Source organism: Prionailurus bengalensis, chromosome E4, assembly GCF_016509475.1.
Source record: "Prionailurus bengalensis isolate Pbe53 chromosome E4, Fcat_Pben_1.1_paternal_pri, whole genome shotgun sequence".
NCBI classification, from domain to species: Eukaryota; Metazoa; Chordata; class Mammalia; order Carnivora; family Felidae; genus Prionailurus; species Prionailurus bengalensis.
This window is the reverse complement of record NC_057360.1, coordinates 42,752,473-43,321,479: the sequence shown is the minus strand read 5'-3', so window position 1 is coordinate 43,321,479 and position 569,007 is coordinate 42,752,473. Positions and strand designations below refer to the sequence as shown.

The 569,007-nt window shown below is 50.3% G+C and overlaps 8 protein-coding genes, 1 long non-coding RNA gene, 1 other non-coding gene and 1 pseudogene across 33 annotated transcripts; 5 read left to right on the top strand and 6 right to left on the bottom strand.

Moving 5' to 3' along the window:
* The first annotated feature begins 14,001 nt into the window (after window positions 1-14,001).
* KLHDC8A (kelch domain containing 8A) lies at window positions 14,002-20,368 on the top strand. The gene is made up of 5 exons (XM_043569264.1): window positions 14,002-14,791; window positions 17,558-17,722; window positions 17,974-18,189; window positions 18,791-18,892; window positions 19,329-20,368. Exons 1-5 carry the CDS (start codon window positions 14,416-14,418, stop codon window positions 19,520-19,522), a joined length of 1,053 nt encoding a protein of 350 aa, XP_043425199.1. The 5' UTR covers window positions 14,002-14,415; the 3' UTR covers window positions 19,523-20,368.
* Window positions 20,369-36,315: 15,947 nt separating this feature from the next.
* NUAK2 (NUAK family kinase 2) lies at window positions 36,316-54,732 on the top strand. Of its 3 annotated transcripts, XM_043569262.1 has the most exons (8): window positions 36,316-36,713; window positions 45,761-45,881; window positions 48,386-48,537; window positions 48,869-48,934; window positions 50,829-50,948; window positions 51,520-51,652; window positions 52,595-53,284; window positions 54,186-54,732. In XM_043569262.1, the coding sequence occupies exons 1-8, from the start codon at window positions 36,468-36,470 to the stop codon at window positions 54,341-54,343; spliced, it is 1,686 nt and encodes a 561-aa protein (XP_043425197.1). In that variant the 5' UTR covers window positions 36,316-36,467; the 3' UTR covers window positions 54,344-54,732. The 3 variants fall into 3 exon arrangements, with proteins under 3 accessions (XP_043425197.1, XP_043425196.1, XP_043425198.1); XM_043569261.1 differs by having other exon boundaries at window positions 52,595-54,732; XM_043569263.1 differs by lacking the exon at window positions 36,316-36,713 and adding an exon at window positions 38,458-38,607 and having other exon boundaries at window positions 52,595-54,732.
* A 22,166-nt stretch (window positions 54,733-76,898) lies between these two features.
* On the bottom strand, window positions 76,899-116,861 carry TMCC2 (transmembrane and coiled-coil domain family 2). Of its 3 annotated transcripts, none has more exons than XM_043569257.1 (5): window positions 116,212-116,861; window positions 103,874-104,407; window positions 80,425-81,365; window positions 79,031-79,166; window positions 76,899-78,483 (listed from the first exon to the last, which is right to left on the bottom strand). In XM_043569257.1, the coding sequence occupies exons 1-5, from the start codon at window positions 116,416-116,418 to the stop codon at window positions 78,172-78,174; spliced, it is 2,130 nt and encodes a 709-aa protein (XP_043425192.1). In that variant the 5' UTR covers window positions 116,419-116,861; the 3' UTR covers window positions 76,899-78,171. The 3 variants fall into 3 exon arrangements, with proteins under 3 accessions (XP_043425192.1, XP_043425193.1, XP_043425194.1); XM_043569258.1 differs by lacking the exon at window positions 116,212-116,861 and adding an exon at window positions 115,154-116,145; XM_043569259.1 differs by lacking the exons at window positions 103,874-104,407; window positions 116,212-116,861 and adding an exon at window positions 89,847-90,166.
* Window positions 116,862-123,265: 6,404 nt separating this feature from the next.
* LOC122476673 lies at window positions 123,266-123,372 on the bottom strand. Its single transcript, XR_006295587.1, has one exon. It is a non-coding gene; the product is annotated as a U6 spliceosomal RNA (small nuclear RNA).
* A 10,792-nt stretch (window positions 123,373-134,164) lies between these two features.
* DSTYK (dual serine/threonine and tyrosine protein kinase) lies at window positions 134,165-183,539 on the top strand. Its single transcript, XM_043569256.1, has 13 exons — window positions 134,165-134,626; window positions 152,114-152,499; window positions 163,282-163,951; window positions 168,048-168,280; window positions 168,688-168,771; window positions 169,406-169,582; window positions 170,195-170,324; window positions 171,547-171,703; window positions 172,160-172,292; window positions 174,286-174,399; window positions 175,836-175,950; window positions 178,608-178,742; window positions 179,159-183,539. Exons 1-13 carry the CDS (start codon window positions 134,359-134,361, stop codon window positions 179,344-179,346), a joined length of 2,790 nt encoding a protein of 929 aa, XP_043425191.1. The 5' UTR covers window positions 134,165-134,358; the 3' UTR covers window positions 179,347-183,539.
* Window positions 183,194-199,095, bottom strand: LOC122476494. The gene is made up of 3 exons (XR_006295510.1): window positions 198,949-199,095; window positions 197,929-198,023; window positions 183,194-183,902 (listed from the first exon to the last, which is right to left on the bottom strand). It is a non-coding gene; the product is annotated as an uncharacterized LOC122476494 (long non-coding RNA).
* Window positions 199,096-199,308: 213 nt separating this feature from the next.
* On the top strand, window positions 199,309-235,514 carry RBBP5 (RB binding protein 5, histone lysine methyltransferase complex subunit). 2 transcript variants are annotated; one of them, XM_043569254.1, is made up of 14 exons: window positions 199,309-199,507; window positions 209,943-209,968; window positions 210,873-211,045; window positions 219,528-219,668; window positions 220,430-220,592; window positions 222,095-222,204; window positions 223,237-223,356; window positions 223,445-223,598; window positions 223,695-223,766; window positions 224,388-224,505; window positions 225,133-225,202; window positions 225,576-225,805; window positions 226,888-227,079; window positions 233,462-235,514. In XM_043569254.1, exons 1-14 carry the CDS (start codon window positions 199,489-199,491, stop codon window positions 233,488-233,490), a joined length of 1,617 nt encoding a protein of 538 aa, XP_043425189.1. In that variant the 5' UTR covers window positions 199,309-199,488; the 3' UTR covers window positions 233,491-235,514. The 2 variants fall into 2 exon arrangements, with proteins under 2 accessions (XP_043425189.1, XP_043425190.1); XM_043569255.1 differs by having other exon boundaries at window positions 199,340-199,507; window positions 226,888-226,965.
* Window positions 235,515-236,533: 1,019 nt separating this feature from the next.
* Window positions 236,534-238,560, top strand: TMEM81 (transmembrane protein 81). Its single transcript, XM_043569253.1, has one exon. It carries the CDS (start codon window positions 237,319-237,321, stop codon window positions 238,174-238,176), a length of 858 nt encoding a protein of 285 aa, XP_043425188.1. The 5' UTR covers window positions 236,534-237,318; the 3' UTR covers window positions 238,177-238,560.
* A 3,868-nt stretch (window positions 238,561-242,428) lies between these two features.
* Window positions 242,429-275,516, bottom strand: CNTN2 (contactin 2). Of its 3 annotated transcripts, none has more exons than XM_043569251.1 (23): window positions 275,239-275,516; window positions 266,107-266,268; window positions 261,810-261,954; window positions 261,504-261,679; window positions 261,250-261,345; window positions 260,654-260,863; window positions 260,270-260,369; window positions 258,648-258,823; window positions 258,109-258,245; window positions 257,500-257,629; window positions 255,320-255,470; window positions 255,067-255,194; window positions 254,545-254,720; window positions 253,894-254,014; window positions 253,241-253,399; window positions 252,680-252,829; window positions 250,286-250,356; window positions 249,761-249,995; window positions 249,322-249,434; window positions 248,107-248,293; window positions 247,663-247,775; window positions 247,051-247,219; window positions 242,429-246,630 (listed from the first exon to the last, which is right to left on the bottom strand). In XM_043569251.1, the coding sequence occupies exons 2-23, from the start codon at window positions 266,189-266,191 to the stop codon at window positions 246,521-246,523; spliced, it is 3,138 nt and encodes a 1,045-aa protein (XP_043425186.1). In that variant the 5' UTR covers window positions 266,192-266,268; window positions 275,239-275,516; the 3' UTR covers window positions 242,429-246,520. The 3 variants fall into 3 exon arrangements, 2 of the variants coding, with proteins under 2 accessions (XP_043425186.1, XP_043425185.1); XM_043569250.1 differs by lacking the exon at window positions 275,239-275,516 and adding an exon at window positions 269,285-269,374; XR_006295509.1 differs by lacking the exon at window positions 275,239-275,516 and adding an exon at window positions 269,285-269,377 and having other exon boundaries at window positions 246,518-246,630; window positions 247,051-247,169.
* A 21,829-nt stretch (window positions 275,517-297,345) lies between these two features.
* On the bottom strand, window positions 297,346-480,532 carry NFASC (neurofascin). 17 transcript variants are annotated; one of them, XM_043568390.1, is made up of 33 exons: window positions 480,417-480,532; window positions 393,530-393,635; window positions 370,796-370,979; window positions 364,739-364,756; window positions 363,852-363,957; window positions 362,154-362,350; window positions 361,571-361,693; window positions 358,895-359,065; window positions 354,367-354,417; window positions 348,276-348,387; window positions 347,706-347,890; window positions 346,253-346,384; window positions 343,807-343,950; window positions 343,053-343,164; window positions 342,130-342,296; window positions 341,512-341,659; window positions 340,110-340,234; window positions 339,143-339,187; window positions 337,836-337,937; window positions 337,333-337,530; window positions 336,446-336,516; window positions 334,918-335,140; window positions 332,800-332,915; window positions 330,942-331,146; window positions 329,663-329,785; window positions 328,472-328,645; window positions 326,303-326,317; window positions 320,913-321,146; window positions 317,359-317,475; window positions 315,944-316,096; window positions 309,286-309,417; window positions 307,154-307,223; window positions 297,346-303,648 (listed from the first exon to the last, which is right to left on the bottom strand). In XM_043568390.1, the coding sequence occupies exons 1-33, from the start codon at window positions 480,521-480,523 to the stop codon at window positions 303,417-303,419; spliced, it is 4,398 nt and encodes a 1,465-aa protein (XP_043424325.1). In that variant the 5' UTR covers window positions 480,524-480,532; the 3' UTR covers window positions 297,346-303,416. The 17 variants fall into 17 exon arrangements, with proteins under 17 accessions (XP_043424325.1, XP_043424330.1, XP_043424327.1 ...); XM_043568395.1 differs by lacking the exon at window positions 320,913-321,146; XM_043568392.1 differs by lacking the exon at window positions 339,143-339,187.
* A 2,176-nt stretch (window positions 480,533-482,708) lies between these two features.
* LOC122475917 lies at window positions 482,709-563,342 on the bottom strand (annotated as a pseudogene).
* Between the last annotated feature and the right edge of the window lie 5,665 nt (window positions 563,343-569,007).

The following is a 569,007-nucleotide window of genomic DNA, read 5'->3' as shown; positions in this document are numbered from 1 at the left end:
ATAAACTTCAAAATAAAAATAAAGTGAGGGAGTGAGTATTGCCTGCATTGAAATGTTCATGACTGACAAACCCAGTTAGCTAAACTCACGTAAAAATCCGGGTGTCATTTATATACAGTCAAATCCACAGTTGGATGGTTTTTGACAAATGTTTATACCCTTAGAGCCACCCCATCAAGTATGATCTCATAATTAATCCTCACATTTAACTCCCATGAGACAGACTGGTGTTACTATCTCAGTGTTATTGCTGAGGAAACAGAGGACCAGGAAGACTGAAAACAGCGATAACAGTGGCCGTCACTATATGCCGGGCGCTGTTCTAAGGGCATCAGACACATACCCCCTTTAACCCTCTCCGAAACCTCACTGGTCCCATGTTACAGACGAAGAAACTTGCCCCTGGTTTCACAGCTCAAGAGTTGGGGGAGTGGATATCTGGTGTTCGGTTTACATTCTTACCCCAACAGTACCTGCTCAGAGAATACAAAAATGTTCCCCTCGTTAGATCCTCTTTTCCTCCAGAGAGACGATCGCCCTCCCATCCCCCCAGCCTCCCCATCTCCCCAGGAGGTAACCCCCCCCCCCCCCCCCCCCCCCCCCCCCCCCACCTCCCCCCCCCCCCCCCCCCCCCCCCCCCCCCCCCCCCACCCCCCCCCCCCCCCCCCCCCCCCCCCCCCCCCCCCCCCCCCCCCCCCCCCCCCCCCCCCCTCCCCCCCCCATCTCCCCCCCCCCCCCCCCCCACCCCCCCCCCCTCCCCCCCCCCCCCCCACCCCCCCCCGGCAACTCAAAGTCCTAGAAAGGAGAAGCACATGTAGTGTCAGTCCTGCTCGCCTGCTTTCTCTCTAGGCTAGACGCTCTGCTTAACTTCATGGACAGGGGAAGCCAGGCTTAAAAGGCAGCCTTGTTTTTTTTTAATCCCTTGAAATACTGGACTTTTCATCTAAGAAACTTCTGTGAGCCATCCCTCCGAGCAAAGTGATCCAAACTGCCCTGAAGGATTCAGCCTGACCTGGTAGAACGCCTCTGGCCTTGCCAACGATGCTGAGTGTTTCTGAGGGAGGTGCTTACCCTCTCTGAAAGCTGATGCCCCATCCAAGCAAGCATGGAAAGGCAAAGGTATGCATGGGTGGCTATTTGGGGCACAAAAAGGTCACCCCACCACCGGTGCCTTTTGCCCACAGCCCCCCACCCCCACCCCAGTGGGAGGAAACCTGCCATCAATGGATTAGGGCCAAGGTGGGCCTTGGCCCGGTGCAGAAACGCCCTCCCCACTCTCTCTTGCTTCCATTCTCTCCCATCTGGCAGAGGAGTCCGGCTCCCTAAATCTTCTTTTTGTTGGTTAGTTTCCATGGCAGTTATTGTCTGTGTGTGAGAGCGTGTCCGCCCCCTCACCCTCTCCCCTTCCAGAGCGGGCCCTGGCGGCTCAGGCGCGGCCGCTGGGGAGGCAGGCAAAGACGCCAGGGCTCTGGCCAGTGTGCTGGGGTCCTCTCGGTGGGGGGTCAGGCCTCCTGGAGCTCAGGGGTCCCCGAGCCTCCCTCCGTGCGTTTGGGGTGGGGCCCTCTGCCGCCGGGCCCGGCTGTATCCCAGCTCCTGGGCCAGAGGCAGCAGCCGTGGACTTGTGAATTGTGGAAGAAGCCCTCAGGACCCTGGGGATCCTAGGAGGAGCCTCGGAGCCAACCCCTGAGGGACCCTCTGCAGCCCCTTCCCCTCCTTTGTCTTTGGCAGATGATCACCTGATATCCTTTTTCCCCCCGGGTCAGGTAAGTTTCATTTCTATCTGTCTGTGCCGAGTGGTGCCTGCCGCTGGGGAGACAGGCAGTGGGCTAACGGGGTGGGGAGGGGGGTGGGGGTGGGGGTGGGGGGACGGCTCGGCCCAGACAGGCTGGCAGGAGATGGGGAGAGTGGGGAGAGGAGAGGGTCTCAAAGCGCCTTTCTTCCTCAGCTGTGCCTCTCCGGCTTTGAAGTTCAGGGCTCCTTTCCAGCCGGTTTTAACCCAGATAGTAAAATGCAAAGATCCGTGTCTAGGGCACAGAATGACTGACATACAGCCAATATCCAGGACTTCTGGCTTCTGGTCTGAATTCAGTTCCCGGTATTCAATATTGACTACCTACAAGTCGTCGTGCTTGGCTCTGGAAGAGCAACACGAATGACCCGTGACACGGTTTCTGCTTTTAAATGCTTTCCATCTGGTGGGAGTGATAGGACGTCTACACAGATGGGTATGAAGACTCCTGGGTTCGGGACCCTACTCTGGATGCATGACCTTGGCCAGGTCACTTAGCCCCTCCAGTCTCCATTTCCTCACCTGTAAGATGAGGAAATTCCACTTGCACACACCCATAAAATTTAGGTCAGTTCATGACAGTGACAACCGCCATACACTTATTAACTATTATTACTGCTATAGAAATTATAGGGGCGCCTGGCTGGCTCAGTCGGTTGAGTGTCCGACTCTTGGTTTCAGCTCAGGTCATGATCTCCGGGCGTCAGTTTCCAGCCCCGTCTCAGGCTCCTCGCTGGCTGTAGGGAGCCTGCTTGGGACTCTCCCTCTCTCTCTCTGCCCCTCCCTCCCTTGATCGCACTTGCTCTGTCTCTCTCAAAGTAAATAAATAAACTTAAAAAAAATGTTTTCGATCCTATAAAATGTGTAAAGAATATCGGGGATGGTTATTACCGTGCAAGGCAGTCATTGAGTACTAACACAGTGGCGCTTACAGAAAGTTCTATGGGAACACGGGAGAGCTTACTGTCACCTGCAGGGATAGCGTGAGGCTCCTGGAGAAGGTGGCATTGAGGCCGAGCCCTGAAGAATGAGTAGGATTTTGACACGCAGGAAGGAAGGTATGTAGCAGAGAAGCACTAAGCCAAGGTGCGGAGGCAGAAAAAGAGAGGCCTCCTGGCCGCCAGCTCAGTGAGCACCTTGCCTGGGGCCCAAGCACGGAGCCTGGTCAGAAGCTGGGCGGCACTTTGGACTCCCCAGCAACTTGGGGCCAAGGGCAAGTTAGAGACCCAGGCTGGGAGCCTGAGACCAGGGTTCCGGTCCTGGCTGAGCTCCCGCCCTGGGTGCTCTGAGGCTCTTCACCTGCTCCAGGTTTGTTTCCTCACCTATGAAAGGGGAATATTGAAACTTGACTTCCCTCCCGATCTTACTTACTATCGTGACTGACCATCGCATGGGAATATGACATTTTAAATCAGTAGGTAAAATGCAAAGTCCTGTTCTTCAAGATAAGAGAGAATTCGTGGACCATCTACACGGCTCTGGGGGAAATGCAAAGGACTAAATCATTTAACGAGGAGGCTTGTGAAAATCATCTAGTACAATGCCTGACTCATAATAGTAGCTGAATGATCTCTTTCATAATTGATTGGTTGGTGGACTCACTCAGTCAGTCATTCATTCAGGGTTCTTGGAGTACCCACCGCAGGCTCGGTGATGGGAAAGAGGTGTGCCCAAGACAGGCATGGGTCCTGCCCTGCAATGCTTACAAGCAATTCACGAAACCGGCAACCTGAGGGTGTCCCTGTGCCCCACACTAGCAGCTTCCATCCCGCTGGCCGTCTTCTGGCTTCTTTCAAGGATTATTGCTGTGAGACAATTGCTGTGGATTATTGCTGGGTTTTTTTGGGGTTGATTTTAGGCTCCCAAGACACTATCCCCATGGGTCTGCAGAACACCTCCTCTCTGCCCTCTGCTGGCAGGGAGTTGTAAGTGCTTCGCAGTAAACAGCTCAACGTCCATTACCCCTCCACACCAAGCGTTCCGTCTGCCTTCCATCACCCCTGAGATGAACTGAAGTGCCTTAATATTTAAAAAGGAATGAATCTGTAATTAGCACCTTAACATTATATCAGGGCCATTCCGGAGGCTTTCTATTTAAATGCAAATTGAACCTTCCTGAAGAAAAGCTAATAAGTGATGAAAATAGATAGCAAGAGAGGAGGAAGCAGGCAGGAGGAGGGAGGAGGGGCAGATGTGGAGTCGCCACTGGGGCCACTTTGTTGCTGCCTGTGGACCACACTCCCCTCACCCAGAGACCAGGCGCGGGGCGCCTGAGGAGTCCGGGCACCTAAAGCCTGAGTCTCAATTCCCCTCTTTGTTCAGGGGGCGGATCTCCAAACCAGCAGCCACTTGGGTGGGCCCTTCCGGGGCTGCTGGAGGTCATCTCAGAGTCATGGTGGCCTGGAGAGGATACGGGGGTTCGGCTACAGCCAGACTGGGGTTTGAATCCAGGATCCTCTTCTGAGTAGCTATAAGATCTTGGCCAATTTCCTAATCCCTCGGAGCCTCCGCGCCTTCACAACGTAAGTGGCTGTTAGTGCTCCTTCGTCTCAAGATTGCTGTAAAGATTATGCGATAAACAGAAAAAACGTGCCTGGTATACAGTAGGTGCCTAACAAATGTTAGTTCCCTACCCTTGTCTCGAGATCTGGCTGGACCAATTTAACCGGTCAAGGCGAGAAGCAGGTTCTCAAGAGAAAGGTGGCATCCACGCTTTCCCTTCAAATAACCTAGGCGAGGGGTCGGGGAACACCAACACTTTCTGGAAAGGGCCAGATAGTAAATATTTCGTGCCTGGCGGGCCATATGCTGTCTGTTGCAACCACTCCACTGCACCGTTGTAGTGGGAAAGCAGCCACAGACACCACACAAGTGAATGAGCGTGGCTGTGTTCCAATATAACTTTATTTATAGACACTGAAATGTGAATTTCATACAACTTTCATGCATCACAAAATATTTGTCTTTGGATTTTGGTCCCCCCCAAACATCTAAAAATGTGAAAACCATTCTTAGATCACTAGCTGTACAAAGACAGGCGGCGGGCTGGGTTTGGTCTGTAAGTGATCGCTCCCCGAAGGTTTGACAAGAGACCCTCACCTGTGATTTTGTGGAGTCTGCACCAGGGGACGTCTCAGAACATAACTCCTAAGGCTGGGACTAATGGAGAGGGACGGCATCCAAGGAAGCAACGAGCCCTTTCTGGGCCAGGACCACCAAGGACAAAAGGACACCTAGGGCCCCTGGTGCTGGTCTCTGTTGGGGTGCCAGCCATTACCATTCTACTTTTTCCCAGTGACGTCCAGGAAGGAACCAGTAGCTCCTTGGGCACCGAGCCGGCCGACACATTCTCCTGGTGACAGGCCCGAGCCCAGCCCTGGGAGGAGGGGGAATGTCACACCGGAAAGAGATCCAGCCTGGGAGCCTGAGACCAGGGTTCTAGAAGGGGGTTCAAGGGCTCAGACCCTGCTGCTCTCTCCCCAACCAGGAGAGCGGTGAGGGTTCCCCGGGCATCTCAGCCCACCCCAGGAGTGCCTGCTGGTAAGGACGGGCAGGCCCTCTGATTCACCCGAGACTTGGCCCGTCTCCCCCCTTTCCTGGGCTCTCTGACATCTGTCCTTAGAGACACACACAGAGCGCTCTTGCAACTAGTCCGCCATGCCTCCCCACCTCCTCTCTGTCTTTAGCACAGAGAACACAGGTCACCACACCAGATGGCAACCTCACTGTTGTGGCAGATTGCCGGGCTCCCGGGAGAGGTGGGGGTTAAAGCAGAGCACTGGAGGCTGTCTGTTCCACAGTCCCCACCCCTCTTCTTTAACATGCCTCCGCCCGGCCCCTTCTCCAGAACCTCTGGGGAGGAGGGCCTGTGTGCGTGCATGTGCTTGTGCACATGCATGTACGTGTGTGTGCGCGTGTGCGTTTGTGATGTGAAGCAACAGGGAAGAAGGGGAAGGGGTGAGGAGAGACCGTGCCAGAGTGAAAGCCACTCTGTACCTCTGTAGAGGACCGGCCCCTCTTCCCAGCTGGAGGGTGAACTGGACCCTGCCTCTCTGGCACCCATCAAGGGGCTCTTGGAGGTGAGCAGAGGCGTGGTGTGGAGAATGAGGCCTCTCTGTTTTATTTATTTATTTTTATTTAAAAAAATTTTTTTTTTAATTTATTTATTTTTGAGAGACAGAGCATGCGGCGGAGGGGCTGAGAGAGAGGGAGACACAGAATCCAAAGCCGGCTCCCGGCTCCGAGCTGTCAGCACAGAGCCTGACGCGGGCCTCGAACTCACAAACCGCCAGTTCATGACCTGAGCCGAAGTCGGACGCTTAACCGACTGAGCCACCCAGGCGCCCCCGCTCTGTTTTAGAAGCTGCCCCTGGGCCTGGCCAGAAGGGAGAGGCCGAAGAGGGGCAGGGCCTCTGAGGGTGACTGTTCTCACCTCCTGGCTCTCTAGTGTCATCTCACAGCAATCCAGCCTGTGGGGCCCCCACCGCCCCTTCCCAGCCCCATGAAGGGGCCAGAGCCTTGGATCCCATCAGGCTCGGACAAAATGGTGCTAACAGGCAGAGAAAGAAGGAGAGGCGGGCCCTGAGAAACCCTCCTCCCAAAGTAAGTGCTAATAACCAAATAGAAGCCAGTAATGTTCCTTAGCAGGTGAGCAGCCTCCATCTGGAAATAAGGGGAGCCTCTAAGGAGTGGCCCTTTTCTCTCCTGGGTGGAAATGGGACAACCACCTCACAGCCCAAGCTTTTGTCCTCCAGATAAGATAGTTTTGCCCCTGGGAGGCCTGGGGGGACTCAGTCAGTTAAGCTTCTGACTCTTGATTTAGGCTCTGGTCATGATCCCCAACGTGCTTCGAGAGAGACCGAGCCCCCCCCTCAGGCTCTGTGCTGATAGTTTGGAGCCTGCTTGGGATTCTCTCTCTCCCTCTCTCTCTGTCTCTCTCTCTGCTCCTCCCCTGCCCACTCTCCTCCTCGCTCTCAAAATAAATGAAGGTTTTTTTTAAAAAAAGATAGTTTGGCCAGGATGAGGGACCCCAGCAGGAAGTAAGCAGGAGAGCTTACTTCTGGTTACTTCTGCCCCTTACTTCTGCCCCTGTGTTGGCAGAAGGCTGCGATCTATGGGACTGGGGGGAGTGGCTGGCCTTGCTCACTCGGAGCCTGTCAGCAGGACAGCCAGCCCCCCTTACCGCGCCCCTCCCGCGCACACACGCGCGCCCTTCATGACAGGCAGGCTGGCCCATCTGCCAATCAATTTCCCTTGCTGATTTCCTAGCCGAAGCAGCGGGGCTGGTGTGTAAATCATTCAGAGCCCTCTCTCAGCTCTGCCAGGACATGGAGCTCTTTTTAATTAAGAAGAATGGAGGATGTTGCTGGCTCTGGAAATGGCGATATTAACTTACTAATGGGCATTTAAGGAGCCGTGTTTGAGTGGCTGCTGCCTTCCCAGCCTGCACCCTCTGCCCCTCTGCAGAGCCGCCCAGGCCCCCACAAAGGCTGTGCTGTCCTCTGCATTAGAAGGGTCAGGGTATAAGCACCGTCCTCCCGCCACCTACATTGGCCCCAGGGATCAGCCAGGCTCCTGCCTGGTGACCTGGGACAAAATGGCACATTTTCGCATTTATTTAAAAAACATTTTTTTATGTTCATTTATTTATTTTTGAGAGAGAGACAGCATGAGCAGGGGAGGGACAGAGAGAGGGAGACACGGAATCTGAAGCAGGCTCCGGGCTCCGATTCAGAGCCCAACACGGGGCTCGAACCCATGAACCAGGAGATCATGACCTGAGCCGAAGTCAGACGTTTAACCGACTGAGCCACCCAGGTGCCCCCATCTATCTATCTATCTATCTATTTTTAAGATATCTTTTTAAAAAAAATTTTTTTAACGTTTATTTATTTTTGAGACAGAGAGAGACAGAGCATGAACGGGGGAGGGGCAGAGAGAGAGGGAGACACAGAATCGGAAGCAGGCTCCAGGCTCTGAGCTGCCAGCACAGAGCCTGATGCGGGGCTCGAACTCACGGACTGCGAGATCATGACCTGAGTCGAAGTCGGCCGCTTAACTGACTGAGCCACCCAGGTGCCCCATCTATCTATCTATTTTTAAAGTTCATTTATTTTGAGAGAGAGAAAGAGGGAGAGTGTGTGAGTGCGCATGAGTGGGGGAGGGGCAGAGAGCGAGGGGCAGAGAGAATCCCAAGCAGGCCCCGTACTCCCAGCCCCAACGTGGGGCTTGACCTCATGAACCATGAGATCATGACCTGAGCCAAAAGCAGGAGCGGAAGGCTTAACCGACTGAGCCACCCAGGCACCCCTCATTTTTGCATTTAGAGGAAAGGCCAGAAGCAGGACCACTTGAACCCTTGAGTCCTCTGCCTCTTGTCCTGGCAGCCTGTGGGAAGGCCACAGGCTCCCCAGAACTGTCAGGACCCAGCAGGAAACATGGGTAGGCCTCCAGTGGGTGCCCAGTGCCCACAAGGAGCCAGCCCGTCAGCAAAAGCTGCAGCTGTTGCAAATGAGCAGCCGAGCCGAGCAAGGGCCCTCGCTAAGTCCCGTCTGATGACTGAACCTGGGGTAGCTGGCGGTGCCCGTGAGCGCCGATGGAGCCAGACCCCTGCGTGTGTGCCACTCAGAAGAATGTGAGGATGTCCATTCTGGGGCCTGCTGCTTTGTCGCCATGGCTAAGTGACGCTTCCTGTAGGACTTCACACCCCGGATACCCCTCAGAGTAAAGAACACCCAGCTGGGAGACACCTCAAGCCCGCTGTGCTCTTCCTCTCTCTCCCTCCTAATTTTACAGACTGGTCCAGAGGTGCACGGCCCAGTTGGGGCAAAATGTGGCTGGAACAGAAGTCTCCTGGCTCTTGGTCCCATGTCTTCCCTATTTCCAGTATCTCCCAGGGCAGGTGACGCCACGGCCTCTCCTCCCACCTCATGCTGCTCTTTTCATTTTCTGAGGCTCTGGGGCCTCTGAAGTTCTTCCCTCTTTATAACCCAGATCCTCAGGCTTTATTCCAAGTCCCATTTCCTCTTGCGACCTCCTCAGTCAGCACAGGGCAGGGGCCGAGGTCTTTCAGAGAAGGTCTCCCTTGCTCCTGTCCTTCTCATCTCTATGCATGAAACAAGAGAGGAGGGGGCAGCTTCCTGACTCTTCTAAATCATGCAGCTCCTGAGTCTGAAAACCAAGATGATCCCTTCCCCCCATCCCACCATCACATACCTGAGCCGCACTTTCCATCAGATGCACCCCTTAACTGATACCCACTGAGTCCCTCTGGGCCCCACGCCCCGCCCCCCACTCTGCCCCGGGGGGAGGAGGGAGAAGGGCCGGTGGCTGAAGGAAGGTGGCCGATTCCGCCGCCCATCTAGTCAGGGCTGCAGGGTCAGGAGGAGGCCATTCCTCGGGACCCCAGACTGCCAACCCCACGGGTGGCAGTGCCACGTGAACAGAGGCCGATTATGGTTCCGACTGCCGGCACCTGTGTCACATCATCTCCAGCCGAGTCCTCTGGAGCCCTAAATCCTTCTTCTGGGCTGCTGTTGGGACGGGGCGGGAGGACGCCCCAGGGAGGCTTTTCGGTGTGGGGGAGGAATTTACCCCTCCCTCGGTCTACAGGCAGCCTCAGTTCTGATTGGATGAGCCATCGTCACTTCCACCCCTAAACACAGCCAGGCTTCTGGTGAGGGATGAGAAGGTGATTCTCTGCAGGAAGGGCGACAGCTGTTCTCCAGATCAGAATGCAATTTAGTTAGTGGGAGAGATTTCGGTGCGCTCAGAGGGTAGAAATCCTGTCCGAGACGTAGGCCCCGACACGGTGGGGCACAGGAGCGTGGGCCCCGGTGAGATGCCTGCTGTGTGACATGGGCACCTGCTGTCTGGGCTCACCGGTCTGGATACGCAGAAAGTCAGGGTGCAGGAACTTGTCGTCACACAGGGGGGAAAGAAGTCTACTCGTTATAGACTACCTCCTACATGCCCAGCATCTACACCAGGCATCTCTTTCCACCCGTAACTCTAGAAAGTAGATTTTCTTATTCCCCTTTTCCCAGATGAGGAACTGAGAGTCAGGGGTATAAGTGACTTCTTCACGGTCACACAGCTAGAGGGGTCCGAGCCAGGATTCAGACCCAGTCTGCCTAATGCCAGAGTCCACACACTTTCCCCTACCCCATGCCCTGTGAGGCACTGCAGACAAAGAACTAAGGAGAGAAGGTGATCCCGGCCTCCAGGAACTCAAGATGCATCTTTCCAGCCCTCACGGTACCCTGCAGAGGGCGTCCAGGTGGCCCCCCCCCTCCCACCGACAGGAAGGTAAACTGTATTTCCGAGGAGGGAAAAGGAGCTGTTCTAGCTTCTAATAACTGAACAGCTCCCCTCTCCTGTCTCCCCAAAATGTACCCTGCACCTGGGATTCCCCCAGTCCCTTGTGGCCCTATCTACCTCCTCCACCCACGGTCTGCCACGCCGGGACTCTGCTAGTTAACGGGGACGAAGCTGTCCCTACCCACCCTCAGCTTCCCCACGAGCTACCCCAAGGTGGTGACGGCGGGCCCCTGCTGAATACGTAGTAAACCCAGTCGCTACCGAGTCAAACTGTGCATTGTATTCTGTCTAAAAGAGACTGTACTAGATCCTAGGTGCAACTTTAGAAAAAAAAAATACCGAGTGACTCTTTCTGGAGCTGAGCACCCCTTCAACAAGTCTGACGCAGCAATATCACATAAGAAAGAAAGACTCCACAGTACCAAAGGCTTTATCATTAGAGGCTGTCATCAACTTTCCTTCCCCCGCTTCTCTCCCCTCCCCGTGCCACCTTGTGACCAAGGCAAAGAGTCAAAGCCTTTTTAAGAGAGAGGAGAAACCCAGGCCTGATGTGATTGCAAGGTCTCAGAGCAAGAGGGATTTGGGTTTGACGTGAGGAAGAACTCCCCGACAGGGAAATGGCCACCCTGTGGAACGGGGTGGTGAGGAATCAAAGGGGTCACTGGACTCCCCGCCTCTGCTCGGTGCCCCGTCAGGCCCCAGCTGGGTGCACTCTGCCCAGGCATGGAAACCGCCCGTGACTCAGGGAATCTTAAGTGGCGGTTGCTAGGTTACAAGTTTCCTCAATGTGCACTCAATGTAAGGATTAAAGGATGTCACCTGGCTGAGAGGAAGAGCCATGGGGGAAGGAGTTGGGGAGATGGAGAGAAGCCAGGACTTCCAGAACAAGCAATCAGGCCACGACCTGAAAGGCATCCTATTCTCAGTACTTTTCCAAGGGTCTGAGTCCCTAGATCCCGCGGTCCGCATGGAGGGCGGTGCTTGCAGAACATGAGCGTTAGGCTGGAAGGGGGCCTATTCTGGGATTGGATTCCAGTCCTTCCCCAGTTATGCTGCCCAGCACACAATATGGCAATGGGCAGAGCCGTTGCCGGAACCCTTTGGGGGCCTGGGCTCCTTCCTTCGGTGTAATTGGACAAGAAGCCGGAAGCCGGGTGACAGTTGAAAAGCTTGGTGTCCTTAGGAATACACAATTCTTTCATTTGTGACTTAACTGTGTTAAAGTGGAAGAGGGTTAGATTTGGAAGTCACAAGCTAGACCCTGGTGTCGGCCCTCGGACGGTCGTAAGTCCGTTACTTCACCTCACTAAGTCCCAGCTGCCTCACCTGTAAAAAGTGGAAACCGATACCTGCCCCCGTCATCTTTCCCAGGGTTGTTTTAAGATGATGAGAAAATGGATGTGTGAGGACTTAGGTCAGTTCGATGAGTTCTGCAAACACAACATCATATGGAACTGTGTATAACTGCTTAGTAAGCTGCCCCAGCTGGGGTGGGTGGGGACTCCAGGAGCCTTGCCCCATTGCTTTGGTAAAAGGCTCAGTAGACAAAAGAAGCTGAAGACGGGTCCCCCACGAGACCCTTTGAGGAAGACCTATGGCTTTCAGTCTTCCCACTCACCCTGTGCTGGTCTTCTGAACACAGTTCAAGTTGGGGGTCAAGGATCTGTTCCCTCTTCCTCTGGGCAGATTGGGATCCTTGGGAAGAAAGAGAAACGGTTGGCGTTCCCTGTAAAACATCATTAATTCAGACCACATTCTTTTGGAATTTATGAGTTCTTACCGAATAGAGAAAACAGAACACAAGCTTCCTCTGAAGGTTCTAGAGGTGCTTACTTTGTAAGCACAGAGAATTCAAACAAAAAAATGCAGTTCAATTTCTAAGCCAAGAACACAAGATATTAAGATGAGTTGTGACTTCTGTTTCTCACAGGAAGTCATTTCTAAACAAGGGGCGAAAGTTTGTATTTGTTCCGTTTCCCTTTTTCTGCATTTTGTTGATAATAGTTGCTGGCCATGGTCTTAAGAGCGATTTACCAAGCCCTTGCTATGTGTCAGAAACTGAACTGTTTTACAAACAGTATCTCATTTAATCCTCACAAAAATCTGCCAGGAGCCATCCATAGCACGAAACACTACTCAGAAATTAAAAGGAATGACCTACTGGCGCATGCAACAACCTGGATGAAACTCCACAGAATTATGTTGGGGGCGGAGGTAGGGTTCCTAGTCAATCCCAAAAGGTTACATACTTTATGATTCTATTTATCTAACTAATCTATTCTTGAAAAGACCAAATGAGGGAAACGGAGAACAGAGTAGTAGTTGCCAGGGGTTGGAGAACAAAAGGTGGGAGGGAAGCAGGTGTGGGTATAAAAAGGCAACACAAAGAACCCTTGTCTTGTGGTGAAAATGTTCTGTACCTTCACTGATCAATTTCCATATCCTGGTTGTGATATTACTGTACTATAAGTTTTGCAAAATGTTACCTTCGAGGGAAACCGGGTAAATGGTGCTATTTCTTCCCCCTGCATGTAAATCTACAATTTATCTCCAAATAAAAAGAGACAAATTCAAATAATATAAGGAAATTGGGGCTCAGGGTGGTAAAACAATTTCAGAGCCAGAATTCAAACTCAGGTGTCAGACTGCCAAACCTGAGCGTTTGGAGACTTGACTCTATTCAAGGGAACCAAGAAGAAGGAGGACCCCATCGGCCTAGAAGTCCATTAGACCAGGGGACCCACGGGTGTCATGGGCTGATGTGTTACCGGGGGTCTACGGTCCTGAAAAGGCTGAGAATGTGGCTTGGAGAAACTATTTGGTAAGCCCTGTGGGTTGGTGCTGAGTGCCAACATCGAACCACCGGGTTTCCCCTTCCCAAGGTGTGTGAAAAAGGGATGAGAGTGTGTGTGTGTGGGGGGGGTCCCCCTATGTGTTTGTCTATGTGGGTGTCTCCAGTTAGGTATCCCCTTTGTCAGTTACTCCGTGAATATGTCAGTTTCCGGGTGAGAGAGGGTAGGGTGATGTGCAAGTTCTGCCTACGTGTGTGCAGGTCGGTGTATAGGTTATGTTTGGGTGCACCCGGGGCAGGTCTCCCCGGGTCACACCCACATAACTTGTTTCTATGAGGTTAAACCATTTGATAATACCTCCCCCAAAGCAAAGCTGACTATTGAGCCAGCCTGTCACGAACTGGGTCTGTGTACTGTAGATAAACTGGGTAATTGGACTCTCCGCCTCTTCATCCAAAACAAACACTCACAGACCGCCCACCCCCACGCTGGAAGGAGTCTGGTTCCTGTCATCTGGGTACTTGGCTCCAGTGCCCCGCCTCTCTGACTGACCCTGTAGACAAGGTGAGCGTCTCCCCGAGGGGCCCTTCCCCTCCCCCGCGGGCGGACGCTGCCAGCGCTTATGTAAAGAGGTCACGGCCTGCTCCGCCGCCGCCGCCGGGCGCACGGGGCTTCCTGCACAGGTGTGGCGGCTGCGGGCGGGGATGTGCGTGGAGCAGCCTGGCGGGCCTCCTCCTCCCGGGCGGCTCCGCTTCTCCTTCGCGCTGCTCGTTCCTCCTCCTCGTCTGCATGTGTGACAGCGGTGTGCGGGCTAGGGAAGGACAGCGCGCCCTGTCCCCAGCTCCCCGCAGCCCTGGGGGGGCTCCCCGCTCCCGGGTGATGCGCTGTCTGCGCCTCGCCGCCGCGCTCCTCGGGCCTGGCTGTGTAAGTGGCGCGGGGGCGTGGGCGGGAGGGCGCGGGCAGGGGAGCGGGGGCGGGGGTGGGGGGAGAGAGGCGGCGGCGCCCGGAGGTGTTAACTCCTTGTTCCGCCGGGAGGCTGCCGGGCGCCGCGAGCCCCGGAAAGCCCCCGCCCGCCGTGCGCCCCGCGGGTGTCCGAGCCGCCGACCGGGAGGGGCGGGGGACACCGCGCTGCGGGGCGCGATGCCGCCGCGGGGTGGCGCCCTCGGCCGCCTTCCCTTTGAAGTTGGCCAGGACCTGGGAGCCGGGAGCCAGCCCGCCCCGCCGGCGGTGCGAGGAGGCGAGGGCGCGGGGCCCCGACCGCCCTTGATTCGCCCCATCCCTCCCGCAGGGCCAGGCGCGGACGCCGCCGGACCGCGCAGTCTGGAGGGACTGTGAAGCGCTGGCCGGCGTCGGGGCCCTTGCCCCGGGGTCGGGCGGGAGCCGGCGGACGGGAGCCAGATGGAGGCGGCGAGAGGGGGCGCGGAGTAGCGGGCGGCCCCCCGGGCTCGCACCTCCCGCGGCGCCGTGGCGCTCCGCGGGCCCTGGGGCGCGGCGGGCGGGGCCCCCGGGGCTGCCATGGAGGTGCCTAACGTCAAGGACTTCCAGTGGAAGCGCCTGGCGCCGCTGCCCAGCCGCCGGGTCTACTGCTCCCTGCTGGAGACCGGGGGGCAGGTCTATGCCATCGGGGGATGTGACGACAACGGCATCCCCATGGACTGCTTTGAGGTCTACTCCCCCGAGGCCGACCAGTGGACCGCCCTGCCCCCCCTGCCCACGGCCCGGGCCGGGGTGGCCGTCACCGCCCTGGGGAAGCGGATCATGGTGATCGGGGGTGTGGGCACCAATCAGCTGCCCCTGAAGGTCGTGGAGATGTACAACATCGATGAGGGCAAGTGGAAGAAGAGGAGCGTGCTGCGTGAGGCCGCCATGGGCATTTCTGTCACGGCCAAAGGCGAGTGGGGCCAGGGCTGAGGGAGGGAAGACAGAAGGGCGTGGGGGACCACGGGGAGAGGGATGGGAACTAACACTGAGTTGGGGGCCCACTGTCACAATCCCGATCCCATTTGATCCCTACAATAGACACGGAAACTAGAGACCCACAGGTCTTATTTTACAGATGGGAAAACAGACTCAGTAGGTGAAGTGTCTAGTAATTTCATGTGATGCCAGAACTCCACTCCACCAGCCTCCTGCCAACAAGCTGGGCAGGCCTGGCCAGAGAGGAGAGCTGGAGACTTAGTGCAGGGTCTCCACAGACCCCTTCATTCAGCAGAATGAGGAGCCTCCCACCCGTAGCACCTCATCCCCTGAAATCTGCCTTAGAGGGACACCACCTCCAGACACATATTTGGGGTCCTGGGGGTGTTCACTGCATCCCTGTACCATCACTAGGCCCCTCTGGTGGGGCTTTGAGGCCTGATTGCGGGGCCTTTCCCACTACCCTCAACCTCCCCTTCTGCCTCCGAGTCTCAGAGATACTAGTGAATGGAGACTAGAATGTTCCTGAGGGTTGTGCTCCTACAGCACCTCGCCCAGGTTCACAGTTCTCAAGGGGTGCATGCAGGGACCACGAGGTTACTGGATCTTCATTTCACTTTCTCAAAACCCCTCATTCTTTCTCCTTGGGCCTGGTACAGCCCAGAGCATAGAGCGGGCTCCAAACGTTCTTTGGCTGAAACACAAAGGGTTTTATGGGAAATGGTCCAACAGGGATTAGAAGACCCCAAGTGCAGCTCAGACAGACAGCCTTGGTGGGATGCAACCTTCCCTCCCTCTCTTGCAAAACCATCCCATTTGCCTGTGGGGTCTACTGTAGATCAGGAGCCAGGATTTCTGGAGGGCCTGCTGTGTCCCTGGCACATTTCCAGGTCCCAGGGAGGAAGGAAAGAGGCGGAAGGTCTGGCCCCTACTTTCAGAAGTCGGAGTCTGATCAATGAAGGTGACCAGTGAGAAACTCTAAGCCTGAATCCCTCAGGGTAGTGGCCAGTGAGGCCTCCACAGGCCATCAGTGACGATAAGAGCCGGAGGGCCCCTGGGGAAAAAGAGGGGAAGGGTATTCCTTTGTTCCCAGGCTTCAGTAAATGGTGCTGAAAGACAGAACTAACGTTTATTGAATCCTTACCACGGGTGCTTTATATATTTTCGCCCCTTTGATCTTCAAAAACCTATCTGATGAGATAAGTGCTATTATTATCCTCATTTTAAAGAGAAGCAACGTGGGGCCCAAAGAGGTTAAATAATTTGCCCAAGGTCACACAGCTGGTGAGTAATGATGGCGTCTGGGCTCTTAACTGTGGCATTGAATGGGTTCAGGAGTTAGTTTAATAAGCTTTCACATGCCTGTGTGGCAGACACAGAAGCAGAGGCTGGGGTCACAGATGACCAAATTCTCTATTTGGAAGAAACCGACAAGGATTATTTCCATAACGCACGGTGAACAGGGTGAGCAGCTACCTTGGGCGGTACTGAGCCGGGGCTCTCAGCCCCGCTTTGCAGTTCAGGGACACCCAGGCGAACCCGAAGGGATGATTAAGAGCTGACACCGGAGCGGTGGTGTGGCGGGAATGAGGGCTGTCGGCTGGGCGTGTGTTTCAGGTGACACAGGGATGGGAGAGGCGGAGCTTGTGTAAGGGAAGTCCTAATATTAGCAGGCCAGTCTCCCGGCCGCAGGCTAAGGTTAGGATTTTCTTTTTTTTCTTTGTTCAGTAAGATTGGAAATAGTACTCAGTAGAAGGAAATAGTAGTCTCCCTGCAACTCCCTTGCAGAATAAAGGTCTCCTAGAGCTGGAAGCAGTGAGGACCAGCTACTGGGAGATAGAATCCCGGGCAGGGGTGGGTCCCCGGGAAGAAGAGTGGCTTGTGGGCTGGGGGAGGAGGGGAATCTGTGTCTCTGATAGGCTGCAGGAGGCACTGGGGTGAGGCCCAGGGAAACGCGGGTGCCTCGCTCATCCTCTCTGATGCCCTGTGTCAGGGGTGTGCCTTGAAAGGCTACCTGCAACCAAGAGCAATAGAAAAAGGGAGAGAACTCACTTCTCCTCTCAGAGTGCCCAGCTTACTGCCCTGGCAGGGTTCCTTAAAGGGGCCGCTTTTCTCTCCTCCAAAGCCTCACCCTCATTCACCCCTAACCCTATCCCATCTGGCTCAGGATGTCTTCTGGAGCCCACAAGCCTCCTCATGTGTGAAGGAGGATGGCATTCCCCCATGGGGATGGCAGACAGAGAAAGAATCAGCAGCAGTCCAGGGTCCCACAGGGCCGGCGACAGCAGGGCTGACCTCATTTCCAAAGGCTCCTGCTGGGTCTGGAGAGTTCCAAGCAGGGAGTGCCTAAGGAACAGGCCACTATTGGAGGACATCAGAGGATTACCCCTCCTCTTCGGCATCCCCTCTGGCTGCCCAGGAGGGAGGAGTGTAGAGGGGACAAAACCTGCAAAGGGTTGTCCAGGCCTCGACTCCACCGCAGTCTACCCTGTGAGAGGCTCCGCCACAGGCTGGACATCGAGGCGTTCAGGCCTGACATGGCTTCAGGCTCAACCATGGCAGAGACTCTCCATGGTTCCGTCAACCTCACCCCGGCACAGCAGCGGTTGGGAACCTGGCCTGGCCTCCGTGCTGGTGTGCGAGGGGTTGATGGGGCCTGGCCTGGTAGGTCATTACTGATGGGCCTGTCTCATAGTGTGCATGAGCTGAGCCAGGGGTTGTGTGTGGCCTTTCTCCTTAGATTACCGAGTGTATGCGGCAGGCGGGATGGGCCTGGACCTCCGTCCGCACAACCACCTCCAACACTACGACATGCTCAAGGACATGTGGGTGTCACTAGCACCCATGCCCACCCCGAGATATGCTGCCACCTCCTTCCTCCGAGGCTCCAAGATCTATGTGCTTGGTAAGGACAGGTTATCTGTCCCACATCTATCCCTCCTTCTCTCCCTTGGGTCAGTTTCCACAGGAAGCGGTCAGTGTCTGTGTGCTGAGCATCTCCTTGGGGGCAATCACCGATGCCTTACCCCGCAGGGAGCTCCCTGTGTGGTTGGGTAAACGTGGAAAGGGGAAACCCAGCCCCCCGCCCTCAGGGACTTACTCTGGTCCAACCCCCCTGCCCTCCCCCCACCCTCCCAACCCTGGTCTGGCCTCCAGGGGGACGACAGTCCAAGTATGCAGTCAACGCCTTTGAGGTTTTTGACATCGAGACTCGCTCCTGGACCAAGTTCCCCAACATTCCCTGTAAGCGGGCCTTCTCCAGCTTTGTGACCCTGGATGACCGCTTGTACAGCCTGGGAGGCCTGAGGCAGGGTCGGCTCTACCGGCAGCCCAAGTTCCTCCGGACGATGGACGTGTTCGACATGGAACAAGGTGAGCAGGGCACCAGCCTCTAGCCGCCCACCCCCCTCTGGCTGAGTCCCCATCCCATGCGCCCGCCCAGGCCGCTGATCCAGGGGGGCGAGCCTTTCAGGGGTCCGAACAGCCCTCTCCACTCAGGCCTCCTCTTGGGATCGCATTCTCTCCTCTGGACAGGGCTCCTCTGGGTTGGCTGGTTATTTTTATCAAAGCCTTTCCCATTTTCTCTTCTTACGACATTCAGGCAGGGCCCGGTGAGGGAGGGCTTTTCCAGCTTTTTACCGATGCAGACACAGAAGGATCCCGACTCCCACGCTCACTGCCTCTAGTTAACCTCCTCTCCAGCTCAGAGACCTTGAGAACAGAGGTTAGAACAAGGTGATTGGTTGTAGGGGATTATGGTTCCTTGGACTGTAGCAAGCCTGGGAGAGGTGTAGAGGCCCCGGAGTGCATCACTTCAAACAGCAGGAGGCGTAGTTTATGCCCTGAGCACAAAGCCTAGATGGGGTGGACGCCCACCCAGGATGTGAGCTCTGGGGACTCCGTGTGTACTTGGCGGGGGAGGTCAGCGTCTCACTCTCTCTAAATTTATCCTGCCGTGATCCACGGCCCGCAGGGGGATGGCTGAAGATGGAACGCTCGTTCTTCCTCAGGAAGCGGCGGGCAGACTTTGTGGCCGGCGCTCTGAGTGGACGGGTCATAGTGGCCGGAGGACTTGGTAAGGCTGAGGCTTCCAGGCTGTTACCTGACACCGTGCCCGAGCAGGAGAAGGCACCGGCTGCCTGCGCACTGCCTGCCTACCGCGTTCTCCCAGATCATTCAAAAACCCCTCTTCCCAGCCGGGCTTCACAAAACCCATGGGGGTGGATTTTTAGTAAAAGGCAAAAGAGAGGCAGCAGTGACTAGAAACTTCTGGTAAAAGCAGAGGGTGGGGAAAGAAAGCCTTCCTCTGGAGGAGACGGAAGGATGGAGAGAAGGCAGGAGGGGCAAAGTGGCTGTCGGACAAGAGCGAGGGCTCAGGGTAGGGAAGGAGCATTTTCTGCAGCCCAGGAACTAAAGTCCCTTGGCTTCTGCTTGTGGATTCCAGAGGGGGGGGGGGCATGGATTGGGGGGCTGGACTTCTTCGTAAGGTCCGGTTCCCTTGGCGCTTTCAGGGAACCAGCCCACTGTCCTGGAGACAGCAGAGGCGCTCCACCCCGGGAGGAACAAGTGGGAGGCCCTCCCCACCATGCCCACGCCCCGCTGCGCCTGCTCCAGCATTGTCGTCAAGAACTGCCTCCTGGCTGTGGGGGGCGTCAACCAGGGTCTGAGCGACGCAGTGGAAGCCCTGTGTGTCTCTGACTCCTAGCTCTCAGCACAGCGCCTGTGCCCCGGACTGGATCAGCCCACTCTCCACAAGAGGAACGGTCTCGTCAAAGCAGTGTGGGCGACTTCCCAGGATGCCAGCTCCTGTCAGCAGCTAGTGGGGTCAGGCCCCGGGGTTCTGAGGGACCTCCCTCCGCCTCCAAACCCTACCCATCCCAGGAAACCATGCGAAGTCCCAGGGACTCAGCCAGCCTCCAGCCGGAGGCCAGCTGAACTCTGAGGAGAGTCCCCCCTTCCTGCTCAGGCAGAGAAAGACACAGGAGTACTGGCTACCTCCCCTTCCTGTGAGTTCCACCTCCCCCCGTGTCCAGGGTAGGGGGTGGGCAGGGCCGAAGACAGCTGCTATCACTGTCCTCTCCCCAGCTCTGAACTAGTTTGAGGGTCTCTCGGGATGGAAAACGGAGAAGGTTCGTAAGGAGTCCCAAACCCCTCGCTTCTCCCTTGGTCTACGTCCCTTCCCCATTTGGTGGTCAGCCGTGGGCCTGCCCTAGCCCTCGTCCCCTCAGCAAGAATTGGCCTTGGAGTCAGGTTCACGGGGACTGGTCCAGGTCAGTAGCCTCGGCCAGGAAGGACCCGTGCCTCTCGGGTCCTCGACGGGAACGTGCCGATGGGGAAGCAGCAGACGCCCAGCCCAGGCTCTGCTTCCCGCTCCTCCCCTCGCTCACTTTCTCCTCCCGCCACCCTCCCCTCGCCCTTTTGTCACCCGCGGCCCCAGCGCATTTCTGGGCAAAACCTTCTCATGTACACTGTGGCATCCAAATCCACGAAGGATGGATTAACTGCACTCTGGTTAACAGCAGCAGCACAACAATTAAAATCTATATTCCTATTCTCCCGGGTACCTGGTGCAGGGGTGGGGTGGGTGGGTGTCTTGATGGGTAGAGGGGACCCCATGAAATAGTCCCTCTGACTGTCTCAGACTAAATAGGGCCCCAGGCGACCAGCTATTGTGGGTTCCACCTCCAAAGCACCTCCTGCCCGGTCACCTCACTCCCAGTACAGGGCAGCCCTCCTCAGGTGCCTAGTCTCCTCTGTGTTAGGAAGGGCTGACCTCTTCGTGCCTGGCCTCAATTCACTCAGCTGAAGTTCACTTCTGTCTTGCCTGAAGTTGGACGGCGATCGCTCACTGACTTGCCGTGAAGGACGTGCCCCCTCCTGGCTCGTAGAGCGCCTCTTTCTGATTTCCAGTTATTTTGAAAAGCTGTGCCAGCACGGGGACTACAAAGGAAAACCTGCCCCCCCCCGCCACCAAGGGCTGTGGGGGAGTCAGCACTTCCTGTGTGATGGTGTCATTCATTCTAATGAGGCAGGAACAGAGGGAGCCTCCTGGAGGAAGTGACTCTGCCCCTGGGTCTTCGAGGGACAGGGGTGTTTGTCCCTACCTCAGGCACCAAGGGTGCTGCCCCCTGCTGGCCCAGCCTTGCCTTCCCACCCTGGCTAGAGGCATCCTGTGGCCAGGGCGGGGGGGTTCCTGGTGAGCGGACTGGGAGGAGGGGTGCCTTCTTATTGCTTCTGGAACCCCATACTTCAGTTCTGTTAGCTGCTGAAGTAACTGTTAGAAGATCCTGGAGGAACCACAGATCCTGTGAGGGATGGAACAGCATGTTAGGGAAGCCACTCCAAAGTCCAGCCCTGGTCTGGTCTTCCCCTTCCACATTACTTCTGCGCCGTCCCCTTCCATTCTCCCTGAGAAGAGGGGTCCCTCCCCACTTTCCAAGAGGAAACCAAAGCCCCGTGTGTGTGTGTGTGTGTGTGTGTGTGTGTGTGTGTTGGGGGAGGGGACTTTCCAAGCACACAAAATGGTACCCGATCTGTGCATGGGACTGAAGTATTTTTAAATGGTCGGAACCTCAGAGGGTACAGCCAGTCTGAAAAAGGTTCTTCCCATTATGAGAATGGGGAACCAGCCACTAGAATCTATGAGGGCCGCTAAGAGCTGGAGCTGGTACCTGCTGAGGACTTACGTCTTGGAGGTCCATTTTGGGGTGCTTCACCGAGCTGGGGAAATAGGGAATGTCAGCGGTAAACCCCTCGGTCTGCACCTCATGGTGCCATGGAGGCAGCTCAGGATCTGGGGTGAGATGGCCTGACTCCAGGCCTTCCTCCCCCTCTCCCCCCATAGGCTTTCCTATCACCATCCCTCCCTGGAAAGATCCCTCCCTTCCTCTCATCTTCATTTCCCAATCTGTATAACGAGAGCGATGATGATGCCATCTCACAAGTACTCCAATCCTTAGATCAACTTTACGAGGTAAGCAGTTTCCCATTTTGCAGATGAGAAAACTAAGGCTCGAAGAGGTTATGTAACTTGTCAAAGGTCACAAGCTAGGAAGTGACTGAGCCGTGTCTGATTTCAAAACTTGTGACCACAGCACCGCTTTGCGTCAAATGAACTAGCATACAGGGAAGGCGAGGAAATCAGCCGCGCCGCACCGTGTAAGGGGTTCCACATGCCAAACCTGGAAAGATGGAGACTCTTTTCCCAAGGAAGGAGTCTGAGGATTAACAAGGAAAGAGTAGAAAGGGCTCCCTAATAAGAAATAAACATAGGGGTGCCTGAGTGGCTCAGTGGGTTAAGCAGTGGACTCTTAAAAATTTTTTTTTAATGTTTATTTTTGAGAGAGAGAACACATATGTGCGCACATGGAGGAGGGGCAGAGAGAGAGGGAGACCCAGAATCTGAAGCAGGTTCCAGGCTCTGAGCTGTCAGCACAGAACCTGACGCGGGGCTCGAACTCACGAACCGCCAGATCACGACCCGAGCCAGAGTCGACCGCCTAACCCGCTGAGCCACCCAGGTGCCCCTCAGTGGTGGACTCTTGATTTTGGCTCGCTGTGCAGAGCTTGCTTCGGATCCTCTGCCGCCCTGTTTCTGGCCCTCTCCTGTGCTTGCTGTCTCAGAAATAAACGTTAAAAATCGAAAAAAAAAAAAAAAAAAGAAGAAGAAATGAGCATATTTCTACATTTATATCCCAGGAAAGCTCCCTTCCAGCTTTTTCATTCCATTGGCTGTTCCATTGTTTGACATTCAACACCCATTACGTGCCTGGCACAAGACGTGGGTTCCCACCCTCTGGGCAGTTGCAATCTTAGAAGGGAGACAAGGGACTAAATCTGCATTTCCATTTGATGAGATAAGTGTCGGGCCTTTGCTAGCGCAATCCAGAGGTACCCTACCAGTGGTGACCAGGCAGCAGAGAAGGACTGGGGGTGTCAGGACAGGTTTCCAGAAAATCCCAAACTGCACTTTGAAAGAAGAGAGAGACCAGCCAGGCAGAGGAGGATGACCCCAGGCTTTGAAGCAAGAGAGATGGGCTCAAACCATGACTGTCGTGTGCTGATTGACTATGGATATGTTGTTAACCTCTCCGAGTCTGTTTCCTTATTCGTAAGATGGGCAAAATAATTCCTCGCTAGGAGAAAAAGAGCCGCCCCGCCCCCCGCCCCGTAAGTAAAATGATTCGTGTATATTAGGTGAGTTGTTGTTGTTGTTGTTGAAGGAGGGGTAGGGGCATTCTCAAGCCAGCTGGGAGAAGGGGTCTGGCTTATTTGGGGTACAGCTTGCACATCGTGGAGATTCTAGGGGCCGGAAGTGCAGGCAGGGCAGATCAAGAAGAGCCTCGCGTACCTTGCTAAGGAATTTATCCATATGAGAAATTGGGAGCAGATTAAGGATTTTAAGCAGATGAGCACCACGATCAGATTTGTGGGATATCCCAAGGTCCTCTTCTGAGGAAAATGAAGGAAGTGAAATCACCAAGACACCATCTAAAACGAGAATCCCAGTTGGGGTTGGAGTCCTTGGAAAACATGGCGGCCAAGCTCCCCAGGCCTTCTCTGGAGGAAGGTCCATTTGTTGGGCAACCAAGCTCCGGGGGAGGGGGGGTGGTCGGGACCACAAGGAGTAGTCTCTCCCCTCCATTGCTTCATTTTCTCCAGATTTTTTTTTCTAATAATCTCTTACACTTGCGTTGGGCTTTCTGGCTGGCCGAGATCTTACACGGGAGGTGGGGTAGGGTTAGCCATTTCCAACCCCCATATTAAAGAAGAAACGGAGACCCAGAGAACCCCTGTGGCTGACCCATGTGGCACAACTTGTAAGTGAGGGGAGGGAAATTCTAGCCCAGCTCAGAGGTGTGCAAGACGCCTCCGAGCTCTGCAGTAAGGGGAGTGGCTACAAAGGTCAGTCATCTATCCATGTCCCCAGGTGGCTACAGGCTGGACCAAAGCCTTGAGCCAAAGGCCTCCAGCTCCAGAGAACTGGGGTTATCCAATGGATGAGATCAAAGAGGCGGGCACATAAAAGGACCCAGGCAGGTTGGGCAAAATAAAAGCTGCCTTTCGAATTGGCTTCCTAAGCCTGCCCAAACAAAATGCCATAAACTGGTGGCTGAAAGCAACAGAAATGGATTCTCACAATTCTTAGAAATCTGAAGTCAAGGAAGGGGGCTTCCTCGCCTCTTCCTAGCTCCTCGTGGCTCCAGAAATCCTTGGTGTTCCTTGGCTCGTGGTCACACGACTCCAAGCTCTGCCTCTGTCTCCACGGCCTTCTCTCCCGGGTGTCTGTGTCCACGTTTCTCTCATCTTGTAAGGACACCAGTCACTGGATTAGGGCTGTCCTAATCCAGTATGACCTCGCCTTAACTTGATTACATCTGCAAAGACCCTCTTTCCTAAAAAAGTCACATTCACAGATATCAGGGGTTAGGAGGTCAACATACCGTTTGGGGGGTCCCAGCTCAGCTCAGTGGATGCTGTGGATGGACGAGTGAGGCAACAAGAGTCCCCTGAAGACTGAGCTAATCTAGGAAGGCTTCCTGGAGGATGCTGCTGTTATAACTGGCTCTCAAGGGGAGGGAGACTTGGGGTGCCAAGTGCACCCAGGAGTGGGGAGTGGTGTGAAAAGAGGTCAGGAGGCAAAGAGGTGTCTGTGCAGACCTCGAATAGCAGACTGATGCCTCAAGAAGGGTTTGGGGGAGGTCAGCTTAAAAAGTGTGATGTATCGCTCCACCCACAGTGCAAGGAGTGACAGGGCGGAAGAGATGGTCTCTGGAGAGAGGATGACAGGCCAGCTGGCTGCACGGGCAAAACATCTCCAGTGTCCTGTGTTAACTCATGCCCAGTTGGCATTCTCCATCGTGATATGGCCCTTTGTTTTAATGCTTTACATGATGGGCTGTTTTTCCAAATATCCCAGTTCGGTTGAGCTCCCAGAGAGCTGTGGGCCTGGCTCAAAGGACCCCCAGCACCCATGTTCCCGATGGTGCAAAGCAGAGCACCAAGAAGCCATTGTCTGCAGCCCAGAGGCCCAAGTGCGCCTCTTCCCAAGAGCGAGCTCTTTGTAGGTCACGTGCAGTTGGCATTTCTTGAGACTTCACCCAGCATGCTCTGGGGCAGCCAGCCCCCCAACACACACGCGCTTCGTGCTCACAGACCCCTCCCACATGCCCACTCATGTTTATCTCACACACTCACAAACCCCTCACTCTTGCACAGACACCTTTTCCATGCACATTTGTGTATTCACACTCACATGATCGTCACCCGTGCTCACACAACTCACACAGCTCACTTTTACGCCTCGTGCTGGCCGCATCTCTTACAGCGTACCTCCCATTTCCACGCGTGGAACACACGTAGACACACTTACCCAGTCACCTCTCACACCTATACGCATACCTGTTCACACACATGTGCGTGCTCTCATGCCTCGCACACACTTGCACACTTGGCCCTGGTGCCCAGGCTCAGAATCCTTTTATTTCTTTATTTTTAATTTGTATTTTTTTAATGTTTATTTATTTATTTTGAGAGAGAGAGAGTGCACGAGCTGGGGAGGGGCAGAGAGAGAAGGAGACAGAGGATCCGAAGCAGATTCTGTGCTGTCCGCGCAGGGCCCGATGCAGGGCTCGGACTCACAAAACCGGGAGATCGTGACCTGAGCTGCAGTCAGACGCCCAACCCAGGCAGGCGTCCCCTCTCCGAAGCCTTGGATGGTGGAAGGTGAGTTGCTGAAATGTCAGGCCCTCTTCTCCAGGGCCGGGTCCCCTGGGGCTACGGACTGTTCAGGACCTTCCTGAACCTGCCGCGGGTTTGGCATAAAGGCTGGAGGGCCTCTTGCGCCCTCATATCCCTGTGAGTTTGGGAAAGACTGGGGTCAGTCTGTTCTACAGATGGGGAAACCGTGACTTCCACAAGTTGTCGTGAGCTCCGGAAATGGGGGAACCCGGTCTTTCTCACCTGCCCTCACGGACTCGGCCCCTAGTTCATGGCCGGCACAGAGCCAGCGCTGGATAAACACGCCTTGAGTGAGTTTAGGGGATGGTTCCTTTAGGGGAAGAACTGGGAAGACTTTCCTAGAGGCCCAGTCCCAGTTTCTCATTTAGCCCGACTGGACAGTCCTGACTCCCGAGACATTTTGTTTTGTTTTGTTTTCCCAGGCAAAACCTCCTCCAAAGAGGAAATATTTGGCAGATGATTCAGAGGGTCAGTGGGGTGAGGGGCTGGAGGCGGGAAAGTGTCTGAAGACTTCATGCCTCAGGTGACACCTAGAGTTGATAAGTTTTCTAGAAGGTTCAGAGAGAAGTCTGTCTCCCCCCAGCCTCCCTCCACCCTCCACACTGCTGCTGTGGAGACAGGGGGGTGAGGACGCCCAGGCTTGCAGCTGGTGGCCTACCTGGGCTCTGGCTGAGCCATTCTGGCTCCTCCTCGGGAACGTGTGGCTGTGCCCTCGGGGCTAGGGACTCCTAAGGCCCCACTCACTGTCTCCCAAGGTGGCCTGCCCTGCCCTCCTTTACTGGAGAAGAGAAGGAGGACTTTGGGGCACCCTCCCTCCCATTCAACAGAAAATGTGCAACTCACATTCTTAAGGGAATTTGTCAAGGAATAGTAATTTACACATCCCTTTCCCAGGCTCCCCTATCCAGATCCAGTGTCCCCATCTATGGGAGAAGGCGACTGGACTGGAACTGCCCTTCCAACTTGGTCTCTGTTCACCTCAGACCTCTGCTTCCAACACCTGCAGGAAGCGGGCTCAGCCCTGGTGACAAGTGACCACCCCGCCTTCACTCTCCTCATCCACACACCCCACAGGCTGGCCTCTCCCCCATGCCCATGGCCACCATGGGTTCACACGCTCATCCTCCTGCATGAAGACCACATCACAGCCTCCCCCTGTGGCTGTGCTGCCCATCACTCTCCTCCAGCCCACCCGCCACATCGGTGCTAGAGCCCCCGCACTTTCAGAAATCTTTCTTATTGGGGCGCCTGGGTGGCTCAGTCAGTTGAATATCCGTCTCCTGATTTCAGTTCCGGTCATAATCTCTTGGTTCGTGGGAATCGAACCCCATGATGGGCTCTGCGCTGACAGCTCCCTCTCTCTGCCCCTCCCCTGCTTACACGAGCACACACACACTCTCTCTCTCTCTCAAAATAAATAAATAAACATTAAAAAAAAATTTTAATGTTTATTTATTTTTGAGACAGAGAGAGACAGAGCATGAATGGGGGAGGGTCAGAGAGAGAGGGAGACACAGAATCGGAAGCAGGCTCCAGGCTCTGAGCTGTCAGCACAGAGCCTGATGCGGGGCTCGAACTCACGGACCGGGAGATCATGACCTGAGCCAAAGTCGGAAGCTCAACCGACTGAGCCACCCAGGCGCGCCTAAAATTTTTTTTAAAAAGAAATCTTTCTCATCTCCAAATCCAGGTGTCCTTACAGAGCTTAACATCCCCTCTCAGCTTCCCCAGCCCTTCGGGTGATTTCCAGCCTCAGTCTGGGCCTCTGGGCCCCTTGACAACAGTCCCACCTTCCTGCCATCCCTCCTTGCCTCTGAGCAGGGTTCCTGTCCCTTGTGTACCTGGTGAAGGCAGCCACCGTCTCCACACAGCACCCCCATACACAAAACTTTCTAGATTCTTCTCAGGGCCATGACAATGCCATCCACCCTTGGAGGCCCAGAGCATCACAGGGTGCTGGGTACACAGTGTCTAAATGTATAGCAAATAACTGAATAGAATACATGTGTAGCAGACAACTGAGTTGAATGAAGCCAGAAAATCAAAGAGCCCAGAGACAGCACTCTGAGAGTAACCTTTACAATGCTCCCTCTTCCTCTGAGCCCAGCTACAGCCTGTGGCTGGCACAAAGAATCCAGTCCAGGAAATCAGCAGTATTTCAAAATCCCCTTGCTTAGGGACTGGGTCCCCTTTCCCTTTGCAGCAGGCTCTGACAGGAGGAGTAGGTCAGGATTAGGCCCTTCATAAGCTGTGGGTGACAGCCAGCCTAGTAATCCAGGCTTGTGATAACAGCCCCCAGCACCAGACTGTGCTAATGTCGTTCAGGGCCAAGAGAAATGCGGGCTCCTGCCTTCCTTACCAAGGGTCAGGAGCTAATGACCCAGCTCAAGAATGTGCTTTGTTCGGGGTTTACATTCCAGGATCAGCCTGGGAGGGCCAAGGCTCAGGGTGCCAGTGGGAGCCAGGCACGGGCAGGGAGGTGGCACCGGGCAGACCTTCCCCTCTCCTCCCTCCTGGGCGTACCTCCCATGCCCTAACCTGCCTGGTTCTCTGTGGACCTCCATGAGTGTGGGATGGCAGCTGTGGAGGCAGGACAAGGAGGAAGAACACACTCAGCCCCTTCAAGGGAGCAGCATTTAAATGGAGTATGTAGGAAGAACAAATATCGTTAAAATGTCAATACTACCCGGGGCGCCTGGGTGGCGCAGTCGGTTAAGCGTCCGACTTCAGCCAGGTCACGATCTTGCGGTCCGTGAGTTCGAGCACCGCGTCGGGCTCTGGGCTGATGGCTCAGAGCCTGGAGCCTGTTTCCGATTCTGTGTTTCCCTCTCTCTGTCCCTCCCCCGTTCATGCTCTGTCTCTCTCTGTCCCAAAAATAAATTTTTAAAAGTTGGAAAAAAAAATTAAAAAAAAATAAAAATTAAAAAAAAAAATGTCGATACTACCCAAAGCAATCTACATATTCGATGCAATCCCTATCAAAATAACACCGGCATTCTTCACACAGCAAGAACAAATAATCCTAAAATTTGTATGGAACCAGAAAAGACCCCGAACGGCCAAAGCGATCTTGAAAAAGAAAAACAAAGCAGGAGACATCACAATCCCAAACTTCAGGAGACATCACAATTCCAAACTTCAAGCTCCACTACAAAGCTGTAATCATCAAGAGAGTATGGTACTGGCACAAGAACAGACACTCACATCAGTGGAACAGAATAGAGAACCCAGAAATGGACCCACAAACTTATGGCCGACTAATCTTTGACAAAGCGGGAAAGACTATCCAATGGAATAAAGACAGTGTCTTCAGCAAGTGGTGCTGGGAAAACTGGACAGACACATGCAGAAGAATGAACGTGGACCACTGTCTTACACCAGACACAAAAAGAAACTCAAAATGGATGAAAGACCTAAACGTAAGACAGGAAGCCATCAAAATCCTTGAGGAGAAAGCAGGCAAAAACCTCTTTGATCTTGGCCGCAGCAACTTCTTACTCAACACGTCTCCGGAGGCAAGGGGAACAAAAGCCAAAATGAACTACTGGGACCTCATCAAAATACAAAGCTTCTCCACTCATCTGAGGACTTTAAGAGACAAAAACAGATGAACATAAGGGAAGGGAAACAAAAATGATATAAAAACAGGGAGGGGGACAAAAACTTAAGAGACTCTTAAATATGGAGAACAAACAGAGGGTTCCTGGAGGCGTTGTGGGAGGGGGGATGGGCTAGATGGGCAAGGGGCACTAAGGAATCTACTCCTGAAATCATTGTTGCACTAGACGCTTACTAATTTGGATGTAAATTTAAAAAAATAAAAAATAAAATTAATAATAAATAAATAAATAAATGGAGTATGATATACTCAGCTCGGAGTCACAGGACCTACCACCATAAATGCCCAGCCACCAGGGAGCCTTTAACAGTGTTCAAAGAGCCTCCATGTTCCAGGTCTCCTTCTATCAATTAGAAAATGAGGTGTAATGGGGCGCTCGGGTGGCTCTGTCGGTTAAGCGTCCAACTTTGGCTCAGGTCATGATCTCATGGTTCGTGAGTTCGAGCCCCATGTCGGGCTCTGTGCTGACGTCTCGGAGCCTAGAGCCTGTTTTGGATTTTGTGTCTCCCTCTCTCTCTGCCCCTCCCCTGCTCATGCTCTGTCTCTCTGTGTCTCTCTCTCAAAATAAATCAACATTAAAAAAAAAAAAAGAAAGAAAGAAAATGAGGTGTAGGGAAACAAAGCACCCGCCCCAGGTCATGTGGCCAGCTAAGGGTAGGGCTAGGTGTAAAATCCCTTTCTCTGACTGCCTTTTTGGGGCTCATGTACCCCTGGCCTCATGTACTTCGACGGCCTCTATACCGCAGGATCCTGTAGCAAAGGTCCTGTCTTCACAGGATCCGTGAAGGATCAATGGTGGATATGAAAAGCGTTGACCCTGTAAAGATGAGGACTTCTTTCTTAAGTCCTATAAAGACTTTTACCCCAGTCATAAGCATAGGTGCCTCCCGCCCCACCTGCACCCTCACAGCTATGGGAGATACACAGCTTCAGACACTGAGAACAGCACATAGGAATGAGGGGCAGGAAAAGAGAAGGATCAGTTTGGTTTGCCATTAACAATAGGGTAAGAAGACCCTTTCCAAATTACTGCCTAGAAGCCCTGGACTCAATCTACACAAACAGCCGCCCACTCCACCTCCCAACTCTTAGAATATCCCTGTTCTGGTTACAACACCAGCACTGAGAGTGGTTCTCAGGCCCTTCCTCTTCTCCCCCAAGTCAGGATCCCTCCTCTCCTTTCCCCAGCACAGAGCTCCCGCCTTGGGCAGTTTCAATGACCACTTCCTAGCTCTTAGCTTATCTTAACAGTCCTGTGTCCCAGATGAGATCAGCTGTAGCTCAGGGAGTCTGATAAGCCCCTTACTGTCATAGCGCGCACGCGCGCGCGCACACACACACACACACACACACACACGCGAATCTCTGCCAGAACTGGGGGGGAGGAGACTTGAGAGGGCCAGGGCTCAGCAAACCCCCAAGCAGACATAGGAAATCATCAATCTGACAGCTTCACCTCTTGTGTCACCCCCACAGAAAGCCCACATGACAAGTATGAGGCACATTTCAGGTCGGGTAAAGTATGACATAGAGAATCAGAGTTTCCTGGAGACTCTGGGCAAATCAAGTATTCTCTCTAAGCTGAATTATGATGGCTAAGAGTGCTGTTTCTGCAGTATGGAGGTTCCTCAAAAATTAAAAACAGAACTACCCCACAACCCAGCAATTGCACTACTAGGGATTTATCCAAGGGATACAGGTGTGCTGTTTTGAAGGGACACATACACCCCCATGTTGATAGCAGCACTATCGACAATAGCCAAAGCATGGAAAGAGCCCAAATGTCCATCGATGGATGAATGGATAAAGAAGATGTGGTATATATATATATAATGGAGTATTAATAATCAAAAAGAATGAAATCTTGCCATTTGCCACTACATGGATGGAACTAGAGGGTATTATGCTAAGCCAAATTAGTCAAATAAAGACAAATATCATATGATTTCACTCATATGAGGAACTTAAGATACAAAACAGATGAATAGAAGGGGAGAGAAGCAAAAATGACATAAAAACAAGGAGGGGGACAAAGCATAAGAGACTGTTAAATACAGAGAACAAACTGAGGGTTGCTGGAGGGGTCGTGGGCGGGGGGACGGGCTAAATGGGCAAGGGGCATTAAGGAAGACGCTTGCTGGATGAGCACTGGGTGCTATATGTAGGCGCTAAATCACTAGAACCTACTCTTAAAATCATTTTGCGCTACGGGCTAACTAACTTGGACATAAATAAAAAAATAAGTAAGTAAAATAAATTATTATTTTTTTTTAAAAGGTAAGGGGTGCTGTTTCTGAAGCCAGATTTCCTGGCTCCAATCTAACCCCATGACTCGCCAGCTTTATGACACCGCAGTTCTTGAATTTCTCTGTCTCAGTTTCCTCATCCGTGTCATGGGGGTAATCACACGTCAGCACCTACTTCACGGAGTTGTGGTGAGGATAGACCCCATTTATGCAGGGGTCAGCGCACAGGGCGTTAGCTATATATAAAAGACAACAGTTCTTGCCCACGGAGTTGCCACGAGATGAGAGATAGTCACAGCCAGTGAGTGGCAGAATCTGGATTGCTAGATTCCTGAGCCAAAACATCATTCCAGCCCCCGGGGGTGGGAAAGGGGGTGGGGCTCCTGAGTGTCTCGTAGTGATGGGATGACCTCCCAGGTGGGCAAAGAAAGGGAATGACGAAGATTTCAAGTGTGTCCTTTCTTAGACATGACAGAGGAGTCACAGCAGAGTCGAAATGGAACTCAGAGCTGGTTTATTCAAATCCCTTTTGAAAGATGAGAAACTTCCTCGAGAGAGAAAGTCCTTGGCCATGACCGCAGTGGGTGGGTTGGCGGTTAAAAGAGGAGCTGGAACCCAGGACCCCTGACTCTTCATCTGCATGAGCTCTCCCCGCCACTCCAAGCAGGAGACAGGCAAGCTTTCTGGTGTGGGGACAAGAGCTAGGGTCAAGCCTCTCCCTGGCCTAACCTGTGAATGACATTCCATTTCCCATAAGAATCCAGCAATCCGGGGACCGCTTTCAGTGTTTGCTGCGGACAATCCCCCCAGGCTCCTGGTAAGGCTTACAGAATTTAGATTGTGAGCAGCTCACCATTCCGTCGTGTATTTCCAGAGCCCATTTGGGCACCACAAAGCAATGCCATCCTTAGGAACAAGAGCTACGATGCTGCTGATAGGGTTGGCCTCTCAGCTCTGTTAGTCCCAGCTATAGCCAGGTGGTCTTGGACATAACACTGTATCTAAGCCATTCAGAACCAGGGTTGGCTCAATAAATGTTAGATATTCTCATACCTATTATTGTCGTCGCTCAGTACATATTTGTGGAATGAATGAATGAGGGAATGAATGAACGAACAAGTGATTGGCTCATTGCAGGAACAATTACCTAAGCAGAACAAAGCTTGTGGTCACAACTTTGGGCATCCCATAAAGCTTGCTAGGCTTAGGCTGGTCAGAAGAGAGCAGCATTGAGTCAGGGATCCTAACTTGTCAGCCACTTCCAGAATTTACAACCCTCTCTTTGGACTCTCGCCTCCTGATCTTGGAGGGCCACTTCTAACACACAGTTCCTATCCAGACAGTTCCACCAGCCCCTGAGAGGGGAAGGTCGGCACCTTCAAAGCCAGATTGTCCACTACCTGGGGGTGACTGAGCGCTGTAACCTGTCCTCAGAGCTCCGGGGGAAGAAAATGTAATGGTTGGGGTCTCAGGCTGGAAGGGCATGATGAGTTGGCCCTCCAGCCTGCAGTAGCTCTTTTCCCAAAGAAAAGGAAAGACGGGCTCAGACATCAAAACTGAGATAAAGCCCAAGGGAGGAGATGCTCTAGGGACTGGGAGCCCCCCTAAAGCTCATCAGATCCAGAGAGTGCTTGGCTGGTCCTTTTCTACTCTTTTCCCCACCCCCCCTCCCGTACCCCCCCTTTCCCCCCAACACACTCAGTATCTCCTCCAATCGTCCACCCTGACCCCATCCCTGAAGGCTGTTCCTCATACTTCTTCCTTCCAGGCCCACCTGACCCCCTGTGAGGCCCTCCCTCAAACCCCTGAGCCAGAGTAAGACCCACGCTTTCAGCCTCACATGGCACCTTGCACCTTCCCACCATCTGCCTCGGGTTATACAAGAAATTGTGCATTTATCTTATTTCTTTTACTAAACTGTATACTTCCTGGGAGCAGAGAGCTAATTCTTAGTCACCCCCCCACCCCAAGGCTCATCTTAGATGTGTTTCTTTTTCAAAAGAAATGTTTCACCCCTCACCCCCAAAACATGGCCTTGGTGTCCCTCACCTGCTCTCCCACCAGCACCCTGCCCTCCACACCCCACAGAAGTCCTCACTCTGAGCCACATTAACATCTGCTTTTACTAGTCTAGACTCACACAGACACGCACGCACACAGGTTGTAAAGTGTGTCTGGACTGGCACAGACACTTGTTTCTAATTGCTTGCCCACTGTGGCATCTAGTAGGCCCAAAGAACGGTTTTCCCCAGAGCCCTTCAGACAGTGATCAGTGACAGGATGTGGGGGTAGGTGGATAGGCTTCCCCTTCCCAGGATGGGATGGTGGGGAAGCAGGATTGACATGGCCTAGCTCAGCCCAGCTTTCCAGCCACGTCCGAGCACATGACCCAGGAATGTCCTAAAAATCTGCAGCAGCCGAGGCCCCTGACATAATCAGATTCCCTGTCAGGGAATTCTCACTCTGCTGCGACAGACCAGGTCTCCCTTTAAGGAATCTGAGAGTTGAGTTTCAGCGGTGAAGCTCATTTCCGAGTCGCAAACTGTTCCGGTTCTGTCTGAGTCTGTGTCTGCCTGCTTGGCCTGTCTCTGTGGACAGACAGCAGCCAGGTCCGCTCATCACTGCTGTCTTGTAGTCCCCCAGGGGCCATCAGGCCGCACCTGGCTGGAACAGGGCAGATCTCTTTTCTCTGGGGTCTTTGATCATGCCTGGCTTGCCCCCTAAAGAGGGATTCACATTCTGGTCAAAGGAAGCTGAAGTGGGGTGGGGAGGGCCCAGGAGGCGCAGGAGATCGACTCCCCACGGCCATGGCCAGTTCAGCGGTGATGGAGGAAAATCAAGCATCTATAGATGCTTTCACTTTAGTCTTTGAATCACATTGCATGTATGTTCTTTGGTTCATAAGCATCCATTGAGTGCCTTTTGGGGCGCCTAGCCGTGCACTAGCAGTCTTGGGCGTATGTGGAAGAATTCATAGGAATCTAGATTAAGCTTGCAAGAGGCACTTAGGCTCATCTGTATGATTCTTTCACCTTATTTATGAGGAGGTGTTGATTCATCTGGCCGTCTCCCACTCTTCAGGTCTCAGCTTAAAAGGCCCTGTCTCTGAAAGCTGCCTCTGACCGACCTCCTCCTGTCCAGCCTAGGGGCTCCCTCCTGTTATACACCCCAAGGGCATTCCGTTCTTCTCCCGTCTTGAACACATCTTCCCCTGGCTAGGATTTGCTTGTTTATTTCTCGCTAGACTGAGAATTCTCTGAGGGCAGAAACCATGTACACCTTGTCACCATCATGTATATCCATAGGCCCAGCACCTAGTGGGCCCCCTTATTTGTAGAATGACTGATTACTGTGATTAGTAAAAGGTCGCAGAACTGGTTGATGTCAGCAGGACTAGAACTCAGGTCTTCCAGTACTCGGCCCTGTTCACTCTCTACTACTACCTGTGCTTCCTCTTAAGAACTCTAAGAGGCCCCAGCTAGCTGGGCCCCCAGGATGGATGGAGATCTCAGGGGAGAGATCTCAGGGGACACAGGTCAAGGGAACTGTTACCTGGGCCTTGTTCTCATTTCTCAGATGATTCAGAGCAAGAAGGGAGGCTGGCAGAGGGAAGAATACCAAATTGGCTACCACCTCCCATGGCCCTCCAGATCTGGGGGAAGGGAGGTTGGTTTCCTGCCTAAGTGGATCCTCTCTAGCTACAAAGGATGTATTCTCCATCCCTAACACACACTAGAGAGGATCAAAGGATCAGTGGAAATAGGAAAGTGGGCAGACACTAAATGCAAAATTCAGTCACTGAGGATGTAGTCCTTCTTGATCTTGATCTTGATCTTGATGTCCTGAATACACAGCTGGAGACATAATCCTCCTGGGGGTCTGAATCCCAGCTCTACCATACTCTCACCGGCTGGATGGCCTTTGGCAAAATAAGACCCACTTCAAAAACTGCAGTTAGCGTGAAGACACAAGGGGAAATGTCTCTTTCTCCCTATTACTCTTCGCATCTAGAGGAAGGAGGACAGACTATGGATAGTTTCGTTTCTTTGTAAATGACAGTGCTCCAGGCCTTAAATACCAAGCCAAATCTCATGACCTACCAACCGTCCTCCTGGCTCTGAAATCACAGAGAGGAAAACTTTGAGGGGACAGCTATACACAGATTTAGGGGACACAAGTGAAATAATAGGATCGTAATGCATTTTTTAATGGATGGGTGTTTCCCTTTGTCTGCTCCAACTCCTTCCAAAACTTCAAAAATTCCTCTACATCTTGAGGGAGCCACTCAACCCTAGAAGCGTTCTTTGATGAAGAGATAGGAACTTTCCAGAACCACGTTTCTGGGATCCAATCAAGGTAGATCTAACTGAAGACAGGTGAAGTGAGAACCCGGGAACAGCTCTCCACTAGCCCTCCCACTTGGCTGGATTCAGTCTCCATCCCTCTCCATTCCCCCTTCCCCCCTTATAGTCTTAAAGAAGTGATCCAGTGACTTCATAGACTTTTGGCTTGAGAGATGAAAAGTACTCAGATGGAGAAATACTTTGGTGACGTCTAGAACTGTCAGATTGCCCCTTCGTCACAGAGAACACAGTACAGTGGAAGGACAACAGGTGGCTGTAACTAGGACAGGGTGCCACTCGGAAGCAAGAGCAGTTCCAGGGCCCTTCAAAAGTTCCAGATCCCAGTAGTACCCACTGATGTCCCCTATCCCCGGTGCGTGTCCCTCCGGGGGCCCAGGTGGGCGGGGCTCCCTTGACACCTTTCCCGGCCTCGACTGGGGGAGGAGCCGGGGCCGGAGGCCCGGGAGAGCCAATGCGGGACGTCCTGGTCACGCACAGCCGGCGAGCAGGCCAATGGACGCGCGGGGGGGCGTGGCCAGGGCCTCCGGCTCGAAGCGTTTATAACAACTTGGAACGCGGCGACTTGCCGCGCGTTCTGCTGCTGCTGTGAGTTCCCAGCCCTGGTGCGGGACGTGTGCCCCGGGCTCTACCTCTCCCCTCGCAGCACGTTCCCCCTCCGCCCTCGCTCACCATCCGGCCGCCATGGAGCCGTTGGCTTTCCCCCGGCGGCCCGGTCCGGCTCCTTCGGCCGCCACCGCCCCGGCCACCGAGCTTGCCCGGCCCCTGCCCGACAGGCTCATCAAGTCGCCCAAGCCCCAGATGAAGAAGCAGGCAGTGAAGCGGCACCACCACAAGCACAACCTGCGCCACCGCTACGAGTTCCTCGAGACCCTGGGCAAGGGAACCTACGGGAAGGTGAAGAAGGCGCGGGAGAGCTCGGGGCGCTTGGTAAGTGCGGCTCCCTCTCGCGGCGCGGCCGGGCGGGCGGGCTTGGGACTCGTCCGCGGGCGGTGAGGAATGGAGGCTGGGCCAGGGGCTAGTGCCTTCCTCGGGGCGGGGGGATGGCCAGCATTTAGTCTTGGCCATGCTGAGGTTGCGCGCGCGCGCGCGCGTGTGTAGTGGGGGCGGGGGCCTGGGGTATCCATTGCAGATATGTCTGCCCGTGATTGTAGGGACAATGGTCGTAGACCTGGGGATCCCAACACTAGCCAGCATACGATGATTGCCCAGTAAGTGAGGAGGACGGTTGAGGCAGGGTGCCTAGGGATAGTGCCCTGTCTTGAGATGAGAAAACTCCCCAAAGAAGATGAGACTTATGTTGAATTTTACTTGGAGCAGACTGTCCAAAAGAGTGGAATGGGAAGAGGAAGTAGAAGGTGCCAGATCATAGGATGGGTTTAGTAAATGAGTGTGTGGTTGAATGAATGTATGAGGTCCAGTTTCTCAACTCAGTTCTTATAATCCGGCAGCCCAGCATACCGTGGGGTTCTGCGCTGGGGCGGGTGGGAAGTAAGCTTGACACTTCGGTCCTTTCCAGCTCTAAAATCGACTCAGAGTTTCATTAGGATGCGTTTTTTATTCTGGGAAATGTGAAACAAGGCTCTGGTGCAAAGTCTACTGTGCCCCAAGATACCTTTGGGTGAGAGGCCTTTTCAGAAACCTGTCTGGTTAATTTACGAGAGGGGCGGGTATAGGCAATAGAAATAGTAGTAATCTGTGAGACCTTGAGCAACTTATCTCTATACTCAGTTTCCCCTTCTGCGAAAACAAACAAAACCCCACAGCCTCCCTCACAAGTTGCTATTAGAATTGAATGAGATACAGACGTGAATTTAAATTGGTCCTGATACATAGAAACTGCAGTCAGAACTGATACTTATATCCGGAAAGGCAAGCCCTGAAAGGGTAGCAAATTTGCCAAAAGTGAGTTAACAAACTTGCACTTAACATGCATAGGAATCACCTGGAGTGCTTCTTTTAAAATACTTATTCTTTGGTTCCACTTGCAGAGGATTTTATTCCAGAGGTCTAGGACGGGGCCAGATAGCTTGCATTTCTAGCAAGGTTTTTAGGGCAGGTGATCTAGGGACTGACTGTTTTGCCACCTTCCAATGGGTACTGGGTATGAGACATGCATGTGTGTGTGTTTGTCTGTGTGTCCGTGGTTTACCCTATTGGCTGTGGGAGCAGTCACCTCCCCAGATTGTTTGCTTTTGCAGCCAGTAACTGGTTTGAAATCCAAGAAGTCATTTCATTGGTGAAGGAGAGTGGATGCTGGAGAAAGGGAGTGGATTATGGCCTCATCAATAGGACCGAGTATGTTTTTCCTGCTAGGGCCTGGCACTGTCCCCAGTTGCCTGCTGCCAGGTTACAGCTATTGGGCAATCATGTACTTCCTGGCTTTCCTTTTCTCTTTCTCTTTCTATCAAGTGTGAGGGCCCGGCGAGGCTCTAGGCTTGAGACCACTGGGCTCAGGCTTTGTCAGGCGCTCAGCTGGAAAATAGCTGCTCGTAGCCTGTGCCTCTTGTTGAAAGACAGGCTGGGCTTGGGGGACTGGGGTGGCCCAGAAACTGGGAAACTGAGTTTGAAGTTGAGATCCCATCAGACTCTTGACCTGGGTCACTGTATGTGCACCTGTGTGTGTGTGTGTGTGTGTGTGTGTGTGTGAGAGAGAGAGAGAGAGAGAGAGAGAGAGAGAGAGATTGATGTCATTGATTCTGGAATGAGATAAACCAGCTTTCAGTTTTCAAACCTCATTGGCTGAAACAGGGATTCCAGCCCTTATGACATCAGAACAGAGAGAATTCAGAAGGTACTCCCTGGCCTCCCGCAGGGGCCCAAGGTCAGTAGGAACGGGGTCTGCCCTGAACTTCCCTAATCGACAGACCACTTTGTACTTCTACTGGGAATGTGCTCAGGGTCTCCCTCTTCCTTGGAGGAGAGCTGCCTGCTGTGCTAGTGATTTCTCAGTTCTGGAGAGGAGCTGTCTTCCCCACTCCACCCCCATCCCTGCCTCTTCACTGTCCTCCCTTAAGAGAGACTGACCTTGGGGCGCCTGGGTGGCTCAGTCGATTGAGCATCCGACTTTGGCTCAGGTCATGATCTCACAGTTCGTGAGTTCGAGCCCCGCGTGGGGCTCTGTGCTGACAGCTCGCGGACCCTGGAGCCTGCTTCGGATTCTGGGTCTCCCTCTCTCTCTACCCCTCCCCCACTCGTGCTCTGTCTCTCTCTCTCTCTCTCTCAAAAGTAAATAAACATTAAAAAGAGAGAGAGAGAGAGAGAGAGAGACTGACCTGGGGCCTCAGGATCTTCTGTGAGGGAGAAGGACAACCGGAATGGCTCAGTTCATTGAATTGAGGCAATTCAACAGAGGCTGTTGGTGGGGACTGGATTCAGAGGAAAGCCTGCTGGGTGACTCCCATCCCAATATTCTCTCTACCTTTCTAGCATACTTCCCCTTCCCAGCCTACTTAGATGAGATTATCAGGGGCCAGATGGGACCCTCCAGAGGAAGGGGTGGGTGGGCAGGACTAATGGCTACTCCAGGAGGGCATCAAAGGAAAAACAAATATTTGCCCTGGATCTTCTGGTCTCTGACCACATTCCTGGTATCCAAATGACATTTCCTCCTGTGACTCTCCCAGTTCCCCTTACCACCCCTCCCCTCAAAAGAAAAACACCTGCTGTGGGTCCCTGGAATGGTAGAGCCTTTGGGGTGATCTGCATGGCAGTCTTCTCTCCAAGGGGTACCACGAAGAGCATTAGGGGAGTCCAAGTGGATAGCGGTCTGGGACAGAGATGCTTCTGTGTCTTCTATATATTGGACTGCTGCAGGGCGTTTCAAAATGTTTGCAAATGACTGGGCTGGTCTGATTCCTTCATTGACAGTTGGGGAAACTGAGGCCCAGAGAGACGATGGGGTTTGTCCTGTGGCTGGTTAATGGCATGCCGGCGACGCGGGCTCCTGACTTGACCACCCCAGGCCATGGATGGCCAACAAGGAGTCTTGGACTTGGAGTTGCCTGGGGCTGAGCCCGGGCTTCCCTCCGTGTGCTTTGTCATTCCAACAGCTAGCCCGGGCCACCTTTCCCAGAGCTCCAGGCAGTGCTGAGGGTGGGAACAGTCACTGGGAACTAACTCCCACCCCCACACATGCTGACTATGTCGAGGGATCCCGAATGGGTGGACCACTCTACATTCCTGGTTTTTACCTCGTCGGGAAGGCTGGGCAGCTCAGACTCAGACCGTAAGGGCTCCAATTCGGACTCTCTCGCTTCCCAGCTATGTGACCTCTCTGCATCTCCGTCTCCTCATCTGCCAATGAAGGAATCAGACCCTGTAGCGGGGATTATAATAATTCCTGCCTCGTGGAGTTCTCAGAAGATTACATGAGATAATGTATGTAAAATGCTCAGCACGGCAGCTGACACACACACGGTGTCATTATCCCAGCCAGGCTGGCTTTGCTTGGCCCTCCCCTCTCCTGGGATACCCCATCCTGGGTCTGTCCTGCCCCGAGCGAGAGAAGGGGTTGTGCTGAGCTTTCCTAAGCCAAACGACTTTGGTCTTTGCTTTGTTCAGAGTCCTCTCCTTTAGCCCCAGCTCCCAGAGGAAGGCTCTGCCTGGCCGGCTGCCAACGGCCTCTTCTGCGTGACGCTGCCCTCCCAGCTCCTCCTGCACCTCCCTGCTCAGCAGCAGGGAGGGAGGCTCCGGCTGCAGGCGACTCTTGTCCTTGGGCTTTGGCCAAACCACACAAGAGGGCTGAGCAGGGAAGCGCCTTGCCTGGCAACCTGGCAGCGTGGGCAGGAGGGTGGCGAGAAGGGGGCGGGCGCGGCATGGGGTTCAGGGGAGGCGGCTCAGGCTCCCTTCGTTCCTGGAGCCCTTTCCTGCTCCCTGCCTGGTTCTCTGGCAGGCTTGGTGAGATGGTGAGCCCCCCCAGACCCATCCCCACTCTGCTCAGGCCAGCCCAGCCCGGCCTAACCTCCCCTCCGTTATCTAAATAGGTCATCCTCCAGCTCCTTGCCCCACCTCCCGGATGGCAGCTGCTCCGTGCAAGGCCAGAGAGGAGTCGAGGATCTTGGCTCCAACTCCTAGTGATAGCCATGACCGGAGATGCCCAGCTTGCATCCTTTCTCCCGGGACCGGGGACCAGCACCTGCACATCTTCTTTTTCTAAGGCCTTTCAGCCATCCTCTCCTACATCCAGATTATTCTTGATCTGGGTTCCTCCTGCAGGGGAGGCGGTGCTTAACCACCGGAGCCCCAACTCGCATGTCCCCAACTCGCATGTCCCCAGCAGGTCTGTGTGTCTCTAAGTGGGACGGGGCTGCTGGTGGCGCTGCACGGGCCCAAGGCAGGGTGCGAGGCATTCCCTTCTCCAGGGGTGGGAAGCAGGGAGCTAGAGGCAGGGCAGGGCACCTGCAGGGAAATTTTGTCTTCCGAGAAGGCCGCTTCTGCAGGCAACACTTTAATCCCGCCTCGGTGCGTCAGGGAACCTTGGAAGAGTAGTGTGCCTTTTTGGACTTCAGTATTTGCCATTTGCAAAATGGGGTGGGGGGTGGGAAATAAGTCCTGCTCCCTTCGCAATGTGGGCCAGCATCTATAGGACTTTTTGCCCAGGCAGATTCACATAGATCTAGCCTAGGGCATCGAAATAAACCCGTTACAACAATCTTTGGCCAGAACCTTCCTGGCATAGTAGCCGGTGACCCATTTCTGAAGAACCTTAGCGGAAAATGCTACAATTTGGGAGGGAGCTTAGAGGTCCTGATGCACCAATTCATGAATGGTTCCTTTCTTTCTGGCCTTTGCACAAACCTTTCTCTCTGCCTATAATGCTCTGTTGCCCCTCCCTACCTTACCACCCCCTGCTCCCCCTGGCTTGGCAAACCCCACTCATCCTTTAAGAGCGAAAACAAAGTTTTCTCCCAGAGATGGTTTTCCCTGTTCCCCCAGGCAAAGAAAACTCTTGTCTGCACTCCCGGAGCCCCTGGGCAGGCAGGGACCTCAACTGTCCTGTTCGTCACACTCGACTGGCATGGATTTAATTACCAGTCCTCCCCTTGGGCTGAGGGCCTTGGTGCAGGGACTATCCATATTTTGTCTACATCTCTAACACCTAGCATAGCACCAGGCACATAGTAATTCTTAGCAGATGTTTGAGGAATAAATAAATGCCCTTTCAGTTTTCAGATGAGGACATTAAAACTAGCCCCACTAGTTAACCAGCTCATTTAAGTGACTTGTCTTGAGTTGCGTGGTGCCATAGGGACAAATAAGGATCAGATACCTGATCTGGTACTCACTTTTACATTATCACATAATTGTTGCGCCTGGGTTTCCTGCCCCCTCTGAGTAGGGTGGCGACATAACATGTCATCTAAACTCAGGTACTTTGGGAGTAAACGGGGCTCTATTAATAATTATACCAGGATGAACCAGGATTATCTCCAGGCATGTGGCCTGCCTACCTCTGGGTGATCCGTTCAGCAATTGTTACCCTCCTCCTTGGCTCTGGTTTGTTTTAATTCTAGAGAATGGTTGCTCAACCAACTTGCAGATCAGAACAAAGGTCCCTCAAATTAGTCCTTGTAATTGAGACTGACTCTCCACCCACGGAAGAAGGGCAGAAAATCCTATCTGGGCACTGGTCACATCAGTCAGGGATCAGCCCGATGACTTAGCCAGTAACTATTTATTTGTGATTTATGTTCACCAGTAAACAGTTGTTGAACGCTTTCTGGATGCCGAGCTCCTTCTAGGCCTGAGCTGTTGCTGCATTTTCTTTACTATGACAAGCTAGACAGCACATGGCTAGGGGCCTGTCCTGTGGGGCAGGGATAGGTTGGGGAAGAGTGGCCCAGCCCTACCAGGGCAGTGACACATTGCTCTGCTTGGAGGCCTGATGACTTACCTTGTTTCCTTCATAGGAAGTGCTAACCAAGCTGTAGTCTCCTAGGACTTAATGGGGATAACTTGAGGTGGAGGGATGTGGGGGTGTCACGGGGGTCTTTGACCTGGCCCTCGAGGCCCGAGTGGCCTTGTGGAAGAATGGAACTGTTCACTGAGGATGAACAACTCTGAGTTGGAATCCTAGACTTCCAGAGTTGAAAGAAATGGGTCTTGGGGCTCAACTTCTGTGTTCTCTATCCACTCAGGGATTCCTAACGCTGCTCAGACCCCTTTTTTTGGGGGGGGGGGGAACCTCATTTCTTTTAAAAAAGGTTTTTTAATGTTTATTTATTTTTGAGACAATGCAAGAGACGGAGTGAGAGCAGCGGAGGGGCAGACAGAGGGAGACACAGAATCTGAAGCGGGCTCCAGGCTCTGAGCTGTCAGTCCAGAGCCCGACGCGGGGCTCGAACTCACGAACCTTGAGATCATGACCTGAGCCCAAGTCGGATGCTCAACCGACTGAGCCACCCAGGCGCCCCGGGAACCTCATTTCTTTTAGGCTTTATCTTTGTTAGATCTCTCCCCCCCTAAGCCTGTAATGATTTATCTCCTTGTATAGGTTTGTGTGTACAGTTGTAATATGCCTAGTTCTTACACATATGTGCGTCCTAAGCTCTCAACTATTTGTTTCATTATCTAGTTGTGTGATTTTTATGTGATTTTTCTTTTACTGTCTATTAACACAATACTTAAGGCCCTTTATCTGAAGAGCTCATACGACTTTTATCTACTGTCTGATTTTTAAAACAAGGAAGTTTAGAAAAGAGCTAGTCCGTAAAATCTCCCCTTCAGGGAGAGAAAGGGGTATGGAGAGAAGGGTGTGCAAGAATGATTCTGCAAGTTGACTCCTCGTAGTTGGAGGAGGATTCAGGCCCTCACCTCCCCATCCGCACCCCTCCCTTCAATTCTCAGCCAGAGATTTTTCTGCTTGGCTCATCAGGGTGGTTTGGAGCAGAAGCGGGGGCGGGTCGCAAAGAAAGGCGCTGAGGTGCAGCCCTGTCCCCGGCAGCTGCAGCGGGGGCCTCTCCGGTATCTTGGGGACGAGGCTCCCTGGCGACAGGTCCCTCCTGCTGCCATTGTCCTCCCTGCTCTGCTCCGGGAGGGCACAAGAGCTGGGCCTCCCCTCTTTCAAGGATGCAGCTCCAGGGGAGGAGAGGGGCGGAGGGCACGCCATCCCTGGCCCGTTGCCGGGGTGACCGGGCCTGGCCATTGTGCGCAGCTCCCCTTATGGGATTAAGGCTGTTCCGCATTCTTGTCCGCTCGGCCACTGTCCCTGCGAGCCGGAAGCCATTGTCTGCCTCCAGAGCCCTGTGAAAGGGTGGATTAGAGGCCCCTCCCCTGGAGCTTGGTTTCCTTTTTCTCCCTGTCTCCTTTTGAACCTTGAGGGGAGGCGAACCCTCCCGGGAAATTGAATGGGGAGCAGTTTACCTCGGTCTGTGCCTTCAGATTTTTTCACAACGTGTCCACCTCCCCCCCCCGCCTACCAAAAGGAAGTCCTGAATTTACCATTGGTGTCCTGGGACAGGACTTGTCAGGAGCTGACCAGCCCTGTGACAGCCCTCCCGGGCCCCTGCCCAGCGCCCCAGCCACCACCACTTTCCCCCCACCCTCCCCAACCACGTTTGGACAGCTCATCTCACAGCTTGAGAGCAGGAACGCACCTCACACTTCTTAGTTCAGCCTGTGTGTCACAGAAAAGAAAACCCAGGCCCAGAGCGGGGGCGGGACTTGCTCCCTTGGGGACAGCGACAAGAGCCCGGAGGAGGTCTCCCCCCCCCCCAACTCCCCTGGCGCTCCCCAGGCCTGAGCCATCTGCACACACGGAAGGGCCCTTGTCCCTCTCCTCTTTCTGTCCCTGCGGCTGCTGAGTGGAACAGAGCAGGGAAAGGACAGAGACTCCTCAGCGGCTAAGAGTCCTGCTTACCAGCGATGGCATCTGGCACTTCTTTCTCCATTTCCTGTTGCCTCCGCCCTTCCTGAACCCACCGCACTTACCAGCCCGAGGGCTGACTCCTTATATGGTGTTTTCACCTTTGCAGCAGAGATAGCCAAGACCAGAGGACGCTGTCTTGTTTGTTTGTTGCTAGGAAAGGGACATTCCTGCCCTGGACTGAGGGGATGGGTGTTTTTTTGATAATTTTTTTTTTTTTTTTTGCGGAAAAATATACAGAACATATAATTTGCAGCTCAGTGACCTGTTAGGCACAATGACAGTGTTGTGCAACCATCAGCATTATCCGTTTCCAAAATCTTTTCATCACCCCAGACAGAAGCTTCGGACACATTAAACAATAAGCTCCCGGCCGCCCCCGCCTCTACCCCGACCTCTGCCATCCCCCACCTGGTAATCTCTAGTCTGCTTGCTGTCCTGTGCGCGTGCCTATTCTGGTTGCCTCGTATAAGGAGAATTGAACGTTTGCACTTGTGTGTCTGGCTTCTTTCACTTAGCATTATGGTTTCAAAGTTCATTCGTGCTTATGCCCGTTAGTAACTAATATGACTTTGAACAGGTCATTTCACCTCTCTGGGTACCGGTTTTCTCCACCTATCTATGAGGACGATGAAACTCTGTGCCTGCCTCTCAGGACTGTTGGGAGGGCCAGTGTACTTACTAATGCAACACACACTTATTCAGTGCCTACTGTGTGCCAGGCACGACGCGTGGCCTCAGGGATCCAGTGCTGAGCAAAACCAGTCCCATCGTAATCATGGCGCCGTATGGTAAATTTGCTTTGTAAATCACAAAGCATGGGCCTTACAGATGCAGGCTGTACTTTCCTTGTTCATCTGTGGGCTCTGGGTAAGGTCATTGGCCCCTACACCTCCCTGCTGTGTAGACTGCACCCGACCCAGGTTCTCTAGGGAAGGTGCTCTCCAGCCTCTCTGTCACCTGCCCTGGTGAGGGATGGAATGGCTTCCCTGGGTGCACGCTGTGGACTTCTAACAGCGGCAGGTGGCCAGGGGCAGCACTCCCAGAATATCCACGGATGCCTTTATCTGCCAAAACCTTCTCCTCAGTCTCCTGCATTCTCTGTTCCCAGGTGGCCATCAAGTCAATCCGGAAAGACAGAATCAAAGATGAGCAAGACTTGATGCACATTCGGCGAGAGATTGAGATCATGTCATCACTCAACCACCCCCACATCATTGCCATCCACGAAGGTACAGAGGCAGGGCTTTCGAAGCAGTGTGTGTGTGTGTGTGTGTGTGTGTGTGTGTGTGTGTGTAGGAGCAGTCAGAACAGGACACAAAGAAGTGGAAAAGACCCAGACTTTAGAGTTGGACAAAAGGTGGATTTGAAACCCAGCTCTATGACTTTGGGCAACTAATTTAATTAGGCTCTGGGTGGACCTCAGTTCCTCATGTGTAGACCGGGACAGTCCCACCTACATCACAGGGTAGTTGCAAAGATCAAATTAAATGTCACTGTGTATTCAGCTCACGGGAGGAACTCCGTGGACTGTAGGCTTTCTTGTTGTTATTCTTAGGTTTTCCATAATTGAACACTACCTCCCCAACCCAATGAGATCCTTAGCGTCCTGGGGGAGGCTGGAACGAACGGAGAGACCTGCACCTGTCTCGGGTGCGTGGGTGTTATCCTTCACACGTCCCAAGAGCCAGCCTCCTAGAATCTGACCTGGGCTCTGAACCATTCCTGCCATGGGGCCGGCTCCTACCTTTCCTCATCTTTCTTAGCCTCCTCTTGCTCTGACATCAGTGCCGGCTTTCTACTCCATCTGCCCTGCTCCCTGTGACCCAGACAACAAAGTGAGCAAGAGAGAGTGATGAGTAAAAGAGGGGGAGCACCCTCCCACGCACACCTGTCTGCTTCCAGCCTTTACATAACATCGGTTAGATGAGAAACCAGCCATAACAGTAGCAGCGGGAGGGAGGGAGGGAGGAAGGGAAGCCTGCGGCTTTGCCCTCTGTCTGAATATCCCTGGTGGGAAGTAAGACAGAAGTCTCCTCTCTTGGGTTCTGTTCGTGGAAAGACTAAGAGCAGAGCCACCGATATGGCCCCGTGGCCTGAGCCTGTCCCACAGGGATCCCGGGCAAATGGTTGAGAAGGCTAATTGTATCTCTCTGTATTTCCCCCAGGGAAGAGTGGGTAGATGACAGAGTATTGGTTAAGCCAGGTTGAGCTTGGTGATTGGGCAGAGAGAGTGTGTGTATGTGAATTCTCCCCCACACCCATACCTCCAGCTACGTCTGGGAACTGAGTCTTGAAGCTTAGGCTGTGGACTTGCCTGCACCTCAGATTCTGCGATTGTAGGGGTGTCACGGTTACTGTGTGACAGGCAGGCCCCTCCACCCCATTCGTGCCCTGCCAATCTTCGGGAGATGTGAACCAGGGGAAGGCTCCAGTCTTTGGAATCTAGCTGCTCTCCAGGATGTACTCTGGCTGGCTCTTGACCTCCAGTTTCATGACACAAAGATTGTACGCACCCTTACAGACATATGGAGAACCACAGCAGTAGGATCTCATCTAGGTACCGCCCCCGGCCCTGGGAGATTGGGCCACCATGCGTCAGGTCCACGCACTCACGTGGGAGTGGAAAAAGAGCACAATCCTGCTGGCTCCTGGCCATGTATCCAATAGCCTGGCACCTGGGATCCCTCTTGGGAGAAGCCTGCTCTCTCAGCTCCTTGTCACAGGCTAGACAACAGTGCCTCTGGGGCTGGCTGAGCAAGCCAAACTCCTAGGACTCGTTCGACACAAAGATGCAATGTCACGGACATACATGCTCTGACACATACCCAGCCAAAGGGCCAGTTTGGTGAACCAGTCCTTCCCTACCTTTCCAGGCGGCTAGAGCCAGGGCAAAGCCTGAGTGGCACGTGAGCTTGGGGGAGGCTGATTGCCAGGAAGTCAAAGATGCTGAGGGTGATAGATATCTTATCTCCGCTTTCCATGGTACTGTGTAGTTCACAAGCCACCTTCCTATCCCTTTTTATCCCTCTTCTGATCCTCAAGGCAAACATTATTATGGGAATTATTTTCAAGTTTATGCACGAGGATACTGATCGTAACTATGACAGTAGGTACGATTTCTCGAGTGCTTGTTTCTATATCAGACCCTACGCCCGCCTGCTCAGCCAGCCCCAGAGCTATCACTGACTTTCATCTATTTCTTACCCAGTCCTGTGAGGTTGCCATTATATCCCACTCTTCAGATGAGGAAATTGAGGCACCCTGGTTGAAAAACTGGCCAAAGTCACCCCGCTAATAAGTGATGGGGCCAGGATTCAAACCCCAAACCTGTATTCTTACTGATGTATCTGGAAGAGATTTGCCCGTGGTCATAAGGCCAAACAGTACCAGATTTTGAGGCAGAGAACCTGACTTTTCATTCTCATCCATTGATTCCTGCCTTCCTGGGAAATTTGCAGGGTAGTTTTAAGATTCCTCCAAAGCCTGAACTTCCCAAGAGAAGGAGGCTAAGCCAGTTCCCTTGGCCTTACCTCGTGGTTCCTGGAAGATGGTGGGAGCTTTAGAGGCCCCTTTTCCTGCTCTTACCTGCCACTGTCCCGTCCCGTTGGCAGACATCCCTGGACAAAGGTCCTGTCTGGTTTGGGGCCAGGGAGGCGTGTGTGACCCCCCACCCCTCCAGTGGGGAACAGTGTGCTCTGGAGGGACCTCACGTTCCTGCCTTGCTCTGCCCCAGTGTTTGAGAACAGCAGCAAGATTGTGATCGTCATGGAGTATGCCAGCCGGGGCGACCTGTACGACTACATCAGTGAGCGGCAGCGGCTCAGCGAGCAGGACGCCCGCCATTTCTTCCGGCAGATCGTCTCGGCCGTGCACTATTGCCACCAGGTGAGCGACCTCCTGCCGGTTCTCCAGGGCTGGTTTGAGCCAGAGAGATTCCATGACCCCTCCAGGATCCCGCAGGGAGACAGAAACAGAGGCAAAATTCCATCTGGACTCTGGGCCTCGGGGATGTTGGCATCTCTGGCTGACTGCCTCGGGAGTGGAGGGGCCTGTGTCTGTTGCGCTGTGTTCCAGTGAGATGGGTATCCCTCGCCTGCCTGTGCTCCCCCAACTTGGCCCCCTTTGTGTTTACCTCACTTTCCAGGTGAGGCCTTCGTGTCGTCCTGTCCCTCCGTGGCGACCTCTCCCTGACCATCCTCTGCCCTTTCTCTTTCAGAATGGGGTTGTCCACCGTGATCTCAAGCTGGAGAATATCCTCTTAGATGCCAATGGAAATATTAAGGTGAGCCCCGCTACTTGTTTCCAGCAGCTTCCCTGCCCCACCACAGCCTTTCTGCCGAGTGTTTATCTCCAAGTGCTTAGGGGACTCCAGAAGGAGTTGAGCAAAGCTGAGACTTAGATGTTGGTAGCAGTAGAGAACTCAGCCGTCATCCTTTCCAGTACCTCTTTTTGTGGATGAAAAACTGAGGCCTCAAGATGAGCGGTGACTTACTCAAGATCCCATGGCAAGGGAGTGGCTGAGCCTGGGCTAGAACCAAAGTCTTCTGACTCCTCAGCCAGTGCTCTTGACGTCCATAAGGCTAACTGGAGTCGAGATCCAGGATCAGCCTTTGCACATAACCTTGGGACTGGCAGGGAGAGAGGGTCACAGCCCGAGTTCTCCCCACCTGCCTGCACGCACACACATGTGCACATGCACACGCACATTAATCTGTCGCAGCTGGGTAGCCCTTTGGTACTTTTCTCCATAGACCACGCATCCCGGCACCAGCTTTCTGCCCCCTGCAGCTTCTGAATTCCCGTGCCTGAGTGGTTAAGCTTAGGTCTGAGAGGTTCATGCTGATGAGATAAGCTCAGCTCTCGGGGCTAGAAGGGAGAAATGGCAAGGGCTGACCCCTGCAGGTACCTGGGAGGGCTTTGATCCTGCACTCGGACACTCCTCAGAATCTTCCTGAACCCAGGACACAGTCCCTTCCCTTCCGTGACCCTTGAACTCATGCCCTGAAGCACCCTGGCACTGAGTTCATTCCCCTTACCCAGCCAATTCCTGGAGCCGGGTGGGGCTTTCTTTGATGCTAAGCAGGGGGAGGGGAGCCAGAGCCAGTAAACTCACGTAACCAGACAGGCACGAACCTTCCCATCTGTACCAATCATCTGCGTCTTTATGGGCTTCAAATGGTAACTGCTCGATAAGAGGCCAATAAAACTATAAATGAAGGAACCAGAGCTTCATAAACAGCCCCTCCCCACCCTGGGCACACATGACCCTCTGCTGGGGGTGAAGAGGCCAGGAGAAGCAGGGCATTGGCCTCTGCTTGTATCTGAGGACAGTTAGGGGAAAGGGTCTCCCAGGGAAGTGAGAAGACGGGCTTGGAGCCTTCAAGCCCGCAGTATCAGATGGCTCAGGGAGTCCTGGGAGAAGATTCCTTTTCCTGAGCTCTGACCACAGCTCTGATCTTTGTTCTGACTTCGCTCTTGCTTCTTAGCTCTACTGGGCTGACCCCAGGCTCCTGCCACTATGTTCCCGCCCGGATCTGGGCAGAGATGAGCCCTCTGTTAGGAAGGGCAGGCCAGGCCTCACGTGGTAGTCACTGATGGGGCTGGCTTGCTTCTGAGGGCCATGGCGTTGGCATGAGAAGTTGATTCTCTCCGTACATCTGGTAGACCCTTCCTTCAGTTAGTAGTTGTCTGTTGAGTCCCATCCATGGGTCACACCTGTGCGAAGAGCTGCAGGAGGGGGAGGGGCAGAAGGAGGTGAGCACGGGGGACATACTGACAGGACAGTATGAGGAGGAAGACTGATGAGCAGGGACTACAGCCAGCCATTGGGCTTTGTGCGAAAAGGAAGTGTCAGGGGAGGTGGGCTTGCCGGGTCAGGAGAATGTTTATAGGCAGGAGAGTGCATCCCTGGAGTGGGGTACAGCATGAGCAAAGGGGGCCTGGGGAACACTGAGGACCCTGGAGACCCCACACACCTAGGCATTCCTCATGGACATGACCTCCACAAGGCTGTCTCTTGCAGGGCCTGAGCTGTGCTCAGGGGGCAGGGGGCATGGGCACGCTTTCCTCCTGCGAGGGCCGGGGTTTCCCTGGGATCGGGAGAGGGGCAGGCTAAGAGCTGCAGAACAATCCAGGCCTTGGTATGACCCCCACCTGTGTTTGACCCAACCCTACAGATTGCAGACTTTGGGCTCTCCAACCTCTACCGCCAGGGCGAGTTCCTGCAGACGTTCTGTGGGAGCCCCCTGTACGCCTCACCTGAGATCGTCAACGGGAAACCCTACACGGGCCCAGAGGTGAGTCTCTACTCTCCACCCACGGCCTGCCTCGGCACCCCCTGTGGCTCTAGATCCCCTGAGAGGGGTGGGCTAGCTTTCCAGCTTCTTCCCTCCTTCCAGAGCCCAAAGCTCAGCCCCCTGCCCTTCAGTGACTTGCCAGGTCCTCACAAGAGCAGTAAAACTGGGACAAGAACTTATGTCTCCTGACCCCTGGTCTGGTTCTGTGCCCCCTCACCCTCCGGGTTCCCGTTCTCTTTCCTGGCACCCACCCAGACTCCCTGGAGAGGCGGGCGCTCTCACAACCACCCCATCCTAGCCCAGAAGGGTGACCTCACCACTGCTCTGGTCTGTGGCTGCCCCTCCCAAGGGCAGGCAATTGACCACACCTTTCCTCACGGACCTCAGTCCCTTCTACAGTGTCACCAGCTTTGCTCCTGGGTACTACTAGGAGGTGGTCCTCAGGTGCCCCAGCCCCTGAGTTCTCCAACGTGTACCCCTTTCTTCTCTGGTGTCGCCACAAGCCCACCAGCCTGGGGCATGCGGGCATCCTTGCTGACACTCTCCCTGTCTCTCGCCCGCCCTCCCTCAGGTGGACAGCTGGTCCTTGGGTGTCCTTCTGTACATCCTGGTCCATGGCACCATGCCCTTTGATGGGCAGGACCATAAGACGCTGGTGAAACAGATCAGCAACGGGTCGTACAGGGAACCGCTTAAACCCTCTGGTGAGTGAGAGGCGTGGGTGTTCTCATCCAGGCCCCGTGTGTCCTTCCCTAGCTCCTGAGGCAGGAACCAAGTGGGGGCAGGGAAGTAAAGAAGATGACCCACTGTCGATGGGGGTAGCTCCTCACCACGCCCTCCTGCTGTCGTCTCTCTGCCTCCAGGGTCTGTGACCTCCGAGAAGGAAGGGGTATCTCTTCTCTCCTTTGTGAGATGCTATATCCTATTTGGGAAGGGCTTCTGGTGGTTGAACTTGGACCGTCTTTGCTGCAGTTTCCTCATTTCCACCTGCTTGAGTCCTCATCCTTGGAAGTCTCTTTGTCCTTTCACACCCAGTGGAGAAGGCAGGAAGCAGGGTGTGAGAACCTTGGTTTCCTCTTGAGCACAGTCTCTACCCTCAGGGTCGCATTCAGCCAAGAGAAGGAGAATACACTAACGTACAACAAGGCTAAAGAAGGGGCCAGGGGGCGCCTGGGTGGCTCAGTCGGTTAAGCTTCCGACTTCGGCTCAGGTCATGATCTCACGGTCTGTGAGTTCGAGCCCCGCCTTGGGCTCTGTGCTGACAGCTCAGAGCCTGGAGCCTGCTTTGGATTCTGAGTCTCCCTCTCTCTCTGTCCCTCCCCTGCTCACACACACACACACACACACACACACACACACTGTCTCTCTCAAAAATAAATAAACATTAAAAAAAAATTTTTTTTAAGAAGGGGCCGGGGTCCTGGGGGGTCGAGGGATGGAAGAAGAAATGGGCAGAGTCAACCCCTGAAAGCTGGAGGCTGTGGGGAGCCACGTGGGCTGTGGCGTGTACGGAGCCCAGGTGGGAGTGCACATATCTGATACAGGACTGAGAAGCCTTAGCCCAAATGGGGGTAACCAGTGAGAGGGGCCGCGGGGTGCCCGTTCTCGTGGCTGCCAGCCTGAAGCCCCTGTCTCTTGCCTTCCAGATGCCTGTGGCCTGATCCGGTGGTTGTTGATGGTGAACCCCACCCGCCGAGCCACCCTGGAGGATGTGGCCAGTCACTGGTGGGTCAACTGGGGCTACGCCACCCGCGTGGGGGAGCAGGAGGCTCTGCACGAGGGCGGGCACCCTGGCAGCGACTCTGGCCGGGCCTCCATGGCTGACTGGCTGCGGCGGTCCTCTCGCCCGCTCCTGGAGAATGGGGCCAAGGTCTGCAGCTTCTTCAAGCAGCACGCGCCTGGAGGCGGGAGCATCGCCCCAGGCCTGGAGCGCCAGCATTCGCTCAAGAAGTCCCGCAAAGAGAACGACATGGCCCAGTCTCGCCAGGGGGACCTGGCTGACGATCCCTCTCTCCGCCCCGGCAGGGGCAACCTCAAGCTGCCGAAGGGCATTCTCAAGAAGAAGGCACCAACCTTGTCAGAAGGGGCAAGGGCAGACCCCGAGCCCAGCCTGGGCCCTGCGAGCCCAGGGCAGGCTGCCCCCCTGCTCCCCAAGAAGGGCATCCTCAAGAAGTCTCGGCAGCGGGAATCTGGCTACTACTCCTCTCCGGAACCCAGTGAATCTGGGGAGCTCCTGGACGCCGGCGATGTGTTTGTGAGCGGGGACTCTGAGGAGCAGAAGCCCCCCCAGGCCTCAGGGCTGCCCCTGCATCGCAAAGGCATCCTCAAACACAATGGCAAGTTCTCCCGCACAGCCCTGGAGCTCCCAACCCCCTCCACCTTCGGCTCCTTGGATGAACTGGCCTCCCCTCACCCTCTGGCCCGGGCCAGCCGCCCCTCCGGGGCTATGAGTGAGGACAGCATCCTGTCCTCTGAGTCATTTGACCAGCTGGACTTGCCTGAAAGGCTCCCCGAGCCCCTGCTGCGGGGCTGTGTGTCTGTGGACAACCTCATGGGGCTTGAGGAGCCCCCCGCAGAGGGCCCTGGAAGCAGAGGCCTGAGGCGCTGGTGGCAGGACCCCCTGGGGGATAGCTGCTTTTCCCTGACCGACTGCCAGGAGGTGACAGAGGCCTACCGACAGGCACTGGGGGTCTGCTCAAAGCTCAGCTGAGGGGGGGGGGGGGCGCGCCGCCCCATCCTGGGTAGGCTCTAAAATGCAGCTGCACCCTGAGGGGAGACCACCACCGCCCCTGCCTCCTAAGACTAGTATCCCGGCCAGGAAGGCTGAGGTGGTTTGCACTTGAGCCCTAGAGAGGGCGGGACGGGAAGTGGGCAAGTCAAGTGCATTGAGGGTTCCAAGTCTTTGGCCCTGTGGAGCAGAGAAGAGAGTAGAGGGGAAGGCCTGTGGCCGAGAGTCCGGGTTGCCCGCTTCTGGTTCACACAGTAGGGCCACAGACACCAGGAAAGAACACTCTCTCAGTGCCAGTCTCCTTTCTTGCAGTAAGTTTTGTGCGTGGTGACTTCCTGCTAAGGTGGGGATGGAAACTCCTCAGATACAGGTCCCATCCCCATCAACCACTAAAACTGGAACGTGGCGCCCCCGCAATGTGCCTGGGGCGTCCTGGGAACGGTCTCCTGCCGTGTACCCTCCCTTATTTATCTCAACAGTAAGAGAACCCAACCTTTATCTCCTCGAAGGTTTTCTCCTCTTTCCCGTCCTCCAAACCCGGCCCAAGCCTCCTGGAGTCGCTGCTAGGGATCTAAAAGACTCAAAAAGGCTCAGGCTGCTGCTATCGGACTTCATCTCGAGGGGCCCAGATTCCCCTGGACCCCACCTTGGACCTCGAAGACTCTGAACCTCTCTGGCCTCCAAGCTGCTCCCGCTACTGAGAATGGAGTGTCTATTGCTCTGGGCTTATCCCGACCCTGGGATGCCCTTATTTATTTTTATGTGTTCAGCCCTGTGTTTTTAAAAAAGTGAATCTAGCTCTTTTCAATAATGTGAATACTATGTTCTGGGGAAGTCCACTGTGATGCCTAAGTTTTGTGAACAGGGAGATATTTTTGCAGTGGTTCCCTACTGATCAGGGGGGGAGGGGATCAATCACATGTCCCACTGCACTGTCCGGGAGGGGGTCTCTGGCTCCCTCCCACCATGCCCTGATTCTGTCTACCTGATGGTCCCTCTTCCCTTCCACTGTGGCTAGAAAGAAGCCCTGCATTAAAACCAGAACCGTGGTTGGAAGATAGCCTCTGTTGTTCTGTTTGGGCAGGTGGGGTGCAGGCCTTCGAGCCTTCTCTTAGCCCACATTTCTCCTGGGCTGTCATAGGCGGGAACTGGGGCACCTGCTTAAAAAAAAGCAAAAACACAGGGGTGCCTGGGTGGCTCAGTCGGTTGAGCGTCCGACTTCTAACCGGCTTCGGCTCAGGTCATGATCTCACGGCTCGGTTCGTGGAATCGAGCCCCGAGTCGGACTCCGTGCTGACAACTTGGAGCCTGGAGCCTGCTTCGTATTCTGCGTCTCCCTCTCTCTCTTTTCTTCCCCTGTTCTCACTGTCTCTCTCTCAAAAATAAATAATTTTTTTTTTTAATTAAAAAAAGAAAAAGAAAAGCAACACGCAACAACAAAGCCCAGCTCTTAGTTCCAAAAGGCTCCCGTGCTGCGGCCGTCCGGGGTTCTAGCCTGTGGAGCACACAGATGGGAGAGCCCTGGACGGAGGTTCCCACTTTGCTCTTCCTCTTCGACTTCAGCCCTAAGGGAAGGGCTGAGTCTGCTGCATCATACAGCCCTGCTCCCACCCCTCCCCCAGCCACCTCTGTCCCCCGCCCCAAGCTTAAAGACCACCCCTCTGCCTTTATTCTCTCCCTCCAGAGAAACCCCCTTCCCTCCAGTGCTGCGCGGCTGCTACCCCTCTGGCCCCCACCGCCAGACTCCGCCGGGACTTAAAGAATGCTTGGAATGCCCCCCTCGTAGGCCAGCCCTCTCGGCCCCCTGCGGAGCATTCCCCAAACGCCAGCTCCATTGAGAAACTCCCGGGCTCAGCGGGCCGGGATGAAAGGGAGGATAAGGACAAAGTGCAGGCCGGCAGCCGGCTGGCTCCGGCTCAGGCGGGCTCCCTCCCCCCTGCCCAAGCTGCAGCTGGCATTCGCTGCTCCCGACACCCCCCTCCCCCGAACATCCCCAGTCCTGGCCGGCTGCATGGCACACCTGTCCTGTTGGGGTAGAGCATCTGGACCTTAGTGTCTCCTCTTTGCATCCGGTGGGGGGGGCAGGCACAGTCACTGGGTCTGGGCCAGAAGCGGGAGGAGGCAAGGCAACGACCGGGTCAAGATGCGAGAGCAAACCAGAAGGTGCATAGGCTTACAACGGGGGTGTTTCGGTCTGGCACCCCGGAGGTCCTACCGAGTGCTGGGGCTCTGGGCGAGACCCTGGGTGACGCTGGCAAAATAGAAGGGAGCGTCTTTCCCCCTCAAGAAGCATGGAGTTCAGGGGCGCCTGGGTGGCGCAGTCGGTTAAGCGTCCGACTTCAGCCAGGTCACGATCTCGCGGTCCGTGAGTTCGAGCCCCGCGTCAGGCTCTGGGCTGATGGCTCGGAGCCTGGAGCCTGTTTCCGATTCTGTGTCTCCCTCTCTCTCTGCCCCTCCCCCGTTCATGCTCTGTCTCTCTCTGTCCCAAAATAAATAAAAAACGTTGAAAAAAAAAAAAAAAGAAGCATGGAGTTCAGCTATGGAGTTGGCTGTGCTCACTTATTCATTCAATTCTGGAATCCAGCCCTATTGTGTGCTAAGCTCTGTGGAGGACAGAACTGCTGTGTCCCTGGTGCCACACTTAAGATCCCAGCCTCAAGGAGGTTGCCGACTGGCCAGCAAGCTGGCATGCATAAAAATACACAAAATTCAGCAGAAAAATTGTTGTCAGTGCAGCTAAGGTCGAAACGGAGTTTGGATGACGGAAGGGAATTGCAATTAAGAGATAATTGCGCTACCGTTTATTAAGGACATATATATCAAGCACTTTATGTCTGTTACTTGATGCTCGCGATGGCCTCGTTAACTCAGTGCAAGTTTTATCATTCTCACGTACAGAAGAAATTGAGACTTGAAAACACGAAGTGACTCGCCTAGCTAGCAAGTGGGAACACCAGAACCCAAATCCAGATCTGCGGGAAGCCAAATCTTAGCGGGGTTGGGGGGCTCATCGAACCTGGATCGGGCTGGGAGGGAGACAGGCGGTGAATGGAACTACAGATACCTATTGAGCATCTGTTATATGCCAGGCTCTTTTCCAGGCACAAGGAATCTGGCCTTCCCCTCACCTCCACAAGCCCCAAAAGGGAACTGAGAAACAAGGGGGTGAGTGGGAGTGGGGAGAAGCTGAAGTTGGGGGACAGGATGGGAAGGGAGAGGGGAGGCCACAGAGGACGGAAGGCAGGAATGTGGGGGAGGGAGAGGCCACAGCGCCTGCAGCCATGTCCTATCAGCATATCTGGGAAGGGGGGTGGGGTGCCTAGAATTTCTGGGAAGGAGCGGGAACCCAGAGGTGGTTGGTCCTGAGGTCTTTGTCCTCCTTGGGGTCCGTTTGCTCAACCTCTTCTAAGTAGGCACGGTAGGCAGGAGAGAGAGTGGATACGGGGGAAGCCCGCTGGGGAAGAATCTAGGTGGGAGAGAAGGTCTGTTACCACAGCCCCAGAGAGATCAGACTCTGGGCTGCAGATCCCATGCTGCAGGGCCCTTCTCCTCACCTACCAGGGAGCTTCGTATCAAAAACATTCCAGAAAGCAGGCTCGGAGAGATGACGCTGGGCCCCTGGGGCAGAAGGCTGGAGCCCTAGGAATATTTAGTGCCACATCAGCGCTTCCGGAATGTGAATAACTCAGACAACGGACTGGGGAAGGGGGGGGGGGGGCGCGGGCGTGACGGAGGGGGGCGGGGGAGGGGGAGACTCGGAGAGACAGGAGGGGCCTCCTGAAACCGAGACAGAAAAGTCTCCGTCAGAATCCTGTCCCATTCTTAGCCCTTCCTTGAGGCAAGTCCATCCCGGCTGTCCCTGAGTGGAAATCCCCTTTGCTGGAGAGAACCGAGGCTCCTCTGTGTGGAGGGAGGGACACCCCCCTGGCCTGTTAGCCTGTCCCCACCATCAGGACGGCCCCTTCTTAGCTTCTCCTTCAGCTCGTGCAGTGGGGCTGCCTTGGGCCCTCCTGGTGGACTCACATGAAGGGGAAATGACAATTCAGATGGGTGGGGGGCAGTGGTCCCGCTAGAGCCCTCCTTCGGCAATGCCTGTCAGAAACTGGAGACTGACAGCCAGAGCACGTCTTGAGGACCCAGGTGGACCCAGGACAAAGGATTAGCTGAAGAGTCTGGACATTTTTAGGCAAGAGAGGGCATTTGGGGGCATCGATTATGGGGAACCAAATAATAGAAGACAGGGGTGGTCTTCTGAAAATGTGGACACACTCACAGGCCCGTGGCCCAAAAAGCAGGACCAAGACCAGTGAGGAGGGGCTACCGAGGCACGAAATTCAGTTAGATAAGGCAGTCAGCTGCACAGTGTGTTCGCTCATTCCTTCCAGAAGTATTTACTTGCCCACAACATGCACTGCTTCAGGCTCTGGGGATATGTTCGTGAGGCACATTGACAAAAATCTCCGCTCTCGCGGGGTCTTCCATTCCCGTGGAAGAAGAGAGACAAAGCAATAGGTGTAATAAATAAGTTGGGGTGCCTGGGTGGCTCAGGTGATTGAGGGTCCAACTTCGGCTCAGGTCACGATCTCACGAACTCATGAGTTCGAGTCCCACGTCAGGTTCTGTGACGACAGCTCGGAGCCTGGAGCCTGCTTCGGATTCTGCTTCTCCCTCTCTCTCTGTTCCTCCCCAACTCACACTCTCTCTCTCTCTCTCTCAAGAATAAATAAAGATTTAAAAAAATTTTTTAATATGTAAATTATACAGTATGTTTACAAGTCATAAGTACTAGGAGAAGAAGGGCGGAGTACAGGGATGGAGGGAACAGGGAATCAAATTTTAAATGATGAGGGAAAGCCTCCCTGACAAGGTGGCATTTCAACAAATACCTGAGAGGTGGGGAGGGAGCTGACCATGTGAATATTTGGGGGAACAGTGTTTCAGGGGTAGGGAACAGCCAGCACAAAGACCTTCAAGTGGGAGCGGGTCAGGCAAATTCTAGAAGGGCCAGTGAAGCTGGAGCAGAATGAGTGAAGAAGGACAGAGTGGGAGAGATGGGGTCAGGGTCAAGAGAGGTGAGGGAGAGTGAGGGCTCAGATCACATAGGGCCCTGCGAGCCATCATACAAGCTATGGCTTTTTGTTTTTCAGTTTATGTATTTATTTTGAGAGAGAGGCGGGGGGCGGGGGGAGGGGAGGGGGGAAGGGTCAGAGAGAAAAGGAGAGAGAGAATCCCAAGCAGGCTCCACACCGCACAAGTTTGTTTGTTCGTTTAAAGAGTAAGCGGGGGAGGGGCAGAGAGGGAGAAAGAATCCCAAACAGAGAGCTGTTGGCAAGGAGCCCATCAAGGGGATGGATCCCTTGTGTTCAAGGATCATGACCGGAGCCTAAATCAAGAGTTAGACCACCGACTGAGCCACCCAGGTGCCCCCAAGCTATGATTTTTATTCTGAGTGAAATGGGGGGGGGCCTATGGGAGGTTCTGAGCAAGGGGAGGGAGTGGCATCATCTGACTTTTTTTTTTTTTTTTAAGATCTTCTAGCTGCTGGTTGAGAATAGCTTGGGGTGGGGGGGGGGTGGGCAGGTAGGAGTCAACACCATAATTTTTGGCCTGGAGGGATGAAGGGATGACGTATGCACTAGCTGAGCCGGTAAGAGCCTGCGAGGGGAGGGCTGTAGGGAAGCAAGGGAGCACGAGGACTTCAGCGGAGATAAGAGATAGAAGGAGTCTGAGATTTGGGAGCAAGTTGTGAGTTGGGCGAGAGATAGAGACTTAGGAGTTATTGCTACAAGAAATCTCTGCTTGGGGCACCTGGGTGGCTCAGTCGGTGAAGCATCCGACTTGGACTCTCAGGTCACGATCTCATGGCTTGTGAGTTCGAGCCCTGCATCAGACTCTCTGCTGTCAGCGTAGAGCCTGCTTTGGATCCTCCGTTTCCCTCTCTCTACCCCTGCCCCGCTTGTTCACACACACACACACACACACACACTCCACTCTCTCTCTCTCTCTCTCTCAAAAATAAATAAACATTAAAAAAAAAAAAAAGAAATCTCTGCTTTGAGTGTAGACTAGACAATCTGTGGAGTCCTGAGTTGTAAAGATTCTAGGATTGTATTGAATCGGAGGGCAGGTCTTTCCACAGCTGATGAGTTGCCCGTGAGCTTGAAAGCGGGTGGTGGGGTGGGGGGGGCGGTGACATGTGTGGTGCTAAGCTGGGGAGGCAGTTTTGCTGGTTAGGGTCAGCTTTCTCCTCCTGAGGAGGACCAAAGGCTTTCTCTTTGGGCTGGGGGAGAAGGTTGGAGGGAAAATGTCCTTCACAGAGCTGAACCTTCCTGAGACTCAGTTCCCCCATCTGCACAACGAGAGGGCTGTACTCGGAACCGCACATCTTCAAAGGCTTTCACGGGTTTCAGAAGACCCTTGGAAATGTCGCCCTTGGGCCAGGGCCCTGCCTCTGACAATTGGCAAAGGGGGTGCAAGTCGCCCTGTACAACCAAGGCCGGAAGAAAGAGCCAGCTCCCTGACTGCCAGCCCCCTTCCTGTGTTTCAGAACTTCCTGCTTCAAATCACAGGGGAGTTCGAGCACAGCCCGCTGAGAGCCAGGGAATCTGTATTTTAACAAGACTGGCAAGTGGCCCGAATCCCACCGGAGTTTGAGAACGTACTCCAGGTGAAGGCCCTTAAACTACCTCGAGGGGGGCTGCTGCCTTTAGAGGAATTTCACACCGCTGGGCAGGCAGCTTCTCCCTGGAATACAAACCTTTCTCCCTCACTCGGCCTCCTTCTGGCTCTAAAATTCTCCCCTCACTGGAAGTCCCCATCCTTTTCAATCATCTCTTCCCCTGTCTCTCCTGCCTCCAATCCTCTCCCAGGGCTAATGCCGCCCCCTCAATGTTACCCTTTCAGTCCCAGCCGAGGTGTTTGGGTCAAACTGGAGGAATGAGTCATCCTAGGGTGGGGGCAGGGGGCTTCAAGTCCATAAATGGGCAAAAGCTCTGATTTCAGCTTTCCGTCCCCAGGAAAGGGCTAGTCTCTCCCTTCTGTCGCCCTCCCCCAGAGGAATTCCCCAGAGAAAAGGAAGGCGTGGGAGTGGGAGGCTGGCTTTGACCAATGGAATTCTAGAAATTGCAGAAGCTTTTTAGGAGATAGGTTCCAGTCTGACTCAGCTTCCCTGATAAACAGACACTGCCGGCCAGGATTTTCCCAGCCCGAGAGGCCAAAACCTCATTTCCGGATGGAAGTGTCCAGCTCTGCCTCAGCACCACCTCCTTCCTAACACATCACTGCTCTCTCCTCACGACGAGAATGCGAGCTCCCGGCTGCACTGACCTGAGCTTTGCACTGCGGGGCCTCTGGATGCGGCTACCGCCACAGGACTGGCCACACGCCCCACCTGGAAGCTGGGGGAAAGGGTGCGATGACCTTTCACAGCTCCCTGGCTGGCTGGACTCTGAACCACCCTCCTGGCTTGGCCTGCAGTGTCTCTCAGCCTTCCCGATCCCCGGCTGTGATCACTGCTCTGTCCACCAAGCCGGCGGGTCCTCGATGGGTAGCAACTTCATACCCGAAGCAGGCCAACCACTAGCATGGATCTTCCCTCTGTTAAGGGACACCACTGTCTCTGCCTGCCGGCCCAGTGCCCACTCCTCTGGGAATGGAAAGGCCACTGGAGAGGCCAGGTGGGGCCTGAGGAGAGCTGGGTGGCCCGTCAACAGAGCCTCACGTGGCGGCCGAGTCTCTTTTGAGACCTTTTCACCATTCGGGGGCTGGCTTACGCTTTGCTGCAGAAACCTTGCTTACAACAGGCGCTGGACAGTCTGGGGCAGACTCACAAGGCTCCGGGAGATGAACAGATACCATCCAAGTGCCAACCCGTTGATTTTTAATGAAAAATAATGACTGCTGTCAAACCAACCAGACCCCTGGGTTTGCTGCTGGACACCGTTACTGTGGGCAGCTTCACACAAGGGAGGCCACAGTTCGGCGGGAACGTAACTCCGAGAGCGTGGAAGCTGGGCCAGGAATGCGGAATGGTTTTCACAGCATGCCAGGCTCTCCTCTGCCAGGATCCTCTGGCGAATCATGAGCAGGACACCCTTCCCCCCCGCACGGCTCTGGAGAGAACCCCCCCACACACACACACACCTCTAGTGCCACGGAGACAACATCCCCAGCTTAGTGCATCCTTTCTGGAGGCACAGGAGAGCACACTGTCGTTATTTAGAGAGTCACTCACAGTTTACTCCCGCCTATCATGCCGCTGCGGGGATTAAATGAGACAATGCGTCAACACACTCTGTAAGGGATGCCTCATCAAAGAAAACCCAAGGAGTGAGAGTAGGTACTCAATAAATGTTTAATGAAGGGCCTCCGCCTGCTTTCCCAGCCCCAGCCCCTTATAAAGGGGAATCTGATCATTAAATCAGTGAAAACCCATCCCCTAATAAACCCATCAACATGTATTGAGACCTTACTGTTGTTCTAGGTGCCACGGAAAATACAGAAGCAATAAAGGGACGGTCCCCTCCCTCAAGGAATTTCTATATAATAAAGTTGAAGCTATAAACCAGCACCTACAGGATGATCGTGAACAGCACGAGATAAGTGTGCCAAGGGTGTGTGTCTGGCACAGAAAAATCTTAAGATACTCAAGTCCCACTGGGTTTGGTTGTAAGGGAACCACGAGTATGGACGAGGGATAGACCACCAGCTGTTTTGGGGTCCGCACTCTTTGGTCACTAGGTTCGTCAGTAAAGGGATAAGTCCTGCTGACTGGGGGCTCGAGGCGCCTCCGTCCTGGGGGCAGGCTCTCACTTGAGGTCACCCAGCTGAGAGGTGAGGGGTCAGATAGCTAGACTCACTCTCAGCTACCTCTCACGGGAAACAACAGGCAGGGTCCCAATGAGCAGATGTACACCCGGGAGGGACAGGGGATAGAGCTGGTCACCTCCCTCCCTTGCCAGCCCTGGTTGGGGGAGGGTGGGGCAGCAAGAGGAGCCTCATCAACCCTGTTCCCAAGGAGCCAGAGTCACCATCAGCCTCATTCATTCTTTTCTCCCTGCCTGGAGGGGTTTCCCTCCTTGGGATGCTTCTCAGAGCCCCAAGCCCTGGCAGAGTTACAGCTCTCTCCCAGCTGAATCAGCTTGCTCCGCTTGTGTCCCATGCCCGCGTGCCTGGAGTCAGCATCTCACTACGTCCAATTTTTCATCCCTAGTGAGGTGAGGGACCCAGCCTCAGCTTCCTCCCACCCCCACCGCTTAGCTCAGAAAGAACCAGCTTGGAATCCCATCAGATGATGGGTTCGATGTCACCCCCTCCCCACCCCAGATTAATTTAAGGGGCAAAAGAGTTGGTACTGATCATCACTAAGATCTCTGGTGTTGTCCTAGAGCCCCGGTTCTCACAGTGTGGTCCTGGGAGACCCCTGGGGGTGTTCCCCAAATCCCTTCCAGAGGATACATAAGGTTAAGCGGTTTTACTAATAATATGATAACACCGTTTACCTTTTCATTCTCATTCTCTAGTAAGTATACAGTGGAATTTTCCGGGGGCTTCAGGGTATATGATATCACAACAGACTGAAAGCTGAAAGAGAAAAATCTGATTTTTAAAAAATTTTTTTTTTTAACATTTATTTATTTTTGAGACAGAGAGAGGCAGAGCATGAACGGGGGAGGGTCAGAGAGAGAGGGAGACACAGAATCGGAAGCAGGCTCCAGGCTCTGGGCCATCATCAGCCCAGAGCCCGACGCGGGGCTCGAACTCACGGACCGTGAGATCGTGACCTGAGCTGAAGTCGGACGCTTAAACGACTGAGCCACCCAGGCGCCCCGAGAAAAATCTGATTTTATACAACAATGTGAATGTACTTAACACTGTGAACTGCACACTTAAAAATGGTTAAAATGGAAAAGTTTTGGTTATGTATTTTTTACCGCAACTTAATTTTTTTTTTAATTTTTAAGAAAAGAACCTAGCTCACTTTCATTAAGCCAACATTAAAAAAACATTTGCAAAGGGGCACCTGGGTGGCTCAGTCAAGCATCCGACTCTTGATTGTGGCTCAGGTCATAATCTCACGGTTTGTGGGTTCAAGCCCCGCATCAGAGGCTCTGCACTGACAGCTCAGAACCTGCTTGGGATTCTCTCTCTGCTTTTCTCTCTGCCCCTCCCTGGCTCACCTGTGGGCTCTTTGTCAAAATAAATAAACAAACATTTAATTTCAAAAACAAAAGACAAAAAAAAAAACACTTGTTGGGAGCCTGGTGGCTCAGTCAGTTGAGCATCTGAGTTCGGCTCAGGTCAAGATCTCTGGTTCGTGGTTTCGGGCCCGCGTTGGGGCTCTGTGCTGACAGCTTGGAGCCTGGAGCCTGATTCAGATTCTGTATCTCATTCTCCCTCTGCCCCTCCCCCATTCATACTGTGTGTGTGTGTGTGTGTGTGTGTGTGAAAAATAAATAAACATTAAAAAAAATTTTTAAAGATCATTTTCTTAGGAAAAAAACACCAAAAATGTAGAACAATGCCTCTCTTCTCACTTTTTTCTGTTTGTTTTGAAAACTAGAGTTTATTTTTATAAACATGTTTCATTTATATAAACACGTAATGAGTTTTTACTGTTACTTTTTAACCGTTACCTGAAAAATAAATTAACAACTGTTTTTAGAATTTCTGTTTTAATTTCTAATCTGGTAAACATCAACTCACCCACGTAAAGGCTCTTCGAGTGTCCTCAATAATTTTTATAAATATAAAGTGATCCTGAGGCCAGAACACTTGAAAACTGCTGCTTTCAGAAGAAGGCAGACAGCAGCTAGGGCTGCCACAGAAACTACAGGACGCCCGGTTGCATTTGAATTTCAGATAAACAGCAAATAATTTCTTCGTGAGATACTGCCTGGAACATGCTGAACTAAAAAGTTATTTGTTTACCTGAAATTCAAGTTTAAATGAGCCCTCTGCATTTTTATCTGCTAGATCTAGCAACCCTGATGGTAGGGAAAATTTAGGTTAGGTTGAGAAGAATTTGGGCCAGATACTGGGATTCTGACCCAGGAAAGCGGGAAGAATTCCCTATTCTGGACAGCTTTACGAAAAGTGAATGTGTCCCTGGCTTGTGGATGCGCGGGCCAAGGGTTACAGCCTGAGGGAACAAAGGATCTGCCTGAAGCGGGGCCCCAAGACTCACCCACCCTCCCGGATACCCACCCTCCCAGATACTGAAACGCAAAAGCAGTAGAAAGTGAAACGTCTCTTAGGTTGTTGTTATTTGAAGAGGGAAGTGACATGCGGGGGGAGTGGGGGGGGGGGAGGGTGACGGGTAGGTGGGGGCAGGAGAGGATGTCAAAAACAAGAGGCAGTGAGGTCATTCACCTCTCCTCTCCCCCGGAGCTCTGCTAAAAATAGTTGAGCATGAGGTAGAGTCAAGGGCGGTCAGGTGGCTGGGGGGAGGTGAACTGGGTGGGGCTGTGCCGAGGTGAGGCTGGAGAGGCTGGGGCTTCAGGCCAGGTGGCTGGAAGACCTAAGAAGCATATTTGGGGCTGGAAATAAACAGGGACAAAGAGCTGGCCTCAGGAGCAGCCCAGAGAAGGCCCCTTCCCTCGAACTCTAAGAGAATGGAGGGAGGATGGGCCAGTGACGAGTCCCTCCGCCCGTCAGCCTGGGGGAGCTCTAAGAAGCCCTTTCCCTTAAGGGAGGCAGGTGTGCCCCAGATAGAAGATTGGCGGGGAGGTTCCGGGTCTTTTAGGTTTTCTTTAACACGTAGTAGGCATCTACTGTGTGTCCTTGACATTCTGCCCAGCCCTGAGGATCCCGGATTGAAGAAGACGTGGTTCCTGCCCTCCAGAGCGAGCCTGGAAGTCCAGTGGAGGGGACAAAAGCAGAAAACCAATACAAATTCATGAATTCACTGTGATGAGCTCATAACTGAAGGCCCAAGCAAACCTGAGCCCCTCCCTCAGCTGCTCCCCAGCCCTGGCTCAGGCTGTAGACCTAGGGAGGACAGAGAACTACCCGGTTGCCTTCAGCACAATACTGCAGGCTCCAGACCCCTTCTCGGCCCCGGCAGCTTTGCCAATTGTTTGTTTGGAGCAAAGAGAAATAACTTGGTTTGGGAAAGAACATAAAAATGACATTCTCCCTGGAGCCTTCTCCCTCACCCATCACAGCCTAGGAAAAGCAGTTAGATGCTTTTTCAGAGGGTTTGAAAAGACTATCATTGGCTTCTCATTAAGAGGGAAGTGCGTGGGGGAGTGGGGCTGGCCTTCTTTGACCTTGGGGGTTTGGGACCCAGCTTGAAATCTCAGAATGGAGGCAGAAGATACTTTTCGTTTCTGGTATCTAGAGCTTATTGAACCAACATGGACTGAGCCCCTACTGCCTGGGGTCAAGGTGAAATACTGAGTCCAGTGCTCCCACCTGCTAGGGGCACGGTCCTTACGGGCATCAGATAGTGACCAGGCAGTGCCTGAGTGGTTCTAAACACAGGGCCGGGTGGAGGGAGCAAGGCCCTCTGCCAAGGGCCACTGGGGGAAGCTTCTTGAAGGGTGTGAGGTGGGCCTTGCGGGCTGAGGAGTTTTCTGGGTCATGTAAGGGGGTTTTAGGAGGCAAGGATTTCTTGGCAATTTAACACTGACGTCAAATAGTCAAGTCTGGTGTCTGTATGTAAACCTCACGCACTCAGATGCACTCTAGCTTGAGCCCCACTTACCCCCCCCCCACACATTTTATGCTCTGGGGTGTGTGCTCCCTGCCAAGTGGGGTGTCTGCACTCACCTGGAGGGAGAGGAGGGGGCTAGGGCCTCCTTCTCTGCCCCTTGGGTTCCTAAGGTTTAGGTTCCAGGCCTGGTTTCTGCCCTTGTCCCTCCCCTCCTACAAGTCACAGCCTGGCGGCCTGACCCTTCTCTGCCTTTGCCAGGAGGGAGGCCTTCTAGAACCACAGCTCATCACAGAGGCTGGGACGAGGTGTGCCTCTGCAGAGCAGTAGCAGGAGCCCGCTGGCCACGTTCAGGACCCGTCTCCCCAGTAGCCAAGCGTGGCTGTTTCTCTGTTGTGTCTTCCCCACTGGTGGGCAGCCTGCGCTGGGTTTCTCTGAGACGCCACGTTGGTAGGAAAGTCCAGTACAGCTCTGCCCAGACTGGCTGTGTGACCTTGAGCAAGTCACTGGATCTCTGTGGGCCTCGACCTCCTATTTGTTCGGTCATAATCCTTACCCTGGGTTTGTCTCAGGCAAAGGATGGGAACCTGCTCTGTGAGCTGTCAGGCACAGCTCTTGGAATGTGCCCTAGGCCCCACAGTCTGTACAGGGAAACTCAGGGTTTGTTTTTCAGACATCAGCTTCCAGACGGAGATCCCTGACCTGGAGTCCGGCGATGGTCTGTAGAAAGACCTGGTGCCCATTTGCAGAATTTAGGAGTAGGTACATTTTTCCGGGTAGAGAAAGCAGTTTTCCATCAGGCCCTCAAGGGGGTCCATGAGTAAAAACCTGTTAAGAGCCACTGCCTGAGGCTTGGGGGTTATCTGCCAGGGAACCCCCTCACAACCAGGCAGACAGAGAGGCTGTCACACCGTTGGAGGCAGCAGTCATGCAGGTCGGGGTGACCTATGCGTACTCATCCAACACGAACGTGGCTAAACAGCCGTATGTTTCCAAAAAGTGCCAACGAGGACTCCAAGTTCAATGCAGGCCAGCCAGACAACAGAGCTCCTGAGATTTCCATCGTGCCAGTCTGTGCGGTGACGTTTCAGTACCTCTCTAGGCCGACCTGGCCTTGGCCGGAGCCCCACGCCCCATTCTAGACACCGTGTTCCAAGAAGAACTCAAATAAATGGAAATGTTTCCAGAGGATACAGGCCAAACCGTCAAAAGGTTTTAAAACGAATCTTAGGAGTAATAACTGAAAACTGAGGGTATTTGGCTCCGAACAAAGAATTAGAGAATAGATGGGGATTGGAAGTGAACGTTAAATTCCTGAAGTGCTGCCTAGTGGATGCTACAGGGGGGCAGATTGCAATTCAGCAAAAGGAAATGCTTTCTAATAGTGAGCTGTCTTTCACGAAGCGGATGGACTGGGATTCCTCACCGCCCCACATATTTGGCCTGCTGGAAGGGAATAAATTGCAGGTAGAGTGTAAGCTCTACCCCAGAAGGAGATGGAAAAATAACAATGACCACTCAGACGCTCAGGGACAGTGGGTGATGCCCTGGGGAGGCAGGGGGCGGGAGAGCAGAAGAGAGCAGGTCCTGTGGCCTCTGCTGGCTTTCACAAAGGACTCTGCTGTGGTCAAACCCTTCCATCCGAGGACCCTGACGTAGGGCGCTGCGCGGAGCAGGCTGGGTAAGGAGAGAGGAAGCTGGCAACGGAGGAAGGCTGGTCTCCAGCCCCCTTGGAGGACAACCTGGGCTGTCAAGGGCTGGGCCAAGGGGTGGGGCTGGGAAGATGGCTCATGGGTGAGTCACCCATGGCCATTGTCTGCTCCTGTTCCCTCTGGGGGAGGGTGGCTGGGGGAGACAAAGCCTCTGGCCAGCTAGGCCTGTGAGGACAGGCTCCCTACTCCTGTCTTCACAGCTCTGGGGGCAATCAGAGCTTGGCTCCCTGGCCCTCCTCCCCCAGGAAGGCAGGGCTGCTGAGCTGGCATCGGATGCATGTTGGGAGGAGGATGTCCAGCTCCTTGCTAAGGGCTCGGGGTGGTCACGCAGCGGAGCCAGAGGCACGGCCTGTGGAAGAGGCCGCCCTGCCCTGCCTGGCACAGCAGAGGAAGCTGGCAGGTTTGTCCCTGTCTGGTGATCGCACCTGAGCCGGAGAGGTGCTCCCTCCCTGCCGCACCCTTCCTAAACTCCTTCCAAACCTGCTCTCACCGAGCAGGCCTGTCGAGCACCCCACCCTACCTCAGGGCCCCAGGGGAGCCTGGGAGAGCGAGGCTAACTCGGGGTCGGTGTCCGCAGCGGCCACCCCTGCCCCCCTCCAGTGCCTGGTCTGGTCCGAGGAGCAGGGCTGGCCTCCCAGCCCAAGTCTGGGCCCCCTATGTCTCCTGGCTTTGGAGGTCACAGAAGCACAGATGACAGACAGGGTTGTTATACATATGGGGAAACTGAGGTCCACGGAGGCAGACACATGTGGCAGTGGGGAGGTGGCGTGCCTCCTGGCTTCCCCGTGGGCCCCGGACCCAAGACAAGGTGCTCTGGAGCATAGAGGCAGGGCTAAGAAAGGAGTTCCCCGCGGGGACAGCAGCAAGGACTTTGGAGCGAGACAGACATGGGTCAGAACCCCGGTTCCTGCCCCCTCCCGCCAGCAGGACCCTGAGAGATGCCTGGATCTCACGGAGCCTCAGTTTCCTGGGCGGTGAGATGACAGGAAATATCTGTCTCGCGACGCAAAACGTTCCACATCTTTCGTCTCATTAACTCTCGGAGCAGCACTGTGAGGGAGACGCTGTTCTCTCCCGCAGATGAGCAACATGAGAACCAAGGGGGTGCCTCGCCACACCCGGCAGGGGCCCGGGGATCCTGGCAGGCAGTAGACCCGCAACTGCTCCCAGGGCCACGTTCTCGACCACTCTGCCGCACTCTGCTGTCTCCAGGGATGGCTGGGAGAAATGTCGTGGGGGAGTGGACCCTGCCGGGAGCAGGGAGCAGAGCCCCATTCCTGGGAGGGGGAAGATAGAGGACGAAGGGCTTCTCTGACTGAGGCGCCAGGAGGTTCCAAAACAGAGGCAGCTGAGGGGGGCTGCTCTGAAGCCAGGGACCCACCCTGAGGACCCTCACCTCTGCCTGTGGCCTTGGGTGAGTGGAAGGGGAAGGACTAGAAGTCTCGAAGCACATGAGGGCAAGAGACAGCGAGCTGGGGATTGTGTGCTCACGGTGGCCTCTTGGTGTCCACGAGATGGTGGAGCTGAGGACAAATGCATGCCAAGCTGCTGACCATGCTTTCTGCCAGACAGAGGGTCTTGAGGGATATTTTTACTCTCTACGCCCCTCTATTGTTTACAGTGTTTACAATGACCGTGCATGATTTGAAGTGTCTTATAAAGGAAGCATAAGACTGGGAGACCAGGGGCGCCTGGGTGGCTCAGTCGGTTGAGCGTCCGACTTCGGCTCAGGTCATGATCTCGCGGTCCGTGAGTTCGAGCTCCGCGTCGGGCTCTGTGCTGACCGCTCAGAGCCTGGAGCCTGTTTCAGATTCTGTGTCTCCCTCTCTCTCTGACCCTCCCTCGTTCATGCTCTGTCTCAATAAATAAGCGTTAAAAAAAAAAAATTAAAAAAAAAAAAAAGACTGGGAGACCGTATGCCAAATGCTAATAGTGGAAGGGACCACCTGTGGTTGGAGTTTCCTTGTTAAATTTTCTACAATAAACATGTATTAATGTTTTTATTTATTTTTTAGAGAGAAAAAGAGAGAGAGAGAGAGAGAATGAGACGGCGAGCAGGGGAGGGGCAGAGAGGGAGACACAGAATCCGAAGCAGGCTCCAGGCTCCGAGCTGGGGCTCGAACCCACAGACCGCGAGATCATGCCCTGAGCCGAAGTCGGACACTTAGCCGACTGAGCCACCCAGGCGCCTCTAAGAAAAAAAGTTTGACGTGAAATGACATCTGGAACATGTCTCAAGTCGCAAGTTGCACGGTCCAAACACAAACTCCTGCCACGATGGAAATGTTCTCTATCTGCGCCGTGCAACACGGCAGACACCGGCCACACGTGACCGCTCAGCGCTTGAAATGGACCGCCGAGGAAATGAATTTCTGATTTTGTTGCATTTTGACGAATTTAAATTGAGTTCTAAGCAGCCCTGACTTGTGAGGGTCCAATGAGACCGAATGGCGATGCTGGGTCTGAGGAGTAAGCTCTGTCATCACCCAAGCACGCCTGGGGCGGGCGGGGAGATTTCTCCCCAACCCTCTCTCTCCTGCCTGGCTTCAGAGTTTCCTCTGCTCAGGCGGTAGTAGGGGCCCCCTCTGCGACTTTCCGTCTTTGACCGCGTACAGAGCGGTCGGATGTGTGTGTCATGGTGGGTGGGCACCTGCAGGTGAGAGCCTAGGCTCAGCACCGCCTCCCTGTGGCGACCTTGAGCCGTCACCTGCTGTTTCTGGGCCTCAGTCCCCTTATCTGTATAATGGAAGTATTGGCCGGACATTCCACAAAGGCCCACGGCCCTTCACCTAGCTGCTGAGGTCACGGGCTAGGATCACGGGCAGGGCCGGGTGCACTGGCAAGAGGGACTCAAGTAAGTCAGCCAGAAGGACTTGCTGGCCGGAAGGCTTATGAGGTTCTGGGTCGGGTGAAAAATATGTGACAAAGGATGTGTCATCGAGTGAAGAGAGCTCTGCCAATCCACCTCCTCTCCGGGTTACCTGCTCTTCCTTAGCCCCTAATGCCATTTCAGCAGTCACCAAGCTGTATTGTCACTTGTCCGTTTTTGTCATTCTTTTGGGATAGATTTCGAGATGCTCCAAGAGAAAAAGTCTGCGCGGCTCTCCCCGGCATTCTCCATCTGTCGCACGAAGCAGATATTCATACGGGTTTGATGAACAGGGGAATGAATGGTTCTTTTGGACCCCCTAGCCTGTCCCCTCTGAGACTGAACATTCCATCACATTCTGGGGCTTAAATAACCCGGCTTTGGGAAAGCATAGAAAAACGTAGAAAGGCAATGAAATTTGTTTAAGTTTTGTCTTCCATTTCTAGCTCTTTGAAAGTGTTTTTTTCCCCCTCAACTCCCCCCACCCCACCCCCACCCCTAAATTTATCTTTTTCTGGCAGTGTAAAGAAAGCGTCCAAGGGGATAACCTAATTCATACTAAGATGTGAATGGCTCAAGGCTTTGTTCTTCCTCAGGTTACCTGCCTACTTTTGCACACGAAGAAGCAATGCTTCACCCAACGGTGGGTGTCAGGCTTCGGCAAGCCCAGGTCTGTCCTGGGTCTGCCATTCACCAGCTGTGTCCATGAGTAAGTTCCCCTCATCCTGAGGCTCAGTGTGCTCATCTCTAGGGTTTGCCACACTCTAGGGTTGAGGTGAAGAGAAAATGAATCAGCGCACACAAAAAGCACTTGCTAGCTGTCAAGGTCCTAGACAGAAAAAGGCAATTTCAGTCAAATGGCCATGACTTTGGGCCAGGGTGGGGCTTTCTCCCACCCTCAAATCATACCCGAATAGACCATGGCTGTGCACGGAAGCCACGTCCTTTTTAATCGTACCGCTGCCAAGCAGAGAAGAAAACCCTGGTATCTCTTTCGTCTGTTGCCCCACCCCTGCAGGAGGAAGGATGCCCCATGGAGCCAGCTTGGCTCCTCTCACTGCCCTCCATACACCTGGGATCCCCCCCCACCCCCGCACCCCTGGACCCCTGTGGTGGTTAGAGCATGGGCCTGGCCGGCTCGATCGGTAGACACACGCCACTTTTGATCTCACGGTCATGAGTTCAAGACCCAGGTTGGGTGTGGAGCCTACTTAAAAAAAAAAAAAAAGAAAGAAAAAGAAAACGAAAGAAAAGAACATGGGTCCCGGACCTCTCGTCGCTCCCTCCGACCCTTCTGTCAGCACATGTTCCCGCTCACAGACCTCACCCGAGCCAAGCAGGGAGCCCGCCCTTGAGTCAGGCTCACGCAGAGACAACTTTCTGGATCTTCCCAGAAACTCAGGAGCCACACGGACCTCTCCATCCTCAGTTCTCCGTTCGTGTGGCTGTGGGGTCACCGAGGCCCCAGAGAGGTTACGTGACCTGCTTGGTGTCACAGAGCACAGCTGAGTGTTGGCCCCCACGCGTCGCGTCAGAAGTTCAGGGGTGAGGGGTCCCTTTCCTCTCTGAAAGATGCCCTCATCCCTGCTCCTTCCCAGTGAAGTGAGTGGACTCAGGAGCCCCTTCCCCAGTATCCCGCCCTCTGAGGTGTGGGCTGGCCAGGACTGATGCCTGAGCCACATATCCCTTTACACCATGGAACGATGTCTTCTGTCCCACCTGCAAGCCCAGGACCTGGCCCAAAGCACCGTGCTGGAGGAGACTCGCCCTTCTTGCCTCTGACCCACACCGCAGTGCTCTGAGAACCCTCCCGAAGCTCTCCATCAGACTGACGCTCTCCCTCCCTGGACCTCCCAACCCCGGCCCCCACTGCAGTGTTTATCTCTGCCTGCTGTGTTTCAGACGCGTGTGTGCGTGAGTGCGAATGCACACGTGTGTAAGGGTGTGCGCACGACGGTGTGTGAGAGTGTATCCACGTATGTGAGCGTGCGTGCGTGCACGTCCGTGCGTGAGTGTGTGCGCACGTGCGTCCCCAGTAGTCTGAGCTCCATCAGGGCATGGACCATGTCTTTCTTACTGCTCTAAACCGTGCTTCATGAATTTAGCAGAGCCAAAGTGGGGTTGGTTTGGAGGCCACACACCTGCGCCTCGGGCCGCTAAACTGTGACGAGAGCTCTGAGACCCAAAGAAGGAGAGGGATGTGACCTGTCCTCAGGCCCTTTCTCCTAAGCAGCCATGTTGCACCTGTCAGCTCTACCCATCCTCGGCCTGACCTGCCCCCCCCCCCGAGCTGAGAAGATGAGGACGAAGGTCCAGTTGGAGACACATAACAGGTCTGTGTTGGTGACTTATCTCTTGCGTGAGTTCACGCGATGCCCAGTTTCGTGGGAAACCCTCTCCTCCTCACCTCCACCCCGACTCTGGGTGCTTGGGGCTGACCTCAGCCAGAAAATGGGCAAGAAGACCCAATTCCAGGTAAAGTGGGTGCTTTCTCACATGGAGCTAGGGACCCAAGAGGGTGGTACCGAGCAAACCCAGCCTTCCTGCGGGAGACCAAAGAACAGAGCCCCCAGACCAGCCAGAGAGACCCAGATCCGTCCAAAGCATTAACTTTGGGCTCGTCTCCACTGATCTGGAATTGCCGTAGGAACAACCAAACTAAGGCAACCGGAGCCTTTAGCTGGGAGGTGGATGAACAGCAAAGCCTAAGCACCAGTTTGTGGAATCACTTCCGGGGACCTTTGGAAACAGCTAACTTGGCAGATGGCTGCCCGGAGGCAGGGGCATGGTGGAGGTGGCCCCTCCATTACCCCCGGGCCCCAGGAGACCTCATCTGGACAGTTGGCCTGGGGAGGGGGGAGTCAAAGGCAGGGATGGGCTGCCAGGGGAGGGACAGCGTTCCCCGGAGGAGCCGTGTGTGGGAGGCCGCGCTGCATCACCTACCTGGGCTGCCCTTCTGGCTGACTCAGGTCCTGCCTGCAGGTCTGGATGTGCTGGGGCAAGTCCCAGCCTCCACTCCCTCCCCAAATGCCATCCCGGCACACTGGGTGGGGGCCGAGAGCTTTCTCCATTTTTATTTGGAGGTTGGCTACAGCCCTTCAGGCTGAGGGGTCACTGCCAGCCACCTTTACAAGCCCTGCCCAGCCCTGCCCAGCCCTGCCCACAAGGAGGTCAGAACCCTCCCTGCGGCCCCCAGATGGTCCAGCGGCAGCCTTGCAGGTTATCTCCCCTTGGGGAGACCTGGGGGTGGCCTGTGGCAGGCACCCACATCCAACATCTCCTCTGAGCCTCGTGAAAGTCCTGCCACTTGGGCAGCACGAGCACCACCGCATTTCAGATAAGGAAACTGAGGCCCACGACCTCACAGGCCTCAAACCTGGGCCTCCTGATGCTGACCCCCGAGCCCAGACCTGGCCCACGGGCCGGAGGAGGGAGGGCCCCGCATGCTCATACACTTATAGGCCCGGGATGGTGGCAGCAGGCCTGGGCCGGGCAGGCAGGCCTCATCCTGTTCTCCCTCAAGCTGGGGCCTGACCCCTTGGGCCTGAGCCGGCTTTGTCTGTAAGACTTAGGTGAAAGGCCTCTGGAATGAAGAAGGTTCTGCGCTCCCGGGAAAGGGGAGCCGTGAGGGCGTCTCCTGGGCTGTCAGGGATCAGAGGCTGACTCCCCAAGTCACCCTCGGCCTGGAAAGTTTCCGCAGGCTCTGCCTTACACTTCCCGAGCGGCTTCTTCCACACCCGAACATCCCCTGGGGTCCGGGATGAAGAGTAATCACAACTGCCCTGACTTAGTCTCCGATCACCTTCCAGGTACTGTACCGAAGTCTTGGATGTGCAGAATGCCCTCTCTCTCACACCCCAGGCCCGTGAGCCAGAGGTCACTTGCATTCCTGCTTGCACGAGGCGCTCCAAGGGCAGCTGGAGGCTTGTCTGAGGTGAGTGGCGGTGCTGGGATTGGAACCCAGGTTGTCAGGCTCTTAATATCGGGATCTGGACCGCACTTAATGGCCCGGCCACTGATGGGGAAATGAAGCCTGCCGCGAGGACCTTCCTTCCAGGTGCCCCAGCTACAGTTTCATATTCTCCCGCTCTGTGACCCCAGTTGCCTCCTTCTCCCCCCTCCCTTCCCACCTCAGAATCAGCCCAAGAAAACTGGAGCAGCGAGGGTTAAGTCACCTCCCTCTGCCGGTGGTGCTGTCTTGCTGTCGGAGGGCTCTGTGCTCGCCAGGCCTGCACCTGCTCCAGCGGCGCCCTTTCCACTGGCTGGCCCGGAAAGCCAGCTGCGCGCGGGCACTGCGAACACGCTAGCTCCGGGCCAGCCTGGCAGGCGCAGCTGGAGGGCGAAAGCACCGACTCCAGGCTGAGATGTGGGCCTGGGGCCTGCAGGCCAGATCCTCCAGGAAGGAGCCTGCTCCCCAGCACTGTCTCCCCCGCCCGACAGGCCCTGCTGTCTGAAGGAGGCCGGTCCCCTGCAGGGTGGGCAGCCCTGTGAACCCTGGTGGGAGAAGGAGGCAGGTCCGCGGTGGGAGCCATTCCCTCCCTTTTTACAGAGGGAACAGAGGCTAGACACAAACAAGGAAGTGTCGGTGACCATCAGAGGAACAAAACCCAACTCCCAGCCGGGACAAGGCAGGGCTTTCCTAGCCACCTCCTTGTCAATAGGAGGCCTGTGTAGTTCCATCCTTTCTGCAGATGCCTCTGGCCGGGGCGATCTGCCCCCTCTTCTTGGACTTGCTGCTTCAGTTGTCAGCAGAGAATGATCCCCTGCCCTCCCTCCCTCTTCCCTCCTCCCTTTCAGTGGGGACTGGGGCTGGCAGCGACATTTGAGAGCCAATGCAGGGAAGGCACCTGACCTTGGGGAGGAATGTGGGAAATGTCTGCAGCCTGGAGCAGCCACCCCCCCCACACACACACACACCTGGGGCCCAGGAATGTGGCCCCCACGGGAGGCGTGTGTGTGTGCGGGTGGGGTGCAGGGCCCAGAGTGCTAAAGTGTTGGAGGGCCCCATAAGGTCACCTGCTGAAACTCCTACATGGTCACAGAGGGTGAAGATGAAACTAAAGGCTGCTCTCCTTGAGGCGCCACCATGGTGCTCTCTCTGATCCCCTTAGGGAGTGCTCCCTGACTCCTAGAGCCCCCTCGAGCCCAAGGCCACAGGCACGACTGCAACTTGTGACTTCTCAGACCCGCAGAACCACAGAATGTCAGAGCCCTTTGAAATCAGCAGCTACTGCGTCCATCCCCCATTACAGATGTGGAAACCGAGGCCAGAGAGGCTAAGGGAATTGGCCACAGGCGCTCTAACTACGGGCCAGGACCCTGGGGTGGGTGCCTTTCCCACACACCCCCTGCACCCAGCCTCCTCCTCTCACTAGGAAGATTCAGGTGGTACTCACCCCCCCGCCCACCCAAGGTCTTACAGGGTTTCTGCTGGGAATCCAGTGCCTTCTGTGAGTGCCCTTAACTGCCAAGGTTGGGAGCTGCAGCCACAGGGGCAGAGGCTGAGGGCCTGGCCTCCACGCTCAAGGCTTCTGGTGAGCAGGTGATCTGTGCTCTGGCTGCACAGCATGATCAGGCCCCGGTAAGTCCAGCAGATGCCTCTCTTTGGGACTGAACCCCGAGAAAAGGGTGAGTAAGGACTCTGCTGCCCTCTCGTGGCCACACCAGGTCTGGCTGCTGCTGTCTGGGTTTGGGGCTGTTTGTCTTCTTCAAGCCCCAGAAAGCAATCTCCCAATCCCCTCCCCCTAGAAAGTGCTCTGGGCAGCCAGAGGGGGTGGTGTCACCTCACTTCCCTATCACGGAGGCCAGAGCTTTGGCTGCGCAAAGCAGGACGGGAAGGGTGCACGATGGCTTGTTCAGGGATGGATCCTGAAGGAAGAAGGGCTCAGGCCAACAGGGGAGGCCCAGAGTGTTACCCAGAATGCCTGGGTGGGGGGAGAGACCCGGTGGTTTCCACGGGGATGGCCTCATCAACTAACACTAGACAGGATGCTTTGAAAATTTAGAGGATATTTATTTTTCAGGAAGGTCCACCACAGCTGACAGGCACTACCCTCCTCCGCTCTAAGGGATTTCTCTTTTGTTTTTCGAGAAATGCCCTCTCTTCTTGGAAGTGCCCGTGGGAAGGCTGGGATGTGAAGAGAAACCATACACAACACTCCAGAGCCTTAAAAAAATAAAGCAACAAACAACCTCCTCCACACAAATACACACATACAAAATAAACAGATGTATAAAAGAGAGGCTATGCTCCTCCCGTCCTGGCTGAGGGGTGCTTTGGGAGAGTGGGGCTGGGTGGCTTCGCCCCCCTTCCCCTAGCCAGGATTATCCAGAGGCGAAATGGTATGGAAGTGCCCAACAGCCAAGAAGAAGGCCCTGGCTTCCGAGAGAGGACAGGGGCAGGGCCTCTCCCTCTCCCTGGAGCTCAGGGGGGACAAGGTACAAAGGAACAAATAAATAAATAAATAAATAGAACCCAACATGCTCCCAGAGGCCTAAGGGCTTAGGCTGAGGCTCGGGGGGCCCCTGGGGCCTGTTTCCCTGAAAAGAGCAGATCCAGTGACAGGCAGAAAGAACAACAGGGAAAACACAAGTCCAAAAGCTGTACTCCACCTGGCCTCCAGAGCCTGTGTCCTTCATATCCCGGGAAGGGCCCAGCCCGGAAGTGAGCCTCAAACCAGCTCTGGAGGAACCAGGGGTGGACCGAGCCTGCCCTCTGGCCCGGCAGGTGCCCAGAGGCTGGGGGGACCTGCCCTCTCTCCCTGGCATTCTCTGAGGCCAGCAGAGCCCCACCCCCAGCTTGCCGTCTGGCCTTCACCCCCGACCATCTCCGCAGGAGGGAACTGTGGATGTCTCCAGGTTGGGCTCTTCCCTGGAAGGATGGGGCGTGGCCCTCTCCTGCTCCTCTTCTTGACCCTCCTGACTTGCTGCAACCTGAGTCCGCTGGGAGAAGTCCTTGTGTGACTGTAAATAATCAGAACGGTCCATCCCGGTGTCCTCCTCTGCTCCATTTGGCCACGGATGTCCTCACTGTGCCCGGCCAGGGCTGCGCTCGAGGCTCCCTTCAGGCCAACAGGGAGAAGGCGTCAGACAGAAGCAAGAACAGAGAAGGGGGCAGGAGCTGCTGGAATGGACAGTTTGGGCAAGAGGCCAAACCAGACACACGAACAAGTTCAAGGGACTCGGGAGTCCCCGGGTCCCTCCTGGAGAAGCGTGGCCATCTTGGGGCCGGGGGGAGCACGGGGCAGGGGTGGGCTGGCCGCTCAGCTGGGCAGCAGCACGTGCTCCAGGAGGTAGGTGAGGGAGTCCCAGTGCTTCCAGAGGAGGAAGAGGACGAGGACCAGGAGGGCGGTGCTGGTGATGCGCAGGCGTGTCTTCATGAGGGGCGTGATGAAGCTGGCGATGGTGGACACGAACACCAGCAGCACGGCCATGAGCGCCAGGATCACGTTGATGAACTTGCCCAGCAGAGCCCGCGCGTTGGCGTTCTCCACGCCCTCCAGCTGCACGACCTGCTGCTGCTGCTGCTGCAACTCCAGCTTGGTGACGCGGGTCAGGCAGGACTCCACGGCCTCCTGCGGGGGGGAGGGGGGCGTGGGAGCTCAGGGTGGGCTGAACCCTACCCGCCCCTCAGAGAAGGTGCCCGTGCACAGGGCGCCCCCTGCAAAGGCCAGGCGGGGGCGGGGGGGGGTGGGTACAGGCTGATCGGCTGCAGCTGGGGGCGGTGCTTTACGACGTTTTAGGGAGGATGGTAGGAGACGGATGTGGTTGATTCGTGTGTGTGCGGGGAGTGGAGAGGGGACACACAGCTGGCCCAATCCCCTGGAGCTTCCTCTCCAGGCAGCCTGGAGCCCGCAGATCCCGATTATTCACTGGCAAGGCTGCCATCACAGAGCCGGGGGCATGGGCGGCCCTCGCCCGTCGGCTCGCACAAATCCAGCCTCGGGCCTGCCCGGCTCCTATCTCCGCCCCACACTGCCCTCTCCAGCCACGCGCCCATCTGCGCCGCCAGTGGACCCGCCTGTGCCCATCACCCCCCACTTGGTAAAGCCTTCACCCTCCGGCCGCCGACAGCTCTCTCGGCACGTCTGGGGCCTCCCCAGGGCCAGTCTCTGGTCGTACCTGGATGTCCCGAGCCCTTTCGTAGGACTGGTAGGCCACCTTCTCCTCCATGCTGGCCAGCTCCTGCTTCAGGTTGGTCATTTCATTCTGGTGAAGCTCGGTCAGGTCATTGAGCTGTTCTTCCAGCCGCTCGTACCTGGCAGAGGGAGAAGGGGTGACTTCAGTCCTGGCCCCCTGACCTCCCTTCTCTCCCCAGGATCAATTTTGTTCCTCAAAACACGCAACGCGTTCAGTCCCCTTCCAATTATAACAGCAACGACAACGAAAGCTACTCTTTATACGGTGCTGCTTCCAAGTAGGCATTGTGCCCAGGCTTTACCCACGTTATCTCCCAGGATCCTCACCCCCCCTCAACCCCACGAGACAAGCACTAGCATCATCCTATTTCACAGATGAGAAGCCTGGGACAGAGAGAGGTTAAGGAACCTGCCTAAGGTCCCACAGCTCATGAACGGAGGACTCGGATTAAACGCCTTCGGCGCGAGCCTATAAGCCCTGGACTGAGATGTTCTCCTGGTCACCAGGGACACAGCGACACAGCGACACGATCCCTGCTCTGCAGGCACAAAGTATCAAAAGGTGACTCTCATGTGGGGGTAGTTAGTTTTCAGGCAAGGACCCCCCCCCCCAATTTTCTAACCCTTCTTCATATATATGAAGAAAAAGGAAAAGAGCTAATTAAGGAAAAGCTCGCCAAGAATCCCAGGGAGCAAGGCAAGGGACAACCAAATGACACAGGAGGGGCACTGAGCAAGAGGGCGCGGAGCAGGCGGGGCGGGGAGGGGCTGGAGACTCCAGCTTCTGCCAAATGTTTAACCTGCTGGTGCCAGAGGTTTACACAGTTTGACTTTAGAGGTTTGGACTCGTCGAACCTTCACGAACCCTAGGAGTAGGGATCTGTGTTATTGCCGCGGCACAGACCTGGAGAGCAGCTGTGGGGAGCACTAAGTACTTTGTTCAAGGTAAACAGGAAAGAGCAGAGCTGGGCTTTGAACCCAGGGAACCTGGCTCGAGAGTCAGTGCCGTTAGTCCTTCCAGAGGAGAGGCCATGTAGCTGGCCGTGTCCCTGCCTCAGTTTCCCCCTTCTGTACACGGACCACATAACCATCAAGCAGGGACGTTCAGAGCTCCTGAGACAGGCAGAGCCTTCTCTCCATCGGCAGGTCAGGCGCCCTAACCCTATCTCCCAGCCGCTCTGACCAGTCTGGAGGAAGGCCTCCCCGGGGCCTCTTCCTGGCTCCTCCCGGGGCCTCTTCCTGGCTCCTTCCGGCAGCCTCGGACCCTTCTATGTGCACCTCCACCTGCCTCCGCGAGCCCGAGTCTGAAAGCCGGCGCCCCGCTGCTCCGGCCGAGGCCCGGCCGGGCGGTGGCAGTGCGGGAGGGGTGGCGCCTACCTGTAGCGCTCCTCCTGCAGACACTGGGTCATGTAGGTGTAGTCCCTCTGCAACTGAGCCTTCAGGTCCTCCATCGAGTCCTCCAGGTGGGACTGTCCCTCCTTAATCTCCCGCAGCTCCTCCAGCAGAGCGTCCAGGCTTCCGGGGGCCCCGTACAGCGTGTTCGACTTGGGGCTCCCTAGCGCCCCCGCCGGCCCAGCCCCGGAGTTGCTGCCCGCCCCGGCCGAGCTGGCGCTGGCACTGGAGCACTCGTCATCGCTGCCGTACTTGGGGCTGGACACGAGCGTGGCGCTGCCGCTCAGCGCCCGGGCCGCCTCCTCGGGGGGCCCGTCCTCCAGAGGGTCCTTCAGGTGGGCGATGTTGTCGGCGCTGCCAAACTTGTTGCGGATGAGGCTGGCGAACTCCCGGGGCTTGGACACCACCGCGGTGTGGGTGGCCTGCGAGAGGCCCGAGAGGCTGCCCTTGACGCCCTCGACCACGCCGCCCCCGAAGCCACTGATGCCCGCGCGCACGTTGGCGCCCACGTCCTTCAGGCCCTGCTGCATGTCCCGCAGCACGTCCTTGGGCTGCCGCGAGGGCCCGTTCTGCTCTATCTCCTTCAGGCGCCGGCGGTAGTGCTCCAGCTTCTTGTGCAGCTGGGCGATGGTCTGGGCCGACTTCTGGTTCTTCTTCTCGAACACCTGCTTGATGCGCGACACCTGCTGCTTGTCCGCATTGTTGGCCAGCTTCAGGTACTCGGCCACGTTGTCGTCCCGCGCCTCCTGCTCGATCTTGATCTGCTCGGTGATCTTCAGGATCTTCTGGTGCAGGTGGTCGATGGCAGCCTTGGTCCGCTGGGGGTCGGGGGCCCCGTCCGGCACGTCCAGGCTGACGGGACCGTCGGCATCACCGTGGCCGGGGCCGCCGGGGAGGCTCAGGGCCACAAGGTCTCCCTTGTCAACCTGGGGAAGGAGGCAAGAAAAGCAAGCGTCGGTAAATCGTGACACTGTGGGAGGATACCCTCCTACGTCCGTGGACACCTCTGGCCTTGGTTTCTCTGCCTGGGAGATGGATGCAGGAGGAATAGGAAGCTTCAGGGCAAGAGCCCCCAATAACCACAACCGTAGTAGTATTCCTTTACGGTGGCCATTTTGTGTTAAAAGATTTTACTTCTGGGGCGCCTGGGTGGCTCAGTCTGTTAAGCGTCCGACTTCAGCTCGGGTCATGATCTCACGGTTCGTGAGTTCGAGCCCCGCGTCGGGCTCTGTGCCGACAGCTCGGAGCCTGGAGCCTGCTTCGGGTTCTGTGTCTCCCTCTCTGTCTGCCCCTCCCCTGCTTGTGCTCTGTCTCTCTGTCTCTCAAAAATGAATAAACATTGAAAAAAAAATTTAAGAAAAAGGTTTTATTTCTAAGTAATGTCTATACCCAACGTGGGCCTCGAACTCACAGCTCCAAGATCAAGAGTTACACCCTCCACTGACCGAGCCAGCCAAGTGCCCCTACCCATGGCCAGTTTTGAAGGGCTGTCCCAGCTGCGATCCACTTAATCCTCATAACATCCCTAAAATGCAGTCTGGGCAGATCTGCCCCTCCTTTGGCCCAGAGAGTTCAAGCAAGTTGCTCAGGGACACACAGCCACGGAAACACAGAACTTCCAGCCCAGAGCTCTTCTTGCTCCATCACATGGACTAAGCATGCCTGAGGAGAGTCACAAGACTGACTTCTCAGAGACAAGACAAGCTGTCCCTCTGGACTCCACCTCCCCCAAAGGCTCCTGCCTCAAACAGGCCTCTCTCCCAGAGCTGGCCAAAGCCTACACTTTGGCCCTACGCAGGCACAGGAAGCCTCCCCGCCCGTCCCACCCCGGCTTTCCTAATGCAGTTCAGCAGGTCCCCTGCCTCTGTGGATACCCCTTCCAGCCCCTCCATCACCTTCCAGCTCTCCTGCGTCGTCAGCAACCTCTTCCGCTTCATGACGGCGGGAGCACCCGGCCCTGCCCGCTCTCCCAGACGCTCTCCCAGACGCGGGAGAGGAGCACAGCCCCACCCACCGTGCTGGCCAGGTCCTGAGGACTCAAGTCCCAGGAGCAAACCCTGGGGGCCAAGGGCAGCAGAGACCAGTCTGGGCGCCTGAAGGTACCAGGGCCTAGCTCAGGAGGGGGCAAATGTGCAGGACGGAGCAGACGGTCCCTTTCCAAGCAGCAGGCAGGCTTCCCAAGCGCATGAGGGTGGCACAAAGGAGAAGAGAAGCCGAGAAAGGTTGGGGGGTCGGGGTGAAAGGAAGGAAAGGTCCCAGGAGATAGGAAAGATGAGAAACCGCGGGGTCAGAAGAAAGCAGGCGGGCCTGGAGTCCTGCTCTCCCAGGGTCGCCCCCCCCCCCCCACCCCAGCTGCTGGAGGACCTCTCTGTCCACAGCGGAGTCCCCTGTGTCTTATCGCCATGCAAGAACGGAAGCAGCAGGAAATGGCTCAACCCCATGTATTTTTACACACAGCACACCCCAGGACGGCCGGGTCAGATCCTTCGCTCTTCATGTGTGTGGGGCAGGATGAGGTACAGGTGGGGGAAGGGGTTATAAGCGCAAAGCAAGTGGCCCGCTTACCCACACCAGAACTGGAAGCAGCCCGTGCCGATTACAGGCAGAAGTCACTGGACCCGGTTTCTGCCGAGGTGCAAAGTTATTGGAAAACACCAGTGAAAACAACAGTCCTGCCAAAATCAGGAGCCGGGGAGGGGACGGGGGTGGGTGGCTCCTCTGTGGGCTTCCTCTGGGGCCTTTCCAGGTCACAGTTCTGCTGGGGATGCTGGGGACAATGCCGATCCCTTCTCCAATCTCTCCTAAAGTCAGGACTTGCCCCTTACATTGGCTTTGGGTCTCCCTTTGTGTCCCCTGGCCCTCCCTCCAGGGGCACATGTCTTCAGAACCCTGCCTCTGAATTTCTGAACTTGCGTACCGGAAGAGCCAATTCCACAGCCTCCCTTAAATGATCTGTCCCAAGGTCTGTCACGCCAGTGCGACTTAAAACCCCGTCCTGCAGTTAAACCCCTTCCTCCTGTGCTATGTCCTGCAGTGATGAAACCTGTCTCTCCCTGACCCTCAGTATCCCCACCTGAGAAGGGGGATAATGCTATTTACTCTCAGGTCTCTGTGAGGGTTGCACAAGATGATGCCGAGCAAGCACTTAGCCCAGTGTGGGGCATACAGAAGGCACTCATAAATGCTGCCTGGATCCAGGCAGCACAATTCAGGGGGGCAGGGGAATGCAGTTTCATTAAGAAATTACACCAACCAGGGGCACCTGGGTGGCGCAGACAGTTAAGCCTCCGACTCTGGCTCGGGTCATGATCTCACAGTTTGGGAGTTCGAGCCCCACGTCGGGTCTGTGCCGACAGCTCGGAGCCCGGAGTCTGCTTCGGATTTTGTGTCTCCCTCTTTCTCTGACCATCCCCAGCTCACGCTCTGTCTCTCGGTCTCTCTCTCTCAAAAGTAAATAAACATTAAAACAAAACAAAACAAACAGTGTAGACCTAGGGTCCAAGATTGAAAATTCATTCATTAAAAAAAAAAGAGATTATCCCTACCAGTGCACTCAATATTGATACTATGGCATAAATATTGAACTACAAAAAATTAAATTCTCTAGGAACACGATTTTTAAGATTAAGCAATCTGGTCCTCTTCTAAGGCTGCTGTGCTTCCAAAGAGGCTCAATTCTCTTTCTCCCTCTTTGGGGGAGAAAAAAACATCCGGAAGGTGAGTTTTGGGTCTGAAACATGGCTTGATGCTCGGCCCTCGGCGGTGCTCGGCGGTCTCTATGATGAGCAGAGAACTTGCCGCAAGGACTAGGAGGGGTATGCGAGCAGCTAATGAGACAGGGATGCCGTGAAAAGTAGAAGTGCTTTGGGACTCCGAGGGACTATAAAATAGCAACCCTCCCCCTACCTTGGCTTTACTCCGGCAGCTTAGTGTCTCTCCTCCCTTGATTTAGAGTCTGTCTAGCTTACAGATGGAAAAGTCGAGTGGAAGCTGGCTGCGAAATCCCCGGGAACGAGAGAACAGACATTCCTGGGAAAACAAGCTGGGGCCTGACGGTGGGCTGGAGTGGCCTGGGGCTGGGCTCCTGGCCCCCTCACCTGCCCCTCTTTCCTGCCCTGGGGCCCAGACTCGAGCCCGGGGGTCCCTCAGCAGGACACCAGCTCCTTGCTGCCCCTCCACTGGCATCTGCCACACCTGGACCCCGCTGGGCGCCTCCAGTCACAGAACACCCCACCCTGTCCTCCTTCCCCACGGAGGAAGGCGGGGGGTTCTTCATGCCTCCCACCCCAGGACACCCCCCCCCCCTCCCCATAGCACCAGTGGCCCTTCGGGACTGAACCACGACAGAGTGGCTAAAGGAAAGAAAGCCAAGGAGGTGGCAGGCAGCAGGCAGAGGCACCAAGAAGGAGATACTTTAACAAAGGAAGGAGAGTTCAAGCATAAGATGACAAAACTATGAAGGATGGAAAAAGCAGAAGAGGGGAAAGAGATCTGGAAAAAAAAAAAAAGCACACACACACACAATAACAAACAAAAAAAACCACAAGGGAAAGCAATGAGCCTGTGGCATTATTTACGATAGCCAAGACGTGGAAGCTGGCCCAATGTCCGTCCATAGACGAATGGACACAGAAGAGGCAGAGTACGTGTGTAGGGGAATAGTACTCAGCCATAAAAAAGAGTGAAATCTTGCCATTTGCAACTACGGGGATGGAACTAGAGAGTATAAAGCCAGGTGAAACAAGTCAGAGAAAGATAAACACCGCATGATTTCACTCATACGTGAAATTTAAGAAACAAAACAAACAAAGCAAAAAAGAGACAAAAAACACAGACTCCGAAATACAAAGAACAAGCTGGTGGTTGTCAGAGGGGAGGTGGGGGATGGGTGGGACAGGTGAAGGGGATTAAGGGGACACTTATCGTGGGGCGCCTGGGTGGCTCGGTCAGGTAAGAGCCCGACTCTGGATTTCGGCTCAGGTCATGATCTCGCAGTTCACGGGATCAAGCCCCATGTGCTGACAGCGCAGAGCCTGCTTGGGATTCTCTCTCTCCCTCTGCCCCTCCCGTCCTCGCATACATTTTCTCTCCCTCTCTAAAAATAAACAAATAAACTTTAAAAAAAGAGTACGCTTATGATGAGCACTGTATCATGCATAGAATTGTTGAATCATTACCCTGTACACCCTGAAACTAACATAACACTGTGTGCTAATTATACTTCTATTAAAAATAAAAAGAACAGCACGGAGACAGGACAGAGAGCCCATGCAAGGCAATGGAAAGAGCACCAAATTTGGAGTCAGACACCAATTTAGAACCCTAGCTCTGTCCCTCACTGGCCACGTGCCCTTGGGTATGTCATTAACTTTACTCTATTTCTCACCCGGAAACGGGAGGGGATTCGACCTACCCCCAAAGGGTTGTCAGGAGAATGAAATGAAACACTAAGTGAAGGCAACAATCGGTACAATCTCAGGGCATACAGCAGGTGCTCAAAAACAAAATTAAGTGACACTTCATATTCACTAGTGTGGCTATAATTTTTAAAAGGAAAATAACAGGGGGCGCCTGGGTGGCTCAGTCGGTTGAGCGTCCGACTCCGGCTCAGGTCACGATCTCACAGCTCGTGAGTTCGAGCCCCGCGTCTGGCTCTGTGCTGACAGCTCGGAGCCTGCAGCCTGCTTCCGATTCTGTGTCTCCCTCTCTCTCTCGGCCCCTCCCCCACTCACGCTCTGTCTCCCTTTCAAAAACAAACATTTAAAGAAAAAAAATGTTTGAATGGGTGTTCAAACAAGTACGTGTACACATGTATTCATAACAGCACTTGTCACAATAGCCAAAGGGTGGACACAACTCATTTGTCCATCAACCAAAGAATGGGCAAACGAAGCTGGTACATCCATACAGTGGAACATCACTGGGCCATAAAAGGAATGAAGTCCCACCGATACACACGACAACGTGGGTGAACTGTGAGAACATCACGCAAAGCAAAAGAAGCCAGATGCAAAAGGTCACGTGCTGAAGGATTCCTTTTATATGAAACGTCCAGAAAGGTTAAAGCCATAGAGACAGAAGGCAGATTAGTGGTGGCCAGGGGCTGGGGGGCAGGGGAGGAGTGGGGAGTGGGGAGTGGCTGCTTAATGGGTCTGGGTTTCTTTTGGGGGTGATGGCAATCTTCTGGAGCCAGACAGAGTGGTGATTACAAAAAGCTGGATGTAGAAGGCCAGGGGTCCTCCCACCTGCTGGTTCCGGCCACCGCTCCAACCAATGTCCTATTACAGGGTTGGTCTGTGGGAGGGTCTCCTGGTCCTTCAAATCACGGTCTCATTTTCAACAGAGCCAGAGCTCTTTCTAACTCACTCCCAATCCCGTGTCCTGAGGCCGGGTACAGATCACTCAACCCCCGGTCAGTGGTGGGTGAAAACTCCCTGGGTCTCCCAGCTGGAGCACGGCAGCGAGTGGGCAACAGAGGCACCATTGCTCCTCTCTCCAAATTGTCACAGAGTTTCACTTGGCCCAGGCCACTCAGCCCTCTGTCCGTGCCCAGCAGCCAGCACCACACCTGGAGCTGCGGCCCCAGCATCATGGCCTTCCCACTCCACTCTCCTAGGTACCTGACCCCAAGACTGATCCCCGTGCGTGGGCCAGGCAAGTTCTTACAAGGAGAATGGTGGAGGGAGGGCCATGCTTCCTTCATGATGCCCTTCCATGCCGGGTAACCAGGGAGGCCATGTCATGCTCTCCGCTCATGGTACCTACCAGCCGGGGCTGAGGTCACAGACCTTGTTCTAAACAGTGACTGAGGTCCAAGAAGTCCTGGTGAATGTTCTGGAAGAGCCAGAGATGGGACGTTGTCTTAAGTGTCCAGGGTCCAACCTTCCCACTTCCCCTCCCTGCTTCCTGCACCCAGAAGCACCCCCTCCACGTGGGCTCGCAGAGCCGTGGACTCCCTTCCCTGTCCCCATCCGGCAATTCCGCACGAAGCCGGATTAGGCATGCTGCCAGATTACAGGAGCCCTGGCTCCTGGGGGCCTCCCAGGGCTCCCACCTCCTCCCAGGCCTGAGCTCATGTCCTCTGTTAACCCGGGGCCCTGCCATGGGGGCAATGGCTCCCCGTCTTGCACACCAGCCCAGCCGCCCAGATCCCTGAGGCCGGGAGCACACAGTATACTCTGTAGGGACAGAAAGCATCCAGGCTTTCGTGAAGCTCTGTGCAGGGAGGAGAAGGTACTAGCTGCTGTGAGATGTGGAGCGTGGTGCTATTTCTCGGCAATGGAATAAATTCCACCTGTGCTCCCAGGTTCCCACAAGACTGCAGAGGGCTCCCAGCCTGACGCCCCTCCCCAGGGGACAAGCAGCCCCTTCCTGAACTTACAAAGTACTCCTGTTAGGGTCCCCAGGGCAGGCTGACACAGAAGATGAGGACTTCCTGTCCTAGGTCTCTGCTCAGGAAAGCCAACACGAAGGTCACTCTTAGACAGACAGATACACACACACACACACACACACACGGAGAGGGGAGGGGAGGAAACAAAGAGTTTTGGAGCTTCTTTGCTTCCCTTTGGGAGAGCAGGGCAGTCCCTGTCATCCTGGGACAGGTGGCCTTCAGGCTCCCTCCCAGGGCGGGGAACAAGAGGGTCTGGGGTCTGGCCAAGCAGGTTGAGATCCACATGGGATGTTGCCCTTGAGCAGGGCCTGGGCTTCCAGCGACTAAGAGCCCAGAAGGCCCAGTGTGATGGAGGCTGTTGGGCCCGCGTGACTCAGCAGAGGTGCTTCTATCTGCTGACTTCTGGCCCCGTGACTCTGATTTGAGCACCCCTCTTGGGATAGAGAACACTCAGATTCACTTTTTCTAATCATCCCCAGAGGGAAAGGCCAGGGCCAGGATGGAAAGGAACATTCATGGCCAGCTAAAATCCTTCTGCCTAAAGAGGCTGTTTGACCTTGCGGGGAAGCTGGGAGGAAGGGACCTGACGTCTCCCACACCAACTAGATATTCCAGCCAGAGCCGGAAAAATGACCCGAAGCCCCGGTCCTGGAGGCAGGGGCTGCCCCCATTCCTCCAGATCAGCAGGCACAGCCTGCCGGGCTGCTGGCTCTTTCTCTTCCTGGTGAGGAGGTGGGGGCAATTTGCGGTTTCTTGTTCGGTCCCAGCTCTGGACACCCCATCACAGCTGACCCATGCCCCCACCCCCACCCCCACGTGGGAAAGGTGCAAGGGAGGGGAGAAGGGGAAGGTACCAGCCCACCCAGCGGTTCCTCCGGTGCCAGGGAGCCTAAGCGGCTTTTCTCCAGAGGGCAGGGAGGCAAATGCTTAGGCACTTAATGGAGTACACGTGGGGCAGTATGTATACCCGGGTCTGTTCACGGGGGGTCCAGTGGGGTGAAAAACTCCTGCAGCAAGGCCCCAGCCCCTACAAGGGGGATTCGAGAGGTAGGAGCCCGAGGGCCCTGGCTCCTCCCTGCAGCACCCCATCCCTTGTGGCAAGGCATAGGCCCTCAGCGGCTTTACAGAGAGTCCCATGCTGCCACCTGGGATTTCAGAGTGCAGGGCACAGACACCTGAGGAATGCACTCGCTCGCCCTTTCAGGCAGCACCTGCGATCTCCAGGCAGCTGGGCACCGGGTGGAGGCTTCCATCAGCCTCTGCCTGCAGCCAGCAGGTACCCACCCCTTCCCAGACTCGGGCCTCAGGGCTACCCTCTCCTCTCTCTCCCCCAGCCCTCAGCTTCCCGTCCCTGCTGACAGGCCCACCCATAGGTTCTGGCCCAGTGTACACCTTCTGCTCAGCTACCACATTCCCTGCCCTGCTCAGAACGATGCCCTTTTCCACACGAATGTCCTGCACACTCTGCCTCCTCACCCCCACAGGCTCCTGCCTCGGGGCCTCCTCCGTTCTCCACCCTGCAAATTCTCCAAAAGCTCCAGGCGCCCAAGCACTTGGTTCCTTCTGGACTCCCCACCGTCCACCTGGGGTCAGTGCTCACGGGACCCTCACACCCCGTTCTCCCTGTCCAAGTCTTTCTGTAGACAGAAGCGACCACATCCAGGCACACCCCTTCCACTCAATTGCACACCAGCTCCTCTGGCCCCAAGAAGAGTGACGTACGGCCTACTGGTTTCTAGAGGCTTCTGAGCCAGGGTTCACCTGTGCTTCTGCATAAGACTCCTGCCCCCGCCCCCACCCCCACCCCAGGGGCCCTCCGGATACTCCTCAGCCTAGACCTGAAGGCCTGGTGTTCGCCCCCTCCACCCTCCCACAAAGAGTTCTCTGTAATGGAGAGGGGGCTACACCTTGAGAGACCAGACGGTGAGCACAGGCCACCTGGCAAGCAGCACAAATGGCTTTCTCCCATCCCCGCCCAGTAACCTTCTCCCCTTCCACCCACCAGGGGCCTCACCTGTGCGGGTCCCGTTTCCCGAAGCCGTGCCGGTGACGGGGCGCCAGAGGCTTTGAGGCTCCAGCTCTCCAGGGGCTGGGCCAGGCCCCCGGGGTCGCAGTCCCTGGGCAGCACGGGGCTTGCCAAGGGAAGCCGGGGTCTGCGAGCAGGTGTGCCCAAGCTCCCAGGCTCTGCAGCTGCCATCTCCAGCCTGAGGCCCAGCCTGGGGATTAGGGACGGATTGCTCTGGGAGATTTCCCCTGCCCTGGGGCTCACAGGCTGCTCCTTCCCATCTGGGAGGAGACAGGCAGGATCACTGAGCGGGGAGACCCAGCCCTAAAGAGGTGCCCCCGCCACCACCACTCTGCCCATCCCCAAGCTCAGCTGTCGCCACCATGAGTTCAGTGTGCATGAGGACACCCAGGTGTGACAGGCAGCACCTCCAGCCCCCGTGGGGGGTGCAGCACATGGAGACATGTGTACCTGCATCACTCATCCACCTAGTGCAAGCCCAGAAATGCCTCCCACCATCAGAAGCCCCCCTGAAAAACAGAGGCACAGTCCACTGGCTCCCTTCTTCACCTCCTAAAGGAAGTAGGGCTCCTGGCCAGGATGAAAAGGAAGTCTCTGGAGCCTGGAGGGGACTTCTTGTTGGATCCTAACACAGCCAGCTCAGCCTGGAGTACCCTACCTCTCTCCCTTCTGCCCCGCTAAAGCCTCCATCACTCCCAAGCCATGCTCCCTAGCCAAGAACTCCCTGGAGGAATCAGAATTCAGCCAGCATCACCTAGGGGACCCCCACAGCCCTGAGGTATTCTTCCAGAAATCCACTCTCTGCTCAGACACCACTACAGCTCCTTCTCCGCCGGCTTCTGCTCCCTATTCCCCGCTCTCCTCCATGCCCCATCCCCCCCCCGCCCCACTGCCTCCCCCCCAGCATGGCCCAGGCATAAACACCCGGGATCAAACACAGATGGCAAACTCACAGCAGTCCTTTCCTCCTTGGACTTCATCTGGACAGTTCCAGCAGGAAATCCTGCGAGTGGCCAGCAGAGGGGGCCAGAGGGCCACAATTGAGGCGAGCAAGCTCTGAGCAGGGGTACAGGAGGGCCAGCAGAGTTGAGGGCCCAGCTCAGTCTCTCAGGGAGGCTTCCGAGGCAGAATCACCAAAGACACGGCTCCTGCACCTACGTGAGCCAGGCGAAGGACCCGGGTTTTAAATACTCAGGGTCCACACGTGGTAGGGTGGTCCCAAGAAGGTGCGAAGAGATAAGGAGGTCCCAGCCGTATCTGTGGGGCCCAATGCCAGGGCGTGCAGCCAAAACCACCAAGAGCAGGAGTCCCCACACCCTGGGCTTGGGGAAACCTTACAAACATTAATGGTGGCCGATGACTTGGGGTTTGTGAGGACAGGAACCTAGCAAAAGCACACCCACAGGTCCCGATTTCTGGGGGCCACCTCAGCCATGTGCAGCCCGGGACATGAGGGTCAGAGACTACTTCCCGCACCTCCCAACATTTGTTCCTCTCGCACAGTGGTTATGTGCAAACAGGTCTTCGGTCTTACTTCCCCGAGGAAGGCAGGAATCACATCTTAAACACGTCCGAGCCCTTCGCTGGGCCTAGCGTTAGAATGACCCTCCCTGGGCTTTCAGAATGATTGAATGACCTATCTCACGGGGCTGTAACAGACAGTCTGTCTATTGCAGCTTTGTCCTAGGCATCCAAACCACAGCCTGGTCTTCTCATACTAAGACATCCCTCCTCTGCGAGAACTAACGACAAGCCTGTAAAATAACATCTAAGACGAAGTATATTGGAACCAAAATTTTTAAAAGCATGTTTTTGCACTCATTCTTAACGCAGCCTAGATGATAACATTTTGGTTACTTTAAAATGATCATCCAGGGGCGCCCGGGTGGCGCAGTCGGTTGAGCGTCCGACTTCAGCCAGGTCGCGATCTCGCGGTCCGTGAGTTCGAGCCCCGCGTCAGGCTCTGGGCTGATGGCTCGGAGCCTGGAGCCTGTTTCCGATTCTGGGTCTCCCTCTCTCTCTGCCCCTCCCCCGTTCATGCTCTGTCTCTCTCTGTCCCAAAAATAAATAAAAAACGTTGAAAAAAAATTTTAAATGATCATCCAAAGACTTTTTTTTTCCTTTTTAATGTTTTTAAATGTTTATTTTTGAGAGAGGGAGAGAGAGAGAGAGAGAGAGTGTGAGCTGGGGAGGGGCAGAGAGAGGGAGACACAGAATCCGAAGCAGGCTCTAGGGTCTGAGTTGTCAGCACAGAGCTTGACGTGGGGGCTCCAACCCACAAACCATGAGATCATGACCTGAGCCAAAGTCGGATGCTTAACTAACTGAGCCACCCAGGCGCCCCAGACTTTACCTTTTTCTAAATCCATGGCAGCTCTTACTGATTTTTTCCTCCTGTATTTCTCATTGTAAAAGTTTTTGGGTTTTTAGAAATATTTTTCTAATGTTGATTTATTTTTGAGAGAGAGCAAGAGTGGGGGAGGTGCAGAGAGAGAGAGCGAGAGTCCCAAGCAGGCTCTGGATTGTCAGCACGCAGCCTGTCGCAGGGCTCGAACTCATGAACTGTGAGATCATGGCTTGAGCCAAAAGCAAGAGTCAGATGCTTAACCGACTGAGCTATCCAGGCATCCCTAAAGATTTTATTTTTAAATAATCTCTACACCCAGCGTGAGACTTGAACTCACCACCCCAAGATCAAGAGCCATACGCTCTACTGACTGGGACAGCCAGGTGTCCCTGCAAGTGTTTTGAACTACTTAATTTTACTTGGAACACATCCACAACAAATCAAGCAAGCCCTAAGTACATACACATATTCTTAATGTTTTCTTTTTCGAGAGAGAGTAAGCGGGGCAGGGGCAGAGAGTGAGGGGGACAGAGGATCCGAAGCGGACCCTGCGCTGACAGGCTGACAGTAGACAGCCCACTGTGGGGCTTGAATTCACGAACCGTGAGATCATGACCCGAGCTGGAGTTAGAGCCTCAACCGACGGAGCCACGCAGGTGCCCCGCCCCAAAAGGCGGTCATTTTTGAAGCCCTTATTTTTTAAAACGTGTCAAGTCAAATTCAGCATAATGTATAGAAGTACTTCAAGAAATGTTGGTGGAATAAATGAAACAAACAGACCTCTCTCCCCCGCCTCCCTCCTTTCTAGGCTCCACCAAGCTAAGATGTGTAACCTTTCCTTTCAAGCAGAACAGAAGGTGGCAGCGAGCAGGAGACCAGAGGTGGGGAGAGCCCTGGGGCTCTCTCCTGAGCTCTCTCCCTCCCTGGACTTCCTGATCATGAAGGCTCAGAAGCACCAGAAAGAGGTTCTTGCGAGAGCACACTGCACCACCAAGATAACCTTGAGGAGAGCCCCCAGGACACAGGCAGCCGGGGGTCTCCCCGATGGGAGGGTTCGGCTCCTCTCCTCCAGCGACAACCACCCATCAGCACAATAACTAAACAGCAGGAAAAAGAGGGGAGGAGCTAGGGGTGAACCGGTAGTCTGCTAAGAGAAAAGGAACAGACAGGAACCAGGGGGAGGTGTGCCAGGCAGGCCAGGGGGGAGAGAGATCCCTTTCCCTCCAGAGTCTGCTCTTGGCTTTACGTGCATGAAATGTTCCCAGACCTGCCAAGGCCACGGAGTTTCCTGTCCTGCGGGTGGGAAGCAGGGAGCCCAAGGCGCCGTGACTTGGGGTGGGGAAAGGTTATGTGAGCCCTGGATTTGGGTCTCAGTTCCACAGTTGCTCTGGGACCTCAAGCTCCCACACGCCCTGAGGCTCAGTGTCCCCAAGTGCAATGGGAGTGGGGAGTGGAGGGCGGCGGGAGGGGGGGGGTGGGGCTGAAAAGCCCTGGCTGAAGGGGGATGTATCACAGGAAGACTCACCTAGGCCAGGCTCTGTGGGGGAGGGCTACCCCTCTCAGTGGCACGGCAGAGGGCCTGCGGTCAGCGGCCTGCCACAGACCCGCACCCTGCCACTCGCTGGCCTCGGCAGGCCCTGCGTGTGCCTGGAGGCACCAGGGCCTACAAAGCAGCAGCCTGGAGGAAGAGGCCTTAAGGAATCAGACCCGCGGCATCAGGAGGTAGGAGGGGAAGGTGAGAGACTCTCCGTAGCCGAGCCTCAGTTTTCCTGGCTGCAAAATGGCACGCATGCTCATGAACTCCCAGGGCCACGGTGAAGATAAACTGGGAACATGTCTGACACACTGTCGGTTTTACTGAACAAGACGACCAGCACCGAGGCCCCCTCGCCACACGTGTATGTGCACGTACAGGCACACACACACCACACGCTACTTGGGAGACTTTGCCTGGGACAGAGAAAGCCACAAAAGTGGCTGCTGAGAGAGTGGCAGGTGGATGCGGAAGGGCTACAGTGAGCAGTAAGGCTGGGGGCTCAGGCAGCACACGAGCCACAAGGCAACCTCCTTCTGCGAAGAAGTGGGTGCCCCTGAGAGGATGCCATCGCGTGTACCTGCCGTTAAGTCCTGGCCGTCCCGCTCCCCTGCCGTCACCCCCTCTGGCCTGACGGAGACGCAGGCCCCATGTCAGCCAAGGTGGGGCGGCCCCCGTGGCTCAGGCCCATGAGCGCGGGCAGCTGGGCCGGGCCAGGGGTCTGTGGTCGCACTGCCCCCACCCTCCCGGTTAGCCTGAGCCCAGGGGTGACAGATGGAAGAGGACGCTGGAGGGAAGCCCGGATCGGTCGCTGGGCTCCGCTCAGTTCAGTCTCCTCTTCCTCTTCTTTGAAGTTTCAGGCCAGGCCCCTTCTTCCCCTAATACTGTCAGTTTCACATTTTCTCTTTTCTTCTTCTCCTCTGGTTATCGTTCTTCAGCTCCTCCCTTTTTTATCTTCCTACTTACTCTTCTTTCTCTTAGGGGGGGAAAAAAGGCACAAACCACATATTCTGAAGGAGGGGAAACCTGAGAAGCCATCGGCTTTAGAAGCTAAAGACAGCTAAATTTAGCAGCTCAGAATAGAAGGTGAGGCCTTCAAAATCTCACGCTCCAGGTGCGCTGTGAAAATCTCCCAGTTAGCATCCCTCCGTGGCAGGCTGCTGCCTCTCTAATGCTCACCTCTTGCAAATAGGGCTTTGGGAAGCGGTCGGCACTCAGAGTCCTTCCTCCAACACTCATTTGTTGACCCGACCAGAAGATGCATCTTCTTAGAAACTCACGTTTCTCAGCAGAGAGCTTCTTCGTCCTCCCTGCACCACCCCCGCCATGAAAGGCAGGAGGGGAGGAAGATTCATAGTCTGCGGGGTGAACTACAGCAACCAAGTGGGCATGTTTCGTAGGAGCAGGTAGAGAGGCTTGGCCCCACGAGCGGATAGAAAAGGCAGACAGAAAAGGCCAGAATGGAGAAAGCTGGGGGGTGACCAGCACGCACACACCAGGCCACCCTCCAGCTGCTTCCAGGGAGGGAGAAGGCCATGTCTCCCACCTGGTGCTTTTCCGCCCGGCTGATGCCGTGGACACTCCTACAGGAAGTCCCCTGCGGGCAAAGTCATGAGCCAGATGCTGGGCAGTGGAGAGAATCGCTCATCTTTGGTCTCTTTTAGGAAAATCAAAATGGGTGACAGGTGGATAGACAAAGATAATTTCAAGTCTTTCATAGCCACTCTGTTTCCTTGGTGGTGGGGGCCCTGGGGACAGGTGTAGGAGAAAGTGACCCAGAGAGGAAGCAGCTTCTTTTTGGGTGGTTTTTAGGAAGAGAGCACCCCCATTCCATACTCTTTGCCGAGAAGAATTTATTTTTTTAATTTTTTTACATTTATTTATTTTTAAAAGAGAGGAACAGAGTGTGAGCAGGGGACGGGCAGAGAGAGAGGGAGGCGCAGTACCCGAAGATGGCTCCAGGCTCTGAGCTGTTAGCACAGAGCCCGATGTGGGGCTCGAACTCACGAATCGTGAGATCAGGACCCGAGCCGAAGTCGGACGCTTAACTGACTGAGCCATCCAGGCGCCCCTGCCAAGAAGAATTTAGAATGATTCCTTTCTAAAAGCAGAGGGTTGACATGCAGAACTCTTGGGGGTTCTTGCTGACTCCAGGGTTCCTCACTTACATGAGCTGCCCTGATTAAACAAGGAACACAAGCTGCAAAATGCTGTTCGACTGAGTGCCAAAGCCAGCAAGGCTCAAAGAGACACGACCCGCAAGTCCGAGGCACATGCCCGCCATGCCACCGGGCCCCTGAGAAGTCAGTAGACAGGCATGGGGCCCAGATCATAGTTGGCTCTGAAGCCACCTGCTCAGGCCGTGAAGAAACCTTATATAATGAAGTTAATATTACAGAGCTTTTCCAGGGCAGGCTTCACCTTTCCGGCCACCCGAAGGAGGTCACAGTATCACTTTGGATCTGTTGAGCGTCTGCTGGGCATGCTTAATTATTCACTAGCTACGGATACTGGCCCAGCTTTGGGGTCCCAGTAGCAGGGTTTCTGCAGAGGTGGAAAAGGATGCAGTGAGAACTCCCCCATCCAGACTTGGGTGAAGGTCAAAGAGGACAAAAGAAGTAGAGGCCTGAGAGTTGGCCTCTGCAGGATGAGGGAAACAGGGGCTGGCAGGGGCCAAGAACAGTCAGATGCCCCAGCGCCTGTCACTGGGGAGAGAAGGGAGGTCGGAGAGGGCTACGGTTTCCAGAAACATCACTCATTGCCTCCAGCCCCCACACTGCAGGGCAGGACAGCCCTTGGCTCCTGGAGCCCAGCAGGAATGCGGCCGGGTGTATGTATTCATCACTGCTTCTGTGTCAGAGCCCTCTGCCCTGTGGCGTATAAACAGAGAAAGCTCAGACTGCCCATGAGAAGAAAGAGGCAGGAGCGGGGATCAGGTTAGCGATACTAGGTATCCATTGCCTCGTCTGGCACCAGAGGGAACCGAGATCATGTGTCGCAACTCAGGGATGTGGTGGATACAGGGAGGAATGTGCACGGTGGCTGGGGAGCCCTGTGCCAGCTCCCTTGACCCATGCCCACACCACCAGCACTGGCTCCTCGCCGTCTGGAACGGGATGACAGAGAGCTCCTCCTGCTGCTGACTCTTACCGGCTCCGGCGCGGGGCTGATAACCAAACCTGGAGCACACCTTCCCCTGGGGTGCATCTTATGGGCTCAGGGTCCCAAGGGGAAAGGCTGGGGACTTGAAAGTCTCCCACCTGCATCTGGGCTGGAGTCCTCACGGACTCCAGGGGCTGCAGAGAGCCACAGGGTCTCCCATAAGGTTTTGGCCTGAGCTAGGCCACAAGGGGGGCTGAAAATGCAAGAAACTGGGTCTTGCTAGGTAACTTGGACATGATCTGACTTCACCACCCCGCCCCCCCCCCCCCCTGCTGGGGGAATTCTGTACTTCCAGAAGCCAGGGCTAATCTGGAGAACAGGGGGAATTTTCTATCTAGAAAGAAAGTCATGGATGTCAGTGGGGAAGATGAATAAAGGCTAATTCTAGGAAAGCCAGGTCCTTCCTGGGACAACTAACTGAGCCCAGGATCCTGCTCTAAAAGAGAAGGCTGTAGCTCATGATCTCTGGGGCCCAAGCTTTAGGTAAGGGGCAGTTTAGCCCCTCTCCTGATTGGACAGGACCCCTAAAAGGCAAGGTGCTTCTCCTGCATATGAGGACCGCAAATCAGACTAAAAGAAGAATTTGATTTGCCAGGTGCTACAAGATATACTGCTGTGGTGGGGCCCGAAGGACCCAGGAAAATAGTCTTTTTTTTTTTTTTTTAACATTTATTCATTTTTGAGAGACAGAGAGAGACAGAGCCCGAGCAGGGGAGGAGCAGAGAGAGGGAGACCCAGAATCCAAAGCAGGCTCCAGGCTCCAAGCGGTCGAAGCTGCTTCAGAGCAGCGGTCAGAGCCCGCTGACACAGCACAGAGCCCGACACGGGGCTCGAACTCACGAACCTCGAGATCATGACCTGAGCCAAAGTTGGACGCTTAACCAACTGGGCCACCCAGGCGCCCCATGTCTTTAATCATTGAGACAGGAAACAACGGTTCACGACAAATCACAGAGCTGCCCCGTCTGGGCCTGGCGAGCGGCTAGCTGCCTCTGGTTCTCTGTCCACCTAAGGAGCCTTTGCATGCGGAGAGGAAGAGAAAAGACGAGGGGACGAGACGGAACAGAGAAGGCGGCTGTCCTCCCCAGCAATTGGGTAGGAGTTCTGGCTGGCACAGACCCGAGTGTATACATGAATGACTGAACGGGCAGAGTGTCATGTGACTCTGAAGGTAGATGTATTTGTGTGGACAGGCCGAGGAACGCAGCGGGACCCTAGAGCAGGGCCCCTTCGGCCTCTCGTGTAACCTGGCCTGCAAGCTCAGACACACGAGGAAGCCCCCCAGATGCATGGTCTGGCCTCCCCCAGCCGCTGAGGGGTCGGCAGGGCAGCCCCACCCACCTCTGACCCAGCAGGATCTCAGACGTAAATAAACCAGGCTCCTTTGGCACCTGCCAAGATCTGTCTTCTTGGCAAGAGCCTAGGGCTAAGGGTGGCCCCTCGCTTGCCATCCCTCGGAGTAAACAGGGGTGCTTATTTATGCCGGGGCAGAGAAGAAAAAATCTTGTTGTCCAGTAAGTCTGGTAGAGCAGTATACGGAAGAACAGGATGTCCAGAGTCTGCTCTGGTTTAGGTGATGAGCTGAACACCACTGGTTTCCCTGCCTGGAGCCTGGAGATAAGACCTCCTGAGGCCACAGGAAGCATCCAAGCGTGACACGATCTCTCCACTCTCTGCACCTCACCGTGTGCACCCGGCCCTCTCTCCCACCCTGCCTGCCCTGGTTCAGCAGGGGCAGCAGGCTGGCCTGTCAGTAAAAGTCCTGCCACTGAGCACCTCCGTGCTGGTCTCCGAAGGCTGTCTAGACACCTTCTGCGGGCTCTAGGCTCCCACCAGCACGCTGTTCCTTGTCCTCAGAGGCCACCAACCACACCACACAGAGGGGGAAGGGCAACCAGGGCAAGGCCAGGAGCCAGCCTGGCAGGGCTGGCCATAAACCCAGTGCTCCTGCATTATCCCCCTCCAGAGACCCTCCAGCTGGGTGCACCTTGCACAAGCCTGGAAGTGGGGAGAAGAACATGGCAGCAGCTTAGGGAAATTTTTGAATAAGACCAAGAGGGAAGCAATGAGCCAATCAGATGTGGAACAAATGAGAAAAAGGGAATATACGCCTCTGATCCCTGCAGGGGCTAATCTGGTCCCTGAAATGCTGGGAGCAGGACAAAGGCAGGATGGGAAGAGTTACTAGGTTTCTCTGAGAGTACACATTTTCTCAGAACTGCTGCTCAGGAGAGGGAGAGAGAGAGGGAGAGAGAGAGAGAGAGAGGGAGAGGGAGAGGGAGAGAGAGAGGGAGAGGGAGAGAGAGAGGGAGAGGGAGAGAGAGAGGGAGAGGGAGAGAGAGAGTGAGAGAGAGAGAGGGAGAGAGAGAGGGAGAGAGGGAGAGGGAGAGAGAGAGGGAGAGAGAGAGGGAGAGAGAGAGGGAGAGAGAGAGGGAGAAGGAGGGAGAGAGAGAGGGAGAGAGAGAGAGAGAATAAACACTCATCTGCTGGGGGACACTCAACTCCACTGTTGCTGCACATGTAACCAGTGGTTCCTGCTGCAGCCCCTGCAGCCCAAGTTTCCCAGAGGTTAAGGCTACGTTACATACAGATGGAGAACCCAGATGTCACCTGCATTCTCTGGGCACCTAGGGCCCCAGTGCCCCAACAAATGATGACAATTTTTTTCGCTTTATAGATGTCAGGCAGAGAGAGTAGCTAATTTGCTCAGTGCTATACAAATAGTAGAAAGCAGGATGGTGGGGCAGAGATGGGCATTTGTTTTTGCTTTTTTTTAAAAAGGAAAAAAGTTCATTTATTTATTCTTGAGAGAGAGAGAGAGGACGCATGTGTGCATAAGCAGGGGAGGGGCAGAGCGAGGAGGAGAGAGAGAGTTCCAAGCAGGCTTCGTGCTTTCCGCACAGAGCCTGACGTGGGGCTTGATCTCACGAACCATGAGATCAGGACCTGAGCCAAAATCGAGAGCCCGACGCTTAACCAACTGAGCCACCCAGGTGCCCCCCGATTTTGCTTTTAGGGGAAATCATTTAAGGCACAATGTCGAAAACAGCTAACTGGAGGGAACAAATGATAGCCAACAATGTCACCAAGGCTGAGCTGCCTCCCAGGACCATGAGCCCCTATCTGTTCCCCTGCTGTCCTTGGGGCTCCAGGTCCCCTGCTCTCTTCGGGTGGGGGCTGGGCGAGCCTCTCCGTGACAGCTGAGGAACTATAGCTGCCTCCAGGCTGTTCCAGTAACTCAACCCCCGCCGGGGCCGCTCTGGTCCGAAAGCCAGCTGGTGAGTTCCAAACAATGGCAAGGGGTGTGGGTAGTGGGGGAGGCTTATGAATTAAAAATAGATGCTAGTAATCACCAGGGAGCTTGCAGAGAGCATGCGGAGCATTGTTTACTAGAGAGAAGAATACCTTCTATTCATGCCCAGACCGGGGTGGAACCACCACAGCTTCTCACACCAACCAATGGCCTCTGGGTCTGGAGGAGTCAGCTGACAGAGCCGGGGTGGCTGGAAGACCCCCTTGCTCCTCAGGAGCTCCCCAGGCCTCGCCTATCTCTGGAGGAACAGCTACAGGGCTGGAAAGCTGTGTCACTGAAGGGGGAACGGCACCCCAGCAATAAAGTCACCCTCTTGGGCCGAGGCAGGTCTGCTCCCTATGGATACTGCATCACGTGACCCCTGGTGCTTTCAGCGACCTCGCATCTGTTTGGTCTCGCGAACACGCTCGAATGCGGGCTCTAGTCTCCTCTCTGCCATGAAAGTAGCTGGGTGTCCTCAGGCAAGCAGTCTCTTGATTCCTCTAGGACTCGGTCTATTCATCCGGAAAATGGGGATAAGAACACCTGCTCTGGCAACTTCACAGGGAGGTTGTTCAGATTCACTGGGCAATACATATGACAGAGTTGGGGAGAGCTGAAAGTTCTAAATAAGGATATAAGACAGTCATAGGAACAATCATGTCCCCCAGGGCACCGTCCTGCCTGGCAGCTCGCCCAAGAGCGTCCGGCCCTGGTCTTTCACCGGCAGCAAGAGAAGAACCCCGGCTGTCTTGGGGCCAGTGTCCGCACGAGCCACGTGCAAAAGCCTGGGGAGAAGCTTCCCGGCTGACACGCCCACCTCCGCGCCCCCCAGCCCCTTGCATTCGCGGTCAGCAAACATCAACGACCCTTCACCAGCTTCTCACGGGGCCAGCCACCCGCCCGCTCCGTCTGCTCAGGCAGCCAGAGAACACAAGGTTCACATGCTCCTCTTCATAAAGTAGCTGTGGTACTGGGGACCCTGGCCTGGCAGGACGGTTCTAATTTTATTTTTCAAGTGTCTTCACTGACTCAGCACTGAGAGGTGGGTCTGGCTGCAGCTGCACGCAGAGCACCTGTTCACTGTGGCCCGGTAAGCTGCTTCATTCTGCTGGCCCCTCTGGGGTCTCCATTCCACAAGCCCTTTCAGCCAACACATGCAGATCTCACTCTGGGAACACACTCTCCACAGTTGAAACTAGGCTTGCAAATGGTCCGGTGCCATCCTTCTAAATCCTATCTTCACGCCGACAACTCCCAACTGTATGCCTCCAGCCTGGATCTCTCCCCAGGACTCCAGACTCATACATCTGACTGCCTACTTGGCATTTCCATGTGCATGTTTAATAGCCGTCTCAAACGTAACAGGTCCAAAACCCAGCTCCGCTTTCTGCCCCCCCCCCCCCCCACAGCCCCTGCCAGATATCTGTTCCATTTGCCTTTTTTCCCAACTCCGTGAATGACGATTTCGTCTTTCCAGCTGCCAGGCCAAAAAGCCGTGTGCCGTCTTTGCCTGCTTTCACGCTCCACGTCCGTCAGAGGTGGACGTGGCCCGATCTCCGAAGCAAACCCAGAATCCAGCCACTTCTCCCCACCCTTACCACTCCCACCCAGCTGCAAGCCACCACCGCCGCGTGCCTGGAGTATTTCGACAGCTTCCCGGCTGGACTCCGTGTTTACACCCCGGCTCGTAGCCTGTTCACACAGCAGCCAGCGTGGTCTTCTGAAAAGGTATCACTCATCTGCACAAAAACCTTCTAATGACCTCCCATCTCACTTGGGAAAAAAGTCAGAAGCCCCTTTCCTGGCCCATGAGGCCCTAGGTGACCCACAACTCTCCCCACCCATCTTTAAAACTTCAATAAAACCCAAAGTGCCTCAACCCAGTATCTGCTGTCCTGTCTCCCCGCACGGGCAACACACGCTGCGCCCACTTCCACCAGCTCCGAAATCCACTGAAACGGGTTTCTTGCTGGTTACCAATGACCCCCTCTGCGTGTGCTGCCTGCACACACTTCCATACCCAGATAGGACCTGTCACTCCTGCCCCGTTTCACTCTTTTGACTACTCCCTCCTCCTGCTTCTGGATTCTCTCTCTCCATGGTGACTCCTCTGTGTCTGGATATTCTGTCCTTTTATGTCACATCTGTCCTCGACTTCGCGCTCACTTGACACGTGCCCTTCAGGGGTCTCTTCTATACCCATGATTTCAAGCTCAGTGCTGACTTCCAGAGTGCCAGCCCGAGTCCAGACCTCTCGCCCATGAACCCGACTGCCCGCTGGAGCTCTTTAGTCGGACAGCTCCCAAAGGCACCTGCAACTCAACGCGTCCAAAAGCGAACGCATCAGTCTCCTTCCACAACCTGCTCCTACTTCCGTGTTTCCTCAACTAGAAGATGCCCCATCCGCGAGGTTGGTAAGCCAGAAACCCTGGAATCATCCTCTCCTCTTTCCTTTTGTCTTCCTATCCACTTTCTCACCTGGCAGTGCTGATTCCAACTTCCAAAAGTCTTCCGGATTTGTCTCCTCCTTTCCAACCTCACTGCTGCGGCCCAGACTCCTGAAGCAGCTCCAAAACCAGTTTCCTTGACTCCACTCCTGACCCCCTTCCCAGTCTATTGTCTACACTGAGATCCAGAGGGACCACTTCCTTCCAGCTTCCTGCCTAACACCCACGGACACCTTCACACTACCTGTGTAGTCTGGCCTCTGCCTACCCGTCGGTCCCCAACACAGCTGGATGCTGTGACCACAGCGAAGGCCAGGAGGACCCCTGCGCCAGCTCGCGGACTTCTGTACATGCTACTCCCTCTCCCCCCCCCCCCCCCTTCCCCCTAGTTCTTTCCTGGGCTAACCTGTACTCCTTCAAGGCTCAAGTCAATGGCTTCCTCCAGAAGGTCTTTACCAACTCCAATTCCCTCCCCCTGCTCCCAAAGGCCACACAGCCTCTATCACAGCCTTACCACCTTATTCTGTCCGTTGCCCGTCTGCCCCCCACCTCTATTCAGTAAGCTCGTGAACACAGTACCTCAGCTTGTTCATTCTTATGGCATTAGCAAGCGTTCAGTGAGCACTTGTCATATGAACAAAGGAGTGAGGACAGAACTTCAGAAGTGCCAAACTAGCTTTTCTCCTTACCCTTACCCCTCATGGCTTCCTCTCCTATCTTCTTTGGTTGGTAATAATAATAAAAACGATACTGTGCCAGGCTCCATCCCAGACATTCATACATACATGAACCCATTCGAACCTACAGCAACTCTACTGTTATTATCCTCGCTTTCAGCTGGGGAAACTGAGGTACACAGACGTTAAGTGACTGACGCAGCTTACTAAGTGCAGAGCCAGGGCTGGCGCCAGCCTAGGCTCTGAACCAAATGCCGGTACTGCTCCTTGATGGCCTGTTTAAGGTAAACAAGCCGGAATTAACATCGGCCTGAGCAAAACCTCATTTTTGAAAACCCCTGAGACAAAGAGAAACGAACCCCTTGGGGATCATCTCTTGCCTTGGGTTTGGTCCAACCCCGCGGACAGTTCTGTGGGCAGCAGGGTGTGGGTACCCACCCTGCAGGACCCCAGCTCAGCCCCCCGCAGGTCCAGAGGCCCCTCCGCGGATGGCTCTCGCGCCCCAGTGCCTCCCCGCCACACCGAGGCCACGCCCCCTCGTGCCCCACCTCACCTTATCGCCGCCCTCGGCCTCCTCGGCCAGGAGGTACACGTTGCCACCGTCAGCCAGCAGCAGGGCGGTGTCGGTGGTGGAGGAGGAGCGGGGGCGGCACTGGTGCTGGTGCAGGATGGCGGCCAGGCTGCTGTCCTGGGGGGCCTTGCGCAGCAGGTGGGGGCTGCCGCGCTGGGGCTCCAGGGAGCTGCTCTTGGTGCGCCGGCTGCCGCCCCCGCCGCCGCCCCCGCCGCTGCCGTGCAGGCTGGCGCCCCGCTTGATCGAGGGCCGGGAGCGGATCTGCTGCAGCACGCGGTTGAAGGCGGTGGGCCGCGCGGGCAGGTCGTGCAGGGACATGGCGTAGGAGACACGGTGCATCTCCGGGGAGCGCTCCTTCTCGTCCGGGGAGTCATGGTCGGACATGCCCTGCTGCTGCTGCTGCTGCTGGGAATCCTGAGACGTCTGATGCTCCCTCTCCCGAGACCGGCGCCGGCTGTGGAACAGGTGCTTCAGGCCGTGGCCAAACATGGAGCCCTCTGAGAGCTGCTGGATTTTCTTAACGGGGAGAGATGAAGAACCCTCGTGAATGGAAAGCTCTGGAATGCCCAGTTGTTGGGGACAGAGGTGGGCGGGGGGGGGGGGGGTGTGCTCTTGGGAGATCACTAGAGCTACTACAGCTGTCCGAACCTGGAAGATCCCTGCGAATGGCCTGTCATGCCTAAGAGGGCACCTTGCAGGAAGGTAGCAAGCAACCGTGACCCAGTCTCTCTTCCCCAAGAAATGTACCCCCACAGCCCTCCACAGGACATTCACGATCAACACACGGTTCAGGGTTACTGGTCATGCGATCTTGTGACTAGTCTGAGGCTCACGGGGTTGTATCCTTCTGGATCGATTCCCGCCACCCCTGCCCTCCGGTCTGTCCCTCCTTCTAAGTTCAGTCCTCTTTCGAGCTGCGCTGGCTCTTTTAGACCACCAGGCACCCGTTTCCGAAGATGCCTCCGTGCGGTGCTCCCTGAGAAGATCAGGGTCAGACCATCAGCTTGTACTGTTGTAGAAGACGTTGCTGAATGCTTACCCAACATGTGTTCCCCTTCCTTACCAACCAAACGGCCTGGCCTTCATGCCCCTTGCTAAAAATTCTTATACTTCATCAGACTCCCTTGCAGCTAGGAGTGACACGTGACAGCTCTAGCCAATGAAAAGCAAGGTGAGAGTTTCTAGCAGCACTTTGTGCTTTCCTGATAAAGCTCCTGGCCCTTCCTACTTCCTCAGGTCTGGAATGTAGCGGTAATTCCTGGACACATAGCTGCCGTCTTGCAACCACAAGATGACTGGCATGATGGCGAAGGGCCACACACACACACACACACACACACACACACACACACACACACGGGAGAGCCGCGAGCGACAGGTTTGGGAACTTGATGCCAAAGCAGTTCTGAATGCCCATCTTGGGATTCTGGCCACATGAAATAAATAAACCTATCTTTGTCTACAACACCGTACCTATCTTAGCATGCTCTTCTGTTATTTGCAGCCAGTCTCATTCCTGATGTGGTTGGCAATAAAAGAAGTTTTACTGGAGTTTCCAGGTTGGTGGATACATCCATGCCAGGAGGATGGTGTACCCCAGTTCTACCGGGACAGAAGCTCCTGCACTCGGGACCCTTCTGGACCTCGTCCCATGTATATTTCTCCATCTGGCTATTCATCTGTATCCTTTGTAATACCCTTCGTAACGAACTGGTAAACAAAAAATAAATAATAAACATTACTCCTATGGGCATGCCTCACAGTGCAGTCAGTAACGTGACCACTTCTTCAGCATCCCTATTGGAATGAGGTATCTAAGTCAGTGTCTTTCCCCTCAGACTGGAACGGACCAAAGGGGCCCTGGAGCCCAGTGCTGCCCTGGCCCCAGCCTTCCCTCTCAGCTCTGCTGCTCCCCAGGCAGGACCGTTCAGGCCAGAGATGGAGAGCATGCCTGTCAGGGGGCTGGCTTCTTTGGCCAGGCCGAGCCCTAGGCAGAGAGCTTCAGAGCCAAAGGGAGGGCTGGGCCGTGCGGTGACCAGGTGAGAAGCCACACTCGGGAACTCCTAAGAAGAAAAATTCGGAACCTGGCCATTTGGGGCTCAGTGAGCCCCAGCAGGTCCTCACTTGGGAGGAACAACCCATAATCTCATGAGCCAGCCTCATTTTTATCTATTTTTAAATATTTATTTTGGGAGAGTGTGACCATGAGCAGGGGAGGGGCAGAAAAAGAGGCAGAAAGAGAATCCCAAGCAGGCTCCTCGGCGTCAGCACAGAGCCCAAGGCGGGGCTCGAACCCACGATCCGTGAGATCGTGACGTGAGCCGAAGTCAGACGCTCAACCGACTGAGCCACCCAGGTGCCCCTGAGTTTTCTTTTCTTCTTGAAATAAACTCACAGACAGAAAACCTTAGACCATGCAGAAACCAAGAAAAAAAAAAAACCAAACCCATGTTAGATGTGAATTAGCTGACCTGGCTCTTGTTTTTTTATACCTCAGGATTGTATGTGGAGACAGCTGCACTGACCTCTGGGTGTCACTAACTAAGCTATCGTAAATTTGTGTAAAAGTTCAGGACGTTCAGTTGTGGCCTCATTTGAGTCTCCCCACCATCCTCGAAGTAGGCAGGGCCTTTCCATCACCCATTTTACAGGCCAGATATGTTACATCGGCACAAGTCACCATGGGCTCACGGTTTACAGTTTTCAAGGGGTTTTTTTTTTTTTTTTCTTCTACATGATCTCACTTGATTTTCCCGGACACTAATAAAAGCAACGGCAGCAACATCTCCACTTGTAGAAGAGGAAATGAAGGCTACCACCATTGCTTCTCAAGAATTTAATTCTGGGGCAGCCCCGGAGACATTAGGTTACACAGTGTGAGGCTCTCCCACGGGAGTTACTGTCCCCGCAGGACCAGCCTGAGGCAGGGCCAGGAGGCCCCCCTGAATCTGCTCCGGGCAGAGCCAACATGTCCAGGGCAGACGGACAGGGGAGCGCACTCTGCCATCAACTCGGAAGTGGCCAGATCCTGTGGCCTCCAGACCAGGGGCGGCCAGGACGCTCCTTCCTCCTGAGGCCCAAGCTATACCAGACCTCCCTCCAGGCATCATGGATGGGGCCAGCTGGCTCTGGCATTTGCCGAGCTGCTCCTGTCAAACAGTCATTACAAACTGTCCTCCCAGCTTCCCATTCCAGGTCTCCCTGTCCTCTCCCTACCACTCCTGACCCAGCTTCTCCAACTCAGAGGCCCATCTTCTGTATCTGCTCAGGGAAAAAGAGTTCCCTTCAAAAGACTTCATCGGGTCCCAGAGCTCTGAGCCCTGGGAAACAGGCAGAGGTGCTGTGGACAGCGGCCACACTGTCTGCTAGATTGCCTTGAATCCTAAGATCCTTGGTCAATTTATTTGAAAATCATGCAGCATTTTTTAAAGCGCTCTCCAATCTACGCCGTCATCCTAACCTTAGGAGGGAGAACGGGACAGGTATAGATCAATTGTCTCCATTTTGCAGATTAAAAAAACTGAGGCACAGCACAGTTAAGTGGTTCATCCAAGTTACATGGGCAAGTCCCCCAACTTCTAGTCTAATTTACCCTCACTGGCTCACACGCTGATTCTAAGACTAAAGCAGATGTGGTATTTACATGCATCCCAGAACAGTATCAGAGGCAGGATTACAACAAACCTAAAAAGGCCTGGGCCAGGGGGAGTCGGGTCCCCTGAACCGTAATGGCCGATGTGCCCATGCCACATTGTAGGACTTGGGTAAGGGCTTTAACCACAGTGGGCCTTCATTTCCCCTCTTCCCTGTCTGTTCTGAAGGTGAAGGAAAGCCCAGGATGGTGACTGGCTGACCACAGGACCTTTGCTTTAGTAGTACCGAGGAGTCTGCTAAAGTCTATGGTAGGCGTGAGGGGAAAGAACAAAAAAGCAGCCAAAGAATAATGAGATGGGGGTGTTGCTCACTAACAAAGTGCAAGACAAGAGAGCTGGGTGACCCGTGAGCTGGGGTGCTTCTGCATATAGGCGTCCAAGAGGAGATGGTTGAGAAGTTTTGACATAACGTGGTAAGTATTTAAAAAAAAAACAAAAAACAAAAAACACAGCTCAGCACATACACATAACCAGCCACAAGTTTTGGAAATGAGGAAAACCATGGTGACTAGCTTGAGGGAACTTGGCCACCAACGCAGCAGAAAGCGCCACCTGTTCTGACTAACAGGTTCCAGCTCCTAAATGTCACTTGCTTTTCCACATTGACTTTTGCTTTTCCCCAGCTGCCAGGAACCATTGTGGTGGCCAAACGAAGCCACGGATTAGGAGGAGAGAGCTGAGATGTTTCAGAGTCAGGGGTGAGGCATAAACAGAGCTCTCCGGACCTAGTAGAATGAGCGAGAACTGTCCCAGAACAGCCCGGAGGCCAGCAGTTAGCCAGAAAGGAGAGCTTCCAGGCCGGGGGCTGACACCTGGGGAGGGGGAGGAGAGGGCACTTGCTGTCTCCTCCCCCTGGAACTATTTTTAAGGGCAGAAAGGACCCTCTCTCCTTAGGGTGCTGTCATCCTCTCAGGAAGAAAGCATGAGCTGGATGATTTTTGTAAGATCCTTCCTGAGAAGTTTGTGGTGTCTCAACAGGCTTCATCCGTTTTCCTCCCTGGGTGTGGGTCCCCCAAAGGGGAAGTTTGCTCCAAAATCTGCAAACACAGCTGCATGAGATCAGAAGTAAAATGCTTTAGGGTACAGCGTCTTTGGCACCATCTGGTTAAAAACAGCCCAAAGCGGGGCGCCTGTGGGGCTCAGTCAGTTCAGCGCTGGACTCTTGATATTCGGCTCAGGTCACGATCTCACAGTTCATGGATTCGAGCCCCGAGTTGGGCTCGGCGTTGACAGTGCGGGGCCTGCTTGGGATTCTCTCTCCGCCCCCTCCCCCCCCACCCCCCCGCCCTTCCCCTGCCCCACGTGCGCGCTCCCTCTCTCCCTCTCAAAATAAACAAATAAACATTTTTTAAAAATAGCCAAAAGCAGCCTCTGATTCCTACAGGTCCCTGTGTTCTTAACTCCCAGAAAAGCTGGATCTTAACAAGTCATGATAACCGATAGCAAATTATCCCAACCCGGCAGCTGAATGCACATCCCTTCCTCCCACCTGGGTTCAGAACTCCCTCCGCCCCACCACAGCCTCGGGTGCCGGGGGGGTGACTGGGTCACCATGAGCCTTAGCAAGCCTAGGTCGCCAACGTTCCTCTATTTATAGGGTCTCTATGGAAACAGGGCCAGCATTAGAGAGCTAATCGCTGTGAAAACCCACAGAGTCCTACTCTCAGGATACAAAGGGGATTGAGGAAGTCTCCGATTGCCCTTAAGAAGCCTTGGGTGGGGGGCCTGGGGCTGGGACAGGGAGCCTTGCCCCAGGTCTGGCACCAACGAGGATAATGACGGAGAGAAGCGAGTAGTTGCCAGCGTTCAGGCCTGTCTGGGGTTTCTGTGAGAAACACAGTGATGAAAGGTTTTTGGAATCATTTTTTTTCTCCCCCAGCATCACAGCTGACACTTCAAAAAAGGCAGATCTCAACACAGGGGCAAATGACTTCCCCATTCTCAATTTTATTTTAATTCCTCCTTCCTTTATTGCTTAGAGAATCCTGCCTGGTGCCAGTGCAAGTCTGGGAAGGCGACCGCCTCCCCTGGGTCTTTAGGCAGAACTGACTCGACATATACCAGCCCGGAAGATTTAAAAGTTGCCCGTGTGGTGCGCCCTCTCTCCGCCTCCTCTCCTCCTACCCACCCTTCACTGGCTGCCCCCTCCATCAAGCCATCCCCGACCAGGTCTCACTGCCCTGCTCTGAAGTCCAGAGAGCTCATTATCTGCACCGCTCACCTTGCAATTAATCGTGTGCCTTGTGACACGGCTTCCAGTGCTTTCTCAAACTGTTATCCAACTTTTTACCTGCTTATGGACAGACTCCTCAACGGAGGCCAAGAGTTATATCATCTATATCTTTGCATCCCTAATTTTACCTGACAATTGCTGCGTAATTATTTATTTTCTGAGTGGAAACTATCCAAGCCTACAGAACCATCTTAAAAGAGGACTTAATCCTTAGACAATGACCTTTTCCAAAGACATAAAATGCTCAGCCAGGCAGCTTGTGTCCAACCCAGATCCCTCCTGCTACAGTTCAAAGTCTTATCTCAGTGTACCTCATCCCAGTAACGGCCAAGGCTGAACCGGCCTGGAAGGAGATGAACAGGGACCCGGGAGCCTGAACGTGTTTACCGTCTTCACACACAGTTGGGGTCAGGGCTCAGGTGCTCACAGCCAGTGTTGTTTTCCAGGGTGCACATGACTCAGTTAACTTGGCTGGAATAAGGAAGCCTTCAGCCATTCAATTTGAAAAGTAACCTATTATTTTTCTCACACAATCACAAAACATACCTGCTACCCCTCAACAGCTTTGTTCTAACTTCGTAACATGGAGAGAGGCTTACGTGTCTGGCTGATAACGGTGGGCCTTGTCCAGTCCTGGCCGCGTTCTAAGAATGCGCCCTCCTGGTCTATGAGGATTTCTAAGGCAGGGGCCATCTCTTCGAAGAGGGACGAAAACAGGGAAGAATTTTGAGTTGGCCTCCAAAACTACCACTGAGAAGCCAGCTGAGCTTTCCCCCCAGCTCCCGACACTCACACTTTTTCTTAAAACTTCCACCTAAAATCCAGGTCTTAGGAGATGTTTCAATTCCTTGTTGAGGGAGACAGTCTTGTTAGCATGACTGGCAGCGAAGGACAATTAGATCCACAAAAAAAAGAAGTACATTCGGCAAACACTGAGCCTGCGGGACGGTTCCCACTAGAGCCACGAGGGCAGCTGGGAATTTATCTAGAACCCGATATGTGGCAGGAGAACGGAGAGCTCCCTTTGCCACGTGCTTTCCCGTCGGTCACCAATTCCTCCGGAGCCCACATACAGGGCTGCTCTGAATATTTCTGGAGGCAAAGAGGGGTGGGGATGGGGCCATCCTGGGCCTCGGGACCCTCCACCCTCTGCACCTTAGGTGCAGGTGGGGTGAAAACCCGGGAACCTCAGCATTTTTCACACCCCTGCACTATCCCTGACTATTTACAGGGCTGGGAGAACAAGTGTATTCTAGTCAAAAAGGACACTGGCCCCACGAAGCCCTTGGCACTTGCCACTTCACTTCCCCCATTTAGAAAGCCCCTCTCCTTTTTTTTTTTTTTTAATGTTTTTATTTAGTTTTGAGACAGAGAGAGAGCGTGAGCAGGGGAGGGGCAGAGAGAGAGGGAGACACAGAATCCGAAGCAGGCTCCAGGCTCCGAGCGGTCAGCACGGAGCCTGACGCGGGGCTCGAACTCACAGACTGTGAGATCATGACCTGAGCCAAAGTCGGACGCTTAACCGACTGAGCCACTCAGGTGCCCCAACCCCTTTCCTCTTCTTTGGTAATTAACATTCTACCCTCTCTTTATTATTTTTTTTATCTTTTATTTTAGAGAGAGAGAAAGCACACACAAGCGAGGGAGAGGGGCAGAGGGAGAGAAAGAATTGGAAGCGGGCTCCACGCTCAGTGTGGAGCTCGACACGTGGCTCAATCCCACGACCCTCGGATCACAACCTGAGCTGAAATCAAGAGTCGGATGCTTAACCCACTGAGCCTACCCAGGTGCCCCCTACCCTTTCTTTAATATCTTGCTCTAAGCCCACCTCTTCCGATCGACCCCATATGTTTCTGACTCCACTGCATGATGCTCAAAGCACTCTTACACTTATGTGTGCTTTGATGGGTGATTTCCCTGCAAGCATTTCATCCTGTTTGGCTGGGGGCTTACCTGTTGCCAAAGAACTAATTTCCCCTAATTTCCCCCTCCCTTGATCTTACATCTACTGCAATCCTACTTCCCTGATGAAATCTATCCCAGGGGTTCAGCCCCTGCGTGAGACTGAAGGAATCTTCATGCCTGAACATATCACTCCTAAAGCAGAAGTAGGAAAAGGCATGTAGAGCCATACTCTACCATCAGAACCCTCCACTAGAATCCCAGAGCACACACGCTCCTTCCTGTGAAGTAACTTGTCTTCTCCTCCACTGACGCAGTAGAGAAACTGAAACCCAGAAATCTGATCAAGAGCCACGGCCTTAAAAAAAAAAGGGGGGGTGGGGGAAACAAACAAGGGGTGCCTGCTGGCTGGCTTAGTCAGTAGAGTACACGACTCTTGATCTTGGGGTCGTGAGTTCAAGCCCCACGTTGGATGTAATGCTTACTTAAAAAAGCAAAAAAAAAAAAAAAAAAAAAAAAAAAGTCAAACAAAAAAAAGAACAGAAAAACAAGCAGGGGCTTCTTGGGAATGTCAACGTTCTCTTTCTCGACTCAGATGGTAGGTAAAGGGGGTGTCTGTTTTGCTGTTGTAAACGATACGTATGCGTTTTCAGACACTTTTCCAGACACGTCTTATTCACACTTTAGAACAGCGCCTTTCCCACTGAAGGGATTCGGTATCTGTTGACCCATGATCCCTTCCCCAGTGGACTCTCTATGGGAGGGTTGAAGGAACCCGGGCCATTTGGGAGAGGCTCAAGTACCTGTGAGCGCCAATAAAGGTGGGGAGGCCGCAAGGGGAACCACACAGGATTCGGCCGGGACTTTCGGCCAGCTATGTGGCTTCTAATCGCTTTTTCTCATCTTACTCTGAACAGGCAGGGAGGCTAGTGCATGGGGTGAATGCAAGACCATCAGCTGGAACCCAAATGAATCTAAAGTCAAAAGCACTTCGAGCCAGGACTGTAATAATGGGATTCCAGCGTACCCCCTTTTTTCTTCTGGGAAAAGTATTAACAGTGCCCAGAAATCCCTGGGGAAATTATCCACAGGGGCTTTTGTGAGGGGAAGAGAACGTCAAGGGAAGGCCTCTGGCTCCGCACTTTCAGAGTCTCCCTTTCAGGAAAGGCTCAATTGCTCTGGCTGCACAAGGGGAGGCAGAGGTGGCGAGGCTGGTGATTTCCTCCTTGCCTTGAGGCTTCTGGAACCCAGGACAGAACCAGCTGACTCCTGTGCTTCGCCACTCATCCCAGGCCTCAGCAACAGCTACCACCCACTGTAGTTTTAACAGGAACGTGTGCCCCGTGTCCCTTTCTGCAGTTTCCTCCGAGCTCCTCCCCACTCCCTTTTCTCACTAGAGCTGGGTTTCCTCCCCGGAGAATTCCAGTGTACTTTTTGGTCAGCTAACTCTCTCTGTTGCCGGCCATCCTGGCCTGTCCTCCCGACTGGCAGGGAATCTGGTAGTGGCAAAGGACTTGATGATGGTGACAAACGACTCGAGACATGAACTGAAGTGGTTAAATAGGAATCCAAGCCACGAGTGGAGGGAGGGGGCAACGGGACTCTGGATTGTTGGGCTCCTGTTGTAGGGAAGCCACGTCAAGTGTGCTGAGGAGCTAAGGCGGCCGCCAAAGTACCCCCATGAACCTCCTGGGGGGCAATGTCCATTTGCAGGTGATTTTTCAGTAACAATTACATAATTGCTCCTTTATGACTGCTGTTTAACTATTTTTCCTTCTTTTCATTGGCCCTCCAACCCCGTAATTACAGGTCCCAGGCCCCTGCAGCAGAAACTTACAGCACAGAGTCATATGCCGCACAACACTGAAGGGAGGCCAAAGGAGCCCCTGAAACCTGTAGGTGCCACTAGTTAGGGCACCATTCAGATCTATTTGGCAAAGACTAAAATCCACCCCCCCCCAACCTCCATGGAGGTGCTTCAGACAAAGAGCCTCCTGGTTTGTTTTTTTTTGCCCCTTTCTCAAGGTGATTTCTTCCGATGCATTTAACCTATCACAATGCCTGAAGCTGTCACAAGAAAACAGAAGTGGGACTAAGGGACCAAAAGTCTCCATCTCCAAAGTTTAAAATGAAAACAAAAGCAAGCCAGAACCGCTGGTCGCTCTAGGCCAGACACAGGTGTTACAAAAAAAGTTAAACTTGCCCCTGTCTGGTATCACCATCAAATCCAAACAAGTCTGCTTCTAGCCAGTGTTAGAGCCAGTCATGGAATTTTTCCATCATTGGGAAAACTGTGCCACCATTGGTAAACAACTTTTTCCAGCATTGGAGACCAAGTTTGGACACTTCAATCTTCCTATTCCCTTTTCCGAGAAAAAGGCTCAGAAAGGTTGAGTGATTTGCCTGAGAGCACACAGCAAATCAAATTTCGATGGCCCAGTCCTTATCTGGTTCTGAAGTCCCTACCTCGTAAACATGTTTTGATAAAGCAGACAGAGATAAACAGGAAAGGGCTCTGCTCGTCTCCCCATCCTCCTACTGAGCAAGCAGCCGCTATGTTTTCTCCTTCTTGCTGCCAGCCTGGGTCCACATGGCTGCAATCTACCTCAGTGATATGTTTTGGGGAGGGGGCGGTGAGGCTCCTTTTCTCACATCTGATCTCAATTCTGCTTCAGGGAAGTTCAGGGGTTAATATCAGGTGTAGAGTTGTTGCTGCATCTGCCTGACCAGAACGAGGGCATCACACACACACACACACACACACACACACACACACACACTAATAAAAATAAAAAAGACAAAGAAGAGAGAGAGATGATAGAGGAGGGTGGAGATGAACGAGCTTTCTTAAGGCAGCGTTTTCGACAGAGACAAAGACACCGCAGCCCCCACACCACAACCAGCCCACCCACCTTCCCCCATGTAGGCAAGTGGGGGATATGAATGGGGCTGGCAGTTCCCACTGCTGGCCTGCGCTGGAGAGTGGGGGAGTTTCCAAGGCTGCTTCTCATAAACTCAGGGCAAGGGTCCCATCTGGTCAGAGAATCAGGTTTTGCTGGCCAGACTCCTCTGGATGGGCCCAGAATGAGGCTGAAGTGTGCAGCAGAAGGCTCACCTCCTTCCCACATCAACATTAAGGGCACCCATTTCTGTTCATTATCTCACTTAAAATAGGAACCACACCTCCTGACCACACAGGGTGGGCTCAGAGGTGACAGCTGGGACAGGCGCCAAGGATGCCTCGGGCCTGACGAGAGAACAAACCTCCTGTGCACAGCCTACCCAATGGAGCTCATCTTTAGACAGAAGGCTTGCCCCAAACCTCGGAACAGGGCACCTGCAGCACAAGAGGTCACATTCCCATAACTGCCACAATATTTTTTTTTAAGTACACACAAGGAGCTAGCTGTCTCCCTTTCTACCCCTCCCCGAGGCACACAGACAGGTAACACACCCAGGTAAGAGCACACTCACCTGCGCTCTGACTTCCTGACTCTGAGCTGCTCAGGCCAAACGAGGAATGTCATTGGCTTATTCTGGTAAGCTCCTTAGTGGCTGCTGCCATAGGATACGGGCTTTATTTAACATAATGGAGTCCTTTTGCTCCCCTAGCCCAGACCTTGCACCCCCTCTGGAGACTATCTCTCCGGAGGCATCAATCTCCAAGGCATCTAAGTTCCTTCCTTGGGCTGACATCTCGCTCAGCCCCGTGGTGAGCCGGCTTGCAAATCCTGAGCCTGCAGTCCCTGTGGCAGCTCCAGCAAAGGCGCATTATTTATCCCCGCTTCTGTTTTAATTAATATAGAGACATATTCAACATAGCTCGATAATTGTGTCGGCAACCGCAGGCCGGAAAATAAAGGGCTCCCAGCTGCATGTGATCGGCTGTTTCGGATTCTGGTTCTAACTGCCGGCTCAGCATGTGTGCCCCGAGCCAGCCCAAGCACCGCTTGGCCACCTGTCAGTTCTCCACCCTGGGGGTTGGTTCAGCAGGCAGGCAGGCAGGCAGGGATCTCCAAGCACTAGCTTAACCTCTGGCTCCACCTAACGGCAAGAAATCCACACTCCCCTTTCACAGATGGGCAAACTGAGCTTCATCCAGGAAGGTCCCAAAAGGAGGAAACTAATTCAGCAAAGGAAACGAATGGTCCTCTACTTGGCCTCCCACGCTGCAATTTTCTTCCCCTGCCATCTTACAGGAGGGAAAGTGATGTCAACTTTTTACTTAGCATCTTGGAATTCTCCAGCCCTTTGTCTGCGAACAGCACTTCACACACATTATTCAAACAATCTCGGGTGGGTGAGTCACTAGAACGTCTGCTGAATAATGAGGAACAAACACAGAGGCCTGAAATGGGGCTGAAAGACGGAGGCACAAATGGTACCTGACGTCCAGCCCGGGGTTCTGGCTGAACATCCTCTCTGCCCTTTGCCTGGCTTCCCCATCACTTTCCTCCTGTGAAAGCACTTCAGCGTGGGGCGGGGAGAGCTAAGTCGCCGGCTGGGCTTGCCAGGGGAAGATCTGCGCTCACCTTTAAATCAGGAGGCTTGCTTCGGGGCCCCGGGTTCGGCGCCGCGGCAGCGCCCGCATCTGAAGTTGGCCCGCCTGCAGAGTTAGCACCCGTGGCCTCCCCAGGCCGGAGGTCCGCGCCCGGCAGGTGGCAAGCGGCATCTTCCAGCCCAGCTCCATCCTCCTCGCCCTGCTGTTGCTGCAGCTCGTCCGATTTGCACCTCTTCATGGTGTATGTGGGTCGGCAAGGGGAATCTGTCCTTCCAAGCGCGCCGTCTTGGGGGAGACCGCACCCCTTCTTGCACTCAGAAAACGAGGCCCGGGGGTCTGAATTAGTAACGAGGGAGGGGTCGGCGGGTCACAATTTCTTGAATTGAAAGCTAAATCAGGATGAGGGAGGGGCGAGGACAGGGAGCCTTGGTTACAGCCTGGAATAGTTCATTACGACCTGGGGAGCGGAGGCAGGTCACAGTCGAGGCTGGGCAGCAGGAGTCCTTGGGCAGTCATTGGAGCGGGAGGAGGAAGACGGCCCCCGGCCCCCCAAACTTTCTGCTCCCGGGCGCCGGCTGGGCGGAGGGGAGCCGGGCGGCACGGCGCATCCCTCCCGGCGGGCCGGGCTGCTGGGCGAGGCAGGGCACCGGGCAGCCGGCGGGGCAGGTCTTTGGCTGCCGCCCTCGGCTCGGGCTGCGGCCCCCGGCCCTGCCGCCGGCCCCCGGCCCGCACGGGCCCGCCGCGGAGCCCGCAGCGCGCCCGGCCCCCTCCCCGCCTGCGCGCCCCGCTCCCCGCCCGCCGCGCGGCTTGCTGCAAAGCCGCGGCCGCGGCCCGAGCCAGCGGCGAGCGCGCAACCTACCCCGCCCGCTGCCTCCGCCCGCGAGGGGGAAGGCGAGGCAAGGAGGGAGTGACAGCGGCAACGGGCCAATGGGAAGCCCGGAGGGCCGAGGGGGCGTCGCGCGGCCACGTTTTTAGGGTTGGTTGCACCGCGCGGTCCCCCAGGAGAGGTCTGGAGGGCTCTGCTGCTGCGCTTTGGCATTGCAGAGAGCGGGCTGCGGGGTAGAGGCGGGGCGGCGCGCCACCCAGACGCGGTTGTAGCGGAGCCCGAGGGACCCTCCCCGAAAAGACTCTGCCGGGATTCCCCCCACCCACTCGTTTTATTTGCCAGGGAGGGGGCGAGATAGGGATGTTTATCATCAGTGCATTTTGCTGTAGCTTTGCACATTACGTGTACACATCTCGTAGGTGAGGAAGACAGTGATCCCCTCTAGCTCACATGGTCAGAAACACAAACCTTATGCCTATGTTACCAGCAGCAAATGCAGAAGGGGAGGGGGTGATCTTCTGCCCCATCATCCCTTCTCCCACTTGAAGTGACTATCTCATATGAGTTTTAGCTTTATGCTCAGAAATTAGAACGTATTTCATTGTTTAACGCAATAATATGTGTGAGCCCCTTGCAAACTGTGGAAAGGCTTTTAAATAAGAAGGCGTGTTAATGGCAGGAGGTTGATACATATGGAAGAGAAGAAAAAGAACGCAATCGCTTTTTCCCATAAATCTCAGCCAAAGTGCGCTACTAATCTGGAGGCAGAAGAGAGTAAATATTGGGGCTACCGAGATACGGAGCCGAGTGATAACAACTCCATCCGAGTGTCTACTGTGTGCTTACTATGGATATGATGCTTTTTGCCCATCCAGCAGCCTAGACCAATGGTTGTTAAGGGATGGTCCTGGGACCAGCAGCACCAGCAGCACCTGGAAACTTGACAGAAATGCAAATTCTTGGAAACCAGCAAGACCTACGGAATCAAAAATAGTGAGTCCAGAAGTCGGTTTTAATAAGCCCTCCAGGTAATTCTAACGCAAGCGAACATCTGAGACCCATTCATTGGTTTAGATTGTGGCGAAGGGGCCACTGAGTCTGTGAGTCACAGTGATGATCCCTAAAGTGTTTTACAGTTTTCCAATCGCTTTTACACCTATCACGCCATGCTAGCCTCACTTCAGTCCTACCAGGCTATGAGTTTCCTGACTCTGTTCTGTCCTTTTTCCCATTCCAACCACTCATTTTCGTGTGTATCCTGGAAGAGCCCAAGTTGTTAAGAATTTACTTCAGTCAGGCAGCTACTTTCTAAACTAGGCAGCTCCGTTTTTAGAAGATAGGAATTTAGGATGGGCTGGGAATGCAGAACCACCCTCTGCATCCACTACACGGTATCAGGCACAACGCGGAAAAACAAAGCTTTACTGGTACTCTGCTGTTAGTATTTTCAATGGTGAGGGAAAGACAGAACGCCAGTGAAGAACGAGGCAGGACCAGACAGAACCAGTGGGAGCAGATTCCCCTGGTGCTGAATGTCAGGCAGAATAGTCTACTGCCCTCTACCAGACTCCTGGCTAGCCCTAGAGAAATGCAGGGACCCCTACCAATTGAATCGTGTCTCATTTCTCTCCTAGGTCGAAGTTGGCCTTAACTTTGATTTTTTTTTTTTTAATTATCAGACACACATAGCACGATGGTCAAATTTCCTATTTGTGGCCATATTTAGCGAGGTGTCATGCAGGTCAATAAAAAGCAGCCCTGTGTTTAATGAAATCAGCTAATGCCGTACGTTCCATTTGGGAGAAGCAATGTAGCATGGTGGCTAAGAGCTTAGACTCTGTGGCCAGACTGGTTGGAGGCAAATCCTGGCTCTGCTCTCCGCTCACATGTGACTGGGGGCCAGTTATCTAGCCCCTTTATGCCCCAGTTTCCTGATTTGGAAGTGAGGATAATGACAGTACTTATAGGGTGTTGGGTAGTAAATGTAAAGCATTTAGACATTGCCTGGCGCAGAGTGAGGGCCATGGCTATTATCAGAGAGGTCATCCAGTTTCCAAAGCGTTACACATTCCACTCCAATGGTTTAACCTTGGGAGTTCAAATGCTTCTCACCCAGTCCAACTTTCTCTGTGTTCATACTCATAGAACAAATACACTACCGCCAAAGAAATATGGGTGGGAGGTCTGTGTAGAGACCTGTGTTACATACAACAGCCAGTTTGAAGCCGATGGCAAATTTTCAGTAGCCAGAGTAAATTCTTGAGTACCTAAGATAAACAGAACTTGAAAGGAGTTGGATTGAGATTCTTTTGAAAGGATGGATCATTCTTGTGTTCTAGGCTTCTTTGGAAAAATATAGGCACATAGGATGTCTTGATGTTCAAGATAAGACAAAAATGTGCAGATTTGCGATGTAGGAGATTATGTTTGGTATGCAAGAGTAGATTTTCCATTTTTCTTTGACACCGCTGCTTAATTACAAGTAGTAGATAACATGGTGTCTCAGGAAGAACGCGGGTCTTGGTGTTAGACCGTCCATGTGAGAATTCCAGTTCTGTTACTCCCTGTGTATTCTTGGGCAACCAAATCACTTAACCTCTCTCACCCTTGGTTTTGTCATCTATAAACAGGCGCTAATAAGATCTATTCCCACCTGGTTATCCTAAGGATTCAAAATAGATAATGCACGTGAAAACATTCAATACATAGATGTTCTCAGTAAACCTGAATAGAACAAAAATAATTAACAGATTTATCTAAGCCCCCAGTCTGCCGCATGAAAAAAAAGAATTATCTCACTAAGCTTAATGCTTTTTGTGAAAGGAAATCCCAGTTAGGCTAATGAGGGGGGGGGGGGGGTCTCCTGGTAGTATCATATAGGCTAAACCAGTAAATATATAAACAAGAAGGATAAAGATCAGGGTTATGGAACCCTGCTCCCATGTCAACAGCCAGCTCAATTATCTTGATAAACTGATGAAGCTTTAATTATAGAGGATAAGGTGCCAAGATCAACAGGTAAGCATAGAGTAAGGTTTTTCTTTTCTTTTTCCAAAAGGCTACTCTTTTTGCCATTAGCAAAGGGCTTGCAGATTATCCAAGAAAATTCTGTTTCCTACTCCATAGGAATTCTTTAAAAAACATTTTAAACATCCAATGGGTAATACTTGTCAGCTGTTTTAAGCTTTAACACATAAGAAGAGCGCTTAGCTTAGGAAGTAAAAGTACTCTCTACTGAGACCAGATATAATAATTTTGATCACTGTATTTTGATACCAACATCATTATAAATATTCCTTTGTTAATGTAATTTCCCTCCCTTCCTTTTAGAGATTTCCACTGCCACTCAATGCTCCCCTGAAAAAAAATTGGGTTCCGTTGGGTTAGGAGAAGTAAACTATGCAAATAATCGTCAGGGAGATTGGCTGGATCGCCGAAGACGTCACAATCCCACCACCTAAATACAGGCTTTTTATTGGCTGTTCTAAGAGGCAGACGGGACCGGGCAGGCTCTGTCTGCATCTCTCGTGAGTTGGAGAAACCTCTGAGTCTATACCAAATTTTATTGTTTTTTTTTTTTCTTAAAATGTACTCAGAATCATTATCTACAGATTGTTACATTCTCCGTGTTATTCCATATGGAAATATGTCTTAAGCAAATATTTTAAGTGACTACTTCCCATTCTATCAAGTGACTATATCGTAGTTTACTCAACCGCTATCTATCTTATTCTGGGATACTTAGTTGTTTCCTTTTTTTTTTTTTTTTTTTTTTTGCCTTTAGAGATAAAACTGTAATTACTATTTTCATTCAAAATTGTATATGTTCTTCCCTCCACAGCATAGAGTCTCTGATCCCTAACTGGCTGTTTTGAAAGCGTAGAACCAAACACATTGCCACTCTGCGACCCTGTCTCTCACAGCATCCCCACAACCTGCGTGGGAGATCCCAATGTTCAGCTCATTCCCTGGACTTGTCAATCTCCTAACCTGTGTTACAAAAAGGTGGAAGTTCCTACATCTCATTTTCAGGTAGGATTGCATATTCTTCATTCTGGGTGCTTGTTGCTCCCTAGTAATGAGAGGAAAGTCGCAATAATCATGACTATGAACAGAGGAGGTTTGTGAAGTGTAAACTTAAACCCTGATTGTACTGCTCTGTGTGGACGCCTGGGACTGGTAAAATGGCTGCCTTGTGTCCTTTTCCATCTCTGTAGGGAATCCATACAAACCTCTGCACGAGCTGTTACTTAAAGCTGAAGAGGCCAGCCCTTAAAAAAAAAAAAAAAAAATTAAATAAATAAATAAATAAATAAATAAATAAATAAAAATGACAGAAGAGAAAAAAGGGAAAAAGAGAAAATATCAGCTTTGGTCAAAGAGAATCAGTTTATTATTTTACACCTGAAGATAGATATCTATGGCAGTTACATCGATTATTCTACGTGGTACTTTTAGATATGATCATAAGAGCGAGGAGTTACCATTGAAAGAGAACTCAGGTGTTTGGGCGTTTTGCTAGGAACCTTGCGAACGCTGTCTTAATCCCCGCAACCGCTCTGCAAGGTAAATGTTATTCCCACTGTGCAGATAAGGAAACAGGCTCAGGGAGATTCTCGCACTTTCATGGGCCTGAAATCTGCCCCCTGCTCTGTCCGACTCTAACCGTAAAAAAGCGTCAGAGCTCACCCTTCACAGCCCTAATTTTCTGAGCCACTCCTGTGGTAAAGAATTTACCGGTGAGTACCAGTCTACTGTTAAATATATCTGCATTCACTCAAAGAAATTTATGAAACACATTTCAGGTACAAAGGCTTTACAAGATGCTCATGGAAGGTAGAGAACGATAAAAGACACTGGCCTCCGGCCTTTGGACTTAAAGTCCAGTTGGGGAAATAAAAGGCACAAACAAAACAAAACGTGAAACAACAAAAGATTGAAATGGTACTGTCTGTCAGCATTCCTGGGGGGAGATGATTAATTAAGAACCTGAGCAAAGGGGAGAGAGAGGTCTCTACAAGGGATTGAAAAGAACTCTGAGGAAGAGGTATTTACACACATTTATCCATATCATGGGTGTTAAAAGAATACAGGGGCACCTGAGTGGCTCAGTCGGTTAAGTGTCCGACTTCGGCTCAGGTCATGATCTCACAGTTTGTGGGTTCAAGCCCCACATCAGGCTCTGTGCTGACAGCTCAGAGCCTGGAGCCTGCTTTGGATTCTGTGTCTCCTCTCTCTGCCCCTCCCCTGCATGCACTCTGTCTGTCTCTCTCTCAAAAATAAATAAACATTAAAAAATTTTTTTAAAGAATACAATGTTACTTTACGATGATTCATTCGGAAATCTTAAAGTAGGTAAAAACTATATAACTCATCTTGAAAATAGAATCATTCAATATTTGGATCTCTTTAGTTTTACATCTGCATGTTACAGAGTTTTTATGGCATCGTAGTGATGGGAAAAACATTTTTGTCTTTTCATTCTCGGAGACCATAGGCTAGTGATTCTCAAAAAGTATGGTGCATTGGGGTGCCTGGGTGGCTCAGTTGGGTAAGCGTTGGACTTCGGCTCAGGTCACGATCTCGCGATCTCGTGGTTTATGGGTTCCAGCCCCCCATTGGTCTCAGCTGTCGGCACAGAGCCCAATCAGATCCTCTCTGTTCTGCCCCTCCCCTGCTCGTGTTCTCTCTCTCTCTCTCTCTCTCTCTCTCTAAAATAAATAAACATTAAAACAAAAATCTTAAAAAAAAAAAAAAAGTATGGTCCATGGATTACCAGCGACAGAAAACACCTTGGAATTTAGTTATGTACGCAGCTCCCCAGGCCCTACACCACGTGGACGGACACAAAATTTCCAGGGGTGTGGGGCTTGAAACGTGCACTTGAAACAAGGCTCTGGGGTGATTCTTACGCACATTGAAGTTTGAGAACCACTGATGTAGGGCACGACTTGGTGGATCACACGTATTATAATTTTTAATTCAATAAACATGTAGATCTATTTTATTATTTTTTTTTTAATTTTTTTTTTCAACGTTTTTATTTATTTTGGGGACAGAGAGAGACAGAGCATGAACGGGGGAGGGGCAGAGAGAGAGGGAGACACAGAATCGGAAGCAGGCTCCAGGCTCCGAGCCATCAGCCCGGAGCCCGATGCGGGGCTCGAACTCACGGAGCGCGAGATCGTGACCTGGCTGAAGTAGGACGCTTAACCGACTGCGCCACCCAGGCGCCCCAATGTAGATCTATTTTAAATCAGAAAATCTGGAACGCTTCACGAATCTGTGCGTCATCCTTGCGCAGGGGCCGTGTGAATCTTCCCTGTATCGTTTCAATTGTAGTCTCTGTGCTGCCAAAGCAAGCGCAGTTGATCACATTTTTTGATAGATTTGTGAATTCATAATATCTGCTGTTTATTGAGCGCTTACTATTTGCCTGTCAAAAACTCTCATTTAGGCTAAAAACAAACTTTGTAGGTGAGTTCGTAACCTCTGTTTCACAGATGGGAAACTGAGGCTCAAAGAGGAGGAGAACTTGGCCAAGGTCACCTGACTAGGAAGAGCTAGCCCAACCGGTTCTGCTTGCCTTCAGTGACTATCCCTCTCCCACAATGCCCACTGCACTGTCGTCTAGGCCATGCTATGGCCACCACGCTTATTAATAATAGCAACAGCTATCATTTGAGTGCCTTTCATGTGCCATATAATTTCAGCTTAAACCTTTCTGTAAGTTCAAATGGTACTTTGCCAAGTAAGTTGACTAAGACGCAGAGATATTGGTATATCTCTCAAAATTACTGTCCACCTGTTGAAACAGGGCTTTCTTATTCTGGTATGACTTTTTCCCATGTTCACTTCCTCTTGCCTGCTTGTAAAATCGTTTTTGGCTCTGTCAGGACTTCCTTTCCTTGGTGTAATATATCCTGACCCTTTGCAGCTAGTTTGGAATGGCAAACCAAGAGTTGAAGTGTAGGCTCTCTTTCTATCAGCTCCCACACTTTTTCCCAGCACAGGAACGGAGAGCTACAGTCTGAATCAAGGGGGAAGTGTCAGTTGCTTGGAAAAAACCTGATCTTGTGACTGCAAAAAGAAAAACACAACTTAATCAAGGAAGCCTTTCCTGGGGAGGGGGAATCACACTACCCCATGTGAGATCTTATTCTGGATTATGTCATAGATCATTTTCAGGGAGTTTCATATGGCCCCAGGGCATCCCCAAGCAGACAGAGGGACAAAGGGCTGTTTTCATTGATGAATCCATCCGGGCTTGCCTTATGCCTCTCACAGGGTGCTGGTGGAGGAAGATAATATTCTCTTTCAAGATGCAATGACTTAGTACAATTCAGTAATATAAATAGCTAAAAATATATAAATGTCTGCACCCTTTCACCCAGTAATACCCTCCTGGAAAATAATTCAAAAGAAGAAAACAAAGCAACAACACAACAGAAAATATATAAAGGAGCATTGTTTATAGCAGTGGAAAACCTGAAAGGACCTACATGCCCAAGATTAGGAAGTGGGTGAATAACAATGGTGTGAGAATGTAATGGAATGTTATGATGCTATTGAAAGAGATATGTATGATAAGTATATAGAAACACAAAAAGCCTTTTTGAAATAACCTAAAATGAAAGCATTAGAATGAAAAATTGTCTTGAGCTAGAATAAGAGCTCCGGAGTCAGCAAACATGTGTTATTAGCTATATGGACTTAGACACACTGCTTAACCTGAGTCTCAGTTTCCACATTTAAAGATTATAAAGATATAAAGATAAAGATTAAAGTATCCATCTTTCGGGGCACCTGAGTGGCTTAGCCGGTTAAACATCCGGCTCATGATTTTGGCTCAGGTCATGACCTCACAGTTTGTGGTTTCCAGGCCTGAGTTGGGCTCTGTGCTGATAGCATGGAGCCTGCCTGGGATTCCCTCTCTCTTTGCCCCTCCCATGCTCATGTGCGCACGCACTCTCTCTCTCTCTCTCAAAATAAATAAACAAAAACTTTATAAATAAATAAATAAATAAATAAATAAATAAATAAATAAAATCCATCCTTCCAGAGTTATTATAAGAATTAAAGATGATATAAACTATATGGATAAAAGTTGGGTAAACCACGGATAAAGATAGGAAGGGAGTGCAAAGAAAGAATTGTAAGTTTTATGCTAGGATCTTGGACTATTGAAAATTTCATCTGAAATGTACTTATTTTTATGATGTCTTAAATGTAATACAATTTTTCCCTTTTCTTTCTCCGTACCCCTTTTTTTAAAAAGTTTATTTATTTATTTTGAGAGAGAGAGAGACAGCGAGCAAGCAGGAGAGGGGCAGAGAGAGAAGGAGAGAGAGAATCCCAAGCAGGCTCCATGCTGTCAGTGCAGAGCCTGATTCGGGGCTTGAACTCACAAACTGTGAGATCATGACCTGAACTGAAACCAAGAGTCAGACATTTAACCGACTGAGCCACCCAGGCGACCCTCTTCCTCCATGCCCTTAAAAAACTGCATATGCCCTGTGTAGGAAGTGTGTGTACGTCTCATCAGGAAACTTGCCTAAGTGGATTCCTAAGTCCTATTTGGATAAGGGTCCTGATTCCTCTGGAATCAGCTCTAGGAAAATGAGAGGAACCTTAAACACTGACATACAGAAAGGTGGCTCAACTAGGTTCCAGGACCCGTTTTCCAAGCACTTAGAGGTTTATGTGACACTTGATAGATACTGGTCTCTGTCTCTACAATTTGGGGGTGGAGAAGGTTTTCGTGACCAAGATGCCTTCATCCACCTTTGCTTCAGAATGCTACTTCCCACCTCCATTAAACCACTTTCCCTGCAGAGCTAGATTCATGAGCCAGGGGGTAGCAGGAGGATGATATGAAAGAAATATTTTCTTTTGGCTAATATATACTGAGGACCCTCTTTGTATGAGGCATTGTGTTCGGCACATATAAATACCTACTAAGCCAGTTGGAATATGTCTAGAACCCAGAAAACCTTCTAGGAAACGTCTACCAGGATAATGTTGACATAGAAAAGGTATTTCATGTGGATTTCCATCTATCCATCTTCATCCAAGATTAGCAGAGAGACACAAGAATAAAACTTGTGGCGAGGTTTTATTCTGGCCAAGTAAGGAAACTAACCAAAAATAGATTCCACTGAAAGTGTCAGGCAACGGGGTGCAAAAAGGGTGAAAAGCCATTTAGACTTGAAAAAGCAACAGCAATCTTCTAATCTTACTGATGAGAAATGAATTGTGGCAAAACTATGTCTGAGGCTGCTTCTAGTAAGCTTTGGGTCAGTTACTTCAGTTACTCTAAAAAAATTCTGGAAATTTTGCTCTACTTGGCAGTAAAACAAAGATGATTTCTACCCGGGGCTATACCAAATTCTTTTTAATTGATTGTTTTTCCTCCCCATGCTCTGCCTCCCAACAGCCAGGGATGCCACTGATGAAATATTCAGCATTGGAATGATATTTGATGTATAATTAAATAGGATACATTTAGCAGTTCAGTTTTATAGACCTTTCATGTTCAAGTTAATAAATCTTCACAGAAGGAATCTCACAAACAAGACCAAAATATTTTGGGGAATGCTATCCTCCTTGGAAAAATACAGAATCCTGAACGTAATTACTGTATATAGGAAAGAAAACATTTATCGAGCACTTTTATGTGCCAGGCAAGGTACTAAGTGCTTTACACATTATTTAACTTAATCTTCATGACCCTGTGAGATAGGTATTATTAGCTCTGCTATACAGATGAAATAACTGAGGCTCCAAGCAGTTAAGTAATTTGCTTAAGATCACAAAGTATGTATGAGCATATCCAGGGCTGGAACTCAGGTCAGATTCTGACTCTCGTGTTTTTCCTTAAATTTTTACAGGAGTTCATTTCCAAAGCGCTTTCATTTACTATGGCTCATTCCATCCTCCCACCAACACAGTGATGTTGAACACAATCATAGGATTCTCTCTTTTAACAAAAGTCACAGAGACAGGGTCAGAACCAAGGCTTACAGCAATCATAACCTCAGTGAATTTCTATTGAGTGCCTTCTATGTGCTGGTCTCTGTAGTAAGCATTTTTAATAGTTTTTCCCATTTTAATCTTCATAATCTTTTGAGGTGGGCACTATTATTATCCCATTTGATGGATGAGAAAACCAAGACTCAGAAGGGCCAATCTCTTGCCCAAGTTTATACAGTAGCCAGTCAGGACAAGAATTTAGGTTTGTAATAATGATAACACAATTGATAAAAGCAGTTGCCATTTATTGAGCTCTTCTCCTGTGTTAGATATTGCTTAGAAATTTTTTTAAACCCTACATGCTATGAGATTTACAATTGGCATTGCTCCTTTAAAAACAATATTTTTAAGTAATCTCTATACCCAGTGTAGGACTTGAACTTAAAACCCCGAGACTGAGAGCCACATGATCTACCTACTAAACCAGCCAGGTGTCCCTGGCATTACTCTTTTAATGCTCACCATTTTCAGATAAGGAAAGAAGACCGAAAGAAAATAAGTTAATGTCTCCAAGGCATACAAATGGGAAGGGGTAGAGTTAGGATTTGAATGCAGGTCTCTTTGACTCTTAGACCTATGTCCTTAACCATGAGACTTTGCTCACTCCTGTTCTGTCTCTATACACCCTTGCTACCCAAAGTATGGTCCCAAGACCAGCAGCATTGGCATCCCCTGGGAACTTGTTATAAAGGTGGCACCCCAAGCCATGCCCCAGACCTACTGAATCAGAGATGTATTTTAACAAGATACCTGCATGATTCTTGTGCCTGTTAAACTTTGAGAAGCACTGCTCTGCAGCACTGCCAGCATCTCTCACACGCACACACACACGCACACGTGCACACACGCACACACGTACGTGGGTGAGGGGCAGAGAGAGAGAGGGGAACAGAGGTTCCATCCGAAGTGGGCTTGGTGCTGGCAGCAGTGAGTAATCTCTACACCCAACACGAGGCTTGAACTCACAGCCCCAAGATCAAGAGTCCCGTGCTCTGACTGAGCCAGGAGGCACCCCCAAAATTCTTGGATTTGTGATTGTGATTTTATGTTGCATAATAGAAAACAGTTATTCTTTCTCTTAGTAAACTCGTTCCTAGTTCACACTGCAGAAATAAATGTTACTTTTGGTGTTCTGCAAAAGTGCCTGATTCCCACCTACATTAACATAAGGATCTAGACTCTGGAATCTCAGGACACCTGGCTGGCTCGGTCAGGAGAGAGCAGGCGGCTCTTGATCTCAGGGTCATGAATTTAAGCCCATATTGGGCATGGAGCCTACTTAAAAGAAATAAAAAGTATAAAAATAAATAAATAACATAAAAATACATAAACTTAAAAAAAAAAGACTTTGGAATCTCTCTAGAAATCAAATCATCTAACCAAGAGGAACTTGTTCTTACTGGATAGTAGAAACACGAGTGGTTTTATGTTCTCCTTTGTGCTTTCCCAAATATTTAAAAATATCTAGAGTGAACGTGCATTCATTCAGCAAATATCACTCAGTAGGAACACCTACTAAGTGACAGGCACTGTTCTAGGTGCTGGAGATAGAGCAGTGAATAAGCCAGAAAAAAATCTGTGTTCTAGATTGGTGGTGGCCAGAGGCAGGGCAGGGGGATGGGGCAATGTAGGTGAAGGGAGTCAAAAGGGATAAACTTCCAATTGTAAAACAAAGAAGTCATGGCGATGTCACCTACAGCCTGCTGACTAGAGGTAAAAGTACTGTATTGCATATTTGAAAGTTGCTAAGAGAGTAAGTCCTGAAACTTCTCATCACAAGAAAAAAATCCGTAACTAGGTATGGTGATGGATGTTAACCAGACTTATAGTGATGATCATTTTGCAATATACACAAATATTGAATCATTATGTTGTGTGCCTGTAACTAATAAATTTCAATGTCAGTTAATTTCAATTGAAAAAATCTTGGGGCGCCTGGGTGGCTCAGTTGGTTAAGCATCTGACTTCGGCTCAGGTCATGATCTCATGGTTAGTGAGTTCGAGCCCTGCATCGGGCTCTTTGCTAACAGCTTGGAGCCTGGAGCCTGCTTCGGATTTTGTGCCTCCCTCTCTCTCTTCCCCTCCCCTCCTTGTGCTCTCTCTCTTACTCAAAAATAAATAAACATTAAAAAAAAATCTCAGGGGGCCTGGATGGTTCAGTTGGTTGAGCATCCAACTCTTGGTTTGGGCTCAGGTCATGATCTCACGGTTTGTGGGTTCAAGCCCCGCATCAGGCTCTGTGCTGACAGTGTGGAGCCTGCTTGAGATTCTCCCCCACCCCTCAAAGTAAATAAAGTTAAAAAAAAATCTCTGTCCTGATGTCAGTATCTTTTGGGTTTTCCTCTTGGTATAGTCAGATTCCTTGAAGAACACAAGTCACGTTTCCTCTCTGGAAGGTAAATGTCCAGTAGCCAGAGATCTAGGAATTGAATGGAAGAAGAGGGCTGGGAATCTTAGCATCCGATATCCATAAATCCACTTAATCTCCTTATTTATATGGAGACTCCTATTCAACCATCTCTGGAGAATAAATACTTCACAGTCTCCTTTTAGAAGAAGGAGGGCAGCAGTTGAAGAAGGGAGGAGTAACCTGGAGATCTTAAATAGCTTTAAAAATTCTTATTTTGACCCATGCCCAGAGTACACCCTGTAGATGGCCCGCTTTTCTGTATCCCCACAGTGGGCAGCACGGGGACCTACTGTGAGTGATCAAGTGTGGAGACTTGAGGGAGTCTGCAGTATAAATCAGGTGGGGTCTCAGTTTGGTTCCATTTTGGTTTTAGGATTCAGGTTCTCCAGGTTGGTAACTTAGTTAATGCTTGTGCATCTGCTTTCCAGCTTCTACTTTTCTTTGTTTTTGTTTGTCCTACTGACTCCACTCATTATTGTGGGTTCATGCTTTAAAAATCCCATCACTGGGGAGCCTGGGTGGCTCAGTCGGTTGGGCGTCCGACTTCAGCTCAGGTCATGATCTCGTGGTCCGTGAGTTCGAGCCCCACGTTGGGCTCTGTGCTGACAGCTCAGAGCCTGGAGCCTGTTTCAGATTCTGTGTTTCCTTCTCTCTCTGACCTTCCCCCATTCATGCTCTGTCTCTCTCTCTCTCTCAAAAATGAATAAACGTTAAAAAAAAAATTAAAAAAAAATCCCATCACTGGGGCACCTTGGGTGGCTCAGTCAGTTAAGTGTCTGACTCTTGGTTTCAGCTCAGGTCATGCTCTCACAGTTTGTGGGTTGGAGTCCTGTGTCATGCTCTGCGCTGACAGCGTGGAGCCTGCTGGGGATCCTCTTTCCCTCTCTGACCCTCCCCAGATTGCTCTCACTCTGTCAAAATAAATAACAAAAATTAAAATAAAAAAAAATTAAAAAAATCCCATTACTGTCATTTTAGTGGTGTTCTAGGAGAGAACATAAGTGGATCTATGTGTTCATCCTCATTAACTGTTTAACTTTCATCACTTAAAAAAAAATGTTTATTGGGGTGCCTGGGTGGCTCAATCGGTTGAGCGACCGACTTCGGCTCAGGTCATCATCTCACAGTTTGTGAGTTCAAGCCCCGCGTCGGGCTCTGTGCTGACAGCTTGGAGCCTGGAGCCTGCTTCGGATTCTGCGTCTCCCTCTCTCTCTCTGCTCCTCCCCTGCTCACACGCTGTCGCTCTCTCAAAAATAAATAAAGTTTTTAAAAAATTGTTTTTTTTTTTTTTAATTTTTTGTTTTCAACGTTTATTTTTATTTTTGGGACAGAGAGAGACAGAGCATGAATGGGGGAGGGGCAGAGAGAGAGGGAGACACAGAATCCGAAACAGGCTCCAGGCTCCGAGCCATCAGCCCAGAGCCCGACGCGGGGCTCAAACTCACGGACCGCGAGATCGTGACCTGGCTGAAGTCGGACACTTAACCGACTGCGCCACCCAGGCGCCCCAAAAATTGTTTTTTAAAATCTTTATTTATTTTTGAGAGAGGTGGGCGAGTGAGCAAGGGAGGGGCAGGCTCACACCCAGGAACTGATGAACTCATGAACCCATGAACCATGAGATCATGACCTGAGCAGAAGTTGGATGCTTAAGTGACTAAGCCACCCAGGCGCCCCAACTCAGTTTTAAGGAACATTTTCCTATCTGAACTTGAATCCTCTCTTGACACCATTTAAACTTTCATTCTCTCCCAGTTGTCCTTAGAATTGGATGTTTGAATAAAATACATACTTTCACATGTAGCTGACTGTGATTTAGGAAGAGTTCATGTTACCCGCATATTTAAGATTTTAAGTAGCAGGAAATAAACAAAAGATCACTTTCCTCAGCAGATCAAAAATAGAGATGAGACATACACATATTCAAATTGTTAAATTATGTATGTTAAATTATGTAGAAGCTTTGTGATGGAAGTATTGTTTGTAATACCAAAAAGACTGCCAAAAACCTAAAGGCCTATCAATAGAGGACTTGTTAAATAAAACATTCCAATCCATATGGTAGCATATTTATACAGTTAAAAAGAATGGGGCAGATCTGTATATTTTGGTACAGGAGACCCTGGAAGGGCAGAATAGAGTAAGTATACTGTGCTATCATCTGGGTTTATTTTTTTTTAATTTTTTTTAACGTTTATTTATTATTGAGAGACAGAGAGACACAGAATGTGAGCAGGAGAGGGGCAGAGAGAGGAGGAGACACAGAATCCGAAGCAGGCTCCAGGCTCCGAGCTGTCAGCACAGAGCCCGACGCGGGGCTCGAACTCACAAACTGCGAGATCATGACCTGAGATGAAGTTGGTCACCCGACCAACTGAGCCACCCAGGTGCCCCCGTCTGAGTTTAAAGACACATACCTACACCTCCAAGAGGGCTACCTCCTGGGAGGGGAACTAGGTGACTTGGAGACAGGCTAGAAGAAAGACTTAGTTTTCCCTTGTATAACCTTTGTAGCATTTGAATTTATACTACAGGCTTATATTACTTATTTTTAAAAATTTTAATGTTTATTGGGGCGCCTGGGTGGCGCAGTCGGTTAGGCGTCCGACTTCAGCCAGGTCACGATCTCGCGTTCTGTGAGTTCGAGCCCCGCGTCGGGCTCTGGGCTGATGGCTCGGAGCCTGGAGCCTGTTTCCGTTTCGGTGTCTCCCTCTCTCTCTGCCCCTCCCCCGTTCATGCTCTGTCTCTCTCTGTCCCAAAAATAAATAAACGTTGAAAAAAAAATTTAAAAATAAAGTACTGACAGGGGCGCCTGGGTGGCTCAGTTGGTTGAGCATCTGGCTCCTGGTTTGGGCTTAGATCATGATCTCACAGTTTCGTGGGTTCAAGCCCCGAGTCAGGCTCTGTACTGGCAGTATGGAGCCTGCTTGAGATTCTCTCTCTCTTCCCCTCTCTGCCCCTCCCCAATTTGCACTGTCTCTGTCTCTCTCAAAATAAATAAGTAAACTTAAAAATAAAATAAAATAAACTACTAACGAATAGTTTTTTAAAGAATGAACTCCATGGCCTTTACCTAACATAATGCTCTCCCTCATGACTTCCACCTTTCCAAATGTTACTTCTTTAAGATAGTTATTAATTCCCAAATCCCTTTCTGGACAACTCTAGCCCGAGTACTCTCTTATCTGATCCTCTTTGTTAGAAACTATTGTGCGTGGAGGAATGCCTGGGTGGCCCAGCCGGTTGAATGTCTGACTTCAGGTCAGGTCATGATCTCAGAGTATGTGAGTTTCAACCCCGCCGCATAGGGCTCACTGCTCTCAGTGCAGAACCTGCTTTCGATTCTCTGTGCCCCCCTCTCTCTGCCCCTCCCCTGCTCATATTCTCTCTCAAAAATGAAGAAACATTAAAAAAAAATGAAATGATTGTGGCAAAAGTTTCACACACTGATTTGCTACCTCGCTGCTGCTGCTTCTTTGAAATAGTATCAGCCATCTTGCGTTAAACGTTCCGTTTTGTATTTTCATTTGTGTTTTACTGAGTCTTTTAGAGGTTGCACGGGGGTCTTGCAAAAAATGAGGAGCGTCTGGTGGAGAATATGTAAGTAAAAGGGAAGGAGCGCAAAAGAGTCTGAGGCTCTCTCCAGACCTGTAGTCCTTCACGCCCACCTACCAAGCAGAGATTCATGTGAACCAGTGACCCCTTTTCATAAAATACTAAAAGCCCCCTCACATTTTAACATTGAATTCACCCAATTATCATGACATCACTCCGCTAAGAGCCTTTGCACTCAAGGGATGAGAGGTTGGGAGACAGAAGCAAACATTTTGAAGCAAGATCAACAAGCCTAGCCCCTTATTTCATAGATCCCAAGACAAGACGCTGGAGGCATTCAAACTCAAACTCAAGTCTCCTCTTAAATGCAGTTGAACTACACGATCCAGCAGAGGTCTGGCCTGGGTGAAAGAGGGGAATCTTGGCACAGCAAGAAAGACAGGAAAACTCTGTGCCTGGAGAAGAGGAGAAGAGAAAGCAGGAGGTGAAAAGGAGGCGATTGTGAAGTTTTGTCTCCTCTGTAATTGTGTCCAGGGCTCTGTGGCAGTCTGTGGCAATAAAAGTCTCTATTAGCAGAAGCCAAGTTAAGATAATCAGAACTGGTTTGGAACTGCAAACCTCAACTTCCCCTAACCCAGCCCAGTCCCTTTACTTCCAGAAACCAGTGGACTTCGGTTTAAAGCTCTTTAACGACCGTTTCACATCCCCCTTTTCCACACCTGGAGAGAAAGAGGGCGCAATATAAGCAAGAACCGTTTCCCTATTTTTAGGGTATTTTCAGTCGATTCCCCAGTATCTACTGTATCCGGAAAGTGAGAACCGTTTAGGGTAGCCATGGAGACATCGTCGGCCTCAGTCTTGTTTCCTTCCTTCTCTCTGCTATTGAAATGTTTTGCTCTGATTTCACGAAGACACCCCACTTCTGCTGACGCGGGATTCTGCAGCCTCCTCTCTCTCCTCTCTATGCAGGGCGCGGGAATACGTTTTGAAACGAGAAGAGCGTGTGCGCACAAAAACCGGCGAGGTTCCACCGGGAGTCAGCCCCGTCCACGGTCTCCAGGTTTCGGAGCCCGCCCCCGCCCAGACTACAAATCCCAGGAGATCCCGCGCAGGGCCTGCGCGCTCCAGTGATCCTTCCCTCACTCTCCCGGAGAGTGGAGATAAAGGTTCCGTTGGCGGCGCACTGCGGGTTGGTTTGTTTTCAACGGCGGTGACGGAGGTCGGAAGCCCGGCCGACTGCAGGCGGGGGCGTCAGGGGGTGGATTCCTCCTCCCCGAAGCACTGGGGGGCGGGGAGGAGGGAAGCGGGGCCAGCGGGCCGGGGACCGAGCCGCCAGGACAGAACGGGTCGGGGCGATGGAGGGCGACGGGGTGCCGTGGGCGAGCGAGCCCGTCTCGGGTCCCGGCCCGGGCGGCGGCGGAATGATCCGCGAGCTGTGCCGGGGCTTCGGACGCTACCGCCGCTACCTGGGCCGGCTGCGGCAGAACCTGCGCGAAACCCAGAAGTTCTTCCGCGACATCAAGTGCTCCCACAACCACAGTTGTCCCTCCTCCCCCACGGGCGACGACGGCGGGGCCGAGCGCGGCCCTGCCGGCGACGTCGCCGAGACCGGGCTGCAGGCGGGTAAGGAGGGCAGCCGCGGCGGAGGCAGGGCTGGAGGAGCAAGTCGGAGGGCGGACCGCACCCCTGTCCCTGCAAAACAAGCCGGGAAGGGGCGCAAAGTGGGAGAGGGGCGCAAAGTGGGAGAGGGGCGGCGTGGCCGGGTCTCCGGGCCTGGGCCGGCCGGATCCGCGAGGCCGTGGGCGGGCATCCCCCGGGGCGGGGGTGGGCGAGGGGCGCTCGGAGGCCGGCGAGAGTGCCAGGAGCGCGCTCCGGCACAACCGGCCGTGCGCAGGGGCGGGGAGTGGGGGTGGGAGGGGGTGGGCGGCTGAGGTCGGAGACCCGCCTAGGGATGGAGGAGGTGGACGCCCGGAGGAAGGGCAGCAGGCAGGGTGCCCCAGGAGCCCGAGGAGTCCAGGGAACTGTAGCGGATTGTGTATGTGTATGTGGTGTATGTGTGTGTGCTTACGTGAAATGCTTTTGCACGAAAACTGTGAAGAAGTAAGGAGTGTACTGTAAATGGGGCTGGGGTCGCTAAAGGAAATCCCTATCTGACGTGCCAGGGTGCCTGAGGGGTTGCTCGTGCTTATGTCGAAGAAGTTGGGGAGAGATCGGGTTGTTGTTTGGTCCTGAGACTTCGTGACTTGATTCTCCCTGGGATGTGCTAGAGTCCCTAAAGCACTTAAAATCGTGCAGGGCCTTTGATCTTTCCCAATTTCTTGCTTCCTCTTCAACTGCTTTTTGGTGGCGATCCGGAGGGTTTGTTAAGTGGCGCGTCTAATTAGGAAATAGGTGGGAAGGGAGAAGGGACTGGCATCCCATGTGGACAGGTACCCTGGGGACAGCACAGCAAGTAAGACAGTGGGTTTAATTTAGTGATTCTCAAACTTAAGTGTGTACTCAAACCAAATTAGCCTTAAAAATGTCCCATGCTCTACCCCACAGATGGGGACGGTCTCGTGGGTGGGTCCTGAGAATCTAAACATAAAACGCTGCCGGGATTCTGTTGCAAGTGGTCTACAGACACACCTGTGGAAGCACAAATGTAGATGCTAATAGCGAATTTGAACATGAGGCTCAGACCAGAATGAATTGTTGAGCTCTTCAGAGTTTGTGGTTTGGGTTCTGTGTTTCCGAAGTTGCCATGTTTCATATCCTCCAGTTGTCTGAGACTCCAGAAATGGCGATGAAAGAAAGTAAGATAATAAGAATCTGATCTGGTCCTAAATAATATTCTTCCACTTAGTGAGCTTGGAAATAATACAACGGGGAGGAAAGCACGGTAGCTTTTCTGGAGTGGTGGTTTGACATCGTCAGCTCAGAGATTTGCCTATCTGAAAATGGACCTATAGAGGCTGTCAGAAAATTGGCAAGAAGGGCTAATGTTTTCAGAGATGATCCTCAGAATGTGTACTTTAACCCTCTCCCATAACAGTGCTTTCCAGCAGCTTTCCTGCTCCCAGGTTTTTCTTAGAGCTTACCTAAAAGAGTCCTCTGTCGCTGTTATTTGATAACAATTGTTCATTTTAGAATCACTGCCGAAGGAGAGAAAAAAACCATCAGGGAGTAGATTCAGGGAGTCGATTCATCGCAGAGAGATGGAGGTTTTCAAGGCACCTTGACAGGCTCTTGTTTTTATTCTTTAAAAAGCCAAGTTAAGAAAGACAAACGTACCCTTTGAATTTTGCCTCACTGGCTTTTCTAGTTGACTGCACCACGAACTAATCTTTGCGTACTGTATTTTTTTCAAAAAATTTTTAATGTTTATTTATTTCTGAGACAGAGAGAGACAGAACACGAACAGGGGAGGGGCAGAGAGAGAGGGAGACACAGAATCCGAAGCAGGCTCCAGGCTCCGAGCTGTCAGCACAGAGCCCGAGGCGGGGCTTGAACTCACAAACTGTGAGATTGTGACCTGAGCCAAAGTCAGTCGCTCAACCGACTGAACCACCCAGGCGCCCCTTTGCATATTGTATTTAACTCTCTTCACCCTCTGGAGTCTATTCATCTGAAACAAAAACCAGGGTAGGGTGCAGATGACTGGACTGGGAACAGTTTGGTTTTGTTCCAGAAAGTGCTCCCATTCCCATCCCTATGGAGAGTTTTATCGTTGAAGGTGAAAATGAGCATCAGGGGAGATCAATGAGGCGGCGCCTACCTCTGTATATTTTGGGAATGGCCATTTTCCCAGTTGTTTAGGTAATTGTGTTAGAAAGTAGACTTAAAACCTTACTCCTGAAAAAGACAACTAACTCTTGTGTCCTCCTTTTACGGGCTATCGTTACAAGGTCAAGTCCACTCAGAGACTGTCTCAACTTTCTTTTGTGAATGTTGGTTTCTGAATAGGAACTTGGAATATCAAGAGAAGGAACACTGCACATTTTTTTTTTTAAATTTACTTTATTTCACCCATCCCTCCACCCACCTCCCCTCTGGCAACCACCAGTTCTCTCTCTCTCTCTCTTTTTTTTTTTTTTTTTGCTTATTTTTTGTTTGTTTGTTTCTTAAATTCCACACATGAGCGAAAGGAACACTCAATTTGTAACGTAACAAACCTCTGGAAGGTTTTAATCATCATTTCAGAGTGGAAGTGTGCTTTTAGTTTGGATGTAGTGTTGTATTTGAGCAACTGCAGATCATCCAGTAACTCTAAATTTTTATTATTTCACTTTTAAATCACAGAGGAGATGGGAAGAATGCCAAAATACTGCTTTCTTATTAATTTTGACAGTTTTGTATTTATTGGGGGGTGGCAGGTTAGAGGGTTATGTAATGGACATGATATTTCAGAAGCTAAAACGTAGGTGGGACTGAACTCTTAAAATAGGAATAGCTTGGGCCCATACAGAGCAAACAGAATTGCAAGTGAAATTTCTTTGATTCCATTCCTCCCCTGCTGCCCAAATCATTGGCCTTCTTCTCACTTAAGTCTAGGGGATGAGAGTCCTTTTATCTGTTGACTTTCCTCTGTCAGAGGCTTTAGAAGTAACCACATGAAGGCTTTGAGAACTTCTTTGATAAAAGGCAGAATGGAGTGTCACAAAGTAGCAGGGGGAAGTTTTTTCGTGTTTTGTGATCCAAAGAGTGCTTTGCTGTTGCAACATATCATAGAGGTATGAATTTTAAGAAATTGGAATGACTCAAATGTGTCTGGTTGGAATGCCCTCTTCTGTGCCGCATTCCTCCCGTCCTGCTTCCGCATCACCGCTGTGCTGTGTCAGTTTCCTCGTTGTCGGAGCCGCTGGTTACAACAGCGGTGCTCGCCTCTAGGGTTGTTGGGAGTTAATGCACGTGTTCAGAACGGTGCCTTGTAAGGTGTTGTGTAAGTATTAGCTGTTATTATTCAATAAACATTTAGTACTTACCTCTAGGCTTGTTGGGAGTTAATATATGTTAATAGTTGTGTTTAGAACAGTGCCTGGCACCTTGCTGTGTATGTGTTCCACAGTGATATTATTCAGTTATTATTCAATAAACATTTAAGTACCTGGGGAACAAAGAATCAGATAAAGATATTGGCATTGGCCTTCGGTTAGTGGGAATCGGTCTTTCCCTTCTATACTTTTCTCCTGGGAAAGAAGAAAAGAATTGTAATTATTCTCATTACGGTGCACCTATTATTTGTTTATGCTGGATGAGGGATGAAAAGGACTAGGAGTCCTGAAGTCAGTCCTCTAGAAAGGTACAGCCTGTCTTCATCCATATACATATGCAACGCCCAAAGCAGAAAAATGGCACAAAGGTAAGGTATGGCTGGATTATAGGCATTTTATGTGAGTTACAATTCTTAGATTAAAAAAAAAAAATTTTTTTTTTAACGTTTATTCATTCTCGAGAGAGAGAGCACAAGCGGGAGAGGAGCAGAGAGAGAGGGAGTCGCAGAATCCGAAGCAGGCTCCAGGCTCTGGGCTGTCAGCATGGAGCCTGATACGGGCCTCGAACCCATGAACCACAAGATCGTGACCTGAGCTGAGGTCGGACGCTTAACTGGCTGAGCCACCCAGGCGCCCCACAGTTCTTAGATTTTTTATAGCTCTTTGCCTTTGGTTAGCAAACAGCTTAGTTTCTTCAACATTCTTCTCCCTCTTTTTTTCACACCTCGTATAAACTGGCTGCCAGTATTTAGAAGAAGAGGAAAAGCACTAGCGTATTTATTTGAAATAGACATTTTTCTTGGACTCCTTAGACAGAAGTTGGTATAGGTAATAAAGTTCAAGTGGCAGAGTGACATCTGGGAAAGAGACAGAAAATTGGGCGAGAGGAGGTTCCTTATAGCCTAGTTTCATGTGGCTGCCTCCTTCGTGGGGCTGAGCGGCGGGGAGGAGTCGGGTTGTGGGGTGAAACAGTGAGAGACGGGGACAGGGGTGTGCTTTCCAGTAGTTTTCCCTGGTCTGTTTTAGAAGAGCTGCCTCAGCTTTTCAGTACATCCTCAGCAGACATGGTGTTGTAATTGTGGTTCTTACTTATTACTTTTATTAGCCCAAGTGTAATGAAAACTTTCACTTTCTCTCACAAGTTTCTTCCTATATGGAGGCATCACATAGTGGTCGAAAAGCAGGTACAAACATTTCCATCAGACCTGGTTTCCTCTTTGTAGTTCAGCCTCCGATTCACTGTGTGACTTGGGCTTTGAGTCTTGGTTTCTTCATATGTAAAATGGTAGTGATATAAAATGCTGTCTATTGTATGAGTCCATCTATGGGAAATGCCCAGAACAGGCCAGTCTGTAAAGGTGGGAAGTATAGTGTGATTTCCAGTGGGTGAGGAGAGAGGAGGATTGAGTGACTGCTAACGGGTATGGGATTTCTTTTTGAAGAATGAAAATGTTCTGGAACTAGATAGTGGTGATGGGTGCACAGCTTTGTGAATATGCTAAAAATACTGAATTATACCCTCTAAAGGGGTGAATTCATACAAATACATACATACATAAAATGGGAGTGGTAATGTCTACCTCCCAAAGTTGTTGTGACAACTAGAGATAAATCCTCTAAAGCACTTAGCACAGTCATATGGTTCGTGTTAAATCTACACGGCTGTTTGTGTGTACGTATGTTGTTTGAGCTGGAGCCGGATTCAACCCCGCGTCTCTAGCTACACTCCCAGTCAGTTCTGCTTCTGTGACTCGTCCCTTACTCTTCCGACCTGCCCGTGAGAATATAAAATGCACCCTGGCAGTGGAGAGATTTTGTTCTACATGAGTCATAACCCAGGCTCCGTAGCTTGCCATGGAGCTATAATTGACTTCAGTGGGAGACTTTATCTGATTGAATTGAGTGTAATGTGACCCTACCTCCTCTAGCCTCATATTCCAGTTTCCAGTCCCTGACATTTAGGGTCCCAGGCTCCAGTTTGCTGATTTTGCTGCCTCCGGTTCCCTAGGGGGAGCCTGGGAAGAAGTGGCTTCTCCCAAACACAGTAACTCTTTGCACCTTTTCCCTTTACAGCCTTTCCTTCCTAAGCTTCCTTTCCTAGGGTCATGTGTTTCCCATGGCACAGAGCAGCTCACTATTAGAAAGGGTTGGATAATTCTGCCTGCCTTTAAAAGAAAAGACATGATTACCTTCACGATTTGCAATATGTGTAGTTTAGTCTTAACTGTCATTACTGATTTCAGTATACTTAGCTCTTCAGCCTTGCAAGTGGTTTTTTAATGTTTATGTATTTTTGAGAGAGAGAGCGTGCATGAGCAAGGCGGGGGGGGGGGGGTGTTGCTGGTGCAGAGAGAGAGGGAGACACAGAATCCGAAGCAGGCTCCAGGCTCTGAGCTGTCAGCACAGAGTGCGATGCGGGGCTCCAACTCGTGAACCTCGAGATCATGACCTGTCGGACCAGTCGGACGCCCAACTGAGTGAGCCACCCAAGCGCCCTGCAAGTGGTTTTTAAAGAAAGTGTGGATTTAAACAAAAATCCATTCTGGTCTTTAAATTTTGTTTTGCTCTGTCTGCTTTCCCAGCACCTCCTCTTTCTTAATGCTTTTATTCTCTGTCTCACTTCCTGCATTAAAGGTGCTTCTCAAAAACAATCTTTTGAAAATAAAACCTCAAAACATATGTTGTCGAAGTAAAGGGGAATATGAATTTCCCCTTGTACCTGTCGCTCAATTCCTGTAGGCTCTGGACATACAGAACATATTCTGTTTGCTTCTGGGATTGCTACAGGTATCTTTGTTTTATCCCGTTTACTAGATTGGGGGGTAAAGACTGTGTTTTATTCATGTTTGTACCCCCTGCAAAGCCCGCCATGATGCTTTATATATAACAGGCAAATAAATACCTGTTAAATTATTTCCCCGGATGGTAGATATTGGAATGCTGCTTTTTCCACTTGAGAAGGGCATTTCCCACCCCCTCCCCACCCCCCATGAAAGACAGGGATTTTTGTAGATTTGCCCACATTTTGCTAGCTGGGCCCCTAGAAAAGAACAATGATGCGTTTGAGACATGACTGATGAGGCTAGGTTGCATTCTGTGCTGATACTCAAATGATTTTCATGCCCCAAAGATGGCGTTGCATACAGTCCCAGTACGCCAGAGCTTCACCACGATAAGGGAAGTAGATCCTCAATATTCATTCACTCAACAAATCTTGATTAACGCCTGACTCAGTACTGGGCACAGGACACACAATGGTGAACCACAGACCCACTAATTGATGCTGTTTCAAGTTGACGTTATGCAAGGAGGGATTAGTGTTTCCTCTCGTTCCCTCCAGAGGATTTTCTCCAAATTGGTTACCTGCCTAACTATTAGCTGTCTGTGAGGGCTTGGGCTAAGGCGTATGGGAAGTTGTCAGATTAAACGACATTGACAGGAAAAGGAGTTGAGATGCTTTGCTAATTCTGACAGAGTTCAGGATAATTAGCCCCAACCTGCCTTTGATGGAGTAATTATAATTGTGTTGTTTGTGTGGCTCAAAAGCAGAATGCATTGGGGCGCCTGGGTGGCTCAGTCGGTTGAGCGTCTGACTTTTGATCCCAGCTCAGGTCTTGATCTCAGGGTCGTGAGTTCAAGCTCCACATTAGGCTCTGCGCTGGGCATGAAGCCTACTTAAAACAACAACAACAAAAAACCATGCATTGGCGAAAGTTATCGTTAGAGCGTCTTTTGCCTTCATAACTTTTCTCAGACTTCCTCAGAGGGAAGCCAGCGTGAAGAATACTAGGTACGTGGGTGCATGAGGTTCTCTCCACATGTGTCAAGACCTAAGGGGAATTTGCTCCTTAACGTCTCATAGGAAAATAGTTCATCTCTAAAGATGAAGGCTTCTGCTTCTTCTGTGGTCCAGGGAGTCTGATGGTGTTATTCCTAGCAAGGGTACAGAGGGTGAGTCCGTGTGCAAGATGTAGTTTTTCTTTCTGGATTCTCTCAGAGGTCTGACTGGAGTCCCCTGAAGGATTTCTAGTCTAAGTATAGGCCACCCGATGCTTGAAAATTGATTTAATTCTTTGCCAAAAGGAGAATCGATGTAGCGGTGGTGGAGATATGTGCCCCTTGCTTAGAGCCATCAGTCAGCCTCTCTGGGAAAGTCCCCTTCTAGATGGTACTCCCAAGTCCAAACCCAGACTCTCTGAAGGAAAGTTGGTCAGAGCATGGGGACTCATTAGTATGGCCTGTGGGCCCCTGGCTGAAGTGCCCATCACGTGTGGTGCCTTTTTGTGTCCTCTTTAGCAGGTGGCGTGAATGGTTTGGACGGACTCCCCGGCCTTGTGCCATGCGCTGTGGGAAGCTTTAGACCACAACTCTCTTTGGAGTTGGGCTTTGTAACGTGCTTCCGTTCCCTGGGGTGGTGTTCACTGGGCAGGAAGATGGGAAATAGGACTTGAGGATTGTTTTGCTTTTCACTTGTCTAACTAGTCATGCCTCAAAGCTGTCCTGAGGAATGATGATAGGTTATGTACCCGTAAAAGCTTTTGATTAAACACACACACACACACACACACACACAAAACACACTTGTTTTATTTATTTTTTATTTATTTATTTTTTGATTTATTTATTTATTTTAATTTATGAAATTTATTGTCAGATTGGTTTCCATACGACACCCGGTGCTCATCCCAATTTTTAAATTTATTTTTGAGAGAGAGAGAGACAGAACGTGAGCAGGGGAGGGGCAGAGAGAGGGGGAGACACAGAATCCGAAGCAGGCTCCGGGCTCTGAGCTGTCAGCACACAGCCCAATGCGGGGCTCGAACTCACGAACTGCGAGATCATGACCTGAGCTGAAGTCGGACGCTTAACCGAATGAGCCACCCAGGTGCCCCACCTCTTTTTATTTTTTAATGTTTTACTTACTTTTTGAGAGAGAGAGTGCAAGCTGGGGAGGGGCACAGAGCAAGGAGGGGGATAGAAGATCCAAAGCTGGCTCTGACAGCACAGAGCCGGATGCAGGGCTGGAACTCGCGAACCATGAGATCATGACCCGAGCCAAAGTTGAACGCTCAACTGACTGAGCCACCCAGGTGCCCCTCACTTCTTTTTTAAAGGTGCTTTTATCCCTTTTCTTTATTCAAATGTAAAGAAAAAGAACAAAACAGTCCAACTTCAGCTTCATCAGATTAAGAACTTTAGTGCCTTATTTATGCTGGACATACTTTATAGCTTAGTGTTTTTTTCCCTTTCCATTCTATATATGGGGAGAGAATTACATTTCCCAGGGTTTTGTTTTTGGTTTTGTTTTTGTTTTTAAATCAAGCCAAACTTTCCAGAGCAAAGACTAAGGCCCTGTCTTAAATGCAGCTAGATTCAAGACTAATTTGAATAAAAGCTCACTCTTCATTTAAATTAGAGGGACAGTATCTGAACCAATATGGAGTTGATTTTTTAAAGAATATTCTGTACAGCATACCCTAGCCTTAACTTTTAATATTTTGGAGATATGCAGGGGTGAGGAGGAATGTGTGGGGAGGGAGACCGGCCAGGAGGAGAGAAGACATTCTTATTCTTTCGGCATACAACACCCCACTGGGGGATCTCAGTCTCTCCTGATTGAGAAACTGGCCTGCTCGGCTGCCTCTCGTTCCGCGGGCAGAAATGGAGTGGTTCTGTCGCTCCAACTTGGAAGAGAGTTTGTAACTGTGGGACACAAGTGGTTACAGAAGAAGGACACCTGTACTCCAGAAGAGGTGGAGAGGTGGTCCCTACTGCCGAGCAATCAGAAGGGACCCCTGCAGGCAGTGCAAGGTCATGCCTCTTTGTGCGGCTCTTGTTCAGTGAACTGGATGGTTACCCGTAACTTTCGGAGGTGTGTCCTATCCTGGAGCGTCTTTGTCGGTACTGCTTAGTCTTGAGGATTTCGGTTCTAAATCTGATCCTGCACGGCTTACTTAGATTAATGCCTTGAACTCCCCTGACTCAGGGCAAAAGTAAGGGATAGTGAAAAAGCTGTTACTGCTTCAATTCTGTTATTACTGTATTTGATGTGTGTGTGTGTGTGTGTGTTGCCTATTGGGTGGTTGTTGTTGTTGTTGTTGTTGTTGTTGTTGTTGTTTTTCTGGTAAAATTCTGTCTCTCCATCTCCTTCCTGTGAGATCCAGAGCTGGATACAGTTCGCTAGGTATCCCTCTGGCCCATTTAAACAAAATTACTTTGAAATAATTTTAAATTTACATAAATGTTGCCGGAACAGTACAAAGAGCTTCTTGTACCCACTTTGTGCAGATTCCCCAGTTGTTAAAGTATTGCTTTTGTGTTTGCTCATGTTCTCTTTCTCCCTCACTCTCTTTCTCTATTGTATCTACTCTTTGTCTGAACCTTTTGAAAGCAAACTGTAGACAGGTTGTTTTCTCTCCTCTAACACTCCAGTGTGCCGTTCTCCCAGCCAAGGACGCGCTTAGCGTGTAACTCCTCAAGTCAGGAAGTTAACTGACTCAGTGCTACCATCCAGCGCTCAGACCTCACCCGCGGTTTGCCAACTGTCCCAAGAACTGCGCTTTTTGTTTCTGATTCAGGATCCTCTCCAGGAACACGTATTGCATTAGTTGTCATGTCCCTTGAGACTCCCCCAACGTGGAACAGTTCCTCGACCTTTCCTTGGCATTTATGTCTTCGACAGGTTTAAAGAGTAGGTTTTATATTCTATAGGATGACCCTCGACCAGGATCTGTTTTGTCCTCATGACTAGACTCTGGTCCTGAGCTTTTAGCAGGACGGGGCGTGGAAACGATGGAATGTGCATCGCGTCAGGGGTACCTGATGTCAGCCCCCCATATCTGGAGATGTTAAGCTTGGTCACTGGTCACGTTGGTGTCCTCTGGGTCTTTCCACCTTAAAGTCTCCATTTTTCTTTCCCCTTTGCAGTTGGTTAGTCTTTTGCGGGAGGTGTTGTAAGATCTCGCTGAGAATCTTCTTTCCGAAAACACCTCCCTCCACCGGACCTCAGCATGCACTGACAGCTCCCTCCTGCCTGGGTGCTGGTGTGTGTGTGTGTGTGTGTGTGTGTGTGTGTGTGTGTGTGGTTTTCACAGCCATCATCCCTTCTGGCCATCATCCCTTCTGTATTCTGTAGTCGGTATTCTTGTAGTAAGGGAGAGTTTTCCTTTTCTTTTTTGCTTAGCTGTTTATATCAGTGTGGACTTGGACTTGGGAATTTTTTTCAATAGATTATGATCTCATATCATTTAAGAGATTGTTTATTGCCTAATTGACCCTGATTTGGTCAGTGAACCCCGCCCCCTCCCCCCTTTTGCCCCCCCTCCCCCCTTCCCTTTGAGCTGGTTCCTGTGTCCTTTTGACTCATTCCCACCATGGACTCATTCTTGATGATTACTAGGTGTGGGAGGCCGGCTCCCAAATGACAGAAGCTAAGCCCTCTGTGAAGCTTGGGGTTGGCCTCCTAGGAGGAACTGCTTCCATCTCTGTATCCCATAAATTACAGCTTTAGCTGCCTGCTGCCTGTCCCTTCCCTCCGCAGGGTGACAGCCTCAGGAGCAGTTTTGCCCAGAGGGAAACTTGTCAGCAGGCTGCTAAGTGTGGGCTCTTCATTTCACAGCTCCCAGGGAATATAAGCTTCTGGGGGGATGCCATCTCCCTCTTCCCAGGTGCCAGGACAATCTACTTCTTAAAAATGGTTAGAGTGACACCTGGGTGGCTCAGTCAGTTAACTGTCCGACTTTGGCTCAGGTCATGATCTCATGGCTCATGAGCTCAAGACCCACATCCGGCTCTCTGCTGACAGGTTGGAGCCTGGAGCCTGCTTTGAATGCTGTCTCCACCTCTCTCTGCCCCTCCCCTGGTCATGTACTCAAAAATAAACAAACATGCAAAAAAAAAAAAAAAAAAAGAAAAAGAAAAAAATCTTGTCAGAGAGACCTCAACGTGGTCTCTAGGTAGGATAACTTAACTGACGTTTCTGCCAGCCTGACTTTTCAGCTTTCAACAAGAGCTTTGGCTCCTCGAGAACATCTCAAGCTCTAATCTCCAAAAACCATTTTCTCCAGCCTCAGTGTACTTGTACCGTTTGGTCTTGAAGATTCTGAGACCAGACCACCTAGGCGTACGTTTTCCTTAAATTCTCCTGTGTTCCTAATGTCTCCTCTGTAATTCAGAATCCTTTAAATTGAGCTGAAGGTCAGAGCTTGTTTGGGAATGATAAATGAATGTGTCATGACAGAATTCTTTCTCTCCGCTCCTGGGGTTTTTGTAGCCCAATACCTTGGCGCTTGTACTAGAATTTACGGTAGTGGAAAACCGTGGAACATTCGTTTCCCAACTTAGGGTTTGTCCTTTGCCCTTGGCACTCGCAGTTCCTAAGAAATAAAAACGCCTCACTGCTTGTTTGTGGAAATGCAGATTTGGATCCGCTGATTGCCTCAGCAGGTTATTAAATCCTCCCATAAAATCCCGTGTATGTCATCCACTTTTGGAGAGGACTATAAGTTCGATGCTGAAAGTGAGGTAAAAACGCTTTACCCGGCGGAGGGAGATCCTTGGGTACCAGGAGCAAGGATTGCAGTAGTAACTATTGAGACCTGAATTCCCTCTAAAGCCCCGCCACCCCCGCCAATTGCAACCTTGGTGGCGATTGTGTTATTGCAATTGTCAGGTGCAATAATATAAGGTGAAGGTAGAGTCCATTTCGCCTCCTCCATGTAGGGCCTTCCCTACCTTGGCCATGGACTGCCCCTTTCCCTGGGCCTTCGCTAACCTCTTGAGTGTATATTAGTGATGGGAATGGAAGACAGGCAAGGAGCGAGTATTGACCTAGATCCCTTGCCATTACTCCAAAAACAATTCAAATAAAGTGTCTATCCTAATGGGTCGCTAGAGACGTAAAAAGGTCATTAGCATTTCTTCCCTCCAGTTCTCCCTTTTTATCATAGTCCCAAACTGAAACATAAAGGATAATAATCCAAACGGAGAAGAGGAGCATGACAAATTTTTCTGAAAAGCACCTACCTTTTCTTTTAGAAAAGGGGCTCTAGAGACCTCCGGCAGAATAACAACTCTCTTTAAAAGCGTGTACCAGCTAGTGGTAATACTGCGTTGTTACTGTTGTTTTTCCCCCACGGGCTTTATTTATTCCTCCCGATTTGGGGCAGTTTTCAAGAGAGACTCTGTCAGTCCTCTTTAAATCGGGGTCCTGCAATCACCAAATTGTGTCTGGCCCCAAATTGGGAAAAATGTAATGGGTGTGGGGGAGGAAAAATTTCTCCTCTGTCTTTTTGGAGTCTTCAGCCAGGCCTAGGAATTAAACCGATGTTTGATGGGTACACAAGAGAAAAACGCACACATTTTGTTACATTTTACATGTACATGAGAGTCCCCACAAGAGCTGAAGGGCCAAAGAAACAGAGCTGAGCATATATAGACTGAATTGGACAAAAAGAAGTAAGTTATGAAAACGTGACAAGGCAGAGGAGCTCAGGCTAGAGCAGTTAGTGGTAGATAAGGGTTAGGCTAACAAGGCTTATTTGTACTGATTTTTCTTGGCCTTGACTCCAGGTCTCTGGTGATAAGAACGTTGCTTTCCTTCTGGTATAGCGAGTTCATCCTCCAGATGGGGGTTTTATCTCCTGCTTTCAGGAAGAAAAAGGGGAGGTCAGAGCGCCCTTCTTACAGTGCCGTGTGTCAAATGCCTTGGGCTCAAAACACCCTTATGTCAAAGTGGCACATTTGGGGATGGCATATTCCACCATCCGTCACGGTCACTGTCTGTTACCAGGTGTTGAGCTGACCCCCTGAGACCTAGGTCCAGCTCCTGGACCGTCCTGTGTACCACCTCTTGTCTGCTTAGATAAATGGAGAAACGTGGGCTCTGTTTTGTTTTTTACGCTACTGGTTCCTCATCTATAAATGGGGATAATAATGGTCCTTGTCTGGTAGAATTGTGGGCATTAAACATGATGAAGTAAATAAAGAGATGTACTTAGAAAGGGCTTAGTAAGTGTTACTGTGGGGGAGGAAAGTAATTTTTCCTCTGCTCTCGTGGGTTCTTGGCCGAGACACCCCTGAGATAAAAAGACACATAAACAGGAGAAGAACAAACACCTTAAACGTGTACACCTCCCGTGTATACCGTGTATACCGTGTATACCTCCCATGTACGTGGGAGGGAGCAAGGAAAAACTCTCCAAAAAGGCCCACGCCACCACCCTAAACATCATCTCCAGCTACAAAGACGTTGGGGGCGGGGAGGCCGTTCTGGGAGGTCACCGAGAGAAGCACTGTGAACGGGGTAAACGTTTGTTCTGCATTAAGATAAGAGTTTCTAGAGATGTAGGCTCATCTCTGTCTTCCTGGTACAGAGAGGGAGCCGCCTTTGCGAATGGAGATTTCCCTCCAACGGCTGTAAACGTAAATGTTTCTTACAAAAGGGTAACTTGTACTCCGTTTTCAGAGAGCTTCACCTGTGTCTGCTGTTTATTTTTAAATAGCCGGCTTAAAATCAATGCCAGAGAGGCATATTTTGGGGTGGTCTATTTTGCTCCCCAGTCACTGTCGCAAACAAATAAACCAAATGGGTTGCTGCTGTAGGTCCTCTCCTCGTCCTCCTTCCAGGTGGAAACCTTTGCTTAGAAGGAACCCTAACTGAGACGAGCTGTGCTTAAGAGGCATCGAGAGAAGAAGAGCCTTGGCTTGCACTTAAGACAATTTGATTCGAGTTTGCCTGCAGCTAGCCTTGGCAGGGTTAATGTGCTCCCGCTGAGAAGTCCTGCTGGTCCCTTCTGGCAGCCCCATATGCAGATGCTGTTATATTAATTACAAAAGAGAACCCGATTAACTCAGAAGTCCTTTAAGTGTCAGTGAGACAGCTGCTCCCGCTCTGAAGCCGGTTTTCTTCCTCCTTCCTTCGCTGCTAAAAATGCACTCTCCATGGATCCTCGGAACCCCTGGCTAGTTTAGTCAACTTTTTGATCTGCGGTTATCTTAGTCCTGGGAGAGCTTGCCTGATTCAATTCACAGATAAAAACAACCAGACCAACCACCCATCCCCCTCAGTGGGTCTTCTTTGACCCGTGAAAACCTGATGGCGCCCTGGAATTTTTGGAGCTGGAAAGGATGTTGGAGATGATGTCATGCAGCTCTTTGAGTTCACAGATGAGATATCCAAGGCCGAGGAAACTCAAGTGAATTGCCAAAGTCACCGAGCTAGTGAGCGGCGGAGCCTGGGATACACTCCTCCCTCCGGAGCCCTTTGCCGAGAGAGGCGGGGAGTGAAATGATCTAGGGTTGACTTTGTTTCTGTCTGTGCCCTTGTTCAAATGTGGTACACCTGTGTCAGCGATCAGTGAAAAAGCTAAAGAGTAGTGGGAGAAGCAAAGGGCTTGAATAGTGACGCGTTGAAAACAGATGGCGAGACCCACATGGAAGATTTTTCTTCAGTCCACTAGTTGCACGGAGAACCCCAGCAGAGTGCCTGGAAACACATACTAGAACTGGGCTCAGCACCAGCCCCCTGTCCCACTGCAATGGTCTGTGGTGGTTTGACCCTAGCTGGTTTATTTGTGGTGGCTGTTTGTGTCACTACAGAGATTGGGGAGGAGGGTGATAATTTGGGTCAGATGATTAACGGGGTGTGTCTCCTGTGGTTTTGGCTGATGGAGCATGTTTTACTGGCTCTCCTATAGTTGGCCCTTTGTCTCAGAGGTTTTGTGATCTCTCCCTCTGGTCCTGAAAAGTGATGAGTTGGTTTTAGTTCAGCCATTTGGTTGGTTTTATCCACTCTCCACGCTCATTTAGGTTTATTTTTTTTATTATGTGTCAACTGTTGTTGTAGGAGTTACAAAGGTTGTCGGTGCGGACTTTCACCTGGACACCTATCTATGAATCCGAGCAGCACTGGGGAAAGAGGAAGGGATAGAAAGTGTGGGTGAGAGGGACTCTAACTGGCGAATCTATCCTTCTCACGGCTCAGACGGACACCACGGGAGCTAAATTCTGTGAGGTGAACGGGTCGGCCTTATTCTGTTGTCCAGGTCCAGTCTCCATGTTGACATGAAGGTTTTTAGGAATAACAGTTGCCCCTAAACTATTCACCATGGTACTAGACTTTTCTGAGTACTTGCTGGAGCTGCTTACAGCTTTCTGAAGATAATTCTCCCACAATAAATAGATTCTTACACCGAGCAAGCAAGTGCATAAGCCAGAGTACTTAACGTCGAGTCAGTCACTGTGCTGGGTGTTGAGGATACAGAGAAGAATATGGCCCTTCCTGCTTATGATCATTTTAAACAGATAACTAGAATTGACCATGATAAGTGTTGTTTAGATAAAACAAGATAGGAAGGGACTCAGGACTAGCCCATTGCTACTTGCTAGGTGGTCACACAAACAATTGACCAAGGCCCCTTCCCCCTCTTCTCCCCTCTTCTCCCCTCCCTTCCCCTCCTCTCCTCTCCCCTCCTTTTCCCTCCTCTCTCTTCCTCTCTCCTCCCCTCCCCTCCTCTCCTCTCTCCTCCTTTCCCCTTCTGTCCTCTCTTCTCCCCTTTCCCCTCTTTCCTCTTCCCTTTCTCCTTTCCTTTCCTTTCCTTTCCTTTCCATTTTTAGGTGATCTCTACACCAGCATGGGGTTCAGACTCACAACCCCAAGATCAAGAGTCACATGCTCTACCGACTGAGCCAGCCAGGCACCCCTTCCCCTTGCTTTTAGATTGTGGATCAAAAAGACTAGACCCCTTGCTGGTATGTTACTCTTGTGCTTGGTAAATACCTTGCACACAATTAGGCACTCTGTCACCACTCCTTTCTTTCTCAAAGCAACCCAGCTCTTTCCCAGGAGAGTAGATTTCCCTGTCTCGGAGTCCCGTGTTGCTGATGTACACGTGCCGGCTGGACTTACAGTCAGTCCAGCAGGTGCTGGTCTTAGAGACAGGCATGAAAGGAGGGGCCTAATGAGATGCACAGAGGGGTCTGGGTAAAAGCAGACTTCTTGAAACCTTTTGGTGGTGCCATTTGTGGAAGAGAAGGAGGTTTGGGGATTTGTAATGGGACAGGTACATTCCGAAGTAGAAGTGCTTCTTAAACAAATTAGACCTCCCTTACATGAACAAAGTAAACAGCTCCTGGATGGTTCAACAGCTCATGGTGAGATGACTGAAGCGAATCCCTTTCAGCTGGTACCATACAACATTTCAGTGAAGGTGTGTGTGGCTGCCCAGAGATCAGCCTTCTTACAGCCTAAGAACCCAGGGTCCGGGCCTTTCTGAACAAACGCAGGGGCTGCCTGAATCCTAGGCAGGAGCGGGCACCGGCACCCGAGTCGGGAATGATTGCATTCAGAATCTGAGTGTTTCAGGTCGATGAATTTCTGGTTCCTTTTCCCAGACAGAGGTCTCTCATACTTTAGGAACATAAACCGAAGTCTCGCCATCCATAAACCGAAGGAATGTGATTTGGCCAGGCGATATTGATCTTAACTGAGCACCCGAAGTTTTAAGAGAACAGATGACTTGGCAGCCGGGATGCCGTCACCCGCCATCAGAGAGATGAACTGGAAAAGATTCTGGAGCTTCGGCAAACTTGAATAATGTTGTATTTCGATATATGTATATGTAAAGATTAGCTCACACATTTAGTTATAAAATATGTCATAAATGAGGAAGATAAGCTAACACTGCAGATGGTGGAGACATTTAAAAGGGCCTTACGTTCAAGTGTTCGGTCTTCTGTCACAAAGGTTTTCATTTTCACATGTTCAGGTACAGTTTCTCCTTGGGTTCCCATCCTGATTAGTGTAATCCTTTCTGGCTCTGTCATGTCAGTGATCTTGTGATTGTGGTTGAGTCCTTGCATACTCCTTGGCCCTCCACTGGATGTAAAAGGAAGCACTGCCATCTTTCTAGGTAGAGACACCTGCTCTGGGGACAAACCACGGAGGGGACTTCTGTTTGATATTTGAGGAGCCTGTTCTGATTGAGATGTTTTCCTGATGTCTTGTCCAACCAAGGGCTTCTGAGATACTTCTTCCCTAGGGCCCGGCCGTCCTGACTGGGTCTCTGTGCGAGTCTCTGTCTACCCCTCCTCACTGTCTCTCTGTACTCTCCTTCTCCCCCTCCCCCTCCCCAACCAGGCCAGCTGAGCTGCATTGCCTTTCCAGCTAAGGAAGAGAAGTACCTCCAGCAGATTGTGGACTGCCTGCCCTGCATCTTGATCCTCGGCCAGGACTGTAATGTCAAGTGTCAGCTGTTGAACCTGCTGCTGGGGGTGCGGGTGCTTCCCGCCAGGCTGGGCAGCGAGGAGAACTGTAAGCTTCGGCGCCTCCGCTTCACCTATGGGACTCAGACTCGGGTCAGCCTGGCACTCCCGGGCCAGTACGAACTAGTGCACACGCTGGTTGCTCACCAGGGCAACTGGGAGACCATCCCCGAGGAGGACCTGGAGGTCCAAGAGGACGGTGAGGACGCCGCCCATGTTTTAGCCGAACTGGAGGTGACGATGCACCATGCCCTCTTACAGGTACCCGTCTCGTATTCCTTCAGTTGCGTGCGCGCGCACACACACACACACACACACACACACACACACACACCGGCTTTTCCTGTAGTTGAGCTCTCTCAGAAAGTAGTTTGGCCCTTTATAGTCTGGGCTCTGAGCATCAGCCAATAGAGCACATAACCTGGGAAGTTGAAAGCCAAGGCCACAGCAGTGCCCATCCCTGCCTCTGCTACCCTGCTGCAAGCCCCTGCACAATGTACTTATCTCCTTGCCTCCCTGTCTCCTTTTCTGCCACAGAAGGAATGGGCTACTTGCACCTCAGGCTTTCACAGAATAACCATGGTCAGGGCTAGAAATCCTTTTTTATTTCTCAGCTGGAAGGTGTTGCTAGAATCCCTTTCTAAAAGGAACGATAAGGTAATAGATTATTAATGCTCTTATTAGAGCCGAGGCCAAGTGAAGAATCTTGTGAGTTTTTCCGTAGACCTGGCCATTATGTACTAAGTGGGACAGGCTATGTCTCCTACTTTCTAAGGAACTCCAGAAACCCGAGAACAGGTCTGGCTCAGTGTAAGGAGATATGGAGATCCCGTCACCTGAAGAACGTCTTTGCTTCTCTTTTGAAGTGAACTCCCGAGAGAGAGCTACACCTCTTGCAGCATCTTCCGACAGATCATGTTGACTCTCTGGTATTCCTGTCTCCACTTACGAAGGACTCAGCTCTTGTGCTGGCTTCCTCTGCTACCCTATAGCTAGGACTGGGCTGACTGATTAGACCGAGTGAGGCTCGGCAAAGAAGGTGACTCTGTCAGGGTCAGGAGTGGGTAAGATGAAAAGAATGCAGACCTGCTCAGAACAGAGAGTCTCTTCACGTTGGTCAGCTGTGCCGGAAAGGAAGGGCTAGTCTAGCAGGACTAGGAAATTTGCTGCTTCTTTCTCGTAGCCTCCTTACCTACCCCTGTTCTAAAACGCCTGAACTTCTAGTCAATGAATGAGTCCTTTGGTTGTGACCATGGCCTCTGAGACTCCAGAAGTAGAAAGTGTCATCTCATTTCCTTCCAGAGACCAGATTTCTTGTATCTTGATAAATGCTAGAGGGGCTGTGTGCACAAGCCAGCGTTTTCTCTGAGCTGAGTTTCGGCAGCGGCTTTCCTCTGTTTTCACACGGAGAGCTCGCGATCCTTAGCTCCAGGGTTGCCGAGAGGGTTCTTGGAGGACCCTGATGGTAGCTCTGACGGTAATCCTTGTTTATTGACCGAGGCTGCTCAGTTGACCCGCGAACCTTCTTCACAGTTCACGAATACTTGAGCCATACACAGTCTTTCTGTGATATACTGGCCTGGTCTGGTTCTTTCAGGTTCCAGTGGCTCAGTGGTTTTCAGACTTTCTCAGAATTTCTTAGAATCTCATTCACTGGGGTCACCTGGCTGGCTCAGTCAATAGAGGATGCTACTCTTGATCTTAGGGTTGTGAGTTTGACCCTCACATTGAGTGTAGACATTACTTAAAATATACGTGAAGGATTTCATTCACCGTAAGAAATAACATTTTAGGGGCGCCTGGGTGGTTCAGTCAGTTGGGTGTCCGACTTCGGCTCAGGTCATGATCTCGTGGTTCGTGGGTTCCAGCCCCGCATCTGGCTCTGTGCTGACAGATCAGAGCCTGCAGCCTGCTTCGGATTCTGTCTCCAGCTCTCTCCCCAGCTTGTGCTCTGTCTCTCTGTCTCTAAAATAAATAAACATTAAAAAAAATAATAAAAAAAAGAAATAACATTTTATATCAAGACCTAGTACATATATATGTGTGTGTGTGTATATATATATATATGTATACACGTGTACATATTGACATAAAATTTCATGAAAGAATACTTTTACTTTTTGCAAAACACACTGTTATCTTCTCCTCTATTTGATTTCATCTAGCAAAAATGATGACAGAAACCTACTAAACTTGATGTTGTGAGGTGCTACATTATGACCTGCAGCTTAAAAAATACCGTTAGATGGCTGGTGTAACTGCTGTCGGCTGGGCCGTGATTCTCTTCCTGTTCTTGTCTTTTATTTTTATTTATTTTTTTAATGTTTATTTTTGAGAGAGAGAGAGAGAGAGTGAGCAGGGGAGGGGCAGAGGGAGAGGGAGACACAGAATCCGAAGCAGGTTCCAGGCTCTGAGCTGTCAGCACAAAGCCAGATGTGGGGCTCAACTCACAAACCCTTGAGATCATGACCTGAGCTGAAGTTGGATGCTTAACCGACTGAGCCACCCAGGCGCCCCCCTGTTCTTGCCTTTTAAAAAACAATCTGGGAATGTGAGCAAAGCCATGTGCGGGAGAGGCACGTTCTTTGATTGATTTCTCTGGATCCCTTCATCTTATTGGCTTTAATTTTTAATGCTCATTTACTTTTGTGCCATGAATTGAAGTACTTCAAGCGAGCCCGGGACAGGAAAGTGAGAGCCGTTCCCCAGGTGCACGTCTGAGCGCTCATCTTCCTGAGAAGAGCCCCCCTTGCCCGCCCCCGAGGTGTGCTGAGAACTCAACTGAGGTACCGGCAGAGGAGGCCACTTGGTTGGGAAGTTGAGCCACCAGATCAGCTTCTCTCTCTGCACGACAGAAATACGGATTTTCTTTCTTGAGGAATATTCTTCACCAGTCTTGAGGAATTCTCTAGGCTCTTGTGCTCTGTTTCATGTGGTTTGTGAGGCTTCCTTAGCCAGTGTTTCTCCGGATCTGCTTTCGTCTCCAGTGGTTTTGATGTAGAAATAGCAACGGACCCCAACGGTTCTAAGTTTGGAACCCCTTGATGCTGTGCCTCAGAGAGGCCTTAGTTGCCTTTGTGGAGCTCCGGTCTGCTCCGCCGCTGTGGTCGGGTTCCTGTCTTCATTAAATTCACGGGTCTCAGTGCCGGGAGCTTGCTGCCGGGAGCAGTTCACAGCCACCTTGAAGATTTTTGTGCCAGTGAAAAAGATTTTTTTTTTTGTTTAGCTCCGGTTATTTTTGGGACCAGTGAGTTAGCTCTAAACAGCCCTTTCATTTGGTTTTGCAGAGGGTGATAAAGAAAGGAAGCACTTAGCTCAAGGAAACCAAGATTGAATTAGGGGAAATGAGATGTTCATTTTCAACTGTCAAATTATCAAAGCAGAATTTCCCCCTACGCTTGTATACAATGGTCATTCTTCTAGTATGGTACTTTAAAGCTCTCATAAATTAGCCGTTTTTAGTTTGTTCCAGAATATGCTGACCCACACGGCCCCTTAGTGTTTGGTATTCCCAGCTTTGTAGCTCTGGGTCCCCTGAGATTCCCAGTTCATAATTCAGCAGCAGAGGAACAGAGTCAAGCCGTTAGTTTCTGTAACCTCGTTTAGTGTTAAAACATAGCCCTTTCCAGCTGGCGACATATTTCACCCTTCACCACGCTCACTGGATCTGTCTCCACGTACAGACTCCCCTTCCCCACCCTTCCCCCCTCTCTGGCACGTATACTACCACCTTCTCTTACAAGTCCAGTGGAACATGGGTGTTTGCTTCAGAGTTTCCTCAGTCTGGAGTGTGTGTGTGTATTTTTCCTGTGAACACCTATGAGAAAAGGAGTAGAAAGGAGCTGAAATGATTCAACTTTCTGAGTCTGAGCCGGGACTCCTGCAGCCTGGCTGTGGCGTTTCGCTTACGGTGGCACTTACAGACTGACAGTTATTCTGCTGGCCTGTGTGTCCCCACCCTTTGGATGAATGTACATGTCACCTGGCAGCCAGACTGCCACACGCTGACATGGCCATTGGCTCAGGGTGACGTCTGGTAGGGTTTCTTTCAGGGAACTGAGGTAGACTAATGTTTCTAGGCAAGCTCTAATGAGTTGCAAGTAAACCTTTTTTTTTTTTTTTTTTTTTTTCTCACTACTGTTAACTCTAACCAGTTGGAGTCATAAAGTTTTCTCTTTATAACCCTCAGCCAGCAGCTAGCAATGGGCATAATCTATTAAAAAAATTTTTTTAATGTTTATTTATTTTTGAGAGAGAGAGTGAGCAGGGGAGGGACAGAGAGAGAGAGACACGGAATCTGAAGCAGGCTCCAGGCTCCTAGCAAAATTTCAATGTCCAAATTTACGAAACAGTGTTGCTGGAAAATCAGCTTCTCTCAGATTTTTGTCTAGTCATTGGCGTTTATGATGGTGCCTTATAAGACTCAACTTGTTGTGTGTTGCTTCCCTTTGGTTAGACACCATATCTTCTCCTGAATGTCGTTAGATGGAAAAATAGCAGTGAATTGGTATAAAGTCACAAAGAAAGCCGGGTGAAGGTCCTGAGGGCAAGAAGATACCTTTTAGGACTAGGAGATAGTATGTGGAATTAGGTTAAAAAATGGCCATTCCAAGGCAAAAGACCCAAAGTTGGGGTTACTATGTATGAGGGGGAGAATGATACTCTAGAGAGAGAATTACAGTAAGGAAACCATGATTTTATGGGGCAAAGAGAAAGGAGAACTAAAGTGTCATGTTAATAAAGGGTATCGGAGGTTCAGGCAGATGCGAAAGTATAAGCTCCTTCCAGACTGTGAGCCTGTACTCGTCCTATTTAGCTTGTCTCGTGCCTTTCCCCTACACACGCTGACATACGTAGTGGGCCGTAGCCATCCAACACGTGTGGCTCTCAGCCAAGAGACCCACAGACACCTACTGCAGGTTAACTTACCTGGTAAGGGTACGGGTGGTTTAGAGGCAGGTTGGCTTTTTGTGTTTTTGGGGGTTTTTTTCCATGCTCTTGAAAAAGGAAAAAGAACGGCTTGAGTCTGAGGCTGTGTTTTCTCAGATCACCACCAGCGCTTCATTTGCGGCCTTCCAGGGTTAGCTCTTTGGGAGAAAATCTGCCAGAGATTATAGTCTTCATCTTCCTCTTTCACCTGTTTTCCAGGATCCCGTCTACCTCTTTCTTCGGCCCGGAGGCTTCCCTCTGTGTTTTCACCAAGAGCTCTGCGTGTCTCACTTTGAGTTAAGGATGGTTGGGGTGGGGATTTCAGAGACTCAGAGGCCGAAAGTACTGTCAGCAGACAGTTGGGGTTATTAAAAATACTCTTTTTGACTTCCTTCCTTGGCATCTCAGCTGAGTCCCTGAGGATTGTCTCACGGCAGAGCCTTTGCTTGGTAGGATATACTTTTTAACCCGGGAACTAGGATTGTTAGGGCCCCTAAAGTCACCTTGTCCATCCCTTATCCTTCTTTCAGAACTTCCCCAACGTCAGCCCGGACGGTTCCCGACACACAGTGGACCTTCGTAACTGCTTAAACATGCTCTCTGTAGTCTGTCAGACCTGGATTTACGTGCTGGCCTTGTCAGTTAACTGTGTGGCTGTGCTGGTTCCCTCGTTGGCAAGGGGGGGTGGCGGGGTGACAGTCCGTGTCTTTGAGGACTGGTGTGAGGCCTAAATGAGAGGGTGTGTGTCAGGCACTTAGCACAGTGTCTGGCACACCGTCAGTCCGTCCCCTCCTCCCTGGGTGTCCTAATCAGTGTCCTCGAGAAGAGAATTTCCCTCCCCGTCGGTTACCAGTCCTTTCCCTGACAGCCATGTTGGCACTCCTTCCTCTTGTCCAACCGAAGTCACTCTGGTTCCAGCTTACTTACAGTTATTATCCTGCTCTAGTTAGGGACAAAGTTCTTCATACGTCATTATGAAATACTTCTGTGATGACAGAAGAGAAAGATATTGTTAAAAGGTAAATAATGCAAAAGGTAAAGTTACAAAGTTAGAAGTTAAAGGTTTCCCTTCCTTCTTCTCTCTTCCTCTTGCTGCTACTTTGCCTCTCTGCTTTGATGAATGTAGTGACAAGACAATAAAGCTTCCGATTCCTGTTGTTTATTATTTTAGAGAGAGAGAGAGAGAGAGAGAGAGAGAGAGAGAGAGAGCAAGCCTGAGCAGGGTAGAGGGGCATAGAGAGAGAGAGAGAGAGTCTTAAGCAGGCTTCGAGCTCAGGACAGAGCCTGATGTGGGGCTCAGTCCCACAACCCTGGGATCATGACCTGAGCCAAAAACAAGAGTCAGGCGCTCGACTGACTGAGCCACCCAGGTGCCCCCAGATTCCTGCTTTTATCTGTATCTATGGTACTGGATGTTTGGATCACTGTTGAATACAGCTGCAAGGCAGATGGCACAGAGGCTACTCAGTATATCTTCAGCAAGGCATTTTCTATAATGTAGCAAGGATAGAGAGGTATTTTCCTTAATATGTAATTGACATGTAAGAGTGATCGTTCTTGGAACCGTGTAAAGATGAAGAGGAATCATCCTGTGTGAAAACAAACAGGAAAAGTCTCTCAACAGTCCTGTGAGAATGGTGGGGGAGGAGAACGGATGGTAAAGGTAGGTAGAACACAGGGACAGGGACTGAGGTCGAGGCCACGTCGGTTGCGTACTTCTTTTCTGTGTGATGTGAGCCTGAGGTCAGAACTGTAGAGAAAGCAAAGACATCTGCGACCTACCTGAGTCTATGGCTGTCTTCTGTCTGAACCATCAGTTAATATACTCATCCTCGGCCAGAACTGAGTTTCCGTGATGTGCCATGAACCATAGATTAAGGAGTCTTCCCCAGTAAGAGCCAGTGTTCTTAGGAAGTGGTCAGGCTTCTTCAGTGATTGAGCGATTTCTTCTTGGCATTTAAGATAATGTCATTTTACATCAAAGATAAAACCCAAGAGGTCACTTCTGGTGTTTGCAGGGTAGCAACCTCCTTTCTGTTCATTCTCTTAATGTTGCCAAGAAAATTGATGGTGAATATACCAACTTCTGCAGATTCTGTAGATTTGTGCAGAATGCATTCTACAAGAGAAATCTCTTTAGGAATTCACTGTGACTCACAGTGGGAATTATGGGATACTCTTATGATTCCCTGAGATTCTTTTCCCCTGATCGAGTTAGGAGCAAAATGCTCACTTACTCACTGCTTTATTCTTAGAGTAGAGGCAAACAGCAATTGCAGATAAATGTGTGGGATACGGGTTGAAAGACAGCAGATTTCACACATGATTACTGAAGAGTAGTGAAGGCATCATTTGTTCATCCATCCATTCCACGTTTGTTTATTGGATGCTCACGAAGCGCCAGGCACTGATTGAGGTGCTAGGAAGGAAGACAGCTTCCACGGAACAGCCCGAGATCAGACCTCCCTCTCACATGGCCATAATAGGACCCAGAACAGGTCTGGTTCCTCCTCTCTGTATTAATTATTACTTTTTTCACTCCCTGTCTCCAGGAGACAGTGCTGGCTTCCCTTTTTGTTTATAACTGTCAGGGATGAGTCATCCCTTCACCGTAAGTGTCACAGAATCACATAGCACGTTCTAGACTAGTATGTGCTTCTGCCAGGACGTCAGGCCGCAGCTCTTCTTTGCCTGTCTTCTAGCAGCCACGATGGCGCAGCGAGACCAACGGGACGAGGTTGCTCAGTGGGGAATCGAGGAGCAGGAGCACAGTACTTGGTTTCTATCCATTTTCATTTCATACAACATCTATTTAGGAGCGGACACCTTCTTTCTAGGTGCCAGCGTACCAGGCAGCACCTACCATTAGAAAGCCCAGAATCCATTTAAAAAAAAAAAAAAAAAAGAATTTGCACCTCTGAGCACACAAAGTCAGCACTCTCCTAAGAAGGATTTTGGTTGTGCAGATGGACTCCGTGGCTTTCGGTTTTCTTGCATATACGAAATGGACATTTAAAAAAATTTTTCTTTACGTTTCTTATTTTTGAGAGGCAGAGAAAGACAGAGAGACAGAGCATGAGCAGGAGAGGGTCAGAGAGAGAGGGAGACACAGAATCCAAAGCAGGCTCCAGGCTCCGAGCTGTCAACCCAGGGCCCGACACAGGGCTTGAACTCACGAACCGTGAGATCATGACCCGAGCTGAAGTCAGACACTTAACCGAGTGAGCCACCCAGGCACCCCCAAAATGGACATTTTAAATAGACATTGATTTTAGAATTTTAAGAAAACCCTTGAAATAAGCAAGCAAAGAAAATTATTCCTGAAAGCTTAGAAGACTTTCTAAAGAACTCCTACTTTAGGCTTTCTTCTCATAATATTCCTATAATAAGTGTGATTGGATTATAGCTTTAAAAATGTATATGTTTAAGAAAGGTTTGCAAGTTTAAAATATTTATTTGAAAAAACATATTCACCTATAATTCTCTACCTTATTATAACTTTTCATTCCTTGGGATTCTCTTCTCGTCATTATTAAATTATTATGTATTATAATGCTGGCATTCAGGCAATTATGTCTTCTGCTCTCAGCCTTACAAGTTCTTACCCACTCTTTGAATATGCCCTCACGAAGTGATTCATGCTGTAGCAGTGTGACTCAGGGTAGTGAAAGGGGGTTTGTTTGGAACAGTGGGATGAGTGTCAGACTAGTCTACCAACCAGAAGACATTTCCTGCATTTCGAGGCATAGATGAAACAGCAGATTTCTTTTTGGCCTAGGCTTGGATGGAAAGTAGGTGGATTTTTAGTGTTTGCTCAAATCATAATTGGTGAGATGCTAAAAGTACTTTTAGCTTTAGGGAGTTCACAGCGGCCAGCCAAATAACAGTTACGTGACCCATCTGTGAATTAAACTTACTAGTTATTTACTGGGGAAGATGAGACCTTGTGCTTTTCTGGAGATGGGAGATCCCTCTCTCTCTCTCTCTCTCTCTCTCTCTCTCTCTCTCTCTCTCACACACACACACACACACACACACACACACACAGATACACACACATACACAGACACACACACACACAGAGTACAAGAGACAATAGGCTGGCATTTTCTAGTCCTTTCCTACTTAAAAGGTCCCAGGTTTTTATTTAAAAATGTTTTTCATCAAAAATGCCTGCTGCTCAGTCAGGTAAGGAACGAAAACAGAATATCAATCTGAAAGAAAATAAACAACTGCATATCTTTTACATTTCAAATAAAGTAAATTTGCAACATCTGACAAATGTTAAGGGCACAAATGAGCAGATTCGCGCTGACTTCTTTTATAACTCTGTCAAATGTGCTAGAATTCTATGGAGGATTGATTTGGAACTGCAGATCCCTGAAGACATCAAGAGTTAGTGTGCCTGTAGCGGTGATACGGGCATGAGTCTCCAGGTTGACCCTTAGGTCTGGGATGCCGGGCAGAGTAGACAGTTTCAAAGATAGAGAAAAGCAGCATGTGCAGTGGATGGAAATATATGCTCTTAACTGCCTCAGGATCCTCAGGAAAGAAGCAGAGCACAGGGGCACCTGGGTGGCTCAGTCGGTTAAGTGTCTGACTCTTGATTTCGACTCAGGTCATGATCTCAGGGGTCATGAGTTCGAACCCCGAATTGGACTCTGCTGACACTGGAGCCCGCTTGAGATAGTCTCTCTCCCCTCGCCCCTCCCCCACTCGCACGCACACACATATGTGCGCATGCTGTCTCTTTCTCTCAATATAAATAAGAAAAAAAAAGTAGAACACGAAACAAAAACTGTTGGCTAGGAAAGGACCCGTAGACGTTTGTTTCTAAACCAAAGCCCGTGCTTGAAACTCACTTTAAGATCGTGGGTATATCCGTTATGACTGGGTTCAATCACATGTAACAGACAATCTGAAAAACGGGCTTGCTTAAACAAGATAGAGGTTAATTTTTTTTCCCTCGTGAAAGAAGTCTGAAGCTAGGCTGGTGTGGCGGCTCTGCGGTCACCAGGGACCCAAGCCCCCTGTTTCTTTTTGCTCCATCATCCTCAGTGCTGGCTTCTACCCTCAGGTTTGCCTTAGGGCTGCGGGATGACGTCATCTTGCCACTGGCAAGAAGGCTGAGGCCAGGGAGCGTGCTTCCTGGGAGGGTCAAACCCCCTCTAAAGAGTTCTCCCGAAAGCCCCGCCCCGTTATTGGCCACCTTGTCCGTAAAGACCACTGCCTTCCCAATAATGCAGAAGCTAAATACTGGATAGGCAAACCTTAGTCTTGTCGTACCAAGTGATCATGAGAATGAAGGTATTACCAAGACTTAGGTGGCTAAGACTTTGAGATACCTGCAAACTTTTAGAATAGGACAGTAACAATGTTGGCCAAACCTGGTTTTTTGTTTGCTGCTTGATTGACTCAACAATATTGAGGCCCATGTGTTAGGCACTGGAGTTATAATAGCGAACAAGGTGGACATGGTCCCTGCCCTCAAAGGGTTGACAGGCTAATAGGGAAAATGGGTTTTCAAAAAATAAAGTATAAATGTGTTGAACATTAAGGAAAGGAGAAGTAGAGAGTGCTTGGGATTATGTTCGAGGAAGGACTCTCTAGGGCATGACATGAGTACACAGGCAGATTGGAAGCCTGCTTGGGAGTTGGACTGGGAGTTAGCTGGCTCTGAAAGATTGGGCAAGTGCAATGAGCGAGGACTGGAGTGGGAGGAAAGTTCCAGACGGCCTCACTCCTGAGCTGATAATTTCCACAGCATGTCTTTCTCCTTCCATTATTTGTGTTACGCCTTCATCGGAGGGTATCTATAGGTGTTTCCAAACAACGAGGGAAGCCAGGAACTAAATTCTTTTTTCTGAAGTGGCTAAAGAGACGGCCATCCTTTCTACTGACTGCTTTCTCTCTCTAGACGAGTGCCTGTCTGCACAGGCTGCACCAGGGAGTGTTGGTAACCCAGGAAGGAGTTGGACAAATGATGGGGGCGTACCGAAGTCCCATTGGCCCATCACAGATCTGGACTTTGGTCTCAGTGTGGGACTCAGGGGAGGCAAGGATTGGTTCTGACCCTGAAGTGCTGATATGACCCCCCCCCCCTTCCCCTTCTAGGAAGTGGACATTGTGGTAGCACCGTGCCAAGGCCTCCGGCCTGCAGTGGATGTTCTGGGTGACTTGGTGAACGATTTCTTGCCTGTGATAACCTATGCACTCCACAAAGATGAACTCTCTGAGAGGGATGAGCGAGAGCTTCAGGAAATCCGAAAGTATTTCTCCTTTCCCGTATTCTTTTTCAAAGTGCCGAAGCTGGGCTCGGAGATCATTGCCTCCTCTACCAGAAGACTGGAGAACGAAAGGTCACCGCTCCATCACCAGCTGATTGGCCTGGGCTATCTGAGCAGCAGTCACTGTAACTGTGGGGCTCCTGGCCAAGACACTAAAGCTCAGAGCATGTTGGTGGAACAAAGTGAGAAACTGAGACACTTGAGCACGTTTTCTCACCAGGTGCTACAGACTCGCCTGGTGGATGCGGCCAAGGCCCTGAATCTGGTGCACTGCCGCTCCCTTGACATCTTTATTAACCAGGCCTTTGACATGCAGCGGGACCTGCAGATTACTCCCAAACGTCTGGAGTATACTCGAAAAAAGGAAAATGAGTTGTATGAATCGTTGATGAATATTGCCAACCGAAAGCAGGAGGAAATGAAGGACATGATTGTCGAGACGCTGAACACCATGAAGGAGGAACTTCTGGATGATGCTGCCAACATGGAATTTAAAGGTAGGTCCTAGAGAGCTGGGCGTGGGCTACTGGGACCAGAGGATTCTTTAACCCTTTGCTAACCAGAAATTGAGCCAATTAATTCTGAGGGCCAAAGGAAACTCAGGAGGATCTCATCTACCCAACCGTCATTAGCAGGAGCCCACCTTAAATCATTTAGCCAGAGTGGCCTCCCTTGTTCTCAGAGGCCTTCCTGGAAGATTCTGCTGTCATTCCTTCCCAGGACTGGCAGTCCAGCTTCTGGTAAGTTCATCCTAATAGTGCTCTTTAATCTCCAGTTTGTGTCTGTATCCCCTTGACCTTGATGGAGCTGGAGAAGAGCTCCAATTGGAGAAGAATGTTAGTGGAGAAGAATTCTGGAGAAGAATGTTACTAAGTCCTGCTTTAACCTTGGCTTTAACTTTCGGCATGGCCCATGCTTCCTTATTGGTTCTTTCCGTGTGTGTCGTGATCTCATTTTCTTTCCAGGCTGCTCCCGAAACCCAGCTCAGGAGGATTTCCCAAAGTCCTGTTTTCAGCTTTTCTGGAAGCCCCATTCTTCATGGATGGCTGTTAAGAAAATTGGGCCACGGTGATTGGTCAGGTCTTTTGGGGCTGACGTTTAGGTGCGGCTGACCTTGTATACTGACTGGTCTGTGGACCTCCCTGCAGGAACGTGAGCCCTACCACCTGTTCATTAAAGGGAAGTAGTTTGCAAGTTACCCTTTGGGTTCTCGGTCCCGGCCGTACATCCAAATCTGCTGGGAGGCTCTTTGAAAATATAAGTGTTCGATACCACCGCAGAGCACTGCAGACCTATTAATCAGAATTCCTTTTCTTTTCTTTTTCTTTCTTTCTTTTTTTTTTTTTTCAACGTTTTTTTAAATTTATTTTTGGGACAGAGAGAAACAGAGCATGAACTGGGGAGGGGCAGAGAGAGAGGGAGACACAGCATCTGAAACAGGCTCCAGGCTCTGAGCCATCAGCCCAGAGCCTGACGCGGGGCTCGAACTCACGGACCGCGAGATCGTGACCTGGCTGAAGTCGGACACTTAACCGACTGCGCCACCCAGGCGCCCCTCTTTCTTTATTTTTGAGAGAGCAAGCGTACGTGAAAGGGGAAGGGTCAGAGAGAGAGAGGGAGAGAGGATCCAGGGAGGCTCTGTGCTGTCAGCACAGAGACCGATCAAGGCTCGAACCTATGAAGTGCAGGATCATGACCTGAGTCGAGACGAGAGTCGGACACTTAACTGCCTGAGCCATCCAGGCACCCCAATCAGAATTTCTTATGTGAGAGCTAGCATCAGTTTTTTTTCTTTTCTTTTCCTTTCTTTTCTTTTTCTTTTTCTTTCTCTTTTTCTTTTTTTTTTTCCAGTCTCCCTGCGGATTCTGTACATTGCCATCTTCTTGATGAGGGAACTGAGGCTCAGGCAGGTTAAGTAATTTGCTCCAGGTCACATAGCTACTGAATTTGAATCTAACAGTCTTATTTCTGAGTTAATTTCCATGCTTTCCTGCTTCTTAATCTGTTTCTGGCTGCTGCCGCCACCGTCGTCCTCATAACCGGCTCCCAAGGCTCAGCCTGGTCTCCGGCTCTTTGCTTTCCTTCGTCCTGCATCCGGTCTGCCGCCAGGTCCTGACGAGTCTTCGTCCCTGTTTCATATCTATCTTTGCTTTTCCGCTGCCTCTTCTTTAGTCTGCCTGAACTACTGTTCCCTGTTGCTCCCCCGGACATCTTTCTCTCCTTTCTCCACTTCATCTTTCACGGCTCCCTGTTCCCACAGACTAAGTTTAGACTTATGAGCCTAATGTTAAAGATCTTCCAAAGTCTGACCAACTTTCCTCTTCCTCTTTCCCAGTGTGCACCTTCCTGTAATTTCTATTTCAGTTGGTCTCAACTGCTTGCTGTCCTCTATATGCTTCCTTTACTTTTTCTTTGCTCCTGTTCTGCCCTAAACCCAAAATGTCTTTTATTTGTGAATTTCCAAATCCTACCTAGCCTTCAAGGCCTCTTCTAGATAACATTTTCATCTCTCTTACAGCAGATAACACAGAGTCTGTGGATGGTACCTCTTCAGAGCACGAATGAGCGTGCGAATGATGGTATACGGCCGTGTCACGCTTATACAAAGGACATAGAGTTGACTCTAGCAAACACAGGTGCCTTATTTCTTACAGGTCTTTCTAGTATGTGTGCTGCCGAAGCGAGCACTCACAGGTCTTTCTAAAGATGAGCAAAGATACGTCTTTGGTGAATTCCCCCCGTAGGGAGGACTTGCAGTGGAGATGCTAGGAAGGCTTCTGACTCACTGAAACAAAGCTGGCACATCAGTGCCAGTGGCACAGAGCCCTTGGTAAAGGTGGGCAGACCGTGAAATATTTGACTGTATATTAGGTGCCAAGTACACCAAGTTTGGTGCCTGGGAAGCGGTGGTTAGTTCAACAGACGCAGGGGGACCTGGGAGCGTGTAGATCAGGCGTCTAGCTCTGTTAACTGCATGATGGATTTGTGAAGCCACTTCCGTACTCGGCTGTGTGTTAGACGAGACTTGCATGGCTACTACTTAACCTTGTTCTAAGTTCTTCCCGGAGACCCTTGATGCAATAAGTAAATTTAGAAGAGGCCAGAAGATTTACCAGCTGGCCTGGGGAACCAGATTTCTGGTACCGTTTTTTTGTTTTGTTTCATTTTGTTTTGTTTTGTTTTGTTTAAATAAAGGTAATGCAGGTATGCTGGCTATATGGCATACACACTTCAGAAAAGACTTTTGGGGTGCCTGGGTGGCTCAGTCAGTTAAGCGTCTGACTTCGGCGCAGGTCACGATCTCACGGTTCGTGGGTTTGATCCCCACGTCGAGCTGTGTGCTGTCAGCTCGGAGCCTGGAGCCTGCTTCAGGTTCTGTCTCTGTCTCTCTGCCCCTCTCCCACTCGTTCTCTCTCTCTCTCTCTCTCTCTCTCTGTCCGTCTCTCCCTGTCTCTCTGAAATATAAATAAACATTTGAAAATTGTATTAAAGAAAAGCCTTTTTTTTTTTTTAAAGGTAATACCTACATACATAGAATAGTTCGGTCAAAGGGAATGTAGGTGATTTTGTTGATTTGTTGGTTAGTTTAAAATTCTGATAGATTAAAAACAATTTTTTTTTTGTTAGATATTATGGGATCTCCTCCAAAGAGGTAGCACCGATTTAAATTCCCACAGTAGACATGAGAGTGCCTTTTTAGGAGTAGAGTTTTTGCAGGTAACTTGCCTTCTCTTAAGTTCTGTCCTCAGGCTGGCAAGACAGATTTCTGATTCTGGGAGGTAGCTGGATGGTGACAGTGTTCCAGTTTTACTTTTTATTTATCTAGCAGTTGATTAGTGCTGAGTCCCCGACTCTCGGGTTTTTCCAGGAACTAGGCAGTGTGAAAGGTTACAAAGGCTTGGCAGTCCCTGAGCTTTGGGTTCGAATGCTAGCCGTATTACTTCCTAACCGTACCGTACCCTTCCGGGTGCCGCCTTTGTCCTTCCTTTGAGACTGTCTCCCAACCCGTAAAATGGGACCAATAATACTCACCTGGCAGGGGCGCCTGGCAGGCTCAGGCAGCTGAGTGCCCGACTTCGGCTCAGGTCACGGTCTCACGGTTTGTTGAGTTCTAGCCCCACATGGGGCTCGCTGCTGTCAGCGCAGGGCCCGCTTCTGATCATCTGTCTCCCTCTCTCTCTGTCCCTCCCCCTCTCACGCCCTCTCAAAAATAAAACATTAAAAAAAAAATACCCACCTGACAAGGTTATTGTGAGGATTAAATTCGATTGCATATATAAAATACTTAGTATGGTGCCTGTCAAATGGTCTGCACTCAATAAATGATCCTCCTCCTATAAAGGCGACGTGAAAGCTGACAAAAATCAATGGGCTCGTTCTAGACACAGTTGCTTTTTCTCAGTATTCTTAGATGCCTAAGTAGTAGAGGATCGCATGGCCCCGGATCATACTGAAGGTCAGAGCTCGTCAGCCAGCCGTGTCTTTTACAGCCATCGTGCTGGTAGCTCCTCGGCTTTGGTTGGGGGAGGCCCTCATTCTCAGTGCCTGCCCCTTCCTCTCACAGCCCACTGGCTTCTTTCTCTGCCTCCATAGATGTCATTGTCCCTGAGAACGGAGAGCCAGTGGGCACCAGAGAAATCAAATGCTGCATCCGACAGATACAGGAGCTCATCATCTCCCGGCTTAATCAGGCGGTGGCGAACAAGCTGATCAGCTCAGTGGATTACCTGCGCGAGAGCTTTGTCGGCACCCTGGAACGGTGCCTGCAGAGCCTGGAGAAGTCCCAGGATGTCTCAGTTCACATCACCAGTAATTATCTCAAACAGGTACTCGCAGCATGGCCAAGATACCGTGTCGCAGGTGACGCACAAAGCAGACACCACGCAGAAACCCAGCCTCAAGTTAGCCCGGAGTTGCCCTTTCACCCCTCTGCCCACCCCCTTTGAATTATATTGAACTTTTCCGTCACATGAGCACTGCCTGTCGGAGGGGCTTGTGAGCTGCACAGTCGTAGTTCGGGTGATGAGCTAGGTAGAAGGTGAAGAGGGAAGGAAAGGGGCCCAGAGAGCCGCAGAACCGATGATGCACCTGCGTCGACTCTGCACTCGTATCGATGGGTATATTTGGGAACCTTGAAACTGGACCCTGCCTTAAGTAAACACTATTTGTCACATTTTCTAATCAGCCCCTCTGCTCAGGGCGTATTGACTTTGGTTTGTGTGTTCTCTTCCAGATCTTAAATGCCGCCTATCACGTCGAAGTTACGTTTCACTCAGGGTCCTCGGTTACAAGGATGCTGTGGGAGCAAATCAAACAGGTGGGGCTTGCTTAGAGAAACATTCTCTGGCCCTGGTTGGCTCAGAACCTTAGTCACCCCAATAGCAGCTAGGATGTCTAGGATCTTCTGTTGGTGTAGGTAGGTGGCCGTTTGTCCCGATTTGCCTGCCCAGGACAGTTCTGGTTTATGCCAGCTCTGAGATAATTAGGAGCGGAGCCACTTTAACGCTTGAGAATGGTGCGTTTAAATATTTTATGCAGCCGTAAGACTCTCCTTCACTAGCTTCTTCAGATTCCTTTCTCCCCAGCCGAAATGTTTTCTCAGAATCAGGCTTTCCTGCCAGAGGCCATTTGTGTGGTTTCTTTTCTGGAATTTGATGTGGCTCTTATTCCATACCGAGTTCAGAAAGGGAATTCCGGGCGCCCCCGGCGCTGACTGCATGTAGTGAGGGTTTGTGAGCCCGTAGACTAGGCCTAGTGTTCTTTGATGCTTTCCTTTGGTCTGAGCCCTGATTATGAGGTAGGTGGAATGGGAGAGGAATCTTGGCCTTCACGTGGCTGCTTTCTTACTAGCCTGCTCCTAACGAGTGGGTAGCCCAGAGGGGAAGGGCGTTGGCTCTTTCTGGTGGCTCCTGTCCCCACCCTTGCACGTTCTTCCTCTCTTCTTCCCGCAGATCATCCAGCGTATCACATGGGTGAGCCCACCCGCCATCACACTGGAATGGAAGAGGAAGGTGGCCCAGGAAGCCATCGAGAGCCTCAGTGCCTCTAAATTGGCCAAGAGCATTTGCAGCCAGTTCCGGACCCGACTCAACAGTTCTCACGAGGCTTTTGCAGCCTCCTTGCGGCAGGTGCGTATGTCGGAAGAGAGAGAAGAGCCTTACCTGTCGAGCAATATTTTGCCCACTGCTCTGCGTGTAATTTTTCTAAGATCATCAGTGTATCTTCTTCCTGTATGTTAAAGGATAATATCATGTTTTAGGAAGTTTCATCAGTACATTTCTCACGTGGAGATTTTTCTAACTCTTGGGAACAGGAAGGGAACTCAGTTAATTTCTCCCCATTTCACTGAGTGAGGAATGAAAATCAAGGGGTAGGAATTTTATTTATTTAGTATTTTAGAAACGAGTCACAGGGGAGGACGACTTTGTAACTTTCACACCGGTTCACAGTTATGTGACGTGCTTGTCCCCTCAGAGTGTGCGTGTGTGTGTGCGCGTGCACGCGTGCACATGTGTGTACGTGTGTATAGAGGGGAGGGTGTGGAGATGGCGCATCCAGGAGGCAAAGTGGTTATTCATCGAGAGCTCACTGTATGCCAGTGTCGGAGCCGCGTTCTGCACAGCTTGTGTAACTCTCTCAGTTGTCCTCAGCAGGTAGATATTATTGTCCCCATATAATAGGTGAGGAAGCCAAACTAGGGACTTGGAAAGTCACGTGTCTTCTTTCTGTTTCTCTTCCAGCTAGAAGCTGGCCACTCAGGTCGGTTGGAGAAAACAGAAGATCTCTGGTTGAAGGTTCGCAAGGATCATGCCCCCCGCCTGGCTCGCCTTTCTCTGGAAAGCCGTTCTTTACAGGATGTCTTGCTACATCGTGAGTCCCTGTCTTTCCCAAGTAAATTGGGAGAAGTTTCTGGATACCTGGCGTTCGCAGGTTCTACCTCTAGCGCTGCTTCCTTGCAAAGCTACCTAAGCACCCACTGATGTGTTTTTGAAACCCTAAAGTCTGTTTGGTCCCACTATTTGTCACAGAATCCATTTCTTTTTTTTTTTAATTTTTTTTTTTTAACGTTTATTTATTTTTGAGACAGAGAGAGACAGAGCACGAACGGGGGAGGGTCCGAGAGAGAGGGAGACACAGAATCCGAAACAGGCTCCAGGCTCTGAGCGGTCAGCACAGAGCCCGATGCGGGGCTCGAACTCACGGACCGCAGGATTGTGACCTGAGCCGAAGTTGGACACTTAACCGACTGAGCCACCCAGGCGCCCCTGGTCCCGCTATTTGTATAGTTCAAGTGACATGACAGGTTTATTTAAATCAAACCAGTTAGGGGGCACCTAGGTGGCTCAGTCAGTTAAGCGTCCAGCTTCAGCTCAGGTCACGATCTTGTGGTTCATTGGTTCAAGCCTCGCGTTAGACTCTGTGCTGACAGCTCAGAGCCTGGAGCCTGCTTCAGATCCTGTGTCTCCCTCTCTCTGTGCCCCTCCCCCCCTTTCAAAAAAAAATAAACAAAAAAAATAAATAAATCAGACCAGTTAGGGTACTTTCTACTAGTTTCCAGTACTGTCAGAATTACAACTTCCTACTTTTAGGTCTGTGTCTAAGAATCCTTTTTTTTTTTTTCCTTTTTTCTTAAACAAGATATATATTTTCTTCATAGGCAGTCTTTAAGGTTTTATTTTTAAGTAATCTCTACACTCAACGTGGGGCTCGAACCCACAACCCCAAGAGCAAGAGTCACACGCTCCACTGACCGAGCCGGCCAGGGACCGCACACATCCAAGAATCTTAGGGAGGATGGGGCGCCTGGGTGGCTCAGTCGGGTAAGCGGCCGACTTCGGCTCAGGTCATGATCTCATGGTCTGTGAGTTCGAGCCCCGCGTCGGGCTCTGTGCTGACAGCTCGGAGCCTGGAGCCTGTTTCAGATTCTGTGTCTCCCTCTCTCTGACCCTCCCCCGTTCATGCTCTGTCTCTCTCTGTCTCAAAAATAAATAAACGTTAAAAAAACTTTAAAAAAAAAAAAAAAAGAATCTTAGGGAGGTTGGCCAGCAGGCTCCCATTCCTCCTGCCCCATCCCTGTCTCTGTATTTCATAGGTAAACCTAAACTGGGTCAGGAACTGGGCCGGGGCCAGTACGGTGTGGTGTACCTGTGTGACAACTGGGGAGGACACTTCCCGTGTGCCCTCAAGTCGGTCGTCCCTCCGGATGAGAAGCACTGGAATGACCTGGCTTTGGAGTTTCACTACATGAGGTGGGTTCTCCTGTCGTTCATCCCTGTGGGAAAAGATCCAGAGAAGAAGCCAGAAGCCGACACGACTTTTGTACCAAGAGCTGCAGCGTCCCTGGTCTCTCCATTCCTGTGCCCCGTGGCAGGGTGTCGTGGACAGTATTTCTGGGTTTGTTCCAGTCACGTGCTCTCTGCCAGGCCTTCAGTGGCTTTGCTTGCCCTCTCCCCGCCATCCTGATTTCTCACAGACTCCGTCTCCCGTTGGACTTCTTCCTTAGTCCTTGCGGCCTGTCCGTCTCTAGATTCTGTGACGCTTTGTCCTCACTGGAGGCCGTTGTCTTTCCCTTTCCTCTGTACCGAGGGCCGTTCCCCCTGGACCTGGACTGAGGGTGGTCTCTGGGGTATCCCTTCCCACGTGGCGGCACGCTGTGCAGGGTGAGACCGGAGCACGGCAGCCGCGGCCTCTCTCGTTCCCACCAGGTCTCTGCCGAAGCACGAGCGCTTGGTGGACCTCCACGGCTCAGTCATCGACTACGGCTACGGCGGCGGCTCCAGCATCGCCGTGCTGCTCATCATGGAGAGGCTGCACCGGGACCTCTACACCGGGCTGAAGGTGAGGCGGGGCGAGGGGGTGACCGCGCAGCCGGAGCCACGGGGTCCTCCCCGGCCTGGCATCCCCCCTTGCCTGTCCGGACCTTCTAGCTTTCACGAGACGTTGTTGGAATAATCAAGCTTGATTACCCCAATCCAGAAAAACCTCACAGACTTCTCAGAGTCTGATTTTCGGCCCAGAACGCTGCCAGTTCGCCACAGTCACCTCTGGTGATGGTGGTACAAACCTAGACTACGCGGAGGAGCAGAAAAGCGTCCTATAACTTTTTTCGCTCTTGAGGGATGAGCCAATTTTTGTCGTTTAACCAGCCAGTATTTATCAGTGACTCCTTTTTGTCCAAGAGCCTGTATTAAGCACCAGAAGGGGATATCAGGAAGTGTGATTGCCAGGGGCCCCCGGCTGGCTCGGCCAGTGGCGCGTGTGACTCTTGATCTCGGGGTCAGGAGTTCAAGCCCCACTTCAGGTGGAGAGCTCACTTAAAAAAAAAAAAAAAAGTCTAATTGTCAGAAGCTTCTAAGAGACTTGTAGTCAGTGAGTATGTCATGAGGATTTGAGTTTGGTAAATATACCTTGATGGGTAAAATTTGGTAGAAGGAAGAGGCCACGCTAGGGGGAAGGAGGAGCATAATGCCCTCCACCTGAAGGACACTGGTCGTGTTGGAGCAGCTGTCTGGGACTAGGGGAGCGTGATGTGCAAAGACATGTTGAGAACAAATTGTAGAACACCAGAATTAAGAATTTCCACACAGGGGCGCCTGGGTGACTCAGTCGGTTGAGCGGCCGACTTCAGCTCAGGTCACGATCTCACGGTTCGTGGGTTTGAGCCCCGCGTCGGGCTCTGGGCTGACAGCTCGGAGCCCGGAGCCTGTTTCAGATTCTGTGTCTCCGTCTGTCTATGCCCCTCCCCCACTCATGCTCTGTCTCCCTCTGTCTCAAAAATAAAGAAACATTAAAAAAAATTTTTTTTTTAAAAAGAATTTCCATAGAATTCAAATCGCAGTCTAGACCCTGAAAAGCTGTTGAAAGATTTTGAGTGAAGAGGAGATACGGTCAATCGGATGCTCAGCTTCCCTCGCCCAAAGCAGCAAGGGAAGTAGAGACGCTCATTTCTCTGGTCCCTACACTGGGGCTCAGTGGGGCTGGGGGAAGCTAACCCCAGCGCATGTGGGTAGGTCCCTTCTCACAGATGCCTCTCATGCCAGTTTATGCGGACGCTTCCGGATATAAGACAGGAATCGCTAGAAATCATTGCAGGAGCCGTGGAAACTCAATAGGGTCGAGAAAATGACTCTCCCGGTGGCTCTCCCTCTTCATTTCAGAGGAGTTAAGCTCAGCACTGTCTGATGCTTTCCCACAAGAGGGCTAGAAAACTGAATCTCAGCTTCTGGATGAGTGATGTAATGTCCTCTGGAATTCAGGAGACCCTAAGTTGGAGGCCCGGTACAAGTAAGATGTGTGAGTTTGATATTTGAATCTGTAAAGCCAAACCTGGGCCAATGAGGCTTACAATGCAGCAGAGGTCATTCTGCCTGAGAAACCTAGAAATACCTTTTTCGTAAAAAATATGTTTTTATTTTCTTACTTAAAAAAATTTTTAAGTCATCTCTCTGCCGAACGTGGGGCTCAAACTCACGACCCCGAGACCAGCAGTCACATGCTCCGCTGACCTAGCCAGCCACGCACCCTGAGACCCGGAAGTACTCTGGGTCTCAAGGGCAGTTCCAGAGTTTGTTGGGGGTAGGGGATGGAAATGAACTCATGCGTTCAGTTGTTGGACCGTGCCTCGTGTAGTCCTGTTTGGGGCAACCCCTCAGCCTCCTCCTCCTAACTTCTTTCCTCTTCCCTTCTTCCCATCGACTCTCTGCGCTTGTCCTGTGTGCCCTAGTGCAGGCCGACTCTCAGTGCCCCGCAGAAGGAACTCTTAGTTGGTTTAAGCAGGTTGGACTGAGGAGTTGTCTTGCTAGTGACACGTGAGCCCTTTTGTCTCCCCAAGGCTGGGCTGACGCTGGAGACACGTCTACAGATAGCACTAGATGTGGTGGAAGGAATCCGCTTCCTGCACAGCCAGGGACTTGTCCACCGTGATATCAAGCTAAAAAATGTCCTGGTGAGTAGAGCTGTTTCCCCGAGATAACGCCCCGCCTCCGTGGGTTAAGTGACCTTGGGAGGGTCCGCATGAATGTGAGTTTGATCATAGGAAGAGGCTGCCGGAAGAACAGTGGATTGATGGGATCTCAGACATAATGCTTGGGGAGCGTGAAGCCGCATCATAGACTGAGCGTACGTTGCTTAAGGCTTTTCCTCCGAACACTGTTGAAAAACTTCAAACTTACAGAAGAGAAAAGAGTGGTACAATGACCACATACGGTTCACCCGGATTCATATTCTCTTTCTCCTGGGTTAGTCTCTCTCTGTTCCTCAGTCTCGCACACACGTACGCACACTCTTTGTTCAAGTATATGAAAGTGAGTTGCAGATAACACATTCCTAAGTACTTGAGCTTGTATCTCCTAAAAAGGACACTCTTCTGTGTAATTAAAATGCCATTATCACCCCAAAGAAATTTAACATTGGTAGAATACTGTTAGTTAACATGCAGTCTATATTAACATTTCCCAGTTGTCCCAAATATGTTTAGTTACCCGAATACGGTCATTTGTTTGTGTGTTTGATCCAGGGTTCACTCCAAGGGTCGTACAGCGTACTTTGTTGTCATGTTTTTTATCCTCCTTTAATCTGGAATAGTCTTTCTGCTCTTTTGTGCTTTTGTGACGATGTGTTCGAGGCTTCCAGGTCTTGTTATTGCTTAGGGTTTGATCCCAGGTGCTGGATGAGGGCTGAGATGGGTAAATGCACCTTAAAGGTAAGGTGGTCATGTTCCGTTATCTCAGTTGTAGAGACTCCTCTGACATATTCTCTTGACACTGTGTTGCATTATCATTGAGGTGTTTCTGGCAACAGGTACATACAGAGAGATGACAGCAGTTTGGGGGGAAGGGAAAGATCGTCCTAAAATCATAGGCCGAAACCTAAGAGGCTTATCTGTAGTCAAATGAGACGTAGATTTATTCTCTTGGGCCTTTGGGAAAGGAAACTGCAGGGAATTCAGGAAACTCTCCTCACCTCACCAGAGGACCTCAGCCTTCTTACTTAGCAACTTTCTGCCCTGGGGTCTGGAGGTCAGAGAAGAAGAATCAGGAACCCAAATCCTTTCCTCCGTGTCCTTCACTTATTCATTCTTCCTAGACTTACTAAGTTCCTGCTATGTGCCAGGCAGTGTGCTAAGCGCTAGGTATACAAAGACGAAAAAGGCAGCCCCTGCCCTTAGGTTGCTTACAGTCTGGGGGGAAGATGGGAATGGGAACGAGTCTGGAGACAGGGAGGCGGGAAGCAGGATTGAGGAAGCGCTACTGGGAAGTAGACACCCGCTTCAGAGCTTGAGTGTGCCCCTGAGCTTGAGTGTGCCCCTGAGCTTGAGTGTGCCCCTGAGCGTTAACGTGCAGGGTCAGACGCAGGCTGACTCTTGCCCTGCTTTGTTGGCAGCTGGACAAGCAGAACCGTGCCAAGATCACTGACTTAGGGTTCTGCAAGCCAGAGGCCATGATGTCAGGCAGCATTGTGGGGACACCAATCCATATGGCCCCTGAACTTTTCACAGGTAAGTTGCAGGGCAGGAGTGGGCCTCAGCAGGGCTCCATGCTTTAATGAGTTCTACCTCTTGCTTAAGTAGTATCCACAAGTACTACCGGCCGGTCTGGGGTGGGCAGGGGAGAGCCAGGGGAGGGGAAACCTAAAGACAGGTAGGGGGAAGGTGAGGAGGTGAAGGGGTGAGAAGGAGAAGTGTAACTAGGAGTCACCGAGTCTGTTTTTGGACGTTTCTCTGGGCTATTCGTGCCGCGGTTGCCATAATCAACCAGTTGGTTGATCATAAAGTCCTGATTGAAGAACTTCTGTACATCAGGAGTTGGCCCTGATCATCAATGAACTCGCTAATGACAGAGATCTATTAAGAGAGGTTAAATAATTAGGAAGCAGCATCAGACTGTGTGACCAGGTGCTAAATCGGGTGCTACATGATGTGATGCTGGTGTTCGGACAGGTGGTAAGTGAAGGTTGAAATGTTTGACAGTTGTATGGTATGAGATTTGGGGTAGGACTTGAGTCAAGTCCGGAAAAATTGGTACGTGGGCAGGGCATTGCTATTAAGCATGTTCTTGGAGCTAGGCAGTGCGAGTACGGTTTTTCATATATTTTGTTCCATTGAATCCTCACAGCAAGTCTGTGCTGCCGCTGATGCATTTTTGTGCCCATGTCACGGGTAGAGTTAAGTCCAGACTGGTGAACATCAGAAAGCCACCCCACAATGCTGAGCTAGAAATGATGGAGCTGGGATTGGAATCTAGGTCTTTCTGGCTCTAGAATCTAACCAGGTGTCTGGAAGGAGAGAACATTCTGGAGGCTGGGGAAAGGGAAGTATGAGGAAAATTGCCTGACAGGGGACAAATCCCTGTGGGGAGTAAAAGCAAACAAGGTTGGAGATGAAACACACCGAGCTTGAAATCCACACCGAGGAAGAAAGTCTCGTTGTGGAAGAAATATTGGAACTTGAGCTTTTGGGGCGCCCACGTGGCTCAGTCTGTTAGGCGTCTGACCTAGGCTCAGGTCATGACCTCACGATTTGCGAGTTCAAGCCCCACATAGGACTCTCTGCTGTCAGCACAAAGCCTGCTTTGGATCCTCTGTCCCTCTTCTCTCTTCCCCTCCCCACTTGCTCGCTCTCTCTCTGTCTCTCTCAAAAATAATTCTAAAAATTTGAAAAAAAGAACTGTGCAGGCGGGGGATGAGGACACGTTCACGGAAGGTCAGCTTAGCAGCGGAAGGTGGAGGGGCTTTGCGGGGCGAGAACCAAGGCAGGCAGACCAGGGGTTTGGGTCTCCAGGATCAGGCTGGTAGCAGCACTGACACAAGAAAGCCGTGCCGGATTCGGGATCAGTTCACGGGAGGAACGGGTGGGATTTTGTGGTTAACTAGGTGTCGATGGTGAACAGCAAAGGATGACCAGACGAGGACTCGAGAGTTTGAGCCTGAGGGGTTGGGGGGGGGGGGGGGGGAAGGGGTCGTGTCCGTGCCAGGGAAGAGGGGACGGTCCCGGCAGGCCCCTCATCAGCGTGGGGAAGAGTTAAAATGAGCCGTGTACGTGGCCTGCTCTCGTTGGCCTCACACACAGGTCCGGCCCCGGCCCTTCCCCGAGTGATGCGCGTGAGGGCAGGGGTGAGCGGGACCCACGGTGGACTCAGCATACAGTTGTTTTCTTTCTCGAAATTCACTTCTTGGAACATTTCTGCCCCCCCTCCCCCCACGGTTGTTTTCTTTTGGCTGCTTGGTATTTCACTTCCCTTGATTCTCTGCAGTCCATCCAGTTGCTGTCAGAAGAATCTTTCTAAAATAGGTTCTTCGTGTCACCTCCTGCCCTAAAACCTAAAGGACCTCATGCTGCCCATTGAATCCAGACTTTTCTGTCTTTTAAAAATCTTTATATTCTGAGGTGCCTGGGTGGCTTAGTCGGTTACGTGTCCAATTCTTGATTTCGGCTCAGGTCATGATCTCGTGAGTTCGAGCCCTACATTGGGCTCTGTGCTGACAGTGCAGAGCCTGCTTGGGATTCTCTCTCTCCCTCTCTCTCTCTCTCTCTCTCTCTGCTCCTCTCCCTTCTCTCTCTCTCTCTCAGAAAGAAAAAAATAAACTAAAAAAATCTTTACATTCTAAGGGCGCCTGGGCGGCTCAGTTGGTTCAGCGTCCTGACTCTCTTGATTTCAGCTCAGGTCATGATCTCACAGTTCGTGAGTTTGAGCCCCCGCATCAGGCTCCTGCATGCCTGCTTGGGACTCTGTCTCTCTCTCTGCCCCTCCCCACCCCCCCCCCTCAAAAATAAATAAATAATTTTTAAAAAATTTAAAAATTTTTACATTCTGGTTCCAATCTGCTCACCCACCTGTGTTTCCCGAGCTTATTTCCCCAATCCGACCCGTCAGGATGGGTCTTCTTGGCTGTTCAATCAAAATCAGAGGCCTGTCCTCCTCCTCCTTTGTCAGGCTCTGGTCTTGGCCATCCTGGTGTCTCGCATCGCCCTTCCTGTGCTGCGGTTTTGGGTAGAAGGTGGGCGTTGTCCGCGGTCCTGCCTACCGGGGTTGCTGTGGGAGATCACGGCTGTTGAAAGCTTTAGACAAAAAGGCGTGACGACCTCTGCGGACCCAGCTATAGGGGCACAGCTGGTCTCTCGCCCCGGCTCACTGCCGTCGCCCTTTCTCGCTGTAGGGAAGTACGACAACTCCGTCGATGTCTACGCCTTTGGCGTCCTCTTCTGGTATATCTGCTCGGGCTCTGTCAAGCTCCCCGAAGCATTTGAGAGGTGCGCCAGCAAAGACCATCTCTGGAACAATGTGCGAAGAGGTAAGAGCCACAGGCCCTACCCTGTCCCGACCCCGCCCCGGCCCCCATCGAGGGGAGACTGAGACCAGGCCCTGCAGCCGGGCCTCCCGTCGCCCGCTCCGGCTGTCGCACCGCAGGGCCACGTACCGTCAGGGAATCCGGGGAAGACCCCGAGGTCGCCCCTTTGCTTTCAGGTAGCATCGCGCCGAACCGTGTCAAGGCTTTTTTTTCCTTAAAATTTCCAATTCTTCTACTTCCTATGCCAGTGCGTTCCAGTGTTCTGTCACCGTTACTGTCAGGTTCTAACCTAGGTGTCTGCGGTCGAAGCCAGAACTCCTGAGCCCCACGTGGGCCATCGGTCTGCGAGCCGGTCAGGCCTCGCGGTGGCACCGGCCCCGTCGCTGACCCTGGTCTTCTTTCCACGCGCCTGTCTCCAGGGGCCCGGCCGGAGCGTCTGCCCGTGTTCGACGAGGAGTGCTGGCAGCTGATGGAGGCCTGCTGGGACGGCGACCCTTCCCAGAGGCCCCTCCTGGGCATCGTGCAGCCCATGCTCCGGGGCATCATGGACCGGCTGTGCGCGTCCGCTTCGGAGCAGCCGAACCGGGGACTAGATGACTCCACTTGAAAGCAAAGACCTTTCTCTTTTACTCAGTTTCTTTCCTTCCCCTCACCGGTTGGCCGTGGGAAGAATTGGACGTTTATTCAGAGAGCTCCCTAGGGAACTGCTGCCCGCTGGGCAACTTGAGACCTTCCCAGGCAGAGGCGCCTGCCAGGTAGCGAGGAGCTCGCTGGCCGTCGGGGTGCGTTCAGCGGCTCGCCGATGCCCCACACTATCCCGTCCGCACAAGATCGTGTGGGACACGTAAACACTGAAGAATGCAACGTTCCAGCCCCAGAACTGAAAAGGAGGCAAATGTCACCATCGTCTGCTCACTGTATGTTGCTAAGACAAGTGGGGCACTGCGGTGGCGATAGTACTAAAAATTAGAATTTTTGTAATTTCGGCTCTAGCTAGGAATAGTTTGGTTCTATCCAGTCGTCAGGACCCCTGGAAAATATGAACTTAGTTCTGGGATTGTAAGAACATCGGAACAAAAAAATAACTTCCCGCTACCTGCAGCCGGAGATCTCAGGTCGCAGCAGCCAGAGGCCCCAGTGAGGGAGCTAGAAACGGAGCTGTCTGCTCCTTATGGTGCCAGCGTGTTTACATTGATGGGACCGAATATCCCTGACTTCTGGGGGAGCTTTCATGGGTTACATCACCAAGAGGCCGCATAAAGGCAAAAAAATGTGTGTGTGTGTGTGTGCATATGTGTATATATACATATGCGATTGGATTTTGAGTTACTGGCAACCCCAGGACCCAATCTCTTTTTCTTCCCTTCATTCTTGACATTTACCCCCCCCCCTTTGGGTTTCAACATGGGGAAGGTCCAGTTAACATGGTACCTGGGGATGAGTGTCTGAGTAACATTGACCCATGTGGAGTATCTGGTGAGACCTGAGAAGGGGCAGTGATCTGGAGGCCGTGAACTTCCACGCAAACCTACTAGAAAGATACCACATTGTTTCTAAAACTTAAAAGAATCAAAAACTCTCGTTTTTGTGTTTGAACCTAACACACTGATGTTTTTAAACTTGGGTCAGTGAGATTTTTCACCGAGATCTCTTTCGCAATTCGTCCCTTCTTTTTACCTTGTTTTGAATACAAGGCAAGAAGACAAGCACCAGATGAAAAAGAAGAATGCTCTTTGTAGCTCTGTGTGTGCTCCTCGCCCTGTGTGTTAGCCTCTGGGGCGGTTCCCCTCCCTTGCAGTTGGGACACACACAGTGTGAGCATTTGTCGGGAGATGTACACAGTAAGAAATTCTGAAGGGGAACAGTTTAAATATCGGTGCCTCTCAGATCTTGACTTCGAGCCTCTCTCCACCAAAATGGTCCTCTAGATTTAGAAAACCAGGCAGGTGAAGGAAGAGGCAGTGGAGGTGAGGAGCCTCTGTCGCATCTGCCTAGTCCCCAAGCACTGTGGTCTGTCCCTTGTGCCTGACCTCCAGCTCTGTGAAGCAGGTCCCTGGGTAGATGTGTAAGAAAATGGGCGGACTTGCTGCTGGAATTTTGTAGGGTTGTTTCCGAGAGCATGACCATCTCTTAAACATTAACGGAGTAGAAATGGAATCTAAAGTTCAGTTTTAACTCTTTGGCTATCCCGAGCTCGGATTACGATACGTTTGAGCACAGTAACCCTCTAAGCACTTGGAGCCCTTCAAAAACTCCACATAGTGCTGAAAACTTTTCTACTTGCAAACGATAAAGTGAGACACCCAGTATCTTTGGGTTCTGTGAGCGCCAGCCTTGTGTTGGTAGAATGTTCGGTAGGTCTCTTAACACCTATGTATAGCTTTACTTCTTCAAATCATCACTCCGTTCTTGTCACGTTAACTCGTTTGTCCTTCTGGAAACAATGATGGGGCTTCCAGGAAGCCAGATTTCAAGTTTAAAAAGGAGAGGTGAGTAGTGTCTACCTGCCGGAAAAACAGTCTCAGTGTCTGTTCTGTATGAGATTTCATAAAGGACTTCTGTGCTTCCCTTTTGCAGCCGGTCTTCCTTTACTCTAGCTGGGATCAGGAATCTGCTTCCGTGCTGAAGTCCCATTCCTAACATTCTTCCGAAGTCTTAGTTCCCACCCCCATTCACGGGGAGGGAGGGTCGCTTGTCCTCCACCCAGTGTCCCTTGTCAGCTCTCAGACACCAGTTTCCTAGCAGATTTTTTGCCTGAGTGAGGAGGAAGGAGGATGGGAGGGACCAGTGCTAAGTAAGACAGTAGTTGTGTTAACAATTCATTTAAAAAAAAAAAAAAGTATTTAGAGGAAAGGTGCAAAATATTCCTGAAAATCTCCAGGCCAGCCAAAGTCCACATATAGATATTTGGAGGTGTTATTTAAACACTCAGCAGGCTGAGTGCAGGAGTGCATATATATAACACGCTGCATACTTTGCTTTTGTTTTATAACATTGTCCGCTAATTTCGGATCCTTTGTTCCTTGGCACCCGTTGTTACTACGGTGATGGGATGCCATGAAATGTACTGTACTGTATATTACTTGGGAAGACACTAGGTATTCAAAGAAGTCTGGGGGGCACTTGGGCTATAGAGGGCTCGACAAGACCAAAGTCCTAAAGATTTTCCCTCCTAGATTTGGTTGTATGTGCTCCCGAGTGGTGAGGTGAGATTGTGGCTGGGGAGGAGGAAGGACGGGATGGAAGAATGACCCTCACTGTGTTCTGTCCTTCTAATCACTTCATCAGGGCGGTTTACCCCAGCCCGAAAATGATCACCTGGCCATTTTTCATGTGCTTGAAGTCCGGTCCCTTACGTGACTTCAGAACCGAGTGAGGGACCTTCTTGCAGAGCAATCAGAAAAATAGATGAAGCCCGGAGCCCCGGAGTGGCTGACACTGTGCCCAGGGAGCTGGCAGCGAGGGCAGTCTGGCATGACTTGAGGAATGCTCGCCTGGGTGAGGTTTCCACAGGCACGCGGCTCGCGGGTTGAGCGAGCCTTCCACTTCTCTGGGAAAGAGGGCAGTGTTGGTTCTTTCCGGACCAAAGAGAATCACTTGTGACTCCATCAGTTTCAAGGGAACAGAGCCCAGACAGCAGCTTCTCCTGATTTTTTAACACTAAAGTTCAGGGAAACGTTGAAGGAAAGGCTATTATTAACTACGACAGATGGAAACGGGAACGGTAGAACTCTCCACCAGTCCCTGTCAGCATTTGGATGCATCTTTACCTGAGCTGCCAAAGAGGGGCCAGAAGTCTTTCCCTGATGAGAGAAGAGGTTGGCGTGGCAGGGCTCCAAAGTGATAACTGCACTGCATGACACTTTATTATTATTATTATTATTATTGTTATTGGCTTATTATTTAGCACTGAGAAGCCAGGAGGGATCGGTGATGACAGTAGCCCATGGGGAGTAGAGATTCCCTCTGGCCTTGCTCTGGAGAGAAGGCACGCCTGGTCTCCCATCTGGCTAACCAGGGAGACTCCAGCCAGAGTCCATACTGCTTCAGAGCGGGATAAATGGCCCTTGACGAGTCCTTTGCCAAAAGACTAGTTGCTTCTTTGAGTTTTCAAAGCTTGATTTTTGGATTTGCTGGATCAAGTAACCCACTTTTTCTTTAAAACAACAACAAAAAAGTGGATTGCTCCTTCTAACTCCGGGGGTAGTGGTTAGGGCCAGTGCTGCAGCAAAGTGGATAAGGGGGGGGGGGGTAACCTTCAGAAACTTGTATCGCACTCTCCTTTGGGGGTTGCAAGTAGCACTACTGTTCTTAAAAGGGTTTTATGTTTAACTACATCTGCTTTGTTAACATCCAGTCCAGTTGAGAGGAGCGTAGAGACCATGTGAATACCTGGAGTCGGGGGAGGCCACCTGACTCGGAGGGTTGAAAAGAAAATTGGTCTGGATGGCTTGTTGTCTTTTACCTTTATGTAATATTTTTATTTGTTTCAGAAGGACTAATGTCTATTACAGTGTTAATAAAAGCATAACGTACTGAGTGTGTAGAATGAAAGTGCAATAACCAGAGGATGTTACGTTGGCCCAAACCCAGTCCTTCTCCTCTCCCTTCTTGTGCTGCCTCGATCCGGAACATGGCACACAGGACCGCGTTGTGTTTTTACAAGACGTGACTTTGGGTTAAATCTTCGTCCAGTGTAACTTTGAGTGGTCAGGTTTGGTTTTATAGAGTATCCTGTATACTTGTTGGGATGTACAGATACCACATGTGCTGTATAATAAAGATCACATTCACGTTTTAGTTGACATCTCCTTGGCTTTGTTTTCCCTTCCCTCCCCAGGTTAGGAAGACGCCCCCTATTCGTTCCGTTTCCACTGGGACCTCGGCAGTCAGAGGCCTTTCGGTGTGCCTTAGAGAGCGATGGAACGTCTTACTGCCCCAGGCATGTTGCTCTGGACTTCTGGGTGCCTGGCCTTATGGCTACCAGAGGGCGGGGCAGGCGGATGGGAGGTAGGACAGCAGAGAAGATGCGGGCGAAGTCGAGTGATAGCAATTCACTTTTCAGAGCCTCTTCCTGGATTCACAGCCTTTTCTCCAGCTTCTTTTCAGCACGAACTTGCAGCGCGCTGAGCCCAGGCATGGGCCTGGCTCCTCTTTATTTCACTGTGAGAGAACGGAATCTATATACTGGTGTTTCTGCATTTGGAATATTTGAATTTTCTTTTTAAAAGGTTAAAAAAATTTTAAGTTTATTTGAGAGAGAGCAAGAGGGAGAGAGAGAGAGTGTGGGAGGGGCAGAGAAAGAGCGAGAGCGAGAGAGAGAGAGAGAGAGAGAGGGAAAATCCCAAGTAGGCTCCACGCTGCCAGTGCATAGCCTAACGTGGGACTTGAACCCATGAACTGTGAGATCATGGCCTGAGCCGAAACCAAGAGTCGGGTGCTCAACCGACTGAACACCCCCCCACCCCCGCCCAGGCACCCCAGGATATTTGAATTTTTTATTTAGGCTCACCCCACTGTTCAGATCTGCTTGCCCAATACGCCCCATCGTAGACCCCTAGCAGCTGAGTGGCACCACCTGTAGTCACCACGGAATGTCAGCCAGCAGCTTGCGGGTGTGTTTGGTGGGGTTTGGGGTTACCGGATTGCACTTGTGTGGCTGCGTCACTTTTTGCTACAACTGCCTGTGATGTGACAGCAACACGAGTTTGGCCAGGAGGTGGCAGCACACCCTAAAATACAGTTGACGTGTTTGTGATGGACTCTGGGTGCCAGGGTTGGAGCTGAAGTTCAATCTGGATGGTTCTCAGCCAGGCCCTACACAGTAGACGTTTCATGCAGATGAGCCTCTTAGGCTGAAGAAACTTTCCACTAGCTCCAGCCACCCTCACAGTAAATGCCTCCCATCTTATATGTACGTACTCTCTGTTCTAGTATAAAGTTCAGCACGACTGAGTTTGCTTCACTTTTTCTCTTGCCATGATTACGCTGCAGAAAACAGCTTGTGTTTTGCGCATTTTTAGAGTGGGCGTGGTTTCCCAACAACACATCCCTCCTCAGGCTTTTTCCCTTGAGTAGGGCTACTGGGGTGGCCTTCCTGGTCCTGTGTTTGGGTGGAGTTCAGAGGGGAGGGAGGGGCCGCCAAGTTTCTGAACATTGTTAAATTCGATTTCACAATTTCTGCCTTCAGCAGGATCCCAAGGAGTCCACAAAGTAATAACTGAACAACCTCCTTTCAAGTGCAGTTACGATTGGCTCTGAACTGGTTGAGGCCTTTTAGGGCCCTCCTAGGGATGGGCTGTTCCTCACTATACCCTAAAGGTAGCATTTCAAATCAGTGGGAAACCAGACTATTTTATAAAACTGGCTATCCACTTGAGAAAAAAAAAACACGCAAAAGAAAAAAAGATCTAAATGTAAAAAAAAGAAAACTATAAAGGAGCAAGTATTTCTATATGCTAGGCACTACTCTAAATGCTTTACATATATAAACTCACTTAATCCCCACCACCACAACCCCATTTTACTAATGAGAAAATTAAGGCACAGAGAGATTAACCAGGGTTATGCAACTGATAAATGCCAGAGCTGGGATTTGGACCTAAGGTCCAGCTCCAGAATTTCTCCTTCTACAACTAACCACTACACCATGCTGCCTCTGGGGGAAAATGCATGTAAATATGTTCATGTATAGTTTGGGGGCAGGGAGAACTTTCTTGAGTGTGATCAGGAAGCTAGCAGCCATAAAGAAAAAACATAGAAATTATAAAGAATGTATATGCAGCCAAAGACACCAAAATCAAAATTTAAGATAAATCACTAATTTGGAGAGAATGATTGCAGTATATAACTGATGATCATTATGTTCATTTTTTTTTTTTTTGAGAATGCACAGGGGAGGGGCAGAGGGACAGGGCGAGAGAGAATCTTAAGCAGGCTCTACACTCAGTGCATAGCCTGGTGTGGAGCTTGATCTCACAACTGTGAGATGATCTGAGCCAAAAGCAATAGTTGGATGCTTAACTGAGCAAGCCACCCAGGCACCCGTAAAATGTTCATATTTCTAATACATGAAGAAATCAAGAAATTAAAAAATCTACAAGCAAATCGACTAATGCATTTGTTATTACTGTCATTTAAAAATTTATTTTGTGTGTGTGTGTGTTTATTTTTGAGAGAGAGGGAGAGAGGGGAGGGGAGGGGTAGAGAGAAAGGGAGACAGAGGATCCAAAGCAGGCTCTGAGCTGTCAACACAGAGCCTGACACGGGGCTTGAACTCACAAACCGTGAGATCCTGACCTGAGCCGAAGTTGGACACAACCGACTGAGCCACCCAGGTGCCTGGGCTAATACATTTTGAAAAAGATGTGCATCCTTGAGGGGCCTGGGTGGCTCAGTCGGTTAAGTGTCTGACTTTGGCTCAGGTCATGATCTCGTGATCCACGAGTTTGAGCCCCGTGTCGGGCTCTGTGCTGACGGCTCGGAGCCTGGAGCCTGCTTCGGATTCTGTGTCTCCCTCTCTCTCTTTCTCTGCCCCTCCCCCGCCTGTGCTCTGTCTCTGTCTCTCTCAAAAACAAATACACATTAAACCAAGTTAAAAAAAAAAGAGTAACTTCGTATGACTCCCTATTTTTGGTAAAAATGCCTTCTGTCTCCCATAATCCCAAATTAAATAGAGATCTAGTCCATCTCTGTCTCTATATGCACAGAAAAAATTTGTGAGGATACATACACCTATCAAACTGATAACAGTGGTTTTCCTAGGGAGAGAACTCCAGCTTTAGTGAATTGCATTTCTGTTATTGTGTGAACATCTGTTTTTCTTGCAATTTAAGAAAGTGAATGACGAGTACCTGGGTGGCTCTGTCAGTTGAGTGAGCGTCCGACTTCAACTCAGGTGATAATTTCGTGGCTTGTGAGTTTGAGCCTCACGTCGGGCTCGCTGCTGTCAGCCTGTCAGTGCACAGCCCACTTTGGATCCTCTGTCCCCTTCTCTCTGCCCCTCCCCCGCTTGTGCTCTCTCAAAATCAAATAAATACTAAACAGACAAAAAAGAAAAAGAAAGCGAATGAAATGGCTAATTCAAGGGAAAGGAAATAGGTATCGGAAGGATATCACAGGCGCACAGAGAATCGGTGGATAGGCTCCGTGGTAGATCTCCAGGCGACTACCAAGGGCTTCCCTCCCTCATGAGGTGACAGGAAGAATGTCCTCACTGGGCTCAGCACAGGCCTCAGGCCCATCTCTTAGCTGTCTTGGCTCGCAGCCCCGTCCTGGCCACATGTGACGAGGAACTCAAGCAAAGGCGCCACACTCTTTGTACCTGGACCGGGAGAAAGATTCAGCAAGCCTGTGGCTCGCCCTCCTCACGTTTACCCTCCTCACCCTTCCCTTATTCACTCTTTTCCTCTTGTTCACCCCTCTTCTCTCACTCCTGCTCCAAGTGGTCTTCAAGAAGCCAAAGTAGAGGGAGAAGAAAAATCTCCAGGAGAAAGAAAGGTGGCATAGGCTAGCAATCTACTGTATTTCAGTGACTACACCCAAGGGGGGGCTGGCTTCCAGGAGCAGAAACCCTGTGATAGCAGACCTGTTTCATTTATTTGCGTCTAATGTTTATTTATTTATTTTGAGAGAGAGAGAGAGAGACATGAGGAGGGAGGGACAAAAAGAAAGGGAGAGAGAATCCCAAGTAGGCTGTGTGCAGTCAGCAAAGAGCCCAACACGACCATGAAGTCATGACCTGAGCCAAAACCAAGAGTCAGATGCAACCGACTGAGCCACCCTGGCACCCCGGTGAACCTGTTAAAGAAAAAAAACTTGGGGTGCCTGGGTGGCTCAGTCAGTTAAGCGTCTGATTCTTGGTTTTGGCTCGGGTCATGATCTCGCTGTTTCGTGAGTTCAAGCTGTACATTGGGCTCTGCACTGGTGGCATGGAGCCTGCTTGGGATTCTCTGTCAACCTCTCTCTCTGCCCCTTCGAACTCGTGCTGTTTCTCTAAAAATAAATAAGTAAATAAAAGATGGGGTGCCTGGGTAGCTCAGTCTGTTGAGCTGCCAACTCTTGATTTCGGCTCAGGTCATGATCTCACGGTTCATGGGTTTGAGTCCTGTGTTGGGCTCCGTGCTGACAGTGCAGAGCCTGTTTAGGATTCTCTCTCTCTCCCCCTCTCTGTCCCTCCCCTGTTTGTGCTCTCTCTCTCTCTCTCTCTCCCTTCCTCTCAAAACAAATAAATAAAACTTAAAAAAAAAAGTCAATTGCTTTCCTATATACCAGCAATAAACAAGTAGAATTTGAAATTAAAAGACATAATACAATTTAAATTAGCATCCCAAAAATTAAATACTAAGGTATAAATCTAACAGGAGTATGTTTAACATCTCTGTGAGGAAAACCACAAAACTCTGATGAAAGAAATCAAAGTAGAACTAAATAAGTGGAGAGAGATTCATACTGATGGATAGGCAGAGTCAGTATTGTCATGATCAGTTCTTCCCAACTTGCTTTGCAGTTTCAATGCAATCCCAACAAAAATCCTAATAAGTTATTTTGTGGCTAGCCACAAATGAACTGTAACGTTTCTATGGAGAGGCAAAAGACCCAGAATAGCTAACACAATATTGAAGGAAAAGAACAAAGTCAGAGGATTGACATCATGTGACTTACGATAAGGCTCTGATCACAGTTCATGAGTTCAAGCCCCACATCAGGCTCGGCACTGACAGTGCGGAGCCTGCTTGAGATTCTCTCTCTCCCCCTCTCTCTGCCCCTCCTCCACTTGCTCTCTCTCTCTCTCTCTCTCAAAAATAAATACAATCTTATAAAAGCTACACTAATCAAGACAGTGTAGTATTGGTGAAAGAATAAATAGACCCACATAAATACGGTCAGCTGATTTTTGGCAAAGGAGCAAAGGCAATACAGTGGAGAAAGAATGTCTTTTCTTTTTTTTTTTTTTTTAAATTTTTTTTTTCAACGTTTATTTATTTTTGGGACAGAGAGAGACAGAGCATGAACGGGGGAGGGGCAGAGAGAGAGGGAGACACAGAATCGGAAACAGGCTCCAGGCTCCGAGCCATCAGCCCAGAGCCTGACGCGGGGCTCGAACTCACGGACTGCGAGATCGTGACCTGGCTGAAGTCGGACGCTTAACCGACTGCGCCACCCAGGCGCCCCGAAAGAATGTCTTTTCAACAAGTGGTATTGCAGTAACTGGACATCCACGTGCAAAGAAAAGAACCTAGGGGCGCCTGGCTGGCTCAGTCAGTAGAGAATGCAACTCTTGATCTCGGGGTTGTGAGTTTCAGCCCCATACTGGGCGTAGAGCTTACTTCAATGAAAATGAATCTAGACACAGACCTTATACCTTTCATAAAAGTTAACCCCAAATGGATCACAAAATTAAATGTAAAATGCAAAACTACAAAGTTCCTAGAAGTGGGGTACCTGGGTGGCTCAGTCGATTGAGCGTCTGACTCTTGATTTCGGCTCAGGTCATGTCTTGTGGTTCGAGCATCAGGTTCTACACTGACAGTGTGGCGCCTGCTTGGGATTCTCTCTTTCCTTCTCTCTCTGCCCCTCCCTACCTCTGTCTCTCTCTCTCAAAATAAATAAAATTTTAAAAACTAAAAAAAAAAAAAAACTTCCTAGAAGTTAAAATAGGAAAAATGCAGATGCCTTTGCACATGAAGGTTTTTTAGATCCAATACCAGGCATGATCTAAAAGAGAATTGATAAACTAGGCTTTGTCAAAATTAAAATGTGAAAAATTCCGTCAAGAGAATGAAAAGACAAGCCACAGACTGGGAAGAAATGTTTGCAAAAGACAAATCTGGTAAAGGACACCTATCCAAAATATATAAAGAACTCTTAACACTCAACAGAAAACAATCTGATTTAAAAATAGGCAGAAGATCTGAACAGACACCTCACCAAAGAAGATATATAGATGGCAAGTGAGCATAGGAAAAGATGCTCCACATAATACGTCATCAGGGAAATGCAAATTAAAACAAGAGATACCATTATGCACCTATTAGATTGGCCAAAACCCAGAAAACTGACAATACCACAAGCTAATGAGGAACTTTTCATTGTTGGTGAGAATGAAAACCGGAAGACAGTTTGGTGGTTTCGTAGAAAACTAAACATATTCTTACCATACAAACCAGTGATCATACTCCTTGGCATTTATCCAAAGGAAGTGAAAAGTATATCCACACAAAAACCTGCACATGAATGTTTTGGGGAGCTTTGTTTCTGATTGCCAAACTTAGAAGCAACCAAGATCTCCTTCAGTAGGTGAACAGATAAATAAACGTTGCTGGTGCATCCAGACAATGGAATACTATTTGGTGCTGAAAAGAAATGAGCTGTCATGCCATGAAAAGACAAGGAGGAAACTTAAATGCATTCTGCTAAGTAAAAGAAGCCAATCTGAAGAGGCGACATATTGGATGATTCCAACTATACGACATTCTCGAAAAGGCAAAAAACAAAACAAAAAACAAACTAAAACCCCCACAAAACTATGGAAACCATAAAAGGATCACTGGATGCCAGGGGTTGGGGGGTATCAGGATAAGTAGGCACAGCCCAGAGGATTTTTAAGGCAGTGAAATTACACTGTATGACACTATAATGGTGGTTATATGTCATTATGTATTTGTCAAAACCCACAGAATACAACAAACAGCAAGAGTGAACCGTGATATAAACTAAGAACTTTGGGTGATAATGACATGTCATTGTATGTTCATCAAATGTAACAAACATACCCCTCTGGTGGAGGCCACTGATAATGGGGGGGGGGGGACTATGCATGTGTGGGGGCCGGTGGTAAAGCTCTGTATTTCTGCTCAGTACTGCCATCAACCTAAAACTGCCCTAAAACATAAAGTGTATTTGGGGTACCTGGGTGGCTCAGTCGGTTAAGTTCTGACTTCGGCTCAGGTCATACCTCACCACTTGTGAGTGGGAGCCCTGTATTGGGCTTTGTTGACAGCATGCAGCCTGCTTCAGATTCTGCATCTCCTTTTCTCTCTCTGTCCCTCCCCTGCTTACGTCCTCTCAAAAATCAATAAACATGAAAAAAAAATGTTAAAAAAATAAAGGCATTCACTCTTGCCTTAAAAAAATATTTAGGGGCACCTGGGTGGCTCAGTTCGTTGAACATCTGACTTCGGCTCAGGTCATGATCTCACAATTCATGGGTTCGAGCCCCTCGTCAGGCTCTGTGCCGACCGCTTGGAGCCTGGAGCCTGCTTCGGATCCTGTGTCTCCCTCTCTCTCTGCCCCTCTCCCACTCACGCTCTGTCTCTCTCAAAAATAAGTTAACATTAAAAATAAATAAATATTTAAACTAGGAATCAAAAAAGAATTGCTAACATTGCTGAAATGATTAACATCATTTTATGATGTTAATGTGATATCAATGGTGAAACCTGATAAAGATCCTGTGAAAACTGTATAAACCAATACCAATTAAAGGTGCAAATTCTCTAACTAAAAATTCAGCCATATTTCAAAAGAACAATTAATTACCAAGAGAGGTTTATTTATTTATTTATTTATTTATTTATTTATTTTATTGTTTTTTTTCAATGTTTATTTATTTTTGGGACAGAGAGAGACAGAGCATGAATGGGGGAGGGGCAGAGAGACAGGGAGACACAGAATCGGAAACAGGCTCCAGGCTCTGAGCCATCAGCCCAGAGCCTGACGCGGGGCTCAAACTCCCGGACCGCAAGATCGTGACCTGGCTGAAGTCGGACGCTTAACCGACTGCGCCACCCAGGCGCCCCAAGAGAGGTTTATTTAAAAAGAGCAAAATCGTCCTCTATCAGGAATTAATCAACATATTACATTATATAAACATATTTGTTTGAGAAGTTAATCAACCATTCCCATAAAAACTCTATGTAATGGGAAGCCTGGCCGGCTCCGTCAGTAGACCATGAGACTCTTGATCTCTGGGTCATGAGTTTGAGTTCCACATTGGGCGCAGAGCTTACTTAAAAAAATAAAAATGAAAAAAGGGCTTAGAGTGTTCGTGTGACAAGAAAGTGCCAATGTGGCTGGAGAAGGAGTTTCAGGATATGAGAAGTAGCAGGTCAAATTAGTTGTGTATCATTGCTACATTTCATTCATAGTTCATCACGGGAGTTTATCATAATGTATCCATTCCAGAGTCCAAGTTATTTGGGTTGTTTCCCATGTTTTGTTATTATGAACAACACTGCTATGAACATTCTTGTACATCTCTCTTGATGCAGTTGTGCAACAGTTTTTCCCCTATATATATATATATATATATATATATATATGTAGAATTTCCTGGTCATAATACATACAAAACTTCATTTTCACGACATAATGATGAATTGTTTTCCAATGTGGATGTACCGATTCACACTCTTGAGAGAATTCTCTCACAAGACTTTGGAGTGCTCTTTTTTGGCAACTTTGTTGTTGTAAAATATCTCATTGTGGCTTTAATTTGCATTTTCCTGATTATTGATGAGATTGAGCATCTTTTTTTTTTTTTTAATGTTTATTTATTTTGAGAGAGAAAGAGAGTGTGAGCGGTGGAGGGGCAGAGAGAGAGGGAAACGGATAATCCCAAGCAGGCCCCATGCTCAGAGGAAGCCTGACGTGGGACTTGATTTCACAACTGTGAGGTCATGACCTGAGCCGAAATCAAGAGTCTGCTGCTCAACCGACTGAGCCACCAAGGCACTTTCCTCCATCTTAAACAAACAAACAAAAAAATTGGCTCAAGCTCACAACCCTGAGTAGAAGAGTTTCATGAAGATCCTTTTTATATGTTCTTTTGGGTGGTGTCTCCTTTTTTGTTGTTGTTGTTTTGCGTCGTCACAGAGCCTGACGTGTGGCTCGATCCCACAAACTGTGAGATCATGACCTGAGCCGAAATTGAGTCAGATGCTTAATCAACTGAGTCACCTAGGATCCCCTCTCCTTTTTTTCTTATTTACTTATTTTTTTTAATGTTTATTTATTTTTGAGAGAGAGAGAGAGCAAGCAGGGGAGAGCCAGAGAGAGGGGGACAGAGGATCTGAAGCAGGATCTGTGCTGACAGCAGACAGCCTGATGTGGGGCTCGGAATCATCAACCATGAGATCATGACCTGAGCCAAAGTCAGTCGCTTAATTGATTAAGCCAAACAGATGCCCCACCCTCTCCTATGTAAAAAAAAAAAAAAAAAAAAAAAAAAAAAAATGGATTTGTAGGGCACTTGGCTGACTGGGTCAGTAGAGCATGTGACTCTAGATCTTGAGGTCATGAGTTCAAGCCTCGCATTGGGCGTGGAGCTTAAAAAAATGGATTCGTATATCTTTATGTATTCTGGACATGAGCCCTTTCAAGTTCTCTGGATGAATAAGCTTCTAAAAGAGAACATCTCAGTTTCTGGGAGCACCACAACAGAAGTCTCCACACCCCCTAGCAGATGAGATGAACACCCTCAGTATTTGGATTGTGGCCTGGGATGAGCTAGACTTTGGATTCTGTTTATAGAATTTACAGAATAGATTCTGTTTATCCACTGAGGGTGGAGATATTGGGGAATAAACTCTTCTTCCATCCCACTGTACGGATTTATTGCCAAACAGTACAGTTGCTTTCTTTCCTTGAAGTGCCCAGAGCTTGAAGTCTAACTTGTATAACAAGTCGTCTTAAGTTTCCCTTACAAAAAAGGTAAAATTAGAGGTTATAGAAGGAAAAATGGGTAAATGGGGGAAAAACTACAGTGAAAATGGCACTAGGGGCTTTAATGTTTTTTAAAGGGCTTGAATTTGAAATTCATCAAGTATATTAGCATCCAGTCCAGTAAAGATGATGAAAACCATTCCACTGGCTTGGAGAGTCAGAGAATTGCGAGGAAACCAACTTGCTATCTTCACATAATGTTTTTTTATTGTCATTGTTACCGTTTCCTTTAGGCAATGTTTTCCTTTGTTTTTTCAAAGGAGCAACTGTGGGTTTTCTTTATTTAAAGCAACTTTGAATGATTATTTTGGTTTTAGAAATGGTTTTTAAATCTTTTCAGTTTGAAAGTGTTCCCTCCCAACCCAAATGGGGTCTGAGCATTCTCGGGGAGTGGAATTAGTTAGGACCTCTGTAATCAAAAAATGCTTTGGGACAGCACAAGCAGAAAAGCTTATCTTTTATAAAGGCCCAGGGATATTTCACAGAAGGAGAGGACGTAATGCAGCGTGTTCTCGGGAACAAACTGGATGCAGAAAGTGTTATCTTTGACTTGCTTCTGAACCTCTGCTTTATTATTCAATCTGAAGCCAACCAGCATGGTTTCCATCTTTTAGATGCCAATAGCCCTCTCATTCATATCTACTCTCTTCAAGAGATGTGCCACACTATGGGGGCCACTTAGTCCTCATTCCAAATTCTTGGGAAAGGAGTCTAACTGGGTTCTGCTTGGGTCAGGAGCTTATCCACAGAGCAATCAACTGTGGCCTGGGGTGAATAGGGTGCATCATGTGAATGAGGCTTCTCTTTCTGCTAACTTACGGTTGACAAGTGGAGGCACACTGAACTTGCTACCTCATTTGTGGGGCCCTGTGCAAAATGGAACATACAGGGCTCCCTTGTTAAAAAATTATCAAGGATTTCAAGGTGCCTGGGTGGCTCGTTGGTTAATGATCCGACTCTTGGTTTCAGCTCAGGTCATGATCTCACGGCTTCGTGAGTTTGAGCCCCGCATCGGGCTCCATGCTGACAGTGTGGAACCTGCTTGGAATCCTTGGTCTCCCTCTCTCTCTGCCCCTTCCCCACTTGTGCTGTCTTTGTCTCTCTCAAAATAAATAAATAAACTTAAAAAAAAAAATGAAGGATTTCAAGATTGCAACAGTAGAACATTAAACCAAGGGTGGAGCCCTTCCAAGTGTAGGGTCCTGGGTGACTGTGCAGGTCTCCTGCCAAGAAACTGCTCCATGTTCTGGACCTGGAGGAAGAGCCTCCAAAAGGAATTGTCAAAACTTGGAATCAGTGATGCTTGTTTTTGGAATTCATAACTTAGACGAGTGTTATGTTTTCCACCTTTCCCCCCTACTTCTTATTCCCTCCTCAGATCCAGTAACTTTATGTGGAATTGCTTCTTGAGTGTGAATAAGTTGACTTTTTAAGTCTTTTGTCTCTTCCTTTCAATTATTAGACAATGATCTTCTGGAAGGTTGTACAAAGTGTGCATTTGACTTGGTGAGTCATCTTCATAAGAGCTGATGAAGGAGTTAATGTCCTTTTTTTAAAAAAAAAAACTTTTTATATTGAATTATTTTAGACTTACAGAAAAATTGCAAAAACAGTCTTGAGAGTTTTCATATATCCCCCCCATCTTCCCCTAATGTTAACATCTTACATAACTATAGTACAATAATCAGAACCAAAAAGATTAATGTTGCTACAATACTCCTAACTAAAGACCTTTCTTGAATTTGACTAGGTTTTTTGCTACTGTCTTTTTCTTCTGCTAGGCTCCCGACCAGATCCCACATGGCATTTAGTTATTTCTTAGTCTCATGCAGTCTTTGAAAACTCTTTTGACTGTCTTTCCTGACGCTTTTTTGAAGAGTATTGATCAGTTATTCTGTCAAATGTCCTGCAATTTGAGTTTTTCTGATGTTTTCTCTTGATTAGGCAGAACACTGCAGGTAATAATGTGTCCTCAATGCATCCTATCAGGTTCATGATGTTGCTTTGTCTTATTACTGGGAAGTTATGTCATTATTTTGGGGGTATGTGAAACACTACCACTGCTCTAAGAGGCACAGCTATATGAATATATACTCAGTATCACTACCTCCTCATTCCTGCTACCCCATTTCATTTACTCCCCTTTTCCATCTTTCTCCCACCTATCCTCTACAGGTAGCCACTTGCCTTGGTTTCCGATTTATCTTTCCTGTACTGCATTTCTTTTGCACAAACGAACAAATGTGCTCTGTTTTTTATATTCCTTTCTTTCTCGGGGTAGCATTTGTGCTTTGCATTTTTCACTTAGCAATATGTCTTGGCAACCGCTTTATATCAATTCGTAGAGTTCTTCCTCATGTACTAATTTTTAAAAAAGTTTTTTCATTTATTTTGAGAGAGAGAGCAAGGGCAGGGGAGGGGCAGAGAGAGAGGGAAGGAGAGAGGATCCCAAGCAGGCTCCACGCTCAGCATGGAGCGCATCACAGGGCTCGATCACACGATTGTGAGATCATGACCTGAGCCCAAATCAAGAGTCAAATGGGTGGGGCGCCTGGGTGGCTCAGTGCGTGGAGTGTCCAACTCTTGGTTTTGATTCAGGCCATGATCCCAAGGTCATGGGATCTAGCCCTGTGTCAGGCTCTGCGCAGGTGTGGAGTCTGCTTAAGATTCTCTCTCTCTCTCTCTCTCTCTCTCTCTCTCTCTCTCTCTACCTCTTCCCCTCTACCTGCTCTCGTTCTTTCTCTCTTAAAAAAAAAAAAGTCAGACTCCTAACCCACTAAGCCACCCCTTCCTCATTTTTTTAATAGCTGCGGAGTATGCTATTGTGTAATGTACCACAAATGTACAAATACTTAGATTGTTTCCAAATTTTTGCAATTACAAATAATACTGCAATAAATCACCTTGTGTATATGCCTTTTTTGTTAATTAATTAATTAAATTTCCTCTGCCTAATCCTTCTTGTCTCCAGGGAACTGAGAGCTGTGTTGATGTTACTATCTATTTCATGTTTTCTTTCTTAGCTCTGCCTATCTTTGAAGTCTGTAATCTCTCACAATAAGCATGGATTGTGGTCGAGTACATTTTCTGAGAAAGTCCTCACTCCCTGACTAGGCCAATAATTTGGGGGGCACCCCCAGTCTTATACTACAGTAATGGTTCTCAATCCCGTCTGAACATGAGAATCTCTAAGAATCTTCTAAATATATCAATGCCTAAGAATGCTCTAGGCAGATTTTGCAATTAATGCAGAATCTCTGGGTGTGGGACTGAGGCACCTGTATTATTCTGAGGTGCCCCAGAAATTCCAATGTGCAGCTAAGGTTGAGAACCACTGGGTTAAATCCTTGGAATGTTACAAAAATCTCCTGGCCTTCACCATATTCCGTGATTTGATCCTTGCTGACTGGGAGGTGCTCCGCTCAGAAAATTCCTGATTTTTACCTGTAGGAGACGTAAATAGCAGCTGGCTTAATTTAGGGAGAATCTGTAAAAGTATTTAATGAGATGCAAGTTCAACCTAGTCAAGAAATTTTTTTTTTCCCCATATAAAGTCTGAATGACAGCTAAAAGTTGCTTCAAGCCAAGAAGGAAAATTGTTAAATTTCCTTTTCTCCCCTTCAACATACAAATCTGGGTACCTTCCTTTGTAGTTGGTCTATTAATACACTCCAACTAACACTTGTAAAACAGTCCACCAATTATGCTGTTTTTCATCAAATCAAAGCAACCGTGACTTGTAAAACACAGTTATCTTATGTAGCACTAAGAAAGAAAAAAACCCACTGCTAAACAATTATGAGGTATAATTAAATGTAAGAGATTTTTAAATGTGGGGAGCCACATTTAATATACGCATATTTGAATTGATGAAGTGCGGTCGATCTTTTTTTTTTAATTTTTTTTCAACGTTTTATTTTATTTTTTTTTGGGACAGAGAGAGACAGAGCATGAACGGGGGAGGGGCAGAGAGAGAGGGAGACACAGAATCGGAAACAGGCTCCAGGCTCCGAGCCACCAGCCCAGAGCCGACGCGGGGCTCGAACTCACAGACCGCAAGATCGTGACCCCGCTGAAGTCGGACGCCCAACCGACTGCGCCACCCAGGCGCCCCAAAGTGCGGTCGATCTTTAGCCTAAACCTCTTCTGTGAACTCCAACTCAGTATGGTCACTTGAGTTTCTCACATGTCCCAGTCTGGACTCCCCATCTATCTTGGCCAAAGCCGTTCCTTTTCCTGCATTGTCTGCTCTGTCAAACGGAGCACCCCCTGCCCCCCCAGCTAGAAACACAGAAGTCATGTCAGACTCCTGACCTCCTTTGCTTTCCAAATACAAAAGACCTTTCCATTGTCAGTTCTGTCTCCTACCCCTCTCTTGAACGCATTGCCTTCCTCTTTCCCTCTTTCCTGGCTTTGAGTCGGGTCTTCCTCGTCTCTCCACAGGATTACTGCAGTGACCTCCTACCTGCTTTCCACTTCTCGAATCAATCCTACTCCACAATATCCTCGTTTTCCTTCTCAAACATCAATCCGATCATATTATTCTTCACTTAAATTATCCTACAAGACAAATAGTCCATTCAAAAGACAAGCAAAGTGAATAAACAGGCCACCCTACAGAAGAAACGAATACACATTTATGCAGGTGCAAAGTTCATCACGAAATAAATGTCACAGTGACATCTCCCCGCTTATCCAATTGGCAGACTTTGAGAGAACTGGTAACGAATGATTGTAAGAGTGTCTGCACACTTACTTACCGTTGTTGGCAGTATAATATTTTACATGGCACTTTGGCAACGTTTTGGATACGAGAAGGAACGCAAACTGCCTGATATCTCTGAGCCTCAATCGCTGTATTTGGTCCAGTGGGGCTGAGATCTCCCTTAAGGGCCTCAAGGAAGGGAGGTCATTCAGGGGAAAGGGATTTGTAATAATACTAGCTAAAATTTACTGGGCGCTCGCCGTTTGAAGCGCTTCATCTGTGTCAGCTCATTTAATCTCCACGATAACCCTGTAGGTACTAGCATTATCATCACCCCCAATTTTACATAGAAGAAAACTGAAGCGCAGAGAATAAAACTTTGCCCAAGGGGCGGGGTTAGTAAGGGGTGGAGCTGGCATTAAATCTACAGAGGGTGATCTAGCTCGAGTCCTGTTTTTACAGTAAGCCTACACCACTCTTTTCCTTCTGATAACCCACAGAACCCATAGTTGAAATTTGTTGATAAAAGAATTTGTTCTTCGTGAGCAACCATCAACTGGCCTTCTCTAATTGCTTTGTGTATCTCACCACAGTCCTGTCGGATAGAGCTCGTGAGAACTCGGCCCACCTCTCATTCCAATTCATTTTCAGTGTCCTGGTCAACGCTGGGTACACGGTAAAGCCTGAGACAGAGGCCTAACAAAAGCTATCGAACATTTCTCTGGGACCAATGGCGTATCTTTACAAATAGGAAGTAATTTTCCCGAGACTGAAACATACACAAACGACCACGCGCCTTGGGGACTATAGCTCCGCTCCACATCCGTGCACCACAGCCGACCTTTCCCGCTTTCCTACATCCGTCGGACTTTGCCCGGAACCTTTCTTGAGGGCATCGGAAGCAGCCGGCCGGGACAACGCGGCTGAACACACAACACAGGAAGGACTAGCAGTCTAGCTATATGCCTGAAGTTTCTCGTTCGCCTACATGATTCCGGCGAAAACGGCCACAAATTACTGCACTTCTTAAAGTACTAGGTGACGATAGCTTTTTCGCCCCTCAGTCAACATCATACTCAAGTGATTCTGAGTTAGTTCTTCTTTTTGATTAGGCATATGTATGGACAGCTCATTTGAAACGAACAAGGAAGGCGGGGGAAGAAAGCGGAAGCCGCGGGGTCTTCTAAACCAGAAAGTCTCCGGAGCCTGCGCTAAGCTATTTGCGGCGGCCCCCACTTACACGCACATCTCAGAAAGCAGGCGGTGGGGGGAAAAGGCGTCGTTCCTGGAGCTGAGACCAGGCGGCCAGAGTCCTCAGGGATGAACCTCGAGTTGCTGGGTGAGGAGGGCTGTGGTTGCGTTTTAGAAAACCCTTTGGTTTTGGAAAGGAGGGAGCCTGGTCGGGAGGGACTCAGGCTGCAACCTTAGGGACATAGTTCTGCTGTGGATCATTGGGCGCTCCTATTATGGAGCAGCAGCGGGAGGAGGCAGCCCAGCTTCTGCCTGAGCAGAATGCATTGCCTTTCCCGAGGCTACTTTCAGATCAGTTGTGGAGCGGCAGGGACAGTTTGTGACTTCGATTTGATCACAGGGATCGAAGGTGCTGAAGTAGCCCAGAGCAGGCAGGACCAGAGTTATTGGAAAATCAGGAATCTAAGGATGTGAGGCTTAGGTGAAGCTTTGAAGACTTGTCAGGGGTTTGGGTGCTTGGACAAGTTAGATTGTTTTGTAGAAACACGGGATGCCCAAGGAGAGGCACTTGAAGATCTAGTTGAAGTCTCTTATTCGACAGATGAAAAAAGTCTTAGTAGTGATTGGAGGGCACTAAGTGAGTAAATGGCATAGTTGGCACTGGAATCCAGTTATCTTGGCTTCCCATTTAAGCTCCTTAACTACCAGGGACAGTGTGTAAAACACTGAGAGCTACAGAGGCATTTGTCTTTTGTCACCCTCTCTTTGGGTGATTTTTACCCCTTACCCAAGTTGTTTAAAAAACCGTGGGTCCTTTCTTCTAGGATTTCATTTGGTGTTTAGCATGATAGCCGAGGGATGTCAGAAGTTTCCCAGAAGTCCTAAATGACTTTCTGTAAAGTTTCTCTTAAAAAAAAAAAAAATTCAGAAGCTGTACTGGATGTTTAAAGGGCCCCCAAGATTTTTCAGAAATAGTTTTTACCTTTAAGGAGCTTTTTGTTAAGCAGGGAGATTAAGGTGATTATGTAAATAGCCATAATATATTACAGAATGCAGGCAGGCCTTTAAGAGTCATTAAGTCTAAGAACACTTAGAAGAGCGAGTGAGTATCTCTGGGGCAGGGGAAGAAAGGTAACCAGGAACAAAGAAACCTCTGGGGGAGTTGGAGTTTCGAGTGGACATTTAAGATTGGTAAAATATTGACAGACTGAAGTGTGAAGATACGTGGAGGAGTGCTTGTTAGGAATGTGCTAAGACATCAGTGAGAGAACACCTAAAGAATGTTCCTGCTTGGCCAGGTTGTGTGTACTGTGAATAAAGAGAAGGCCAAGAGATGGGGTCGCTGCCATCTGTTTTGTGGAAGCTCTTGAATGCCCAGCTGAAAAGTCTGTGCTTTTTAAGGAAGGTAGGGCAGATGCATTGAAGGGTTTTTGACCTGGTAAGTAACTTAATCAGAGCTATGCTCTTTCTTTTCTTTTCATTTCTTTCCTTCTTTCTTTCTCTCCTCTCCTTCTCTCCTTCCTTTCCTTTTCTTTTCCTTCCTTCCTTCCTTCCTTCCTTCCTTCCTTCCTTCCTTCCTTCCTTCCTTCCCGTCTTTCTTTATCTGACAGCAACGTGTTGTTGAGCCTTGGATGGTGTGAAAACAGTTTGGAGGGCCCGAGTAAATGAGTGATAAAGAAGGTCTGAGCTAGGAAATGGAACAAAAAGACACTGAGGAGGTAGAGTTGACAGAATCTGAAAATTGCTTGCATGTGGTGGCGGTGCTGGTGGTGAGGAACAGTCAAGTGAAAATGATGGGAGCCAATGACAGCATTACTGACAAACATTTAAGGAAATTGGGAAGAGACAACATCGAGGGTGGATCTGGGGTTCAGGAAATAGGTTTAGATTTACGAGAGTGATCTGTAATTTCCCTACAGGTGGGCTTATTGAAACCTTGTGAGTAGTTGACAAGACCAAGGGAGAAGGTGGGAGGGGCAGAAAAAGAAAACTGCTGAGGGCAGAATCTTGGACAATGACCTATATTCAGGGGTTATGAGGAGGAATAAATGATAGATTAAGAGTTACATAGTACTTACTATGAGTTCGGCATCTATATTTTTTAAAGATTTATTTATTTTTGACAGAGAGCAAGTGGAGAAGAGGCGGGGGCGGGGGGGGGGGGGTGGACGGAAGATCCAAAGCAGGTTTTGCGCTGACAGCAGAGAGCTTGATGTGGGGCTTGAACTCACAAGCTGTGAGATCATGACCTGAGCCGAAGTCGGATGCTCAAACGACTGGGCCACCCAGGCGCCCAGAGCTAGCGTAGTTTTGAGTGCTTCCGTATGTTTGTCCTTGTCCAGGTGGAAGAGGATACAGGTTGGTTGGTTAGCTGTCCGAAGCCTGCTGTAGAGCACTTGAGACTGAGAAAGGCCTGCTCTGTATAGTCCTAGGCGGTCCTGCAGCACCTTGAGCAGAAATCAAATGACCATCATTTTAGGAAGGTGTGGGAGGTGGGGTGGAGGCTAAAAGTCGACCCTTGTTTTTAAAAACTTAAGGATGGGGGGCTCCTGGGTTGTTCAGTTGGTTAAACGCCGGACTCTTGATTTTGGCTCAGGTCATGATCTCAGTTTTGTGAGGTCGAGCCCTGCATTGGGCTCGGCACCCTGACTGTGCAGAGCCTGCTTGGGATTCTCGGTCTCTGTCTCCCTCTCTCTAGCTCTCTGCCCCTCCCCCGCTCATGCTCCCTCTGTGTCACTCAAAATAAATAATAAAATAAAAAAAGTAAAAAATTTAAGGATGGAGGAAAGGTGTTGGATAGGCTAGTATGTTGAAAGAGCAGAGTCACAGTAAAGGTTTTTTTTTGAACGATACAGGAGATTCGTGACACTGAAACTTAGGAACATTTAGCATTGGAAGGTTAGGCAATTTAAAAGAAGGGTGATCCAGAAGGTACACATTGCTGTGGAAGTGACTGAGTTTTAAAGGAGAAAGTTCATGATTGCAGCTAAAAAGCAGAAAGGAACAGAAGTGATGTGACTGTGGGAGCATGCAAAAGAATAGCTGGCCAGATAAAGGAATAATGTGTTCTTTTTTTTTTTTTAATTTTTTTTTTCAACGTTTATTTTTGGGACAGAGAGAGACAGAGCATGAACGGGGGAGGGGCAGAGAGAGAGGGAGACACAGAATCGAAACAGGCTCCAGGCTCTGAGCCATCGGCCCAGAGCCCGACGCGGGGCTCGAACTCCCGGACCGCGAGATCGTGACCTGGCTGAAGTCGGACGCTTAACCGACTGCGCCACCCAGGCGCCCCTGGAATAATGTGTTCTTAATTTGAACAGGCAAGGTACTGATTTTACTTCTGCAATCACTTAAAAAAAAATTTTTTTTTAACGTTGATTTATTTTTGAGAGAGACAGAGACAGAATGCGAGTGGGTTAGGGGCAGAGAGAGGGAGACACAGTGTCCGAAGCAGGCTCCTGGCTCCGAGCTGTCAGCAATAGAGCCCGACGCGGGGCTCGAACTCACCGAGCCGTGAGATCATGACCTGAGCTGAAGACGGACGCTCAACCGACTGAGCCACCCAGGCGCCCCTGCTTCTGCAATCACTTTTGAGCCCTTGCTGCGTATCAGACAGTATGCACTTGGAGATACAAAGTTAAAATAAGAGCTTTTCAAGCTTATTTTTATAACTCACAGTAAGAAATGTATTTTCTATCACAACCTATCATATATACAAATATATGTTTCTCAAAATAGTATTTCTTTAAAGATTTTTTAAATGTTTATTTTTGAGAGAGAGAGAGAGCGCGCACGTGAGAATGAGCGGGCGGGGGGGGGGGGGGAGCAGAGAGAGAGGGGGACAGAGGATCCAAAGCAGGCTCTGCACGCTGACAGCAGTGAGACTAATGTGGGGCTCGAACTTGAACCGCGAGATCATGACCTGAACCGAAGTCTGACGCTCTACTGACTGAGTCAGCCAGGCGCCCCTCTCAAAATTGTACTTAATCCTTGTCATGCTCAATGTCCTCTTTTCTGTTCTAAAGTTTTAAAAAACTTGTTGGGTGTCACTAAATTGATTTATCCATTTGTGGTGGATTGAGTCCTACTGTTTGGAAAACATTGAAATAAGCTACACCAGGTGGAGTTGTGCACAAAGCAGACTGTATTTGCGGCAAATAAGGAGATCACGGGGAGTGACTTCCAAAGCTACGACTCTGACCAAGGATGCGTGGCTCCCTCTTTATAGGGTTAGGATGAATGTTTTGGTGGGAAGCCGTAGCATCTCATGTAGAGGCGGGCCTAAGCCCACGGGGCGCGTTGGGGAAACATACCTGTACACGCACTGCTGTGCAAATGAGGCTTGTGTTCCTCCTTGAGCAGAGATTTTAGTATTACAGTGAGGTAAAGTTGGAGGTCCCTCCGTGGGCTTTCTACACAGGCACTAGTCAGGGGTTCCTCTCTAACCCGTCTGGGCCCTGTCTCTTGAGGGGTGGTTTCGGTTTCCAGTTGCCTGAGTGAAGAGATCAGCCGGAAAGAAGAACTTAAGGAAAAATGTGGGACGTAGGTTGGTGAGTACAAGCAGGTGGGCAGTGAAGGTCAGGTCTTGGGGCCTGGCCGGCGACCGTAGTTGTCACTTAGTAGTGAACGGAGAGGGCCTCATGACAATATGTAAAAGACCTTCGTACAGAGTCCGACACCTGAGCCTTCAGTAAGTGGGAGCTGCTGATGCAGGTTTGAGCTCTTCAAAGAGTGATGAGCCAGCAGGGGCGTAAGTCTGGAAAGCTCATTGAGGTTCTTTACTTTCTTGCTTTCCCAATGAACAAATACAGCACCTACTTACCACAGCAGTGGAGACAGTACAGATATGCGTACGGAAAGAACCGTCTTTCTCCCCTTCCCCAAATGGTAACTGTCTAGTGATTATCCTTTTCTAGCTTATTCCTTGCTCATACAGACATTTAAACACATTTGTTAGGGCTTTGTTTCAGCTTTTTTACAGAAATAGAACCTTTTTATACACAGTATTTGAAACTTTCTTCACTTATCACTATAGGATACTATTCCTACACGTTAGCAGATACTAGATCCGATGGTTTTTAATGCGTTCATGTAGAACACATTCATGATAAGCAATTTTAATTGTGAAATTTACATGCTTTTTTTTTTTTTAAAAGAAAGTGGTCTTTTTTCCTTGCCTCCTCCTTTTTGTTGATAATCCCACCTATTTCCTTCCATATTTTTCTCTATGCTTATGTATACTTTGTGTGTGTGTGTGGATGCACATGGTAAAACCAATGAGATTATATAATGTACACTTTGTGGTTTGCCTTTTTTTCTACTTAGTAACACCAATGCAGATTTCTCTAAGATATTTGTGTAATTTATTAGTATATTTGAATACAGCATATGTTATTCATCCATTACGCTATTAATGGGCATTTACCTTATTTCCAGTTTGGGGAGGTTTTCTTTGTTTTTTGGCCACCGAGAAAACAATACTTTAAAATATCTGTACTTTGTCCCATTGTTGTGTTTACATCTGTGGAGATTAGATTTCCGACTGTAGGATTGCTGAGATGAAGACTATATATGTTTTGCTTTTTTTTTTAATGTTTATTTATTTTTGAGAGAACACGAGCGAGGGAGGGGCAGAGAGAGAGGGGGACTGGATCTGAAATGGGCTCTGCGAAGCGGGTTCAGCACTGACAGCAGCGAGCCCCATGCAGGGTTCGAACTCACGAACCGTGAGATCATGACCTGAGCCGAAGTCCTGCTCAACTGACCGAACCACCCAGGTGCCCGTGTGTTTTGCTTTTAATAGATGCCGATCCCTTTTCTCAAAGGCTATAACAATTCCCATTTTTGCAAGTAATGTGGAAAAATGTTCCTTTGCCCTCCCCTCCGCCCGCAGGTATTCTCTCTAAATTTTCCTGTCTGATGGATGAAAGTGGTATCTCATTTTTAATTTGGATTTACATTTCTCCAGCTACAGCTGAGTTTGATATGTTTTCCTCTGTTCAGAGGCGTCTGATAAGATATGGCTTGTTTATGCATGCTTTTTTTGTTTTTTTTCCTTATTGTATAAACTTGCTTTATAAGATAGGTAACTTTATAAGATAGGTAAATAACTGACTCCTATCAGTTATTTGCATTGCAAATTTTTGTAAATCTTGACTATGTTGTCACGTAAAATGTTCAATTTTTATTTAATCAAACGAATTTCGCTTTTAGTTTTCCTCACTTGGTTAAGGTCTTCCCTACCCTAGATTATACAAGTGGTCTCCTTGATTTTCTTCAGAGATTTTTGTTGTTTAAAAACATTAATTTACCTGAAATTTTCATGTAATGTGAGAGGAATTAACCTTTTTTCCTCCTAACTTCCATTTCCTTCCAGATGAACAGTCACTTGTCATTCCCTGTATGTTAAATAAGTTCTTCACTAAATCGAAATGCCACCTTTATCATATATCAGCGGCTTTACCATACATGTAGATTTTTTTTTTACATTTGTCTTTAATCCATCTAGAATTACATAAAATGTTAATTTTTAGGGAAAGCCATTAAGTTTTCCCATCCCAAAATGGCCTTACCTGAGATTTTATACTTTTCTTCATATGTGTCCTGTGTCTTGCCTTATTACCTTTTCCTTAAATATTAAAAATTTTTTTTAATGTTTATTTATTCTTGAGAAAGAGACACAGAGCATGAGTGGGGGAGGGGCAAAGAGAGAGAGGAACACAGAATCCGTAGCAGGCTCCAGGCTCTGAGCTGTCATCACAGAGTCCGATGTGGGGCTTGAACTCACGAGCCCTGAGATCATGACCTGAGCCGAAGTCGGCCGCTCAACCGATTGAGCCACCCAGGCGCCCCTTTCCTTAAATATTTTCTATGTTCTGTAGCCATTGTGAGTAGAATTTTTCCTTGTATTTCTGTTTTTGGGTACTAATTTCTAATGTAGAGAAAAGCTATTAATGTTTGAATATTTTTCTTGTATTAAGCCACCTTACTCTATATTATAAATTTAAAAAAATCTATTTATTTTTAAGTAATCTCTACACCCAGCCTGGGGCTCGAAGTCACCATTCTGAGATCAAGAGTTGCTGGCTCTTTTGAGTGAGCCAACCAGACACCCCTCCCTATTTTCTTACTAATTTAAGTAGTTTTCTTATTTGAGTCTCTTGTGTTTTCTAGGTATTCAATAATAGCAAAAGAGCAATAGTTTTATCCCCTTATTTTCAGTGGTTAAACCAATTATTTCATTTTCTTTGGTTGGAACCGCCAAGATGGTGTTAATGGTGATATATCCCTTTCTAATTGCTGATACTAATTGAAATGGTTTTAATATTGCACCTTTTGGAATGAGAATCGTCCATGTTTTTGATAGATTTTTATCGTTTATTGTAGTCTTCTGTTCCTTTTATTAGAAACCATTACGGAGTTTTAGATGATTTCTGCATCTACTGATAGGATTGTATCGCTGATATAAACATTCTTCACTAAGGGAGTACATCAGAGTTCTATGCCGTGGAGGTGTTTGGGTGCTGTAGCCCTACCCCTGGTTCTTTTCCCCTCTCCTATACCATAATGCCTTCTTAAGTGGTACAGTAACACACTCCAGATGCTTTATCTTTAGGGTTTGATTATAATTGTAAATGCTGCTAGAAGTTGCGATTCAAGTCTGCAGAATCTAAAGGTGAAATGCTATGTACCATTTATGTTGAGAAAATTGTTGTTTTCTTTTTAGTACTATCGCCATGAAGTTTTGGTATCAGTTATGTTGGTTTTATAAAAAACTGATATATTTTTTTTCCTGCACGGAAATAGCTTGCATAACGTGGTTATTATCTGCTGCTTGAGATTTAGGAGAAACTGGTCACAAAATCCTTAAGGGTCTGCTGTGTCGTCCGCCCCCCCCCCCCTTTTAATGGTATGTCTTTAACAGGCTTTCAATGTGTTCTCTACTTACTGATCCAGTCAAGGATTTTTCTTCTGTAATCAGTTTTGTCAGATTTGGAAATAGTGTGTTTTGCTATAGAAGTCACTCGTGTTTTTTGTATCAAGTGTATTATGAAGTTCAGTCTCTGACTGGGGTTTTGTTTCTTTTTGGCATCCACGTCTCTGGGCATCTTTTTCCCTCCTGCATGGTCTTTAAAACCTAAGAAATCTGATCATGACATTAAATGGTAGGTGGTGGCAAGATGGAGCATATGACAGCGGTCTTGAGCATTCTGTGAGGAAAGGGCCTTGGGCTCCTGTAATCCTGCCTGACAGCCGTCTTGCTCAGGCCCCCCAACAAAACTGCCCCAGATTAGCCTCATCTTTTTTATATGTCACTTTCTCGTTGTGCTCCTTTAAATTTTTTTTTTCAACGTTTATTTATTTTTGGGACAGAGAGAGACAGAGCATGAACAGGGGAGGGGCAGAGAGAGAGGGAGACACAGAATCGGAAACAGGCTCCAGGCTCTGAGCCATCAGCCCAGAGCCCGACGCGGGGCTCGAACTCACGGACCGCGAGATCGTGACCTGGCTGAAGTCGGACGCCCAACCGACTGCGCCACCCAGGCGCCCCTCGTTGTGCTCCTTTAAACTCCTTATTGTTATTCTGTTAACTAGGATGATCCTCAAAGAAGAAAAACCCACCCGAAAAACATAAACCAGAAATACAAGGGGTGGTCTGTGTTGAGAGGTAATCAGACATTAAAATGATCCCTGGATTCTGGACTTTCTCAGAATCTTGTATGTGGTTTTCCCTTATCACAACACAGAAGGTCACACTCTGCTCCTTCCAGAGTACTTCATATTCCCAGATTGTGGTTTTTTGTTTGTGTTGTTTTTAATTTTTGGATAAATACTTTTTTTTGGTTTGTTTCTCACCCATGTGAATATAGATCTTCTATCTTACTGATTCGGAAAGATGTATAGGTTACATTGTTAAAGGAAGCAAGTCCCATCGTATGTGTCATGTTTTATTTAAAAAACAGCTGTAAATATATGAATGCTTATACAAATATATGCTTATAGATTTGCTTATACAAATAAGCATATAGAAACATATGGAAACTTGTTCCTTGCTGAGTGGGTTGCAGGGAGGAAACTACCTTTTTTTTTTTTTTAATTTTTTTTTTCAACGTTTATTTATTTTTGGGACAGAGAGAGACAGAGCATGAACGGGGGAGGGGCAGAGAGAGAGGGAGACACAGAATCGGAAACAGGCTCCAGGCTCCGAGCCATCAGCCCAGAGCCCGACGCGGGGCTCGAACTCACGGACCGCGAGATCGTGACCTGGCTGAAGTCGGACGCTTAACCGACTGCGCCACCCAGGCGCCCCGGAAACTACCATTTTTTAATTACACATTGCTGTATTACTTACACATATTAGTTTGGTACCTTGAGAAAAGTTCTTTCAAAAACCTCTTGATCTGGTTTCATCATTTCAGTTCACCCTTTTCTTTCATAATTGAATGCAGTCAGCCACCGTAAATGTGGCTCACAGTAGATAATCAAGATAATTACCTTCTGGGGACATTTACCTTTAGTTTCATCCCTCTCAGTGTTCTTTACTGTAGGGCCTGTGTTTTGATTAGCTTTAATGTTTTCAGTCTTTGGTTTTCAATTATTTTAAAGGACAGGATGTAATAGAACTGGTTTCCAAACTTTTTTTTTTTCTTTTCTTTGTCAAAGCACTGGGCTTCTTTTTTTTAAAAATGAAATCTTACTTGAGTGCCCTGTGAAACAACTTTCATGGACCTGTAGTTCTCAGAGTGTACTTTAAAAGCCACCATGAGGAAATACTTAGGTAATTGTATAAGTAAATGCCGACAAAGACGGTGTTGCTGTGGACGTGAAAATTTGGAGAAGCAGGCGGTAATCATGCCATCCTCTGTAGCTCGAAATGTTTGTTATTCCCATGTGGATGCAGCATTTCATACAGGAAAAGCATTCAGGGGTATTGGCACCCAAATGTTGTATGCTTAAGAACTTCATATAGAGAATTGCATCTTTAATCAACTACCAGATTATGTTACAACGTAAATGTCATTCTTAGGAAGGTAAATGGTCAGTGCTGGTTGGCTGCTATGAATGAGGCTTTAGAGAGTTCATTGGATAAGAGACGTTTGACAGACTGGATTTTTTTAAAGTTTGTAGTTAAAAATAACCACGATAACCCCATTACCAGTAAATCCCATTACGTTTATAGGTAACATTTTTATGAAAAATGGCGATTTTCTAAAAAAAAAAAAAAAAATAGAATAATAGCATGGTTTTACAATTTTACAAATTGTCTTTAATGCTTGCCTAAGTAGAAGTTGGCAGAATTCTCGCATCTACTTTTGCATTTACTCTGTTGCAATATCACTGATGGGGGGGCCTCAGGGCAAGTCATCTGTAAACGTAAGCGATATTGAGAGTAAAGAGTCAAATGCCATCTTGGTTTGATAATGAAAATAAGTGTGACCCCCTGAAGTCCCTGGCCCGTCCAGGCAGTTCCCCGTCCACGCTTTGCGAACCACTGCATCCACCAGCCCTAAGCGGGGGCGGGGGGGAGGGGTCCCTCCACGTGTTGCACATGCTCCATGAACTCTTTCTTTGCTTTGTTGCAGAGTCCTTTGGGCAGAATTATCCAGAGGTAAGAGTATAGTATTACTGTGAATTTAGGAATATGGTAACTGGCTAGCTTTTGTGTTTGGGTGGAAAATGTAGCTTGATCCCCTCACCCCCCCCCCCTTTTTTTTGGACAGCATTAAGTGTGGTGGTACCTCTTTTGCTATAATAAGGAACTCGGTGCTTTATTTCGAGGAGAGGGGAAATAGGCAGTATTGGTGGAAAACCTCACCATAATGTTGTAAATCTTAAATAGTTCATTTCCCAGTAAATTAAAAAAAAAATACTTGGAAGCATTTTTCATAAACTGTACCATCACCTGTACCTAGATTTTTTTCTGTGTTTTTCTACTTTGAATCAGTGTTTTTGCGCAGTAATAACATGTGTGCTCTGAGTGTGCTTTACGCTTTTTTAAATGTAAAAATATTTTGTAATACTTGGAATGCGTTTCAGTATAGTCATTATGGTTTTAGTCATTATTTTAGTCATCATAGTCATTATTTTAAATGGCTTGATAGGAGTATAAAATAATGTATTTGACTTTCCTGATGTTGCACAGGCAGGCTGTTCTAGTGATTTTGTTTTACATTATTTTTCTTGAAATAAATCTCAAGAACTATGATAACTGGGTCAGTACCATGACTCTTTTAATGAATCTTGTTATATTTTGCCTAATTGCCCCTCGCAATGTGCACAAAGTTATACTGGTAATGTATGAGATTTATTACATCTGTTTCTAAACATTCTCTGTTAGCTTTTATAAATATTTCCTTGTTCTGTCTAGTTTAATAAGTGTAAGAACACTTACAGAGATTATTTTGGTATGTGTCGTAATGTAAATTAAACAGAAGTGTCATAGATGAGAGAGAACCTTGAAGAAATAACTTGGATATTATTGTGTATATTCTTGTATTTGTTTTAATTTTTAGGAAGCCGATGGAACTTTGGATTGTATCAGCATGGCCCTGACTTGCACCTTTAACAGGTGGGGCACACTGCTTGCAGTTGGCTGTAACGATGGCCGAATTGTCATCTGGGATTTCTTGACGAGAGGCATCGCTAAAATAATTAGTGCACACATCCATCCTGTCTGTTCTTTATGGTAAGGAATTTTAACATGATATGTGGAATATGAGTTGAGTTAGGGGGACGAATGCCAGCTGTGTAATTGCCAATCTCATTTTACTAGGTATTTTAATATTTAGAGTTTTAAGTATTCATTCATTAGTAGTACCGTTTCTCCTAGTGTCTGTAGACCTTGAACCCGTGCTGTCCTCGAAGCACCTTTGTGGGGGAGAGACTGCCTGTACTTGTGAATCCAAATCAGGCCCTGTCTGAGACTATTTCAGGACTGAGATGAGATATTTACAGATGGCGGCTGTAGTCCTGTTGGTGATATTGACCTTTGGTTTAGAATAGAAAATCTTGATTAGGAGGGAACCTTGGAAATCCTCTACTGCAGCTTTGTCCAGGTTCTTGAGTTCCAGGAGTTCCACTGATCACTGTCTGTTCCTTCACTGAATTGTAGTTCAGCTTTTCTGTCAAATAGATTGAGCTAAAATCTAATATAAATAAATGCCCATTGATTTCTTTCTTCCCCTTGGAGACTACCGTATCTGCTTTGGAAGGTTTTGTTGTAGGGCACCTCTTCTTCTAACGGAACTTGGGACCCAAAACAGTACCTCATCAGATCTTTTTTTTTTTTTTTTTTTTTAATTTTTTTTTTTTAACGTTTATTTATTTTTGAGACAGAGAGAGACAGAGCATGAACGGGGGAGGGTCAGAGAGAGAGAGGGAGACACAGAATCTGAAACAGGCTCCAGGCTCTGAGCTGTCAGCACAGAGCCCGATGGGGGGCTCAAACCCACGAACTGCAAGATCATGACCTGAGCCGAAGTCGGACGCTCAACCGACTGAGCCACCCAGGCGCCCCAAGTACCTCATCAGATCTAATGGAACTGTGACATATTTCCTTTTGTGTAAATGGAAGTGGCAGCGACATTGTAAGGCCCTGGATGGTGGGGAGGCCTGAATCCCAGTCTAGGTTTGACGGCTAATGAACTAGCTTCGGCCAAAACTTGTCTCTACTATGCAGAATGAGAGGACCAGCCTGGATGATCCATTAGAGCTTTTCCATTTCCTTCGCATTTCGTATTTTTCTGTTGTTGTGTTTTTGCAATATTGAAATAAATGCGTCTGTTTTTAATAGCTTGATTAAAATCTGTATAATTCACATACTATACAATTCACTCAGTCAAAGTGTACAATTCACTGGTATTCTTTTTCTTTTAAAGTTTATCTGTTTATTTTGAGAGAGAGTGGGTGAATGAGCAGGGGAGGGGCAGAGAGAGAGAATCCCAATCGGGCTCCATGCTGTCACTGCAGAGCCTGATGCAGTACTTGAACTCAAGAGCCGTGAGATCCTGACCTGAACTGAAACCGAGTCAAGACACCGAACTGACTGAGCCACCTGGGCGCCCCCAATTCACTGGTTTTGTATATATTCACGGAATTGTGCAGCCTCATCCCAATCTTAGCACTCCTACCTGTTAAAAAATATACATACATTTTTATTGTAAAATAATATATAATCATGTAGAACATTACGGAAAATATAGCAAAACAGAAAGAATTAGTGTCTCCCATAGTACTCTGTTACCCAAGTATTACTACTGTAAAGATTTTAGTATGTTTCTATATATAGTTTTTTTTTAAGTATATTTATTTTGAGAGAGAGAGTGTGTGTGTGCACGAGTTGGGGAGGGGCAGAAAGAGCAGGAAAGAGAGAGAATCCCTAGCAGGTTCTGCGTGGTCAGCGCAGAGCCTGATGCGGGGCTTGAACCCACGAACCAGGAGATCACTACCTGAGCCAAAATCAAGGGTCAGATGCTCAAGCGACTGAGCCACCCAGGAACCCCACTATATATGGTTTTTAGAGAACAGAATTTGTAATTGTAATGTATTCTATTTTATATTTTGCTTTTTTCCTCCCTAACCCTGTCCAGACAATTTCCTGCTTACATAGCCTCTAAACACTTTTTTTATGGCTATATATGTTCTCATGGATGAGCTGTAATTTATTTAACAATTCTTTGGTTCTCTGCTACATGTTTAGTGAATGTCTTTGTGCATAAACTTTTTCACTTATATATTCATTCATTCAGCAAACACTGAACATGAATTACGTACCACGTGCAAGTACTGAAGCTTTATGGGTCCTATACAAGAACTGTATTTGAGATTTAGTGGAGGCAAAGGAGGAAATGACCCACGTACTGAGAACAATGGTCAGGAAAAGCTTCCTAGGTGAGATAATTTCTAACTTCAAACCTGTAAGATAAGTAGGTGTTTGCCAGTTGTAGTCCAAGCAGAGGACGCTGCACAGGCACAGGTACATCAGCTTCAGACAAGCACAGGACGATGGGGAGCTGTAGGTAGTTCAGGATGGCTGGATTGTGGTGCGGGGGATGGGGTACGGCAAGAGCCAGTAAACAGATCCCCATAGAGGACTCTGTGTGCCATACTGTGAGTTTGAACTTCACCTTGTAGGTAACCGTGAAGTCATTAAGATATTGTAGGAAAGAAAACGACACGATGAGCTTTTTATTTAAAAAAAAAAAAAATCTCTAAAAAAAATTAAAATGAATTTAAAAACCTCTATAAAAAAGCACGTGGAGGGGCACCTGGGTGGCTCAGTCGGCTAAGCGTCCAACTTCAGCTCAGGTCATGATCTCGCGGTCCATGAGTTTGAGCCCCGCGTCGGGCTCTGTGCTGTGTCTCCCTCTCTCTCTGACCCTCCCCCGTTCATGCTCTGTCTCTGTCTCAAAAATAAATAAATGTTAAAAAAAATTAAAAAAAAAAAAAAAAGCACGTGGAAAGGGATGCCTGGGTGGCTTGGTTGATTAAGTGTCTGGCTCTTGATTTCAGCTCACGTCATGATCTCGTGGTTCATGACTTCGAGCCCCGCATTGGGCCCTGCGCTGACAGTGCGGAGCCTACTTGGGATTCTGTCTCCCTCTCCCTCTGTCCCTCCCCTGCTGGCTCTGTCTTTCTCAAAATAAATAAAAACAAGGTTAAAAAAAAAAAAAAAGAATAAAATAGCCCGTGGAAAAGAGATTGAAGGGGACAGAGAATGAAGATAAGCAAAGCCCAGGGATCCAGGCTAGAGATGATGAGCACGGTTGTGGTAGGACCGGAGCTGAGTGCTGCCGATGGAGAATGGACAGAAATAAGAGTCCTAGTCCTTAGCAGACAACGGAGAATGAGGGAAGTGGGAGATTAAAAGGATCCTCAGATTTCTGGCTTGGATGAAGATATTCATGGGGGGGGGGGGGGACGGTAGTTTGACATCATGGTTGCGTGTCTCCTATTATTTTATTGCAAATAACTTGTTTTATGAGTACCTTCCTGTGAGATGGTAAGTGCTGTGATTTATGAACCTTGTCTGCCATGTTACTGCTATGTTCCCAGCTTCCGGTTGTTCCCCCCCCCCCCCAGCTTCCGATTTTGTACCTCCTTGTAGAATTTGGAATTGTAGAATATATTGTTGTTGGTTTTTGTTTTTTTTTTTTTTTAATGGGAGACCCTCTCTTAGGTTTCACTTGTTTATAGTTTAATTTTAAATTAAAGATTTTTAGTTAATGATTAATTTTAAATTAATTTTAAAAATTGGATCCCCCTCTAATTTAACAGAAATACAAGGTTGCAGTGGGGGGAAAAAAGGATATTATAATACAAAAGGGTTTAAAGAAAAAATGGAAGAACTGGCACTCAGTTCTGTAGTCAGATTGTGCTACAAGGCTCACAAGAGCAACAATAAAAGCTGTCCCTTGTTTCTCCCCACGCCAGCCCACTCTGTGCTTTCATTTTTTTGTCTATTTCTTCTGATACTTATCTTCATATTTCTAATTAACATGTATCTTTGTCTTGGTTTGTTAATTTCAGAAATTATCCAGGGACATGCTGTTACAGTATTTGCAAGTTTAGCTCACTCTCTTACCCTTCACTGAAATGGGGTGGATCGCTGGTTTTTTTGTTAGGAACCCTCAACAAAAGAGCGTCTTCAAACCTCTTCTTTTTTTATGTTCACGTTCTCTGAAAGGTCCTCTGCTTGTCTTTCTGAGGGGTTAGACTGCAGGTGTTCTAGAGCTGGTGGGAGAGAGTCCTTTTGTATGCAGACTTGCTCTTGATCCCTTTATATTCAGTTCCTTATTTTACCCCAGCCTTCCCTGTCCCCTTCAGTCCCAGGTCTGGGAATACATTCATCTTGTCTCTGACACAAATAATTGTTAATGGTTTTTGAGCACTTGTCATGTGCTAGTCATTGAGCTAAGAACTGTATATATACTGATCTTAATTCTGTCAACAGTCTTCTGCCAGGTAGATAATATTGCTCCCGTGTTATAGGCGAGGAAATTGAAGCTGAGAGGGTGTAGAACTTGACTAAGATCACACAGCGAGAATGTGTAATGTGTAGGCTTCAGGTTAAGTCTGACTGTTGAACCTGCGTTCTTAACCACAGAGGTATATTGCCTGCTAAGTTCCTCGGTAGCAGCCTCTCTTCTTTGCAAAATTTGGAGAAATACTGGTTTGGGGTTTCTTTGTCCCTTCTGTTTTTCTTTTTTGTTGTTTAAATTTTACTTATTTATATATGTACGTATGTATGTCCCTTCTGTTTTTCATTTGTTCCCCCCACCCCCCGCCGCCACCTTCCTGTGGGTTTCTTGAACATTTTTTAGAATTCCACTTTATCTGCAGTAGTCCCCCTTACCTGTGGTTTCCCTTTACGTGGTTTCAGTTACCTGTGGTCAACCGCAGTTAGGAAGCAGATGATTCTTCCTGACATACTGTCAGGAGGGCAGTAGCAACCTAATGCTTCATCACAGCGCCTACATCGTTTTCACTTCCTGCCCTCACACAGGCGTTTTATCATGTCAGATCATCACAAGAAGAGTGGGTAGAGTACATTAAGAGATTTCAAGAGGGAGAGACCACATTCACGTACTTTCCATTACAGTATATTGTTAAGATGGTTCTATTTTATTATTAGTTATTGTTAATCTCTTACTGTGCCTAATTTATAAATCAGACTTTATCATGGGTGTGTGTGTATAGGAAAGCACAGTATACGTGGCATTCAATACTATTAATGGTTTCAGGCATCCATTGCAGGGTCTTTGTATCTGCCATGGAAAAGAGGGAACCGCTGTAGGGGTGCCTGGGCGGCTCAGTTGGTTAAGCGTCTGACTTTGGCTCAGGTCACGATCTTATGGTTTATGAGTTCAAGCCCCTCATTGGAATCTGTGCTGACAGTGTGGAGCCTGCTTGTGATTCTCTGTCTCTCTCCGCTGCTCCCCTGCTCTTGCTCTCCTCTTTCTCTCTCAAAAATGAATGGATAAACTTTATTAAAAAATAAAAAAGTGGGAACTGCTGCAGGATATTTGTGTAACCTGAGTGGATACTAGGTATTAAGTTGTGTACGCCTGATTTATCACCATCCACTGGCTGTTGACATCTTCCCAGTTGAAGTGAAGTGTCGAAACCTTACCTCTGTTTACCCTCTTTCATGTATGATTGTTATAAATATTTCTTCTGTATGCTTTGAGACCCACGTAAGACAGTATTACAATTTTTGTCGCAAATATCAAAGCTAAAGAGAAAAAAATGGATGTTATAAACCTATATTTTTACTCTCTTCATTGTTCTTTTTCCCTCATGATCGAGGATTCCTTCTTTTACCATTTCCTTTCCATTTAGAGAACTTCCTTGAATCATCCTTTTAGGGTAGATCTTCTGGTGACAAATGTTTTGATTCCCTCTTTGTTCCTGAGGGATATTTTTGCTGGTAATAGAGTCTGGGTTGGCAGTATTTTTCTTCCAGCACTCGGAAAATGTATTCCTTCTACTTTTTTCCAGGGTTTCTGATGAGAAATCTTCTGTCATGTGAATTGTTCCCATAGGTAAAATGTCATTCCTCTCTTGCTGCTTTCAGGATTGTTTTTTCTTTGTCTTTAGGTTTCAGAAGTTTGTCTCTTTGTCTTGGAGTTGATTTCTTTGAGCTCACCCTGTTTGATGTTTGTTTGCTCAGCTTCTTGAATCTGTAGGTTTTATATCTCCTGCCAAATTTGAGAAAATGTCAGCCATTCTTTCTTTCTTTTTTTAAAATTTTTTTTAACATTTATTCATTTTTTTGAGAGAGACAGAGTGAGAGCAGGGGAGGGACAGAGAGAGAGGGAGATGCAGAATCCGAAGCAGGCTTCAGGCTCTGAGCTGTCAGCACAGAACCTGATGTGGGGCTCAAATTCACGAACTGTGAGATCATGACCTGAGCCGAAGTCAGATGGTTAATCGACTGAGCCACCCAAGCGCCCCAGCCATTATTTCTTTAATACTCTGAAGCCCCCTTCTTTCTTCTCTTCTTTTAGAACTCTGATGGTGTGGATAGTAGATCTTTTATTGTAGTTCCACAAATCCCTGAAGCTCTGTTCATTTTTTAGTCTCTATTTCCTCTAATTCAGATTGGCTAATTATTATTCTGTCTTTCAGTTAATGGATTATTTCCTCTTTTTTCTCCATTGGCTGCTGAACCCGTCTATTGGGTTTCTTATTTTAGTTGTGTGTTTCACTTCTAAAATTCCCATTTCAGAGGCACCTGTGTGGCTCAGTCAGTTGAGTGCCCGACTTTGGTCAAGGTCATGAGCTCATGGTTCATGAGTACGAGCCCCACATCGAGCTCGCTGCTGTCAGTACAGAGCCCACTTTGTATCCTCTGTCCTCTCTCTGCCCCTCCCCTACTTGTGTGCATGTGTGTGTGTGTGCACGGGTGTGCGTTCGCTCTCTCTCAAAAACAAACAATTTTTTTAAATAAAATTAAAAAAAAATAAACTTCCTATTTCAGCTCTTCTTCTCTATATCTTTTATTTCTTTGCTGACACATTCTGGGGTTTTTTTTGTTTGTTTGTTTTAAGCATTTTCATAATGGCTTGTTACAACATATTTATGATGACTATTAAAATTCTTGTCAGATAATTGTAACATGTGCGTCTTCTCTGTGTTAGCATCTGTTGACTGTCTTTTGTCCTTCAAGTTGAGCTGCTTTTTGTTCTTGGGTTGATAGTGATTTTCATTTGAAACTTGAACATTTTGGGTATTGTGTTTTGAGATTGTAGAGGTTATTTAAATCTTGTGTTTTAGCTGGCCGCCTCTGACACTGTATCCACAGAGAAGAGAGGGTGCCATCTTGTTAACTGCCAGATGGGTTAGAAGTCCAGGCTTCTCATCTGGCATCATTATGCTGGGTGGGGTTGGAAGTTCAGCCTCTCCACTGGCCTCCTAGGCTGATTCCATCCTGGCTGGGAAGCATAGGAGTGTCTTGTTCCTCCTGTTCCCCATGTGGCCTCCACTTACACTGCAGTGGGAATCCTCATTACAATCTGGCGGCCCACTGAGCTTTATCTCACACCAACACAGTTAGTGGGGAAGGGTGCCTTGCTATACCCAGGCAAGAGTGGAGGTCTAGATTTTATTTAGACCTCGTTGACTGGGATGGAGGTGGGGCTGCAGTTTTTCGAATGGTGATTGCTGGGATAATTATTGCCTAAAACTTTTCTGTCTCTCTGGGCTGTCCTTTCCTGGTCCTTTGGCTCATGAAAGCACGCTCTTCTTGAGGCTTTATTTGTGTGATTCCATTGGTATTACTGGGTATTGGCTTCTCCATCACTCGGTCTGGGATATATAAGGCAAAATAAAATCCAGGGAACTTTCTGTTGTGGCATTCCTCATATCTTGTAGTCTCTAGCCAGTCTGTCCTTTCTCTTTCTCTGCCTTTCAGAGTCTTTTTGTTTGTTTTATATGTATTGTCCAGGGCGTTTAGCTATACTTAGCAGGATTCCTTTTTTAGTTATTTTAAATAACAGATACTTTTTTTTTTTTAATTTTTTTAATTTTTTTTTTTTAACGTTTATTTATTTTTGAGACAGAGAGGGACAGAGCATGAACGGGGGAGGGTCAGAGAGAGGGAGACACAGAATCTGAAATAGGCTCCAGGCTCTGAGCTGTCAGCACACAGCCCGATGCGGGGCTCGAACTCACGGACCGCAAGATCATGACCTGAGCCGAAGTCGGCCGCTTAACCGACTGAGCCACCCAGGCGCCCCAGCAGATACTTATTTTTACTGTTTTGTTTACACTGTGATGGTGCTGTTTCTGAGACAACCTCAGAAAGCTCAGATACTCTCTGCCCTCCCCCAAGGGGGAAAAATACTTGTTATGTCAACACTTAAGGGCTAGCAAATTGTAGACTCTTCTAAAATATTTGAGTCTTTTATTTCCTGGAGCCACTTGTAGTGTTATCTTGAGCTATTAAGAGCTTTTGTTACTACATATAAAGATGTCATGTAGACGTTCTTATTTATTGCTTAGTTGGGAAAGCTTGTTGTGGATTTGAGTGCATGTTAAAAAAGGAAATATTTTTGACCCCGGCAGCCAGGGTGGTGTGTGTGACTCTGCATTTTTATCCATGAGAGCGCTACAGTGTACTTTAACTTAGAATATGTGCTAAATTCTTTTTTTTTTTCCCCCTCCAGCTGGAGTCGAGATGGTCATAAGCTCGTGAGTGCTTCTACTGATAACATAGTGTCACAGTGGGATGTCCTTTCAGGCGACTGTGACCAGAGGTTTCGGTTCCCTTCACCCATCTTAAAAGTCCAGTACCATCCACGAGATCAGTATGTTAATCTGCGCTGTTCTTTCCTGGGGCAGGGTCTGATTCTGTATGGACTAGCTCCAGGCTCATGACAATTTCAGTTTAAGGTTGTAGGAGGCAAAAGTACACATCTCTTCAAACCTTCTACATAAAATAATGTCTCTGTCTAGGTTGGCTCTCCTGAATAGATTTTAAGGAGAGTGAGTGCTCTATAATTAAAAACTGGCCAATATTAAGACGTTGGAAGCAGGCAGAGGTAGGAATAAGTATAATAACGGGTCCTTGACCTGGAGCTTTCCACGCCTCCCGTCCCTCCCTACCCCTGCCAATTATTTGAATTTCTTTTGGCGGAAATAGTTCAGTATTCCAACTACATTTAAGAAAAAGAGTTACCCACCATTCCATTACCCAAACATAACTGTTTTCATTTTTCTGGGTTCTCTATTAGTCAAGGTCTCTTTAAGTATAAAGCTTGTCATACCGTGCTATACGTAAATGTGTATTTTTACATGGTTTTAGTTTGTTAGTTACTTTGTTGCATACATATTTCTACTAGTTTGCTGCCACTTCATATTTAATTTTAATGATTACATCCTGTTGCTGTACTCAGTTGTTTTTGTTTCCCTGTTATTAGACACTTAGATTTTAGGCCTTTCCGCGTTTGAAATTTGCTTGGGCTGGGAGAGTTGATGAAGGTAGTGACAGGCATCAGGGAAAAGGGCAAGAGAATTAGCCTTCTGATACCAAAGCAACAGCCAATGTACTATTCATATTTTTAAACAGGAACAAGGTTCTCGTGTGTCCCATGAAATCTGCTCCTGTCATGTTGACCCTTTCAGATTCCAAGCATGTTGTTCTGCCGGTAGACGATGACTCCGATTTGAACGTGGTTGCATCTTTTGATAGGCGAGGGGAGTATATCTATACAGGAAATGCAAAAGGAAAGGTAAGCCTGGAAGTTAGCAAAATAAGCATCAGTCGTTCATATTTACTTGTTTTGCTTCCTTTGACGTTTCTTTTATCCCTGGACTACGCATGTCTCCTGCCGATGGCAAATGTAGCCTGTTTTCCTCTCATGCCTTCATAATAATTTCTGTTCTTTTGATTTAGCGTGGTGAGGGATTAATTCAGCCTTAGGAAGGGGTGGAAGGGCCTTTTGCTGGATGCTAGTAATGAGGGGCTGTTACTCAATTATAAAAGTTAAGAGTCATAGCATAAAGTAGAATACATCTGTTGAAAATGTTTTAATGCCTGGTTCTGTAAATCTTGTATAATTCAGGCCAGCTTAACGTATGGTTTTGTGGAGTAGAAGGCAGGTTTAGCTGGGCTTTCAGGTCCCTTTTAAAAGCTTAGAGTTTGTAGTTCCATTAGGAAACTTGATTTTTTTTTTTTTTAATGTGTGTTTATTTTTGAGAGAGAGAGCGAGCACAGGAGGGGCAGAGAGAGGAAGAGAGAGAGAATCTCAAGCAGGCTCCACACTGTCAGCACAGAGCCCGTTGCGGGGCTCAGACTCATGAACCATGAGATCATGACCTGAGCTGAAGTCAAGAGCTGGACGCTTAACTGACTGAGCCACCCAAGTGCCCCTAGGCAGTGTGTGTGTGTGTGTGTGTGTGTGTGTGTGTGTGTGTGAGAGAGAGAGAGAGAGAGAGAGAGCGAGCGCGCGTGCGCGAGAGGGAGATCAATATTGGGACATATAGGCTAGTGTAATTTCATGACTGTCTTAGAACGTGGCCATTTTTGGAAACTGTGGTAAACTACACACAACATAAATTACAACGTAAAACTTACCATCTTAACCATTCTTAAGTGTACAGTTGAGTGATATTAAGGACATTCACGCTACTGTGTACCGATCATCACCATGTAGCTCCAGAGCCTTTTTCATCTTGCAGAACTGAAACGCCACTTGTTTACCAAGGACTTCTGTTCCTTGCTCCTTCTCCAGCCCCAGGCAGCCATCACCCTACTTTCTGTCCCTCTAGATTTGGCCACGCTAGGTACCTCCTGTAAGTGGACTCATACGGTATTTGTCTTTTTGTGCCTGGCTTATATCACTTAACCTGATGGCCTGAAGTTATATCACTTAGCCTGATGGCCTGACGATTCCTTCATGCACAGCGCAGGCCAGAATTCCCCTCCTTCTCGTGGCTGAATACGGTTCCATCGTATATATGCACCACCTCTTGTGTCCCCACTCGTGTGTTGATGGATACTTTGGTTGCTTCCACCTTTTGACTGTTGTGAATAACACTAAACATTCTATTTTAAGAAAAGGTTAAGACACGGTCCTTTATTCGAAGAATTAAAAGGCGGTACCCGTTAATCAGGTTCAATACACGAGAACAGAAATGTTTATATTTCTACCCAGCTTTAGAAATGGAAGCCAGATCTAATTACTCGAAGTTTCCAGAATACTTAACTTTCTTTTTTCCCTTTCAACTTTAGATTTTGGTCCTAAAAACAGATTCTCAGGATCTTGTTGCTTCCTTCAGAGTAACAACTGGAACAAGCAATACCACAGCTATTAAGTCAATAGAGTTTGCCCGGAAGGGGAGGTGAGACCTTGTCTTTTTAGGGACAGTTTTAAAAGTGAGTAGAATGCAAACATACATTGAGATTCACAGTTTTTGTGTATATTACGTGTACATTTTTAAGAAAGTTTACTTAACAAGTAATCAGACTGTCAGTATCTGGTTCTTAAGTCCATAGAATGTTCCGCATTGAACCAGCAGTCACTTCTTCCTTCTCTGGAGGTTGTCGGGCAGTCCTTTTACAGAAAAGATATCTGGGTGGTACGTGCTTAGACCTACAGTGTCTGGCACATGGTAAGCACTGGGCAAAGTCAGCTCTTCCTATAATCAGAATCGATGTCACAGAATTCACATAGTAATTGAACATACGTTCTATTTACATAAAGTCTGTTTACCTTTTTAATGTCAGGTGTTTTTCTGGTAAGTTTGGTTACCCAGCTAGAAGTAGGTAGGTCACAGAAACGACAAGAATCAGGTTGTCAGTGTCAGGAAGAGAGGTGACAGTCCTCCTGTTTTGTGTAGGACCATTCGTGTGTACTTTGAGGACATTGATGTTCAGTATTCTCTTGAATTAAGAAAAGGTTGGTGAAATCTGTAAGAAGGTAGTGAGATAACTTCTATGTTAGATTTCCAGCGTCACTATAGTAAAAATTTGAACATTTTAAGATGACAGATTTAGTTTATTAACTCATTAGGAAGAATACGTTATGTACAAAACAGGCCAGGAAAATGAAGTATTCACATACATCTATCAGTTGGTGAATTCAGCAAGCTGGTTTCAGTTTAGAGGTCTTGGATTGCAGTCAAACACTGAAGATTAGTTGGTGCATATAGGGTTCAGGGATACACGCAGAGTATATGACATATTTTCACTTCAAATTATATTTTGGTTTGGAAGGTGATAGGTAAATACATAAGTACTCTAGCCTATCACTGAGTCTCTTCTCAGTTTATTAGTTGTCTTATGGTACTGTTCTAAGTAACGGGTAGTAACGGAAAATGTTAACAGAAGCAGATTTCTGACCTCCGGTGTTGATATTTTTATCCTTTCTCTAGTTGCTTTTTAATTAACACAGCAGATCGGATAATCCGGGTTTATGATGGCCGAGAAATCTTAACTTGCGGAAGAGATGGAGAGCCCGAACCTATGCAGAAATTACAGGACTTGGTAAATAGGTACGTCTCACAACCTGGGAGACCACGGGATAGTTCATGACCTGGGCTCAGCTTCTGGTTCTCCTTGGGTACTTTCTTTGTCCTTCAGAACCCCGTGGAAGAAATGTTGTTTCTCCGGGGATGGAGAATACATAGTGGCCGGTTCAGCCCGGCAGCACGCCTTGTACATCTGGGAGAAGAGCATTGGCAACCTGGTGAAGATTCTCCATGGCACGAGAGGAGAGCTCCTCTTGGACGTAGCTGTGAGTAAAAGGAGAGGTTGCTGTCGTCACTGACGTGCAACACATCATCTCGGATCCATTCTTAGAGCCGATTTTTCTTTCCTTCCTTAAATTTAGTGGCATCCTGTTCGACCCATCATAGCATCCATTTCAAGTGGAGTGGTATCTATCTGGGCACAAAATCAAGTAGTAAGTCTTTTTCTGGTTTAATTGCTTTGAAGCTAGACACCCTTTCTTTATATCCAAGAACCTTACAGTTAGTAAGCTAAAAATGACCTGTTGAATTTCTTTTGCATGTGCTTCTTGTAACTTAATTCAATATAGATGCAGTTTTGCTTTATTTTGGTGGGAGAGATTTAGCCCAAAGCTGATTTACTAGCTCTGTTTTCAGAGAGAAAGCCTGTTGTATTTTTCTGTTACTCACCTGAGAGAGAGTTCTCTTTTGCTCTTCTTACTTTCAGCTCAGTTAGTTTCTGGTTTACTTCCCGGTTTTATTTTGAATACCTTTACTTTACTTTGTAATTCGCATACCCCTAAGAAATGTTAACGTTTTACCTGATCATTTCATCCTAAGAAGATTAAAGATGACGGTTCTTATGGAAGAACTCTGGTTAATAAGAGAATGTTTAAGATCGAAATACCTTAAGATAATAAAACCTTACAGATACCTGATTTTTATTATCTGCCAGGTTTGATCTCCGAGTTCTGCATCTCTTACATCCTCCGATCTTTCACTTATATCAGTAACGTGTAGCTCGTAGACTGCTGCTGTCTCATGTGGTTAAGTAGTGTATTTTGTCTGTGGCGTAGGAAAATTGGAGTGCATTTGCCCCAGACTTCAAGGAGTTGGATGAAAATGTAGAATATGAGGAAAGGGAATCAGAGTTTGATATTGAAGATGAAGATAAGAGTGAGCCTGAGCAGACGGGTAAGATTTCTTGACTGCAGTCTCTTTTTCTTTAAGCTCACGCAGTTTTTTGTTTTTTGTGTTTTTTAATTTTTTTAAATGTTTTTATTTATTTTTGAGACAGAGAGAGAGCATGAGCAGGGTAGGGGCAGAGAGAGAGGGAGACACAGAATCCAAAGCAGGCTCCAGGCTCTGAGCTATCAACACAGAGCCCGACGCAGGGCTTGAACTCACGGACTGTGAGATCATGACCTGAGCCGAAGTCGGATGCCCAACCGACTGAGCCACCCAAGCGCCCCAAGCTCACACAGTTTTGACAGTGTTTCAAGTCTTTCGGTGGTAGGCACTGACGGAGAGCTTCCATGGGCATTTTTCATTTTTCCTAGGGTTCCACAGCACTCCTACCATTTCTGTGTGTGCTTCCTGATTAATTGCACATGGTTAAATGAGGATTTACATGCGGCACCTAGCAGTGCTCGGCATAGGGGTGGAAATTCAGCATATGTTTGTTGAATGGTTAAGTATACTGAACTATTTGGTTTTCCTTCTTTGTTTCTCTGGAATTTTAGTGTATGGCTATCATTAGGCTGCAAGGAAAAAGCAGTTTTATACTTCTTCTCATACCTCCACTGTGTTTTTCTCCTGCAGGGGCTGATGCTGCAGAGGATGAGGAAGTGGATGTCACCAGTGTGGACCCTATTGCCGCCTTCTGTAGCAGGTGAGCCACCTCTGCACGTGAGACCTAGGGTGCTGCTGCTCCTGCTCCCCCTCCTCCTGGCTGTTCTGTCAGCCTTCGTTCGTTAGTTCAAAATGATAATGTCTTTGGTGTACAAGAAATCCCGTCCCTGTTCCCCTGATAAAGAATCTTAAGAAAAACTGAAATAATTCATTTATGCTGTTTTATTTTTACGACTGATTTTATTATCGGTATAGTCAGATGTCCCTTAACTCATCTTGGCTTTCTTAAAGTTCTAGATCCATACCTGTTGCTTATGGTTAATATAGGTGATTCTGCCCTAGAGGAAGGGTTCATGGTTTAAGCAACTGTCTCCTCTTTTTTCCAATCCCTTGGCTGATCCTGTTCCAAATAGTGATGAAGAGCTGGAAGATTCAAAGGCTCTATTATATTTACCCATTGCCCCTGAGGTAGAAGATCCGGAAGAAAATCCTTATGGCCCCCCACCGGATGCGGTCCAAACCTCCCTGATGGATGAAGGGGCTAGTTCAGAGAAGAAGAGGCAGTCTTCAGCAGATGGGTCCCAGCCACCTAAGAAGAAACCCAAAACAACCAATATAGAACTTCAAGGAGTACCCAATGATGGTAAGAGCTGCGTCTTGCCCCTGTTGCCGAACAGACATCACTGTTTCCTCTCCAGCGCAGTCTGGTCATTTCCTATTTGAGGGATTTTACCTTGAAGGAAATTTCCCATGAGTCTTTCTCTTTTCTTTTCTTTCCTTTCTTTTTCTTTTTAATCGCGCCTTCCAGCTTGGTAATGATCTCATCTTCTTTTGCTTCTCTTTTAAATGAGAGAAATTATGCCTTCTAGTACTTGGCCTAAGTGACAGCTTTCCATCTCCTGACATCTGGCTCAGAGTGCTTCATTACACCATTCTTCTTTTTCCCTGTGGAGTGGTGTCACTAGGTGGTAAAGTACTAGTCAGGCCTGGATAATCTTTGCATTCTTCCTGCCTACCTTTGCAGTCGGGACTCCGGAAGCCTTTATCATCGCCTCTTGGGATAGGACGGGGGATAGGTTGGACGGTGCGTGCGTGTGTTTACTCCCGAATGCCATCCGTTCTCTTCTAGCTGAGCACACACGAGTGACTTGTGCAGCCGTGCGTCTCCCTAGGGTGGAGTATGCCTGCTTGCTCCAGGCAGTGTGGTGTTTGTTGATCACTGCTGAGTTGTGCATCAACTCTGCAAGTTGTTTCACTGTTTCTGCTTTACAAAGGAGAAACTTTAGGCTTTGAGAGGTCAAGGGGCTTGCCCAAGGTCTTGGGCAGTGGCGTAGTCAGTATCGTTGCCCTGGTCTGTCTGGTTCCAAAGTCCAATTCCCCTTCTGCTCTCACGTGCCGGTGTGCCCGTGTGCATCCCTGGCCTGGCGCATGCGATATGTCGTCAGTGTGTTTTTCAGCTACCTCGCTGGTGTAGAGCTGCCATTGGATGAACCATACAGGCCATCTGTGCTCTTTGGTCAAGCAACTATTTCCCATTTAGCGGCCACACTCTTCTGTAGTTTTAGAATCAGTGAGAGCAAACTTTCCTCCTTGTATTCATGGATCTGGGACCCGAGAGCAACACTCTTTGCTCCCGGGTAGTCACAGCGTGCGGCGCGTGTCTGGTTGGGGTGCTGGGATGGGCGGCGTGTGGATCCCTTTCCGTGCCTCTCTGTCCTTTTACAGAAGTCCATCCACTACTGGGTGTGAAGGGGGATGGCAAATCCAAGAAGAAGCAAGCAGGCCGGCCTAAAGGATCAAAAGGTAAAGAGAAAGATTCTCCATTTAAACCGAAACTCTACAAAGGGGACAGAGGTTTACCTCTGGAAGGATCAGCGAAGGGTAAAGTGCAGGCGGAGCTCAGCCAGCCGTTGACAGGTAAGGACACACTGGGAGCGCTGTCTGGCTTGCTTCGTGGCCTTGCTTTGTACAGCCCCTGACTCCGTTTAACTGCAGCGTTCTTTCCCTCCTTCTCTCCTTTTCCCAGTGGCAGACATTCTCTGAGTTTCAGGCTGCTGCCAAGGGCAGGCAAAACCAGATTTGGCTTAATTCAGTGGCTCTTAACCTTGGGTCTGTACATAGGTTTCAGGGGATCTATATTCCCCTGATATTATATGCAAAACATCGTGTGAATATTTTTGTGGGAAAGATGCCCATAGCTTTCATCAGATTCCTGTAGGAATCCGTGAGCCCCGAAAGGGTAAGAACCCCTGGTTTAATTCATTTCTTTGCCTGTGTTTGCTTCCAGGTTTTTGTTTTGTTTTGCCTGAAATGAAAGAGCCAGACAGATAACCAGAAGTGTATAAAGCTTGCTTTATGCAGCCCTAGCTGTTTGTAGCGTTTTGTCTTTCTTTAAACTGTTCACATCCCAGAGGTGGGGGTTCTCTCTCTCTCCATAGTCCAGAAGCAGTGACAAAGCTGTCAGTAGTCCCGTCATGTTGAGGAAGAAGGTGAGATGGTTTTCCAAATAGGATGAGATTACCACAAAAGACCGCAACCATATCTGTGTAGCTTCTTAACTCCTAAGCCTTTGAAACTTACTGAGTTTTCTCACTTTGCTTGAGGGAGGAAATTTTTGGGGGGATGGAGAACAATCTTAATTTCCTGTCAGATACTTGCGAATGCAGGCCAGATGGTCTCTTGTTTGGAAAATAGTAATCAAATTAGAGTCCATTTCTATTCAGACATGACTGGGTTTTGGAAAACGTGTGTATGATCATCGCCTTAGTGCGGGCAATGCTCTAGATTCCCTGTGGCTAGGTCAGGAGACTCAGAGGCAGGGCTGATAAATTGTCAGTGGTTGTATTCAGATTTTATTCCTCAGGCTTAAAAATTTTTTTTTAAAAATTGTTTTTTAACGTTTATTCATTTTTTTGAGAGACAGAGACAGAGGGTGAGTGGGGGAGAGGCAGAGGGAGAGGGAGACACAGAATCCGAAGCGGGCTCCAGGCTCCGAGCTGTCAGCACAGAGCCAGACGCGGGGCTCGAACTCACAAACCGCGAGATCATGACCTGAGCCGAAGTCAGCCGCTTAACTGTCTGGTGCGTCAGGCACCTGCCCCATCCTCTGGCTTTAAAATTTTAACTCCAGCGTGTGACCCCAGCTGTGCTGGCGTGACACGCTACTACAACGTGGAACAGAGTTCCTTGTCTGAGGTACACCTTCAGTCAGTTGATCGTGATGAACATGAGTTCTCTTCCGTAGAGAAGCTGAAGCAGACTCGATTACTCACTTTGAGTATTCCGCCTCACGCGCTAGATTTAGATGTTCCGTTTTCACAGCCAACGCGTGGCACTGACAGCATTGTTTCCCCAACAGCGCTATTTGTGTTGTTCACTGGGGATCAGTTACCACTTCTACATTCAGTCCACTGAAGGCTCTCTCTGTATGTGTTTTAAGATAGCCGGGACGAGTTTCATGGCCATTGCCAACAAAGATTGCAGGCCAGTAATTGATTCATGTAAATACAAACGATCCTTTTATAGCCTAGTTCTTGTACAAGCTGTGGCCACTACAGAAAAACACGGTTTACCTTTAAATAGATTTCTCTGGCCTAACGAGCTGAAATGCTTGAGGCTGATGTAAAATGTGGCCAGACATACGGAGTTAATTGAAATACTCTAGGACATAGTCTCCTAGCTTCTTCAAAACCTGCCAGTAATTAATCATTTGCTTTTTAATAGTCGGTGTATGGCAAATAAACCACTTAAAAGTTTTTGAAAATTCACATTTCCCTTTCTATAACTCAGTGATTTCCACTTTTAATTATAGTTGATCTGATCACTAGCAGTTAGGTAAATATCCCTGGCCTTTCTTCGGTTGGGTTTCTGTCACAGACCCCGTGAACCACTGTTCGGTTTTACGGCATAGAGTACAACAGCAGTGTTGTTTCTCAGATGTACTTGAAAAATGTCTAAACGAGAGTCAAAATCAAATGTCGAAAAGTTTGCTCAGCCATTTTTATTTCCTAAAATTCTCAAAACTTCTCAAAATACTGAATACGGTTTGCAGTGACATTTTCAAGTATGTGTGTAATACATGCTTCAGTAGTAGAAGTTAGTGTTTCGAAGCTCCTGGCAAGAATGGATACCATTATCTAGAGCCTATTAGAAGTTAATTCCTACTCACTGTGCTGAGAAGGTTAAATAAGGTAGTGACCTCATTAAAGGCTAGAACTTGTATCTCGGAATAGCGGGGGGGCTGTAAACCGGACTTTTATTTTCTACATTATTTTTAGTAGGTGCTCGAGTTGATCAGCCTTAAATAGAGGCAGCTGTTCTAACAGTTTCATCCTTAAAATTTTTTTTTATGTTTATTTATTTTTGAGAGAGAGACAAGAACGTGAACGGGGGAGGGGCAGAGAGAGAGGGAGACACAGAATCCGAAGCGGGCTCCAGGCTCCGAGCTGTCAGCACCGAGCCCGATGTGGGGCTCGAACTCGTGAACCTCGAGATCATGACCTGAGCCTGAGTCGGACGCTCAACTGTCTGAGCCACCCAGGTGCCCCATTACAGCTTTATCCTGTAGAAGGACTAGAGGGGACTTCCACGCCAGGGGGATGATAGGTCTTTTGACATCACGCAGACAGAACAATTGCTCAGATGATGCAAACACTGCACCAGCCTCTCATGACTGTGCAGCTCACACTTCCCCGCGTAAACTACACTTCCTTCCTCCCGTTTTCGCCTTTCTTCTCTGGCCCCGTTCCTTGACTTTTTCCTGAATGGAAATCTCCCAAACCGCAATGGCCAGATGAAACCAGAGAATGCTGAGGAGCAGGATTTAGAAAACCTCAAAGGCGGCCATTGTGGTTTGCTCCCAAGACTTCCTCAGAAGGCTGCACCCAAATTCACGGACTGGCTGCGGTGTGGTTTGGGTCTTTATGGAGGCTGCGCATCTGGGGGAGAATGGGGACAACTCCATGAGGCCTCTTGAGTTTCAGGACAGCCTGTTGGATCTTTTGTGTGGGATTCTGAGGTAAAACCTCTTTGGCATTCAAGTTTTGTGTTCTTCCGCGCCTCAGAGATGTTCCATAAAAAGCGATGTGCGGTCATTGTAGATTTTCAGGAGATACTAAGATACGAAACCTGATCCAGATGCCTGAGGTTGAAGCGTCTTCAAAAATCAATTCAGTGGGAGGATTGTATTTGCAGAGCCAAGCTTTGCGGATCTCCCCTCTCCCCCCAGGGCCCTACTTTTGCATCAGAGCCAAATTGTTTGAAAGGATTACAGGTGCAGGCTGTGTTGCTGCTCAAGGTAGATAAATGGCCACTGTTTGTTAAAATGTGCAGTTGACCAGTTACTGATGAAGCTATTCGATAAGCCCTAACTGGTCCTGATAAAGCTGATAGCCTGTTGCGTGTTGCAACAGGAGATTATGCATTTTGAGGGAAGATTAGAAGACACATAGACCTGTATAGGAATGATCTGGCCATCTCGAACTTGGGCCTACAGAAAATTCTTCCCTGTCAAACAGCTCATTGGTGTTAAATAGCTTCAGTGGACCCACATCCGTGAAGACATGCCTTCCGTGATGAAGGAGGACCCGTCAGTGAAGCTTACTTAGCGATGGTAGCCCTGAGTGAGCTTTGGACTCTTTGGAAAGGCCAGATCCACATCGTCGACGCCATCTCTGTGATTCCCCTAAATTACCTTATTAGATTCTCTCCAGAGTACAGCCCTCAGAACAGAAACTTGAGATTGAGCAGAACCACCAGGGTCCTTGTTGCTGTGTGACTGCTCAAAGACTGCCCAAGAACTAGGGCTTCTCGGCAGTAAACAGAATCAGTAGCCAAGTGTGACAGAGTTGTGGCACGTCGCACACATGGTCTAAAGGCCTCTTGTAATGGTGGGCATGAAGAAGTTGGTATGTACCTGGGTCTCGTGGGGGTGGCGAAGGCCAAAGCGAGCATAGGCGCTGCTTCTGGGGGCACACGGGCACCATGTCGATTTCCCTGCGTGTGGCCACACCGCTGTCCCAGACCTCTGAGCCACCTCCTGAATCCGATTGTTTTGAATGCTTGGTAGGGGGTGAGGTTTTTTTCCCCACTTCGTCTCTCTCTCTCTCTTTTAAGGTTTATTTACTTATTTTTGAGAGAGAGGGAGAATCCCAAGCAGGCTCGTCACTGTCAGTGCAGAGCCTGATATGAGGCTCTATCTCCGGAACCATGAGATCATGACATGAGCCAAAGTTAAGAGTCAGACGCTTAACCAGCTGAGCCACCCAGACTCCCTATCCCACCTCTTCTCTCTTTTTTTAAATGATCAGTCTTTCAAAGGCTGATATATGAACTCCTGCTAAAATCAGACAGCTACTTGGATATTCTTTCTTATTCTTTGTGATCTTATTAGCGGACTAAGGTAACGTTTGAAAGTTAATATCCAGTTTTTCTTAGACTGCCTTGGCTTTGGCTGACACTGGGAGGTACCGGTGACAGCTGTTCATCATGAGCTCAGTTTCTGTGAATTTTCTGTTCTTGGCGATTCCTTTATGTTGCAGCAAAATAATACAGATCCTTGGGGCAGGTTTTTAAATAGCCTGGAGCTCTTCTCTTGTACTGTTTCTCTATTTTATTTTGCTCATAGTATTATTGCTTGCTGTGGTTTTGGGTTGTTACCTGATACCTCAACAAGCCTTTGTGTGTGGGTTGTTTTTTGTTTTTAATTTTTTTTAATGTTTTTATTTATTTTTGACATAGAGAGCATGCACGCGCATGAGCAGGGGAGGGGCAGAGAGAGAGAGAGAGAGAGAGAGAGACACACACACACACACACAGAATCCGAAGCAGGCTTCAGGCCCCGAGCTGTCAGCACAGAGCCCGACACGGGGCTCGAACTCACAGACTGCGAGATCATGACCTGAGCCGAAGTCAGACATTCAACCGACTGAGCCACCCAGGCGCCCTGTTTTTTTTTTTTTTTTTTTTTTTTGGTCTATCCACATAAATGAAGACGATCCAGAAACATTAACTGACCTCAGATAATCAGTGTAATGTACCTCATTAGTCATCTGGAGTGCCCATTATTAATACTATTGATTTATGATCAAACCAGTTTTTCCTGTCGTGATTAAGGCTTAAAATGTTAATGCTGTGTTCGTTTTTAAATGGCTAAAAGTAGATTGGTCAGGGTACCTATGGGAACAATCAGTGAAGCTGGCCTTAATGTGATAAAGGCATGGTATTGAGTCCTGCGCAGTACATTCTTCTGCTGCGAGCATTTTTTTTTTTTTACAAATCAATTCAAGAAGTTTTTACGTTTTATGTTGAGAGATCTGAAAAGTGCCAGATAAACTTTTTATCTTACTGAACTGTATAAAGTTTAAATTTGATTTTTAACAATGTAGCATCCAGGAGAGTTTATATCGCATAATTGCTCGTCTGTTCTGAGGCAGTTGGGGCTATATTTTTATTGCCGGTTTTCATCCGTGCTTGAAGTTTTACTTTAAAAATCAGGTTAAAAGCAAAGTTTATAAATGGGTACTTTTCTTTCATAACTTGGACATTATTTTTTAACCATTTTATACCTTCAAGTGGCATGTCCTCCCCCCGCCCCCCATTCCAGATGACATCTGGGAGGATTTTCTTCACCTTGTTCTCTTCTTACACTTCCTAGTTAATCTTTCACAGCAGCCCATTTAAGGATGTCCCTCAGAGGTTGAACAGCTTCTATGGAATAATCAGGGAAGTGTTTGTTTGATTTTACTATTCAGGATTTTATTTATCGATCAGTTGTTGGTGCATAGAAATGCCGACAGTAGGTTTCATTCACATTTCACCATATTGGGTTCTAAGGTGATGAGAATGTCAGTCAAGGAACAGGGGTGCTTGAACAACGGTCTGTTGCTCATTGTTAACCACTTGGTGACTGATTAGTCTAATATAGGAAAGATTAAAAGGTGTAGCACCCTAGAATTTCCTTTCCTCTACTTACTGCGCTTTTTGGATTGTAAAGCATTTGCTTAACCAGGTTAGAGAACGGTTAGCAGCTTAGCAAATGTGTAGAACTCTGATCATTTTGCTTTTATTCCCCTTTGGGGCAGTGCTGAGGAAAGTATTGAGGTGGGGGTTTGGGATTTGGATTTTTTGTTGCTTCAGTAAAGGGTAAATGCGATTCGGAGTCGGTTTTCACTTAAAGGGGGAATTCTTAGCGCACGTGTGCGTGTCAGCCATCATCCAGCATCCGTCAGTACTTATGTGCTTGTAGGCTACCGGGCGAAGTTGATGCTAAAAGAAATCTTTTTGTGTCTAATCTCTTTAGCAGGGGGAGCAATCTCAGAACTGTTATGAAGACCCTTGAAGTTCTTCGTTCTTCCCCCACTTTGCCATCATGTGGCCTCTGGACACTGTGGTCAGTCATTTGAGATTGACTTTAATTTAACACAAAGGCCTCTACCTCCGACCCAGGAGGTGGAAGGAGCGAATCGTATGTTTGAATGAAGAAGTGAATTATGGAAGAAGAGTATACGGCCCTTCCCTTCCAAGCAGAAGTCCAAATAGGCTCTCAGGAATGAGGATTCGTGAAGATATCAAGCAGGAGTTTTGACTCATTCAAGCTTCAATGCTTAGTTCTGTTGCTGGACAAAAGAGACCAGTGTTGCTCCTCTAACTGTTGTACCCAGGATCATTTTGACCTGACATTTCCTGTCTCCTGTTAGCCTTTCATCCTCCATGCATGTCCTCGAGTGACTTATTCTTATCTGAAGTTTTGCAGCCGGTGTCCTAGAAAAACTTCTGTTGCATATTCTGTCTTCCATTTTTAAACTCCCTCTCTCGCCAGATACCTCCTCTATTTCCATTTTGCGTACAGAGGAGGGGCAGAAAAGAAAGTGCTTGAAAGAGTTCGTTTTCAGAAAGGGAAGAAAGATAAGAAAGGCCCCCTCTTCTTAACATACCCCATTTTGCTCAAGAAGCTGGGCTGGAAGAGGGTCAAGGCTTTTCTTTGTTTTCCTGGCATTGCATGGTTTCCTCCAGTGGTGGTTCATTCTCATTAATCATGGTTTTTGAAAATAGCTAGTCTCATCCATCTGCAGCAAAGAATCATCCGTAGTTCACACTGCTTCGCCTGCACTGGCTTACGGAGAGGGGAACAGACCAAGGGGTCTCTCAGCAAGCTGCGTTTTTATTGGGGTGGGGGATCTATGCACACGACTAAAGTCAGACCGTCCGAAATCAAAGCAGCAGTGACAACATAGTTCAAATCAAAGATCAAGGAGAAAAAAAATTTTTTTTTATCATTGCCTATGGATAGCCGTCCTTCCCATCGGTCATTACGTTTCTCCCTTCTTGTATTCCCGCTCCTTCTCCCTGCCACCTGTTGTCAGTCTCTTCCTTTCTGTGAAAGGTTGCTTAGCTTTTTAAGAAAATTTTTTACTTTCTGCTTTTTGCTTTTGCTGTTCTTTGTATAAAAAGTAGCAAATTGGATGGACGCATCCATGAGGCGTTTGAAATTCTCTGTAAACCCAGAGTCCAGAGACCAGGTGTGGAGAGGGCTGGCTGGCCCGGCAGGAGGCGCTTACCCTGGGTGGCCAGCTCCGTGGTTTTCTCAAAGGAGAGTGTCAGCACTGTGCTGCTTGTGAGCTCCACCAGCCGCTGGGTGCTTCTGTAGCCGGCCAGACAAGTTGATTATCTTTTGGATTTTAAGAGAGCAATCAAAGTAGACATACATCAGGAAGAGCCTCTTTCTCCCACTCCATCTTTTAGAACCAGAACATTCAGTAGTTGGAGTAAGAGCTCCCCCTGAGTCAATTGCAAAATGTCTGTAGTTTTAGATGCCACCACTTTTTTCCCCTCAGATGTTTGTGAATTTCATTTTGTATTTCACATCAGACCGGTGGTTGAGATTGGCGAGTGGCTCTTTAGACACGTGTTTTGTTTTGTTGACCTTGTTTCCATTCCATTTCTCTGTGTGCTGTGCACCGTCACAAGCTGTGTGACAACGGAAGGCTCTGCCCCACTTCCTGGACGAAGTAGCGTGGTGCCCTCTGCTCGTGCACTGGGACGTTTATGCCGTGTCCACCTCCTAAGCCGGCTGCTGAGAAAATCAGCTTCAGCCCTGTCAGGTTGTCTCTGGCAGCCGTTCCTAATAATTATTTATGCTTTGGAATTTCTTTCAGCTCCTGGAACTTTCTATCCAGTTTGATTTTCTCAGTGTGTACAACATATGCATATTCTCTTCTCTTTTGTCATTCCTCCCCCTCCCCCCATTTCGTTTTTTAATGTTCCATAGTTTTGTACAAGATGAGACTTAGCCTTGGGTACTTCTTGCTGAAGCTTTAATGCTTTGTAAATAAAAGCGGATGTTTATTAAAGAACAGGTGTAGATGTTTGTTTGTAGACACTGATCGCTTCCGAAACTCACCAGCCACTTTGATTTGTATGACCGAAAATGCAGTTTACTGTTGCTGATGTCCGATCTTTCTGTGTGGAGATGCAGACCCGGGAGGGGTACGGCGGTGGTTGCGGAGTCTGGAGTTCGGCCTCTAGACGAGATTATAAACAAACAGTTGAAGAAGAGAGTTGGTATTAAATCGCAAAGATTGTCTAGGAATGATCTCTCCAAATTTTTTAACTCTGTAAGTGTGTGTGAGTGCTTGATAGAGGCCGCAGTGCCGGGAGATACTCTGGATGTTACAGAAATGCATGCGAGGGCATTCCCTCCTTCCAGGCATCTTTCTTAAAGCATAAATACCATTGAATTCCTCTTTATTAGACTTAAAAAATCTAGACTAAATAAAACTCGTTGAAATAGCTTTCAAACCCATAAAGTCAGTTTAAGTCTTTGATTTGAATCATTGTCAAATCATTGTCAAATTGTCAAATTTTAGCAGTGTCCACCGCTAATTTTTTCTGTCCTGTGACTAAGAACCCGTCTTTGACATCATAGCTGTTTCATAGCAACCTTGACCTGAGTGAATGATGAGCTCCTCTGGTCTGTAAAGGGAGTAGGCCAAGAAGCAGGCAGGATTAGGTGTCGTCTTCCCTAGAAGACACCTTCAGTGCCCTTGGGAAGGAAGCATGGTAGAATGGGGGAGAGGAGCCATACTGGGCATATTCCGCCCTCCCCTCCCCTCCCCCTGCCCTTGCTGATAAACATTTGGATTCTCAAAGGGTGGCTCGGTCCTTGTCTTCATGAATTCTCATTGCTTTCTTTTCTTTTTTATTTTTTTTAATGTTGGTTTTTTTTTTTTTTTTTTTTTTTTTGAGAGAGAGACCGAGCACAAGCAGGGGAGGGGCAGAGAGAAAGGGAGACACAGAATCTGAAGCAGGCTCCAGGCTCTGAGCTGTCAGCACAGAGCCCGACACGAGGCTTGAACTCATGAACTGTGAGATCATGACCTGAGCTAAAATTGGAAGCTTAACTGACTGAGCCCCCCGGGCGTCCCCATAAATTCTCATTTCTATTTAAAATTTCTTACACGTGAACAGTGTTTCGCACTTTACAAAGTGTTTTCGTGTATGGTTTATCATTTGATGCCCAAGGTGACCTTCCTGAAGTCGGCAAGGAGGTCTTAATTTACAAAGGAGCAAATAGAAATCGAAATTGAGGAAGGATCAGTCAGCCGCATCCCAGTCCAGAGTTCTCAATCCTTTTTTTTACAGAAGGTTTAGGAGACTTTAAAATCAATAATTACTTAATGCAACATAATTTTTTTTTTTTTTGACTTGGTATTTGATCTCTTACTTGGTCAGATTTAACTGAGGTTTTGAAGCTCGTTAATTTGGATCCCACACCTTGGAGAAGAGGAGCAGGGGTAAGGAAGAATGTAGCTTCACTACGCATTTGACGTCATTTGGAAATTCGCTTCAGCTCCTGAAGTCTCTTCCCGAGAGGGTGGATTGAAATTCATTACAAGGGCCTGAGAAGAATGGAGACTCGTGAAATAGTCACTAACAAGAGCAAGTAAAGCAGCGAAGTTGGGACTTTTTTTCCTGCCTCGTGGCCTCGCCCCTTCGCAAGGACTGGACTTGTGTTTATCGAGTTGCAGTGTTTCGCCGACAGTGGGTGCTGCGCCCTGTCTTGTGATGTTGAACGCTATCTCGTGTCAAAGGAAGTAAGCTGTGATATCATAGAGGATTCATTTGGAACTCTGCGGGGTGCTGGCTGACGGTGATGAGATGCCCACCGAGACGAAGATTTCAGCTGCTGGTCTCGTCCTTGGGAGCCTGGTGTTCGCCTTCTCTCTGCCGTTGGTGGTGGCTTTGCCAAAAACACTGGCCATCCCTAAGGAGCTGCAAGAAGCCGTGGGGAAGGTCGTTGTCAATGCCACAACCTGTACTGTCACCTGTGGCCTTGGCTACAAGGAAGAGACGGTCTGTGAGGTGGGCCCTGATGGTGTGAGAAGAGAGTGTAAATCTCAGCGCTTGGAATGTCTGACCAACTGGCTCTGTGGAATGCTCCATTTCACCATTCCCAAAGGGAAGGGATTTGAGCTCAGCTGTCTGAGTTCAGACATCCTGGAGATTGGGCAGGAAGCATTCCGGTTCACCTGGAGACTTGCCCGGGGTATCATCTCTACTGATGATGAGATCTTCAAACCCTTCCGAGCCAGTACCTACTTTGTGAGGTTTCCCTCTGTTCAGGAGTACGACTCTGGGACATACCGGTGTGATGTGCAGCTGTTAAAAAACTTGAGACCTGTCAAGAGACTCTATTTTGGGCTTCGGGTCCTTCCCCCTGACTTGGTGAACCTGAATTTCCATCAATCCCTTACCGAGAATCAGAAGTTAGTTGATAAGGGCCTGGAAGTGAATCTAGACAACCAGTCCGAGCCTCACCGCCCACGGTGGAAGAAGAAGGTGGCTGTAGCCTTGGGAATAGGAATTGTTGGTGGAGTGGCTGGTGGTGTATTGATGGCCATTGCTCTGGGCTTTGGGCTGAGGGTGGTCTGTAGAAGTGCTGGCCCTGAGTCCTTAAAAGCCCTGAAGGACTGGCTGCCCAGGACCCTGGACTGGCTGTTTAGGAAGCCACGCTAGCTCTTCAAAGGATTGTCTGGCTGAGTGATTGTGGCTCAGCCAGGAGGGAGGGCTTCCACTGCCAAAAGTGAGTGGGGCCCGGGGACAGGGGCAACACCATGGTAGGGTGATGGGCAATGCTCTGCCTCTCCGTGTCCCAGGTGGATCTCTTCCTGATCTTTCCTGCCCACGTGGCACCTGGGAAGCCCGAGTGTAGGCCCCTCCCCTGTCCCGGGAAGATTCTGTCTTCAAGCTCGCAGTCATTATCTTTCACAATTTGAGGCCTCTCTACCTCCATCCCTTCCTCTGAAGTGGCATAATCACATAAAGGATATATTAATAGCTTTTCTAGTGGAAACCTTTTTTTTCCTCTTCAATAAAAATAACTCACAGTGGCTGTGTATAGACCTGACCTTCTCTGCTCTTTAGTAAAAATCTCCTGCATATGTGTAAGTTGTCCCATAATCAACCTAGCTCTCCTCTTTCTTAGATTTCTTAGACATTGAGCACGTCACTTTGGAGGAGGGCATGTGCCCATGTGTGGCCAAGCCAAGGCGATTAGTAATGGCATCTGACCCGGGTATGTAACAGCCACTCAATACATTGCTCCTTCTCTACGCCCCCGGTGAACCCTCTGTGTTCAGTGTTAAAGACTCCTGGTAAAACGCTGGACCCTTCACCTGGTAGGTCTCCCCTGAACAAGTTCCTTGGCTTTGCCTCCTGCTCCTGTTCTTCTAGCTCTTGCAGTGCCCTGACGTGTGTGTTCCTGGAAAGGTCAAGTGTATTGGTTTCTTCCAGCAGCCAAGGCTGTCCAAGGAGGGACTAAGACCTTCCTACCTCCGTAGGAAATAAATCCTAAGACCCTCAGAGGCCATTGAGGCAGTGTGAGGTAATTGGCTGACGGAATTGTCAGGGAAGAGGCTCAGCCACCCCCTGGGCTCATTCTGAGAGAATTAGAGCATTTCTTCTCACTTTTCTCTAGCTGCAGACATGGTAGCAGATACGAAGACTTGGACTAGTGGTTCTCTTCTCTAGCTATGTGTCTGAATCACCTGGATAAACTTTTGAAACATAAGATTCCTGAGCCCCACCCCTGAGGATGCTAACTCGGTTAAAATTATGGCTAATGGCTCATTATTCTATTAAAAACAATTTCAGGGGCACCTGGCTGGCTCCGTCGGTAGAGCGTGTGACTCTTGGTCTCGGGGTCATGAGTTTGAGTCCCATGGTTTAGCTTAATTAAAAGAAAAAAAAAAAGTTAAAAAATAATTTCCACGCCATAGAAAAGTGGAAAGAAAAGTTTGATGACAACCCATAGATCCTCTGCTTAGATTCACCAACTGTGAATGTTTTGCTGCATGTATCTTTCTGAATAGATGCTGATTTTACTGAACACTTGGAAGTTAGGCACAGACATTGTGACCCTTTACTCCTAGATCGTGTATGCATCTGCTAATAAAGATTCTGTACGACTGCAACATCTTCACACCTAAGAAAGTGAACAATTCCCTAATCTTGCGTATGGTTGTTACTTCTCCGTCTTGCCCAACTTCTAAAATCTGATAGCCTTTTAACGTTTGATCCAGGATCGAATGAAGGTCCACATATTACCTTTGGTTGTTTCTCTTAAGTCTAGTTTTACAACAGACCTCCTGGGTTTTTTGTTGCTGTTTTGCATGACGTTGATCTTATTGAAAAGTCTAGCTGGGCCGATTGTCCTGGATAGTGCCCCACAGTCCGGGTTTGTCGTCATTGTCACATGACCGGATTGCGGAGGAATGGATCTTCAACATTTTTTGATGACAGCTCCACACAAATGATGTCCACTGCTCACCACAGGTACACGGTGTCAGGTGATCCGTTACCGATACGATACGCGTGACGATTTGGTTAAGGTGGTGACTGCCCCGTCTCTCCAAAGGTGTATTTTTTTTTTCCTCTTGTAATCACTTATTTGTGGGACAATACTTTGTGATGATCTGGTTTCCTAAAAGCCATTAACGCCTTGGAATCCATTCACAATCCTTGCTTATTACCTGCTGGCAACTGCAGCGTCTTTAATGTGCCCTTGCTGTACTTATGAGGCTGCATTTTTCTGTAAAGGAGAGCTACTCTTTATTTTTGAGCTCTCCGTGGATTCTCTTTTTTAGTGCATCATATATAATCCATTAATGTCTCATTTCTGGTGTTTAAATCGTCCCCAATTTTGGCCAGTGGGAGTCTCTTCGCTTGTCCTTTTATTGTGGTCCCATTTGACTTGGAGCATGTCCTTGCTTTCTAGAACCACAAAATGCCTCAGATCCACATTTGGACTTTGCTTTCTCCGAGGGGTTCTGGTTTCCTTTTGGTGTGGGCAACAGTATTTAGAAGCCAAGGTCCCGTCTGGGTGCTAAATGCACTCACCGCCACTGGGGGGTCATTGCTCTTCGGTTCTTTCATTGCCCCAGATACACATAAATCTTAGGAGTTCAGAGCATCTCTGCTTTTCAGAAGCTTTATAGGTAATTCTGGCGGAGAGCGAACATTGAAGACCACTGGCGTAGGCCCACGCACAGTCTACAATTTACTGTAGACTTATTTTGAAAAGATCTTAAATTTTCTGCACCCCCTTTCCCCCATTCTCTCTACCTCAGAGGGAACGGGCTTCGGAAGACCTGGGTTGTGCTTCTGTTGCTGCCGTTGACTGTAGCTGAGCGGGTGGACTGACCCACCTGGGGGGGGGGGGGCAGGTGAGCGCGGTCCTGCCAGTAAAACTGTTGGAAGCCGTGAAGGGCTGGACATGAGGTAGAGAAGGTTTCTAATGAAGCACCTTCGTTTGGCTCTGGACAGTGTGTTCAAGCCCTTGGGAGAGCGCTTGCTATCCCTGGAAAGACCATAAAACAGGATCTTTAATGAACTCCGTGTGATGTTGCTGAGCGGGGAGGAGGGCTCAAGGGGCACATTGCCCATTTTACCGATGAAGAGCCAGACCCAAGAAGAGTCAAGTGACCCGTCCGGCCCCTGTTGCAAGCCACTAGTCGAGCATGGGATGGAATATTGTGCAGCTCTAGGCTCATGGCCTTCTGTGCTTTGGGCCCTTGAATGTTGACTCAGAGGAGGGGAAGGGATTGAACAGGGAAGAGGAAAGGAAAAAACAAACCCCAAACCCCTCCAAGGTGTTATTAAAGACCGGAACTCAGTTCAGTTTATTGAATCCGTGCATGTAGTCCGCCTCTGGAGGGATGGTCAGGGCCATGCCGACTGACCGAAATTTAGGTTCCAGGCTGGCCGGTGCTCCCAGCAGCCCCTCTGGATGCAGAGTGGAAGAAGGGATTAGCCTATCGCACAGCTGTCCGCGCCGGCCCCTCCTGGGGGCTCAGGGGGCCCTGGGCGCATCGCTAAGCGCGGAGGAGCAGGGCCTCCGCTTGCCCCCGTCTCCCTCTTCTCCGGGGAAGGCGGTGGGGCGCAGTCAGCATGGAGCCCTTCCGCTTTGTATGGAAAGACTCGAACGCGGGGCTCTGCCAGTGGGTCTCTGTGCGCGTCTCAGAGCTAATGGAAGCTCGGCAAGTGTTTGTTGAACGCAGGGGAGAATATTGCAGCTGCAGAACGTTGAGTAGGAATTCAGATTTTCTTGGCTGCTGAGAGCAGAGACTGGCGGCAACCTTGCTGGTTGGCGGCCACTATAACCCTGCAGGGAGAAGATTTCCCTTTGGTACCGTTGAGTCTGGAACTATCAAATGTCTTAGAAATCAGGGAAGCCCGAAGCGATACTGTCATGAGCAGTGTTCGCTGCCCCGCTGCCCCGTGTTAGGTAAAGCCAGCGCGGCCGGCAAGATGCCTGCTCGCACTCTGCTTAGGCCTGTCTTTTTTTTTTTTTTTTTTTTTAATGTTTATTTATTTTTGAGACAGAGAGAGACAGAGTGCAAGTGGGGGAGGGGCAGAGAGAGAGGGAGACACAGAATCTGAAACAGGCTCCAGGCTCTGAGCGGTCAGCACAGAGCCCGACGTGGGGCTCGAACCCACGAGCCGTGAGATCATGACCTGAGCCGAAGTCGGACGCTTAACCGACTGAGCCACCCAGGCGCCCCTGCTTAGGCCTGTCTTAAAGCCCCTTGGCCCAGTTCTTCCCCCTCCCAGGCCTGCGTGAAGCAGGAGGGGCTGTGTCTTGTTCCTTCCTTCGAGCTGACTGTGTGAGGGGGAAGGCATCGGCCACGAGACTGGGGTTCGAGAGCAGGACAGGAGGCGTGCTTCGGCCCGACGATAAAAACACCCACGGCAGGTGCCAGCTGCCTCAGCAGGTTGAGAAATCATCTTTATTTAAGAACTGCCTGCTACCAGAGTCAATAAATAACTACCATTACAAGAAGTACAAGAGAGACAAACGATAGGCCAGTGGAAGTGGTTCCATTTCGACAAAATCGGGGTCAAGTCGGGGGTCCGAAGAAGCCCCAGCCCTCGCCCGGCTGTGAGACTAAGCTATGCAGGCCCTGGATGGGGCTGGGTAAGTTGGAGTCTAGGGGCCAAGGCAGGGTGCACCCCAGCTAAGGACACTCGGCTTCCTGGGCCTCGGGGCAAAGTTATCTGACCTATTTTTTTCCTCCCCAGCTTCCCTTTATTATCCTGCCTTCCTAAAGTCTATGACCCTATATACAGCTACCGGGCACCTCTCTCTATGGAACTTTTAGAAGTCCCTTAAAAATGCCCACCTCGTCCCTCACACCACCCCAGGAGCCTCTCTGGCAACCTCATTCATCCCAGGATGAAGCCCAGGGTCGGTCTGACCCGGGGAAATGGGGCACCACACTTGAGCCTCAAAACCAGGTTTGAGGAGAAGTCTAGCCCTCCCACCAACCCGGAGGTGCCCAGCCGGCCGTCCCACATCTGAGCCAAGAAGAGAAAAGGGAGTCCTCTGGGCAGGGGGGAGATCAAGGGAGTAAAGCATCCTCAGCCAGCTTGGGTTCTTGCCCGGAGGGGACTAGATGGCCCCAGTGCTGTCTTCCACTCTTCCCCGAAAGAGTGCCTGAGGTGAGCCTTCCCCCCTGGTGACACGGCTGTCACTACCCCTGCGGGAAGAGGCTGCAGCAAAAAGGGGCTGCAAGACTCCTCTGGTGCTGATCTAAACCTCAGCCCTGGAAGGACATCCAGCAGCATGTCCTCACACCCCCAGACTCCACCTCACCTAGACCCCAGGCCAACAGCTGTCAGAATTCCTCCAAGGTCCCTAGAAAAGGAAGAAGCCTCTTGACCACTCACCTTCGGGCCTCATTGCAGAAGCTCTTCCCGGTGTCTAATCTCAGATTTCCTATTATTTTATCAAAAGGGGAAAAAAAGCCCCTCCTCATGGCCTTTCTGTTCCGTGGCCCGTCTGTACCATTCGATGGCCTGGCTGGGCCGCGAGACCCATCTGGAGACAGCTCCTGTCCCCCTGAGGGTGAGGTATACGTCAAGACTGTTAGAGCAACGGGGACCGAGTAGCCAAGACCAGGGGCAAAGGGACCTGTAGGCTGAGCCGAAATATACGCAGGACAGAGAGACACTGTCCCCTGGGCCCCGAAGCAGTGTCTGCAGATGGGCTCTGTCCCTAGTCCTCAAGGCACTTACTGGCCACTCAGCTGTGGGGTAAAGTACTTGTTTGTGGCCGGCTGTCTCCCTTGTCGCCGCCGCCGAGGCCTGGCATGTGAGAGGGGCCTGGCATGTGAGAGGGGAGAGATCCCAAATCGAGTACTGAGCACAGCAGGAGTGAGACGCAGCCCATCGGAGCAGAGAAGATGCAAACGAGAGGCCCCTCGGGCAGGAAGGGGCTCTCTTGCCTGCACGCAAGCTCCCGTATGATAAGCCACCTCAACAGGAGGCTAGTCTATTTGATAAGCTTGCACGTCCTCAGGTCCCCTACTGTCTTACTAAACCTTACTCCGTACTCTGCCTGAGGTCTCGGGTGCAGGAGCCTGCGTCTTAATATACAGCTCTGCTTCTTCCCGACAAGTCTGATTAGGTTTTCCTGGGCTGGGTTTCCTAGGTTTGCCAGAGGGTCTCCTTTCCTCCCCTTTGCTAACGGGCCTCATTAGAACTAAGACTCTTGGTCATGAGTGCCTTTGGACCCCAGCAAGTTTAGGGACTGCAGTCTCCGGCTGTATCCGTGAGGTCCTGGGCCAGACCAGCTCATCCCTCTGCCCCAGCATCTAGACACCTGTCCTCCTGTTTCCCCTGCCACAGCCCAAGGCAGTGAGGAAAGACTCAGCTAAACCTTGGAGGAAGGTTTCTTACCCTCGGCGTCCCCCTTCTGATAGAGCTGAGGACAGGCCCGCTCACAGCCACAGGGGACCAGGAAGGGTGCTAGACCGCGTGGGGGCCTCCGTGTTCAGAATGTGGTCATTTAGCGGAGCCCGCAGCACCTTGCACGGGGGTGGGGGAGATGGATAGGGGCGGGTGAGGAGGGTTTGGTCAACGGCTCCAGGGAGGCAGTCCTGGGCCGGGGTGGGGTGGCGGGCGTAGCAGTAACCCGGAGAAGTGGTGTCGAGCTGACGTTTTAAAAAAATTGTAGCGGGTAAACATCAACATAAGCCTGCCCAGGAAAAGAGAGCAGGACTTAAAAGTTAAAAACCCATAACAAAATAGAGCTCTAACTGTAAACTACAGAAGCCTGGCTCTGGGGTCCTCGGCGGGCCTATCCCCGACAAGATGCCTGTCCCACTGCTCTATTGTGTGAAGGGCCACCTCTCACAGCACGGGCTCTGGGGCTTCCTGGCTGTGCCACCACTGCTGCCTGGATTCGTGAGATTCCCGTCCTTGCTCTGGTGCCTTTTCTTGGAGCAAGGGGAAGGGCAGCAGAGCGCTGAGGGCCCAGCAGAAGCCAGACTCGAGAAGCGAAGGATCCTATCTCCTGGCGTCGGCCCGCGCCTTGGCCTGGGACCCAGCCGTGCCGATCACCCCACCTGAACCTGTTGAAGCAGGATTTTCATAGCCCACTGCCCTTCTTACCACCTTCTTAACCAGGCAGTAGCCATTCAGCACTGCCCCCTTCGTCGGGACGGACAGCCTGGGTAGGAAGGTCAGACAGGCGGTGTGACCTCGGGAAGTCCCTAACCCCTCCGTTTCCTCATCTGTAAAGTGACGGGCTTGGGCGAGTTGGGCTCAGAAGCCTCCTCCAGCTCTGATGTCCTGTGACTGGTCACGTACCCAGAGCCCACGCTAGGATGCCCCTAAATTTATTAGCGCCTTTTTCTTCAGAGGAAATGCAAAAGAGCAGTCGGAGGCAGCCTGGGGGACAGGTCCTGCCAGGTGGTCCAGGGTATTCCTGGGAGCAACCAGGGCCACATGTATCCTTTGCCCTTCTCAGAAGACTCTCGGCTCCAGAATACCCAGAACCGATGCGGCCTTACCGTCCCAGGCTTGAGCGAGTCAGTGCTGGAGAGTGGCGGCCTGAGGCCTGCGGACTGAGCTGGAGGAAGTGGATGGGCACACAAGTCTTGTCTCCTGTCTGCTGTCCACACCCTCGAGGGGCCGTGCAGGATGGGTCTTGGTGGGGTGGGGGACCTCCCCGAGATAAGCCCTTTAGTCACTCAGCCACCCGTCGTGGCTTCTGTCACTCCAGGGGTGATAGGGTCAGGTTGGCAGTGTTGGCTAAGAGGGCAACGTCACCTGCATTGGGACTGTGCCTTCGGGCCAAGCCTGGTGCCCCTTTCTACCAGGTGTCTCCGCTCCTCAAACCCTTTTAGCTCTTACCCCCGACACTCTGGAATATCATCCCCTAAAGTTCAGGCTCCTGGCCTCGGACTTTGGGGCACTGGTTTTCTGCCACCTGCATAGGTAGCAGGGGCCCCTAGGGAGTCATCAAGGACAATGTCAGGGTCTAGCCATGCTGCCCCTCGAGGAAGTAGGGGAGTTTTTGGCCTGGGTTTGGCCCTATCCTTAGGCCGAAGAATGTTGATGTCTGTGTTTCGTCCTACTGCAGGGCATTTGCATCCAGTGTTCCCACCGGGCCCCACACCCCGCTGTCAGGGGACAGAGCCCATCTGTGGTACCAGAGCGCCCTCTCCCCCGACGTGCAGACACACATTTCAAACCCCCTTCTTCCCCTGGGCCTGTTGCTTCCATCCAGGTGCCCCAGAGGACCCAGGCATAGGGTTCGGTATCATCATGGAAGTTGCTGCCTGGTGTCTTTTGACTTAAAGAAAAAAAAAAAATCCTCGCGCGGGTTCTATCCTGTGGCAGAATATGAAATATCCTACCTCCTATGTAAAGGGCACTGTTTAAAATAGGTATTGAAAACCAGCCATTCTCAGGCACAGTGTTGAGCCACCTTGGCATCAGGAAGGGACCAGGGCCAGCTGGCTGCGTCCATCAGAGGTGGGTGTCCGGCTGTGGCAGAGAGGGAGGGGCGCCACGATCAGAGCTCCAGGTAGCCTATGAGGACCAGCATTGCCACGGACGGGGAGAGGATGGCACCGGGACGCGGGGCCGGGCGGATTGCGGAGTTCTCCACCATCATGCTTGTGCCTGAAACCAGAAGGTGGAAGAGTGGGTCTGTGTCCAGTGGGCTCGGGGCCAGCCTGCCCCCACCCCACCCTCAGGACAGGATCCAGACCTTTGCTAAGGAGACTCAGGGTGGGCCACTTCAGGGCCCGGAGGTGTCCTCAGGCCTATTCCTACAGCATGTTGTAAGACCTTTGCTTCTGCGGTCTTCAGACTGGCCCTGCACCCCATGAAAGGAACACCCTCCTCTGTGACCTTCAGGGATGTTGGGGCTGGGGGCCCGGCCAGGACGGTTCTAGCACCCGTTACACTTGGTTCCTGCCTACCTTCCCCTTTCCCCCGGGGTTCTGGCTGGGGTTGGTCTGGGTGGGAATGAGTCCTTCATCAGGCATCTAGACGGACCCTGTTACTCCTGGGGGATAAGGTTTGGGGGAGAGACAGCACCTCCATTCCTCACGATGTGGACTTCGGCCGGGATCCCGTCCCCTCCAGGTCCCGTGGTCCGAATCTGTACTAGGGCATGGCCGATGTCTTCAGGAACTGCGATTTCTATCCAGTTCTTGCTGGTGAGGTGAAGCGTGGGAGTTGGGTGTAAGTCATTCTGGTAGAGCATCTGTGGGGAGGAGGTTAGCCAGGGGGACTTTACTTACACCCGCTGATTCTTCTCTCTACCCCAGCTCTGGGCACTGGGAGGAGCCCAGCTGGTCCTGGTCCTCGCCTTTCCTGTTTCCCATTGACCAGGGCCTGGCTCTTGAACAAGCTCCTCACTGACGGGAGGAAAGCTTGCGAGCCGCTGAGCCGTCTTTGCAGACTCCCCAGGCCGGAAGGGCCCTCGGACTTCACCTGGTGCATCAGCACTCCCTTGAACCCTGCCTGCCCGCAGTCACACCTTCTGCCCCCTCTCTTACGTCTCTGCTAAAGCTCTGCGTGTATTTTGGGGCTCTGACCATCACAAACTCTGCTTATGTCGGACTCAGAGCCCTCTTGCTATTGTGTCCACTGGAATACAGATGCACCATTCCCTACCGTTCACTGCCTGGCCGATCCCTTCCTTACCTTATAGCCAGTGACCGCAGACTCATTTCGGAGAGGAACCACAGGGTCCCACTTGATACTAAGACTCGAGCTTGAGAAAGTCCAGGAGATGTTGCCAGGAGGCCGCTGTGGAGCTGCCAGAGGAGGCAGAGAGTTGGGAAAGGTTCCAAATGATTCTTCACCAGCCATCCCTTTGCCTTAGCTAGCCTTTTTCTCAGTGTCCGGCCCCAACAGGACTTACACCCAGAACCTTCTATCACAGCTGCCTAAGAAACAAACCACATGAAAATCCAAAGGCTGGAGAAGGGAGAGGTGCTTCAGAGGTCAATGAATTCTACTGTCTCTTTCCGTTTGTCTTGCTGCCTTGTTTCTGTCCAGCCCGGGGTTTGTGGGCTAGAGCATTTGTCTCTTTCGCCGGGGAAAGAGTGGTCCTAGGGCCACCCCCACCCCAGCAGACAGACTCACGGGGCTTCATGGTGGTGGCGTTGGCGGAAGGGCTGGCGGGCCCGGTGCCTGCCCTGTTGTAGGCCCGCACGGTCACATGGTACTTGGTGTTGGGGTGCAGGCCGGTGACTCGGGCACTGGTGTCCAGCCCTGCTGTCCTCACTCGGTCAGCAGCTGCTTCCTTGTCCCCGGCTTTCCAGTAGCGGATCTGAAGGGGGCAGGGGTACCTTAGGGTCAGCAGTCGAGCCCAAAACCTCAGGGTTATCGTGACCCTAGCCCCGGCCACCTACGTTCTGTTCCTCTCCTGCTGACTCTGATCCCTGTGGCTCAGTCTAGGGTCTCAGAACCTGGGCTCTGATCATGAGCTCCAAGGTAGCAGGGACAAGTGTGAGTCGCGGCTGCCTCCTTGGTGCCCAGCAAGAGCCCGTCCGAGGGAAGCGCCCAACACGTGGGAGGAATGAGGCGGTGAGTGGGCCGGGTGATGCGTGGGGATGGGCACGGACTCCACCTAGTGATGGCCCGTGGGAGCCCAACCCCACTTAATTATCTCAGGGAATCTCAGGGGTGGTGGAGGGTACTGTGCTAAAGAGTATGAAGTGCAGGGGCGCCTGGGTGGCTCAGTCGGTTAAGCGTCCGACTTCAGCTCAGGTCATGATCTCAAGGTTTGTGAGTTCGAGCCCTGCATCAGGCTCTGTGCTGCAGCAGCACCGGGGTCCCTGCCTGAGCCTTCTCCCTTACGCAGTGACATTTCTTGCCCGTCCTTCTTCCCTTCCTGTTGCTCCCTCTTGTTCTCTGTCCACCCCACAAGGTGCCTCAGTGTGGAGTCACTGGGGGCTCAGAGCTCATTCCAGAAACTGCTGGGCCCACAGTTCCCAGGGACGGGGTGACCAGCGGGCACAGAGAGGGGGCCGTGCTATTCTCTGCAGGCTGAGAACGCGAGGCTAGCCGGGCTTTGGCATGAAAGGGGCAGGCCGTGTCCCTTCCAGAACCTTCCATCTCCTCCCCTGGGCTTGCACAGCTTCCGGTGCTGGCTCTAGGCAAGCACTTAACTTCAAGGCCATCCACGGGCCAGTCTTTCGCGCTGGACATCAGCCAGAGGGGCTCGGTTGGCTAAGGCTGCGCGGCCAGGGTGGCATAGACTGTGTCAGTGAATGAGTGACCCCAGGAGGAATGGCCAGTGAGCTGTGAGGGGCCCCCGGCCACCCCTTCCTCCCCAGGCCCCAGGTCAGTGCTCACCTCGTACCCCAGGAGGATGCCATTCATGTCTTGCTGCACGGGTTCCCAAGTCACGTTCATCTCTGAGGATGAGACCCCCTTGGCCCAGACCTTGGTAGGGGCCACCCTGGGCTCTGGGGATCGATACAGAATGGGTTTGGATCCCTCAGGCCTCCCTGTTTCCTACAGAGAATCTGCCAACCAGGACTGCCCTTGCTTAGGGATTTCGAGAGCCCGGGCCCAGGATGAAGCCACGTGGGGGTTCTCACAGTGACCTCCAGGCCCACTTCTCTTTGCAGAGCCTCCCTCCTCCTTCTCCCAGGCCTGAGGGGGACACGAGGGAGCGAGGGATGAGGCCAGGTGCCCCTTCTCCCCCCTGGTGTGGAATCGAGGTGGGGTGTGAGCAGCACACTCCCTCCCCCCACCCCACGGCCCGGCAGCTGTGGATGGGGCGGCCCACCTTCCTCAGCAGAGTGCACCAGCGTGGTGAGGCTCTCGGGCCCATCCCCGCGGCGGTTGTAGCTGCGGATCTTGACCTCGAAGGGCGTGTAGGGCTGGACGCTGTCATTGCTGTAGACGAAGTGCCGGGAGTCGGCGCCAGGCACCCGGGCGGTCTGCCAGCTGGTGCTGCCCTGCCTGCGGAAGGACAGCAGGTAGCCGAAGCCGTCTCCGTTCTGGTACTCCCGCGACATGGGCTGGGGGGCGAGAGCGTGTGGCATGGGCGAGGGGCCGCGGCGGGTGCGTTTCCCTGCCCGTCCTCCGGCCCCACCCAGCCTTCGCCAAGAGGGGCGGCCCCGGGACTCGTGTGCCTTGGCAGTTTTCATCCTGCGGTGGGTGCGAGGGGAAGGGACAGGACGTGGCCTGCTCTGAGTTGGGATTGCACGGTGGCGCTGTCTGGGTCCTCTCTACACGCTGCTCCAATCTGGACATGAGTCAGGATGGGTGGGGGGCAGGACTGTCTCTGTCCTCTGTCCCTGCAGCTTACCGTCCAGTTGACGATGAGCTCTCCGGGGGCTCCACCCCCTCCGCTGAGTCCTGAGGGTGCCACTGAGGGGGCTGTCGGGGCCAAGGGACACAGATGTGGCTTGTTAATGGGCAGTGAGGGGGCAGAGGCCCAGAGCCTGTGCCTGTGAAGCAGACTAGGACGGGGACATCCCTATCCCTTCAGATTGGCTCTAATTTTGTCTTCCAACAGGCCCTCTGGATGTGGGCTCTGGAGTCAAGGCAGACCCGACGTCAAATCCCACCTCTGCCACTTACTAGCTGTGTTTCCCTGGGCAATTCACTTAACCTCTCTGAGCCTCTGAATCCCTGCTCCGTAAGATGAGGATAATAGTGTTTCTCTCAAAGGTCTGTAAGAAGAATACAATCAGACAGGACAATGGCGAGCTCGTTTGCCTGTCCACGCTCCGTAATAGTAGATGCTCCATCAATGATCTGTCTTCTCTCCTGTCAGCTTCAACTAAATAACAGACAACCCCAGTTTGCTTTAAAATAAGGGGAATAAATAACCGAGAACTGCAGTTAATGCAAACAAATATTTCTTTGGGGTTGCAAAGTGTCTGATTAGGATTTTGCTTTTCATGGCAGGTTTAATTCCCTAATTGTCCCTAGTATTCAACATGGCTGATATTAAAATAAGACCCTTTAAATAGATCACGAATCTTGGCAGGGGGTAACTTGGCTGAGGGTCAAACATTTCTGCAGAGAATCCAGCAGTGGGAAACTTACCCCTGGATTCTGATGACTGCAGTTCCTGGCCTTGTAAGGGGTGCTTCAACACGCGGCCCCTATGATCCTGTGAGGTGGGCATAGCACCCTTTTCAAGTGGAAAGACCAAGGCTCAGAGCAATTAAGTGACTTGCCTAAGGTCACACAGTGAATAAGTGGCACGGTTCAAATTTGAACTCAGCTCTTCTGATTTCAAAGCCCATCATCTTTTTTTTGCCTCCTCCTTGTCTTTTGATCACCAACTGGGATACCAGAATGGAGACCGCACCCTACCCTGCATTTGAGTCTGTAAGAAGTTCGATCAAAGAAGGTGCTCCTGCTAGAATTCCTTACTCAAGAGAGGTACCAGTTCAAAATGTTGACTGACTGGACGAGAGTCGGCCTGGGGCACGTGGGAAACCATGTTTAAGGGACACAAAAAGACGCCCTTACTGCACATCCAGGGTGGGAGGCCTGGGTTGGGCGGGCAAGGTCCTGATTCCACGTTGCCAGTCTGAGGACCCCAGGTCTTCTGGACCTTCATCTGTGAACGTCTCAGAGGGTGGGGGATGTGTGCCTCTCCTGGGTTTTCTCCCTTGCCTTCCCCGCTCAGCTGGGTTCTGACACCCACCTGCCTTTCAGGGAGCTTGTGGGAAGATTGTCCATTCCACCTGCTCCCCAAGAAACTGTCTAAAGGACTTAGAGACACTGACTGCTTCCCTATACACACACACACACACACACACACACACACACACACACACGCACACGCACCCCTTCCTCATTAACGGATTTCAGCGGCTCATGTACTACTAGGGAGGATATCTGCCCATCACCCCATGGTCCTCAGTTCAAGTTCGGGCTCTGCCAGTGTGACACTTTCCTTCTCCAGACTTTGATTTTTTCCATAAAAAAATACTTAAACCTTTTATTTTGAGATAACTGTAGATTCACATGCAGTTGTAAGGTTGGCCCAATTTTTTTACTTCTATTTTTTAAAAAATGTTTATTTATTTATTTTGAGAGAGAGAGAGGGAGCAGGGGAGGGGCAGAGGGAGAGGGAGAGAGAGAATCCCAAGCAGGCTCTGTGCTGTCAGCAAAGAGCCCAATGTGGGGCTCAATCCCATGAACTATGAGATCATGACCTGAGCCGAAATCAAGAGTCGGATGCCACCCAGGTGCCCCAGGTTGGCTCATTTTTTAAAATGAGGGATTTGGGGTGCCTGGGTGGCGCAGTCGGTTAAGCACCCACTCTTGATTTGGGCTCAGGTCACGATCTTACGGTTGTGAGATCGAGCCCCACATCGGGTGCTGAACTAGGAGCCTGTTTGGGATTCTCTCCCTCCCTCCCTCCCTCCCTCTCTGTGCCTCTCCTCCCTGTCTCTCAAAATAAATAAACATTTTTTAAAAAGTAAAATGCAATGAGGGGTTTGGACTAGAAGGTTCTTGCAGGGCTCACAGGCCCAGGCCATGGCCCAGGGCCGAGTACGTTGGGCAGTGCAGTCGCCCTGCCTAGCCTCATGTCCCTTTCTCGTCTCTTTTGTTAGAGTCCGAAGCCTGGTGAGGAGGGTTGGAACTCCGCGTGATTGTCGCCCGCCTGGGGCTCTCTAAGGAGGGCTTGGGTCTGTGCCCTGGCGTTGCCTGTCTTTGGGACACCTCGGGCTCTGACCTGCTTCCTTGGTCCGGATTTTGCTGGAGGGCCCACTGGGTTCCCCAGTGCCCAGGATGTTGCTGGCTAAGACCCGGAACTCGTAGTCCATCCAGGGTGTGAGGCCCAGCACCTGGGCGGTCTCGGCATTGCCCTCGATGTTGGCGGGATCTGCAAGGCACCCGGAGTCAGTGTGCCCGCACACGTTAGTTAGTCTGGATGGAAAGGGCAGGGACTGGGACGACTCACCTCATTGTATTCATGATGGTGCCTGCCATATACCTAGTGCTCAACACCTCTTTTGGAAACAATGGGAAAACTAGTAGACTCCCCAGCCTGGGAGCCTTTGTTGATGCTGGGTGCATCAGTGGGGGCCCCAGTAATGATCTGCCAATGCTCCAAGGGCACAGACTGAGCGCCTCCCTTCTCCAGTTCTCTTCCCCTCTCTTGCCGTCCACGTGACCACCTCCCCCAATGGCCCGGGAGCTCCCTGCAGGCAGAGGACCTCCGATTGTCCCTCTTTGAAGTTCCAGGCTCAGCCAGGCCTCATCAGCACCGACCTAGGTGGAGCCTCACACTTACTGGTCCGAACCTGCTTCCACTTCCCGGCAGGTGGAGTGCGAGCTTGCAGGGTGTACTTGGCAATGGGGCTGTGGTTGTCAAAGCCTCGGCTCCAGCTGAGCTGGACGGTGGTGTCGCCAATGTTCCTCACCACCACACCTCCTGGGGGACCCGGTGGACCTGCCCCAAAGAGAGCACACTGGGTCAGAATTGGGCAGCCTCAAAATTTGAGCCAATCTCCTCCAGGCTGGCTTGGGCTGGTGCAGTACCAAGAGGCGGCAGCAGAGGGCGCAGCAAACACACATGGGGGCAAGGAAGGCCCCCCTCCCTCCCCCGCAGTGCGTTGCAGCCGGGGGTTGTAAGGTGGGAAAAATGTGTTCAAGGCTGGAGGGGCTCACAGAAGCCTTCACATAGAGATGTGTACAGATTTCCCAGCACTGGGCTTTGAGAACTTCTGGCCTCAGCAAAGTCCTTCAGTCTTGGGAAGTGGATTTTTAAAATTCATTTAGGACCTTTCAAGACCACGGGATCAGCTGGAACTTCTCTCAGAAGCCCTTCTCCCCCCCCCCCCCCCAGCTTTTGGGGAGAGGAGGGGAGTTAGGGAGCGAAGATCAAAATAGCCCAGGTGGCCTCTGAAGGAGTCGGGCTAGGGGCGGGGTGGGAAACGCCATCACCTCGGACCAGGACTGTGGCCTCCTTGGACGCACTGTCCACCACCGTCTGGGCCATGCACGTGTACTTCCCGCCGTGGCGCAGCTGGGCATTCAGGATGGTCAGATCCCCAACTGTCTCCTTCTGCACGTGGGGGACAGGAAGTGGGGGGTGCAGGTCAGGGGAAGGAGCCCTGGCTAGCGCAGCAAGCTGTGAGCCATGAGGCAGGGCTCGGAGTCCCCTGCTCCATTATATCCACGGACACCCCCCCCCCAGGATCTCGGAGTCTCTGCTCGGTGGGTGGAGTCAGCTTCTCCCCACTTAGGACCCCGGGACTAAACAACAGTTTATAACTGAGGACAGTCAACCATGGTCGGAGTTAATGATGTCACTTGCCCTGGGCTCAGGATAACAGGAACAGTAGTGGGGAGGGAGTCTTGCTGGGCGCCTGGCATTTCAGGTTTGTCCCTAACCCTCTCCTAAAAGCACGGCCTTCGAGTGGAATGCCGGGAACTGCCCGTCTAAGGGAGGGCGGTTCTTCCGAATCTAAGGGTAATGCATGGCGTTCCTGAGGGAATGGGGAAAGGCTTTGGGGGTGCTCATGGTCAAGGACATCTTGGGTCCTCTGTCCAGAAGGAGGGAGGAGCCATGGGTTGTCTGGCCTCAGGTCTTACCACACTGGCCCTCCGGTAGTGACCCCCAGGCTTATCCACGTCGATGGGGAAGTCATCCAGGGTCCAGATGAAGGTGAGGTCCATGGTGGGGTCGTGGGAGGCGTGGCACTGCAGGGTCAGGCTGTCCCCCAAGTTGACATCAGCACTCGAGGGGGCCAAAGTGATCTTGGTTGCATCTGCCAAACAAAAGAAGGCCCCGGGGTGGATGGGGGAGGAAAGAGGCCCAGGCAGGGGCAGGGGGGCAGGGTGAGAGGGTGTGTCCTAAACCCCAGGAGAGAGAAGAGGCAGCATGGCCAACAGGATCTTGACCTCCCAGCAGCCCCACCAGTGTGTGAAAGGGAGGCAGGAGTAGATTCTGGAAGGCGGTGGGGAGGTGGTCCCAAATGAAGTCCAATCCTGGGGTAGCCTCCAAGCCAAACCCAAACCCAGAGGAAGATGGGAACATAAGAGCAGGGTGTCGAGGAGGGACTGGGACCCTGTGGTGGCTGAGCCACCCACCCTCCTCCAAGCCACACCCCTTACCTCGCACAGACAGAATGCCCGTGCTGTTGGCTTTGCCCATGAAATTCTCAGCAAAGCAGGTGTATTTGCCTTCGTCTGACCGACTGATGTTTCTTATGATCAAGGTGCCATCCGGAGTTACGGTCACTCTGCAGCAAGGAGAAAGCAGATCTGGCCAACCTAGGGTCACACTGCGGCCGTCACGGGAAGGGGACTCGCCTTCGTGGTGGACGAGGAGGGGCAGGAATTGCTGCGGGCAAAGTGGGGTTTGTACCTGCTGCTGTTGACCAGAATCTCGGTGCCTTTGCTCCAGAGCACCACAGCCTTCGGGGCCGCCCGGGGCTGGCAGGGGATAACGATCTCTCCCCCGCGGGCCGCGGGGATCAGACGCTTTACAGGGTTCAGCCTGAAGTCGGGGGCCAGTGCTAGAAGGAAAGGGGGGTGCCCTGCAGTCACCCAGGGAATCACAGCAGCACCCGTTGCCCTTGATGAAGATGTCAGCTGACTGCACGCTGAGCGTTTTACCTACCCTCCAAGGCCAGTCCAAAATACACCCAGGATCCAGCCCTTCCCGTCACCCCTACCCCCCACACTGGTCCAAGCCACCAAGTCCCCTGCCAAACTATCGAAAAACCCCCTAGGAGGTCTTCCTGTTTTTGCACCTTCTTTCTACAATCTCCTGCTCCAGCCCCCAGCCTGGCATGTCTTTTAAGAAACTTAAACATGCACTCAGGATGAAGTCCAACGAGGGCTCACAAATACGACCCTGCCTCTCCCCTCACATCTCACGCCGCTCTCCCTCATTTATCATGCTCCAATCACCTGGGCCATTTTCTGCCCTTTGAGGATGCCAAGATTTTTCCTGCCCCAGGACCTTTGCACTCGCCATACATTTTGTTTAAAAATCCCTCAGATCTTCACATGGCTGGCTCCTTGTTAACACTCAGGTCACACCCCAAATGCGTGACTTCCTCAAAGAGGTCTCACCTGACCATGCCATCTAATGGGCCCACCTCACTTCTCCCACTCTGCTAGATTTTTAAAAAATATTTATTTTGGAGGGAGAAAGAGAGTAAGGGACAGGCAGAGAGAGGGGAACAGAGGATCCAAGGGGGGCTCTGCGGTGACAGCAGAGAGCGTAACGTGGGGCTCGAACGCACGAAACGTGAGATCATGACCTGAGCTGAAATTGGGTACTTAACCGACTGAGCCACCCAGGCACCCCTAGGTTTTCTTTATACTGTGTTTTTGATGGCTGTCCAAAATCGTCTTATGTAATTATTCGATTTTGTGATCATCCCTCTGTCTCCACTGCATTGTAAAATGCTTGAAGGCAGAGACCTTATTCATGTTCACTCCTTGGGAGGTGTTGAATACATACGGCTGCGTGAACAAAAAAATGAATGAGTCATCGTTAAGCTCACTCCAACTTGATGAGGTAGGTACCATTACATCCATTTTGCAGATGAGAAAACTGAGGCCCCACGGGCTCCAAGTCACACAACAAAGAACCCTAGCACCAGCTGGCATCTCCAGGGCACCTGTTATGTGATGGCCAGGTCCTTTCTGCTTTACCTCTCTCTCATTTAGTCCTCTAAACAGCAGTATGAGGACAGGACTGTTGTGGCCCTCATTTTATAAATCAAGACACTGAGACACAGGGGCGCCTGGGTGGCGCAGTCGGTTAAGCGTCCGACTTCAGCCAGGTCGCGATCTCACGGTCCGGGAGTTCGAGCCCCGCGTCGGGCTCTGGGCTGATGGCTCGGAGCCTGGAGCCTGCTTCCGATTCTGTGTCTCCCTCTCTCTCTGCCCCTCCCCCGTTCATGCTCTGTCTCTCTCTGTCCCCAAAATAAATAAAAAACGTTGAAAAAAAAATTTAAAAAAAAAAAAAAGACACTGAGACACAAAGAGATTAAATTGCCAAAGAGATTAAACCAGCTGAAGGGACTGGTTTAAACACACATCAGATCGACTCGGTTTCCAATGACTTTTGCCGCCTCCTTTTCACTGCAGCAAACACTTTCCTTAACTGTGCCAGACCTGGAACAAGTAAGAGACTCTGTCTTCTGGAAGCTCTCAATCTAGTGTCTCGTCTCCTTCCTTAAATCCCTGTCTTCTACTCAGATGACACTGGAAAACCAAGGGGAGCCGCCAGCACGTGTTTGTGTGTTTAGAAATGCCGCAGCTCAGGGGCACCTGGGTGGCTCAGTCAGTTGAGCGTCTGACTCTTGGTTTTGGCTCAGGTCATGATCTCACGGTTCATAGAATCAGGCTCTGCGCTGACAACATGGGGCCTGCTTGCGATTCTCTCTCTCTCTTCCCTCCCCACCCCCCCCCCCCCAAATAAATAAACTTTAAAAAAAAAAAAACAAAGGAAACTGCTGGAACTCAGAACTCCTCTAGCCCCCGCCTATGTGTCCTTGCTGATGTCCCCTGCCTCCCCGGGCCCTGTACCTTGCACGGCCAGCTCCGCGCTGGCGTAGATGGTGCCGTGCTTGTTCTCTGCCACGCACTGGTACATGCCCGAGTCTTCCAGACTCAGCTTGGAGAAGCGCAGGTCCCCAGCCAGCACCTCTACACGGTTCTGTGCAGAAGGGGGCGGAGTAGGGGCATCAGGGCCACTGAAGGACCGGGGTGGAGGGGCAGGTGCAGCAGAGATGCTAGGCCGCCCCTTGCCTGCCGAGGGGCTCACAGGCCCTGTGTCGTCTCGGCCTCCTGGAATCCTAGGACTGAGATCTGCCAGGCCCCCCTGTATGTCAGCCCACTGAAGCCAGAGGGACGAGGTGACCTCCTTGGGACCACACGGTGATTTTGTGACTGGGTTGTGCCTGGATCCAGGTCTCTGGACCCTCTAGTCAGGCCTCCATCCGGTTGACCCGCCTGTGGCCATGTGAATCTGGGAGGGAAAGAAGCACCTGGAGCCGACCACCCAAAGGGCCCTAATTGTCCCAGAGAGGCTGCCAGTGGTGGAGCAGGGTTGTGGGGAACGGGGAGTCTAGAAGGCGAAGGGACCAGGTGAACAGAGGATGGCGGTTGGTGTGGGGGAAGCCCCAGGGCTCCTACCTGGGAGGCCAGAGGCTCCCCATTCCGCAGCCAGCGCACCGTGGGCCGGGGCTTGCCGGCCGCCGCACAGCCCCAACGGAGGTTGGAACCAATGTCAGCCTCCATGTCTGAGATCACCTTGAGCCACTCGGGCTGAGCTGTGGGGAGCAAGGGAGAGAAAGGCTGGGGGTGAGCTGGGACGAGCCTCCCTCTCACCTGGGGACCAGGATTGCAGGGCTGCAGTTCCGGTGACGGACAGCAGAGGGCGCCATCAGCACCCCGGGAAGGGCTTTAGGGGGTGTGAGAAGCAGGCCGAAGAAAGCCCGGACTTTGTGTCTGTGCCAGTGGCTGTTTGAGCAACTTAGGTCATTCTAAAGCCTTCCATTGCTTCCCGCAACCCTGCCTGAAGCCCTAGCTTCTTCTCTTCCCACCCCCAGTGCAACCCTAGGGCAAGAAGGCTTAAGCAAGGGGCCACCCAGTCCCCTCCCTGACTTTTGGATCTGCTTCCTCAGGGATGATAAGAGTGAAGGCGGGGGGGACAGGGGGCCCCAGCCCTGTACCCTGCACGATGATGCGGCCCTGGACGGTGTCGCGGCCCTTGGAGTTCTCCGCCTCACACTCATAGGTGCCCTCATCCTCGAAGGCGACGCTCGGTATCTGCAGGGTGGGCTCGGCCGTGGCCCACTGGGGGGACAAGGAGCCGTCCACTTTACGCCACTTGATCTGAGGGACAGGGCTGGTGGGGAAGACAGAGCCAGAGCGGGTTTGCTGTGCTAAGTAGACTCCCCTGTGCCTGCAGCTTCTCACACACAGATCCTCCCCTGAGGTGCCGGGCAGGTGGCGGGTGTGGACAAGGGCCTGGGAGGGGACAGAGGGAGAGAGGCAAGGGGGAAGGGAGGGGCCTCTTCCGGACTGGCCCAGAGCACAGGTGGGAAAGTGGCAAGAAGCAGGGCACCTCTCTCCTCTCCTCTCCCCTGCAACGATTGGGACCCCCGTGAACTTGGTCTTCCGTGCGGTCTGTACCCTGAAGCTGGCTTGCTCTCCCCACCCCCACCCTGCACTGGCCACCGTGCCTCTTCTGGGACTGCCCTCCTCAGCGGTGGCCTGTAGCCTGGGATTTGAGGGGGCCCCCTCCCGCCTCTCCCCAACAAGGCCTTGCCTCTGCTTTTCAAGAGAGCCGTGGTCATTAGCAATCTGTAAATACTAAAACGACTGAGTATCAGTGACTCTTAAAGGGTTCAGTTATGAACTTTCCATGTGCTTTAAATATGAATTTTCTGGAAGTCCAATAACTTTTCACAAAGCAGGGGGCATCCTGGGTAACCACAGGAGGTATAAGGGAAGAGGGGACCAATGTACAAATCACATTAATTGTTCTACAGGCATCTATTTGAACACCTCCTATTTGCTTAGCCCCGTTCCAGTGAATCCTTTTTCTAGGAGAGAGGGATTTCTATCACAATTGTTAAAAAGATAACTCTTGGGGCGCCTGGGTGGCTCAGTCGGTTAAGCAGCCGACTTCGGCTCAGGTCACGATCTCGCGGTCCGTGAGTTCGAGCCCCGCATCGGGCTCTGTGCTGACAGCTCAGAGCCCGGAGCCTGTTTCAGATTCTGTGTCTCCCTTTCTCTCTGACCCTCCCCCGTTCATGCTCTGTCTCAAAAACAACTAAACGTTAAAAAAAAATTTATAAAAAAAACAAAAAAAAAGATAACTCTTGGCATCCATAGAACACTTGCTAAATGCCAGGCCCTGTGCTAAGCACTTCACATATAGGTACTACCATTATTACTATGTACAAATAAGGACACAGAGGCACAGAGAGGTTAAGGGTTTACCCATTGTCTCCCAGCCAGCAAGTGACAGAGCTGGGGGTTGAACCCGGGAGGCCAGGCTGGGGTTCGTACCCAGTGCTACCTGCCTCCGGCCTGGGTGTTGCATAAGCGGCCTGAGCTTGGCAGACATTGCTGGGAGGACCCACTATGTGTCAGGCCCCTGGTGTGCATGACACCCCGCTCAGAGACAGAGTGCTCAGTGAGTGGTGGTCACCACCCACTGGGATCTCTGCTCGACCCTGCGAAGGGTACAAAGAGCCCGCCTGCCCTCTCCCCGGGGTCACCCATGCCCCTGAGGGGCTCTGACACGCTGCGCCCTGGCCTGCTCCCTCCCTCCTCCGCCACTCACTTCCCAAAGGCGAAGCACTCCAGGGTGACCTGCTGTCCTACCAGCGCGTAGGTCTCTGCCGGGAACCGGGCCTTGATGCTGGGTGCAAAGAGCCTGGTGTCTGGGGAGAGAGGGAGTTTGCAGATCGGATGCAAATGAGGCAGGCTTGAGGCTCCCGCGCTCAGGGTCTCAGCACAGCTCAGAGCCGACTCCTTCTTGACCCCCTGTTCCCCTTGGGGGCCTGGCCAAGGGTCTGAGGCTTTGCAACCGGGGGACCAAGGGGTCCGGGCCCCAGACCCCAGGCTCCGCAAGCCATCCTTCGCCACCTCCAGGGGAGAACCCTCTTTCCCAATATCTGCTGACCCTTTCAGCTCTCTCCTCCCCGCCGTGCCCACCGACCCTGACCTTCAGCAGCCAGGTTGAGTTGAGCGAACTTGCTGAAGACGCTCTTGGTGGAGAAGTCCATGTGGCTGGTGGCCAGGCAGGAGTAGTTGCCCAGGTCTGAGGCGTTGGTCCGGGCAATGTACAGGTTCCCCGTGGTCTGGGACACGAAGTGACGCCCGTCCGTCGGGATGAAGTTGGGGAACTCGTTGAGGAGCCAGCGGTAGGACAGGCCTAAATAGGACGTGGGGGGCGGGGGTTGAGGAAACCGCGGGGCTCTGGGTTGACGGGGCAGCTGTGGGGGGAGGCCCTCAGCATGCTGGGGGGGATCTCTAGACCTAGTCCTGAGAGCCCCGTGCTCGGAGCTGGCGCTGAGGGGAGACCCACAAGGAAGATGTGACTTTACTCCTGCCCTTGGGGTGCTCCCAGTCTGAAGGAGGAGGCAGGGCACAGAGCTAGCGAATGACAGACTCATTTTGAGTTCGACACAAAATCATTTTGAGTTGGGGACCCAGGGATCGGTGCTTCCAAGGGTCACTCCCCGCCTTTTCCTCCCCTGCTGAGTGGTTGAAGCCCCTCTTGTGCCCTCTGTCTAACCTCGGGCCAGGGTCCCGACTCACCTGGGTAGTGGGCAGGTGGGTTACAGGGCAACATCACCCCCCAGCCTTCGTGGGTTTTCACTGGGTCTCTCTCCTCCTTGGAGAACTCCTGCAGAACTGGAGATAAAGACCCGGTGCTCGGGCACCGTCCTCCAAGCCTGGGGGCCTCCCCCAGTCCAGCCTCCGTGGGAAGCAGTCACCTGCCCTTTCTAGACACTTTCCCCAGCTCCCTATTCCCCTCCCCCGGAGCATCCTGGCACCCCCGCGGGTCTCACAGCCGAAGCGGAGCACAGCCTCCCTGCTGACGATGGTGCCCACTGGGTTGGAGGCCAGGCACTGGTAGACGCCGGCGTCCTGTGCCTTGGTGGGGTTCATGATGACCAGGTTGCCCCCTACCAGCTGGTGGCGGGAACCCGGCACCAACTTCATCTCGGTACCGTTCATCTTCCACCTGCAAGCGGGGGCAGAGGAGGAGACCATCCTGCGTGGCTGGACCCGGCCTGGTGCCAGGGCTGGTGCGAGGAACAACGTCACGGCTGCCCAGGGCCCCCTGCCCCCGGTGCCCACCGTGGGGGTCTCACCTATAGGTGGCCGGAGGGCTGGCCCGGGCACGGCACGCCAGCGTCACCTTCTCCTCAGTGGATTCCTCCGGGAATAGCAGACCAAGGGGCTGATCTTCAAAGACTGGCCCAAAAGTGGCCGGGGATCCCCGGGCTGAACTCCAAGCTGTAGGTGGGGGAACAGCACCAGAGGCCTGAGGGCCTGGGGCCCAGTAGGGCAGTGCCGTGCAGTAGAACTTTCTGCAATGATGGAAGGTTCCGTTCTCTGCCCTGACCAATACGGTAGCCATCAGCCGCCTGCTGTCAAGCCCTTGAAATGTGGCTGGTGCAGCTGAGGAAGCCAATTTTAAATTTTACTTAATTTTAATTAATTAAAACTTGAATTTCAGCTGGTTGGGCAGGTTCCGGCTGGCCAAGTTAGTTGAGTCAATCACCCATCCTACACTCAGGTATTGAGCCCCTGCTGTGTACCTGGCACTGGGCTAGACTGTGTGGCAAAGGTGACTAAGACACAGCCCCTCTTCCTCAAGGGACCTGCAGTCCGGGGGTGGAGACACTAAAGGACAGGACAAGGTGGTGAGAACCATAAAAGCAGTGGGAGTTCTAGATGCAGGGGCCCTCAGGGTGGGAGCCGCTGGCCTGCAGGGTGTGAGGAGCATGGAAAACCACTGGTTAAGGAGGCGGAGAGAGAATGTGCGTCCCTGAAGCCTAATGTCCCTTCCAGCCAGTGATCTGGCTCTTGGCCTCTTATTAGCTGTTACAGACCCCTTCTGAGCCTCAACATCATGACCTGTGAAATGGAAAGAAGGCGAACTCACCTCCCAGGGTCTGGAGGAGGGTTCAGTCTGGCACAGGGTGTGTGCTCTGAAAATGTCTGCTGGACCCAAGCCATGGGGTAGGGGGAGTTTAGGGGGAGAAGGAAGGCTTCATGGTGGTGGAGGGGGTGCAGGTTGCTTTGGGGGCATTTTTCTACGAGTGCGGTGTGATAATTCAAGAAAGAAAGGCCCGGAAAAGGAAATGACTTGTTCATGGCCACAAGGCAAGTCTGTGGCACACGCGGGTCTAGATCCCGGCCTCCTGAATTTGCTGAGCAAATGAAGTTTTCATGCCTGGCCCCTTCCCAGGGCGGATGCCTCTTTCTTTATGCACCAGGGCAGGGGACACTGAGGCACAGAGGCCGGTGTTTCACACCTGTCTTCCTTCCCACAGGGGTGGGGAGTGGGCTCTCTTTGCTGACTCATGGGGCCAGCCATGCTTTGCCTTTGTGGTATCAGGCAGGGGCCAGGCCACCCCTAATTGGCTCCTACCCCACAATCCAGCTGATTTCAGGCCCTCCTTGGTGGGTCGTGGGGGCTGGGATCCCCATTAACCAATTAGTGCCTCCTGCCCCAGCGCATCCAGCTGTCAGTCCTGTTCCAGGGGTGGGGGGGGGGGGTGCACCCCCGTGCCACAGCTGAGGCCCAGCCCTGGCCCCTGGGGAATGAGGGCAGCTGTTAAGCAGCTCTCAGAATGAGGAAGGAGGCAGGGCTCCCTGAAATGGCACCCCCCTCCCCCTCCCCACCACCCATCACTATCCCTCCCTGCCACCCCGGGGCCTTGGAGGCAGCTATGGCGCCCGCAGCATCTCAGTTGGAGAGCCCAGCTTAATCCCAAGTTAATGATGGTGGTGGAGGGGAGGGACCCCTGCCCCAGCTGGGGCTGCCAGGATGGGAGGGAAAGGAGGGGTGACGGGGCAGCTAGGCTGCTGGGAACCACTTTATATAATAGCAGCTTCCAGTAGCTCTGCGGGCATGGCAGGGGGTGGCTGAATGGGCCTGGGGCACACTGATGCTTTAAGACTGGCTTTCTTCCCGAAAAAGCTTTGTCCTCGGCACTCAGCCATGTCCACACCCTCATCCACATAGGTACATTTCCACACCTCTCACCTGCACACCCTTCCTCACATGCACACACACATCACATATACACACATACCTCTCTAAGCTACTCCAGTAGACAGATACGTGTTCCCATGCGCATCCGGCTACACACGTATATATACATGCTTATGTATATATATCCATATACCCATAATAATAAAAGCAGGTGCTCTTTATCGAGTGCTTGCTCTGTATCGGATCCCACGCTCCATATTTCTTGCGCATAACCTCTTTACAAGACAGCTATTGCCACTTCCTTATTTAACTAATGTGGAAACTGAGATTTAGGAAAGTTAAATAACTTCTCCAAATCACACAGCGAGAAGGAGCAGATCTATGGATCTGGACCCTGGCCAGCCTCACCCACAGCCAGCCATCCTTAACCACAGTGTCCGTGATTCTTGACCCCGCTTCCCCATCGGAACCATCAGAGGCTCTGGCCCGTCCCAGAGGTGCCGAGTCACAGCGCGTCGCGGGCACTCGGAAGGGCAGCTGGGGTCGAGAGCCATCACACTTGCTGTGAGGCTTTCCACGCGCCTTCGTCATCCCCCCAGATGTCGCACCCGGTCCACACAACAACCCGCTGACATTGCCACCCTCTGAAACATCCACAAACACAGTCTCGTTCACCCCACACCTTCCTCTGAGGCTGCGCTCACACCCACCCACACAAGGCCACCCCTCCTTGCTGCCCCTGTCCCTCATCCTCTCTGCTTCTCTCTTCTCTGATTCCCTGTTCTGGCAACGCTGCACCCCCCCCCCCACCTGTCCCCCGTGAACATGGGCATCGGGAAGCTTGTAGAAGGGGCCGGATAGATGAGAATGTGGGGGGGCTTCCTCACTGCCTTTCCTTGTTGGGGTGCCAGGGACCCAAGGCTGCTTCTCCAGGGCAGCTTAGCCAGGCGAGCCCAGAGCCGAGACACCTTTCTGGGAGGGCTGAGAACAGGCGATGGGGTGTTCCACTCGTGTCTCTGGAGCTCGTGGGTGTGGCAGACCAGGTCCCCTCTCCTTGGGCTTTCCTGCATCTCTGGGTCTGAGAGCCCTGCAGCTGCACACACCGCCTGCCTCAGATGCCGAGGTCCCGGCACTCTTTCCCGAGGGAGGGCGGTGCTGAGGACCCCAGGCTCCCCTCCACTGCTCTCTCTGGGGTGGCTGTCCCCTGTTCTGCGCAGCCTGGACTCCCCACCCCAGCAGCAACTCTGGCCTGGTGGGCCCCGGGCACAGGTAGCTAGGCCTGAGAGTGGGGTTGCTGGGAGGCCCCCTCCAGCCTCTGGGTCAGCTTTATTTCCTAGCAGCCTCACTGACTTGGGTGCAGGACTGGGAGGCAGTTAGGACGGAATGAGAACGTCTGAAAGTGTGCCAGTGGCGTCCTTCCCTGATGAGACAGAGGACCTAGAACGTGCTGGCTGCAGCCTTGCAGGGGGTGTGGGGTGGGGAGTCAGAGGCTGCTACAACTCCGGAAGGGTGGTGGGGCATGGGTCCTCTTTCTCCCATGGGGGCCTTTAAGGAGAAAAGAAGCATCTATTGATCTGGGCTGGGGGTCAGGACAGAGAGGCCAAGCGGTGGTCTCGGCAGGTCCCTCCGTGCAGCAGCAGGGGGCCGGGGGACCTCCCTCCAGCTCTTGGACAGGCTTGGTCTCTGGTACCTCCTTCTTGGCACACTCTCCGGAGTGGGATCTGGGCCCACACTGCCCTCTTCTGCCAGCCCCCCTCCTCCCCTCTCCCTGCCTTGCAGCACCCTTGGCATGGGATCCTTTGCTTGGGTCCCTTTGGGCAAAAGGCCACCCCCCTGCTGTGCCTCATTTCTCCTCACATCCTGTTCCACACTAGGTCCGTTGGCCAGGCTGCAGCGCGGCCCTGGGGCGCCCTCCTAGAGGTTCGTGGTACTGATCCCCATCTCCTCAAGTCAGAGGATGCCAGAGCAGCAGTGCCATCCAATAGAACTTTCTGTGATGATGGAAACGTTCTATAATCTGTGCTACCCAATATGTGGCTTGTGTAACTGAAGGACTCATTTTAAATTTTAATTTAATCCCAGTCTAATAGTTTCATGTGGCTACCATATCGGACAGCGCGACTCCTCAGAGGCAGCGGCTCCGGGCTGATATCACGGAGATCCAGATGTGCCGTGATCTTGCTGTGTGGGCCCAGGGCAAGCCACTTACCCTCTCTGGATCCTGCTTCTTCCACCTCCATTATGGCGAGACTCATTCCTTCTAACCTCAGGGGGAAGGTAAGATCCACAAATGGGGACATTTAAGCAAAGGAAGGGGGCCTCAGAAATCGAAGTGCCGCGGCAACGCAGGGTCAGTAATTTCTGAAGTCATCGCTACAATAATAGCAGTGATGTAACGAGATGATCACCCTGCTGGACTTTGGAGCCCAGAGGAGGCCTCTTACCTGGAGAGGAGACAAGGGCCACAGTGACTAGCAGCAGCAGCAGCAGGTGTGACTTCCTCCTGGTGGGTGTCCCCATGGTGAGCATTCTGGGCAGAGATGGGGAGCTGAGGAGGGGATCCTCAGCTCGGGGAGGGGAGAGTCCAGCTGGAGGCTGAGAAGGACCTGGGGAGGCAGAGGATGGGGAGGCCTTTGAGTCGCGCCCCTCCTGCCTCCTGGGTCTGCACTGTTTTCACCCCGGGCTGGAATTGTATTCATCCTCCCCAGGGTTGGGGGGGGGAGGGGAGACGGGGGAGGGGGGAGGGAGGGAAGGGGAAGAGGCTTGGCTGTTAGCGAGGAGCTCTTCCCAGACTGAGTGCCTACTACTGGCCCCCTGGGAGTCTGGCTCTGCCCTGTAGATGCCCTCCCCCCACCTCCCCTGCAGCCGGCAGGGGTTGGCTCAGGAAGTGAAATCAGTGGCTAATTGGGAGGCGAGAACCCAGCTGCCCCTCACCCCATAAGAGCTCTTGTTGTGGGGTCCGGAAGACAACAGGGCGGGGCCTGGGGGTGGGGGTGGGGAACACCTTCCAGCATTTGGGGCCCGATTTCCCCAGCCCCTGCCCCCTGAGCTGCCTAGGTAGGGGGCCATAAGCCCCTCTGGAGCCTTCTTTGTTTTATTTTTTGAATGTTTTTTAATTTATTTTGAGAGAGAGAGAGAGAAAGCTGTAAGTGCAGAGCCTGATGTGGGGCTTGATTACATGAACCATGAGATCATGACCTGAGCCGAAATCAAGAGTCAGACTCAGACTCTTGGCCCGCTGAGCCCCCCCAGACACCCCCTTCCTTGTTTTTCTAGCAGCGACTGGTTCATTCCGACCCTCTCACCTGGGTCCCCAGGTGAGGCACTTATGTTGTGTGTACCATGAAGCCATGACCTTGGCCCCCATCAGCAGTTCTCCCCAACTAGGTGGGCTCATGGGCCCCCACAGGCCTTCTGGGATGAAAGGGTTACTGCAGCTCCCAGAGGGTTAAAACTGTTCCGGGGGAGGGCACCCAGAGCAAGTCAGAGCTCCCCCTCCATCTACAGGGGAGATGGGGCCTCATCCTGAGACGGGCGGGCAGGGCCAGCCTTTCCGTCTGCTCCCCATCTCCAGGCTGACATTCTGAGGTCTGGGTGGGAAGTGTGGAATCTCAGGGGTCTGCTTTCTGGTTATAGAGGGAGACTGGGTCACTGGGCCCCCAGGGCTCCCTGTCAGAGCTGCTCCAGGGAGCGGGTAACCCAGATGCACATTCTACTTCTCTGCCCTGTGGCTTTCTAGAATTCGGGGAGGAGGAGGAGGAGGAGGGGACCGGGACTAGGGGACAGCCTGGCTGGGGGGATCTTCCACTACCTGGTGGCAAGACCCACACCATCTCTGGGTCCGAGTGTCCCCATCTGTAAAATGGGTACTCTAAGGTCCCTTGTAGCTCTGAGCCTGCAGTGCTGCCCGACTGAGAGTGCAGGGTGGCCGCTGGAATGCTGTCCCCTGGATGGGGGTGGGGGGAGGTCGGGGGAAGAAGGCAGGCTACGGGGCTCCCGGGGACCAGGGCAAGGTCTGAAGACCAATGCCAAGTTCAGGATCTCCCTGTCTCACTTCTATTCCTTTGGAAAGAAAGGGCTCCCAAACCCTTTTAAACTTCAACATCCGGCCACCCACATCCTTCCTCTGCCTCCTGAACAGCTAGAGCTGTCTCCTGAAGGAGCTGGGGGAGGGGAGAGAGGGAACTGGCCCTGGGGTTTGGGGGGGGGAGGGTCGTCAGGGAGGCCACGGGCTGAGAGCTGGATGTCTGTCGGTGGGGGTGGAGGTAGGGAGTGGTGTTTCAACACGTGGCACTCCCTCCTCAGCCCCAACCCCGGCCGCATATCCACTTCCCTTTGTGGGGAAGCCACCGGGTGCCACCTCTCCCCGACCATGCACCCTTCTCTGTCCTTGCCACTTTCACTTCCGGACTTGAACCCAGCAATTCTGCCCTTGCCGGGAAGCCCCTCGGATGCCGCCACGTGCACATGGTTGGATGTCAGCTCTGCTCTTGACTAGACCCTTGGAGCCCACCTGTGGAGGTGTGTCTGCCTCCGATTAGAAGTTTGTGAGCTCCCCCAGGGCAGGCACCGGCTTCTTCATCTCGGTGTCCCGGGTGCCTAGCAAAGCGCCCTGTTACTTGTGTGTCCCGTTCAACTGGTGGAGAACAGCTGGGCTATATCCTCCTGCGGCCAGTGGACGCACGAGGTCGCACAGGCGCACTCACACAGCGAGCTCGCCAGAGAGCCCATCCCCGATGCACCAGTTTTCAGTGCCCCCCCAAGGGCAGGCCCGGGGGCACACCCACACACGCCCTCACACTCTCTCTCATGTGTTCGCTCACACCCTTTCTGTCTCACACACTCTCACGTGTGCACACACACTCTGCCTCTTAGTGTCGCATACTGCCTCATACACTTTTACACACTTCACACACCCCCACTCCCTTCCCCACACATCTTCACATACACACTCATGTATCTTTACACACACACACACACACACACACAGCCTCGGGTCTCTAGGGTCAGCGGGGTGTTTAGTCATGGAAGAATCTAGAAGTATGGCTCTGGATACTGTACAAACGCAGGGAGCTGTCCTCCTGACGGGGAGCCCCTGGGGCACTGTGAGCCATCGCAGGCTTTGGAATCCACAGACGGGAGCCAGTGATATTGCTTTGTCTCCTCACAGCTTTGTGAGCCTGGACAAGTTACTCCTCCTGGTGGAAGGGCCGGTTTCTCCGCGGAACACTTATTTCACGGGGCTGTTTGGAATGTTCCGTGAGGCAATGGCGCGCCCTGCAGGAAGTCTCTGGCTATTTGGACTTGCCTTGGGGCCACGGTTTGGCTGGGGGAAGGGAGAGAGGAGAATAGGGCTCCAGATCCCTTCCCCACTTAGCCAGAGCAGCTCCTCTGGAATCTGCTTCACCTCCTGGAAGTTCCCTTTAAACAGAGGGTTCTGCAGCTCCAAAAAGTTTGAAAACGCCTGGTGGTGCTCCCGCACCACGTCCTGAAGTCTGGCTCAGAGAAGGTGCTCAATCATTGTTTGCTTCCTGCCCTTTGTCTGCCTGCCAGTCTTGGGAGCTCAGTGAGGGGCAGGGTGCGGACTCGACTCGGGGAGGAGCTTCGGCTCCAGGCGCTTACCCTGAGTGTGCCAGAGCAAAGCAGAAACAGATGACCAGGGAGCTGGGGCTGGGGCTGGGGCTGGAGACTTCGGGGCAGGTGCCCGCCAGCAGGGCTGGAGAGAGAGAGTGGGAGTGTGTGTGCGCGTGTGTGTGCACGCGCGCGCACGCATGTATGTGACGTTTATTTGCATCCATCCAAGTGTGTGTGTGTGTGTGTGTGTGTCCCCATCAAGCACAGGGCTTGATGACCCAGTTCCTGCCTTGTTTCTCCGCGATCCACCAGGAGGATCACTCCCCCTGGAGCGCTCGTCACCCACAGTGGTCAGAATGTGTTATCAGTCACCTTGGGCTAAAGGGCCCTGGGCACCCTCTGGGGACTGAGACCTGTAGGCTCAAGAGACAGGGGTTGGGGAGGGGTTGGGATCGGTGTGCTCCTGGAGTGGCCTTTGGGGAGCACTAGAGACCAGTCGGCCCAATCAGATGTACCTTGAGCTCCGCTGTGTGCCAAGGCCTTGTGCGAACGCGCACACACACACACACACACACACAGCCTGGGTCACACACACCAGGCACTGTGCTAAGCACTGGTGAGAAAGTAATGAAAACACTGCCTTTTGCAGAACCTTCTGACCCACTAAGTGTGACCCAGTTGTCTCCCTATACCATCTGCCCTATGGCACATTCTAGAATGCCCAGGGTGGAGGGTGCCTTTTTGTCAGGAGCAAGGCAGGAGTGGAGCTATGCCAGGCCCAGAGCCGGCCCTTGGAGCCCTGAGCCAGCCAAGCCTGGCCCAGGCCAGCTGCCCTGGTGCAGGGGTGCAGGCTGGCACCGGCGGGCATGGGCTGGCACAGGCGGGCACAGGCTGTCACCATCAGGGGCTGGTCCCGTGAAGCACCGGCACATGGGGGAATGGACTGCTTGGGGGTTCAGGGGCACAAAGGAGGCAGGCTGAATTGCTGGGTGTGGGGAGACAAAGGGCCTGGGGGACAGTGACAAGAAGGAAGGCTGTGAGTAGGACTCTGGCACATGACAGGGTTTTCTGAGCTGAGGACCCCTGCACAGAACCAGTCAGAAAATGAAATATACACTCTGTCTAAATGCTACACCTTGGGACCCCCAGATCCTGGCCCTGACTCTGCCTCTCTTTCCCCCTGGATAATGGAGATTTAAGTGTTGAGGGATTTGGTGACTTTTATATGGGTGGTGGTGGGGAAGGGGGAGTTTGGAGCCCAGTTGAGGGCGGAGACTAAGTGACTTATGAGCCAACAAGCACTGCAGAAGACCTTCAGGTCCCTGCCCTCCTCTGTCCTGCAGCTCAGTACGGTGGTTAACACTGCCAACCGGCCTGGCCCTTACTAACCAGTGAAACCCTAGTATTTAACTAACTAGTAGAACCCTCGCTCTAACATTCATTACTTAACCTCTCCAAGCCTCAGTCTTCCTCTGCAAAATGGGCTTAAGCAGGGACCCTTGGGAGGTCAGCAGCATTCCCGGCCCACAGTAAGTACTCAGAAAAGATCGGATCTTACCACCGACAGTCCTCACAGAACCTCTAGCATGGGCTCCAGCACACGTGTCCCTAGACTCTGCCTGAGTCAGACTCGCTCCCACACAGTCATGACATTCGGGCTGGGCTCGCAAGTGTTTAGGACACTGACAGACTCCCACAGTCTCCCTGGGCCGGCGCCCTCTTCCCCTCTGCCCCACAGGGGCAGCAGGCTCAGGGAAGCCCCAGCAAGCAGGCCACCCCAGACGAGGGCACCCAGAGTCACATCCAGATAGCATGTGCTCCGGAGAGCACCTGAGCCGGTGCTCCCAGCTGGTACCTCTCCTCAACCACCCCCAGCTCCTGCCTGCGGGGTCCAGAATGGGAGCGGGACTCTGCCTGGGAAGGGGACTGCCACCTGGGACAGGACCATTGTCCTCCAGGAAGGTCTGAAACACTCCACACCTCTCTGGAGGGACAGGAGTCTGCAGCGACCTGGTGGGGCCACATGCCAGGTGGGTCAGGAGGGCTGTGGTGGGAAAGGCTGGTGTGCTGAGCTGGAGGAGGTCCTTAGGACAGATTTGGGTAGGATAGGGCCTCCTCAGTTCCCAGGGGGGGGACAGGGACTGGGTGGGGACAGGGGAGCTGGGTCTCTCCCCAGGCCTCTCTGTGTCCTCCCTCCCTTTCCACCCCTCAGTTTTCTCTGCAGGTTCTTGGTACCAGCAGCTGGTTCTGAGGCCCCAGCCTGTTCCCTCTGGGGAGAGCTGTGACCCCAGGCTAACGTTTGTCTGAGCTTCCCACAACGAGAGTCTGGCCCCTCGTCCCCTTCATCTGCCACCTGGATTCTCTGGCGCTCCTGCCCTGGCCTTCTCCACCGGAGAGACTCCTCAAAGTGGGGAGTGGACACAAAGGGGAGCCCTGCGTCCTCCTGGGAGGAGCTCAGGATAAGGGGCAAGCCGTACCCAGACCCAACTTTTCCCCACTTGCCTGCCAGCCTGGAGTGGGGCAGATTGAGTGAAGGCTTTGGAAGGACCATCCCTTTCTGAGAGGCCAGGAGTAAGGATGAGTGTTTCCACTCGGTTCTAGAGAACCACATCAGGAAGAAATGAGCAGCCCAATCTCCGTATGTCCCCTGATCTCTGCAGAGAAGAGACTCACCCCCCACTCCCAATTCCCTGACACTTTCCTAACTTCCCTGCAGGCTGCTTCAGAGCCAAGCCTGGTGGGGGTGGGTCCAAACCCCTTCCTCCCCACAGGCTAGTTTCCGCTCTGGGCCCTAGATTAACTGTGCCTCCTGGGCTTCGCTGCAGGAAGGCCACCCTCCAGCCAGAGGCGGGATGGGGGACCTAGTGATCTAGGAGGCCGGCAAGCCTTGAGAGGAGGTGGGCTGGAGCTGGAGGAGACCCAGCCTGTTCCTGTATCCAGATGGGTGAGGGGGGGGGGTGTGGAGGGATGGGCTGAGGGGGTGCTCATTAGATGAGAAGCGTGCTGAGGTGTGCCTGGGCCTGTCCTGGGATGGAACGTGGTCAGCTTAGGGGGAGGACATCACATCCTCTCTTTGCATCCTTTGCATCCTCTTTAGGGGAAACTGGAAACATGGGCTCATTTTGTAGCAAGAGAACTCATGAAACCAAAGGAAAAATTGCTTTACTCCAAGATGATTACCCTCAGGGCACAGAACCCATGAATGTTCAAACTCCCATGAATGTTCCAGGTTAGCAACCCGCTCGCCCTCCCCCCTACCACCGCCTGCGAGGTCAGTGGGGGAGGTTGGTCCAGATTAGGGTGGTTCAGAAAAATGAGAGGTGACTGATCTGCAGGAGGGAATGAAAAAGAGCCATCCCCCCTGTTACCATTTGAAAGAGCATAACCTGGGGCCAGAAGGAATTTACGGGGCCCTCCAGCCCCACCTCCACCTCCGGTCAGGACTGTCTGACCGTGGACCAGACCCCAGTTCCCAGAGCCTCCTAAGAGTCACTGGAGAGGACATCGCCCTACCTCCTCATGGCTCATCTTCCTGGTTAGGAGGTGCCTTGAGCAGTCTAACTTCAGTCCTTCCTGCTTCACTGGAATATCCTTTGCTCTGGTCCTTCTTTGGCTTTGTATCACTCACCTCTTGTTCAACCCCCTGGTTCTGCCCTAGGAATCTCTCCCACCCGCTCTAGGGTTTAGAGATTGTCTTTGAGATATGCTTTCTCACACCCACTTGGCTTGACGATGTTTCTGGGGGCGGGGGTAGGACACATGCATACCTCCTTCAACCCACTCCAAACGTATTGCTTCCCTCATGGGCTCAGAGTCAGAGAGGATGCCTTGAGGGCACCCCCTTCTGTGTGCTCGCTCCTGAGGACTAAGTTTGGTCGGTCAGAGACCATATGTGCGAGCATCCCATTGAACACAGAGGCCCATCCTACGTGCGTCTCTAGTTGAACAACAGCTGGCAGAGAAGGTGCTGGAGTGGAGTTGCACAAGTCGTGAAGCCTGGCAGGGGCAATGGTGTGGAGGTAGGTTGAGGGCTGAGGCTGGAGGAGTGAACTTGGCCAGGGAAGGGAGTGTGAGGGGAGAGCGTGGCCAAGTGGGTAGAAGAAGATGAATGGGAAGTGAGAGAGTGGTGGAGAGAGCAGGGGACCCATCTCCCCTGTGCGCCTGCCTCTGCTTCCCTCACCAGAAGGGCAGGTGAAACTTGGGTGACTTTGATGCCCCCTTCGCATCCGTCTCACCTCCCGTCTCCCTCTTGCTGGCTGAGGTCTCCTAACAGATCCCGTGGGAAATTAGGAATAACTTTGACCTCGTGGCAAAAGCCTTGCTTGAGTGATTTTGCAGCCTGGCTAGAAAGGGGTTAACTGATGAGGCACCCTGGGGAGAGGCTTGGCTGTTGCCTTCCCAGGAGGCAGAACTCCCTCCTCCCAAGGTCACAGGTCAGGGCACCATTTCCCTGCTCCACCCCCAGGAGCCGGGGTCCCATCAGCCTCTCCCACAGGTGGCCCACTGCTGCCCTTGATCTCCAGTGGCCTCCCTGGTCTCTCTGAGTGGGAATGGGAGGCTAAGTGGACAGAGGGTCTCTCGGGCCAGAGGGTTGGGAGGTGAGGTTGGGGCTGCTGCCCAGAAGGAGATCAGGAGCTCGCTGAAGGGATTGGGTTATTTGGGCCTCTCAGACCCGCTCTGAACAGAGGGAAAAGGATGCTGTCTGGGCTGGGAAGGGAGTTGGGGGCAGGGAGGTGTTGGGGGGGGTGGGGGGGGTGGTCAGGCTGAAAGGAAGGGCGGTAGGGTCTGACTGGTCACAGAGAGGGGGGAATGTTAAGGGCAGGTACTTTGGGGCCCCGGACAACCTGCTCTTCTCAAGGGGCGACCCCACCTCAGTCTGCCTGGATTCCCACACCCCCAGACAACCTTGACTGACAGCTTTTCCTCCTGGGACGCAGGCTCAGCCCCAGTGGTGTGCAGCTACAGGGTCCCAGCTTTGTCCCCATGTAACACCAGGACTGTGCCCTTCCACAGGCACTGTGTCACCTACCCCCTTTCTTGTTTCTCATATGTGGGAATTCTTTCTGGAAAAGGCAACAGTATTCAGCCCTGGACACTGGCTGAAGCTGCTTCCCCGACCTCCAATGGGTGGTGTAAGCCCCATGGTACTGGGCAGGATTGCCCTCTCTTTCCGGCCCCCCAAAACTAAGCCCTCTCTTTCCAGACCCCCTAAACTGAGCTCTCTCCCCTTCTACCCTTTCCCTGAGTGAAAGCCAAACTTGATTCCAACCCTTCCCTCCCACCAGTGAGGAGGAGGGGAGGGATCTGAGGAAAAGAAGATTGGTGTGGGGAGGGGGGGAGGGAAGAAAAGGAATTTCAGCCCCGGTGGTCCAGGCTTCTCACCCTTTGGGATGTGACTTGCCTCGGTTTCTCCTCCCTAAGTCCCGCTCCTGGACAGGCCTCTGCCCAAACTTGAGTTCCACTCTCCCCACTCTCTTCCACAGCCTCCCCTTCTAACTGAAGCAACACTTTGCAAAGAGGTCACCCTGCAGAGGCACGCTCAGGGCCACCTCAAGTCTGGGCAGTCAGGCTCCATTTCACCCCGGACTTCTGGGGGAAAAGCCGGAGTCTGGGGCTTGGCCTCGTGGATATCTGGCCCTGGACCCGGGCCCCGGGCAGGCCCCGGGGCCGCTGGCCGCTGCCCTCTCTGTAGGCAGGTGTTGCTACAGGCTGGAATTCTTCGACACCGCTGGGGTCCAGCCTCCCGGCCAGGCTCGGCCTGCCAGGGCCCTGTAGGATGCCACCCACGTAGACAGGGTGGAGGGGACCTCCCGTCCGGTGGCCACCAAGGGGCTGGGGTGAGAAGTCAGAGGGGCCCCCCAGCCGGCTGGGGCTTCTGCTCTGCCCCTGCCCCCTCCCAAGTTGCAAGGAATCTGAGCTGCAGCCCCTGCCCTGGGAGCACCGGGAAGCCTCCCCCCCCCCACCCCCCCAGGCTGGAGGAGACAAAAGCGGTTGGCACCTACCTGGGGTGGAAGAAGGGTGTTGGCTGGGGCAGGTGGATGCTGCCCGGGGCGGTGAGCCAGAGCCGGGCCGGTCGCCGGCCCCCTGGGCCGCCCTCCTCTCCTCCCCGGCTCGCCTCAGCCGCTCGCTGCTGTCCTGGTGCGGCGGTGGCGGCCGCGGTGGCGGTGGCGGGCGAGGGCGCTTGTGTGTGTGCGCGCCCGGAGCCACTGCAGCATCTCTGCATCAAGATGTGCTCCTCCCTCTCCCAGGCTCCGCTCACTGGCTGGCTCCGGTCCTCAGCCAACGCTCGGGGGCCCTGGAGATGGCTTCCTTCTGCCCCCCTCCCACCCCCTTCCCGTCCCCACCCTTCTGGCTTTACCTCATTTGCTGTCATTTAAGGACCAGGGAGCAAGCCGGGGCGCCCGCGTCTTCCATAATGCATGGGCCGCCTGGCCGCGGGGCGCTGTCTGGCCGGCCGGCCCCTGCCCCCCATCGCTGCCCAGCGCAGAGCTGAAGGGGCCGAGACGGGTGCGGTGGGGAGGGCAGAGAGAGTGGCTCTTGCCCCTCAAACCTTGGACACCCGCGGAGGCCAGCTCTTTGCTTCCCCCAGAAGTCCCTCGCTGGGCTGCGGGAAGACGTCCAAATCAGAAATCTCCAGCTTGCTGTGCGGAGCAAGTGGGGTAGAGGGGATCCTCCTTTGCCCGACCCTATGCCCATCTTTATTGTTCCCCTAGCTTATAAAAGTAACGGGGCTCTGTCAAAATAGCCAAACGTTAGAGGAAATTCAAGAATAGATAGTGAAGGGGCCCCTGGGGGGCTGAGTCGGTTGGGCCGTTCGACTTGGGCTCACTCAGGTCATGATCTCGCAGTTCACGGGTTCGAGCTCCGCGTCTGGCTCTGGGCTGACAGCTCGGAGCCAGGAACCTGCTTCGGATGCTGTCTCCCTGTCTGTCTGCTCCTCCCCTGCTCGTGCTGTCTCTGTGTGTCTGTCTGTCTCTCTGTCTCAAAAATAAATAAACGTGAAGAAAAATTAAAATAGTGAAAGTCCCTTAACAAATCTGAGTTACATGCCCCCAGGCTTATTATTTTCATTTTCATGTATATAATTACATGGGCTATTAGTATTATTTTATGAAAACGGGATCGCACAATACAGCATGATTTGCAAAATATTTTTAAACTATATAATAGATTTGGGACACCTTTCCACATCAATACTTACCGATCCAGGCCCGTTTTTAACCAACCAGCAGTGTGATGTCACGAAAAGTTCACTGGATGGGGTGGGGGTGGGGGGGTTCTGAATGTCTGAAGGGTAGTCTGGGCTCTGCTACTGATTGGCTGTGTGTGCTTGGCTAAGTGTCCTGCCCTCTCTGAGCCTCACTGGTAATCTGAAGGGGTTAAAGACGGCCAAGTTTCCTGCCGGCTCCGAGACGCTAGGTGCTCATCCAGGTCAGTGGCACATCTCTTCTGCTCTGTTCTTGTCACGTGGGGGGTGTGCCCAGGAAGGCGGGGGCCTGGAGGTGGAGGGACGGCCATCTGCAGCAGCCTCCAGCGCTGTCAGGCTGTCACTGTTGTCTCACTCGCCCCTCTGCTCCACCTGCTGTCCAGCTCACATAGGCAAGACCAGGGAGCGGTCCAGATGCTGAAACAGCTGGGAGGGCCAGGCCAGCCTCGGACTTTGAGCCGGCCATACCTGTCCAGCCTGGAGCGCAGCTCCGTGTCTTCCGGAGTGGAGGGGGGCCGTGGGGGCTCGGGACAGACCTGGGCTCAATGAGAGGACATAAAATGGGGGAGTTTCTACTGCCCAGACTCCGAGGCCAGAATGCCTGCCCAGGTCCCATCTGCTCCCCCCTCCCGTCCTTCTGTTCTGCTCCAAGGGGCTTTCCCGGCCCAAGAGCCTGTCTTCTTTGTTCCTGACAGAGAGCCATCTCATGGTGCTTCTTATCCAAGATGTTTCTTGCATCCTTCCCTTTCCTGCCTCTGCCCATACTGTCCTTGTCTGTCTGTCTGTCTGTCTCCCTAGGGTTGGCATGTCAGCCCTGAGCTTCTGAGGTGAGCCTTGCCCCCTGACGCTATCCAGGTCAGCTCAGGCTCTGAAGGGAGGGCTTCATGTTCTCTCTGGCAGAAAACGGCTGCCAAGAGAGGAGCTGGCACGTCGGCGGCCGTGGGGCTGACGGGCCAGGGGATTGGCTGACTCAGGGGCCAAGGGTCCGGAAATGCTTGCAAAGATTGCTTTAGATTGAGACAGCTATCCTTGTGACTCTATTTTCGGACAGCTGCTGCCCTTGCCACGGGGGCTGGGTGCTTGGAGAGGGCACAGGTTCCCTCCCAATCAGATGAGCACAGGTGACTTGGGTCTCAAATTCTCTGATCCCTCTGCAACCTGCCTGCCCTGCCCCAGGTGGGTTCTGACAGCCACAGTGAGAGGACTCACTGAGTACTTACAAACAAGAGCACTTACTGAGCCTGGCTCTCTGTGGGGACACGATTCCCAGTTTCATCTTCTTGCCCGTCTGGAGCTCTCAGTGGAGCCTGGAACAGATGGATTCGGGGGGTTACCGGGGATCCTCACTACCAGCTTCTAAGGTGCTCCCGTTCCCGAGGAGAGAGTGGGATGGACACTTGGGGGTCCAGGCTGAGTTTTGCCTGGGGGGTCAATTTGGTAACAACTCGAGTATTTCATAATATTATTATTAACTATTATGTAAGTTCTTCGCAACAATTCGAGTGTCTCCAACGGGCCGGGATCTGTGCTAAGGGCTTCCACTTGACGTATCCCCCCGACGGGGTTCGTGTCATTATTGTGGTTCTCACCTTACGGAAGATGCTCAGAGAGATTAGGGAACTTGCTCAAAGTGAACAGTGAACAAGCAGAGAAGCAGAGGCTGCCTGGTGCGGTTCCGGCCCCCCTGGTTTCATCTCTATGCTGTGTGCTCCGGCCACCGGCTACTCCCCTTCCAGGGCTGGTGGGGGGGGTTGGTCAAAGCAGGGGGCAGGACAATTTGCCTGCCAGATCCTGGAAGCCTCACTACAAGTCACTTGACTCTAGGGGGCACCTCTCTCCTCTGTGGCTAACCAATGTGCCTTCATGGAGTCGCGCGAGCAGGACACCGCATCCCTCAGTAGAGTCCCCGCAGGACCCCACCCCCCCCACCAGACCGGGCAAAGCAGGACCCGCCAAAGACGATCAGGTGGCTCATCAAATGAGTCACTAATTTGCCTGTAAACACCCTGGGAGAGGGCGCCCCCAGGAGGCATCTTGAGGGCCACCCAACCCTTCCCAGACCATCTGCTCTTCCCTTTGCAGCTCGACCAGATCGATAGTGGATAGTGGAGTCTATGCATCTCCCAATGGTCAAGGAAGGGCTGGGGCCCCGGCCCAGGGCGCAAGTGGGGAGGGAGCTGGGAGCCGCCAGATCCCCCAGGGCTCTGATGGTGCTGAGGTCTTACTTATGTTTTCCTGGCCTCTCCAGCCACCCACACCTTTACCTCTGGCTTCAGACTCCAGACCGTTTCCCAGAGCTCTCAGGAGACCATGTGTTTACAGAGCGGCATCCCTGCCTGCAGGAGTGGGGGGTTCCGGAGCCACAGGGTGTGGTCTGTCTTCAATGTACCTGTGCTTTTCTGCAAGCCGTCTACTAGCGGTAACAGACTTGACCACGCACAGCTCTGGGGGAGGGTGACAAGGCAGTTTGGACAGAGTTCTGAAATCAGACCGGCTTGACATGCAGTCCCGCTGTGTACAAGCCCTGTGGTCGTGGACAGGCCACTCACCACCTCGGAGCCCCACGTTCTTCATCTGGAAATTGGGGATTAAGACACTAACCTCACTGAGCTGCCACGAGCCTTGAATTACGCATGAGGTATCTGGCATGGTGCCACGCACACAGTAGGTGCTCAATAAATGTCATGACTTCCCTTTGTGCCTCTCGGGGATTCAGCCTCCCCATCTGTAACACAAGGGTGTGCACCTGTGGGGCTGAGCCCTTCTCTGCTGCGATGGGTGGGGTGGCCCCGGATTTGCCCTCAAGAGAACGGGACTCTGTCTCAGCTCTGTCACTCTTAGCCAGATGACATTGAGCAGATCGCTGAAGGACACTTAACTGTCTGAGAATCCACTTCCTCATCGATAAAATGGGAATAATCCTATTCCTACTTAGGATGGTGGTGTGGACATGTGGATTCAACATAATGATTTTAATTCTTATTTTAGAGAGAGAGCACAGGAGTGGGGAAGAGGGGCAGAGGGAGAGAGAGAAAATCTGAAGCTCAGTGAGGAACCCAATGCAGGGCTCGATCCCTGCACCCCAACATAATGATTTTTTTAATGTTTATTTATTATATTTGAGAGAGAGAGAACACGAGCAAAGGAGGCACAGAGAGAGGTACAGAGGATCAGAAGCAGGCTCTTTGTTGACAGCAGAGAGCCTAATGAGGGGCTTGAACTCACAAACTATGAGACCTGAGCTGAAGTCGGACTCTTAGCCGACTGAGCCACCCAGGTGCCCCCCATAATGATTTTTTAAAGTGCTTTTTGGGGGCACCTGGGTGGCTCAGTCGGTTGAGCACCTGACTCTTGATTTTGGCTCTCGGGTTGGGATCCCAGGGTTGTGAGATCAAGCCCTGCCTCAGGTTTTGCACGAACAGCGTGGTGCCTGCTCGGGATTCTCTCCCTCTCTCTTTGCCCCTCCCCCGCTTGTGTGTGTGCATGTGTGTGTGCACATGTGTGTACTCTCTCTCTCTCTCTCTCTCTGTCTCAAAATAAATAAATAAACCTAAAAACTTTTTTGGGGGGCGCCTGGGTGGCTCAGTCGGATGGGCATCCGACTTCCGCTCAAGTCATGATCTCTCCGTTCGTGGGTTCAAGCCCTGCCTCAGGCTCTGCGCTGACAGCTTAGAGCCAGGAGCCTGCTTCCAATGCTGTGTGTCTCTCTGCCCCTCCCCTGTTCATTCTCTCTCTCTCAAAAATGAATAAAAACGTTAAAAATTTTTTTTAATTTAAAGAAAAATAAAAGTACTTTTTGTGTGGCCAAGGGCCACACAAAATACTGATTATTGTTCCCTTGATTGTGCAGTGACTGAAGGTAGGGATGATCTCATGGCTGTCTCCATTTGGCCCCCACCCTCCCGCTCAGCACAGTGCTTGGTACCTAGTGGAGACCACAAGTCCTTGCACACTAGGTTGACGGCAGTTCAGATGTCAGGGAGAGAGGGTGCTGGGAGGGGGTGAAGGTTTGGTAGGGAGGGACGGGTGTGAGCCTCTGGAATTGGGCCTGCGTACGCAGAAGAGGTGAGGAGTGCATTCCTGGCATGGGGGTGTTGGGACTGGAAAGAACGTGATTTGTGAGGGGCCAGGAGGAGCCACGTGAAACTGAGCAGGGGGAGCTGGTTGGGGAATCTCAATAGTCTGTCTACATTTGCCTTCCTAATTTTGCTTGAGGGCCAGAAGGGGTCTGCGGCCTGGAGGGGCCTAATTATTCTCTTAGCCATTTCGACCCAGGGCTCTTGGAGCTTCTTTTTCAGGCTTATAATAGACGATGCTAATGTCCTTATTAATATTTAATAGTAATAATGCTAATAATGCCCTGCATTTATGTGGTTTCTCCAAGGAGCTCAAGGAACCCTGAGTTCTTTTTTCTAATGAAACAATTTGGCCAATGTGGAGGGTGGGGGGTGGGTGGGGGCAGTGGAGAGAGACTGAGTCATGGAGAAAATGAAACAGAAAGATCAGACGGTGGGGCCAAGGTCACAGAGCGGTGGGGGTGGAACCGGGGGTAGGATTGGGTGCTTGAGCTCCCTGCCTGGATGGAGCTCTGCCCTCAACTCCGCCGGGGCATTGGGGTCTGAGAAGGACATACCTGGTGGGGGCCTCTTTTGGTCCTGACAAGACCAACTGTCCCTGGATGGGGGCAGCTGTGACTTTGGACATGGGCTGGGATGGACATGGGCTAATGGACAGCCACGGAGCATGGGAGCTGGGGCAGGCGAGGACATGGGGAGCCCTTAGCCAGACTCTGCGGGCCTCCCGCAGCCTCAAGCCAGACCCTTATTTTCCAGGATCCCTGGATATCTGATGCCTAACCTCTTGGGAGTGTCTCCAGTCGACCCATGTCAGTGCACAGACCCTCTCTCTGCTCAGCCTGCTTGTGCTCCCTGGGCTGTCTTTATATTCCCCACCATCATTTGTTAGAGCCAAAAAACACACCCCAAACCTGCAGTTATGCAAAAAAAGTAGCCCATTAGAATTTTGAGGCTGTGGTCTCTCACTGCCCAGGGAGCTGCATTTACATAAGACCAGCGAGCAGGGCCCTCTTGAGAGAGACAGTGCAGAGCAGAGCGGAAGGCAATGGGCTTTGGAGTCAGACAAATATTAATGCCACTTCCACCCAATCTATTGATTGGCCAAGTGACCTTAGGTTTCCCCAGGTCTCTATTTTCTCATCTGTAAAATGGAGGTGAGACCATCTGTCTTAAAGGGTTGTATGGACCAGATGCAGTGACATGTGCGTATGTTGGACTGCAGGAGAGGGGGCAGTGGGAGGTTCTAGCACCCTCACAGGGTGTGTCCGGGGTGGGGGATGCCAAAGCTGGTGTCCTGATCTGGCCGTTCCTGAGACGTGACCTCAGCGAGTCTGTGCTGGCTAGCCTCCCTCCGTTTCTGCCCGTTTCTGAGTTGTCTTCTTTAGCCATTGATTCTGTGACCCACGTGATAGCTGAAGTTCTTTTCTGCTTAAAAAAAATTTTTTTTAACGTTTATTTATTTTTGACAGAGAGAGAGAGAGAGACAGAGCATGAGCGGGGGAGGGGCAGAGAGGGAGACACAGAATCGGAAGCAGGCTCCAGGCTCTGAGCTGTCAGCACAGAGCCTGACGTGGGGGTTGAACCCACAAGCTGAGAGATTATGACCTGAGCCGCAGTCAGACGCTTAACTGACTGAGCCAGTTCTTTTCCGCTTGTGACGGCCAAAGTCTGCATCTGCTGCCTGCAACCGAGAACCTGGATTGATTTAGGACTTAAAGCTCCTAGCACAGTGAGTGCCTGGAAAAAAAGAAGTGTTCAATAAATGATACAAACTGTCAGAAAATTGTATTCATCCATCCATCTATACAAACATACATACATCTCTCCATGTCTCCATCCATCCATCTCTCCGTCCATCCATCTCTCCATCCATCCATCCATTTAACAAGCAAATATTGAGTATCTCTTGTATTCTCAATACACTAACCACTGTATCAAGTGCCAGGGATACTGAGGAGAATAAGACAGACACAGACTCTTGAGATGCTCACAATGTAATGGTGGGAGGACATGTGAAAATAATCAAAATATAATCCCGTAAGAGCTGTCGCTCAAATTTGCACAAAATATCATGGAGGGTAGTGAGGAGCTTACGGAGAAGGTATTCTGAGTCCTGAAGGAGGTCTCTGAACCCACCAGGTGTATGCAGCATGGGCTGGGAGGAGGGAGGGAGGGTGTGGTTCCAGGAAGTAGTAAGAGCCTGTACAAAGGCAGCAGCTGAACGTGGAGAGCTTGGGGAGGGAGGGAGTCATCATGACCTCGCTTGACATTTCAAGGAAGGAAGGAGGAGGCAGGCGGGGCGGGCCAGTCCAGTCCATGAAGAGCCTTAAGAGCCCTGCAGAGGCTTTATCAAAGGGCAGTCAGGAACTATCGGAGTGGTCTGAGCAAGCAAGAGGCAGGCTGAGACATGTACTTTGGGGTGGCAGGGAGGATAGAATACACAGAACAGGTGCAGGCCTGGAGGCAGGGAGGCCAGCCAGTCAGGCATGGTCAGAGGAGAAGTGATGAGGACCTAGAAGGATCCTCGAGCATGCGGCTTAGACCTGTGCCAGCCAGCCAGAAGTCTGGATGCCAATGGGTCTCTCACATCCCACCCCCCCCCCCCGCCCCCGCCCCCGCCATTCCCCTTGACGGTCAGTTTCATGTGTCAACTTGGCGAGGCGATAGTAATTTAATTAAACACTGATCTACGTATTGCTGTGAAGGTATTTTGTGGATGTGGTTAACATCTACAAAACCGTAAAGAGATTACCCTCCATAACGTAGGTGGGCCTCATCCAATCAGTTGAAGGGTCTTAAAAGCACACCTGAGGGTTTCCTGAGGAAGAAGACATTCTGCCCTCCACCTGCTGCATCAGCACTTGCCTGGGTTTCTAGCCTTCCTGCTCCTCTACAGAAAACAGAACCAGCCCCCACAATTGTATAAGTCACTTCCTTGAAATTAATCATATGTATGTGTCTGTCTGTGTATATGTACACACACATACCCATAGCCTACTAGGTCTGTTTCTCGGGCGAACCCTGATTGATACACCTCCCCCTGTCCACCTGCTACTCTTCTTGGGTTCCCTGCCCCCGTGAATCGCACCCTCCGGACCTTCACATCCTCACCACCGCCCCTGTGTCCTGCCGACCATCCGGGCCTGCCGCTCCTGCCCCTTCTGCTTCTACCCCACGCTCCCTCCCACAGTCTTAGCTCTGACCCTCACAGTCTCCATCCGAATTCTGGCCATCTCGTCCACACCAGGCTTCATTTCCAGTCTCAGCCCCTCCTACCCACCCTCCAGCAGACTGCAGTCAGAGCGAGCTCCCTGAAATGCAAATCAGAACCTGTCACTCTCCTGCTAAAAATCCTTCAGCTTCTCCTGCCTCCAGGTTGATGCCAGGGTCCGTCCTGTGACACAGATCATCGTATCTGCCCCTCCCTTTAGCTTTGCCTTTTTCTCTCGCCTTGCGCGGTTCACTCTTGCCACATTGCTCTGCCTGCCCTTTCTGGAAGGGGCTAGACTCTCTCGTTTCACCCTCTTAGGACTGTTCCTGGTTTGGAACAGTCATCTTTCTCCCTTGGGGATGCCTGTTTAAATCCTCCTTGCTCTCAAGAATTGGCCCAGTGATCACCGACTCTTTCTCAGGCACTGACCAGCCCTGACCCTTTGTGGAGGGCATGCCTCTCCCTGCTCTGTCCAGGATGGGTGTCTCCACCCTGGGTCTCATAGCTTTACTCTCAGCAGAGCATCTGGTGTGCAATATATGCTTGTTAAGTGAATTGATGAGTGGGACATCCATTCCTCTGCGGTTCCTCTGGGGTAGGGGTGGAGGAGACCGTGGTGGGGCACAGTTGGCCCCTTCTCCTCTTAGTCCTGGGTGCCCAGGAGGCAGGGCAAATACCAGCCCATTTAGTGCAAGTTGCTTTGAACAGATGCAGCACCGCCCTGGAGCCTGGGGAGCCTGAGCTACGTTCAGCCCCCCAGCCACTCCCTCAGTCAGATGTCGCCGTGCCGGGCACAATCACATGTGCTGGCCCAGTCTGAAGGCCTGTGGCAGGAGCTGTCTCCAGGGTCAGAGAACGAGCCTGAGGTGCCGGGCCTCTGCCTGGCAGAGGCTGCGAGGTGGGTGCAGACCTTCCTGGGAGACTGAGGTACGGGGCCGGCTTTGTGGGTAAATGAATTCATTTATTAATTAAAATAATTTTAATAATTATTACTTATTAATATTTTTTGAAGAAAGCCCTAGCATTCTCATTTTGCATCAGGCCCTGCAAATTCTGTAGTCAGTCCTGCTGAGTTTAGTGGGGTCGCCCCACTAAAAACAGTACCCGGAGTTATTGGGCCAAAGGGACTGGGGGTGGCTGACTCCCTCCACCTCCTCAGAGGACCAGGACCCCATTCCAAACTTCAGCTTCTGCCCCGGGCTTTGTTAATTTCGTAGGGGCAGGTCAGCAGGAACTTTGGGGTTTTGATTCCTTGGAGACCCACGATGCCAGGAGCATGGTCCCTTGTGCTAAAAAATGAATGCGTTTTACATATTCATTTTTTATTTACTTATTTATTTTTAACGTTTATTTATTTATTTTGAGAGAGAGAGTGTGTGCGTGTGTGTGCATGTGCTTGTGAGTGGAGGAGGGGCAGAGAGAGAGAGAGAGAGAGAGAGAATCCCAAGCAGGCTCCGTGCTGTCAACACAGAGCCAGACGCGGGGCTCGATCTCACAAACCATGAAATCATGGCCCGAGGTGAAATTCAGAGTCAGACGCTTCACCGACTGAGCCATCCAGGCGCCCCGCGTTATACATTTTTAAGTGGTTGGAAAGATAAAAAGAAGACTATCTCATGACCCATGAAAATAATATGAAATTCAAATTTCAGCGTTCATAAATAAAGATTTACTGGAACGCGGCCACACGTGTTCATTTATGGACTGTCTGGCCGCTTTCAACTTACACCGACAGTTGAGTCCTCGCAAACGGAGGTTTGCCAAACGTAGCCAAGCCATCCCTTAGTCACCCGGAGCCTGGTGGAGATGGCAGTCACTGGCCCTCAGATGTCAGGCTTTTTTTTGCCTTAGCTCCGTGGTCCTCCACCAGGGGACCTCTGGCAATGCCCGGAGACATTTTTGGTCCTCATGACAGGGTGCGTGGGGGTGGAATGTCGGCTTCTTGCATCCATGGGGAGGTCAGGGATACGGCTAAACACCCCGTAATGGAATCAGCCGGCAGGAGCAAGGCTGTCAGCGGGAACGAGGTTGGCAATCTCCGTGTGGAAGCTCAGGACGCCGACGCGGTGGATTCCTGGTAGGCCTTCTGGGCTGAAGAACCGGCCAGAACTCCCACTGCCCTGCAACTGAGGGCCCAAAGACTGCATGTACAGGGTGTGTGTGGCGGCGGGGAGGGCAATGAGGAGGACCAAGAGAAAGGCTTCGCCTTCCTTGGGCCCTCGAAGCTCCTAAAGCTGTCAGGGCCCCGGGCGGTCCTCAAACGGAGGGCTGGCCTCTTTCCTGAAGTCCCCCGAGGACAGACAGGCGCTCCTCTGCTTGGGCAGGTGAACCCGGTCCTGGCAGGGGCTGGATGGTTACGGAGGCTGCCAGACAAGCCCGGAGGGAGGGGGTACAGAGAGGCATTGGAGGTGCTTCCAGGGGACTAGGTGAGTGAACAGGGTGACGGGGAGCGCGAGGTGTCGGTAGCCTCGGAGAAGGGGTTGGCACTGTTCCCCGCCCCCCCCACCCCGGCCTTCTGCAGAGTGACAGAAACAGATGCGGTGACTGTCAAATGAGATGCTCCTGGCACTTTGGGAAATTGCAGAATGAACAAAAGGAGGGTCGCTGTCAGGAAACACAAGCAGGGGCACAGTGTGTACAGCTGGGCTGGCCTCTGGGGACTCCCTTTTCTTGAAGGGCAGGGAGCAGGGGTCCCTGGCCTGGCCTCTGGGCTGCTGGTGGGTTGGGAAAGGGCGGGCAGGCCCCGGGGGCAGGACGGCTGCGGGTTAGAGCCAGGGCCAGGGTCAGGCTGCACGTGGCCTGGAGTCTGGTAAGTGGCAGGGCTGTCTGGAGGTCATCTCATCTCTCCTCCGGCTGCTGGGTCCAGCCCCGGCAGATGGCACCTTGCCAGCTGAGGATCCAAGCAGAGGGGCTCTCGGCAGGAATGACAATTCACCAGCTGTTACTTGCGAAGCCCCCGGGGGAAGCAGCCGGCTCTCTCGGAAACTCCACGGACAAAGAGGCATGTGTCTGAGGGTCTACGGGAGCCGCGCCTTCTCTGGGTGGACGGTGGGCAGCGGGAGTGGCTGGAACAGCCGTGGCCTCATCCCAGAGGCTTACCTGGCCTGCCTGGAGAGGCCGGAGGCTGCGATTGGCACTGTGTGGCCGGCAGTGACTGAGGAGGTAGGGCAGGTTAGAGGCAGGAGGCTCGGACTCCGTGCTCCTAAAACCTATTAAAGAACAGGAAAAGAGGGGCACTTGGGTGGCTCAGTCGGCTAAGCGTCTGACTTCGGCTCAGGTCATGGTCTCGCGGTTCGTGGGTTCGGGCCCCACACTGGGCTCTGGGCTGACGGTCTGGAGCCTGCTTTGGATTCTGTGTCTCCCTCTCTCTCCTCCCTTCCTCTACTCGCACACGCTCTCTCTCAAAAATAAACATTAAAAAAAAAAAAAAAAACCAGGAAAAGAAAAGGGCACTAAGCGATTTCCCAAGTGGGGATGGTTTTAATTGCAATGTGGAGCTAATTTAGACCCAAAGAAAACTCTTTCTAAGACCGAGGTGTGGGAGGCCAGACAAGTGACAGAGAAGCTGTGGAATCTTTCCCAGGTGTCAGGGACTTGCCTGCTTGGTCTGGTGGCCAGGGTTGGCTGAAGTTCCCCCAGCCAGATGGTCCTGGGGCCCAGCTTTGTCCTCGCTTGGCACACCCTCTCCTCCCTTGCCCCTGGAGCTGTAGCAGCTGAAGTATAGATGGGAGACTAGGGGCAGGGAAGCTGGGGACTCCTGACATTCTAAAGGCATTGGTTCAGAGAGGCTCCCCCACCCCCACCCCGCCCCCAACGGGAAAAGCCTGCCCTGTCCATCCGGGAAGTGAGCTGGCCATCAACTGATGGCCAGCCGTGACTGGAGGGCGAAGGACAGCAGACAGATGCAAGGGGTCGCGCCCTTCATTTGCTGGAGTGCCATCCTTCTCCCTGTCAAAGATCTGGGTGTGGGGGGAGCCAGCCGACAGATGCGCTGCGGAGGAGGGGGGGGTGCTGCCCTTCCCTCTTCCTTGCTGGTTTCCCGGAGCCTGCTGCATTGTTAGCTGGTGCCCCCGGGGGACAGACTTCAGATGGACAGAGGAAGCGGGTGTGTGTTTTGTTTTGTGGGGTGGGGGAAGTCTCTGAGCCAAGAACCTATTTGGCTAATGAAGTCGTAATTACTCCCAGCTCACTAATAGGATGAAAGCAAGGGAGGGGGGCTCCGTTAAAAGCCACTGATGGACCCAAACGAGAGGGTGCCTGACAGCTCTGAAGAGGCACTAGAGGGTCGGAAATGGAGGGGCGCCTGGGTGGCTCAGTTGGTTGAGCGTCCAGCTTCGGCTCAGGTCATGATCTCTTGGTCTCTGAGTTTGATCCCTGAGTTCGGCTCTGTGCTGACAGCTCGGAGCCTGGAGCCTGCTTTGGATTCTGTGTCCCCCTCTCTCTCTGCCCCTCCTCCACTCATCCTCTCTCTCTGTCTCAGAAATAAGTAAACATCAAAGAGAATTTTTTAGAAATGGAGAGGAGTGGGAGTCAGGGTTGGGGGAGGGAGGAAAGCGGGTGCAGAGGCTCCGCCTTGGTTTATGGTTTGCCTGTTTTTCGGAACTAAGGTTGTACCTATGTGGTCCTCAGTTTAGGATAGGATGAGATTCCCCAGAATGACCACACTGCTTCTTCCGGCCCCCAGCCTCCCCAGAGCGGCCTAGCTCCCAGCTGTCTGCTTCAGTGGGGGGCTAGAGGGCCCCAGAGAGTCTAGGGCAGCTGAAGATCTCAAGCTACTTCTTTTTTTAAAAGAAATCTGTTTGAAGTTTATTTATTTTGAGAGAGAAAGAGAGAGCGTGTGAGCCTGTGTGAATGGGGGAGGGGCAGAGAGAGAGAGAGGGAGAGGGAGAGGGAGAGAGAGAGAATTCCAAGCAGCCCCCAAGCTGTCAGCACAGAGCCTGACTTGGGACTTGAACCCATGAACTGTGAGATCATGACCTGAGCTGAAATCAAGAGTCGGAGGCATAACTGATTGAGCCACCCAGGTGCCCCTCGAACTATTTCTATTGGCTTCGGAATGGCTATATTTGTCAGTTGGTGCATTTCACCCCACCCTGGGAAAAACTCTCAGCCCTTTTCGATACAGTCTGGCCATAATTTGAAATGGGAACCTGCTTTCCCCAAGGAGGCATTAGCTACCGTGGAAGGGAGGGCCGGCACATTCTCTGGGTCTGGGGGATGGGTGGGTGGGGAGCCAGTCTGGGATTTCCATCTGATGTGGGGGTCTGTGGAATGAGGGGATGGACCGGGGCTCACACCAGCCCTGACGTTCTATAGGTCTAGGCGTGTGCACGTAACTGAGAAGGGACTGGGCCTCCTCCTGCTCAAGACTGTCCCTGTGGCCCCCGTGCCTGCACCGTCCAGACCTCCCCAGCAATTAGCCAGCAGCCTTGACTCTCCCGGCTACACCAGGGCACGGCACTGTGGACAACATGGAAGGAGGCCCAGGTGGCTTTAAGGAAGGACTTTATTTTGTTTTTTATGGAAGTTGCTGCTGGGCCTGGGGGTGGAGAAGGAGGGTAGATTTTAGCCCTTCTGGACCTCCAAGAAGATTACAGGGATGGTTTTTGCCAAATTCCCCTTACCTGGAGAGAAATGCTGCTGGTGTTGAGAAGGAGGGAGCCGTGCGGCCTGGAAGAGGTGCTTTTTCTTGCCCTAAGCTTGGGAGTTGGGCTCCTGAATCCGGGGGAGAATGTCCTCTGGGAAGCGACTAGCCCCCTGACCCAGTCCCACTGGGATCAGGGCTGTGAATGCTCACTCGGGGGTGGGGGCATTGGCAGAATCCTGTCATTCTCTCTTAGGACAAAGCCAGGCTGTCTGGATGTCTGGCCTCATCCTCTTCTGCCACATGGATTGCCTGGTGGGTAGAGGGTCGTGCTGTGTCTTAACAGCCAGATGGGAGCTATAGAAGGAGCAGGAGGGAGGGTGGGTGGTGGAAGATGGACAGTCCTTTCTGATAAATGAGAGTGGGCTCCTAGACTTTAAAAAGAGACAAGAGCACTTAGGGGACTTAGGGAAAGTTAATTAATGGGGCTGTAGAATGAACCTCTAGCTCTAAACGCTCATCACCGACCCTTACATCCAGCCACTTGGAACCTGGCAAACTTGCTTTTAGGATGACAAACACTGCCTGCCCCCCCCCCCCCCCCCGTGCCCCTTGTCAATACCACACAGACTAAACCACGAGCTGGGCAGTAAATACAGTAATGCAGCCGGCTTGAATGCAAATGAGGCCGGTGCGAGGGACCACTGGGTCCTAAGGACCAGCAGACCACCCACTGCGTGGGAGAGGCAGGTCTGGGCGCCACAGATGTATAAGCGGGCATGGGTATCGGAGCCTGCCTGGAAGGACGGGGAGGACTTCTGCAGGAAGAAGTAGAGGATAGGGAGAACATTCTAATATGCAGAAGGCGAAAGCAGAAGGGGGTTCATTCATTTATTTAGATTAAAAAAAATTTTTTTAACGTTTATTTATTATTGAAAGACAGAGATAGAGCATGAGCGTGGGAGGGGCAGAGTGAGGGGGAGACACAGAATCCGAAACAGGCTCCAGGCTCTGAGCTGTCGGCACAGAGCCCGAAGTGGGGCTCGAACCCACCAACTGTGAGATCGTGACCCGAGCCGAAGTCGGATGCTTAACCGAAGGAGCCACCCGGGCGCCCCTCATTTATTCAAATTTAACAAATTGTTATAGAGCACCTCTTAGGCATCAGGCACTCTTCTGAGAACTTTCCACATTTTTTGAATGTTTGTTTAGTTTTAAGGGAGAGAGTGTACAAGCTGGGGAGAGGCAGAGAGAGGGGGGACAGAGGATTCGAAGCGGGCTCTGCGCTGACAGCAGTGAGCCCAGGGTGGGGCTCGAACCCCCAAACTGGGAGATCCTGACCTGAGCTGAAGTCGGCTGCTCAACCTACAACCACCCAGGCACTTTCTACATTTTAATTGATTTCATCCTTACGCCAACCCATGAGAGAGCTACGGTTACAATCCTTGTTTTGTAGGCGAAGAAACTAAGGCAAAGAGAGGTCGTGTAACTTGCCTGAGGTCACACAGCTACACCTGGGTCCTGGCTCTTCTCTTCCTGGTGCTCAAGGCTGACTTGGAACAGGATGAGTGCCTTTGGCTTCACTGGCCCCTCATCACATGACCACTGAGCTGCGCGGGCCCCCACAATCCTGTCCTGGGCTCTCCTGGGCCATCTTGGGGTGGAGTCGGGAGCCTGTATGTGCTCCCACGTCAGAGCCAAGCAGTGAGGGGCAAATCGCTGAAAGCCGAGAGGCGGCTGATGGGGCGCGATGCCTTTGACGCACAGAAGCCGGGCCCAATTCTTCACAGAGATGCCCATTCATACCCGAGTGGGGCGGTAAAGGTGGAGGTTTTAGAATCAGAGAGACCTGGGCGTTAGTTCTGGCTTTGTCATTTACCCCGGGGCAAATTAGCTCTGTGCAGCCAAAGCTTCCTCTTGCATAACAGGATATAACGCTACCTGCCTCAGCGCCTCAGCAAGCTGGCGAGAGGGTCACAAGGGAGAGTTTGCATAAAGTGCACATCACTCTCCCCGCACAGACGGCGGGCGTCAACGTCATTAGTTACTCTTGTCCTCTGAAGTCACTTAATGTAAATGTATTGTGACCCAAATGCCATCTGGTGCCCTCTTGCCTCTTTGACATCAATGAAAATGGATCCGTTCCCCGCCAATGCCACGGTCTGTGAAAGTGAGAGGCTGTCCCACAATGTTTGCTAATTCTTGGGGGTTCGTGTTCTGCCCCCTACATTGTCCTGTGTCTCTGCTTCCCCCTGCATCGATTTGGATGTAGAATTCATCAACTTTGCGAGTTTTTATAAAAGATCCGCTCACATGAAGCCAATGCACCAATGGGGTAGACTTGACTGACAATTCGGGGGTGCGGGGAGGGGCCACATCCCAGAGTACCCGGCCTTGTCACTGTCCCGCTAATCTAGTGGTCCTCAGACGTTAGCCTGCATCAGAATCACCTGCAGTGTTGGTTAAAACACAGATTCCAGGCCTTCTGATACAGTTGATCGGGGTGGGGTTCAAGAATTTACATTTCTCGGGGCGCCTGGGTGGCGCAGTCGGTTAAGCATCCGACTTCAGCCAGGTCACGATCTTGCGGTCCGTGAGTTGGAGCCCCGCGTCGGGCTCTGGGCTGATGGCTCAGAGCCTGGAGCCTGTTTCCGATTCGGTGTCTCCCTCTCTCTCTGCCCCTCCCCCGTTCATGCTCTGTCTCTCTCTGTCCCAAAAATAAATAAAAACGTTAAAAAAAAAATTAAAAAAAAAAAAAAGAATTTACATTTCTCTAAGTTCCCAGGAGATTGTGATGCTGCTGATGCGGGGACTATACTTAGAGACCATGAATCTTACCTCTGCCTGGCTCTCCTCCTCATCTGCACCCCCCCAAACCTTGCCCTGGAGCTCCAAAAACTCCCCCCTCTAATCATGCAGGACTCTCCTGCTGTCTACCTGCAAATTCCCTTCCCAGGTGGGTCCCGGGCCTTCCGACGAATAGCATTCAGCCGTGTTAGAGGGCAAGTGTGATTTTAAATATATTCTAAGTAATTTCGTTTGTTTCGGAGGGACCGTTCCCCCGTCTACACAAAGCCGTGCTTCTCTGCCTGGGGTCTGGGGCTAATCAGCAGCAAGTTCGGGGGCGGGGGTGGGGGTGGTAGTGGAGGTCGGGCCGCAGCTGTGGCTCCAAATTGCTCTGAGCCCCGCTGCCTGGTCCGCACTCCAGCAGGAACTGACATCAAACAAATGGGCTCTGATGCATTAAGTGGGGAGGGGGGGGCTGAAATGGCCCTCCCCGACCTTCCTCCACCTGATACGGTTTTGAGCAGTCGTGGCTGCCTTGATGAGAGCTGCCATAATGAATTCCCAGATTCCATCCCTTTGGGGGCAGCTGGCCAAGATGGGGTAGAGCCTTCACTCTTAATGAAGATGGGAAGATGACTGGTCCCCTCCCACTGGGTCGGATAATCCAGCTCCGGGCTGGAGATTAGCATTTCTAATGGGCTGGGAGGCACAGCCTCCAGGAGACAGGGATGAGGGATGACAGATATTCTGGGAATCCCTTGGGCCCGGAGGGGAGACGGCCGCTTTGTTTGGCCCCAGCTGAATTGAGGTTGGCTTTCTTCAAATAAGACCCTCTCCATTTCTGTCACCTTGAGTCAGGGGGCTCGTGCTCCAAAACCGGCCAGTGGACTGCCCCCTTCCCCCAAAATGTCATGTCCAAGTCCAGTATCCAAACATCCCGTCTCCAAAGAGGATGACACCGGTCTGGAACTCACCTGGCCACTTCTTTCAAAGGAACAGCTGTCTTCATCGTTCGTTCGTTCACTCATTCATTCACATTCGTTCATTTTGTCCGTGCTGGGTGCCAGGCACTGGCCTCTGGATGCACAGATGACAAAACCTCTCAAACTCAGGATGTTCACAATGTAGTGGAAGAGACAATACGTGTATGCAGACCCTCTGGGAGAGATATAAAATAGGTGTTCTGGGGCCAGAGCGAGGAGGTCTAAACCAGACTGGCAGCCGCACGTGTGTGTGTGTGTGTGTGTGCGCGCGTTCGGGCTACGTTGGATATCGGGAAGACTTCCTGAGGCAGTGCTACCTGGGCTGATTGTTAAAGATGTGTGACCCAGCACAGAGGCCACTGCCTGCCTTCAAGGAGCCCGGGAGGGAGAGATGATCTTTACGGAGAAAGGAAATTGGCAGGGTTTGGAAGAGGAGGGAGGAAAGAGCCTGGAATCAGGAGTTGCAAGGGCCCGTTGTGAGCATTACTTCAGTGATTACGAATTATCCAGAAGAAGGGGCATGTGGAAGGTCGGGAGGAGGATATATCAAACAGACTCACCTTTGGGCCATCATTCATTTGTTGAACCCACATTTATTGAGCCCTTTGTCCTGGATGCTATGACATTGAATTTTTTTTAAAGTAAACTCTAGTCTCAACGTTGGGCTTGAACTCACGACTCTGAGGTCAAGAGCCTCATGCTCTACCAACTGAGCCAGACAGATGCCTCTATAACATTGCTTTGCTTACTTGACCGTCTCTTAAGATAGTCTGAGCTTCTTGAGGACCCGAACTCTATCCTACTTACCTTACAGCATTAATTGGCACAGAGTTATTCATAGTTGCTTTTGAGTGGACTCGAATTACCAAAGCAGGGAAGTGTGAGAAACCATCGTATGTTGGGGGAGCAGGAAACAGGTTGAAATGGCCAGAAATTGGGGCATACATGGAAGAGTGGTGAAAAATGAGGCTGCAGAAGGAAGGGTCAGATCACAAAAGGTCTAACATGTCAAGCCAAGGCGTTTATATTCTATCCCCTTATAGGGGCACCTGGGTGGCTCAGTCTGTTAAACATCTGACTTTGGCTCAGGTCATGATCTCACAGTTTGTGGGTTTGAGCCCCTTGTCAGGCTTTGTGCTGACTGCTCAGAGCTGGAGCCTGCTTTGGATTCTGTATCTCCCTTTCTGTGCCCCTCCCCCGCTCATGCTGTCACTCTCTGTCTCTTAAAAAAATGAACAAACATTTAAAAAAATTTTAAAAGATGGGAATGCAAGCTGGTGCAGCCACTCTGGAAAACAGTATAGAGGTTCCTCAAAAAACTAAAAATAGAACGGCCCTACGACCCAGCAATTGCACTACAAGGCATTTATCCACGGGATACAGGCGTGCTGTTTCGAAGGGACACATGCACCCCAATGTTTATAGCAGCACTATCGACAACAGCCAAAGTATGGAAAGAGCCCAAATGTCCATCGATGGATGAATAGATAAAGAAGATGTGGTATATATATATATATATATATATATATATATATAATGGAGTATTACTCGGCAATCAGAAAGAATGAAATCTTGCCATTTGCAACCATGTGGATGGAACTGGAGGGTATTATGCTAAGTGAAATTAGTCAGAGAAAGACAAATATCATATGACTTCACTCATATGAGGACTTTAAGAGACAAAACAGATGAACATAAGGGAAGGGAAACAAAAATCATATAAAAACAGGGAGGGGGACAAAACACAAGAGACTTAAATATGGAGAACAAACAGAGGGTTACTGGAGGGGTTTTGGGAGGGGGGATGGGCTCAATGGGGAAGGGGCATTATGGAATCTACTCCTGAAATCATTGTTGCACTATATGCTAACTAATTTGGATGTAAATTTTATTTTATTTTTTTAATTTTTTTTTCAACGTTTATTTTTGGGACAGAGAGAGACAGAGCATGAACGGGGGAGGGGCAGAGAGAGAGGGAGACACAGAATCGGAAACAGGCTCCAGGCTCCGAGCCATCAACCCAGAGCCCGACGCGGGGCTCGAACTCACGGACCGCGAGATCGTGACCTGGCTGAAGTCGGACACTTAACGGACTGCGCCACCCAGGCGCCCCTGGATGTAAATTTTAAAAAACAAAAGAATAAAATTTAAAAAAAGAAATAAAGACCTGAAGCAGTTTAAAAAAAAATAAAATTCATTAAGTGTTTAAAAAAATTTTTTTAAAGATTCTATCCCATTGTAACAGACTGAAGGTATTGTAGCCTACTTGAAGATTTTAAGAAAGAAGTGACGTGATCAGATTTGTATTTTAGAAGATCCCTTGGGCTGTAGTTTCGAGCGGGGAGGAGGTAACAGGAGTGTCAAGGACACTGTCGATTCAAGATGAGGCTTGGACTACTGGTGGGACGGTACACGTGGACATGAGGGGCACATTTCAGAGACGGCTTGTGAAATTGAGAGCAATGACGAAGGTTCTTTCTCGTATTCCAAGGAGTGAACAGAGAGGTTCAGGAGGAGCAAGACCCGGAATCTGCCCTTATTTTATTCATTCCCCTGTGAGTGTTTTCACTCTTCCTCCCTCCCTCCCTCCCTCCCTCCCTCCTTTCCTTCCTTCCTTCCTCCCTTCCTTCCTTCCTTTCTCTCCAGCTACTTCCAGGGAAGTGCTTTTTTTGCATGATCCTGATTCACTGCACTCTCCCCCTTTCGCTCTCCTCTCTCCACAAAAACAGCTCCCCACCCTCCTTGGCTCTTCTCTCCCAGAGTTCTGTGGCTCAAGTTATGCAAATTGTTGTGTTGACCCTCAGATCAACTTCCTAGGTGTTCAAAAACGTTTTGGTGCTGGGGTAGCTGGATTTCAGGGACGAGACAGGCTCAGGGTCTCCATGCTGCTGCGCCATCTTTGCAAATAATCAGCCCTCATTTTAATCTAATGAGACAATAGCCCCTCAAGTCACCGTCTGTTCTGAGGACTGGTGGAAGGAGAGTAAACACAGGTGGGATGGAGAGTTACTTGGTTGTGCTTTATCCAGGGGAGCTGGACTTGTAAACCATCAGTTATCTTACTACACGACCAGAACCACCTCCCAGCCCTGCCCACTCTCTAGCCGCCACACCACCCCAAGGAGAGGGAGTTCCAATGTCTGGCAGTCCCTTGCCATTCCAATGTCTGGGGGGTCCCAGGCCTGGGTGATGGGCAGAGGGCCACTCCTCACTGAGAATTAGCACAACTCCCGGCCGGAGAATCAAGAAAGGGGGCGTAGCTGTTGAGCAGTGCCCCTTGACCAACACAGCCCTCTCTGCTTCTTTCCCTCCCCATTTGCTTGTTGATTGAGGTTCCTCTGAGTCTACCGAGGTTTTTGGTTTGTTGTAGGCAGTATTATTCATTATTTCAACAATATTAAATATGCTGGTATTCTCCCATCTAAGGGCAGAGGTGAAGAAAGCTTCACTGCTCCCCTTCTCCCAGCATCCCCAACATGGCACTTCTTTTTTTATTTAAAAATTTTAAGTCTATTTTTTATTTTGAGAGAGAAAGAGAGAGGGAGTGAGAGAATGAACAGGGGAGGGGCAGAGAGAGAGAGAGAGAGAGAGAATCCCACCCAAGCAGGCTCTGTGCTGTCAGCACAGAGCCCCATGTGTGGCTCGATCTCATGAACCGTGAGATCATGACCTGAGCCGAAATCAGGAGTCTGGAGCTGAAATGACTCAGCCGCCCAGGCACCCCCACAACGTGGCACTTCTTTCTTTTTTTAATTTTTATTTATTTATTTTTGAGAGAGACAGACAGAGTGTGAATGGGGGAGGGGCAGAGAGAGAGAGAGGGAGACGCAGAATCCGGAGCAGGTTCCAGGCTCTGAGCTGTCACCATAGAGCCCGACGCCAGGCTTGAACCCACGAACTGTGAGATCGTGACCTCAGCCAAAGTCGGACGCTCAACCGACTGAACCACCCAGGTGCCCCCTTTATTCCAACATGGCTCTTCTTAAATGGTGCGTAAGCACACTACAGTCGTATTGAACCAGGGTGTCTCCACGGCTGTACGCATCGCCACATGAGTCACTGTATATTTAAAGCTCAAATTGTGCCAACAAGTCTTCCAGGGTAAGACCAACTTCAAGATGGGGGCTGGTGTAGCAGATTCCCTAAGTGCGTGCTGTCTGGTGTCCGTGGAAAACCCTTTTGATTCACTCTGTTGTTAATGCCAACACCCCTCTCCCTCTTTCCATTAAGTGTAGAAAATGAACAAATCGTCTGGCCAGAGTCCATTTTGAACAACTTTTATTATACGTTTAGTGTTCTCTATACAAAAGAAATCAGTTGTTTTTTTTTTTTACAGTGATTCAAAAAAAAATTCTGAATAATTTGGCCTTTTCATTGCTCATGCAGTCAGTTTATAAGTCCACGTATTAGATGGTCCTCCACGGCCCGGAAGTCTTCCCTGCTGAAGGTCACGCGTGACACCCTCAGATTCGCATCTGTCGCTGACAATGTCGGTTAATGCAAAATAACTCGCAAAAAGGAAAGAACATGATGTGAGAGGGGTTAAAACAAGGTCTGCCATGGAGAGTTAAATATTTAACCAATGGAAAAGAGATCAATTTGCAGGGGTGCGGGTACGCGGGAAGGCATGGAATCGTTGGGAAAATATATGCCCACCGAAAGGAACAACTTGGAATGGTTGTGGGAGGGGGCGTGCGCTGGGAGAGGCGGGGCAAAAGGTCCTCTGGGGCCAGCGTGGGTTGGGGGGGAGGGCGGGACCAGGACAGAAGGCGGCCACGTCACAGGCGACTGATGCTCAGCTCAGGAGGAGTGTGAGTTGGCAAAGAGCTGGGAGCTGGGCAGAGGGACAACACTGACTGAGGACGTCGAATTTGGAGATCAGAACAAAAGAACAGGGGCAGGGCCATCCAATCGGCATCGTTTTTGAAAAGAAACAGAGTAGGGCACAAAAGTCTGGATTTCTTCTCCCAGATTTTTGTGTTTATTGCTTCACTGAAGTCTTTACATGTGCTGAACTCCGGCCCAGCGGATCCCTTAGCACCCCGTGGCCGAGAGCCGGGCGGAGAGAGTGCCCGAGGGACACAGGATGCTGCGGGCCCCAAGTGTCCTGAAACAAGAGATAACCACTCTAGAGTACAGTCTAGACTTCACAGTGACAAACGCCAGTCAGCTCGTCACTCTCTCCTGGCCTGGGTCGGGCCTTAACGGCGCAGCTGGCTTCACCACAGGCTGCCACAGACTGATCTTGGCCTCAGAAAAATCCTTTGTGTCTTTCACTTTGGGAGGCGTACGGGCAATGCAGAAGTGATAAGAGGTACGGAGAGCGAACCAGCGGGACGGATGTTAAGTTACACCTCTATTTCCAAGGAGGCAGCTGCGGTGAGATGAAGGAACCCTGGACAAGGAGTCAGAAGGCCTGAGTTCAAGCCCTACCCTCACCCTGATTTACCAGCCATGTGACCTTGGGCCAGCGCCTTCCCGTCCCTGGATTTTAGTGTCCTTGTCTGTACAATGAGTCATTCCCATTAGATCAGCTCTGTGATTCCTTTGCATGCTGAAATCTGAAGCTACCAAAACTACACACCTTGGGACCTACTTTGTCGCCACCCTCATCATTCCAGAACTTCTATTTAATGCTAACATGTTGATAGAGGTGCGCTGATTTGGGGTGTGGCTTGAGACACTGTCTGGTGGGGTCTTGTGGCTTCCCTGCATGGTTGTCCTTTCCCGCTGATCCTTCTCTGAACCTGTCTCAGGAAGGCTGTTCTCAACAAGGGGGAGAAGGAAGTGTGCTGGCCTGGCTTGGGCTGAACGGGCCAGCGACAGCTGGAAGGTTGGTCTAAACTCCCATGGGATGGACCGTGCCTGGTGTAAGGGATGGGGCTGCCCAGGAGGTCGGCTCTGCCCAGGGCACGCACGGTCTACTCCTGACATTTCAAGGTTTTTCATTCATTCATTTGACTCCTCTGATTTTTTTTTTTTTTTTTGAAATCAGGGACCTCCCTACATGCTTCTCCTAAGCCACCATGCAAAGCTCCACCAGGATCCTCCAGGTGATTTCTTCCTAGCAGAGCTGTGTGTGTTCGGCAGGGGCTGCAGGAGTGGTGAGCACAAGGTGTCACCAAGGGGGAGCAGGCCCTGTGCCAGCCTCCAGTGCCCTCCCACTGAGAAGTGACTCTCTGGCACCGGCCCTGCTGACCGAGAGCCTGGGGAGCCCCACCTCTTCTGTGTTAGTCAAGCAGCCTTGCAAAGACTGAGGCAAAGTGTTCCACTGCTTCCGTCCTGTGGGCTGTTTGTGACTCTCTGTGGCTTGGATCTGGTCCTGCAAGGGGCTCCAGGAGCCTTAAAGAGCCGCTGCCCATACTGCTTCTGGGGAAGGTGCCCTCTCCTTTGGGTCAGACGCCTTCTCAATTCTGCCTGCAGGAATCACCCAAACGGGGTCCAACCTGGGCGGCCCCCCTCCCCCTGCCCTGAGCGTCGATCGTACCCACACTTCACATCTCATCTCAAGCGGGCCAGGGTGTGAACTCACGCTAAGGCAATGTCATAATCCATAGCGTTCCCTCCGAAAGTGCCACCTTGCTCTGTGCGCGCGCCAGGCGTGGGCATGCCCGGGCGTGGCTGCTGGGTGTGCGCAGGGCAGGCGGTCCCCTCAGCTGGACCATCCACAAAAAGACTCAGATCTGTTTCCGGCCCTTTTCTCAGGCTGCGTTCAGGGCGACTACGAAAGCCGTATCCGGCCGGCCCAGGTTGCAGATACCCCTTGCAGGGTGAACGGTGTTGGCACTGGCTGCTTCTTGGACAGGTGGACACTTCTCCAGACGTTGGGACTTGCCAGGAGGGGGGTGGACCAGATGCCTCCAACCTCCCAGGGCAAAGACCAATGGAACGGGAAAGAGCTAGTCTGGTTTTCCCTTAACCTAACCGTAACCATCTCCTCAAAGCAAGGTAAGGAAAGGTGGGTCCCCTTCACCCGAACCCAGGCGAGGTGGGAGGCAGCTGTCCCCCGGCCCTGCAACGTGCCTCCTCCGGCACTGGCCGCCCTGCCCCTTCAGGTGGGCCCTTGCCCCTTGGTGGGGACAGGTATTTAAAGGCGGGACTAAATATGGGAGACGGCGGCACCAAAATTACAGACAAGTCAAGCAACTTGCCCCCAAGGGCAGCTCAAAGAGGCTCGGGAAGCGCTACTGGTCCTGAACCCCACCCTGTGGTCTCTGACCATCCTGGTCCTGAGGTCTACGTGGTCCCCAGGGCCATGCGCTCTCTCTGAAGCTTCTCCCTTTGAGCCTGGAGCCGCCAGTGGCTTAAGCAGTCGTCATGCTCCAGATCAGTGCCCACTGTGGACTGTCAGCCCTGTGAGGCGGGCGCTGCCCCCGACTATTCACCATGGTACCCTCTCCAGGTCTCGGAGCCCAGCTCAGACTGGATGTTCGAGACTACCTGGAGCCCACGAACGGACACACGAGGAAGGCCACAGCTCCTGTGGCCGAGCACTGCAGGTGGGACGGCAGCTCAGGAGGTGGGACTTCCAGGGTCGCTGCAAGATGACCCACACTTCCTCTGCCCCCCACCCCCAATAGCCAGGCAGGCGGAAGCACCGTGGAAGCACTGCCTCGTGGTTGGTACGTTTGCAGGTGGTCGCTCGAGAGCCCCGGCTGGCAGGGAGCGCTGGGCCACACTGCCTTCCTGCTGAGCTGGGTGGGCTCCACTCTGGGCTCCCTCTTCCCGCGAGGGCTGCTCCCTAACCCTGCAATCCACACGCCTCAGTATCTCTGCCTGGGGAGAACGGGTTCCCGGGGCTCAGGCTGGCTCTTGCCTGCCGGGAGGGCTGTGACGGGCGGCAGTGCGGGCAGCGTTCAGTATTCCCAGCACGACAGCCTCTCAAAGCGGCTGCTGGCCCTGCCTTCCTACGCGGAGGGGGATGGCTCAGAGCTGGTGGGACACAAACGAGGAGCGGACAGCTAAGGGAATCCTCTCTCCCCAAGACCCCGTGGCAGCACAAGCCCTTCTGCGGTCACCGGCTGTGCGGCAGTCACGGGACATCGCACGGTCCTCCCGCCCTACAGGCCTGCTTTCGGTGCAACATGGAATGAGGGCCTGAGAAACGGGCTAGTCTGCTCAGATCCAGAGTGTTTTCTGGAAAGGCTTGTCTTTGAATTCAGTTCGCAGGCACTCTTCCCTGACGTTCCCTTGAGGGACTCTGGGCAGACGCTGCAGGCATGCCCCGCTGTATCCTGGCAGGTGACAGAGGAAAGCCAGGGGAGGGGGCCCCTGAGCTCACTCCTAGCCCCCCGTTATTCACCCTGTCCCCTTTCACCACGAGAGGGCTGCCCCCCGGGCTCCTAGGCTGCAAGCCTGGCCACGGCCTGGGCCAAAGGACAGTTACTTGCCCTCGGGTTCAAATAGCATAATTGGCTCAGCTCTAGGCTATGATTTCTCACCCGCGGACAGAGTGTGTATGTCTATGGGCTTGACCCTCACTGACTGCTTATTAAGTGATGCAAGCAGTGCTAATACCTTTGTGGCTTGAACGTGTGGCAGACGATGGTTTAATAAGTTCTCTGAAGGACACAGCCCTGTTCCTGCCCAGGCTGCCCCCCCGGCAAGCAGCTGGAGGCTCTAATCGGACGCTGTGCGTGTGGCCATTCTTAGGGGTCAGCCTCACCCTCCCGAAACCGACTCTAGCTGCAGCCACAGTTACCGGGCTGCTCTTAGGCTCAAGATCTCTCTCTGAGGCTAGGTACCTTTGGTTTCAAAAAACGGATTAGGTGGGGAGGACGAAGGCAGAGCCTTCGGTCTCTGAGAACTGCGGTCCGCGAGGGTCTCCATCTGGGGCCACGGGTGGCAGGGCACGTGTCGAGCGGCTGCTTCTGGTTCTGCTGTGATGCTCGCATAGGCCGCCCCGGTCTCCTTGAGACAGACGTTGCTGGAGGCTTCAAGGCTGGCAGGGAGGGGCTGGGAACTGCAGGGCCGGAATCAGAGCTGCATAAGGCATACGAAGGGCGCGGAGTCCCCAGGCCAGGCTCTACAGCACTGTCAGCGCGGTGTTCCCGCGGGCTCTCCTGATATGTAAATACCCCAAGGAAAGGACACACTAGTTCAGTCTCAGGGGCAGCCGGGCCCCATCCACGCACCGTGTAAAACACCGGTTTCAGCATCGTACAGAATTGAGCGAGATGCTATCTGCTAGAGGCGAAAGGGGGAGCACCACCTGCCACCCCCAAACACCCCAGCAAAGCTTTTGCGTCACGTGGTCCCATCTCTGCGAGGACAGCGGTGGAGATCCCCGACCGGGTGGCGGGGGGCGCCCTCTGCCCTCCACGCAGCGGGCCGGGTCCCCTCTCCCACATCCTGGGTTTCACTGATGGGGAGGAAGGATGTCGAAACCCAGTCCTTTTCTTCTCTCTGGAGGTGAGCCCAGCTCCCCAGGGACTGGACGCCCGATTTCCTTCTGCTTGAGGTACACGGTCACTGGAGTTGAAGTCTTTCCCATCAGCGCCCACTCCTGTTCCTCAAACTCCTTCTTCAGAGTCAGTGCGGTCCTTGTCTTGGATGCTCTGGAGGAAGGGGCAGGGTGAGAGCAAGGAGCAAGAGGTAAGCCCACCTCCCAAGTGACCCAGAGCGAGGCGAGGCGGCCTGCCCACTCTCTCCCTGCCAAAAATACTGTCATTTTCCAGAAAGGAGCCAAGCCCAGCTCAGCAACTGACAAGGCCAAGGCGAACGGGTTGGGGGCAAGGGGAGGCATATGGCGAGAAAGGCATCCTTCGGAAATACATTGGCCCAGTGGTGGTTTGAATACTACAGCTTTTCTGTCTGTTCTTTTACAGATCGATCCTTCTGCCTCTCTGGGGGAGAATCCACCCATTCTTTCCTCATCCAGGGACATTTGTTCACCAGGAAAAGAAAATGGAGACGCTGGGTCTGGGAGGGGAGGCGGGGAAGATGCACAAAGCAAAAACAAAGACAACGCAAAGGGTCGTAACCAACAGAAACTGGTGAGTGTGTATGCCAAGGTCAAGGGCGGGTAGTGGGGGTGGAAGGCTCAAGGTGGCTGTGAAGCTGAGCAAAGGACTGGGGTCCCTCCAGCTGAGCTTAGCCAGGACTCTAGCTCTCCCACACGGTGGCACCTCGGGGGTGCAGGGGGGGTCAGCGGGAGGGGGCTTGTGGTTGGCTGGGTGGTCACTGGTCCTCACAGCTTGGCAGACCCCCACGTGGTACCCTTGTCCCTGAAGGTGGTGGCGGCTGTGTGGTAGGTCTGTAGTGGCTTCATCTCCCCCTCTCCCCTCCTCCCACTTGCAAAGTAGTGGCTGTGCCCTGGGCGGAGGGGCTCCATCAGGCCAGAGAATAGATGGCGTTGACAGGTGATGTGGCCTCCGAACTTTCATTGCCCTCTGTCTCCTCCTTGTCCTTTTTGACCGTGTACTGGCCGATGAAGGAGCCGTCCTCATTGAACTGCCCCTCGCCACCCTCGCCATAGTCCACCAGGCTGTCGTCACTCTCCTGTTGCTTGATGGTGCCGTCCAGGGACGTCTGGCTGCCCTGCAGGGGCTTGTTGTCCTCGTCACTGGCCAGAGAGAGACAGAGAATCAGGGCCTGGCCCAGCCCAGTGCGGCTTAAACCCACGCGGGGCGGAACAGGGCCGCTGGCCTCTTGCCAAGCCTATGTACTACACAGCTCAGGGAGGGTAGGACCTCAGAGGTCATCAGTCAACTCCCCCCGGCCCTCCCCTGCCTGGCTGGTTGACAGAAGGGAGCCCGAGGCCTGGAGAGGACAGGCGTCTTCCCCAAGCTGAGGCGACAAGTTGGTGCAGAGCTGGGCCTGGAGCCCACACTTTCTTTCTTTCTTTCTTTCTTTCTTTTTTTGCCGGGGATTATGATTTTAATTTAAAAAAAAAATTTTTTTTTTCAACATTTATTTATTTTTGGGACAGAGAGAGACAGAGCATGAATGGGGGAGGGGCAGAGAGAGAGGGAGACACAGAATCGGAAACAGGCTCCAGGCTCTGAGCCATCAGCCCAGAGCCTGACGCGGGGCTCGAACTCACAGACCGCGAGATCGTGACCTGGCTGAAGTCGGACGCTTAACCGACTGCGCCACCCAGGCGCCCCATGATTTTAATTTTTTATGGAGCCCACACTTCTGGACTCCTGGTCTCTTCAGGAGGCTGCGCTACTCTCTGGGGTAGGAGTGGGCAGAGGACAGCCACCCCAGAGCGAGGAGAGTTGTGTGCTTGTCAGACCAGGCAGGGCCAGAAGGGTCAAGGAGCTGGGGCCACAGTCGCATGTGCGTCACTGCGTGGCTCTGTGGTCTTGGGAAAGCCTTTCCTCTCACTGGGCCTTAGTCTCTCCATCAAGAGGGGCTGAACTAGCTTTGACGCTCTGTGATCTGTGTGGCTCTGTCTAGAAAGGCTCTGTCCTTGACAAGAAAGCAATGGGCCGGGGCCACTGAGAAACAAACCTCTCCCTGCCTCTGCCCTTCTCGTCTTGGTGTGGTTTCTGTCGGCTCTCTGGTTTACCAGCGAGCAGATGCTCTTGCCTGGGGGCAAGCGAAAGAGGGTGCAACGCGGGGAGGGAGGGGCATGCACACGAGCGTGTGTTGCCAGCAACTTGAGACAAAGCCCCGTGAGTCTCAGGGGGTCCTGCCCAGCCTCCTTGGAGGCCCCCGGGTCCTGCCCCTCAGCCCCTCCTGGGCAAGGGGAGCTGGCAGGCTGGGGGCTAAAGTGGCATCTCTACCTGCTGGGATGCCTGCTGTGCCCCGCCCCCCCCGGAAGTGAGACACCCCCAGCAGCCAGTATCTGCTCAAGCGCCACATCCCCTCCCTTGGCTGCAAAACTCTCTGCCCTTTTGGCTCGGAGGGGGTCCAGGTGCTGCTGGCTGCACTTCAGAGGGGAGACGGCCCCCCTGCAGGAGGCAGCCGGGCCACCAGCGGGAATCTGGGTCCCGGCAGGCGGGACCACAGCGGTGCCAGGCGGTATGGGCAGACACACAACGTCCCCTCCCTGGCCCCCGGGCCACGCTTAGCCCTTTCTGGACGTGTGTGGAAACAACCGGCTGAGTTGCCATTATAGTCGGCACTGCGTGTTGGCTTCTAACGGCAGTGCTGGGCAGGGACAGCTGTCAGGGGAGGGTCTGGAGCCAGAGCCTGAACTGGGTGTTAGTAGATGGAAAGCTACTAGCCCGCTCCCTCTTGTGCCCCATTAACTCCGCCTTCGTTCTCCGATGGCAGCGCTACGGGAGAGGCAGTCCTAGTAAGGCAGGCAGGTCTCTAGGGCTAACCTGAGTCTCGATGGGGAGCGGGGCTCACGTTTTGAAATGAGCAGCTTCTAATTACTGGGTTCTTGCCCCATTCACTGACCTTTTTCACATGTACTCCTTCCTAGGAGCGTGGGGATTGTGTCTATGTGCTTCTAGGGGATGCCAGGGACCTAAGCCAAATGCGGCCAATGGCCCGGCTCGGGTGGGAGGCAGAGGGAGGGGTCCTCGGTGTGTCAGATTCTTGTGGAGAATGAGGATCTCAAGCTGGGAAGAAAGACCTCTTCTACGGGAAACTCGAAAGGAACCAGGATGACGGGGGGGGGCCCTAGACACCTGTCCGCCCATCTTCCCCGAGACCCTGGAGAAACAGGTGGGCACACAAGGCGCAGAGAAGCAGACCCACCAGAGAGGTGCTTCACTGCTGAGCCCAAACCGAGGCGCGTGTGTGCGTGGTGTGTGGGCCCGTGGATGCATCCGTGTGTGTATATCCAGCCTCAGTGTGGGTGGGCCAGGGGAGCGGGTGGGGAGAAGGCAGGTGTTCTTGCCCAACAGCTTTGGTGTCTGGGGGAGGAGAGGCGCCTGAGGAAGCAGCTTCTCATAGCACAGGTTGCCTGGCCCTGAATACGAGGAGGGCCTCACCCCTCTTCTATGGCTGCGCTGAGGGTCTGGGGGAGGGAAGTTCCATGTCCTTCAGAACTGATGGCCAGGGAATAGCTCTCAGCCCCTGGGGAAGATGGGCCCCAGCAGGGGTGCTGAGGACAGTCAGGGGAGGGGCCTCTCGTGTTTGCCCTCTTAAGAGGCTCTTGGAGATGTCGGGACTGGATGGATGGACGTACGTAAGCGTCCAGATGGACTCCTGGGTGGGCAGTGTCTTTGCCGCCCGTTGAGTTGACTCTGCCTGTCCGGCTGCTGCTGAGCACAGTGGCGGAGGCCGAGGATAGGATAAGGAGAGGTCAGGGGAAGGCGGGGTGATGTCACCCCAGGGAGTAACAGGGTGGGGGTGGGGAAGCAGGGCTCCGATCAGAGCATTTCCTTCCGCCCACCTTGGTCTGGGAATGAGACTCCAGGACCCGCCCAGCATCTTTCCTTAACTCAACATACATTTGCCATCAAAAGGGAGATTACAACTTTGTTACGCCCGATACGAAGGCCCATCCAGGTCTGAGGGGGGTTGTGATGTTGCCCACTAGCAGTAACTGGAAGTCGGGCCCCTGGCTTCTCCAGCTGTGCCACCAGCTCACTGGGTGGCAGATGTGGGTGGGCGTCCTGGGCAGGTCACTTCCCTGCCTGGGCCTCAGTCCTCTGATTTGAGACGGGCACTGGCCAGAGGCCTCTCCAAGGCCTGTTCGGGGCTAGAGCCCAGAGATATCATTCAAGTTCATGAGGAAAAGGTCTAGAACCTCCCCACCCACCACATCTAACACTACCCCTCATTTCTCACGGAGTTGAGCTCTCAAGACAACGTCCATTCCCCGGGCGGTTGTCTACAGGGTCAGGGTGGGGGTGTGGGCAGAGAGAAAGCCAACAGCTCGTTTCGTAGCAAGGGGGTTCCCAGCACGTGCTCTCGCAGTAAAAAGGTGAAAACATACAAATAAGGAGCTCGAAAAAACCTGAGTTGTGCAGCTGAATGAATGAAATGCTGTTCCTCAAATCAGCGTCGGTCTTGCCTTCAAGGAGGCAGCCGTGTCCGGCACAATCAGGACGAGCAGAGGCCGTCCGAGAGGCAGAAGTGACAGACCAATGGATGACAAGGGGGCAGTGAGGACAGCCGCCTACCCGACGCGGGGGTGACCAGGAGTCAAACAGATCACACACCTGTAGTCGAAGGAGCCATCCTCTTCCTTGGGGTCTTCAGGGCCAAGGGGAACATCCTTCTTTTCTCGCACTTGGTCGGTAAGAGAAGCAAAGACACAGACGCGATGATTATGCCTCTGCTCCTTGGGACCCTGACCGCACGGTCAAGGCACCACCTCTGGGCTCAGCAACACGCTCCCTCTCAACGAGGCGCCATCAATGCCTCCCTCATCCTTCCCTGGCTTCACCGGGTGTCAAGTTCATGGCGCCACTGCTTCCTCATGGCTGCGGTTTCTGCACATCTCCACTGGCAGCTGAAATGTCCTCCCACCTGGCTCCCCACCACCTCTCCGTGGGGTTGGCCACAAACACCCAATGGATGCGACCCTCCCTGGGTCTGCCCTCTATTGTCATAATTTGCGTCTGTCTCTTAAAAGCCCCTAGCAGGGTGCCCTGGGCAGAGGGCAGAGGGCCCTACGCTCCGTACGCACCCTCAGAATGGAAAATGCTTTCACATCTGTGACCTCACTTGTTTGTGCGACTCCCTGTCCCTATACCACCGGTGTGATTTTGTACACACCCCTCCAAGGCCCTGTTTCATGCTGTGACGTTCCTTCTGTGCCCAATGCAGTGTGTTGAGGGACAGATCATCTTTCTTCTGGTGTCCTGAGCACTCAGCACAGAGCCTGGCACACAGTGGACACTTACGCGGATGGCTCTTTATGTATCCTTCCTGAGGTACAGGGCAGGAGAATCGCCCCATTTAAGGAGAGGGAAACTGAGCCCTTGGAAAATGAAGAACATGTCATATAACTAATTAGTAACTGAAAAAAGTCTAGAGTGAAAGCTAGAGCCCAGGCCTCATGGTTCACTCATCTTTCTACTGGACCAGGGCCCTACCCTGTATCTGGAGGGAAGGCAGTAAGCCTTGAGAGCTTTCTGGAATGGAACACTTTCTACATGGGCAAAGGAAGGCTCAGAGTTTATCTGGTGAGTGGGGGGTTGGGGGTGAGCTCAGTAAGGCCGTTCTACTCCCTGACTCTAGAGCTTTCTCTCTTATAGAAGAAAAACAATCCCAACACAGCACAACCAAGTGAAAGAAAACGTCATTTGCCAACGAAGAATTAGAATTTCCTGCCCTTCCTCACAAACAGACATGTGCCTCACTTCAAGGAGATTCTTTAGAATCCTGGGGTCTGAGGGAATGTGGGCAGGGGAAGGAAATAAAAGAATCTTCTCTCTGAGTTGAGTTTTAGGGGGCCCCCGGAGGAGGACTTGTTTAGAGGCCGGGAGAGGCAGGCATTTGGGGAGCACGGGCTGTGCTTTAGGGGGCAGGGAGTAATTTCATTTTGCAGACCAGCAGGATTTTCACTCTCTGGGCCATCCATTATCCTGTCTCCTGTCATCCTACCCACCCCCTCACAGACAGATGGCTTTCTTGCCCCTGTTTGAAAAACAATCAATATTTCCAGAAGCAAGAATGCCAGAGGTCCTTGTCCTTGACCTTGGTTTGTCTGGGCTGGTGGTTCTTGAGGCCCCCAGAAGAGAAATGGCGCTTTGGGACTCTCTGGGAAGCCCAAGGCTCCTTCGGGAACGAGGGAGTCTGTATCACGCAAGCCACCCCTCAGCCTCTGCCTGCCCTTCACGCAGGAGCTCCTGAGCCTCTGTTGGGGTATCTGTCATTACAGCCCAGTGACCGAGAGCCTCACGGGTGTGCTTCTTCCCTCCAGACCCTCCCCTCTCCATTCTCTCTCTCACAGAGAAAATGCCTTTCTTCCTTCCTCCTTCCTTGGGACACAGGATCCTAATGGGATTCAGGTTGAAACAAGTCAATTTGCTAAGCAGATGGATGGTGTGCCAAGGGGAGGGAAGGTCATTCTTAATAGGAGCCAGCGTTCCTTCTAGCCCCTCTTTGGAGCTGCCTGGACCACGCCGTCTGCCCACCTTGGGCGAGCTTAATTAACTCAAGTGCTCTCCGGCACCTCTCAGATGCACAGACCAGGCAGGAGGACTGTACGTCCGAGCTCGGCAGGGGTTGGGCTCACGGGGAGAACAGAACCCCCCTCCCCCCCGAACCCGGCAGGGGACCCGGCGGCTCCCTGGAAAGCCTGCCGGCCCCACCCCCCCAAGCCCACTCGCCTGTTACATCTTACCTGGGTACTTGCCACCTCGACTCCTCTTGATGAAACAGACAATGAGCAGGATCAGCACCAGGAGGGCGATGGCGCACATGAGCCCGATGAACCAGCCCTGGGTGGCGATGTCCGCCTGGTTGTTGGTGTAAGCTGGTGGGGGAGGGAGGGCCGGAAGCAAACACGTGAATGATTTCCCACGGGAGAAGGTGAGGAGGGGAAGGTGAGGGAAGAACGGCTATTTCACGTCGATGTTCCTCCTGGAGCCTTACGCTACCACCTAGCAGCCCTCTGGCCCAAACTACCCCACAACAGGGACAAAGAGAAAATAATTAAAGAGCCAAGGTCAGAAGGTCAGAAAAGAGGCACAGGAAAGGGGTAGAGGGAGCAGAATAAGCAGCAGAAGGCTGAACAGGTCCTTCAGGAAGGGAAAGTGTCCTAAGGACGGGGCATGGCGTTCTTGCAACCCAGACGGCTGGTCACAGCCCGGTGGGGACTGAGGGAAGGCCGGGATCGGCCCCGGAGGTACCATTCTCCGCGGACGAGCTTGGGGTGAGGAAACGGGACTCTGCTACCCACCAGGGAACGGGGGCCATGGTTAACATGGCAAAAGCCTGTCAGAAGAACACCTTCGAAGGCCTGCACAGGCACAGAACGGCAACCTTTCCCACCAACCTGGCCCCAAAGCCAACCGGGCTTCTGGGCAGTGGGTCTGGGCAGGGTGTGGCTCCAGGATGCCCCGTGCCTTCTCACGCTCCCCCAACTGGATCGGGCGCTCCCTGACAGCAGAGACAATTCCTGTGCGGGTACCCGGATGGGCTGAGGGCACGGCGGGGGCCGGGGCCGTGCCTTCAGCGTCCAGCCACTTGCAAGCCATTTCCAACGCGTGGAGGTCCCCCCCGCCCCCGCCCCCAATCGCCATGACAACGAGTCCCTCTCTGTCCCTTCCCAGTGCTCGTGAAGACATGTCCCCGTGTGGGCTGACCCCTTCACAATCCAAGGGGCACTTGGGTGGGCCAAGAGGACAGCAGTTCAGGTGTCCTCTGCAGGTATTCTGGATGACCCAACGGTTGGCATGAGGGTTTGGGAAGGGGTGTGGTGTGGGCAAAACCCACTCACCCTACTCCTTTCTGTGGATTCGAGAACAGCAGCGGCTCCCAGCCTGCCACGGAAACCGAGACTTGGGAGGAGCGGCAGGATCCAAGCAACTGAGCCAACTCAAAGTAGCCCCGGGACCAGCCTGGTGAGCCGAGGGGCGTCTCACAGAGCCAGGTGACAGCAGGGTCCCAGAGAGCCCATGGAGCCCCGGGCCAAGGCACGGGACCTCCTCCTGGGGACGAGCACGAGGAACAGAGGGGGTGACCAGGAGCCCTCATGCTCCAGGGTCTCCATCACATGCTTTTTTGTGGGGGAGGGGTCTGGGTGCGATCCTACCCTTTGCTCTTCCTGGGCACAGAAACTGTCTTTAGAGCCTTCTCTGTGCCTGGGCAAGGGAATGCACCAAGAAGAGGGTGGACAAATGGGGCACGAAATACGTGCTTTCGTGCTCTCTGTGCTCTGGCTGCCCTGGCGTGATTACCCGATCTGTGTATGTTGTGCGGGGATGGCCCATCCCTCCCACCCCTACCCCTGCAGGCTGTTCCATGAAAGGTGCTAGAGAGATCCTCCCCAAGCCCCTCAGAGGAGCAAACCACTTCCTTGCTTCAACCCTCCAATGCTTCCCATTGTTACTGGGTGAAAAGCTAGATTTCTGTCCTGTCCTGGCAGGCCCCACCCGAGCTGGCCCCGGACATTTCTCCAGTCCGGTCTTCTACCCTCACTCCTCTAGCCACACTGGCCACTCATGTCCCTACCTCAGGGCCTTGGCATCTGCCGCTCTTTCTTCAGACGGCTGCCTCGGCAAATGTCACCTCCTCTTAGAAAGGCCTTCCCAGACCTTCACAGCTAAAGCCAAAGCCCCCTCCCCCAACCAGCCACTCGGGTTTCTCTCTCTCACAGCACCTGTTCCCACCGGATACGGTCCCACTATCACAGTGCACACTCGGAAGCACCTCCTGTGGGCTAGTCACGGCTCTGAGTACGTCTCCACCCAGCATCTAATTCGATCCTCACAATCCCATCAGGTAGGCTTTATTAGCTCTATTTTACCGACGAGAAAACTAAGGCACAGAGATTTTACGTGATTTGCTCAAGGCAAAGAGCTCGTAAGCTACGTGTTCCTCGACTGGGCCTTCGCTGCTGCCCGCCCATCTCTCCATCCCCCTCTCACCATCCTCCCACACTGCTCCTCCCTCTCCCCGCTGCCCCACGCTACCCTCTCCCTGGGTGGGCGGCTTTTCCCCTTCCACTCGGGTGACCACCGAAACCTCAGAGTCTCCACAGCTGTCCCTTCCTCCATGGCACTGGTGGCAGCTCTCCCTTCCTGGGTGGCTCAGTCCTAGAAGGACGTCAAGCCCTCCAGCATCTTTCTCTTTGCTGCCTCCTCCCCTCTGCTCTTAAATACAGCGAAGCTTCCAGCATCTTAAAAGAAAAACCCTAGAGGCAGCCGCCAGTCTTTTCAGCTCTAGCGCAGGCACTGTCCTTTTACAGGTGAACTTCACCTTGCACGGTCTCCAGTTCCTGTCACCATCTTTCTCTGATCCCGACGGGAAAACCTCAAGCCCCTCTCTACTCAGTCCTTCAACTGCTATCGTGGAGTGGGTCTTTCCCCAAACGACCTCTACGGCCTTGGCTCCTCCCCTCACCTGTCCTCCGGTCCTGACTTTCCAACGGGCGATCCCTTTGTTCACCTCGCATTGTCCCTCCAGCCAGTGCTGCAGCTGTAAGCCCAGTGCTCCCAGCTAACATCCTCCCAACATCTCCTCCGGTGCTCTGTCTGCTTGACACATTGTGTATTATGCTCCCGGAACACCTTTGTCATGCCTGGCCTTCCGGGCACTTGGTTCTTCCCCTCCCTGCATCTCCCCCTCCCCCCCCCCCCACACCCATGCCCTTCTTGCTCTCTACCTTTCCACATTCCACCCCACCTTCCCGAATCTCCCACTCCTCCGGCTTACAGCAATCCCAGAATTCACCCCTGTCTACTTCACGAAATGTAATACTCAGTTGCTCTGTTTCCTGGGTCCTGATTTCCAACTATACTATTCAAGGCTTGAGAACAGGGGAGTCTTTGAGCCCCCCTGGGGCTTAGCACGATGCTGGTCACATAACAAGTAGGCGGTGAACACTTACGAATGATCAGTTTAATCCTAACTTAATATGGTTAGCTTGGGATACCGACCGGGGTCACTGGGAAATTGGCTTGGCCATGCACCACACCCCGAGTCTGGATGGTGGTGCCTGTCCTTTGCAGAGCATTCGGTTCGTAGGTGTGCAGTGACCTGTTTGCTCCCCAACAAGCCACCTCCACGAGCCTCTTGGGAGAGAAGGTCACAATTCCAGGGAGAGTGGCCACACGGGCAAAGAATTTTCTGTGAGGTTTGGACACAGAAGCCTGTTCAAATCCAAGTGGGTTTTGTAACTATGAGTAGTGCTGGATGTTAATTAAATTTTTTGTGGAGGTCATTTTGCAGTATATACATATATCCTATCATTATATTGTACGCCTGAAACGAATACGATGTTACATGCCAACGATATCTCAGGAAGAACCCAAACCCAAACCCAAACCCGAACCAAATGGGATCTGGGGTAAGGTGGGTTCAACTGGACCCCATCAAAATGATTTAGTTTCTCAAGTACCGAGAGCAATTTAGGACCAGATGATCTCACGGAGGACGTGACCCGACAGAGTGGACTCTGAGAGACGGAAGGCACTGTAGGGAGGTTTCAGGGTATTACATTTGGCCGCCGACACCATTCTTAATCGATCTGTTCAACGTGTTTCAAGATTCCTAATGGACACAGTAATGACAACGTTCAAAGACCAGGGTGTGCTTACACTCACCACCTTTCGCTGGAACAGGGAGCCAGAACAGCACCTGCTCATCCGGCCCACAACGTCTGGCCAACTCAGGTCCAAGTGCCTCTGACTCTAGACCAGAGGCCATATTTCGTGTGCCTTCCACACCACACCCTACAAGACTGCTCAGAAATGGGCCATTCGTCTGCAAGACAGGCAGTTCTCACGACTCAAAGGCCAGTCACTCAACGTCCGCAGAAGAATTACATTTCACAAACAGGGGGAGGTGAGCAAATAGAACAGGGGCAGACTTCCTTCAAATGCGCTTAGGCTTAGCTGCTCTTAGTTAAGGACCATCCGATGCCTCTGTATCACCACCGTGCCCCATCCCGGGTTTCTTCCAAACACAGCAGGAAACTGACCACAGTGAGGTCCCCTAATGTCCCTCCTCCCACTTTCCTGAGGTCTGAGGCAGTCTGCTGTCTGTCCCACTGGCCCACTGTCAGCACCTGGGTGCTGCCACCTTGCCCCACCCTGCTGACCCCAGCCGACCCCAGGACAGAAGAGCTCATGAGCCCCTTAGAGCCCAGGACTATGTGTGTGTGGCCCCTTGGGTCTCTTTGGCTTTAAAAGCTTCAAGGAGGTGATTAACTTTCCATGTGGGATCTTTCCAGTGAGGGTCAGGGAACCAGTTAGCATTCCTCGTGGTTTCCTTCTATTTCCCCCCTGAACCACTGCTGCGTGTCTGGGTCTGTGGACTAAAGTGATGGCCTGTGGTCACCTAAATGACCAGTGGTCAGACCCAGAGATGCTCATAAACTCTTGCTTTGATGAGACCCTGGGACCTAGGGAATCGTGTGAAGTTGGCTTTGGACTCCACCCGCAGGATACACAGTGTGCGTTTTCGAAGAATCCGGACACACACAGGCACACACAAATTTGAGAAAAGGAACATATTTCCTTTCCCTGTGTGGTTTGCACATAGTAATTTCTAGCCAGCAAGTGAGGTAAGCGAACAATATGTACTCAGAGCCCGGGTCACAAAACCGCCCGCCCTGGCGTGCACCCGGAGGAGTCTGGGAAAACTCACTCTGAAAGCAATCTATCAGGATCAGTCTCTCCAGACCAACCACAGGAAAAGAGAGAAGAACACTGAGTCAATGTTCAGAAGTGTATTATCCATCATCTTTTTTTTTTTCTCCCCGTACCGCATGTTTGATACCTAGAGGCAGACTGGGACATCCCTGAGGGCGGGCACTGGCCCTTTTCTCCCTGGTTCTTTCTCTTCAGCCCTCACTCTCAGCCCCAGGACTTAGTCCCGGGAGAAGTCTAGAAGCAGACTGCACTGGCTTTCGTAGCCTTCCCTAGGAGGCGGCTCCAGGCTCGAATCTTATCTGTGCCTCCTGCCTCTGTGCTGGACTCAAGTTGATAAGCAAAATTAAACACACGCGCCGATGAGCAACAGCTTGAGACCCCGACTGGGTCGGGCAGAGCCCAGCCACCTGCTCTACTTGGTCAACTGTCCAGTTCCCTTGCCTGGCTCCCAAGCTGGCCTGGCCCCTCGCTCAGACATCCTGCCTGAGTTGGCTGGGCTAGCCTCAAGCAGGCAGCCGGACTCAAGACTCCCTGAGCCTTGACAGCATGAACGTGGGCAGGATAGGCCGGAGGCATGGGGAGGAGGTTGGAACGTCCAGACCAGGAGGGACCAGGCTAGAAGGGGTGGAGTGAGACATTTATACAATTGGGTGGTGAATCTCAAGATGCAGGCTACCACGATCAGCCTGGCCACAGGAAGAGTAATGAATAACGGAGTCAACATTCATAAGGTCATATGAATCGTTGTGTGTTTCCCCCCACCCCCGCCATGCTCATATCTCCTAACCTGCACCTGATTAGGACATCCTGGGGGCAGGACCTGGTCCCTTTCTCTCTTTGCCTCTTTCCCCCCACCCTCACCCTTTGCCTCAGGGCTTAGCACGGCCACCTGCCCGGCTGACCGTGAAGATACACACAAACAGATGAGCAGGTGGCCTCAAGTCTCCAGACTGCCTGCCCGCCCAGACCTGATACCATTTACTGAGCCCCTAGTGGCCTGTTCATTTGGCACACTGAGGTTGCTTCTCTAGCCACAGCCGAAGTCCCTTTCGAGCCAGGACTATCCTCCTCCTGGAGAGCTCCTTCCTCTTCCCCAGCATGACAGAAAGTCAACTACCTTTAAGCCATGGCAAACTGGGGACAAAAAAACTAAACCAGGATAAAGCCCCGAACAATTCGTGTCACACACCTTGGAACTTTTTTTTTTAAACAGATGACAGTGGCAGGGCAGTGACACACATGCCGATCCTGGGAAGATTTCTGGGTCAAGACCCTTGGGTGGCCCTACCCCTTAATTCCACGTCCTGCGCGCACAGGGCAGGCTGCTCTGCACTCCGGCAGCCCCCAGACCCACTCGCAGCGCCCACGATCGCACACACACCAAGCCCTCGTGTTGCCGCCACAGCCAGGGGGCCAGGCGGCCTCCTCTGTCCTCGGTTCCTTCTGACTCCCCCCGCGTCGCCACAGGGTCAGAAGGGCACTCTCCACTTCCGCTGTGCATGCACTCTGGCTCCTCCTGGCTTTCTGGGAGCTGCGGACTGCCTAAGAGCTGAGACACGCCATGCAAGGTGGGGAATGGGTGGGATGAGTCTTCTTTCCAAGGAGAAGAGACAAGCAGGAAGCTGAGGATGGAATGAGATGCCCCATGCTTGCAGGGGACGGCCAGGCCAGATCGCCTCTCACCTGTACTGGTCATAAAGGTGATGACGGTACTGCTGATGCCCTCGTTGTCCCGGGAATAAACGCGCAACGTGTATGTCATCCCGGGATAGAGGTCTGTCAGCTGTATAGGCTGGGCCTGGGCCTTAACAGGGACAGTTTTTTTCGTATGGTTGCCTGGGGAACAGAAACCTCAGTCAGCCTAGGGCCAGGCAGGAGGAGCTGGGGAGGCAGTGCTTAGGGTCCTGGTCACCTGTCAAAGGCAGAAGCGTGGGGGATGGGGCCGGGCCATCGCGCAGACTAGGAGGTCACCAGGCAGCGCCACCAGCCCTTCCACGCGACGCCGACTCTCCTACGTGACGGCCCTTCAGCCAACGGCACTATTCTTTCTCAAGCCGCCTTCCCCCACTACAGCCTTGGCACTAAACGTGATGACCTACTTCCTGCTCCTACAGAGCATGTCAGTCAATGCTCTGTTGTCCTGGGGGTGACAAACTTCCCGCGTGGGAGCTTTCTGGTGAGGCTCGGAGAGCCAGTTAGCATCCCTCATGGTAACTGGAGGGGAGGCAGGACTCCAGTCCTTGGCTCTCACTCCTGGCTTCACCTCTCATTTCTTGCTGTGTGGAGAATCCACACCTCAGGACAAGGGAGCGCCCTTGTTATCGGGGTGTAGGGCGAACGGTGGTTATAGGAAGCTGAAATAGTAAGGGCCAAACTAGGGATGAGAGTCGGTGGATGTGAACCCTTCCGACCACGGAGAACTAAGACTTGGCTTTGCTCGTTCCTTAGAGATTTTCTGGCTGAATTAGCTGGTTTAGTTGCTAGACAGCAACGTGGTGGGGCTGAGTCCTCAGGAACAGGGGCCTTCTCTCAAAGAAGGAGATATCTTGACCACCCTCTACAACGTAATGAATATGACCCTTGATCCCAAGATCCAATAAAGAGTGAACAGCTCAGCTCAAGCCACCGGCTCTCTGCGACAAGCGACCCTGGTCTGTGCCTTGGACCGTAGGGCACTGGCATCCCTCTGTGAGCAAAACACAGTGGTACCCAAAGTCTGAACTGAACTAGTGAAGAAACCAGAAACCAGACACTAGTGGATTCTGAGCTAAGGAAAGCCGCACAGAGTGAGCTTTGGCTCTTATGGGGGCTGTTCGGAACCCTCATCCTGGGCAGGAAACGGACGAAGGGCCCCGCTACCCGGGTCCTCCCCAGCGCATGCAACCCTAGACCTCCACTAATGGCTTCGGAAGCCCTCTTCCTTCTCCTTCGACTGCTGTTCCCACCCCACTGCCGCCTGAGTGCGTATCGATTTCATTAAGTCATAATTAAGCCGGGCTAACAGGCCCCTCTGAGCCTGGGGGAGTTCACAGGATCTCTTTAATGGCATCTACGCTACCCACCGCAGCTGCCGCCGTGCCCCGCTCAGCAATGCTTACTGTCGATGTACTCAACCACAAAGTCAGTTCCGGGCCCGAAATTGTGCTTCCAGGTGATGTTGGCCCATTTACTGTTGGGGAGGACCGTGACGTTCCATATGGACTGCCTGTCGGGGGCTGGTGGGCAGGTTAGAAGAGGGGTTAGTGATGAGGAGACAGGCAGCTCCGGAGACACACGCGTGCACACACACATGCACACACACACATACACACGCGTGCGCGGCTCGGAAGGGGAAGAGTCAGAAGTGGCTGTGCAGGGGGCCCGACAGCGCTCCAAGCTGCAGCCTTGGTGGCCAGGCCAGAGGTCGCCATCCAGGTACGAGCGGGCGCAGACAGGAGGACCTGTATGTGAGGGAGAGCTGGAAACTGTGTGTCCACACAGGTGGGGGTAGGAATGAAAGAAGGGGTCTCGATCCATGCCATGGGAGGCTCGGACCTGGGCTCTTTCCCTTTTTTGATCCTTTGTCATGGGTTGGAATGGTGCAGTAAAACCCGGACGCTGGGCAAAGCTCCCCTGGCCATCCTACAGACAGAGGGGCAAAGAGGTGCCAGCCCCTCTCCCTTCAGCTACAGACACTCTACAGGAAGGAGAGCAGGATCTTTAGAAACCCCTCAAGAGTCGTGATGTGTAGAAAGTTCAGGACCAAACGTGGGAAAGCCTTACAGGGCTCCTGAACCGGGAGAACGGTAATGCAGACAGGTGATTCGGGGGTCCCTGGGTCAGCACGATCCTGGATTGTGTGGCACATGGCCTCAGATTGTTTAAGGGGACTTGGGGTCAACAACCCCAGGGTCCCAAGTAGAGACAGCATGAGCCCCTCCTCTCCCTCTCATGGGCTAGGTGGGAACCAAAGAAGAGAACTCCTTCTTGGCCCCCAATCCCCAGCGTTTGAGACGCCAGAAGAATCCAATTTTTTTTGGCTCCTCAGCACTAAATTGTCTTTCAGGCTTGATCTCCATGCAGTACGGAAGACATTAATTATCTAGTTCCTATGAGCTGGGAGCCACTTTATCAAAGCCACCGCACTGTCTGAAACCATAGCCTGTGGACAGGAGAGTGGCACTAATCTTCAAACGTAATCATTTTTCAAGAGTCCCAGCAGTCTGATTACCCCATTTCCCGGCAAAGATTTAATAGTGGAGTACTAGCATGAAGCCTTGTATTTCAAAGACTTTACAAGTGTGGCTCCTGTATATTTTATTAGCATGCAAGGGGGCACTGTCACTAACTCACTTGTCAAATATAAATGAATAGAGTACATTGGTGATGCATTTATTCATTATCCATTTGACATGTGACTGAGTCTGCAGGGCTGGGGAAGCGATAAAAGATCTCCTGGTCTTTACTTCAAAGGGGGTGCCTTCTCTACTACAACCTTGTCAGTTGCGGGTTGCCCCAGGTGAATGATTCATGTCAGGTGAGGGGCCAAGAAAGAGATTCCACCGATGGCACCACAGGGCATTCTCCATGGGGAGGGCAGAAGATAGGCTTCTTTACTTATCTGCCAGGTGTTTCCACTGTACTGGCGGCTTTAAGCCACCCCAAATCCCAGCTCCTTGGAATCTCACGACTCTTGCTAGTGGGAATGAATTATGAGAACTCATGATTTGGGAACTTGAGCTTCTTCTTCCTCAGCTCTGGGGCCTGGAAATAGCCAGAGAATTTGGGTTTACACAGTTTGGCCACCAATACAATAACTGACCCAAATCTGACTCTCGTAAAGGGCGTGGAGACTGGGGCATGACTGGAGCAGAATGACACAGAGGTGGGAGCTGGGGGAAGGCAGTGCCGCTGCTAAAGAACTGAAAAGCTCAGAGAGGAAGACCAAGAAGGAGAGCTATCAATTACTATAAAACACAAAAAGCGTGAGAGGAAGCATGGATTGTTCTGCGGGCTCCCAGAAAGGGAGAATTAGGGGGTATCCCCTGAAATCTGAAAGAGACAAGTTAAGGCCAAATAAAAAGCCCCGTTTCACCCTAAAGGAAAGGAAATTCAGGAAACATTGGGTCCTAAGATATAAGACATGAAAAAGCTGAAAGACGGTTAAAAAAGTCGTGGCTGGCAGAACCACTCTCCTGTACTGAGGCAAGTGAGGATGTTTGCGGGGTGTCCCCAGGCTCTAAAGATAAATTCAGGGGCACAGGCAGGTCCTCTGCGGCGTCTTGGACAGTTAGAAGTCGCGTGTGAGCGTCAATGGGGCTAGTCCTATGTGGCAGCAAGGCCGATCTTTCCAGAGGGCAGTAACTCTGCTGGGAGGCAAGGTCCAGTCCCCTACTTCCTTCTCTGTGCATCTGTTCTGTGACCTCCAAGCATTCACGGGGACACAGGGCCCTGCTAGCATGCAAAGATGCCTCATCGTGGCCCCAAAGAACACCCGACACCAAACTACCGGTGGGAGCTTCTGATGGCCTGCCAGGCTTCTGCTCAGCCAACGTCTTCCTAAAGTCCGTATTGTTTCAATTCTGGATATTGTATCTTTAAAGCAAATCCGTGCCTTCAAGGCCTGAGGAACACCGTGTCCCCGATGTATCACTCGCCTCCCCTTTGGGCTCACGTAATTGAATTAAAGACAATACTCACAGGGTGCATTAAGCCTCCACCCTCATTCAGGTGCTGAGCCGTGAGGCCTCGGAAGGTAAAGGGACTTGCCCAGGATGCAGAGGGGTCTACAGTCCTACAGCTGCTGGCGGAGGGCTCTGGATGCCTCCTGCGTCCCCTGCCAGCTGCATCACACTGATTTTATAGCTGGCCCGTGGGCTCTGTGAACTAGAGGCCCTCCCCTGGATGGTAATGAGAGTGTTTGATGCTTGGTTCTTAGAGGGACAGCTAAATTGCCCAGGAGTTCTCCTCATGCTGGAAGGACAGAGTTTCCTGGCCTGGCTGCACACGGGACAGCACATTTTCTGGGCTCAGCAGCCAGCCCTGGAATCAATTCTTAACGCTGCGACTCTCCCTTCGGGTGTGCATCTAGGGGCGTGGGCGTTATGGGGCTCCCTGGCAAGGCTCTTTCCCGGAAGCTCTTCTTTTAAAAAAAGGGGGCGGGGGGCAGCCGGAAGCGTGCTTTGCGGGGAGACGATATGAGGGAAGAGCAGGGTTCTGGGAACAGAGCTGCCCGGCAGGGCTGGCCGCTCCCCACGCCTCAGCCGTCTATGTTGCAGGGCTGAATGCGACACGGCCGGGGCAGGAAGCCCTCTCAGGCCAACTATCCGGGGTCAGGCCCGCGCGTCCTCTCTCCCTTCCAGGGTGCTCAGCCCTAAGCTGCTGCTTAGCACGGAGGTGGAGGCGGCCCTCCCATCCGGGACCCGGGGACCCTGCCTGAGGAGCGTGGCCCGCTGTGAACACGGATCTGAGGCTAGAATGGGGGCGTGGAGGGCCGCCCACGGATGGGCCGAGGTGCTCCGTGCCCCCGGGCTACCAGACTGAGACTCCTCGCCACGTGTGCCTTCAAAGTGGAAACAAAGGGCGGTGGTGGCCAACGGCATCCCAGACCCGCCCCCCCCCACGCGGGGAGCCTCCCGCGGAGGGATCGGGGCGCAGGGACAGTGGGCAGTACCGGATTCGGGCATCTTAGTCCCGGAGGTGGTGGCGGGAGGCCTCTCCGTGGTGGCGGCGGCGGCGGCAGTGGTTGTAGTTGTGGCGGCGGTGGTGGTGGTGGCGATGGTGGTAGGTGCGACACCTGGGATGGTGGGGACTGTGGTGGCTTCGGTGGTGGCAGCGGTGGCAGTAGCGTCAGTACTGCTCACAGCGCCCGTCGCACCCACCGGAGTCGGGGGCAACGTGGGAGGAGCTGGGAGGGAAATGTAAAACAGCCGAGTCCGGTTGGTTCGGGCGTCCCCGGCCTGGCCTCGCGGCCCCCGCGTGCAAGGCAGGCAGCCCGGTGGGGAGACGGGGCTCGGTACCCGGGAGCCCCCGCAAGCGTGACGGACCGGGTCAGAGGATCACGGGGAGAGAACACAGCCATGGGCGAGGAAGAGAATGAAGCCCCGTGCGTGTTTCATTTTCTTCGCATGGTCTGTGTGGCTCAAAGCGCCCAGCATGCACCCGGCCGAGGGTGAGGGTGAGGATGGCGATGGGAAAGGACCCGCACCGAGTCCCTCCGGCCCCAGGCACGGCTTGGGGTCCCAGGCCAGCGCCACCCAGACACAGGCCAGGCAGCAGCCCTGGAGCTCCAGGCTTGGAGGGGGGCAGGTGGCCGGCTGTGTCCCGCAGGAGCACCGGGACGACTCCCATTCCCAACCATCCGCTCCCAAATTCCCCTTTCTCATGGCTGCTCGAGTTCTGACACCCCCAAACCCAACCAGAGAGAGAACAATCCCCACTCTGTAGGTCGGCCTCCCGGCGTGGCCGGCGTCTCCTGTCTCACTGTCCACCCCTCCCCAGGCACTCAGCTCTAGTCCATGGCCCTGCCTCTCCTCCCTTCTTCTCTGCCCAGTGATAGTCCTCCCGAACGTGTAGTAACTCCTCTCCTCCCAGCACATTTGGGTTTCCCCTTCACATCAGGACGTGGGTGGGACACTAATGCTGCCACAGCATAGTCTGTGCTTGGTAGATGGAGAAATCCCAGGACGCAAGCGAGATACGTTTGTGGGTTTCTTTTTTGCATAAATCTGCAGGGGATTGGTTCAGATCTCTGCTCGCTCTCACACCTTCGTCTCCCATCCGAAGCTACCCTCGACGCTGGTCAGCCCCAGGGGACTAGGTCTGTCTACGTGACCTCGCTTCCATAGGCTTGCTTTCCTTCTACAGGAGGATCATGGCAGCTACCAAAGGGCTGTCCTGCGACCCTCTCGTTCCAATATTGCCAAAGCCGAGGTGTGAGAATGATGGGGGCAAATCAGAGACAGAGCCCCGTCTCCTCTTGCCATCTCCTGTAATCTGATCAGGGTCGACTTTATGGGGCAGAACGCAGGGATGTTAAGATATAAGACACTTGTAACTCCGGAGGAATAGCGACATCCCAGCCCTATCTCTAAATCTCTAGAAGTTTAGGAAGAAAATAAGCTCACTGCCCGGGGTGGGGCCAGGGCAGGGAGGGAGCCAGAGAGACAAGTGACAGGGAGCTTTTCTCAGGGGAGAATGAAGACACCCTAGGCCTTTCCAACAAGAGTCTGACCAACAAAAGCCCTTTCATTCCCCTGGGTGTCCAATATTACAAGTCCCCATAGAGAAGGAGGGGCTGTTCTGGGATCCCAACTGCTTCCCTATTTGCAAGATCAGAGGCAGTGCCGGACCCTGAGGCTGCTGACAGCACAAGTCACATTGGCTGGCCAAGTATGTCCCATGCATTCCAAAGGTTCCTGGGCAGGGTCAAAGCAGGCAGTGCTATATTCCCTATACCTCCCGACTCAGACATCGGGAAGGTGTGGGGTGGGGACCATTCCCCCTCCCCACTGTTGAAGCAGGTCCAAGGTGGCCCCAGGCCTAGAAAGCTCAGTGCTATAAAAACTCAGCATGAGGGAATTCACCTATCACACTCACCAAGACCTACAGACAGACACACGGAAAAGCCTGAGAGATCCACAAGGCCAAGGTCAGCTCTCTCCCAGAGCTGGCCCCTTGCAGGTCCTGTGCCGTGGACACACATGGACTTTTCCTGCTGCTCTGTGCTGCAGGAAGGAAACCTGAGAGGCTATCTTGCCCATCGGGGCAGGTCTTTCTCTGATCTGCTTCCTCCTCAACAGGGTATTTTCCAATAATTTCTGGCAAGTACAGTGTTCGCAGGGCCCCCCCTTTTCTATGACCACTTAAAAGGCATCATCAAAAAACTTTGGGAAGACGCTCCTTTTGACTTAAACTTATCCCACTCTGTGTAGCGCAGACCTGGGCAGTGGTGTTGCATTTCCGGGGCCCCCTGAATCAATGTCATTTCCCCCTAAAGCTGTACACACTCATGTGCCCCTTAGTTCTTGTGAAGTGGAGACACACACACTACATCCCACAGGCCCACAGCTAGGCTCGCACGCACCTCCCCGGGGCCGTCCTCCGAGAGCTTTAGAGACAGAGACGCTAAGAGAGGCTAGGTGAGGGCCCTGCTCGTCAGAGACAAGAACAGGAAATGACTTTGAGGATGCTGCACTGTCTTGTCCCTGTCCTTCAATGGCTCCTTCCACCAAGCGTGACCAGAAGGAAGCGTTACTGACGAAGCATTACTGACCTAAATGCTTTTCCTTCAGCTCAGCGGCAGCAGCCCTGGGGTATTAGGGAGAGGGGGACAAGAGGCAAGGAGTGGTCTCCCAGGCGCCCTCCCAGAGGGTGCCCGTCATTGGAGTCACCATGGAGGAGGCAGCCCCAGCTGGCTGAGGTCACAGCTGGCAAATCGGTGTTCTCTCTGGCCCATTCATTAGCTGCATCTATTGTCCCATGGCCGGACAGGGCCAGACAGGGAGGGCAGAGGCGAAAAGGAAAGGCTCTGGGTCAGGTGAGTGAGTTGTTGGAGGCTCCTACAGGCGCGAGGGGAAGGCAGGTTTTCACGGGGAAACCGTCCAGCGCTCAGGTCAAAGGGGATCTAGAGGATTTCGTCCCCTGGGGTGGGGTTCGGGTAGAGGACAGAGGGGCTTAGAGACAGAGTGGCCCACAGGCTGGACAGGCATGCTGCTGGGCTAAGAGGGCATCTCTAGTTACAGCAGGAATTATGGGCTGGAGAACCATAATTCTGTGCACTATGTCCGTCAGTGATCGGTGGAGAGCACCAGCCTTGACCCCAGAACCTGCCACGGGGCTGCCCACCAAACATTTGCAGCTCTGAGTCACAGACGAGGACAGCAGTTTCCAGACATTCCAAGGTGGCAGGTTCAGTCCAAACATGTCCACATGGCGCGTGGACTACCCTGGCCAAATCACAGATGGCCAGGGCAGATGGGCAGCAGTCCTTAGAGACCACAGGCACAGGTGCACGAGAGGGGTTATTTTCACGGGGTAAGGTATGAACAGATCAGTCTGGGGTAAAAAAAAAACAAACCAAAAAACCCAACCACCCAGGTTTGGGGAAGAGGAGAGGGGAGGGAGCAGTGGGCTGGATAACAGGCCCGTGTCAAAAATGTGGAACCTGGGCTCCATCGCTTGGCACCTGCAGATTGTGCAGAAGGTTCTTATGAATTTAAAGCCGAGAACAGCTGGTGCCATCAGCACATCTCATTTACAGAGAAGCGCAATGTGCCTCTACCAGCGTGTCATGTGGAAGCTGGCGTCCAGGAAACACACTTGACAGAGGGACAGAGCCCCTGAGCTCATTGTGCATGCCACGGTGGGCCTGGATCTTTTCTAAACGGGAAGCGGAAAGTAGGGGGTTTGGAACAATCGCTGTCCCTTGCAGCGGCCACTCGTGACAGGGGCAGTCCAGCCTGGCACGGTGCTCACTGAGCAAGGCAGACCCCAGGCTACCAGACCCGTCTGCCTTGGGTCCCAGGGTGCCAGATGGTGATGGTGGGGGGTGGGCGGCTGGGAGCTTTGACCCACGAGCTTCAAGCTAATTCTCTTGGTGCCTCGAGTCTCCCCTTCTGTGTTCGCTAAGCCTGCTAGGCCACCCTGAGCACCTGCTAGAATAGTTCCAGAAGAGACCCGTGTGCAAACTTGAGTCAGAAAGTCAGGACAATGCCCAGAGTACAAGGATGGCCTTCTCCACGGTCCCCGGGCCCAGGACCTCTCTCGACTTCCTATTCCAGAGGAGGAGTTCTGACCCTGTGCGGAGGCCCTGGGACCCACCAGCTTGGCTGACGAAGGGGAGGGGGGAGGGGGAAGGAGGGGCCTGGGGGAGGGAGGGATGATGGCGGCACACCACCCACAGGTCTGGCAAAACAAACAAACGGAAGGAAGCGGGTGTGCAACAGAAATAGAATCAACCTAAAACGGGGGTGGGGGATAAATGAGTCAAGGCGGGGAGGCAAGCAAACTAGGTAACCCTCCGTAAGCCAACCCCCAGATTCCTCACCTGCTTCTCCATCCTCCCCTTAAGAGCTTAAGGAGGCTCTAGTGACTCCCTGCCCCACAGCCTTTGCTCTGCCAGGGTGAGCCTTGTCCTCAGCTTCTGAGGAGGGCGGGGGGAAGGAACCCTGGGGTCCCCTGCCTAGCTTCTCCAGCTTGAGGACAGGCCTTCTGTGGTGGTGACGCGCCCTCTGGTGTCCTCGAACCCACAACATGAGGGCTTGAGAGGAGCCATGTGGTTAGCAGGTCATTTCCTAAGCCGGGACCTGCCTGCCCGCTCCTCCCTTCTGCTGTGCCTTTACCTCCCGGACCCTGAGAGTGGAGGCTGTTCTTAATGCTGAAAAATCTGAGAAGCTGGGCTTCTAAGGGGCGAGGAAACAACCAGCCCGTGGTGCCCGCTAAGACGCCAGGTCCTGGAGCACCTGGCCCTATCCAAGGACAAGCTCACTCGTCGTCGCTGACCAGAACCCATGGTAGATGGCAGGGCTGGTGCCGGGCCCCCATGCAGCATGCGTGGTCGGCATGCACAGCGTGCTCACCCGTAGGTCACCCTTTCAGGGGATGGCAGCCTGACCAGCAGACTGGGGCCAGCTGCTCTCATTCATGGTGCAGCATTCCTTCGAGGGGCACAGCTGGCCACCCAAGGGCTGTGGACCCTCTCTCTGCGTTCTGAGATGCCAAGCCTAGGCGAGGGCCCAGGTGGGTCAGGGGAAGTAATCACTCAGCTTCTAAGAGACCTGCAGGTGCAGAGACTGGGTCTGGAGCCTAGGTGTGCGTGGGGGGGCCCTTCCTGAGCCATCCCAGGAGGCCAAGAGTAAGTGAAGGGAAGAGGGGGTGTTTGACCTCCTCCGACCCCTCCCCCACACACATCCTCCTTGCCGGTCTGGCTTCCCAACCACTGAAAGGGTGAGCGTGGAGCATGCCTTCATCCCGAGCCTCTCCCTCCTTCTCCACCCTGGCTGGGCTGGGCTCCGCCTGCACCGTCCCATGCCATGCCCATTACCTCTGCTGCTGGTACGGTACCTGCGGTTGGAGTAGCTTCAGAACACAGCGCCCAAGATGGCCAGAGAGAGGGAGAAAGGATGAGAGAGGGAAGACAAAACAGAGCACAGGTGAAACCACGGGACAAGCAGGCAGAGGAGCGTCTGGCTCAAACCTGACCCAGACAGTGTGGCCAGGTGCTGGCTACTGCCCCGAGGATGCCAACTGGTGTCCAGGGCTCATGTTCAACTTCCCTGGGGCCTGGTATGTTCCTACAGAAAATTTCCACCGGGATCTGGGAGACCTTTCTAATACACTCTGATTCCACCTCCACTCCAAGACTATCATCTAGGAGGTGGCCGCAGGGACAGTCTAGAGTGGTTTGTTCCCAGCTCTTTCCTCCAGGGTGCATCCTTCCCTGGCTCAGCTGATCTTTATGAAGCAGGCTGGGTGGCCCTTCCATCATGCCAAGAATTGAGGGCATAAGGTGTAGGTGGCATAGCAGGCCACCAACCCCCGTAGAAAGGATGGTTCCTGTAGACCTTTGGGGGATGATGGTGTATAGGGTTGGGGTGGATGGAGGAGGGGCGAGCCTATTTCGCGAACCCTCCCCCACACGGTTTCAGCCTTGGAAGGCCGGGGAACCGTCAGATTGTGGCCCTCAGGCCCGGCTCCTGTCCTGAGGGTCTGCTATCCTAGTTTTTTCCCAACAGCTGTATTTTATGAAATAAGAAACCCGACTGTGGATTGAGAGCCCTGAAAGGAATTCCTGAATTTACTGCAAATCCCTAAATTGAGAAGAAAGTCTCTCTTTGTCCTCTTGTCCCCTGGGGCTGCAGAACTTATCCTGTGGTGGTCGCTAGGGCTGGACAGTGGGGCTTTGTTTATCTGATGCTCTGCATTGGGCTGGAAACGGGGAGGTTACAAGAGGCTCTCTTTATGTCGCTCGTTATAGAATTAAGCAATCAGGAAAGTGCACTCTCCCGTCTGGCCAGGCCTTTGCGAAGAAGACTACATCAGCCACTTGCCCAAAGTCCCCCAGCCCGAATAAACTGCCTGAGTGTCCAGAGGGTTTGACGAGCACACGAGGAGGGGGACTTATAGGGTGGCTCACTCCTGGTTTACAAGACCACAGAGGGACACAGGAAGGATTGTCAGCCTTTCTCCAGCTTGTCTGTCCCCTCTCCCGCCTGCCTCAGCACTGGCCTGCTGGCCCTGGGGGCGGGGCTGGGGAGGAATGCAGGGCTGCTGGGAAGCTAAAGTGAGGTCCCAGGGCAAGGCAGCAGGCCTGGGCCAGCGACGGAAGCAGAGGCTCTGCTTGGGTGGGAGAGGGTACTCAGGAGGTCCCATCCGGGCCAGGGGCAGGCCGTCGGACCTCAGCCTGCTGGGGTAAGCACTAGACAGGGTAACCTGTTGTCTGCTTCACTGCCTCTCCTGTGAAGTGTTGCCTTGCAGGACTCACCCCTCCTCTGCACAGCCACCGACTTTCCTCATCTGAACGTAACATTTCTCATGTTGAACAGCAATCAGATATCCTTGTGGCTGTCTCTCCTCCTAGGCGGTAGTTTTTGGCACAGTGTCTCACACCTCGTGTGCTCAGGAAATGGCTGTTGAATACCCCACTGTGCCTCTGGAGAGGCAGGGGGTCCCCTCCTTCTGGAGAGGGTCTGCCACATCAAGGTTTCTGCAGCCTGGCATCCCTGAGGTTCCGGGAGCCGCACGGGCACAGGTGGGCCTGGAGCCCCCTCTAGTGGACGTCTCAGGCAGGCGCACTCTGCCGCTGGAAGACGCCAGGAGCCAGGAGCTGAGAGCGTTTGCGCCTCAAGAAGCTGGCTTGGCCAGTGGCTGTCTCCCAACGCCCCCCACCCCCTCCCCACGACCTGACAACTCACTCGGCTCAGGCTGCAAGCAGGCCCTCTTCCTTATTCCCCCAGAGAAGGCAAGGTGATAGATGTTAAGTAGCTGAGAAAATCAAGACAGAGTTGGGATCAGGTCTGACTGCAACCATCTAAGAAGATGTGAGTTTTCCAGATACCTCGCCAGCACCTACCTCTCAGTATATGAGACGGGCTCTCTTGTATCCTACTGGGGGCTGGAGGACCCGCTGCCCTGTTTTCTTTCCATCCCAGGAGGCCGTCAGGTCAGGGTGTTTCTCTAGGCATCTGAATTAGCTGGGACCTTTCATCCCCAAGGCCGCCGTAATGCACCTACCTTCGTTCGGGGGTGCTGGTGACTCCTCTGTGGCTGCTTCCCCAGAGCCCACCTGCGTCCTGGCACTGAGGGTAAAGCGGTAGCGCGACACGGGGTCTGCTCTTTGCATCGTGAACTTGGTCTGATTGGGAGAGAAGTTTTCCACTATCTGCTTTCCTAATTTGGTTCCGTTAACTGGGGAGAGATAGGTAAGTGGAATTGAACTTCAGCAACATTGACCGTGGTGGGTTGTACAATCTGCAGCTGGGAGGAGAAAGCCTTCCCGACTCTGCTGGAGAGGGCACATGTGGGACCTGCCCCGAAACCTTAATGACCCGGGGGGGGTAGGGGATTTGGGTTTAAGGGCAGAGCGCTGGGAGAGACCCCTCCGTCTCTCCCTCCGATGACACACCAGGGTTAATGCTTTTTCACTGATCTCATTATCTCCAGCTCACTGCAAAGGTATGTGGCTGATGCTGAAAGATTTAGTTTATAATCCCCAGGCCTTTTCAACAAGGACAAAACTTGAGTTCCTTTCTTCCTTTCAAACAGAACGAGGGCACAACCACTAGAGCTTTTGATCATTAATGCCTCCTCTGTAAAAGGCCTATTCGCTATACCTCAAAGGGGGACGGTCAGGTCCAGAGATCGATTCAGAACCGCACAGAAGCACACAGTTGGCTACTAAAATCGTCAACCGCACCACACCTGGCCCTCTGAGCTTCCCGATGCGGTACAACATCACCTACTTTAGAAGGCTTACAGCTTTTCAAATGTAATGACACCCCTGTCCTTGCATGGTGACACTGAGCTCTTAAGGTCAGGTCTTCCCTACTCGGGCTCTTGACGGAGTCGCTCTATATACAGCTGCCTTAACATAAATGACACCTTGTTTGGTGTCCCCAAGGGTCGTGTGGATTCCCTTGCATGTAGTCTGCCCCATCGGAGGAGGTCAAAACTGTCTCTCCTAGACTTACTGCTGGGTGTCGGAGACCCTAAGATCCCTGAGGGGCCGACTTGCACCCCTCATTAGACCAGGAGCTCCCTCGGTCTCGCCTGCCTCTCCTAATCGCATGGGGAACTTCTCCCAGGTGCCTCTATCCCTCTGCAGTGCCCTTTGCACCCATAGGCTTCCTGCCTCGATTCCTTCGAGGGTTGGTGAGAATGGGGTTTCCGATTCCCAGATTAAGAGAAAAAAAGGGCGGAACGTACAGGCCACGTATTTGAGAGTATATCCGATCAGGATCCCATTGGGGTGTTCTGGATGATCCCATTCCAGGTTGATAGTCTCCAGGTTGGGCTGCCGGACTCGGAAACGCCTGGGGGCACTGGGTACTTGGGGAAGGAGGAGAGGGCAGGGGAGATGAGGGGGAGGGGGGAGGCAGGATGAGGAAGCACACAAAAACAAAGCACAAGCATGAAGGTGTTGACCTCTGGGCAACGCCCAGGCAGGATAACTGTCACGCCGGAACCCATCGGAACCACAAGGGGGCCAAAGCCCACCGCCCCATCCAGGATGCTGCTTCCCCCAGTTTAGGACAAGCATGGCTCAGACTCGGTTTAAACGGGGAAGAGGTCAGTCGAGTTTTCCTTTAACAACCACTGTGGATCCGGCACACGTTAGGCTCTGCTCCTGCAAAGATACCTTCCAGCTGGCAGGGGACCAACCACAGCTGTTTGGCACAGAGGCTGTGGTTCCTAGGCTTCAGACAAGGATGCTCACCGCTGGGTGCCAGCAGCAGCCAGGCTCCGAGCCGGGAATGCGGGGTGCAGGGGTGAGGAGAAAGAAACCCAAGATGGGATCCACGGACAGGGCACCAGGAGCGGGAGGGACGGGGAGAGGCCGAAGATGAAGAGAAAATGAGGGGCTGGGACAGATAGGAATAAAGAAAACAAGAGAGAAGAACGAAGAAGGAGGAAGAGAAGAAAAATGGGGGGAAAGCAGTTAAAAGGGAGGGGGAGAAATGGAAGAGGGCAAAGCAAATGCCCAGCCGATAAGCTTCGCAGGCATCTGCCTCCCAGGAGCAGGCGGATCGTGAACCAGCATCAGGGCGCCCCCTGCGGGGCCACTGTGCACACAGACCAGCTATCCCGATGGAAGCTTCTGGATTTACAGTGCCGAGAGAGCTCTGAAGGTCCTGGGTGCTTCCGGCGGGCAGGGTGACCGTGCTTTGGCCTCTGGAGGTGGGGGTAGCCCAGGCTCCCCCAGCACCTTTGCGGGGGTCAGTCTACCAGCCTGTCTGGAATGCGGTCAGCAGACGGCACAGGTCTTCTCTTGAGACACGATGTCCTGTCAGGGCAGGCCACCCTGGAGGTGCTGGCATGCTGCGGGAATGGCAGGAGCCGCTCGGCTCGCGGGACATCAGCTTCTCGGAGTCGTGCAGAGGTCACCTTGTAATGTCCGGCCAAGTCACTTGGGGGCTGCTCCAGGCCCGCCTGGACGTGCTACCCTGGTCCTGCCCCACCCCGAAGAGCTGTGGGTCACACCTACCTCCTTCCGGGGTGGTGAACTCCTTGGTTTCACTGCGAGGCCCATCGCCTCTCCCATTGACCACAACCATCTCCAGCTTGTAGTTACTGTAGGGGAAGAGGCGGGACACCACGCCACGGGGGCGGTCACCGGGGAAGCTGGCTTGCTGCCTCTTCTGAGACACCCACAGGTTCTTCAACAAGCTGCTCTCCCTCCAGTAGTAGGCCTTCGGGACAGAGGCAGGCCGGTGAGGGGACGGTCAGGTGGAGCGGGTTAGTTGTTAGTGCCGATGGTAGTGACCGGTCTTCCCTTTGCTTGCCACGGGCTCCGAATCCCAAATGCCCTCATCAGTCCCCCTAGGGCTGGGGGAGCGGCCTTAGAAGCCCTGTTCATCAGCCACTAGCGAGTAAGAGTTGATGCGAAACAAGAAATGGGTGTTTCGGGTTCAATCGTTTTCTGAGCCACATGGCCTCTCTGGGTTAGGCAGGTTGGCCAAAGTTACTGATGGCGATGGTCCATCATGAGACTTATTTCCAAGCTGGGAACAAGTTGCTCAGGGAGTCCATGCCGGAACCACAAATATGAGCCCAGGGTCCCGGCATGGAAAGCTCTCTTCTGTGCTCAAAGACCACATCACCTTGAGTTGGATTAGTATGGTTTAGATCGGCAGGAAGCGGAAGTTGAAAAGTAACAGGCTACCCCCAGAAGTCTGAATACGAGAGCTGATTTAATCCTTTGAAGTCAAACGTTTTCTTTTAATATTGTTTGAAGACCTTTAGAATGGGATAGACACATGTCCAAGTCAGGGGACGCCAGGCTGTTAAGAGCTTGGACGGGATGGCCTTCAGAAGGTGGTAAGTGTTATAAGTAGAGTCGAGAGAGTTTGGGACACAAGGAACAGTTAGCAGTAGGTAAGAAGGCCCAGGTCAGGCTGCCACACCAGCGTCACCTGGGCCTCCAATGGCAAAGGAAGCAGGAAATCCACACTTAAGAAGGGGGCCCAATGGGAGCTTTAGCCAAGAAAGCCTCCAGGCAAGTAGGTAAAGAGTGCAAGTCAAATGCTGGGGAAGAGCTCGTTCAAGTGTATATATCCTCTTGCCTCTTTCCCCTACCTACCAAATTCATGTCTGCAAAAGAGACGGGTTCCCTCCATTCTGCCCCCAGTTGTCCATCAGCCAACTCTCAATGACCTCTAAGTCACAGAACGTGAACTGTCCCCTGCCTACAGCCTCCGTCACTTCCCGGGCAACTTTTAAATAAAGTAAGGGAGAGCCTGGCAGAGCCTGGGTCTTCTCTCCCGTTTCCGCACCTCGGCCTACCCTTTCTAAGAGGAGAGACCAGTGAGCAGAAATTGCTCACAGGCAGGGAGACCAGGAGAAGCCGAGGGCCTTCATAATCCATACGCTGGATAATCCCGAGTTGGCTGAGACAACAGGGAAGGTCTTTGGTGGCTCTCCCTGTTAGCTGGGGTTTCATGAAAGCAGACTGGGTGAGGCAAGCAGCCCAGCGGGGGCCATTCGGAGAGGGGAGGAGTGTAGCTCAGGGGTGCCTCAACACTGCTCCTAAGATACATGTGTGCCTGCTCACACATATACGAGAAGAGTAACGTGCTACGCAGGGCCAACCCCGACCCACCACCCTTCCCGTGATTTTCTGCCGAGCAGAACCGTCAGCACATTTCTTGCAGGCCACACCTGGTAATTTTTTCCTGGGTGTATTTTTGAACCGCTAACACTAGACATCATCTTCGTGAATCAACTCTGGATCTAAAAACTATCCCTAGGACCCCTTCCAAGGATCTCATGGCCCGCGTCTGCTACCCCCTTGCCCTGGTTAGCAAGCTGGGTGGTTAGGCGGGGCTGAGAGCGGGTTTCCTCACTCGGTACTCTCTGAGTTGGCCCTGCACCGTGTCGGGATAGACGCGGTTCCACTGAAGGCTGATGGCTGTGCTGTTCAGGACTCGGATTTTAACGTCAGTGGGCGCAGCCCTGGGATCTGCAATGTGTTGGGACAGAGAACTGGTTATACAAGCGGGGCTGGCCCCTGGACTCTAGGGTCCCCTCGGACTTGTTCTCTGCCGGCCTGTGCCTCCACCCCACTCTAGACACTGGGTATTCCATGAGGGCGGGGGCTATGACTGCTCCATGAGGCTGCACTTGCGGGAGTGGGGGAAAGGCCAGGGCAAAAGGGTGGCCATCTTGGTGGGAGGGATCCACTTACATGTTTCGAAGGCAATTATTTGCTACTCTCAGATGCTGGGAGCCCCCATTTGCCCCTTCATCCCATGTGCTACCCTTCCCTGCTCTGTGTCCCAGCAGGCTACCCTCTCCGGACCGTGTCAGCTGGCCCCCTTGTTCCCAGGCTTCTGGAAGGGTTTGTTCAATAGGAGAGCTCAATAGGAGACCCCAGGGCAGGAGGAGAGGGAGGGTGGGTACCTAGTCCCCTGCCTGCCTCTCTGCGGGGCTCAGGTTGACGGTGGTGTACTTTTCTATCCAAGGGCAGTCCTGGTTGTGGGGACTCACCTGTCCCCTGACCCTTCAAGGCTCAGAGTGTTATACTGGGGTTCTGCTGTTGCTAGCCCAGTGGGCAGCGTGGTTCCTGAACCCTGTCCTCACATTAGAGACAGTCCCCTTTGAGTGACATTTGTTTCCTACCAGGACCCTGCAGGAGACATCACCCATAGACGAAGATGCCCTAACCTAGTTCAGGACGGGATTCTGACACTTGACTACCTGAAGAAGACCCACCCCTCCCTCATGACTGATTCTTGCCTCCATTTTCTGCACTTTGCTGCCAAAGCTGTTCTGCCCCCTTCCCACCCCCCCTCCCCGCACCTCCTCCAGCAGAGCACAGCCCTCGGGGGTGGGCAGGTGCAATGGAAACTGTGGGCAGGTCCATGAAGTTCACGACTAGACCCTGCTTAGTCCATACTCACCAGCCAGTAGTTCCTGCCAGTGTCCTGTCTGGAAGTGTCTGCCACCACAAAGACGAGGAGCAGGATGGACAGAGAGCCTGCTGATACCCTCCACTCATTCCCAAGTGGGTCCAGGAAAGTGGGGCCCGGGGCCCAACCCTCACTTCTTTCCATCTGACTGTGACACACAACACTGGCTCGACTCTTGACCCCAGTATTGGCCCTTGCAACTCCCCGAGACTCTCCTCTTCCCTTCCTTCTGGTCACCCCGTCCACCTACGTGATCTTTTCTGGGAGCAGACGCAGACCCACGAGGGCATGGATCGCCCTGACTGGGAGGGGCGCCACCAACCCCCCTGCTTTGCTCAGCAGCCTACTGAATTGACGTGCTGTGGACAAGGAGGCCACTGCTGTCTTAAAAGCCGGGTATATACTTCCACGTACATGCCCAGAAACTTGTTGGTTCACTGAGGCTAGCCTCCAAAGAACTTCTCTTTGTAAGCCAATTCTGAAGGTTAAGAGCAACACTGGGGATGCCAGCAGGTGGCTGGTCTGGATCATTCCAGATTAAGCCTCTGGAGACCGTCTGCATTTCTTGAGGTCTCCCCTGGGGAGCCAAGAAGGAGTCTGGCCTGGGGCCCTGCTTCCTGCGGAGGAGTCTAATTATGGCTCTTTGGGAGGGAGAGTCCCGAAGTCTTGGCACTAGCAAGGCTTGGCAGTAAGGTAGATTCGAAGGCCCGGCTTCTATTTTCCAGCTTGACATCTGCTATTGTGTAATAATGGCAAGGTTGTTCCCTCGCAAGGCCTCAGGGTTCACATCCATAAAATGGGAGCATTGGACCACGTGATGATGTTCAAGAATTCTAACTAGCAATTGTGTGATGACATTTCTGCTCCTGACATTTACAAGGGGCCTGTTGCCCGACTTCACCATAGGGGATTTCTCTTTCCGGGGAACCGAAGGTCCTCCCAGGATGTTCTCGGAAGGCCCTATGACCCACCCTGAGGTTCCTGGTCTGTGAGGCTGGCCTTGCGCAGCCAGGCTGGGAGGGTCCTTGCTAGCGCATGAGGGAGGGTACTCACAATCTTCCCCGGAGTAGCCGATGACAGTGTCTGGCTCAGGGCCCTTCCCAAAGTCATTTTCAGCCTGGACCCGGATCTCATAGGGTACGTAGACAGGCGTCTGCCCCACCACGTAGCGGGAGCCCCACACTGTGACGTTGTTCCACGTCTCTCGGGTTTCTCTCCGCCGCCACTTGACGATGTAGCGCAGATTGGGGCCAAAGGCAGAGGTGGCATTCATGGGCTGAGAGGGGAGAAATTGAAGGCGAGGGTGGAGCCCAGACCCGCCCACAGCCTGCGCTCTCCTTCTGTGCCAGGCACGCTGCCCCCATCTGCACAGCACTGGCTCCCTCGAAGCCCTGGGAGGGTGTGCCACCCCCACACTGAGTCCCCGAAAGCCAGAGTCCTATGAATTCAGGTGCATGTAGATTTTCTGTGACAGGCTTCGCCCAAGACCTAGTCACTCTGACTCCCAGAGCCACCCACATCTGCATGTGCACAGGGAGCCAACGTTGTAGTTTCAACAGGACTCTCCTGTGACGGATCAGTAAGAACAAAACAAGGAAACAACATGATACTCTCTAAAGTCAGAGAGGGATGAGTTGTGGTTTAGCCACAGCATGCCTGCTGCCACTGAACTCAAAATTCCAGAACTGACTTGGGTTCTACCAAATCCATGTGTGACTATCCTGTCGTTCCCAGCAGCTAACGGTGGGTGCAACACCCTTCTCTGTTCCCTGAGGGCATGGTCCAGGAATTGGTCCCCTGGGAGCCCACACTACAGAGCTGTAGACCAAGAGCCAGTCCTTGCAAGGTCCTGAAGATGAGCCCAGTGTCTTGAATCTGGGCTCAGCCCAGCTGCCAGGGCTGCTGTGAGGCCGAGCCCTCAGAACGATGGGGATGGCCATCATCCCCAACACTATATCTCCCTGCTTCTGTTACTCATGGTGGCAGCACAGAAATGTTAATATTTCAATGGCTGAACGTGCACCTCGCAGACTTGGAAGTGGTTTGCAGCAAAAGTCATTTGGAGACCACATATCCCAACTTTGGTTTGGAAAATATAGTCGGTGAGCCAAAACGAAGATGGGATTTTTTTCAACCCTGGCCCGGAGGGAAGCTTTTATTTCATCTAGTTCATTCCTGGACCAAAAGGAAGCCTGCACTGAAAGAACCTCGGATACTGGTCTTCCTTCTAACCCCAACCAGCTCCAGTGGGAGGGCCCCAGAACACGCCAAAGCTAGGTATACACGTTTAGGCTAAATCTTTTCTAGAATCCAACCTAAACCCCCCCTTCTTCTAGAGAGTAGTCCATTTTATGTCTGCTGGTACTCTCTCTGATTTTGCCAGACGAGCTATGTTCCTTGGTCACCCCTGCTCCTTCCTCCTGTCTTAAATCTTGCTTTTAGACGTGCTCCTGTTTGCTTTCTGGATGTCCGGTGCGGAGAGTGGCCTTGGGTTCTCAGGGGTGTCGAGAGCAAGGGCTTCCAGGTGCTCAAGGCCAAGAGAGCAGGCCCATCAAGACGGGGGACTGGGAGGGACCCTTACCGTCCACGTGATCTCCATGTTGTTCTTTCTGGTCCCTTCTCCCTTCACGTCGGCGGGATTGGACTCAGGGGCTGGAACCCAAATGGATGCAAAGTTCAAGTCCAATTCGCTTCACCAGAGCACAGTGAGCCACCAAACTCTCTCCCTCCCACCCGACCCGTCCCTTCTGTGTTCTGTCTTTTCTCAGCATCTCTCCACGCTCTATCCCACAGGCAACTGAACTCGCTCTGCTGTTTTCTCATGTGTATGACGTGCCTTCCTAGCTAAGACTTAACCCCCTGCCCCTACAAGCAGCGCTAATTTCTTTTGAATTTTAATCCCTCGCCAGACGGCATTTATCATAAGGCTTTCCATACTTTGGATGGTCCAGACAGCTAACTCAATGTGGATTATCCCCTTCGTGGATTATCTACTAAATTTAATACCAGACTGGTTTATCCCCGGCATTTAACATTTTGGGGGAGCAGCCCCATGCTCAATGAGCTGGTGTGTTTTCAGAAATCTAAACACGACCCCAAGTGGGATAGGAAAAGAAATCTGACATAACACCGGATTACCTATTTCTACTGCAAATCTCTGCCCTTGCATTTCCCTTTAAGGCAGATCACCAAGAATTATTAAGGATGTTAGTAATAATAAGACATCACAGCCAACATTTGCTGTGTGCTCACTAGATGCCAGGCATCGTGGGAAGTACCCAAACCGCATTTTCAAACGAAAGCCCCGTGAGGGAGGAGGTGCCGCTATTCCCCCGATGAAGAGGTCGAACCTCGGAGACGTCAAATAACCCGCCCACGTTCGTTCCTGCGGCCAGGAACTGGGGGAACTCCGTTTGACCTCAGGGCACCTGTTTTCAGCGCCTGGTCCGTCCGCCCTCGGGTACTCACGCGCCCCGCTGGTTCGGTAGCGCTCGGAGGGGAGGCTGGGGTGGCTGCTGCCCACCTCGTTGATGGCAATGACCCGGAACTGGTAGTTGACGTATGGGGACAGCTGGAGGACGGCGGAGTTGACGCTGCCCGGGAACTTGGAATGGTCATGCCAGACCCCCGGCTGGAACTGGTCCTCTTCGAACTGGACGACGTAGTCTGAGGGGGTAAGGAAGACGGTGCTGTTTGGGAGCTGAGCTAGCAGAGTTCTTCTGCCAAGTACTCCCTCGTGGTTTCCGCTAGTCTTTATCATCTCCCTTGGGTGGGCAAAGGCACGCGCAGATTCCTCCCAAGACACCGAAAGGGGAACCGAGGCCTCCGTGTGCTCTGGGAACAGCCCAGGGCACGTGTCAAGTGGGACAGAGGCAGGACCAGAGACCCGGTCAAAGCCTCCGGCTGCTACCAGAGACCAGGCTGCCATCCCTCCCTCGCTTCTGGATCGGAGCGCGGGGCCCCTGGCTGACCTGTGATGGGGCTGTTGTTATCGTCCCCTGGGATCCACGTCAGCCTCACGCTCCTCTCGGCCAGGTCGGTGAGCTCCAGGTCCCGGGGTCGGTCCGGCCGTCCTGGCAGTAGAGGAAGAACACAGCACGCAGGACTCCCCGGTTAGAGGCGTCCCGTCCTTGTGCTGGCCCCAGCCCTGGACACTGTCCTATGACGGGTCCCTGATGGGCTGTGGTCACCGCCAGCAGGAATCAACCCTGGCCTGCCCCATTCCCTCAGGGGGCCGAGGCAGAACAAAGAGGAGACTCCAAATTCCACCCCCACCCCAAAAGCATCAAAGGATGTAGGGCACAGAGAGAACTGGGACCGACCTATCCCATTTCTGCGGATACTCTTGGGTGCAAGTGTTTGGAAAATGCTGCCCTTTTCACGAGACCCATGCTTGTGACCCTTGGGAAAGCTGGCGAGGAAGTGTGGGGTTTTGTCTCCTTTTCTCTGGATAATTACCTTCTACTCTGCCAAGGCTTTGAGGGGGCAGGGGTCTGGGAGGGTGTGTGGAGTGCTGAGTGAGGCAGACCGGTTAGGCGCAGGGGAGGGACAAAGGCAGAGGACCGGGCCAGGGAGGAGACAGGGACTTAGTCTAGAAGTTTCAGTGGTGGACAGCAGGACAGAAGCGCCCCGCAAACATCCAAACAGGGGTGGGGGAGGCACCTTTGGGGGCTCCAGTCTCACCGGATTTCCTCAGTGGGTGTGAGGGCCATCCTGGCCCGGGGGGTAAAGCTACCTCACCCCTGACCGGTGTGGTACGCATGCTGTTTCCCCACCCTGGCTCCTCGACCCAGTTATTTCTAGATTTTGGCTGGTTGCTGGGAGGATCCGGAAGGTGAGTCACCCGAGCCCACGTTCGTGTTTGTGTGCACACGTGTAAATGCAGAGTGTGAATAGGTACATAGCAGCCGATGTGGAGAGGCCGCGAACGAGATGGGCCTACGGAGAACTTGAAGCGGGTGGGCCTTCCCGACAGCAGCCTACACGCTTCTGCGGCCAAAGCTGTGGGGACAGAACGGGCCACCACCAGGAAGCGGTGAGCGTGGCCACAAGTAGGGGATGGGGTGGAACAGCAGCCTCACCTGCGAAAAGCATGGGAAGCCCGGAGTAGGGCTGCGGCGGGGCTGGGAGGTGCGAGCGGGACCCTGGGGAGTGGGGAGCGTTACCCACTTGCCTACGCGCCGCACAGCCTGTCCTGTAGCACCTTCCTCCTCGGGCTCCACCCTCCCCGCTACCTAGAGAAGGTTCTGGCGAGGGTCCCGTGATTAGTACGAATTACCTTTGGGCAGGGCAGCCAAACGGTTAGTTGGAGTGGCCTGATCAGCTGCAAAGGTAAGACGGGTTATCCAGGTTAGCAGGTTATCCAGGGTTACAGGTGTTCCAGAAGGATGGGAATAGGCGGCCGAGGCTTGAACAGCTGCCCCGGGCTGAGGTGTTCAAGGCACAGCTTCACCTGCCCTTCCACGGAGACCCCCCCCCCCATGTCTCATAGAGGTCGTCTTGTTTCCTCCACGGCTGGCGTGGGGGCAGGGGGACTCGTCTCCTTCCCATCCCAGTGCCACCGTGTGCCTAGAACCACCATCCCCGGCAGCTGTGTACCACCACCGCAGAAGAGACAGGGTGGACCAACAGCAGGGGCAAAGGGACACCCAGAAAGAGGACAGAGGTGATGAGGCGACACCAGGGGATGTGCCTCCCTGGATGGGAAAGGCTACCTTCCTCTGGGGTTAGGATGGCTTAGTATTTACAGTCTGGCCCGGACACAGGGCAGGACGTGATAGAATCATTTTTCTAAGTGCACCGCGCCCTGTGAAATCCCCTCAAGAAACCGGAGGTGGGAGGGGGAGGGAGGCTGGCAGAGGGTGTTCCCAGAATAAAGTCAAAATTCAGTCTCGCTTCGACGATGGACTGTTTTCACTGGCGTAGCGGTAGAGAGGCAGCTGTGAAGTTGGTAAAAATGATCACGAGAAGAACCCCCTGTCCACCTTCCCTCTCTCGCTCAGGAACCCTCCAGCTGAGGATTTGGGCGAGTTAATGGTTCCACTCGGGAGGTACGGTGTGCAGCCCAGCACGTTCTGAAAGGAGCAGCTTCCTAACCCTCAGGTCAAATGGCAGGAGACCGCCGTGCCTGACCAGCCCGCTGACCACAGGCAGGGCCCTGGGAGCCGTCCAAGGCCCACGGCTTCTCTGGCCTCGGGAAGGGGTGGCGGGGGGAGGTCAGAGCGCGTGTGAGCGGTGGCAGTTACCTAGCACAGTAAGGTAGGCCTTGGCCAAGTCTTGGTCCAGCTCAGTGCTGGCAACGCACGTGTAACTCCCCTGGTCTCGCTCAGCCACACCAAAGATGGTCAGGGAGTCGTCCTCTTTCTTCATCCTGCAAGGGCACCAGGGAGGGGTCGGGAGGAGGGCGAGCGGGCAGACAGTGGGGGGCTGGGGGGGAGCCCCGGGCACTGTCTGCTTTCTCCCTGGAGTGGGGGGTGGCAAGTCAGAGAGGGGAGCGTCACAGGCCGGCCTGGGCAGCCACAGCCCCTCCCAGGCGACAGGAGGCCCCCCTCTCAATGCTGCGAGAGAGGCACGGTCCTCACTGTCACCTGGCGCCCTTAGGTGCCTGACGGAGGGGGAAGGGGAAGTGGGTGAAGCAGAAGCGGCCCTGATCCACGTTCATTGCGCTCGAATGCCCCAGTGGCCATAACGTCTGTGTCTTTCCTGTGCTGCGCTCCCCTCCCAAATTAGGACACAGTTAGGCCCACGCCTCAACAGGCGGGCTGGTATCCCTCCTCTTCCCCTACTTCCGGCTCTCACTTCAGCCCAGGCCAGTCTCGCACCCAGGCTCAGTCCAGGCGCCCTGGGCTCCTCTGAGCTCTCTCCTGCTGAGGGAGGTGGGCACCACGGAGCAGGGTGGGCTGGTGGAGTTCTGAGTATCCACTGAGTGCACGGATGCCTGCGCCTGTCTGCAGGGTACACCCCTGGAGAAGCGAGATGATCGTGGAAACCGCTGTTCCCCATGCGCGACCTCAGGGCTCTGCACAAACACCCCCGGGGATGTTAGAGGGTACAACAAACAGCCCCGTGGAGGAAGGCTTGGACCAGCCATTCCCAACACGGGCTGCACATTAGAGACACCCGTGGGGACTTTTAGACACTTTCAATGCTTCCCCTCCCCCTACATCACTTAAATCTGGACGCGGGAGGCTGGGGTGGTCTGGTAAGAGTCCAAGTTGCCTATGGGCTCGGACGCCCCACGGGCACTCTGGTGGCCGGCGACTCGGGCTTGCCCTGCCCTCTGCTGGAGAACAGGGGCACTGCAAGCAGGTCTGAGGACTTTGCCGCCAGCCTTGCCGAGACTTGCAGGGAGGAGGAGAGCATAGGGAGGAGGTTTTAAAAGGGGGGAGGAGAGAGTGGAAGAGAGGAGGGAAGAGAGAAAGGAGTGGGAAAAGGAGGAGAGGGAGAAGGAAGAGGAGGGGACAGGCAGAGAGCTGGGGGGAGAGGGAGAGAGGGACCCGGGGTTGGGGAGTCACTAATGCTGCCACGCCCCTCTGCACGCACGACACAGGTTCCCTGTCCCTGGGTTCCTCAGTGCGTCGCCAAGAGCAAGGGGGAGGGAAACGGTCCCAGACTCCTGGCAGGGAGAGAGAGGGAAGGAGCGGAAACCTGTTTCCGATGTAAAGGGGCTCGTCATCCTTCAGCCAGGAGACCGTGAGCTTCAGGGAGGGGTCGTGCTTCACCCGACACTCCAGCTGCACCGTGGTGCCCCTTTTGGCGACCTGGTCCTCGGGCATCCGGTAGATCCTGGTGGGGTCTGTGGAGAAGCCGAGGGAGGTCGTCACTGGCGTGGCCTCTGCCCACCACCCCACGTGGCCTCACCGTGTGACGCGCGTGACCTCAAGGTTAGACCGACCACGGAAGGTGGAAGAAGGTCACATTCAGTTATATGAATGAATGATTCCAAGTAGTAAACAACCCCCAAGTCCTTTCTATCTGGCTTGGGAATAGATGATGCACTTTCTGGGGTGTAGTGGGGTGTTGGTGGGGTCTTGGGCTTCCCTCTTTAATTCCACATGGACCAGGCCGAGAATGGCTCGGTGTTCCCAGCACCCAGGCCAGCTGGAAACCCTCGAGGACACACAGACGCACAGGGAGGGTCCCATCAGGGATCAGACATTACGTGTGGTGCATTTTCAAAGGGAACAGCGCACGGGGATCGCTCTGCGACGATGGCTTCCTCGCCTGCCCCCACGCCGCCCTCTGCCTACCAACGCTCTCCTTTACCTTTGACCTCCAGGCGGACCTGGTTTTCAGCTTTGCCCAGGATGTTGGTGGCGACGCAGGTGTAGATGCCTTGGTCCTCTTTGCGGATCATCTTGATTTCCAGGCTGCCGTTCTCATAGACATGGTAGTTGCCACCATCCAGGTTGCTGCCTTGCCCGTTCTTAAACCTCACAACAGAGCAGCACAACACGAAGCATACTGAGAGGACTGGCCCAAGGGAGTGGGGTGGCAACCTCTCGAGAGGCTGTGCGGGCAGCCTGGAGCCTGAGTCCCCGCAGGGTCCACCTCCAACCACTGGGCGACCCTGGCAAGTCTCTAGCCCTCAGTTTTCTTCTCTGCACAACAAAGGAGGGCACCTGGGTGGCTCAGTCGGTTAAGTGTCCAACTTTTATTTTTTTTAACGTTTATTTATTTTTGAGAGACAGAGACAGAGCATGAGGGGGAGAGGGGCAGACACAGAATCGGAAGCAGGCTCCAGGCTCCGAGCTGTCAGCACAGAGCCCGATGCGGGGCTTGAACTCATGGATCATAAAAATCATGATCTGAGCCGAAGTCGGACGCCTAACCGACTGAGCCACCCAGGCGCCCCAAGTGTCCGACTCTTGATTTCAGCTCAGGTCATGATCTCACGGTTCATGAGTTTGAGCCTTGCATCGGGCTCTGTGCTATCAGCAGAGCCTGCTTGGGATTTTCTTTCTCTCTCCCTTTGCTCCTCCCCCACTCTCACTCCCTCTCTCTCTCTGTCTCTAAAACTAACTAAATAAAAAATAAACGAGGGGGCTGACCTCAGTGATCTGCCAACTTCCTCCTGGCTTTCACCCTTTAAGGTTCCCAGGTCTTACTGAATACCTAATGTGGACCTGATGGGAACGGGCACCATAAGACAGGACCCCAGGGGGGATGCCTGGTCTCCTAGAACTTACCATCGGAGTGTGGGGATGGGAGACCCAAAGAACGGGCAGTCCAGCCGCGTCCGGTTGTACAGGATCACCCTAATGAGCTGGTTCCGGGGTGACAGCATCCGAGGGGGCACGTCTGCAAGTCCCGGAGAACGGGTCTTGGCTGGGGGCGTCAGCTTTTCCAGCTACCAGCCCCCCAGTTCTTCTAGGTGCCTCGGTGGCATAGCAGCTCTCCAATCCCCAACATCCCTTCCCCTGTCAAACCTCCTCCTTTAAGAAGCCTCTCAGGGTTGGGTGAGGAAGGAGGAGGGTCACCCATCTACCCTCAGCCTACGCTACATCTAGTCCGGCTTTTGCAAAGGGCCTCCCCAGATTATCCAGCAGGTTCTATAACTCCCTCTCCACAACCCCAAGGCATCTCCCGGTCGCCTCTGCCCTCTCCCTGCTCTGGGAGGGACACCAACGGATTCAGAACCATTTCCTACCCCCAGGACACTGAGAACACAGGCAGAACTGGCCTGGATAGTGGAAGGGGTGAGACAGGTCCCTCCCCGTCATCTGGAGGGGGAAAGGGCCCCAAACCGACTTCTAACAGGGAACTAATTGTCCACACATCCAGATCCATGGGTCCGAAGTCCCTCATCCTCCCCAGAAAACTCATCTTCAGTGTCCATGCTTCCCCCACCCCGCCGCTCTCTTGCCCCACCCAGCCTGGCTGACCTCTGGAGAAGAACACCCAGGGAGGCTGCACTGAGGGCGAGCGGAGGGGTGCACTCACCCAGCACACTGACGAAGGCGTTGGCCAGCAGGTAGCCGTGCTCGTTGGACGTGTTGCACTGGTACACAGCCCTGCTGCTGATCTGGGTGTCCCGGAAGATGATGGTGTCCCCGGCCACCTCGCGGTTTGGGTTGGGTGGTGCCGCTTCAGATAGGAAAGACGGTCCACGTGAGCAACAGGAGGGGCAGGGTGGAGGGCACTTGGGGCTCTGGCCAGGGCCCCCTAGGACGACCGGGGTGCTGTGGAAGAAGCACCAGAAATCCCGGCTTCCGGCTCGACTGCTGTCTAGCTGTGTGACTTTGGGCCCATCATCAAACCTACTGGGGTTTGCCCCTCGGTCTGTCCCATGGGACTGTGAATCCCTGCTCCTCCTATTCAGCAGCTGGGCAGACGTGGTTGACAGCATAAGCCGCGGCAACAGAAAGGGGTTGGAATTCTCACCGCATCACCTGCCCGCTTTATTCAGTTGCTGTAAGCTCCAGCATCCTTGTGTGGGGGATGGGGATGACAGGTCACCCTGCGGGGCTCTCAGGAGGGTGACCTGAGATGTTATGCATGCATAAACTCATCAGCAGAGGCCTGGCACACACAGATTATGATGGTCGTTATTATTTTAATCCAATGTGTGCACACCCAAGTGTTTTGAAAAGGACAAAGGCAAGTACAACCGGATGGGACCTACCACCTTCCCATCCTCTGAGCAGAGCATTCCTCAAACATTCCGAGTTAAGCCCATAAGCCAATGCCTGTTGAAACTGAATGAGTCCCCAGGTTTGCCAAAGCTTCCTGATCATCCCAAGAAACGTATCCTAAACCGAGAGAGAACATTTGCTCCCACGGTTCTTCTAGTATGGCTGGCTTGTGATGCAGACGGCCGGGGCTGAGGAGTGGCTGCGGGGTCTCAGTCCTGCTCACATGTCAGTCTGGGACTGGGACAAACCAATAAATCTTTCTGGGCCTCATTTCCCTTCTCTGTCAAACGGGGGAGAATTACTCCCATCCCACTCTGAGGAGCTTATTAAGAGAATGATAATAAACATTTAAAAAAAGGGGGGGGCGCCTAGGTGGCTCAGTCGGTTAAGCATCCGACTTCAGCTCAGGTCACGATCTCGCGGTCTGTGAGTTCGAGCCCCGCGTCGGGCTCTGTGCTGACAGCTCGGAGCCTGGAGCCTGCTTCGGATTCTGTGTCTCGCTCTCTCTCTGTCCCTCCCCTGTTCATGCTCTGTCTCTCTCTGTCTCAAAAATAAATTAAAAAACGTTAAAAAAAATTTAAAAAATTAAAAAAAAAGAGAACGATAATGAGCTCTATGAATAGTTTTCTAGAAGTGTAAAGAATTTCCACTTCCCATCTTTCGCTAGAAGGTGACTTTCTGCTCTAAGATTCCTGGGCTGGACCGGGTGCCTTGGCTTGGATGGTCTGTGAACCCATCCAGCATCGCTCAGACCCACAGCAGCAGTGGGCCGAGGGCCACCCCAGGTCTGGCCCCTCAGGCGCCACTCCACAGATAGCAAGTGTCAGCCCGGAACTGGGGAATCAGCAGGAGGTAAATGAAGACACGGTCAGCATCCTTATCACCCGTCCCCGAGTCCCCACTCAGCAAAAAGGCACAAAGAAGTCAACGCCAGCAACTTCAATGCCTCCTTCCCTGGCAATTCTCATGGAGCCCACTTTCCTCTCAGTCACTCCCCTTAAGTGACCGGTGACCTTTCCAGGGCCAAGGCTCAGTTGCAAGTCCTGGGCTCTGCATTTATTTAATGGTGCTGTGAAGTCTGGTGCCTTTGTCTGCCCTGTTCCCAAAGTGCTGTCAGGACACAACAGCAGAGGGCAGGCGGCGTCCGTGTCTCTGCTTGTGCCCCGTGGAAGGACACCGACGGGTGGGGGAAGCTATGTGCTCAGCAGTGGAAGGACACTGACCGGGGCGGGGAGGGGGAAGGTATGTGCTCAGCACCGGACAGTGCGGGCATGCTGCACTCTCATGGAGATCCACAAGGACATTTTCTAACGTGAACGCAACTGGCGAGAATATGACGGGAAAACTCGACCAACAGCCCCATCTGGAAGGGGCCCTGGAATCACCTACTCCAGCCATTGGGCAGGATGCAATTTCCCCAAATCTGGGCATACTCGTTAACTGTGCTGGTGCGTCTCTGCTGTCATGGGGAGGTTCTTCCTCACATCCAACCTGCTTCTCATTTCGCCCTCAGCAGAGAGCGGGGTCTGGGGAACTACCGACAGGTTTCCTGTCCTCTCGCACAAAGGTGAAGCAGATTTCCTGTCTCTTGAGGTGTCCACAGGGATGGGACGCTCCAGAAGCAGCAGCCAAGGGGCTGTTCTTTGACTTCACTTCTGGGACCACTGGGGCTGGCCCAGAGGGATGGGGATCTGGAGCCTCAGCAGAGACAGGAGAGACAGCGGAGTCGGGTGAGACCACAGCTCGTTACTTACATTGCAAAGGTTCCCCGTTTACCATCCACTGGACGGTGGGCTTGGGGTTCCCATTGGCTCGACACACCAGTCTCCCGTCCTCGCCAGGAGCCAGGATAAGGTTCTTGGGTTCGTCCAGCCAGTAGGGAGCAGCTGGAAGACAAACACAGTGCAGGCAGGGGGGTTAGACGGCATGGGGCAGGCCAAAGACACCAGACCGGCTCCCTCTAGGAAGGCAGGAGCCCCTGGGTGCCAGCTCCAGGCCCTCACCACCTGCCCAGGGCTCATCCTCATGGGATGACTCAGTCCAGCCTGCCTTTGGCTGGCTTGGAGCCACAGATGCCACCCGGTCTATTTTGAGTTCGCAGAACAATAGTTCTAAACTGGGGCCGCTCATTAGAATCCTCTGAAGAGCTTTTAACAAACACGGACACTGGGGCCTGTCGGAGACCTATTAAGTCAGAATCCTCAGGGGAGGAGGCTTGGGTAGCAAATGCTTTTAGAGCCCCACAGGTGTTCATGATGTGCACCCAAGGGCTCGAGCCAGGGAAGGTGGTCAAGTGCGCACGGGGCTGGCCCCTCTGGGTTTCTATGGCTATCGCTGCAAGATCTGACCATTTAGAAAAGACCTCGTATTTATTCTTTTAGACACTGGGCTCTGGTTAGGGCAGAGCTGGCTAGCCCTTCTAATTGTGGACATGTGGACTTTTTCCTGAGAAGTTCCTTTGCATCGGGTTGTCAAAGATCTTGATGCCCCCAACAAGGCCAAGAACCCTCGGTCCGAGTATCGTGCTGAGACTAAAGTCACAGGATCAGCTGACCGCATGCTATGGAAGTTCTTGTACTATTGGCATCAGACCTCACCGTCCTCACCATCCTTTCGGCCCCGGGCTGAGAGGCGACTGGTGCACCCTACCACCTGTGGCGGGGACCCAGAAAGGCACGTGCTTTACTGCCCGCGATAGCTCAGGGGGGCCATCCGCGCTCGGGGGAGAGGCAAGTGATTTTTTTAAAAAACAATTTGGGTCGTGATAATTCCCCATTTGTAAAAAGAACCACACACACAAGTACACAGACAGCACAGGGCCAAAACGACACGCCGTGAATTAAAATGCAAAAGTAAATAAAGACAAGGCTCTGGGTGAAATCCAAATGGACCATGGAGGTACATTCTTGTGGAGGGAGCCCTGGGCACAACAGAGAGGTGGGTGATGGTCAGGGTGGGTCTCTTTCCCTTAGTACCCACCGTGCACACACACACACACACACACACACACACACACTCTCTCTCTCTCTCTCTCTCTCTCTCTCTCTCTCACATCCACAGGGTGACACCGTCCCTGGCAGGTCACTTACCATGAACCAGAGTGTTGCTGGGTCTCCCCTGCTCACCCGGCCCGCCCCCCAGAGGGAAGGGTGGTCGTGGCATGTAGGGCTGGCAAAATCAGCATAATGAGAAATACACACAACGTACCCTTTACTCTCACCGAGATCGTGTGCCGGATGCTGCCCATCTTGTTGGAGGCCAGGCAGAAATACTCTCCAGAGTCCTCCTCGGAGACGTTGGTGATGCGCAGAGCCTTGTTAAAGTTCTCAAACTTGGCCTTGTCTGATGGGAGGTCCCCACCTTTCTTGTACCACGCAATATCTGGTGTTGGGCTGGGAGAGGGACCAAGCGGGAAACACGGACTCATCACCAGCTGCGGCCCTGCTGTTCTTCTACAGAGTCTGGGACACCCAGGTGACCTTAAAGTGGACTTGGGCCCAGAAGGACGCGTGTCCTGTGAGAGCCGACCTCCCCCATACAGAGGGGACGCTCGGCCGCAGAGCACTGAGGGACTTACGTAAAGTCACGTGAGGTTCTAACACACGTCCAGGATGCCTACCCATCTCCCTTCCCCATTACCCATGAAGGAAACAGCCAGAACGGGATGGAGAGGATGATGTTTTGCCCCCCAAACCGTGGCAAGAACAGAGCGTGCACAAGCCCCCACCCGCGTCCTCCCGGAGGATGGCCAGAGGTGGGGGTGCGAGCTGTACGTACACCCCGGAGGCGATGCACTCCAGCACGAGGTCCATGCCACGCAGTACCATCTGACTGCTCGCCGTGCCCTGGGGGTACATGAAGCTGGGGGTCCTTTCTGCAACTCCTCGGGCTGAAACAGGATAGAAGGAGCTCTCATGAGCCTCCTGCCCAGAGGGTGGACCCAGCTAGGCCAAAGCGGTCAGGCTAGAAAGAAGTGTCATCACGCCCCCTGCTTACTCCCTTACCCTCAGAGGCACCAAGCCCCGGACCCTCCCAGCTGAACCCCCCCCTCCCCCCCGCCCAGGGGCCGGGGCATCATTAAGAGAGGTGTGTTAGGAAGCGCGGGGCTCCTCGGCCCCACTGGCACATGTGTGTGAGCACATCTAAGTTCTGAAAGGCTCTGGCAAGAGGAGCCCGGCTTCCTCCCTTGTTAGGAAAACCCCTCCTTCCCGGGAAAGGAGGAGGGGGCTGCCCGGGCAGTGAGCAGTTTATTCCTGGAGCATCTTGTGTTGGGACCCCAGAGGCCAATGCGGTGGCCACCACCGGGAGGCCGTCTCAGCAGCAGCAGCGGATGAACGAGAAGACCTGTATTGGGCCACAGGACAGACAACCTGCTCTTTGCGACCCTGGAGACAAGGAGCTGGGATGAAGCCACAGAGACCCAGATGAACAGTCAGAGATGCAGGAAGCATTATTGATGGCTTAGCAAAGACATGGAGAGAATGAATGAGCAGAGATGACAGGAAATCACTCTGGGGCCAAGACCATTCTGCTTCTTCGCTAATGACTCTGGAAGGGGGCTCGGAGGAGGGTGTTAATTGGATGTGAGAGACTGGGGGAGGGGGAGTGGGGAGTGGCAGCCAAGATGGAGGAGGTGATCTACAATTCAACTAGGCGGGAGCAGCCATCAGTGATGTGCACGTGGGTTTGGAAGGCCCGGTGGCTCGCGGAGATCCACACGGCCAGGATGGCCGTTTGGCTGTGGACGGGGTCATGCAAGTCTGGGCACACCCCCAGCACAGCGGACCCCACCTTACCTGCGCCTCACCTCTCCCCAGGAGCTCTGTGTACAGTAAGACGGAAGGGAGAAGAGCAAGGGTTTTCCCACCAGGAGCCCCAAAGCAAAGGGAAGCTGGAGGAGGCACCCCTGCCCAGAGGTGTAGGGGTCTTAGACTCAGCTGGAGAGGTGAGAGGACGAAGGCAGGCAGAGCTGCCAGGGGCCGGGAGCCCTCAGAGATGCCTGGAAGGGGAACAAGGGCATCTTCCCGGTGGGGGGCTGTGAACGGGCGCTGGCAGCGAGGACAGAGTGGCGGGGGAACCCTGTCTCCGTGACACCGGTGTCTCCTAAAGGGGCTTGTTGGACAGGCTGGTGCCCGGCTGGGTCAGCAGGGCTCCCGTCTTAGAGGCACTCAGCTTCTCTCCATTAGCCATCGGGGAGTGCACTTCCTAGAGCTGGTGTCTATTTTATGCTTTTGTCAGGGGAAGAAATGATGAGAGTTAGTTAGGCGGCTGGCACACAGCGAGCGTTCAGTCGGTGTTTGTGGGATGAATGGATTCAAGGGGAGAAGGGAACAGACAAGAAGGCAACAGTTTACCCCGCGTGTTATCTCTCTTTCTGCAGAGGTCCTCATTTGTCCCACCGGCACACACATATACAACAGTGGCTACTGAACGGGTTAATCCATTATGGGGTTAATTGGTTACCGTCTGTAACTCTTGTGGCAGCCAGCTCTCAGTCCCAAGGAAGCCTGATACAAAGCAGCAGCTTCCTCCCACCCATTAGCGTGGAATCACCCAAACAGTCAAGACAACACAAGGTCAAGGGAACTATGAGGAGAAGGAGCTTTCAGGGCAGGTGGCTCTGGTGTGAGGTTGGTGAGTCTGTTGAATGTGGGGAACCCCCGGACTACGTGGGAGAGCCAGCTCAGTTGACATACTCCTCCCACGCAGGGACAAAATCTGCAGAAACCAGCCCGAGACCCTGTGGACATTTAATTCACACCATAGCACACAGCACCACAAGCACACTTGGCCAGCAAAGCAGTAAGTATGGGACGGAGGAGAAATGAACAGTCTCGCTGTGGGGACCTTGACAATGCTGGGAGCTGTGACTATAAAAAGGTTATAGCAATACTCCCGTTCGTAGGATGTGGGCTAGCAACCACAGAATTATCCCAAAGGAGGAGAAGCTACTGGGAAACAAGCCAAGGTTCAAAAAATATAGGGAAGAACATTCTAAAAGTCAGAGGCAATAATCAGGGCCACCATTTGGTGAGCATCCATGACGGGCCAAGCCCGGGCTAACAGCTCTCTCTAGACGTCATAGTCATAGTCATGTTCATCCTCACAACAAACCTGGGGGGGGGGGGACCACCTCCATTTGCACCAGAGGGAACTGAGGCTCAATGGAGTCCACAGACTTGGCAAGGTCACAAGTCAGTTGTGTTTTGGATTCTGGACCATTTGGCACCAAAGTGTGTGCTCTGACACTATACTGTATCGCCTCTTTAAAGATGGATATCCCATCTGTCCCTGCTTCTGACAGCCAGCTTTGGGAGTATCTTTCTTACTCAAACCAAAGAAAACTGAAATCCAAGGGCAAAAGAGGTGAGGGAGAAAGACATTTTTGTCTTAGCGAGCTACCCTGATGAACCTCTTCCACTATGTTTTCCTTAAACATTGTTCCCATTGTCTTAGCTAAGAGGCCATCCCTCCTCAGTGGCCATTAAATAAACTCAAGCCCAACGTGGAAGAGAAGCTGAGCTGGGAATGAAGAGGCTCCAAAGGCATCTCAACTGGATTCTTAAGGCCACGGAAGGCTTGAAGAGGAGTCAGGGTGACACATGGTATCATGAAGGGTTAGAAGGCTGGACCCAAAGAAGAGGTTATGAAAAACTGGTCAGCTGCAGCAGGTGCCAACTTATGACAGGATAAATGATAATTTATGAAGGATAAGCCAGCTGGGGGCTTTGGGGCCACTGCTCCCAAGGGAAGATGGCTAATTTCTTTCCCTGGAGAAGGAGACTCAGGAAGAGTCTCCAAGACAAAGGTGATTACTCTATAGGACCCTAAATGGTAGAGGATGACTGTCTCCCAGGGTGTCATAGGATCTCACCCACCCTCATTGAGGTGGGGATTCAGACGATGCTTCTCTTATTCTCCCTGTTCTTCAGGGCTGGGGTCAGACCGAATACCTGATCAAACTCAGAACCCAGATGCCAAAGCTCATGTCGGTGGATTCAGGAAGAGTTTCCCACATGGGCCCCTCTGACCTCTAGCCCAAGGACAGTCCATCCTTTCCTGCTCTCCCAGGCTGTGGTTCAAGAACAGGCTCGTGGGTTTCTAGGGGAATCTGGCCAGGGGGGACACCTCAAGAGATGATACTGCCTCGGCCACCTTGGCTTTAAAGGGCCAATGAAAAAATGTTTTGGTCAACTCCTATGAGAGGAAAGGTCAAGACTGCTGACAATCTGAGTTGCCCCCCTCCGTCAAGTACTGTGGGTTAGCAGAAGAGAGTTCAATGCATCGGATATATCTAAGAACCTCTGTTAGAAACAGCTTTTAGGGGCAGCTGGATCTCACATTTGCTGCTTTCAATTCTCGGAATTAAGGACTCATGAGGTTGGATCCGTGGTATCTCATCCACCTCTCTGGCCCCAGGAACAGCTGACCAAACAATCCCAGAAGACAAAAAAAAAATCTCTTTATCTAGTAACATTTGATACCTTCCACTGCCAGGAAATCTCTTCCATAAGTATAACCCAAATCCCTTATGCAATAGTTGGAGTTTTTTTGTTTTGTTTTGTTTTTCTTTTAAAGCAGGCTTCGTGCCCAGCACAGAGCCCAGTGCTGAGCCCAAAGCCAGGGCTTGAACTCACAACTGTGAGATCAAGACCTGAGCTGAGATCAAGAATCGGATGCTTAACGGACTGAGCCACCCAGGCACCCCAGTTGAAGCTTTTTTTAATTCAGTTCTCAGCACAGCTGAAGATCTGAATAGCTTTTGTTCTTCTAGTCTGCCTTCAAGTTCCTCCCTCCATAGTACTTTCTTCCCACACTTGGGCTAGCCTTTCTTCCTTTGGCTTCTCTTCAGGTTCTCTGTGTCCATCTTAACTTGAGTCAACACTAAACCATTCCCTTCAGGACCAGTAATGTGCTAACGCGTACTAATCATTGATGTGTCTGACACCCGTGCTGGGAACCATACGCACGTCACCCTGTTTAACATTCATGACAATTCTCTGGGGCCTGTAACACACCCATTTTACAGATAAGGAGATTAAATGACTTGCCTGAGGTCACTCAGTGGTACCTTCCGGAGCCTGTGTTTAATCCAAGGAAGGCTGTCTACCTTTGAGTGCCTACTCTTCTCTTGCCTGGGTGAAGTCCAAGTGGCAAGCTACAATCTCAGACCAGCTTCCCCCTGCCACCGAGCAGGTCATTGGACATTTGGCGTATGTTCAGAGGATACCGAACCATTGTAGAAATCACTAGAACAAAATGCCGTTACGGGGGGCCAAGCAGACAGATGCACTGGGCATTTTTCATTGCATTGTCTCTTTGTCCAACTCTGCACTCAGGAAGGACTTCATCTTCCTTCCTTTTCACTTTCTATTTCTTTTTAGAAGCATTCAACCTAGCTGTCCTTTGTTCACCATGTGCCTCACTTTGACTTTACACCTCTTCCAGCTGGCTTCATCCTTGGGTCAACCCCATTCATTCTACCTTGGATTGAGGAGAAGGCGGTCCATCTCCATTGTGAGTTCTTGCGAGCTTTGTTTCGTTTCATAGCCCTGGATGGTTCTTACAACTCCCACTCATTCACCTGTAATCACATCTACCACTAGTCACAAAATTTAAGTGGCTGGAATCAGTCAAACTTATCCCATTGATAAAACAATGCCTCCCTGAATAGTTTATCTTACACAAAGCAAGCAGTTTGGACCAGATGGTCTCTAAGGGACCTTCTGGCTCTGATACACTCTAGCTTCGAGAATCCTTCCATAATAGATTATCTGAAATCCAATTTAGAGAAAGGCACATTCCACACCAGTGCTCCGGGGCTCTTGACACCACGGTAGTTGGCCCCATTATTTTGAAAACAAACAATGCCCAGAATCCAACAAAGGTCCCCCGCTTCCTTGGGCAGTAAATCTCTTTGGCAGAATCTCAGTGTGGTTCTACCTGTTTGATGCCAAGTTAGAGCCTTTGCCTCTCTCCCCGGCTCACACTCCCCCTTCCCACCCCCCACTCCAGACCCCAATCATTGTTTATATTAGCACATCACAATGCAGACACTTCCTATCTATTTGAGCCCACAATGACCCCCCTGGGGACCTACAGCCTCAGCTTCCAAGGCATAACGGATGATGGGGGCCAGCTGCCTCGCCAAAGCCAGTAAATGATGTTTCCTCTGGCTGCTCAAGGGAAACAAGACATTCTTGAGCCATGGTGGGGGGTGGGGGCTCAGGTGTGGAAATAGCTAATGACGCTACTAATCAGCTTGAGCAACCAGTTGTGGGCTACGTCAGAAATATGCCTCATGGAAAGTGTCCCATGACTTGCAAGCGTGTGGGTGGGTGGGCACCCACCCATTTGTGCACACTGCTGGAGGAGAGAAGAGACCCAGGCAAGAGAGCCACGGATGGTCCGTCTTCCTTTATACTTACCTTAAAAGAGAACTCAGCAGTGAACTCTCACTCATATTTGCCAGATGGATTTTAAAGACACACGGAGCCTGTGACACGGCACCCCCAGTAACTAAGGCTAGATTGCAGAGCAGGCAATTCACATCCAGACGCATAGGAGTTAACTAAATGTACCACACACAAAGCTTTCTGTGTACTGTAAACCACTAGGAGGAACCAGACTTCCGTCTCCTCCTCAACGTGCGTGCGGACGCATCTGTCCTCAGATGCTCTCCATCCATCCGCCACTGATTCCTAAGATTCTACTGAGTCCTCCCAAAAGGTCTTCTGAAGTCCTACCCTGGTCTGACCAACTGTCAGCCCTGCCACCCGGCGTGAGTTAATGACACGGTATCAGTCGAGTTAGGCAAACTGGGGTTAGGACAGGCAAGGTTACTCCCAAGGTTACCGCGGCGACTCACCACTGTATATGTCAGGGTGGTTTCTTAAGGACGAGTCATTATAGGGGTTGTCTGCAATAAACAAAAGAAGGTGAGCAAACAGGAGGCCACGGAGAGCTCATGGAGGCATAAACGGGGAGAGAACAACAGAAACGCAAAGCCACAAAAACAACCGGTGTTTTTTTTTTTTTTTGCAAAGGAAAGACACGGCAAATTTGAAAAGGAAACGTGCCTGGTGAAGAACAAGCAACATAAAACAGCCCAAAAAAGGGAAGAAAAGGTTAAATCCTGCAAAAGAAGGCAATAATAAGATAAGTTTCTTTTTAATGAAAGAAATTAGGCTTGACCTTTAATGGCTTGATCCTATGTTTCCAATCAAATGAGATAAGGATTAGTGGAATCCTGCAGCGGTCTTTTGTTTTTTCTATTTTTTTTTTTTAATTTTTTTTTTTCAACGTTTATTTATTTTTGGGACAGAGAGAGACAGAGCATGAACGGGGGAGGGGCAGAGAGAGAGGGAGACACCGAATCGGAAACAGGCTCCAGGCTCCGAGCCATCAGCCCAGAGCCCGACGCAGGGCTCAAACTCACGGACCGCGAGATCGTGACCTGGCTGAAGTCGGACGCTTAACCGACTGCGCCACCCAGGCGCCCCTCGCAGCGGTCTTTTGAACAAGTTCCCATCAAAATCCTCAGTGCCCAGGACTCTGGATCAGGCCAGCTCTTGGGGGGAGGGGGGTAGCGCAGAGCCCTCCTTGAGAAGGTAAGGTGCAGTGGTGGGAGTTCAGTGAGAGAAGACAGTCCGAGAGATACAGTTCATCAACAGGGAGAGAGAGTGAGACAGAGAGACAGAGAGAGAGGGACGCAGGGGCCCTTGGCAGCTCCCGGTGATCACGGGCTGCCAGCGAGAAGCACCCGGCCTCCCCAGCCCACCTGACCAGCGGGCACCACCCTGGTCTCTGAGATGTCATTGCTGGCAGAAGGACCCCTTCTACTCCAGGGAGGCAGAGAGAGCCAGGCTGCGGTTCAGATTTTCGGAAGAGAAAGGGAGCCTGGGACAGGAGAGAGAGGGTATGGGCTAGGAGTTTTACACTTGGATGGGAGAAACCCGCTGACCAAGCTAGAGATTCAGAGCTCCTAGACTGGCTGGGGCTGAAGTCATCCCTTCAGCAGGAGGTCGGCGGCTTTGGTTCCGACGTTAGGTAATTAAGACCCTTGGGCATTTAATCCTCCGTGAAAGACATTTTGGAACAGGGCACCGAAGCATGCCAAGGCTGTGCTTTTCATTCTGCCGCCATCCCCGTCCAGCTACTGGGTTCAAGTTTTGATGGTACCAACAGGGGGTGGGGTGGGGGGTACAGCCGACTGGAAGCCAAGCAGACAGCCCTGAGAAGCCAGGGACAGAGTCCAACCGCCCGAGGGAGGCAAGGCGCTGTGCCAGAATATTTGCATATTTGAAGACAGATCAAATCGTGTTACAACCGATTGTAGAGGCTGTGAACAGTCTTCGCTGGGACCGTATTGCATCGCTTCCCAAATCTGCTTAACGTCCACTAGGGGAGATGTGCATTATTCAGAACTATCCCTTAAGATGGGGCCTGTTGAAAAGTCCGAGCCAGTCTGGAGAGTCGGCTTGGGGTCACCTGGAGCTAAGGGTGGGATCCAGCCTGCCGCGGAATGAAGAGGCAGGGTGGCAGAGGGGAGGAGGGGCTGAGGCTGCCTTGGGAGGGGACGGTCCTCCTCTGGCTTGGGAGGACAGGGGCACACAGCTAAAAGGGCCCTGGCTTCATGCTCCTAGGCTCCCATGCGACCAAGGTGAAACAGAACCCACCTCTTTGCAGAGAAGTGCTCCGAGCTTGGAACTAACCTCACAGTTTGTGGATTCTGCAGCACAGCTGAGAAACTCAGGGAGGCTTTCTGACTCCTGAGAGTGTCACTTAGATTAGAAGTGACATTAGAAGGAAGCAGGCTTAGTGCTTCACTGTCTGCCTCAGCAGAGAAGCCTCCTCCTTCACCACGGTCACCTCTTATTGTGGCAGAAGGCACCCAAAGGGACCTGTTCCGGTGTGGGCAGAGTAGGACACGCACATCTTTGTGAGCCCGACTCTGCTGTTTGTCTTTGACCGCAACCCAAAACAAATTTGAAAAATGATTTCAGATCACCCAGTGTTTTGTATCAGATACCTTTTCCCCCTTCCTTTTACGTAAGTAGTGCAAAATCAGGCATGATGAGATTGGTTTCTTCCCCCACGGGGCAAACGGTGGTGGAGGGGCATGGTGAGAAGAGACTTTGAAGCTGTCCTAGCATGGCTATTTTGCCTCCCACCCCCAGACCTGGTTCTGGAGGTACAAGAAAGAGCCTATGTCCTTTCCAGGCAGGAAAGCAGAGAGAGCACAACTGTGCTATTTTAAGCAACTGTGCCCAATTCTGGGCTGGCTCAGATGCCCAGAACTTGCTCCCAGCCAAAGCTGCCCCTGGGAGAACTCCGGGAAGCAGACGGGGTTCTGTTCTCATCACCTGGGGGGTTCTCGGCATTCGGAGGAAAGAGTTTTCAGTGGCGAAGGGGACCCCAAAATGAAGCAGAAATAAATATCCTTTTCTTCCTCTGGTAGAGAAAAGGATGTTTCTGGAAAGTCGAACTTCTAAAGGTTGAGAATCTCTAGCTGCCTCATTCCACAGAGGAAGACGCTTTACCATTTCCATCGCCCCGCGTGTACCCCACATGACACTGAGGACCACAGAAGGTCACCTGACTCACTCCCCCAACAGGAGGCTGACTTTCAGCATCGCACCGGACAAGCAGAAAGGAATCCAGGTGACGGCACCGAAGGCCGTCCGGGGACTGGCTCAGTGAGCATCTTGCCCTCACTGCCCAGCACTGCCAGCCGCATCCTGGCTCCAGAGGCCACTCCGAGGTCCTGGGCAGACCACACTGTCCTCCTCAGCTCAGCCAGCTGGCAGCTGATTGCTCCTGACGTGCACTGAGACACTTCAGGCAGCCCAACTTTCTTCTCTAAGGGTCCCCTCTGGGCCTGGGTCCGGAATAAGAAAGCCAGCGAGGGGCAGCAAACAGAATGAAGCTGGGTCATCCTGCCAGGAGCACGCGAGGCTTTTCCTGGGGTTTCTGGCCATCCTATTGGTTAGCAAATTATGGGCAGCCTGACACCAACTTTAGAACAGTGCGTCGGGAGCTGCAGAAGCGGGGGAGATGGGCTGGAGGAGGGTTAAATGGGGTCCAGAGAGAAAGAAGATGAGGGAGGAGAAAAGAAGAAAGGAAGAAGGACGGAGGAAGAGAGTGAGAAAGCAAAGAGAAGAAAATGAAGAGAAAAAAAAAAAAAGGGGAAAAAACTTCCATACAGGAGAAGGGGAGCAGGAAGAAAGCTGTTCCTTGGGGGTCCACCCCGATGCCCGGTGGACACGGAGTGTGGGGCTGGGGGCTCTCAGTACCCCCTGCTTCCATCACTGGCAGGGACCGCTGAGGAAAGACGACAGTACGAGGGGGCCAGGCCCCCAGCTGTCGTGAGTGAGGAGTGAGCTCCCCCGGCCTCTCCCTGCGCCCTTCTGGGAGGCGTGTGGGCTCTGGGGTTCAGGCTATTTTCACCCACCTGCGGCAGCTGCCGGTGCCTATGTGATGCCATTTGCCTGGCCTCCCCCCAAACCACCACCGTCCACGGTGTGGAAAACGGCATTCACAGCTGAGTCAGACAGACTGAGGTCTCCTCTCGAGAAGGCCTGTTACAAACCCACGCTGCAAACTACCACGGCCACTTTGAACCCATTGCCCCAAAGCAGGCTGAGGACTTGAAGCCAGAGCTCCAGGCCGGCGGGGCCCCGGCAAGAAGTATCTCTGTGAACTGACTAGGTTTCCTCCTCCAGGAGGGCCACCGGTGCTGAGTGGATCGGGAAATGCCGACTCCCCTTGGCACCAGCCAAACGGCGTCAGGAAATAAAAACGGCAACAAACAAAACCAGAACATAAGTCTGCAACTTGCAAACGCCGTCATCCCATGCGGTCCAGCGTACACGTGTTACAGAATCACGCACAATTCATGGCGGTGTCCCTACTAATTTGGCTATTCTGTACTATGGCTTTATTCTAGAAGTACAGACAACCATACAACGGCTAGACATAAAAGAAATACTCAAGCTGAGTGCACGAGAGAGATGCCAGATGGCCACTCGAAGCAGTGCTTCTCCGATGCCGCTGTGTGTCCAGGGCACCTAGAGAGCTAATGGGGAACACGGAGGCCGGGACCGTGGAGGCAGGTGAGGGCTGAGCCTGGGATGGTTGCCCAGATGGCCAGGTGACTGGGGCCGACACCGAAGCTTGAGAGGCACTGACTTAGAGCGGGACCAAGTTTAACCCAAGGCTTCAGAACGAAGAGATGTCGTTTCAAGTGGCTCACGTGGCTGAGGCACAATGAGCCGGGAGGATTCCCTGGTCAGTCTCGGGGATAAGGCTTCCCCCAGACCCAGGGGCCTGGGGCTCCATGAGCTCAGTGGGCTTGTGCCCCTGGCTCCTGGCCCCCGGCAGGGACCTGCACTTACTGGTGAGGACCTTGAGGGTGAACGCGTTCTTCTGCTGGATGGTGTGGGTAAAGTGGAAGCGGGCGTTGCAGCTGTAGTCTGTCTGCATATCCTGCAACATCACGTTAGAGAAATACAGGTCTCCGTTGTGGCCTTGGGAGACGCGCTTGTCTTGGGTGATGGGCTCCATGGCTATTAGGAAGCAGAGGTACAGAGGGAGGTTAGCAGCAATGGTAACAGTAATACAATCATGATAGTTCTGGCAATCGAGGACCAAGAGGGCGCCCGGTGGGTCAGGAATTCAACGTTCTTTGGTCTAATCCTCTCAACTCTGAGGCAAGGCTTATTCGCATTTTACAGATAAGAGAGCGGTGGATTTAATGTGTCCTGGTGGATTTAATGTGTCCTGCGTTGCAAAAGCAGTGACGGAAGGGCAGGATTCAGATTCACACCGGTCTGCCCACCACACCCATGCTCCATGGCCATACGTTTCCACCTCCTGTTCATGCCAGAGAAAACTCTGGCCCCGAGCCAGAGGGAGGGATTTGCTTCCCAAATCAAGAGTCAAATTCACTTGTTTTCTATTTGAAGCTCTTACTCCCACCAGCACTACCAATTATAATCGCAAGATACATACTAATCAATGATATGCACCATCAATTTTTGGGTGCTTCCTAATGTCCGTGATGGTCAACATATGAAAATGGTGCTTTTTAGAATTAGTGACATCCTGGGAGTGGCTGAGGAGGCTGACTACATTATCTATGATTTTTGAAGCATTAGACGTAAATTCAAACGACCAGGTTTCCAGGTGATTCGGTTTGTAAAAGCACACTCATAAGGCCGACTATTCATAGCTAACTCCTTCCTACCCACCCCCCCACAATTGTTTATTAAGTCACTATTTCTTTTCTTTTTTTTTAAGTTTATTTATTTTGAGAGAGAGAGCACACACGAGCAGGAGGGGGACAGAGAGAGAGGGAGACAGAATCCCTGTCGGTGCGGAGCCTGACTAGGGGCTCAATCTCATGAACCGTGAGACCAGGACCCGAGCCAAAAATCAAGAGCGGGAAACTCAACTAACTGAGCTGCCCAGGAGCCCCTTAAGACGCTACTTCATAAGGCTCAAAGTTAATGATGCCAACCCTTCAACGATGGGCTGGTCGGTTCTGCAAATCATTTACCCAAGATTTACTGTAGGCCTACTGTGTGCCAGGCACTGTGCCAGGTATTGGTGAAAGAGAGCCGAAGCTAGCAGAAGGTGCAGCAGATAAACAAATCATCACAGTGCAGGGTGGTGAGTGGGAAGCCCCTGGTAAGAAGGGGATGAGCTGAGAAGGGTAGCACCCAGTTCCTTCCAGGGTGCCCTCATCTGGGGTTTGGAGGCCGCATGACAATTACCAGACAGAAGAGACAGGGGCCCTAAGAGGTTTCTAAGCAGCAGAAACAGTGTGTGCTAAAGGTGAGCACACACAGCTGGGGCAAGGGGTAGGAGAAAGGCTGGGGAGGCAGAGGGAGCCAGATCAGGAAGGGAAAGAAGTCTGGACTTTGTCCGAGGTGATGGAGGAGACAGTGAAGGGCTCGGAGCATACAAATGAAACTATCAGATTCATTTTTGGGAAGACCAAGGGGGCCAGTTATGGCTGATTATGGCAACCCAGGGAAATGCGGATGGTGGCCTGTGTTGGAGAGATGCCAGCAAGGGTCACGAGATGTGCTCGGGAGGCAGCATGGACATAAGCTGGTGACGGGAGTGATGCAGGGGATGAGAGGGTCTGAGCTGTTAGCTACCTAACCAACCCTCCAGCCCGTGGCCGGGCAGCCTTCCCCAGGCGTATGCACCATGGTGATGTAGCGAGAGAATGAATGAGGGCAAAGCCCTCTGTCTGCAAAACAACGCGCAACTCTGCCTCCTCAGCAGGCAGCCTCTTTCAGAAGCAGACGGCTAAAAACTCGGGGATGGACGGACGATGCATGATAAGCAGGCAGGCAGGCAGATCTATACATTGAGCGATGGATGGATAGACAGGGGAGCAGGTATGGAAGGAGGCGGAGGGGAAGCCGGGAAGACACAGACAGCGGAGCTCCAGTCGCCTTTATAACTCACGCCCCCACTTATTTTGGTTGAAAATGTGGGAAGAAACAGGTCCAGAGTGGTGAAGAGTCTCAGTCCAAAACAGAACCGAACAAGCTCTCGACGATACTCTGTCCCTCTGCAAACACCGTCTCCCTATCGCTCCTTTATCAAAGGTTACATCCCTGTGCCTGGCTGTGTCCCAGTAAATCCAGACCGACCAGAGATTGAACCACGAGGCTTTCTGTCAACTCGCCATCATCACAAATATTACTGAGCACTTTACCGTGCATCTGGCTCTGTTATAAGCATTTTGGCTGTATGACCTCATTTATCCTAACAATGCTCCTATTAAAGAGGGACAGCGGTTAGCCCTATTTCTCCCAGAAGAGGAAACTGAGGCCCAGAGATGTTAAGCAACTTGCTCAAGATCACACGGCTATCAGCAGTCAGGCTAGGAAATTAGCCTGAGCGGCCTCTCACCGTGTTCTCAGCCACGTGGCCCCTTTACACCGGCTTCTCGCAAGTGAAGGCCTTCCAGCCTTGGGCAAGCCCTTCCCATTTCACACACCCACCCCCCTCCTTAAGTTTAAGTAGAAATCAAACGGCCCCCCAAGACTTACAGCTGCTCATCCAGAAGATGACTGGGGACGGAAGTCCGGGTGGGGGGTTGCACTGGAGGGTCAAGGGAGCACCTTCTTGAACCACGACAGGGTCTAGGTTTTCCTTGGGCCACAGGGGAGATTCTGGGGAGAGGCAGACAGAGGCGGGTGAAATGAGGGGGGTGGCTGGGGCCGAGGCAAGGAGCAGGTTAGAGGCAGGAATGCAAGGGGGAGAAGGACAAGGGGAGATGGGAGAACAAGGGAGTGGGGAGACAGCCCCCGTGGGTCTAGGCGAGGTACAGCGAGACAATAGAGGCCACTTGTCTAAATAAATGCACAGCTTCCAAGGCTCCTCTCTATCCTCTCCTCCCTTGCCCAGAGGGCAGGTGAAGTTGCTCAAGACTGGTTTGGTAGCCTCCTCTCCCAGGAATCTTTCTGAGTAGGGGGGGGTGCGCTCCTCCTCAGAGGCAAACAGCAAGCAGGACTGGCAGGGCACCAAGGCAGCCAAGGGCAGGGCGGCCTTTCTGGAATGACCCTCCATGCTCCCCCCCCCATTCCCCCAGAAGCAGGGCATGCCGGTCCCCCCTCTGCCCATGCTACTCACTGGACACCTGCAGGCGGATCCTATTGGACAGGGCCGTGCCAAATTTGTTCCGGGCAAAGCACTGGTATTCCCCCTCATATTCCTCGGGCCGCCCCCCGCTGCGGAAGTCGATCACCAGGGTCCCGGATCTCCTCCTCATTGACACCCGGGGGTCCTTGGCGATGTTGAAGAACCTGCTGTTGCGAGTCCAGTGGAAGCTGTGTATGATGGGGGCGGGGGAGGGGGGCACGGAGGGAGAGAAACAGGGTGGGCTCCGGGCTCCAGGTGAGAGCCTCGGGGCTCTGGTCCCTGACCCTGTCCCATAACCGCACCTCCATACCAGTGGGTCCCACCCTGGTTGAGCGGCAGAACTGACCGGGAAGCCTGATAAAATGCAGAGTCCTAGGTGGCAGTCAGATGACCGTGTGGGGAGCACGTCCCTGACATTAGTGCTCTTACCCAGCCAAGGCTGGGAGTCATGGCTGGAAGTGGTAGATACCCACATAGCCACCGGGGGACAGTGTTCTTTGCGGGAGCAAGCAGGGACTTTTAGTTTTCATTTATTTTATTATTATTTGTTAAAAATATATATTTTTTGAGACAGAAAGAGAGAGGGCGTGTGTGAAAGTGGCGGGGGGGCGGAGAGGCAGAGAGAGAGGGAGAAGGAGGCAATCCCAAGCAGGCTCCACACCATCCACTCGGGGCCTGACTCGGAGCTTGATCCCATGAACTATCAGATTGTGACCTGAGCCAAAAGCAAGAGTCAGACGCTTAACCCAGGTGTCCCTAGGCAGGAAGTTTGATTTTTTGTAATATTTCACCCAGGCCAAGCACATCGGGGAGCTGGCTCTGCCTCTCCTGTCTCATTCGATAACCAACTCTAAAGCCAAAGCCAAAGAGCAATGGCCCGGGTTATCCATGCTCCTGCTCGTGGGTGCAGAAGACAGCAGTGGCCGCCCCTTCTAGCCCAGGAGGGCCAGCTTTGAAAGAACAAGCAGCCCTCACAAAACTGAGCCCAGAGGGGAAGACGCTAGAATCTCCCTCTCCTTCTGGGGGGTGGGGGTGTGTGCACAGCTGTCCAGAACATAACCTTAAAAGAAGCAGGAGTGGCTGCTCAGTGTCTCAGAATCACTGTTACTGCAAAGGAACCGTGGGGGGACAAAGACCAAACTTCAGAAGTAAGGCCATCTATGCCCTGCCTGACCCTGCAGGGTGACCCTGTTCCTTCCACCCTGGGTGAGAGAGGCCTTGCTCGTTCTCAGGCTCACGGAGACCAGGTGGGGGGTGGGCAGAAGAAGGCTGCCATATGCCCAAGGCTCTGTCCTGCCTCATTTCCCCTGACAGACACCTGCACGGGGTCCTGTCATGTTTGGTCCGGATCAGGCACGAGGCTCTGGAATAGTCCAGCCTGTGGAGGCTGCTTTGAAGACGGGGGACCAATAGCAGAACATCTCCGAATCTCCAGGGTTTTCTGTCTGCTGGAGACAAACCTGGCCTGGGGGCGGGGGTGGGGGGTGGGGGCAGTGCAGTCAGAGGCCTGGTTTTAAATCTAAGCTCTGCCCTTTTCAATCTGGGAGGCCTCGGCAAAGGGGCGTAATATCTCCGTGCTTCTGTTTCATGTCCTCTTCAGGAGGACGGGGGTTCTTCTCTGAAGGGCAGGGGTGTGGTCTCAATGCCCTCTTTGCGGGGCCCTTTGGATTTACCTGCCAGCGCACTCACCTGGGGGCCGGGTTCCCCTTTGCTTCACACTCAATCAAGATGTTATCACGGGGATCCACGATGTGGTCCTTCACTGACTGCTTGGTGATGGTCGGGGGCTGGGACACTGCAACAGCACAGACAGGGAGCGGTCAGGGTTGCGGGGACCTGCCAGGGGCCCCGGGTTCGGGGAATGGCTGAAATTAACCTCTTCAGGAGTCACAGAACAAGCAGGCAAACGGGGGGCGGGCAGTGCCTCCTTTTGGGGACCCAGCTCCTTAAATGGGGCTGCAGGAAAGGGGGTTATGCCAAAGACTGAGCCTAAGAAGAAACCCTCGAAGATCTCATGGGATCCCTACGAGAAACTTTTGTTTTACCCATTCTTCTATCCCAACACTCAGTATGATGCCTTGTGCACAAGAGTTCTTGATATATGTTTGCCGAATGAATAAAGGAACCCAGCGCAGGTCACACTCCAGAGCCTAGTAGCCGTGATGGTTCTGAGCCCTGGAGGGTCAACAGACGGCCGAACTGTGGTGAGGCTGGAGCTCACAGGTTCAAGTTCCCAGGGCCTGGGCCCAAAGAACCAGCTCCTCTCACGCTTGGTCCCCACCTCCAGTGTTCTCCTCGGTGCTCCTTGCCAGCTACCTGAGGGTGGGGAGCGGAGGCCCTTCTTAACCCACCTGCTCCTCTGCCCTTCCCAGCAACAGGAATCTCCGGGTGGATGGCTGCTGTCCCCATGTGATAAGGGACCGCACTACAGGGCCCTGGTGTCAAGAAACCCCCAGCAGGCAGGGTGGAGAGGCGGCTGATCCCCCCCCATCTCCTCACTTGGCCTTCTCCCACCCTCCCTGCTGCCCTCCTACCTCCCAGAGGCACAGGTGCACAGAGGCGCCCGGGGGACTTACGCTCATTCTGAATGCTTGCTGTTAGTTCCGATGGGTTAGCATTGTGAGGGGGAGAAAAGAAGACAGCGGTTATAGGTTATCGTACACGACTACTCGCCCAGGGGTCCTCACGCCCCAGCCTGCCGGGAGAGTAGGGCTGCAGCGCTCGGTGGGAGAGCCACCCAGAGGTGGGGACTGACTCGGCGAGAGCTTCACAGAGGCGACATTTCCCCGGGGAGCTCAAACCACGCAGCTGAGCAGAAAGACCGGCTTCTGATCAAGTGGTGTTGCCGGGAAAGCCCAACTATCGAACGGGACGATGCTGCTGGAAAGAGGCTGGGCTCTAAAGGTGCCGTCCACCCTCTCTGGACGCCATTGAGGAAAGCGGGCCCCCTGGCCAATGGTGCCCGGGCGAGGCTGAGGCTGAGAAGCCTGGCAGCAGCAGATCTGAACCAGGGCTATGAGGCAAAGCCCACACGGTCCACAGGCCTCGCTCCTTCCGCTGCACCTTCTTCTCTGTCCCACATGCAAGCACCTTCTTGCCTATCCTTTGGAAAATTCTAGGGACCGATGAATCACCGTGGCTCTGCTCATGGCAGAAATACACTGCCCTACGGAAATCCCTCTTCCAAACAAGTGCAGGGATGAAACAGAGCCCACCACTCTTTTCTGTGCTTTTTACGAAAAGGATGAAGAGGCAGGTAGCAAAGGTCTGCACACCTGAGATGTGCGGGTGCTCGTGTACAGGTGTGTGCATGTTTGAGGTCGGGCTTCTCAAACCCTGACAAGTGTATGAATCACCCAGGCTGGCACCGGGGTGGGGGAGGGGGGAGGGCGGGTCTGGTTAAAATGCAGATTCTGATTTAGCAGACCCCGCGTTTCTGACAAGCTGGTGGTCTGTGTACCACGCTTCGAACGGCAGGATCTTCGATGGTCATGTGCTTCCCCGGGAGGAGGTCTTGGTTAAAATTCGCAGAAAGGAGAACATGTGTTTCCGTAACTTCGTAAGATGTCCCTTCTTTATGGTTCTATGGTGAAGTAACAGGCCGTGCGTATCTCACGCTGGTGCGGATATCAGATATGTGTTGGTGCTGTGGGCTGACTTCTTCAGAGTGGGTGCTTCCCCGGGAAGCAAAGGCTGCGGGGGAGCCAAGGTGACCTCGAAGCTTTGACTCAGCCACAGTGAGTTGTGGAAGAGGAGTCCAGGGGCCCAGAGAAGGGCGGTGTGGAGCAGGCAGGGCTAAGGCAGGACCGAGAGGTGCCGGAAGAGTCACGAGAGAGAAGACAGACATGGGAGAGGAAAGGTGGAGTGTGGCAGGAACGAGTCCCCTGCCATCCACACTGTTGGTACATGACAGTCTCGAGTAAGACCCACAAAAAGGTTCAAAACAATTCTTTCAAGTGGGCCAGGGTTGTGTGTCTGCTGGGGCACTGAAATATTTTATCTGCTTTGCCATTTGCCTGGGTGCAGCCTCGGCGGGAAACAAAAAGGAATGAAAAGTCTGGGGAAAAGCAGAAATCTGTCGTTTCTGAACACGTGCTCCCGGAACCTCCCCATGATGGCATCTTCACCCATATAAGATCTTCCTGCCAGGGGCCCAAGAAAGATAGTTCTGGAAAGCCAGTGTGGTTGGGCATGGAGGAGGAGGAGGAGGAGGGGAGAACGGGCCATTTTCAGGAGAAGTAGGCCCTTTGACCGCTAGCCCAGGCCTGCGGTTTCTTCATCTCAAGACACAGTTGATGTCTCTTGGGTCCTCACACACAGTGGAGGGCTCTGTCCTTGTCCTGGCAGGGGTTTTGCTTTGCCCACATGGCCTTCAAGCCTCTCTTTTATAAAATCAAAGGCTGGCTCAATGGAAAGAGCCCTAGACATTATCCAGGGAATCTCAGATTCTTAGAAGAGAAGTCATTCAGTTAAGGGCACGTAGCAAATTTGCTGCAGAACTGAAATAAGGACCAGTTCTCCTGTAGTCTGGTCCAAAGCTCCTTTCACAGATCCGTCCTTGGCCAGAGAGGCGGGTGGGCCAAGTGGGGCCCCAACACTCTCTCCTCCTTGACATTCTGGACAAAGGAGAGTAAGGAGGGAGGTCTTAGGGGGAGTGGAGACCCTCAGAGCTGGCTGGATGCTATCCCCAGCCCCACACTGAAATCAGGCCAGGGGCCTCTTGAGAGTAGACTCCCTAAGCAGAGTACCTTCCCTAAGGAGGTAATGACATCTGCAACCGCCATTGTGCCACCAAGGAATTTATTACAGAGACACAACCAAACCAGAGGACAAGCCACCATAGGGAGACGACCGTGAGGACCGCGTGCCTGGGGACAAGGGCAGCCTACTTAGTCCTGTGACACTCCCCCCGCCCCCCAAACCCTCTGTTACACCACCTGCCCTTCTCTCCATCTATAGAACTTGCTGGTGATGTCAAGTGGAAAATGAGTTTGCTCTTCTGCCTTCCAAGGGGGAGGAAAAGTCTTCCAATGAGCTCTGCAGGGGGTAAGGCAGGTGCCTGCCCCGTCTGCAAGGTTCCTTTATCCGTGCACCTCTTCTCTTTCCCTGGCTGGTATCTACAGTCCCTGGCACCCAACCCATCCCTGGAGGATGGACTGTGTGTGTGTGTGTGTGTGTGTGTGTGTATTCAGGTCGTCCTGCAGCACTATTTGGGATGACAGTGAGGAAGAAATGTTCCTCCCACCCCGCCGTCTCCTCTGTGGGCTCCTAGGAGAAAAATGCCCAGTCCCTTGACGCGGGGAGGGGGGACAGAGGGGCGAGCTGCCAGCAGACTCACTTTTTGGCAAGCCCACTCTTGTTGATGAGGCGACCCTTTGCTTTCTTCAAAGGTCACGCTGTTCTCCTTGGGGCTGGTGAGGGGGGTGAGGCGGGTGCGTGTGACTCTGCTGGCACAGCGGCGGGAGCTGGAGGCCGGGGCTTCAATGAGGGATTGTGTAGCCGCCGGGGGCTATTCCAGGAAGCCTGCTGGGCCCAAACTCCCCAGAGCAGAAGCAGTGCCCCGGTCCTCAAGGCACAGATAATGCCCCCTGAAGGGGCAAGCGAGCGGAAGGGCACCCCTGACGGGGCAGCCTCTAGCCAGAGCCCCCGCAGCCTCTCCCAGAAGAGTGCCTGGCCTTCACTTCTCCCACATCTGGGCTCTTATGAATAACGCTGCAGTGAACGTGGGGTGTAGGCATCTCTCTCTTACCTTTTGTGACAACACACGGATAGGCCCTGAGGACCTTACGCTGAGTGAAATTAAGTCAGGGAAAGACAGATCCGGTATGTTCTCACTCTATGCAGAATCTAAAAACTTCACACTCCAAGAAACAAAGTAGAATGGTGGTTGCCAAGGGCTGGGAGGGGGGCGGGAAAGTGGGGAGATGCTGGTCAAGGCATAAAAAGTTCCAGCTCTAAGATGGGTATGTTCTGGGGACCTAACGTACGGCCTGCAACTGTAGTTAACAGAACTATATCATACACCTGAGAGTTGTTGAGAGAGCAGATCTTCAAAGTTGCCACCCCATACACACGAAAGGTAATTATGGACGTGTAAACTAACCCATGGGGTCATCACTGTGTAATATATACGTGTAGCAAATCATCAAGTTGTACACCTTAAACTTACATATGTTGTATGTCAATAAATACCTCAATGACTCTGGGGGGAGAGGAGTAAGAACGTATGGTCTTTCCCCAGCCCCTCCCACCGGGCCACGGCCTAGGGTTAAGAAGGAAGGGTGGGCTCAGGTAACTTGGGGGGCATCTGTTATGCTGGGCCCAGCAAGAGGGGAAAACCTGGCTGAAGAGGACCTCTTCCCTGGGCAACTGGGTCCCCTCTGAAGGGCTGGCCTTCTCTTGTCTTGCATTCATCTTCTGTAGGCTTATTCTGGACATGTCACCAGGGCCACTGAGCCTGCAGCCGGCAGGGAGGTGTAGTGCATAGGAGGCATGCTTCGGGCAGGCATCATGAGTTTCCTGTTGTGCGGTGGCCCGGGGCACCAGGCCTGGTGTCACAAAAGACCTCACCTCCTCATTCAGAGAGGTGCTGTAGTCATGTGCTGGCCCTGCCACTTATGAGCTGGAGAGAACGGCTTTATTTCTCTGCACCTCGGTTTTCTAACCTGTCAGCGAAAGATGAGACTCAGAGGAGATGCTTCTAAAGCACTTAGCTTTCAGCCAGACATGTGGCAGCTGCTACTCTGGTGAGTTCCAAGAACTAAAAGAAGGTGGGATTAGCAGAGGGACGGGTGGGGCATATCGAGTGCCAACCTGGTCATCAAGTTGTACATCTTAAAGAGACCTGGGATCTATTCATGAATCCATCACCCATTTGCTGTGTGACCCAGAGCAAGGAAAGGTCTATGTTTCCTTCAATGCATTTCCGGAAGTAGGGGACACTCTACTGAGGTGGGGAGATGGTGGGGGGGGGGGAGGTCAGGGCACTTGTGGCTCTTTGCCCCACACGCGGTACTCTGGAGAGACTGACTGCTAGCTCACCTGCCCATGGCTCCGGTAGAGCTTTAGAAATCCAGATTCCTAACAGAGATGTCAAAGCCATCTATTTATAAGTTCTTCTTGAAGGAACCCCTCACCCACTAGCCCTAGGGATCACAGTGGCAAGTGAATGAGTGAGGAGAAGCAGCAGAAGAGAAATGAGCCTTCACCGCTTCTTTGATAACCCAATTTCCTCTGTATCCCTCTGCTCTCCAGGGACTTGGCCTTATCGTGCTCCTTATTAGACTGTCTGCCTGGGATTGTTAATGAGCGACTCTTCCTTGAGCTATCAGTGGAGATGGTCTCCACGGGAACAGTTCATTTCATGACCCCCCCCCCCTTCAGTGAGCACACACACACGCACACACACACGTGCATGCACACACACATACATGCACTTGGGGCTATTGGGAAGGCAGCAGGGCCTTGCCCGTCTTGTTTCTGGGTCCTTATAGTTTCTGCTGGCCTTCTCTTACCCAGAAGTGGCCACTCCTCTGGGCAGTTATTATTTGTAGGGTTGAGTGGGGCGGGGGGCGCTGAAGTATATGTAATTCTTCTCCAAGTTATGCTGACTCCCGGCCCCAGGGTCTGGCTTTGGAGAGCTCAGTGGGCACTTCTTGGAGGCTGTATCCCTCTCCCAGCCCTCCCCAGACATCTGTCACCTGGACAGAGCCCAAGTCAGCATCGGCATCATGTGGATCCCATCTATTTCTGGAAGCAGGGCACAGGGGACAGAGGTGGTATGCCCACATCAGAGCACTGGAATGCCAAGACATTCTGGTGGAGGTGTCAGAATTGTGGCAAAGGGGGTACGCAGCTAAATGCAGGGCCATGGAGCATGGCTGCCAGTCAATGAGCCACTTACGAACGTAGCAACAGATATGGCTGCAAGAGACATGGCTGTCAGCATCCCAAACCCCTTCTTTTATGATTCTGATGGCCAAATAATGCCCCCACCATGGGAAACAGAATGATACAGATTTTACTTTCCAACTTTGCCACGGGAGAGGCAAAAACAAACAGAAGGAATCAGCGCCTGGGTTTTGGACCCTGGCATTAAAATGGAGCTCTATTTTAATGTTTCATTTAGGTCCAGGCTTCTGCGAAATAATTCCCTTCCCAACCCTCCCCAGGCCGTCCCTCCTGATTAGTCCAGCCACGAGGGCCTAGGATCCAGCTCAGATATTAGGAAGGCAAATGAGAACTATCCATTGCACTTGGCCCTTGGAAACTCCACTTTGATGGGCAAGTCAAGACTGCAGAGATCGGAGGGAGGAGAGTGGAGGGAAGAACTCCTGAGTGATACACTGACTTTCAAATCTGCCACCTCCAGTCCTGCTCGGCAGGCTCCAGGCAGCCCCAACATCAGCTCAGCCACAGTCCTCAGAGATCGTGCCGCGCAATTCGTCTCACATTCCCAAACACGGATCTGCTTCGGTCAATTCTTTGCAGGGAAACCCAGCTCTGCAGCCAGAATCACTTCCCCTCTCCCCAACCTCTTCCAAAGTTGGTCTTCACTCCCCGCCGACCTCCCATCCCCTCCCAACTCCTCTGCCCCAAATCAGGAGAATCAAAGAGGATGGGGCAGGACTCACGATCCATAGGAATCTCGATGGCCCCGCTGAGGCTGAGGAGGCAGAGCAGGAAGGCTGCGTGGACCCAGGGCGGCGGCTGCTGCTGCCTGGCCATCCTCAGTACTGGGCCCCGCTCCCTGCTCCCCGGCCCGCGGGGTCTTGCTGCCTCCAGCAGCTCTAACTGGGCCTCTCGGACAGAGTTCAGCTGTGGAAAGAAATACAATGCCAAGTGAGTTTTTCTTGAACTTGTGGTCTGTTCTAGCAATCCTCCGGGGCCTGAAGGACTCCAGGGTCCTGTTGGTCACAGACCAGTGTTCTAGAATAGGATTTCTTAACCTTGATGGACATGTGGGACCCACAATTCTCTGTGTGGGGAACTGCCTTGGGTATTATTGCAGGACGTTTCGCAGCATCCCTGGCCTCTATCCACTAGATGCCAGTAGAACCCACTCCTGCCTCCAATCGAAAATGTCTCTAGACATTGCCAACTGTCCCCTGGAGGACAAAACCACTCCCGGTTGAGAACCACTGTTCTAGAAGGAAGGCCAACTCTGCTTGGAATAATCCTGGAAACAAACACTGTCCCACTGGTCCAGCACCTAGAAGATGCCATGCACTAGGCCAGTGAGAAACACACGAATCTCATAGCTTCTAGGAACCCTATGTGTTGTATGGGCCTGGGTTTGAGTGGGTCTGGGGTAGGGCACAGAGAAAAGATCACACTGATGTCCTCTGATCCAGGGGCAGAGTGAAGGCAGCTGCACTGAGGGTTAGGGGTTAGACAAGTGGGAGCTGGTTGCTCGTTGGGACTTTGTTTTTAAATGAATTTCTGCAGATATTTTGTGCACAAAGGTACGGTGGCCCTGACGTTGTCCCTTTAGAGATAATGGCAGTGCTGGGACTATGACCCAGAAGAAGGGGCTTCCAGGGCGTCGGTAGAATGAGCGATATTATGACCGCCCAATGTTCACATCCTCAAGCACAAGAAACCATTCTAAGGCCTGCAAGGGAAGGATTAAAAATGGCTGCCCAAGGGGCCTGGGAGGAGTCCTTAAGAGATAAACCCTTTTCCCCTCCTCCTGAGAGAGAAAAGCAAGAATGGCTACGGAAGGTGGGTGGGGGGGTGAATGAAATAGATAAAGGGGATAAGAGTACACTTATCGTGATGAGCACCGAGTCATGTGTAGAACTGTTGTCATTATATTGTGCATCTGAAACTAATATAACACTGTATGTTAACTATACTTGGAAAAAAAAAAAAGAATGAGATACAGTGCTTTAAGACTGCCACTGTTTCCAGAACATGGGATCTTAAAACTTGGTCCAGTTTGCTGTTCTGCCATGGGAGCCAAGTCAAAGAGGATGGCTGGAGGCAGGTCCCCCAGGATTCTTCTCTCACCTGTACCTGTACACCGTCACCAGCTCCCGTCTGTCCCGACTGAGGCTGTCGGGCACAGGAGCAGGGCTCCAAGGCTTGCTCCTGGGAGACAAGGTTATGCTTCTGAAGACCCGGGGGATGAGGACCCTCCCCTGTGCCAGGATGTGGGGCGGGCTAAAGGATTCTGATTCAGATTTCAGCAGTTTCTGTCCTGGACGCTGGGCCCAGCAGCAGCCCCCAACCTCACGTGTTTCTGGACCCCATCTACGTCCTTCCCGCTGCTTCCACCTTGGTTTCGGTCACCATCAGTTCATGGCGGCGACCACAGCAGCTTCCCGAGTGGTCTCCCCACCTCCACTCTTTTTTTTTTTTCTTTGTTTTTAAGTTTTGGTTTTGAGTAATCTCTACACCCAACGTGGGGCTCGAACTTACAACCCCGAGGTCAAGAGTTGCATGCTCTACCAAATGAGGCAGCCGGGTGTCCCTCCCCACTTCTACTCTCACCCCTCTGACTCATTCTTCACCCATCACCAGAGGTGTCATTTTCTAAAGTGTGGATGCAAATATGCCAGGCCCCAGTCAACTCACTAGCTCACAGATGCCCGACAGTGAAATCCTCCCTAATGGGGTCCCCTCTCCAACCTCCCCTCTCATCACCTTCCCTCTGTGTTCCAGCAAGTACTGGTCATCTCCTAGGTCCCATCATGTGTCGTGCTCTGTGACTTCTACACAGATTAGCTCCTGTCTAGGACATGCTTTGAACCTGCCCTCTCACGGTTTTTGCCAAGTGTGACTTGGGTGTCCCTCGTCTGTACTCCTGAGCACCATTTGTGGCCCCCTTGTCAAGCATGTGTCACTTCGGATTCATTGTGTTCTTTCCAAAAGCCACTCATCTGTACCCTCTATTAAAAAAGGAAGGCTCCGCAGGGAAGGTGCCTCATTTTGTTTATTTCTAGAATCTGATATGGCAGGCACTCAAAACTATGTGACGGATGGATGAAAAATGAGCGAATAAATGGCTGACTGAATGAAATAAACCACTTGGATCGCATGTGTTTGTTGTTTAAGCTCGGGCCTCCCCAGAACACCAGCAGGCGGCTCAGGGGAACACACGCTTTGGACCTGGATGGTATACTGTGGAGGCTCCTAGGCACTGCACTTGGGCCAGAGATCAATCAGCTAGAAGAGGGTCAGGGGAGTAGAAATCTCCCAAGGAGGAAAATCTCCTGGCTGGACGGCGTCACAGGACGTCTTTGGTTCTTCCTCCAAAGACGGTCTTTATACAGACACAGGAAGGGCCTGCTAACTCCCCTCCTTGGGTCGTACATCTCCAAAGACCAGACTCAGGCTGTCCAGCTGACACCTTGTACTGAGAGAACCAGCATGGGGTGAGGCTCAGCATTCCTTCACGTAAGACAGTGGGGATGGGTCGGCTCCCGTCTTGGCTTCATGACTGCCATGTTTTGTTCAGGAGCTGCCCAGCAACAGGAAGTGATGGGCAGGAGAAGGGTATCTTGTTCTGGGAATCTTGATGGGCATAAGAAGCCAGAGCTATTCACTAACTAGAAACACACTGGCAGGAAAAAAAAAAAAAAAAAAAAAAGCCCAATTATTTGGGGTGCTTTTAACTCACAATTTTAAAACACGGTAGACAAAGTTCTTAGAGATAATCCGGTAGCTGTTTGATAATTCTCTCTCCCTCTTCTCTCTGGAACCCATTTTTTCCCAGTAAAATCTTAAAAGAGTAAGAGACTTTTAAGATCATTTTGCTTTATGAAATCCCCTTACTTTTCAAATGAGAAAACAAGAGCCCAGCGAGGGGAAGTGATTTGCTCAAGGTCACACAGCTGGTTAGGGGCAAAGCCAGGAAAAGAACCCAGATCTCCCGACTCCTCACCCAATTTCCCATCTCTCCATTTGCAGGAAAGTTCCAGAGTAAAGTTGCTATTTAAAAAAGAAATGCTCTGGGGCGCCTGGGTGGCGCAGTCGGTTAAGCGTCCGACTTCAGCCAGGTCACGATCTCGTGGTCCGTGAGTTCGAGCCCCGCGTCAGGCTCTGGGCTGATGGCTCAGAGCCTGGAGCCTGTTTCCGATTCTGTGTCTCCCTCTCTCTCTGCCCCTCCCCCGTTCATGCTCTGTCTCTCTCTGTCCCAAAAATAAATAAACGTTGAAAAAAAAATTAAAAAAAAAATAAATAAAAAAAATAAAAAAGAAATGCTCTGGATCCTCTGTCCCTCCTGCCCTTGCCCCTCCCCTGCTCATGTGTTCATGCACGCTCTCTCTCTCTCAAAAGAAAAACAAAAACATTTTAATATAAAGCCAATGCATCTTTCTTTTTAATGTTTATTTATTTTTGAGAGAGAGAGAGACAGAGGGTGAGCAGGGGAGAGGCAGAGAGAGAGGGAGACACAGAATCCAAAGCAGGCTCCAAGCTCTGAGCTGTGAGCACAGAGCCCGATGTGGGGCTTGAACCCACGAACCGTGAGATCATGACCTGAGCCGAAGTCGGACGCCCAACCAACTAAGCCACCCAGGCGCCCGCCCCCAAAACAAAAACATTTTGAATAAAAAAATAAATAAATGTGGGTGTCTGGGTGGCTCAGTTGGTTGAGCGTCTGACTTCGGCTCAGATCATGATCTCATGATCTTGAGCCCTGCATCAGGCTCACTGCTCTCAGTGTGGAACCTGCTTCGGATCCTCTGTCCCCCTCTTTCTCTGCCCCTCCCTTGCTTGTGTGCCCTCTCTCTCTCTCTCAAAAATAAATAAAACATTTAAAAATTAATTAATTAATTAATTAATTTAAAACATGTAGTTTCTTTAAAAAAGTAAACACAGATTTATCACCTGACCCCATATTTCTACTTCTAGGTATATGCCCCAAAGAGTTAAAGACCAGTACTCAAACAAGTCCCTGTGTGCACATGTTCATAGTAGCATCATTCATAACAGCCAGAAGGTAGAAACAGCCCAAATGTCCATCAAAAGATGAATACGTAAGCAAAATTGCAGTACGTACATTCCACCAACTATCACTTGGCCACAGAAGGCAGGTACTGACACCTGCTACAACGTGGACGAAACCTGAGATGGTTATGCTCGCTGAGAGGAGCAAGACACAGAAGGTCACATACAGAATCATCTCATTTATATTGAAGATCCAAAATAGGTAAGTCCATACAGACAGAACACAGGTTGGTGCTTACCAGAAGCAGAGGGGAAGGGGGAATGGGAAGTAACGGGTATGGGGTTTCCTTTCGGGGTGATGATAATGTCGGGATGAGGAAGGGATTCCACGCGAGTATAATAAGAACGACTCGATTGAGGTGACGGCTGTACATACTGTGAATGTCCTCAATGCCACTGAATTGTTCACTACAAATTGGTTCACTTTATGATATGCTAATTTTACCTCAATAACAACGAAATGTAAATATCGGTGTCTTTAATGTGCTCATAAAGATAAACGGCAGAAGAGGAGGAGGTGGGTTATTCCACATGGGCGTATAGGCAACTTCAGCTCCCTGAGCCTGGTCCGCTCAGCCTGGAGGAGAGGCACACGGCTTGTAATCCTTCCCGTACATTCTGAAGGACTCTCCACCCATGTCTAAGGAACAGGAGTGTTCACTGGTGTCCGGGCATGTGGATTCTAGTGTTGCACCCAAAGAGGTCAATGCAGAGTGAGGAGGGAGATGTCCTGCCTGCAGGTACCCCCACATCACCAAGGGTTACAGTTTTCCTATCCCAATAACCAGGTAGGAAAGGCCAAGGGCAGGGATATCTAACTGAAGGCAGTTAAGTGCATGCTTCTAATCAAATCTTATTTCTTATGCTATCTTGCTGTGTGGCCCAGTCACAAAGTATCTCAGGTTCCTCTCCCATTAGGGGTAGAGAATGACATCACTCAGGGGCAGGTGTGGGGGTGGGTGGAGAATGCCATCTAACTACAGAGCATCCTGGGGAGAAATAGGGAAAATCCCATATCTGGTGAGAGGACAGGTGGGGGCTGCAGAAGAGGGGCCGTGACGACTGTCTTGGAATGCTGGGAGAAGGTGTGGAATTTTTCCGTTTAGCTCCACGAGGGAAAAAACTAGAATGGAATGGGAGAAGGTTCCAGAGAGGCAGCTGCTGCTCTGAGATGTAAGGAAGAATAATCTGATAAATGTAGCCATCCTACAGTACCATCCATGAGAGTAAACACTCTACCCACACACACTATCGATACAATGTGTCCGAAAGATCCTTTTACATCAAATCAAACAGGTTAGAGGTGGATCGTAAGGATGTAAAATACCTAAAAGGGAGGGCTATTGCAGGGGGAGAGAGTGAGGAAAAGAACAAAAACAAAACCACAAGAGAAATCTTGTGTGGGCTGATGGTGTACTATACGCTGCGGAAGATGATTAATTCGATGCTTGCACTTCTGAAATCCTCCCCCTGCCCTGCAACCCCTGTGTGAAAAGAGAAGACAAGAGAGAGGGAACAGAGTTACCCAAACATGCGATGTTCTGCCTGGTGAAGTACTGAGCTCACTGTTTCATAAAGAATCCAAGCAGCATTTGGCCAGGTGCTGTGCTGACAATGTACCCACACGGGAAGGAACTGTATGCTTCTCCGAAACTCCTCAGCACTATTTAAATACACAGATCCCTGGACCCTCAAACTTCTAGGCAGGGGGCCAAATCGGGCTTGCAGATTTAAAAAACTGGTTGGTTTTTTTGTTTTTTTTGGTTTTTTTTTGAATTTGAATGCCCTTAGAAATTCTGTTATCTTATGTGGGATGCTTCCTTCACTTAGGTAACCTCCCTGAACTGAAGCTTTAAAGTTTCCGGAACTTTAAATTTGCAAGCCTTGTGGGAGATTCAGATTCACAATGTCTGAGACGGGGCCCAGGAAGGGTGCGGGAGTCGGGTGATGGTCAGCCATTGGTGCGGACTGCTGGACACGACAGCCTCTCTTGGTCAAGTTCGAGAGCATGGGCTGTGCAGCATGACTGTCTTGAGTTTGAGGGGGTGGGGGTCACGGGCAAGTACTGAACCTTCAGACCTCTGTATTTCTCATCTGAAAAACTCACACAGCACTATTCCTGAGGGCTTCTGGGATGACTTAATACACAATTCCTATTTAAAGCCCTTGGCAAAGCACAGGGCCCAGAGTGACGCTCAGTACAGGTTAGCTGCTGCCCCGGGGCGGGCTCTGAGTTCGCAGGATGAAGGAAGCATCCTGGTTACCTACGTGACGTTACTGGTAACAGCGGCTACTAGTAATAATTATCCACCCGCAATCAGTGTGCTTTCCAATTTTTCCTTCTTTCTGGATCCTGGTTTGCTTTCTTTCCCCAGACTGGGGAGCCCCTGGGGTTGGCACCACAAGCTGTCCCCGGCAGACGGTTGAGAGGCCCATGGCTCCCACAAGCTGTCATCACCGGGAGCCCCCCACATTCCCGCAGCCCCGTTCTGGGCGGGGCTGTGCCAGTGGTCACAACACATCTGTGATGATGGGAGGAAAGACTGGCGGGGCTGAAACGTGGCTCAGCTGCCAGTTCCACGTCTCCGAGAGCAGACCCGCCCCCCCCCCCCCCCCCCCCCGGGACTGTTGGGTGGCAGTCGGCAGGCCACTCATTCATTTACCAGATCTGGCAGCAGGTGCTGCTTCAGAGAATATAACACAAGGACGAGAGATAAGGTTTCTCTGCTCTGGTGGAGCCTTCTTTCCAGTGAGGGAGACAGGAAATCGGCAGTGAACACAAACAAATCAGGTCACAGTAGGTCCAGTGAAGAAAACACAATCCGACCTGCACACTCGGGCGTCTGCGGCAGCCTCATCCATAATCACCGGAATATGGAGGCGACCTACATGCCCTTCACCCTTCAGTAGGTGAACGGATACCTAAACTGTGGTGCATCCACACGACGGAGTACTATTCAGCGCTAAAAAGAAATGAGCTATCAAGCCACGAGAAGACACGGAGGAAGCTTAAATGCGTATCACTAAGTGAAAGAAGCCATGGAAAGGCTGCGTACAGTATGATTCTATGTCCCTAGGTGACATTCTGGAAAAGGCAAAGCTATGGAGGTGGTAAAAAGATCAGTGGTCGCCAGAGGTGGGGGGGGGGGGTGGAGAAGGAATGAATAGATGGAGCACGGAGGATTTTCAGGGCATCAAACTCCTCTGTATGAGACTATGATGGTGGGCCCATGTCACTACACATTTGTCTAAACCCACAGAAGGACAGCACTGGGAGTGAACCCTCATGTCAACTACGGACTGTGGGTGATTAGGATGTGTCAGGGTGAGCTCATCAGTTGTTACAACTGCACCTCTCCGGTGGGGGGTGGTGCTAATGAGGGAGGCTGTGCGTGTGTGGGGGTAGAGGGTTTACGGGAAATCTCGATACCTCCCAGCTTGATTTTGCTGTAAATCTAAAAGTTCTCTAAAAAAAAAAAAATCAAGTCAATAAATAAAGAAAAAGAAGAAGAAAAGAAACCCCAATAGGCTGATGTGGTAAAGGGAAGTGAATGGTCAAAGAAGGCCCCTGTGAGAAGGTGACATTTGACGGAGATCTAAATGGCAAGGAGGAGCCAGCTTTATAAAGGTGGGTCAGGAAAACATCCGGGGCCAGGGGAACCGCTTGTGCAAAGGCCCTGTGGCAGGAAGTAGATGGGTAGGTGAAATAAACCGGTGTGGCCAGCTCTGAAGATGAAAGTAAGGAATTTAAATTCCATTCTAAACACGCCAGGAGGCTACTGCAGGGTTCTAAGTGGTGGGTGACCTGATGAGAGCTGTTCTCAAAGGCCACCCTGGCTGCTCTCTGGAGGGCGGCATGTAGACAGGTGGCAGTGGAGGCAGGGAGACCCTCCGGGGTGAGGCCAGTCTCTTCACTTTCCAACCCAGAACTTCACCACTGTTTCAATGAAACCACGCAATGCAGCCAGCCTCACGGCCACCCCGGGGTTTCCCACCAAGTATTCAGGGTAAGGAGGGTAGGGCTGAAAGATTTCTCAAGAACCTTTTAGTGCCAGGTTTTTGCATTGGGTCAGAGGAGCCTGGTGGTTTCTTTGGAAGTGCCGGGGACCTCCTCCAAGGGAGGAGAGCATTTGGAGAGGGAGGAACAAGTGGGACTTCGGCCCCCACCCCCACTCCACTCTCACGGGGGCTGCTTCAAAGTCCCTGTTTGTTGATATTGGGTTTTGCATGAGGTTTTATTTGAAGAAAGGACTCCGTCAGTAAAACAAAGAACTGGAAATCCTTGTGCAGCAGTCTGACTCTCCAAATGCAGAAAACCCCGAACCCATCGGCGACAATGCGTGGGCGCAACAGCCAGGCGCGGCTGGGAGGAAGGACGTGGCAAGCCGTCAGGTGTCCCAAGGCTCGCATCTTTTGCGTTGAGGTCTGCGGTGCTCTCCGGGCTCAGGGGACTTCCTGGGACTGCTTCACAATCCCCAGTCCCCCAGGGGGGAGTGGGGGGTGTCTCCGTGTGTAACACGAGGATAATCTAACACCGCAGAAGGCAGAGGGGAAAGACCTGATTCTTCATGCCACCGTTGGTGTCGCTGACGGAGCGTTCCCTGAAGCAAGCCCTAGCTGTGGATCTTCCAACTGCATATATATTTATATTACAAATTCCCTTTAATTTTGAAGCCGGCTGGAGTCGAGTATTCTCCCACGTGCAGCTGACAGCGCGCTGTCACGGTCAGAAATGCCCGTGGGACGTTAGCTGGGTGCCTACGCTTCCCATGGCCTCCACTTTCTGCGTAAAAAGTGTCCCTCCCTCCTCCTGCCGGCGTCTGCTGGACCCAGGCCCACCCCTCCGTAGAGACCCGCCCTTGACCATCCGCTGTCCGCTCCGCATGCTCCTGAATCCCCCAACTCTTCTCCGGGCCTCAGCAGAGAAACACCTTCAAGTTTCTCTCCTAACAAAAACAAAAGATTATTCTCTGGATCCCACAGCCTCCCTACATACACCTGATTTGTTTTTTTTCCTTCTCTCTCTTCTCATGAAAGTTTGTTTAGAGAGTGGACTATGGCTTCTGCTTCTATTTCCTGAGTTCTCTTTCCCTCCTCCAACCAGACTCTGGAACGCTCCCTCCAGACCTCCCGTTGGCTTCCCGACGGCCGACTCTAGCGTCCTTAGTCTTTATCTCGCCAGACCTCTTGGAGGCGGCATCGGCTTCCGTCGACCACTCCATCCATCCCTCCTCACATTCTTTTCTCCTTGGCCTCTGAACCACCACTTCCGGCCTCCTCTTCTCTCTGGCCCTTCAAACCTCCGCAGCGGCAGTGATCACCTTGCCAGAGCCTCTCCTTCTGCCTCGGGCTCATCGTGTTTCCACTGGGGTCCTGCTCCTCTGTCTCTCTTCCCTGTCTCTGTTGATGGCCCCCACCCAACTTGCCCAAGCCAGACACCTGGGAATCACCCTGAAATCCCACCGCTGCTTACACCTCACACGAGGCACCGAGGCCCTCTCGGTGTCTCTCACCCCCTTTCCCTTTCCCGTGCTCCCACCCTCTTTCTTACCTTTGATCTATGTCATGTCTCGTGGACTACTGCAGTAACCCCCCCAGCTGGTATCTTTCCAGGTCATTCTCCATGTTGCTATTACAGTCATTTTTCTAAACCCCTGTCTGAGGCTGTCAGGGCTCGGCTGAAAACCCTTCCATATCGCCCCATCCATCTACAGGGTCAGACCCAAACTCCTGGGTGCAGCAAGGCTCCAGGAGATCAGACTCCTACAGGACTCTCAGACCCCATCCAAATGCTAAATGCCCCGTAACTGACACACCATTTACAATCTCCACATTTTACATGTGCCATCCTCGGTGGCTGGAAAGGCCTTCCCTCCTTGTCACGCGATTAATTCCTACTCAGTCTGCAACACTGCACCACTCAGGCATCTTCTGCTTCGTGAATAATTCCTTGTGCTCCCCCACCCCCACCCCCGCCCCACTGCTTGCCTCCATTTCTACTCCCCCTTACACCTGCCTCTCTGGGGCACTTAGCACACCGGTAAAACTTTAAATTAAGGGTCGGAGACTTCCTCTGTAAAGGTCCAGATCGTAGGTACTTTCAGCTTTATGAGACATACAGCCTCTGTCACAACTGCTGAACTTTACTATTGTAGTGAGAGAGCCACCACGGCCAATAAGTGAGCGAATGGGCATAGCTATGTTCCAATAAAACTTTATTTACAAAAACAGGCAGCGGGCTGGAATTGGCCGGGGGCGGCGGGGGGGGGGGGGTCGCAGTTTGCTCACCACTAGCTTAACTCGTCTCTCCTCTTTTTTTTTTTAATTTTTTTTTTCAAGGTTTATTTATTTTTGGGACAGAGAGAGACAGAGCATGAACGGGGGAGGGGCAGAGAGAGAGGGAGACACAGAATCGGAAACAGGCTCCAGGCTCTGAGCCATCAGCCCAGAGCCCGACGCGGGGCTCGAACTCACGGACCGCGAGATCGTGACCTGGCTGAAGTCGGACGCTTAACCGACTGCGCCACCCAGGCGCCCCTACTTTTTTTTTTTTAATAAATTACTTGTTTTCTGAGCTTTTAAAAAAAAATTCAACAATGGAAATAGATATTCCTGCTTTGGCTGCTTCCAGTGGTTGTGGCTGGAAAAGCAGACGGATAAAGCATAGGAACGTGAGACACCACACCAATTAAGCTGCTCTCACTATGCTTATCGTGTTCCTTCCTGGTGACCTCAAGCGGACTCCGACCCACGCAAGACTTTTCTTTGAATAGTGGGTAAACTCAGGTCCGAGAGAGGGCCTGTGACCTGCCCATCAGGGGGCTGGTCTGGGCTCAGTCCCAGGCCACTCTCTGCCCTATAGCATCCGTCGCCTCTGGGACCCAAGGTTCCTCCCCAGGGTGAGGTTCCTCAGACCACACCTCCTTTGCCTGCCACTCCACTCATCTTCTCCCAGATCCCAGATGCCTCTGCACCCAGTGTGAGAGAGTGTGCGTGCAACAGGCGGACGGCTTCATAGTGGCCAAGGACCACTGAGATTTGAGGATATTTTCTGAGTTAGGGTCACCAGGAGCTGATGACTGACCGGTAGTGGGTGGTGAGAAGAAGAACGGCATGAAGGTTTCTAGGTCGGGAAACTGGATTAGGATGATGCTAAGGATCGGTATCAGAAATACAGAACAGGGAATGAATCTGTTCGTGGTCGGGCCCACGGAGAACATGAGCTTGGAACCGAATATGTTCAGTTGGATGCCTCCGAGCCATGAACAGAGCAGTCCTGCAGGTACTTGGAGGCTGGGCTCCTGATTAATGCCTTGGGACGTACCGACAGATGAGTGCTATGAGGCCACATGCTAGCAATTAGTGCCTGGAATAAATAATAAAGTGACGAGAACAATACTACCCACACCAGCTAAGGAACACATTCAGACATCACTGCCACAGGATGTTGTGAGGGAGCAGAGATAATAAAAGCCCAACAGAGCCTACGTAAAACTCCACCATTGTGCATCAGATTAAAAAAAAAAAAAAAAAAAAAAAAGGCAGCAGGCTTATTAACTATAGCTGTCCGGAAGCAACCTCTTCAGCAGTCAGAGAGAGGAGCTGAAACACAAGAGGAAATAAAGGCACATGGAAGTAAGGAGTGGGGCAGGGCCAGGCGTGTGGGGCCCGAAGGAGCTCAGAGGTGTCCCACACTGGGCCGGAGGGCTCACGCAGATAGGTAGGCAGCCCTTCTTAGCTGGGACTCCAGACTCAGAGCTAAGGTATTTCTCAGCTCATTTGCTCCCCATACAAACGCGTAACAGTCACAGCTGACTTGTGCATAAATACAAACCAGTGTCTCGGGTTATCACTATGATAATAACCACATTCCCGCTCACCTACCGCCTTCTTACTTGAAGAACAAAGAGCCAGCATCCTGCCCATGCTCACCCTCTATCCTGTCTGTTCTCGGCAGGAAAACTGGTCGAGGAACCGGCCTAACAGACACAATCTGCGCTCCATGGGCAGCTCTCACGCTAATCGCAGCCTCTGCTCCAGTCAAACAGGCACCTTCGGCGACCTTGACCTTTGCTCCCACTTCACCCAGGCCAGAATGCTACTCCCCCACTTCTCTCCAGTGCAGATCCCCTCCTTCACCAAGGCCCCGAGCGGCAACCCCTCCCTGACACCAGCCCTGCTTTCGCCCTGAAAATAGGCTGCATTTCCCTTGTGTTTCCCAATGCGCCACCAAACTCTGTTCCAGCAGTCATTTCTTCCTGCCCGTGGGATTCCCATGTCTGTCTCCTGCATCGAACTCTCAGCTTCTTCTTTTTTTTTTTAAATGTTTTTATTTATTTTTGAGACAGACAGAGACAGAGTGTGAGCGGGGGAGGGGCAGAGAGAGAGGGAGACACAGAATCTGAAACAGGCTCCAGGCTCCGAGCCGTCAGCACGGATCCCGACGCGGGGCTCGAACTCACAGACCGCGAGATCCATGACCTGAGCCGAAGTCGGACGCTTAACTGACTGAGCCACCCAGGTGCCCCCCGAACTCTCAGCTTCTTGAGCTCAGAGCCCATGTCTTACCTCCCTCCATAGTAAGACAGTACAAAAAATATGTGTGGGATGAGTAGCTGACCAGATACTTCCTATTACTGGGAGATAGTTATCCCATCGGCAAATCCACATATGACAAATCCTTGGCGAATATCACACAGGATGAAACCATTATTAAGATATAAGTCTGATAATGAAAATAACCACAGTAACCCAAGAAGGGCATCTCACCAGCATCCTCTCGGCCCACACTCTCATCTCCTTTTTTCTGAAATCTTCCCCCTCCCCGTTCTCAGAGCTTTCTGTCCGATCTGTCAGGGCTACGCTGTTTTCTCTACCCCACAGACAGGCCCTCAGAATCTAGGGGCTCAGCTGTGCCAGGCACTAGTCGCAGAACTGCTGTCCCTTCCACTCCCAGCCTAGCTGCCCCCTCAGCCCTGAGGGCGTCAGCACAGCCGCCCAGGGTTCTGAGGTCCACCTGCAGCGGAGGGACTGCTGTGGGTGCTACAGGGGACCCTCCTCGCCGTCCCCCCCTCCTGCCCTCTGATCCCCACCGCCACCTCCCTTCCCTCTCTCCTGCCAAGGAATAAACGATTCAACAGATGGTGACCCCAGCCTGCTCCGCTCCCTCTGCTCACAGGCATCTAAAGGCCAGGGGGTGGGTTTCCTAGGAAACTGGAAATGCCCCCTGCTGACGATCATCAGCCTGTCCCAAAGAGCCAGAGCGCCAAGCAAGTAGGAGAGAGACAGAGGGATCTCTGGAGGAAGACAAGAGTTGAAGGGGAAGCAGCAGGGAGGAGCTCCCTGGCTGCCGCTTCTGGGAGCACCTGCCAAACGATTGCATCTCCCCACGTCCCCCTCCTCACCCCCACAGAATGACCGCATGTCTCAGCATCTAGAAGAAAGCATCTGCCCACACAATCCTCACACCTCCCGCTCTGAAGGGCTGTCTGTAACTACACCGAACCCTCTGGGGCACCGGGGCTTGACAGCCTAAGAAAGCACTCACCAGCCTGCTTCTAGATGCTGGCCTCTCCCCACGCCCAGGGGGAGAGAGACCCAGTTTCCTCGCAGCCGCTGCCGTGTGGGGTTGAACCAGTTGTCTTGTGGGATTTTCCAATAGCCAAGAAAGCCTAGTATATGGGATTCGACTCCCCCCTTCTCCCACCTCCCTTCCCAGGGTTGGAGGGGGGTGGTCTCCATCTGCTCGGTGGCTGTCTCAGCCTTGGCTCCCTTTCATTGTCAGGGGGAGAGATCTGGGAGGAGTGAGGGGCTGTGTGTTTAACCGTTGATAGTGATCCACTTGGTGACAGTGACAGGGGCGCCCAGCAGACCCGGCCCCTCCTCTCCCTGCCTCAGCTAAGTTCACAGAGGCCACAGGGCTCAGGGGGAGTGGGGGGTGGGGGGAACAACAGTATCAGGTGGCCCTTGATTCCTGCCTGGGGAGGAGGCCGAGGGCGACACCTGGGTTTAAGGTTAGGGATTTGGATGAAAACAGCTGTTTCCTGCTCAACACCCAGAACTGATCTGTAGATTGAAACCTGAACCACTTGGCTATTTATTAAATCGGGAGCGAGGGAGGGAGAGAGGGAGGGAATGGGAGAGAAGAAAGGGGGAAGAGGCCTTTCCCTCAAGGTGACCACCGTGAATGTCTGCTGAATACCCAGTCTTCGCACCAGGCTCCGTAGGGGCACACAGCACTAACAGGGCACCCTGGTACTCATATGCCTCCGGGCAGGCCGGGGCCCCCAAAGAAGCTGCACCTACCAAGAGAGTGTAGCTCCTTCCAGGGTGGGGAGGCGCTGACATCTGACTGTCATGGCATAAGTGGCTGGGTCACCAACGCCATGGGGCTTGGACACGGAGACCTGCGGTGTTCTCTTTCGTAACTGCACCGTGAGCGTCCACCCCATAGCCTTTGACCATCTACTCGTAAAAGACTTTTCTAGGTTGCTCTTCCTTATTTTTGTTTTCCCATCACAACAATGCCACAGTGAACATCCTCGCACATAGAGCCTGACACTTGGAGGAAGAGGGGTTGCTGTATCGTCTCAGCTCTTTGACTCCAGGCCAACTGGAGCCTGGCACATCTCAGCCTGGCCTGGCAAGGGAGCCCAAAGTATACAGGTGGCCTGGTCCAGAGCCCAGCCCTGCTGACAGCTCCCATATGGGCCAGCGGTTGCTGGTCACACCGGGAAGAACCTGCCAGTACTATAATCCAGCCAGCTGTCTGAAGTTCTCGGGGGCTGTGCGTTTTCTCCCCCTTATTGTTATCGCTTCTTGGTTCGTCCTCTGAGAGGCAGGACTAGGAAACACGCATGGAATGGAACAGTCCCTCCAGCGTCGCCAGCATAGCTGAGGGCTGGCGGACCTAACATGCTGGCTTGAATAAGGTTTGTGGCTATTTGTGACTTCCTATGATTCAGGCTCCACTCACTGGCCCTGCGTGTGGTTAACTGAGCTCCGACCAGTCTCCTTCAGTATAAAGACTACCTATAAAGGAAACAGAAGTTAACACGTAGGGTGTGCGGGTTGCCTCCACCTCAGAGCCGTCAGCATAAGCCAAACTGACACCAGGAAAGATGGCCTCGGAGGACCCCCTTGGAGAGGAATCCTGGCACCTCCAGGAAGGAGGAAGGAGCCCCCACCTCCCTACCACTCAGCATCCTAGCTTCTCACTGTCTGGCTCCCTGTCTTTTTACCCTCAGGGAGAAAGTTTCACAGCAATTAGACGCACATCTTTCTTCACAGCTGGAGAGAGAGGATGGGGAGGCTCCCACCCCCTCTCCGAGTGGGTGGGGAAGACACCCAGGATGGCAGCAGCTGCCTCCCTGGGGCCTGCCATTAAAGGAAAGTGGCTCAGTGCAAGGCTGGAGGGGAAGTGATCATAATCCTCTGTGACAGGTCTCCAAGGGTGGGGCCCAAGATTTGGGTAAGGTGAGAAGGAGGGACCCAGGAGGGTCCCAGAAAGGGTGAACACTGAAGGTAAAAGGTCAGAGAAGGAGGCTTGCATTTAGTATGACAAGACCCAGGGTCACAGAGGTGAGTCACAGAGTTGTCATGTGACCCAGTAACGCCACTCCTGGGTATGGACCAGAGAGTACTGAAGACACACATCCACATGAAATCTGTACAGGAACGTTCACAGTAGCATAATTGATAATGGCCAGAAAGTGGAATGATTCAAATGTCCCTCACCCAATGGGTGGCTACATAAAATGTGGCACATCCATACAACGCGGTATTGTTCAGCCATAAAAAGGAACGAGGCACCGAGGCATGTTGCAATATGGATGCACCTCGAGGACATCATAATGAGTGAAAGATGCCAGTCGCAGAAGACTACACATTGTATAATCCCATGAATATAAAAAGTCCAGAGTCGGTATATCCATAGAGGTAGAAAGTAGATTAGTATTGTCTCGGGCTAGAGAAGGACCAGAGTGGAGGGAGGGGGAGGGAACCCTAATGGGTAGGGGTTTTGTGGGGGTTGGAGGGCAAAGGCAATGAAAATGTTCTAAAGCTAATTTTGGTGATGAGTGCCCAACTCTGTGAATATATTACAAATCATTGAGCTGTATACTTTAAATAGGCAAATTGTATGGTACAGGAAATACATCTCAATAGAGCTGTTATTTAAACTATCAGTGAGAGAAAAGAATTACAGGGGTACCTGGGTGGCTCAGTCGGCTGAGCACCCGACTTTGACTCAGGCCGTGATCTCACGGTTGGCGAGTTCGAGCCCTGCATCAGACTCTCTGCTGTCAGCACAGAGCCTGCTTTGGATTCTGTGTCTCCCTCTCTCCCCTCCCCTGCTCACGTTCTGTTTCTCTCTCTCTCTCTCTCAAAAATAAATAAACATTAAAAGAAGAAAATAAAATACTTTAAAAAATAAAGAAAAAAAGAATTACATAAGGACTGGGAAGGCTCTTCTTACAAAACTGTGATATTTCAAAAAGGAAAGTTAATGATAAAATTGACAAACACAGTTTCAAATGTTCAACGGGATTTAATGAAGTAAGTTTCTTAATGGGATCAAACACGTTTGTCAAAATTTACGAGGTTTATGAAGAAAACTGTAACATTTGTCAGCTGAAAAGTTTAAGGAAGAATTCGGCTTGGGGATTGAGAATTTTAACATCATGGATATTGATTTCAAACAAAAGACGGAGGGCTAAGTTTTTGTATGCCACCTTCGGGAGTCACAGTTTTGTTCCTAACTCCATAGAGAATTGCAAAATGCTGTACAGAGGGAATGTCGCGGAGAGAACAGGTAGGAAACCCCATCCCTTTCAGAAGCGTTCCTAAGGGAAGACAGCTGTGCAAAACCTCAGCTATCTTCCTTTCAAATGTAGCTTCCTACCCCAGGCTCTGAGCAGTGGGCTCCCAGGCTCCTTGAGTGGGGTGTTCCATTTGAAGCCCAGGCCACTGTCCACACGAGGACCTACCATCTGGACCCATCTGCTCCCAACGTCAGTCATGTTAAGCTGCTTACCCCACCCTCTATTTGTGGGATTCTAAGCCTGGTTTCAACAGACCAAGGTTCTGAAGCCATTTGAAAACCACAGACTGAACTCAAGCAGGAAGAAAAGAGGGACAAGATTATAGGAGAAGCTTGTTTGGGGTGCAGGAAAGAGGGAGGACCTCCAGTCCCTTAATCAGACTGTGAGCTTTCTGAGGGCGAGGGCGGTGGCTTCTAGGTCTTTCCTGCATCCTTCACAGGAATAAGCTCCAGCTCAAAACAGAACAGGGCTGGGCTTAATCAATAGAGGTGAACAGGGGCGCCTGGGTGGCGCAGTCGGTTAAGCGTCCGACTTCAGCCAGGTCACGATCTTGCGGTCTGTGAGTTCGAGCCCCGCGTCGGGCTCTGGGCTGATGGCTCAGAGCCTGGAGCCTGTTTCCGATTCTGTGTCTCCCTCTCTCTCTGCCCTTCCCCCGTTCATGCTCTGTCTCTCTCTGTCCCAAAAATAAATAAACGTTGAAAAAAAAAATTTAAAAAAAAATAGAGGTGAACAATGAACTAGCTCGGAAACCATGCAGACCAGGGAAAACTCACTAGACACAAATTCAGAGATGGGGCTTCAAGAGAATTCCTCTGGCACATGGAAAGGGCATGAACTTGGAGCCACACACCTGGGCTTCAGTGCCACCTCAGCTGTCCACAGGCTGCGTGATCTTTTTTAAGTTTATTTATTTATTTTGAGAGAGACAGAGAGACAGAGAGAGCGCGCACAAGCAGGGGAGTGGCAGAGAGAGAGGGAGAGAGAGAAACCCAAGCAGGCTCCTTGCTGTAAGCACAGAAGCCTAACGTGGGGCTTGATCCCGCGATCCGTGAGATCATGACCCGAGCCAAAATCCAGAGGTGGACTCTTCACTTGAGACTTAGCCACCCAGGTGCCCTCTGCTGCATGGTCTACAGCAATGTGTTTACTCTCTCTTAGAGCCTAAGTTTTCTTGTCTTTAAGAGTGGGATGAATACACTTCATAAAAGGTTGTTTCCATGATTATTTCTTTTTTAATTTTTTTAATGTTTGGTTATTGTTGAGAGAGAGAGAGAGACAGAGTGAGAGCAGGGGAGGGACAGAGAGAGGGATACAGAGAATCTGCAGCAGGCTCAGTGCTGATAGCTCAGAGCCTGACGCAGGGCTCAAACCCACAAACCACGAGATCAGGAAGTGAGCCAAGGTCAGACGCTCAACCGACTGAGCCACCCAGGCTCCCCTCAGTGATTATTAATTCAATGAACTGTTGTGAGTTAATTCATTTTAAATCAGTTAACGGGCTAAGTTATATGTATAGCATCTAAACCAAGGCCTGGCACAAACCCAGCATTCAAAAGTCACTGGTCCTTTCTCCCTTTTTCTCAAGTTATGGCCGGTGTATTGCATCGCTACATAGCTTTGGGCAGGCTGGGCTTTGGAATACAGAAGTCTACTTTGTAGATGTATGAAAGGCACAACAATGCCTGTGCAACTAGCCTTGGCTCTGTGGCCAAGGAGTTAATATCAGTCTTAAAGCTAACACATGGTGATGTGCCCAGTAGTTGTCTGCTTCAGACCAGAGGGCAAAGGAGGCTCCTGCAAGATCCCAGACTAGCCAAAGCAGCGGTGGGCCCCTTTCTTTCCTGCCTCTGCTGGGGTCTCCTGATCCCAAGCCCTTCCTACCCCTTATTCATGCCAGCTTCATCCACCAATGCCCCATGGCCAACGGTGGCAATTGCACCTGGCTAGAGTCAGCCCCAGAGAGGGAGCCATGTCAGTTCTATGGAGGTAACTTCCAACCCGCTATCCATATGGGTGTAGCAGCTGAGATTCCAAGGACAGCACACACCCAGCTGCGTTTTAAAAATTCCTGTTGGGCTGCTAAAGGGGCACAGGGAGGAAAGGGCTAAGACAGCAGGAGGGAGTGGCATCTGTGCCCCCTGTCTCCCTCCAGCCCCCTCCATTTACGTCCCAGACAGACATCAGTCCGGATCCAACTGCCACCCCGGCAGGCTCCCGCAGGCTGGGGGTGTGAAAATGCAGGAGCCTGGAGGAGGGAGGTGGCACAGACAAGGGAAGGTTGTTGCCTGCGTTGGAAGATGCACCACGTGTCTGCGAGTCTGGTGCAAAGTGCTGGCAGCTACAATGCTTACACCAAAGATCGGCTCCAGCGGTGCAGGGGAAAGCCTTGTGTCTTGTGCCCTGAGAAGCGCGTGCATCAGCACGTAGAAGGGGCTCCCTTTGCTACAGATGTGGTCCTCTTCTGAGAAATAGAAACTCAGAAGCGACTTGGTGTCTCCAACTCAACAGCCCAGCTTCTGCTGAAAAGGTGGGTTTAGTGGGGCAGCAGAAAAGGCTGAGGAATGGAGAAGAGAACGCATCGTTTCGGCAGAAATGGTGTAGACAGCTATTAGGGGAATAGCTTTGACCTACCTCACTGCTGCTACCACGTCTCCACACCTAGCCTGTAGATCTCAGCGCCCCCAGGAGAAGGGGGCTAAGCATGGGCGCTGCCTCAGGGGCCTGGGATTGGTCTTGGGGCAAAACAGTTCCTAACGAAGACCCATGGCCCCTCTCGATCACCCCACATGGTGTCCTGAGCCCATGCTGTCCAAGGTGGCCTGTTACCGTGTTTCTGGAGAGAGGAGGCTCGGGCAGAAGGGCTTGGGAGTGTGAGTGCAATTAACCGAATGGATCCATCTGGGAAACTGAAGGCCTGGAGAACCGAGGGGTTTCTCTGTCTTGCGTCAGAGGGCAGGTGTCCGTTCTGAGCGCCTGGTGGGGACCCGGAGGTGGAGCGCGGGGTGGGGGAGAGGAGGGGAGCGAAGAGTCTGAGTGGGGAAGGTGCCTCACGTGGGGAGGGAGGAGTGTGCTGACAGCAGATGCCTGGGGCAGCTCCAGATGGCAGTGGCCTCAGAACAAAAGGGGAAGAGCCAGAGGGAAGGAAGACCCAGAAACAGAGGACTTGCCCCATGAGGCTTCCGCAAACAGATTCCCACCTGGAACCTGGCTGGAGGCGGGCTGAGAAGAGGCCACCCAGAGTTTCCGGGAACACTTGGAACAGGCCACCCCAAACCCAGCTGTGTGGGTCCCACGGCTGGACTGCCCAAATTCAAATTCAAAGTGCTGGCACTTTCTTAGACATTTAGCTTTGGGTACAGGCCTTAAACTTCCTGTATTTCTGTCACTGATAAAATGTGAATAATAATAGGCCCTATTTCGTAGGTTTGTTGTGAGGATAAAATGGAAAATGCACGTCAAGTACACAGCACAGTGCCCGGTGCATATGGGGAGTACTCAGAGCACTGATTATTATAATGACGATTATCGTCACCCTCTAAAAAAGCTGGACCAGCTCTCCTGTTCTCAGAACTTATTGTTCCCTCAACAGCCATATGTGCCTGCTCGCATGTATTCCCTGCACTCTTTTCTTTTCTTTTCTTTTTTTAAAGGTTTCTCTATGTGGCTGCAAGTCCTTTGACCCTCTGACCCCTCGTGCTGTGCAGGTGCCTCTGCCTGGAGGCCGCAGTGCGGTGTCACGGCCAGAAACAGCCCGTAATTCTGGGCAACTAAATTCTAGAATGGGCTCGGCTGCTAATAAATTTTGTGGACCCTGGAGAAATAACTTCTTGAGCCTCAGTTTACTCATCAACCAAATGGCATGAGGACACCAGCCTTGCTCGCACCACTGACTTGTCATGAAAGTTGAATGGCATAATGAAACGGACACACTATAAAAAGAAAGCTTGGAACCAGTGTTAGGGATTGCTGATCAGATTGGAAGTGTTCCGACGTGCGAGCTAGCACAGGTTTGCTCGGCATCAGGCAGCACGCCTCAGGGCGAGACTGGGGCTGCTAGCCAGATGTGCTGTCGTGCTGTGAAGTTGCTATCACCTGACAAGGGAGGGGCTCCTCAGGCGGGAGCCTGGGGGGGCCACCTACGGTGCCCAGGGAGGGTGGTGACGGGCTTTGGGGGGCACAGAGGGGAGAGTGCACGCAGAGAGGGGGCACGGTAACACAACAGACGACCTCCGGGTTCTGTCGCAAACCTGGGGGTCTGTTCCCATGCTGTGTTACCTATCTTTACATGCTCATGAAAATAGCTTGGTATATATACCACTTTTGCAATCAGGGTCCTCCAAATACACTAAAACAAAAGAATGGCACCTCCCCCACCCCCAGTGTCAAGCAGTACCTTCAAGTTCGATACTTAGTAACAATGATCCATTGAAAAGCCCCGCGGTCATTTGGAATTCCCAAGCGGTCCCTGAAACCTGACAGTGTCGGAAGCCAGTTGTGGCCCCCGAAAGGCCCACACAGAAACTACTTTGATAAGACAAGCATATCTGAGCTCTGTTGATAGGATAAATAATAGTAACTTTCATTTACTGAACACCTGTTACATGCCAGGCATTGCGCAGGGCTCTTTATACACTTAATCTTTACAAGACGTTCATTACCGTCCCCCTTGTATAAACTCAGGCCTAGAGCAGTTAGAAACGTTCCTAAAGTCACCGAGCAAGTGGAGCTGGATTGTGTCCAGATCTGGAATCCATGTCAGCAATGCTCTGCTCCCAGCTTTTGACCCCCTCCCTGCATTCCCCTCCCCGCTCTGCTCTAGCCCCATCTCCAACTCCTGGGAGAACAGAAGACGTCTGGAAAGAGGGCTGGAGAAAGACAAAATGCCATGAGGCAGAGGTGCCCAAAGCCAAGAATGAGGAAACCTTTCCCTGTTCAGACCTCTGGGTTGCTAGCTTGTGATGTGTCACCAATAACTAACTCCTCGGTTAAAACTGTAGCCCTCTCTTCCCGCATTTCTTCCCCTGCCACCCCAGCCTGAGACTAAAACAGGAGCCGTGGGGCAGCAGGAAATTCTAGCCGAGAATGGAACAATGCAGGCCGTGCATACAGGGTCTGCGTCAGTGATGTCGGCCGCGGGTTGGCTTACTGCGCCGTGGACAGCTGTCCATCTGCCAGGGCCCAATTCCCCGCCCAGAGGAGGGGTTCCCAGACTGCCCCCCATATGCTGAAGCTGTCATTCAGGAGGCTCCCAGGTTGTAGAGGCCAGGCTAAGGGGGAGGGTTGGGGGTCACAAAGCTGTTTCCCAATCTTTCAATTCAGGTGGACAGTTGGGACAATGACAAGACTAATGTCGCTGACTGCATCTGCTGGACAAAAGGAGCAAATGCTTCCCCAGTGCCAGCCTCCTTGCAAAGGAGAGCCTGGAGGTCTGGCTCTGTGGCCGACTCTAGGGAGAAGGAAGGGTATGTCCTTTCACAAGACTCTGGGGGCCAAAGAACCTTGGCTCATCAGAGAGAAGGGGCAGGAGGCAAGAATCTCCCCCCACCCCCACCTCTCAGTCTTGTGCACCAGCCTGAGGGCTCACACACTCACCGTCTCTGCCTCATTCAGCCTCCTTCTTGCAAAACCAGAGGCTCTCTTCCAGCCCACAGCAGGAAGGAAAACTCCAGGGTCCCAAATTGCACATAAGTCAATCAACCTGTCACAAAGCAAGCACAAAGAGCCCCAGGGTCACTCTAGGAAAGAAAGAGAAAAGGCTTTGTGGTTTGCAGCTTGTTCACTCACTGGGAAATTACATCTTTGTCCACCACCATTTGGAAAGTTTTGCATAGCACAATGACATCTTTGTTTAAAGAGATTCAAGGTGCTGTGCAAGAAATGACAGCGGTTCTGCAAGGTGCCTAAACGTGTCAGACTTTGGTGGTCTCTCTCATTCCTAAGACAGTTATTAGTGAGTGCCCTGACATCGAGATCTAATTGCGGATTCCCCATCCGCTAAAGGAGTTAAGCTGTATCTTGGAGAATTTCTCTTGTACCTATGGGGGAATTTACCCATAATTATCTCATTAATTGTCTTAACTTAGGAGAACTACTGTGTTTTTCTTCCCCACCTACAGGTAACCAAACTGAGCTCACCATAAATAAATCTATAGCATATAGAAGTGAGAGCTAATTTTAGGGTCAGGGGACATGAATTTGAAGTTCTAGTTTGTTATGACATTTAGGGTGGATCATTTCCCTGCATGTGTCTCATTTTCTTCATCTGTAAAGTGGGGAGAAGGTACTGTAGAGTGAGTCAGACCACCAGGCCATTAGTTAGAATTTGCAAGTTCAAGCCCAGTGCCAGTCCCTCTGGGCAACCATTTAACCTGTCTCGGTGCAGATGACACATCTCACTTAATCACTTCCTTTAACATTAAAATGTGTCTGCAGGAAATGATAAAATCCACCTTTGTAGAAGGGAATGTGGCAACATCTATCAGACTACACATGCACTCAGTCACTCTTTGACCTGCAATCCCAGTTCTAGAAATCCATTTGAAATATATTCTGTATACCTATGTTGTGATCTCTACTAGTAAGTGAAGAAAAACATGATAGGAAAAAGTATGCTTAATATGGGTATAATTTATTCAAGAAAGGGGCAGGAATGCACAGGTAAATATGTATTCACTTATTTTTTTAAAAAGATCATAAAAGGATAAAGCGTAAAATAAAAATTAAAAGACCTACCGGGTAGGGGCGGGGGACTGAAGTGGACAGGACAGGGACAGAAACTGGGCTTTGAATAGACCTTATTTTGTGGATTTACTTTGGAACACGTAAATACCTGACACACTTACAAAAGCACAATTACTGTTTCTAAAAGAAATGCCTAAAATTAAAATAAAATCCACAAATGAGTTTATGTGTCCAGTTGGTTGGCCCTACACACACAGAAACTAAAACACAGTAATTTGACTCTACATCCTTGGAAAGACACGGCTAAGGATAAAAAGAACTGCTTCTTTCCTGTGCCATCCCAACCCTAAACTGTTTTCAATAATCATATTACTGATGTTACTGTTACTCTGAGACTTTTGTAACATATCGTGGGATAGGTCAAATGAATACTGATTTCTCAGCAATATACTGATATATTGATATTGCAATATACTGATACTGATATTGCTGAGAAAAAAGGTTTTCTTCTTGAAAGGTGATACAGATTTAAGATTGAGAGATCAAGTAAAGTCTGCAGCCCTGACTGTGAACTGGAGTATCAATATGAACTTCATATGTTTTATCTGTACATATGTGTATACACACACACACACACACACACACACACACACCCCACATACTCCCTAGCCTTGTTCACTGTAATACCTAGAAACAAGGATCATCCCAGTAAGATTGAGCACCCCTGGTGATCTGTTTAGGAACTCTAAATACTATCCCCCCACAAAGAAATCAGGCTTCTTTGAAGAAACATCTGAGGCAGTAAACGTACAAGATGAGTCTAGAACATCTCGTCAAACCAAAAAAAGCAAATGCAGTGTCACAGACTACAAGAATCATGCCAAAAGGACTCAAAAGTCAACTAGAATAAGGTTTCCTTGGTCAAGCTGAATAGCAGTAAGGATCATACCTGCAATAGATTGAAACCTAACAAATATGTTATGATCCCTAAGAATAACTTTTAAAACTCCACACAACCCATCTTGAGGATGTTAGGGAAATACTTCATTATTTTGAAAACAGGTCAATAAAGCAAAAGAAGAAAGGGTGGCCTTGTACTGGTGACTGTTGCAGATAATGATGAGTACATCAGGTTCCTTATATTAATCTCTCTCCACCTTTGCAAAACATTTTCAAAAAAAAAAACAATTTTTGTTAATTTTTTAAAAAATGTTTTATTTGTTTTTGAGATAGAGAGAGAGAAACAGAGTGCAAGTCAGGGGGAGGGGCAGAGAGAGAGGGAGACACAGAATCTGAAACAGGCTCCAGGCTTTGAGCTGTCAGCACAGAGCCCCACGTGGGGCTAGATCCCATGAACTGTGAGGTCATGACCTGAGCTGAAGTCAGAAGCTTAACTGACTAAGCCACCCAGGCACCCCAAAATAAAAATAAATTTTAAATGTTAGATTGAGAAACAAGAAATCATTCGAATCCTAATTCTTGAAATCCTTTGGAACTATAGTCATTTAATCCTAACAACAATCCAGTCTGATGACAAAGGATGCAAATATTATTATCTCCATTTTACACTGGAGGAAATAAGCCCATTGAGTCAGTATTCAAACCCACATGTTTGTATCCCAAAGGCCCACTATCCCACACCTGCCTCTTTAATATCCCCATTTGTATATCTGGGTTAATAAAACTTCCCTTGCCTGCATGAGGGCACTGGGAGGGCTGCTATGAGATAATGTATAGGAAAGCACTTGAGAACCAAATCCTTGTACAAATATTTTACTGTTATTTGAAAATTAGGGATCACATTGGCCTTATGAGTATCACATTGCTGTGAGTATCAAATGAGAGCTGTGATTTAAAGAGAGATAGACGGATATAAAGACAGACAGACAGATAACCTTAAAGATGAGGAGGTTATAATCACCACCGATGTTTTTATTTATCATCATTGCTCACAGGACTTCAGGGTTAAGTGAGAAGGGAGCCTTGGAACCCATGATGAAGACCCTCCACCTGACCCAGGGGTAGGAAGTTTCCAGGACGGACACCTGATGCTCTGGGGAGGAACCATGATCAACAAAGACACTTGATGTCCAACAGGCTGCAAGAGTGGCCCTCAGTCACAGATGGGTGGGGACCACAGTGGGCAGTGGAATGTGTTCCCCAGCGACAAGGAGAAGGCAGAGTATGTCCAACTGATGACCAGAAGGAATGTCTGCCAGCTCCCAAACTGTTATCTCCTGGCATTCCTACCTTAATGTCTGCCTGGGGAGTGTTTACAGATTTCTTCTTAACAAATGTTTATTCTCAGATTGTCCTGCCCTCAGTCACAAAATAAAAGTGGGTCTGGGGAATCTCCATCACTTTCTTGCCTTAGAATCCTATAATTGTGTAAGTGTGTATTTCTGAAGACATATAAAATCGAAATTTTCCTGAGTCTTGGTTCATGCCCCTTCTCCCCCTGGATATTTAGTCTGTGCACAGGGAATAAAGACTTATTCTGTCTCTGTCACTATTTCTGATCATGACCTGAGCCGAAACCGAGAGTAGGATGCTTAACCAAATGAGCCACCCAGACGTCCCTAAGCTAAGCATTTAAAAAATTATTTTACTTTTTTTTTTCAACATTTTTATTTATTTTTGGGACAGAGAGAGACAGAGCACGAACGGGGGAAGGGCAGAGAGAGAGGGAGACACAGAATCCGAAACAGGCTCCAGGCTCCGAGCCATCAGCCCAGAGCCCGACGCGGGGCTCGAACTCACGGACCGCGAGATCGTGACCTGGCTGAAGTCGGACGCTTAACCGACTGCGCCACCCAGGCGCCCCTTACTTTTTTTTGAATATGTAATCCCTTCACATGATATGAAACTCATAAGATACAAAAGAGTATATAATAAAATATATATATAAGTATATGAGTATATATAAGTAAATTCCCCTCTGAACCCCAATCCCCAGCCTCCCAGTTCTACTCAGCCCCTCCCCCTGGCCATCCACTGTTACCAGTTTCTTGTGTATCCTTCCAGAGGCTGGTGGTATATGCATAGCTATACCTTTTTTAAAAAATTACAACATATGATACATATTTTTCATCTACCTTGTTTTTCTCAGTTAGAAAACATCTTATATATCTTTCTGTATTAGCTCATGTAAAACTGCTTTTAGCAGTGGCATAGTATCCTATTGTATGAACATATCCTAATTATTTGCTCCATCCTTTACTCTCAGACAGTTAGGATATTTGTGATCATTGGATGCAAAAAATTGCTGCAATACAGATCCTTGGATATATGTGATTTCTCACACTTGCAAGAATATTTTTGGGATAAGTTCTTGGATGCAGAATTTCTGGGTCAAAGAAAATGTGGCCAAACTGCTCTCCATGAAGGCTGAGACAAACACTCCCACCAGCAATATTTGAGTTTCTGTTTCCCACTCCTCCACTATGGCATATTACTAGGTTGTTTTTTGGTCTTTGATAATCTAATGCACCGAGATTGGTGTCTCTTTTGTGGTCCTCTTATTATGAATGAGGTTGAGTATTTTCCTTTTCTTTATTTTTACTTTTTTAATATTTATTTATTTTGGGGGTGAGGAGGGGCAGGAAGAGAGAGAGGGAGAGGGAATCCCAAGCAGGCTCCACGCCATCAGCACAGAGCCCAACACAGAGCTCAAACCCATGAACTGTGAGATCATGACCCAAGCCAAAGCCAAGAGTTGGACGCTTAACCGACTGAGCCACCCAGGTGCCCCTCCTTTTCTTTAATTGTTCCTATTCTTTGCCCATTTCTCTACCAGGCAGTTGGTTTATTCTTAGCAATTTGAGGGAACTTTTTACTTACTAGGAAAATTACCTCTTTATCTGTAAGAGGAGCTTGAAATTGTCCACATCATTATTTTTATCCTGACTTTATTTGTGCACTAAATACAGACATTAGAGAAGAAAAAAAGTTTCAAGTCAATAATGGAAGGTCCCACATCAAGAAAGTAGGACCAAATAAACCCAAAGTAAGCGGAAGGAAGGAAGGAAGAAAAAACAGAAATCAATGAACTAGAAAGCAAAACCAATATAGAAAATCAATGACATGAGCTGGTTCTTTTTTTTTTTAACATGAGCTAGTTCTTTGAAAAGATCAATACAATTGACAAACCTCTAACAAAACTGAAGAAGAGAAAAAAAAGATGACACAATTGCCAATACCAGAAATGAAAAAGGAGAGGTCATTAAAGACCTTCCAAACATCAAAAGGAAAATAAACAAACACTATCAACAACTCTACACAAATAAATTTAAAAACAGTAGAAATGGACCAATTCCTTGAAAATGCAAACAACCACAACTCCCAGTATGTAACAGATAATTAAATGGCTTTATAATAATTAAAGAAGTTGAATTCACAATTTAAAAACTCCCAAAAAAGAAATTTTCCGGCTTAGACTGCTTCACTGAAATATTCTAACAAACTTTTAAAGAAGAATCAACACCAGTTTTAGAAAATCTCTTCCATACTACAGGAGACAACACTTCCCAATTCATTTTATGAAGCTATATTACTCTGATACCAAAATCAGACAAAGACAGGAAAAAAGAAAAGAAAATTAAAGATCAATAATACCTCTCATGAATATAGATACAAAAATCCTTTAAAAATGTTAGCAAATAGGGGCACCTGGGTGGCTCAGTCGGTTGAGTATCTGACTTTGGCTCAGGTCATGATCTCACAGCTCATGAGTTCAAGCCCCACATCGGGCTCTATGCTGACAGCTTGGAGCTGACAGCAGCCTGGAGCCTGCTTCAGATTCTGTGTCTCCCTCTCTCTCTCTGCTCCTCCCCCACTATCTCTCTCTCTCTCTCTCTCTCTCTCTCTCTCTCTGTCCCAAAATAAAAAAAAAAAAAAAACATCAAAGAAATTAAAAAATATATATTAGCAAATAGAATTCAACATTGTATAAAAAGAATTGTAACTATGACCAGGTAGTTCATTCCAGGGATGCAAGGCTGGTTTAATATTCTAAAATCAGTCAAAGTAATGCACCATATTAACAAGTTAAGGAAGAAAAATCACATGATCCTATCAATCAATGCAGGAAAAGCATCTGACAAAATTCACCACCCATCATGATTTAAAACAAACTCTCAGAAAAAAAATTGAGAGAAAATTCCTCAACTTGATTTTTAAAAATCTACAAAACATCCACAGCTAACATTATACTTAATGGTGAAAGACGGAATGCTTTCCCCCTAACACTGGAGACAAAGCAAAGATGTCCACTTTCACCACTCTTATTCAACATAGCACCTGAAGGTCTAGCAAGTGGAATAAAGCAAGAAAAGACAGTCAAGGGAATACAGGGCAGAAAGGATGAAATAAAACTATTTCTCTGTGCAGACAACACAATGGTCTATGTAGAAAACCCCAAGGAATCTACAAAAAACAAAGCAAACAACAACAACAACAAAAAAAACCATTTGGAACTAACAAATGGAATCATCAACATTTTGGGATACAAACCAAGCATTTAAAAACCAACTGTAGGGGCGCCTGGGTGGCTCAGTCGGTTAAGTGTCCGACTTCAGCTCAGGTCATGATCTCACAGTCCGTAAGTTCGAGCCCCGCGTCGCGCTCTGTGCTGACCGCTCAGAGTCTGGAGCCTGTTTCGGATTCTGTGTCTCCCTCTCTCTCTGACCTTCCCCCATTCAGGCTCTCTCTCTGTCTCAAAAATAAATAAACGTTAAAAAAAAATTTTTTTTAAAAACCAACTTTATTCTACATACAAGCAATGAACATATAGGAAAATTAAAAATACAATACCATTTACAGTCCCTCAAAGAATGAAATACTTAGATATAAAATGAACAAAACATGTACAATATTTGTATGCAGAAAACTACGCTACACTTACCAAAAAAATCAAAATCTAAACAGAGAGACAGGACAGGATGCTCATGGATTAGAAGACTCAACACGATAAATATGTGAATTCTCCCCGAATTGATATACTGGCTCAATGCGATCTCTATCAAAATCCCAGCAAGATTTTTAGTAGATACAGACAGATTGTTATAAAATGTATATGGAAATACAAAGGGACTAGAATAGCTAACACAATCCTGAAAAAGAAGAAACACATGGGAGGGACCCATCCACCCAACTGAAAGACTTATTATATAAATCCAGCACTACTGCTAAAGGAACAGCCACATGGATCAATGGAACAAAATAGAGAACCCAGAAGTAGACCCACACAAATGTGCTCAACTGCTTTTTGTCAAAGATGCAAAAGCAATAGGGGAATGGAGGGAAAGACAGCCTTTTCAACAAATGGTGCTGGAGTAACTGGACATCCATAGGACAAAAAAAGAAAAAAAAAAGAATCTCATCCCAAGTCCTTATACAAAATGGACTCAAAATGGATGGTGGACTTAAATGTAAAATGCAAACCTGTAAAACTTGTAGAATTAAAGCAGGAGAAAATCTTTGAGATCTAGGGATACACAAACAGTTCTTAGGTTTGATGCCAAAAGCATTATCCATAAAATAAAAAAGACGATAATCAGGACTTCACCAAAATTAAAAACTTTGCTCTGCAAAAGAGGATTAAGAGTGGGAGAAATCACACATATGACAAAAAACTAGTTCTAGAATATATAAAGAACTTCCAAAACTCAGCAGCAAAGATGCAAACAATCCAATTGGAACATGGCCAAGAGACATTTCACTGAAGTAGATACTCAGATGGCAAATAAGCACTTGCAAAGGAGTTCAACATCACTAGCCACTAGTGGAATGCAAATGAAGCACACAATGAAAAGGGGGGAAATGAGCCATCACTACAGACCTATCAGAATGGCTAAAATAAAAAAAATGATGGCAACACCAAACACTGGTAAAGTGTGGAAAAACTAGATCCCTCATATATTGCTGGTGGAAATGTAAAATGGTACATCTGAGTTATAATATAGTTTGGCAGTTTCTTAAGAAATTAGACGTAACTATAAGATGACACAGCAAGTTCACTTCCGGGCATTTATCCCCAGGAAATAAAGAATTTATGCTCACACAAAAACCTGTACAGCAATGCATATAGCAGTTTTATTCATAATACCCCATATGGAAACAACACAGGTATCCTTCAATGGGTGAATGGTTAAACTGTGGTATAGTACAGTGGAATACTATACAGCAACAAAAAGGGAAGAATTATTGATACGTGTGGTAACTTAGATAAATCTCCAGATAATTATGCTGGATGAAAGAAGCCAATCACAATATTGTGATTCCATTTATATAACATTCTGGAAATGACAAAAATTATAGAAATGGAGAATAGATTAGTGGTTGCCACAGGTTAAGGAAGGTAGGTTGTGTTGGGAGGAGATGGGTGTGGCTTTAAAATGTCAACAAGAGGGATCCTTGCTGTGACAGAAATAGTTTTGGTCTTGACCATATATTATCAGTAACCTGGCTGTTAGGTTGTGCTACAGTTTTGTAAACTACTGGGGGGAGCTGAGCAAAGTATATGAGGGATCTATTTGTATGATTTGCTACAACTGCCAATGAATCTATAATTGTTTCAAAATAAAAAGTTTAATTAAAAGTAGCTTTCAGTTGAGGGCGCCTTGGTAGCTCAATCAGTTAAGCGTCTGACACTTGGTTTTGGCTCAGGTCATGATCTCACAGTTTGTGGGTTCAAGCTCCACGTCGAGCTCTGCCCTGGCAGCTCGGAGCCTGTTTGGGATCTCTCTCTCTCTCTCCCTCTCTCTGCCCCTCCCCTGCTCATGCTCGCTCGCTCTCTCTCTCTCTCTCTCTCTCTCTCTTTCACACACACACACACACACACACACACACACACACTAAATAAATAAACTTAAAAAAATAGTTTTTGATTCTCTTTGTATTCTGTATAAATAATTGTATCATCTATAAGCAATCATAACATCTCTTTCTTTCCAATTTTAATACTTCATTTCTTTCTCTTGGCAGATTAAATTTGATGTTAGTCAATGCAAAAACAAATTAGGAAGAAAAACCTACTACCACATAAATTAATACAAACTGGACAGAAATAATTTTTTTTAACATATTCTCTTACGGGCTTGCATGGATTACAGAATTTTGACAGTATTTCTAAAAACTCAAAACACTTTCCCAGATGTATTTAAAAGTTATTTCTCCTCAAAATAAATTGCCCAGGGCTGAGCATCATGAGTGTTCAACAATGACATTTCCAAGAAAAGAGATTCGCTAACTTTCCTTGATAACTTGCTTCAGTGAGTGGATCTCACATTCCAAAGGTGCAAAAAAATCCAGCTAAAATCGGACACTGTTATTTCAGTACAGCTGGACCTGTGTTCTGAAGCCAAAAGAGGTTCTCTAACTAAGGAAGATGGGCATTTGCTCTGGAAAGTTCAAGATAGATGTGAGCGCTTGCACCCACAGATCCAGCAAAATTAGACCAGTCCAAACACAACAGCAAACAATGTGGAGAATCAGTCTCCTCAGAAGGTCCCCCAGGTGATTGCTGGTGGTGGTGGAGAATTCAGCCTCAAGTGCATCTCCACAGCTATGCCTGCCCCCGAGTCAGCAGGAAAAATGACCAGGAGGGCTAGGTGGCCCTGCACGGCCATTGGAAAGACACTGGTAGGAGAATAAAGGACAAACCACAAGTTGGAAAAAAAATGTTTAAAAAACACAAATCTGATAAAGGGCTGGTCACACAATATGCAAAGAATTCTCAACTGAATAATTAGAAAACAAATAAGCCAGTAAAAACAGGCCAAGGGTCTAAACAGACGCTTCCCCCAACAAAGATGTATTTTTGGCAAATCCACACACAGAGAGATACTCATCATCTTTAGTCAACAGGGAAATGCAAACTAAAACCACAACGAGATACCATTTTATACCTGTCAGAAGAGCTCAGTAAACAAAAAAGTTCATAATACCAAGTCCTGGTGAGGATGCGAAGCAAATGGAACTTGCATATTGCCGATGGGAATAAAAAATGGTACATCACTTTAGAAAACAGTTTGGCGGTTGTTTAGAAAGTTAAACACACAGCTAATATATGAACAAGTAATCCCACTCTTAGGTATTTATCCAAGAGGAATAAAAATATATGTCTACATAAAAACATACATGTGGATATTTATAGTAAATTTATTCAGAATTGCCAAAAACTCGACACGAGCCAAATATCTGTCAACGGGTGAGGGGATAAATAAACTGTGGTATATAATGCAACAGAGTAGTACTTATCAATAAACAGACATGATCTACTGATACATGTAGCGAGTTAGAGCCATCTCAGATGCAATGTGTTAAGTAAAAGAAGTCAGTCTCAAAAGGCTACATACTGTATGTTTCATTTGTGTGATATTCTAGAAAATGCAAACTGGGGGCGCCTGGGTGGCTCGGTCGGTTAAGCGTCCGACTTCGGCTCAGGTCATGATCTCACGGTTCGTGAGTTTGTCAGGCTCTGTGCTGACAGCTCGGAGCCTGGAGCCCGTTTCACATTCTGTGTCTCCCTCTCTCTCTGCCCCTCCCCCACTTGCACTCTGTCTCTGTCTCAAAAATAAATAAACGTTGGGGCGCCTGGGTGGCTCAGTCGGTTAAGCGTCCGACTTCAGCTCAGGTCACGATCTCGCGGTCTGTGAGTTCGAGCCCCGCATCCGGCTCTGGGCTGATGGCTCAGAGCCTGGAGCCTGTTTCCGATTCTGTGTCTCCCTCTCTCTCTGCCCCTGCCCCGTTCATGCTCTGTCTCTCTCTGTTTCAAAAATAAATAAACTTAAAAATAAATAAATAAATAAATAAATAAATAAACGTAAAAAAAAATAAAAAAAAAAAAGAAAAGAAAATGCAAACTGGAGGGACATAATAAGGACTGGGGTCAGTGGGGAGAGGATTAACCAAAAAGGGGTACATGAGAACTTCTTGGAATGATGGAGAGGCTCTATATCTGGATGAGGATGGCTATTACATAACTATACGTGTTTGCAAAATTCATCAGGCTCTACACCTAACACAGGTGAATTTTATTCTATGTAAGTTTATACCTTAATAAACTTCACTTGGAAAAAATTTTAAGGTACATGAAAAGACAAGACCCAGGCGAAGATACTGGGTATGCACACACCTGACAAAAGATTACCATCAAGAATATATACAAAGAGCTTCTGTAAGCAAATAAGAGAATAGCAAACCAACAGAATTAAGGCAGGAGACAAACTGGAATATATGTGGCTAATAAACATATTGGTGATCTGGGAAATGCAAATCAAGACCATAATGAGATACCAATTTATACTCAGTCAATTAGCAAAAATTACTAAGTCTAACCATATCAAGTGTTGAAAGACGTTGAAGATTTCTTATACATTGCTAAGGATACAACCACTTTGGGGAACGTTTTACATTACCTCCTAAAATTGAACATTTACCAACTATGATTTAGCAAATCGACTCCTACCTGTGTACCCACAAGACACTCTTGTACATGCACAGAAATGTTCCTCGCAGCCCTATTCATCATAGCAGAAACCTAGCAAGAGCCCAAAAGCTCATCAATGGAGAAATGGACAATTAAACTGCAGTAGAATCAAACAATGAAATATTATGCAGCAGACGAAATAAGAGTGCTATGCAGTAAAACTATATAATAAGCGAAGAGGAAAAGAAAAAAAAACAGGATTCAAGATAGCAATTACTATCATTCAACAACAAAACAAACAACCTGACTCAACAATGGGCAAAGGGGGGCGCCTGGGTGGGTCAGTTGGTTGAGCATCCAACTTCGGCTCAGGTTATGATCTCACGGTTTGTGGATTCAAGCCCCGCGTCTGGCTCTGTGCCGACAGCTCAGAGCCTGGAGCCTGCTTCGGATTCTGCATCTCCCTCTTCTCTCTGCCCCTCCGCAGTTCATACTCTGTCTCTCTCTTTCTCAAAAATAAATAAACATTAATTTTCTTTTAAATGGGCAGAAGACTTGAGTAGACATTTCTCCAAAGATATACAAGTGGCCAACAAGCATACGAAAAGAGGCTCAACCTCACAAATCATTAGGGAAATAGAAGCCAAAACTACAATGAGATACCACCTCACACCCATTAGGATGGCTACTATTAAAAAACAAAAAACAAAACAGAAAATAGCAAGTGTTGGTGAGGATGTGGAAAACTGGAACCCTTCCACATTGCTGGTGGGAATGTATAATGGGGCAGCCGCTATAGAAAACAGCACGGCAGTTCTTAAAAAAACTAAAAATAGAGTTACCATATGATTCAGCAATCCCATTTCTGGGTGTACATCCAAAAAAACTGGAAGCAGTGTCTCAAAGAGGTATTTGTACGTCTATATTCGTCCCAGCATTATTCACAACAGCCAAAACGTGGAAGTAATCCACGTGTCCGGGGATGGATGAGTGGATACACAAAATGTGGCATACCAACACAACGGAATATTACTCAGCCACAAAAAGGAGGAAATTCTTTTTTTTTTTATTATTTTTTATTTTTTATTTATTTTTTATTTAAAAAAAAATTTTTTTTTCCAACGTTTATTTATTTTGGGGACAGAGAGAGACAGAGCATGAACGGGGGAGGGGCAGAGAGAGAGGGAGACACAGAATCGGAAACAGGCTCCAGGCTCCGAGCCGTCAGCCCAGAGCCCGACGCGGGGCTCGAACTCCCGGACCGCGAGATCGTGACCTGGCTGAAGTCGGACGCTTAACCGACTGCGCCACCCAGGCGCCCCAAAAAGGAGGAAATTCTAACATGGGCTACAACATGGATAACCTTTGGGGACATTATGCTAAGTGAAATAAGCCAGTCACAAAAGGGCAACTACTGAATGATCCCACTTCGACGAGGTACCTCGTGTGGTCAGATTCATGGAGACGGAAGTAGGAACGGTGGTTGTTCAGGGCTGGACGAGGGGGGAATAGGGTGTAGTTGTTTAATGGGTATGAAGTTTCAGCTTTGCAAGATGAACAGAGTTCTGGAGATCAGTTTCACAACAAAGGGAATGTACTTAACACTACTGAGCAGTACACTTAAAAATGGTTAAGATGGCAAGTGTTCTGTCATGAATATTTTATCACAATTAAAAATGTAAAAAATTTGTTAAGTCATGATTACTTCTGGTAGTAGGGAGGTAGAGAAGATGGGTTGGTGGTGGTGGCAGTGAAATCTGAAGCTTAGATATTTGCTAATCATGAAAGTTCTATCTTTTGTTGTGGTATGGGTTTACAGGTACTTACTACATAGATAAATAAACGGATGGATGGACAGGGAGAAAGTTGGGAAGGAGAGAAGAAAAGGTGATGGAGGGGAGGGGAGGGGAGGGAAAGAACAGGAATAAAAGAGAAAAAAACCCAGCAGGACATGCAGGACTGATGATAAGTGTGAGTCCTGAACCAAAGATTACGGCTAACCCAAGGCTGTGCACCTGAGGTCCAAAATAAAAAAAAGTTTGTTCTGATGGGTCAAAGGAATCTTAGATTATCTACAATGAAAGGGATCTCAGAAATCTCTCACTGAAGTCCATCGTCCAATGTGATGAGAAAAGTAATACAGAAATACGTGAGAAATGTGAATGAAGCTCAGAGATGTTTCAGTGCTCTCTCTAAGGTCACACGGCCATCTATATTCTAACCCTTTTGCAGTTATGTTTGGCAACAAAAGGCAGCAGAGACAAGGGAAAGTTAAGAACATTCACTCCTAGAGCAACCATCCCTCTTAGTCCTTAAAACATTCCTCTAAGAAAGGCATTATTAGTATTCTACACATTAGAAACCTGAAGCCTGGTGATGTTAAATGCCTCATCTAGGGGTTCTCGATTGGTGACTGGCACAGCCGAAACTCTAAACCATGTCAGTGTCCCCAAGGCCCACGCTCTTTGATGCCATGCTGAAGTCTACTTCACAGCAATACAACAAAATTTCAACCACCGCTTTGTGAATGGCCATGTGGAAGACGCAAGGGTGAACAAACCACACACCTCTTTGTGATTATGTCAGAATCCTTGTTGTTATTCCCAAGGGGAAAAAAAGGAGAGTGGTCATAATTGGTTCACATATGCAATATGTCTTGGCTTTAAAATATACAATTAATCAGAGACAAATTTGTACTGATAACATGACCTGCCCAGAGTGATATTTTGCTTTATGACACATCTCTTCCTAAGAAAGATAAGGCAGGTAAGCCATAGCAGCTGGACCCCCAGTCCCATGACTAGGACCTACAAAGAAATGATCCAGTGAAAGAGAACTTCTGCTTCAGATGGAACGAACAGTCTTGGGAAACAGACAGGAGGAGCCAAGGGGAGCACCCTACAAAGGATGAATCACGGATGTGGGAAACACCTGTGATTTTAGACGATGCTTTCATTCCCAACCGGCCCTCAATTACATCCTCCACAGAACAAGCTAACAAATGGATAGGGGGCTATGACGTAGAAGTCACTGTCAACAGAGGCATTAATGTCATACCTGCCCAGCCACAAGCACACGGGGAGAGAAAGAACGCTCAAACCAAGATCGCTCTGTACTTCGGGCCAAGGGGGAGGAGCGTGGGACACAAGGCAAATTTCTATTGCCACCTTATTTCTCATAGATGCAACCTGGTAAAATCTCTTTTAAAAAGATTGTGGTAAAATATACAATACAAAAAATTTACCATTCTAACCATTTTAAGTGTACGTTTGTAGAATTAAGTACATTCACACCGTTAAGCAACCGTCACCACCAGCCAACCAAAGAATTTTGTATCTTCCCAAACTGGAACTCCATATCCATTTGGCAATAAATCTACCCCCCTCTCCTTAGCACTTACAAATAAATAACTCTTAAGTACTTGCAATGAAGTATTAAATTTAGTCAAAACCTGTGGGTGGACTGCAGAATCAGCTAGTCAAATTAGCTGTAAGTTCACAAAAGCAAAGACACCACCCCGGTCCTCCAAGACTTTATCAACATGATGGGCCAGTGATATTCTCGATTCCTTGTATTTAGTTGGCTAAACCCACAACTCTGGTTAAATCCAGCTCTCCACCTATTCTGTGCCTACACCCACGCGATGGACGTGGCCGAGGAAATACACACCTCCACGCTGTCTGGCCTCACTTCGGATTCACGTTCTCTAATCTCCAGTGGGCATCTGATAATCAGATGGATCGCCCCCTCATGTGCCCTCCAAATGGCAATTCGTACCTTCTCCTTTCTTCTTGAACCCCCACTTCTCCCTTCCCGTTCTTTTTCTTTTGTCTTAACTTTCATTATGAAGTATAACGAAGCTCCATGTACACACCAGCCAACCTCAACAATTACTGACCCCAGGCCAACCACACATCATCTGCATACCCTGCCCCACGTCTCCACTGGATTATTTTGAGGCAAAACCCTGTCATTGCATAATTTCATCTATAACACTTCAGCATCTATCTCTAGGAGGTGACGCTTTTATGAAACAGAACCTCACTAACATCACAACTCCAAAATTAGCGATAATTTTTTATCATCAAATATCCATTCAGTGCCCAGATTTCCAATGGCCTCACAAGGATCTTGGTTTTTAGTTTTTGTTTTTTTGCTGTTTGTTTGAATCCAAATTCAAATAAGGTCCTAAGGTCCTAACTGATGACATTAGTTCATATGTGTTTTATGTCTCTTTTAAATCTATCAGTTTCGTATCTTTTTTTCCCCCTTACACTTTAATATTTTTCTTTTTTTTTTGAGAGAGAGAGCACACATGCAAGGGAGGAGCAGAGAGAGGGAGAGAGAGAGAGAGAGAGAGAGAGAGAGAGAGAGAGAGAGAGAGAGAATCTTAAGCGGGCTGCACGCACAGCACAGAGCTGACTCGGGGCCTGATCTCACAACCTTGGGACCACGACCAGAGCCAAAATCAAGAGTTGGACACTCAACCGACTGAGCCACCCAGGCACCCCCCCCCCACTGTATTTTTTAAATAAAAAAATGCTTTCCCATCCTTTTGTCCTTGGCTGATGGCCATGTTTATTCTTTGATAGAAAACAGAAGCAACAAAGGGAACTTTCACCGGTGCCAGGCCCCCACTGATGGCCTCCCTGCTTCTGTGCTCCTATGTTCCAGCCTCTCTCCTGCTCCTGGGGGTGAACTATCTGGGCTTGGGACCCCATCCCCTCTCACCTACTTGGCGACAAAGCTGCAGCAATTCTTCTCTTCCTCCTGCCTCATCGAATTTTCCTTGCTCACTGGATCTTTCCCACCAGCTTACAAACTTTGCTGTGATTTCTCCCAATCTCAAGAGCCTTCCCTTGTCCCCACTCTCCTCTCTGGCAACTGCCCTGTTTCTCTTCCCTTTACAGGATAACTCCTTACAAGACCTGCCCACTTTTAGGTCCTCCAATTTCTCTTCTCCAAATTTCTCTGAAACCCAGTCCAATCAAGATTCCAACCCCCACCCCCACCCCACTCACTCAAGGTCTTATCAAGGTCTTATCAAGGTCACCTCAACAGTTTAAGTCCAATGGCAAATAAGTCCCTAGTTCTCATCTTTCTTGACCTAACACAAGTGGTCACTCTTTCTGGAAACGCTTCTTCCCCTTGGCATTGAGAACAACACAATCTGGAACAGTACAATCTCCACAATCTCCTCCTTACTGCTTCCTTATTATCAATGTCCTTATCAGTGTATTCCTATTAATCAGTCTCTGGTGCTGGTTCCTCCTCTTCTTCCCAACTTCTGTTAGAGGGCTATGTCCTAGGATCTCTTCCCTTCTTTACTTAAGCTCTCTGCCTTGGTGACCTCATGGAGTCTCATAGCATTAAATACCGTCTATATGCTGGAAACTCCCAATTTCAAGCCTCTAGCCTGGAATCCTTCCACTGAACTTTGGACCCACATATCTAACTGCCTACCTGGCATCTCTCTTTCCCCGACAACATGTCATTTGAGTTAATGATTACCCTTCTTCCAGGTATTCATGATAAACCTTTAGCATCATCTGTGACTCCTCTCCCTCCCTCTCACCTCACACCTGAGCTGTCAGCAAATCCTATTGCCTATCCCTCTCCTTCTTTTCCCCTGGTCCATACCACCATTCTTGCCTGCCATCTTCTTTTTCTACCTCACTTTGTTCCATTGCCTTTTTCTCAGTAAGTGACTGCCTAGTCACACTATCTAAAATTGAAGACCATTTTGCCCAACACTCCCTATCCCCCTTATACCTGCTTTATTTTATAACTCATTCATACTTGCTACCTCCTAATACACCACATATTTCTTTCCCTTGTTTATCGCCTGTCTTTCCTCATTGAAATGTAAGCTCCTTGACATGCAGGGATTGTATCTACTTCCTGCTTTATCTCTGACTTCCAGAACTGTGCCCAGCCCATAGAAGGGGTCCAAAAATATTTGTTCAACAAATTAATGTATTTATACATGGAGCTAAAGTAAAAAGTGTTTCTTCTATGCAGACTTCCCAGATTCCTTTGAACCTCCCCAGCACTTAGAATATGAAACACAGCAGTTAATATTATGTATTACTGCCACATTCTTACTCTTCTCTCGCCTACTAAACTCCCGAGTTTCTCTGAGTCTGAGACCTGGCTCCCTATCTATCCTTCCTCCCCCTCAGCCCTGGCACAAAATTGATCGTCAATTAGCTGTTCCTACTGCTCAGGCTCTTGGGTCCGAGTAAACTCAATATTTATTTTGGATACCTCTATCTTTTATACTTTAATGAACTTTTTTGTTTTCAGATATATATATATATATATATATATATATATATATATATACATATTTAATATTATCAACACCACAACAGTGTGAGGAGAAAAGGGAAGGGCATCCATTTTCCCTTCACTGGTGATTAAATACTTTAAAAATTTCGGGACGCCCGGGTGGCTCAGTCGATTAAGGGTCCGGCCTCAGCTCAGGTCATGATCTCACAGTTCTCGAGTTTAAGCCCTGTGTTGGGCTCTGTGCTGACAGCCCAGAGCCTGGAGCCTGCTTCCGATTCTGGGTCTCCCTCTCTCTCTCAAAAATAAATAAACATTAAAAAATTACAATGCTTTAAACGTTTCAAAGCACTCAACATATTCACTTCAACGGGTCTTCATAACTACCCAGCATGGAAAGTATCGTCATCATCATTTCCACCTTACAGGCAAGAAACCTGAAGCTCACATGATTATTAAAAATCCTTTATCTGAGGGCAAATAGAATGACCTCATCCAAGGTCATCCTTGGAGTAGGAGAGCTAGTAATTGAACCTGGGTCTCATGATTTCAGTTCATGTGGTCTTGTCTGTCCACCATGCTTCCCTAGTTTCATACCAATGGGAACATAGTGGTCCTGGTAGCAGAGAACAGGAATGGAGGAGAACTTGATGCTCAGGGAGATATGGAAGTCATTTGTGGGACAAAAGCAAGAACTTCCTGTTTAACCCAACATTTTGTTCAGTAAACCTCAAGCTCTTCTTCTTTCTTGCCTGCTGTCAGCAGTCATGGTCTCCAGGGGAGGTGTTGGGGAGGAAGGGCAAGGAGACAGAAGGATCCCCTTTTTGCCAAGACCAGGAAAATATGCCACACGCTAGACAGTGTTCTAGAGCATAAGCTGGAAGGCACAGCTGTTCTCTAGAGGTGGGAACTGGCAAATGTGTCACCCACTACTGGTGCCATGGGCCGTGGCAATGCAGGGGAGTGTGAACTGTGAGCAAAGTTGGCGTTCGGGTGGGGGGGGGGGAGCGATGGCCTGAGTGTGGCCCAGCTACCTGTCTCAGCTTCAGGAGTTACCTCCTTCTCTCCTGCCAGGATTGCAAGTAACAGCCTAAAATAAACCCTGGGCAGAGAGAACCCATTTAATTAAGAGGAGCATGATCTGGGACATTACTGTCTTCATTGACTTCTACTTTTGCAGATGTGATGAGCACGTGTTGCTTTTGTAGCTGGCCAGGAAAAAGCAAGAAGAAGCAAACTGTCATCTTCCAAAGTCCTGATGGCAGCGTGGAATCAGGAGTGCTGTGGTGTTTTTTTTGTTTTTTGTTTTTTGTTTTTACAGCTTTGGAAACTTTGATGATTGTGCTGCCTTCTGTGTCTCCCATCAGCCTGGAGGCTCCCTGGGGCAGGTGTGTTTCTCCCCTTCAGTCTGGACTTCATGAAGACAGGAGCTGTGCCTCCCCCAGCACGCTTGCAGCTCTCTGAAGTCAGGGACTGTGCCTTTCCCATTAGACTGGAAGTTCCCCAAAGTTAAAGGTCATACCTCCCAATAGCTTTGGAAGCCCCTGAGCCCCAGGGCTCCTACCTCCTCTTTTAACCTCCCCTACACCAAGGACAGGGGTCTGCTTTCATTCTTCACCGGCAGTGGCCGGATTGGTCAATGTGACCTCTTAGAAATAAGCGAGCCACTTGAGACCTGGTGGGTCTCCTGGGAAGAGATCCTCTGAGCTGGTGCCAATGCCAAACCTCACATATCTGGATTGTGGAGCACACAGACTGTGCCTGGTCTCTCTTTCCCCTCCTGCCTTCTGGCCACATGGGCCCTGATGCCCCCACCACGAGCAGACAGAAAGGAGGGATGCTAGGGCTTGCTCAGCCTAGCAGCACAAGGGAAGGAAATAACCCTAGTTTAGTCATATTGCACTTCACTCTCACAATTCACCAATTCAAGCTTCCTCTCACAGTCTAATGACAGGAAAAATAAAAAGGTTCTTTTTGAAAGAACCATCTATTTGTTCAGATAACAAGAGTTATCTGTATGATGCATGGCGTCTCCGTTTGTACTAAGAAACTTATACCGTGTCTCCCTCCGTCCTAAAGGAGGGAAACAAATCTGTGCTCAAATGGCATTTATATCTTTTCTGACTTCATGAGTTTTCTTATTTTATTCTGAATGTAATCATCTTGTTTTATGGGAGCCATTTTATTATAAGATCATTCAATCTTAAATACTACAGAGATGCCTTTAAAATTATATTACATTTCATCTTCTTAATGACCTGAGAAGACAAAATCATGGAGGGGATCAGAAAACGGGCTTTGGAATTAGAGACCCAGATATAAATTCCAGCTCTTATTAGTTTCCCAATGAGCTACCAGCTGTGTGGTCTTGGGCCAATTACTGAACCTGTCTGAGCTCTGGTTTATTTCCTCATCTATAAATTGGGGACAGTGTTTCTCTTCAATCCACTCACTCTGGATTTAAATTCTTTACACTGGTTTACAAGGCTTTCCCCCAGCTGGCCCGTGTCTACCCCTCAGCTCTGATATACTGTGCTTCACACCCCAGCACGCACAGGCTTCTCCCTCTGCCTGAGATGTGCTCCACCTCACCTTCCACCTGTTATCTTCTTTTCTGCTGGGTCCTCATCATTTCTTAGCTTAAAAGTCACCTCCTAGGGTGCGTGGTTGGCTCAGTCGGTTAAGCATCCGGCTTTGGCTCAGGTCCTGATCTCGAGGTCTGTGAGTTCGAGCCCCGCATCGGGCTCTGAGCTGTCAGCACAGCTTCGGATTCGTGTCTCCCTGCTTCGGATACATGTCTCCCTCTCTTTCTGCCCTTCCCATGAGCTTACTCCATCTCTCTTTCTCTCTTTCAAAAATTGTTTTAAAAAGTCACTTCCTCAGAGAGCCTTCTTTGATTTGCTCTCCCAGAGCAAGCTAAATCCCGGACTGCTGGCAGTGCCTCTCAAACATCTTTGCACACACAAATGTATCACCCACTGATCTTGTTAAAATGCAGCATATCTTGGTGGGCGGGGGGAGGGGGGTGGGGGCTACATTCTCCCAACAAGCTCCAGGTGATCTGATGCAACTGGGAGGAGCACCCCTGAGAGTGTGGCAAAGCACCCCCACACACTTGTTTAATGCAATCGGTCTTTCCTGCTATACTAAGTCCCCTCCCCAGGCCTTGGCATAGTGCCTGGATAAGAAGCACTCAAGAAATGCTTGACGACTGCACTCAGCAACACCTATAATGTTTCTAGCCCAGTTTCTGGTCAGAGTAAAAGAAATTCAATAAATAATATCAGCCATTTATAATAATATTGGGTACTGACTATAGTATGTCCTTTACTTCTTTTTCCACCCCCACATGCAAAGATTCCTACAAGGGTCCTGGACACAAAACCAAGGCCTGCAAAGTGTTGAATGGATGCCTAAAGGAGCAAAGGAAAGAGAGACCCTGGTCCATGGCCCTTTAAGAGCATCCAACATACGTAGAATGGCACAATGAATGCATCGTCAGCCTTTCATATAAACCCAAACCCTCCCTTCTACCAATTCCTACTTGTGGTTAGGAGCACAGAGTTTAAACACAAACAACAGATACCAAAGAGTTACTGAGAAATCCCCAGAGCAAACAAGCAAGTGACAGCCCAGGAAGGAGGGTATTGTTTTAAAAATTATTTCCTTAGTCCTCAAAGAACTGGAACAAAGCAGGATTGTGCTGGCTGCCTCCCCTGCAAGAATTCACATTCTAGGCCTGACTAAATGCCAGTCTAAATGCTTCTCAGAATACAATTACTAAACCCACGGAGCAGCAGTCCCAGCGGGGGGTGCGATGCTCCCCTACCACCAACTCTGCTGCAACTTCAGGCAATAAGCCTCAGTTCTCTGCATTCAGCTTTTCCAATGACCCCACCCCGGCTCCCCCGCCTCCATTTTGTTCCTTTTGGCCCACTCCTTGCTGCCTCCTTCAGGCCAGGGAGTGGGCAGAGCTGTGTGCAGTTCAGAAGCTTCTACACAACACAAAAATCTCAAGGAAACCAGTGCATCAGGCCATTTCCCGGCAACTTATCTCGTTTGCAGAACCAATTCCCTTCATTCTCAACCTCCTACGGATTAGGGAGGAAAGTGGAAACCCAGAGAAGGCTCTCCAAGGCTCTGAACCTACAAGTAGGTAATTATGGGGTTCGAGGGGTCAGCTACGTAAAGGGGGTTGGAAACATCAACCCTCAGATTAAAATGTGGCATCTTAAGTATTTAAAAAATGAGTGAGTCTGTGAATGCTAGTTTGAAAATACAGCTGTGAAGAAAATGTTGTAAGGAAACTGAATTAAAACCAAAACAACTAGTATTTACTGAGAAAGAGACTTGGAGGGGGGCAGTAAATAAAAATAAATAAGATATGACATTGCCCTTTATGCTTTACAATCCTGTTAGGGGGTGGATAAAATATATAGGAAGTAGTGAGTAACAATGTAGCATTTAAGCAATGCCTCAAGGCTACACTATCAGAGGTATAACCTGGAAGTAAACATCTAAAAGCCAAATGAACAATGCAAGTGTTTCTGTTCATTGTCAGTCCATTTAGGAAGACATCTTAAAGCCCGCTACCGTCAGCTGACATTCTGTCTCAGCCACTCCAGCCACATTCAGTGTCACTAGCAAAACTCAGGATGAATGAATAAAGGCAGTGAGAGTGGATGTGCCATCAGGCAGCACCCAAAGAGCAAAGATACAGGGGCAGCAGTGTTCGGAGTCCCAATGTACAATAGCAAAAGCACACCGAGAGTGTAGAGGAAGAAGAAACTGCAGGAGGTTTATGGGCAGGGGTGGGGGCTGACAGGAGATGGGATGAGGCTGTTGGGCAAGGTGTTAGTCAGTCTAAGTCTTGGACGCTGGAGAAAGGGGCAGAGATGGATTAAGTCAAGAGGAAAAGGCACAGGTCATTTGGTAATGGGTTGTGTCTTGAGCAACAGTTCAAGGCTGGTCTCCAGGGTTTGAAGGATGCCAATCTGAATGGAGAGGAAAGTTCACGTAGAAAAGTAGTGGGAGAGGAGCTGGAAAGAATGTGGAAAGCTCAAAATGCTGGGCTAGAGGTTTTTTGTTTTGTTTTTTAATTATGCAAGTCACACGGAATACATTCTTGCAGTAAAAGTCTCAAACAATGCACATGACATTAAGGAACGCCTCACCCAAGTACCCTGTACAGAGGCAACAACACTGCTGTTGCTGGTTGGGTATCTATCCTTTTATCAGATTCAGACTTCATGTCACAGGCAATAGGGACTCTCTGGAACTTTCCGAGCCAGAGAGTGCATCCAGATTGCACACAGTCAGCAGAGGTAAGCAGGTACTTCTGGAGTGGTGTAAGGTACAAGGTGGAAGACAGTGAATGGGGTAGGAAAAAGGAGAGTGAGCACGTCAGCATCGAGGTTGACAGATGGAAACTAGACCAAGGGAGACTGATCAGAGACAAGAGGACAGGTGGTAGGAGATTTTAAAAAGGAGGGGCTGAGTGGGAGACCAGGAGTACAGAAGACAAGGTCCATCACAGACACAACAAAGATGATAGGAATACAGGATTTTCTAAGTCGGGGGTAGCTGCACCAACCAAGATGGTGAGGGAACTGGTTCCACTATCAGTTTAGAACTCAGAGCAGAACCCAGAGGGCTGGTTCAGTATCCCAAGCAGAAAAGTCCTCCAAGGAGTAACAGAGTCCAACAACAGGTGGTAGGCAGGAGGATTGGCTCAGATTTTAAAATCTGACCTGTTATCTGCCTCAGTGGTGAGATAACTGTTCTTGATACATAAGTACTCAATAAATGTTGAACTGAATGTTTCTTTTTAAAAAAAATTTTTTTTAACGTTTATTTATTTTTGAGACAGAGACAGAGCATGAACGGGGGAGGGTCAGAGAGAGGGAGACACAGAATCTGAAACAGGCTCCAGGCTCTGAGCTGTCAGCACAGAGCCCGACGCGGGGCTCGAACTCACGGACCGCGAGATCATGACCTGAGCCAAAGTCGTTCACTCAACCAACTGAGCCACCCAGGCGCCCCTGAACTGAATGTTTCTAAACCTAAGTCACAAGGACCAAAATATGAGTAAGGAAGACACCACTGATTTCCTTCCAACAGCCATTCCCTCCTTCTTCTCTAGTTTATGGGGCACCATTTTTTTTTTTCTGGTGGTACCATGCCCAGGGAAGGTGGATCTTCCTCCAGCTCCAAGGGATGAGCCATGATTTGGTTAAGCCACACATGGTAATACCGGTTCCCTTTGCTAGTAGTTGGGTTTAGGGATGGACATATGGCCAAGTTGGCTGATGAGGCATAAGAGGAAGTCAGCTGGGGAAACTTCTGATGAAGATTTTTATCTCTGTCAAAGATACAGCAGAGGCCTGACATTTTATTCCTACCAAGAACTTGACTATTTTAGGACATGATGCTTGGAATTATGGCAGCCATCTCAAAACCACGAGGTGATAAATGTAGGAACTGAGAGTTGACAAAGTAAAGATACCAAAGTGGGAAAAAAAAAAAAAAAAGCACGGGTCATTGACAACCAAAGTCCTGCTCCAAATTGCGAAACCACCTACCTCCAGACTATTTATTAGGGGAGGTCATCCCGTGTCCTTTTACCTAAGCCTCTGCTATCTGGGCATTCTGATCACAACCACCTGAAGGCAGGCAAATGGTAATTGGTGAGATAATCTTTAGCTTTCCCTAAGACCTTGAAATGTTTAATTGGGCAACAAAGTTCTTGCTGTCTCCTGGACTTAGTGAACAAGAGAAAGGAAAGGGGGAGAAGCTGGACAGAGCAGGGGAAAAGCCTAAAACTGCTGGAGCAGCCTAGGAAGTAGTAAAGTCAATTCAGCTCAAATCAGTGCATGCAACTCAATTTAATTTCACAAACATTAATTGTGTGTCTTCTAAAAGCCCTTTGGGGAATTAAAAAAATGAACAACACATAGCTCACTACATTCCAGGAATCTCTCTTTCTCCCTTTCGTTAGCAATTGTAGGTTAAGTCCCAGGCCCTACTGCTAGATCACTTCTTGGTCCTCTTCAAAGGTTCCGTTTCCTTTCCCTGCACTTGAAACACGCCCATTTCCCAGGGTCTGACTCTTGGTGATATTGTCTTCTGAGTCTCCACAGCCTCCCTCAAGAATCTTATCTCCACCAATGGTTTCAACCTCCTGCTGCTACTCAGTAATGATTCCTTTACTGATTTCTCATGTTCTTCCTTCTCTCCCACAATTAAGTCCATATTTCTAGTTATTTACTGATCTTCTCCACTTGGATCTCCCATAGGTACCTTAAAAACAACATAAGGGGATCTGAGTGGCTCAGCTGGTTAAGCATCCAACTCTTGATACTGGCTCAGGTCATGATCTCACAGTAGTGAGATTGAACCCTACATCAGGCTCCATGCTGAGTACGGATCCTGCTTGGGGTTCTCTCTCTCCCTGCCCCTACCCCGCTTGCATGCCTGTGCTCTCTCTCTCTCTCTCTCTCTCTCTCTCTCTCTGAAGATAAAGGTTAGAAAAAAAACCCAACATAATTAAACCAGACCTATGATCTTCTCTACTAACCTCCTCCTCTTCCTTATAGTCACATTACCAGTAAACAACACCTCATCCAACAGGTTCTCCTGGCTAGACTTGAGAATCAGACTCCTCTCTCTCCAAGCCTCCCACACCCAATTTCTATCAATTTTAACTCCTAAGTATCTAATTACTCTGTCCCTTCCTATTCATGTTTCCTGCTGTGCTTTAATTCAAGTCTCAACCAGATCACTACAAAACGTGATAATTGTTTTTCTGCTGCCTAACAACGTTTGTCTTTGAGCTTCTGGCAAGGTGTAGGCCAAGGTTTTGCTTTGCTGTAGCCATGGAAGCTGCAGGCTCCCTTAGGACCTCAGAGCCTTTGGGTCAAAAGCTACAGGTGGATGCGCTGTAGCCCAGCCAGCTCACTGATGGTCAGTAATCACATGGTCTCTACTTTTCATTCTTGGTTCCAGGTTGCTTTGGGGGCCCTGCTCCCAGCCTTGTCCCATCTGGGCAGGTCAGGTGAGTGAACATCAGCTGATTACAGCAGGACATCACACTGCAGGACTCTGAGCTACTGCATCTGCTTCCAGTGCTTGGGACTGAGTATAAAATGTTGGGCTGCCTGTGGCATGAAGGCATGACGTGTGATTGGGTTAGGGAAGAGCTCTGGGGTGTCTAGAAAGAGGAAAGCACCTAAGCTGGAGAAGCAGATGGTCCATGGAGAAGGCTAGGACTCAACCAAGTGTCACTGAAGGGCATGAGCAACTTAGACAGGGCTGGATGGCAGGAATCCTGGGTTCCGGTGCTTACAAAGTCATTTACCTCTCTGGGCTTTTGTTTCCCTTCTTCCCAAAAGAGAGGTTTTGCAAAACAAGACTCTGCATCACAGCCCAGGCTCCCCAAGCTTAAGTGATTCTGGATCCTTCCTCCACCAGAAGTTCAAGGAAGGAAGAGGTTAACTATTCCAGAGGGTAAAGAAGGCTGACTGTAGCTGAGCAAGAGGGGAAAGGCAGGGACATATATCTACTTCATTAGTTATATGTGTAAACTGAAACGTGTGTCATGAATCCATGTGTAATGCAACTACATATTTCTTTCATATGGTGCAATGCTGTCTAAGAGAAATATAATAACACAAGCCAGATACGTAATTTTTAATTTTCTAATAGTTGTATTAAAAAACTAAAGAACAGGGGCGCCTGGGTGGCGCAGTCGGTTAAGCGTCCGACTTCAGCCAGGTCACGATCTCGCGGTCCGTGAGTTCGAGCCCCGCGTCAGGCTTTGGGCTGATGGCTCAGAGCCTGGAGCCTGTTTCCGATTCTGTGTCTCCCTCTCTCTCTGCCCCTCCCCTGTTCATGCTCTCTCTCTCTCCCAAAAAAATAAATAAATGTTGAAAAAAAAATTAAAAAAAAAAAACTAAAGAACAGTTGAATAGAAACAGGTAAAATTAATTTTAACGTACTTTATTTAACCCAATATTCAAAATATTATTTCAACATGTAGTCAATATATAAATATTATTAAATGAGATGGTTTACGTTAGACATAGTTATGAAGTCTTCAAAATCCACTGTGTGCGTAGTTTACATTTATAGCACATCTCAGAAGAGGCCAGCCACATTCAAGTGCTCAGTGAGCCTCTTGTAGCTAGTTGCTACCATCTCGAACAGCACAGCCCTGGACCAATCAGCTGACAGCAGCACATGCCAGACGAGTGAGGCTATATTAGATCATCCAACTCCATATGGGCCACCAAGTGACTGTAGCCACATGAGTGACTCCAGGCATGACCATCAGAAGAATGTCCCAATTGAGCCTGGCTGAAATTGCTGACCCACAGAACTGAGAACAAATGCTATGGTTGTTGTTTTAAGTTTGGGGATGGCTTGTTACACAGCAGTAGCTAACTGACACAGTAGCAAGCGATGCTGCTACTTTTACTGAAGAACCCAGTCATAAGAGTTCAAGGAAGCAAGGAGTTAACTATTCAAGAGGGTAGAGAAGGCCACTGTAGCTGAGCAAAAGGAACTTTCCCAGGTAGTAGGTGTCAGAGAATTCTCTTTATTCAAAATCTTTCCATTTTTACCAACCTCGAGCTACCTTCTTATGCTTATATACTGCTTACTATGGGGTTCAATTATTTACTCAAATAAAAAAAAAGTATGACAAGCCTATACCAATACAAGGCACATGCTGGGGCTCAGTAGTGACAGAGGACCGCACAGAATCTCTTTCCCTTGGCTAGGTCAGGTGCAGGGCTCCATGGAGGCCAGGACTGCAGAAGAAAATGGTTTCCCCGTGGACTGGGTGAGTCCAAACAGAGGTTTGGCCAAGGCAGAGTAAGTGGCAGCTGTAGCTGTTTACCTGGGTGTCTCTAGTCTTCATATCCATCTCCCATAGGGAAACTAATAATGCTTCTGGGCTACCCCTGCCCCAACCTCCCACCCCATTCTACACCCCACACTTTTGCCACTATCGAAAGAAAATCTTTCTTGCCTCCTGTCCACAATGGTGTGCAGGTATGTGGTCAAGTGGCTCTCAGGCACATCTATTTCCAGGGCTGTTGGCCTTTTCTTCCAGTCCCAGACACTACTGTAGTGACCGGCTCTGTGAGAGCTACCCACTTCACATGGGTACCACCAACAGTGCCTAGACTAATTCCCATTTCCTATGACTCTTGCTTCCATCCCTAGGGCTTCTTACTGGCACTGGGGAGTGAGACAATGCAAGGCCACTCAGGGAGCCCACCCATGTGCCACCCAGAAAGGCAGAGGCAGAGACAAGCCTTCCACCATTGGCAGAGGGTAGCCCTTCCTCTCCCGATAGACTGTCTTGAGGAGCAGTCAGTTTTTACAGACCTGAAAGACTGAGCCACTGGTTGGGCTTGATCCAGAGAGGTGATCAGATAAATAACGTATCCTCACGTCCTCACCCTCTTTCCCTGCATCTCTCACTTTTTCCTTTACTTCTGCTCTCTGAGATTATGCTCCCTAACGAGGTTGTAACACATAAGCCCTTGCCTTAGGCTCTGGGTTCTAGGGATTCCCGGCTAAAATGCCAAGTTATCGAGAATCTTGTCTGGGAGGAGATCTTTATGTTCTACCCTGAGGTATGACTCAAGGCACCTTATGTCTAGCTGCTTCAGTGGGGACCCGAAATTCTTTGGCTCTCAGCTGAGGTAATACCTTCTCTGCCCACCCCACTATGCTCGCCCAAGATGGCCTGGCCCACTACCATGGCACCAGGGGATGCAGATGCACTGTCATTCTCCCTATATTCACGTCTTGGAAAAGGCCCGCCCACTTTCCAAAGATACAGACACCATCTTGTAAGTACTTTTACTTAAGATATTTAAAACGCTTCACTTCTCCCCCACTCCTGGTATTACATCATGTCTAGTCAGGAGCAAGAGTTTGAGATTCACATGCTCCCTTTATTCACCTAGAACATGATGGGGTTGTCTGCCCAAGGCCTGCCCTGTATTGCTGCCTATATTTTCATGCAGAGCAGTCTGGTCTCCTCGAGCACTCTGGAGGCTCTGAGATGTCACACGCCAGGTGTCACACAGCTATGACTGCCGGGCTGCTCAGCACAAGTACCTGAATGCTCAACAAACAGCACCTGAATTAATGGATGGGGGAAGGGAGGGATGTTACCAGGCAGCTATCTCATGGCCTCTGTCTGAGGGGATTTAAAGCACTGAACAACTCTTCTTGGAGGTCTACTGCCCGAAGAATCAGCCACATTTGCCTGTGTGCTCTGCCTCTCCCTAAGCAGATGTATACAGACAGCTCTCAGAGATGGGGGAGGCCCACAGAGACTCTGCTGGTCTCATCTGAAGATTCTGCAACAGCCTACAGGAAATAAACATTCTCTCATTTTTACACACAGAGCAGCAGGAAAGAGTACTCAGCTCCCGGAGGGGAACTGCCTTTTTAAAGCAGCAGCAAGATGCTGAGATAAAGTGGGGTCTGGTTACAATTAGCACCAAGCATTGACGTAAACAGACCAATTTGTCCTCTGAAGACCCGATGATGGCTCCCAGCAGCCAGACAGATATCACCAATAACCACCCAGTATATCTACCTTCCCTGGTTGATTGTTCCTGGGACCTGGGCACTCTTACAAGCCCCCATTCCCACCCGAGGGAAGGAAACAAGGGTACTAGACACTTGCGGGTGGATGTCTGGATTACCTCCTTCCAAGAAAATGGCCTGGAGGAAGAGAAACATAAGGTCCCTGGATCTGACAAGCCGGTTGCCAATGTGTAGAGACAGGTCAGTAAAAGTGAACTGTTAACCATCAAATTCCATACAAAATCAACAAAAAGGATGCTATTCTTGGCCAATAAGGATTCCATGGGTTAACTACCAGATCTGCTTCATTTTCTCTCTGTTAATTTGGATAATGGGGCACGAGAACTAGACCAAAAGAGTAATTTCTGATGACATCAATAATGGGCGTCTTGTTGCTTTAAAAAACATTTTTAAGTGACCTAGTCACTCCGTAAGTGAACTGGGCACAGTGGAAGTGAGAAATTGACCCACTTTTAGGAATCCACTTGGCTTGCTTGCTATTGCTTCATTGATAGAAGGATTCTGCCAATCAACCAGGAAGAGAATGCTGTGTAGTCTTGATTTTCCTTCAACTTAAAAATACAGTGATTTTGGTTTTGAAGTTTCACAACATCCTCTCGAGTCAGCTGAAGAGACATTTGGGTTTTTGCAGACTTGGGCTAGAACCAAGTTGACAAGTCTGGAGCCTGTTCCTTCTTCTTCAGCCCCCAGTGCCCTGCTGATTCCAGGAGTCTCTGCTCTAGATCCCCCAGATGAGGGGGGATCCCGAGGAAGACGCGTTCCCCAACCCTCAAGCTGGCACCTATTCAGAAGCAGAAGGCACCAGACTTCCCAACTGCCCTCTCTATTTCCAGGGCAGCATGAGGCTCCCTGGAGGTGGTGTAACCCCAGACACAGTTGAGTGGTGGCCAAAACCAAGCCAAGTAGTTGCTATTTTGTGCAAAACGCCCAGCCTGAGAACCCTGCCTGACGGCATTCCAGCCCGTCTGTCACACTCATCCATTAATTCTGTAAGTATTTCTTCATCTCTACTGTGTGTGTGCCCCTATCCCCTGGCATGCTGCCTTCCAGAGAGGACAGTCCTATTCCAGCCAGAGAATGGACGGGGCAGTGTGAGAGGGTTGGACCCATTTGTTCCCGACTTCGTTCTGCAATGCAGTGGGAATGGTCTGAGGCTGGTGAGCTTTGGTGAACTGGAATACAAGCAGATAAATGCCCAAAGACAAACACGAACGGACATTGGTGACAGTGACATCAGAGCAGAGTCCAGGAGTAGAAGAGAGAGAACTGAAAGGCTACCTGCAGCCTCTGGCAGTAAATTGTGAATAACAGGGTTGCTCTGTCCCCAGGCCTCGGGGCAGCCGATCACCTCCCAATGCCAACAACACAGGGGTGAGAGCCGAGGACTATTCAGACTCTGTGAGCCACAAATTTGTCCATAGCAGATCCTTAAGCTCCCAGAAGCATAAGCAAAGCAGGTTACTCAGAAAATTAAACACAGAATTGCTGTTTGATCCAGCAACTCCACTCCTGGGTATATACCCAAAAGAACTGAAGGCAGGGACTCAAACAGATATTTGCACGCCGAAGTTCACGGCAGTATTATTCACAATAACCAAAAAGTGGAGGCAGCCCAAGTGTCCGTCAACAGACGAATGGATAGACAAAATGAGGTACGTACATATGACAGAATATTGTTCAGTACTCTTTTAAGTTTGTTTGTCTGTTTGTTTTGAGAGAGAGAGAGACAGAGGGAGAGGGAATCCCAAGCAGGTTCCGCACTGTAGCACTGAGCCTGGGGTTCAACCCCATGACCATGAGATCATTACCTGAGCTAAAATCAAGAGCTGAACGCTTACCCAACAGAGCCACCCAGGAACCCTGAATGTTACTCAGTTTTAAAAAGGGCGAAGGGATGCCTGGGTGGCTCCGTCGGGTAAGCATCCGACTTCAGCTCAGGTCATGATCTCGCGGTTTGTGAGTTCGAGCCCCGCGTTGGGCTCTGTGCTGACAGCTCGGAGCCTGGAGCCTGCTTTGGATTCTGTGTCTCCCTCTTTCTCTGACCCTCACCTGCTTGTGCTCTGTCTCTATCAAAAATAAATAAATGTAAAAAAATTTTTAAAAATAAATAAATAAATAAATAAATAAAAAGGACAGAGGGGTGCCTGGGTGGCTCTGTCGGTTAAGCATCCAACTTCAGCTCAGATGATGATCTCGTGGCTCATGAGTTTGAGCCCCGCATTGGGTGAGCCCTGCTTCCTCTCTCTCCCTTTCTCTCCCTCTCTGCCCCTTTTGGGATTCTCTCTCTCTCTCTCTCTGCCCCTTCTTTCTGCCCTTCACTCATTTGAGCCCTGTCTCTCAAATAAATAAATACATACATACATACATACATACATAAATACTAAAGAATAAATAAATAATAAAATCTAAAAGCTAAGGAATTCTGATATGTGGTACAACACAGAGGAACCTTGAAGACGTTACACTAAATGAAACGAGCCTGTCATAAGAGGATAAATACTGTATGATTCCACTTCTCTGAGGCACCTGGAGTAGTTAAATTCAGAGATAGGAAGTAGAACCGTGGTTACTGGGGGGCAGGGGGGGAGGTGGATCTGGGGAGTTACTCTTTAATGGGGACAGAGTTTCGGGTTGGGAAGGCGAAAAAGTTCTGGAGATGGATGGTGTTGATGGCCGCACGATGTGTATGTACTTCACATTAAAGAACTGCACGATTACAGGTTGTGTAGGTTTTATCACAATAAAGAAGGCAAACTAGACACAAGCTATTTCTGTGGTGAGATGAAAACTTATGACTTGGTGGTACTAAAGGGGATGACAGGCCAGATCATTTGAAATTAAGAAGGTTCTGCAAAGTCCTCAAAGCCCATGGTCACGTTAACCAGTCTCCAACCAGGAAAGTCTAGTTTGAGAAGCACCAGACAGGGCATATAGGATGCCTGGATCCCACTGTCAGCTGTGTAACTAGACTAGTTACAGAGCCCCTGGCAAGGGAGGCACTTCTCCCCATACCTCAGTTTTTCATCAATCTGTACAACAAGGGTGTTGGATTCGATCACCAACACCCCTTCAGTTAGGCCAGGGGAGTATATTAAAAATGGAGTATATTGGGGCACCTGGGTGGCTCAGTCGGTTAAGCGGCCGACTTCAGCTCAGGTCATGATCTCGCGGTCCGTGAGTTCGAGCCCCGCGTCGGGCTCTGTGTTGACAGCTCAGAGCCTGGAGCCTGCTTTGGATTCTGTGTCTCCTTCTTTCTCTGCGCCTCACCTGCTTGTGCTCTGTCTCTCTCTCCCTCAAAAATAAACACTAAAAATTAAAAAAAAAAACAAAAACCACTTTACTTGGAACTGACTTCCGAGTCCACTTAAAGCACAACAAAATCAGCCTCCTTTGTTTGGAACTAAAAGTATCTGCATTCAGTTCGATCATATCCTTATTGGCATGACATAGGTATACTACATGACTTACTGTCCCGATGAGGAAATCAGCTTCCTCTAGAAGGAAGAAGACTGGCCCTACACTGAGGATATTGGAAGTATGTGCCCCAGCTCTAAGGCAAATTCCAAAGCAGAGCTCAAACGTGTTTCGGATAATGGCAGAATTGCACGTTTGGCATCCCGGAGTGCCCATCTGGGAAGGGGCGACGCTCACGTTCTCCAAGCTCAGAGCTGAGAGCTGGAGCTGAGGACCCCCCGGTCAGAACTCGCCCGTCAGAGAGCGGGGCCAGCGGGGGCCGTTTCACAGGTGAAGCCGCTAAGGCCAGAGGGGCCCAAGGATTTGCCTACAGCTGTCACACAAACAGGTGGAACCAGATGTGAGCTTTCCTAGAGAATCCTGGACAGGCTAACTGCCTTTGAACCCACCGGTAAAATCAGGGCGGACAAGAATGGTAGGCCCGGCCCACCAGGCTGTGATGTCAAATCAGAAGAGGAGGCTCCGGGCCAGCCACTTTCTTCATCGAACAAAAGACTCTTTTGAATTTACTGAATATTTTGGCACCAGCCCTGGTCAGTTCTTTCTCCTTCGGTGGGTTGAAAAATATTCCTAGCATCCCACAGAGTCCAGTGAGAGCGGAGCGGGTGGAAGATTCTTCCTCTGTCGGGCCACGCAGACGCTCTCGTCTTTGAGAAGGAGGCTCCAGTGGTCTCTGCCCCCAGGAGGGCAAGGTGACTGTGAACATTCCCCGGGCTACTGGCCGCCCGGCCGTGGACTTCCTCCTTGAAGCCCACTGTGTGATTCTCAAGTGTTCACTTAGGGAGAAAAGGGTGGGGAGACATACTAAAAGTGGAATATTACTTTGCATACATATATCAAGCTTTCTCCTAATCCTGCCCTCAGTGCCTCAAAAGACCTTTAAAGTCACCTTCTTCCCTGACAGGTTTCTCCCCGACACCCCTATTTAGTCAAAATCTCCCCATTTTAGATTTATGTCTATGTTTTGCACGGTCCTCTCTTTCACGTATCTTTCTCTTTCTAGTGAGACCAATGCCCAATGGCTGGTGTGTGTGATTCCGTTTATTTCCTTTTTTTAAATATTTATCATTTTTGAGAGAGAGAGAGAGCACAAGTGGGGGAAGGACAGAGAGAGAGGGGGACAGAGGATCCTAAGCCGGCTCTCTGCTGACAACAGTGGGCCCAATGCGGGACTTGAACTCCTGAACGGTCAGATCATGACCTGAGCTGAAGCTGGACACTCAACTGACTGAGCCACCCAGGCGCCCCAATTCCCTCTATTTTCTATAACATCCAGCACTGTGTTAGGCACAGTGCAGGCACTCAGCCATCATGTGGTGAGGACCACGATGCTGAGTTACGATATCATGAATACCTACTAGGGGCTGGGCACACGGATAAGTACTCTACTGATATCTCAGTATCTCAGTGAGTCATCATCACAGCGTGGTGTGCGAGGTGCTTTTAACTCTACTTTTTAGATAAGGAAACTGAGGCTCAGAAGGGTTAAGTAGCCTGTTCGAGGTTAGGGGGAGGGGCTTGGGTGCCAGTCTGTCTCCTGGGCTCCCAAACCAGAGCTCTTCACACTCAGACATCACTCACTCCCTCCTCAAGGTCCCAAATTAAGGAGGTAGAACAGGCCTTCAGCATCTTCTACATCAGGCATCCTCCCTGCCCCAGCCCCCTTCTGCTTGCCTCCACACAATCCCATCCTCCAGGCTGGGGACGGGGCAGGAGGAAGGGACCTGAAAACCCAGAGGGTGATTTCAGGAACCAGCACCACGATGAGTGACCCTGGAAGCACTTAAGGCAGATGGAAGGGAAGCTGGCGGACAGAGAAGGGTAGAGCCCTGCCGGGCACGGACCCCTCCCCTCCATTTCAGGGCCATGCTCTACACACACTTCACCTCCACGTCTGGGCGTCCTGTGCCCATGCCTTCCACCGCTCCCAACGGGGTGAGGAAGCCACATAACAGTCACATGTCCAAGGAGAACAAGTGTCACTCCAGCAGACAGCGGGATATGTTTAACCTCCCAAAGCAGACCTTGATACTTCTGCGCGCAGTGTAGAAACCAAGGTGCTGAGACCCTGTGGCACGTATCTCACGGCCACCTGGGCCCCCGACACAAACAGGAGGCGGCAGAAACAGCACTGAGCGAGTCCGGGTCCCAGCTCTCCGGTAACTCTGGGCCTCAGGCACCTCATCCCTACAGCAAGGAGGTCACTGCGTGGTCTGTAAAGGGCGTCCCAAAGGCTCAGGTCTACAGTTCGGTGACCAGGCTGCAGACAGTGGAGAGCTGATTCCGGAGATAGGGCCTTATCCTGGCACACTTCCTGGGAACTTGACCCTGCTCCCCCTGAACCACAGGCAGGCTCTGACAGTCTTCCAAGGAAAATGCTGACCTCTGGCCTGGTTGATTCCCAGTTAAACAAAGGACCGCAAGCTGGTGAGCCCGGGACTGTCGTCCGAGGGCTGGGTCATCTTCCACCTGCCAGCTGACTCTTGCACAGACTCCACACCCCAGCTGCACAGGCCACGGCGGGGGGTGGGGCAGTGCTCTCTGGGGGGCCGTCATGCCAACTAGACTTCAGTGAGACGTAAGTGATGGGGAGGGGACCAGAGAGCAGGGTTTACGGGTCATCGCTCCAGTGCAGTCCCAGCCCTGCACGGCTGTCACTCAAATCCAGGCTTTCGGGGCACGAAAGCTGGTTCACCTGGCTCTGTCCAAGCTGAGACTCCACGTCAGATAAGTAGATATGCTGGGATCCAATGGCCCGTGGGGGCTGGCCCCATATGGCCTCCTACCATGATAAACTAGACTGTGAAAGCAAGTCAATGCCTTTCTGTCTTGACAAGGACCTGCCCCTGTCGGGGCACCTGGCGGCTCAGCCAGCTAAATGTCCAACTCTTGATTTCAGTTCAGGTCATGATCTCACAGTTTGTGAGATCAAGGCCTGCATCGGGCTCTACCCTGTCAGCACAGAGCCTGCTTGGGATTCTCTCTCTCCTCTCTCTCTGACCCTTCCCCCACTCACATGATCTCTCTCTCTCTGAAAATAAATAAACTTAAAAAAAAAAAAAAAGACCTGCCCCTTTCTTTCAACTTGCTGCTCAAGGTCTACTTTCCAGAAAGTTCTCCCGAGGGCACCTCCAATGCTCCCTACCCCACAAGCTGTACGTACGTGATTTCCAGGAACTACACACGGGTCCTCCAAAGGTAACAAAAATCCCCCAACTCCTATGATTATATCTAAGTAACTCCTGGGGTGTCTATACCCCATGTGAGAGATACTGTCTTAGGAAACCAAAATCTAATTTTAAGAAGATGTCTTTCAATCACAAATTAGAATCGCAAGTGAGAAGTTTTATCTTTACAAGTGGTAGAATAATATAAAAGCGGTTGTCAACATTCTCAGAAAATTCAGTGCGAACCCTGAGCTACCCAGTTTGTCACTCATTCATCCAATATTTATTGAGTACCTCCCAGGTGCCAGGTGATACTCTTAGCCATGGGACCCAGTGCTAAACAAGGCATTGTCCCTGCACTGGAGGAGTTGACTGTCCAGCGGGGGAGGCAGGCAATGAAACAGCAGACTAGTAGACAGCACAAGTGCGGTGAAGAAAAGTAAAGCAGGCAGAGAGGCTAAGTGAGGGATGTGGGAAGCCCGGAGGGGCTGCTTGCCACAGGGGGGTCGGGAAATGACACCACAGCAGAGGTCTGAGTAAATAAGGTGGCACAGGGAGGGAGCTGGGAGGTGATGGAGAAAGACAGGCCCCAAACAAGGCAATAGCAAGGAAGGGCCCCGCTGCACGAGCCAGCCAGGGTCTCAGGAAGACCCCAGGGCCCAGCGTGGCAGAAGCTGGGGGGAGCCTCGGGAGGGGCGGCCGTAGGGAGTCCCGAGGGGCAGGAAGGGCCCTGCGAGGCGTCTGACTTCATGGCAAATGTGAAGTGACAGGTTTCTTCACCCCGTCTCTGTCCACTCCCCTGAGTCCTTCGTGTACCTCTGGTTGTCCCCACCAAACGGGAAGCTCATGGAGGGCAGGCGCAGTGTCTCTCCCCTCATACCAGGAGTGCCCAGATGGCACAAACTATGCTCCTCCTCCCTGTTAATACCTTCCCTGCAGCCTCCAGCATAGAGCCCCACTCGCGGTGACACTCCACTGGGTAGCGCCTCCAATCCGGAAATGTGCTCCCGGGTCTGGGGGGCTATGAGTGTTAGCTCTGCCAGGCCTCCAAAATCAGGAGGAAAAGGAGAGGACTGAGCATCCAGCACCAATGGACAGGTCCTCCATGTGTCACCTAAAGCCCAGTGACTCTGCACAGGTGTGGCCTACCTCAGGTACACCCGCCCCTCCCAGGGCGGGCCACCTGGGGTCCTCGAGGCCCAGGCACCACTCAGGCGAGGCTGGTCCCCTCGTCCCTCACACGGTGGCTCCACAGTGGGGACAGAGCAGACACCAGGCCTCACAGCACTGCAACAAACAGCTCCATGCTTCCAACTCTGCACTGCCCCCAGGGGAGCCCCAGTGGCCCGTATCCATAGCAACCATCAGCTATGAGTTGCAGTCCCCCGAGGACGGGCAGGCGGCCGCCCTCTGTGCTGGCCTGTTCTGAAAGGACAGACACGTTTGGGTTTGTCTCGCCAGTTTGGGACGCCCTCCATTCCTGAAAGAGGTGTCTTCATCCATTTTCATGTCCCCTCTCTCTGTCACCAAGGTCCGAATGGACACGATGCATTGATCTGAAGACAGGATTTTCTCTGGGGTTCTATATGAGGCTGATCCTGCCTCAATCTTGCTTTTCAATGACCTGGGAACCCAGGGTGGGGACCACGAGGGAACAAGACCAAAATGACATAACCGGAAGGAACTTGAAACGTTCCTTCCTCCTGCTTCTGGTCCAGATGGTGCCTCACACCTGATCTCACCGTAGAAAAATCTGTCTTTAGTTTTGAAAATAAATTAAAAAATTAAAATAAAAAAATCAGACTGCTAATAATAAACACTTCTCTTTTCTCTCAGTTTCTTTAAGGAGAGCCCAGCCCTCACATCTCTTTTCGGGCAGGCAGACAGAGCCTTCTAAGTTGACCTTAACCCTGCAGGTTATGGCTTACACATGGGCAGGGCTGAAGAGCTGCCTGGGGTGAGTGGAAAGAGGTTCATAGGTTGTCTTTTAAAATAAAACATTGACTAGGGTGCCTGGGTAGCTCAGTCAGTTAAGCGTCTGACTCCGGATTTCGGTTAAGGTCATGATCTCAAGGTTTGTAGGTTCGAGCCCCACGTCCGGGTTCTGTGCTGACAGTGTGGAGCCTGCTTGGGATTCTCTCCCCCCCCCCCGCCACCCCCCCTGCCTCTCCCCTGCTCTCTCTCTCTCTCTAAAGAAAAAAATAAACTTAAAAAATTGTTAAATAAATCATTTACTGCCCCCTGCTAGAGACACTAGCCAAGCTAATCATAGAGAATACGTTCAAACTCACAAAGCAGGCTTCCATGCAGAAACTGGGCACACGGAGCCGGCCTCACCCCAGAAGGACAGGGATGGCACCACCAGCTGCTCCTGTGACCGGGGGCCCCACTCGCCCCGAGAACCCCAAATCACCTGATCGCTGGACAGGGTCAGCCCAGATCCGAAACTGTTCCTCTCCTCTCCTTAAAACTACCTCTTTCAGTCCCACCAGCTTGAAAGACACCAAACCTTTTTAAATAAAACTCAAACTCTTCATCCCTTGCCACAGCCACAGGAAAGAACTCTTTCTCACGTTCCAGTCTTCACTCCTCCCCTTCTCCCAAAGAACTGCCCTGTCTTTGAAATAAAAATCAATCCCACGGTCCTCTATAAAGTCCAGAGGGAAAATGTGCCATTTGGTTGCCCTCAATCCTATGAGGAAGCACATCTGGTGGGGTTTTACAGAAGCACATTCCTGCAGCCTAAGAGACGGTCCCGGCCCCCTCGGCCCTCTCCTGACCTTGGGTCTTCCCCTGCCTATATTCACGGTGCACAGACAGGGCAGCATGAAGCCCCGCTTTCCTCATCCGTAAAACGGACGTGATTGTACCCATCTTACAGATTGCTTGGGGTAGGGTGGGGGGGGTCTAAGTGAGACAATGTACACAAAGTACTTCGGCAGCATCTGGCACATACAAGTGTTGGTTGTTACCAGTCCTTATTTTTGTGGACCACAAACTTTTTGAGAGCAGATACCAAGGTTTCATGGTTGGGTCTGCTGCATCTAGCACGGTGCCTGGTGCACTGTGGATGTTCATTAAATAAAAAGGGAAAATGTTTGCTAAATAAATCTAGTTGAAGAGGCTCTAGGCTTATTTCCCACCAGTCCCTGTTCCACCGCAAGACAGCTTTGGCTTAGCATTGTTCTCCTAAGGGGACAGTTATCCTCACATAACCTTCTCTCTTGCCGCTCAGGAGAATTCCAATAAAATCAAACAGTAGGAGGAAAGTGCTCTAAGAAAGGGAAGCCTCTCTGCACACCACCCTGCCAGGTCCCGCCAGGCCTCTCAAAAGATGTGCCCTCCTCCCCCTGCCTCCTGGACGGTGTTCAGTAACCAGCTGAATAATGAACCATCAGAGGGGATTCCAACCGCTGGCAATTAACACTCTTCCAGCTGGGAAGAGATTTAGCTCTGCGATTCCCAGACCTGCCGAGTCCCCTTCTCTCTTCCAGAAAACACCAACTGCTGCCATACCACTTGGGAGGACCCCACGGATCAAAAAGAAGAACCTGATTGATGAAACAAGACAGGCCAAGTGTCCATAATTATTGAAGCTGGGAGATGGGTATATGGGGATTCATGATAGTGTTCTCTACTTTTGTATATTCTGAAAAACAACCCAAAACCTTAATTAATAATTCCATATTTTACCAAAACTAGGCCAAGGAAGCCTAAAGGATTGCTCTTTTCAAATCATAGGGGAAACTCCAGGCTTGGATTTCCATTGTAAAGAAAATGTCCAGGAAATTTCTGTGGCTCATTTTCATCTGAAAGACCAGGGAGGTATTTAGGTGGTGTATAGAAAGAGTGTTGGCCTCAGTGAGCCTGGGCTGAAGTGACTTAACTTCTCGGAGCCTCTCCTCAGCTTCCTTACCCTTAAAACTCCGGTTGTGACCTATCTCATAGGACAGCCCTATAAAAGGATATAAAGCAAGAAGTACTTTGGTAGCACCTTGAACGGTGCCTAATAGCACAGGTATCTGATAGCACATAATAGATACTTGACAAAGTTTAGTTTCTTTTCTCTCCTTGAAGAAACAAAGATGTTCTACTGTATTCTTATATTAAGAAGCTTAACGGACTCAAACTCCCAAAGTCTGGCAGGGGCCGAGAGTAACTAAAACACTGAAAAAGAAAGATTCTAGAAAAAAGAACTCAAAATTCCATTGCCTGGAAAACCTAAGTGCCCACTACCCATCAAACACTGAAGTATTTGAAGGGTACCATTTGCCACAGGCACCAACTTAGAGGAGACAGGGTGCCAGGCTAGGGGAGCATGAATGCACACCACTCTGGGCCTTGGGCAGCAGTGAATTTAAGCAGGAGAGCTGCTAGGAGGGGCTGCTGAGCATTTAAATACCATAATGACTCAAACCGATATTTGTATACAAACGTTCATAATAGCAGCATTATTCACAACAGCCAACAGGCAGAAACAACTCAGATGTCCATTGACAGATGAATGGATAAACAAAATGTGGTCTACCTATACAATGAAATGTTATTCTGCTTTAAAAAGGAATGGAATTCTGACACTTGCTACAACATGGATGAATCTGGAAGACATTATGCTGAGTGATCCAAGGCAGGCACGCAAACACTACATGATCCTACTTACATGACATACCTAGAGCAGTGGGATTCCTAGACACAGAAAGTAGAATGATGGCTGCCAGGTGCCAGGAGGAGTGGGGCATGGGGAGTTAATGGGTATGGAATTTCAGTTTGGGAAGATGATAAGTTCTGGAGGTGGATGGCGGTGATGGTTGCACAACGATGAAAATGTATCTAATGCCACTGAACTGTACAACCAAAACTGTTGACAATGGTCAACTGTGGCATGCAGATTATAAAAAGGTTCTTAAGCTGAAAACAATCAAGACCCAGAAGACTCTGGAAGGAACATTGATCTCTCTGCCTCCTACATATACACAACGGCCGAAAAGAATTTAGTTTCTTTTCTCTCCTTGAAGAAACAAAGATGTTCCAGGAGAAGCTCTATCACCACAGATAACTACGTTGTGATATAAACTAGAGAGGGGAGACAGGGAGGAACTTAGTAAGGCCTGATTGATCAGAGTCTTCCACGTCCCATTGTTTCTGAGTGGCACAGCAAACATTAGTTTACCAAACTCTTTTTTCATCTTCCTGTGGATTGCATTCCTTCCCTTTGAAGTCCCAGACCCCTACCCCTTCTCCTTATATATTCGCCTGACTGTCTTTGGATTTTCACGTCTGTGTGGATTCCCTATATGTATGAAATTAAATTTGATGTTCTCCTGTTACTCTCTTTCATCTCAATTTAATTCTCATTTCAGCTAGAAGAATCTTGACGGACACGGAAAAATTTCTTCCTCCCCAACAGTGTATTTTACCACAGAGAAATAATGATGATGATGATGATGATGATGATGATGATGATAAGAATAAGAAGAAAAGAAAACATACCATAACGACAGCATCTTGGCTTTAGTTTTTAATCCCTTTTTCCCAAGAGATAAAAGCACCCTTAAAATATCCTTAAAATATGCTCACTTGCAGAGATGATGGGATCCCAGAAGGGTTATGCAAATTGCAGCAAATCCTCAGCACTGTGTCCTTCTCTACCAGGTTGGCACTGGGTCTTGCCACTATGTAAGAATCAGTGTCATGCGCTACCCTTCCCTCCTGCCCCAGGAGAGGAGAAGCTGCAGACCTGAGCACAAGGAGAAGGGTGCGGTGTGGTCAGCCCCCGTCCCCAAGACAGCCAACAAGCCAGGCTCCTTATTTGTCCTCCAACACATCCTTGCCAGGCAGGACACACACAGGCTGGACCTGAAGTCTGCTTCCTCTCCTTCCTTGACTCTCAATTCATTTAAAAGAACCCCTGAGTTTCAGGGGAGCAGCTTTCATACCCACCTAGATGCAAAGAATGGCAGCGACAGTGGTAACAAAGCCTGTGGCAGGAGAGAGGCCAGCTCAGTTGCCTGTCTACCACCACATTACCCAGGCTTTCCCTCTCAGAACCCCACATCCATTTCTCATGGTCGAAAGTCATCCCCCACATCTTGAGTTCTGCATCCACAGCCCAGAATTCCCCCAAACCTCCTCTCCCTACCATTTCCCTGGAGTCAGTGCCAAAGCAGAGGGAAGAGAGTGATCTTTCTCCTGCCACAGACCCAAGGCAGCAGTGGGCTAAAGGGCTCAAGAGGGACAGAGAGATGGGAGATCCCCTGGCAGGGGCCACGCCTGTGCAGGAGTCTCAAATAACTTATTCTCCCCTGAGGCTTATCTATCCCTAGCAGCAACAAAGACCATATTGCACACACATGGATATCCAGAACAGGCAAATCAATCTATAGTGACAGAAAGCTGCTCTGTGGTTGCCTGGGGCCAGCAGCTGGGGGGGGGGGGGGGGGGGGGGGGGGGGGGGGAGACTGCCTACAGATGGGATGAGGGCATTTTCAGGGGTGATGAAATATTCTATAACTTGATTGGAATGGTGGTTACATGGGTATATGCATATGTCAATCTCATCTGACTATACCCTTACAATGAGTACATTTTATTGAATGCAAATTATACCCCAATACAGTTGAATTTAAGAGTGAAGAAATTAAAAACCCTAAGAGCTCGGGTACAAGAGTCACATGCTTTAGTAGTAATTTAGAAGGCAGATCTTAAAGGCTTATGCAGGAAGACAATGCATCCCAAATGACCGTGCATTTACCAGGCGATTCTATGATTCTACGCTGAGTCTAAAGGGCCTGAAGACCCCTCCTCCCTCTACCTCTCCCCACCAACCCCAGAATTTCACATTCAGGCAAACAAAGACCCCATCAGACCTCTCCTCAGGCTGCTGAAAGTTGAGTCCAAACGCTCCTCAGAACTGGTTAATCACATCCTGTCGTGGGTAGAGATTTGTTGGGGGGGGGGGGGGGACAGGGCAGCTGGCACCTACCATTGGCTCTTGGGGTATGTTTAGGCCCATTACCATGTCACTTATAACGTCTTCCTCTACAAAGAGCCCCCAGCAGGGGAGCTGAGGGGCATGGGGAGGGAGAGAGCCCTGAGAACAGCCCAGAGCCTGGAGATTGGAGGCAGTTACTGCTATGGCTTATGCAGGTTTCTGGCCCTCAGGCCTCTGGTGCATCTGCAAACAGTTTGCAGAATGTTCCCTCACAGACTGTTTTTAGGGAGGAAAAGCACTTTAACTTTCTAATACTGTATTATTCAGGCACTTCCAGATTCCTTATTCTGTTTTTTATTCCTCTTCTCCCAGCAAAACACAGTGTTTTCCAGCCATGTGTGGTTTGTGGGAAGCTGATGGCTTCAGCAGTGTGGCCGCATTGCTGGCCCACCCTGGAGGCTGATAGACAGTGGTTCAAGGTGGGGGGGGGGGGGGTCTCCCCTTTTCCCTTCAGAGGTCCACAACCAGAGAATGGGAGTTAGGAGGAAGGGACATGAGGAGGACACTTGGATTTGTTCAGAGTCAGAAATCCAGCTCCAGGGTAGTCAAAATTCAGATGTGTCTTCATACATTAACATGTCCTGTCCAACCCACCTTCCTCTTGAGGATACGTGGTTCTAGGAAAAACAGAACCACACTCAAATCCCGGCTCTCCCACTTAATCACTGTGTGACCTGAGGCAAGTCACTTAACCTCTCTGTTTTCCCTTCTACAGGTAGAATGGGGATTGTGGTATCTGACTCATCAGGTTGTCCATGAGACTGCATGAGGAGATACATCAAAAGCACAGGGCAGTGACTGGGGCAGCCAGAAAGCATTGTTTATCACCCTCCTCACTTAACTCCCTCGTTCTGACCCTGCTCAGTCTGGAGCCAAGTGCAAAGTTACCTCTCCTTTTCAAAAATGATCATCAATGTGGGGCTGACTCTATCACAGGGCCCTGCTTTAAGCTTCCTATGCCAGAGGAGCAGTACGCGGCATTCGCCCGGAGATGAGACCGTGGGTCCTTAAGAACTTTTAAATATCAGCAGATGTTTGCTGTAGGCGTGCAAAGTGTCCCTGAATCCCTGAGAAGTAGAAGCTGAGCGATGTTCAGCCCAGGGACAGGGGAGAGGTGGGAAAAGGAGAAGGATGCTGGCAGAGAAAGGAAAGGGTCTGGGGCAGATGCAATCAGGACAAGGGGCCGAAGAGGCGGAGAGAAGAAGGTGAACGAGGGACGGTGGGCTGGATGTGCAGTGCTTGGAGGCAGGGCCCTGGAGAGCCCATCACGGGGCAGAAGGGAGGGCAGAATAAAACCATGATTCAATCCCAGGCCCCCGAAACCGCTGGTAACGGCTGAGCTGTGGGGAAGACGTGCGAAGTCAGAAACAGGGAATAAACCAGAAGTGGACTCTTATCTCTGTAGACCCAAAATAAATGGCGATGAAGGCAGACCAGGGAGCACGGGTCCTGGACCCTGAGCACGGGCCTAGCACTGGCTCCTCCAGCTAAAGGGAACGGCAGCGGGACACAGCCAGAGGACCGCTGGGTTATTTAACCCGAGTCAAGGTGAGGAGCAGAACTCCTAGCGCTTGGTGAGGCCACCTCCCCCATGCAGGCCCGGGACCTGGTGTAAGACAGCGGGGGGCTAGGTTGGAGAGAGACCGAAATGGCTGTACGGCCCTGGATAGAGGGGTCTTCCTCCCTCCTCCTGTGCTAAATGACTTCACGGATTAGTTCATTTACCTTCACAGAGTCCAAGAAACAGGTGCTATTAATGTCACACTTGACAGATGAGGAAACTGGGAGGTCAACCCGCCAGGGGTAGAACTTGGACAGGAGCCCAGGAAGCCCGACACTGGAACCCATGTGTCTGACCACTCCCACACACCACCTCCAGGTGCTGGTGCACTGGCTCCTCACTGCAGAAATCAAGGGAGAAGAGACAGAACTCCCACCCCCGCACGCCCTTCTCTGAGGCTGCCCCCATGGTACAGATCAGGGTGACAGAGGGCAAGAAATGGGGTGAGTGGCCCTGCAGGTGCCTGGCTGAAGGAGCCCCATCCCACCCAGATGGCTCGTCAATTCCACCTCAGCTCGGAGAGCCCCCAGCAGCGGTCCCTAAGCACACGTGAACTATAGATGCTTACATCCTGTGGAAGGGGTGTGGTTCCAGGAACGGAGCCCTAGCAAAGCCATGGATTTCTTTCTGGGTGAACGAGGCACGTCTGACCTAAAGACCAAAATGAAAAGCCTATTAACAACAGGCTGCTCCAGAGACGCCTCTCTTGGCATCTCTTGGCTTCCTCTCCCTACCTGGTGAATGCTCAGCAACCTCCCCCCTGCCAGCCCTTTTTCCAGGTGCCAAATCCCAGCCGGGTGCTTGGCGTGCCCGGAGGCTGCTGATTGGTCACACCCTATGCTACTGATGCGTGGTCCAGCATCTCTCATGGACAGGCCCCTGACAGAAAATCCCTGGCGTGGTCAACAATTCAGAGTCCAGGCTGCAGGATGGCCCCCTCCTGAAGTGCTAGATGCTCTTCAAAGATCTCCAAGGAAGATTCCACACGACCCCTCTGCTATCGGGAAGTCCTTTTTTTTTTTTTTTTTGCATTTGATCTCAGTCCGTCTTGTGTTTTCCAAAACAAAGCATGTGGCTGCCTTCTACTGGGAGGCAGCCCAGCCCAAGGGCTCAAGAGAGCAGGGGCTTGAGCCGGGATGGACCACTGGCTTAGTCATGGACAATGGGACACTGGGCAACATGCTTAACTTCTCTGGGTCTCAGTTTCCTCAATTCTAAAAGGACAGCAGCACGGATTGTTGGGAGGTTGCAGGAGACAACAGATGTCAAGTACTCGGAGAAGTGCCTGTCCCAGGATAAGTTCTCAGGGAGTAGTCGCCTGTTACAGTTACAGTTGCCAATGGCTTTCCCATCCCTGGGAAAGGCCACCTTGCCTACCCCTCCTGGTACACAGCGGGTATGTCTTCTCGAGACGGGAGTCGCCATGGCATGACTCAGCCTGCCTGCCTCTCTGAGGAAGGTCCTTGTCCCTGTTCCTGCATCATCCAGGAACCTCCTACAGCAACTGACAACCATAAAACAGTCAGTAGGAACCCCCCAAAATCTTGGTGGAAGACGCCAGGTCATTCCTCCAGGCCAGGTGCCCAGCCGGGAGGACTGTAGTTGGGTTGACCGTGCACACTCCCACTCCTGACCTCCAGAGGTGTCTCCAGCTCTGGTGCCCTCTCTTAGTACAACAGCATCCAGGCTGGCACATAAATCACAGAACAGTGTTCCTAGGAGCACGCAGATGCTTCTAAAAATAGTCACCGCCTCTTCAGACTGTGGGAGGGGAAGGGAAGTGACTGTCCACAGTGTCTGCAGGCGTGGAGAGCCCAAGTTGGAGTTACAATTCCCTGCAGGGCCACCTCCTCACCCCACAGCCCTGCGACCAGGATCAGGGCAGGCCATCCAGGGATGCAGTGCGCTCAAGGAAGCCTGCATTGTTTGCTTTGTGCACTCGGGTAAGGGAGGGGCCTGCCCAGCTCCGAGACCCTGACACTGCCCTAGGGAAAGGTCTGGCCTGCCTTTGGGGAGATTTTCCCTTTCCGGTTTGAGCCTCCAACAGCCTAGAATCAGCCCATTCTGGCTCTAATGCAGCCTCAAACCTTCCTGGGTTAAGTAAGGTCACAGAATCCTCAATTCAAACAAAAAGTTCAAGTCACTGAGTCCGAGCCCTGCCCCAAGGAGCCATGTATCCATGAGGAGGCCAAGAGAGACAGTCCCTGCCACCGGCCTCCTTCTCCCTCCCAACTCCCAACCAAACTAGCACGCAGCCCTTCGAGTTGGTTTGAGAAGGAAATGTTTCCTAAATCAGGGGAGCTCTGGGCCAGAGACAGTTACAAAAGCCAAAGGGAGCACCATTAGCTCCTGACAGAGTCGGGTGACCCACGTCTGCCCGGGCCCTGTTTCCCTCTTGTTTTGGCTCAACTCTAAGTGAAGGGGGCACCAGGATTCCCTGAATCAGAACCTGCTCGGCAATCCTAGAAGCTGGCGGAAAGCAAAACCGCTTGCTCTCCCTCCTTCCCGACCAGCAGCTTCTGCGTTCCCGGGCTGAGATCCAGAGACGCCAAGACTGAGACGGACAGGCTCGGCCGGAGGGAGAGGGCTGTTTTGGGATGGTGGGGCCCAGAGCCAAGGGCTGGGGGAGAGAAAGGGAGGGGCTCAGGAAGGCTAACCCAGAGGGACAGGTCACAGAGGTAATACGGGCTTGGCAATCAGAGGCACAGCCCGAGTCCCCCCTCCGCCAAATGCTCTTCAGCACCTCACCTTCCCAGACACCCGTCACTCCTCAGGCCGAAGCTCCCCTGCGCAGCCTTGTCCCTTGCCGCTCTGCCCTGAAACGGCAGCTAATCCCTCATTATCGCTTCTCCCCCTTCTGGCCTGCTCGCTTCATGTTCCACATGCTAACACCAGGCCGGTCTGCTTCTTGCACGAAGACCTTGCACACAAACACAACTCCAGCATCGCCAGGAAATGAGGAACCGTCCTAGCACAGGCCACTCTGGCGTCTTTGAAGGGCACAGCAGAAGGACTCACCCGGAAGGAGGAACGGGGTGGGGCAGGAGGCCAGGAGCAGGGTGGAACGGACTACCCCACCTGTCTCCTGAACGAGTCGAGCTCCGGTTCATCCAGTGTCGTCTCAGTCTCCCTCCATGGGGACAGGTGGGGATGGAAAGCTAGGCGTTTCTTAGACCCCAGGCCATTCCAGTGGGCAGACGGAGGCCTGAGCAAAATCCCAGCTGGACCGTCCCCCCTGGGTGCCGGTCTCAGGGCAAACGCAGCAGCCCTGCCCTGGGTGGAATCAAAATAATTCCTGGTTTCCCTGCTCCTTGCCACCTCCCACTTGCCACCTCCCCAGCCCTCCGTGGCAGAAACAGGGCTTTATTATCTCAAGCCCACCGCGTCCTCTGAAAGTGCCGTGAATGGAATCCCACACAATACACTCGTTTATTAATAACCACTCAGCCCCCCGCCCCCACCACGGCTTGCTCATTCGCTCCCCGCCGGGTCCCCCTCATGCATAATGGAGGAGTTATGTGGCCCATGGCACAAGCCAGGCTGTGCTGCTCAGGCTCTGAAGGGATAGACCGAGAGAAGTACCAGGCTGGGCCAGGCTCCCCGAGGCAGGGGTGGGAGGAGGAGCAGACCCCCCAGTTAAGACGAGGAGATGTAATGTTTTGTGGGTAGTATCGCCCCCCCCCCCATATGCATGCCCTACCCCAACCCAAGCCGGGATGACAGCAGGTCATGTAACATTTATTCAACACCCACCCCGCCCATCCAAGGCCCCACAGAGGACCAGGGCTCTCTCAAGGTCAACATCAGCCCACTCGTCCACTTCTGCTCTAGGGCCTCAGGACAAACTTCTCTCTCTTCTGCTCAACAGCCCATCACTACATTTGACTGCAGCCATGTACCTTCCATCCAACACTCCAAGTCTTGTCCAGACCGCACATCTCCAGTCCTGCCGGCTGCCCCCCATGCAGCTGCTTCCATCCCTGCACTGTCCTGTTCCTCTTGTGATGCCACACTTCTGACGGCTAGCCTTTCTCTCTTTTTTAAAAAAAATTTTTTACGTTTATTTATTTTTGAGAGACAGAAACAGACAGAGTACGAGTGGGGGAAGAGCAGAAAGAGAGGGAGACACAGAATCCGAAGGAGGCTCCAGGCTCTGAGCTGTCAGCACAGAGCCCGACACGGGGCTCGAACTCACAGACCGTGAGATCATGACCTGAGCCAAAGTCATACGCTTAATTGACTGAGCCACCCAGGCATCTCTCAGGCTTTCTCTTAAAGTGTAAAGGCCAGCCCCCCCATCCTGATGGTAAGAGTGTACCTTGCTAACATTCTTCTGGAGGGAAATCTGGAAATGGATCTAAAAGTCTAAAAATGTTTATGCCTTGTTTCAGAAATTCTACTTCTGAGAGTGGATCTTCGGTAAATAATCATGGATAACTAGAATATAAAAGTGAGTCACACAAATGTTGATCAGAATATTGTTTATAATGGTAAAAAGTCAGAAACCGTGTCAACAGCCATCGCCAGGGGAAATGATAAACTATGGCATGTCCATGGTTTGGCAGGAAGTAGCATGTGACAATAAGGGTTCTAGAGCCAGAGGCCTGGGTTCAAAATCTGGCTTTGCCATTTACTGGCTGTGTTACCTTGGACAAGTTAGTTAGCCTCTCTGTGCCTCACTCTTTTTATTTGTATAATTGGGGTAATGATGGTATCAATCTCAAGTAACAAAATTCGATGAATGATAGTTCAGGACACATATGACAAATACCAAAAAAAAAAAAAGAAAAAAAGAAAGTTGGATTCTTAGTACTATCATAAGCCATGAAATATTACATAGTTATTAAAATGATGAGATAATGTAGAATACTATTTTCTTTTATTTTTTCATATAATTTACTGTCAAGTTGGCCAACATGCAATGGTTTTGGGGGTAGATTCCCGTGATTCATCGCTTACATACAACACCCAGTGCTCCTCCCAACAAGTGCCCTCCTCAATGCAGAATACTATTTTATTTTATTTTTTTTAATTTTTTTTTAATTATTTTTTTTTTCAACGTTTATTTATTTTTGGGACAGAGAGAGACAGAGCATGAACAGGGGAGGGGCAGAGAGAGAGGGAGACACAGAATCGGAAACAGGCTCCAGGCTCTGAGCCATCAGCCCAGAGCCCGACGCGGGGCTCGAACTCACAGACCGCGAGATCGTGACCTGGCTGAAGTCGGACGCTTAACCGACTGCGCCACCCAGGCGCCCCAGAATACTATTTTAATGATATGAAAGACTATTAAGTGAAAAGAGCAGATTGCAAAAACACAGTAACAATGGCTCTTTGGGTGGCGAAATTATGGATAATTTGCGTTTCTTCCTTTGCGCTTGTTTATATTTTCTAAATTTTCTGCAAAGAACACAAGCTAATTTCATTAATAGGCAAAGGTATCTTAACAGTATGGTGCAATCGCCCGCACGCAAGACAGCCCTGGTTCCGGATGCTGCCGTTCCTCTGGGGAAGCTCACCTTGCAGTGAGTGCCTCTCTGACCATCGAGTCCCATTACTGCCTCAGACTGAGCTTTAAGTCAACAGTGTAGCCCCCTGGCCCCAGCTCCCTCCTGCCCCACAGCCTGGCCCCAGACTGGCCTTTTCCCAGGGGGGGGGGGGGGGGCTACTGTTGAGCCATTTCTCATCCTTATAATGAACTCGGGCTAGTGGAGTTTGTAAGAATGTGGGAAGGGGAGCTGAGAAAGGCACAACCAGAGTGGAAGGTGTTGGCCCTTAGGTTCAGAGCCAGAAGAGACGGGAGCACCCCAAGCTGGGGTGGGGCAGAGGGAGCCCATTTTCCATATCAGCAGGGTAGACGGGGTTAAGGGAGAGACCAGATTTGTCCCACATTGAAGAGGAACAAAAGGAGGTTAGATTCTGAGCATCAGGCAAGCATCCAAATGGGGGGTGCCCAGCGGGTAGGGCTGTCCCATTGCTTTGGAGTTCTCCTGGTTTCTGGAGGTTTCTTTGGAGGCCGCCATACTGGCCAATCGCTCAGAGCCAGCTGTGTCACAGCCCCCTTCTCAACCGAAGGCGACCCCCCCTGCCCCCCCCGGCCTAGTGCAGAATGGGGAGCGGGAAGGGGGTGGCAGCCAGAAGGAAGGAAGGCAGTAGGGAGCCGGGGGAGCTGCTCGGACTGGCCGGCCTGAATGTGGGTCACATTCGCAGAGGACAGCCCACACCAGGACAGGACGGCTGGGGCCGTGGAAACAGCTGGTGTGCCTGCAGGAGAGCTCCATCCCGTCCCAGGTCCCAGGCGGGGCTCCCCACCCCCACGCCCCGCAGGCTCACCCCCCTGCCACCCGCTGCCCTCCCCTGAGAGGACACGTGTGCCAAGCCCAGTCCGCCCGCTCTTCCACACCAGAAGAGATCAGCAATAAAATGATCTGGGGGACGGCTGACCTTGCCAGAGTGTGGCCAAGGGACTGCCTACAGGGACAGGCTGGGTGAGCCTGGGGCCCTCAAACTGCAGTCGTTAGCTGACTGCTGACTGACTGTGCCGGCTAAGGGTCTAGTTTCCTCTCTGGGTGCCTCACGATCACTTCCTGGGATGGAAAGTGAATTCCATCACAACAGGAAATTTGCAGTCGTGAAGTATTTCGTCTGAAGGATCTGAGCAGCACTGCGGGTGGCCCCTGTCAGAGGAGCTGTGGAAATCCCAGCGGGAGAGCCCCTCTGTGGGCCGGCCCGGCACTGAGACCCCAGGATCACACGGGGCTGGCAGTGGCCGTCCAGAAAGAAGCCATTCAGCAGTGAGCTGGGAGGACACAGTGAGGAACCCCCACAGCAGCACAGCCCGAGCCCGCACCCACTTGAGTCTGTGTCTGCCTCTGCTGTGGTGTGACTGCTTCGTGGCTGTGTCTGTGCTTGTGCCTTTGAGCATGCGTTTGGGAGTCCGCAGGGAAGCACATAACCTCTGCGCCCCTGGGAACCTCTTCAGTTCCCTGAGCCTGAACACTTCAGTTCCCAAGTGTGTGGCCCAGTGAGTGCGAGCAGTCTGCTTGGCTGTGTATGTGTAACTAAAAGTGTTTCACGGTATGGATAAGTCTACCTGCTTGGCTTGGTGGGTATACGTGTATGTCTGTCCCATAGTGTGTGTCTTGTATGTGTGACTTATATTATTAGTGTGGTTTGATATGTGTGGGTACCTGTGTTAGTGTATCTACAGGTGTTCCAGGACATGTACGTGGTGTTGAATGCAGGTGTCCTTCAGTTTTCAGGATAGTATCTTCTGTCTATGTGAATGTGAGTGTGTGTGTGTGTGTGTGTGTGTTCAGTAAGTCTCATATATGGACATGTGTTTTGATGCGTGGGTCTCTTGCATATGTTTGTCCTGGTTCCTATATGTATGTTTGTAAGTGTGTATGTCTCCTTTGATGTGTGGACTGTATCTGTGTTTCTGCCCATGTGTGTGCATGTGTGTGCAGAAGCAGAAGCAGAAGAGGATGGGGCAATCCCGTGGTCTCCCTGCATCACCAGAATGTTCTCTGGTCAGGAACGACACTGAATGACTCATCCCCAGGCAAACCCTGCAGGGGCTCCCTGTTTCTGCAGAATAAAATTCACCTCCCCCAGGCTGATATCTAGGAAACTCCTTGTCAGCATCCAGTAATCCGACTACACTTGCTTTTCTCCAAATGCCTGGAAGAGCCCACCTCTACCTCTGCTCTTTATGTTTCTTTTCCTGGAGTTCCCTCTTTTCATTTCTGCTCAACAAAATCCTACTCATCCTCTAAGGTCCACTGTCAATGCCACCTCCTCCAGGAAGCCAGTTCAGCCCTTTGGCTGGACAAGCACATTTCGGCCTCTGGTTTCCAAAGCACATTATGTATACCCCTCACTAGGCACAGATCTTGCCCTCCTTTATTACAATGATACGTGCAAGTATTTCCTCCCCTGTTGGGCGATGAACAACACATAGGGCTTCATCCTGACCTTTTCAGTTCCCAAGGTGCCCGGTTCCACGTCTGGTACACAGAGGCCTGCAGTAAATGTTTACTGAAATATATGACTTGAGTTTGGCTACCCGGCAAGCTGAAAAAGGAGAGAGCAATCACTGCCCTGGGTAAACTGGGTAAACACAAGCCCCGGTCTGAGAGCCTGCAGGGCTAGGAACAGCCATTTACCCTCCTTAGACTCAGGCTGCATCTGAAGGAGCTTCTTCTAGGAGCCAATGCCGAAGGTCAGATGGAACAGCTCTGCTCGCTTCTTCATTCTTGGGAGGCAGTTACCTAAAAACTGATCTCTCTCAGGAACTAGGCACAGCTCCAGAAGCTTCCTCCACACTGGCATTCATACGGCTGACTGCTGCAGCCAGGACAGAGTCCAGTTACCAATTTTCCTTTGGCAATTCTACACGCACATTCCAAATTCCAATGTTCTCTCGTGTAGGCTGAGCTTTGGTGCGGGAAAGATGCAGCCCACCAGCCAGATCTCCGGGCTCTGGAGCTGAGGCGGCTGGCTGCTGCTGCTGCGGCTGGGGCAGGAAGCAAGCAGCACTTTCCAACACTTGGTGCCAGCAGAAAGAGCACCTGAACAAAGATGGGTATGCCTATACGGTCCTTGAAAAATGCAGCAATGTGTGACTCATAATCTGGGGGCAACCCACCAGAAAGGCTAAAATCTTACAGAAGAACTGACATTGCCAAATGTTGATAAAAGATGTACAGCTGGAATTCCCAGGGATTGCTGGTACAAGAATATATTGTCATGATCACTCTGTAAAATAGACACTGGGCATTAAAGCTGAACATACTTACATCCTATAGCACAGCAGCATCTCTGGGTATTCACCCAACAGAAACCAGTACTTATATCCATGAAAACATATATTCAAAAGTGATTATACTGAAATATATACAGAATTGCAAGAGTCCCTGAATAGCCAGAACTACCCTGAAAAAGAACAACAAATCAGAGACTCATATTTCCTGATTGCAAAACTTACTATAAAACGATAGCCGTCACATCAGTGTGGTCCTGGCATAAGGACAGACACACAGACCAATGGAATAGAATCGAGAGTCCCATACATCTGTGACCAACTGGTTTTTGACAAGAGTGCCTGGTCCACTCAATGGGGAAAGGACAGTTTCTTTAACAAATGGTGCTGGGGAGCTGGATGTCTACATGTGGAAGAATGAAGTTGGACCCCTAAATATAAGCGCTAAAACCATGAAACTCTTAGAAGAAAAAAAGAGATAAATCTACATGACCTTGGGTTTGATAACAGATTCTTACATGTGACACCAAAAGGTCAAGCAGCAAGAGAAAAAATAGATAAATTGGACTTCATCAAAATTTAAACCTGTGCATCAATGGACATTATCAAGACAATGGAAAGACAACCTGCAGAATGGAAGAAAATATTCGCAAATCATACATCTGGTCAAGACTTCCTAAAACTCAACAACGAAAAGACTAACAACCCAACTTAAAAACGGGCAAAAGACTTGAGTAAACATTGCTCCAAAGAAGATATACAAATAGCCAGGAGGCAAGTCTGGCAGTTCCTTAAAAAGCTAAACATAAAATTACCGTATGGGCCAGTAATTCTACTCCTAGATATGCACCCCAAAGAATGGAAAACAGGGACTCAAACACATGCTTACAGACCAGTGTTCATCACTGCATTATTCACTATAGGCAAAGGGTGAAAACAACCCAAGTGTCCACGGATGGATGAGTGGGTAAACAAAATATGGTACATCCATACGGTAGAATAGTACTCGGCCATAAAAGGAATGGCGTGGTACACGCTCCACAATATTGATGAATCCTGAAAACATCATGCTAAGTGAAATAATCCAGACACAAAGGGACAAAGCTCATATGATTCCATTTATAAGAGGTATCCAGCATCATCAAATTCATACAGACAGAAAGCAAATTAGAGGTTACCTGGGGCTGGGGAACAGGTAATAAAGGGTTGTGCTTAATGGCGACAGAGTTTCTACTTGGGGTGATGGAAAAGTATGGAAATCGAGAGTGGTGATGTTTGGAAAGCATGGTGAAAACACTAAATACCACTGAATTGTACACTTAAAATTGTTCAAATGGAAGGTTGTGTGTGTGTGTGTGTGTATACACATATTCAGTTCAATTTATTTATATATTTATTTATTTACTGCAATGAAATATTTTTTGAAAATCACTGCAGCATCTTGCTCTGCTTTGCTGTCAAATTCATCAATATCTCACCCCAAATAAGTGATTGTGGAGATAAATGAGACAAAGACGTGAAATAGGTTTCAGAAGTGCTATTTTTCCCAGAGGGGATATTCTTCAAACCTTGGAGTGAGAGGGATCTACTCTTGGCTCTGAAATTCCACTGATCTTATCCACTTCTGGGGCCCAGTTGTAAAGTGGGGACAGTGACACTCGCCTCCAACCTGTCTCTGAAATCTAAGAACCAGACTAGGCTGCCCTGACCGCCCACCTTCCCTCCAGGCCTCTCTCAGATGTCTTCAGTTCCACTCTTTTCACTGCTGACTCCACCTTTTTGAATGAGGAGGAAAAACACCACAACCCAGTAGGTCAAAGAGTCCCAGGACATCGGCCTAGGGGCTTTGCCCAAAGCTTCTTTGCCAGACTTCCAAAGCTGGCTACAATATTTAACCTTCAAAGGGAAGCCCTGGGTTGTGCAGGTCACAGCAAGAGATGTGGCTATTTAAAAATTTTAAAACTCAACTCACCAAAGACACTAGTTCACCTATACTTCTCATCAGCCTCCCTTCTCCTCACTGTCCCCAGAGATGGAGAATGGCCCCCTCCTAGCCACACTGATGGCAGTAAAAACCTGTCTTCTAACCCTTAGGAAGATGGGGATGCTATTCTAAGCCTTTGGGTTCCCCCACTGACCTTTCTCTTCCCCAGCAGCTTGGCAATACCATTTTATGTTAACCATCCCACCACACTCCCAGGCTATAATTTGAACTTCATCTTCTTAAAACTCCTAAAATGCATATCTTTCTTTGATTTCCTGAAGGTGTACATAAGTCAATAACCATTCACGTCATCTTTTTACTGTATGCCCATAAAGCCTTCTGACTGATCATTTAAATGAACACACCAGAATTCATACATTTAAATCAGCACCGCCTCTTTCAAAGACATCCCCTCGGGAGGCTACATCCATATTCCAATAATGCTCCCGCCCATGCTTAGAACATTTCTGAAGCTTCTCTTTTGGAAGCGCTTTCAAAGCCTATAGCATATTCTTTTGATGGGCCCCCATGGTGGCAAATTTCTATCCTATGAGGATAGATTTGACTTTATTTTTCTTAAGTTGAAAGATCAGGCCAAGAATGAAAAGGATGGTGCGTGATGCAGATGGGAATACTGTTTCATGTCAAAAGCAAAGAATGATTATCAAGGAAAGATCTCTGAAGACTATGCCCAGGGAGGATGAAACAAGGTTTTCTGAGCACTGGCTCCATGACAGGAGCAAATGTACAGCCCCCAAATGGTGTGGCTTTGGAGGGCAGTACATGCATGGGTCACAAGATCTGGTAACATCATTAAAGACAGTTGCCACCACTAGATTCCTTTGTTGTGTCCACTCATGTCACTGTGTCTTGACCAGGGATTAGGAACTAGAAAGTTTCCGAAAGTAGCTGCTAAAGGCCATAGCCTAGAGTGGGCATAGGGAGGACGGCCCCCTCTCTCAAAGGAAGATCAAGTCTGGCATGTGTCAAGAAGGGGGCGAAGTCTGGTAGTTCCTCTGTAAGTTAGACATTGAATTATCACGAGACCCAGAAATCCCAATCCTAGGTCTACACTTAAAAGAAATGAAAACAGGGGCGCCTGGGTGGCTCAGTCGGTTGGGCGTCCGACTTCGGCTCAGGTCATGATCTCGCGGTCTGTGAGTTCGAGCCCCGCGTCAGGCTCTGGGCTGACAGCTCAGAGCCTGGAGCCTGTTTCGGATTCTGTGTCTCCCTCCCTCTCTGACCCTCCCCTGCTCATGCTCTGTCTCCCTCTGTCTCAAAAATAAATAAATGTTAAAAAAAATTTTAAAAGAAATGAAAACACGTGTTCGACCAACAACTTGTCCGCAAATGTTCGTAACAGCACTCTTCACAAGAAACAACCCAAACGTCCATCAGCAGATGATGGACACGCGGAAAGACCACCCATTATATGACTCCATTTATATGAAATGTCCAGAAAAGGCAAGTTGGTAGAGTTAGAACAGAATAGGTTAGTGGTTGCTCGGGGCTGGGGGGGGGGGGGGGGGGGGAGGGAGAATGGGGAGTGACTGCTTAATTGGTGGGGGGTTTCCTTTGGGGGTGATAAAAGTGCTCTGGAACCAGACAGTGATGATGATGCATGGCACGGTGCATGTATTAAATGCCACTGAATTGTACACTTTAAAATGATTAAAATGGCAAATTTTTATGCTATGCGTATTTTAGTACAAAAAAAAAAGAAAAAGAAAAAAGCTGCAGTCAGTTTCCATGCTAATCCCTGGCAGGAAAGTGGGATGGTAGGCGGAGGGCAGGGGTGCCGGCCCTGGTCGGGAGTGCGCTCAGGCAACAGTGTTGAGAACTTTCCAGGTAGAAGAACAGAGAGGGAGGTGCAAGGACACTGGCCCTCAAACCGGGGACAATCAGCCATGTGCCCTGGCCCTTCACCACAGCAGTACTATCAACCCCGTGACAACCCCTTCCCAATGAGGACTCGAGAGAGCCATGTGTGGAAAAAGATGCCCCATGCGAAGAGGCAGGGACAGTTCCCGACATAGAGCCAGCGAAGGACATTTCTAATACAGCCGGTTTTCCTGTCGACTCTAATCTCTGCCTACAGCATCATGACCATCTGATTAGGACACCACTGCCATCTCGTCCGGGCCATCAGGGCTGTGAGCCTCTGGGCTGGGGAGGGGGCAGGGAAGGAGTGTCCTTTCCCTGGAGATAAGGCTCTTCTCTCCACCAGCAGCTGCTTGTCATGCGGGCAACCCGGGCCACACTCCTCCGCAGGGCACCATCCCGCCTTCCCCAACTCCCCAAGAAGGCTCACAGATGCTCCCCAGGCACGTCTGTAGCTCTGGCTTGAGGCTTTATCAGGAAACTCACACCCCAGCCGGGCAGCTGAGGCTGGTCTCCAACCACCCAGCCCCCTTGGCAGCCTCCAGCTTAGGGGTATGTTTTCCTAATCTCTGTGCATGAGGATTTACAAATTCGGAGAACAGAGAAGACTCTTGGCAGCAATTACAAGACTAATAACATTAAGTCTTAAATGGTTATTACAGACCCAGATCCCTTATTAGTCATGACAGCCAGTGAATCAGGGGAACGGTGAATTGTAATGCGTATGAAAAATAACTTTAAAAATTCAACGGTCTCAATCACTGAGGCTCCGTGCAGCTGGTGGACTTAAGACTCAGTCCCTGGGAAAGACGGGGACAGCCCCCACAGGGAGCCTGCACGGTGTGAGGGCCCGCTCCTGACTCCCCGGGGCCTCCTTCAGACCTCTCTTTCATGCATTACACAACAAAGCACGCGTATGCACAGTGCACCTACTATGTGGCGCCTTGGGGCTTATGGTGGGGAGGGCAGACTTTCTGGCCAGCGGCGTGCTCCTGGCGTCTTCCTGTTCACCGAGGCCAGAAGGAAGGAAGGAAGGAAGGATCAACCGCTGTAGCCGAAGACGGCAGAGCCAAGAATGACTCACCCGGGGACGGGGTGGGGGTGGGGGTGATAAGGCTGGGGAAGGCCCTGTCCGGCTGCCCTGCTTGGGCGCATCTCTCTGGGGAAGCAGGCACCTAGCGCGGCGAGGGTGGTGAGAAGGCAATGCAATCAACCTGTTGGCAGAGGTCGAGAGGCGGCATAAAACAGGCTCCGAGCAGTAGCACTCAGAGAGCTTGCACTGAGGCAAGAGGCCTGGTGGCTGGGAAGCGAGGGAGATGACCCTTCGAGGGAGTCAGGCTACGGCCCTCGTCATCTGTCCGGGGCCACACAGGGCTGGGGAAGGACCGCTGTCGAGAACCCAGAGTCCCGACGCCGAGGGCGGGCACAATGGTGTCAACCCAGGCGCGGGCAGCCTCCAGTCCACAAAAAAGCTCCCGAGACACACAAGAAAAGCGAGGGGGAGGGAGAGACGAGCTGAGGGAGGAGAGGCAGCTCTGAGAGGCAACTGTCAGGCCGACCAGCCCGCCCGTTGCCATGACAACGCCCTCCTGCGTGGCATCCAGGAATAAATTATTGATTGTGGACACTGCTTTCCCGCCTCCCCGAAGGCCCCAGTGCCCTCTTCGCTGCCACCATTTCTCTCCCCTCCTCCACCTGTTCTGCATGTGCCTGAAAGCTGGTCTCTCTGAAACCCAACAGGAGCCCAGAAGAACCACAAGTGCCCCCCCAGCCCCCCATCTCCTCCCAGCTTCTCTGCCTCCCTCGCCATCATGCACCCTTGCTGCCCTACCCCTGCTATGGGCAGAACCGTGCCCACCCCCCCAACTCATACATTAAAGCCCTAACTCCCAGTGCCTCAGAATGTGGCTGAGTTTGGAGACAAGGTATATTAAGGAGGTAATTAAGGTAAGTGAGGTCACTAGGGTTGGCCCGAATCCAACACGACTGGTGTCCTTATAAGCAGAGAAGATTTGGACACAGATGCGTAGAGGGAGGACCGTGGGAGGACACGGGGAGAGGACGGCCATCTACAAGCCGAGGAGAGGAGCTTCAGAAGAAACCAACCCTGCTGATACTTTGACCTCTGACTTCCAGCCTCCAGAACTGTGAGGAAATAGATCTCCGTTGTTTCATGCCCCAGTCTGTGGCACTTTGTTATGGCAGCCCTAGCCAACTAATTAATTGCCACCCCCAAGAAGGACCCGCTTAAAGCCAGCTGTCGGTTTGGGGGTGCCCAAAGGGATCGAAAACATGATCTCAGCAGCGGGCCCAGAGAACTCTGAGATCACCTGTGTTCACACAACGGGCTTTAGGGGTCTGGAGCTGGTGGACAGGGCATGTGAGAGGGAGGACAGCCCAGCCACAAACCAGCCAGCAGACCTGGAGCTGGGAAGCCAGGGCAGGTGGGGCAGGACACTGCAGCTGTCCCGGCTTCCTCCACTCAGGATGACCAGAGCAGACTCATCCAACCTCTCAGGGTCCAACCCCTACCCTAAGGGAACCCGCGGCTGAATGAGGGTAGAACCAGTGTGAGCCATGGAATGGGAAGGGCTCGAAGCAGCTAAGGCTGCTGGCCCACGGTGGGTGGACTTCAGGGCCTGTTTTGAATAACAGAAAGCACCTGCTGTAGTGAGTCCGGTATGTGAAACTGTGAGGGGGGGATCTTTCAGTCACAAGGTAAGTACTGGGGGAGGAGGCGGAGAAACGGGAACCCTAGTGCCTCGCTGGTGGGAATGTAAGGGGTGCAGCTACACGGGGTGTTCCTACAGTCTTCCTCCACAATTGAAACAGAGATACCATATGACCCTGCAATTCCACTCCTAGGGATATACCCAGAAAGACGGAAAACAGGTAACTCAAATTAAGTACACGCACACATGTTCGCAGTAGCACTATGCACAAGAGCCAAAAGGTGGCAACAACCCCGAAGTCCATCAGTGGATGAACGGATGAAACAAATTGTGGTACCTCCATACAACAGAATATTATTCAGCCGCAAAAAGGAACGAGGTCCTGACACCCGCTACAACATGGATTAGTGAAAACCAAGTGAAAGAAGCCAGACACAAAAGGCTCCACAGTGTATGAGTTCTTTAACACGAAATGCCCAGAACAGGCAAATCCATACACACAGCAGATCAATGGTTGCCAGGGGGTCGGGGAAGGGGAAAGGGGGAGCGAGGTTTTGATGGATATGGGGTCTGGGGTGATGAAAAAGTATTGAAACTAGAGAGAGGTGGTGGCGGCACAACACTGTGTATCTACCAAACGTCACTGAATTGTTCACTTTAAAATGGTTAATCTTAGGGGCGCCCGGGTGGCTCAGTCAGTTAAGCGGCCGACTTCGGCTCAGGTCATGATCTCACAGTTTGTGAGTTCGAGCCCTGCGTCAGGCTCTGTGCTGACAGCTTGGAGCCTGGAGCCTGTTTCGGATGCTGTGTCTCCCTCTCTCTCTGCCCCTCCCCTGCCAGCACTCTGCCTCTCTCTGTCTCAAAAATAAATATTAACAAATTTTTCAATGCTTAATCTTATGACATGCAAATTGCACCTGAATCATTTTTTTAAGTTAAGCATTAGGCATATGGGAGATCATTCCAGGCTCTCTACCTTTGTGTATGTTTGACAGACATTTACACACACACACACACACACACACACACACACACACACTCTTCTCATCTCTCCTTGGCACTTTTGTGACCATCCCTGCCAGGACTGGTCTCCTCCTTGTCTAGGCAGCCCGCACCGATGTCCTTGAACCCCAGCTTTGTCTGTGGAGCTCTGTCTGCACCAGCTCAAGGTAGCTCTCCCACCCTGACTCCCCGCTGCTAACATTTTCTGTCTCTATGTTCACTTTTTTTCCCCTCTGTTGTCCAACACTCTGACTTTTAACTGATTCTTCCAAATGGACTAGAAGTCCTTGAGGAGAAAGGCCACCACTTTTCATTTTTATTACAAGCAGGGAGCCAGAGTGTCAGCCTATTGTCGCCAAACAGACCAGAGCCATTTATTGGCGGTGTGGAGAAGGGCAAGATACTTTCATCCCTCTGAGCTTCTGTTTCCCCCGTGCAAACAGAAAATAATAATTACAGTGTCCTCGTCGTGTCCTTGTGAAGGTGAACAAGACAAACATACATGAAAGGCCCAACAGAAATGGTCTTTAGCAAATACTCTCCTTCTACTCCTCCCCCCTGAAGATTCGTTCACGGCCAGTCCCAGATACGCACGGTTTCCATTCCGGCTGCCTCACTGGCCGGTCCCATAGTAGCTGCCGCGTGGCCAGTCATATCAGCAAGTGGAGGCTCCGGGGCTCACGGCAGTCGGGCTGGGGCCCCGGGCAGCGAAGGCTGGAGGGCCAGGGAGATAGCGTGCTCCCAAGCAAGGCCGGGTTAGAACTGTGTCTCTCTGCTAAGCACTCTCCTGAGCAGCTCTGGCCTCTTTCCTTCCAGTTTTGGGTGTAACTAGGTCTGATTCAGAGCCTGGAATTCAACCCTCCACAGTCAGGTATCACTCCGGCTCCCCTGACTCCACAGAGACACCTCACCCTGCAGTTCGAAGCCTCCTCCCCAAGCCTCCTTATTCCTAAAAATCTCTCTCCTTCTTCTCCATATGTCAAAATATTGATCTTTTAAGGCCCCCCTCAAAGCCTGCCTCTTCCACAAAGCCTTCCCCAAGGACTCCAGTCAATAATGGCCTTTCTCCCTCCTAATCCCATTACTGCCCAGCGATTCCCAGTTATACTCAGTTATGTCCGAGCACAGAATAGCGTTCCTGAGTCTTTTTCTGCAGGTGTAGATCTTACTCCTACAATGAAATTATAAACTTGAGGAAGGGACTCAGTCTCCTACACATGCTTTATCTGTCCGCTGCTAATGCGGAGCGAGGACAGCCCACTGCTGGAGTCAGGAGGACATCCAACAGGTCGCTCCTAAACCAAATGTAGGTTGTAGATTATCTGGGGTTTGGGCTTTCTGTAGCATTGCTCCCATCTGTTAAGGTGGTCATAAGCAGCGAGCCAGGCTGCAAGGAAGAGGCACGGAGAAGGTGTCCACTGACAGTGCAGAGGAGGCTTTGGCCCGGGTGAGGTCTCAGGTGTGTCCCGAGCCCAAGTCCAAGGGCCCTTCCTCCAGACCAGGCCATCCGTGACTCCTTCAAAGGCTGCTGCCTCCTCTCCCCCAAACATGTAACTAAAATTCTGATGCCATTTAAGACACGCCGGGCTCTATTCCTCACTCACTCACTGAGCCTGAGTCCCAGAGGCCTTCATCCAGGCTCCCGGAGTCCTCACAGGGCTGTAAGGAAGCACATAGGAGGCCCTGCAGGTACAAGAACGCTGCACACTGTAAAGCATGAGATAACGTAACACACTATCGGTAATGCACGTGCTCGACAGCTGTTGGATGAGCTGGGTGAACGTGTCTTGCACGCCAACCCTCTAGAACGCCCTCTCAGAAGGCGGTGGGTCTGGAAGAGCAGCTCTCAGCCCCAGAGAGGCGGTAGTGGAAAAGAGCTTCTCACCAAGGACTTCATCAGGGGACTGAACGGCTCCTGCTCAGACAGGGTTGGGAGGGGACCCTGGCGGAGAAAAGACCAGGGCTTCTGGCTAAACACACCATCACCCGATGATCCCCTGCCAAGACAGAGGTGCAGAAATGCCCCTGGGCTGGGCAGGTCTGTGCTAAACTGGGACTGTGGCTCCTTGTGTGGCTGAGATGAAGGAGCGTCGAGGGGAGGGCTGCCTGGCCTGGAACCACTCCTAAGGACGGCAGAGTGAAAGGAGACACTTGTCCTAAGGAGCAGCAACCGGAAGGTTAATCCCAGAGTGGCATACACCCACCTGTCCGAGGATCCCCTCCCTCCTCGAACTGCAAGCCTGCTGGGAATCAGTATGCTGTCCCTCACTGCAGGTAATTAGGTCAGCTTAGAGGATTTCCCAGGTCAGGAGGAGGGTGGGAGGCGGCAGCCCAACCAGGCTCCAGTGTCCCCGTCAAGCTCCCACATGTGGAGCTGGCCCCCTCCCCCAAGACAGGCACTCAACTGCTGTGTGAAATGTCGGCCACAAAATGAAGGGACGTGGCGTGGGGAAAATGGAGGAAAGTGGGCTGCCCACACACAAAGCCCCGACTCACAGGTCCCCTGGATGAGCCCACCGCCCAAGGAAGGGAATGAACAAGAGAACTCTAAGGATTTTGGCTCTTTGCTGAGTCTATGAAGAGGTCAGACAGAAAGGCTAGAGGGTGGGAGCAGGGAATGGTCAGCCTAATGGCAGTCAGTGAATAATCTAGCTGCAAGATTATGCTCATGGTCTAGTCTAGGTTTGAGAGACAGTCAGGAAGCCTGCCCAGAGCCCCTAGAAAGGAAGAGCGGAGAAGCCAATCAGCTCTCCTGCAGCCCACCTCTCTCCAGCCCTCCCCCCATCCCTCAGGTGAGCTCCCCACTGCCAGCAGAGATCAGTGTGCCTAGCAGACTCCCCTCACCCCATCGTGGGAGCAGCAAGCAGAGAGGGTGTGTCCCGAGAAGCCCAGCTGAGAAACTCATTCACACCCTCGCCATGGGGATTCCCTTCCCTCTTCGCACTCTCCAAGTGGGCAAGCCAAGAGCATCAGAGACTTCTCTCAACTTGCCAGTGAGATATGGAGGGGCTGGCACGGGTTTGACACAATACCAGGAGGTATGGGCTGTACGGACAGTTGTATTTGGGATACACACATACACAGCCAATGTCTCCCCTAGACAGGAACAGAATACGAAGAAGTGGCTCAGGGTTACACACCCTATGCTTCCGTTGGCTTCATCTTAACTGCACCCCCAAAATAGTAAGGGAGCCAGTTCCTGAGCCCTGCTATAGACAGGTGCAGAAGGAAGGTCTTGGCAAGGGCTCCAGGAGGCGAGTCAAGCCTAAATGGAGTAAATGGGACAATGGGACGTGCGCACACACGCACACACGCACACATAGGAAATGACCAAAGTTGAAAAGGATTAACATAAAAATATAAGCTAATGTGATTATGGGGAACTAAAAGCAATCAATTATCTGCAGCAAATGTTCAGACCAAGGCCAGCTTATTTTCTGAGCCTGAGTGCCTTCTAGGCTACCTACCCCTGCTGTGAACTCCGAGTATATAAAAGCATTTGTTTTCAGCCTCAACAAAAGACAAACCAGGAAGGTTAATCTGTGTAAAAATAAATATTGCTCCTAAACCAAATGTAGGTTGTAGATTATCTGGGGTTTGGGCTTTCTGTAGCATTGCTCCCATCTGTTAAGGTGGTCATAAACAGCGAGCCAGGCTGCAAGGAAGAGGCATTGAGGAGGAGTCCACTGACAGTGCAGAGGAGGCTTTGGCCCGGGTGAGGCCTCAGGTGTGTCCCGAGCCCAAGTCCAAGGGCCCTTCCTCCAGACCAGGCCATCCGTGACTCTTCCAAAGGCTGCTGCCTCCTCTCCCCCAAACATGTAACCAAAATCTGATGCCATTTAAGACACACCAGCTAGCTCACCAGACAAGGCCAGCGAGCGTCCCCACAGTGCCACAGCAGGGTTCCTGGGAGTCCTAGGACCAGGCCCCAAGCTCATCTGTCCACAGACTGACCTTTAGCAAAGACAACTTGCAGCTGGCGAGAGAGAAAAGGGTGTAAGGTCCACCTGGCTGACCTGGTTTCTGAGCCTCCCTGGCAGGCCCCAGCCATGGAGGCCAACAGAGCAGGCCATCACCCCAGCAATGAAGTCAACCGGCCTCAGCTTAAACACACCCGAAAACCCAGAACTCAATCCTCAAGGGGCTTCTCACTCCCCTTTCTGTTCGGGGGCAGCGCTAAGAGACCAGGTGATGTCTAACGTCCCTTCCCACTCTACGATCTGGTGATTCTTATGGTTGGACAGTTTTCGGGTAAACTGGACAGAAGGCTGCTCTCTGATTACAGTTCTGACATCTGAACTTTCAAAGAACGTGTCTAATCCCATTTCCAACAACAGCGGGCAGGGAAGGGGGCACACTGTGTCCCCCACCCTCAGCCAAATTATTACACTCTCCTGTTCTTCATCATGGTTTTCAGAGCCTGCACTATTCTAGAACCCTAGTGTGTCAGAGCCAGAAGGAATCTCAGAGATTGTTCTTGCTAATGCTTTCCATCCTTTAGCTTGTAATCACCCTAAGGAAATGTTAACATTAGTTGGTTATTTTTGCATGTTCTGAAGTTTAAAATATGCCATTTTAGGTCAGCTTGTTATTATAATGTGTTCCTTTCTTTCTTTTTTAATTTTAGAGAGAGAGGGAGAGAGAAAGCAAGTGAGCGTGAGCAGGGGAGGAGCAGAGGGAGAGAGAGAATCCTAAGCAGGCTCCTGATGCGGGGCTCGATCCCACGACCTCAATCCCATGACCCTGGGATCACGACCTGAGCCGAAATCAAGAGTTGGACGCTCAAATGACTGAGCCACCCAAGCTTCCATTACTATAAATTTTATAACATGTAGTTTTTTTTTTTTTTTTAATTTTTTTTTCAACGTTTATTTATTTTGGGGACAGAGAGAGACAGAGCATGAACGGGGGAGGGGCAGAGAGAGAGGGAGACACAGAATCGGAAACAGGCTCCAGGCTCTGAGCCATCAGCCCAGAGCCCGACGCGGGGCTCGAACTCACGGACCGCGAGATCGTGACCTGGCTGAAGTCGGACGCCTAACCGACTGCGCCACCCAGGCGCCCCAATAACATGTAGTTTTAATACAATCTTTCATAATGGCTATCACATGCACAAATTCAACTTTCCCCCTCATTTCGCAGGTGGCACAGACTGTCCAATTTAGTTCGGATTAACTAGAGAAGAAGCAGCATGATTTGTTAACACATTTGTAGATGTCGCATTATATTATGTCAGCCCTGGGGGATCAAATGCCATTAAGATAATTTAATCAAATGTGGAGGTATAAAAATAGACAAGCACTGGCACGCCTGGGTGGCTCAGTCGGTAAAGCGTCCGACTTCTGCTCGAGCCATGATCTCTCGGTCTGTGAGTTCGAGTCCCGCGTCGGGCTCTGGGCTGACAGCTCAGAGCCTGGAGCCTGCTTCGGATTCTGTGTCTCCCCTTCTCTCTGTCCCTCCCATGCTCATTCTCTGTCTCTCTGTCTCTCAATAATAAATGTTAAAAAAAATTTTTTTTTAAAAGTCAAACGCTGCTCTCCCATCCTGAAGTTGGAAATTCTTACCCTTGGTCCTCTGTAAGTTTTAAATTTTCTTTCTCAAAGAGAGAAGCCTTCAGACTGATTTACATGCACTTCTCTGTTACCGGTGTAGACAGTGTTTATTCTCAGTGAATGAAAATCTACTTCCAGTATAATTATCACTTTTTTGAATACTGGAAACATCTTGATGTGCTATATAAAAACTCTGGTCCGGTGAATACAATCTGGTAACCATAATGATCAGACAAATTTGCAGGATTATTATTATCATCATCATCGTGCTCCTCATTAACTCTGTAAGGTTCCATATGTCTCCCATCTCCATTCATGGCTCATCACGGATAAACTAAACAATAGATGGCTAAGACGAAAAGCAAATTAAAACCCAGAGGCCAAACCCACCCCTGCAGTCAGTCGGCGGCTGTGTTTGGCACAGAGCATACCACCCGATCTCCTGGAACGCGTCACACTTCGCACGCTAGGACAGCCCCAATCTGTTTCATAGTAAGGAGGGGAAAATGGAATAAAGGTTTTAATCAGTTGAGCTGGAGTCAGGTGCCATTTTAGCCCCTGGAGAACCCCCAGAGCTTTAGAATCACAGGCTGGGAGAGGAGTTTTGTTTAACCATCACCTCACTTGGGGCCGCACTGGATTTTCTAATGAAGAAACTGAGGCCTGGAGAGAAAGGCTGGGTGGAGGTCACCTGGCAAGTGCGAACAGAGCAAGGGTTGGTATCGGGGGGCCTGAGCGCCCTCCTCTCACTGTGCACCGGAGCCCATTCAAGGGTAAGGCAAGGTCAAGGGACCAGACAGGACGAGACGGGAAAAGGGCCCTAGAACTCAGACTGTGTCCTGTTTGCCTGGTTACCCCACCCAGTGCCAGGCCCAGCTCTTTCCCACAGGAGATACACAGTAAATGTTTATCGGATGAATATATGGATGCAGTTGTAGCAGGGTCAGGGTTTATGTTCTCGGTGCCCCCCGTCCCAAGTCGTACACTGCCCGCTCTTGTCCCCCGCTTTCCATAAAGTCGGGACAGTTTCAGTCTTGTCAGGAAAACTGTCCCTTACCATGCAGTTGCTGGAAATCCCCAGAGAACAGGTGACCAGGATATGGACAATATGTCTGGAGCACTGGGCTGGGCATCCAGAGACCTGGGTATGATCCCAGCTCTGAAACCAAACAGTATTAAGACCATTATTATTTTCCCTCAGGCCCTGTCCCAGTCCGTTTGGGCTGCTATAACTCAGCACCAGACTAGGTGGCTTGGAAACAAGAGAAATTTATTTCTCACGGTTCTGGAGGCTGAAGAGTCCAAGATCAGGTGCCAGCGTGATCAGCTTCCGCGAGGGCCTTCTTCTCGGCTGCAGACTGCTGACTTCTCACTGTGTCCTCACTTGCTGGAAGGGGTGACCTGGCCCTCTGGGGTCTCCTTTGTAATTGCAATTATCCCATGAACGAGGGCTCTGCCCACATGACCTGCTCACCTCCCAGAGGCCTCGCCTTCTAACGCCTCACCTCAGGCATTAGATTTTCAACATACAAATTTTGCAGGGATGCACACATTCAGACCGTAGCAGGCCCCTGCTTACAAAAGTGACCGGATTCAGCGGTTCTCTGGGTGTGGGCCCTGAACCGGCAAGAGCGGCATCACCTGGGAATTGTCAGAAATGCGTATTCTTGGGCCCACCCCACACCTCCCGACTCAGAAACCGTGAAGGTGGGGCCCAGCCACCTGTGTTCTAGCAAGCCCTCCAGGGGACTCTGATGCAGGCTGAAGTCTGAGCATCACAGACTAGCCCGTCTTTCAGGTCCGTTGCAGCTCTGACGGTTTCTGGCCCAGCCAGCACAAGGAGGTGAGCACGACAACAGCAAACACCTGCTGAGCTTTTGCAGCACCAAACGCTCCTCTGAGCGCTTCACATCAAAGAATTCCATGCCCAGCAGATCTCAGTAGGGAGGCTCAGACACACATGTGGCCAGCAATAAGGCCGTATCTTCCCAGCCCTGGCTGCCACCCTCCGAGCCTCGTTTATAGGCCCAGAATAGAAGCCTAAGAAGCAGGCTGGGGGCAGACACCAGTTCAGATGTGTGCAAACACACAGCATTTCCCCCCGGCCAACTGGTCTCCCTGGGGACATGCCTGCCCCCAGGCACTCCAGGACTCTCATCCCAATGTGTCAGACCGGACTTTTGTGTTTTAAACAATGCAGGCTGTTCAATAAATAATGGCCTGCATGGTGTTATCACTGATTATCTGGCTTATTAGCAGTCAGGGCAAGAGTGATAGTGTTTCTCAGTTGTAGGTGAAGGATCAGAAGGGGGTCTGTAGCCTGGCAGCAGTGAAACATCCTAGGAGGGCAACAGACCCTCCGTGAGCCCCTGTCTGTATCCTCCCCGACCCCTACAGCCAACGTTAGCAACACCCTCAAGTCAGAACAAGATTAACTGAAAACGCACCCATAAAATCTTAATGGTTGCCATTTCCAAATGATCAGGCTTTCTTGTTTGCGGAGTTTTTGTTTGTTTTCAATTTTACAACTTTTACCTTTATAACCAGAAAACTAATGTTTAAGAAATAAAAAGTCCATCAACTGACGAATGGATAAAGAAATTGTGGTTTATACGCACAAGGGAATTGTACATGGCAATGAGAAAGAATGAAATATGGCCTTTTGTAGCAATGTGGATGGAACTGGAGACTGTTACGCTAAGTGAACTAAGTCATACAAAGACAGATACCATACGTTTTCACTCTTATGTGGATCCTGAGAAACTTAAGAGAAGACCATGGGGGAGGGGAAGGAAAAAAAAAAAGTTAGAGAGGGAGAGAGCCAAACCATAAGAGACTCTTAAAAACTGAGAACAAACTGAGGGCTGATGGGGGGTGGGAGGGAGGGGAAAGTGGGTGATGGGCATTGAGAAGGGCACCTGCTGGGATGAGCACTGGGTGTTGTATGGAAACCAATTTGACAATACATTTCATATAAAAAAAAGAAATAAAAAGTATAGTAAAGTGTACTTTACTACATGCTTTACTTTAATAAAAATTACAAAAAAAGTAATGGCAAAGGGGATTGCCTCCAACTCACTGAGTCCCTGGCGACCTTCTAAGGGGTCGTGTTAGGTGTTAGTTCCTGGCCAAAAGCGGGTGGCAAGGAGAGGATGAATTCTCCAGGATAAATTCTTCCCTCCGAGTCTCAGTGTGTCCCTCTAGGAAATGGGGAAATTATCACTGTGTCCAGTGCGTTCTTGAGAAGACAAAGGCAGAGCCAGAGGTGGGTCCCCCAGGCCCCAAACTGCCCTCCACCCCATCTTTGAATTTATGTTATCAGCATCCTAACTGTGACTAACAGCTGAATTCCTCTGCCCCTAGAGATCCTGTGAGCTTTCACCTCAAAACAGGACAAACAGACGATCCTGAAAACTGCCCCTGCTCCTTGCTCCCCATGCCTACTGTCTATAGGGAAAGAAGCAAAATATAAAGTGGCTTGTCTTCAAGTGGAAATGGAGGTACATCGAACATGGGGCTAGAAAGAGTCACTCGTAACCTACAGGGTTTGCAGGATTTTCTAGAAAGAATGGGTAGAAGGGAGTGGGGAGTGGTAGGAGGGAGTCAAGTCCTCTACAAACCCTGGAATTCCCAAGAGCACCAGTGGGTGAGGAGACATAAAGGAAAGGAGGCTGGTGGATTCTCAGGGAAAGGGCCAGCTGGGACGCCCCCCTGCCTCTGCAGCCCAGAACAAGTCAGCAGCCCCGTGGTAAAAAGAGAATTCGGTCTGGCCCTCCTTCCTCCATACTGTCTCACACTGTCATCTCGGGTAAATGACTGGTGGGCGTGGGGCAGCAAAGTTATTCTACAAGAAGACAGGTGGTGAGAAATTCCTGGGTAACAGCTGGGAGGCTGGGTTCTGCCCCTGGCTTGCCATCGGGTTGTTGCACAGCTTTGAGTGAGGCCCTTCCTTGGGTTTCATTTCCTCCTATGAAAAATGAGGGACCTGACATAACGAGGTCCCAAAGTCTCCCCAAGCTCAGACTTCTAAGAATCTCATGAGATACTAAAGGGCTTCCTCATAACCCAGGAATCTATTAGCTTCTCATACCTGTGCATTTCTTACTCCAGCAGGAGGGAATAGGGTCTCTACTCAGAGCTATAGGGGAGTTTGTGGCTGGGAAGGATCCTCTCAGTGTTCACGATAGCACGGTCGTTAAGAGCTCTATCAGATGAAATCTGATTGGAATCAGAAGGATCTGAGTTGAAGCCCTAACTGCACAGTATACTAGCTGAGAGACCTCAGGAAAAAGCCGCTCAAGTACATGGGCTTCACGTTCCTGTAAAACAAGGCTACTGAAAATACGTCATAAGTGAAGTGAAGTGTTAAAAGCCCACAGCACGTTGCCTAGTATATAGTCGGCTCTATCTGGTAGCTGCCATTATCCTAGCCTCACTCTTCTTTACTGTTCTGGCTATGACAATAACCAGGGATGGGAGAGGTCACGGGCCACTCATGCTTCGAACACAGCACACCTCCTGTCCTCCCGCTGCTGGTCAGGCTGCTAGCCATGGTCCACTTACACACGTCTGCAAGAAGAAAACCACGGGGGCTCCTAAGGGACAGCTACATATCTGTCCTGGTTCTTTCAACCCAGAACCAGGTGCCACTGGAGAAAGAGGTCTCTTACTATTTCAGGAAGCTTTACACCTTCCTTTCCCCATCTTCTCTTTCACACACACACACACACACACACACACAGAGTCAGGGGTCTTCCATCGGTACCATGGAGAATTCTATGATAGACTGGGGCAAAGGTTGAGCAGGTGCCAGCTACCCAGCTGTGCCTGACTATAGGGCTCAGAGCAGCCTGCACAAAACAAATAGAAAATGAACAAGCAAGCTAGCCAGCAGCCACACAACCAGTGATGATGCAAGAAGACAATGGGCTCTTCCCAGGCCTGGCCACCAAGTCCCGTGGCTGTTGAGACTAGGACTTGAAACCCAGCCAGAGCTGGCAGGGTACAGTGATGGTCACATGGTATTCTGGACCAACGCTGCGTGAACTGGAAGAGGTCTTGTGTTGGATGGATTGCTCTCCATCCCCCACCCAGGGATCCAGGGCTGCCTTATGCTAGACACCAGCTGAGACCTGAGTCACAGGAGAAGTCCAGGAGAAAGCTAGACTAGGAATCCATAGGCCAAGAGTCAGGAGGTGGATACATGGCCTTGACTCTGCCCTGATTCATGCTTCTTGCTCAACTGATCACCCAACTCTCTGCTTCGATTTCCTCACCTGGAAATGATATATTCCCGGTCGGTGTGGCCAGGGGTATGATAAGGATACAGTTAGATCAGAGGAAGACAAGGGGACCAAAATGGATTATGAGACATGAACTCACATTCCCAGGCCTCAGATATGCATCTCACATCTACTTCTGTTTTGCTGATTAACCTTGTGTTCGCTTCCTCACCATCTCTGAGCCTCAGAAAAGTCACCCTTCCTCCCTGCTACCCATTTGCCCTGTGGGTGTGGCCAGCATGAAAATGAGGAAATTTGGTCTTGAGGATAACAAGACAGTCCATTTCTTCCCAATTTCTGCTCCCCCCACTCCACTTTTGGAGGCACTCCCTAACAAGCTTGCTGGAGCAGAGAAAGAGTAAGAAATGCATCTTTTGAAGTTCTGCTCCAAATCTCCTCCTTGAAATTGTCCAGGTTACCATAGATTAAATGAACTCCCTCTGCCAAACTGCAAGAGCTCTGTGGTCAGAACCAGCCATCTGCATCTATCCTCTATGACTTGGTGCAGTTAGCTATGTTCACCAGGCACAGGTGCGTGCTTTGTCAATTAGAATGCCAAGTGCAACCAAGGTACCAGCAAAGACTGCCGCTTCTTCTCCCTATAATTCTCACGGTACCTGGCACACAACTGAGCACCTTTCTGAGGTTCAAAAATATTTTCTATCGCTCACGCGAGGCGTTAGGGCTACCAGAATAAGGCAGGGCGCGAAGCTACTATAAGGAAGGAGCGGGAGGTATCAAGAACTCACTTTCATGGGCCACTTCTTACTTGGCAGGTGCTGGGCAAAGGTGCATTATCTAATTTCATTCTAACAACTCCATGCAGGGAAAGCACCACTTAACTCCCCAGTTTACAGATGAAAAGTTGGGAAGATTTAAGTCATTTGCCAAAGGTCATACAACTAGTGAACAAAGAACCTGATTTCTTGTGCTATTTTCCCCTTCCAAGAGCAAACGCATGCCCTTGGACATTCCACAATGGGATTTGGGAAAAACAAACCCGGGGAAGGAAGAAAGGGGAGGAAGCAGACAATTGATCAGGAGCAAACATACTCAAGCCAGCAGAGTATCTTTAGCCACCTCTGAGTGCTCCTTGGCCCGTTTTGGTCTATCTCTGACATGCCAGCATCTGGGCAGGCCCCGGATGATGTCACAAGCCCATTAAGAAACAAGGCATTCTTGCTCTCAGAAGCCCCAGCTGCAACTTCTTGGGGTGCCATCTACGAGCTCTCTATTTCTCAAGGTTTAAGAACACAAACAACCCAGAGGATATGTTCAGACAGGGTTTTCCCAATCTGACTCAGAATGGGGCCAGCACCTGATCTAGACCCTGAACTCGCTCTCACACCAGTTTTCTGGAACCTTCCTGTAAGGCCCAGGCACACAGCCTTCATAGTCTTTTGAGTGAAAAGACCCCAAATCTCTGCAGTTGGTTGAGGGCATTTCATGGTGTTACAACAAGGCGTCATTGGTAGCCAGCCTTCCAGGTGACAGGGGATTCATTTTTAGCCTAGGCCTAACTGAGAATCTTTATTCCTACCAAACAGGCAGCGTGCTGACCACGCAGAACCATAGACAGGAAGCACGGTTCTCAGACACAGAAAACCCTGGGGACACTCAAAGAGAAAAGAGAGACAGAAAAAGCCCAAATGGCTTAAAAAATAAATGAGGATTAAGCAGAAAAAATATCGAAGCAACACAGTGGACATACACTCTGTACTTAAAAGTAAACTCTGGACAATTCACAAAGCTTAAGAAATGTTTGTAATTAAGAAATGTGTTGTAATACTGGCCCTGATACAGGAAAGTAACATCCTAGCACAGAATTTCATGGAATACATAAGAGAGAAATCACCCAAATTAGAGCACAGCAAGAGGATGAATGTGGACCAGACATGAACAGAAAGTTGCATCTCAGTGAGGAGCATGAGATATTTATACCCAAAGCCCACCATGGCATATTTGTAGTGCCTGTGAAGTCATGCTGGGTTTCCTATCTAGTTTTCCCAGTATGGAATCAGTCTCAGCCAATACCTGATAATGCCCCTGAGTTAAAGAACGCTTCCAGGAGTACACAGACAAGCACTTGGAGGAGGTAGATCCCTCTGTAGCTGGTCGAACCATGCGAATCAGCCCCCCTCTCCCCTCTTTTTTGAACAACTTAGCCAGACTGACTTCTGCCAGGATGCATCCTTGTTATCATGGCAACTTCTAGCTGAAGCTAGAGAGGTGAGCAGGAAGACAGCAGGCACGGGACCTCCTCTCTGTGCTGATCCATTGGAGGAGATGGGTCCCCCCACCCCCCGCCCCAGGATGGGAGCACTAGCACCAGGTGATGAAAATATCCTGTTGACATTACACCTGTGGATAGGAGAAGCTCATGGGGTTGTCCCCCCTTTTGTGTTTCCATTTTCTTTTAGTACCAGAATGAAAGGTAAACTTAGGCAGGCAAAACAGAGGAGAGCTGGGTTTGGTGGCTCTATCAAGCAGGGCGGGGACCATGAGGGCAGATGGTGATTCTTCTACAAGAGAAGATGTCACACAGCCTCTGCCTCGAGCCCTGAGGCAGATTCTGAGCAGTGACTCTACAGTGCAGCGTTGGCCAAGACTCAGAAGGCTCTGGTGCCATCGACTAAAACATTCCCTCATAGAAGACTGGAGTTTCTGGGATACCCAGGCTCTTATCTCACCCTTCAAAACAAGTGACCCACAGACAAGGAAGCTCCTCAAACCAAGGCACCATCAGCCTGTGCTGGAACCCAGAGCTGCCTGTAGGGGTAATGAGCCAGGATTAGGAGCCTCTGGAATCAGATCCAATCTCAGCTCTGCAACACAGAGCTGTCCCGCTTGGGGCAAGCTGGTTCCCATTCGGAGCCCCCATTTTCTCAGTGTAATCAGGATCATAACACCTGGTCCAAGGGCTGTGACGAATCAATGAGATGACAAAAGCCAAACATCCAACACAGTCCCTGACCCAGAGTGGGTGACCAGCCAATGGCACTTCCCTGAGCTCCCTTGCTGTTCTGTAGACAGAGGCACACATGGTGGGACCTGAAAGGATCTGCCAGAGCAAGAGTTGGAACCAATACCTATAGCTTAGTTTCACCACTTTAAAAAATGAATTCTTACACAATCACTTGTCTGCATAACATTAGTGTTTACAGAGCCCTTTTTCCTACATTGTTTTCTATTTAAATAGCCCTGGTAGCTAGGCATTATTATTCTCATTTTACAACTGAGAAAGTCAAAGCTAAGGAAGGTTAAATACCTGGTCCTAGTCCCCTTGGTCTTCAGATCCTTAATCTAGTGCCCTTTCTGCCATTCCACACTGGAATAATCATCCATTCAATATAGATTTCCTGAAAGTGTACTCGGTTCCAGGCATGGTTCCAGGACTGGGTGCCCACTTTGACTTGTCCCTCCAAGAGTAGAAATGGCCTGCTCTAAGCCAGCCACATTCTTTGATCTCTCATGGCTGATGGTACATCCATGGGAACCGTGGCCAGGGTGATATATGGTGATACATCCTGCTGTAACCAACTGAGCTGACCACCCACATGCTGACTGGTAACATTCTCTGCCCTTGAGGCATTTACAGTCTCTTGGGCTAAGGAAGGCGCAGCCAGGTGAAAAGCATATCAGAGGGAGGGAAAAAACCATCCAGAAAACCAATGGTTCTCAGCCTCGGCTGTATATCAGAATCACTTAGGGGCCTTTTAAGACATTCTGGTGCCTTGATCCAACTCTCAGAGATTATGAATTATTTGGCTGTAGAGTGGGTCCCCACCACAGCATATCTGAAAATCTCCCCACGTGAGACTAACATGTTTCCAGGTTGAGAATCCACATATAGGGCCCTGCCAATCAGAGTGTGGTTTGCTGACGGGCAGTACTGGCATTACCTGAGGGCTGGAAAGGAATGCAGGCAGACACTCGGGCCCAATCCAGACCTAATCATTCTGCCTCTGCCCTTAAACAAGACCCCAGGTGACTTGTGTGCTCACAGAGGATGCAAAAGCACAGGCTCTTTCCAGTGAGTCAACCAGAGAAGTGCCTCCCGCCCCAGCCCCAGCCCCAGCTGGGAGATATAGCCCACCTGCTCCCTGCCAGGCAGTGCACACTCCTTGAGGGTAAAGCAGGGGGGCTCAAGTGACTGTAGGGAGCCATGCCACCAAGCTCTGCTTTTCTTGTTTCCCCCAGAGCCGCACCTGGGCCTGCATCATGGGGCTCCGTGTACAAGAGCTGCGGGAGTCCCAACAAACCCTTTTCTGTGGCTAGAAGGAAGTCTGAGAGCTAGACACTGTCACCATTTCAGTGACCAGAAGAAAAAGGAATTTCTTCCCCGTCCACACAGTCACTCTCCCCCTTCCTGAGGGCTCTTTAAGGAAGAGGCGAGTTCAGGACAGCACCGCCTCAGCCCGGCCCCAGTGAGACAGCGAGCTGCCCTGCCAACCATAAAGGCAGCACTGTCCCTGCAGGCATGGAGGTGGCTGGTACCAGCTACGCTTCATGAAGAAGGGAATCCTCGAGAGAAGGCCAGACAAAGACACACACAAAATCTGGGCCCTGCCAGCATCCTGCAACCCACTCCCAGCTTCGTATCCCTGCTACCACTTCTGTCTTTGTTTCTGTCTATTAGTTGTGTGTCTGTGTGTTGTTTTCACACGTGCCTGCCTTTGCTTTCTCATTAGACTGAGGGCTACCATCCTGCTCCTCCTTTGTCGCTGCCCACAGTACCAAGTACAGAGACTTACGCCCAGCAGGGGCTCAATAAATATTATTTGTATTCATGTGCACACATTTTCTAGGAGTCAAGCCCATAGCTCCGGGCTAAAACAAAGAACTCCTCACTAGCAGGCGTTTATTAAGGATTACTATCAGCACACTGACATTCTGTGGGAGAATACAAGAAAACTCTAAGGCACGTCTTCAAAAAGCATGCACTCTGGTTTAGGAAACCAGATTTATACGTGCTAAGCCTGAGACGAGAGACCCAAGGGAATGAAGCATGTTTATAAGGTTAGGCATGTCTATGGACACCAGCATGTGCCAAAACAATGGGTATTTTCTACTCCAGTCTTCTGACAGGTTATTCTTACTTACTTAATGATTGGCATTTTTAAGCATTTTTCCCCTCTGGTCCCTCTACCATTCATCCATACTCCCCATCCTGGGCCATGTTCACTAAAGTAGACAAACAGGATGTAAAGATGCCTAGAGTTAGAAGGGGAGATGGATTAAGACCAGAAACTTCTCTCTGCTAGACGCCCACAAACATCCAACACAATAGTATATCATCTGTTTGCCACCTCACCCCACAGCCATACACACTGCATTGCTTGCCCACTCAAGGCTCCAAAAAGTCTCGGACAAGGTCCCTGGGACCCCAGCCAGAATATAAGGAACATGTTCTCTGCTCTTAACAGGAAAACCACAGTACATCATGTATAGTTGTTCTCACTATGATGATAAGAAAGCCAGGGAAAAACTCTAGCCAGAAACAGACTTCCAGTCAGATTTAGCATGGAGCTTTCCCAGCAATGTATCAAACTCACCCACATTCAAAAGTCCACTTTGCTCCATGTCTAAAAGGTTAGGTATGACAGACCAGTAACAAGGGTTATTTTTTTAATGTTTATTTTCTTTGAGAGAGAGAGAGAGAAAGAGAGAGCACAGATGAGTGAGGGAGAGGCAGAGAAAGAGGGAGACGGGGGTTCCAAAGCAGGCTCCATGCTGTCAGTGCAGAGCCCGATGTGGGGCTTGAACCCACGAACCATGAGATCATGCCCTGAGCTGAAGACACCCAAGGGTTCTTTATTTTTTAATGTTTATTTATTTATTTTTGAGAGACACAGAGAAAGAGAGAGGCAGAGAGAGAGGGAGAGAGAGGAAGCCCAAGCAGGCTCCACACTGTCAGTGCAGAGTCTCATATGGGGCTCAGTCTCACGAATGGTGAGATCATGACCCGAGCCGAAATCAAGAGCTGGATGTTCAACCAACTGAGTCACCCAGGCACCCCTCAAAGGTTCTGACTCTAGAACTGTGCAGCCCAATACAGTAGCTCACTAGTCACACATGGCCTTTAAAATTAAATTAAATTAAAAATTCAGTTCTCACATTAGCCACATTTCAAGTGCTCATGAGCCACATGTGTCTAGACTACCATGTTGGAGAGGGCAGATATAGAACATTTCTATCATTACAGAAAGCTCTACTGGACAGCACTAATATTAAGCATTTAAATGTTTCATTTGAACTAATGAGTAGGGTACTCTGGGAACTTCTGTTGCTCTCTCCATGTTTGCTGGAGAGGTTTTAGGTACTCTGAGATGTTGAGTAGAGGGAGTGCATTTTCACAATGAAAGAAGAAATGTCCTCAGATTCTCATGTAAATACAAAGACTCTAAAGCAAAATTTGCAAGGCTACAAATTGGGTCATTTTAGCATGCATATGTGCACACACGTGGTCTTTCTTTAAGAAGGCTGTTGCTAGCTCCCCCAATCCATACTTTTGCTTTCATTACAAGGACTGCGAAGTCACACTACCTAGTCCTAGCCAGAACTGTTTTCTAGATCCCTTTGGGTTACTCTAAACATTCTCTGTCTTTACCTTCTAACCTGGCATCACTGGGGAGAAAAATCTTTCAGAGGGCAGGTCAGCACCCTGGACAGCAGCAGGCTCCCTGCCAGCACCCAAGAAAAATTCCAGCATTCCCCTTTTCTCAAACATCCCTTCAGAAGAACAACCTCCCAGACACCACCCCAGACATTGAGCAAACTCAGTCAAGAAGCTTCAAATACTCCTCACTAATTCCCAGAAAAAGTCCAACTACTCAGTCAGAGTCAAGATTCTCTGCAGTCTGGCCCCAGCCCATCCCTGTAGCTATAATTTCCACTGCTCCAGCCTGGCCAGTTCAATGCCTGACCAAAGCTTTCCTCCTGTAAACCTCTGATTATGCCCCCTTCCCCCACCAGAAAGGCCCATTTCCTTACCTCTACCTATTCAAATCCTACTTATCTAGGTCCATCACTAGAGCCCCAAACCAGCCTCCACTTCTCTTCAAAACCTTACCAAAGGACTTAGTCTATATTAATTTTCTCTCTTCTCTGATATCCCAAAGCATTATTGGTTTAGACAATGCTTTGGGGAGCTTAATTACTTATTGTCTTGCAAAATTACTGGGTTTATATGTCGTTTTTTAAAGTTCCTGGTGGTCCAGTATATGGAAGAACTACCTCTGCCAGCAACTAGCCATGTAGCCACAAGCAAAATATGTAACCCTTCTGAGTCTGTTTCTTGATCAGTAAAATAATGATCTTGGATTAAACCATCTCTAAAATTCTATGAGATTAGGGATTCTTTCAAAACAAGAAGCCATCTGGAAGTGTGCTATGCAAACAGTAGAGTCTTTGAAGACTGACTGCAGGTGCCACAAATATATATATATATATATATATATATATATATATATATATATATATATAAACAATGCACAGCAGGGCTTGAGTCAGTCAGAGAACTCTGGTTCCACTCCCAGCATGTGTCCCAAAGCCTTCAATTCCACCCAGTGTGTGATGACGATCAGAAAGAGATCTAATTTCTGTCCTCACCTACATCAGCATAGGAAAATTGCCTGTGGCCTCAAAGGCATTTTCCTTCACAAAGAACATGTTGCCACCACCGTGTGGAAAAACACCACACAATGGGTAATATAACAATGTCTCTCATACAAACACACACGTATAGATCAACCAACACCTGACAGCAGTATTAGCTTCACCACTAATTATGCATAAGCCCAGACAGACTCTGGAAAAGAACAAAAGACATAATCTTTGGTGATGCCCCAAAATAAAACTCCAGCTAGTCTCACAGGTAGAAGTTCCAAGGGGGACAGAGAAGTGCCTAAAATTTCACCTCAATACTATACGTCCTAACAAAATGATATTATAATACCTCCTGGTGTTTAAAATCTGATTCTCAAAGCATTCAGCTTATGGATCTACACACAGTAAGATATGAGGATGGTTCATCCTCTTTTGTACCTGGAGAAATTAAGGCCCAGAAATGTTTAACAACTTTTGTGTTGCAAAATAAAAATCAAACCACAATCTGAAGGTAGCCGGGAAAATTTCACTAACATAGGCAACATGCACACACAAGCACAGGCACACACGCACATACACACTCTCAGGGAACTCTTCGTAATATAAAGAGACAACTTCTGAAACTCACTGAGCCCGGAACTGGAAGATTCCACTGACTGCTTGCAAAAAATGCTATTGCCAGAGCAAATTGGCCAGCATCAGTAAAGAAGGAGGGAACTCTCACCGGGAAAAGTCCTTGGAATTGTTCTGCCAGCCATTCACTCTCATCCCAGAAAATCACAAGATCAGAGAACAAAACTTAGCATCTGGTCAATCCACCCCCATTAGCCTAAACTCGATCCAGGACAGCGAGCTCAGCACAAAGACCATCCTGTTTCAGGCCCTTCCCCGAGCCGGCCATCCTAAGTTTTCAGAGAAGGAAAGCAGGGAGACTCCAATACAACCAGGTTAGAAGGGTAAAGACGCCAGCACACAGGGTCCTCTACAATGACATCTCAGTATACTGCTCCAGACATAACCCTCAGTAATGAATTCAATGCACCTACTGCCCAAGCCATGCCATTTATTCATCCTGACTCAAAGATCTGCTGCACATTTCTATTCTTACTCCAGGACCTCCGATTATTAAGTCTTCAAGTCTTGGTATCTCAAGACCTCAAGTACTTCCTCTTGCAAGGGACTTTTCCAGATCACCCAAGCCCAATATCATCTCCTGCCAACTGTCTGGAATCAGCAGATGTTTCTTATATTTGAACATACATCTCCTTTCTACTTTAGGGTGGAGACAGGGTCTCCTGAACCTCCCCATTCCTCTAGAAGATGGCACAGTACTCTACACACACACAGCAGGTGCTCAACAAATATTGGGTGAGAATGATGACAACGACAGGACTTTCTCCAGAGGTTCATCTGCCACTGAAGGGCAGAGCTAGGTGTGAAGTTACATGCATGGGACTGGGTGGGCCCAACAGAAACAGCCCAAAAGGAAGTCCACATGACAGACAATAGCTCACACAGCCTTCCTCCAACTTTGGGTGCCAGGGGACTTTCCTCGCTCTGGGACTGAGTGGGAAATCTTCCTTCCTACCCCTGAGCCGCTGATCCCAGGCTGTTTATCTCGTTAACTCTGTTTATTGTGATCCTGGTAAGAGGTTCCGAAGCCCTCCAAGCCCCTCTCTAATTAAATTCATTAGAACAGATTGGGGCTTTCTTTCTGCATCTCAGAAAAATTAACAACACGATTAGCATCATAATGACGGGGAGAGGGGCTGCCAGGGAGGCCTTTCAGGAGGGGCTGGCCCAGCCTGGGAGTGTGGAGGAGCAGGTGAAGGAGGAGAAGACAGATGCTCAGGCACCTGCTTCCCAGAGAAGGGAGCTGCAGGAGCGAGGAGGGGCTGACAACAGCCTAAGGGGATGAGCCCACCACACCCCAGGCCCTCTAACTTTTTCAAGGCATGACAATTGGGAGAAGAAGGGCAGGGCAAGAAATTAATCACTGACATAAATTCCAGAGACATGAGCTTCCGGGACAAGACACTTCGAGCAATCTTCTAGTTTTCCAGAGAGAGAAACACACGTGAGCTCTGCTAATGATGGGGCCGGAAGTAAAACATAAGCCCCTCACTCTTCATGATGCTGTTCTTTTCCTATGAGATTTTACTGCAAGGACCTGGAGAGAAGAGGCCAGATGAGGCAGGTCACTTCTTTCCCAGAGAACCTGAACCCATCAAGTTTTCGTTTATACAGGCTCGTGGGTTCCCTCACCTAGAAAACTCTCCTCTTCTACCAATTCTTTAAGGTTCAAGCTAGTAGTTGATGGGTGTTTGTTACCAGCCAGGTACTCTGCTGGGGCCCTCACTGCCTTATCATATTTAATCCTCGTAACAGCTCTGCAAGGTTCATATTGATATCCCCAGGATCCAGATGGGGAAACGGCAGCTCCTCACCCAGTAAATGGAAGAGACAAGGTTTGGACGTAAGTCTGTCTGACCTCAAAGGCTGATGGTTTCTACTATGCTGATCACCTCCCTGACTCCAACAGACAGACTGAGGGATCACTCCTTCCTCTGAAGTTTTACCATCCAGAGTCTGAAGACTTCAATATATACTGTCTTGCCTTATTCCTAAGAGTTGTCATCTGTTTCCATTTACGGCATCTGCTTTCCCTATTTGAAAGCAGAAACTGTGTTTCTGTATCCTTCAGAAGGACACAGTAGGTACCCAAATGTGCATGCTAACTGAGCCTTTCTAACAGATTTTCCTAGAGAGCCTTGGGCAAGTGGAATAAAACACCCCAGTTTTCTATTTTTCCGCAGGGGTAGGGGGAGCTTAGCATAATACATAGGAGAGGTGCATGGGCTTTGATGTCAAACAAATACAGGTTTAAATTCTAGCTCTGCAATTTCCCTGCTCTACAATCTTAAATAACAACGTTTCCGAGTCTGCTTTCTTATCTGTAAAACCAGGATCCTAATGATACTTCTTTTAGTAGGTAAACCCTTATGAAGATTAAACAAAAACGATGCTATAATGCACATAATAGAGTGCCTAGCACATAGCAAGCAATCTCTAACGATGGCTATTATATTATGACACTTGTATTTTTCTTGGCTTGCCTCAAGACCTAAGGAAAGGAGGGTGGCTCAAGAGTTCTTGAGTTGGCTAGCACAATCTGACTGGCGCCCCAAGTCAGCAAAGCTTTAGAAGTGCCTAGTCAAGTGTGCAGCATAGCCATTAGCTCCCAAAGGCCACCCGACACCACGCCCCACCACTGCAGTCCCAAGGACCAGGCCATATGCATCCAACGTCTGTCCTTGCAGCTAGGTGCAGGCTCTAGCTGGGTATTTTGAGTACATGCTCAAAAGTTTGACATCAAGATGCTCTGGCCAAAGTAAAGGTACAGTCACTCAGGTCTTACTGCCCACCGTGACCCCTCAGCCATGCTCCTACAATGCTAGGAACTCATCCAACCTCTGTTACAGCATTTCTTGTACTGAATTTTTATTTGTTTGCATTTCTGTCTCTCCAACTCAACCTATACACCCAACACCTAGCACAGTTCCTGGGATATATTCAAAGACTCAGGACACACTAATGAAATGAACTAAATCAGGTGTGTGGGAAAGAAGGATGCTCCTCAGACAGATGAGGCTGAGGGTCTCTGTCCTTACATTCCTTCCCAGTTCAACTATGATGTTCATGGTGACCTGTGCTCAAGAGTATCACTTCAAAAACCTCCCCCCCACCCCCCACCCGGACTTCTCTGGTGACTCCTAACTGACTCTGACCTCCCCAGAACTCCAAAACCCTTCCCCACACATGAGAGCTTGCAGTATTTCTACTTCTCTTATTTCCGACCATGCACTTGAACACATACTTGCTATTTCCCCATCAGATAGGAGCTCCCAGAGAGCAGACACTGGGCCTCTTTTCCTCTGACTCCCTCTAAACATTCTAAGCATACCCAGACCACCCTTTGCCCCTAAAACACAAGGGCTTAGGAGATGGACATGGGAGAGCTGAGTAGCCTTGGTCTTGTCCCAGAGTGCCTTCTGGGTGCCCCTCATCAGGCTAAAGCAGAACCTAGTGAAGTTCGGCTGCACAAGGAACATCTCTCTTCCCCCTAAAGCCAGGGATCTGCTAACATCTTTCATCTCACCTCCTCCTCCACCCTTTTCTCCTCACAGTCGACTTCAGGGCCAGCCCTGACCTACCATTCCGGGTAATATCATCCAGCCCTCCTCATGGTTCTGGAGGAGAGGAAGCTGATGCCACTGGAGTGAAAGATCCGCTGTCCGACATCCTTGTCCAGATGTTCTCGCTCAAGCTTATCTATGGTATTTGTCTGCTTGCTTGTCTGTCTTTCCATGACACTGAGAGCTCTGGGAGATCAGACCCTGTCTCACTCTTCATCTCTACAATCCCGCACAGAGCACAGCAGCACGCTGCAAGAGTTCATTAGTATTTGCTAAATAAATAAGTACATAGTCGACCTTACATTCCTCTCACTTCCCTCTCCTCACAGCCTCCAGGCCAAACCAACTGAGCACTGAACTTCTCTGCCTTCTCCCCTTCTGGTTTCCTAAGCATTTTTCCCCCTAAAGACTAAGTGATGATCCTCACATCCCAGTTCTTGGATGGTCTTGGAGCAAAGTGGTGCGAAGGGAAGGGAACAAGTCACAACAACAACAGCGTAATGGGGGCTTGGAATTCTGTCCCGCAGTCACTGCAGACACAGGACCCTCTTCTGCACCTCCCCCTCAGATATCCAAGCCAGAACTCCCCTACCCCAGATATCAGCCACTGGCTCAATGTGCCCCTGAAAGCAGCAGCCCCGGAAGCCAATCTGCTTCAGCCCACAGGGAGCTAGCTACGTCTTGCTCCAGCTCTCCGGGAGCCGGCTCCTCTTTCTACGTGCCTTAGTTTATGTCTGTGCAGCCTCTGCGATGCCAAACAAGGATGAGGGGTGAGATTCGTTGCACAAAACTAGAAAGTATGTACATTGTTATCAGAATCCCCATCCCCACCCCCCACACCTCCACTTAACCTGAGCCCCAATCAAGCATTTCAACGTCAGAACCTGAATCCAATCAGCTCTCCACAACAGCTCCAGGTGATGCCTCCTCCCCCGACCTGGAAATGCCTAGGGAAGCTTCCTGCCCCGCCCCCTATGATGGGAGGGGGCACAGAAAGGTGACGAAGTGGAGGACAGCCATCCCCTAGCTGTATGCACCCCCTCCCTTGCCAGGCAGTGCCTCAGTCCCATACAGAGTTGTTGCTCATGAGCTGAAGTCCAAGCACTCGGTTTTCTAAAGTGAGGGATCCTTATGGCGACGGGACGGAACCCAACAGCAATGCGCTCTCAACCTCCAGTTTAAGCCTTGGGGATTTAGCTGATGTCCCCAAGACAGGAACCAAGACAGGAACTGGGCTGTCATTCCCTGTTTCAGGGGGGCAACCACAATTTGTAGAGTTAAATGTGAACGAGTGTCTTTCCTTATTTGTGTCAGTCTTATTCTTTCTCTGTATCTACACACACACACACACACACACACGCACGCACACACGCACACACATATTTCCAGCTGAATCCAAAGAGGGAGATATTAATCCCTCAGGAGTGCCAACTCAAAAAAGAAAGAAAGAAAGAAAGAAAGAAAGAAAGAAAGAAAGAAAGAAAGAAAGAAAAGCAATCAGTTTCCCAACACACACACACAAAGTGTCAACTCAGTCAAAACAAAAGGTTAGAATGACACTCCCCGCCCCCCCTCCAATTTCCTTCAATTCTTCCTGCAGTGCAATCCCACCAGATCGAATCATCCCCAAACCAGAGGGGAGGATAGGTCTCTGCCTTCCTTCTTCTCCCTGCCCCTGACTCCCACAGCTGGTATGGCCCCTATGCCCAGGGGCTTCCACTCTCCATACATTATCCCTGGGCTTCTCCTTATGTCTCAAGTTCAGTGGCTTCTGAACCTGCCCGTCTCTAGCCCCAAACAAACAATTCAACTCTTGCCCAACCTGTCTCAAGAGCCTGTCTGCCCTTGCTGGAGATTTGCTTGGGCCCCAGCAGGGCTCACCACAGTTCCAAGGGTAGATAAGACATTCCAGGGCCTCATCCCAGGGAGACAGACGGGCTGGAAAGGGGCACTTGTCATCCATTCCTCTAGACTGAGGGAGGAGGCATCTCTGTCCAACACACACACACACACACACACACACAGCACAGTGCCAAATGCCAAGGAAGGAATCAGGAGCAGAACCTGGCTCAGGGCAGGAGAGGGGCTGCCATGGGGACCAGAGTCTAGGTGATTCAGCACTCCGCCCTCTCTCAGCCCAACCCATGGGCCACACTCATGACAGCTCCTGATGCCAAAGTGCTGACTTGGAGGCTGAGGAAGAATTCTTTCTAAAATCCAAAATTCTGCAATGCTCCAGTGAGGCTCCTCATCCAGGCCTTTCCATCCCAGGGCTCAGAACAAGACTTGGAAGAGGCCCTCAGCCATTCCCTTGGACCCTGCCTCTTGCCCAACCTAGATTCCCTATGCTTAGCACTCCCCCCACCCCCCCCCCCCCAGTCCATCTAGGAAACAAACCTGAACAGCCAGGGGAAGAGGGTGGCTGAGGAGGAACACAAGAGGCCTACGAACCCTCAGCATCCTTCACCCCCAAGCCATGAATTGAGTCAAACATGCAGAAAGGGGTTATAAGAGGATTCTGCAACAGAGACTACATTGGGCCTTCAGAGCCCTAGGCCTCCCCAAGCAGGAAGGAGGGCCCCAAGGCAGGTGATGGGGGCTCAGTACAAGCTGTGGGGCTACATACAGCACCAGGAAAGGCAAGAAAGAAAGGTGATGGGTGGCAGGCCAGCTAACAGCCAAGGGGGGAAGCTGGGGTTCTTGAGAGGGACTATGTATGGTGCAGGAGGAAACCAAGAGGCAGCTGGGAAAGGGCTGGGACAGGGTGTGCAGGGGGACCTGGGGAAGACAGAAACTGAGGGAGCAGATGGAGAGACAGGAACCCGGAGTGATGCGGGTACGAGGTGGGAACTGATGCGGGTACGAGGTGGGAACGAAGACAGGGGAGGCCAAGGAGAGGGGCTGTTGCGAGGGGTAGGAAAGATGGACGGGATGGGGTCATACCAAGTGGGGTGTGGAGGTAAACAGATATAAGGGCAGGGCTGTGGATGAGGCAGGGACGGAAGGGAAGGGGAAAGAGGTCGAGGATGCAGAAAGGGGGAGGGGAGGCGGCCAATGAGACAGAAAGGCTGTTGGGGTGGGCAGGGGGGTGGGAGCTGAACGGGGGTGGGTGCAGATATCCACAGAACAGGATGGATTCAGGGCAGGTGACGGTGTGGAGACGAGAAAGGACGGGGATGTGAGCAGAGGGGGATGGGGACAGGTCGGGGGATGGAGACGGACAGAGGAGGGCGGGAACGAGGGGGTGTCGCTAGCTGGGTTTCCATGACCCCCGTTCTACCCCACCCCCATCTCTCCGGTATCCGCGCTCGCCTACCTCCGAGGGCTCGGGTGCCGGCCCCGGGCGCAGTCGGTGCTGTCCGCCGCCGGCGCCGCCACTTCCCCCGCGTCCCCTGCAGCGCCTCTCGCCGCCAGCCGCCGCATTAGGGCAGAGACCAGCCCGTGCGCGTCCCCGGACGGCCGGCGCGCCCCCGACACCCTGCGTGCGCGCCCTCGCGCCCCTCCCTTCGCGCGCCGAGCGGGGACCTGGACGGAGGAGGAAGCAAGATGCTCGGGGGCCCCGCCTGGAGCGTAGCGGAGCGATTCGCAGGGCCCGTGCCGGTAAAAAAAAAAAAAAAAAAAAAATGCCCACTGGCATTGAAAATGATCATAACTGAAGCCCCCACGATATCACGTTTTGTCCTGTATATGCCCCCTCCACCATCGGGCTGTGACTTCTTGGAGGCGGAAATGGGCCTGAGAGCCTGTGTTCCCAGGGAGACTTGCTTGTGGTAGCCTCTCCAGGGACGTTAGTTGATAGAAGGATTGTTGGATCCCGAATTGAGGACGTGAGAAAGTTGTGACTCCTTCCGGGGGTTGCGTGGTCGTTTAAAAATAGGAGATTGTGTCCTGCGCTCTGGGGGCTCAGGCCCTGTCCCAGTCTTGAGATAGGGTGGAAGAACTCCGATGACTGGAAGGCCCAAGATCTCAGTGTTCGTCCCGGTGCCGTGACTAATTCTCTCACAAGGGCAGGGCACTTCCTCACCGTCCTCCACCGAACAATGAAAAGTTGATTGGATGATCCCTTCGGGTCCCTTCTGGGGCCGACAGGGAGAATGTGTCGGACACAGGCGGAGACGTGAGCACAGCTATTACCTGAAACAGTGGACAGATCTGAACTGAGGAATCATAAAACCTTAGTTTTGGTAGCTTCCAGTCCCGTCCCCCAACCTGAACCACAGTTCCCTCCCTCCACAGACACCCTCTGAGGTCTCATTCGAGGCCACATGCAACTGCCTTTTCTGCTCCCACGGCTCCTGCCCTGTCACTATCTTCACTGCACTGTCCCCACCTACCTGCCTGTCTCCTCTCCAGCTTGTGGGAGGTGGGAGAGCAGGAATTCATCCTGTTCCCCATGCTTGCCCAGCCCTAGCACAGAGTAGGTGCTCCATAAATGCTTGCAGAAAGGATGAGTGACCACTAATGGTAGATGGAATCCTCCAGGTAACTGACAAAATGTTGAACTCTTCAGTTGGCTGCTTTGAGATCTGCAACCAGAGCTATTGGGTAAAGACAATGGGAAACGGAGGAAGGTCCAAATGGCGGGGCCTCAAAGCGTAGCTGCCCATGGGCATCAGGGATCCTGGGCAAACGTTTCTGCAGGGCCCCTGTGTATACACACAATTTGATTTCACTCAAAATTGTTTCTCAGGACTCTTCTGGCAGACTGGCCTCATGTAATCCTGTGAATGAAGTAGTCTACCTCCTGGAGCTGGGCCTGACCACAAGGCCCTGGGATGACCTGGGGCAGCCAGAGCTTCTGGGGGGCTGGCCAACCTGGGGCTTCTGGTCAACCCCTGTGTGGAGAGGGAGAGAATGTACAGGGTTGGAAAACTCTCCGAAGGGGAGAATCTGGAAACTGAGGCGCCCCATCCAGATGACACTACTGACCCCAGTTGGTCCCAGGCACTGGAGGGACACTTAAGAAACTTGGAGAAAGGTGCTTCAAAGCACCAGGGCCCCTCAGGCCTGCACCTAGGACAAGATCCCCCCTTACCTTCCCTACCGGAAGTGTCCACATGGCTGGCTCAGTGGGAGAAAGAAGATAATTTTCCTTTTCTAAGCACTCAATTTCTTGTATATATCAGTCACTTGCTTTTTACAGTGCTAGCAGGTAGATATTTTATAGGCCGTATTGCATAGTGGCTGTGGGATCAGCTCTAGAGGTAGCTGGCTAGGGTTCAGACCCCACCTCCACCACATCAGATCTGGGTCAACTTGGGCAATTTGCTGATTTCCCTTTCATTTCTTTAAAAAAATATAATTACAGTTGGGCGCCTGGGTGGCTCAGTCGGTTGAGCGCCTGACTTCAGCTCAGGTCATGATCTCGCAGTCCGTGAGTTCGAGCCCCGCGTCGGGCTCTGTGCCGACAGCTCAGAGCCTGGAGCCTGTTTCGGCTTCTGGGGCCTCTTTCTCTGCCCCTCCCCCGCGCATGCTCTGTCTCTCTCTCACTGTCTCACAAATAAATAAACATAAAAAAAATTTTTTATAAAAAATATATATATATATATAATTAAAGCTATACAAGCATGTAGCTGAATCAGAGGCAAATTATTCTATGAGATTTCTTTCTTTCGTTCTTTCTTTCTTTCTTTCTTTTTTAACTAGGCAAAGAACTTTATTAATGTTGTTTCAAACTTTATTCCCGGGCTTCTTCAGCTTAATTAGCTGCGAAGAATGAATTGTATATAAGCAAAAACTGAAAAGAGCTGCAGTGTCCAAGGGTCTTGGGCTTAAAAAATATTAGAGATCCAGATTTTATCAGATCCATGAACAAAATTTTTAAAAAGCAGTCATCATATACAATAGCAGCTCCCAGTAACTTCTCCAACTTTTATCTTCTTCAGAAGTTGACTCCATTCAGTGTGCTTCATTCTTGGAAGCTTCATCCAAATTCTCCACGAGATCTGGACCTTCATCATCATTATCCTCTCCAGTAGCAAGTGGTGCCTTTCCATCCACAGATTGTTTGGGCAGAGCTTCAGCCCAAAGATACTTAAAGCCTCATTTGAGATAGTGGGGAGCATTTCTGTCAGCTGCTTTGTCTCAGCATGGCCTGTGATGGTGAAAGTATTTGCTGCCAGGGATGCCTGCACTTTAGGGTTGTTAAAGTGGATCACTAGTCCTTGGTTTGAGAACCAACTCAAACCAAGAACTTGTGGCTCAGTCAGTTAAGCATCTGACTCTTGATTTTCAGCTCAAGTCATGATTCGGGGTTTGTGAGTTCGAGCCCCATGTCAGGCTCTGCAACAGTGCAGAGCCTGTTTGGGATTCTCTCTCTCCCTCTCTCTCTGCCCCTCCCCTGCTCACGCTTTCTCTTTCTCTCAAAATAAATAAACATTTTTAAAAAATCATTTAAAAAGGTATTCGTTATGACTACTTAAATCCTATTCACAACCGACCTTTTAATTTCCTGCAAACTTTTTATGTTTTCTGGACTTAAGAATTATCGTGTTTTGTTTACTTGTCTTACATACAGCAGTTACAATTCAACACTAAATTCTCCATCAATTGTCTATATCCATATGTTCAGAACTTTCAGAGAGTCTATAAATTTTATCTACTTGAAGATTCTCTCTAGAGCCTTCTGACAAGTTCCAGTCTCTCTTGGTTTCTCTATTCCCACTACACAGCTATTGGTATCGTCAAGCCTCAGTTTCTTCATCTGTAAAACAGGGATAATTATATTACCTCATAGAGGTGTTCTGAGGATAAGCAAAATAGTTCATGTAGCACAGTGTTTGTCGTATAATAAACACTTAATAAATATTGCCTTATTATGATTCGAGAGGAGAAAACCAAAGCTCCAAGTAACCTGCCCAAGTAACGGTTCAAAGCCCAGATGTGTCTGAAAACTCCTACTTAAAACTGTTTTGCTATTTTAGGGCAGGCCCTAAAAATCTTAGACTTACAAAGTTAGAATCTTCCAGTATGGTCAGTTGAAGAAACATAGGATTTTCCAAGAAGGTCCTGGCCGACCAGCAGGGTGAACATGGTCAGATCACCTAACCCCTCTAAGACATATTTCCTCCTATGGAAAGTGGGGATAAAGTGAGCACCAAGGAGATAAGGCACTTTGTAAACTAAATGCTCTGCACAAATGTTAGTTACTGCCCAGCTTTCTCTTCCTTTGCTTCATTTTTTTAGCAGCTGAGAAAACCAAGTCCGTGCAAGAAGATCACGCAGATAGAAATCATGCAGTGATTCGGTGGTTGAGACGGAACTGGAGCTCATATCTCATGGCCTTAGTGTAAAGAAATTAAGTCCAGGCCTGATGGGCATCCAAGGCTGCCAGATGCCCAGACAGGATAGAAGCAGGTGTTTCCTTGGCCTCAGTGTCCCCAGCCACTGGCCTGTCCTGACCAGGGGAGGGACACCACCTGCTGGTGATGGACTCTGGGGACAGAGACAGGCCTGGATCTGGTGCAGGCTGTTCTACTAGTGTGTCAGGAACAAAGCTACTCAGTGCCAAGGGCAGACAGTGGTTGCTTTTTTCTTTCCAGACATTCATCTGGCCTTCCTGCTTCCTCTTCTTCCCTGGGTTTGTATTTTTGAGTTCTGGCTGAAACTCTAACGGGCATGGACTCTGTTGACCCTGGCCTTGAAACCCCACTCACTGTGTCCTCTCTCATGGTGAATGGTAAGTCACCAATGACTTTCACATTCCCCAGCGTCTCACTGCTCCCAAGCAATGGCACAAGCCTTGCCTAACCCCGGACTCAGGCCAAGAGAAAGCCCCCGCACACTGAATCTCAGATGCAGTGGGACACTGGGCACGGGCAGGGATGATGAAAGACAAGGGACAGGACTGGGCCGCAGCAGTGTCTGTTATGCCCTCCGAGCCACCCTCCTGCACATGCTGCTTCATGCATTTTGGGTAGAGGTGCAAGAATGCAGCCTGCAGAAACACTAACACAAGTCACAAAGATGCATGTGCATCGGGATGTTGTGCAGCCCACGCAGACGGCAATGATCCAGTATGCTGGTGCAATGGAGAAGTATGGAGCCATTTTTAAAAAGTAACACACACACACACACACACCCTTTTAAAAGAACAGCTTAGTAACAACACGTAGGGTAGTACCCTTTTCTGGGGGTAAAAATAAAAGCAAATTGGTATAAGGGGTGGAAGAAGAGGAAAGAGGGAATGATGCCCTGGGCCGATTTAGGAGATGAGAACCTGGAGGAAACCAGGAGGGACCTAATTTTTGTTGAACCCTTTCATATACCAGCTCTCTTTTTACATCTGTCATATCACTTAGTCCTCACAAAAGCCCAATAAGATTGGTGGTCATTGTCTCCAGTTTGCTGATAAAGAAATAGAGGCCCAGTGAGGTTAGTAAAATTTCAACATCACACAGATGAGATGTGGCAAAAGCTTAACCTTGCCCAAAGGGAAGTCTAGCCTAGCCGTTTGGTTTCTGGGATGTCATCTCTGAACCCTTGGGATATGCTAATGAAAGTGTCTTTACCTGGGGGCCTGAGGCCACACTCAACAGTCTATGCTAACAATGTGATTTGTGGTGGGGGCTTTGGGCATGTATCAACTCAGCCTCCAGGGAGGCTAGAAACTAAGTGTAGCTACATGGGTGTAACTTGGTTAGTCTTGGTAAAGACTCTGAACACTAAGGCTTGGGTGAGCTTCCTTGGTTGGCAACACTCTGTGCATATCGCCAGACATCTTTCCTGGAAGGTACTGCTGTCTACACATCTCGGGGGGCAGACAACTGGAAACTCCGCAGTGGAGCCCACCTGAATGCTGTCCCATGCACCTCTCCTCTGGGCTGACTTTAATCTGTATCCTTTTGCTGCAATAAAGCATAACTGTGGGGACTCTAGCTTCCAGTGAGTTCTGTATGTCCCACCAGATAATTATTGAACCTGAACATGGTCTTGAAGATGCCCAAGCCTGCGATCACTGTCAGAAATGAGGGTGGTCTTGAGGGTTTCTCCCTAACTTTGAAGACGGTAAGGGGTGTATTGGGATTTGCTCAAAGATCTCAGAGACTCCAGCATGTGGCCTCTTCCCAGTTCATTCTTCTCTTACACTGATCCACCGTGGACAAGTGCCGAAGGGAAGAAATTCTGGCACCATGAGGAAGAACAAGAACAGAGCGATGGCCACACTCAGCGATAGCAAGGTGGTTGAATAGAAAAGCAAGCTGAGTAGCATGCTCAGAGGGAAAATAGAAGGAACACATTTTAGAAAGTCCCAGGAATCTCTGACCCTCACGACACAAGATGGCAAGAAAGCAAGTGCAGAGAAAGCTGAGGGGAGAAGCTACCAGAAGCCCCAGTTTCTTATAGGTCCTCCAAGAAGCTAGGATCCCTGATAGACAAGACTCTTCCCTTGTCTCCTACCCAGCATCTCCTCCCTGCTCACTGTAGGCCAGGAGGGAAGATCACATTTCAATTTATACACAGAATTAAGGGAAGGAGGGAAGGAACCAGGAGACTAGCTTTGATCCTTCTCCCTTTTGGCCACTCCACAGTGCTGGTGGTCCTCCACAGTGGCATGTACGGAGACCTCATGTTTCCACAGTCCCTTTATTGCCCCCACATCCAGCACATTCTTAAGTACCTAGCCTTTTCTGCCCCCACCCAGTTCCAGGCTTGAGAGCATCTTTCCACCTGCTTTCCCACTTCCTACTTTGGAATTAAAAAATAAAAAATAGGGGCACCTGGGTGGCTCAGTGGGTTAAGCATCCGACTCTTGATTTGGGCTCACTGTCATGAGATCTGGCCCTCCGTTAGGCTCTGGGCTGAGCATAGAGCTTGCTTGGGATTCTCTCTCTCTCTCTCTCTCTCTCTCTCTCCCCCTCTCCCTCTCCCTCTCTCTGTCTCCCTCTGCCCTCTCCCCCACTCTTGTTTTCTCTCTCTTTAGAAAAAAATTAAATTAAATAAATAAAAATAATATCTCCCTTGGATTAGCTTCCTGCCCAATAGTGCTGAGGGCAGAACTGAGCCTCTGAGATCACTTGAGAAGACGTACACACATTCAAGCTGTGGGCTCCCAGATGCAGAGCCCTTCCCAAGTACATGGAATTAGTCTCCTACCCCACGCAGGGGAAACTCCATTCCCAGTAGACTGGGCAGTGAACGAGGAGGCAGGTGGGGAGGAGGAGAGGCCCTGGAACAGCAGGTAACCAGCCTGCGTTTAGGCACATCTTAGCCCTGTCCCTGCTCTGAGGGCAAGGCCAAGTGGAGCCACTCTGGTGCCTGCTTTTACACAGGGCATATTTCCCCCTGTACAGACTATCTGCAATGATCACTTGGGGCAAATTTCACCTGCATCAATGTATCAGAGAGGTAAGGATTTTTTGAAGCTATTCTCTCCTGCACCTGTCTACCAGTAATAGTAGGGAAGGCAGACAACATTTCTCTCTCCTACTTCCTGCCAGCCAACTGGCAAGAAGGCAGCCTCAGGTTCAGACTCTTTCTCTCTCCAAATGTATGAAACCTCGGGTTGTTTCTTTAATGTTCATTTTTTTTTTCAGAGGGGGGAAGGGCAGAGAGGGGGGCGGTGGAGGATCTCGAGCGGGCTCCGTGCTGACAGCAGAAAGCCCGACACGGGGCTCAGACTCACAAACCATGAGATCATGACATGAGCAGAAGTCGGGCGCTTAACCAAATGAGCCACACAGGTTTTCCAGAGGCCTTTAGGAACGAATCTTCGCGGCAGGTTGCTTCCTGATCTTGTCCCCAGACGGGAGAATGAACACAATCCCTCCCCAGCCGGGAATCTTGGCATTCAGAAAACCCCTGTCAAAAAAGCTTTTCCTTTTGCAGTTGTCTTGCAAACTTATTTGTGTGAGTGGTCTCCAGAGTGCCCAGGCACTGCTAACCCCAAAGGTATCTGTGTCATCATGATCAAACGGGTAAGATTTTAAACAACTTCTCTTCCTGAACCCTCTCACTCATTTTTGTGGTGCACTCCTATTTTAAGATCCAGCCTAAACGTCACTCCTGTGGGAAAAACCCCATTCTTCCGCTGGACCCAGCCTCTCATCCGGGCAGCAGTGAGCGCACCCCCAAGAGTGCTCCTCCCCGGCACTTAACACGCAGTGTTTCCTTATAAGCGTACCTCCCCTGCTAGACTGGAAGTTTCCTCGGAGCAGGGAATCCTGTGTCCACAGAGCCTAGCACAGCACACTGCTCAGGGCTGAAGCTCCGTAAATAGTTGTTTGAATGGGTGAGTGAATGTCCGAATCAAAGCAGAGCTGTTACGAACACAGATCGTACTGTGTAATGAGGGCAGCCACCGGCCACATGTGACCATTTAAATTTAAATGAACTAAAATAAAAAACTGTTCAGCGTGTGTCATTCAGAGGACCTCCCTCAATGCGGTGCTGTGCTACTTGCTGGCCAAAGAATCACACAGATATTTATAGTGTAAGGCAGACGTGCGACCATCTAGCAACTATAAAGAACGCCCCCTTGAATAAATAGGGTCTGAATGAAATAGATTATGATTAGGTATTGTCAAATATATAAAAATTAAACCGGCCAAAGGAAAAAATAGAGAGAGAGGTTTGGTTGTCCTTACAGCCTGAAAACGAATCTGTTTCCTCACTTACATTTGAAATAGACGTTACTTTGCCTACGGGCTATGATTTTACTCTCCTGAGGGAACTACACCTCCAAGTGGTTAAGAGTGCCTCCTTCTGCACCGGACCAGACTCAGCAGGCTGGGGAACGGCAGAGGAGGCTTTGCTTGCTCTTTGTAGCAAGCCAGGGGCCCTGTGCCCCAGACACCAGGCTCCTCTGTTTCTGCCCCATCCCCCACCCCGCCCCTCCCCCCCAGCACAATTCCCGCGGGCAGCCAGCGCCGGGAGCCAGGAGGTAGCAGCTGAGAACCTGGCCTGTGAGCCAGGCCACCCCCAATTAGTTTATCTTATTAATGCCAATTTATTAGCACAGAACCCCTGGGAGGTGAGCAGGAGGATGTTTTAAATAAGCATCTGCATTTCCTGTCTGCAAGCTTTACACCTGAGCTCAGTGCTAGACGGGTGGCCTCCCACCTCCCTACTTCCTCCGGACGGTGGACCCAGGAGAGTGGATCTGCCTGGACAGAGGGGATAGTGTGTGCTTCTAAACACAAGAAGATTTGTCACAGCTTCATAAGTGTTTGCGCAGGCGTCCTTTTAAGGGTTCTCTAAGAACTCATCTACAACAAAGAATTTGTCTGTTACATAACAATGGCTTTACAAATACAATAGCCTTAATAATTAAATCTTACTCCTCAGGGCTCCAAAGGGACTAACTCCTTCGGTTCTTTAAGGGTTAGGAGCTGGGGAAAATGCTATCTTCCCGCTAGGGGTTTCCCGGCTTGGAAAGAGTCTTATCATTCACCCCCTCTTTGAAGCCGGGGCCCATATAAGCAGTACCACACCCTATCAGACACACGAGCGCGTTTTCAGTGAATTGATAAATGGTCATAATTTAACATTGTTCCAAGCACCTGAGAAATTTTCCCGGGCCATGAGCTCTTTTGGCTTCAGAGGGACGAAGTGTCACGACCAGGTAGATCCTACCTGCAAAGGTGTGTGCTTGGGAGAGGAGAAGAGCCACCCCCTACCCCAACCTCCCTCCATAGTGTTTCCTCCCTTACTAACACCCGGCTTTAAAATTCCCAGAAGAAACACCCACCCCTCTCCTGGCTGCAGAGAGAACCTTCTCTTAAACAGGCCATTGTGTGCATATCTTTGTGGGCTGGGGAGAAAAAGTTGCTCTGAAGCCACAATGCGCTCGCTGGTAAATGTTTAATAATTGGTTCGCTGAGAAAAAAGAGAAGCCCTGACCTGTGGCGTTTTCCAACTCGGTCGTTGAACACGGGGGTGAGAAACGATGTGCAGTAGCTCACTATTACATAATATTTCCACGGGACCAATACAGTGGAGGCAAATGACCTCAAGATCACAGCACTAAAATGAGTTTTGAATTATTTTTTACCATTGCGTTTAATACCGTCATTTAATCGTAAGCTTACATAATTTAATTTGGTCCTAATGGCTGTGTTTTACCACCAGCTTGCCGAGATCCTTAAAGACTCGGCAGTCGGCTCTCGTGAACTGTGAACCGACCCGGGCTGGCCCCCCGGCACACTACCGCCCTGCAGCCACTTAGCCACACTTCTGCGACCCCACTGTTGTCACTTCCCAGATTAGAATTTCTATTTTCTGGCTCCCACCGCAACCTCAGTGAGGTCAGCGTGTTATGCCTGTTTTATACGGTAGATACTGGAAATAACCGCGCGTACCCACCCCCGCCACCGTGATGATGGCAGCAATGACGAAGGCTCCTGCCTGTGTCCTCTGGAGGCCAGCTCTGGCTGACGGGAGCACCTCTCCCTGAGATGCCTGCAGGTTATGGTGGCCAACAGCTCATGCGGGCTCCAAAGCCCAGCCCCTTCCTCAGGGAGGGCTCTGCTGTGGTGAGTTACACCCAGAGCATCTGTGGATGAGGCCAAGGTCGTCGCCTGAGACACAGCCTTGTTTGGCAACTTCCTCTTCAGCATGCTTCCCACATTCCCTTCCTCCGAGAGCCCTCCCCCCACGCACGCACGTCATAGGCATCTGAATTCGTGTCTCAGGCTCTGCTTCTAGGCCACTTGGCCAAAGACATGAAGCCTCAGAGGGACTTCCCTGATGTCCCACAGTGACCAAGGCAAAACGAACCCAAGACTCCTGATTCCTAACCAAGTGTTCTTACAGTCATCCCACAGCTGCTGCTTCTACTTTAATTAAGACTCCTCAGCGACTACGGAAAGACTGACGCCCAAACACCCTAGTGTGGCATTCAGGGCCCTAGCACTTTGCCCCCTCCCCTTCTCTTCCAGCCTTGCGTCCTAGGATTCTCTCTGCTTATACCTGTGACTTCAACCACAGCCAACTGCCTTCTGTCCCTCAAACCTGCCCTGGGTTTCTTGTGTCTGAACTTTTGATTCTGTTGTTTCTTCTTCAAGACAAATAAAGGTACATGTTGTAAATGCCTACTGCATTCAGGGCATTGTACTCGAGAACAGCAGTCTTCAAAATGGAGTATATCTGGGGCGCCTGGGTGGCTCAGTCAGCTAAGAGTCCAACTTCAGCTCAGGTCATCTCATGGTTTGTAGTTCGAGCCCTGCATCGGGCTCTGTGCTGATGGCTCATGCTGACAGCTCAGAGCCTGGAGCCTGCTTTAGATTCTGTGTCTCCCGCTCTCTCTGCCTCTCCCCTACTCTCACTCTGTTTCTCTTAAAAATAAACATTAAAAAATTTTAAAAACAAAACAAAACAGAGTATATCTACCCTTGTAGGTAGCAGAAGACTTCAAGAAGTATGTGCACAAGCCTAGTTTTAGAGGAACTGGTATCTAGGTCCTCAAATTCCATATTTGCACTTTCTTAAAATTGTCTAAGAAGGGGCCTGCCTTCAAAATAGTCCTCCTCCCACCTTGCAAAAGAAAGGAAAGTCTCCCTTTTACTATGGTGCATTGAAAGGGAGGTTTCAAAATATCAGTTTTGGGGAAGGCTCCCTTAGTGATAAGTCAAGGCACGATTACCCTTAGGGTGTTCTGGAGCAGTGAGAAACCATGGTAAGAACCCGCGGTCAGGCAAGGTTGGCCTGGGCTTTGGTGCCAGGCAAAAGGGTTGCAGCCTCAGTGGGTGCAGGAGGAAACAGGGCCGGTTGGCCCTGAACACCCAGCTGTAGGGATTTGGGCTGGAGCTGCTCTGGGGTCAACTTTTCTCTACCTCCATGCTCTATAACATGGGGTCATCAGTACTGTATGAAGGGTTCTAGAACATGGTATATCTCTAGGGATCATCGTTCTTTTGCTCGGATCTGATCAGGATAGACAAGGGATTCGGGAAGTTTAGTAACCTAGCGAGAAACTAATTTTATGCATTTTCATATTAAAGTAATAAGAGCTAACACAGTAGTGCTTACTGGGTGCCTGTCCCTGGTCTAAGAATTTGATTTCTATTAAATGCATGGAATCATTACATCAAGGCTGTGAGGAAACCAAGGCTGAGAACCGAGCGAAGTACCTTGTCCAGGGTCCCAGCTGGCAAACCGAAGAGCCAGATGCAAACCCCTGTGCTATGGCTCCAAAGCCTCTGCCTTTTATTTTTAAGGTTTTTTTTAAAAATATTTATTTATTTTTGAGAGAGACAGAGACAGAGCACGAGTGGGAGTGAGACAGAGAGAGAGGGAGACAGAGAATTCGAAGCAGGCTCCAGGCTCCAAGCTGTCAGCTCAGAGCCTGACGCAGGGCCTGAACCTAGAAACCACAAGATCATGACCTGAGCCGAAGTCAGACTGAGCCACCCAGGTACCCTCTTTTTTATAAACTTTATTTATTTATTTATTTATTTATTTATTTAGAGCGTGCAAGTGGGGGAGGGGCAGAGAAAGAGGGAGAGAGAAAGAATCCCAAGCAGGCTCCTTGCTGTCAGCGCTGACCCCGACAAGGGGCTCAAACTGTGAGATTGTGACTTGAGCCAAAATCAAGAGTCAGACGCTAAACCGACTGACCCACCCAGGCGCCCCCAGAGCCTGTGCCTTTAACCCAAACTAGAAGTTTTCGAGCAAATGCAGACTTGTTTTAAAGCAGAAAGCAAAAGCTGATGCTTATTTCAGCTAAAACTTCAGGTTTTTAGCTTTTTGTGAGCTGCTTCCTTTCCTAAAGGTGGGGTGGTGTGGGGATGTGGTCACTTTGCTATGACCTAAGGGTGGTAGGCACAAAGGTTTTTTCATCCTTCTGGTGTCCATTCTGCCGGGTGTGGAATAAGATGAGGGAACAAATGGAGGAGGGATTAAGGATGTCTTGAGAAAGAATAAGGACAGACCCCAATCGTGAGAATGCCGTCTGCATTTTGTGAAGTTAATTTCCCGCTGTTTTCCGGCTCATTGGAGACATTGAGGGCGGGGGGATCAAGCTGGGGCACCTGCTGCAGTCACCACCTGGGCTATCTCACCACCTGGGCTGTGGTTGTTCTGGAAAAACCCTCCACCAATGAGAGTGCTGTATCTGTGCTATGCAGGGATCAGCTGGGGCGACCACAGAAAGGGACAAAGGGACAGGAAAGCCCCTAGAATGATGGGGGAAGGGGCAGGGATCACAGTGAAAGTGGAGCCGGTGGTCAAGCCTGACTTGCTTTGGTGAAAAGGAGAGAAGTGGGTTATGTTTAATGTGAAGGGAAAAGAGCATTTCTCTATGCTATGCCAATTAAAAACATGCTTATAAAGAAAGAGAGGCAGGGAACTCAGAAAAGTATGAGTGAATGTGTTCCTCCACATTCTATGTTTTTACTGTTTGTTTATTTATTTTGAGAGCATGTGCATGCATGCGGGGGAGGGGCAGAGAGAGAGAGAGGGGGAGACAGAGAATCCCAAGCAGGCTCCATGCTGTCAGCACAGAGCCCAACATGGGGCTTGAACTCATGAACTGTGAGATCATGACCTGAGCCGAAATCAAGAGCCCAAGAGCTGGATGCTTAACTGACTGAGCCACCCAGGAACCCCTACATTCTATTTAAGGCTATGTTTTAGAGAAGTTTTAGGTTCAAAATCGAGAGGAAAGTACAGAGATTTCCTATAACTCCCCTGTTCCACCCATGCACAGCCTCGCCCGTTATCACCACCCCACCAGAGGGGTGCTTTTGTTATAAATGAGGAAACTACACTAAGTCCATAGACCCAGAGTCTACAGTTTACATTTCAGTTCCCTCATGGTGTTGTAGATTTGTATGGATTTGAACAAATGTATAATGATATGTGTCCATCACGATGGTATCTGACAGAGTGTTTTCACCGTCCCCCAAATCCTCTGTGCTCCACCAATTTATCCCACTCCCGCTGCACCCCTTGGCAACCACTGACCTTTTCACCATCTCCACAGTTTTGCCTTTTCCAGAATGTCATATAGTTGGAACCACGCAGTACGTAGCCTTCTTAGCTTGGCTATCTCCACTCAGCAATTCACGTTTGAGTTTCCTCCATGCCTTTTCATGGCTTCCCAGCTCATTTCTTTCTAGTGCTGAATAACATTCCGTCGGGTGGCTGGACCACAGTTTGTCCATTCGCCTACCGAAGGCCATCTCGGTTCCTTCCAAGGTTTAGCAATTATGACTAAGTCTGCTATACACGTCTGCGTGGAAGTTTTTGTACGGACGCATATTTCCGCTCCTTTGGGTAAATACCAAGACGCACAGTTGCTGGATCATATGATAAGAGTAGGTTCAGTCTTCTAAGAAACCGCCACCGGTCTTCCAAAGTGGTTGCACCATTTTGCATTCCCACCAGCAGCGAGTGAGGGTCCCTCTTGTTCCACATCGTCCCCCACACCTGGCGTTTAGTGGTTTGGTGACAGCATTCTGGATTTGGGTTACTCTAGTAGGAGGCAGTGAGATCTCATGGTTGATTTAATTTGCATTTCCCCGATGACACATGATGTGGAGCATTCATTCTATGTTCCAAACTTTCTTCAAGTTGTTTCTTTGCTAACAACAACATATTTCTTTTCTAAGGAAAATGGAGACTCGGGAAACATACGCAAAAATTATTACTTCTGTCCAGCACTAGTGAGGACAGAACCCTCTGGAAATGTCCTTTCTGAAGCTTCTCAGACTGAGACTGTGCTTGCTCTTTGCTGTGCCTTTCTCCGGGACTGGGTCCCTCTCTGAACCCTCTCGCTAAAGTTTGGACCTTGTTGCCCACCTCTTGGCCTGGACTCTGCGTGTCCTCACCCTGGATTTCCCATTCCTGGGTTGCCCCCAGCTGCTGGGAGAATTGTTCCCTCCTGTCAGACCCTGACCTGACTCGGGCACTGACAGCTGGACAGAGGCTCAGGGTCACAGCCCAGCAGCTGCAACAAGGACTATCTTGCTTTGCAGGTCAATGCAGTCCGATTGTCCCCCTTGGCCGCCGTTGTCAAAGTTGGTCATACCATATCCCAGATTATATCATGATGCTCTGGAAGGTTCCCCAGCCAAGCTGGGTCCAGTGCTCTGCAACAGGAGAAGTTCAAAGACTGCCTCACATAAAAATGCTGGTGCTCTCACATTTGTGTCTCCGTGGTCATGCAGGGGCTCTTTATGGGGAGTTCTGGCTTCACCATGGCCATGAACTTCAAATCTCTGGAATTCCTGCTGGACAAAAAGGACTTGAAGAAATACAAGTGCACAATCTCTTATCAGAAGCCCTAGGGAGAGTAAAACCCCTTAGGCCAGATGTGTTTTAGAATTCAGAATTGTTTCAATTTTAGAAAGATAATTTGGTGCAGATACTGTATATAATAACCCCAGTGACGTCTGGGGCAGCATGCTGTAAGTCAAACCACGTCGATACTTCCGCAGTGAAGTGTATGAATAGTCACACTAAGCGAGATGAATTCATCGCCTTAGGACAGTTCAGGTCAGGTTTTGCTACCAAATGATTTCAGGTTAAATTAGGTGCTGCTACCATATAAATTATGGAAAAAAATCATTTCATAAAGCTTTTTGAGTAAGTTAAAGATTTCCCATATATACTTTATATATTTCATAAGCACCTTGAGAACAGGAATGGTGTCTTATCTTTTTATCCCTAATGCCTACCCCAGTTCCTGGCACACACTGGACACTTCATAAATGCTAAAGGAATAGGCAAAACGTCCTTTGGTTTACCAGATTACTTCCTCGTGGGTAGCCCAAGGACAAGGAAGCCCTTCCTGGAATGACTTGTGACCAATCCTTGGTTGGACATCCTGGACAAATCTGCAGGGCTCCCAACTGTCCCCTCAAATTCCCATGGGGTCGCAATGATTTACCAAACATTTTTCCTCTTCTTTGTCTGAAAGCAAGCAAGAGCTAAGAGCCTCAAACCGAGAGAGAAACTTCTACAGAGGGCCATTTGAGGAAGCAGCAGAACATGTGAGAAAGAGCCCTGGGTGGAAGCTGTAAGACATAGGCTCTGCACACAGGCCTATCATTCCCTGGGTGTCTGTTGCTACGTCTGGATCTGTTTGCCGCCTGCTAGAAAAGTAATCCCCAAACTTGCCAATCATCATAATCACCCAGGAAGCTTTAAAAAAATACAGGTTCTGATTCTGTAGGTCTGGGGTGGAGGGCAGAAATCTTACCTTTAAAAAAATTTTTCCAGGGGCACCTGGGTGGCTCAGTCAGTTAAGTGTCCGACTTCGACTCAGGTCATGATCTCACAGTTTGTGAGTTTGAGCCCCCCCATCGGGTTCTGTGCTGAGAGCGCAGAGCCTGGAGTCTCTGTGTCTCCCTCTCTCTCTGCCCCTCCTCTGCTCACACTCTGTCTCTCTCTCTCTGTCTCTGTCTCTCAAAAATAAATAAACATTAAAAATTTTTTTTTAATTTAAAAAGCATTTTCAGAATTTTAAAGATAGTGATAGGTAATAGAGGAATATAGCTATGTTTGTGATAGAATAAATACTTAGAAATATAGGTATTATGCTTCATGCATTTTAATGTTAGATTTTACTTTATCGGCAACAAGGGAGAAGGTCAGAATGAACTGGATTTTAATACTAGTATTAATAATACTACAGTAAAACCTTGGATTGTGAGTAACTTCTGTGAGTGTTCCACAAGACGAGCAAACATTTCTAATAAATTTTAAATTTATTTTAAATTTAAATAAAACGAGCAATGTCTTGCAATACGAGTGGTAGGTGATGCTGCATGTCACATGATCACAACTGAGCCAATGGTTCTCTTGCGTGCACTGCTGGATTGTGGGTTATTCTCTCCCATGCTCAGACGCTCAGTCTCAGGCCGTGGTGTTCGGCAGAAATCAGTGATGTTTCACAATGTTGGAAGGTGCCCACAACTGGCACTTGTGTATTTTTCATCACTTCAAAGCACCTATGGACAGTCCTTTGCTTTTTCCTACAAGAGCGAGCCTAGGAATGTTTTGCTTCACTCTAGGTCAAGCTGCCTGCAGATACAGACCCTTTCCTCTGCTGCCTTATTGCCAGTTACATTAAATACAGTATATGACAAGAGTTTATTAATACTGTACTGTACCCAACATCTGTGTGAGCGTATACAATGGCCCCCATGCAGAAAAAGATTCCATTGAGCCAATAGATATCAGTGATTCTGTTAGTGAAAGTCGTCCTACACAATAACCCCCTTCTCTCCTGTCTCTCTTACACCAGCCACAAAGGTTTACAAAGGTATAAGTGCAGGTTAATTTGTTTATTTTTCTTTATATTTTGTTCTTTTGTATTTCTTTGTTTTGTAGTATATTACAGTAGTGTAATTATTTTTATATGAATATTTTTGGGGTGTGGAACGAATCATCTGAGTTTCCATTATTTCTTATGGGGAAATTTGCTTTGATATACAAGTGCTTTGGATGACAAGCATGTTTCCGGAACGAATCATGCTTGCAAACCAAGGTTTTACTGTACTACCACTGACTTTTTAAAACAGTTAATAGGGCTGGTTTTTGTGTTTTTTTTTTCATGTGTAACTACTCATTTATTTATTGTTTTTTAATTTTTTTTTTTTAAGGAGAGAGAGTGAGTGGGGGCTGGGCAGTGGGGAAGGGGCAGAGGGAGAGGAAGAGAGAGAATCTTAAGCAGGCTCCATGTCCGGTGTAGAGCTCGATGTTGGGCCTGATCTCACAACCCTGAGATCATGACCTGAGCCAAAATCAAGAGTCAGACTCCCAACCAACTGAGCCACCCAGGCATCCCATTTTTAAATTTTTTAAAGATTTTATTTTTAAGTGATCTCTATACCTAACTTGGGGCTCGAACCCACAGCCCTGAGACCAAGAGTCGCATATTCCATTGACAGAGCTAGGCAGAAGCCCTTATTGTTTTCTAATTTTTAGAATTGAAATATATTTTATATGTAACATTATATTAGTTTCAGGTGTGTAACATAATTATTATATATAATAACATATATATATAACATAATTACATATAGATTGCAAAATGATCACTACTACAAGTCTAGTTAACGTTCATCACCATAGGTAAATATTTTTCAAATATGTTACAAAATATTTTTCTTGGGATAAGAACTTTTATGATCTACCCACCTGCAAAGTTCAAATATATAAGAAAGTATTATTAACTTCAGTCACTATGTTGTACATTACATTGCCAGGACTTATTTATTTTATAATTGGAAGCTTGTATGTCTTTTTTTTTTAATGTTTATTTATTTTCGAGAGAGAGACAGAGCACGAGCAGGGGAGGGGCAGAGAGACACAGAATCTGAAGCAGGTTCCAGTCTCTGAACTGTCAGCACAGAGCCCAACACAGGATTCGAACTCATGAGCCGTAAGATCATGATCTGAGCTGAAGTTGGACGCTCAACCAACGGAGCCACCCAGGTGCCCTGGAAGCTTGTACCTCTTGACCACATTTACCCATTTCTCCCACCCTCCCATGTCCTGCATCTAGCAACCACCAATTTGTTTTCTCTATCTGTGGGTTCAGTGTTTTTGTTTCCTGTTTTTCGTGATTTGAGTTTCCACACGTAAGTGAGATCATATAGTATTTGTCTTTCTGTCTGACTTAGTTCACTCAGCATAACACCCTCAAGGTCTATCCATGTTGTTGCAAATGGCAGGATTTCCTTTCTTTTTATGGTGAATATTCTATTAAATACAGACACCACATTTTCTTTATCCATTCATCCACTGGTGGGCACTTAGTTTCCTTATCCTGGCGATTGTAGGTAAGGCTGCAGTGAACATGGGGTTGCAGACACCTTTTCAAGTTAGTTTTCCATTTCCTTCAGATAAATACCCAGAAGTGGGATTGCTGGATCACATAGTAGCTCTATTTTTAATTTTTTGAGGAACTGCCATACTGTTTTCCACAGGAGCTGCATCAGTTTAAGTTTCCACCAACAGTGCACAAGGGTTCCTTTTTCTCCACATCCTCACCAACACTTGTTAATTTCTTGTCTTTTTGGTACGGCCATTCAAACATGTATGAGGTGATATTTCATTGTGATTTGACTTGCATTTCCCTGGTGATTAGTGATGTTGAGCACCACTTCATGTACCTGTTGGCCATCTATATATCTTTTGGAAAGCTGTCTGGAAGATCCCCTGCCCATTAAAAACATTCTCTTTAATGTTTATTGATTTACTTCTGAGAGACAGAGAGAGAGCACAAGTGGGGGAGAGACAGAGAGAGAGAGGGAGACACAGAATCCGAAGCAGGCACCAGGCTCTGAGCTATCAGAGCCCAATGCGGGGCTTGAACCTATGAACCATGAGACCATGACCTGAGCTGAAGTCAGATGCTTAACCAACTGAGCCATCCAGGTGCCCCTCCTCTGCCCACTTTTAAATCAAATTGTTTGGGGTTTTTGTTATCGAGTTGTATGAGTTCTTTATATATTTTGGATATCAACCCCTTATCAGATATGTGATATCTGATGTAGAAATCTGTACCTTAAAAAAAGCTCCTGGGGTGCCTAGGAAACTGTCAGTTGAGCATGACTTCAGCTCAGGTCATGATCTTGCCGTTCATGAGTTTGAGCCCGGCATTGGGCTTGCTGCTGTCAGTGTGGAGCTCGCTTTGGATCCTCTGTCCCCTTCTCTCTCCGCCCTTCCCCTGCTCACAAAAATAAAAATAAACATTAAAAAAATAAAAATTAAATTAAAGAAAAACCTCCTTATATGACAGTAATACCACAAAAAGAAGGGAGAAAGGATGAAATAGAGCTATGGGAGAGTAACATTTCTGTATATCACTGGGATTAAGCTAGTATAAGTCCCAAGCTGATTCTGATGAGTTAAGATGTATATGGTAAGGCCTAGGGCAACCATTAAAATAATAGCTAAAAAAATCAGTGAAAAATCATTAAAAAATTAAAATACTACATCACACAGATTCATGAAACATAGAGAAAATGAAATGTAAAATGACAGATGGAACTCCAACAATATTAATGAATTAATGAAACACGAGTAGATCGAACAATCTCAACAAAGATAGAGATTGTCGGAATGGATAAAAAAAAACCCCACACAATCCAGCTATATTCTGGTTACAGGAGGCCCACTTCATATTGAAAGGTACAAATGGACAGAAGGTGGAAGAAAGGAAACAGACACATCATGCAAACAGCAATCATGTGAAAGCTAGAACGGGCAGAGTGATCTGAGGCAAAATAGATTTTTTATTAATTTTAGTAATTTTTTTTATTTTGAAAAGATATTTATTTTGGGAAGAGAGAGTGCATGTGCGCACGTGCACGTGCGAAGGCAGGAAAAGGGCAGAGAGAGAGAGAGACAGAGGATCCAAAGTGGGCTCCAAGCTGATGGTGGAAAGCTGAACTCATGAACCGTGAGATCATGACTGGAGCTGAAGTTGGACGCTTAACTGACTGAGCCACCCAAGTGCCCCAGATATATATTTATATTTGTTAATGTTTACTTATTTATATTTGAGAGAGAGACAGAGAAAGAAAGAGAGAGAGAGAGAGAGAGAGAGAGAGAGAGAGAATCTAAAGCAGGCTCCATGCTGTCCACAGAGTCTGATATGGGGCTCAAACTCATGAACTGTGACATCATGAGGGGAGCTAACGTCAGATGCTTAACTGACGGAGCCACCCAGATGCCTCTCAGACAAAATAGATCTTAAAATAAAAAATGTTAACAGACATCAAGTAGGATACTTCATAATGACAAAAGGGTCAATCCATCAGGAAGACATAACAATTATAAACATATATGCACCTGATGACAGAGCACCAAATACATGAAGCAAAATCCAACAAAAACGAAGAAACAGACAAGTCAACAATCTGGAGACTACTGAAGATCTCCATACCCCGCTTTCAAGAATAGCTAGAACAACTAGACAGAAGACCAACTAGGACATGAAAACTTCAACAGCACTATAAACCAACTAGACCTGACACGCATCTATGGAACTCTCTCGCCAACAACGGAATATACTTTCTTCTCCAGTGCACACAGACACTCTCCAGGATAGACCATATGCTAGACCATAAAACAAGCCTCAACTGCACTCTTGGGCATTTATGTCAGAGAAACGATAGCATGCTCACACAACAACCTGGATGTGAACACTCGCAGCAACTTTGTTTGTGATAACAAAAAACCTGAAGCAGCCCAGAGGTCCTTCAACAGATGAATGATGAAACAAACTGTATTTTTACCATGATCATTCAAAGTATTGTTTTTGTTATTGAAAATCACTTGAAAATCTCACCACCCAGAAACAATTCCTGCTGCCACACTAGTGACCCCCGCCACCAACATCCCACATGAACACACATCCTGCACACAAAGAGGGATGTGTACACCTACAGCATTTCCCCACCCCCCCACCCCCCACCGAGCAATGATTCTCAAAGGGAAGCTGTCGCTCGCAGAGGGGCACATCACAGTCCACTGGGCGTGAGGGCTTGGGGAAGGTTGTGTGGTGTGACAAACTCCCCAGGTGATGCTGAATGTCCACGCTTCTTAGGGAGGCACCCCACCTTAACCCCACTACAAAGAGAATCTCTGAACACTGAACACAAATGGCTCATTGCACACATATTCTTTTGTACACTTCCTTTTCCACTCTGCACCACTATGTCTCAATGGTTGCACAGTACACATTTTTTGTTGCAGCAGAAGTTAAAAACGAATTCCACATTGATGTTATTTAATATTTTCCACTAAAGTTATATCATTTTGTAGCAAGCATCTTTATATATATAATTGGCACCTTGCATTGAACTCCTACTGGTGGAATTTCTGGATCGGTGGGCTTGAATATTAAAAATTTTTTAAAACATAATGACAAAATACTTTTCAGGAAGGTTGCACAGATTGGTATTTCCATCAAGCGCTCATTCAACAAATATTGCATCGGGCATTATTGGGTCATAAGCATATCCCCTACACCCTTGAACCTTTGTAAGTAAGTAAATTCCACAGGTCTTTGGTAAAATACTGCCCTCAAGCCTCTGACTTCAAGCGAACATGCAGACGGTATTGACTTACCTCCTAGGTTAAAGCACCTGTCCTGTCGGGAACCTACCACACCCTTTTTCAACCAGCCAGTCTGTTTGCTTCTCTTTGCTGCCGCCTTGCGCTGGAAAAGGGGAAGTTCATCTGGGAGGACCTGAGACATACCAGCTGACAACCCTTGACTTCGGCAGGAAGGAGCCCGCGGTCAGATCCTGGTAGTCTGTCCTAAATGGATCAGGGCCACAAAGAGTGAGGCCTCCGGGCTTCAGTGCAAAGAGAGCCCTGGGACAGGGCCCAGAGGAGGCCCTGGAGTGATGGCAGAAGAGCCCAGAGAATTCTAGAACTGGATCTAGAACGGGATCTACCCCTGATTTGCTATTAAGCAAGCTTGTTCTTTCTCTGCCCTCCGTTTCTTCTCTGAAATGAGGGGTTGCCTTAAGCCGGCGTTTTTGCAAACTGCAGGTGATAACCCATTAACGAGCTGTGAATTCTACTTATTGAGTGTGGCAAGCTTTTTTGCTATTTATTTGTGGGGGGAGTAGCAAAGAGAGAGAGAGAGAGAGAGAGAGAGAGAATCCCAAGTAGGCTCTGCACTATCATCACAGACCCGGAGGCGGGGCCTGATCTCACGGCACACGTGAGATCGTGATCTGAGCAGAAATCAAGTGTCTGTGGCTTCACCCACTGAACCAACCAGGAGCCCCTGCTTTTGTTTTTAATGGAAAAGGCAGAATAGAAAATCATGGAAATGTCAGCAGTTAGTTGTAACACATTTCTTACTGGAGGGGCTCAGTCAATGAGCTTTGAGGACGACATCCTTAGGGGATCCCAGAGTTCTCCCAAGCTGGAGCTTTCCATTCTACTTGGGACCAGGGGCAGGGATGCTGTTGGCGTGACTGCTGGCCCCACTACTGGAGGAAGTGTTGGTGCCGTGCTGACACCTTCCCCTTCTCGGCTGCTCTGAGATAACCGGAAGCCCGGCTCTAAAGCAGATGACTGCTGAGAGTTTCCCATGCGGCCCCAAGGCAAAAACGACAGCAAACCACACTCTTGAGTCAGCATCCTCTTACAGCAGCTCTTCCCGGGCCGCCCAGTTTCGGGCTGACTGTGCAGATATAGACGCCACTGACCCGGCAGAAGCTTGCTCTATTTTTCAATACCTCGAGGAAACTGCAGAGGGCAGTGAGAACCTACGAATCCGGGATCGGGAGGGAACGGCAGGGCAGGAGGCCTGGGTGCTCTGACTCGCCCCCCCCCCCCCCCTTCTCGGACTCGGCCCCCCTCTGTGTTCCAGAAGACCGGTGTGGGAGGGGGAGATTGTTTAACTTGCCCGCGAGCTTCTGATCCTGCCAGGTTGCGGGTGGGTCCTGCGGTGAGATAAAGCTCTCGGGCGGCCGCAGAGGGCAGGAGCTGCCACTAGGGGGCAGCAGAACACTGGTGTTGGAAATGTGGGGGGCTGGCTTCAAGGCTGGGGACGGGAGCGGTAGGAGAGGTTCCAAAGGGGCCAGAAGCAAAGAGCCTGCAGAGCAGAGTGACCTTGCTTGCGTGCTCTCTCTCATTCTCTCTCTCTCTCTCTCTCTCTCTCTCAGAGGCCTCAGGAACGGGGGAGACTCAGACCTGCAAGATAGACGCCCACCGGGGGTGTGCCGGATCTGGCTCAGCCAGGCTCACAAGAGCCCATGGTTAAATTTTGAAAACGTTTACAAGCCAGTTGTTAAACATAGCCGTCTTTAAAAACGTCCAATGCAATAAGTTACATTCAAAAGAAAAGTAGTAAACACTCAAGACGCATCACTTTCTGTCATACTGCAATCTGTTACGTTCTTCAGGCGACTTGCATTTATTCTGTGCGGTAAAAACGCCTTACAGCATTGGGCTGCTGCACGCGGTGCCTTCGCGCTGCCAGCCTGAACTGTCTCCGTGGGAGATTTATATCATGGAAATCAGCAAACACTACAAATCAGGGCGGCTTCTTCTCTGGGAGAGCCAGTTGTCAAGCATTTACCAGCACACCACTGGGGCCACTATCTCCATCCAGTTCCTGGGTCCCTTCCGGGCCCCCTCTCCTGCCACAGTCCACCCCTCCCGCCACCGGCTGCGTCTGAGCGACTCCTCTCAGGAGGTAGGGAGATGCCAGAGGAGGGAGGCTGTGACCTTTCCCGCCCGCCCGTGAGACCGTGAGACGACTTAATGACCTTACAGGGACAAGCAGACAACAGAGAACTTACAACCTTGACTGGAGTTTAGAAGGAGAAAGCTGGGGCAGAGCAACAAACCCACTTCTCCATCCTCCTCCCCACCCCTCCCCCCTGCCGTGGGGGGAGCAGGTGAGGAAGAGGAGACGTTCAGTCTGAAGAAAGGACACATGAAAGAAAGCCGTCTAGCGAAAATTTGAAGGGCTGGCATGTGAGTGACGGTTCTGACTTGATCCATCTAGATCCAGGATATAAAACTAGGGCCAAGAAATACAGATATGACTTACTATGAAGGAGAATGTCAGCCGGAGCCTTCAAAGATGTAATGAGATGGCTCAATCGTGCTTCTCCCTCCCTAGGGAATGGACTGCGTAGGACAGAATTTAAGAATCATACAAGAGGTCAGCTATAACTTGCTACTCGTATGTGGTCCGCAGACGAGCATCATGGCATCTCTTGGGGCCGTGTTAGAAACGCAGGCTGTCAGGCCCCCACTCAGACCTACTGAATCAGAACCCACATCTTAACAAGATGACTTTTCCCCGTGCTGGGGAGGACCGAATATAAACCACCTTGTTACGTGAGAAAACCAAAGCCATTCCTAACATCAAAATTTGCTCTGGGCCATTAATCAAACATTTATATCTTTTTAAATGTTTATTTATTTATTTTGAGAGAGAAAGAGAGGAAGAGGAAAGGCGGAGAGAGAGGGAGAGAGAGTCCCAAGCAGGTTCCACACTATCAGTGTGGAGACCGACTCAGGGCTCAGTCCCACAAACTGTGAGATCACGACCAGGGCCAAAGTCAAGAGTCGGAAGCTTAACCAACGGAGCCACCCAACAATCAAATATTTAAAAATAAAATGAGGGGCGCCTGGCTGGCTCAGTTGGTGGAGTAAGGGACTCTTGATCTTGGGGTTGTGGGGTTGAGCCCCACACTGAGTGTAAAGATTACTTAAAAGTCAAATCTAGAAAGAAGAGAGAAGAAAAAGAAAGAGAAAGAGAGAGAAAGGAAACTCTTTGAGTAACAGAAGAATATATGGGAACATATTTTTCTAATCTTGAAGTGTGTAAGATCTAAGCATGTCCCAAACTTAGAAGTCATTAAGGAAAGTACTGATAGACTCAGACATATAAAAGCCACATGTTTCTATGACCAAAAAAACCCCACAACACTATAAAAAGGTAAAAACACAAATGACAGATGGGGAAAGTATTTGCAACATCATAAACAAGAGGTTACTTTAAAGCTTATTTATTTTGAGAAAGAGAGATACAATGAGCAGGGGAGAGGCAGAGACAGGGAGAGAGAGAATCTCAAGCAGGTTCCGTACAGTGTGGAGCCAGATGTAGGACTTGAACCCATGGTCATGAACCGTGAGATCATGACCTGAGCTGAAGTCAGGAGAAGGATGTTTAACCAATTGAGCCACCTAGGCGCCCCAAACAAGAGGTTGCTTTAATAAATAAAAAGTTCTTGGGATGCCTGGGTGGCTCAGTCAGTTAAGTGTCTGACTTGGGCTCAGCTCATGATCTCGAGGTTGTAAGTTCGAGCCCCACAGCGGACTTTCTGCTGTCAGCACAGAGCCCTCTTCAGATTCTCTGTCTCCCTCTTTCTCTGCCCCTCCCCCACTTGCTCATGCTCTCTCTCTCTCCTAAAAATAAACGAACATTAAACATTGTTTAATAAAGAGTTCTTACAAATGAAAAAGGAAAGACCAAGAATTTCACAGGGAAAAAAAATGGAGAAAGGATGTAAACATTTCATAGCAAAAGAAATGCAAATACAATGCCTTTTTTAAACAGGTGAAAGTATGCTCAATGTAACTCATGCAGAATGCACATTAGCAATGTGATGAGATGCGATTACTCGGGTTGACAAAGATCGAGGGAGTTTCACATTGTGGTGAGAAGGACACAGATACTCTCATACGATGGCACCTCTATGGTGGACTATTAGTAATCTGTCAAATTTAAAATGTACATACGTCTTGACCCAGCTAGTCCTTTAGATACACATGCATCAAATGACATATATTCAAGATTATTATTTTTTTTTCAGACAGAGAGAGACAGAGCATCAACGGGGGAGGGGCAGAGAGAGAGGGAGACACAAAATCGGAAGCAGGCTCCAGGCTCTGAGCCATCAGCCCAGAGCCCGACGCGGGGCTCGAACTCACGGACCGCGAGATCGTGACCTGAGCTGAAGTCGGACGCCCAACCAACTGAGCCACCCAGGCGCCCCTCAAGACTATTATTTAAATACAAGTTACCGTAGCAAAAGATTGGAAATAACCTGAGCATTAATATAGATCTGGTTAAGTCAATTGGTCGCATGCATGCAAAAGAGTGCAATGAAGCCACCAAAAATAATACGGCAACTCTGTAGGATCTGAAATAGACCTTCCACATAGGTAACACCTGTCTTTACTTCTCACTCAGCTTGACACCGGCACTTGGTCCTGGGTTGGCTAGAGGCCTTGGTCCCTTTCTTTAAAATGTTTTCTTTTTTACATTTATTTATTTTTGAGGAACAGAGAGAGACAGAGCACAAGTCAGGGAGGGCAGAGAGAGAAGGAGACAGAGAATCCCAAGCAGGATCCAGGCTCTGAGCTGTCAGCACAGAGCCCAACGCGGGGCTCAAACTCACAAATCTTGAGATCATGACCTGATCCAAAGTCAGGCGCCTAACCGACTGAGCCACCCAGGTACCCCAGAGGCCTGGTCGCTTTCTATGCTGCAAGGACTGTGGTCCTTTCCTGCCGTCGAAATAGAAAACCAGCAGAGAGGGCAGCCTGCAGCTGGCCTCAGTCCTGGGAGTTCAGACCCTGCACCTTCTGTCACTGCTGCAGCCATGCTTCTCGGCTCCACCTCCCCTGCGCCCTGGAAAACACGTGCAAATGCACCCGGGTTTCTCTGTGACTGCGTTTCAACTCCACCCCTGCCCTGACCATTGATATGTGTGTCCCGAAGCTTCTTGCATTTTCTCTGGTGAATTTCACAAGCTCAGGGAAGCTTTCACCAAATCTTGATGAAGTGTCTATTATGTGTTGGACACTGCGGTGGGCACTCCGAATTCAAAGCTAGTTCAGCAGTACACAGCTCCTGCTCTCAAGGAGCATACCGCCTCTTGGGGAAAATAGTCACATGAGCAAAACAAACATCATGTTGTTAGCACAGTGATAGGGAGATGCCCGGGGTGTTATGAGGACGCAGAGGAAGGAAGTTGCCCTGGTCATGGGGTGGGTGAAAAGAGGGACGTTTTCCTGGTGGAGAAGGTTCTATGGCCCAGCCTTAATGATACATGAGAGTCTGGGGTGTCCCGCTCAGCTTTTATAGCTAGCTAGGGCTTTTGTCCTTCATAGTCCTCATCACCCTTTCTCCCTTTCCTCCTCCGCAGAGGAGCTGTCCGAAGTAGGGGAAAAGGTCAGATGGAGGGAAGTTTGATGCTGGTGGGACTGTGGTTCAGACTCTAAGACACTGCTGGGAGAGGTGGTGCCTGAGGGTGTAGGTTTGGAAGGGGACAAAATTAATCTGGGGTGATTAAACCTTGCCTTATCAAGGGTCCTACTGGGATTTATCCTACTCCCTTCCAGGGAACACTCCCCTCTCGAGTTTAGGCTCTGCCTCGGTGGATGCTCCCAAACAAGGGCCCAGGGGGCAGGTGCACTCCAGGCTGGGGGCGCAGACCCGAGCTGACCATTCCCCTGTCCCTCTCTCGTGCTCTGTTTCCCACCACACCTCACATCTTCTGCCCCTCAGAGTCCGAGAGGTGATATACCTTCTGTCCCAGGGTGCTTAGCAGCCCCGCCATGCTGAGGGCATTAGCTGGCCAGCCATGGGAGGGACTGATCCCACATGTGTATGAGCTCTTGGCAACCTCATTTGAAGTCCTTGAAGTATGTGCATTTCCCGACATGTGGGCTTTGTGCTGGGGATGTTGGGGGTGACGTTACTGGGGGTCTTTCAGAGGTTGGAGGCAGTCATCTAGGACTTCCTCCCTGGGGTCACCTCTGGAGAAAATCTGGAAGCCAATGGGGGAGGGAGTGAGAACCCTCTCTTCGGCCCTCTCAGAGCAGCAGGTGAGGAGTACTTCAGAGCCCTCTGATTAGGGACCCATCCATTTTGAGGCTGGGCCTTGCAGAGCCAGGGAGGGGCTTCCTGAGTAAATACCTTCAAAGGCTGATTGATTCTCAGTGCCCAGAGCCCAAGGTGGCAGCTTCCAGCTGACCTTCCCTTCAAATTTAGATCCTGGGGTGCCGCAGTGAAGGGCAAGCTTCCGGAATGCTCAGAGAGGCCAAGAGGCTCCTCTCTGCTGCCTGCATCCTCCACTCTCTGTCCGGGACCCCTCCCCAGATAAAAGTCTTCTTGTGCAAAAAGCTCCCTTCTGAAGCATTGGAAATCCTATAAGCCGACTGCATTAGCTACATGTCATAAATATTTATGCTCCTGCTGACGTGTGTCAGACTGTATGTGTGTGTGCAGGGTAGGGCCTGCTGACAGGCACAGAGAAGGCAGGTTTCAGGTCAGGGACAGGAAGAATGCTCTACCCCAGAGCACCGTCTGGGGCTCCAACATGTGCTGAACTTGGGCGTCTAGACTGGACCATGCAGAGATGGGGTGGCCACCATCAGGGATACTATAAGAAGAATTCTTAATAGGGCAGGAAGGAGAAATCTACAACCCCCTCAGCCCCCTCCAGGCCCAGCTTCTGTGATTCTGTAGAACATAAATGGTCACTGTGACTTAGTGAGTTACACATGGAGGGAGGCCCGGGCTTCACGCTCCAGGTGCCTGGCTTTCACAGAGGCCATCTCGTTCCACCCTCCACAATGCCCAGAGGGTCATCCCCACCATTTCCCACCGCACAGCGGAGGAGAACGAGGCCCAGAAAGGTGATGTGGCTCATCTGTGAGCCACACAGCTGCTGCTCAAATTCAAGTTCTTGGCTCCAAGACCACAGCTCTTTTCTCTGCGATGTGACTACCTTGCCCAGTCGACCCCTTACAGCACAGACTTTGGCCACATCACCATCCTGTCTGCAGGGAGCTTGCCACTCATCCCGGCCATCTGCTATGGGGGGGCTTTGAAGATGGGCTGGGGGCACTGTGAGTTGTGTGCACCGCACAGGCACCTGGAAGGAGGCTCACCCAATCTGACGCCCCAACTGGGAACACGAGGGGTGGGAGGGTGGCACGGCCGGACCGGATGTTCACCTGTAGTGGTCAACTGGTGCCCCATATGGAGGGCCCAAATATGGTCCAGACGGGGCCAGGAGCAATCCTCTCTTGTCTCTCTGCCGTAGGATAGCTCAGGGCGACATGAAGGGGTCACTTGGGGGTACTTCAGAGCCCCAACAGGTCCTTCAAAGCCCAATCCCCCAATAAGCAGAATTCAGTGCTGGGCTGGGGCCACTGGCGTGAGCTCACGAAACCCACTGTATGCACCTCTTCTTAGCTCTGCCTTCAAGGACTTCACACTGGTAGCACGAAACGGGCCGTGGTGGGGATGTTCACTCTGTGGACATCGCATCACAATGAACCAAGGCAGCCCATCCCCCAGCTGGTGGTTAGCCACGGACCAGCACATCACTGCATGTGAGAACAAAGTCCAGCAAAGCTTTAAGAGAAATTCCCGATGATCAACTTTAAGTACCTTCTTGGAAGAAATCTGGACCTACTGGTATAGTTACTTGTTTTCATAGCGCCCTGCGCTTTTTGTCCAAAATGCATCTACATATGTCTGTATTAAAATGAAGTTTATATTTAAAATAAATTACATATTTTACTTACATACATATAAATATTTATATGATTTTTTTAAAGCTTGCAAATCCGTCCTCTCACTAGTCTGCGGGCTCCATGAAGGCAGACGCTGTGCTTACTTTGCTCACTGGCATAACCCCAGCATCCAGCTTTAGGTGTTTAAGAAATACCTGTTGGGGGCGCCTGGGTGGCGCAGTCGGTTAAGCGCCCGACTTCAGCCAGGTCACGATCTCGAGGTCCGTGAGTTCGAGCCCCGCGTCAGGCTCTGGGCTGATGGCTCAGAGCCTGGAGCCTGTTTCCGATTCGGTGTCTCCCTCTCTCTCTGCCCCTCCCCCATTCATGCTCTGTCTCTCTCTGTCCCAAAAATAAATAAACGTTGAAAAAAAAATAAATAAATACCTGTTGAATGAATGAAGGAATGAATGAGCACCCAACTCCTGCCCTGCCCCTGCCACCATCCATTGAGCGCCCCCTACTTTAGAACCAGAAGGCCTTGGTGGAGACTGATTCCACCTCTTTGTCTCTTGACCTCGAACGGTTTGCTGAACCTCTGGGGGTTTCCATATGTCATGCTGTCGACCCGTGAAATGGAGCAAGAAGCTGTCCTGCCTCCCACATGGGCTGTTGTGAGGAGTAAGTAGAAGCATGCGTCTGAGCTGCCTCAGTGTGTGACACAGAGGAGGTGCTCAGCAAACAGCGACTGGACAGGCATTGGCCTTATGTCCTCCCCCACCTCTCCCCAGGGCTGACCCTCAGATGTGGCCAGGGCTGTCTCCACCATGTACCCTGCCCACACTGTGCCCTTCCTTTCCCTCCCTGCCCTGGATAGCCTTCCTCCACATCCCCACCAACCCAGCTCTGCACATCCTTGAAGGTCCCACCTTTTCCTTGGTGGCTTCTCTGACAACTTCTGTCCTCCCTCATCTCCTCCTCTGAAAAGTCCTAATAATATTTTTGAAGTGACCGTCCAGTCCTTGCTTGATTACGCCCTGTCTTGATCTCCTTACATACAGTCCAGGAGTCCTGAAGACAGGGACGAGTCATCTAGTTCTGAACTCGTAGGCAGTGCATACACCTGAGAAGAAAGCAAATGGAGGTGCTGGGCTCTCCCCAGGGCCCTCTGGAGGGACCCTTCCCCTACCAGGCGTTGGGCCAGGGCAGGATAGCAGCTCAAAGAGGCTGGGGGAGGCAAAAACAAGTATAAGGCCACATAATAAGCCTGTGCAATGAGAAAGAATGAAATCTGGCCTTTTGTAGCAACAGGGATGGAACTGGAGAGTGTTATGCCAAGTGCAATAAGTCATACAGAGAAAGACAGACACCATATGTTTTCACTCTTATGTGGATCCTGAGAAACTTAACAGAAGACCATGGGGGAGGGGAAGGGGAAAAAAAAAGGTTAGAGAGGGAGAGAGCCAAACCATAAGAGGCTCTTAAAAACTGAGAATAAACTGAGGGTTGATGGGGGGTGGGAGGGAGGGGAGAGTGGGTGATGGGCATGGAGGAGGGCACTTGTTGGGATGAGCACTGGGTGTTGTATGGAAACCAATTTGACAATAAATTTCATATTAAAAAAAAAAAAGGCTGTGCAAAGGTATGCACCGGGTTTTGGAAGCACAGAGGAAGTTGATAATTAAGTCTGTATTGGGCGAAAAGGGTAGAAATTGGATGGGAGAGAAAGGGGAAGGAAGAAGGGAGGGAGAGAGGAAGGAAATCTTCATCCCAGTCAGAAAAAGGAAGTTTGATGGAGAGAAAAGGCCGTTTCTCACCTTTGCCTCCTGCAGACTCAAAGGGGACAAAGATGCTTTGTCCCTGATTGATGGGTTAGCAAAATTCGCCTCCTATACAGCTGCAGCCCAGGCTGAGGCGAGGCTGGTGAGAGGTTCCTTCGACCCTGGCCCCTGCAAGCCTTTCCCTCTCCCTATTGGAAAACGTCATGGAAAGATGCCCCCCAGGACCTGATCTGCCCAGCATTGGATGGGGTACACCCTAGCCAGAAAGCTATGTGTCGAGGGGTGGCAGCTCAGGGGTCTTGCTCTCCTGGAGTGGCCTCTCTGCCCCCGGGGCACTCTCAGCCCTCTTGAAGGGACTGACTTGATGGCCCTTAAGAGTCTGGAGGGCCCCAACAGACTAGATGGGGGCAAGTGGCAGCTCCCACATAGCCCTGCCTTTTCCCTTGGAGTCAAGAAGCGACACTGGAGGCCGGATCCAGCAGGGGGGGTGTGGGGAGTGGGTAGGGGAGGGAGCAGGAAGCACGCGGTGTAATGGGAAGCTCTCAGGATCTAGAGTTCATAGTCCTGGGTTCAAATCCTTGCTGATCTATTTGCCGGCTGTGTGACCCTGGGACAGTCACTTCCCCTCTCTAAACGTAGGGTCTTCAGGGCGCCTGGGTGGCTCCGTCGGTTAAGCGTCCGACTTCGGCTCAGGTCACGATCTCACGGGCCGTGGGTTACAGAGCCTGACACGGGGCTCAAACTCAGGAACCTCGAGATCATGACCTGAGCCGAAGTCGGACGCTCAAGCGACGGAGCCACCCAGGTGCCCCTCTGCAAAGCGAGGTTGCTGGGGTCTAGCCCTGAAGGTGTGTCAGAGCAGGAGAGACACCCCGTAAGTCTGGGCTGGCAGGTGCCACATTGCCTTGAGGTGGGGGGGGGGGGGGGATGGACTCTTTTGTCCTGGGCAGGCCCTCCCAGCCAATGGCATTCAGAAAGCTTTGGGTGCATTTGCCTAGGAAGCTGCCCGGCCTGCCAGCTGGAGCCAACAGGTCCACACTGGATGTGCTGAGGGGCCCGGGGCCTCCTGGCCTGCAGCACCAGCCCCGGAACAGACACAGCCCTGAGAGATAGTGTGGTCAGCAGGGAGGTGTGAGGGATCAGGGGGCCGTGGGGGACCCAGAGAAGCTAGCCTCTCGTCCACACCCCCAGAAGGTGGGCGGGACAGCCAACAGCAGCACCTGGAGTCCCGCCCTCTCGGGCCCTCAGCAGGGCTCCCTCTGGAAGGCCTAGCACAGTCACACCTGTCACAGGATGCCTGCTCCTGCTGCCACCAACCCAGGATCTGGGCAGCCACCAGGCCAGGAAATTTTAATTCCGAACACGGAAAATCTACAGGTTGGTTATCTGATCTATCCACGAGGCAAGTGAAAGCCAGGGGGGCTGAGCGACTGTCCCAGGTACATAAGCCGGCTGGTGGCAGAGCTGCGGTGGGTGACAGCCAGTTGCCTCTGCCTCGGGCCCTGGGGGAGGGGCGCCGGTTCAGGAAGCTGCCCATCCCCCAGAGCAGCCGCCCTCACTCAGGCCACACCCACTGCAGACTCGGAAGTGGGGCCAGACACACTGACACTGACACTGTCCAACCGGGAATGTGCTCCCCGCCCCCCCACCGGGCCTCCTCGGTGCCAGCTGTGAGGACGGTAGGTGGTGGGTGTTTACCTGTGTGGCCCAAACACCTAATACAGTGTCTACGTACACAGGAGGTGTTCAATGAACATTCCATAAACAAACGAGTGGCTCTGATGGCTCGGCTCCCTGAAGGAAACAGGAGACACACTCCAACCAGGGGAATTTGAGGAAGGTTTAATCGAGGGGCTATTTGCAAAGGCAGGGCGGGCTATGGGGAGACCATGAGGTGGTACCCCGGCACCGGCACGGTGGGGCCATGACACCCCCTAGCCTAGAAGGGGCAAAAGGGGACGATGTGGGGTGCTGCCCAGAGAGGAGCCGTGCCTTTGGTTAAGGAATGCAGCCAGGCTGCGGCTGGCCCCCAGGGAGGGGCTGGGACCAGTGCCCCCCGTGCTTCCCCTGCTCTCTGACCCTCTGCTGGGGGTCCCCTTGGCCGAGTTGGAAGCTTCATGGGGGCAGAGATCTCAGTACAGAAGGGCAGAGGGGCAACTGGAAGAAATCCAGTGCTGAACGAAGGGTTCCCCATCCCAGCCAACCCAAACCTGGCCCGCCCCGGGGACACTGGCCCAGTCTTTTTCTTTTCCCTTCCTGCTCCCGTGACCCCAGTGGGAGACCCAGGTTCTCCTGCTTATTGAGGAGACAGGCTCGCTCAGCTGCTCCCTCTCCCTGGCCGGGTTCCGGAAGGCCGCCCCCTGACCCCCCCCCTCGCCGCCCCCTGACCCCCCCCCTCCCCGTTTTCACTCTTAGTATCTACAAGCCTCCCCTCCTCCTCCCTTCTAGAACTAGCCTACCCTTCAGTCAGGGTTTCACAAGCTCAGCACGGTGGACATTTGGGACTGGATCATTCTTGTTGTGGGGCTGCTTTGTAGGATGCCTAGCAGCTTCTATGGCCTCGACCCACTAGATGCCCACGCTGCCCCCCGGCCCCCAGTTGTGACAGCCAAAAACATCCCCAGATATGGCCAAGTGCCCCTTGGGAGGCAAAATCGGCTCCTGTTGAGAACCAGTGCCTTAAATGGACTCTTCCTAGGGCAGACACCTGGGCCCGCCCCTGCCTTTTATACTGAAAATGAAAACACTCCGTTTCCTTGTTTCCTGGGTACTCATCAGAGCTCTCAATGTTAAATCCAGTCAGTTACACAATTAGCACGCACAAACACAGCCGTTTGCAAGAAGCAGCAGGCTGTAATTTTTGGAAAAGAGATACATAAGAATATATACATATACAATGGGAAGCTGTTTAAATACAGATAGGATGTATTTATTTATCCCCACCTTGTTTCAAAATGGATTTAAGGCACTTAAAGTAAATTAAAACAAGTGAAGGGAAATGAGACAAAGGGATAATAAGAGTGTGCATTTTAGATGGAGGTTCGTAACCAAACATATACAGTGAAGGATTGTGCGCTTGCTAAAGATGGGCCATAAATTTAGCTCCATACTCTTGGTATCCAAGTCAAAAAGGGAAGCACGACCAGCTATAGTATCGGCGGGGAGCTCTTCATCACCCGGACCCTCGGAGCTCAGCCAGCCTGATGCCTGCTTTCCCACAGTGACCGGTCTCTGGGCCCCAGCGCCTGCCCCAGGCGGCATGCGGTCGGATTAGCAGTCTTACTGTGGCAGGTGATCGGGCAGGCTGGGGTTCAGCCTTGAACCTCCCTTGGTGGGAACTGGCTGAGATGCCCAGGCCATGCCCAGAATTGTTTCGGGAGCCGAAGGGATGAGCAGAGAGCGCTGTCCTTCTGGTGGCTTCCAGGAATGGAATGGAGCGCTGTGCTCGGGCTTTTTCTCCTTCTTTCTGGGTTTTACGGTGTCTCTTTAGCATACAGTTGTCTCACTTGGGGACTGAGGACATGATACCCAGTTTACAGATAAAAGTAATAACTAATATTTACTGAGCACTTAGTACAGACCAGGCCCACCACTAAGTGCTTCACGCACGTCATCTCGATCTCGGCAATAACCCGACGAGGCAGGCACAGGTGAGAAAACTGAAGTTTACAGATAGGAAACCGAGTCTTCTAAAAAGTGAAGCAACTAACCCATATCCCATAGCTAGTAAATAACGGAGCAGGGGCTGAAATCCAGTGTTACCTGGATGTCCATGCATGACTCCTCTGCCTCTAGTGGGGAAGCTGGAGGTCATAGAAGAAAAGGAGTCAAGAGGAACAAAATCATCATACGGGGTCCCGGGCGGTATTTCTTCCACTTCAGGGAGTCCCTGCCTCTGTGCTCAGGGAGAAGAAAGAATTTGCTTTGTAAGATGAAGACTGATCTCGTCTTTAATTAACACTTAGATATATTGTTCCTTATGGAGGCCTGCATTAATTTTGATTTTTAAAACTACTGCATTAAAATATTGTTCACCTCAGTTCCTCTTTGGCCGTCCCCGAAAGTTTGCACGCCAGACGTGAGGGCCTTGCTCACTTGTCCCTAGTCCCAGCTTCCAGAGAGCCTAACACTGACTGCGTACTCCTGGCTTTCTGCTCGCTCCTCAGCCACGGCTTCCTTGTCATGTGAGAGGAAATAGGCTTGCCCCACCCCCACCCCCACCCCCACCCCCAGCCCCCGACCCAGCCGCCTGACAATCAGGGCGGATTTAAGAACCAAGAGGGGGAGGAGGCTGGGAAAGCAAATCCCACGGAGCTGGGGTTTTTTTTTTCCCCCCAATGATGATACCAAATCGTCCCAGGCTTCACAGCCTCCACCCTGCCCCACCAGCCAGGATTATCATCCCATTTTACAGAGTGGGGTGGGGCGGGCACTGAAAGGCAAGGGCAAATTGTCTCATTGGGGGGTCACACAACCTGGGTAGGTTCTTGGTCCCAGGCTGAGCCCACCGCCCCACCCTGCTTCTCGGTCCTGGGCTCCTCAGGAGCACGGGCCAGGTGGCTCCCGTCCCTGACCACTCCCCTCTCCGGGAGTCTGAAAGATGTCTCTGTGCGTTGCTGTGAAAACCGATCCAATCCAACCTGTAGGAACAGCAAATGAACTCTATGGAGAAAACATAAGATGTTGTCTGAGTTAATAAGATAACAATTTAATATGCTTCTCTCCCCTACCCCCGGTCTATGTCTTAAACAAGCTAGCAAGTGTTCACAGTTTGCCTTTAAGTAATTTAGAGAAGGCATTTGAAATTCCCATCTGCCCTGCTCCCCGACCAGCGATGTTTCTTGTCACTGGCTAACAGCATTTAAAATATTTACAGCCCTTGCTTTGCCCTGGGGGTATATCAGAATAAATCATTGTTACCACCAATAAATCAAAAATTAATCTCCAGAAAGCTCGATACCTGTCCTATCCCTCACATAACAAGTAGCAGAATCTATCCAAGGGACTTGGCATCAATGGAATCCTCCTTCCCCGGAGCAGCTCCGGGGAGGAGGTGAATTATAGGCAAAGGGAAAAAGGCTCCACACTGCCCCCTGGTGGAGCTGCTCCGGGACCCACGCCAGCAGAGCCCTCACTGACAGTGACCCCTGCCTCCGCATCCGTGATTTCATCCCAAATCCTCCCAGGCACCACAGTCCCCTTTCATCCTGGGAGGGTACCTCCTCCTTTGCCATCTTTCCTCCTCATTATTTTTTTTGTCCTGCGTTTAGATGTCCCTCCTCTCATATTCTCAGTCCTTTTTTCTCTTACCCAACTCTTTGCTTAACCTCCATTGATCCTTTTCTCTTTCTTTCCCTCTCCCTTCCTTTGAAAGTTCCCTCCCTTCTCTTCCTTCCATGTTTCTCTTGCTCTGGAATTCAGGGCAGAAGAGCTAGAAATCTAACATGCGTGTTATGTGCCACGTACTGAGCTAGGCAATTTGCACATCTTAGTTAATCCCCAAACAGCCCTACATGGCTATCCCTGTTTTACAGGTGTGGAAACTGAGGCTCAGAGAAGTTAAATAACTGATAAACTTGCATAAGCTGATGAGCGGTAGACTCAGCCCACACTCCTAACCACCACGGACATGCTCAGGAGATTGGTCAAGGAGTTTGGAAGTTATGTTGAGTGCAATTTAGATCCACTGAGATTTTTAATGAAGAAAGCGACATTGTAAAAAAAAAAAAAAAAAAAAAGGTGACATTGCAAAAATTTTAAACCTCTGGTTCAGAAATACTTATCTGTGAAAAAACAGGCAGAAAATGCTCTCATCGGTCAATCCTGGATGGGCGTGGGTAATGCAACTATTTATTGTTATTATGCATTCCCAGTGTCCTTTCCTGTATAGAAGAAGTATTTCATAAATTTTTTAAGTTAGCAAAAAATGTATTCTTGGGGCTGTGTGGAAAATGAAGGGTCCTGAGGTTCTGGATGTGAATTAGGGAAGGATACAGAAGTACGGGACAGATATGGTAGCTTGAACAGAGGCCATAGCAGCAGTGACAAAGGGAACTAGATGCTTTGGAAAGATATTAGAGAAGTGGGCAGGGCATGGGAAATGAGGCTAACCCCCAGGTTTCTTTGGCTGAATGGCAGTGAGTTGGGTGCCTGGAAAGCGGTGGGAAGTGATAGTGCCCGACGGAGAGAGCTCAGAGATAGTTGTCCGGCTGGGTTTGGAGCTACGCTGGAGGGTAGCCCTGGGGGGACATTGGAGAAGATGTGACCACTTCAGAAGGGACTGTGGCGTGAGCCAAGGCCCACAGGTGGACCCTTGAGGAACTAAGGTTTATTATCTTCCTACGTCTCAGTGGCCAGAGGGGCCACAGAGGGGCCAGAGATGTAGAAAGATGATCAGGAATTTGTGTTCTCATGGAAGCCAGAGGAGTGAATTTCAGGAAGGGATTGGGAGGAACAGAAAGTGTGTGCAGCATCTACATCCCGCTAGTGCCTCTTGCGTGAACATCTGACTCTTCCTTTCCCCATCTTCTGGTGCTAGAACCTCTCTGTTAGCATCATGTACAGCCTCAGCCTCCCTAAACTGTATGAAGGAAGATACAAAAAGAAGCCACACGGCCCCCCTCCTCCAGCAGCACGAGGTCTGCATGGGGTGGACCGAGGTCCCGACCGGGGGGGTAAGAATGCAGGCAAGGCATGGACAGGCCTTTCCTCTGTTGGGCCCTTCTCTTTCCCTTATATGACCAGAGCTTCAATAAATGTGGGATTGAATTTTTCTTTTCTTTTTTTTTCTTTTTCCTCTGCTTTTTTCCCACCCAAACTTCTACTACTTTCATAGACTTTCTACATGCCTCCTGCTAATGAGGTTCTTTCTCAACTTGTTATTATCTCTGTAGCTACCTGAATCTAGAGAATTTATGTTTGTCATGACTATAAAATAACACATGCTCTTTGTAGAGATTTGGAAAAGGCAGAAAATTGCAAAGAAAATGAAACCCACCCATGATTCCGCCACCCAAAGATAACCACCGCTAACTAACATCTTGGTACATTTCATTCCATTTTTTCCCCTGTACCTGTATGTATATTTTATAAAGTTTTCATAAATGCACCATAATCAGAATGTATTATGTAGGAGAGGTCTTACTGCGACCATAAAGACTCAAAAATTTGCCAGGGCTTAACACAGTAGAAGTTTATTTGTTGCTCATGAAACAATCTTGGCCAATTATTCAGGTTTGCAGGGCAGCTTTGCTCCACAAAGACATTCAAAGACCTGAGCTCCCGTTTTATGGGTCCACTATCTCCTTAGGGCCTCATTATGTCCCCATCCAGTTCTCATAAAGGGAAAGAGGACAGGAAGGAGGCACAACCATCTTCAAAAGCCCTGGCTCAAAGGGGACGCACCCTTCTGCTCACAGTCCATTGGTGATAACTTAGTCATGTGTGCTCACCTGACAGCAGAGGAGGCTGGGTAATGTAGTCCAGCCATACCCCTGGCTACAGCCCCCTTTCTGTTAAAGGAGACAATGAAGGGTCACCTAGGTGGCTCAGTTGGTTAAGTGCCCAACTCTTCGTTTTGGCTCAGGTCAAGATCTCACGGTTCATGAGTTCTAGCCCCACTTTGGGCTCTGCGCTGTCAGTGTGGAGCCTACTTGGGATTCTCTCCCTCTCCCTCTCTGCCCCTCCCCTACTCTCTCACACACACTCTCTCAAAATAAATAAATAAAATTAAAAAAAAAGAATGACAATGGATTTTGGTAGACAGCTAGGGACTTAGGCAATGTATCCTATGACACTTATGTCCTGTGATATTTCCCTAAGCTTCCCCATCTGACCTGTTTGCTATAACACCTTGCTCTCCCACATCTCATTTAGTTTACACATGCATTCATGCCCCTTTGCAGGTGCTCTCCCAGAGCTTAGAGCTCCTTTACCAGCCCTAAGCCCCCTAAGCTGCCTTGGGTGTTACTCGCTGTACTCCCACATCATACTGTGGTGATAGATGACTCAGTGGTCTCGACAGCCAGACCATGAACTTCTTGAATGCATCATCTGACACCCCCCCAGAAATCAGTAATTCTTATTGTTGAGTTCTATTGCAATAGTACTCAGTATACTTGCTAAGCAAGATAGGGAATAGGAAGGGAAAAAGAGTGTTGGTGCTGATCAAGAAAGATAAGCCCCAGGAGTCCACTCGATGGAGCCCATGGGAAGAGAGTGGTGTGGTGCAGAAGTACAGGGCTGGGCTGAGGGAAGTACCATAACTCAAGAGTGGAGATCAGGTAAAGGGCAGTCTCACCAAACATCTTCCACAGGTAACTCCTTATCAATCATTTTTAAGGTAAAGTGTTGATGGGATGATTATTTGGACAGTAACACAAAGACAGTAGAGGAAACCAAGAGGAAGCAAGGCTCCAAAACACCAAGAGAAGGTAGTCAAAGGGCTTCCCAGTCCCCCCCCCCCCCCAATCTACTGGACAGACCCTACCTCCATCCAGGTCTGGCTTTCTAGCCCTGCCCTTGCAAACAGGGGTGGTAAAATCTGTAGGCTCTTGCTTCCCTAGATGTTAGAACCTGGCTGTGCCTCTGGGTCCACGAGTCTGCCAGGGATTTCCCAGTGCAGTGGTAGGGTGCCTGGATGATTTCAGCTCCAGTTGTGATCCCAGAGTCTTGGGATAGAGAATGGAGCCTACTTGAGATTCTCTCTTTCCCTCCCTCTGCCTTCTCCCCCACTCATGCTCTCTCTCTCTCTCTCTCTCTCTCACTCTAAAATTTAAAAAAGGGTGGGGGGGTGCCTGGGTGGCTCAGTCAGTTAGACATCCAACTCTTGATTTCAGCTCAGGTCATGATCTCATAGTTCATGGATTCTAGCACCACACCAGGCTCTACATTGACAGTGTGGAGCCTGCTTGGGATTCTCTCTTTCCCTCTCTCTGTCCCTCCCCGCTTGTGCGCTCTATCTCTCAAAATAAATAAATAAGCATTAAAAAATAAAAAGTAAATTAAATTTTTAAAAAAGAGGCTTTGGGTTTCAGAAGATGTAGATACAGCAAGTATAGGGCTGGGCTTTGAAAACTGTTCTTTCAAAGTGCTTGGCTGTGAAGAGGAAAAGGATTGATTCAAAAGCTCAAAAGGGATATGAGTTTAACAAAGGGCTTTTGGAGGTGGTAGGAGAGGTGGTGGTTGTCTTGTTTTTGTTTAGTTGGATTTTACAGTTATTGGAGAGACTTAAGCATATGTATATGATGAAGGGAAGGAGCCAGCCAAGGTTGAAATTATAAGACAGATCATTGGACGCCATCAAAATTTAAGTTTTTTTAAATGTTTCTTTATTTTTGATAGAGTGGGGAGGGGCAGAGAGAGAGACACACACACAGAATCCAAAGTAAGCTCCAGGCTTTGATCTGTGCACACAGAGCCTGACGTAGGGCTTGAACTCACGAAACATGAAATCATGACTTGAACCAAAGTCAGACACTCAGAATATGTGGAAGGTCTACCAATTTCGTATCCTTATGAACACTTGGTATCGTCAATCTTTTTAATTTTGGCCATTTTAGTGAGTGTGTAGTGGTGCCTTGTTGTGGTTTTAATTTTTACTTCTCTGATGACTAAAGATGTTGAACATCTTTTCATGTGCTTGTTGGCCATTTGTATATTCTTCTGTGAAGTGTCCATTCAAACGTTTTGCCCATTTTTTGTTTCTGTTGCTATTGGGTATAATGCTCTTATAACTCCTAAAAATATTTGTATGTCTTGGGCGCCTGGGTGGCTCAGTCAGTTAAGCGTCCGACTTTGGCTCAGGTCATCATCTTGCCATTTGTGAGTTCGAGCCCTGTGTCGTGCTCTGTGCTGACAGCTCCGAGCCTGGAGCCTGCTTCAGATTCTGTGTCTCCCTCTCTCTCTGCCCCTCCCCTGCTTGCACTCTGTCTTTCTATCTCTCAAAAAATAAATAAATATTAGGGGCATGGGTGGCTCAGTCAGTTGGTTAAGTATCTGACTTCGGCTCAGGTCATGATCTCATGGTTTGTGAGTTTGAGCCTCACGTCGGTCTCTGTGCTGATGGCTTCAGAGCCTGAAGCCTGCTGTGGATTCTGTGTCTCCCTCTCTCCCTGCCCCTCCCCTGCTCATGCTCTCTCTCTCAAAAATAAATAAACATTAAAAAATAATAAAATAGGGGCGCCTGGGTGGCGCAGTCGGTTAAGCGTCCGACTTCAGCCAGGTCACGATCTCGCGGTCCGTGAGTTCGAGCCCCGCGTCGGGCTCTGGGCTGATGGCTCAGAGCCTGGAGCCTGTTTCCGATTCTGTGTCTCCCTCTCTCTCTGCCCCTCCCCCGTTCATGCTCTGTGTCTCTCTGTCCCAAAAATAAATAAACGTTGAAAAAAAAATTAAAATAAATAATAAAATAAATAAGTAAATAAATAAACATTAAAATATATATAAGATACATGTATATCTTTATATGGAAATATTATATATGTAGATATATACACACATATATATTTGTCTTTTTGTTTCTTAACAGTGTCTTTTAAAGAGCACAAACTTTAAATTTAGATGGAGTCCAGGGGCGCCTGGGTGGCTCAGTCATTTGAGTGTCCCACTCTTGACCTCAGATTGGGTCTTGATCTCAGGGTGAACTTGAGTTCAAGCCCCAGTTTGGGGTCCATGCTGGGCATGGAGTCTACTTGAAATGAGAAAAAAAAAGACAGAGGGGAGGGCTAATCTTGAACAAAACTTGACAGACTTTTTCCTCTGAGCTGTATCTGGAAGAAAGAAAGTGACAGTGCAGGAGAACAGAGAAGTTTGGGGGGAGTATGTGTAAGGGGGGAGGAGCAGGTAGTTGGGGGGAGCGAGAAATCTCTTAGCACCACATAGCCTTGTAACTTCAACAGCCCCAAAGCTCTATCTCCCATGAGGAAGACTATGATGGCCAGTACTTTTTGTAGTTGCAAAGGTTGGCCATGTGGGATTCAAAGGTGATGCTGATACTACATAGTGAACCCAGGAGGTCAGGCTGCAAGCCTGGGTTTACATCTCGGCTCAGGATACATTTGCATAAAGCCATTTCACGGTTACAAGGGAAACATCAGGTCCTATGAACCATCCAGGAGTGTTCGAGATCTCAGGAAGCTTCTGACCAAACATTATCATGCAGCTGGAAGTGCAGACTTTTGTTGTTGTTGTTTGCCTTGGGTTTTAGGGAAAAAGAGACAGCCCAGCGAAGTCTTACACATGTTATTTGGAAGTATTGTGACAGCCAAGAAATTGGGCTGGTGTCAAAAGAAACCACAGTGGCTGTTTCCTTTTTATTATTTTTTAAAAAGCAATTTTGATCTTTCAAGCCCTGAGAGGAAAAAAGTTTACTAAATATACCTCTGTGGGGGTGTGTGTTGATTCAAGCATTTATCTTGTCTTTGATCCCAGAGGATACATTCCTCTGCCCCAGGCCTTCTCACCCTCTGCCTTCACACAAGCCTCTTCCACCTTGGGCCCCCCTCCCCAGGCTCCTAACAGCTGTGGGATAAGGGGCAAAGGTTGGAGCACTTTCTGGGGAAGGTAGACCAGCTCCTCATCTTGCCATGTCTGCCTTATGATGACAAAGGGCAGAAACGTCTTGAATGTATGGCTTATGTAATGAAAAGTCTAGGGATGGGCTGGCTGTGGTTATGGTTGCATTCAGGGCTCAACACCTGTCACAGGAGGATGATTTTGGTCATCTCTGTTGCCTTCCTCTATGTTGGCTTTGGTCTTGGCCCCCTTTGGAGAAATCTGGCAACAAAAGCTGTACCCCCCATTCCTCTCAGGCTATCATTCCTCTAACGAGGAATGCTAGGAACTGACTTTTCTTGGCTCCTTTTGGCCTGACTTGGGTCATATGTCCATCTTGAACCAATCATTGTCACCAGGGAAATGCAATAGGCTGGCTTGCTGAGGACAACCCAAAACAGGTGCACTGAGAGGAGTGGAAGAAAGGCTCCCCCAAAGCAATGTGGCAGGAGAACTAATCCATGCAAGAAAATGAGTGATAAGAGGCCCAAACAACCCATGTCAACCACAATTAGGAGCGTTAAGCAGGTTCTTCAAGGCTGACTATCTGGCTCAGGCTACTTAGAAGAGGAAGCAAAGGTCAGTGGATTTCCTAATTCCTACAGGGCTTGAAAAAGCATGGCAGCAGCAAATGTGGTACCACCAGCACTCAGAAAGATCGGGAAGGGATTCCTGAGACCAGCGTTCAAAGCCGTCCATGCTTTGGCCCCAGCCTTTCTCTCCACTTCACTTCAACCATCTACTCCAGCCTGACTAATCTCATTTAGCATGATATAAAAACTCCAATTCAAATGGCCTGGGTTAAAGCTGAAGCCCCACCACTTACTATTTGTATAACCTTGAGCAAGTCTGCTTCCTCTCCTGTAGAATGGAGATCATAGTACATACCTTACTGACACTAAGTTAAAGGGAAGAAAAGAGATTCTTCAGGTAAATTTAACCCCCGGAGGGCTGGTAATCCTCCTTTGGACCTCCTCTCTCAGATCCATCACAAGCCCTTCTTTACCCTGCTCAAGGCCCAGAATATGCATCCCTGTTTTGCACTCTGCATCAGCTAGACTCCTTTGTCCTCTGGCTTCCAATTGCGTTTGACAGCGAGGCTCAAATTGTTTCTTACCTGCCCCTTCCCTGCACTTGGATCACATGTCTGGCCTTGGCTATGATCCTCCGTGGACTGCAACTCCCTCCACATGTTCCCTCCTCCATGACTCCACCTTTTGTTTTTTCTTTTGTTGACATTATGTGTTTCCATTGTCTTTTCAGCCTTGGATAGTGATGTCTTTCCACCATTGCTATGTCCTGCATTTCTTAGCATCTCTCATGTGGTCCTTTAACCCTGCTCATACATCTGTCATGCCTCTTCATTAAGATATCCTTATCTATACCACCTGGCATAGGTGTTCTTTCCTCAGACCCTGACGAATACAATAGTTGGTAACAGGAATGGTTCCAGGAAACAACCTTCATTTTTTTTAAAAAAAAATTATTTTATTTCTTTATTTTATTTTATTTGAAAAAGAGAGAGAGAGAGAGAGAGAGAGAGAGAGAGAGAGAGAGAGAGAATCTTAAGCAGGCTCCATGCTCAGCACAGAGCCCAATGCAGGGTTCAATGCCACAACCCTGGGATCATGGCCTGAGCCAAAATCAAGAGTTGGACGTTCAACTCAGGTGCTCCCAGGAAACAACTTCAAAATCAGATTCTGGCACCAGGTTTCTCATTTATTTAATGAATGCATAAATGACCTTGATGTTTGGGGAAATGGGGCACTGGTAATCTATGGCATAAAGTGGCACTAAGATTATTCAAATCATCACTGATAGTAACATAGGATGGAGTCCCAGTGGAAGACGAGGTTTTAAGTGATCAAGTGACCACTTCACATGATTACTATGACAACAGTGGTAATTAGAAGAACTGCTGACATCATCTGACTATTCTGGAGAGTATGTGAGTGTGTGTGTGTGTGTGTGAGAGAGAGAGACAGAGACAGAGACAGAGAGACAGAGAGAAAGAGAGAGAGAGAGGAGCTTGGAGCTTTGAACTTCCAACTCAAGACACAAGTGTAGAACCAGAAAGGTTCTATGGAGGCCTTAAAGGAATCCCTTATTGCATGCAGCTTCAGAGGAGACATAGCTGTGCATTAGGCCTAAAGTCTAATTATGTGAGTTGAATATTTGCAAGGCCTATGAGATGTACAACCTTTCCAAGCTCCTATGCTAATGCTAGGGTACTGGCCATGAACGAGTTGAATGCTAAGGTTTGGATGAGGATATTGGAATGACACAAATGAAACTAGAGATTGACCAACCACTAGTCCCCCTGAAACTCCATTGCTAGAGAAAGCAGTCCCTTGCATAAAGACTTCCCTATGGCAGTGCAGATGCCTTGTAAGAGGTATACCTATTATCTTGTAGACCTAGCCCCACCTTATCTCATTGTCTCAAGGCTCATAATGAGAGTCATATCTCACCACAGCCCAAAGAAAAATGTGAAAGATCTTCCCCAGGAAGAGACAGTTATACTCCAAAGGAATTGCAGTATCTTTTCATTTGTACTGTCAGGAACCTTGGGAACATGTATATGCAAATAGACTCCAAGAGTATTAGGCCAAGAAAGATGAAATATAGTTGGGTTGGATCAAATTTGTCAATAGGGGTGAATCTACCTGGGATTCAAGATGTAATATGGTAGCTCAAGCAGTTGGGAGTGGCCTTAATAGTTTGCTTGGTTGAGTAATTAAATCCTAGGTTTAATAGTGCCATGGGGCACCTGGGTGGCTCAGTCAGCTGAGGATCTGGCTCTTGATTTCAGCTCAGGTCGTGACCCCAGAGTCGTGGAATTGAGCCCTTCATCAGCCTCTGTGCTGAGCGTGGAGCCTGCTTCAGATTCTCTCTCTCAGAGTCCCTGGGTGGCTCAGTCTGTTGAGTGCTCAACTCTTGATTTTGGCTCAGGTAGTGATCCCAAGGTTGTGCAATCACACCCCATGTGTTCTTGAGATTCTCTCTCTCTCTCCCTTTGTTCCTCTCCCCCACTCACCCCCCCCCTTTCTCTCTCTCTCTCTCTATCAAATATATATATATATATATATATATAGCACCTTATATCTAATGAAGCTGATAATGCCAGAACTTCCCTAGCATTATAAAAGGAATCCAAAGCTTAGGGTGATGGGAAATTGAAATATATCTATTATATGTAACACACTTCATCTCTTTTCTACAGGCCCAGAGGATACTCCCCTTACAAAAACATTAAAAAGTTCATCAGTAAGAACACCAGCATCCTTGAGAAGCTGTATGCCTGTTCTCTATAGGTCAGATAACAGTGAATGATGCCGCCATTGAATTGATATCTCTAATACTAATTGTAAAAATTGGAATCCCCAGTGACAGACTGTCAGAGACAAGGTGGGCTCAATTACTGTAATAAGCCACAGGATAGAATGATAATCAGATTGCTCCACGTGGATTTATCGTGGTGGCTAATTGATCATAGGATGGAAAGGAAAAACACAGATGTGCAACTTTATGATATTGCTTAATCCATATCTGCCACAATCCAATAAATATAATGTGAGCTGCATTTGTAAGTTTAAATTTTCTAGTAGCCACCTATTTAAAAAGTAAAAAGAAACCATGATAATAGTTTTAAATGTTTGATTTAACTCATGTCACTTTAACATGTAATCAATATAAAGCATTTCTGATGTGATATTTGACTTTTTTGGGGGGTACTGTCTTTGAAATCCAGAGTGTATTTCGCATGCGAGCATGGCTCAATCAGGACTAGCCACGTTCCAAGGGCTCAATAACCACATATGACTAGTAGCTACCACATTAGACAGCATGGAACTATATAATGAGAAAATTATTGTTGTGTCAGGTAGAAACCTGATTCAAGAGGCCAGAGTGATAGTTTCTACTTTTCCACCCAGTTTGCTGAGATAAGGTAGTGCACAAACTCAGAGCCCTTTGACTGGGGAAGAGGTCAGGTCCCTTTAAGGAAGAAGCCTGAAAAATGACTATGAGTAAATTCTGTGCATTTCTTCAAAGTTTCCCAAGAGGTGCCTGAGGGGCCATTTGCTGGGGTGACAGAGCACAAGAGAAAAAAAAACACATAGACCTTGGATACTAGCTCTCAACTGATACTAATTTCTGAGGACCCTAAAACCACCATGGTCCATCGATCAGAGTGGGGATCTATGAAGGTCTGGTGTTGTATGAAATCTTGGCTTGAACTGTCTTACAATTATTCTACCAGACCCATGTAACAGACATAAATGACAACTGGAACCACATTGGTTCCCTGATCCATGAAGTGAGAACCACTAGGGGAGCAAGGCCAAGAGGAAGTCGCTGGAAAGCCAACAGCACCCATCCTCCTACCCGCCAGAAGACTAAACGAAAAGGCAATGCCACATTCCCCAGGGGTACTCCAGTGATTAGACTCACCGTCAAAGCTGTGAAAGATGGCGAGAGGATGGTTCCAATCATATCCCTGCTCAATACCTATTTGGTCAGGGAAAATGCCATACAGGTTATGGAGAGTAACTACGGATTGTGCTACACGCAGGTAGGTAGTTGCTGCTGATGTAGTATCTTTACTAGAGCAAGGGTACCTGGGATACAGCCAGTGACTTGACAATTTTTTCTCTCTCTCTTAACTAGTAAGAACAATCAGCAGCAGTCTGCTTTCACCTGGCTGGCATGGTTGGTATACAATCATGGTCTTCAGGGTTATGTCAACTCTCCTGCTTTCATATAATCCAAAGGATCTTTTATACCTCACAGCACTTCACGCTGGCCCATTATATTGATGACATCACATCACTTGGACCTGGCGAGCAGGATGCAGCCAGGACCTTGAAGCCTCTCTAAGATACAGGCATGACAGAGGATTGGGAGAAAAACCTCACCAAATTTAGAAGCCTGACACATTGATGAAATGCCTAGGAATCCAGTGGTCTCAAATATCTTGGAATAGCCCTTCCAAAGTTAAAGTTAAATCTCTCTACCCTGCACAATGCACCACAAAGAAAAAGACCCAGTGCTTGGTGGGTCTCTTTGAAGTTTAAAAGCAATATTTGGGCGTTCTACTCTGGCCCGTTTGCTCAGCAACTCATAAGGCTGTCATTTTAGGGTGAGTCCCAGAGCAATAGGGGACTGGGTACCAAGCCCAGGCTGTGGTTGCTCTGCCACTTAGGCGGACCCAGAAATTTCAATGACACTAGACGTATCTGGACATTTAATCAACGGGTACCAAGTACTGATGTGACCTAAGCTGTTCATTATGAACTGAGTGTTATCCACCAAATCATAAAGTTAGGCATCTGTGAAATCACTCCATCATCTTACGGAGGTGGTGGAGACCTGCGTAGGCACAGGTGAATTGAGACTCCCGTGGCATCCACTTCTGCTGTTTTACCATCTCTTCCTCAACTCATATAAATGGTCTCATGGGAACTTCCCCCTGTTAACAGAAGAAGGAAAAACTATAGGCCTGGTTTAGGGATAAGTCTGTTTGCATGCTGGCACCAGCCAGAAGTGAATGTCTGGTGCATTACAGGGATGGCCCTGAAAGACAGTGATAAAGAAAATTCTCCCAGAAACTTGGACAAAATGTCTGATTCGCTTGGAAAGAAAATGGGCTGAAGTAAAAATCTATATGGTCTCATGGACAGTGCCTGACACTTTCGTTTGATCGGTCAGGGACTTTGGAAAAGACTGAGAGTGGAAAATTGGTATGACAAAGACAGCTGAGGAAGAGAGATGTGGATGGAACTCTTAGATTGAATGAACACTGTGAAGATATTTATAACTTAAGGGAATGATCACCAGAGACCACTCACTGCACAGAAAGCTTCCAAAAATAAGGTAGACAAGTTGACCCACCTTGTGGCTATATTCAACTTCCTTTCTCAGACACCCTGCTGTTTGCTCCATGGGCCCACGTATAGAGAGGCCACAGTGGCAGAACTGGTCACAACAATGGGGACTTCCCCTCGCTACAATTACTCTGGAGATCACCACTGTGAGTGCCCACTTTGTCATCAGCAGAGGGCAACACGGGGCCCTGGAAAGGGTACTAATCCTTTGGGACCCAGCCTATCCCTAATTTTATTGAATTCCTACTACCTTGGAGGGGGCAATGCTTTGACTTCATGGGAATAGATACATATTCTGTATGCAGATTTACCTTCTTTGCCTGAAACTCTTCTGCCAAAGCTATCATCAGGGGACCCACAGAATCCCTTATTCATGGTCTTGGTATCTTATACAACATTGCCTCTGACAAAGGGACTCACATTAATACAAAACTTGTGCAGTGATAGGCTCATGCCTACGGAATTCTGTGATTCTGCCATGTACCCCATCACCTGCAGGCAGCTGGTCTAATAAAGAAGTAAAATGGCCAAGAGAGGCTCACTCATGATTCGAGAGGGGTGACACCACCCTGAGAGATTGAGGTTTTATCTGGTAAGACGCCATATATGCTTTGAGTCTGTGGCCAAATGATGGTGCCTTTTCTCTCAAAGCCAAAATATGAAGACCCCAGAATCAAATGAAAGAGGCAGAAACGATACCTCTCATGATTACATTTGTACATTTAAAATACATGCATAAAAATGTACATTTATAAATTACATTTATAAAATTTATAGATACATTTCTAAATACATTAATAAAATTTTTTCTTGATGTGCACATTCTCTTGGGGTTGGCAGGTTCTGAGGTCCTAGTTTCCAAGGGAGGAAACACTTCCACAAGGGAAGATACATGGCCATGGTTCCAATGAATTATTAAATTGGAAGCTGACGCTCCTCCCTGCCCCCAGCCATTTGGGGCTTCTTTTGTCACTAAACCGACAAGCAGGCGAGTTTCCATAACTAGCTAGCTAAGGTGATTGGTTCCAGTTACCAAGAAGAAATTAGGCTGTTGCTATACCCCAAGATCACTGTTGTTTTCAGGGCTCCATGGGGAGAGGCTCTAGCATGCTGCCACCAGGACCTTGCCAGTGGCAGAGGGGAACCTCCAGCTGGCACAGGCTAGAGGGCCATGGCTGGGCTTCATTCTTCATCCTTCTCCAGCCCTAGTGAGTGAGAAGACAGGGATTGTGGAGTCCAATCCAATCCCACAAACATTTACTGGAGAGCTTTTGGCAGTAACAGTGCAGCATAACTGACTAACCAGAGCGTTCATGAACATTCATGAAACGAATTGTTCCGGTAAATTGAGCTTTCTAAGTAACTAAGTTTTATTCTGAAAACTCTTGTTCAATATCTTTCTGAAATGTCTGCTTCTACTTTCTCCCCACCATAAGTGCAGCTTGGTAAGCATGGTTGATGCTTTCTTTGATGAACAGGGATTTTAAAGGCCCTCAAGGTGATTTTTTCCAGAAGACCAAGTCTCAAGGTGATAATGTAGATAAAGAAAGGGAAGGTGATGGGGCTGAATGAACTGCACAGGACTGAAGTTACTTTATCACAAGATAAATTCCTGATATCAGCTTGATTTGCCATCATTTGCCTTCTGGAAGAAGAGTTCTGAAGGAGCTCTGGTTAGTAGGAAGCTTCTGGGAGCCGAGGATTTATTGTTGTAATGATCATGGCTGTTAACCTGTGATGCTCGTGTTTACATGGCATGCTATATTTTCATCCTCTCTCATATTTATGCTCACATTTGAATCTGACATTGGCCCTTCGAGGTGGCAAGGGCATGTTTTGTAATTCTCACCGAACCTTTGGAACAACTGAGGCACAGATAGGGTAGTGGTAGACTAGGGCCCAAATACCTAGACCCGTTCCTCTCCATTTATTTGGTTTTTGTCCTGGAATATTTTCTTAGGGTAGATAATGGGAAGAAGATGACATTTTCATGGATCTTGAAGGAAATGAAAAAAGAAGAAGAAAACTCGATGCAGGGGGTCACATTGCAATGAAACGCTGGATAGAATGAGAAGAGTAGATGGGCGGTCGAGGGATTTGTCCCCCAATTCCTGTGAGTGGAAGTAAAAAGGGCATGTCCCCGCCACATGGTCAGAGCCCAGGCAGCACAGCACAAGGGCCATTCTCCTCCCACGGGGGTAGTCTCCTGCCGTAACCCTGACATTCTCTGCCAGATCTCGGGCATCTACCTCGGGGAAAAAATCAGGGGATGCCTCCACCTTGGAAGAAGGGTTCTGCCTGAGGGGATGTGCTTTTGCTTCTCGCTTCTTCCCCAAAAGGAGGGGTACTGCCCTTCTGGGCTGACGACGTGGCTCTTCATAGAACAGCAACCAGGGATACAGAGTGAGGAGTGGGTAGTTAGGGGCCTGGGTTCAAAGTCCTGGCAATACAGCCGTGGGCAAATCAAATGAGCTTTCTCCCGCGTGCTGTGCTGATTTCCCGTGCACACAGGAGGGGACAATATCCAGGTCCCTCTTGAATTCTAAGGCCATTCTGGAAGTAAACGAGATCGTATAGAAAGAAGGATGTTCTGTTCTTTTTAGAAACAGGAGAACTAATGACCAAGTCACTCTCGGAGACCCAGGGCACAGGCCGTCTGCAGATTTCAGAGGCTGCCTCCCGGTTTCCCGAGATTTCTGCCCCTGGCTGCATCTGACTGTGTGTTACCTCATGCATTTCTGCCTCGGGTCTAACTGGGGCTGGGGATGAAGTGCACGTGAACGTCTGACTGTGACCTGAACGAACATAAGGAGTCACTGTTTTCTCCGCACATCAGTTTTTACAACTGTAGAATGGAGTCGGGGTGGTAGAGGTGGGGTGGTCCATTCTATTAGATGATTTCTAAAGCGCTTTATGGTCCAACAGTTCAATGGATTGAAAACCGTCTCCCTAAAGAGGAACTTGCGTGTTGGGGGCCATGCCTGTGACAAGCCAAGGGCCAGGTGGGCACAGAAGAGTGGGCAGGATGTTTAGGAAGAGCAAGATGTGTGGAGAAGGGAAAGGACTCGGACTCCCAAACAGGTGAGAAAGGCCCAGAACAAAGAACGAAGAACGCACTGTCCACTGCAGGGTAGCATCAGGGATGAGGCGACTCCATCAGAAGGGCCTCGGCCTTGGACTTCAGGCGTCTGTGTGTTACACTGGTGCTGGCCTCCCTGCGAACAGGTAGACGTGTCACGTGCTTGTGCACGTACTCCAGTGGGGTTTCGTGTACCGGGAGAGCCTGGCTGCCTCCTCTCTCTGAGTCCAGTGAAACCAAGATGGAGTTACCGATGCCTCTGAGGACGGTGAAGGCGGAACATCACAGCCCAGGCAGCCCAGGGCCAGATGCTGAGTTAACACGGCTTGAGACATTACATCTGAACAGGGTAGAAAAGACGGTCGGAGTCCGTTAGCACAACGGGCTCAAAGAACAAGGGTGGTTGGTAGCCCTGTAGAAAGGAAGTCTTGGGGTGCAACCCTTACACGCATACCCTTCCCGGGCACTTCACCCAGGGTCTGTCAGGCCTAAGGGTTTTGCTGTTAGGTTGATCTGCTCTGAGGAGGAAGGTGGGGGGGGGGTGGATGGGGTAAAGGAGGTATACATTCCTGAGGATGAAGCCACCCAGCGGCTCTGCACGCCGCCCCCTCCTGGCTCTGAAATTTCAACAGGAAGCCTGCGCCGGGTGAGGTCTTTGGCAGGCACAGAGGGGATCAATGGCGAGCCCCTCTGGCTCCCCGGAAGAACCAGGCCAGTGTCTCAAAGCGTGAGCGGAGAACCTTTCCTATCCGAATAACGTGGCATGCTCATTTAAAAGGGCGTATTCCTGGCCCTCTGTACCACTGAATTTGAATCTTTGGGGGCACGGACATTATTTTTTTAGCAAGCTACTCGGAATAATTCCTATGCCCCATAGTGTTAAAAACCATATGCTCTCTTTGAAGGCTGGGACCACTGTCTGTGTCTGGCAAACTAAACACTCAGTAAAAATGTGTTGAAAGACTGAATGCATAAATGAATGTGGGGGCGAGGGGGAGAAGGCTCATTCTCAGTGAGCCAGGAAGTAGCAGAGGTGACTAGAACGAGGGCCAGGGTTTATGGGACCCGGAAATGGGTTCAAAGGGTTCCAGCAGGGCCACATTCTCCTTCAATGCTATACAGCACTTTGTACTTTACAAAGCTTTCGTCTTCCTTCCTGTTTGAGTCCTGATGAAAAAACCCCCTAAGCTAGACATCACGCTTGTTAACGAATTTTACACGTGAAAAAAAAAATACTGAGGTTCAGAGACTTATTCATCATTTGCCCAATATCATGCAGCTAATAGGGGACAGAGACGTGACGGGTCCTTTGACAAAGAGCTCCAGGCCAGACCATCATACAGTGTCTTGGCTGCTACCATTCTCATCAAGGACAGGATGAGGACATTGGACTTGAATGACACCACCATGAGCTGCATGTTCACGTGTTTGGGCAGACTGGTGACGGTGAGGGCCGTGAAGGACAGGGGGAGGGGGCAGAGCTGACATTTATTGAGCAGCTACTGTGTGCCATAGCCATCCACTTCCTATGTATTATCTCACGGAATGCTCACAACCACGCTGCAAAGATTTCATTGCCCCATTTTATAACAGGCAAATGAGGATCAGAAAGGAAGACAGGTCAATAACTTGTCCGTGATATTGGCCACAAAGGCAGGAAGTGGCAAGGCCATGTTTTGAACTCAAGTCTGACCAAATTCAAAAGCCCATTTACTAAGCTTCTCTTTGTCACCTTTTTTCCCCTTCTTACCTACCATTGGATCCAGGATTTAAAAAAAAAAATTTTTTTTTAACATTTACTTATTTTAAAGAGATAGAGACAGAGCACAAGCCAGGGAGGGGCAGAAAGTGAGGGAGACACAGGATCTGAAGCAGGCTCCAGGCTCAGGGCTGTCAGCACAGAGCTCGACAGGGGGCTCGAACTCGCAGACCTGAGATCATGACCTGGATCGAAGTCGGATGCTCAACTGACTGAGCCACCCAGGTGTCCCTGGATCCAGGATTTTAAAATTTGTTTTTCTTTTTTCTTTGGTTTGGTAGTCATGCATTCTGTTTTTCTTTTCCTTTTAGAAATTACACTTCATTTTTAAAATACTTTTATATTGAATTATGTATCTTTAACATTTTTTTTAAGTTTATTTTTATTTATTTTGAGAGAGAGAGAGAGAGAGCAAGCAGGGGAGAGACAGAGAGAAAGGGAGACAGAATCCCAAGCAGGCTTTACGCTGTCAGTGCAGAGCCCGATGTGGGCTCGAACTCACAAACCAGGAGATCATGACATGAACCAAAATCAAGAATTGCGTGCTTAACCAACTGAGCCACCCAGGTGCTCCTACGTTTAACATTTTAACATACGTACTTCACAAAGTCTAACATGATTTATCTCTACCTTTCTCCTGAGCTGTACAAGGTCTTTACAATGCTGTACATCTGATTTCTCCCACCCATTTTTCCAGCTACTGCTATCTATTGGGTTGAGCTACATGAAACCATCAATATTTAACAATTATTAACCTATAAAAATGGCAATTCATGCAAACAATGCTTTTGATAAAACATTTTTGTTACATCTTATATTTAAACTCCCCCAAATTGGCCAGTTGAAATATTTGACACTTGGATTTACCAACATATAAACCAATTTCCTTACTCACTATTGTTTTTTTTTGTTTTGCTTTTTATTTTATTTAGTTTTTAAGTGGTCTCCACACCAATGTGGACTTAAACATGGGGCTTAAACTCATGACCCTGAGATCAAGACCTGAGCTGGGATCAAGAGTTGGACACTTAGTGGGGTGCCTGAGTGGCTCAGTCGGTTAAGCGTCCAACTCCAGCTCGGGTCATGATCTCGGGGTCATGGGTTCAAGCCCCGCCTCGGGCTCTGTGCTGACAGCTCAGAGCCTGGAGCCTGCTTCAGATTCTGGGTCTCCCTCTTTCTCTCTGCCCCTCCCCCGCTCGTGTGCTCGCTTTCTTTCTCTCTCTCTCTCAAAAATAAATAAATACTAAAAAAACCTTAAAAAAAGAGTCAGACACTTAGCCAACTGAGCCAACCAGAAACCCCTTGTTTTGCTTTTTAAATACAGAATGTATTTATTTAATCACAAAACCCCACAGAAACAGTGGGAATCAGCCAAGTAAATATCGTACCGGACAGAACTGAACAAATCTGTGCTAAAGCAACACACCCTGTCTTCTCTCTCTTCTTTCTGAAGAGGCTTTGGTTCCATGGCCTCTTCCACCAAAGCTAAACAATCTCTGGGACACATGGTCGGAAAATTCCCTAAGAACATCGCTGCCTCTTCCCCACAATTTGATGCTCGCAATGTGTCTGGATTTGACCTTCGGTAAGACATTTTTACTGCTCAGAATCTGTTTTCACTTAAGTAAAACTAAGGTTTGGGTCTGAATCTAAGAATCTCAGCCAAGGGTTTACAGAAGAGTCACCTGAGTTGTTTCCGTGTTACTGTTAGTTGTTAGGACCCCCTTCTTCCTTATGTTCAGTTTCATTAAAAGGTTTTTTTTTTTTTTCAGGGTAGGTCTATGAGTAGTAATCTCAGTCTTTGAATGTCTAAAAGCATTTTTATTTCACATTCTTCTTACGTGACAGTTGAGCTAGTCTAGAACTTGAGGCTGACAAGTTTTTTATCCTAAGCATCTTGTCTCTTCCTCTTTCGTGACTCTTGTTAAAGGTATGTCCAACCTCCTCCTTGTACCCTTTTTGCCTCTTAGGTTGGTTTTCATCTCTTTATCTCTCCAAACTGCATCCTAGGGAATCACCTCAGATCCAGCTTTTTAAAAATTCACTAATTCTCAGGGAGCCTGGGTGACTCAGTCTGTTAAGCCTCTGACTTCGGCTCAGGTCATCATCTCACGGTTTGTGAGTTCGAGCCCTGCGTCGGGCTCTGGGCTGATGGCTCAGAGCCTGGAGCCTGCTTCGGATTCTGTGTCTCCCTCTCTCTCTGCCCCTCCCCTGTTCATGCTCTGTCTCTTAATAATAAATAAACATTAACAAAATAAATTTAAAAAATTCACTAATTCTCTTGTGCACCTGGGTAGTTCAGTCAGTTAAGTGTCCGACTCTTGATTTCCGCTCAGGTCATAATCCCAGGGTTGTGGGACTGAGCCCCACGTCAGACTCTGCACTGACAGCAAGGAGCCTGCTTAGGATTCTCTCTCTCTCCCTCTCTCTCTCTGCCCTCCCCCTTGCTCACTCTTTCTCTCACTCTCAAAATAAATAAACATTAAAAAAATTTTTCTCTTTTTTTTAAACATCTATTTATTTTTGAGAGACAAAGAGAGACAGAGCATGAGTGGGGGAGGGGAAGAGAGCGAGGGAGACACAGAATCCAAAGCAGGCTCCAGGCTCTGAGCTGTCAACACAGAGCCCGGCGGGGGACTCAAACTCACGAACCCTGAGATCATGTCCTGAGCTGAAATCAGATGCTTAACTGACCGAGCCACTCAGGCGCCCCACATTAAGAAAATATTTTTAAAAATTTTACTAATTCTCTTCTTGGCCTTGAAAAGGCTATTATTCAAGCTTCAGTTCAATTGTTAAGCTTGACTATATTTTTATTTCTGGATTTTTCTAGATTCTTTTTGACAATTGCATTTTTTGTTATATGGTCTTATGGATATCAACTCAATGTTTAGTCCATCTTTAATATTTTTAAAAATAAAAGTACTTATCAAAGTTTCTTTCAAATTGTTTTATTTTATCCAGATATTGAGGTACAAGTTTCTTTGACTTGATGTATCTAACTATCCTCTATGATGATTGTTTTCTTATGTGCTTATACTCTTTGACTTTGAGCCTCTCGTCCATGGGAATCACTTCCCATGGGATTGCCATGTGCCCTGGGCTGTGGACGCATCCTTCCTCACAGGGTATCGCAACAATCCCACAGGTGTCAGTTTCTGGCTTGTTTTCATGTTAATTTCTCACGTGAGGCCCCTGTACCTTGTGACAGGGAACTTAGAACCGAAACTTGTCAAATTGTTTTGGGATGCCAATTGCTTGAGAGCAACTCTTTGTACACCCATGGCCAGAGTGGACATCAACCTTTCCTCATGAGTTTCCGAGGTGGCTGGTGAAGTTTTCCTTATCTTGTTTCATGGATAGACCAACTCTTCATAATCCCTACCTTTATGACAGCTCAAAATTCTACTCCATGGGGCCTATAGCCCAGACTCCTCTCCCCAGACAGGTAACAGAATTCCAGCCCCCAGCTGATTTTATAATTCCAGGAGCCATTTTGGTTTGGCACCTGTTAACCACCTTGACCTTGAGTCTCCTCTTGGTTAATCTAGCCCTGGGGATTTTTTCTCCCTTAACTTGGAGCTCGGCTACGTTTTAAATTTTTCTTTCAAGTGTTATATTCTAAATTTCTATATAGAAATTACAACGCACAGCTCCTTCTTCAGTGTGAGGAGAGGCTCACTTAACTCATGTTCTGTTTTGTTTGATGGCTGTTCAGAAGGAATAAAGGCCCGATTCCCTTAGAAGTCAGACAGATGAAATGAAGATTTCTCTCACTGGAAGGAAGGAACCCTAGCGAGCAACTTAGAAGGAACCAAGGGAAGATACTGGCAAGGGTACCTCTTTTAGAAAGAAGTTCAGAGCTACTTGGGATGGGGCTGGGGGGGAGTTCAAAATGGAGCCCATCTCTGAGGCTTGGAGCTCTGAACAAAGAGGCAGAGGTGCTGAGGAGATAATTACCAGTGGTAATCTAAGCAGCAACAGCATACAAGCTGCATCAGGCCTGTGAAAAGGCCCGAGGCTGCCTGGAGGTGGGAAAAAAGACAAGCAAGAAAATGTTCAGAGAAAGGGAATTTATAACAGTTTTGTTAATGACAAAGCATTCAATTTGTCCTGCGGAGGTTTTATTTCGTTTAACCCTTCGCTGACTGGAGTATTCCACAGCTTCTAAGGACAGGTTCCATGCCACTAGCTGAGTGAGTAACAGGTTTTAAAATGGAAAACAAGAGAACGTATCCAGCGCTGTGTTCTTTTTCGCATCATCCCGGCCCGAAGCGGTCCAGCCACCGCTCCGGTGCTCACCTTAATCAGGCGACACCGATCACATGGGGGTCAGTCTCTAGGAATCTGTAGGAATCAAAGAGCATCCACCTGCCTTTAAAGCTGCTCGGCCCCGCGAATGGTGGGAATACCGCAGAGCCCACGACGGAGAAGTATGTCAGTGGCAGCGGAGTCTGTCTAGCATGAACCAGGGGGAAGGAGGCAGATTTGCGGCTACTTAATGCTAAGAGGGAACTGAGCTATTTCAGCAGATACCCAAAGAGTTCAGGATAGGGATGAACCCAACCCCGCCCTCGCATCCCCTCCCCCGCTCCCTGGCCCCGCCCGAACAGTGGCAGTGACTGAGGACTCTAAGGGAGCTAATGACCATGAATTCTGTTCTTACCCTGTTTGTATACTTCAATCACCACAGCCTAAGCAGCCTGATTAGGGGAACTATGTAAATCCCGGGGACACAAATATCCCCAAGGAGAAGGGGGGTGGGTGGAGAGGGGCATGGGGAGCAAAGGGTCCTCACCCACTGACTTAAAGCAGGCGGGAAAAGAGAAGATGCTTGTGGGAGAACGGAAAGGATGGCAGAAGCTCTGCCCTGGGGTGGGGGTGGGGAGGGATCGCTTCTCTTTGTGCCGGAACCTCACGCGGTGAACCGGCGTGACGCCTGGACGCCGGGAATGGCGAAGGCGAGAAATTCCGGGACTCTGTTCTGGCCCTGCTAATGTTAGTGGTGACAGCACACATCCCCACAGTGCTTGCTGTGGGCCTAGCACACTCCGAAGCCCTTTGTAGACAACTCACTTAGTCCTCACAACAGCCTTGCAAGTTAGGTAAACTGAGGCACCTCCCCAAGGTCACGCAGACAGTAAGTGAGGGAGCCGGGAGTCCAATCTTGGCAGACCGACCCGGGTGCCCATGCTCTGAAACAGGAGGCCCGGGTGCACTTATACATGGAGATACCTATCAGCACATAACGACGATGATATCAGCACTGACAGTAGGAACTGCTCCCAAGCCCTTGCTGTGTCCCAGGCGCTGTACCAAGCATTTCAGATACATGATCACATTTAACCCTTAGGACAGCGCTGTGAGAAAGGTGAGAATATTACTCCGGTTTTGAAATGAGACAAGGGACAGTCTTACTGGTTTAGCAGCGGGGAACAGCTCACCCAGTTAATGAGTGGCGGTGCTGGGGCCCTGGCTTGTGTCTAGAATACAAGAGACTGTCAGGAAAGAAGGGTGAAGTGAGAGACCTATTCAAGGGTCAGGAAAAACAGCTTCATTGATCTGGTGAAAAGAGGTTCACTCCACACATTAAACACGGGCACAGAAGGCTATACCAACCCTTCCCAAATTACTTCTGGAAGATGGTAGAAGGCACCGAAGATGGGCTCTTTCTCCAAGCATTATTTTCTTTCGCTAAGAACAGTTTGGGGATAAACTACAGAGCCCAGTTCTGCAAACTAAGCCAAATCCCATCCACACCTGTTTGGTTTTTTTAAATGTTTTTATTTAATTTGGAGACAGACAGAGTATGAGCAGGGGAGGGGCAGAGAGAGAGGGAGACACAGAATCCAAAGCAGGCTCCAGGCTGTCTGTACAGAGCCCGACGCAGGGCTCGAACTCATGGACTGTGAGATCGTGACCTGAGCTGGTCAGACGCTTAACCGACTGAGCCACCCAGGCGCCTGGATCCACACCTGTTTTTGCAAATAAAACTATTGTAACACAGCCGTGGCCACTCATTTACATACCATGAGTAGTTACAGTGGAGACCATGTGACCCATGCACCTGCAATATTTACCATCTGGCCCTTTGCAGAAAACGTTTGCTGTTCTCTGCCATAGAGATCAAAACTAAAGGGGTCTGTTAGTGGACTGGATGTGTAAAGAGCAGGAAAGGGAGGAATCCAGAGTGACTTTTAGGTTTGGGGCTCTCAACAATTCACCTCTCTTTTATTGATCTCCACCTGCACATACCAAGGATTCAAACATGCAAGGATGACCTCAGAAAAATACACACAGATGCAAATGACAGACGGAAATAAAACTGAGACGAGCCTACAAAAGCGGCCTTAGTACCGCATCCGTGAAGGCTGGAGACAGCAGCGGATTTCATTTTTACCTGTTTTCTCAGATGCCTAAGCCAATGTGACGGGATCATCCTCCCTTGGCTCCGGAAGGTTGTGAACAACGAAGCTGACTTGATCCATCAGGAAAAGGTAGGGGATTCACTCATTCATTCATTCATTCCTTCATCACCAATTTTGAGTGCCCGCTCTGCGTCAGGCACTGTGCCGGCTGCTGAGGACCAAGCAGGTCCCTGCCCTCATGGAGCTTTCTTAATTATACCCAGAGGGCAGGACTGGGGGGAGAAAGGGAGAAGGGGGAAGATTTGGGATGATGAGGGAGTGCGCGTCAGATGGTTTCTGTTCTCCCAGTAAAGAGGTCAAAGAGCCTGGTTGAGAGGCTTAAGGGGAGAAGAGTTGTCAGATGGCATCTTCTGTGGGGCAAAAGTTCCCCCCAGAAAAGAAACAAAGGGGAATCGCCTGGCAGAATTGTGCCAATCGGAAGGGTGAAGTCATGCATTTAAAGTGAAAGCAGGCTCAGCGTTAAGGTGTTCTTCCAGCAACACTGCGCAGCTCAGGTGACGCACAAAACTGGACGTGCGTGGACGGGGAACGGACAGGAGACAGCCTCACCGCGGGGAGAGCCGTTAGAAAATGCAGGAGTGTGACGTCTCTCATGAAGTGTAAGCATTTGTTAACTGGACTGGGGTCACGGGTCATGATATTGGAAGTATTGATCAAGTCCAGGTCTGCTGAATAAAAAACTCTGCTTCCTTGTGGAAATCTGAAGACCTTATCTCTCACTGACAGGCGCTAATGATTCTAATGCTGCTAGGACACTTCAGTTCAAAGAGATGATTAGCGTTGTCAATTAGGCCCGGATGCATCGATTTCCTCATTAGCCTTTGGTGTGCGTTGTGGCTCTGGAGGCGCAGGCTGCCCCCCGCACTGGGTGAGGTCCTCCGTCAAGGAGACGCTCGGCCAAACCATTTCCTATTTGCAAATGGACATTTGCTAATTTTTTAAATGTAAAACCAGACCTTCTGTGTGAGTATAGATCCACTCTTTCTTCCGTGAGTCATATCCATAAGTCATCGGCAAAGATTTCTATCCTACCCAAGGTCCTGAAAACAGTTGTGTAGCAAATGGAATGCAGGGCCGTTGGGATTATAATTCTCCTCCCCAACCCCACCCTTGTTAATCTTTTACAGACAAGTCAACCACTTCTAGAAAGCTGTTTCCTTCCTTCCTTCCTTCCTTCCTTCCTTCCCTCCTTCCTTCCTCTCTTTCTTTCTTTCTTTCTTTCTTCCTCCTTCCTTTCTTCCTTCCAAGTTGCCTTTATGGGCTCTTTCCAAAGCATTCAAATTAATTTTCATAGAAACAACTACTTTGGGGGGGGGAGGTGTTCATATTTCATCAGGTTACATGATATTTAACGAAAAGCATGGGATTGCAAAAGAGCACAACTGGTGGGGACAGATTTGGGCCCAAACACAGCTGGCTCTAGTAAGCAGGTAAGGTGATAGGTAGGAGACGGTGAGGGGGCTGGGGAGAGGCCACCTGGGTGGGCAGAAACCATGTGTCTTTCCTGAGAGTCCGCAGGGCTGGTTAAGAGGTTGGTTAAGAGGTCCATAGTGTCCTAGACAGAGGGAGATTGATGGCGGACTCTGTTGAGATCTGAGACATCCATGTTGATGCTTGAGTGCAGCACAGTCCTTTCTTTAGGCCTGGACCTGCCCCTTTTCCTGATCATCTTTCTACAAAATGGCCTTGGGTGAGGGAGGGGGATTCATTAAGTGTCTGGTGTATAGGAGGAGTTTATCAGATTATCTTTCTTCTCATATTGAGAGCCAGCAGTGCTCAGGTGTAGAAACACGGGCTTTTCCTAACTGACCAGTGTTTGTCCAGGTGCTGTGAATGAGAAGCCTGCCCCCCTACCCCCAAAGCTGAGCTGGCTTCCTGGGTGTGGAGTCTGGGGGCCCCGTGCCAACCACTGGAGGCCACAGGGCTCAGGGAGAAGGGCTTCCTTCCTCCCCAGCCTCCACTGCTCTGCGGGAGGACATGGGAGCTGGGGGCCTGGGCAGTGGCGCTCGGGCAGATAAGAGACTACTGGCCCCCATCACTGCTGCCAACCTTGACTACAGCTGCCGCCAGAACTGGAGACCGAGCTGACCATGTTCTGCATGACCCTGGTACCCTGGGATTAATAAAGGGGGGTGGCAGCATGGGAGTTCTGGATAAACAGAGCAGGTGGATCCCTGGCTCCCACTGCCAGGACTCTGGTGATGTGAACCTGCCATAAGAGTGGGGGCAGTGAGCTTGAATGCTGCTTCCCTGCAAAGGAAACTCAGACCTCTGGCCTCAGCGTTTCGGAGAACCCCATCCTTGTGGCAGGAAATTAAGAGATATCCCGGTATCGTGGAGGCAGCACAGACGTAATTCCAGGGGCCGGAACATGTGGGATGTGGGAGAATGTTAGGATTAAGCAGGTTCGCTTCAGAGCCAGTCAGGCTGGGTTAGAATCACAGTGGTTGAATGACCGTGGGCTACTTCTGCAGCATAACCTTTTGGACCTGGGTCTCAGTCTCCTCATCAGTAAAATGGGGGAATGCATACCTACCATGGTGCGTTGGGAGGAGGATGAAGAGACGTATAAATACTCAGCACACTGCTGGCTTGTTGGGACTTTCCCATAAACGCCAGCTTCCTAGAACACCAGGAGGGAGATGCTACAGTGTGGAGAGGTGGGCTGTATAGATCAGACCTCTCTCAGAACCCTCCCCGCCACTGCCTGTGTCTCACCAGGGGGACCGGAAGTCAAATTGCTCGCCCTCTCCTGGCCCCAAGTGTCCCTTCCCATACCACAGAAGGTGCCTTCCAGTGAGGAGATTACAAACTTTGACAGCAAGAGTGACTTCTATTTGGGGGCCTCTTAGATACTGGTATTGCCTTAAGTAGAGGCATTTCTGAGACACCGTCAGAGCCACCTGGCATTTGGGGATTTCTGTATTGGATGTCAGATCCCCCAGTGACAACCTAACCCGATGTGGTTTTCCACTGTTACCTTTAAATTCCTGGACGCTTCAGGGTGAGGTTCGTAGTCTGCCCCGCCAATTCCACCTCTGGCTTCCTTCATCCCAGGATCCACAAGACCTAAGCCCTAGGTTGTGGTCGTAAACTATTTTTGCCAATTCTCTGATACCCCTCCCTTCCCCTCCCCTTGACTGTGTAACTCAATTCTAAAGAATAGAATGGGGTGGAAAGATGCTGGTCCTGAGGCTAGGTCATCCAAAAGTAGCTTCTGCCTGGCTCTTTCCCCTGGTTATCTCACTCTGGGGGAAGCCAGTGGCCCCCATGAGGGCAGTCAAGCATCCGCAGAAGAGATCCACAAGGAGAGGAACTGAGGCTCCTTGACAAAGGCCAGGACCATCTTGCTAGTCATATGGGGGGGGGGGGGGGTGCTGCCTCAGAAGTGGCCTCCAACTCCAGTTCGAGTCAAGTTTTCAGATGATTGTGGCTCCAGCCAATGTCCTCTCAGCTGCCTGGCCTCGTCTCTTCCAGATTCCTGACCCATAGATAATGAGTTTAGTATTTTTGTTTTCATTACGAGTGGCTTTTGTTATTGCATTAAGGCTTAAAAATGCTGGGGTGCCTGGGTGACTCCGTCAGTTGAACGTCCAACTCTTTTTTTTTTAATTTTTTTTTAAACATTTATTCATTTTTGAGAGACAGAGACAGAGCGCAAGTGGGGGAGGGGCAGAGAGAGAGGGAGACATAGAATCCGAAGCAGGCTCTGGGCTCTGAGCTGTCAGCACAGAGCCCGATGCGGGGCTCGAACTCACAAACCATGAGATCATGACCTGAGCCGAAGTCAGAGGCTTAACCGACTGAGCCACCCAGGCACCCCAAGCATCCAACTCTTGATTTCATCTTGGGTCATGATCCAGGGGTCACACGACTGAGCCCCACATTGGGCTCCATGCTGAGCATGGAGTTTGCTTAAGATTCTGTCTCTCTGGGGCCCCTGGGTGGCTCAGCTGGTTCAGCGTCCAACTTCGGCTCAGGTCATGATCTCACGGTTCGTGGTTCGTGCTCCGCGTCGGGCTCTGTGCTGACAGCTCAGAGCCTGGAGCCTGCTTCAGATTCTGTGGCATCCTCTCTCTCTGCCCCTCCCCTGCTCATGTTCTCTCTGTCTCTCAAAAACAAATAAACATTTAAAATATTTTAAAAAAAGATTCTCTTTCTCTGTCTGCCCCTCTCCCTGATTCACAGGTGCTCATGCTCTCTAAATAAATAAATGAAAAAATGAATAAATAAAGACTTAAAACTACTATGTTTGGGGGTAAATAAATATACAACAAGATAGCAAACACACCCCATCTCCCTGGAGTTAAATGTCACGTGAACCCCCTGCTTCCATCGTGCTGGGGGAAGTCTGTCTGACGTCCCAGATGAAGGCAGCAGGGACTGGCAGGCCAGGAGCAGTACTCTGAGGACAAAGCACTTCGGCTCCTGGAGAAAAGCTGGCCCAGCCTCTTGTCCCCCTCTTCTCAAATGAGGCGGAAAGCCCTGGGACCCGGAGCATGAAAGTGGAGCTTCTAGAGCGTAGGCCTGGTTTCCAGAAGGGATGAGCACTGGGACACCCATGTTTGTGTCCTTCTCGCCTCATCTGAGAAACAACCCGGGCCCGCCCCACCCCGGTCTTGGCAAACTCACTTACGCAGAGTCGAGGTTTGTTCAGTGAAGGTAACCAGGTAACGAATAAGCGGGGCGCTCGGGGCCCTAAACAGACACCTGGGTTCCTCTTCTTCCTCTCCCTCTCCCCGGATAGTGGGGTTCTCCAGGGTTCTGTCTGCCATGGGTGGCGATGGGGGTGAGGTGCAGGCAAGCACATTCCTGAAAAGCGCCTCTGTCCATTTTTCAAGGTAATATACTGGCATGGCAATCGCAGACCGACGGCAGTTGGGTAGGAGAGAGGGCAGTGCGAGCACAGCCCGGAGAGATGGGATGTGGGCAGACAGTGGTCAGATGACGCCATCTTTCTTACACACTTGCCCTCCACCATCCCCGCCCCCACGCAAGCACTGCTCAGATCGGAATCTGAATACACCTCTTTCCCCTCCCCTCTTCTCACTGTACCTGTGACACAGAGGGACCTCAAACTCCCACTGCTCCAAACACTCCTGTGTTCTGATGACTCCCGGAAGACATCATCGAGCCCAGTTCCCCACTGAGGTGCAGATCCCATGCGTCCAAGGAGCAACTGATAGGTCAGTCAAGTCTGTCCACAGTTTGGTCTGAGCCTCGTCTACAACCTAACCTTGAACCTCTGTGTTGCAGCACACTTATTGGAGCTTATCTATTTTTCCTTGTGGCAGAGGCTACAAGTTGCCAATTAAAAGGGTTCTGACCCCAATTCCAGTGTGTGTGTGTGTGTGTGTGTGTGCGTGTGTGTAGGGGGCGGGTGAGTTTTCCCACGCCACCAGGCCATTCTCCAACACCAGCTAGGTGTTCTACAATTCAAGTCAGTTTTGACACTATCCACTGGATCCCACCTGTTTAGGGTTCATACAAGACTGCCCCCCACCCTTTCAGATGCCAGTTATAAATAAATCTAGGTGGTCACCTGGGCTTCTGACCACCAGCTACGGATTGGAGGTTCCGACCACCCCCGACTTAGGTTCACTTAATTGGCTAGAGCCGCTCCCAGAACTCACACACATACAAAGCACTGAGCCTTACTAGGTTGTCGGTTTATTATAAAAGGTTTTAACTCGGTAACAGCCAGGTGGAAGAGACGCTTATTGCAAAGTACATAAGAAGGTCTGGGGCTTCTGTGTCCTCCCTGAGTACCCCGGTGTCTCCACACCCGCGTGCGTGCACCACCACACCTCTCCGAACCCAGTCCTTCCGGTTTTTGTGGAGGCTTCGCTACAGAGGCATGATTGATTAAATGGTTGGCCTTTAGCAACTGAGCTCAGTCTCCAGCCCTTCTCTCCTTCCTGGAAGTCAGGGGGTGGGACTGAAAGGTCCCACCTTCTAATACCCCCTCCCTGCATCAAGCCCTAGCCTTTGTTACCTATGGGCCGTCCTGAAATCACCTCCTTAACAAAAGACAGTTTTATCATCCTTATCACAGGAAATTCCAAGGGTTTAAGGAGCTCTGTAGCCAAAAGGGCCCCTAATATATATTTCTTATTATAAATCATGATATCATGCCGATCAAAATCCATATCTCTTACCCTTTCTTTCTAATAGAACCCAGCTATACTCTGGTTTCTCTTCAGGTTGCATAAATCTTTCGCCTTTTACTAATAGAACCCAGCTAAAAGACCATGGCTTCAAGCCTCCCTTGCAACTATAGGAGGCCAAGTGACTAAGTTCAGGCCGGCGACATATGAGCACAAGTGATGTGTTGGGAATTCTGGAAAGCTATTTATAGGAAGATGAGTAAGCTGGAGGGAGAGGTCTTTGTCCTCCTCCCCTTTCTTATTTCAGCTTCCTAGAACTGGGATGTGATGGCTGGAGCATCAGCAGCCATTCTGGATCATGAGGTGACCTTGAGAAGGAAAGCCAAGTGCTAAGGATGGTGGGACAGAAAAATAGAATATTAAAATATGTCTGGCCCCATTATGCATCTGGTTCTGTTCAGAACACATTTCCAACTGAAGTAACGTACTCCTCACAGCAACTCTATGGGACAGGTATTTTTATTATCCTCATTTGACAGCTGAGAAAACAGAGGAAAGAGGTAACATCCTCATTCCTCTTGGCCTGAGAAAGAATTAAAACCCAGACAGCGTGACTCTGGAGTCCCTGCTCTAAGCATCTGCCTTGCACTACCTGGGTTCCTGACGACCATCGAGCTGCCTCATCAGCCCCGGGCTGCCTGGCTCTGCACTTTTTTCATGGGAGAGAGAAAGAAACCTCAAGCTCGGTTAAGCCCCTGCTATTTTGAGTTCGCTCTTGTCAGCTGCCAAGCCGGTGCCTACCTGATACATTCTCCAAATTGATTTTCATGCCTCCAGGCACTTGTTCAAACTGTTCCTTCTGCCTGAAATGCCCTTTCCCTTGTAACCCCTCTGTTAGCACACCTCTTATGCAGAACAACATCAATTACTTGTTTACCCATCTGCCTCCCAGCTGGAGGGTCACCTTCCAGAGCGTAAGGACGCTGTTTTAGAATATTCGATACCGTCAGAACTTAGCCTAGCATGTGCCTTAGTCTGGCACATAATAAGTGGTCAATAAATGTTGCCTGAGTTTAATCAAATTGGGAAATAAATGCCAGTCCTGGACAAAAGCAGGATAAAACAATGTGACATCAGAGACGTTGGGATTCACTACTCTCCTCTCCTCCGCCCTTGACCAGTACTGCGCCAGATCTTCTTACTTGCTTATTGATTCTTCAGCCAAGTTTGTCTTTTATTCCACAGTGAAATGAAACTTACTTTAATGAGCACTTTGTGTATGACGAGCACTTTGCATATTATTTGAGTCTCTACGACACTGAGAAGTTACAGATGATGACAGTTTGTTCAGAGAGGTCAGGTGATGCTCCCAAGGTCACAGAGCTGGTAGGAGGCAGATTGAGTTGAACCCAGGACTACCTTATGTCGTAGGCTCATATTCTTATCAATGACAGCCCATTGTTTACAACATGTCACATGACATCAAGAGCACTAACCGAGGATTCCACGGGCCTCATTTCTAATCAAGCCTCTGCTCTCTGTTTGGACCTCAGTTTCTTCAGCTATAAATTGTGGGTGATCTCCGAGGACCCTTCTGGCTCTGATGGTGGATTTTATGACTTAAATGCAAAGTTTAGGTGATCAAGAGTCTTTCTTAGGAAAGCAAAGAGGGCAAAACGTACAGAAAGGGAGCAACTGGAAGGCTCTGGTCTAAAGGCAAGCCTAGTGTTAATTCTGCCAGACACTTACTCTGCTGGGCCTGCCTGGATCCAGGAGTCATCAAGCCCATCCCCCACCTCCTATCATATCTGACACAGTCACCCATCTGAGCCAGTGAAATGACAGCAAGAAGGACATTTGATGGGAGAAGCCTGAGTCTATAAATAGATGCCTTTCATCGGAGTCACTGGGGATGGAGGAGGTTGTCCAGACAGGAAGTTGTGGGCTCCCATGGACCTGTGTGCATTGACATTCACCAGGAAACTCCCACTGCATCAGGGATTCCGGGGAGGCTGTCACCTCGGGAGTCTGAGAGACGTAGAGTGAGTGTGAACAAATACAGTGTGTGCTCTTGGAGGAACCAGAGTGCCAGAAAATTCCCCAAGGGCCCTCCAGGAGCCACAGAATGCTAAAGGCAAACAGGCTGGAAGACTGGCTGCCCACTGCTCTTTCAGATCCACAGCACGGAGCAGCACATCCCTGGGGCCCCCATCCCCACTTGGGGGTCCACCCAAGGCCACGACCCTTCTACTCAGAGTCTGGAGTTCAAATCCAGCTTCGACACCACCTGTCATGTGAATTTAGCATTTTCATTTGTTCTTTTTCAAATTGCTATTTATTATACAAACAATCAAACAAGATGATGCTTCTACTCAAACACAACAACGCTAGCTTGCCACACATATCAGATAATAACCAAAGCTGACGGTTGGATGGCTTATAAATCACGCTTACACCCATTACCTCACTGGGGCTTCCCTTCAGCCCTAAGGTGTAAGAATTGTGCTGAAGCTTATGAAACGGCTGATATTCAATTGTGTCTGACCTTCAAAAACGGCACTTTCCCGCGGTTGACTTAATATGTCTGGTATCATCTTCATTTCCCTAATGAGGAAACTTGACTTTGTGACTTGTCAAAAGGTTACTCACTATGTGACTTGTCCAAGGGTTTTTAGTAAACAGCGGAACGGGGTCTGTCTCTCTGATTCGGATTCCTGACGTTGTTTATTCATCCCACGAGTATTTATTGAGAGCCTCCTATATGCCAGGAGCCTGCTGGGTGCAGAGGGGAATGTGTCCTCGCCTTGTCTCTTTGGGCACGTGTACAGGCACAAGGGAGCACGGGGAAAAGAGCATCGAATGGCACTAATTACTTAACACATGCTGAACACTCACTCTGCCAGGCCCGATGCTGTTTTGTATTTCCGCTTCTGTATTCTTTACTTATGTATTTATGTTTTATTATGTGCAAACATAATTATTATTACTAATACTTCCAGATTGAGTAATATAGCCTTGCCCACTTTACAGGTAAGGAAATTGAGGCAGAGGAAGGCTAAGTAACGTGCCCAAGGTTAAGTGACAGCTAGGATTGCATCCCAAGCAGTGTGGCTCCAGAGTCTGTGATAGGAGCCAGGCTGAATCTGCCTGGGGGACACCTGGGCGGGAGGGGGCCCCTGAGCTGGGACCCGGAGGATGAATAGAGCAGAGTCCTCCTGAGCAAAAGGAAAAACACACAGGGGTACCTGGAGCCTGAGGTACAAAAGCCCGAGATAGAAAGGCGTGCTCTGGGGAATCAGCCTGGAGCACCAAATGTTAGGGAAGGAAGTGGTAAGAGACGAGGCTGGAAACACAGGCAAGAGGCAGGCTATGTAAAGAGTTTATATTTTAGGGGTGCTTGGGTGGCTCAGTCTGTTAAGCGTCCAGGTCATGATCTCACAGTCATGATCTCACGGTTCGTGGGTTCGAGCCGTGGGTTCGAGCCCCGCGTCCAGCTTTGTGCTGACAGCTCAAAGCCTGGAAGCTGCTTCGGATTCTGTGTCTCCCTCTCTCTCTGCCCCTCCTCCACTCACACTCTGTCTCTCTCTGTCTCTCAAAAATAAATAAATGTTAAAAAAATTTTTTTAAAGAGTTCATATTTTATCTTGTAAGCAAGGGGGGGCAGGGGTGGTTAGAATTCTTGTCAGGGGAAAGACATGATCAGATCAGCCCTGCTGCAAGATAGAATGGAAGACGGAGTGGGGTATAGTGGAGGTGGGAGGGAGACAAGGGGGTTTTGTCATTTGGGGGTAGGGGTCCACTCGCAGACCCCCTTCTCAAAGCTCCTTTGTCACTAATTCTTCTCTCTGGTTCTTTCCAAATCCCTGGCCATCAGGCCAAACCATTCACTGTTACTCATAAATCACTTTAGATGCTAAACTTAGGCCATCTCTTCTTTTGAGAAGAGTGGTCAAAATATACTGTTGAACGTGCTGTCCCTAGGAGGATTTGCCTGCTCTGCTGTCCTTCAAGGCTGGTTCTGAGGCCATTTCTGATGCCACCGCAGCCCCTTACTGGGTGATGCCAGTGTATTGTCCAGAGCCACTTGTAAATCAGGTCCCAATTTCTCCTCCTGCAGGCAGCAGGTCATAGGGAACGCTCCATGAGGTCACAGGTATGTGCCGAGAGTGGGGTGACTGACAGCATAACAGGAGCAAGTGTGTTGGGAGTGCAAGCCACGAGCAACTTGCTTGTGTCTTCAGGCCCCGCTTGACCCAGGCTTAACCATGCTGCTTCCGCCTGATGGCATGGTGGTGCTAGGCACACCCTTCCTTCTTGGCTTATTGATCAGATCATACCCAGTTCATGATGGGCAATGTGGGTTCCATGGTCATCTGGAATCCCCTGCTCCAGTCTTCAGTCTGTGAGGTCTAGTAGAAAGTCAAGAGCCATTTCTCACATGAATAATTACTGAGCAAAGAGGTGAGATCACTGTTGCAAAAAACCTCAGAGGCCCTCACTGTGATTCTCCCATTGGTGCTCTCAGGTGGCTCCATGCAGAATCCTGATCTACCACACACAGTGATCACCATTGGATCTTCTGGGTCATGGGAGGCATAAGACACAGCTGCTTACATTGCGACCTGGATCCACAACAGAATCTTCTCTTGCTCTTGGCCCGTCTCAAAGCTGGAAGCCGTTGACATCTGCATTAATCTCTGCAACTCCCTCATGGCAGTATGAGGACTTGAGACACTCCCATTTGTCCTTTCCACAGCAATAGCCCTTATTCCACGCACGGATCAGGAGCCAGGGTAGGGATTCTGCCAGTTGCTAAGGTTATCTATTCTAATTGTTTAGTCAGGAACTGAGAAAATAACCATGGGATAGGCTAAGAGACCCATTGGGTCTACCATGAGATAGAGTCAGGTGAAAATCCATTTATCACCTGGCTCCCAAAAGACTCACATTGACCAATGGATAAAGTAGTGTTCTGGGCCCCCAAGAATTAATGTTATACCAGAGCCAGTGTCCAATAATCCTTGAAAGATCAGGGTAATCCAGTTACCTTGGTCAACACATGGTTTACCCTGGTAAGTGGCCACAAATCCTTTAGGAAAGTCTAGAAGATTCACAGTGCATTTTATGGTGTTATTGCAAGAACTTCCCCCAAGAGTACTTGACCTTCTCTTTGTTCAAGAGTTTCCATGTCTGTGATCCGACTTAGGAAAGGGAAAGAGGGGAGGGGCCATCATCCTCCATTATAGCTCTAATCAGGCCTCTGCTAAAGTTGTCCACAGTCATACAACCAGGCAAAGAGGAGCAAGAAGGAAGAGGGCAAACATCTCCCTTCTTCACTGGGTCAGGCTGCTGTCTTCATTCCTTCCTACTGGTTGTTGCTGCTTCTCCAGCAGGTCATCAAGCCCCTTGTAGGGCAGGCATCGAATGCTGGGGTCTGTCCCATATGTGAACTCTTGGGGGGAGGGGGGCGCTGTGGGGACCTGCACTGTACATTTCCCTGACCAGCAGACTGACTCTGCCTTGCCTTGTTTTCCCCACCACCCCTCAACTCTCACCAAATGTTCTCAACCCTCGGCCTCTAGCTGCTGGGATGACCTTGGTGGGCCTGCAGTCCTTGGGTGGAGTCACTGACAGCTCAAGCCCAGGTCCCTTCTGCTATGCCCAACCAACTTTTCAGAAAATGAGTCTTTACCATACTAAATGATAGGAGTATAGGCTAACTGCCCTCCATTCTCTCCCTCAATACACACACCTCATCCCACCACCTTTGCCAAGGCCTCCTTCCCCTTGTTCAGATCAGCTGAGCAGACACCCGATCAGGACATGAAATGGCAGTCTTCTCTGCTTCTCTCTTTACCGGTGATTCTCTTAGAGCAGCCCCTCTCCTTTCCTTACCCATAAGGGTGTGAAGGGAGGGAGTAGCTTCTTATCGTGAACATTGTACTGCCCCACTCTGCAAAAAGCTAACAGATCTCTCTCAGGGATCACCACACACTGTGGGGGCAGAGGGGGTGTTGGTGGTGATGGTACCCCTCAGTATACCTTGCACAGAAGGCTGATGACTCTGGATTTAGAATGTGTTATCTTTGGCATCTTCTATTTTAGCCTTTGGCCTTAACCATAATCCAGGGCAACTGAACATGTCCCGTTAGACATCTTGGCAAATACATATTTTTCAAGACGGTGGGGGAAAGAAATGTCTTGTGGGTCCTCTCAGAGGAAGTGTCTGGGTCTCACATACATCCATGTCCACATTTCTATCCCCCAAATTCTATGCGTTCTTTCCTTATGTTCCAGGAATTTCTGCCTCCTCAACTCCATTTAGTGGGAACCATCCTGGAGTTCATGCTTCAATCAACCAAACACAGAATGCAAACTTAGAATCAGTGACTTAGGCTAGGACATCCAATCAAGAACCTTCAGATTCAGACAATCTCATACTGTATTCTTTTTTCTTTAGCCTTATTGTCTCCTAATTCATTCTCACGTGAATGCCCCAGACTTTTGGTGATTCAAATTAATAATATCATGCCATATTTGTGGTGTGTGCCTCTTCTCCAACGTTTGAATATGAAATTAGCTACCACTGCCACCACCCAGCATGCTGGGGTCTGCCCATTATCATTTTTTTCAGTCTGGAGGTAATAAGGATAGTGAGCGACTCCTCTGCTTGCAAAGTAACCACATAAAGTGGATCCACGGAGGTCACCACACAAGGCAGGAATAGCTGCATCAGACAAGGGGGAGGAGCTGCTTTTCCGGCAAGAAAAACTCAGTGGGGGGGTGAGAGGTTCAGGGTACACTGAGCTCCCCAAATCTTCCCAGGTATCTTCATTCCAGCTGTTGGGGCCCCGCTTTTTTCCTGGTCTGTGCCTTATCTTTCATATTAGAAATGCAGAGAAGCTATGATTTTTAACGAAACTTCTGATTTGACCACCTATAGGATTAAGTGCTATGATTGGTCCTGCAACTGAGCTAGAAGAAAACCTTTCAGTAAGGTCATCAGAAGTCCCTGGGTTTCTGTCCAGGCTTTGGGCTGAAATTTGTGAATTTGAATTTTCCTTCTCTTCTGAGGCATCCCAGTGCAGGCAGAAGCAACCCTACAGACAGACACCCCTTCCACCTCTTCCCCCCACACTTCCCAGCCTTGAATTCCTTTCCTCTTCACACCCTCCCCTGCCTTACGTTGGGTTCTTCTGAAAGCAGGCTCGAGACTCAGACTTGGGTGAGGGCTGTTTATCCAGAGTTTCCATCTGGAAGCAAAAGAATGAGATGGGAAAGGGAGAAGAGTCAACTAAGGAGGCCAGGTTTGCTGTTAACGATGGTGGGCTCTCTTCCATGGGGGCTTCTAAAGCACGTTGTTGAAGGTACCTCCATATTGTCCTCGGAAGGAAAGGAACGGGATTGCTTATCCACCAGCTCTCGTCCCCTTTTCGGATTTGCCCTCAGGAAGGTTAATTTCCCCCACACTTGGGGGCTGGCTGCACTGACAGTGATGGCTGAGTGTTCTTCACGGCTCTGCAGAGAGCCTTCAGGAAGAAAACAGGGAGATGCTGACACACGGTCGAGTGTGGCCATCCCACAGCTGCACTGAAACCAGGACGGCAGGGGTGTTCTGCAGGCACCAAGAGCATCTGCTGAGGAGCCCTCATACCGTTGCCTGCAGTGGGTGCTTCAGGCGATGAGGGACCCAAGGGTCCAGGGACCACAGGTAATAACTTAAGGAGCTGTTTTGGCAATTGATCCATGGGCCACTAGATTTCCTGGCTGGATTTCCACTGCCTTCAGCTCCAACCAGACAGATAAGAAATCCTGACACCCCCTCGCTTCTCTGAAGGTCTGTTTCCCGCCACCACTTAAGGCACCAATTTCTATATTTGTTAGGGTTCCTGATTGTAAATATTAGAACTGACTTAGACTGATATAATTTGAAAAGGGGATTTATTGATAAAAACAGTAGATAATTCATTTTTAAAATGCTGGGGGAGGGGTGCCTGGGTGGCTCAGTCGGTTAAGCGGCCGACTTCGGCTCAGGTCATGATCTCACGGTCCGTGAGTTCTAGCCCCGCGTCGGGCTCTGTGCTGACAGCTCAGAGCCTGGAGCCCGTTTCAGATTCTGTGTCTCCCTCTCTCTGACCCTCCCCCGTTCATGCTCTCTCTCTGTCTCAAAAATAAGTAAACGTTAAAAAAAAATAAAATAAAAATAAAATAAAATAAAATAAAATAAAATGCTGGGGGGAAAAAAGGAGAATCATGTTCAAACCTGGCAGGAAAGAAAGCAACCAGACCTCAGCCAAGCCAGCCCGCCATTCAGAATTTACTGAGGGTCTCCTGGGTACAGGCTGAGGGATGCTGTATTGTGAGCTTGGGTAAACACATTCAGGAAGAGTAGAATAACCCAACCATTGAGTAAAAGGACACTTCTATTGGTCTGGAGTCCTCAGGGAAGGAGACATGCCAGCTGGATAGGTAAGGCATGAGAAATCGCCAAGGTTGTGGTCACCGGAAGACACCCTGTGCTCACCATAGCTGTGGGTACTGGGGAGGGCTCCTCTCGCTTCTTGGACCTTAGGACATAAGCCCTTCCTTCCCGTATTCTCATAGACCTCTGTTCTAAGGAAGGTTATTAGAATTAATAAGCTCAGGCATTCAGACTGTAAATCTACTTTGCTATGGGGAAAGAAAATCTTTAAAATGTATACACATTAAATCCAGTGGAGTAATTTATAGGTACCTAGCCTGATCATTGAATCCGGCTTGGCAACCACATAAGTCTGATTTGTGCAGGTTTAACTTTTAATGGCTCCTTGCTCCCTGAAGGCCTCCTTTCTTCACTCTCTAATAGGGACTGCAAGAGACTGTAGACCCTAGACTCTAGCACTTGAGTCCTATGTGCATGCTTAACCTTGCCTCAACCTTAGGGACTCATTCTGGCCTCAGTCACAATGAGTTTAAAGAGCCCTACCTACGTCAGGACCTCAGGCATACATTACCCAGTCCTGCCCTAACCTAACTGTTGGGCCTTACCTAGGCCCCAATATCTGCCTAGAAAACTTGGTAAGAATCCAGGTCCTCCAAAGCCAAGACCCAGCCTTACTCCCATCCATCTTCCCAAGATTTTTCATTCCATCATTCTGTCCAAAAATCTTTCCCAGAACCCAACCTGCTGCCAGTTCCCCTTGACACAGACCATCTACTCATTTGGCTTTCTCGTGGTTCCTGTTCATAGCACTCCTCCTACTCCCTACCAGGGTCCAACGCTGCTGGGTTTCTCTCTTTTGCCCTTTGAAGGCTTCCTTAAGACCACCAGTCCCACCACCACACATGACCATCCCCGCAAGCTCTGAGCACACTGCCTGACTAGATTTCCCTCACTGCTTACAGCAGGGCCTGCCTGCCCACCCCGGGTGAGTAGGACTGGTTTTTCTCTCCTGACCACACCTGGTCTGCCCCTTTTTACTGTTTCCTGAGTTCTAGACTACCATTTATAACACATTTTATTTTTTTCCTTGAACCTGCCTGCTTATAATTTGTGCCAGCCCCAGATAATGGTTCTTTTGTGCGAGTTTCCAGGAATGAACAATCCATTGATTTCAGGTAAAAGCTGTTCTCTCTACAAGAGAATGGCTTCAATCAACTTGTTTATTCCTATGAGAAAACAACCTTTCTCTTATCTGTACGTTATTACATTTTGTTCATTCACTTAACTCATATTTATTGAGCAGTACTATATACCAGGCACTCTGTTAAGAGCTAAGAATATAGAGACTATTAATGCATAGTTCTTACCCTCAAAGGGCTCTCAGTCCAGAGGAATAAAAAGTCCTATATATATTTAAAAAATACAAAGCAACATAGTAAGTGCTATTTTATTTGAAGCATGAGCAAGATCTGATTAATTTTTTAAATTATTTTTATTATTGTAGGGGATATTTGACTAGGGTCATACATGCAGAAAAGATGGGAACTGGGCCTAGGAAGCCTTGAATATGCCTAGGTCTCAACCTGCTGGACAGCACCCAGAGGGCAGGGGTGGTGAAGCAGCTACTGGATGCGGACAGGCATTTGGGAAGGAAGCTGAGAAGGTTCCAGAAGTGAATGGAAGTGAGAACATTAATTAAGTAAAACTCATCGATCCAGGATGTGTATGTCAGTCAATCATCATTGTTTAGCAAATGAACTCCCTTCCAGCAAATCACTCTATATCTTAGAAATGCACTTTGTATTATTGGAAACTAAACTCAAGGGGGTCCAAGAAGTTAAGGAAATATAAGTCAGCTAATTCCCCTATGTCTTTATTTTTTTTTTCAACGTTTTTATTTTTATTTTTGGGACAGAGAGAGACAGAGCATGAACGGGGGAGGGGCAGAGAGAGAGGGAGACACCGAATCGGAAACAGGCTCCAGGCTCTGAGCCATCAGCCCAGAGCCTGACGCGGGGCTCGAACTCACGGACCGCGAGATCGTGACCTGGCTGAAGTCGGACGCTTAACCGACTGCGCCACCCAGGCACCCCTCCCCTATGTCTTTATAGGGAGTACAGGATGACACATGTTGTTGGGTCAGGCCAAAATTATATGCACCATCTTATGTGATATGGACCAGAAGAATTAACAACAAATAATGGGTAAAAGATGGGCTTCAATAAAAACAAAAATTTTAAAACCCACCCTTCTTTTTTTTTTAGAATCAAGAACGTTTTTGAATGAGAGGAAGTTTGTATAACATAAAATTAATCATTTTAAAGTTAACAATTCAGTGGCATTTAGTACACTCATGATGTTGTGCAACCTCTACCTCTGTCTACTTCCAAAAATATTTTCATCACTCCCAAAGGAGACCCTGTACACTTAAACAGTCACTCTCTGCTCCTCTCCTCCTCAACAACCACTCATCTGCTTTCTATATTTATGGGCTCTTCTATCAGGACATTTCACATAAATGGAATCATGCAATATGTGACCTTCTATGTCTGGTTTCTTTTACTTAGCACAATGTTTTTGAAGTTCGCCCATGCTGTAACTGAAGTCCTTATAAGGACTTCATTCCTTCTTATGGCTAATACCCCATTGTACATATATAGCACAGTTTGTCTATCCATTCATTCCATCAAGGGGTGTTTGCGTTGTTTCCGCTTTTTGGCTACTGTGAATAGTACTACTATGAATACATGTGTATAAGTATTTGTTGGAGTACTGTTTTTAAATGCTTTGGTCTACATCAAGGAGTAGAATTGTGGGGCCATACGGTAATTCCATGTTTCACTTTTTGAAGAATCAGCCATTGATTCTTAACCAGGAAATGCTGTATACCAGCCAGAAACCATAGAGAAAAATGATCATAGGACTCTAAAATCCTATACATGGGGGGATTTGGGAAGATACTCTTGGCTGATGATCAAACCCAATTCTTTGTTTTCCTGAACACACAGCTAGACTACAGTTCCCACTCTCTCTCAGAACTTGGTGAGGCCATGTGTCTGTCCGTGCCAGTAGAATATGACCAGAAGTAATGTGTGGCGATTCCAGGTCTGGCTTGTAAAAACCACCACAGGCAATCCTCCGTGCTCTTTGCTCTTTGTCAGGCTCTACACAGACAAGATGGTGGCCTTAGAGGACACATATCAAAGATGGAAGAACCACCAGATGGAAGCACCCTAAGTTCCAGAATTACCACTTGGAGGACAATTGCTACCAGTTAGGAATATTTGTTTTAGACTTAAAATGAGTGAAAAACAAACTTTTATTGTGTTAAGTCATGAGAGTTTATGAGTACTCCATGATGGCTGCTAGCATGACCTTATCCTTACCCTAAAAGGTGAACGAGAAGGCCACACCTTGCTCAGATAGCCATGATGCTTGAGCCTTGTGTGAGGAATCGAGGGTTAAGAAGAGCCCAGAAGGCCAGGGCAGCTGGAGACTGGGGTAGATTTGGGCCCACCGTTTGTCTGGGGCTTTCCCAGAGAGAAGTTCAGGACCTGGTCTCTGGAAAGCTTACACAGGACAGCAGCAGGATAGGCCGGAACCATGACTAGCTGTGATGTCCTTAAAGTAAGGAGAGAAATGAGGCCTCTGTACCTAGAAAAGTGTTTCAATCAGATAAAAAAAAAAAAAAAAGTGAATTAAAAAAAAAGTGCTTCTGGGGCGCCTGGGTGGCGCAGTCGGTTAAGCGTCCGACTTCAGCCAGGTCACGATCTCGCGGTCCGTGAGTTCGAGCCCCGCGTCAGGCTCTGGGCTGATGGCTCGGAGCCTGGAGCCTGTTTCCGATTCTGTGTCTCCCTCTCTCTCTGCCCCTCCCCCGTTCATGCTCTGTCTCTCTCTGTCCCAAAAATAAATAAACGTTGAAAAAAAAAATTAAAAAAAAAAAAAAAAAAGTGCTTCTGTGACTAGACTGAATAGATTTGATCTTCCTTAGATTCAGAAGTCTGTTGATGTTCATCTGTTTTTATGCTTTGTTGCTTCCTTTGATAATTTTCCATCTGTCTTCTCTTTGTTTCTTAAGAAAGTTCCATAGGAAAATTCCAAATCAGACTCTGATAGGGAACAATGGGCAGTCACGACAAATTTAGGGCAGCATGGTGAGGAGAAAGAGCACCTCTAGAGGCCAGGTGAGATAGTGTAGGGATTGTTTCTTAATCTGGGTATCTTGGTATGTGAAACAGGTAATTGTTTCGTGTGCAAGACTATCCCCAATTCTATCAGATTTGTCAGGATCCTTGGCCCTGCCCATTAAAGAGCAGTAGAGTGCCAATCATTGTGACAATCAAAACTCCTCCAGACACTTCCAACACACGTAGGCAGGGCAGGACCCTAATCCCCGGGTTGAGAATCATTGAATGAAGGGTAGAAAAACCAAGTGAAAGGAGATTTACAGATCTGAGGGAGACTTATCAGGGACCCCTGAAAATGTCCCTGCCTTCTTCATAGCAGGTTTCCTCTCTAGAACCTTTGTAAAGACTCTCTCCCTCTTAAGTCTTTTCACTGACTACCTATTCCCTAGACCTCTCTATCCTCCTTTTTCCTTTGGCCCCTACCTGTTCCTCCCACTCTCCAGTGTGGATCAAGATTTTCTGATTTTAATTGTCTCAAAGATGCTTTTTTCCCCCACCGCTTCCAACCTCAGACCTCAGACCTTCCTGCTGGCTTGTTATTAGGACCACATACTTTAGTGTGTGTATAAAGCCCATCTTATTGCCTCTGTTGATCTGGGCATCCAAGACCCTCCAGGTTAGGAGAACAGCATCAACAAAGGTCGGTGTCAGGAGGAAGTCTAGAGTGATGGAAAGAATGACAGACATTTTGGCAGTAGGCTTTGGAGTATACTAAGAAAGACGGTGGGAGAGCCAGGCTGGAGGCAAATAATTCAGTCTTCACTTGGATGATGTGTACGAGGAAAATGCCCAACCATTTCTGGTACAGCTGTGAGGTGTAGGCCTTTCAAGATGGGGACACCATAGGAGATCTGAATCCCTGGGGGTCTGAGGCAGGAGGGAACTGAGCACATAGGACAATGCCAGATGAAAGAGATGAGGGTATCTTCTTGTCTTTAATTCTGGGAACCCCCTAGTTAGAATCAGATGCCTGTCATGACAGTGAATGAGAGGAGACACTCTTTGGGAAGGAGCCCTTGAGAACTGGCAAAGAATGGAACTCAATGATTGAACTCAATCAATTGAACTCAAGGTTATTAGGTCATTGGCTAGGGTTCCCCCTGACACACAAAAATCCCTCACACAAAAAGGTCCTCTCTCCCAGTACAGAACAGTAAACCATACTGAATGCATTTACTGATGAATTCAATCAGGCAATTTGTCTATCTCCCAATTACCATTTTCTCTTCATTGTAGTATGCATCTATCTCCCTGCTTCCCCTACATACATTTGAACATTTCTGAAATAGAGATGTGTCTTAAAATAGAGTGCATGTGTGTTGTAAAGTTTCTTTCTTTTTTGAAGCAGCTATTAAATCAATGGTGCATCTTATAATCAATGGTATATTAGAATTGAGGAAATAAGGTAATTACCAAAATTGATCTCCCATTTTGATGTAGTATAGACAAGATTATTCACTGGGCACCTGGAAACACCTGTGCTTACTCTTGCATGGAAAACTGTTTGTAGACAGCTTCAGCGGGATCTGCATGCATGCGCACGCACACACACACACGCCTCTATGGTGCTGGCTGGCTATGGGTTTGGATGTCATCATATCCTTAGGGAACCCAGAGAAATACACAAGATGTGCTAAATCCCACCCCCTCTCGGAAATGTCATGAACAAATTGCTTTTGGCTCACTCTGTGGCTGACTGTGCTGCTGATTGGTCTCAGTGAGGGGCAAGGACTCTGTTCCTGGCAGGAGACAAGACCTGGCCAATGAGATTCAGGCAGGCGGATTTGATGGTTGCTACCAATACAGAAGTATCCTGAAAGCTGAGGTGCCCCCCATCTGGCACACCAGCCCTGGTCCCCTTGGGGGCCCAACCACTCTACAGAAGCCCCCATTGTTTAACCATCTGTTCTCACTCCCTGACATGGCATGGTTATCTTCCCTCTTCCTAGAAGAAAGGAGGGATGTGGGTAATGGGGTGATCAAGGCTTGTCATGAGGAGAACAAGATGATGGATCACCATTAAACCTCATCAGCTAGGCCAAGGTAGTGGAGAATGTGAACAAGTGGTTTGACAAGGCAGCAGGCCTCTGCTGGAGATTTCAAGAACTTTCCATCAGCCAGAGTCAAGAGCTATGATGAAGCACATGCTAAAAGAGATAAGAAGTTACTCAATTCTCCAAACCTTTAAGTCTCTAAGCCTTACATGGGCTTCAGAGTAGGTTCCCTGCCCCAGATCTTCCCTCCTTGGAAGAAGTGGTACCCAGTGAACAAGGACCCACTCTTCTCAATCTGAGGCCTCAGGGATTCTTAACGAACCTAGGATCAGGCTATGTTGACATAAAGAATGTCCTTCCTGGCACCATCCCACAATGGCCTCTCTGGCTAGGACCAACCTAAATTTTGTGGCCGTGGAGATTTCCTGGACAGAGCATTTTGCCTCTACCTGGTTGCCTTTGAGGGGTGTCTTTAGGGTGGAATGGGGTGGAATGGGATAAGGAATAAGCTTTGACCACGATCCAGACCTGCATGCTTGGCTCTTTCCCTCCTACCAAGGGAGAGGAAAACTGATCCAGTGGACCAAATGCAGCAGCCACTGGCAGGGAAGCAGTGGCAGCCCCACTGAAGGATCATCCCCACCCTCACTGCATAATGTCTGCAGAAAAACCCTGAGGAGATTGATCAGGCAGTGTCTATGCATTGTAATTTCACTTAATGCTATTAAGGGGGCAGTTTGGGCCATTTGCTAGAAAAGGCTGGCAAGGTTCCAGAATCCTTGGCTAATGAATCTCAAGTATTAATCCCATTAGTCTTCTACTGTCTGCCACTTCTAACTGGGTCCCTCCCTCTCCCCCCAATCTTCCTTTCCCTGGAGGAAGCTCCCTGATGCCTGAGGCTCATGGCATGTTCCTGTTAACAAGACTGGGTTGGCCTTGCTCACCAGGCTAGTTTTACCACAAATTGAAAGAGCAGCTTGGGCAGTCACTCATATAGGTTGACTGGGGCAATTTCCTCAGGAGAATCATAGAGTCTCAGTTTGATGACCTCCAAGAAGTCATGGAATTCTCCCTTTTTTCCCTTTATATCAGTGATTAACAATCTTTAGGGCACTCACACACGTGCACACACACACACACACACACAAACACAATCACCTCAATATCTGCATTTCTAAGAGACATGTTTTACATTCTTATGCAGGTGGTTCATGGACCATACCTTTAGAGACCTGATTAATAGCATCTCCGATGGATGGTGTCTGCTCTCTGATTGGATAGCTCTGCAAGTCTAATCCTTATCTCATATGATCACTCTTCTTGTATTTGGACCTAGGCCCTGTAAGTCCACGGGGCATAGGACAAGAGTAACAGCTATAGAGTGACACAAATGTGAGATCACATTCCAGTTCTGCTACGTACCTCCTGTGTGATTTAGGGCACACAACAGGCTATACGGATGGTTGGGGCCCCCACTACTGGCTATTATAAGTTCTGGGCAGGAGTGAAGCTGCAGGGTAATTTTAGTCTGTATCCTACTCTGAATCTTGTAATTTGGGACAAACATAAATAAGTCTGTTTCCTCATTTATGAAATGGAAAATATAATGCACTGGGGACTTCTGCTTCTGGGATGATGGAATAGACATAATTTCCCCTGTTCTTCCTGCTAAGTACATCTAAAAATGCTGGATGTTACATATAACACAAACCTAAGAAAACTCTGAAAGGTAGAGAGCCAAAGGCTAGGGACTGGCTAAGGACCTCAGTACCTGTGCAATGACAAGGTAGTGAGGTCCTTGGGTTTTCTTTTTGCCCCATTCATCCCAGTCATAGAAGAAGCCAGCAACCCAGAAAAACCAATAGGAACATAAAAACAAAACAAACAAACAAACAAAAACTTAGCAAAAGCCTAGTTAAGCCAAAGGACCAGGAAAGAGGACATCTAGCAAGACAGAAAATTTTAAGACAATAACTATTCCACTCCAGCTAATCCCCACAGAGAAAACTGTGGTCCTATCTCCACCATTGCCAGCAAAGATTAAATAGGAAGCTTACACTTCCACCCTCACAAAAGTAAATGAGGTTCCTAACATACCTGCCAGGATGTTGTCAGAGAAGCCCAAGTAGTGAGACGGGACTTTCATCCCTAATGGCTGGAAACAAGATACCACCCACCATGGTGTTAGTGGAGATCACATGGGAAGCTTGGACTTCCCACCCCCACCCAGAAGTAATGAGGCTTTCTTCCCCTTCTCCACTGGAGTGGTATTGGAGGAGAACTAATGAAAAGTCAGGACTTTCACTGTCAATGAGTGGTAACAAAACCTCCTCACCACTGTGTGGAGATTGATGTGATGTGGGGCCCAGAGTCAAGAAAGAATTCTTGAGAAGTTTTTGGTGCAAAAGGTGGTTTTATTAAAACATGGGGACAGAAAGAGCTGCCTGGGGATTGCAAGGAACAGTCGATTACATACTTTTAAGTTAGTGGGGGTTAGGGATAGCCTAAGTCTCTAAGGAATTTGGAAGCAAGGCTTCCAGCAGCTTGAGAAGCTAGTTGCTGTTAAGGTAAGGTTATTTACTACTGTTTAGTAAAACATTAGTCATGAGACCCTTCAGATGTATATCAGTGGGCCATATGTTTGAAGGATGATTGTTAACATATATCTTGGCAGGGGAGTTAGAGATAAAGAAAGTTTCCAAAGGGATTTTTATTTTTATTTATTTTAATGTTTCCTTATTTATTTTGAGAGAGAGACAGAGAGCATGAGCGGAGGATGGACAGAGAGAGAGAGAGAGAGACAGAATCCAAAGCAGGCTCCAGGCACCGAGCTCTCAGCACAGAGCCCAGCACAGGGCTCGAACCCACGAACCTGTGAGATCATGACCTGAGCTGAAGTTGGATGCTTAACTGACTGAGCCACCCAGGTGCCCCCAAAGGGACTTTTATATATTAAAGAAGACTTACAGGATCCTGGAGGTCTGGCTAATGCCAAGCTAAGATTGCTTTTTGCCTCTAGCAAAGCATTAATATTCCTTGAGGAAGGTCACTTTGTCTGTCTCAAGAACTTGTCAGTGGGCTGCAAGTTGGAAGGAAATTTACATTTGCAAAAAATGTTCTCCACATAAGAGACCATATGTGAAGGGGAATTCCCACCCCTGACCAGTAGCAATGAGGAACATTCCTCCTTGGCTGTCAGCAGCAGCTGAGTGGGGAACCAGACTTCTGCCTTCATCTGATAAGGTGGTTATCCCATGCTCACCCCATTCCCCTACCAGAGCTTTGTCTGAGAAAGCCAGATAAAATAGAAGGTTTAAATAAGATGTGGAATCTCATAACATTAAAAAAAAATGTGTATCCAGGTTTCAATAAATCATTTGTCATACCAAGAACCAGGAAGATCTCAAACTAAATGAAAATAAAAAGACAATCAATAGATGCCAAAACCAAAATGACAAAGATGTTACAATTATCTGACAAAGATTTTAAAGCACTCATGATAAAATGCTTCAACAAGGAGTTATTGAAACAAGTGAGGAAAAGTCTCAGCAAAGATATAGAAGGTATAAAGGAGAACCAAGCGGAAATTTTATGATTTGACAATACAATACTCAACATAAAAAGCTCAGCAGATGGGCTCAACAATAGAATGAAGGAAGCAGAAAAAAAGAATCAGTGTACTTGAAGATACAACAATAGAAATTACCAAATTTAAATAACTGAGGGAAAATAGACTGAAAACAAATTAACAGAGCCTCAGGAATCTGTGGGACTGTAACAAAAGCTCTAGAGTCCATGTCTTCAGAGTCCCATGAGAAGAAAAAGAGGGCAGGGCTGAAATAACATTTGAAGAACTAATGGCTGAAAACCCCCCAAGTTTGACAAAAGATATAAACCTACAGAGTGAACCACAAACAATGTAAACAAATACAAAAATCCATACCAAAACACATCATAATTATGCTTCTGAAATCTAAAGACAAAAACCTGGACACAGTTCAGAGAAAAATGGCACTACCTATAGGAGAAAAATAATTTCAATGACAGTGGATTCCTCACCAGAAGTTATGGAGGCCAGAGTAAAGTGACACAACATTTTTCAAGAAGTGAAAGAGAAGAACTGTCAACCTTACAATGGTATAGTCAACAAAATATTCACCAAGAATGAAGGGAATATGAGCTATTCTCAGATGAAGAAAAACTACAGAATTTGTCACTAGTAGTTCTTCCCTAAAAGAATGGCTAAAGGACATTTTTGAAACAGAACAGTAGTTATAAAAGAAGGAATCTTGGAATATCAGGAAGGAAAAAGAAAAATAGAGTAAACATATGCGTAAATATGATAAACTTTCCTTCTTGACCTTCTTGAGTTTTCTAAATTATATTTGATAGTTGAAGGGAATATTATGACACAGTCTGATGTGGTTCTAAATATTTGTAGAGGAAGGGGCTCCTGGGTGACTCAGTTGGTTAAGTGTCCGATTCTTGATCTCAGCTCAGGTCATGCTCTCAAGGTTTCATGCATTCATGGCTTGAACGCTGACCATGCAGAGTCTGCTTGAGATTCTCTCTCTCCCTCTCTCTCTGTCCCTCCCCTGCTCATGCTTTCTCTGTCTCTCTCAAAATAAATAAATAAACTTAAAAAATAAATGTTTGTAGAAGAAATTTATAAGAAAATTGTATCGCAAGTAGGGAGGGTAAAGGGACATAAAAGATAGTAAGGTTTCTCTACTATCTTCTAACTGATAAAATGGCATCCATAAACTGTGGTAAGTTATTAAGTATAATGTAATGCTAGAGCAACCACTGAAAATGCTTTGCAAAGGGATACATTCAAAAACACTATTACTAAATCAAAATGATGTTCTAAAACATGTTTAAGTAGTACACAGAAAGTCAAGAAAAAGAATACAGAGAAATAAAAACAGAGAGACCAAACAGAAAACAGAAATAAAATGGCAGGCTTAAGCTGTACCGTATCAATAATTACATTTAATGTAAATGGCTTAAATACACAAATTAAAAGATAGAGATTGGCAGAGTGGATTAAAAAAGCAACCAACTATATGCTATCTACAAGATATTCATTGCAAATTTAACAATATAGTCAGGTTGAAGATAAAAAGATGGGAGAATATACATCATGGAAATAGTAAATCAAAGGAAAGCAGATGTGGCTGTATCAATATCGAATAAAATTACCAGAGACAAAGAGGGACATTACATAATGATAAAAAGGTCAGTCCATCAAGGAGACACAGCAATTCTAAATGTGCACACACCAAACAACAGAGTTGCAAAATATATAAAGCAAAGCCTGATAAAGCTGTGGAGAAACAGACAAACCATAATTATAGTTGAAGATGTCAACATTTCTCTCTCAACAATGGATAGAACAATTACACAAAAATCAGCAAGAATATATGGCCTAGAGCTTTCTTTGGGGAGAATGTTTTAATTATGAACTTAATTTCTTTAATACAGAGCTATTCAAATTATCTATTTCATATTGGGTGAATTGTGATAGTTTGTGTTTTCCAGGAAGTGGTCTGTTTTATCTATGTTGTCAAATGTATGTGTACATCTGTTCATAGCATTCCCTTCTTATCCTTTTGATGTCTGTGGGGTTTTCAGGCTTATCATCTGCTTCATTCCTGATATTGATAGTTTGTGCTCTCTTTTTTTGTCAGTCTTTCCAGGGGTTTGTCAATTTAACTGATCTTTTCAAAGAACCAGCTCATTGATTTTCTCTATGGTTTTACTGTTTTCAATTTTATTAATTTCTACTGTTATCTTTATTATTTCCTTTCTCCTGCTTGCTTTGGGCTTATTTCATTTCTCTTTTTCTCAGTTTTTGAAGTGAGACCTTAGATTATTGATTTGAGAATTCTTTTGTTGGGAGTCCAGAGCCTGTAAAAACTGGCAATGGGAGCCCCAACTATCTACAGGATGTGAGGGAGAGGGACTGACTGCACCTCAATGAGAATATTTCCAAAGGATGTAGAATCATCTTCTTTAAAAAGGAGGTAATAATTTTCATCAAAACATGACAGACTGATTATAACACTTACCTGAGTTTCTTTCCAATATCTCACTAAAGTTAGAATAAAATAATTTAAAGTCATAAACCCTCAAGTTCAAAGAGGATAAGAGTGAAAGATAAAAAAGATATGTTTAAAAAATTATTGGAACTTGAAAAGTTGGTGTGCAAATGATAACTGACTTAGCAGACCAGAAAAACTGAACCTTAGGAAGGTTATTAAGAAGAGCCAATTAGCACTCCAGAGCCTTGGAAAGGTTTTAGTATTGGAGGCACCTATAGTCTCTAAAGTAGGAGCTACAGGGTGGGACTGAAATAGGAGGATTTGTTGAAGGCCATTATAAGAAATATTTAGATTCTCTAGATCCAATCCTTTACCCTGTAACTATGTACCTACCCCAATCCCACCTTAGCAAATGATGGAGGTTTATTCTCAAGAGACTGAGAAGAGGGGCTCTGTACTTAGGAATACCAACATAGATGAGCCAAGCATGAGTAAAGGAGGATTTAATAAAAGTTTGTATCCCAAAATATGAGTCCCCTGCCCACCTAGCCCTCCTCTTCCCCTACTTGGTTCCCAGAACATTGGCAAACAGTCCTACACTTATGTCCCACCCCTAGGCAGGAGATTAAAGAATTGTTTCTGGTGGAAAAGAGAAAAAAAAAAGAAACTTATATTTGATCCTCTCCTCATTCCCCACAAAAAGGCAGAAAAAAATGAAACAACCTGTTCCAGGTAAAACATAAAATTGTCCAAAAGATAAAATTGTTTTATTGTATCCCCTAGATCAGCAATGAATTACATTTCCATGACCATAACATCACAAACACTGAACACTGGTAGAGGAGACAGATCCTGAGTGCAATCTGGGTTACAGCCTTGTTGGCATGTGAATACTTCACATGTCACCATTGTTTCCAACCTGAGTTCCTGAAGCCCTCCTCTAGAGCCCATGTTTGGGTGGGCTGCACCAAGGAAAGCCTCCGCTGTCATCCAGCAGACAATCTAATTTGTTTCTCCTCATCTAGTCTTTAGACATCTGATGTCAATTTTTGTATAATTTTTTTCCTTTAAGCTTTGTGTCCTTTAGTCTTATACATGCCATTGATTAAAATATTGGAAAAGTCAAGGCCAAGGAAGAAGCTTGTTGTACACCTCCGTGATGATGAGAATCGTCACTCCTTCTGGCTGCTATGCCAACAAGGCCTCTACCTAATGTACTATCATCTGACTTATTCCTCTAGCTTGTCCATGAAGATAGTTATGGCAGCCTTTATCCACTTCCTGCTAAAACCAAGAAGCCCTGCACTGATCAGGTCCTATCTATGTCTAGGACAGGGCAGGAAAGAGTGGGCCTCAGAGGCAGGGGTGAGCAAGGGGTTCTGGAAGCCACACCAAGTGTATGGAGATGGAACTTTTAATTGCCCCAGGAGATGACTCCAAGAAGGGAAGAAAACAGAGCTGTGAGGACAACCCAGACCATGAGCCTATTGGGATAGATGTGTTTGTTTACCTGCTTATCAAATCTTTCCCTCTATGATTAGAGAGAACTCCACAGACATCCTGAAAGGCTTGGCACCTAAAAATGGAGACAACTAAAAGTGGAGAGGGGACAGAGAATTAGGAGAGGGGGCTCCTCACACACTCTGTCAGCTCCCTCCATGTAGCACCTGGTCTTCTCACATGTAGGAAGGTCATCTTGTGAGTTGTGTAATGTGTTAGTTACTCTCTCAGAAATACTAATTATGTTCAAGCCATAGGAAGGGGACA

Bases quoted from the DNA above. Each gene is read 5' to 3' on its own strand.
- KLHDC8A (XM_043569264.1), top strand. From the start codon at position 14,416: ATGGAGGTGCCTAACGTCAAGGACTTCCAGTGGAAGCGCCTGGCGCCG. The intron at 14,792-17,557 runs GCGAGTGGGGCC...CTTTCTCCTTAG, and splicing joins CATTTCTGTCACGGCCAAAG to ATTACCGAGTGTATGCGGCA. The intron at 18,190-18,790 runs GTGAGCAGGGCA...CACGGCCCGCAG, and splicing joins CGTGTTCGACATGGAACAAG to GGGGATGGCTGAAGATGGAA.
- NUAK2 (XM_043569261.1), top strand. From the start codon at position 36,468: ATGGAGCCGTTGGCTTTCCCCCGGCGGCCCGGTCCGGCTCCTTCGGCC. The intron at 45,882-48,385 runs GTACAGAGGCAG...GCTCTGCCCCAG, and splicing joins CATCATTGCCATCCACGAAG to TGTTTGAGAACAGCAGCAAG. The intron at 50,949-51,519 runs GTGAGTCTCTAC...GCCCTCCCTCAG, and splicing joins AACCCTACACGGGCCCAGAG to GTGGACAGCTGGTCCTTGGG.
- TMCC2 (XM_043569257.1), bottom strand. From the start codon at position 116,418: ATGAAGAGGTGCAAATCGGACGAGCTGCAGCAACAGCAGGGCGAGGAG. The intron at 104,408-116,211 runs GTGAGCGCAGAT...CTCCCCGTTAAG, and splicing joins GCAAGCCTCCTGATTTAAAG to AAAATCCAGCAGCTCTCAGA. The intron at 79,167-80,424 runs GTAGGCGCCACC...TCCCTCTGCCAG, and splicing joins CTGCAGGAGGAGCGCTACAG to GTACGAGCGGCTGGAAGAAC.
- DSTYK (XM_043569256.1), top strand. From the start codon at position 134,359: ATGGAGGGCGACGGGGTGCCGTGGGCGAGCGAGCCCGTCTCGGGTCCC. The intron at 134,627-152,113 runs GTAAGGAGGGCA...CTCCCCAACCAG, and splicing joins CGAGACCGGGCTGCAGGCGG to GCCAGCTGAGCTGCATTGCC. The intron at 152,500-163,281 runs GTACCCGTCTCG...TTCCCCTTCTAG, and splicing joins TGCACCATGCCCTCTTACAG to GAAGTGGACATTGTGGTAGC.
- RBBP5 (XM_043569254.1), top strand. The intron at 223,767-224,387 runs GTAAGTCTTTTT...TCTGTGGCGTAG, and splicing joins TCTGGGCACAAAATCAAGTA to GAAAATTGGAGTGCATTTGC. The intron at 227,080-233,461 runs GTAAGGACACAC...TAATCTCTTTAG, and splicing joins GCTCAGCCAGCCGTTGACAG to CAGGGGGAGCAATCTCAGAA.
- TMEM81 (XM_043569253.1), top strand. From the start codon at position 237,319: ATGCCCACCGAGACGAAGATTTCAGCTGCTGGTCTCGTCCTTGGGAGC.
- CNTN2 (XM_043569251.1), bottom strand. From the start codon at position 266,191: ATGCTCACCATGGGGACACCCACCAGGAGGAAGTCACACCTGCTGCTG. The intron at 255,471-257,499 runs GTACAGGGCCCG...CTTTCCTTCTAG, and splicing joins CGCGGAGCTGGCCGTGCAAG to CACTGGCCCCCGACTTCAGG. The intron at 253,400-253,893 runs GTGATGGCGTTT...TCTTTGGGGCAG, and splicing joins GGCCACAGTCCTGGTCCGAG to GTCCACCGGGTCCCCCAGGA.
- NFASC (XM_043568390.1), bottom strand. From the start codon at position 480,523: ATGCGGCGGCTGGCGGCGAGAGGCGCTGCAGGGGACGCGGGGGAAGTG. The intron at 370,980-393,529 runs GTGAGTGTGTGA...TTCTTTCCACAG, and splicing joins GGCTGAATGAGGCAGAGACG to CTGAACTCTGTCCGAGAGGC. The intron at 331,147-332,799 runs GTGAGGAAACCC...TCTGTCCCGAAG, and splicing joins GCCAACTCAGAGAGTACCGA to GCCTACTACTGGAGGGAGAG.